Source organism: Vulpes vulpes, chromosome 12 (genome assembly GCF_048418805.1).
Source record: "Vulpes vulpes isolate BD-2025 chromosome 12, VulVul3, whole genome shotgun sequence".
NCBI lineage: Eukaryota > Metazoa > Chordata > Mammalia > Carnivora > Canidae > Vulpes > Vulpes vulpes.
The window spans coordinates 111832419-112392982 of NC_132791.1; the positions used below are offsets into that span (position 1 = coordinate 111832419).

Consider the following 560564-nt stretch of genomic DNA (forward strand, 5'->3'; position numbering starts at 1 on the left):
TCTTCTAGTTTTGTTGATCTGTTCTACTATTCTTTCTGTTTTTATTTCATTGATTTCTGCTCTAATCTTGATTATTTCTCTTATCCTGCTATGTTTAGGGTTTATTTGCTGTTCTGTCTCCAGATCTTTTAGGTGTGTGAGGTTATGTAATTGAGACCTTTCTTGTTTTTTGAGAAAGGCTTACATTGCTATATATTTCTCTCTTAGGACCACCTTTGCTGCATCTCAAAGGTTTTGAATGATTGTGTTTTCATTTTCATTGTGCCCATGAATTTTTCAAATTCTTCTTTAGCTTCTCAGTTGACCCATTCATTCTTTCATAGGTTGCTCTTTAGCTTCTATGCATTTGAGTTCTTTCCAAATTTCCTCTTTTTTGATTGAGTTTCAGCAAAGCATTATGGTCTAAAAATATGCAGGCAATGATCCCAATCATTTGGTACTAGTTAAGACCTGATTTGTGACCCAGTATGTGATCTATTCTGGAGAATATTCCACGTGCACTTGAGAAGAATGTGTATTCTGTTGCTTTAGGATGGAATGCTCTGAATATATCTGTGAAGTCCTTGTGGTCCAGTGTGTCACTCAAAGCCCTTGTTTCCTTGTCGATCTTCTACTTAGATTATCTGTCCATTGTAGTGAGTGAGGTGTTAAAGTCCCCTACTATTATTGTATTATTATTGATGTGCTTCTTTAATTTTCTTATTAGTTGGTTTATATAATTGACTGCTCCCATGTTAGAGACATAAATATTTACAATTTTTAGGTCTTCTTATTAGATAGACCCTTTAATTATGATACAGTGTCCTTCCTCATCTCTTATTACAGTCTTTGGTTTAAAACCTAATCTGTCTGATAGAAGGATTGCCATGTCTGCTTTCTTTTGATGTCTATTAGCATGATAAATGGTTTTCCACCCCCTCAATTTAAATCTGGAGGTGTCTTTGGGTCTAAAATGAGTCTCTTGCAGACAGCATATTGATGAGTCTTGCTTTTTTAAGCCAATCTGATATCCTGTGTCTTTTGATTTCGGCATTTAGTACACTTATATTCAGAGTAACTATTTTAAGATATTTATTTATTTATTTATTTATTTATTTATTTATTTATTTGAAAGACAGAGACAGAGATAGTGAGAGAAAACATAATCAGGGAGGAGGGGAAGAAGCAGGCTCCCCACTGAGCAGGGGGACCAATGCAGGGCTCAATACCAGAACCCTAGGCTCATGATCTGAGTCAAAGACACAGATGATCTGAGTCAAAGATCACGTGCTTACCTGACTGAGTCACCCAGGCACCCCTCGGAGTAACTATTGAAAAATGTGAATTTAATGGTATTATATTACCTGTAGAGTCACTGTTTCTGTATATTTTCTCTGCTCCTTTCTGGTCTATGTTACTTTTGGGCTTTCTCATCACTTAAAGGCTCCCTTTTAATATTTCTTGTAGGCCTGGTTTAGTAATCACAAATTGTTTTAGTTTCTGCTTGTTCTGGAAGCTTTTTATCTCTCCTAATTTGAATGACATCTATTGGATAAAGTATTCTTGGCTGTACATATATATTTTTCATTTAGCACCCAAGGTTTCTGCTCTTTTATGTGGATGATATCTGAAGGGTCGAAATAACTCGGAGAAAAGGAACTCAACTTTTATTAACATTCCCTTGCACCATTTTGCCAACCAACTGGCTGGATTCTCAGTTAAGTATTCTCTCTTCTCAGGCACAGAACTTAGCTGGGAAAATAATAGATTGAGAAGAAAGAAAGAAGAGAAGAAGCACTGGCTCAAAGACAAAAACCATTGCAAAGAGCAGAGTTTAGTGGGACCGTGGAGGTAATTTCATTCAATCAAAAATTTTAAAAATGAGAATATTGAGGTTAGAAGAAGTCATGTAATCTATCCAAGGTCCTATGTATAGGAGAGTGAGTAGCAGCATGAAGTCACTCTTGACTCTTCATCCAAAGCTTTTACTACCTCATCTTTAGCACTGACATCGAGAGTTGAAAACTTACTGAAACTCATTTTCATCTCTATAATTTCTTTTTTCAGAGACCTGCTGCTCAGTAGCTATTGCATGTGATGGATGTGCAAAATCAGTCCAGAGTGACTGAATTTACGCTGACTGCCTTCCCTGTTATCCGGAAGCTTCAGATCTCCCTCTTTGTGGTCCTCCTGTTTACTTACATGCTAACTCTAACAGGAAATACTGTCATCATTTCCTTAATATGGGCTGATAATCGCCTCCAAACCCCAATGTACTTCTTTCTCAGTAATTTGTCATTTTTGGACATTCTATACACTACCTCAGTTACCCCAAAGCTGTTAGCTTGTCTCCTAGAGGACAAGAAAACCATATCTTTTGCTGGCTGCATCACCCAAACATACTTCTTTTTTTTCCTGGGGACAGTGGAGTTTATCCTCCTGGCAGTGATGTCCTTTGACCGCTACGTGGCCATCTGTAACCCTCTGCGCTACACCGTTATCATGAACAGCAGGGTCTGTCTCCTGCTGGTTCTGGGCTGCTGGGTGGGAGCCTTCCTCTCAGTGCTGTGCCCAACTATCGTGGTCTCCAGACTGCCTTACTGTTATAGGGAAATTGGTCATTTCTTCTGTGACATTGCCCCTTTACTGCAGGTGGCCTGCATAGACACTCATTTCATTGAGATGATAAACTTCCTCTTGTCCTCCTTTGTCCTCCTGACCTCACTGGTGTTCACCATCGTGTCCTACACCTACATCATCTCTACCATCCTGCGCATCCCCTCAGCCCAAGGACGTCAGAAGGCCTTTTCCACCTGTGCTTCTCACATCACGGTTGTGTCCATTTCCTATGGGAGCAACATCTTCATGTACGTGAGGCCCAGCCAGAGCCATTCACTGGAGTTTGACAAGGTGACAGCTGTCCTCACCACAATGGTGACCCCTCTTCTGAACCCCTTCATTTATAGTCTAAGGAATGAAAAGGTAAAGGAAGTTTTGAGAGAAGCAATCCTCAAAATTACGTCCTTATGGCACAAGAGAACTTGAACCTTATTGCACAGGAGAACTTGAAAGTTTGTTTGCTAATAATGACTATTTTTAACCCTCAGACTCCATGTGGAGAACAGCATGCTTGATGACCATAAAGTCAAAGATTTGTGGGAAGATATAAAAAGGCTTCATGCCACATTAGATACAAAGTATTGTAGTCAAGCCTCAGAGGAGGCAATTCAATTATAGAGATAATAATACATTTTAAACCCTATTTTTGGATTATCTCACACACAGAATATCATGAATTAATGAAAATTACTTAACTGAAGTCAGAAAACCTGAAATTTAAGCCTGGGTCTATTGTTTTTTTATCACATGACACATGGCCTACCTGAATATTAGTTTTCTCATTGATAAAGTGGGAAATGCAGTTGGCACTTTTTCTTTATAAACTTAGCCAAGATGGTCTAAGAAATACAAACACAGGTAACTAAAAGTGTGGTTTTCTAACCAGTTCATCTCAGATGTTTGAGATGATTGCCTTCATTCCCAACAGCTAAATACTGCAGATAATTAGAGGAACCAGGAAGAAGAATATCCCAAGTTTGTACAGTATACTTAGATATGTACATGTGTATATCTCACTTCATCTTCTTAACCACCTTGAGAAGCTGATATTATTATCTCCATTTTACAGATGAGAAAACTGAGGTTCCCAGAGGTTAACCATCTTGCCCCAAACTACACTCTAGAAGGTGGCACAAGTTTAGAGAATGCAGACTCCAGTCTCCTTTAGCACCTCACTGTACCAGGAAACATGAAATGGGAAGAAACTTGAGAGAGGAAGAGTTAACCCCTGAAGTTATGCACTTTTTCTGAAACTAGAGCATTCCCTGCCTGCCCTAACACTTTGGCAGAACTGCAGATCAGGGCAGACCAGGTTATAGTCAGAATAGACTTGAAAGGCAATTCGTTTGAAAGGAAAATCAATTATCTTGAGGCCATAACTGACCAAGAGTCTAGACTAATCAACTGTGGCAGCCAGCCAATGGGACAATTGTAGGCAGAAAAAAATAAGCATTCTAGAATTCCTTTGGTTAGGAGAAAAATCAATCAAGCTAGCTTAAGTAAAATAGGTGTTTATGACAATAATAATCAAGAGCACCACACGGAATCCCAGAAGATAAGGAACAGGAAGACCAGCTAAGGGATGAGAATCAGAAATTGGAAAATCTTGAGGAACCAAGGCAAGTTCCCTCTTCCCTTGCTCTCTCTGGGGTCATATGATGTCTGTGTTACTATTTTTCTCCATATATCTTGCGGTAAGCTAAATAATGGCCCCTCCTCAAATATCAAGGTCCTAATCCTTAAAACCTGTGAATGTAAATAAAAAATAAGGTACATATGGCAAGGGGACTTTGCAGATGTGATTAAATTAAAGATCTTGAGAAAGAGAGATTACCCTGGATTATCTAGATGGGTCCTAATTATAATCACATGTGTCATGTGAGAGACAACAGAGGGAGATTTGACCACACAAGAGACAGTAATGTGATAATGAAAGCAGAGAGAGATTTGAAATTGCTATGCTGCTGATCTGAAGATAGGGGAAGGGGCCATGAGCCAAGGAATGCACTTCTAGAAGCTGGAAAGAGCAAGGAAATGGGTCCTTTCTTATGTAGAGCCTGTGGCACAGCCCACTGACACCTGTTTAGGCACAGTGGAACTATTTTGGATTTCTGGTTTCCAGACTGTGACAGAGTATCTTAGTGTCATTTTAAGACCCCAAATTTATGGTAATTTATTACAGCAGCTGCAGCAAACCATACATACCTGATTTCTGTTTCCCTCTCTGCCAACTATTTTATTCCACTTCTCTGTGCACCCAGGAGATAATGATGTTTCAATCATTTGTAAATACATGCATATAGTCATAGATATGTATTCATATATATTAGCATGTATGTGTGTGTGTGTATATATATAGAGAGAATTTATTTAGATATATATCTAATATAAGTAAATATATATATATATATATATATATATATAGAGAGAGAGAGAGAGAGAGAGAGAGAGAGAGAATTTATTTAGATTATATATTTAAAATGATCTGAATTCAAAATCCAAATTCCTGGAAGAAGAATTTGATTGATCCAGTTAGAATGAGATGTCTTCTCCTAATTCACTCATTGGTAGGAGGTAAGGTTGGCAAGGAGTTAAATTGCCCTCTATTCAGCCACTGGGCAGCTGCTATGGAGAAAGCACAGTACTGAGAGAGACACTAGATATCTCTTAGATAAAAAAAAAAGTCCAACCAAGGTGGTCATTAACCTTCTATTTATGTGGATGAAGCAGAGACCATAACAATTGGTATGGGCTCTATCTTAGGACAGCAGGTAGAGAAAGTGCTGCTCTTAAGAATGGATTCAGAATAGCATAAAAGAAAATAGTCCATCAGAAGATATTGTAGTGAGCAAATGTTTAAAGTTTGAGATAAAGTAGGACAATATCACCAGCAATGAAGCAGTCATCTAATGATCTGCTCTCTACTCCTTATAAGACACTAAATAAGATTTGAGAAGTAACTATATTGGTTTCCTAATGCTGTCATAGTAAATTTGGCAGCTTAAAACAACACAAATGTATCATCTGACCATTATGTAGGTCACAAGTCTCGCCAGGCCAAATTCAGCACGCTGCGTTCCTTTCTAGGTGCTCTAGGGGAAAATCCACGTCCTACTCATTTGAGTTGTTAACAGAATCCCCTTCCCTGAAGGTCCTGTTTTCTTGCTGGCTATCAACCATGGGCCATTTCCAGTTTATAGAAGGTGCTTCAGTTCTTGGCTCATGATCCCCTTCTTCCATTATCAAAGCCAACAATAGCGGGGCAAGTATCTCACAAGTTTCAAATTTCTCCTCCTTCCATCTCCTCTCTGACTTGGCTGACAAAGTTCTCCACTTTTAAGGACTCATTTGATTGGATTGGGCCAACCCTAATACCCAGGATTGTATAATCCACTCAAGGTCCTTTTCCTGAATTATGTTTGCAATGTCCCTTCTGCCAAATAACGTAACATATTCACAGATTCTGGGGAGTAGGGCATGGATTGCTCTGCTTCTCTCTCTCTCTCTCTCTCTCTCTCTCTCTCTCTCTCTTTTTAAAGATTTCATTTATTTACTCATGAGAGACAGAGAGAGAGAGAGAGAGAGAGAGAGAGAGAGGCAGAGACACAGGCAGAGGGAGAAGCAGGCTCCATGCAGGGAGCCCGACATGGGACTTCATCCCTGGTCTCCAGGATCACACCCTGGACTGAAGGCGGTGCTAAACCGCTGAGCCACCTGGGCTGCCCTGCTTTGCTTCTCAGCATTATGTTGCCAGTGGTAAGGATCCACAAAAGACAAAATAAAGAACTGAACATGGTATGATTTATTAAAGCCAATACTCAATCCTAAACTCTTTCTAGCTGTCATCACTTAGAAGAATTTACAAATCTCAGAATATGAAGAGGCTAGTGAAAAGCAATGAAATATCTGGGAAATACATATTTTATATCAGCTATGATTGTTTTTATTTATGTTATTGTTAGGTAAAGATGAATATAATTGTCCCTTTGTGCTGTTTTACTGTTTTTTCATGAGTGTCTCTGTTACTCCAAAGCTCCAATCTGGTATGATTACTACAGAAAAGAAAATCCTAAATGAATAAGAGAAATTTTTTTCAAAGATTTTATTTATTTATTCATGAGAGACACAGAGAGAAGGAGGCAGAGACATAGGCAGAGGGAGAAGCAGGCTCCATGCAGGGAACCTGATGTGGGACTCCATTCCAGGACCCCAGGATCATGACCTGAGCTCAACCACTGAGCAACCCAGGTACCCTGAATAAGATAATTTGGACATAATTTTGGTATCCAACTATACCTGGTCCCAGATTGGGTCAGGCTTGACACTGAAAATTTAAAAAGACTTCATAAACTCTGAAAAACAACATAAATACACTGGTTTACTTTGATGTTGATTATTGTCCTTATGACCAACATTGTTATAATACAGAGTAATAATATCAGTTTCTACATTGATTCTAATTAGTTGAGTTACTTGTCCCAAATGTGGTGATAGCTGGGAAATCTCTTACTTTTCAACTATAACTGGGTGTTTTAACTACTCTCTTTCAATATGGGAAGAAGAGTGTTTTAACTACTCTTTTTCAGTATGGGAATATGGGAAGAAGAGGAGGAACAGACCAAAGTAGCCTATAGAAATTTCAAAGTACATCCACTTGCTAGATGAATTATATCCCTCCAACTATGGACAAAGGGCATGACAACCAGAGAGCCACTGTTTTATGTAATGAATTCATTGATCCTTCCTCTTGCCAGCCAATTCTCACATATTCCTTCCTCCTGACTCAGTTGTAAGAAAGTGTTCAATAGCAACAACTATGAACAGATGTCTCAATTACATCACAAATTCTCAAAAGCTGCAGTGAAATATACCAAAGGATTTATTATCAGTGGTCAAGAGTTTAGCTAAGCTACTCCATGGCACCCATTTGGCCAAGCAGCCTGCTGTGACTGTAAACTGACACTAGCTCCTCCCACAAGCACATGCCCTAGATAGTGTCCTGCAGAGTCACAAACAAATGTTACCTTTCTGACATGACCTCCCCAACAGCTTTTGTGCTCAACCATCTTCCCCCATCCACGAGCATCTTCCCCTTCCTGGGTCCCTTAAATAAGGTCCCAGTGTGATTTACCAAAATTTGCTCTTTTGGTTGCGATTAACCAATCTGGTCTTGGCCTAGGAACCCCAACGCACTCCACCCATGGATTCTAATGAAAATATGTGCCCTAGGACCTGCTTCTCTCTGTCTCTCCAAGGGTGCCCCCCACCCCAAGGCATGCCAGGACCTGTGAATAATAAACTCTGTTGTAATTCCTCTTGTGGTCTGCTGAACAATAGCTCACTATCTGGCACCCTCTGCTTCTCTTAAGAAATGTTAACTTGATAAATTAATAACAAGGTGGTACAACTACATATGACTACTTGCTTCATTTTTGAAATGTACTAAAAAGTAGCTGTGTCTGTATGTGTAGTCCATTTCAGAGGCATGTAGTTCTTCTGTGAACTTTAAAATCTTATTAAAACAATTTTTTTTTCATTATCTAGGACTACTGGCCCACCCCAAGTATATTGTTTAAAGCTAAGGATTCATTCATTAATATGCTTTCTTACCTTCAGCATTTTTCAGAAAGTAAGGCAACCTCCCCCTTAAAAAAGGTGATAATGTTGAAAATGATAATGTATAAATTCTTTCTAGCTATAAAATTTTTAGTAATATATTTTCACTCTTAACCTATTTTAATTTTTTTTAAAATAAAGATTTAGAGAGAGAAATCGTGAGAGAGAGCACGAGCAGGGAGAGGGAGAAGAGAGGAGAGAGGGGGAGGATCTGAGGGAGAGGGAGAAGCAGGATTCTGGCTGAGCAGGGACCCGCACCTGGGGCTTGATCCTAGGACCTTGGCATTATAACTTGAGCAGAAGGCAGATGCTTAGGCGACAGAGCCACCTAGGCATCCCAGGTTTTTAGTGTTCTGAGTAGAGATCTTGAAAACAATTGACCATCATATAACTGCACAGTAAATGTAAAAGAACTTGAAATAACATGTCAAATAGAGAAGTATATACAATCAGTAAATTAAGTATCAAGTTATTATAATACTTTAGTACTTAAATAGTCTCTTCCGTGTGCAGAAATACATGTATATATCCTCCTGATGTAGAACTGAATTCAGAGTTATCTGACTTTAGGAGAAGATGCAAAAAATGCAGTGTGTCATTTTACTGATTTAGGCAAACATGTCTCCTGTTTAGGCAGCAGACACAAGAGTGATAATGAAAAAAAAAACAGTACTTGGGGTGCCTGGGTAGCTCAGTCTGTTGAATGTCTGATTCTTTATTTTGGCTCAGATCATAATTTCAGGGTCCTGAGATGGAGCCCTGCATGGATCTCCATGCTCAGCAGGGGGTGTACCTGAGAGTCTCTCTCTCTCTCTCTCACTCTTTCTGCACCTCCCCATGCTCATGTCTCTCTCTATCTCTCTCTTTCACTTAAAAACGAAACAAAAAAATAAAAAATAAAAACGAAACAAAAGCATAAACCGGTACTTATATGTACAAAACCATTTCATTCATAATATCCAAAAACTTAAAATGACCCAAAAGTCTGTTCACAGGATGCTGGATAAGCAGATATAATATGTTTTTACAATGGGATATTATTCAACATTAAAATGGAAGGAATCACTGATACAATAACCTGGATGAATTTTGAAAAATGTTAAGAAATAACTCCAATGCAAAAGAACTATGTGATTACATTTTGTGAAGTCCACAAACAGGCAAATCTAACCTATGCTAATAGAAATCAGAAAATCTTGGGATGCCTGGGTGGCTCAGTGGTTGCGTGTTTGCCTTCTGCTCAGGGCGTTATCTGGGGTCCTGGGATCGAGTCCTGCATCGGCTTCCTGTGGGAAGCCTGCTTCTCCCTCTGCCTGTGTCTGCCTCTCTCTTTCTCTGTCTCTCACGAATAAATAAGTAAAATCTCAAAAAAAAAAAAAAAGATTAAAAAAATAAAATCACTGCAAGAAATAGGAGGTATGTAATGACTGGGAAGGACATGGGGTATCTTTCTGGAATAATAAAAATGTTCTATATCTTGTTTGAAATGGTAGTTTACGGTCCTATACTATCATCAAAACTTTTAAATTAACTTTAAAATCATTGTGCCTTTTTATATAAATTAAGCCTCAATAAATAATTTTCTTATATCCCCCACATAAGGAAAACACAAGCTCAGACAAATTTACAAGCAAATTTACCAAATATCAGAGACTAGATCATTTCAATCTTATAACTCACCAAGAGAATTTTTTAAATGTACAATTTCGTGTTATTAATTTTAAAGGCTACTTTAATTTAGATTCCAATACCAGATTTTATAAGAAAGGAAAAGCACAGCCTAATCTCGCTGGTGAATCTAGATGAAAAAAATCCTTACAAAAATCCTGGCAAACAAAATATATAAAAGAGGTGGGTGTTTCCCAGGAAGGCAAAAATGGTTTGACATTAAAATATCAAGAATGGTAATTTACCACATTAACACAAACTATTTTTTCATCTTAATAGAAGCAGAAGACAGCTGAATGGTTAATCAACTGTGGTACATCCAGACAATGAAATATTAGTTAAAGCTAAAAAGAAACGAGCTATCATCCCATAAAAAATCATGGAGGAAAACTTAAATGTATAGTATCAAACAAAATAATTAGTTTGAAAAAACTACTTCTCTGTGATTCCAACCCTATGAAATTCTATGGAGTCTGTCTGTAAATAGATCAGTGGTGATGTGACTAGAGGGAAATGAATAGGCAAGGCACCAAGCATTTTTAGGGCAGTGAAATGCTCTGTATGATACTGTGATGATGGATACATGTTATTGTACATTTGTCCACACCACCGAATGTACAACACCAAGAGTGAGCCCTAAAGTAAGCTGTGGGCTTTGTGTGATGTGACAGTGTGGCTTCGTCAGTGATAACGAATGTACCACTTTGGTGAGGGATGTTGGTAATGGAGGAGGCCGTGCACGTAGAGGGGCAATGGGCATATGGGGAATCTTTGCATCTTCCTCTTAACATTGCTCTAAGAAAATAAAATCCTTGAAATAAATAATGGAACTAATATTAAGAAAAAAGTATCTTTCTTTTTAAAAAATTTTTATTTAAATTCAATGAATTAATATATAATGTATTATTGGTTTCAGAGGTTGAAGTCAGTGATTCATCAGGCTTATATAATACCCAGTGCTCATTATTACATCATATGCCCTTCTTAATGTCCATCACCCTGTTACCTCATCCCCCCTGCCCCGCCTCCCCTCCAACCATCCCTATATTTGTTTCCTATGATTAAGAGTTTCTTATGGTTTGTCTCCGAGAAAAAGTATCTTCCAAAGAAAAAGAAGTGCTTAAAATATCCTTCTTGTATTAACAGTGAACAGTATTAATATAGCACAATTGTGTAAAAAGTCAGGTTGTTCAATCCAAATTATGATATCTCTGTACAGGAGATATAGGAGGAAGAAAAATGACCAAAGAACTTAACACTCAACTTTCATAACATTTCATTTCATAAACAATGTGTAAATTTGGTAAACTAAGAAAGAATATAAGCATTTATTTAAAATATGACTATATTCATCTTTATCTAACAACGACGTAAATAAAAACAAACATTGGATATGTTACTGCTCTTCCTTGTTTTGTTATTATTATTAGTAGTAGTAGTAGTAGTAATAGAGTATTTTTTGTGGTATTTAGTTTTCTAGAATGAAGCCAATCATGTTGCATCATCATAATACCTAGAAGAAGCATTAACTTAAAATTATCTGTGGCTGGATTTCTTAGACCATTTAGATTAAGCCTATAATAAGAAAAAGAGAAAGGAAAAGTGTAAAATATTTCCTACTTTGCCAATGAGAAAACAAAAGTTCAGATAGTGTAAATGTCATATGATAAAAAAGTAGTATATCCAGGCTTAAAATGCATGTTCTGTGTCTTTACTTAAGTATTTTAAATTAATTCATGATATTCTGTGTGTGATATGGTCCATTCATAGATTTAAAATGTATTATTTTCTCTATGCTTGAATTGCTTCCTCTGGATCTTGACTAAAATACTTTATATCTAATGCGGCATGAAGCCTTTTTATATCTTCCCACAAATTTTATGGTCTTCAAGCATGCTGTTATCCACATGGAGTCCAGGGTTGAAAATAGCCATTTTAGGAAAAAAAACTTTCAAGTTCTCTTGTGCCATAAGGACATAATTTTGAGGATTGCTTCTCTCAAAACTTCCTTTACCTTTTCATTCCTTAGACTATAAATGAAGGGGTTCAGAAGAGGGGTCACCATTATGGTCATGACAGCTGTCACTTTGTCAAACTCTAGTGAATGGCTCTGGCTGGGCCTCACGTACATGAAGATGTTGCTCCCATAGGAAATGGACACAACCGTGATGTGAGAAGCACAGGTGGAAAAGGCCTTCTGACGTCCTTGGGCTGAGGGGATGCGCAGGATGGTAGAGATGATGTAGGTGTAGGACACGATGGTGAATACCAGTGAGGTCAGGAGGACAAAGGAGGACAAGAGGAAGTTTATCATCTCAATGAAATGAGTGTCTATGCAGGCCACCTGCAGCAAAGGGGCAATGTCACAGAAGAAATGACCAATTTCCCTATAACAGTAAGGCAGTCTGGAGACCACAATAATTGGGCACAGCACAGAAAAGAAGGCCCCTATCCAGCAGCCCAGAACCAGCAGGAGACAGACCCTGCTGTTCATGATAACGGTGTAGCGCAGAGGGTTACAGATGGCCACGTAGCGGTCAAAGGACATCACTGCCAGGAGGATAAACTCCACTGTCCCCAGGAAAAAAAAGAAGTATACTTGGGTGATGCAGCCAGCATAAGATATGGTTTTCTTGTCCTCTAGGAGACAAGCTAACAACTTTGGGGTAACTGAGGTAGTGTATAGAATGTCCAAAAATGACAAATTACTGAGAAAGAAGTACATTGGGGTTTGGAGGCGATTATCAGCCCATATTAAGGAAATGATGACAGTATTTCCTGTTAGAGTTAGCATGTAAGTAAACAGGAGGACCACAAAGAGGGAGATCTGAAGCTTCCGGATAACAGGGAAGGCAGTCAGCGTAAATTCAGTCACTCTGGACTGATTTTGCACATCCATCACATGCAATAGCTACTGGGCAGCACGTCTCTGAAAAAAAAATTATAGAGATGAAAATGAGGTTCAGTAAGTTTTCAACTCTTGATGTCAGTGCTAAAGATGAGGTAGTAAAAGCTTTGGATGAAGAGTCAAGAGTGACTTCATGCGCTACTCACTCTCCTATACATAAGACCTTGGATAGATTATGTGACTTCCTCTAACCTCAGTATTCTCATTTTAAAAATTTTTGATTGAATGAAATTACCTCCACGGTCCCATTAAACTCTGGTCTTTACAATGGTTTTTGTCTTTGAGCCAGTGCTTCTTCTCTTCTTTCTTTCTTCTTGATCTACTATTTTCCCAGCTAAGTTCTGTGCATGAGAAGAGAGAATCCAGCCAGTTAGTTTGCAAAATGGTGCAAGGGAATGTTAATAAAAGTTGAGTTCCTTCCCCCCACCCCCGAGTTATTCTGACCCTTCAGGTATAGTCCACATAAAAGAATAGAAACCAAGAAAGTCCAAAGAAAGGGAATCTGACCTGCATTTGTCTCCCCTCACTTTTATTATTGGGATTGTGTGAGTCTCAATGTGATATATGGCTGTACCCACATTGTTTGGATGTACTAATAATCGGTTTCTCATGAGGCTGCATAGGTTATTCTTATTGCTTATACTGGTAAAGAGTTTTTGATGTCTACTCTGTTATGGAGCAAGTAGGTGTATGATGTATGGTTCATAATCTACATAACCTATTTCACACATTTGAAAAACATCTTTTCGGAAAATAATCTTTCTTCCTTGCAATGTTGTGTGTATGGCAGCATCCAGAAGAATAACAAATCTTTTCCCTCCCATTCCCTGATTGGGAATTCCTACAGATTCTCTAAAATAGGGCACTTTGCCTTATATTCTTTCAGCAATTTGGACATTTATTGTAAATAGTAGTCCAAGAAATTGGATGCAGATGGATGGTGTTTGAAATGCTTCTCGTGGAACACTGCTCAACTTTGGTGAATATCTACTACATGCCTGTTTAATTCAATTGAAGTTCTGTCCTTTGGTATTTTATTTTGTGACTAATCTTTTAGTTTTATGTTAAAATGACTAATTTATGAACAAGAGCTAGGATCCCTACAGGTTTGGAGCCCACGAGGTTCCTCTTGAAAGTAGGACATTTTCCTCATGCTCTCTAAGAAAAGTAATTCATAGCAGCCTTTTTTGCCCTAAAGACTTAAAAAAAAATCTTCTCTGAATGGATTTCCATTTGAAAAGTTTGCTGTGACTTTTTCTGGTCCCCGTAGTTGCTCTTTTTTTTTTTTTTTTTTTTGTATTCATGATTCATTAATTCCAAAAATAAACTGCTTTTAAGTTATCGAAGGACCTCAAAAGGGTGATCTATTGAAATAGGGCCTTGGTACCAGTAGGTATGCTTCCATCATAAATATTATGATATTCACCCCTCCTCCCACTATCCTATACCCAGGTAATAAACTTCCAGACTAATTACTACAGCAGAAAAAGGCATGACCAAGTCTGGGTGGACGCGTGTTAATGTTACTGACATATAACATAAAAATAGAATAGAGCATGATGTGTGGACAAGTGGAAATGCTTTGAAATTCCCTTTCATTTTCCCCTCTCCCACCTTCCTTACTGACCACACTAGAGACTAGCAGGTGTTAAAGAGGACGAATGTGGATTCTCATGCAGCTGCCTGTCATCTATTCCAGTGTTGCTTCCATTTGTCTAGCCAATTGTTTCCCAACTTCCCTAAAGTCCTCCATTTTTCTTCTTGGGTATTTAGTTTCTGATTGTCCTGATAGGAGCTTGATTCCCTCCTGGTGTTGTAAAAGTTAGACAAGACGGGATCTGCAGAAACATTGTGCCATTTTTCAGCAAGATTCCAAGATAGTTGAAGACAAATACAGTTACGTTTGCCATGGTTGTCATTGGGTCACATATGAACGGGAAAAATGGCATCGAGAGCTTTCTATTCTGCTGTATTTGGGCCAAATAAACTCTGAGAAGAACTAGAGATGCAACATTGTTGTCTTTGGAGAGTCTCTTAACTTCATGATCCTGGAGAGCAAGCTGGCTTTGTGTTGGTCTTCTCCAGATGACCTCTCTAGAGCCCATCCTGTCCAGGGGGAAAGGTTCTGGATTATGACAATCTGTGTCTAAGAATTTACCTGTAACCTTGCCAAGTTAAGGCTTTCATTTTGGGGGAAGATTATTCTTTGTTACCATTTGTGGATCTTTGAAAAGTGGCATTAAATGGCACATTTCAAGATTCCAGATTCAGTCAGAAAAATGTAGACTAATGGAAAAATCATAGCAGATTTGGAATCAGAGAACCTATGTTTTTTTTCTCCTTTGGCCACTTATAGCTTTGGATCTTTAATGAGACTCCTAAGCATCCTGTCTTAACCATCTGCTTTGTAAAATGGAGATAATGACAGTGGCAGATTGAGGTCCTCAGCTAGGGCCTCTATATACCGTGATGTATGTATACTTAGTGTTCGGTACATGTTTGTTAAGAGCATTGGGATGGGGAAGGAGGAACAGAAAAGGACTACGATGTGGTGGGGGTGGGGATAAGAGATAATTTGGGATCTTTGCCGCTGTCAGTAAAACGTGACAAAATTTAATTGCAACCAAAGTACATTAAGGACTTTCATTTACATACTTACAGTAAAGCTATCATACTTGACAGCTGCCATCACTGTCATTTCAGGGACAGCCATAATTACACTTTAATTCATAAACTATACATGTAAACAAATTTAGAGAGACTTGGACTGTTTAACATATAAATATGGGTAATTGCATAATAAAGTATACTCACATCATACTGATTGTGGCACAGTTGGTATTTTCTCTATTTGAGTATGCGAGGAAACTGGAACGCTGGCTGTTTTTCCTGCTGCATTCCCTCTGTTATTCTTTCAATTCGGTGATGCTTCAGCCTTGAATTGTGTGTAAATCTCAGTCCTCATCTGAGACCGTTCCCCATGAGTAGCTAATCAAAACCACACCGAATGGTTGTTCAGTTTTGGCTTCAGTGCTCCATCCTTCTTCCTCTGAATGAGAAATTGTCCTTCTTCATTACCTCTGTGGATTTTTCTCCATTCTTTTTGTATTTCCACAGGAAAAGCTAAGTCTCTATTTACACTAGGAATGAGTCCTAGTGTTATATTACCTTGTCATCTTTCATGTGACACGTCCAGTGTATGTCAACCTGAGGATATTCCTCAGAGTTTCAAGTCCTATGGATTCTGAAGCACATTCTTGTCAAAAGGGATAGAAAGGGGGGGTTTGGTGGTAAATGCAGTAGTCACACACCTGAATCTAGAGCAGATCCTCTGACTTCTATTTTGGATCTTTGCCAAAAGTGGCCTGGACTTCCCAAATCTCAGCTGGGTTTTTTCTTTTCTTAGTTGTGGGAATGTCACTTCCTATCTATTCAGTGAATTTCCATTTCTTCTGTGGATCCATCCTGATTGTCAGAAGATTTCATTTTTGCATTCCCTGAAACATCTCTCTAAACTCTCACCCTTGGTGAGAATTTTATTTACCCAGGTCACCCCTGTTCATTTATCAGGTATACTGTGACTTGATTTTACATATAACTGCCTTTATTTACTCTCTTCAGATAATAACACTACCCTGCCTATATTAAGGTGATTACAATGGGGTGAACTCTGAAATTTAATGAGATTTTTGTGTTCCCCTTCAGAGATTTGGTTTATAATGGCACCTGGGACTATGGCATAAGAAAAGGTTAATTATTATTATTATTGCAATCACAGAATATTAGATTGAAAGTAACTAATCATAGTTATAAAGTTAGGGTCTCCTGGGACACTCTCTTCATTGTTTATTTTATTTATTTAAAAAGAAATTTAGAGGGACACCTGGGTGGCTCAGTGGTTGAGTGTTTGCTTTGGGCTCAAGGCATGATCCCTGAGTCCTGGAATCAAGTCCCACATCAGTTTCTCCGCAGGGAGCCTATTTCTCCCTCTGCCTATGTCTCTGCCTCTCTCTCTCTGTCTCTGTCTCTCATGAATAAATAAATAAAATCTATTTTAAAAATAAACAAAGAGAAACTTATCTGCTTTGAAACCTCAGAGAACTAGAAACTCAGAAAACTTAAAACATGTTTTTTTCTGAAATGATCATAATGTATTAAAATAAGCTTTAAGCTGTTTTCCAAAAAGAGATTATTTACATAGATTTATATGTCTCTGTACCCATTTTAAATCCATTTCATTAATGTACAATGTACACATAATACACAATTTAAGTATACAGTCGGTTGAGGTTCAACACATGGATCCATTCAGGTAGCCCCCAGCACCGCTGTGATGGTTTATAATATTTCCATCATCTTAGGAACTGTGCTCTGTTGCAGAAAATGCTCTCCTCTCCCCATCTCAAGCCCTGATAACTACTGAGGTGTTTGTCAGGATAATTTGAATTTTCTAAAATTTTATATAAATGCAGTCTTACTGCATGTAGTCTTTTGTGTTTGTTTTCTTTCACTTAAACAGGTACCTTGAGATTAATCCCAGGTGTTTCAGGTATCAGTTATTTCTTCCTTTGTTTATGAAGGATTATCTATAACATAGATTGTGAAGATGTATCACAGTTGGTTTATTCATCAGATGATGGATACTTGAGTTGTTTTCAGTATTGGCCATTACGAATAAAGCCTCTAAGAACAGTTCATGCTTTTAATTTTTTTAAGATTTTATTTATTTTTCATGAGAGACCCAGAGAGAGAGGGGCAAAGACATAGGCAGAGGGAGAAGCAGGCTCCCTGCAAGGAGCCCAGAATAGGTCTGGATCCCAGGACTCCAGGATCACAAACTGAGCCAAAGGCAGACACTCAACCACCGAGCCACCCAGGCACCCTAAGTTCATGTTTTTACATGAATATTTGTTTTCACTTCTCTTAGATACATTCTGAGAAGTGGGATTACTATGTTTTATGATAAGAATATGTCTAATTATAAGAAACTATCAAGATGCTCTCCAGAGTCATTGTATCATTTTCATTTGTATTGGCAATATATCAGACTCTCACAGTCCCACATCCTTAATAATGCTTGGCATTGTCAGTCTTTTTAATTTTAGCCAGTCTAGTGCATGTTGATGGAATAACCTAATGCATTATATTTTTTTATTTTTTAAGCTTATTTGATGTATAACTGTGACAAATGAAATTACACATATTTAAAACATACATCATAAAGATTTGACATAAATATATATGTTGGGAAATGATTACCACAATCAATTAATTGACACATCCTTCACCTCATATAGTTACCATTTTTTTTGTTTTTGTTTTTGTTTTGGTGAGCATGTTTAAACTGTCTACTGGTTAGCAAATTTCAAGCACACAATTCAGCACTATTAACTGTAGTCACTGTGCTGGACATAAGATACCCAGAGCTTATTCATCTTATAACTTATAACTTGGTGCCTTTGCCTAGCATCTTCCCATTATCCTCTATTCCATATATGAGTGAAAACTTAATATATTTGTCAGACATGTTCATTGCAGCATTATCTACAATAGTCAAAAAATGAAACAGTTCAAGTGTCAATTGATGAATAAAGATGTAGCATATATATATGCATATATACAGACACACACATACATTTATATATAATGGAATATTATTCAGCCATAAAAAATAATTAAATCTTGCCATTTACAACAACATGGATGGAGCTAGAGCATATAATGCTAAGCAAAATCAGTCAGAGAAACACAAGTACCATATGATTTCATATGTGGAATTTAAGAAACAAAACAATTGAGCAAAGTGAAAAAAAAGAGAGAAATGCAAACCAAGAAACAGACTCAGCTGTAGAGAACAAACTGATGGTTCCCAGAGGGGAGGTGTGTGAGGGATCGGTAAAATAAGTGATGGGAATTCAGGAGCACATTTGTCGTGATGAGCAACAGGTGTTGTGTGGAAGTGTTAAATCACTATATTGTACACCTGAAACTATTATCATTTTTATATTAACTAACAGGAATCTAAATAAAAGTTTTTTTTAAAGGTAATATATTTTTTTAAAAACATGCTATGCTGATGGAGACAGAGGTAGTTGATGGCATCTGAAATTTGAGAATATTTATTGTTGGAGAGCATTTTCTATTGGATCAATGACTTAAAAAAAGGATGAAAAGTTTTTTAAGTATTATTTTTACCTTTAAATAAGGCAAAATACCAAGCAAATCCCCCAGGAACCCCTAGCAGATTTATTTGGCACCTTCTAAAACTTCATAATTGTGATTAGGTAGTTCAAAACCAACATTCTAAAAAAAAAAAAAAAAACCAACATTCTTTTGTAACAATATTAATTAACTTTCTTTGACCTGTATCCCCAGGAGCTATTTTCTTCTAAGTCTCTAAGGCAAATAAGCTCAGGAAAAAACATAGTTCATCCACTTACAAAAGAAGAGAAAATTTACATAAGAAAGGAAGCTTTATAGAGAAAAAGAACAGGATAACTTTTTAAAAAATGTTCAAGTCACTTTTAATCTGCTGATTTAGAGTATTCGAGGCCATTTAGTAAGCTCTCCAGCGGAAAATTTAATATTCTAGGAACCGTGAAGTTGGAACAAGACATCAAAAACTATATTAAGTCCCCGTCACTGGGCTGTCACTTGGCAAGAATGATGTAAGAAGGATTCTGCATCAGCCAATTCTGAGTTACTGTATGAGGTTCTATACCCAAAACAACCTGGCTTCTAAATAATTCTAATGATTGAGAATTAACCAAAGACTCAAAACTAGCCTTCTTGAAAGGGGAAAAATACCTGTGAATAGAGAATCAATGATTTTCTGGGATAATTCTTTCAAATAGAGTCAGGGATGATCTACTCTAATCCAGCTGATTAATGCCTGCAAGTTTTTCAAGCCTCTTAATATTTGGCCACCACATTCTCTGCCTGCAAAACCAGACTCTAGATTCATTTCTGTGTGAAACTCACTGGGAAGTTAGGGAGCAAAGGGGATTTCTAGATCATGGAGGTATTTAAGGGCTGCCATTTTGAAAAAAGGTCAGTATTTGGTTCGAAAAGTCAGAGCATGAGCGTGTATTTGGAATTTACAAAGAAAGATTTTTCTATTCAACATAAGAGCTTTTTATTCAGCCAGTGCTAAAGCAAGATAGAGATTTCCCCCACACTAAATCATCCAAGCCATGGCTGAATGTAAATGATGGGGAGGATGCTAATCACAAGGACACATATTGGGGTTGGGTGGTTCAGTGACCCAGTAAATTTTATTTTATCTTTAAGAGATATTTCTATGAACTAGACATAAAAATAGAAGTGGCAAAAGAAAAATGCCAAAGTACAATATTTAGAGTAAATTCATGCACACATAATATCACAATTGGAGCCTCTTACTATGTCTACATGTACAAAACATGCTTGGAGAATCTTACATCATCTATACAATTGGTGAAATGTAAGTAAACTTTTTCATCTATGTTTTATTTACTAATACATTACTCTTGTTAAATGTATCTTCTCATGTATAGTCTCGCTAATCTGTCATATTCTTAGTGGGATCAGATGCAAATCTGGGGGATTCATGTTAAGAGTGCACTAAAAATATTCCTCAGTTCCAAATTAAACTTTCCATAATTTATTGCTATTTATTCAAGAAACAGTTTGCCCTAATTATTCACCTCCTTTAAATTTATCTCAATCCTTTCCGAACGAAGCCATATTTTTTTAACAAGAATCTGTTAATATTGTCATGCGTTTGATTTAATTTAAACTTCACAGTAGCTTATCTTGAATGTTGTATTTATCTAACACATTAATCTGAAAGTGTGAACTATCATTTGTCTGTTGAACAACCTCATGGAAATAACAAGATGACACACACAAAAAAACAGACACGCAGTGCCTCAGAGAGAAAGTTCATATAAGATTTCACACACTATTATACTGGTATAGATATTCATGATTAGCCACTTATGTGCAGTAATTTATAGGATCATTTGAGAGCTTGTTTACTAGAGCATAGATTAGAATCTTCAAAGTCGGAAAGGGAATTGAAAACTAACTGGCAGCAGGACTTTAAGACATTGAATGGATCTTGTGAATGTGTAGTCCAACATTCTGATTTTTCAGATAAGAATACTGAAGTCCAGGCTGTCCCTGGCTGGCATAATTTGATGAGTTTGAACACATACACATCTTCATAATATCATCACCACAATTAAGCAACACACACACTCAACACCTCCCAGAGTTTCCTTTACACAATCATGCTACCGTGAGATATTTAGCCAGTTGATTAGCATTGGTAATTTAGATGATCGACATTTCCTTCCTGTATAGATAATGACTGAGTAAACGTTCTTGCACATAAATCACATAAAATTCATCAAATTATGAGTATTAAATATGGACAGTTCTTTGTTGTATTTTTTTTAAGATTTTATTTATTCATGAGAGACACAGAGAGACAGAGAGGCAGAGGCAGAGACATAAGCAGAGGGAGAAGCAGGCTCCTCACAGGGAGCCCAATGTGGGACTCGATCCCAGGACCCCAGGATCACACCCTGAGCCAAAGGCAGACACTGAACTGTTGAGCCACCCAGATGTCCCTCTTTATTGTTTTTAAGATTTTATTTTTAAATGACATCTACACACAACATGGGACTTGAACTCATGACCCCAAGATCGAGTCACGCTCTTCCCCCACAGAGCCAACCAGGTCCCTCATGTGCAGTTCTCTTTATATCAACTGTACTGAAAAAAAAAAAAAAAGCCGATTTAAAAAAAATGAGTGTGCAGAGTTTTAGTAGTTGATATGGATTATTATATACGAAAAAAGAAAAATTGGAAAAGTCAGTTACAAAATAGTATGTCAGCATCATTTATTTTAGATACACATATGTATGTAATTTAATTTTGAAACAGCCTGGAAATACATTCGCCAAAATGTTGTCCCTGTATCTCTAACAGATTTGCTTACAGATTAAAATTTTCTTTTTTATATTTGCATATTCTATTTTTTTGCACTGAAAAATGTGAAGTTTTTTTTTTTTGTAGTGGGAAACAAAAAATGAAATAGGAAGGCAAAATTTTTATGTTGGAAAAAGGGTAGAGAGGGAGATGGGAAATGGAAATTGAGAGGTATAAACTCTATTTGTTAAGGATGAGCTAAGTAAAATCTAGACCAAAAAAGAGCATTGAGGTTAAAGCCTGGATGCTTTTAACCTGAAATGGGGATATCTGTGCCAAAGAACATTTCTCAGATACCAGGATAAAGAATAACTAGATTATCTTGATGCATAGTTTTATGATTTCAACTAATCAAGTAAATGGAGTGAGCTAAATTACCTCTATTTTACCCTCTTGTGTATAATCTGTACCTCTCTGATTTTATCACAATTATATCACGTCCCCTTAAATAATCAGCCAGACATAAGGGAGACAAAGAAAAATACCATATGATTTCACTTACATGTGGAATCTAAAAAACAAAACAAATGAACAACAGACTTGTAAATACAGAGAACAAGCTGGTGATTGTCAGAGAGGAGGTGATGGAGGAATGTGATTAAGAGGGTCAAATTAAAAAAAAAGGGTCAAATTTCCAGTTATAAAATAAATATGTTACAGGGATGAAAAGTATAGCATATGGAATATAATCAATAATAATGCAATAACGTATGGTGGTGACACATGGTAACTACACTTATGCTGAAATGAAGTAATGCATAGGATTATTGAATGAATATGTTGTATACTTGAAACACTGTATGTTAATCATCCTTCAATAAAAAATAATAATCAACCAGATATATGATGTATAGCTTACATACTTCACAGAATTTGTAGAAGATAGGTTTTGGACACAGGGCATAACCTAAAGATAAGATAAGCAGCACCATGCCCTTTTGATGTGTCACCTAAAGTGATGAGCAGGAACCATGAATCATTGTTCCTTTCAGATATTTCTGGTCTGTTTCCATAGATCTATATATGCAAGGAAAAGACTCAAAATGGACTCTGGAGATCACCAAATATCAGAAAAAAGAAATTAACCTTTATCTCTTACTCGTGGCAGCTCACCAATGTCAAGTGCCCAAGGGAAGAAAATTTGTTCTAGAAAGGGCTGGAAAGTATTTTAAGATTTCTCTCTCAGTGACTGTAAACTTCAGAAAAATAGTTCTAGTTAAAGTGTGGGTCGAGGGCGCTTGGGTGGCTCAGTGGTTGGGCATCTGCCTTCAGCTCAGGTCATGATCCCGGGGTCCTGGGATCGAGTCCTGCATCAGGCTCCCTCTGCCTATGTCTTTGCCTCTCTCTGTGTCTCTCATGAATAAATAAATGAAATCTTTAAAAAATAAAGTGTGAGTCAGGTCTTCCATACCACATTTTTTTAATTAATTAATTTATGTATTTATTTATTTTCATACCACATTTTTAACCAGGAAAATGAAGCTGGCTGCACTGAAGAGAAGAGAAATTTCATTTAATGAGAATGAATATAACTGTATTACTGGAAGAAAGCTTCAAAAAATTTTTAATTCACTCTTCTCCCTTTGTTTTATGGGAAAAGTTGTGTCGAAATGGTATTTTGATTTTCCCAAGGATGCCCAATAATGACTTTCCAATAGAGGGTTGACCCGTCTCCCAGTGGAAGACACTCTCCACAACACATTTCCAACAGATATTTGTAAAATTTCGTCCTGAGCTGATTTTCCTTTTCTTGCTTCTTAAGGGAGACGCTGCCCACCTCGTAGCCATAGCCATGGGGAATTGGAGCACAGTGACCGAATTTACCCTAATTGCCTTCCCTGTTCTCTTAGAGCTTCGAATCTTCCTCTTTGTGGTTCTTTTGCTGACTTACACACTAACAGCAACAGGAAACATTATCATTATCTTCCTAATATGGACTGATAATCGCCTGCAAACTCCAATGTACATTTTCCTCAGTAATTTGTCCTGTCTAGATATTTTATATACCACGGTCATTACCCCAAAGTTGCTAGCCTGCCTCCTTGGAGAGAAGAAAACCATATCCTTTGCTGGCTGCATCACTCAAACGTATTTCTACTTCTTTCTGGGGACAGTGGAGTTTATCCTCTTGGCGGTGATGTCCTTTGACCGCTACGTGGCCATCTGTAACCCCCTGCGCTACACCACCATCATGAACAGCAGGGCCTGCCTCCTGCTGGTTCTGGGCTGCTGGGTGGGAGCCTTCCTCTCCGTGTTGGTACCAACCATTGTAGTGACAAGGCTGCCTTATTGTAGGAAAGAAATTAATCATTTTTTCTGTGACATTGCCCCTCTTCTGCAAGTGGCCTGTGTAGACACTTACCTCATTGAGCAGATAAACTTCCTTCTATCTGCCCTCGTCATCCTGAGCTCCCTAGCATTCACAGCTGGGTCCTACACCTACATCATCTCTACCATCCTGCGCATTCCCTCAGCCCAAGGCCGCCAGAAAGCTTTTTCTACCTGCGCTTCTCACATTACGGTTGTGTCCATTGCTTATGGGAGCAACATCTTTGTGTATGTGAGACCCAGTCAGAACTATTCCCTGGATTTTGACAAGGTAGCTGCTGTCCTCATTACAGTGGTGACCCCTCTTCTGAACCCTTTTATTTATAGCTTAAGAAATGAAAAGGTGAAAGAAGTGTTGAGAGAGACAATGAACAGAATCATGTCCTTGATACTAAGGAAAACTTGACATTCGTGTTTAGTATATCACACAACATTTCTTATCTTCAATACATTCATTCTGCATCAATATAGTACCATGTTGACTTTCCAGAAACCTGAGACTGTCAACAGGATGAGCAATGACTGTACCAAATTGAAGGAAATTCTGCTTACATCTAGAAAAAAAAAAAAAATCTAAGCCATAAAAAAAAAAAAAATCTAAGCCATCAACTCGTATATTCAAGGCTTTAAACCATGAAACATTACCTAAATAGGATCTAGAGTTTCCCAAATCTAATCTCAGCTAAATCAGTGTATTTTCCAGATGACTTTGACCATGTCACAACTTATCTAAGCTTTAATGTCTCCATCTCTAAATGAAATAATAGATAATAAAACATCACTACTTGTAGGAAGACAAGTAAAGTTAGAACATTTAAGCTCTTGGATTAGGCACTCTTGAAAATTTCAAGAGTTTCAGTTTTCACCTACACATACCACTAAAATTAGAACAATGCAAAGATTAGCATGGCCCTGCAGAAGGATAACATGCAAATTCATGAAACATTCCATATCATTTGGTGGCAGATGGTAATTAGACTTGTCATTTCATAATGTATAAAAATATAGAGTCCCTATGATATGTACCTGAAACTAATTCGTGTGTCAATTACACTTCAATTTTTTTTTAAAGGTACTAAAAAAAAAAAAAAAAAAAAAGCAAACCTGAGTGAAAGGTGGAGATATTTGCTGAGAAAAGGAACATAAGAAAGGCAGGTCACAAATGACTTTGGTAAAATATTTAACAAAATTTGGGGGGGTAAAAGCCAAAATGAAGTAGGTACAATAATCTGAATATATAAAGAAACAATATAAATAAAATCAATATTTTCAAGCAGGTTAGCTGAGATTATAAGCAGTATGATAATATAAAGGAAATGTGTGTTAGAAAATATTTTCTAAGAGGAGATGTGTTTGCTTTTTTCCAATACTAATTGGAGGAGTATAGTCGTGGCCTTAGGCTGAGGCAACAGGAGAGCATAAATGACTATTATGATGGGTTACCCAAATGACCAAAGGTGAGGACATCAAGAACATGAAGGAAAGGATAGTTATTGGCGGAAGTTTGTATTACATACTAATAAATATGAATGGATGAATTCAGAAGTGGAACCTATAGCAACCAGGTGAAAATTGTCACAGTCCTTTGTGATGGATGGCCCAAAATGAACCTTAAGAAGAGGCTTAGCACCTAACTTTGGGTAGAAAAATGGCCAAAGAAAAAGTATAATTTTTAATAATGTGTGAAGAATAGAGCAAGTGACCTAGATCCCCATCCATCACATTCCTATTTATTAGTATGTAATACAAACTTCCATCAATAACTATCCTTTCCTTCATGTTCTTGATGTCCTCACCTTTGGTCATTTGGGTAACCCATCATAGTAGTCATTCATGCTCTCCTGTTGCCTCGGCCTAAGGCCACGACTATCCTCAGACATTGAATAACAAGCAGTGGAGGATCGTGATTGTTGCAAGAGGGAATTGAAGTGAGCCTACAACCGCCCTGGGGTGCAGCCTAAATGCAGTTTCTAGACGGCAGCGTGGGGCTGGAGCATTCAACCAGAGGCTGGCAGGGTCTCTGAATTGAGCAGAGATCAGAGTTTGGGAAGGTGGGTGACTTGTCTTTGTAGAGAAGAGGAGCAGGGATGAGAGACATACACAGAAAGAAAACTCTGGAGATAGGCAGAAGGATATCCTCAAGACTTCAGCTAAGTATAGAGCTAAGCATCCATTAAAAAAATAAAATAAAACAAAAACAAAAACAAAAAAACAACCTGAAGGTGCAAAAGGATCCATGAGAAATAAATTTTTTGTGTGTGATCACATAGGGATGGACAGAGTTTTTTTTTCCTAGCAACCACAGTGAAAATTGAAACTACATGAGGCATAAGATAAAGTAATGGGGATAAATTATGCCAAAAGCAAAAGAAAACCCAGGTTTTTCTTGAAAGAGTTTTAAAATGAGATTTGAAAGGATTAACTTGATCCACAAGTAACTGAAGTGCCAAGGAGAACAACGTCTAACATGCCTTAAAAGAATCCAACCAATTCCAACACTTAACAAAGTAAAATACACGGCATCCAAACAAAAATGTGTAGGCAAAACAAAGAAGCAGGATATTGTAACACATAACCAGAAGGGAGGTCATCGACAGAAACAGACCCAGAAATGATGGGAATTACCAAGCAAAGAATATTTAAGTAGCTACTATAAATACATTCCATATGCCTGAGAATGTAAATGATTTAATGTAATGTAAAATGATTTAATGGTGAAATCATTAAATGCATAAAATTAAAAACGACTAAAAGCATTTATGATATAACTAGTCTCAAGCAGTGGTCATAACCCTGCTCTATCATAACCTCCCCTTCATCCTGCACTTTTAAAATCTTTATTTGTATTATTCTATGTTTTGTTAACAACCATTATTCTCAGACAGAATTGGCCATGATGATACCATATTCTCAAAGTATTAGACAAAGAGCTTTGTAGGAAATGTTTTTGCCTGAAATGCAATATACATAAACTATAAACAAAATGCCCAAGGCTTCCACTAGTTCTTCTACCCTTGATCTTGCACACAAGATTACGTGTAGGAGTTGGGACGCAATTTCCTCGTGACCTCACCAGTCTGTGAACATGAAGCAGGTCACAATAAAATTCCAAATGTCACCGGTGCTCGCCCTTCTCACCCAGACCATGTACCATAGGTTCTCACTCTCCTATGCGATTCCAAGTATTTCTTGGAATCCCCAAGAGATGTTTCATGTATAGTTATGAACTTCACTTAATATTATCTGGCTCTGTCTGTCCTTTGCTGATTTATACCATCTTTGAAGTGGCTTGAAAATACAACTTTCTCATTGTCACTGCAGACTACTTCCTCAGTAAGAAAGTGGAAGTAAGTGACAAAGAAGCTTTAAATGTCTTTGACTGATCCTAAAATACCAGACCACTGAGATGCCAGAAATGCTGCTCTGAGCTCTGATATACCTGCTAAAGTTAGGGACACTAAGCCGTATCCCAAGCAGAAGTCAGGAGAACCCCCATTATCCACCTGGGCACAGATGTAAGAAAGCTTATGCCCTATATCCCAAAGAGCCCCTCACTTTCTTCAAACAGCCCCTTTGTTTATAAGATTTAAAAAATGATGGAGCACCTGGGTGGCTCAGCTGGTTGAGGGTCTGCCTTCAGCTCAGGTCATGATCTCAAGGTCCTGGGATGGAGCCCTGCATCAGGATCTCCACTCGGTGGGGAGCCTGCTTCTCCCTCTCCCTCCTCCTGCTGCTCCCCCTGTTTGTTCTCTCTCTCTCTCTCTCTAATAAATAAAATCCTTTAAAAAAAAAAGATTTAAAAATGAACCCACAGGGTTTGGGTAGATAACCAATATCTGAAACAGATGTCACGTTATCTTCCCCACCCTGGTGTTACCTACACATGTCCACCACCCCCAGCTGAAATTCTCATATAAGTGGACTCAGAATTTCTTTACCTGCCAATGTGTCACATAGTCTCCACCTGACACCCTTAAGTCAAAAAGAATTCAAATGTAGTATATTTGAATATCTGAGATGACTTTGTAAGAACTCTCATATCCCTTTCAATTCATGCCCCTGTCCTTTGGATAAACTGAAGAAACAACTAAAGCAAAGCTGTGCATGCTTGGTATTGCCCTACATGAAACAGACACAAAGAAGAGTAAGATATTAAATTTCTTGGAATTGGAGTGCTCATGAATGCCTTAGAAGTTTGAAAGTGATTAGCATCTATTAGAAAAATTCTCTAGAGATTTTTATATTTATGAATTTAACCCCTAGTTTTTAATATAATCAAACGGAAAAGAAAGATTCAATGATAAATCCATCTTAGCGGCAAACTGATAATCCATGAAAATCCATTCTCTTAACTAAATTGAATTTAAATAAAACCAAAAAAAAAAAAAAAAGAAGGAAAGAAAGTAAGAAAGAAAAGGAAAGGAAAGGAAATCCATTCTCTCAATTAGTAATTTACCAGGTATAGATCTTACTGATAGAAATTTGATGCTCTTCCCTTTAAATGCCTAATCACAAGGCACCTGGGTGGTTCAGTGGTTGAGCATCTTGATTTGGCTCAGGTTGTGATCCCTGGGTCCTGGGATCCAGTTCCACATCGCCCCCCACCCCCCGCATGGAACCTGCTTCTCCCTCTGCCTATGTCTCTACCTCTCTGTGTGTCTCTCATGAATGAATGAGAGAAAAGAAGAGAAGAGAAGAGAAGAGGAGAGGAGAGGAGAGGAGAGGAGAGGAGAGGAGAGGAGAGAAGAGAAGAGAAGAGAAGAGAAGAGAAGAGAAGAGAAGAGAAGAGAAGAGAAGAGAAGAGAAGAGAAGAGAAGAGAAGAAGAGGCCTAATCACTTTTTTGTTTGTTTTCATAAACATCATAAGGAAGTTCTTGATCTTCGCAGGGTTAAATTTGAAAATTAAGTTTCATTCGCAACACACTCCAACCACAAGGGGGAGAACAAGACACACACAGCACCTGTCACACAGACGCGCAAAACCCCCAAGCACTTTACCTCCTCCTGTCAGAGGGGTTGTAATTACCCAGTTCACTGAATTGTGGTATTCCAGGGGATCACGGCTCACATTGTACTCTATGACATATTTCAAATTCAGGATCTATAAAGCCTATGTGTTTGGGGGCTTTAGATGTGATAAGCGCATCAATTAAAATGGTTAAGAATCCTTGGAATCCATTTTTCAGAGAAGTATATATACTTCACATATATATGGTTCAGTAAGAGAGACCTTCCTCCTACTGAGGAAGACAGGTTGCCCTTCCCCTATAATTCCCACATTAAACTATTATTAGTACAGGGCAGAGGGACATGACACCTTTACTGAAGGCATGTGACTCTAGGTCTTACAGACAAATTCTTTTTTTCTCCCCCTAGTGTGCTTTCCCTTGGATTCTTTCCATACTTTTTCTTTTCTTTCTTTAATCTTTGAATGTTTTGAAATACTTATTTTTTATAAACAAAATATTTCTCTCTGAAAGCTCATACCCAAAAAGTAATTTTATAAAAATGTAAAATGACTTATGCCCTTGTCCATTAAAGTAACCTCAATGATCTAAATATTGAAAATTAATATCAATAGAATGAATATTTTTATATGTACTTTAATCAGTTTTTCTAAGAATGCATCTTTTTTCCATTCAGTATTACTTTTTAAATATGTCAACAACTGGGGCACCTGGCAGCTCAGTTGGTGAAGCTCCGACTCTTGATTTCAGCTCAGGTCATGATTTCAGGATCTGAGTTCAGGCCCCACAGCCAGCTTGGCACTCAGCAGGGAGACTGAGATTTTCCCTCTCCTTCTGCCTTTCCTCCCATTGTGCATGCACTCTCTCTCACTCTCAAAACAAATAAATAAACATTTCAACAACAAAAAATCTACAATTTTTTTCAAGTCTGCATTTTTCTTAATTAAAAAAACTATACATACACAGAGAGAGTGACTGAAATACAGCTGTTTTCATCATGGGCTAATGGTGGATGTAATGAAATTTAGGGGAATTACTATCTTCATTTCTGTAGCCACTTTAATTCTATATTGTTTGAAAGGCATTTAGATTTTGGTTGCATTTTGTTCAGAGTAAACCAGCAATGTTCAACCAAACTTTTAACAAATAGAATGCCAAATAGTTTCACGTTTTGAGGTGTTAGGAAATAGCAATTATTGAAAATGGAGTTTGCAAACATTAAGACATCGAAATTTATACATACTAAAGCAAGGGAAGAGTTGAGCAAGCTATAAAATTAAAACTCCAATGGCATACAATACTTAATTTTGAAATCCTTTTAATTTTTTAGGGTAATTTTGTGTATACACTAGTTTGTTTTAAGGAAACAGAATTCTAGAATTAAAACTATTTAGTCTTGAAAAATATGAATGTTTTTAAAATTTAAATTGCTTTCCACAAAGTTTATATTAGTTTTTACTGCCAAATACTGTTTATAGAAACTACCTCTGACTTAAAACATACTCCTGAAAGAGTATAGTAGGCTCAACAAGATATAATCTCAGAAAACAAAGGTAGACTGATAGATAATAATATTAGTGAATAATTAATACTAAGTATGTCGTGATAGATTGCATTACTTTAAGAGTAATTTTTTATTATAGTAGCAAGACTACTTCACATAAGATCTACCTTCTTAAAATTTTAAGTGTACAAGATAGGATTGTAATCTATAAGCACAACTTTGCACAGCAGATCTCTAGAACTTGTTTAACTTACATAACTCAAACTTTAGATCTTTGAACAGCAACTACACCCAGCCCCTGGCAACCACCATTCTACTCTCTGTTTCTATTAATTTGACCATTTTAGATTTTTCATATAACTAGAATCATGCAGTATTTGTCCTTCTGCAAACTGCCTTACTTCATAATGGACTTCAAGACCATCCATGTGGCAGGATGGTAGGATTTCCTTCATTTTTGAGGCTGACATTCAGCTATATACATTCCATTTAAGGTATACAGCACCCTTTTCTTTATCCATTAGCCATCAGTGGACACTTGGGTTTTTCCCATATCTTGACTATTGTGAATAATGCTGCAATGAACAGGAGAGTTTAGAGGAGGAAAATGTTTTCTTCTCCTATTCCAAGTTCTTTGTCTGGACTAATAATTGGTATCAGACAGGGGCACCTGGGTGGCTCAGAAGTTGAGCATCTGCCTTCGGTTCAGGTCAAGATCCCAAGGTCCTGGGATCAAGTCCCACATCAGACTCCCCACAGGGAGCCTGCTTCTCCCTCTGCCTATGTCTCTGCCTCTCTCTCTGTGTCTCTCATGAATAAATAAAATCTTTTTTTTAAATGATATAAGACAGATTAACAGAAGAAAACTGAATTTAATTCCATATTACTGAAGCCCCACAAAGAGGGCTCTGAGAAAATGAGGCAAATGAGGTTTGTATGCCATCCTGAGTTAGAGAAGGGGTAGAGGTCTGGGACTTCTAAGAGAAGGAAGACAACTCACAGGAAAATGGGAAAAGCAAATGTTTGCCAGGTGAAGAAGTCATTAAGTTAAAAAAAAATAGAATCTTTGGTGGTAGCTCTCTTTCTGGCACAGGCTCCCCATCTAAATTCTTTTAGGCAATTAAAGTGGAGGTAAAAAGCTCTCCTTGAGTCTATTGGACCTTGATCGTCTCCAGCTAAAAATAATCTGCATGCTAAAGTGGCACAGTCTTGGGCGCTTGCTCTAAACCCATTGGGGTGCAGCAATCCTGATTCAAGATTGTGATTTCAAATAGTTTGGATATACACCCGGATTTCTGGATTATGTAGTAGTTCTATTTTTAATTTTTTGAGGGACCTGCATACAGTTTTCCATAGTGGCTGCACCATCTTACATCACATCAGTGGTGTCCCTGGGTTCTAGTTTCTTCACATTCTTCCCAACACTTGCTGTCTTTTGTTTTTGTAAAATATCCATTTTAACAGGTGTGAGTTTATATCTCATTTTGGTTTTGATTTGCATTTCCCTGATGATTAGTAATGGTGAGCATCTTTTTCATATACCTATTGGCCATTTTTATGTCTTCTTTGGAGAAATGTTTATTCTTTTGCCCACTTTAATCAGCTACTTGGGGGATTTTTTGCTACTGAAATATAGGAAATCCTTATGTATTTTGGATAGAATCTCCAATTAGATACATGGTTTGCAAATTTTTCTCCCATTCTGTTTCTGTCTTTTCACGCTGTTGATTTTTTCTTTTATCATGCAGAAGCTTCTTCGTTTGAGGTAGTTCCACTTGTTTATTTTTGGTTTTGTTGTCTATGCTTTTGGTGTCAAATCATTGCCAGTCCCACATCATGAAGTTTATCCCCTGTTTTCCACTGTAAGCAGCCTTACAGTTTGAGATCTTATGTTTAAATCTTTCAATCCATTTTGAGCTGATTTTTATAGATGATGTGAATCCAGTTTCATTCTTTTGCATGTGGATAGCTAATTTTCTCAACATAATTTACTAAAGAGACTGTCCTTTCCCCATTGTGCATTCTTGGCTCCTTTATCAAATATCAGTTGAGTTTATATGCAGGGATTACATATGGACTATTTTGTTTGTTAAAAAGAAAAACCACAGGCCCAAAATGGAGTCACTTAGGCCGAGTCAATGGCCTATTAAGTCTGGGGCTTAATATCTAACCTAACTGTAATTTCAACCTCCCCCAGTAATGTAGTCTTAACTGATCAGTCAGGAATTTTCTGGTCAGGACCAAAGAGGTAATCAGTGACATGGACCTCTCCATCCCCCAGAGGAAGATGAGGTAATCAGCATGATAAGATCCACTACTCCTTCCCTTAAGGGAACGTGATCTTGCCTGAAACAATCCTTTCTTTTCCCTTTGCTAATTATCCCACCCTCTCTCTGTTTATAAAAATCCTTGCATTTTGTAGAGCTCCTTGGAGCTTTTTGCTGATTGCTAGACGTAATGCTGCCTGATTCATAATCACTTGATAAAGCCAATTAAATGTTCAAATTCAGCAGAAGTTTGTTTTTTAACATGTTTCATTAACATGTTTTAAAGCCAATTAAATGTTCAAATTCAGAGTAGAAGCTTGTTTTTCAACCTGTTTCATTGTTCTATATGTCTGTTTTTATGCCAGTGCCATACTGTTTTGATTACTGTGGCTTTATGATATACTTTAAAAATCAAGAAATGTGAAGCTTCCAGCTTTATTCTTTTTCAAGATTGCTTTAACTATCCTGGAGTCTTTTGTGGTTCCATATGAATTTAGGATTTTTTTTTTCTATTTCCTTAAAAAAAATACAATTAAGACTTTGATAGGGATTACATTGAATCTGTAGATCATTTTGGGTAGGATAGACATTTAACAATATTAAGTCTTCCAATCCATGAACATAGATGCCTTTCCATTATTTATTCATGTCTTCTTTAATTTCTTTCATCAGCAATTTATAGTTTTCAGTGTGCAAATCTTTCACCTCCTTGGTTAAGTTTATTCCTAAGTGTTTTATTTTTTGTATACTATTATAAGTGGGATTATTTATTTTTTGGATATTGTTGAATAAAAAATGCAACTGATTTTTCTATGTCAATCCCCTTCTTTTTCTTTATGCCATCAAAATAGGAAGATATCAAGGACCAATATTAGAGTGTAATCCTGAGGTGTCAACTGAAGCTACTTTTAATGGTGGATCTACCTTCTTTTATAGGCAGGAGAAGTCTTGGCATCAAAGTCTCACATCAAAGAAATACATTGAGATTGCACTCCAAGACTAGTGACAAAGAGCATTTCTTTCCTGGCCTTATCGTCTAGGCACTCGTGGAAGAAGCTGCAGCTGCTATAGACAGCTGGTTGCAAAATTGAGAATTTGGTATAATGGGTCCCAGCCATCTCTCTTTCTATTGATTTCCACCTTACAAAAATTTTAAATTTTTGAGAGAAATGTATTGAGCATACATGAGAATTTGAGTTTTTATTATTTACAAATTGTATTTTGGATAACAGAAATGAAGACTTTAGAGATACAGGTCATAATAGTTGGCTTTTGAAAAATTCAATAACTTACATAGCAATTTACTTCCAACTTCCAACCTAGAAGGGTCCTGGTGTTGAAGTAGAATCAGGTTCACAGAATGCAGAACTCAAATTTAGTTTAATAAAGAATATTTTTTAAGACTTTATTTATCTAACACAGAGAGAGAGAGAGAGAGAGAGTATGGGGGGAGGGGCAGAGGGAGAGAGAGAACCAGGCTCCCCTCTGAGCAGGGAGCCCAACATGGTGCTAGATCCCAGGATCCCAGGATCATGACTCAAGCCAACGGCAGATACTTAACCATCTGAGGCACTCCAACAAGTAACAGTTTTTAAGAAAGTGAGAAACAGAAGTCTCCTATATCAAGTGTGACAAGGAGGTCCTAAATGGGCCAATTCTATAAACTTATAAAATATTTTCATTTCTACAAATATTAGTAAGGCATCAGTGATATAAACTGGCAATTTGGGCCTAGGTCACATGGCATATTGATAGAAAGTCCAAGTACACTCTCTGTTCTTCATGCATGAGAACATTCTGCAAGTCCACAATGCCAGGAGGCCACTGGCAGGAGGAACACACAGCTGTCTTCTATCCATGGATCATCATTGAACTGAGAAGTTAAGAGCAGCTGACAGGAACAGCTGAGGCTTACAACAAGCTGGCACAGATGAGAAGAGTGAAAACCTGACCAGGAATGAACTCTATGAAACCTGGAAGTGACAGACTAGATGGTGGTTTAGAAATAACCCTTGAATGGGAATCAGATACTCTGGGTTCCAGTCATGGTCCAGCCACAAACTAGATCACTAGCTTCACGTAAGTCACTAAATTTCTGAGCTGCTTCCATGATAAAAGATGTGATTGTGTTTTATATATCAGGCCTTCATCCAATTCTATAACAGTGCTTCTCAAACTCAAATACACATACCAATTACCTGAAGAACTTGTGAAAAATGTAGATTCTAATTTACTAGATCTGAAGTGGAGCTCAATCTTTTGCATTTCCAATTAGCTCCAATGAGATGCAATGCTATTTCTTTGCATGTTGTGGTCTTGTAGAAAGGCACCCGAATTTGCTGGTTCAATACTCCTAGGCAGGATCAATCAATAAGGGAACATTAAGTGTCTGATTGGCCCTTTCAAATAAAGGGCTGAAGAAGGAAAGTAAGTAGAAGAGAGATTAGGCCAGGAAATTTGACAAAGATCAAAGCACAACTCCAAAATATAAGGAACTGAAGTCAGGGCTTACCATGCAAGTAGATGTTTAATGGTTGTGTCAAATATCAAAATATATGAGCATTGCTAAGAACTTTTGAGTCAGTAAGGAACAGCAGCCCTAGGGGAATTTCATTTGTCAAGTGGGTTATGCTGCTAATAGTTAAAAAATACTTGTAAAAAGTAGTCTCTTAATTGGTCATTTGTGTATTAAACTTGCCCAAAGAATACTTTGTTGAAAAGAAGTCTTAGTTTTGAGATAACTCAAATTTATCAATTTCTTTGAGTTATAATTTATAGCTTTGAACTTTAGTTTAATCAAAACAAAAGCACTCACCCCAGATTACAAAGCCATTCTCCTACATTTTCTTCTGTACAGTTTTGTTTTGTTTTGTTTCAGAGGACTCAGGCAAGAGCAGGGTGGTGGGGGAGGGGCTGATGGAAATGGAGAGAAAGAATCTTAAGTAGGCTCCACGCCATGCAAGGAGTCTGACTCGGGGCTCCATCTCATCATCTCATGACCTGAGCCAAAATGAAGAGTCAGATGCCCAACTGACTGAGCCACCCAGGTACCCCTCTTCTTTACAATTTGTTTTACTTTTTCCACATTGAGGACTTTAATCTGTAAGAATCTTCCTTTTCATGAGATGTTTCATACAGACACAGTTTTAATTTTCTCTTCTGTTTGTTGCTCTATAAGCCTTCTCAATTAGAGATTTATTTTTTCCTAATTTTGGGAAATGTCTCTATTATTTCCTCAAATATGACCTCTCTATTTTTTTCTTTCCTGCTGAAACTCCTCTGTATCTCTTAGCTTTAAATATATATATATATTTTTTCTATCTTGTTCTTCTTTCCTGTTGCCTTCTAGACAGTCTTCAGTGTGACCTTCCAACTCATTAGTTGTTCTTCAGTTATATCCATGCTACAATTTAGTTGTTTTCTTTTAATTATTAAATTTCACAGACTAACATTTCTTGTTTGGTTCTTGTATCTGACTTCCTATTCTTTTTATTTCTCTAGTATCTTCCCTTATTTCCTTGAATATTCTTACTTTGCATATTTAAATTGCCTTCTATTAGTATGCTACTTCAGTTGGTAGCTGGTGATCTTTTGTCTTTTTTTTTTTTAAGATTTTATTTATTTACTTGAGAGAAAGAGAGCACAAGAGAGAGAACACAGACAGTGTAGGGGACAGAGGGAAGGGAAAAGCAGACTCCCCACTAAGCAGGGAGTCTGACTCTGGGCTTGATCCCAGGACCTGATTATGACCTGAGCTGAAGGCAGATGCTTAACATCAAAGACTGAGCCACCCAGGTGCCCCCTGTTTTGTCTTTTTTTTTTTTTTAATAGACATTTTATTCATTTTTGTCTATTGTTTACCTGTGAACTCATGTACCTTGGGAAATGCCAACTACTCCTTTTGGTAATTCATGTTGATAAGGAGCCAAAGGCCATGTACTAGTCTTTGATCTGATAAATGTAAGGCAGTAGTCTGCAAACTATGGCCCATGGGCCGAATTGGCCCCATTTCCCATTTTATAAAAATTATAAAATTTATAAATACAGTTTATTGGAGCATAGAAACTGCCATTTGTTTACATATTGCCTATGGCTGTGTTAGCACTCTACGGACAAAGTTGAGTAGTTGCAGAGAGATCATATTATTCACAAGGCCTAAAATATTCACTATCTGGCACTTTACAGAAAAAGTTAGTCAACCCCTGATTTAAGAAGTGGAGAGAGGGGACACCTGGGTAGCTCAGCGGTTGAGTGTTTGCCTTTGGCTCAGTGTGAACCCGGGGTCCTGGGATCAAGTCCTACATCAGGCTCCTTGCAGGGAGCCTGCTTCTCCCTCTGCCTCTCTCTGTGTGTCTCTCATGAATAAATAAATAAGTAAAAGCTTAAAAAAAAAAGAAGTGGAGAGTTGAGACCCAAGGTAGGACAACTGTCATAAACCCCTGTCATAGTGTCCAACTACTGCTCCTCCATCAGGCAACACCTCTGATCTGGATTGCACCTGGCAGTGGCTCCCTGAGACTGTAACACCCAGGCCTTGATGGTTTACAGGGGAGCCATGAGGGCACAAAGACTTGTGTGTGGTTGGTCAGTTTACACCTATTTCCATCACTTCCTCACTCAGTCCAGAGTTTGAACTGCCCTGATATTTCATGCTTAGACTGTTGCTACTTATTTTTGTCATGATAGGGCAAGCAAGGATTGTCTAAAGGCATTGCAGATGAAAAACAATCTAGTCTCCCAATGCTTCCTCTTCCTGCCAAGGACTAAGTGACCACTGTCCACCCAGGAAAAAAAGATGACCTTCTGTCTCCTTGGAGTTTCTTATGCTTTGTTATTGTTGTTTCATAGTAATTATCATTAGATTCTGGAAAGCCTGCTTCCCTCTTGTTCCTTTGGTTTCTCCCAGATTATTTTTTGTCAGGGAGCCAACAACACATGTTGCTTCACCCTTTGACAGAAACCAGAAGTCTCTGATGTTTATATAGATTAAGCTCATCTCCATAGTAACATCTTTTCCAAGCCCTTCTTCACTCATTCCTAATCCCTCCCAACACAAAACCAATACAGACATGCCTCCTTGCTTTATGTTATTGCACCTTGCAGATACTGCATTTTTTATAAATTGAAGGTTCGTGGCAACCCTGAATCAAACAAGTCTATTGGTGCCATCTTCCCACAGCATTTGCTTCCTCTATGTCTGTGTCACATTTCAGTAATTCAAAAACCATTTCAAACTTTTTCATTGTTATTTATATTTGTTATGGTGATCTGTGAATCAGTGATAATGACTTGCTGGTTAGCATTTTTTAGCAACAAAGTATTTTTTTCAAAGTATTTTTAATTAAGGTATGCCCATTTTTTTAGACATAATGCTATTGCACACTTAACAGACTACATATAATGTAAACAACATTTATATGCACTGGGAAACCAAAAAAAAAAATTTATTTGACTCACTGTATTGCAATATTCACTTTACTGCAGTGGTCTGGAACTGAACCTACAATACCTCCAAGGTACAACTGAAACCCAGAGGGAACTGGGGAGCCAAGAGCTAAGGAAGGGTAAGACTTATGGTGATTTTTCTCTAGGATTCTTATTTAGTGGTCCTTCCTTCTCATGGGCTCCACACAGCTTATAATATATATCACCTGCTGTTATGAACCCAAAATTCATAAGTCAAAGCACTAATCCTCAGCTGATTATATTTAGAGATAAGATCTTTAAGGAGGTAAATGAGGTTAAATGAGGTCATTAGGGAGACACCTAACCCAATATGACTGGTGTCATTAGAAAAAGAGACACCAGGAGTATGCATAGAGAAAAGTCCATGTGGGAAAGTTATAGCAAGAAGGTGACTCTCTATAAACAAGAATGAAAGGGCCTCACCAAACACCAAGCACCTTGACCTTGGTCTTCCAGCCTCCAGAACTATGAGAAAGTACATTTTTGTTATTTAAGACACATATTCTGTGGTATTCCACTATAGTAGCCTGAGTAGACCAATACAATTGCCAACTAGCACTAAAAAGTGCCCAGAGGATTCTGGACATTTTAAACATCCTGATAGCAAGGTTGCTGCTTATAAAACATGCCTTCTCCAATATATCCAACACACACACACACATGTGTATATATGTATATATGTGTGTGTGTGTATATATATATATATACACACACAAGAATTTAAGAATTTATACATATGTGTATGTGTAAGAATTTAAGAATTTATATATATGTGTATGTGTGTTTATATATATATATACACAAATATATACACAACACAAGTTTGGTGTGAGATATATATCTCACACCAAATTTCACACATCCTATATCACAAATTCTGAGAAAGAAAAGAACCCCAGTTGTAACTATCCAACTATATTCCAAATGGATACCATAAAAATATACTAGATGAAGAAAAGTCCTTCTCTGGTAGAGAAAGCAGATGTTAAATGTCTATTCCCACATACCATAACTCCACCTTGCCAGATAAAGAATGTCTTAAATCTGGATGAGGAAAGTGTGTTAATAGAAAAAGAATGATCCATCATCCAAGCACAGTCTCAGAGTATCATAGAACTTTTGAGACATTTGGAAGATATTTCCTATGCTAATCACAGATAAAGAAAGGCAAGAATTTAAAAGCCTGGAAAGAACATATACTACCCAGAGCAATCTAGAGATTCAATGCACTCCCTATCAAAATATGAACAGCATTTTTCACAGAACAAACAATCCTAAAATTTGTATAGAACCAGAGTAGACCCAGAATAGCCAAAGCAATCTTCAAAAAGAAAAACAAAGCTGGAGGTATCACAACTCCAGACATCAAGCTGTAGTAATCAAAACAGTATGGTACTGGTACAAAATAGACACATAGGTTAATGGAACAGAAAAGAAAGCCCAGAAACAAACCCCACAATTATATGGTTAATTAATCTTCCATCAAGGAGGCAAGAAAATGTGATGTGAAAAAGATAGTGTCTTCAACAAATGGTGTTGGGAAAACTGGACAGCTACATACAAAAGAATGAAACTGGACCACGTTTTTACACTATAAACAAAAATAAACTCAATATGAGTTAAGGGTTTCAGTGTGAGATCAGAAACCATAAAAATCCTAGAAAAGAACAAAGGCAATAATTTCTCTGCATCAATCATAGCAACATTTTTCTAGATATGTCTCTTGAGGCAAGAGAAATAATAGCAAAAATAAACTATTGGGGCTATATCGAATATGCACAGCAGAGGAAACTCAACAAAACTGAAAGACAACCTACTGAATGAGAGAAGATATTTGCAAATGATGTATCCAATAAAGGCATAGTATCCAAAACATATAAAGAACTTATACAACTCAACACCAAATAACTCCCCCCCAAATAATGCAATTTAAAAATGGGTAGAAAACATGGATAGCTCCAAAGACATACAACTAGTCAACAGACACATGAAAAGATGTTCAACATCACTCATCATTAGAGAAATAGATATTGAAACCACAATGAGATATCACCTCACACCTGTCAGAATGACTAAAATCAGAAACAAAAGAAACAGTAAGTGTAGCGAGGATGTGAAGAAAAAGGAACCCTTGTGCCCTATTGGTAGTAATGTAAACTGGTGCAGCCACTGTGGAAAACAGCATAGAGGTTTCTCAAAAAAATAAAAAATAGAATTACCATATGATCCAGTAAATGCACTACTGGGTATTTACCCAAAGAATATGAAAACACTAGTTCAAAGGGATACATGCACCCTTATGTATATTGCAACATTATTTACAATAGCCAAATTATGGAGGTAGCCCAACTGTCCAACAATAGAGGAATAAAGAAGATGTGATATACATGATGGAACACAAGGAAATATTACTGAGCCATAAAAAGAATGAGATCTTACTGTTTGCAACAACATGTATGGATCTAGAGAGCATAACACTAAGTAAAGCAAGTCAGAGAAAGATACCATATGATTTCATTCATTTGTGGAATTTAAGAAAACTAACCAATGAACAAAAAGAGAGACAGAGAGAGAGATAAACCAAAAAAACAGACTCTTAGCTATAAAGAAAAACCAGATAGTTCCCAGAAGGGGGGGTAAGTGGGAGGAACAGGTAAAATAGGTGGAGGGGATTAAGAGTACGCTTAACATTGATGAGCACTGAGTAATATATAGAATTGTTGAGTTACTATATGGTACATTTGAAACTAATACAACACTATATGTTAACTATATTAACTAAGTAAAATTTTTGAAAAATGGTAAGATTAGAAAAACTTAAATACATAAATAAAAGCCTGGAAAGAACAAAAAGATAAAGAATATAGTGAAGAGAGGTTTACATATTCCATTTACACCTGGCTATCCCCTTTCCAGCCCTCTCAACATATTGCATACGAGGGGATTGTGGGGTTCTCCAATCAGATAGGGGGCCACCAAACGTGGGGCATCCCACATTCTGTGGGGGCTTATAGCCCAAGTGGTGAAAGAATTCACCCAAGGCAGAACAAAAGAGTTAAAAGAGTATTGAATACACTGCAAAGGAGCAGCAGACAGGACAACAAAGAAAAGAGTGTCTGCAATGACCTGGTGGTGAGGAACCACAGTTATAAAGTTGAGTGAAGAGGTATGGGAACATACAGAATTTTACCTTTTTGGTAATAGTGCCTGATTGTAAGTAGTCCATTGGTTAGTTAGGGCCTGTGGCTATTTCAAGGTGCATTGCTTAATGAGCCTGTTTGCATTGACACCCTCCCCCCGGGGGGGTCACTGTGAGCCCTTTTGCCTTGATCACAATTCCATGACTCAAGCCTGTTGCCTAAAAGTGGCCTCTACAGGGATCTTCTCCATGAATCATCATGAGTTTTCTAAGATCCCTTAAATGGAGAGGATATTAGTTAATGTGGGTCCCCCTAAATATATGACTTAATTGCAACATAAAGAAAAAAATTTAAAAAAATTTTTAAGCCAGATAAAATTTCCTTACATGGAAAATAAAAGTCAGCACACAATTACCAATATTGCATCTTACCACACCCATTCCTCTTTCTGTTTATGTACTTGTTGAAATCAGAAATCCTCCTCTGGGGACGCCTTGGTGGCTCAGTGGTTGAGCGTCTACCTTTGACTAAGGGTGTGATCCCGGAATCCCGGGATCGAGTCCCACATTGGGCTCCCTACATGGAGCCTGCTTCTCCCTCTGCCCATGTCTCTGCCTCTCTCTCTCTCTGTCATGAATAAATAAATAAAATCTTAAAAAAATATCCTCCTCTGATAAGGAAATGGGATGCTATGATCCTGTATATAGAGAACCCAAAAGACTCCACCCCAAAATTGCTAGAACTCATACAGTAATTCAGCAGTGTGGCAGGATACAAAATCAATGCACAGCAATAAGTTGCACTTCTATATACTAACAATGAGGCTGAAGAAAGAGAAATTAAGAAAATGATCCCATTTATAATGACACACAAAAAATGAGATGCCTAGGAATAAACCTAACCAAAGAGGTAAAGGATCTATACTCCTAATAACTACAGAATATTTATGAAAGAAATTGAGGAAAACACAAAGAGATGGGAAAACACTCCATGCCCATGGATTGGAAGAATAAGTATTGTGAAAATGTCTATGCTACCCACGGCAATTACACATTCAATGCAATCCCTATCAAAACACCACGGACTTTCTTCACAGAGTTGGAACAAATAATTCTAAGATTGGCATGGACCCTGATTAGCCAGAGGAATGTTGATAAAGAAAACCAAAGCTGGTGGCATCACAATGCCTGACTTCAAGCTGTATTACAAAGCTGTGATCATCAAGACAGTATAGCACTGGCACAAAAACAGACACATAGATCAATGGAACAGAATAGAGAATCCAGAAATGGATGCTCAACTCTATGGTCAACTATTCTTTGACAAAGCAGGAAAAACTATCCACTGGAAAAAAAAGGACAGTCTCTTCAATAAATGGTGTTGGGAAAATTGGACAGCCACATGCAGAAGAATGAAACTAGACCATTCTCTTACACCATACACAAAGATAAACTCAAAATGGTTGAAAGACCCAAATGTGAGACAAGAATCCATCAAAATCCTAGGGGAGAACACAGGCGGCAAACTTTTTTAACTCGGCCACAGCAATTTCTTGCAGGACACATCTGTAAAGACAAGGGAAACAAAAGCAATAATGAACTATTGGGACTTCATCAAGATAAAAAGCTTCTGCACAGCAAAGAAAACAGTCAACAAAACTAAAAGACAGGGATGCCTGGGTGGCTCAGCGGTTGAGCAGAGGTCTGCTGTTGGCTCAGGGCGTGATCCTGGTTGTGGGATTGAGTCCCTCATTGGGCTCCCTGCATGGAGCCTGCTTCTCCCTCTGCTTGTGTCTCTGCCTCTCTCTGTGTGTCTCTCATGAATAAATAAATAAAATCTAAAAAATAATAATAATAACTGGCCAAACCCAACACCCAAAAAACAAATAATTCAGGCATGAACAGACATTTCTCCAAAGAAGACATACACACGGCCAACAGACACATGAAAAAATGTTCGACATCACTTGCCTTCAGGGAAATACAAATCAAAACCATAATGAAATACCACTTTACATGGGTGAGAATGGCTAAAATTAACAAGACAGGAAACACATTAGTGATGGATGAGGAGAAAGGGGAACCCTCTTGAACTGTTGGTGGAATGCAAGCTGGCGCAGCCACTCTGGAAAACAAGGTGGAGATTCCTCAAGATGTTAAAAATATTACCCTGCAATTGTACTACTTGGTATTTACCCCAAAGATACAGATGTAGTGAAATGATGGGACACTGCACCCCAATGTTCATAGCAGCAGTGTCTGTACTAGCCAAATTGTGGAAGGAGCCACGATATCCCCCAACAGATGAATGATAAAGAATATGTGGCCTATATATAAAATGGAATATTACTCAGCCCTCAGAAAGGATGAATACTTACCATTTACATCAACATGTATGGAGGGTATCGTGTCAATCAAAGAAAGACAATTATCATATAGTTTCACTCATGTGGAATATAAGAAATAGTGAAAGGGACCATAAGGGAAGGAGGGTAAAGTGATCAGGGAAAAATTACAGAGAAGACAAACCATGAGAGACTCCTAACTCTGGGAAGCAAAGGGTTGCAGAAGGGGAGGGGAGTAAGGGAATGGGGTAACTGAGTGATGGGCACTAAGGAGGGCACTTGATGGGATGAACACTGGGTATTATGCTATATGTTGGCAAATTGAATTTAAATTTTTTAATTTTTAAAAATTAAAAAAAAAAAAGGAAATGGGATGCTAAGTGGTGAGCATGTGCCATGAGCTCACCTTGCAGGTTAAAGCTAAACAACAGTTCAAAGCAAATGCCATGGAAGAGAGTGTCCCTTGCCTAAATATGCTCCCCACTACATCTAAAATAATTCCCTGCACATAATTTGCACATCATAAACACTCGATAAATGAAAAAAAGTAAAGAAAACATAAGAAGGCACAAGACAGTAAACTGATGCAAATGGAAATGTCACCATTTTTGCTGATGGAATGGATAGGGGAACATGTGTTTGGCTCACCTCCACTCCATCCAAGAATCAGAGGTCACATGCTCTGGTCACCAGCAGTGCTATAAACATCAGAGGAAGGTTTGCTCAGATAAGCCTACCCATGGTGACACAACAGACTGAAATACGGCGCACCCTCTCCAGAGGTGGCCACGTCTGAAAAACAAGAGCTCCAAAAAGCTAAGTCAAACATGTTTAACTCTTTCTCCCAAACTTGCTAACGAGATAAATATGTTGTCCTCCTTCAGATGAGTGGGTGGAGGTGTTCAAGTATCTCCACAAGATAACATGCCTCCAGGCATTCTTTGTTCTTTATTTTCCCACAACTTGTAAAGTTGGATGCTTGCCATGATCATATTCAGTCCTTCTCCTTTCCTTAGATGCTTTTCTAAGCATTTAAAGCTATAAAATGCCTTTTATATACCACTTTAGCTATATTGCTTATATTTTGATATTTAGTATTTTCATTATCATGCAGTTGCAAGCATTTTCTAATATACATTATGATTTCTCTCTTCAGCCAGGTGTTTCTTAGAAGTGTGATTTTAAAATTGCGAAGATAGGAGATGTCTTTAGTTACCTGTTTAAAAAAAATTATTACTTTCATCTAATTTAATTTCATCATAGTCTGAGAAGGTGTGATCAATTATGATCCTGATTTTTAAAATATTTTTTAGGACTTGATTTATGTATGTAAATATCCTGTGAGTGTCTGAAAAGAATATGTATTCTCTAGTATGGGGCTAAAAGTCTTCACTCCCATATTAGAGAATACAGATTATTTTATCTATGTTCATTAGGTCAAGCACATTGTTATATGATTCCAGTGGTCCATAATCTTATCATTTCTGTCTTCTTGATCTATAAATTATTGAGAGAGATGTGTTAACATGTCCCACCAAAATAATCAATTTATCAACATCTCTCTGAACTGTCTCAAGTTTTGTTTATGTAGTTTGGAGCTATTTCATTGGGTGCATGAAGGTTTAGATTCCCATTGTGTCTATCTTCTGGTGAATTATATGTCATATCACTAGTAGTGTTATTCTTTATTTATAATAACACTTTTAAAAAATATTTTATTTATTTATTCATGAGAGACACACAGAGAGAGGCAGAGACATAGGGAGAAGCAGGCTCCCTCTAGGGAGCCCAATGCCAGTACTCGATCCCAGGACCCTGGGATCATGACCTAACCAAAGGCAGAAGCTCAACCACTGAGCCACCCAGGTGCCCCTATAATAATACATTTTTATCTTAAATTTCATCTGATATCATATAAATAGAGCTATACCTGATTTCCCTTGTTTTGTATTTCCCTGGTGTATAATTTTTGATGCTTCTACCTTTGACCTTTTTTTTGTTCTTATATTTTAGGTATGTTTCTTGGAAATATCATACAGTATACTTCTTTTTTCAAATCTAATCTGATATTCTGTCTCTTACCTGAAGAGTTTAATTCATTTACATTTATTTGTATTATTGCTATATTTGAATTTATTTTTACTTATATTATTTTTTTCATTTGTCCATTTCAGTGCCTTTTTTTTTTCTCTTCTGTTGTTGTTGTTGTTGTTATTGTTAAGTAAACCACTATATTCAACATGGGCTCAAAATCATGACCTCAGGATCAAGAGTCACATGCTCTACTGACTGAGCCAAAAAGGTGCCTCTCTTACTTTGTTCTAAATTAAAATTTTGGTTGGTTTGGTTTACTGATTTGAGAGTTATTATATTTGTTTTCTTCTGGGAAGTAAGTGGGAATTCTTGAGTTTTTTAAGTGCACATTTAAAGTGTCTAAATTAATCAATACCCTTCCCCTCCTTAACAATAAAAGACCTTTATATCTCCGCTTTCTCCTGACTCAAGTACTATTGGCATCCACAAAGCTTTGCCTTTTTTAGGCTCTCAAATTAGATGTCTTAATAGAATTTTTTTCATTGAGACCCTTTTGGTAGCAAATTGTCTCAATCTTTGTTATTCTGAAAATGTCTTTTTGTTTGTTTTTTAAGTTTGCTGGGTGTGAAATTCTAGGATGGCAGTAATTTTTTCTCATACTTGGCTACCATTGTATTGTGCCATAGTCAGTAGTGTATTTCATGTTCCTTCATGGATAATGTGTTTCTTGACTCATTTTATGGTCTGTTCTCTTTTGTGTTCTGCAGTTTCACTTTGATATGTCTGTGTGTTGAGTTCCTTTTACTTAATCCACTTGCGATTAAATTGGTGACCTTCTGTTTCAGTGATTAAGTGATTCCTTTCTTTAAATCTTGCCTTTCCCCAGTATCTTGATGCTCTCGTTTTTCTATCTGTAATTAATTAGTCATTAGAACACTAGTCCAAGGGTTAGCAAACATTTGTGTCCACTGGAAGCCATCTGGTTTTATAAAATTACAACTGGATCACAGCCACACCAATTTATGAATTGTCTGTGGATGCTTCCAAGCTACAACAGCAGACCTAAGTAATTGTGACAGACATGAGAAGGGTCCCTGGGTGGCTCAGTGGTTTAGTGCCTGCCTTCCGCCCAGGGTGTGACCCTGGAGTCCTGGGATCAAGTCCACATTGGGCTCCCTGCAAGGAGCCTGTGTCTCTGCTTCTCTCTCTCTCTCTCTCTCTCTCTCTCTCTGTCTATCATGAATAAATAAATAACATCTTTTTAAAAATTTTTTTTTTAAGAAACGAGAGGCTCACAATGCCTAAAATATTTAGGCATTTGACCCTTTAAGAGAAAATTACCTGATTTCTGTTTCTAGCCTTTGTGACTTCTTTTTTTTTTTTTTACTTTTTCATTTTTTAAATTTGCTAAATTAAATTGCTTTTCTAAAGGCCTCATCATCTATGTCTTTTTCACATCTTACTTGGTTGTTTTCTCATTGTCTTTAGGTCTTAACTCATTTTTTATTCCTCTCATCTTTTTAAACACATTAAACATACCTTTTTTCTGGATCAAATAATTGTGATATTTTAATATCAAAGTTGTTACAAGCCTACTTCTGATGCTTATTGTTTCTGCCCATTCTTGTTAACAGTGCCTCATATCCTCATGAGTTTTGTACTTTTTTTTTTTTACCATGAGGTTGTATTTCTTATATCTCTATGGGGATTGTTTCAGGCCTGCTTTAGGAATGCTTTCCTCTGCAGAAGATTGCATTTGTTCCTGCCTATTGACTGGAGAGCACTACACTATCCGCCCAGCTCTACTTTAAATTACATTTACTGCTTATAGTTTTCAAAGAATAATGATGTAAGGGTCATTAAATCACAAAATGACTATTTTCCCTCAATTCATAGCCAAGGTCAAAATACAAAAGTAGGATGGAAATCTTTTCTAATTCTCTCTTTTTCTGAGAGTATAGCTCTTCCTTGGTCTGTTTTATGTGAGGGGTTTAATCCTGCCTCCATACCCTTCTCAGTTGCAAGGCTTTGCCTCCCATACCTGAGGGTATTTCCATCAAAACCAAAGCTCAAGACTACCTGGTGTCAGGAGGTGCCATGTACAGCTGGCTTGGTATCCCCACTCTCCTGGCTTGAGAAGCTGCCACTACTCTGTCAGGTTCACTTATGCAATTGAAAGACTGAAAATGTCTATGCTACCCACGGCAATTACACATTCAATGCAATCCCTATCAAAACACCACAGACTTTCTTCACAGAGTTGGAACAAATAATTCTAAGATTGGCATGGACCCTGATTAGCCAGAGGAATGTTGATAAAGAAAACCAAAGCTGGTGACATCACAATGCCTGACTTCAAGCTGTATTACAAAGCTGTGATCATCAAGACAGTATAGCACTGGCACAAAAACAGACACATAGATCAATGGAACAGAATAGAGAATCCAGAAATGGATGCTCAACTCTATGGTCAACTATTCTTTGACAAAGCAGGAAAAAATATCCACTGGAAAAAAAAGACAGTCTCTTCAATAAATGGTGTTGGGAAAATTGGACAGCCACATGCAGAAGAATGAAACTAGACCATTCTCTTACACCATACACAAAGATAAACTCAAAATGGTTGAAAGACCCAAATGTGAGACAAGAATCCATCAAAATCAAAATTTTCCACCAAAATTAATATTTTCAAAGGTTGTATAACATGAGACTTTTAAAATATATGGTCTGTAATATTGCCAGGAGTAGGTCAAGGTTAATTATATTTATTTTATTTATTTATTTTTTTTTTAATTTTTTTATTTATCTATGATAGTCATACAGAGAGAGAGAGAGAGAGAGAGAGGCAGAGACACAGGCAGAGGGAGAAGCAGGCTCCATGCACCAGGAGCGCGACGTGGGATTCGATCCCGGGTCTCCAGGATCGCGCCCTGGGCCAAAGGCAGGCGCCAAACCGCTGCGCCACCCAGGGATCCCTATATTTATTTTAAAACTAAAACTTCTGCACAATAGAAAACTCCCATTAATTGTGAGGTGATGGGAGATGCTTAGACAGGGAGATAATAATTGCAATACAAGAAATAATTTGTATACAGATTATACAAAGAATTAATTTTTTAAAATGGTTGAACAATCTCAGGAAAATAAGCAAAATAAAGGGAAAAAATACATGAAAGATGTTAAATTCAAGAGTAATAAGGAAAAAGTGAGTGTCTATGTCTTTGTCCGTATGGACCACTGTATCAGAATGTCACAGACTTAAAAAAAATATTTCTTTATCACAGTTCTAAAGGATATAAAGTCTAAGATCAAGGCGCCAGCAGATTCACTGTCTGAGGAGAGCCCACTTCCTGGTTCATAAATAGCAGTCTTCTTTCTGTATCTTCCCATGGCACAAGGGGTAAGGAAACGCTCTGGAGTCTCCTTTACAAGGGCACTAATCCCTTTCATGAGGGCTCCACCCTTGTGACTTACTCACCTCCCAGAGGTCTCATATCCTAATACCATCATATTGGGGATTAGGATTTCAACGTATAGATGGGGAATGGGGGAACAAACATTCCTTCTATAGCTACTTAATATCAGGCAAATTCACTAGAGAGATATATTATCTAAATATTACACTCTGCAGAAGATATGGGCAAGAAAATGGATACAATAATTTTCATTATAACAAGTTATAATTCTGAAAAATTGGAAACAGTATCTATTCAGCAGGAATCAAGTGAATCAACTCTAGTTTATACCTACACAAAATATTACACAGTAGTTAGCAAGAATGAGTTCAAACTGTATGTGTCAACTTGGACAAATCTAAAAAACAAATTATTAAATAAAAAAAAGACACAGTATAAGATACAATTGTACTACAATAGCATTTATTTACATTTTAAACACACAAAACAACACTGTATATTATTTATGGATACTTAAATATCTATAAAAATGTAAAAACATGTTTGGGGTCAATACTTGAACTTTGGGGAAATATTTCCTCTAGCAACAGAAGCAGAAAGAGAAAAGAATGGTGTTTTAGCACTACTTGCAATTTTCTTTTTAATAGAAACATATCTAATGCTATTACAGTAAAATATTAACATCTCAAATATTAATATCTCGGGACTCCTGGGTGGCTCAGCAGTTGAGCATCTGCCTTCAGCTCAAGAAGTGGTCCCAGGGTCTGGGGATCGAGTCCCGAATCAGGCTCCTTGCGAGAAGCCTGATTCTTCCTCTGCTGTGTCTCTGCCTCTCTCTGTGTCTCTCATGAATAAATAAATAAAATCTTTAAAAATATATATTAACATCTCAAATTTGGTGCTAAATATTTTCTGTGCACTTCTCAATGCCTAAACCACTTTATAATTATTTTTTTAAGATGAAAACAAAATTAAAGAGTGTAAAAATTGCCAATTTTTTTTCCAAATTTTTTTGGACAAGAACACTTATGAACAGAGATTTGAATATATAAATATATGTACTACCATAAGAAAATAAAAAATTAATCGGGGTTTCGGAATATAGTCCAGAAACCAGCCCAAGTGTTGATCAGATTGTAAATTCCATAAGAAAAAGAATGTTAACTGTTTCCTTTTCCCTGAATAATTACCAGCACCCAAATAGAGACTAGCACATATTAGCATCTTAAAAATCTTAAACTTCTGCATGATAAAAGAAAATATAATCAAAGTCAAAATGCAAATGATAGAGCAGGGAAAATATTTGCAACATACATAATGGGAAAAGCTTAATATTACTAACATTTTGAAGACATCTACAAATTAATAACATATGAAGGGCAACCTAATAGGAAAAAAATGTCCCAGATACATGAACCAGCAAGTCATAAAAGAAATTGCAAATTGTCAACAGACATATGAAAAGATAGGCACTTTAATTATTAATTAGGGAGATATCAATTGAAACAATAACTTCTCTGCATATCTAATTGGAAAAAATTTCAAAAGACAAATAACATCCAGAATTGGCACTGGTACAGGGAAACTGACACATTTACAAACAGTGCATAAAACTATGACTGCAAAAGACAGCAAAGCCCCAAATATGCATATAAATAAATCCCTCAAATCATTGCCTCCTAAGATGCTCAAGAAACCCAGAGAAAAGCAACATCTGGAAGGCTGAGAAACCAATACTTCAGTTCCTGCTTGGGACAAAGGAAAGAAAGTTTGGAGCTTGAGTTCTATCAATTTGGAAGGGTTAGTAAACAACTTAGAGTTTCCACTGAAATTGCTGAGGTCTAACAGCTGTGGCTCAACACTGGGTATTATACAAGACCGATGAATCACTGACCTCTACCTCTAAAACCAATAGTACATTATATGTTAATTAATTGGATTTAAATAAATAAAAAATAAATAAAAGCTGTGGCTCAAAGGAGTTGTTCAAAGAATAAAAGCAAAACCAAAACAGACCAGCCTCTAAAAAGTATAAAAACAAACCTCCACTGGTTCAAAGTGATGGGCCAATTATTTGTTCCTGTATAGAAATGCTCTTTGGGAAAGATTATAGAACACTGAGTCTCTATAAATTATCATTCTCTAGTACCCAGTATATATGACAACAACACAAGCAAAACTCATTAACTCTGTGAAACATGAGACCTGTAATCAAAAGAAAAAATAGTTAATAGAAACCGACTCATAGATGACCCAAACACTAGAGTCAGGAACAGCTTTAAAACAGATATTAAAAATATTTTTTAACTTAAATAAAAATATGGTCAAAATCAATGAACAGATGGGGAAATCTCTGGAGAGGAATGGGAATATACAAAGAAAAAAATGGAAACTCAAGATTGAAAAGCAAAATATCTGGAATGCAAAAGCCATTGGATGGGTTTCATGGTAGAATAATGGTAAAATGAAGGATCAGTGACCTCAAAGACAGACCAGTAAAAATTATTCTATTTAATGAAATAGAATTTTTTCAATAAAAAACAGTATAGAATTTTCAGTGACCTCTGAAATAATATCAAGGAAATGTGTAAGAATTAAGCCAGTTCTATTTGAATTCCAATAGAGATGGGCATTCATTATAAGTATGCCAAACTATTTTGAGTTGTTTAATTTTGTTCAAATAACTGCATTGCTAAATATGAAATTTTTATCCTATAAGATCTGAGGGATCAGAGATATTTTCAAAGAGAATCTCAGTCATTCTGTAAATAATGAGAAAATAAAAAGAAGTATATTAAAGAAAAGAGACACCTGCCTGCAAGCACCTCTTCTCTTTCTTAGCCCCTCCTTTCTCTTAAGTTTTTGGCCATTAAATCATTGCATGACTTGCTTTCTGATAATAAAAAATTAACGTGAGATTTGTCTAGTTCAGAATGATAAAGTGTTTTGGGTAGGGGGAGTTAGAGAACAGAGGAGTTTAAGGTAATTGCTACCTAAAAACTAATGAGCATCTTTGATGGTGCCCTGCTTTGATGTCCTTTCCTTCTATTTCTTCAGTCCCTCCCTCCAATGCTTTTCCTTCCCCCACATATTTCCTTTGAACTCAACTACAGCCTAAAATTAGTGCAAACACACATAATTGAATATAAACGTAAGGGACTTTTGATAAGACTATGTGGTCATTAAAATATTTATTCTGCCCAGGGCCTCAAATTTTATATTCCATAAACTTCTTGGGTCCATCACCTTTCTCACAAGAGTCCTCGTGTCCTCTCATTCTTTCCTCATAACTGCCTAGTGTATACATTGAAAGAAATGTTAGTGTTTTAAGTAAAAAATGCTCTTACAAAGCTACTGCTTGGTCAACTATATTTCCTGGGAAATCCAACCCTGTCATATTTGTATGATATCTTGAAACAAGAGCTGAAGATGTAGATTTGAAGAAATCAGGCCTCCAGAACCCCATCACCCACAGAGTTTGCAACTGCAGGACAAGCTGAAGAAGCTTGGCGAAGGCGAACCTGCCTGCAGCTGTTGGAGAATTATTCCCAGGAGTTTCTAGAGTTGAGGCTTCTTCCTGCCAAGTTCTCAGGATGTGACTCCTCTCCTGCCAGAATGCAATGTCATCTAAAATCTCTTCTCCCACCAGTTCTCACTTGTTTCTACTTTCCCCAAACCAGCTACTCTTCCCCTCCACACAATTTTATGATTCCTTTCTCTTGATGGTTTTGCAAATTTTCAAAATAAGACTGACTTTTTCCTCCCTTTTGTCAACTTTTTTCTAAATGCTAATTAATGCATGGTCATCATAAAAATAATTGTAAAACTGAAAAGACATATAAAAGGAGTTCACTTACCCAAAGACAATTGATTTTAATTTTTTACTGACTGATTCCTTTTGGGTTGAAATCCATTGGAAAAGATAACCTCAATAAGTGTGTGTGTGAATTAGATAGCCAACAACAATTATGTATCCAGCTGTAGAGCCCTATAGGGAGGCACTGCAATGAAACGTATGAAGGATAATAGAGAGAGAGTTCTGGAAAGTTCCAGAAAACCAGGGTCCTGTCCAGGTTCATCCACTAAATCACTGTGCAACAGTGATGAAAATCACTTTATCTCCCTGAGGTCAGTTTCTTTTTCTGTATAATAAAGGAACTAGACTTGAAAACTTTAGGTTTACTTCCACCTGGTATTATTAATTTTTTTTGTCCCACCCAATTTGCACTTGACTTTCTTGTGCATTTGGGTTTTGTAATTATTTGTTTGTATCTGTGCTCCTCTGTTAAGTTAGTAAATTAGTCTTGACGGGGACAAGATTACCCCAAAATATGCCACTTTTGGCATATTATTTTGAGTTAAAATTATATAAGAAAGAGCCCATGCAAAAAGGACACTCTTACTCTCTTTTGTCTTCCTGAAAGCAGGAAATAAATCTGCCTTGTGAAAGGAACCCTCCCTGTACCAGGAGGAAGAGAGACATTCTTATCACCAGAGACAGAATTTAGGGCCAGGAAAGGCCCTAAAGGTTGTTTAAATAAACCTTGTTACTTTACTAATTTACCATACCAAGCCCAAACTTCTTTGCCTTGTAGATTCCTCACAAATGTATTGTTTCTTTGGCTAAAAGATATAAAAGCTTTGGTCATTTATTTATTATTTGGTCTCATATTTCTATGTACTTCCATACATGTGAATTAAATGCGGTTTTCTCCTGGGATGTCCAGGTGGCTCCATGGATTAAGCATCTGACTCTTGATTTTGGATCAGATCATAATCTCATGGTCCTGAGATTGAGCCCTGCATTGGGCATGGAACCCACTCAAGGTTCCCTCTCTCCCTCTGCCCCTCCCCACCCACTGGCTCTCTCTCTCAAAAAAAAAAATGTTTTTCTCCTGTTAATCTGTTTTATGTCAACTTAATTATTAGACCAGCCAAAGAACCTAAAAAGGAAGAAAGAAAAATTTTCCCACCCCTACAGCCCTCTTATCCTATGCATCTGCCCAAATAGTGTTGGAGGAAAAAAAAAAAAAATGAAGACATTTGCCCTCCCATGATAGCAAACCAAGACTGAATTACAGTTTTAGCATACCCCAGAAATGTGACCTTTTAAAAGTCCATCTGAAATTTCCTGATCAGCTGCTAGTGAAGTAATGTGCAGATAAAAAAAAAAAAAAAAAAACCCTGTTGTTTCCTTCCCCTGCAAAAGAACATGTCCTGGCCTGAAATAATTGTTTCTTTTCTTTTTCTAATAACCTCTTGTTCCACCCTCCATCCTATAAAAACCCTTCATTTTGTACAACTCCTTAGATCATCTCTCTACTTGCTAGATTGGGTGCTTTCTGAATCATAAGTTGCTTAATAAAGCCAAAGAGATCTTCAAATTTGCTTGGTCAGATTTTGATTATTAGCAATAGTTATAGCATCTAATAGGTGCTCAATAAAGGTGGGAAGGATGGAAGTGAAGGGATTCTTAAGAATATGTAAGTTTTTACCCTTTCAAAGACTCAGATAACAGCTTGTAGAAAGTAAAACAGATTTACTTACAGATTTTACTAGAGTCTAGGCTTTTGAAGAATTGGCTCACCAAATAAAAGGAAGAAACAAAATCACCAAAGTTACCAAGTTTACAATTAATCTGTTCATAGTGGGAAATAAGAATATTCTAAAAGAACTGGTATAGTACGTCTGGATGGCTCAGTTGGGTAAGCCTCCTACTCTTGGTTTTGGCTCAGGTCATGATCTCACGGTTGTGGGATCGGCCCTGCCTACACATTTATAGTAATATCCACAGAATGTCATTATATGTATCTTTACATAACAGCATTGTGAAGGCTAGGAGCAAAGTTGTTTTTGTTAGTCAGTAATCCATAGGAGTTGCTCAAGATTTCATTTATTTTATTTTAGGGACTCAAACCACAGAGGATGACCTTGTTTGTTTTCTTGGGGGGCTGGGGATTCTTTATCTCAGCACCAGGTGGCCATGGTGGTGTCCTTGTTCCTGTAGCATCTGGTGTCATTGACACTGCTCTTAACTATGGAGGCGCTGTGTACAATCACCCCCAGTTTGTTTGTTTGTTTGTTTGTTTCAAATATTTTATTTATTCATGAGAGACACAGAAAGAGAGGCAGAGACATAGGCAGAGGGAGAAGCAGGCTTTCCCACAGGGAGCCCAACTTGGGACTGGATCCCAGGACACAGAGTCAAAGGCAGAAGCTCAACCACTGAGCCACACAGGCATCCCAATCACCCCCAGTTTAAACGGGAAGGTAGCAGTTTCATTCCCCTAGCCCTTGAAAAGAATAAAATAGAAAAGAATTAAATGAGCCAGAACAAGAGTAAGAAGCAGATTTTTCCTATAAATATATAACAACGAAGACTTGCAGTAAAGATAGATTTCCCAGGTCATTCTAACTTCTTTTTTCCCTTGTTTGAAAATAAACTGAAATAAGAGGCTGAAAGGGAATTCTTTTGTCATGTAAATAATTTTGCTCCAAAATCATTTGTTTGCAAATTACAGATTAAAGGTCAAGATTATAATGTGAAATATTCTGTGGAGTAAAGTGAAGGGTTGTCCCATTGGGAAGGACCTGAGGAGAACTGGGGGTGCAGAGGAATTGTTCCCACTGTGGGAAGAATTTTTCCTCACGTTCACGTACACTTCCACCTCCATGCATCCTCCTCATCCCACCTGCCGCAGTCTGGCCTTTCTTTTCATCTTATCTCATTCTTTACTTATTTTCTTGGGACAACTTCGAAGGCTCAGCTTGAGTTAACTTGGTGTGCCCTCCAGAAATGAAGCATGTTCTGTTATGTCTTGAGACCTGGAAGGGATGGTGGGGTCAGGGATTTATTTGCCTGAAAATATTTGGAAGAAATGTGAGAGGGGCTTAAGATGTCATGGAGCAGATGTTTGTTGAACCAAAAAAATTATTGTTTTTAGTCACCATTTCCATTGCCCTGTGTCTGTCCAGGATTGCAACCACCCAAGACACTTGGCTTAGAAGATCTTTATGCCTATTAATAAGTCATGAGAATTCATGTGCAAATAGTCTACTTGGGAAATTTTCATGAAGAAGGTGAATATTGAGTAGAGCCTTCAAGTATGTAGACTTCATGTCAAGGTGAGATATGGCTTTATAAAGAGAAAAGTGGACATCTCAAGCAGAGAGTATACTGTGTACCAAAGCTAAATGATGAGGTAAAAAGAAATTTTAAATATATATATATATATATATATAGAGAGAGAGAGAGAGAGAGAGAGAGAGAGAGAGTAAAATTGATATCGATTGTGGTTAAACATTGGCTTTGAAGCTAATAAAAGTAAAGAAATTTACCTGCTGGGTGTTGGTTCTCTAGGAAGTTAGGACTGAAGCCCAACATACTTATCTACCAGCAATATCACATCAAAAATAGTGTAGCCAGGAGTGGTTCCTCAAAAATTTCCCCCTAGATTTTAAAAAGAATATTTGATGTTCATGTTTCCATCACTTTTTGGTTCCTTCTCTCTGCTCCTAGATCACCCTGCACTGTCGTCAGCTCCACTTGCCTATTTTCCTTAGCAAACTGAACATCCTCATTGGTATATTTGCAAAGAGTAATATTAAATGGTACCCTACCCATTTGGATGTTTGAATTTGAAGAGGGACTAAAGACTCAGAATAACCTAAAATCAAAAATAATTACTCTCCCATGGTGATTTTCAGGTAGATAACAGTAGATGATTTTGGACAGGTGACTTCCTTGCTACTGCTAAACTTCTATCACATAGTCTGATTTTCCATAAAGTAATCCCCAGGTAAATCTACAATGGAAAACAGTGATATCCTCAATCATTATAGGTTTATAGATTCTAATTCCTGCCGTTCGCACTGAGTTTAACCAAGATTACCTGTGCACAAACTTATACAAAACAGATTTATACCACAGGAAATGATGATTCAGTACCAAAATGCAAAGAGATCATTTGTGACTGATGTTTACGTATCATAGAATCATACTAGATTTCTCTTATAGAAGTATTCACTTAGGGCCTATTTACCTCTCAAAATTGCTATGAGATTAACTAGAGTTATATAACTTAAAAAATGGGATATTAAAAGCACTTAAAGGGGCACTTGGAGGCTCAGTCGGTGGAGCATGTGATTTTTTTTTTTTAATTTTTTTTTTTTTTTATGATAGTCACACAGAGAGAGAGAGAGGCAGAGACACAGGCAGAGGGAGAAGCAGGCTCCATGCACCGGGAGCCCGATGTGGGATTCGATCCCGGGTCTCCAGGATCGCGCCCTGGGCCAAAGACAGGCGCTAAACCGCTGCACCACCCAGGGATCCCTTTTTTTTTTTTTTTTTTTTTGAATGAAGCTGCTTATTTATTTGGAAATAGAAGCAAAGCTCTGAAAAGCCAATTCAAGATCATGGTCTGTGTCAGTGGTTTACCCACAATGTAAAAGCTTTGAGGTCATGTCTTGGGTTTTCCCAGTATGCCTTAGTGATGCCATCCAAGAACATTAAGCGCTTGTTTGTTCCAAGTCTGCCCAGGCATGGCCTCTGCAATTGACGGGTGCTCTGACCAGGCATTCTAGTGCCTCCGACTACAAAGACCTACCTACAGCATGTGATTTGTGGTTATTTACAGCAGAAAGGACAGTCTGGGAAGAATATGAAGTTGGCAATTAACATATCTCTTGAAAGAATCGCAGCTGGAACAAAATGAAATTTCAGAGGGCCCCAAAAGATTAAAATAGACCATAACAGAACATCTGAGGCAGGTAATACTCAGGAGCCAACCAGTCGGCGTGTAGTATCCATGTAGATAACCAACCAGTAGGAAAGGTTCCAGTTACCAGGATGATGCTGGGGCAAGATTCCAACTCTGGGAGGAGGTCTAGGGAAAGCCCAGTTATTACAGATTTAACTTTGGGTTGGTAGAAGTTTGGGGAATGCAGAAAAAGTCTGGACCTCAGGATCCAGGCAAAAGCTCAGTCTTGAGAGTTTACTGAGACTGGAAACTGAACCCTTGATCTTAGGGGCTTACCTTCTGCTATAGGTCAGTTTCAGTCATAGGAATGAAATGAAGAATGGCATCTGAAGAGGATTATCTAGCTACGACAAAGAGGCATGCAGAAGCTAGGAATATATTTGGACTCTTCCTTCTACGTCATAGCAACACTTTGTGCTTCCTTTTGTACTGCTATAAATGCTTCCTCTTTTTCCAGGGATGCTATTTTCTCAAACTCAGTCTCTGAGACCATGTTTCCTGTGTTGAAATATGTCATTTACTACCTATATGGCTTGGTCAATTTACTTGACCATTCTGTGCCCCGGTTTCATCATCCATAAAATAGAAATAATAATAATAGTAACATACTGCACAGAGTTGTAAAAATGACAAAAACTCAGTACTCATAAAAGCCCTTAGAATAAACAGTGTCTGGAGCTCAGTGAGCACTATGCAAATGTTTGCCTTGATTATTATTATCTTCATTTTATTTTATTTATTTTTTTATAATTTAAAAATATTCTTCATCTTTTTTTCTTTTTCTTTCTTTTTTTTTTTTTTTAGAGAGAGAGAGAGCATGAACGTGTGTGCTTGGGTGGGGAGGGGCAGAGGGAGAGGGAGAGAGAGAATCTTAAGCAGGCTTTACACCCAGCAGGGATTCTGATGCAAGACTCAATCTCCTGACTCTAAGATTGTGACCTGAGCCAAAATCAGGAGTCAGGCACTGAACCAACTGAGCCACTCAGGCACCCCCTTCATCTTTTTTACTTTGAGAAATTCATACTGCCTTCTGACTTGAGACAACCACAAATTTTCTACTTGAATTTGTAATCTCAGCTGAAACATTCAAAAATAGAAAACTGACACATCAGAATAATGTTCTGAATCTGTAAATGTGGTGATAACCTGATATGACTTTTAAAATTTCCTAACACTCTTCTGAATCTATGTACTAATGTACTAATTCTCATTTTTGTGCCTAGTAATTTTTTTCAAAGCCCAGAGATTTCAACAGCCATTCTGAGGCACCTGAGTTTTGAAACAAAAGGTGGCATTTCATGTCTTGAGAGGAAGAAGAACCAAGATTGTGTGTGTGTGTGTGTGTGTGTGTGTGAAGTCTCCCTATTCAGAAAAGACCCTAACACAAGTCCTTTTCCTGGCAGCTGATGGTTTAATCTTTTTAATATTTGTGATAATGGATCCAGACTTACGGTAGCTAAAGCATATACAATCAAGCAGGCCATCCTTAAGAGGAGGAACCCTAAACTGAAAATATAGACTAAGTACAAAAGTTGATATGTATTTTAAATGAGAGGGGAAAATAACAACAAATGGCAATTGTAAAAAACAAGAAAATATAAATATCACACAATCCAGAAAAATAACACAATGTTTTATCAGCTGACACTTCTCTTATTAGTGGAAGTTCCTGGTTTTTTAAAATGAATATTAAACTATTTTAGCATATCTTTGATCATAAAATAATGATTTTGTAATATCATTTTCTGTAGAGAAAATGGAAAATTAATTTAGGTTTTCTCTAACATGGTTAACTGAAAGTATTTTTAATTTGTATATGTTAGAGAAGTCACTTTTATCTTCTCAATAATTATTTGTAGTAGATAATATATATAGTTTTGTCAAATTTATGATAAACTCTATAGTGCATTTGTTTATATGCATTATAGAGTATACGCCTGAGAGTAGAGAATTTCTGCTTGAGTAGGTATTAATGAAACTGTCTGCTTATAGTTTCACATGATTAATAACAGGAAGAACCTTTCACAGACTCACTTCTGTACAATTCTGGTTCTGAACATTTTATTTATTTATTTTTTAAGATTTTATTTATTTAAGAGAGCATGAGTGGGGGGAGGGGCAGAGAGAGAAGCAGGCCTTCCACTGAGCAGAGAGCCCAATGCAGGGCTTGATCCCAGAACCCTGGGATCATGATCTGAGCTGAAGGCAGATGCTTAACTGACTAAGCCACCCAGGCATCCCTGGTTTTGAACATTTTAAATCTATTTTCTCCTCCATTACCACTGTTGGGAAATATAATTAAAAACAAAATCTTCCAACCCAGAAAACCTCTCCACAAAGGTAGCAGAGAAAGAAAATACCTGTATTATTAAATAAGCATTAAACCAGAATGTGTGCAGCCTTGTGATCCCAGGGAGTTCACTGAGATCTTGCAAAGACAGAAAGAAATCTCACCCTTTTATATAACCAAGCAAACACAATCCATTACAGACATGCTCTCAGGATAAACAGTAACTAGTCCTCAAGTAAAAGGACTTGACAGCACAATTTGTAACACATAGTTTATCTTCGACTCATCTAGTAATTGGAATGAACATTTGTGTTAGCTAATTGGCTTTATCCAGAGGAAGAAAAATTTTCTTATATCTTTTTGACAGGAAATAGTTTTGTAACTCAGAGTAAGATACCCAAGGAAGTTAGGCTCCTATCCTCTCACAAACTGTGAGATAGAGTATTATTACCCTTGCTTCAAAGAGATCATTCTCAGGTCCTTGAGAAAGACATTTCTGAGTCATAAAGCTGACAAGAGGCTTATTTAGATTCTAAAAATAATAATAATAATAATAATCATACACATTTCAAAGAGACAAACAAGGAAATTATAATTTAATGTTTTCTAAACTAAATGCTCCATAAAAGGAAGAAGAGAGAAGTCCCTTCCCTTATTTTCAACAGGGAGAATTAAGCCTCTTATTTTTTATTTTTATTTATTCCTACACCATATATTCAAGTGCTTGCTAGAAAAAATCTCTAGTCCTATTCTTTTGGGTCATGACATCCAAGTGAGTCAGCCTGGTGGGTATTCCCAGAAACAATTCCTATGGCCATTTGTTTCCCTTGTAACAAAATTCTTCATTTGGCACTGTTCTTATTCCCAGAGCAAACAAGCACTAGGGGACAGGGGAAAGATCACTGGACCACAAGAGTGCATAAGCATGGCTTGTCCTGTATTTGGGAACATCACTGTCTCTTCTACAATTGTTCCCCTGAGAAGCCAACCCTACCTACCAGATTTCTCACATATGCTGATTTTTTTTTCCCTCAGAATTTACAAAGTGCTTCTCTCATGTTGCCTTCCTTGCTTTTGAACCCTTGTGTCTCTTCAATTATAAATAAATCTCTGTTGGGGACCACTGCCATTTCAAATTCCCATTCCATTATTTTAGAAGAGTCCAATAAGCAACCATAACAAAGCAATCCTACTAGACCAACTTTCCAACACAAACACATAAGAAAAACTAGACAAAATATATGAAACTACTATTTTCAGGCAGTGGACAAGGAGTCAAGAATGGAGATCTATGAAAGAAGGGGCACAAATTAGTTGAACCCTAAAATAGCCAGGACTCTCCATCTGGAGGTGTCTGTTATACAACACTGGAGGGCAAACCCAAGCAACAGGTGGAAGGACAGAGTTCAAGGATAATGAAGCAACTAAGAGGCAGAACACAAAAAGAGAAAAATCTCCAGAAATCTGCAAAGAAGTATTTTCTAGTTTATAGCTGAATATAATAAGGTATACATGCACATGCAGGTTGAGACTCCAGAAGCCCAGGAAAAGAACAATTAAGAGAGAAAGAATAACTACTGGGGAGGTGAATGCTGGATTGCAGAGCTTGCAGATGGTGAGATGTTTGAGATCTAGCAAACAAAATGGAAATACCTCATTGAACACTCAGTGCCTTAGAAACCATATGTCTTAGCAGTAGAGAGAAATTAGCTCTAAAATGATGTCCACTCTAAATAAATAAATAAATAAATAAATAAATAAATAAATAAATAAATAAAATGATGTCTACTCTATTGTGACCCAACAAAGTTTCAAAAGAGAATATTACAATAATCAAGTAAATTTACAAATAAATTGACAGCTTGTCAGTACCAACTACAATAATCTTTAAAGAAAGAAAACAAGATACAGACGTCAGCATTATATGTCCAGCATCCAACATCCAATCTATAGTCCAACATCCAACCAAAATTAACTAGACAAAGATTAAAAGGAAATGTGATTCAAAACGAAGAGGAGTATCAGTCAATAGCAACACATCCAGAAATAACATAGATGACAGGATTTATCAGACAGAGAATTTGAAATAGCTGTGGTGAATATGTTGTAAGGGTTTTTTTTAATGTGAAAAATTGGAAGATTTAAAAATAAATAAATGTAACTGAAGAGCATATAGAGCTGAAGTGAAAATTTCACTAGATGTGTTCAATAGCTAATTAGACACTTTAAAATAAAAGAATTTGAAGACTAGGATGCCTGGATGGCTCAGCAGTTGAGTGTCTGCCTTTGGTTCAGGTTGTGATTCTGGGGTCCTGGGATTGAGTGCTGCCTTGGCTACTCCAAGGGAGCCTGCTTCTCTTCTGCCTCTGTCTCTGCCTCTCTCTCTGTGTCTCCCATGAAAAAACAAAATCTTTACAAAAAGAAGAAAGATTTTGAAAACTAAATATAAAAACTATCCAGGCTACAGGTCATAGGGGGAATAAAAATGAAAAACAAAATGATTAGAGCCTCAGTGGCTCTTGGGACACCACCCAACAATCTAATGTATGTATAATTGGAGGACAACAAAGGAGGTGAAGGCAGAAAAAAATATTTGAAGAAAAAATTCAAAGACAATGAAAAATAATTCTCAAAATTAGGTAGAAAATATAAATTCACATGTTCACAAAGCTTGATAAATACCAAGCTAGACAAAAAACAAAACTACACCTACATATATCATAATTAAATTTTTAAAAATCAATGATAAAAAAATCAATGATAAAAAATTGTTAGGACAATCAGAAATTAAAATACCACCACACTCACCTACACGTTGCAACACATGTTATATAAATCTGGAAATATACATAACACAATGCTTATGTCTCACGAGAATCATGCAAGCCAGAGGACAATGGAACAATATCTTTAAACTGCTTGGAGGTGGAGGTGGAGTGGAAAATCCTTTATGCAGTAAATCTATCCTTCAAAATAGAGGGCATATATATAACTTTCACACAAACAAAACAGAAACATTTTGTGCCATGTAACCTTCACTGCAAGTAATGTTAAAAATTAACTCAAAATGAATCATACACTACAACATCTAAAGAAAACATAGAGAGACACTTGGATGGCTCAGCCAATTAAGTGTTTGCCTTCAACTCATGTCATGATCCTGGGGTCCTGGGATTGAGCCCCATGTCGGGGGCCCCCTGCTCAGCAAGGAGCCTGGTTCTCCCTCATCCTCTGACCTTTCCCCCTGCTGTGCTCTCTCTTTCTCTCTCTTACTCTCTCTCTCTCTCTCTCACTAAATAAATAAAATCTTTATTCAAAAAAACATAAATAAATAAATAAATAAATAAATAAATAAATAAATAAATAAAATAATAGAAAGGCTTTGCAGTCTTGAGGTTTACAAAGATTTCTTAGACGGGATGCAAAAAAATGAAACATAAGAAGAAAAAATAAATTAGATTTCAAAAATTTAAAACTTTTTTTATATCAAAATACATTATTAAAGAATTGTTGGGGATCCCTGGGTGGTGCAGCGGTTTGGCGCCTGCCTTTGGCCCAGGGCGCGATCCTGGAGACCCGGGATCGAGTCCCACATCGGGCTCCCGGTGCATGGAGCCTGCTTCTTCCTCTGCCTGTGTCTCTGCCTCTCTCTCTCTCTGTGACTATCATAAATAAATAAAAATTAAAAAAAAAAAAAAAAAGAATTGTTGGTGTGCCTCGGAGGCTCAGTTGGTTAAATGTCTAACTCTTGATCTCAGTTCAGATCTTCATCTCAGGCTCATGAGTTTGTGCCCCATGATGGGCTCCACACTAGGCATGGAGCCTTCTTTAAAAAAAAAAAAAATTTTTTCTTGGTAAGCCACAAACTGGGAAAAAATAGTAATTTTCTTTAACTGACAAAGGACTCATATCCAGAATAGAGAACTTTTGTGACAATAATAAAAGGAAAATCAAACTTTTTTAGTGGACAAAGTATTTAAATTAATCCTTCACAAGAAATAAATATCTGAAGTCAATAAACATATGAAAATTTGCTCAATATCACTATTCATCATAGCAATGCAAATTAAACTAACAATGAGGAAGCCCTACCCCTACCATACTGTCTTTTTTTACATTGACAATAACAAATATTGGTAAAATGTGAAACAACTATAACTCTTATTTGTCAGTTGATGGGACAGCAAAATGGTGAAATCTCACTGGATAATAATTTGCCTCTTTCTTAAAAAATTAGACATACACTTACCTCTTACTCAGAAATTCATCTAACATTTATTCATCTAAAATAAATAAAACATATGATCACAAAAAGATATGAATAAACTGTTCACCATAGCTTTATTTATATAATCAAATCTGAAACAACTCAAAAGCACATCAACCACTAAATGAATAAATAAGGTATGGTATGTTCATGGAATATGGAACATGAAGGGAAGGAAAACTTTTCATCTCTTTCTTTCAGTTTCTTTGGCTTGTCTAATAATTAAATTGACATAAGACAGATTAAGAGAAGAAAAAAAGCAAATTTTAATTTGGTATGTACAGGATCTCCTTGAAATATAAGACTCAAAGAAATGACCAAACCAGGGAGCTTTTGTTTGTATTAGACAAAAAAAAAAAAAAAAACAATAAATTTGTGGGGAGGAATTGACAAGACAGAAAAATTTGGGCTTGGGGAAATAAATCGGAAGGCTAACAAGGTTCATTTATATAGCTTTCTTGACCTTAAATTCTCCATCTCTGGTAATAAAAATGTCACTCTTCCTCTCGGTTGAGGAAGGGTATACATATTTCACATGGGAGATTTATTTGCTTTTAGGGAGACAAAGAAATTCAATGTTCTTCTTGCACTGGCCACTTTTAAAGTAACTTTAATTTTAAATAATCAATATGCCAAAGTGTTATATTTTGGGGCGGCCTACCCTGAACCTTACCAAATACTACCCAGTAATCAGAAGGAATGAACTTTACATTTGACAATATGTGTGAATCTCAAAAATCGTTTACTAAGTGAAAGCATCCAGATACAAGAGTATACAGATTGTATGATTTCACTCATATAAAATCATAAAAAACTCAAGACTACTGTAGAAATTGGATCAATGGTTGTTGGGGTGGGAGCAAAGGTGTTGAGACTAACTGAAGTGGGCATAAAGACTAACTGAAGTGGGCATAAAAGAATATTTTGCAGGGCTGAGAACATTCTAAATATAGTTTTTTTAAGATTTTATTTATTTGTTCATGAGAGACAGAGACAGAGAGAGAGAGAGAGGCAGAGACATAGAGGGAGAGGCAGGCTCCACACAGGGAGCCCGATGCAGGACTCAATCCTGGGATCATGCCCTGAGCCAAAGGCAGACACTCAACCGCTGAGCCACCCAGGCGGCCCACATTCTAAATCTTAATGAAGTGGTGTTTCTACGGTATACACATCTGTCAAAACCCACTGAACTGACTACTTAAAATGATTGTATTTTATTCTATGTAAATTATACCTCATTAAAGTTTTAAAATTCCAATTCCAATTCCATTTTCTCATTTTGCAGAGTGTCCCCCAACAATTAGTTATGCTTACTATATCCCTCAACTCTCTGTTGACCCTCAAGAGTTCAAAAACCCATCTTTTCACTCATTACCATATGATAGTTTACAGAAAAGTTGTATAATTCTATGCCGTTCACTCTTGCATATCTGCATACCTGGCCACTCATCGCATCATTAATCATATTTCCTACCCTTGATTCAACTTAGTTCAGTAGAGGATACCACTTAATTTTTAAAAGACCACTGATTTTTACTTCTTCCAGTAACTGAGAAATTCAAAATCTAAAACCCATAAAGTCATGAATTCTCATATTTTGATTATCTCAGGAGTGGAGGGATGATTGATACCAATTAGAATTTAGAGAACTGCCAGTGCCCTACCTTGACTTATGAATTAACTTTTAGTGAGACTTTGTTTTCCCTGGGAGTCTCTGGAGCACATCCATGGAGACAATGTCCCAGAGGAAGCTAGGAGAGTGCCCCACTAACAGCTTGTTATTTTGAGAGACAAAATCGTGACTTAGTGTGGACTGATCTATTAATCACTTTGAACACAATTCTCTTAAACACTGGAGCCATCTTTCCATTTCTTGAAAGCTTTACAAATAGAATTCAGCAATGCATATCAGCACTTACCTTAAATTTTAGATTCATTTTCCTGGTACCAAAAAAAGAAGGAAAAAAAAAAGGAGAAGGAAATTTTGTTTCAATGCTGTGCCTTTATAAAAATCTCTCGTTCTCTTTCAGTCGGCTGGAGGATAAGGACCCGCCTGAGGACCAGAACTGTTTCCCTGAGAATCATTAGTGCTGTGAGTATTGCTTTGCTACAGAAAAGCAAAGAGTACTATTCTGGGTAAAGTGTTACTCCTCTGTAGAACGAATAGATATGGCTAGCGTTGATGCCTTGAAACTTTGAAATAAATTCCAGTAAATGCATCTCAGTATCATATAGAAAAGTCATAACCAGTGACTGGGCTTACACCAGCAAGCAGTCTTAATCCACTGCATTTTACCCACATCCATCAATCCTTGGGATGAATTTCAAACTGGCTGTCTTTATTTGCATTCCTGTTTTTCACAATCTTCTAAGTAGTACTTCTTGATGCACTTCCTTTTGCGGAGCTTATAGAGTATAATCTAGGTGCCTCTGCTTTAAGGTCATACGGTATTGGGCATCTTCAAATTCAGTACATGATAAAATTGAAATTGCCCCCAGCAACAGTTTTTTAAAAAGCCAAATGAAGAAGCAAACAAACAAAAGGTGAGGTTTGGGACATATTGCCCAGATTCAGAAAAAAATATTTGTTAATACTTTTCTATTTATTTTTCTTCTTTTGAGACCATGACATGTTTAAGGAAAATTAAGGATACTTGATTGCAACAACATAGTGCAGAGAACATGATTCCACTCTACCATTGAGCATTAAGCGCCAAGTGGGTTAAGAAAACTCTCTGTACTCTGGGCAATCTGGAAATCTGGGAGAATAACCAGAACACAGTAAGAAACACAAAGCCCTGATTAGGGAAATATGGAGCAGAAAGATTTGCATGCAGCAACATTTACATAAAAGCTGGAAGCAGCAGCAGCGGACTTGGAAACAAATTATTTAGCAAACAGTCCCTGCTATGTCTCCAGCATTTGAAATACAACAGTAGCATTTTATACACATATACATGTATGTCTACATAAACTCATAGGTAAGTGGGGACACAGTGTCCACAAACTATCCATTTATATAATCCTTTAGAAAATCTCTCTTGAGGGTTTATTTTATGCCAAGCCAATGCATAGGCCCCACAGATATTTTTGCTGCCCTTAGGGCCTTAGAGTTTGTGGAGGAAGCCCCCCAAAAATGTAAATACAATTTTGTAAATGTTCAGATATGGAAATGCCCAGGGGGTTACAGGGAGTGAGAGTAGCACCGGAGCTGGACTGTGGACATGGGGAGTCAGGGAAGGCTTCCCATGACGTAGCTCCTCGGCTGGGGTCTAGAAGTAAGATAGGACTTAGCCAAATGCTGGAGACACTTGCGGAGGACACAGGCCACAAGGTAATAGCATGTGTAGTGATTAGGTGACCCAGAAGGAGGATGGCGCCTTCAGAGAACCAGAGCAGGGGTCAGCAAATTGTGGCTGTTAAAGGGCGCCAGCTCAGGAGTATTTTAGGCCTCGGGGGCTCTGTAGCCTCTGCTGCAACTCCTCAACTCTGCCAACTGTAGCACCAAAGCAGCCACAGGCAATATGTAAATGAATTAACCTGGTTCCAGGGAAACCTTATTTACAAATAGTGAGCCAGACTCTACACTTGGGTAACTCAATAAGCATGGTGCATAGAATGGGGAAGGTAAACGGCAGATCAGGCTGGAAGACCAGGTAAGGTAAGAGGAGATCATCAACGCCTTGAATGCGTTGATGGTCCTGAGGAGCACCATGGTCAGAATTGTGTTTGAGAATGACCACTCTTGCTACAATTTGAAACATGGGTGGGAAAGAGTATGACAGGTCAGGGGAGAGGGAGTTAGGAGGCTGTACTGATGCTAATGGAAGATAATGGTATGAACAGAAATAGCCTGGAAGAGAAAGGAGAAACAGATTGAAGAGTAAGGAGCGAACAGGAACAGAACAATTACCGATTGCCACGGTGAAATGAGGAGCAACACCATATGACTATGTTGTAACTTCTCCAAAGGAAAAGAAAAAGAGTCTAGACTCTACTTAAATCTGGTAAGCATGTCGACTGCAAAATTTAATCCAGTATTTTAACCATATCACCTTAGCTTCCCAAGGTTATTTTCCTTTCTTTGAATATTGCTATTACCTGTTAACTCACGCTATCTGACCTTCCTCCAAATCTCACAAAACTTCACACATGCTCACCACCCAGTCTAATCAGTTGTCCAAACAGCGACCACCAGGTTCCTGCCACTTCTCTTTTGCTCTGCATCCCTTCTGTGGGGCACCCCTGCCATTGCTGCTCGGGCCACTGTTCTCACCAGGCATGGCCACTTCTGCTGCTACCATTTCAGCTGACACCATTGCTGCTACTCCTGGGTCCTCATGGTGCCAAAGCCAAGTCATGGCCCTTACAAAAGGGCATAAGGTCTGCATTGCCTCTGCCTTGCTTTGTCACCTAGATACATAGCAGTCCTGTCTGTGACCAAGGAGCGCATTCGATTACCACCTGCAGCCCCTTCCTCATGAAACACAGATAAATGTGTACACAGGTTGGCAAAGAAAGTGACACTGTATTTTCCGCACATTCGCATATGCAAAAATTTGCCCCAGGTTCGCAAACTCCCTGGCTCAAGATTCACTCCTCCAATCCTCCAAGAGTCTCATGAACCCATCATGTAAACTGATTCATAGGAGGCCTACCCCATCTGTTAGCTTATCAGAAGTGCTGGGACAGGCCCACCTCCCAGCTCCAGTTCCAGCTGAATTTTCTGCTTTGGCCATCTTTCACAGCTTCAGGCCTTGTCTGGAATGCATTTGCCCTCCCTACCCCACTCTCTTTTCCTATTGAACTCCTTAGGCCTCTCCTTCTCTAGAAAATCTTCTCTAACCCCCACCCAGGCTGGGTAAGGGGTCTCTCTGGGTGTTCCCAAAGCACTCTGTGCCCAACTCTACACTATCACTCCCTACACTATCACCCTCCCTATTTAAATGATAAACTCCTTAGTCCCTGAGCAGGACTTGGAACATAGGAAGCTCTCAACAAATGCCTATGGAATATATAGGTTTAATTCTCTTCTCCAAATTATGGAATGTTTAGCCCTTAGTAATTTTGTATTAACCAGGAGAGACTGCCACTCCTTCTGAGCGGGGAACGAAGATAAATCTGTATCTGCCCTATTTTGAGGGACAAGGCCAGTTATATTGACCATTAGTACAAATTCAAATACTTCTGTGTCTCTGATAGTCTCATGGGAAATAACTAAAGCTTTTGACTTAATAGGCAAAAAAATAATCCTTCCTGGTCTAGAAAAGAGTGGGAGGAAATGGAAGTATTTTTCTCCTCTAGGCGCTCAGAGAGTTCTTGTTCTCTCATATGGGGATAGAATTAAGTCATATATCAATAAACTATGAGCTGCCTCTTTCATGCAAAGTTTCCCATACTTTGAAAATGGGGCAATTCATTTCACAGCAATTACCTTATCCATTGCAAAGAAGAACCATGTGGAAGAATAAGATATCCTCCTCAATAAGATAGGAAGTAGTGTTACTGTTTTCCAGTGAATTTTAAGAGAACAAGAAGAAAGTTCTCAACCTATGAATTTGCAGATACAAATAGAAATGCTTTGCTTGGTATGAAGATACTTAGTCATACAGGAAGGTTTTGTTAGGGATGTATTTTCCAGGATCCACTTCCCAAGCATTTGCTAGCCTTTTTCGCTTTTTTAGTTTCGTGTCTATGGATCTTTATCCAGTATACATTGATTAGGTACTTCTGCATATTAGGCCCTAATTCAGCTGGTCTTGGCATTTTGAATTAAAGTTTAGTACATTTTCCTACTTGCTTAGCAATTTTATTCATTTCATTTGAATGTTTTTTAGCCTCCTTTGTTAAGAGTCTGAATTAGGATTTGGAAGTGGATTCTTGAGAAAAACATCTGTTCTATTATCTAAGTTGTATTTCACTGCTAATATACAACAGCTATGGCTTTTGGTTGTAGAAATACACACACACATACACAGACTGGGGGTGGGGAGTCGTAAAATCAGCTTTTTAAAATGTATTTATAATATAAACCAAGAATTTCTTTTAGAATATAATAGAGGAGTGTGGATTAACTTCTTATGGACCACAGTTCAGTTTATGCAGACATACCATTATATACACTTCTAATAATCATACGGATTATTGACAGTTATAACACATTGCAGTGATTATCCTTATAGCTGTATATGGATGGAAAACTACTTCTCCAGTTATCAAGTGTACTTAGTACTTTCAAAGTCTATCAAAAGCTGTTTAGAGACTGCTGGATGGCTCAGTGGTTGCACATCTGCCTTTGGCTTAAGGCATGGTCCTGGGCTCCTGGGGTCGAGTTCTACATTGCTTCTCCCTCTGCCTATGTCTCTGCCTCTCTTTCTGTGTGTCTGTCATGAATAAATAAATAAAATTTTAAAAAAAAGAAGCTGGTTTAGCTGGCAAAGATCAAGCCCAATCATGAGTAAGGAAGGCGTGCTTAGGGTGTATGTGTGTATGTGGGAGGAGGGAGACATCCTGAAGGACTTTAAGTAGAATCAGAATACTCCTTTTTTGTTTTTTTGTCCATAACCTGTATTTGAGTATGGTTCTAAGTACCTACTTTCTTGCTCGTCTTTCTAGACTATCAAGGGACATGAGAAATGGCACAACAATCACAGAGTTCATCCTGCTAGGCTTTCCTGATATCCAAGGACTACAAATCCCTCTCTTTATAGTGATCTTTTTCATCTACATATTAACCCTTTTGGGCAATGGGCTCATAATTGTCATTGTTTGGGCAGAGCCCAGGCTACAAATACCAATGTACTTCTTCCTTTGCAACTTGTCCTTCCTAGAGACGTGGTACACCACCACAGTCATCCCCAAACTGTTGGAGACTTTTGTGGTGGCAAGAGCAACCATTTCCATCCCCTGCTGTCTACTTCAGTCCTTCTTCCACTTTTTCCTGGGTACCACTGAGTTCTTTATCCTCACCATCATGTCTTTTGACCGTTACCTGGCCATCTGCAAGCCCCTTCGCTACCCCACCATTATGACCAGCAACCTCTGCCTGCAACTTGCCCTCAGCTCCTGGATGGTTGGCTTTACCATTGTCTTTTGTCAGATGCTTCTGCTCATCCAGTTGCCATTCTGTGGCAACAATGTCATCAATCATTTCTACTGTGATGTTGGTCCCATTTTGAAAGCAGCCTGCGTAGACACAAGCATTCTGGAGCTCCTGGGCCTTTTGGTGACCATCCTGGTGATCCCAGGGTCACTCCTCTTCACAGTAATTTCTTATATCTATATCCTGTCCACCATCCTACAGATCCCTTCAGCCACTGGCAGACAAAAGACTTTCTCTACCTGTGCCTCTCACCTGATGGTAGTCTCCCTGCTGTATGGTGCTGTCTTGTTCATGTACCTGAGACCCACAACACACTCTTCCTTTAAGATTAATAAGGTGGTGTCAGTGCTAAATACTATCCTCACACCCCTTCTGAATCCCTTCATTTACACAATTAGAAACAAGGAGGTTAAAGCAGCCCTTAGGAAGACAATGACTTGTCCAAAGACTCATCATCCAGAGTAAAACATGCAACATGTGACAGATACAAAAATTAAATGTGAAATAAGACTGTGGAGAAGATAAAAATGTGAAAGTAAACTATGACGGTTAAGGTCTCCTATAAAGAGTTTGTTACCTATAAATGAACCAAGAGTCCTCCTTCAAAAGAAGTGAACTCATTCTCCAACAAGGAAATCCCAGAATACCTTCAGATGCATGAAGTAGGACTAAGGACTTTCTCAATTATAAGCAGAATGTAGAAACCACAAAGGTCAAGGACAACTGTCATTAACTTAAAAAAAAAATGTAAGGAATCCTGTCTCCCTGTTTGTTTATAATAACTCTTCTTGCCTCATTTCCTTGTCAAAGGCATAAAACATCCCACGCATTTTCTCAGTACTTAGTTTCTTCACAGTATACGTCAGGCTCCTAATCAACTCTAATGGGTCTTTCAAAAATGTTTTAAATAAGCCAGTTCTTGTTTGATAAGGGGACTTTAATTTTAATAGAATACAAATGTTTCCATACCTGTAAAGGTGTTTATTTCCAGATAACAACAAAACTTGAGGACATGATGTGAAAATGTCCAACTGAATTGGGCCAGTTCCTATGCTTCAATCTAGGTAAGCCAGGTGCCTAGGAAACCAAAAGAAGTCAGAGAGCCAACTATGAAGGCTTTCTTCCTGGAAAACTCAGCCCCAAGTTTACATTAAAGACAGGGCTTACATGTAAGGTTATCATATAAGGTCCCTCAAGGCAAATGACAAACCCATTCATTTAACCATGTTCTCAGGCAAGACATTTGGCAGAAAAAGTTTATTACAAAATGATGATGGAGGTGAGCCATAGTTTGTAAGAATGAGTATTATATATACATACCCCTCTTCCCACAGCAAAGAAAGTGTATCATTAAAAGCCCATTAAACTGTGATTTTTTTAAAGAAAGGATTGATGCACATTCCTTTTAATATTGAATTGAAAATTGCAAAAGCAAAACAAAGTGTAATGAGATGAAAATGTTATTATCTCAACTGTCCAATCTGATTTATCTTAGAATTTGAAGGCAGAGAGACCCTAAGGATGAATATTTTCAAGAGCCCTATCATCAAAAGCATGGTTTAAATTGCCCTGAATGAGAAAATCTGGGTAATATCTAAGTGCCCCTCAGAGAGGAAAAGTAAAGAGAGGAGAAATGAGCCAAAAAGAGGAATTTAGCAGAAGTCTCAAAGTTGGGGAGCCTACAGAACATTTTAAGGATGGAGATGCCTATCCTCAATTTGAGACCACATTTCTATGCTGCTTTGTCCTTGAACCCTCAGTAAAGTCTCCTACATTACCAAATATACGTATGAGCAGGATGTGTATGTCACACTCATTCACATACGTGTATGTTGTGTGTGTAATGCAAGGAAGAACTGAGTTTCTTGTCTGGAATGATGTGGTTTGGATTAGAGACAGCAATGGCTACAGAATATGCAGAAATTTTAGGAAGAACGTCAGACTTTCATTAGCTTGGGCATGGCTCCAGGTAACCTATATCTAGGGGAACTGAGACACCTGGGTTATATTATATTACATTATATTATATTATATTATATTATATTATATTATATTAAAAACTTTTTTAAATCTGCTTTCAAGTTTCACAAATATTAGTTTTCCTAGATTTAGCTTATCTAAGAGTTACCTATTTGATGGCAGACAGAGGGTAACATGAAACACCTTGACAGATCTTATAAAGGAGAGAAAAAATGTGAGAGTATGACTCCACATTCATGAAAATCAAAATAGTGCCATTTACTCATGCATTTTTCATATTTTATTTATATGTTGGTATCATGTACCAAGCAATGTGCCGGGTACTGATTCTGTTGGGAAAAAAAATACATTTTTTTTTATATTCTCCCAGAAAATCAGTGCTTGGAGTTTGAAATACCAGAGTTGGAAAAGTCTATCCAACAAAGAAGCTCCAACACCTGAATATCAAGAATGAAATGAGTTACAAGACTTCTAGGCAGCCCTGTCTTAGATCTTCACCAATATGGTCCCACCAAAGTCCCCAAGAGGTATGTTGTCTACTTCCAGTGCCTGCAGGAGCCAGAGTGCTATTTTGGGGAAAAGGAGCCCTGGCCACAGAGACAAGATACCGTAGCTTGATTTCACATTGTCCCTTGTTTCTTAGGGCTCTAGAGCCAAATACCTTCCCCAAATGTACACACCCCAACTTTCTCCAAGAGAATAAGAAATTACAGAAGAAGTCATCCATTACACAAGAAGTCATCCATTGGATAAGTCATCCAATATCATAAACAACCCCTTACTCAGATCCCTGGATATTAATTATTTTTCTACTACTCGTAACTCTAATGACAGGGTTGAGTTTGTGCATACATCTGAGCCAAATCCTTGACAAGGAGCTCTTGAGTTAATTTGTTCCTGAAAAATGTACACACTTAAGCAAAGCTATTGTTTTTGTGCTATGTTCCAATTACATATTAGTTAATAAGATCAGGGTTCAAGTACTCAAATTGGAGGAGATACAGAGGTAGACAAGGTTCAATAAGTTCCTTCACTACTCAATTTCTCAGAACATTTAACGCTATGTTGAAAAAAAAATTCTAACTCCCAGGCTTACACATATAAAACTGCCTATTATATCATCTTATTTTTACTGAGAACTGTGTCCACTATTACTGATGTAAACCAGAGCAGTGGCCATTTCAAAAGCAGCCTTTACAATCCTTTCCTCAACCAATCAAATGGTGACCTCATGTTCCTGTCTTATTTGGGCAAAACTTCCTTTCCTTATTTACCAAGTAATCTTTCCCTTGTAACTCACAGAGCCCAAAGTCACTTTTGAGAGATACAGCTCTCCCTTACCTGTCAAGTAATAAATTCAGCTTTACCTGTTCAGTTCTAGTCACCTTCACGCACATTAGAAATCCCCAAGAGAAAGAGAGAGAATATGCCTTTCTTTCCCAAGCTTCCCCAGCTACAGACCACTTTTTTCAATTACCTCAGACTAAAGATTTCCTGCTGTCTTCCTTAAAGTCCATCTAAAGTCATCTCTGTTTTTATCAGACTCTTATAATTCCATTACATTCATAAATGACCAATCAACTTAGAGATAAAAATTTAAAACTCCAATACAAGAAAGGCTGAGATGCAATACACAAAGAATTGGATGTGATTACATATTCACCTAAGCATCTAGTGCCTGACCAAGTGGCTCACCACCCCCTTTGAATGACATATTCTCCTTGCAAGTTTAAAGGACTCCAATTATAAAAATGCCATTTACACATAACTCTTCCAGAACCATCTGCTTCTGTACCTGGTATTCAGCTAGTCTCAGACTAAACAACTAAAAGAGTAGAGCTATATACACTTTCAGAGGACCCCCCTCCACTGATTACTCCCAGCACTTTTGGAAAATAATCTCTCCAAGATTATTCTTCCAAGTGCAGAAGCAACCATTTTCCTCATAATTAGTTCTTCGCTCTTCAAATATTATTAAAGAAAAAAATAATAACCTAATGCCCCCCATCTCCACACTGTGGCTTTAGTCCAAGCACTGGATCTACAATAATAATTTTGTAAATCCCCTTTCTATAGCCCCTCTTGAACTTTTCATTCTCCTCAGGGGCCAGAAGGATCTTATTAAAATGTATATATAGGGGATCCCTGGGTGGCGCAGCAGTTTAGCGCCTGCCTTTGGCCCAGGGCGCGATCCTGGAGACCCGGGATCGAATCCCACATCGGGCTCCCGGTGCATGGAGCCTGCTTCTCCCTCTGCCTGTGTCTCTGCCTCTCTGTGTGTGTGTGTGACTATCATAAATAAATTTAAAAAATTTTTTAAAAATTTTAAAGGGAAGCAAAGAAGATAAAGGCATAAGGAGCAGGAGAAATGGGGGCTCCCTGGGTGGCTCAGCAGTTTAGCACCGCCTTCAGCCTGGGGAGTGATCCTGGAGTCTCGGGATCAAGTCCCGGGATCAGTCCCACGTCGGGCTCCCTGCATGGAGCCTGCTTCTCCCTCTGCCTGTGTCTCTGCCTCTCTTTCTCTTTGTGTCTCTCTCATGAATAAATAAATAAAAATTAAAAAAAATGTATATATAATCATGTCACTTAATTAAAATCCTTCGATGGCTTCCCATTAACTGTAGCAGATAATGCTTAGTCTATAAGATCTTTGATCTATCAGATCTGATCCCTGTTCACAATACCAGGTCCATCTCATATATTTTTCTATTGTTCTCTGACCCTAGACCCTATCCTCTCAGTTTCTCCAACACCCGAAGCTCAGGACCCTTGCATATACACTATTTCCAATTACTTCAAATATTATTTCTTACTCACTCTACTTCTCACTCCCACCCCCAACTCTGCTCAGAGGTTACTAATCAAGAAAGCTTGCCCTAAGCACCTCTCTACCAGCACTACCACCAGGATTAGGACCTCCAGTCATAAGCTCTCATAACATGCTGTACTCCTACTTTGTAGAACCGTCCATAATCATAAATAATTTATTTAAATATGTTCCTTTCCTCCAAAACACACACACAGCAATGAAAGTTGGCTCCATGAAGACAGATATTATGTCTTTTTTCTTCTCCACTGCATTCCATATACTACCACAGTGTCCAGCACTAGTAGTTACACAATAAATAAATCCCACTGATGAATGAAGGACCAGATAACTGGACTGACAGAAAATCAGTCACATCACACATGGACTACAATCTCTGTAGTTCTGTTATGTAAATATCCCACACTCTGTTTTAAAAATATAAATGAATTACCATAGACAATATTAGATTAGAACCCCCAGTTTATACCAATCACAAAAATAAATTCAAAATCTAACCATAAAAAGGAGAGCAAAAAAATAGTAAAAGAAAATATAGGAGGAAACCCTGATGATTTTGGTGTGGAAAAATGTTCTGAAATAAGATGTGAAATTCAAAGCCACTGAGAAAAAGAGTGCATCAAATTTGAAACTTGAAGACCACAAACACAGTTAGAATGTAAGCTATAAAGTCAAAGAAAGTATTTGCCAAAAAAAAAAAAATATATATATATATATATATAATTACTGTCAAGAATATATAACATTGAACAATGAATTAGAAAAAAATCCAATTGAGAAATGGGCAAACTCGTAGGAAAACTGTAAGTTATGGAGAATGTTCATTTTCATTCTTAATCCTGGAAAGGAAAGGTAAAACAATGAGACATCACTTTTTACTCATTTTACAAATTTTTTTTAGAATGAGAGAGCAGGTGGGGGGGGGAGGGCAGAGGGAGAGAGAGAGAGAGAGAATCTTAAGTAGGTTCCCCACTCAGTGCAAATCAGTCAGGGCTCAATCTCAGGGCCCTAAGATCATGACCTGAGCCAAAACCAAGAGTGATGCTTAACTAATTGAGTCACCCAGGCACCTCACACTTTATAAGGTTAGCAACATGAATATAGGGGGGAAATATTCTCATATATAGCTGTTAAGTTTATGTATTGGTGCAGTTTCTGGGGAGATAATTTGGTATTCAATGTATACAACCTGTAGCCCAGCAATACTTCTTCTCCGTCCTAGAGTAACATTTGCACGTATGAATGAAGAAGATGTTTATTATAGCATTGTTTATGATAAGTAACAAATATAAACAACATGTATTCTCCATAGGCAAATGGCTAGCCACACTATGGAATGTTATGCAAAAAGTGGAAAGAATAATTTGTATGCACTATGAACAGGTCTTCAAGGCCCAATACTAGGAGAAAATAACAAATTGAGGAATCCAGGGCAGCCCCGGTGGCTTAGCGGTTTAGCGCCACCTTCAGCCCAGGGCATGATCCTGGAGACCCAGGATCGAGTCCCATGTGGGGCTCCCTGCATGGAGCCTGCTTCTCCCTCTGACTGTGTGTGTGTGTGTCTCTCTCTGTGTCTCTAATAAATAAATCTTAAAAAAAAAAAAATTGAGGAATCCAACATGAACCCACACATATATGCATAGCACACAAATAATATATGGGATCTATGAATGCATATGTATATTGTATGTAAAAGTATAGAAAAGGGCCTGGAAGGTAAATACATCAGAATAAACGTTTGGTGAGAGAGATGAGGAAGCCAGGAGTAGTAAAAGGTCATTAACTTTATATGCAGTGTTTGAAATGTTTACAAAAAAACATTTATGCATCATTTATGAACTTAACATTTAAAAATATTAAATAAAATCTATAATGAGAACACCTGGCACATAGTAGGTCTTCACCAACCATGTATTCCTGTCCCTCCACCAAAAGTAATGAATACTTCAAACACAATAGACTGGTCCCAGCAACGTGTCCCACAAAAATGAAAGGTGTAAGACATAGCTGGGGGGAGAGAAGGCCTTCCCATGGCACATGGACAGTAGTGAGTTCCGGGGCTTGAGGGACAGAGGCAGGGGGAGCAAAAAGAGAAATAGCTGATACAGGTAGAAATGTCACTGACCAAGACACAACTGAACAAATGAGATCAGAGAAGTCAGTCTTGAGGAAACACAAAGACACACCCCAAGGAAAACAGAAGAGAACAGGATACTATAAGGGCTCTCTTACTGAGCTTCTACAACATTGCAAGAGTTCACATGCAATATACCCCTTAGCTCTCTGAGCAAAGGAATCATGACACCCGTTTTATTTATTAAAGTATTTATTTATTCATTCATTCATTCATTCATTCATTCATGAGAGACACAGAGCCAGGCAGAGACACAGGCAGAGGGAGAAGCAGGCTCCATGCAGGGAGCCCGATGTGGAAGTCGATCCCAGGACCCCGGGATCACGCCCTGAGCCAAAGGCAGATGCTCAACTGACTGAGCCACCCAGGCGCCCTCCAACACCCATTTTAAGCCGCTGGACACTGAACTTCGGAGGGGTGGAGGGGAGGAGGGGTGGTGGAGTGGCGGGGTGGTGGGGTGGTTGATGGGGTGGTGGGATGGTGGGGTGGCGGGGTGGAGGGGGGCGGGTTTGATGGGGTGGTGGGATGGAGGGGTGGCGGGGTGGCGGGGTGGAGGGGGGCGGGGTTGATGGGGTGGCGGGGGGCGGGGTTGATGGGGTGGCGGAGTGGAGGGGGGGCGGGGCTGATGGGGTGGTGGGGTGGAGGGGGGGCGGGGCTGATGGGGTGGTGGGGTGGGGGGGGCGGGGCTGATGGGGTGGTGGGATGGAGGGGGATGGGGTTGATGGGTGGTGGGGTGGAGGGGGGCGGGGTTGGTGGGGTGGTGGGGTGGAGGGGTGGAGGGGTGGAGGGGTGGCGGGGTGGAGGGGTTCGCCCGCGGCCACAGAGCTGCTGGCGAAGGCAAGAGCCAAAGCCCAACTGCTCTCCTTGCTACCGCGCTTCACGGACAACCAAGAAAAACAAGCAGAGGTACAGATGTCAACAATCAAAGCAAAGATCCGACGCGGAGGAGCGGGTATGTAAATGCAGACACAGGAGGCCCAGAGCCGCAGGAGCGGCGGGCGGAAGCGGCCGGGCCCCAGGCTCCCCGCCCGGGTCCCCGCGGAGCTCGCAGTCCTCCACCCGCGCCGGGCGCACCGAGAGACCAAACCTCCTGGCGCCTAGAAGGGCCCCAGCGCCGCGAGGAGGCGGGGCGAAGCGCAGCTTCCGGTTCCGGGCGCAAAGGCCCCACGTGTTCCGACCCGCCAGGCCCCGCGCGGCTCGGATCCGGCGGCGCTGCTTCGGCCGGGAGTGGGTGGGGGAGAAGCCGGGGCAGGGGAGGAGCCGCCGGAGCTGTCGGAGCCGTGAGTGCTGAGGGGCTGGGCCGGGCCGGGCCGGGCCGGATCGCGCAGAGCCGGGCAGGGCGGGGAAGGGCGGGTGGGGGGGGGGAGGCTGAGACCCCGCCCCCCGGAGCCTGGGGACATCGCGCTGCCGCGGAGCAGGGGCGGCTGCGGGGTGGTGAGGGGCCCGGGGCGTGGCGGTCCCCGAGGCTGCAGCGGCCGGGGCTCGGGCCTCGGGGACGCGGGGGGCGCTCGGGGCTCTCCTCGGTGCGGCCACCGCCCTCCGCCCTCCGCCCCCCGCCCCCTCCCGAGGCCTGCGGAGACGCCGCCGGTTCGTCCCTCCCGCGGCTGCAGCGCCTGCCGGCCCCCCGGCACCGAGGGGGGTGCTCTGGGCCCCTTTACCCCCCCAGCCCTTCCTCACCCCGCCTTCCAGACTGTCGAGGAGCACCCCCCTGCGCCCCGCCCCCCGGCCCTCCCGGCCCCGGCCACCCCCATCACTTACCATCACCCCCCCCGCCCCCCCAACACACTCCGCCGCGGTCTTACCGCCTCGGACACCGCCTGGCCTGTGGCTTCTCAGCTGCCCTGTGACCGACCCCTCGCTTCCCCTGAGGCTACCAGCTTCTGTCTCCACCTGCATCTCCCTCCCCCGCCCCAACCCCTCAACACCCAGTTTGGGCACTGCCCCGACACCACCCGTACCCACCGCAGGAGTGCACGGGGCCTCGGCGGCTCGCCTGCTTGGGACCAAAAGTTTGTTAGTTGGTATGCCACGGATGTGCTTTCTGCGTTCTCTCGGGTGTCAGCCCGATTTTTATTTTCCTGGCCATCGGAGAGTGTCGTGTCCCAGGCGCCGTGACCTCCGCGCTGCCTCTGCCCGGGTGCCCTGGGCTGACCACCCAAAGGGCAGGCTCCCAGGCCTAGCCGGGGTTTGGCCGCCTGGGTCCTGGACAGCGTTGCCGCCGCATCCAGGCTCCGGCTTGGGGTGGGGGTGTGGGGGGGTGTTGAGGGTTAGAACTGTTGCTTGCTCTCTCCGTGCACAGGGCAGGGGACACCCAGGGACACCCAGGGCAGCCTTCCTCCTCCTCCGCTAGTAGTGGAGCTCCCCCCGCCCTCCCAGCTCCCCTTCCCTCCTCCCAGCTTCTCTTCCAAGTTGCCCCACGGGCTTGGTCCAGAAAGCCCCTAAAGAAGGGTGGTGAGAAAGCCATCAGGAGGCAAGTTGGTGGGAAGTAGGTGACCACCAAGCAGTTAGGGTTTGTGGCCCTGTGTCTTGGGTAACTTTCTGCTGATACCTTCTAGTCTAAGTGGGTGGGCAGGGTGGGAGGTAGGGAGGGAGGGGATTTTTCCTCTTAGGACCAAATACCTGGGATTCATAATCTTTCCCCCTTTCTCCTCCAGCTGTACCCCTTTTTGCACTCTTTTAAGTACTATATTGCAGTAGACAGTCATTTCAAGGGCACAGCAAGGTTTACTACACGATGTGAGGGACTCTTGGGCATTACAAACTATACAGATGAGGTAAGTTACAGGTTTACATTGTTTTCCGGTTAATTTGGCACAGGCATGAAACAACAGTCCTAGACTCTTTTGACTCTTGCAAACCCTCCTGTAAATTTGGCCAGCCCTGGAAAAGTTGGATGCTTTCTGCTTGAACCTCAGGTTTACTTCCTTTGCCTTAGGTACTGGCTCTCAAACTCACCCGTGCATCTCGAGCACCTGAAGGGAGAGCTTGTCGAGCAGATTGCTGGGGCCATCCCCAGATTTTCTGATAATAGGCCTGGGCCCGGGCTTGAAAATTTGCACATTTCTGACAAGTCTTTAGGTGCTCGTGCTGCTGGTTTAGGTTTCTCACACAGAGAACCACTGCCTTTGGCCAATCTCCTTCACATAAACAGTGCAGTGGTTTGGGGGATCAAAAGAACTGTGTGTGCACTTCTGCGTTAGAAACTAGTAATATGATCTCGTGTGGATAATTTAACCACTTAGGTCTGAGTTCTTTCGTTTTTAAAGTTAAGAAAGTCTACTTTAAAAAGAAAGAAACCCTCCAAATGCTAGTGATCTTAGGCCAAATGGAAGATGAAATATTGATGAGTTTTTCCCTGGATTTTCTTAATTCTCTCAATAGGAGCTTCCATTTTTGACCATATAGCTTATATCTGTATCTAGTTTTTTACTGCAGATGGTAGTATGCTAAAGTCCCTGCTGTTTCTTAACTACTTTTTACATTCTTTAAGGTCTGAGCCAGGGCTTTTCTCCTTCTTGTCTCTGCCCAGCACCCTGAATTGTGTGGGACACACAATCAATACTCAGTAGATATTTGTAGAATGAGTAACCCCATCCCCTGTTCTCTTTTCCCTTTGAAGAAGTTCTGTGCCACATTGTCAAGCAGTGTATGGCTATGCCAACTTAATTCCCCCAGTGGATTGGGATAAATGCCAATGCCAGATTCCTAAAACTGACCCTGTGAGTGGTTTATTACCAAAGCCCTGGCACCTACTGATTTTGAATTTTAGTGCATCTGTATCCAAGTTGGAGTAAGAGAAATAGGTAAAATTCAACACCTATGTATTTACTGAGCACCTTTTCTACCAAGCATCTGACAAAGTTTTAGGCACTCAGAATATAACAATGTATAAAGAGATCCTTGACATCCTGGGATGACTTCTCCTATTTGGACCATGGTTTAATCTGCAGTGGAAACCTGCTACTCTTCTGATTCCTGTGGCCCAGCGGGCATGGGTCCCATCTTTTATCATCTTATATCATAAGTGAGGGAGCCTCAGGCAATGCCAGAGGGAAGTCATCTAGATATACAGCAAATAGTATTTTGACAATAGGAGCTTTATTTTTTTTTTAATTTTTAAAAAAATGTTTAATTTATTTATTCATGAGAGACACAGAAAGAAAGAGAGGCAGAGACACAGGCAGAGGGAGAAGCAGACTCCATGCAGGGAGCCCGACGCTGGACTCCATCCCTAGTCTCCGGGATCATGCCCTGAACCGAAGGCAGCGCTAAACCGCTGAGCCACCCGGGCTGCCCGACAATAGCAGTTTTAAAACTAAAACCATAATATAAGACTCTTGAATTGACTGTTCTGAATTACCCATATTTACTCCTCGGGCCAGGCTCTAGTTACAAGATATATTTTCCTGTTATTTGTCATTAAATAATGGTTCCTCTAACCGTCCATGTGATTGGCATTGACCGTGTTTATTGTAGTAATGAATTAGGTACAGCTAGTTTAACTCTGGCTGCAACATGGAAGCTGACACCCTCATCAGGATGGGTATCAGTTTTGATGAGTGCCCTTTTCCCATTTCAGATTAATTTGTGATGTTCTATTTTAAACTGAGGCCTGTAGATTGACCTGCTTTATTTAAGGCATTAACCACCTCTAGGTAACCGTTAAGGTTAGAAAGCCTAGTTTCGTGTTGGAGGTTAACCAGTATCATCTGGATGGCCAGATACTCAATTCTGGACTCTTAGAATCTGTCTTTGGCTACTAGCCCATCTAAACTCTTGAATAAATCCTTTTCACCATTTTAGGCTAATACATTATGGCCCAGCTATTCAATAAAGAAGCCATACATCCTTGTTCCTGTCCAAGTCCCTCTTATCACCATTACAAAGCAGGATGGTTTCTCAAAAGATGGTCCAGCTCTCTGCCTTTAAGTGGAGAATCATTTCCATTTCCAAGGTGGTACATCTTGAGGTAGAGCTCAGATTGCGTGCCTCCAAAGGCAGAAGTGCCAGCAGTCCAACATGGCCTTCTGGGCCTGTGGTCCACACGTATAGAAAAGATTTTCATTAAAAATAAAGTGAATTGCTACTGTTTTTATAGCTTTATTTCACAGAATTTGTGTTTATATTTACTCAATCACGTTTTTATACCCTTATACCTTGGTCCTAACCACAAAGACTACAGAATTTCAGGGCAAAAGATACTCGTGTCTTAGCTCCCACTGATTTCTTGTACCACCCACTGCCACTACTTATTTGGCCTGTTTGTTTCTTCCTGTCTTCCCCTTCACTCCAACTTACTCTGTTTCTTTAAAACCCATTGTAATAAGCTTTGAGCCACTCCTCCCCTTGTCACCCAGATATTTTATGCTGAAGCTAATGAAGGAACCATGTAAATGGCAAAAATACTTTAGAGAAACAGTTTTTAAATATGGTTTGAAGCATGCTGATCATGATGTGTTAGAAGACCAAAAGTCAGTGAATGCATTCTCTTTCATTTCTCTGGCCTTCTGGGTTAAGTTTCCAAGGGATTTAGTAGCTGTACTAACTGGGCTTGCCCCAGATTGCCTCTTCCCAGGTAGAGAGAGGAGACAGCACTGTGACATTGGTAAGTAGAAGCACTGTTGGTATGGCCTTGGACAAGAGAACCTAGCTCTAAGGTTCCATCCTATCTGTATTCCAAGAGTCTTGTTTAATTTTAGCTGATAAGTCCTTCAAAGCAAGGACTCTTCTTTCACTTTAATACTTTGCTTTTGATATAACAGGAAACAGACCAAGATTTTTCCTGTGCATTTAAATTTTTTTGGAATGACAATGAAATAAAGGACTGTTTGCTTGTTTATTGTTTAAATCTTTCCTTCTTCCCAAAAGGATTTAAAGCAATTTGAAGGAAGAGAACAAAATATATTGAGCATCTACTTACTCTACCAGTCTCTAAGCTGCAGTAATTTTATACATTACTTCATTCACTCCTTAAAACAACCATGGGAAATTCGTAGTATAGCCACATTTTGAAAACGAGACCAAGACTTAGAAAGTGTCACGTAGCCAGTAAATCAGGAAATGGATCCAAACCCAAGGTTCCAAAGCCCCAGACCATTATGTGGAAAGCATGGATAAACATTTGTATACAGGATAATTAACCATAAAAGATCATTTTTCTGGTAGAAGGATCATACTAGATAATCTTTATTTTTTTTTTTAATATTTTATTTATTTATTCATGAGAGACACACAGAGAGACAGAGACACAGGCAGAGGGAGAAGCAGGATCCCTGCGGGGAGCCCAGTGGAGTACTCAATCCCAGAACCCCAGGATCACAACCTGAGCCAAAGGCAGAGGCTCAACCACTGAGCTACCCAGGCGTCCCCAGATAATTTTTCCTTTTAAAGAAGAATACAGCAGGGTGCCTAGGTGGCTCAGTCAGTTAAGTGTCCAACTGTCAATTTCATCTCAGGTCATGATGTCAGGATTATGAGATGGAACACCACACTGGGCTCCATGCTGAGTGTAAAGCCTGCTTAAGAGTCTCTCTGTTCCTCCCCCTTTAGCCCTCACCATTCACTCTCTCTCCCTCCCTCCCTCTCTAAGAAAAAAATATAACATTAGAACAGGGCAGTTAACAGTTTTTATTAGGCGATTTCTAGTCTAGAACAATAAGAGGACTATTTGGAAGGTCTGATTGGCTCCAGAGTACAGACGTATCCAGATTTCCAGGTTATGGGCCAGCATTAGGGTAAAAAATAGAATGGGAGACAGGAAGGGAAATAGGTATTTGCTAAATGTTATCATTTGAACCTCTCTGGTTACTACTGAAGATTATTTGCCAGTAAATCGATCACTGTCTCTCTATTGTGTAGACACTCTATGACCACAAAACTTGTCGTCATTCAGGGTTCAGAAAGCTCTTTGCAAGTAATAAGACTTTAAGGTAGGGAACCAGATATCCTTTCATTGCGTGCAGTTTTCTGTTCTTGTCAATGGAATGGAGTTACCGCTTTCACTGGCATGTGACACATTCAGATAAGGGGCAGAGGTAACTGGACCAAAGACTAGAGAAGGCCCTTGTCTTTTCCACATCTCCCCAGTCCTGCTTCATACAGCCTAGAAACACACTCAAGAGACTAGGTCATGGAGCTCACCCAGCCCTAGGCTCATGAAGCCTATCTGTAGACCTTGTTTCAGAGCTTTCTGGAACCAAGTCCTATGCCCTTCCTGGCCTGGCTTCAGTCTGTATATAGTCCTCTTCAGTTTTTATCTGTCATTATGGAACCCTTCCAAGACAGACATTGAGGGAAGGTATTAGAATAGCTAGGGCAACAGATTGCAAGGTGAATTTACAGTGTACCATATCCCACAAACTGTAGAATAAAACAATGTCCGTTTTCTCTTTCTAATACACTTGACATTCACACAGCTCATTTTAGTTCATAAGCTCACAGAGTTCATCTAATCCTGTGAGTTGGGAGAGGGCTTTCCCCTTTACAAGGGCTCTTGTATGTGTTATCTCATGGAAGCCTTAGAGCTGCTCCAGTTACTTAAGGATGTGGGGCTGGGACCCACATCTTTGGATACCTAATCCAGTGTTCTGTCCATGGCACCACCTGCCTCCCATTCCTTCCCATCTCTCGCCCCACTGGGGACTCCTCTTCTGCCCTCCATCTCACTATTGCTGATCTATTTGCCATCATCTCTTCCTAAGCTGCCAAAGTAAATCCAAAACAAGCAATGGAAACCTCAATTCATTATTTCTGAAGATGATTTAGAAATGGCAGGTTCATTTTTCTTTAGAGAGCAAAGCCCAATGAGAGCAGAAATGCTTTCATGAGAGCAGAAATGCTTCTGTCAATGCAGAACTTTTATAAACTCCATAGTAGATAATCTCTGGTAGCCAGTGCTATGTGTAAACAAGGAAAGCTTCTAGTCTGCTTCCCTGGGCATGGGTTCTCAGACTTTGAAGATAATTGAGATCCCTTCATTAAACCAAAAGACTTACTGATTCCATCTTCTCTCAGGACTCCCCCCCCCCCAAAAAAAAAGTCTCACTGAAGGTGGACATAAAATGTTAAAAACTACAAACCGTGTAGAAAACAGACCATCGTGAGGTAGGGACAGCAGATTCAATAGGTAGGGAAATTACCACATAAAGATCTAGAAAATTAGAGAACTCTTTAAAGCAGACTATGAAAGAATGTAGTGGATATTTGAGGGTCCTGGAAGGAAGAGAAATAAGAGCATAAATGAATGAAGAGCCATTTGAGATAGAGATGATAAGATCAATAATAGGGTCATTGAAATTACAGTCAGTTTGATGGGCAGCATCACATTAGACCCAGCTCTTAAGGGTGAATTGTTAACCTTGAATGTGCATCTTAGACTTGTAATGAAGCCCAAAAAGACAGAGAAACGAAGAATCCCTCAGGTTGAATGTAGAGAGTGCTCTAGAGAAGGCAGGACCCGGAAGAGCAGGGGTGAAACTTGAACCAAGTCATTCATTCAACATGCAAGTGCCTGTTAAGGCCGGTGTGGTATAGGGGATGGTCCTGTTCTCAAAGGGTCCTGTTACTACCTTTCAGTGGTTCGTAATGACTCAACAAGGGGAATAGCAGTAGAGATGAGATGGATGAATTTGAAAGACACTTGGAGGAATTAACAAGACCTGTGAATTTAAAAAGAAGTACAAACAGTGGAGGGAAAGGTGGGCTCTTCCCTGATAAAAAGCAGGAAGAAAATTTTAAAGTGGAGGTTTATTCTTTTAAATTCACTTAGTAGGCACTTTATTATATTTGGTGGAGATTGATCGAAAACCTAACTTGAAGCTCCTAACTTTAAGGAGTTTCTCAGGAATGAGAAACTGTGGATCTGTGGTATCACAGTATCAATACCCCAGATATTGTGAGAGAGGCGTGCCCAGGTTGCTGTAGAAGTGATTCTACATTGATTTCTAACCATTTTACGGGTAGGGGGAATGGAATCAAAACATCTGAGAGACCTGAAGTCAGAGCTGCCTTATAAGTAAAGTTTGACCTAATGAAGGGTAAAGAATCAGAAAGAACAACATGCTGTAAAGCAAAATGGCATAGGGCTTGTATGTTCTTCCCATGCACACACTGTGTGTGTGTGTGTGTGTGTGTGTGTGTTTGAAAGGGTTGAAGAGAAGGTGAAAGGAGTAACAAGATGAAAGTCGGCCTAATATATAATACGTAAGAGTTTGCTTTTCACTTCTAAGACAAGGAGGAACAGTTGAAGATCTTAAATAGGCGAGGGACATGATTCCATTTGCCCAGAGTGCTGGTCACTCTTGTGATACTGTCATTGGTAACTTGCAGGGAACAAACCTGGAGGCAGGTAGCTCACGATTGGAGGCGGTTGGAGTAATCCCGACAAGAACTGATAAAGACCTACAGTGTAAATCATGGGAGTGAAGAAGAGGGGACATGTTAAGAAATGGAACACACCATGCGGCATTGGAGGTTGGGGGGTGTGAATGTTGCATTTAAAAGGAACAGCCTTCCTACAGGCATGGTGACGTGAAAAGACACCCCCTTTTGGTTGGAAGGTCAGCAACGTACCCCTTCTAGCTCGTTGATAACACAGCAAAGGGTGGGATATGGGTCTTGAAAAATCAGCTGAGGGGCGATTGTGAGGCGGTTCATGTACCATGCCAAGGATTTTATAGCTGATCTTACTAACAGAGTATTTTTAAATGTTGAATGGTGCAGTTGTGACTGTAATTTAGATAATAGTTAACATTGGGTTGCCATTGCTCTTCTAAGCACGGTACTGATAGTGACATGTTTAATCCTCATAGTCCTGCTATTATATGGATACTGTTCTTACCTCCAAGCCATAAATGGGCAAACAGGCAAGGGGGCATAGAAACTTAACTTTGGCCTCACATCTATGAAATAGCACAGCCCAAAATTAAACCCTGGCAGTCTGACACCAGGACTCTCACTCCTGCCTTACACAGCTTGGGTGCTTCTCATCACACACATCAGAACCACACCTAGCATTTCTTTTTTTTTTTTTTTATTTTTTTTTTTAAATGACAAGCTCGGGGGCTCAGCTTTCTTATTTATTTATTTATTTATTTATTTATTTATTTATTTATTTATTATTTTTTAAGGGGTTGAGCTTTTTTTTTTAAACATTTTTTTTAATCTTTATTTATTTATGATAGTCACAGAGAGAGAGAGAGAGGCAGAGACATAGGCAGAGGGAGAAGCAGGCTCCATGCACAGGGAGCCCGATGTGGGATTCGAGCCCGGGTCTCCAGGATCGCGCCCTGGGCCAAAGGCAGGCGCCAAACCGCTGCGCCACCCAGGGATCCCCACCTAGCATTTCTAAAGACACAGTTGCCTCCGTTGACCAAATCCCAAGGAACCAGAATAGTGTTGAATGATAGTTATTTTGCAAAAACCCCACCATAATTATGCTGCCTTGCACTCATGGTTGAGTCCTGCAGGGACCCCAGTTAGGAAGTTATGGCAGTAGCCCAGGCAAGAGCTGAGGGCCCAAACTAAAGCAGTCTGTGGCAAAGGAGGAGGAAACAGATTTAGAGGCTTAAGAGGTAGAATTGGTTTAATGAGCTGTAAGCAATGGGGAAGAATCAGTCCAAAGATTACAGAGTTGAGTGTTTACTTAGCAAATGATGATCTCAGCCAAGACAGGATCCCAGGAAGAGGGGTGGATTTGGGAGTCAGCATCCTGAATTCAATTTTGAACACTTGGGTTTAGGATCTGGAGGTCTTCCCTTTAAGATGTCTTAATGAGCAGGAGATCGCCTGTGTACCAGCAACCGTGTAAGGGGCTTTCCTCACTCTTACCTCGTACAAGCTCCCCCTCAAATCTCTGAGAGTTCCCATTTTACAGAAGAGTTAAATTGAGTGTGGCTCAATTTGAAATGAACTTTCATAAAGGCTTCCCCATCTGTTTCAGCCTGACTGATGTGTGTCTTCTCAGAACACACATCCTGCTGTGTATGTAAACACGTGTGTGACACAGGTGGTGGTCAGTACCACGTGTTCCAGCAGGCGATGAACGGTGTCCTTTGTCCTCACCATTTTCCTTGCAGATTGACAGTGTTCATGAAGTAGAGATGAAGTTTTTTTCTGTTTCTCTAGGGGGTGTGAACCCAGCCTAGGAAACCTCATCCAGGATGAGGCCTAGATCATCATATTTCAACCAAATTTATTTATAGCTGATGGTTGCGGAGATCAGGAACAGGGGATTTAATAATGTGAGGAAGTGTTACGTGTGTGGGTTTAGGAGAACTCAGAATTGTCATCCCTGTGCATAACCTCCTGCTTATACTGTTGTTTGTCTCTACTTCTCTGCCCCAGGTCCCTTGGGAGAAACTCCTTGAGGTGCCCAGGCTGAGACTGGGGGGTAATGACAGTGTGAGTTCTAGATGGTGTGAGACCCCTCCCCCCGCCCAGAGCCAAACAATGGCTACAGCCTTGGAACCAGAGGACCAGGATCTTTGGGAAGAAGAGGGAATTCTGATGGTGAAATTGGAAGATGATTTCACCTGTAGGCCAGAGTCTGTCTTACAGAGAGATGACCCTGTGCTTGAGACCTCACACCAGAACTTCCGGCGCTTTCGCTACCAGGAAGCATCAAGCCCCCGAGAAGCTCTCATTCGACTGCGAGAACTTTGTCATCAGTGGCTGAGGCCAGAAAGACGGACAAAGGAGCAGATCCTAGAGCTGCTCGTGCTGGAACAATTCCTTACTGTCTTGCCTGGAGAACTGCAGAGCTGGGTGCGGGGCCAACGGCCAGAGAGTGGCGAGGAGGCAGTGACGCTGGTGGAGGGTTTGCAGAAACAACCCAGGAGACCAAGGCGGTGGGTGAGGAGGGGGAGTCCTGATCTGTGTGACGTGGAGGGGGACTATTTGCTGGAAGGATGGATTTGGGGGTAGAGCATACAGAGTCCCCATCATTTACCCTTTAAAACTAAGTGGCTCTGCTCTTGGGTTGCCCCTAGATCCATTAGGGGCAGGGATGTGTGTGTGTGTGTGTGTCTGTGTGTGTGAGTGAGTGAGTGTGACTTTCTGGTTTTTTAAACACCTGCCAAGGACCATCTTAGGGCCCTTAGCACTCCAGGGTCATATGGCCTTGGTTTTCCTTTCTTTGGCTATCGAACCTCCAGTTCCTGGAGAGGCCAAATTTGTGACTTCCTCAAAGGTTCTAGACTCTTGGGCACAGATCCCCCTCCCAGGACAATATGACAGGGAAGCAAACCACAAGGAGAGCTACAGGTGGGAGAGGTGGAGATGGGAAGGACCGGTATCTCAGAGCCATGGGTGATAGGAGTAGCTGAGGGGAGTGAGGAAGCCGTGAAGCATCTAAACGTCCCTACCTTGTCCTAATGAGGAGAACCTTCAACAATTCTTGCATGCCTCCATGGAACCAGAGACTCCCATCCTCTCCTGGGATCCTCTGAGAGTGTTTCTGTTGGCAGCTTTCCCTAAAATAAGCCCTGTTGTCAACTGAGACTTTCCTCTTGACTCCATGCTGACTGGAAATTGGAATTATTCCCAGGTGACTGTCCATGTTCATGGCCAGGAGGTCCTGTCGGAGGAGACCATACATCCAGGAGCAGACCCCGAGTCACCTTGCGAGCTGCAGAACCCTGTGCATACCTTGCCTCCTGAGGCGTCCCGTGAGGAGACCATCCAGAGCCCAGATCTGAGGCCACCAGAAGAGCAGAGCCTATGCCATGAATTGGAGTTCCAGCCTCTGCGGGAGAGCGGTGGGAAGCCTCAACAGAAAGGGGGCATTGTGGCAGGCAGAGTGTGGGAATGGGGATGTTTCCCACCTATGAAGAAGGCTAGGTGGAGCAGAGTGGGAATAAATCATAGAATTCAGGGTGTTGAGACAATAGTAGCTAGAGTTCCCCCAGAAACTGGACCAAGCTTAAGGAACCAACCAATCCTTGGGTGTCCTCTTGGCATTTAAGTAGAGTTCCAGATGGTAACATTGGGATGATTTGAGCTGCCTTTAGACCAGTTTCTTGATTCCTACCAAAGAGGATGGGAGCTGTTTGCCAGTTACAGGGGTGCGCTGCACGTCACTCATCTCTGCCGCCTTTTCTTCATAGAGGTTCCAGTGTCCCAGGACCCAGACCTTACTGAAGAGAGGAATGCCGGAAACCCAGAGATGGTTGCCCTTCTTACAGCTCTTTCACAGGTGTGCCCTAGTTTCTGTCCATGTCTGTGCCGCAGAGAATTTGAAGAACCACCAGGCATTAGCTCTACACTGAACAGGTCGGACAGGACACAAATTTCTACTCTGCTTTTGCCAACTTAGGTTCTCAGTTCTAGACGTGTCTGCATCCAATGGGAGGAATTACAACAGTCTCAGTTGGATCTGCAGGCTCCGGAGCCTCTATTTGCCCCTGCCCAGAGAAGGAGAACTAACAAAATGGGATTCTTTTATTTATATGTTTATTTTTATTTATTCCTGAGAGAGACAGAGGCAGAGACATAGGCAGAGGGAGAAGCAGGCTCCCTGCAGGGAGCCCGATGTGGGACTTCAGGGCCCAGGGATCACGACCTGAGCCAAAGGCAGACGCTCAACTGCTGAGCCACGCAGTTGCCCAAAGGGGTTCTTCTACGACACTGGACTATAACCCAGAAGTTGCCGAATGAGGGCTTGTTTTTGTTTTATAGTAGTGAACTTGATAGTCATTTGTAAGAATGGCTGTCTGCTGCAGAAATGACTTCTGGAACTGTGTGGTGTCCACTGGCAGGGACTGCACTCAGGCCTTGCCACGTAGGAAGCTCTCACCATGGTGAGGGCCCCAACACTAAACATACTGGAGAGGAAAGGAATAGAACACATCTGTGGTTTTGGGTTGTAGTCTCACTATGGCAGAAGGGCCTGTGTGTGCTGTGCCAACCCCGTAGGTGACGGGGGTGGCTGGAGGTCAGTTAGGGAGAGCTCTCCAGAAAAGGTGAATTTTTGCACAAATGTAGGTGGCATCAAAGCATCAAATAGGGAGTTAATGAGGACTTTTAAGACTTTTCTTATATATTTTAACCAATATGCTCAAGAAGAAGAGCAGAGGCTGGCCCTGAGAGAAAGCAGTGGAACTGAGGGATCCAGAGGAGGAAGTTGGAAATGGAAAAGTAGGAAGTCGGGGAGCAGTAGCCAAGGGTGCAGCAGGTTTCCCAAAAGGCCCCCAGGGTCCTGTGTGTGCTCCTTTTGTCTTCTGGAATAACCTTCATTCCATGAATGAACTAGGAGCTTCAGGAAGCATCCTGTTACAACTGAAGTCTGTGTCGTTTCAGGGATTGGTAACTTTCAAGGACGTGGCTGTGTGCTTCTCCCAGGACCAGTGGAGCGATCTGGATCCAGCACAGAAAGAGTTCTATGGAGAATATGTCTTGGAAGAAGACTGTGGAATTGTGGTCTCTTTGTGTAAGGAATTTCAAGTGTTTCTAGAGTGTTCTGAGCCCAGAGGTCTTTCTCCTATTGGAAATTGTAGGGGTCTTAGACCTTAGACTGTATGCACCACGCTTCTTTTATGCCTGCCCCACCAGTGAGATTGAAGGATTAGCTAAGGAAGACAATATCCTTCCAAGTTAAAGGGAAGAGATGCCTAGAAAGTGGTTGGAAACTTCTAATAAAGTGAAGTTATGTTACAGCTTTAGTATATTTGAGGTAGCATGTGAGTTTTGAAACAAGCAATAGAAGTTGAGGATGATCTGCTTGCTTGAATATGGGAAAAGAGGGAGTATTAGCAGTCCTTGATTATTGAGTTACAGACGAAGGGCAAGAAATATGCAGGATTTGGTGAGAGGTGCTCGAGCTAAAAAGACCAGATTTGATCCACTGACCAGGCTGTCCATTTGTTCTCTACAGTCTACCCGACAGCAAAGATCTGCTCTTAACTCAGGGAATTGCTGAACCAATCATAATGTCCCGCTTTCCCTCTCTTGAGCAGCATTTCCAATCCCCAGACTAGATGAGATCTCCCACGTTAGAGAGGAAGAGCCTTTGGTCCCAGATATCCCAGAGCCTCAAGAGCCTCAAGAGCCCGAAATCCTGAGTTTTACCTACACAGGTGAGGAATACAAAAGGCATCTTCCCCCGCAGAGCTGGCACTTCCCCTCTCCCTCTGGGGTGCCCCTCTCATCGGTTCTTCTAACCTGTTGGCCATTACCCCTGTCTCCCTCTGAATGCCAGATTCTTCTGTCCTCATCCTCCTCTTTCCCCTCCCATCATTCTTGTGAGGGACATGTCATGCAAAATGGTGAGAGAAGATAATCGGGAACTTGGGAATGCAGCTGTAGTCATCTACTAAGCAGGTCACCTAAACTCTTGGTCCTCAGTGTCCACATTTGTGAAATGAGGATAACAGTCCTTGTCCACCCTAAGGCTTGTCAACAGCATGAGATAACATATAAGAAAGTGCCTGGCACATAATAGAATTCAGTTGACTGGTTATTTCCTTCTTTCCCAGCCTCTACCGTTATGAAACATGGGCTTCTCTCTGTGTGGTCTTGCCTTTCTAAGACTTTTAAAATCCCGCTGTTGTGTGGAAGGCATCATCATCTCTATAATTTCTCCTGTTCTCTCATCCTCTCTATAGGAGATAGGAGTGAAGATGAAGAAGAATATCTTGAGCAGGAAGATCTAAGTTTGGAGGATCTACACAGATCAATTTTGGGAGATCCAGAAATTCACCAGACTCCAGACTGGGAAATAGTCTTTGAGGATGATCCAAATAGACTTAACGAAAGACTTGGTACCAATATTTCTCAAGTTAATAGTTTATCGAATCTTCAAGAAACCATGCCTATCCACCCCCTGTTAGGGAGACACCATGACTGTCCTGTATGTGGGAAAAGTTTCACTTGTAACTCACACCTTGTTAGACACCTGAGAACTCACACAGGAGAGAAACCCTATAAATGTATGGAGTGTGGAAAAAGTTACACGCGGAGCTCACATCTTGCCAGGCACCAGAAGGTTCACAAAATGAGCACTCCTTATAAATTTCCCCTAAACCGGAAGAATTTGGACAAGACCTCCCCTTTGGCTCAGGCTGAGAGAACTCCACCGGTTGAGAAACCCTATAGATGTGACGATTGTGGAAAAAACTTCCGCTGGACCTCAGACCTTGTCCGGCATCAGAGGACACACACAGGAGAAAAACCCTTCTTCTGTACTATTTGTGGCAAAAGCTTCAGCCAGAAATCTGTGCTGACAACACACCAAAGAATCCACCTTGGAGGCAAACCCTACCTGTGTGGAGAGTGTGGAGAGGACTTCAGTGACCACAGGCGTTACCTGGCACACCGGAAGACACACGCGGCTGAGGAGCTATATGTCTGTAGCGAGTGCGGGCGTTGCTTCAACCACAGTGCCGCATTTGCCAAGCACCTAAGAGGACACGCCTCAGTGAGGCCCTGCCGGTGCAATGAATGTGGGAAAAGTTTCAGTCGGAGGGACCACCTTGTCAGGCATCAAAGAACCCACACTGGCGAGAAACCATTTACATGCCCGACCTGTGGAAAAAGTTTCAGCAGGGGCTATCACTTAATCAGGCATCAGAGGACCCATTCAGAAAAGACCTCCTAGCTAGGTCCCCATGTTCTGCATTCAGCCCTCCCAGGGAAGGCGAGGAGAAGCGCTCTTGTCAGCTTGGGAAGACCTTTTCCGGGGAGTCTCCCTGACTTGCCCAGATCTACATCACCTCTTCCCACAGCTAAATAAAATCCCCCAGGCAGAACCTCTCAGCCTTTTACACCTCAAGGAGATTTTTTTTTTTTTTTTTTTTTTTTTTTTTGCCCAAAGTACAACCTGGGTGGAGGCTCTTCCTTGACTGGAGTGCTCCTGCCTCTACCTCATGGGTATGAAGTAGGAGATTTAAAAGACTTCCGAGGTTGTGGTTATTATATTTTCCCCAAAGTAGGCTGTTGAATATCCTAAAGACTGCTCCACAGCCTCAAGTATAAAGTCGCCCAGGGACAGCCCTTTAGGTTTGGTACGGGACCGGCTTCTAGGATCCTGTCCTTACTGGGCTCAAATCTTAAAGCACACAGCCCTGAACTCCAGGCAGGAGATTTGTACCTGATGGCTCTACCACACACTCAACGGGATAACTTTACAAATCTCTCACTGGTCCACTTCTTCACCATGCACTTTCCTTCAGTCCTGGGGAGAGATGGGAGAAGTGCCTGATGGGGGGAAAACCTCGAGGCTGTTTCGTATGGACCTTGTCAGGCTGCTCCCTTCCCCATTGCCAAAATACCAGGTGCCAGGCCCTGCTAGGAAGGAGGACCTAGTCAGAAGCCCCTCTTCATGCAGGGTGTTTTCCTATTAGAATACTCATGCCCACCCTTCCTACTGTTCTACCGCCTCTTGGTTTTGCCCCCAGCACTTCTACTACAAGTGAGGTGTAACAGCTGGGTGCTGGGGGATTCAGTAAAGCATAATGAAATCATAACAAAATATCTACATTCCCACATGTGTACAAGCCTGCCCATCCTGCCCTCTTTGCGTGGGTTTGTGAAGGGATTTTGGAACAGTGTCAGCTCATGTAGGTACTAAAATAATTACAGAATCATGATTGACCGGGTCACTTCATTTACGTGAAGAAACCAAGAACACCTGAGACCAAATTATGGAAAAAAAAAAAAATTTTAAGCTATTGCTGCTGGCTAAGGCCATCAAGACTATACTGACACCCAGCCCCGATCATCCCTGCCTTGGTCCTTTGATATCAGGGAAAATTATGAACCCCAGCACTGGGACCCTGAAGAATTTACCAGGAGTAAATGGCTTTCATGTATTTGCGTTGTTTGCTTTTTCTTATGTGATTTCATTTTTATGTAATTAAGAACTAAATAGTAGTATCTCATGGCCTGATAGTAGGATCTCTGTTGCCTGATAAAGGTTCCTTGGAGATTAGGCTGAATAATTAAGAACCTCACCTGCTCTGCTTGTGGGAGTGGCAAGGACTGGATGAGCGTCCTCCATAAATGGAGCACAGGGTATGGGATTAAAGCATGAGAAGGGAGATTGTCTTCTGTGCCTGGTTTCTTAACCTATTTCTCAATCCATTATGTGCCAGTGTGTACAGAGAAAATGGGTAGGATAACAAGACCCCAACCCTAACAGCTCCACGAGGCAATTCTCCACGATACTCCAGTTGGCCAGATTAGCTTTAGTACCAGTCAGCCATTGTCCTGGAAATAGACACAGAATAAATGAAAATAACACCAGCAGCCACATTCCCTGGTTTCTAGGACTTTTACATTTTATCTGTTCACTTTCCAAGGTTTCAGGTTCCAGATGGTTCTGAACATCATGCATACAGAGACCAGGGAGTACAGAGTAGTTTTCCATGAGGATGGGGGAGGCATGGCATGGCATGGCCAGCAGAGCCAAAGGTGGAATAGGTGCATGATGAGGTAAGATCTGTGCCTGTGGTTTGCAGAAGACACTCCTAGTGTGCAGATGTTTCTGAAGTCTAGATCCAAGATCCAAGGTCTGAGCACAATTCGTGCTGGGTGTGAAAGATAGCCTCAAGAGATCATTTTTCTTGTACCAGTTATGGGAGCTGATAACATTCTGGAGGTAAAAGAACAGTGACTAAGATTTTTTTTATAAGAGACACACAGGCAGAGGAAGAAGCAGGCTCTCTGCAGGGAGCCTGATGCAGAACTCAATCCCAGGACCTAGCATCAACCTGAGCCAAAGGTAGACTCAACCACTGAGCCACCACGGTGCCCCAAACAGTGACTTTATTCACTGATTTACCTGTGTTACTGCAATAAGTGAGAGACTGTAAAGAGCATTCTATGTGAGGGAAAGTTTGAGAGACTGGTCCAATTTGTTGGAATGTCACAGTTGTTATATTGCCAGTTCCTCTACAAAGTGTCATATGCTGATACTAAATCCCTGCTTCCTTGTAAAATGCCATATTTTCTGAGGTTCTTGGAGGGGCATGCTGTCTTCTAAACCTGAGCATGAGCCAAACTGCAGTTTGCAGCAGAAGGGCCCATGCAAGAACCTGCAGGGAGCAAGAGGGTTGAAGAGCTGAAGAGGCACAAGTGCTGGTCCACCCATTACCCTTAAGGGATCCCCACTAGAATTTTGTAACCGTTGAATACTGATGTTCTTGAGTACTGTACTAAAAGTTTCTGGAGAATAAAGAGGGAGGATTTTAAAGATAATATTTGGAGGAAGCTATAAAGTAATCAACAACTCAAGAAAATTGATGAGTGCTGGAAATGATGAAATCACATGCTAATAAAGTTACGAAATCAAAATGGTAATATTTGAGCTTTTGGCCATTAATTTAGGAATCACCAAGGAATATTCAGCCTCTTCTCCATCCCACATAACCCAAGAGAAAGAAAGAAATGGAAAAAAGTCAAGGCAAAATATATTTTTATTATCTGGAATTTAGGCCTCAAAGTCTAGAGCAGAATTTAGTGAACTCCAATGAACCCCCATGGAGAGTTTTATTTAGTGGATTAACATCAAAGTGCTAGAACCAAAGCAAGCTAAAAAATGCCTCTTTCTCCAGAGCCACCCCAACCGAAGGATCTACTAAAACATGCCTTCTTTCCAGTAAGCAGCAAAATGGTGAACAAGAAAATGCCACCACTGAGATCTGCAAAGTTGGCAGAAACCATTTGCTCCAATCTTCTCATCTCAGACCATCAACCTCCAGATGGCCCATTTGCATGAGGAAAATAAGCTAATGTGCACACCTTCCTAAGCCATTTTGATTTCACCAAGCTCCCAGGAAGGACAGCAACCCAGATGAGAGTTAATCTGACCCTATGATGGTTTTATAGAACAAAGGCTGTACTGAGAAATAGTGAATTGTTATGTGCTGTGCACATTAATAATGTAGTTTTCCATACTGGTATTTTTTAGTTAGTTTTACTTTTAACATCTTCCTTAGCTGACCAAAGTATTTTGTCCAGCCACAATAACTTCTCCTGACAGAAATACACATATAATTTTTTTTCTGTCTCCTTAAATTTCTAGTGATGTTAGCCACCTGAGCTGTTAATATGATTTGTGGGAGAGGAACAGACTAAAAGCTGAAAAATGGGTGCCCTACCTATGTACTCACTAATCTTTGTTTTGGCAGAATTAAATATTCCCAAATTTGAGCATGTCTCCTTGTAGGTGGAATAATGGGATTCCTTCTTGGGGAAGCCATGAGAAGCAGGCAAGGAGTTTTGATCTCTCTTTAGATATCAATTGTTGTAAATTATCCTAATAACAAGAAGAAACAGAATTCTTGTCAGGGCAGCAAAAGTAAGGATATCCTATAATGAACAGTTCCTGTTCTAACTATATGTGTATGCTCATGGAAGTTTCTGATAAAAAGGAAGAAGAAGGAATGCAATATCATTTTTTTTTTAAAGAGCATAGACTTGGGAATCCCTGGGTGGCTCAGCGGTTTAACGCCTGCCTTTGGACCAGGGCGTGATCCTGGGGTCCCGGGATCCAGTCCCACGTCAGGCTCCCAGCATGGAGCCTACTTCCTCCTCCTGTGTCTCTGCCTCTCTCTCTCTCTCTCTCTGTTTATCATAAATAAATAAATAAATAAATAAATAAATAAATAAATCTATCTTAAAAAAAAAGAAAGAGCATAGACTAGACTATTTGGTAATCTGTAAGGATTGGGGCTTTTCAGTGAAAACTGGGTGCTAAAAAACAGAACTTATATAAAGACTTCCAGAAGCAGAAGTAATAGGTAGCCAGAACAAGAAGACCCAATCCTCTGTAAAGGTGTATGAAAAAAAAAAAAAAATCTTTAAATACAGTATAAATCTCAGTAATGATCCATGCAGAATATGACGAGGCTTCAAAAGACCATTTGTACAGGAAGATAACTGAAACTATAAATTTCCAGGATTTCCTGTAAGACTACTGCTCTGTGCTCTTTTATCTGTGGTTCCTCCATTAGTGGTACACCTTATGATCCCTTGGAAGAGTCCAAGAGACTATTTATCAAGGGATGATTTCAGGAAGAGGACTACAGCAACTGTTTGGTGCTTTGGTTCATCTGCTGAATCTCTGCAAAAGGTCTACTGAGAAGAAATTTAAGGCTGAAGAGCTGGGGAGCAGTTGGAAATAAGAACCCAAACAGTGATGAGTTAACTGTGAGCCAGGAAACATCAATACAACAGTGGGAAACTGGATCTAGAAACAAAGGGAAAAAAATCTGTGCTTCTTTACCTCTGAGGAGGTATTCTGAAAGGCCCTCTTCTACGATGAAACTATATTTTGTATAAACTACTAAAGTAGAGAACAGAAATAACATGTAAATTGGGGTAGGATTCCCGTAATTTTAGTGTGTTAGCATTCGTGAATTGTTCAGAACAAAAGCTTTAAGATATTGATTAACTTTGGATATTAAATATGCACTATTATTACATTAAATTATTAAATTAAGTATGCACTGTACAGTATCAAGGATACTTATTACAAGAAATGGAGTAATATTCTAAATAGTGGAGGGAAAATTGGAAATAATTTAAAAACAAAAGCAGGAAAGTGACTCATATTGTCCAAAGAAAGGCAAAAAATAAACATCTAAGAAATATAGAACTAACAGTTGCAGAAAGCCCAAATATGTGAAGAAAACAGACAAAATATTGATTAAATAAAAGAGACTATTAAGGTGGGCTCAAAAGTCAATTAGAGCAATAGGCTATATATCAGAGATACACAAAAATATAAGAATAATGAACAGTTGGGGCACCTGCATGGCTCACTTGGTTAGGCATCTGCCTTTGGCTCAGGTCATGATCCCAGAGTCCCAAGATCAAGGCCTGTGTCAGCCCACTCTACTGAGTGGGCTCAGTAGAGTCTGCTTCTCCTCTGGCCCTTCCCCTGCTTGTGCTCTCTCTCTCTCACTCTCTTGGAAGGAAGGAAGGAAGGAATGAAGGAATGAATGAAGGAGGGAAGGAAGGAAGGAAGGAAGGAAGGGAGGGAGGGAGGAAGGGAGGAAGGAAGGAAGGAAGGAGAAAAAGAAAGAAAGAAAAAAGAAAGAAAGAGAAAGAAAGAAAGGAAAGAAAGAAAGAAAAAGAAAAGAGAAAAGAAAAAAGAAAAAAGAAAGTTTAAAAGTAGAACAATGGAAAGAATATACCAGGCAAATACTAATCTAAAGAAGCTAAGGGTATTATTTTAATAGTGACAAAAGATTTTTTATTCAAAAAGTATAATGAGAAGTAAGGCATCTACATAGTTAAAAGTTTAATCCACCAGGAAAGTGTAACAGGTCTAAATTTCTATGTGCTTAATGAAGTAGCCTCAGATTATATGCCAAAAATTGGTAGAAGTACATAGGAAAATTGGCAAATCCATCCCCTTAGTCGTGTTCTTAAATATTACCTCCCCCAGTTATTGATAGATCAAGCAAATGGAAAAACCAGTAGGATACATATTTGTATAACACAATTTAATGTTTATGGGGAGTAAAAATGCATGCCTTACAATTATAGGATATATGTTCTCAAACATATATAACACACTTAAAATAATTGCTACTATAGAGTGCAGTAAAGTAAGTCTCAACCAATAACAAGTGTATATTATATAGATCATGTTCTTTGACCACAATGTATTTTATTTGAAAACCTACACCAACGAAAATTGTAAATTACTATGGGGACTTTAAAATAGCCACATTAAAAACTCTTACATTAAATAACTCTAGTATGAAGGAAGAGATCACATAGAAGCTTACTAATACTTAGAACTAAAATGAAATGTAAATATTGTTTATCAAAACATGGAATTCAGGGAAAATGGTATTTAGATGATTACAAGAGAGGAAAAGCTGAAAAAATAGTGAACTAAATTACCAACTTAAGAATTTTTAAAATTCTTAAAAATTTATTTAAAGTAGACTCCACATCCAGCATGGGACTTGAACTCATGACCCTGAGATTAAGGGGTACACACTCCACTGCTGAGCTGGCCAGGTGCCCCTCAACTTAAGAATTCTTTAAATATAAGAACATAGAAAGGAGATAACCACAGAAAGTGATGACAAAAAAATTAACAAATTAAAAAACTGGTTTTATTAAAAGGATGACTAAAAACCCCTGGCAATATTGACTAAGAGATAGAAATATAGTGAATACTAAGCTACAGAAAGGTAAACGTGTAGATAAATATATATCAATACTGATGATATGAAAATAATGTCTTATGAATATTGAAATACTTGTCAGTAATACTTAAAATGGAGAGAGCGGATGTTAAATCTTCTAAGGCTCTAGAATTATGAGGAAAGTGGTGAAGTACTATATTTTTTTAGACAGTAATAAAGGATATATGATGTGATCTCTGAGATAACGACCAAAAAAATATTAAAGGAGGGGAGCCTGGGTGGCTCAGTTGGTTAAGCTTCTGGCTTCCCTTGAGGTCATGATCTCAGAATCCTGGGATTGAGCCCCATGAAAGGCTCCCAGCTCAATCAGGAGTCTGCTTCTCCATCTCCCTCTGCTCCCCACTCCCACCAGCTCATGTTGTCTTTCTCTCAAATAAATAAATATTTTTAAAAATTGTAAAGGAATGTGTAACTGACGAGTTAATAGAGGGAAAACAATGAACTTGTAAAAGATTAAGGCAAATGAAGGTAACAAGAGAATATAATAAAAAGGTAGATCAAGTAAATAACGAGTAGCTAAAAAGCCAAATATATAAATACTACATTAAATATAAATGGATTAAATGCCCCCAATGAAAGTCCAGGCTGACATTATATACACACAGACACGGAGACATACCTTAAAGATGACAGGAAAGGTGAACAGAAAAGGTACTCTTTACAATGACTTGTCCTTAGCAATTGGATAGAGCAGAGAAGGGAATGAGAAGACCATCTACATCACAGTATGGGAGACAGAGACAACTCACTCTGGGAAACCCATTCTGAGCCTAAGAAGGAGAGTGGGTTTGTGGGAAGAGGAATGGGATAGGAGGGGCAAGGCGTTAGGAATAGCAGGAACAGAGTCATCTATTCTCTTTCAGTTTATAATCCTTTCCAATCAGTTTCCGCTCATTTGTTGAGTATAATCTGATCCTTGCTTAACATAACTTATTCATGAAAACGTGTTACAGGTATTTTTATTATTATTTTACAGATTTAACCACAACCGAAAGGAACAAAGTCATTTATTCAATTTCTAATCATTAGGGGAGTAGGTTCAAAAGCAGGACTGTGACTCCAAAGCCGGTAATTTTTTTACATGAGCAGGGAAGAAGGAATGCAAGATGTCAAAAGAAAGAAGAAAGTAAGTAAAAGAAGATGTTGGTATTTGTTATCAGTCAAATACTGCCTCATAATAACACAAAACTTTGGTGGCTTTCAACAATTAGCACGTATTAGGCTTGTGCATCTGCAGATAAGTCTAGATTTCCAGAAGCTGATCTTGTCTGGGTTTGGGTGTGTGGCTTTGCTTCTCCCTGGTGATCTGTGGGGCAGCAGGGACTCCACGTGTCTTTCATTCTCCTCCTGAGCCCAGTGGTACTAACCTTGGTATATGAGTCCTATCGTGATTGCAAAGTACCAGAAGGGAAATCTAACCACCAAGTGCATGCCACGCCTAATGTCTCAAGTTGGCTAACATTTGTCAGTGAAAGCGAATCATATGACAAAGCCCAAGGTCAAAGGGTGGAGTCTTTCACTGCTGAGTTATATGGCAAAGGTTCGGATATAAGGGGAGAAAAAGAGAATCAGTAATGTACTCTACCATTTTCCAAGCAAAAATCACAATTTACTTTTTTAAGGAGTTGACATTCGTACCGATTTGGAAAATGCCTATTTTTATATAAGTCTTCTAAAGACTAGCCCTCTGATCTATATAAAAAACATAAAGCATTTTTGCTTATCACTTTCCTTATAAGCTGATAATGGAGAATGGGATCAGACACTCTTTATCAATCACCAACAGGGTGATCAAAATGTTCTGTGTAACCTTTATAGAGAAATCAAGAGCAAACTTGGAAATGAGGGATGATGTAGATAGAGGATGCAAAGATGAATAAACATGCATGGATGGGCTGTGGGGATCTAGGTGACAGGTGACATTATTACTCACATTAGAAACACAGAAAAAGGAAAATGCACCAGAGGAAGATACTCAGCTCAGTTTTTTGTTGTTGTTGTTGTTGTATTGAGTGTGAGGCAACTCTAGATTATCCAGAAAATAGAAACAGATCTGTTGTGAGAGGAAGAGTCTGGAAAGGAGATACAACTTGGAGAGTAATCTGCAAACAGGTATAAATTCAGGGCATGCACCTGGATGAGAAAGAAAGAAGGTGTATGCATAAGAAAAGAAAAATTTGCTAAGGACAGAAATCTGGGCTTTCCATTCCTTAAGGAACAACTGGTAGAAGCAGAAAACTACCTACCAAAGAAAAGTGGGGAAGAACAGTTGAAGAGGAGACTCAGAAGACAGAAGTGTTGAAAAAAAAAATCCAAAAGAGAAGAAAATTTGAAACGGAGGACACGATCTGTGTTGTCAAATGCCATAGAGGAGGCAAGGTGGGTGAAGACTAAAGCCGAGCATTTGATTTCATGATTGCATTAATGAGAAACGTGGGGTGAAAATTAGATAAATGAGTAGGCGTGGAGAAAGGGACAAACTGCAGAACAGATGGTGAAAAAGGCTGGAGATGGAAAGAAACAGTGTGGCAGTTTGGGGAGATTCAGTGTCAAGAAAAGATGTCAGCGAGACTCCAAGGAGCAGAAGAGGCAAAGTCACAGGTATGGACCACCTGCTGTTTGCCAGACTGGGAGCTAGGGGTGCTGATACCTATTTGTACAGTTAAATAAGCTGAGGGAAGGAACAAGGGCAGCCAGAAACATTAGAAATACAAAAGGTGGGAGAATAGAGGAAAGCAAATCTTTAAGAGGATAGGATCAAAAGTACAGGTGGACAGATTGATGTTACAAAATAGCTCATTCTTGACAAAAAGCACGGAAATGTTCAGGTGAATACAAAACATGAGCAGCTCCTGTACAGGGAGAAAGGAAAGCCAAGGGACTAAGCGAGGGTTACTGTCTTCTCCTGCAGCCAGTGCCATGTTCATCATCTGAGAATGGGGGATGGATAAGCAGAGAAATGGACTCAGAGGAGTCTTATGGAGAAGACTGTTACATGGACAGAGGAAGTACTTGCATGTAAGTGCTAATTGTAGGAAGTTTTGTTACTAAACTGACCAAAAAAAGTCACTCTGTGTAAATAAATTTTGCTCTATAGAAACAATTGTTTTGATGAATTTTCTTAGTGAAAATCGGCCTATAGTTGAGTCAGGGGCATATCAATTAGAAGGTCACACAGTCATGGGATCATAGAGCTCGAAATGGGTATAGAGCTCACCCGATCCAATAGCTCAGAACATACACTTCCTGAACTACGTGATGAATTTCTTCACCTTTTCTTTCATATACTCAACATTTATTATATACTTATCATGGAGGTGCCTTGGTGGCTTAGTCAGCTAAGTGTCCAACTCTTGATTTCGGCTAAGGTTGTGATCTCAGGGTCATGAGTGGAGCCCTTTGTCGGGCTGTAAGCTGAGTGTGGAGCCTGCTTAAGATTCTCTTTCCCTCTCCCTCTACTCCTCCCCCCTTTACCTTCCCCCTCCAGTCATACTCTCTTGTTCTTTCTCTTTCAAAAAGATACTTATCATGTAAACAGATTCTGTTCTAGATATTCAGGAAATGGCAGTAAACAAGAGACAAAGATCCCTATCTTCGTAGAGCTTAAATTGTAGTGAGGAGAGACAAACAGTGAACAAAATAAATTGCTGTTGCAGTTATATAGCATACTAGAAGGTGACAGAGGCCAAGAAGAATGAATCAGGGAAAGTTTAAGGCACACTCTAGGGTTAGGGCAGGAAGCAAGCAAGGAAAGATCACAGTAAAGGAGATATTTGAACGAAGACTTCAAAGAGCACAAAGGAGTGAGTCATGAATATTACAGGGAAGAGGCATTCTAAAGTGAATAGCAAGTGCAAAGTCCCTGAGACAAGGTTGTGCTTGGCATATTTGAGAAGCAGCAAGGAGACCTGTGAGCCTGGAGCAGAGAGAGCAAGGGAGAGGGTTGTAGGAGGTACGATTAGGGGGATAAGAGGAGGCAAATCATGGAGATCCTTATAAGCCATTGGAACAACTTGAGCTTTTATTCTGAATACATTGGGGATCCACTAGAGTCTATCATTCAAAAAACTGTTACACGATCTCACTACATACATAGAAACATGCTGATAGTGAGAATGGGTTGTAGGGGAACAAAGATGAAGAATGGGGACCACTGGCAGGATGATACAGTTATCCACATGAAAGATGAACTGAGTCTGGACAAGAACAGTAGCAGCAAAAATGATGAGATGTGGTAGGGTTCAAATTATATGCTTAAAGTAGAATTTACAGGATTTACTGATGGATGTGAGATTTGAGAAAAAGACAAGTCAAAGAATACTCTAAGGTTTTGGGCTGAGTAAATGGAAGAAAGTAGACACCAATGACTAGGATGGGAAGACTGTTAGGTAAAGCACATCTCGCCAGGAATATGAGGAGTATGGTTTGGACATGGTAAGTTTGAGATGTCTACTAGAAAGACTAGTGGAGATGTTGCATAAGTCACTAGATGTAAGCATCTGGAGAATAAATAATAATATCCACCCATTTGTTAGACATTTATTGGGCTTCTGCTTGGTGCCAAGCTTTGTGTTAGGTACAGTGATTACTAAGAGCTTTGCTTCCAAAGAATTCATGAACTGGTGGTAAAGACTGGCCTCCAACCTGATATATGAGGTGGGCTAAGTAGATAGCATAGAAGGTGGTGGGGGGGAGGGGTGGGTGGTCAACTTTGCTGGAATAGATGACTCAATTAAGACAGAGGCAGAACAGGGCATTGGTTAAGAGCACAGACTCTGGATAAATGGACCTAGATATGGACCTAGATTTGAGTCCCACCTCCATCATTTATTAGTTCTGTGATCTGAGCATGTAAGTTACTTAACATCTCTAAGGTTTCTCCTATGTCAACTAGGGATATTAATAGAACCCTTAGGAGCCAATATTTCTGTTAGTTGTCATATTAACCCAAATTACTTACTGACTGGACCTGTGGCCAACCAGGCTGCTACTGCCCCTGCATGAGATGTCTGTGTATCAGAAAAGCCCTGGCCATGTTTTCACGATGGCCTCATTCTGATTCTTTCCACTGCTTATAGGATCAATGAAAAAACCACTTTGGCTCCTCAAGGCTATTATGAATATCTCTGTTTTTACAGTTCCAGAAGCCACTGAGGATGAGGATGTTACTTCAAATACGTTTTCCCTATGGCGTAAAATACACTGAGGAAAAAAAATATATAGCTCTTGACTCAGATCCATTCAGTATATCCACCCAAACTTGCCAGAAAGAGTTATGTAATGAGAACCAAATGATAGCCCTATGATAACCAGTATTGTCGCCATAAAGTATCTTGAAATTTGATACTACCCTATAAAATTTAATAATATGAACTCTTTCCGTTTTCAAGTAAATCTTCTTTTGCCACAGGTAAATTAAGTCCCTCCAGATGATCTTAATTTTGTCTTTTTCCATAAGGAAAATCAAATATCCCAACTATGTGTTGAGTCTTTCCATTCTAGTCCCTGCGTGGTGCCCAGTTATCTTCTCCAACCATGGGTCAGAGGCTGCTGCTTCTGGGTTTAGGACCCAAAGTGGCTCTGAACAATGTCACTCATTCATCCTACTCTTCTAGGAATCCAGAGTTAAAGGACACATGGGATTGTCCTGGCACCAGCCCCACACCTACAAAGTTTAGAAAACTCAAGGATGTCTCGGAACCAGTGTGACATCTGCAGTACTGCCAACTCCATTAGATAATCATCTCTCCCAACAAAAACGTACGTTCTTGTACGTTCATACTGTCTTCTAAATCCACATTGCTATTTCTAGCAATTTTCCAGCTATTTCTACTACTATGTCCATAGACAAATAATGGCACCTTTAAGCAACTAAAGGGAAGGGGCGGGGGAAAGGAGTGATAAGAAAAAGGCTATGGTTTTGGTTTCTGTGGAGTACCAATCAATCCAAGTCCACCACTTACACTGAGAGAGAAATATGCCCTTAAGAAGCTTCCTATGCCGTAAGGGAATATCCATCTTTCCTGCAAACCATCTCCTCTCTCGAAGAATGGCTTTTGAAATCCTTCTCTTCTTGCATGATTTGGAAGTTTCTGGCCAGTTTGTGGGTTTTCTCTGAGTAATCCCTTCCTTTAGCCTCCACACTATGTTTTTCCAGTCTCTTTTAATTTCCCTTCCCAATTCCCATTTAATTCCTGCCTATCTGGCTTCCCATTGCTGAATTCTTCGGAGTGAGGGATAGGGAGGACCTCTACCTTGATTGTCAGCTTCCTCTTCCCTGTATTCCAGAGTCAGACAAACCAAGTTCATAGGTTTATACCCTTGCTCTACCCAAATCCCAATCTCCTACTCTTATGCCTGTATTTTTCCAATGTCAGCAAAATCCTAAATCTTTCCTAGCCCTGTGATGCTGCTGGTGGTTCTCTCCAATCTTGTACCTCAGGGACCGAAAGAAAAACAATAGGTTGGAAACTTGCTTATCTGCTGTGATTGGGATCAGTAATTTTTTTTGGGGGTGGGGTGTTCAGTAACTTGTCACACAATCTACAAAGCTGGCAAAGCATTTTTAAAAGATACATTCGTGGTATACATTTTAATTTCAAACATGTAAATCTGCGTTTATTTCCCATTTTGTAAAGCCTGTATTGCTTGATTAGTCTGAGTTTAAATCTAGATCCATTGTTGACCACTTTTGTGACTTTGTGGATTGATGAGAGCACACAGCACTTACCTGTGCGAATTTCCTAAGTGCTTTATTATGTTCACTAATTTACTCTTTACAAGCACCCTATTATATTAGTCTTCTGGGGATGACGAACAATTACTATAAACTGAGTGGCTTCAAACAACAGAAATGTATTCTCCCAAAGTTCTAGGGGCTAGAAGTCCAAATTTAAGGTGTCAGCAGAGCTGGGCTCCCTCCAAAGGGAAGAATTCTTTCTTGCCTCTTCCTACATTTTGATCACATCTGCAGAAGCCCCATAAGGTCACATTCACAGGTACCAGGAAATTGGACTTCAGCAAATCTTTTGGGGAATCATACACCTAAGAAGAAAGAATTCGTGACTAATTTCACAAATAAGGAAACCGAAGCACAAAGAAATGAAATAATTTTCTTAAGGTCACACAGCTAGCCATTAGTAAAACCGACATTTAAATCCAGGCTCCAGTTTGGCTCACAATTCTTTCTCTTCACCACTAGTTAAGACTCCCTCTAGGCAGAAGAAGGAACCCCAAGGGTAGTGCGTGCTGCACCTGGCACTACCGAACCAAAGCCTGAACTCTGAGCTGCCAGAGGCTAGCAAAGGGGATCCAAACCCAAATATCTGAAAGGTCAGGTTCTGCTCACTTGCAGACTTGCAGTTGCACTTGCAGTTTAAGGAATTACCACTGGAGGCCGACACCCAATGCCAGAGGCTAAGTTCCTCCACTGAGACTCCAGGTCTGCAAAACTGTTGGATGGAATGAACTAGGACCATGCCCGGGACCTCGAATTTTTGAAAGCTCCGTACTGCTGCCTCAAATTTTAAAGAGATATCTGTACAAAAACTGGGCTTCCTGGAATCACCTAGATCTTTGGACCTCAAGCCTTCATACATGGTCGAGCTAAGTAAGAGGCAGTATATTCACCTTCCGGCACTCTGACCTGAGCAATCTAAACAGGGAAGTAAAAGTGACCAGGGTACAAAAATATATCACGATCCCCATGGGCCTTTTTCCTTATTACAACCAAAAATGGTTAGTGAGTAAAGCCAGGACTCCCAAATCTGTTATTCTTCTCGAAAGTGACCGGCTACCATCTACCTAAGGCAGAAACCTGTGATTTGTCCCAGACTCTCTCCTCTCCCTCTCTGTATCCCATTAGTGATGCTAATTCTAAATTATCTTTACCGACTACATCTGTGCCTTCCTTTTATTTCCCCTCTTCCCTCCTCCCCACAGCTGTCGCTGCAATGGTCCAGGCCTCATGTGTGAGTTATCACAATGGCCTTCTAACATACACCCAGTGTTGCCCTCCTTAACTCATCCTCTGCATGATGGCCAGCAAATTTTCTGAATATCAAATTGTGTCCTATTACTTCTATTCTGTCCTATTGCTCAGTGACATATTCAGGGTGGAACACAAACTCCTTAGCTCTGCAGGCAGGCCATTTACTGACGCAGTTTGTCCTGTGCACACCCACTCCATCCATGGAGCACCTACTCTTTCCTGCTCATTCCTTTTTATTTTGAACTCAACTCGTGGTTTACATCCTGCAAGAGGCGTGCTCTGATTTTCTCTTCATATGCTTCTTACATGGGCCTTTGAACATTGCCTTGTGATCATCTGTTAACTTTTCTCTTGGTTTTGTCTGTTCAACACTGAGCACAATTCCTGATACAGGGTAGCAGAACCATGATTTTCAACACCTCCCCTCCACCTTAGTTGGCTTCATGGAAAGCATTTTTTACCTATGGCCATCTTGTTCTATGTGTAATCTTAATAAAGACTAGAGTCTCACATGGCCTATTGTCTGTAGGGATTTACATTGGAAGGACAAACATGCAAATCCAGAATCCTCGAAAAATAATATGTGCTTTTACAACAAGTTTTCTTAGAGCAGTCAGGTTTTGGACAACACACCTTTAGATGGTTTGTACCTAAACAGTGCCTGGTGCCTGGTAAGTGCTCAGTAAATATCTGTTGATGAATGAATGAAAGAATGAATGAACAAATACCTATTTCAGGCATTTATTTTGGTATTTTACTCTGATTTCTTATGTTTCTCCCTTACTTACCTCTAAGCACCTCAGGTCTCTTGAATATACTTCAGAGTATGTGCTGGCACTTACCACAGGGCTAGAATATAGTAAGCACTGATTGTTGTATCTACAAATACCACAGTTAGCTCTTGAAGACGTAATCACCCCAAGAAAAAAGTTCCCCAGGCCCAAAATCTAGACAGATTTTAAAAAAAGAAAGTACACATGGCAAATAAAAAAGAGCAAGTATGCAGAGGCAATGCAAGAAATAATTTTTTAAAAGATCATATGGAAGGGAAAGCTCAAATAGAAAGCCTAACAAACTATATAAATGGAGCTTTACGTTGCTCCATTTCTCGTTCACTCCTATTGACACCAGATGGCGATATTTTATCATGATTGACTAAGTCTTGGCCATTTGTTAATTTATTTAGCGAATGTAGAGTGAGAACCTTATGCTAGGCACCAAAAGCTTGTAAATGAAGGACATATAGACCTTGATATCAAAAAGTGTAATATATTGGGAGAGCAGATAGCTATACTGGTCATTAAAAAGTACAGTAGTGGGGCTCCTGGGTGGCTCAGTTGGTTAAGCATCGGACTGGATTTCAGCTCAGATCATGATCTTGATGTCTTGGGATCAAGCCCTGCATTGGACTCCGTGCTCAGCACAGAGTTTGCTTGAAATTCTCTCTCTCCCTCTCCCTCTCCCTCTGTGTCTCCCCTCTACTTGTGCTAAATAAATAAATAAATAAAATATATGTTTTTAATGTACACTAGTGATGATACAAAATAATAGCTAACATTTTTTAAAGGGACAAAAGACCTAAAAAGACACTTTTTAAGCAACAATTTCCAAATGGACAAAAAGCGCACAAAAGTAGTCGACATTGTAAGTCAACAGGAAGATGCCGATTACAAGCTCTGTGAGATACTACTATGTCCCCCTTATGATGACTAAAATGAAAAGGACTCAGAAAACCAAGTGATGATGAGGCTGGACACCTGGAAGTCCTACACATGGCTGTGGGGAACAGAAACTGGCACAAATTTTGGAGAAAAGTTGCTTGGTGTATCTACCAGGGCTAACCTTGAGACCTAGCATTTCCACTTCTGGGTATATACCAACAGAAATGAGTGCTTATGTGCACCAGATACATGCACAAGTGTATTCATAGCAGATTATTTATAATAGCCAGAAATAAAAACAACTCAGTGTTGATTAATAGTATAACATATAAGTAAAGTATGGTGTATGTGTAATATATTCAACAAATGGAATATCATACATCAAGGAAGAACAAAATTCTGTTACTTATGCAACATGGATGAATATCACCAAATATAATGTTTACTGAAAGAAGCTAGTTCCTAAAGAACTATATAATTATATTTATGTGAGATTCAAGAAGAGGAAAAACCTTTTCTTCTTCTTTTTTTCTTTAAGTAGATCCATGCCCAGCATGGAGCCCAACATAGGGCTTAAACTCACGACCCTGAGATCAAGACCTGAGCTGAGATTAAGAGTCAGTCACTCAACCGACTGAGCCACCCAGGCGCTCCAAGAACAGGAAAAACTCATCTGTGCTACTAAAGGTTAGAATATTGGTTAATTGGGGGAGCAGATGGATCATGATGGGAAGGGGACAAAAGTGAGCCTTTTATTGTGCTAGAAGAATTCCATATCTTGATGTAGGGGTGGCTGCATAGGGATATACAGATGTAAAAATTACAGAGAAAACAAAATTTACAGAGGTATATAAGATTTGTGCACTCATGATTAAGTTATTTCTTAATAAACTAGTAAATAAAAATGAAGCAACAACAGCTAACATCCTTGAATATTTATTAGCTGCAAAACATTTTGTTGATACATGTACAATCTCATTTAGCCATCACAATAATTTGTTTCCTCCCAGCTCTGTTGAAATATAATCAACATGCAACATTATGTGATTTAAGATGTACAAGGTCATGATTTGACACATGTATATGTTGCAAAATGATGACCACAATATGTTAGTTAATTCATCCATCATCTCACATAGTTACCGTGTGTGTGTGTGTGTGTGTGTGTGTGTGTGTGTGTGTGTGTGTGTGATGAGAACATTTAAGATCTACTCTCTTGGCAATTTTCTTTTTTTTTTTAAGATTTTATTCATCTGAGAGAGAGAGAGAGAGAGAGCATGAGTGGGGAGGGAGGAGCAGAGGGAGAGGGAGAAGCAGACTCCTCACTGAGCAGGGAGCCTGACATGGGGCTCAATCCTGGGGCCCTGAGATCATGACCTGACCCAAAGGCAGACATTTAACTGACTGAGCCACCCAGGTGCCCCATTTTTTTAAAAAAAGCTTTATTTATTATTTTAGAGAGAGAGTGTGAGGGGAGAGGCAGAGGGAGACAGAAAAGGAGAATCTCAAGCAAACTCCCCACTGAGCACACCCGGATGCGGGGCTCAATCTCACAACCCTGAGACAACAACCTGAGCTGAAATCAAGACTCAGATGATTAACCCACTGAGTCATCCAAGCTCCCCAGCAACTTTCAAGTGTACAATAAAGCATTGTTAACTATAGTCACCCTACTGACCTCAAAACTTCTTCATCCTATACACTTTTAAAAATATTTATTTATTTATTTATTTATTTATTTATTTATTTATTGAGCCTATGAGCAGGGGGCATCAGAGGGAGAGAGAGAATCTTAAGCAGACTCTCCACTGAGCAAGAAGCCTGACTCAGGGCTCCATCTCACGACCCTGAGATCATGACCTGAGCTGAAATGAAGAGTCAGATGATTAACCGACTGAGCCACCCAGGCGTCCCTGGAAGTTTCTACACTCTGACCACCTTCACCCATCTTCCCCATCTCCCTACTTCTCCCTGCCCTGGGCAACCACCAACCTATTCTGTTTCTAGGAGTTCAATTTCTTTTACATTGCACTTATAAGTGAAATCACACAGCGTGTATCTTTCTCTGTTTGACTTATTTTACTTAGTATAATGCCCTCAAGGTTTATCCATGTTGTTGCTAATGGTAGGATTTCCTTCTCTTTTATGGCCGAATTGTGTATATATATCACATTTTCTTTAGTCCTTCATCCATTCACAGACATCTAGATTGTTCCCTTATCTTGGCTGTTGTGAATAAAGATACGTGGGAGCGAAAATGTGAGTTGATAGAACCACTATGGGAAGTAGTATGGAGGTTCCTCAAAAAGTTAAGTGTTGGACTCCCATATGACCTAGCAGTTGCACTTCTGGGTGTCTATCCACTTCTATTGTGGGATACAAATAAAGTCTTGAAGAGATATCTTCACTCCCATGTTCAGTGCATGGGGGTTCCCTTTTCTCCACATCCTCACCAAAACTTGTTATTTCTTGCCTTTTTGAGATTAGCCATTGTGACAGGTGTGAGGCGCTGTCTCATTGTGGTTTTGATTTGCATTTCCCTTTTGCATGTGGCAAAAGATTCTAGATCAGTCTGGTTATAAAGCCCAAGCTCTTACTTATTTCCCCATTTCACGAAACCCAGTAGGACCGATGAATTCTGTCTTATGGTGAAGTAGGTTATCAAGGGCTTCAAAGAAAAGAATGACATGAGACGCCTGGGTGGCTCAGTGGTTGAGCATCTGCCTTTGGTTCAGGTCATGATCCCGAGTCCTGGGATTAAGTCCCACATCAGGCTCCCCGCAGGGAACCTGCTTCTCCCTCTGCCTATGTCTCTGCCTCTCTCTGTGTCTTATGAATGAATGGATACAATCCTTTAAAAAAGGAGGGGGGCGGAATCCCTGGGTGGCTCAGCAGTTTAGCGCCTGCCTTCAGCTCGGAGCATGATCCAGAGATCCTGGAGTCCCTGAATCGAGTCCCACATCAGGCTCCCTGCGGGGAGCCTGCTTCTCTCTCTCTGTCTGTGTCTCTGCCTCTCTCTCTGTGTCTCTCATGAATAAATAAATAAAATCTTAAAAAAAAAAAAGAAAGAAAGAAAAAAAGAAGAAAAAAAGGATGACACACTTTGAACACTTTGAACCAAACAAGTGAACCAAAATGTTATCAGTCTTCTTGTTTTCTAGTAGAACTAGAGAATTCTGGATTTGAAGGAGGTGCAGAGATCACATAGTCTAATCCAATCCTCTATTTTATTTGCGAAGGAAATAAGGCTCAGAGTGGCAACAACATTCATTTGAGGCTAGCAAAGAACAGAGCTAAAGTCAATGAGAGAACAGCTGATGTTAACCAGGGCGGTGACGTCATTGCCCATGGCCACTCAGAGGTAAGTGATGGAGCCAATTTCTGAATCCAGCCCGTGAGATTACAGAGCCTGTTCTCTTAATCACTGTGCCAAACACGGTCCTTACTCCGAGCCTGTGATCCATGCACTGGCCCAGCCTGCCTTCCTCGGCTACACTGAAATGTCAGGAGGACAATAGGAGACTGGAGTGGTTGCAGTCAGAGGAAGGTGGAGAGGCAGACAGGGAGACTGGCATGTTCACCATTTCAAATTGGGCCACACTCAAATGCAGACAAATTGGGCAGGTCATTAGGAATTGCTGGCCAAGGTCAACCTCAAGCAGAAAGAAAGCAGAATTGGGAAACCACCTCATCTAAACCAAGGGATTGTTTTAAGACTTGAATTTAGACCAGAAAGGGGGGCGGGGGGAAAGCTCACTTTCAGCAAAGTTCAATTAAGGCATAAAAAAATCCAATTTGGATCGAATTGGTGGGTCTGTCTCAGCCCAGGATACGATGCTTATCTGGCCAAACCACCTCAGCCCAGAGTCAACAGCTTCTCCCTGCCTCCTCTCTCTCTGCTCTGTCTGCGGCCCCCTCTTCCCCAGCTGGACTTCCTCCTAGTTTTTTCCTAGGACTTCCTCCATCCTTGCCCACTTCTCAATGTTCCATTCCATGCATCGGTGGTCAACTAGCTGGGGATCTTTGTCTTGGTACAGTAGGCTTCATTGAGCCTTCTCTGCATTAAGCCAGCTGACTATAGCGGCTATAACAAATACCACAGACTTGGTGGCTTAAAACACCAGCAATTTATTCTGCCCCAATGCTGTAGACCCAAAGTCCAAAACCAGTATCATTGGGCCAAAATCATCGTGTTAGCCCAGCAGCACACCTGCTGGGGACACTAGGGGAGAAGAATCCTCTCTGGCCTCTTCCATCTGTAGGTGGCCACCTGCCTGTGTGGTGACCCCTGGCTTGTGGATACTTTGCTCCAACGTCTGCCTCCATTTCACGAGGCCTGCCCTGTGTATGTCACCTGCCTTGGCCTCTCTCTTACAAAGACCCACCTGGATAATCTCCTCATTACAAGACCCCTAACTGAATTACATCTATGACCATATAAAATAGTATTCACTCTTTTTCCGAATAAGATAAAATATTTACAAGTTCAAGGGGGTTAGGACTTAATCTCTTTGGAGTGGCCCTTATCCATCCTACTAATTTTCAAGCTATAGAAGTACAGAAAAATAGATTTTTAAAAATAAAGAAAACCTCTCTAATGACCCACTAAAAATATTGCCATCGAGGAGAAATCTGATCTTAAACCCTCTTCAATCTGGCTTTTTTTCTTTGCCATCCTCTGGAAACACCTTTGACTAGGCTGCCAAATCCTGTGGTCATTTCTCAGCATCTTACAGCGTTCTAGCAGCATTTGACACAGGTGAGGACTTCCTCCTAAAAATTGCCCTCCTGCACCACCTCTCTCCTCTACCAGCTACTTCTTTTCAGTCTTCTCCCCTGGATCATCACCCTTGTACAAGGTCTGAGCGTCAATATGCCCATGACTCAGCCCTTGGACTTCTTTCTGTCCTCATACTCTGAGCCATATAACCCAGTCCCACCCCTAGCTGAAGTCACCAATACGCTGATGATCCCCAAATATGCATCCCCATCCCAGTCTCTCCTGTAAACATCCAACTTTTTAAAGTTTACTTATTTATTTTTAGTAGTCTCTACACCCAACATGGGACTTGAACTCACAACCCCGAGATCAAGAGTCTCATGCTCTTCCAATTGAGCCAACCAGGTGTCCCTTAACATTCAACTTTAGTCAAGAACAGCTGACTTGACAACGTCTCTGTTGGAATGTCTAACAGGGATCTCAATCCTGACATATCCCAAACCAAACTCCTTATTCCACTCCTGTCCCCAAACCTGTTCTTTCCCCAGTGTTCTCCATCTCAGCAGAAGACTCTATTTGCCCCATCACTCAGCCCCTAAATCCTGGGGTCATCTTTGGCCTCTCTTTCTCACCTCTCCTTCTACCAGCCACTTAGCAGCAAATGTTAGTTCCATCTTGTAAAAATTTCCAAATTCTACTCCTGCTGTCCACCTTGACCACTACCACTTAGTCTAAGCCACCATCACTTCATGCCCAGCCTCCAAACTGGTCTCCCTGCTTTCCCTTCTGCCTCCTTACAATCTGTAGAACCATGGAGGTTATTCCAAACCCATGTATTGGGGCATCTGAGCGGCTCAGTGGTCAAGCGTCTGCCTTTGGCTCAGGTCATGATCTCGGGGTCCTGGAATCAAGTTCCACATCAGGCTCCCCACAGGGAGCCTGCTTCTCCCTCTGCCTATGTCTCTGTCTCTCTCTGTGACTGTCATGAATAAATAAATAAAATCTTAAAAAAAATAAACTCACGTATTGCCCTTCTCAAAATGTTCCAGTAGCTTCCCATTATATTTAAAGTAAAATTAAAGTCCTTACCATGGTCCTTGATGATTCTCCAACTTCATTCCTTATTGTTTCTGACCTTGCCCTTTGTACGCCAGGCTCATTGGCTCCCTACTCTTCTTCAAACTTACCATCCTCACTCCTGCCTCAGGACCTCTCTGTTCCCTCTTCCAGACCACTTTTCCCAGATAATTGCCCAGCTTGCTCCTTGACTGCATCCAGGTCTCTGTTCAGTTGTCATTCCCTCAGGGAGACCTTTCCTGGCACTCCACCTAATAGCATTGCTGTTTCCCTCTAGCACCATTTCATAATTCATCCTCTTTCAGACATTTGTCACTATTTACCATTATAATATGAATTTACTTATCTGATTGATTAATTTCTATCTCCCCTACTAAAATATCTGTTTTCGGAGAACAGGAATAGTGCCTATTTTTGCTCATTGCAAGATCTCTAGTGCCTAGAACAATGCCTGACACAGAATAGGAACATGTTAGATATTTTTTGAATGAATGAATGAAAATATAAAGATTTCAGAGGGTAGCCGACTGGATTATAAAAGGTAGGCTCTTAGAAGGGACCTCCCTCCACTGCCCCCTAGCACCACCACAGACTCTGATCCTCATAGTTAACGCTTCCCCTGCCAGCTTCAATGGCCTGCCCGGTCTGCCCGCTCCAGCTGAATGTCAGCTCTGAGAGGCAGCGTGGGCCTCCACCCCCACCTCGGCTTTCTGACCAGCCTCCCAGAGGAAGTGGGCAGGCAGGCCACGAGTCAGAGAAACCTGCCTAAGAGAGCACAGCTACTAACGGACTTCTTGTGTTACAGCAACTGCTATGACATGCAAATGCATGCTTAAAAAAAAAAAAAAAGAGTAACCTGGTGGGATTCTTTGTAAATTCTCGGCAGCAAAAGCTGCATTTGATGTGCCACTTGGAGCAACAGTGAAAAAAAAAAAAGTGTCCACATGTGAGTGCTGTGGGCATCCTTTTGGGGAGAGGGGGTCTCAGTGGGTCACAGGCCCAAACATAAAGCCTGCCTTCCATGTCAGACACTGCTCCCACCTCCACCCCACCCCCAGTGGCCAAGAGAAACCCACACAAAGTACAGAAGCAGTGTAACACAATGAACAACGGAAACTGTAGAAGCAAGCCTCAGCCTGAATTCCCACTATGCATTGCTAGCTCCGTATTCTTGGGGAAGTGACCTACTGGGCATCAGTCTGCTCATCCATAAAATCAAAATCATGCCTCCCTCTTGGGGCCCTAGTGAGGGTGGACTGGTCGGGCCCAGCACTGGGTCTCCATGACTGGGAGTCGGTGGGTAGGAAGGCATGGAGGGTAAGGGGGAGGGTGGGAACGGCTAGGACACCAACGTCCCATGACATCACTGGCACCGGGTGTGGCCAGCCTGCTCTGTGGAAGCCAGAGAATCATAGAATGATGAGGTTACGGGAGATTTCACAGTTATTAAAACAGACAAGTGAACAAAACCTTGCATTTTACAAAAAGAGAAATGGGCCTACAGAGATGAATTGATTTGCCCGAAGTCACACCGTCCATTCATAACAAAGCCAGAACTGGCACCTGGATCTCCACCGTCGGTCTCACGCTCTTACCAGAGCTTGTGGGTATTTTCCATAGCCTGGGTGATTCGTGAGGAGCCCCCACTCCTGACTCCCAGGCCTCCAACCACACAGCAGGCCCAGCCACTCTAGCCCATGAGCCCTGACTCAGGCACAGCTTCTCTAGCCCATCAGGCTTGTAGGCCTCTCGGCTACCTTGTCCCCAGCTCTGTTAATCTTCCTTCCTTCTGACCCCAAACTTCCTGCTCCCACTCCCTCCCACCAGAAGGCCCACTGGTCTGTTGCAGAGGAGGACATTTCCTAGAGGTGAGGGTAGGGGAGCCTCAAGGTCAATCCGAGGATCCCTTTCCTTGTGTGGCAGCTAAAGCCCTCCAGGTGACATGCTTCCCAGGCCGGGCCTACATAGAGCCTCTCATTCCTTTCCTATCCCCACAGCTCTTCTGTAAGCTTGTTGGTGATGCTATGTTGCCAGAGTTTCCATGAGTTAAAAATGAAGGCAAACCCCCCACCCAGATCTCTTGGGTCAAAGACCACATGCCTGTCTACCCCCTTCATCTCTCTGTTCCTTCTCCTTCAAACATTTTTGGAAACGTCTTTTCTTCTGCTGAGATCTGCAAATGGAGGAATCATTCTGAGCCGGGGCTCAAGGCTTTAGCTGTTCCTCACTGGTTGCCTCATGACTCTGTGACTCAGTTTCCTCATCTGTAAACCAAGGCTAGTAGTAATAGCTCTCTCCTAGGGTTATTGTGAGATTGTGAATAAATACATGCAAATCACTTATAGAAATGCCTGTAACAAAGAAATCCTCAATAAACATTGTCTGTGATTATCATCATCATTTTTACTATTATGGAAATTAAACTCTCCCATTTCAAGCAGGAATTTACCTGGGATCCCAACAGCTCCATTACATGTATTTCTCTCTCTTTCTGTCCATAACTAAGCATATGTTAGTGCCTTATCTGATGTAATCCTCTTCACTGTAGGTTGTCCTGTCTAGTGGCTAGTGTCTGATGTAGGGAGAAGCTCCCAGCGGGGCCGGGATCAAACCTGGTTAACGCTCCTCTTCTGTCAAATGGATCTAATCCCATGTGCCTTGTACTGATAGTAACCAAAATAGCATTACAGAGTAAACAGTAGATAATACCATCATCCTTATTCCTGATCATCTACCTGTGTAACCTGACTTGTATTATGTTTATGATAAGAAATCATCCATTTTTATAAATCAGATACAGTCTAATATCAGCAGTTTCCTGTGGTTCAACCTTCTAATAGTAACAATAATTGTAATAAAAGCCAATAGCAACCAATGTTTATGTTGCAACTCTTTGCCGAGTACTGTCCTTTTCCTTTCACATGGATTATGCCATTTAGTGTCCACGGCTCTGTGCGGTGTGTGCCATTATCATCCCCATATGTCAGAAGAGGAGACTGAGGCGCCGAGACTTGTAAATGTCCACAGGTAACACAGCTAGTAATGGGATGCAAACCAAGGGGGTTTACTTCTGAGTTCACACACCCTGAAAATACTCTACTGCTAAGCTTTCTGAGTCCAGGACTCCGCCTTGTTCTTATGAATTCATCCTTCGAGCCTCAAAGATTGGAACTCTATCTTGACACCCAGCTGGCATTTAGGCACCTGCCACCTAATGAGAAAATCCTCTGCTTCTGCCTTTCGTCTGCTTGAGTCCCCGAATATGGCTTTCTCCTAGTCTCCTTATCCCCATGTCCTGTCTGTCCATCCAAGAAACACTCACCCATTATTCATGTTGGACCTTCCTGGTGAAAAGTGCTTTACTGAGTGGCTCCCATAGTGTACGCTGTCAGGTGCCGTGTTCCACATCTCAATCTGTATTCGCTCCACCTCCAGCTGAGTCTTCCACCTCGGTCCCTTCCCCTTTCCTAGGGGGCTTCTACTGTCACTTCCGTGCTCACCCCCTCTGCCATTCCTGTGGTCTCCAGCATTCATACCCAGCCGGGCTCAGGCATATGACACTCTGTGGGGAGAATCCCGGGGGTGCAGAGTGCATGAGACTTGTCCCTGCGTGCAAAAGGCTTGCAGTCTCATTGGCAGACAGAATATAGAAAAAGAAATGCAACGTAGTGCATACCGAGTGATGATTAAGTGGCACGAACATTTATTATGCACTAAAGGCCTAGCATTAAGAAGAGAGTGAAGAATCGTGATCAGGATACAGTCCAAATGGAGCCTGCCTAACATCTGCACCAAGCCCAGTTTTCCAGCATTAAAGGGGACCCCAGAGGGGCAGGGAGGGAGCTCACCTAAAAGGCCAGGGTGGCAAAGCAGCTCTGTGAAGTGTTCCTTGACCTCCAACCCTCTCTGTGTAATGGCAGCACATGAATCTCATTTCTGTGTCTCCCTAGACTTATCCTGAGCCTTTCATCCACAAATCAGAAGTCCAGTAACCATAATTTAAATTCTCCCCAGTGCCTTGGCTGGCAGGGCCCCAGTAAATTGCAGCCTAAAAGCTACGTTTGTTTTTTGTTGTTGTTGGGACCCATACAAGCCATGCATTTTCTGGCTTTTTTTTTTTTTTTCAGCCTCCCTCCTGCTAGCTGAACAAGCCTCTTTTATCTGCAGCCATTAAGTCTGTCCACAGGCAGGTATCAGGCATGACCAAGAAATCAATATGAGCCAGTGAAACAAGATATTTCCTCCCTGTTTTGCTCATCTAAATGAGGAAAGCTTCCAGTGGTGATCAGGGAACAGCAGTTGCTCAGTCCCTCTCTCCCTGTGTGGCAGACACAGGAATCATTTTCTCCTATGAATATGGGCCAATGCAAAATTCAAGGAGTTTAATAGTAGGATGAAGCCAGTCTAAAATATTCTTCACATCTTGGAAGCTATCACAGAATCTGTTCTGGCAAGGGGTAGGAAAGAGGGATCAGAGAGTGAGCTGGTGGATATGTATGAGGGATCAGGTTCTCTATTTCCAGACAGCACCACTCACATTCACCTCTAAAATTCTCAGAAACTTTGATTTCCAAACCCCATCCTCGAGGCTTGTATCTGTATACATTAGGACTTGTTTACTACATTGAGCTTTTATTCATCTAAGATAATTTATTATTGATGACAGCCTTTTTCCTTAAGCCTCTGTTGTTCAATAAGACTTTGTAACTCAGCAGCTTTGTGACTAAAGAGTAGGCCCCATTCACCATCAACTGGTAGAGGTAGACACTGGGTAAGTTTGAGGAGGAAAGCCACAGGTAAGGTACTCATCTTGGTCTGCCCCAGTAGCCATAGCAAAATACCATACACTGGGCGGCTTAAACCACCGACATTTATTTTCTCACAGTGCTGGAGCCTAGAAGGTCAAGATTGAGATGCCAACATGGTTGATTTCTGATGAGAGCTGTTATCTTGGGTTACAGTGGCCACTCTCGCTGTGTGCTCACTTGGCCTCTTCATTACAATGGAGAGAGAGCATATAATCAAGGAAGCTCTGGTGTCTCTTTTGTCAGGACAATAATCTCATCATGAGAGCCCCACCTTTATGACTTCATCTAAGCCTGTTCCCCCCCCCAAAGTTTGCATCTCTAAAACCCCCACCACGTTAGGGATTAGGGCTTCAACACATTAGGGCTTCAAAGCAGAATGGGGGGAAAGAGGGAGGGATACAATTCAGTCCGCTGCAGCATTGAAGCATAGATGTTCTCTGAAACCATGTAAACTACCTTGATCAGGGAATGAGGGGTTCGTGAAATCCACAACCACATATTTCTGTGATGTCTTCTCCTATGTTTTCTTAGGCAGCTGTGGTTGGTGTGATGTGATGTAGTTTCTGTGTTGTGGTAGGAGCTGTACTGGACTTGCAGTTAAAAGAGAAGTTTTCAAACACCTCACTCCCATTGGGATGGCTACTATAAAAAATATAGAATATAGGGGCTCCAGGGTGCCTCAGTTGGTTAGGCATCAAACTCTTGTTTTCGACATAGGTCATGATCTCAGCGTTGTAAGATTAAACCCCAAGCTGGGTTCCCCGCTCAGTGTGGAGTCTGCTTGAAATTCTCTCTTCCACCCCCTCTGCCACTCTCTCTGTCTCTCTCAAATAAATAAATAAATCTTTAAGAGATACAGAAAAGGGGATCCCTGGGTGGCTCAGCGGTTTAGCACCTGCCTTTGGCCCAGGGTGCGATCCTGGAGTCCCGGGATCGAGTCCCATGTCGGGCTCCCAGCATGGAGCCTGCTTCTCCCTCCTCCTGTGTCTCTGCCTCTCTCTCTCTCTCTCTCTCTCTCTCTCTATGTCTGTCATAAATAAATGAATAAATAAATAAATCTTAAAAAAATAAATAAAAGATAGAGAAAATATTAAGTGTTGGTGAGGATGCACAGAAATTGAAACATTCATGCCTCGGTACCTGGGTGACTCAGTTGTTGGGCATCTGCCTTCGACTCAGGGCATGATCCTGGGGTCCCAGGATCAAGTCCCACATCAGGCTCCTCACAGGGAACCTGCTTCTCCTCCCTCTGTCTATGTCTCTGCCTCTGTGTGTGTCGCTCATGAATAAATAAATAAAATCTTTTAAAAAATGAAACACTTAGGCACTATCAGTGGGATTGTTGCATGGTGCAACTACTATGAAAAAAAAAAACAGTATGGCAGTTACTTAAAAAATTAAAAATAGAACTACCAGCAACTCCACTTCTATGTACAATACATACAAAAGGATTGAAAGGAGGATCTTGAAGAGACATTTCAACACCTATTATTCACAATAGCCAAGAGGTAGCAGCAATCCAAATGTCCACCAGTGGATGAATGCTGGATAAACAAAATGTTTGTTAGTTTCTGCACATACAATGGGATATTATTCATCCTTAGAAGGAAATCTTGTCACGTGTTATAATATGGATGAACCTGGAGGACATTCAGCTAAGTGAAATGAGCCAGTCACAAAAAGCAAATACTGTATGATTCCACTAATATGAGATATCTGAAGGAGTCAAAGTCATAGAAACAGAAAGTAGAGTGGTGGTTGTCAGAGGAAAATGAGGTTTTGTTTAGTGGGTGCAGAGTTTCTGTTTTGCAAAAGATGAAAAAGTTTTGGAGGTGGTTGTACAAGAATGTGAATATACTTAACACTATTGAGCCGAATACTTATAAATTGTTTAGATGGTGAATTTTACGTTATGTGCTTTTTAGCACAATTACACACACACACACACACACACACACACACACGTTTTTAGTCCAAACAAACAGGTACTAGCAATGAGAGAGTCATTTGAACTTTCTAAGCTTTGGTTCCTTCATCTGTGAAATGAGGGTAAAGTGTCCATCTCTGAGCTACAATGAAATCAAAGAGATTAGGGCAAACACGTTAGGATAAAGGTATATGGGAGGTTGTGGACAATCAAGTGCAAAACTGAAGTAGTGAGCTAGTATTGATGTTGCTGGAGATTGCTCTGCCACAATTTTAACTGTATTAAATGCATTAGTTACCTAGAGGTGTTTTAATTCTGGCCTCTATAAGGAACTTTATGCAATGTAGGCATGGGAACTGCCCTTCATATCAATTCTCAGTTTTGGGAATCATGCGGGTTTTAGTAGAAAACAGAATAAATTACTTATGTCTAAAAGCATTCAACTAGGATTTGTAAATGGCAACTTGGACTCATTAATGATTTCTATTTGTTGGAGAATGGTCAAGAGGACTGGTTTTGTGTGATTCATGTTACTGCTGCTACTTCAGGAATGGGTAAACCAGTAAAATCCATTTGTGGGTTGTGAAACACTTACTGCTCATTTGTACTGATGTCTTATATCAAGCAAAAAAGTTCATTTATAAAGAGGACAGCAGGAATTTGGAAGTAATGCATCGTCATGCTAACCTGCCTGTCCATCTTCAAGAAGCTCTGCTCCCAGGTTCCTGGGTTTTGGATAAAAGATGGGGACCAAACATAAGTTTCCTGCTCCCCACTCTGCCTAGACCGCCAATGTCCTTTTTCCATGGTTTGCCAACTAGCAAAACTCAGTTCTCCTTTGGACATTTTCAAGAGAGGCTCTTAAATACTTTAAGAGAGACTTTTAGTAGTCCTTCATTCACAGACTATTCCCAGAGAATCGTCACAAAACCAGCAGATGGCTGTTCAGACTGTCCTGCTGTTCACAGTAGGTCTCTGAGGAGGATCCACACTGGGTGGGTTCTAGAGGATTAGCGATAGGGGATGACACATCTACCGTGCAGTTAACTCTCATGATCTTGACAACACAAGGGAGCAATGAGCAGTGACAGGGCTAACCCCAACTAGTACATAATATATTTTTTAAGTTGACTATGACTTTTGAGTTGCTATTTCTTTTACAAAGTTGATTGGGTGGATGCAATTTAAGAGAGTTTTTCTCTCTGAACCATCATCTCGGTGTCTGAGAGGCCCGATCAAAAGCATTTTTGCTGTTCCCCCAGGAAAGCCTTGAATTTTTATTTTTTTTATTTTTTTTTAATTTTTATTTATTTATGATAGTCACACACAGAGAGAGAGAGAGGCAGAGACACAGGCAGAGGGAGAAGCAGGCTCCATGCACCGGGAGCCCGACGTGGGATTTGATCCCGGGTCTCCAGGATCGTGCCCTGGGCCAAAGGCAGGCGCTAAACTGCTGCGCCACCCAGGGATCCCAGCCTTGAATTTTTATACCAGTTCATATCCTAGCAGTTTGCCCATTATGTCAAGAATCCTGAAACTGACAGACAAATGAGGAATTCTGCCAAAATATTGTTACAAACAGGGCAGCCTGGGTGGCTCAGCAGTTTAGTGCCGCCTTCAGCCCAGGGCCTGATCCTGGAGACCCTGGATCGAGTCCCACGTCAGGCTCCCTGCATGGAGCCTGCTTCTCCCTCTGCCTGTGTCTCTGCCTCTCTCTCTCTATCTCTCTGTGTCTCTCATAAATAAATAAAATCTTTAAAAAAATACATTGTTACAAACACATACAAAGCACACACTCAGACCTCATGAGAATGTAAGCTCAGTGAGGAAAGACATTTTTGTGTGTTTGCTTTGTGGCTTTATTCCCATCACTTGGAAGCATTCTGAGCACAGAGTGGTGCTCGATAACTCTTTATCAAATGAACAGATGAGTCCTTGCTGCATATGCACTCACACACAAACTCACAGAACGGATGAGAGCAAAGCAACCAGCGTCTCATGCAAGGCAAACACAGGCACAACATCTATGACTGAAGATGGCCAATTTTCCCACATGATGGTGAGGTCTAACACATCTACAATTGGAAAGAAAATATGTAACGACATTAAGCTTAAATCCAAACACCGTATCCAGAACACTAAGAATGTATTTAGTTCAGGGAAAAACAATTGATGTGATCTTTTGAGCAGCCAAAGGATGTCAAAAAATTAAAAAATAGTCGTATCACAATTATGGACATCAGGTCTCAAGGTCTAGTTACTGCTTTATTATTTTCTCTCTCTTTTTTAAGATTTTATTTATTTATTCATGAAAGACACAGAGAGAGAGGCAGAGACACAGGCAGAGGGAGAAGCAAGCTTCCATAGAGGGAGCCTGACGTGGGACTCGATCCCAGGTCTCCAGGATCACACCCTGGGCTGAAGGCAGCACTAAACCACTGAGCCACCTGGGCTGCCCTATTATTTTCTTTCTTAGACTTAATTTACAAAGATTTTATTTGACTTGACATTAATCTGGACCTTAACATGAGTCTTTGTAAAATGAGAGATTTTCAAAAAAGTTTCTAGCTCGTTACACTTTTTGAAGAATCTTTACACTCATTATCTAATTTCAAATATCTATACAAAGACCGAGGAAGACCAGATTTCTGCCATCCAGAAAGCCTGAGAGATCATCCAGTTTATATTTTTCCTTTTCCTCTGCAGTTTGCCTTTAGATACTAATTTTGACTCTCTGTGGCTTCCTCTTTAGTAGAGACTAACGTAAATGGAGGAGAGATGGAACTGAAATTCCTTAAGTAATTGAAATTAGAATTCTGGATATGTGTGCCCCCTAGTGCCTGTGAAGTCTGTCATGGTTCAGAATAAACAGGGAAGTGAAAACCAAGGTAGGTAGCAACAACTCCAAATACTTCATCCCTCAAAGCTAGGCATAGACAACTGTGCATAGAAGGCCAATGAGACAATGTGCGAGTGTGTGTGCGTGCACGCACATGGCATGTGCATATGTGTATTTTCCAGGAGGCATCAGACTTTGGAGTCAAATTTTCAGAGTTCAGATACTACCATCCCAGCACCAACATCTCCCCCCACAGGCTGCCACATTGCTGATTCTCAACCCTTAGCTACACATCACAAAAATTTTACTGCATGTGTCGACTTCAAAGATTCTCATTAATTTAATCTGGACAAGGTCTAGGCATCGGCACTTTTCAGAGCTACCCAGTTATTTATACAGCTGCAGTTGAGAACTACTGGGTCATGCATTGCAGCAGGTTAGATTGAAGTTGGCATTTACCATTAATGAAGTTGTTTGATCTTGAAACTATGAAGTTTATAAAGATCATCTTGTGGGCTTTAGAGAAGAAAAGAAAAAGGCTTTGAGTTGTATATAGTGAATTAAACATGAGTTTATCTACATTCCCTCCTGAGTTTCCACTGAAATGAGAGTACATATTATAACTCCACAGGACAGATAGAACAGAGGAGAACATCATAGACAAGAGATATCAGCAAAGTTTGGGGAAATTGAATGCAAATAGGAGAACAGAAGCTGACTTCACAGATCTAGAAAAAGCTAAAGCCTAAGTGTTTGTGTGTGTAGTGGGGAGATTGACAAGAGTTAAGCTGATGGGCACCTGGGTGGCTTGGCCGCTGAAGCATCTGCCTTCAGCTGTGGTCATGATCTCAGGGTCCTGGGATGGAGTCACACATCGGGCTTCCTGGTCAGTGGGGAGTCTGCTTCTCCTTTTCCTTCTGCCCTTCTTTCTGTTCATGCTCACTTGCTATTTCTCTCTCTCAAATAAATAAATAAATAAAATCTTTTTTTTTTTTTTTTTTTAAGAATCCTTGAAAGGCTAAGAAATTGGAGGTCCCATCTACAAAGATGGTAAGAGAGGGTAGCACTGAAAATAGGAGGGTCAGGGTCCTTGAAAGTCTGTTTAATGGACAGTAAGATCCCCAAGTCTTCTCCCCAACATGAGATGCCAGGTGATTCCTGTAGAATAAGCTAGGTTATCCCCTGGAAAAACCAAATCAAGAGTCTTCAGACAGGAGAGGGAGGAAGCACTGTACTGGAAAGAGATTCAGGGAAGCTCCATAATCACCTTTGGGCATCTAGCTCCTTCCTACCACTTGGCCTCAACAATGCTGACTGCCAAACAAATTCTCCCTAGGCAAAGAACTGATAAATTCTTCTTTAGAGGGACGCCTGGGTGGGTGGCTCAGTGGTTGAGTGTCTACCTTCAGCTCAGGGCGTGGTCTTGGAGTCCCCAGATAAGTCCTACATCAGGCTCCCTGAATGGAGTCTGCTTCTCTCTCTGCCTGTGTCTCTGCCGCTCTCTCTATGTCTCTCATGAATAAATAAACAAAATCTTTTTTTAAAAAAAGATCCTTCTTTGGAGAAAGTGAAAAGCCCTGAGGGGAAAAAACAAACAAACAAAACCTCTGAAAAATGACATTTAGAATACCCACAGTAAGAGTGATTGCTTCCCTGCCACATCTCTACAGAGTGAAGGCAATGATTTGACAAGCGACACCAATCATTCCTGCAATTCCAATCAGCTTTTTAGAGCCTTGCTAGGAATGGATAATGAAGGATTTCTAGGTCCTTGAAGAAAGCTTCCATCCAGGGGAGGAAAAAAAAAATAAAAAAGAGAGGAAATAGAAGTCAATGCAAAAGAGACAAAAAAGATATTAAATTTATAACTGATATTCTCAGAGAGAAGAGAGGATACTGCAGCCAGGAAGCAAGAACAGAAGGCTGTAAAAAGAAAAATAAACCCTCCAAGAAGAAAGGGTTGTCAGGAAACAAAAATCTGGTAGCTTTGGTAGCTAGTCTTCGAAGATGGACCCCAAGGAACCATCCTTCCCAGTATCCACAGCCTTGCATAATCCCCTCCCACGTGGAACCCATTTGGCTTTGTGACTCACTCTAACTAATAAAATGGGACAAGAGTGATGCTATGCCTACTTTTGGCCTAAGCTTAGGAATCTAGGAGCTTCTGCTTTGGTGCTTTCAGAAGCCCTGTGCTGTCATGTAAAAAGTTTGGGAACCCACTGGAAAGACCACAGGGACAGCTCATGAAGAGAGAGAAAGGTCCTGAGACTACATAAAGAGTGAGACTCTCTGCTTTCCCAGGGTCCTAGCTGAGCGTCTTCCTGCCATCTGGCCTAAGCAGGTGCATGAATGAAGCTGTGTTGGATATTCCAGCCCCATCTGCCACATGAGAGGGAGAGCACATAAGAGAGCCCAAGTTAAACAGATGAGCCCCAGTCAACCCACAGAATCATGAAAAATAATAAAATGGGTGTTGTTTTAAGTTACAGATGGTGTGTTATGCAACCAATGATATCTAAAATAATTGCCAAAATAAAACGATGAATCTGAATGACATCAGACTTCTTAACAACAACCCTGAAAGGTAGAAGACAGTGGAGCCATAGCTTGAAAAACCAGGGTGGCGTGGGGTGGGGAGTATGCATTATTTCTACACTCAGTTCTATACTCAGTAAAATTAGCAATCAAACATAAGTTTGGATTAAAGGAGATTTCTTGAAAGGCCTCAAAAAATTTACCACTTATGCAACCCTTCTCAGGAAGCTGTTGTCAGGTGTGAGTCAGTAGAATGAAGGATTAAGCCAGAAGTCCCAACTGGGGGCAATTTGGCCCCCCAGGGACATTTAACAATGGCGGGAGACATTTGGGTTGTGGACGGAGGTGGTGTTGCTGGCATCTAGTGGGCTGAGGCTAGGGATGTTGCTAAATAGTCCATAATAGCAGGACAGCCCTCCACAACAAGGAATTATCTGGCCCCAAATGTCAATAGTTTACAGGCTGAGAAACCCTAGATTAAACCAAGAGAGGAGACATGATATCAGGGAATAAGATCTCCAACACGATAGATCTGCAAAGGGAAGTCTCAAGACTGTGGCTGTCTTACAGCTTAGAGAAGAGCCAGTCCAAATTGGAAAGGGATCATAAAGAATTCCAGCAGGAATATAGAGATGTACCCAGGAGAAAAAAAGAGAAGAGTGGAACTGGAATAATCCCTGATTATTTAACTATATGGGAAGAGTATTGGGTGCAGAATTTATAGTTCTTTGGAGGAGTGGGAAGATTTAGTGATGCGGTATGCAGTCATGGAAAAATAAAAAAAATTAAAAATGCGGCAACTACTAACCTCAAAGGAAATGAAAAATTTTAAAAGAAAGGAAATATAATTATATTCTCTTGGCTCAGCAAGTTGGTCTTATAAGGTAGTAATAAGGTAATCATAAATTAATGATAGTAGCAGACATGCAGATAGCTTATTATAGTACTGTTCTAACTGCTTGACCTATACTTACTCATTGAACCCTCACAAAAATTTTGCAAGGCAGCTACTATTATTATCCCCAGCAAAGGCACAGAATAATTAAGCAATTTGCCTAAGATTGTACAGCTGTAAGTGGTAGAAGCAGGATTTGAACCTAGGAAGAAGTCTGGGTCCAGAATTTTAACATTTTTCTACTACCTGAGACTGTTTAATCATTTAAACAGATTAAAAATGTTAATCTTATATGCACGGGTGTGACTGTGTGACTAGCAACTGTTCTGTTCTCTAGCAGTTACTAGATGTCTGGAATATCACTCAGGACAGGGAGAGGGAATCAGAGTGTGAATGTGCTAAACCCTCATCCACTGTAATAGGATTATTGAGATATATACACGTCTAAATTTCAGAAGTAAAGATACAGCAGCATGAGCATGCTGTTTTGATATATGGAAGAAAATACCAGAAGAACAGCTAAGAGATTAAAGTGGTTGCCCAAGGGGATGGGACTTAACAAGCGGAGAGGGAAAAGGACTGGAGAGCTTTTATTATTACAAGCCTTGTAGTATTATTTGGCTTTAAAATTATGTATATTTATTACTTTGATAAAAAACAAAATGCATTTAAGAATTAAACTGTCATTGGCTGAAGATTTGTTGAGACTTGTCCTGCCTGGAAACAGAGACATAATCCAGTGATTCTTAAAATGGCCTTCTAGGCTAAGCACCATGGAAATAGGAATATTTCGTCTTGGAGAATGGCCTAAATTGCTTTTTCATATGTAGGACAGGAAGATCATTCAGAGTAGAGGCACTTGTCTTGAGCCACTTAAGACTCTCAATGTTCCATGGGTGGCACTTCTATGACAGAGCCTGTGTGATATCCAGAAGAGCCCCTTTCTGGAGAGAAACATGGGGTATCTCAGGTTGGAAGGTGTCCTTGCCGAGGGAATAGGAAGATTGATAACCTCCATCCCTGGAATACAAAAGATGAAGGTAAATTGCACCAAAAGAGGATTGTGTGAAAAAGTCCACTTAACATTTCAGAACAAGACTAAGAGCAAACCTTAGGAGACTTTGAGATTTCTTGAAACTTACCCAGTTATGACTTATTTTTAAACCCCTTTCTCTAACTTTGCAATGGCCCCAAACTCCTATTCTGTGCTACTTAATATCGTCTCAGCCTCACCACCTTGGAGGCCTTGGACTACTTGTTCCAGTCCTACTCATTGTAACAGCCAGTTGGACTAAACTGAACAACTTTGTTCAGTTCAGGAACATTTTGACAGCATTTTGCCTCATGCCTGAGCCAGTACCACTTTGCTCTTGTCCGTGAGATTCCTGTAGATAGTGAGGTAAGAAACAGCCAGCCCATTTGGGTACTTGCACATAAGGTGCTCACAAGCACAGGAGAAATTTATTCTGTGTAGCAAACTGATCCATGGAAGACGGGCACCGGTGGATAACTCTCTTTTCCTCCCCCATAGAAACGGTCCTGAAAAATAATCATGTGGAACTCAGAAGATCCTGTGAAATCAAGCATCTCTTCCCGCTTCATGTCGAGTGGTGAGGAACTTTTGTGCTGTTTCACCCCTCGCCTCTCTTTCCCTCACTCCCACTTCCTGGGATTGCACACCCTTACCAAGTAACAGCCCATACGCCTGTCTTGAGTTCTGCTTTCTGAGAAGCCCAGATTTCAGACTTCAAAAAATTTTAAAGGCCTCACCTAATATAAAATAGATCATCTGAACAGTCCTATAACTATAGAAGAGATTGAATCTGTAATTGGAAAACTTCCAAAATAGAATTCTTCAGGCCCAGATGGCTTGCTGAAGAATTCTACCAAACATTATTTTTTTAATTTTTTATGTATTTATTCATGAGAGACACACACAGAGAAAGAGAGAGAGAGAGAGAGAGGCAGAGACAAAGGCAGAGGGAGAAGCTGGCTCCATGTAAGGAGCCTGATGTGGGACTCGATCCCGGGTCTCCAGGTTCAGGCCCTGGGCTGAAGGCAGCACTAAACCGCTGAACCACCCGGGCTGCCCAAATTCTACCAAACATTTAAAAAAGAATTAGCATAAATTCTATGCAATCTCTTTCAGAAACTAGAAGAGGGAAAAGTGCTTCCATCTCACTTTATGAGGCTATTACTCTAATATCAAAACCAGACAAATAAAAAACAAAAACATACAACTTCATGCTTATATTTTTCATTAACTTAGATGCAAAAACACTTTTAAAAAATGTTAGCATATTCAACCCAGCAAGATATAAAAAGGGTTATATACCACAACCAAGAGGGGTAAGGGCTGGCATTATGAGCTAGGCTGATTCAATATTTGAAAATCAATCAACGGATGCAAAAAAAGGAATTTGACAAAACTCAACATGCATTTGTGATGGAAAATCTCAGAATTAGGAATAGAACGTAACTTACTTGACTTAATAAAAAGCATCTATAAAAATTAGCAGTTAACTTCATCCTTAATAATGATAACCTGAATGCTCTCCTTCTGAGATCAAGGATAAAGCAGTGATGTCCACTCGTACTATGTCCATTACACATGGTGGTAGAAGTTCCAGTAAGAGCAATAAGCCAAAAAAAGGAAATAAAAGGCATACCAATTAGAAAGGAAGAAATAAAACTGTCCAAATTTGCAGGCGATATGATGAGAAACTCCCAGGGAATCAACAAGAAAGTTCTCAGAACTAATGAGTGAGTTCAGCAAGTTTGATACACGATCAATGGCAAAAACCGTTGCATTCCTATGTTTTAGCAACAAACGTGGAAAACAAGAACAAAAACCCCAACGCCATTTATAATTACCCTTCAATTATCCCTCAAAATGAAATTCTTAGATGTAAATCTAATAAAACACGTATAGATCTTTATGCTAAAAAACACAAAATGCTGGGGCACCTTGTTGGTTCAGTTGGAAGAACAAGCCACTCATGGTATCAGGGTTATACTCATAACTCAAGCCCCACGTTGAGAGTAGAGACTAGCAAAAACATTTTTTAAAAACACAAAATACTAATGAAAGAAATCAAAGGAGATCTAAGTAAATGGAGAGACATACCATGTCCAAGGATTGGAGGACTCAATATAGTGAAGATGTCAATTATTCCCAAATTGTCCTATAGATTTAATGTAATTCCTATCAAGATCCAAGCAGGAATTTTTATAGATAAAGATAGGTCCATTATAACATTTATATTAAAGTCAAAGGAATAAAATAGTTCAAATAATTTTGGAAAAAGAGAAAAAAAATAGGAGAAATCACTATACCTGATCCTAAGACATTCTGTAGTGACAGTAATCAAGATAGTGTGGTATTGGTGGGGAAATAGACATGTAGATCAATAAAACAGGATAAAGAACCCAGAAATTGACTAACATATATACCCAACTGATTGCTACAAGATACAAAAGCAATTCAAAGGAGGAAGGATAGTCTTTTCAACAAATGGTGATGGAACAATGACAGTTAGACACCTGTGGGCAAAAATAATGAATCTTGACAGAGTCTTCACACCATATACAAGAATTAATTCAAATGCATCACAGATTGGAATGTAGTGTGGATCTATAAAACTTTTAGAAGAAAACACTGGAGAAAATCTTTGAGATAGGCAGAGACTTACTAGGCATGAGACCAAAAGCACAATACATAAAAAGAAAATGTGATAACTTGGAACTTCTCAGAATTAAAAACTTTGCCCCATGGAAAAACTTCATTAAAAGGACTAAAATAGGGCACCTGTGTGGCCCAGTTGTTTAAGCGTCTGCTTTCAGCTCAGGTCATGATCCCAGGAGCCCCACATCAGCTTCCCTGCTCAGCAGGGAGTCTGCTTCTCCCTCTCCTTCTGCTGTTCCTCATGCTTATGGTGCCCCCCCCTCAAATAAATAAAATCTTTTTTTTAAAAAAACTAAAATAAAATTTACCACCAGGAGAAAAACTTGTAAATCATATATCTGACAAAGGCTCATATCTAGACAATAGAAAGAGCTCTTAAAAATCAACATTAAAAAAATAACAAAACAATTATAAAACATGCAGAAGACATAAGAAGGCATTTCACCTAAAAGGGGATAAAGATGGCAAATAAGCTGCGAAAAGCTGTTCAGCATTCTAGCCATTAGTGAACGAAATCACAATGAGTTATCAGTACGCATCTCCTAGAACAGCTAAAATTAAAAATAGTGGCAACACTAAAGCTGGCAAGGATGTAGAGAAACTGGATCACTCATAGCTTGCTGGTGGGAGTGAAAATGTTACAACCACTCCAGAAAACAGTTTGGCAGTTTCTTATAAAACCGAACATGCAATTACCATATGACCCAGCAATTTCAGTCTTGGGCATTTATCCCAGAAAAATGAAAACGTCGCTTCACACAAAAACCTATACATGAATGTTCATAGCAGCTTTTTTTTTTCATAATAGAAGAATACTGGTAACAACCTAAAAGTCTTCTTTGAGCGAATAGTTGAAGAAACTGTGGTATATCCATACGATTGTATTCCACTTGTCAATATACAGAAATGAACTATTAATACATGCAACAATCTGGACAGACTTTGAGGAGATGATGCTTACTGAAAAAAGCCAATCTCAAAAAATTGTATGTATGAATGATGCCATTAGTAGAATAGAAAATTCTAGAAATCGCAAAAAAAAATAGAGCTAGCAAACAGATTAGTAGTTTCTAGCGGTCAGAAATAATGAGAGTAGAGTGGGGTGGGGGCAGGTATTTGTACAAAGATGTAGCACAAGAATGGTCTTTTGTGGTGACAAAATAGTTCTGGATCTTAACTGTAGGGTGGTTATATGAATCTATACATGGAATTAACTTGCTTGGAACAACACACACACACAAATGAATGCAAGTTTTTTAAGTGGTGAAAACCTAATAAGATTTATGGTCTAACAAACACTAATGCACCAATGTCAACTTCCGGCTTTGATATTGTACTATAGTTACATAAGATGTCACCCTTGGAAGCTGCCCAAAGAGTGCATAGGACTATTTGTCCTGTGTTTGCAACTCTTGGAGGGGTCTATACTTATTTCAAAGCAAAGTGTTAAAAAAAGAGAAACTTAAAAAAATGAAAAGTAAAAATATGGTTTAAAGAGTGACCTACCTCCTTAACATTTTAAAGGTCTTCTTGGTCTACTAAATCAGACTAAAATATCTGTAAGAGAGCCTTTTCCTTCTGCCAAAGACAGATGTGGTCATGGAAAGAAAGTCCAACAAGGAAGCAATAAATAAAACGAACAGAGGTAAATAGGCCAAATCCCTGGAACCTACAGAAGAAAAATAATACGCCTCGAGCAAAGAAGTGAGCTACAGAGTTTAAATTAGAAGGATGCTGTGTGTTCACTGACACCCAAGCACGAAGGAAATAACAGTGACAGACGGGCTGGAGCAAATCTGGGTTTGAGGCGTTGGAGGAGGAGGAGAGCATCTCTGCGAGGTGGGATGGATGATAACACGGAGTCTATGCTTTGGGTGCAGCAGGGATGAATGTCCAGCCTTGTGAGCGCTGATTGTCTGGAACTGAATCGATCCCTTGTTGATGGAGCCCTGCGTCCTCTGCCTCCCTCCACCACGGTAGCTCTGTTTGCCTCCTCCATTCCTCCCTCCACCTAAACCCCAGGCAGACTAAGAACAGTCATCATCACAACCTACATTTGCATAGAACCTTTTCATTTTTGCAAAAACGTTCCAGATCTTTGACCTTATTTTGAGCCTCACTGTTCATTTGTTAAGGTGAGGCACTTAAGAAATACAGAGGTTTCACTGACTTGTGTCCACATGGTGCTACATTTTGGGTTTCCGGGCTGTGACAGTCAACTCTGAATTGTGACCGCTATTTTCCTACTGGACCATGTCAAATCCCAGGACACAGACTCTTTCCTGGTATGCTGTGCAGGGAGTGAGAAATTCAGAGAGAAAAGCTACCAGCAAAATTCAGCCTCATAGAGACCTCTGCTTTTCCAAGAGCCACAATAAAAGAAAAAAAAAAAACCAGTTCTTTAGTTCCCAGGGTTTATTTTTCTTAAGAAAGGAAAGGAAAATATGCAAATTTCACCCTGACTGGTTTTATGTTTTCAGGTAATTCCTGAGTCTTAGTCATACATGGGTCTTGGATTAATCAGAATTTATTTTTATCTTCCAACCTTCCGGCTGAAGCTTAGAGTGCTGTTCTTTGCTTGCTGGGTGAGGTTGCCATAGAAACTCTTTCAGGGGAGCCAGAGTCTCTCTTCACAATGTTGTGACTGCAAGCAGGGACTAAAGCCGACCAGCCCCTCTCAGACGAATGAGAGTACTCTGGGGCTCTGAAAGTGCTCCATCCCTTCTACTCCAAGATCCCTGTGCCCTGAGATGTGAAGAGTTTCCCAATCAGGGTTCAAGTACACACACACACACACACACACACACACACACACACACACACACATCTTCTGCCCCTGAAGCCTCATCTTCATTTGCCCCCTCCTTGGAGAATGAATGGCTGCAGAGCCCTCATGTGAATTAGGATTCCCAGGGGAAGCATGGCCATGCTGGAGCTGGTGTGCACTGGTTCACAAGACTGATCTGTGCATTTCTCCCCAGTTCCATGTCCCGAGATGTCCCATCGGTAGCCTGAAAATTCACCCCGGTAGGAATATTTATGCCACGGAAATTGGCCAAGCTTAAAGATTAGGGCTTTTTACTTTCTCGCCAGCTCACTACTGAGAACCTATCTTTCTCAGAAACTCTAAGAAGCTTTCATATCTGGTACTGAATACTTTGTCTTCCAAATGTTCTTGGTTGTAGGTATCTCTGAGTCCAAAGGAGAGAAAAGTAACTCAGCTTTCCCGAGGAGACTAGAAGTCAGAGCTCTTCAGCATGTCCCGCCCTTGCATGTGCCTCTCTGTTATCACACTGTGCAGTTTTATTTCAAACGCCATCAGCTTCATTTGTCATTCATCACTATCTATATATAGATAGTGAAGCTGATGGCATTTGAAATATATATCTATCTCCTGGAGAGCAACGATTCTTTCTTATACGTCTTTCTGTCTCGAGGGCTCAATATAGTGCTTGATGAACAGCAAGTGTTCAACAGATATTTGATGCATGAGTTACTGCATGAGTAAATGTGTGTTAGAACTGGAAGGGACAAGAACTAATCTAACATGGTCACTATACTGATAGTGCCCCAGGAAAGTAGTAGTGGATTGCCCAAAGACACAATCATGTTAATGGTAGAGGTGAGAGAGGAACTTGGCTGATACCTTCTAAAACTGTTCACGTCGGCCCCTGGGTTCCAAAAGTCCAGTACTTGTGACAAATACCACATTTGATTTGTAGCCTCAGCCTTTTCCTCTGAACATTACTTCTTATAATCTTGTTACACGAGGAACACCCCCTGCACTGGAATTTCTCTGTCCTTGTCTGGATGTTTCCACCATCCCTAAGTATGACTGTTTGGCTCCAGTAAGGGGTGACAATAAGGGAAGGAGCTCTAGGACATTTCCATCAGACCATAGCGCCCTACTCTCTTCCTCCCTTCCCTGCCCTTTCCTCTCCCTCTCTCTCCTTTCCTCCCCATCCCTGATCCTGGATAGGCTTCTTTACTTGAAGATTCATACGATTCATAAATCATATCTTGAGTTCTTTCCCTTCAAATCCTTAATGTAAAATTCCAAATATCATCAATGTTCTACATAGATAGGAAGACATCACATATGAGGAATGGCGAGAAAGAAAATCCTATCAATAGGTTTGTTTTAATGTCATCTTTGCAAATGTCAATATTCCTAATATGGTGTCTCAAGACGTGTTTCTTTTCTCCCTTGCTTCCCTTCCTGTGACCTTGACCTGAAGCTCTTCTTTCTCTCTACTTCCTCTTTCTTGTTCTCCTCCTTCACCTCCTTCATCTTCTTCAGAAAACAAAGTGTAAGTGTTAAATTATGAAATAATGCACTGAGTGTCCAATGGAATATTAGTTTATCAAAATGCTAATATGTATGGGTTAGTTTTTAATGAAAGAAAAGGGGGGGGGGAAGCTTTTGCTAGATCCATAGCTGGATCCAGGTTCTTGATGATATGTTGATTTGCTCTGTAAAGAACACAAGCGAAACAGCAGCTGCTGCTGGGGTCACCACCTGATGGGATGTCCAGTAATCCACCATCATTCTTCAAGATTCAGCTGTCTTGTGTGTCAGTGAAAAAGTCAGCCATCAAAGCAAACTGTTAGAGCTACTCCCAGTCATTCAAGCTACAACATTGAATACAGAATCTCTGGTCAGTGCACCCATATCAATCAATTCACCCCGATCCAACCATTCTCAGACATATCCCTCAGATTGTTTTCCAATGGAAATTGTTAAAATCTTGCAATTTGAATATGTATAGTATTCTCTCATCAGTCATGCTTGTATCTGATCCTCAAGGTCTGCAAAGACTTGTGTTTAGATCTCTTAATAGAGATGTAGAAGCAATGACAGGTGGGAAAGAGGAGTCTTGAGGAGGATCAGTGCTCCCCTACAAGACAGTGACCTGGAGTGATCATTAAGGCTTCTTCAGGCGAGGTAAGCTAACTTTCTCATACAGGGGAGGGGGGCTATTTCCACAAGGAAAACAGAGTCAGCAGATTTTTTGGTTTTTAAGGATCTCAGTTTTATCAGAATCTTCCCATTTGTTCCCAGGCCAATTTGGGGGGTCTGTGGTCTTCTAGAAGAAACTCTGTGAGGCTGTGATTGTAATTTGTGTTGTAACTCAGCCTTTGAAGAACTCAACTTCATATTTGGCTTTCAGAAATCTCAATCTCCAGGCTCAGGAGATAAAGGTTTATTTCAGACAAGTTACAGAAACTCTCTGGTTCTTTATCTGGACCTTGAGCTGGGATTTTAAACCCTGATATCACTATTTTCCTTCTGCAAGTCCACCAGCAGACTTGAAAGAAACCATGAAACACCACAGTGCTTTACTTACACTTGTTTGTTCTATGGCAACATCTTCTTGATCATTCAGAGCCTTTCCTTCTATTAAACGCTTCACTGCAGGTAACAACAGGTGACAACCAACTAATTACTTTATCATCATATATCCTTGACTACTAGTTACCAGTGGTAACACAGTCATTGATGGCTTTAAATTTAGCTGGATCAGAGAAGCATTTCAAATTCTCATCCTTCAAGTTCTTCTCTAGAACTACCTTTGGTTCCAATAAAGTATCCATCAGAGAAAGAGAACTACAGCAAGGATTATGGCACAAGAGATTTATTGTAAGAATATGATTTCTTTTAGACCATAAACTTTATTATAGAAATTAGACACAAAAGTGAAGGTGGGGATCCCTGGGTGGCGCAGCGGTTTAGCGCCTGTCTTTGGCCCAGGGCACGATCCTGGAGACCCCGGATCGAGTCCCACGTCGGGCACCCTGCATGGAACCTGCTTCTCCCTCTGCCTATGTCTCTGCCTCTCTCTCTCTCTCTCTCTGGCTATCATGAATAAGTAAATAAAATCTTTTTTTTTTTTAATTTTTTATTTATTTATGATAGTCACAGAGAGAGAGAGGCAGAGACACAGGCGGAGGGAGAAGCAGGCTCCATGCACCGGGAGCCCGACGTGGGACTCGATCCCGGGTCTCCAGGATCGCGCCCTGGGCCAAAGGCAGGCGCCAAACCGCTGCGCCACCCAGGGATCCCAAGTAAATAAGATCTTAAAAAAAAAAGTGAAGGTGCCAAAAAAGTGAAGTTCTGGAGAGGGGAGCTGGAGAACAAAAAAGAGTCACTCAGCCATCTTCCTGAAATGCTGACACAAGTGTACAAGTTGGGGCTTGCAGGGAAGTCTGAGAAGCAGTCATATGGAGCTGCTAAATTGGGGCACAAAGGGAAGATTTCTGGAGAGGCCTATGGGAAGCTGTTGCCCTTAGCCCCTGTGTCAGTGGGTACACAGCTAAGTCAAGGGCTGCTGTCTGGAAGACAAGCTAGATACAGAGCAGAGGAGAGAAAGAAGGCACCTCTGTGTCCATCTATGACATACTTCCGAGAGTAATGGCTGTTGCTTCACTTTGGCCTTCCAAATCTCATGCAAGTTCTGTTTTTGGCCAACTCTAAACTAGAACCATACATGGTAGAGAATTCTGAGAAATATAGTTCCCTGTGTGCCCACATTGTTATAGCACAACTTAACACAATCTTCTAGGAGTGTGCAGGTGGAAGCAAGTGACATTAAGTGCAAACCCAGAGCAGAATGTACGAATACACAAAGAACCATATAACCTGCTGAGAGATGAACAATCATGTAATGGCAATTGCACTGTGGTCAACTTGTATCCGTCAGGCTGATGCTGAGAGGTGTTAAAAGCTGGGAATTGAAAAGAAGAGAATTATCACTTTGCTCTCTTTTTTACTCTGACAGACAATTAAGTTAAATGTTTCCTTCCTCTATATTTTAAATATTTATTAATCAAAAAGCTGGGACAATGGAAAGTTACAACTCAGCCAATCCTCCAAAGAATCTACTCTTGGGGGGATATATTCACTAAACTTATCATTCTAATCTTGTTGTCTATTAAAATCCATGGCTCTTTTTACTGGAAAAAAAACCATTTAGTATTAAGAAATTTTCGTCATTTATGAAAGCATTGTCCAGGAGCTTTCTTTTTGGGTCAATTTCAGTAAATCTTCACGTAATCATGGAGATAGGTGAATAAGCTAAATTATTTATCATTATCCCTTCTACTCCTCATTGTATAATTGTATTAATGACATGAAACGCTTTCATTGCTATTTCTTAATAGGAGGATGCAGGGTGATTTTAAGCAATATCTGGAAAAAAAGCAGAGCACAGCCCTAACAATTTGTGTCAATAAGGAATTTTGAAATTTGCAAGGCACTTTAAAATGTTTTCACATTTGAGCCTCAAAACAATTCAAAGAAGTGACCTGGGCAGATGTCATATCACCATGTTTATAGACATGGAAACTTGGTCTCTGTGCTTCTAAACAACTTGCTATTGCCAGAGCTCTTTCAGTTTATCATGCATGAGCTAACAGAACTTACACAATTGATTACGGTTACTGGGTCAGAGGCTTTTCTTTTTCCCCAGGAGCGATGATGGATTGCTCAGCTTCATCCATACTTTATCACCTGGTAGTTTGTATGATCAATGCATACATTTTGAGGTAGCACCGAAAGGAGAATGTGCTTTGGTAAGAGGAAAACTTGAATTTGAAAAATGGTTCCATCCGTTTCTAGTTTTGTGGCTGTGAACAAGCTACTTAATCTCTCTGGGCTTCAATTTTTCCATTTTAAAAATGGAAATAATTTTTACAGGGTTATGAAGATGACATTATATAATGTATATTGTTAGGATGCCTGATATCATGCCAAGCACATAGCAGGGGCTCGGCAAATGCCATTTTTCATCTATAAATCTTATTCCTCAAGGCTGAGAGCATTCCTCACAAAGCCCTCCCTATTTAACCTCTCTCTCATTTTCCCAATTTCATTGTACCCAAACCATTCAGAGCCCTATTTAATGGTTCCCAAATTGCTTCATAGCAATCTGCTCTTTTTCATTCATTCAACAGATACGTAGCGAGTGCCAACTATTTTCAGACACTGTACTAAACTCTGGATATAAAATAGTGAAGGAAACAGACATGTTCCTGCACCGCAAGGTGCTCACAATCAAGCAGGAAGCCGGGCTCATACCGGTCGACATGTAGTAACAAAGGGTAAATGTAAATGTAAAGACGAAGCTGCAGTGTGCAAGACTGAGTCCAGCTTGGATGGTGAAAGATGTTCTCCTTGCAGTGACATTTAAGCAGAGACATGAGGGATTAGGCAATCATGTAAAGATGAAAGATCAGCATCTCCGAGACAGAGAACAGATATAGACACCTTGAATGGAGGAGGAAAACACTAGAAAATCAGTGTGGTTGGAGCACAGCAGAGGGAAGGGATGTGGCTCAAAAGCCGGTCAGGAGGCAGGCAGGGGTCAGACTGCCTTTGACCTCAGCCTCTCCCAGAAGATTTTGGGCACCCACAGTTTATTTAGGAGGTTGGGAGGTGGGGAAATTAGATAGGGAAACAATGGAAGCAGTAAAGGTGAATGATTGAACAGATCACCACTGGGGGAGCCTGGATCTCCACCCCCTGAGAAACTCCAAGATATATGGATATATGGATCACCTACCCAGGACACCAGGAAGTTGGGCTCTTTATGAACCAGAATCCTATGCTCCTTGTGGCGTTAATTCTCTGGCACTCCCAGCTTGCCCTGTGCAGGCGTACCACACTCATGGCCAGGAAAAGTAACCCAGGAGCAGAAAGTTAATAGATGCATACTGAAAACAGCCTTCAATGTGTACGGATGAATGCTGAGTAGTTGGGGTGGGAGATGAAGGAAGCCATACTGGACACATCATTTTCATTATAATGGGGAACTATGGAAGGATTTTCAGTTTACTATGATAGAGTTTAGGTCATCAGTTTTGTTTGTCTGGGTACATTATAGGATCCTTGAGAACAAAAAACATTCTTCACATTCCTTTAGCACTAGACACAGAGATGATCCAATGCTGTTTACATAGCAGGTACTAAATAAATATGTTTGATTGACTGTCCAGGGATAAAAGTATTGATGGATCCAAGGTAATTGGACCACAAAAGATCAAATGGAAAAATTTTTTTCATCAGTATGTCTGGCCTCACTTTTTATAAAGTCTTTTAAAGTGGCCAAATGGCACATGGACCACCGTGGTATCCAGGGAGTCAACTATAATTTGGGCTTTCATAGGAAATATTTCAGAGAGAATTCAACCCCGCTTTTAACCCTGGGAAAGGTAGAGAAGTGTAGTGGGTGAAAGGACTGATTTTGGAGTTCCACCCAAATCACGCAGGTCCTGGGCCATAACCCTTAGCAGCTATGGGCCCTTGAACAAGTTAACCCCATTAGCCCTCAGCCTCTTCATCTGTAAAATGAGCATAATGTGAATTGCATTACCTCACAAGGTTAGTATAAAGGCAAGATAAAATAATATTCGATGCCCAGTATGTAATTAAAATTCAATAAATGTTATCATTCCTAATACTTTGACTTTCCTTAGGGTTATCCTGATTATTTTTATCTGTGTTCCAGAAAACCTAACTCTGAAGTTTACGTAAGACACAGAGTCAGGAGGAGCCTCTGGTCTACCTGCACTTCAAGCCTATACGTTCAGGGGAAAAAATCCCCAAAGTCTTATTTCCAGTGGATACTTCTTCCCAGAGATAGCCTTTCCCTCCAGGAATGGAAGGACATATTTGTAGAATGAACAGAAGCACAGGAAGGCGGAGTGTGGACTCACACTCTCCTCGGCCCTCTCCTCATCCACCTGTGTCCTCTGTGCTGGTCTCTTCTTCCCCTTTCTGGAGAACTCAGAGGGAGAAGCTCGGGACTCTGAAGTATCTTTATGTGAAAGGCCCCAATGGCTGGGACTGCACTGGCCCGCACCTTTGTATTCGTTTCCCATTTGCATTTTTTTTTTTTTTATGATTTCAAAGAGATAGATTCTCCTCATAGAAATTCTGGAAAATGTATAAAACCATAAAGCAGTAGGGAAAAAAATAAAGCTCTTTAAACCTTCTGTAGGATGTGATTGTATTCATCCAAGACGTGTTTGCTGAATTTTTTCCTCATAAGCTTAGAGTCACGGGTTTATTTTATTCTATTTTAAAGATTTTATTTATTTATTCATGAGAGACACAGAGAGAGAGAGAGAGAGAGAGAGAGAGAGAGGCAGAGACACAGGCAGAGGGAGAAGCAGGCTCCACGCAGGGAACCCAACACGGGACTTGATCCCAGGTCCCCAGGATCACACCCTGGGCTGAAGGCGGTGCTAAACCGCTGAGCTGCCCAAGTCACGGGGTTTAAATTGTGTCTGACCTGAAAGTCTTTTATAGCTATCTTCCCTTTCTTCTTGCTCTGGTTTCTGTGAAAGCAAACATTTCTGAGTCACTGTTCTCTGCCTCCAAGTGTAGGTGTTTGTCTACTTTTGTGTCTCCACCTCCTGGAAGAGCATGGGCCGTCAAGAGTAGCCATGCCCGGATCCAGGTCAAAATGACATTATTGCCAGGGGCAGGATGGAGGGGACAAAACCAGAGCAGGTCAACGACCAGCAGCCTGGGGTGCTGAGCTCAGGTGGGACGTCCTCACCCCACACGATCTGCTACTGTGGTCTTCCCACTGCAATTACCAACCAGCCCAGGAAGGCGGCTCCAGCTCCGGTCTCATCTAGCTGGAACAGATACTCATCCAAACGCAGAGCAGGAGGTGACTTTTTAAGGGAATCTAAAATAAGGCTCTCAAACTCGGCAACTGTTCTGAACGCTCGTCTTACCACACTAGATGAGAATGACTTCTCTGCTGCCAGCCCTGGAACTTCTAGGAAAGCTGCAAATCTGGTGCTGCTCTTTCCATTGGGGGTGTTGAGCCAGCAGGGGCTGACGGGTGAGGAGTGAACGTTGAAGCTTCCCAAGTCCATGCCATGAAACCAAATAGGTTACATCAGCTCGAAGCTCTTACTCTGTCTCTGCCCTGTCAGTCAAGAAAAAGAAAGAAAAAAAAAAGAAAAGAAAAAGAAACAGAGAAAGAAGATAAAAGAATGGGGAGGGGGCTAAGAAAGAAAATACCTAAATGACCCCAGGAATATGTCTCTCTCCTTGATTCCACTCTGAAGCCCTCAGGAAGTTCTTCCTTGGCTCAAACCCAGGTTTCTCTTATTGCCAGTTAACCTCATGTTGTGTTTACTTCCTCTGAAAGATGAAGCTCCTGGATACAAGGAAAGGTGGTCAGATGATCGTGAATCTGAGCTCCACGATCTCCACCTGTTAGTTGTGTGACTTTGCAGACTTTCCCTTGCCATCCTGCACTTCAGTCTCCTTATACGTAAAATGGGCAGAATAATAACACATGCCTATTCAGGTTGTTGTCAGGATTAAATGAGATAATATATGCAATGCTCCACAATTACAAACTCAAAAACATTAGTTATAAGTAGGATATAAACAGCAGCCCTTCCATGGTATTGGCAATGTCTTTGGTACCATGATCCAACTTTTAAGCTGAGTATGAATTAGATCCTGTAGTTCTCCTTTTTCCTTCCTTTAAAAAAACAAAAAAACAAAAACAAAAAAACCCCACATCTTTTGTATATCGCTTAGATTGTTTTTAACCACTTTCTGAAAATTCAAAGTAGAATTTAAATGATCTAAAGTCTTTTGTTGATTTGCTTTAAAACTGAAAGCACCATCCTCCGCTTGGTAAGTCTCAGGAAAGTGCTGAAATCCTCTTCTTTCTATGCACTGTGGTCCTGAAGGTGAAGACCGAAGAAGTAGACCATTAGTGAGGAGTCTTAAAAGAGAAGCAGGTTCTTTTCTCTTAGTTTCTGCCTCAGTTACTCACAGGAAGGGGCCAAGGGCATGTATCTTTCCTTCTGCCTAAAAACAAAAGGCATCTTCTCCTCCCTCTGAGATTTGACTCCACCCTCAGGGCCTTCTAGGGCCCCAGGGACTGCCAGCAATGCACAATTGCTTATTTATTGGGGTTATGTTTACACATCACACATGCCAGTTGCAGAGGAACTATGGTGTTATTAAGAACTCAACCTCGTCCTTTTATGAACAAATATTTCCCCAAATTTGACTTTTATGTCCTTCACGTCTATTACCTGAATCTTTTCTTACTCCCTCCCCCAGCCCTCAAAAATCCTACATCTCTTATAATCTTTTCAAAGGAGGTCCTATGCCCCATGTGCCTCTACTCCCCTGGAAGACAAGCATTCCTTATCCCTGCTCCCCATTGCCGTATTCAGACAGTAGCGCTGCCCAGGTGATCCAACTCTTCCTTTTCAGAGTTCATAGAAGTCACTCTGTCCCTCTTGTACCCTTCTTGAAGTTCTCCACCAATTTCTGATACTTTGCCCATCTTACTCAGGGGCTTCTTGATCTAAACAATGGTTGTTCTCTCTTTTCCTCCTTGCCATCACCTTCAGGAACGCCAACAGTCTATGCAGATAATGCTCCGCATATTCTGGCCTCACGTGCTCTTTTCCTTTCTTTTTAATTCCAGAGATGGGCAAACATCCACCAACTTTTAATACAGTCCAGCTGAACAGTTAATGAGTTCAGTAAAGAATTATTGACTTAATCGGCCTGGATCTAAGCCTGAAATTTCTCCCCCTGGTTTATTCCTTTGAATGCTAGAAGTTTGTTTTGATTTTACTGTTTTAAAAAAAGATTCTGGGAGCAGTATGTGCTTGCTGGAAAAATAATTCCAGTTTTTGCAGAAGTTTATAAATTGAAAAACTACATATTCCTGATCTCCTCAACTCCAATGTCTTCCTTCTGCAACGTACTCAGTCACTAGTGGGACCTCCACAATACAGACTTGCTTTTCCCTCAATGTGGCTCCACGTTGAGATGTCAATCCTCCAGATGTCCCCTCTAATCTCCTGCTCTTCCTTCTTTCTCAACTACTTGCAGTTCCTAAAATTGCTTTTTAGTCTTCCTCTCACCATCAGTTACTCCCTGATTTTTATTTATTTATATATTTTGAGAGAGAGAGAGAGAAATAGAGAGAGAGAGAGAGAGAGGACACAGACATGCACGTGCAGGGTGGAGGGGCAGAAGGAGAGGGAGAGAGAGAATCTTAAGCATGGAGCCTGATGCTGGGCTCCATCTCATGACCAAGATCATGACCTGAGCTAAAATCAAGAGTCAGGTGCTTAAACAACTGAGCCACCCAGGTGCCCCACCCCCTGATTGTTTATTCTTCTTTTCTATCACATCTATTGGCATTTAATTAACCATTTCACAGACACTCCAGGATGTCTCAGCAACTTGGACTTCTCCTGTTCCACGTTGCCACTCTCCAGCCTTCAGGAATGGTTGGCAATGTTTACTGGAGAAAGCCTTGAAGCCATTTGGAAAGGATCCACCATAATCCATTCTTTGTTGGGTCTACTGATACTCACATCTGCTTTTGTTCATTTTACATTAATTAATCATCCCACTTCCTAGAGACTCTTCGATCTCTCATTCTCCTCAAGGTCCCAGTTGTGTCCAGCTTCCCACTTACAGAAAATAACTTTATTGCCTGTTTTACTGACATACAATCTCTCTCATGTGAGTAACTTCAAAGTCTTTTCTTGCTACCTCCACACCCCTGTGTCTCCTTCCACTTTCTCCTCTTCCCCTGCCCCTAAAGCTGAGTTTAACTCCAGCCAGTGCTCTTGATTCAAACCCTTCCTCCTTGTTACCAAGCTCACGATTGCCCTTTTCCTCCAAATTTGGTCTTAACTTCTGAGCTTTTGCCTCTATGACCTTCCCAGAAAAATCCTTACTTATCCTGAAGTTTCCTATCAACATTTTCCTATCCCTATCAACACTTTCACTCCCACTATCAAATGTTTCGAAAATATAATCAAACCAATTGCATCCATTAGTTTTGCACCAACACTTCTTGTTCAGCTTCTTCCATAGTATGGCCTCCTCTTGACTCTCAGCTGAAACTCCTCATAAGGTCATCAGTGGTTTCCTGATTACTAAGTCTCCAAGCCAATTTTTATCTTACAGAAGTCTCTGCTACAGCACTCATTGTCAGTATGGAACATTCCCCCACTTTCGTCCCTGACACAGCACTATTTTGATCTCCTATCACTTTGATCAGTTTCCATCTCTGTTACTGGCTTGACTGCTTCCTCTACTCTCCTAAATTTAGGTATCCTTAGATCTCCTATCACTGTATAGACTCTTTCAAATATCAGCCACTTCCATTACTTCAATTATCACTCTATAAGAATGACTCTCCTATCTTGATCACTAAATCCATGATCTCTTCTGAGGACCAGATTTAAATTTCCAGGCAATCAGTAAGGATCTGCAACAGAAAATATACCAAACAGCGGAACCGCCATCTTTCAGTAATTCGCCAAAATGACAAGCACAAAGGGAAAGAGGAGAGGTACCCGCTATATGTTCTCTAGGCCTTTTAGAAAATAGGAGTTGTTCCTTTGGCCACATACATGCGAATCTATAAGAAAGGTGATATTATGGATATCAAGGGAATGCGCACTGTTCAAAAAGGAATGTCCCACAAATATTACCATGGCAAAACTGGAAGTCTACAATGTTACTCAGCATGCTGTTGGCATTGTTGTAAACAAACAAGTTAAGGGCAAGATTTTTGCCAAGAGAATTAATGTCTGCATCGAGCATATTAAACACTCAAAGAGCCAAGATAGCTTCCTGAAGCGTGTGAAGGAAAATGATCAGGAAAAGAAGGAAGCCAAAGAGAAAGGTACTTGGGTCCAACTGAAGAGCCAGCCTGCCCCACCCAGAGAAGCACACTTTGTGAGAACCAATGGAAAGGAGCCTGAACTGCTGGAACCCATTCCCTATGAATTCGTGGCCTGATAAATGTAAAGAAAAGACCTCAGGATTGCTTAAAAAAAGAGAGAGAGAGAAAGAAAAGAAAGAAAGAAAGAAAGAAAGAAAGAAAGAAAGAAAGAAAGAAAGAAAGAAAGAAAGAAAGAAAAAATATATACCAAACAAAACCCAAGGTCCATCAGTTTTCTCCCCCAAATCACCACTGCTGCTATATTTTCTATAATTTTGAATGGCCTCAAAATTATCCCCTCTTCCATGACTAGCGTGAGCTTTTCTCCTTTGCCGCACCCTTGGTTATTCGCCAAATCCAGTGTTTTAAACTTTCATATTTTCTTCTGAATTAGATATATCCCACTCCCACTGCCCTACACCAGCTCTTTTTCCTTCTTACTAGTTACCACAACCATTTCTCCTATTTTCCCCATTCCATGTCTCCTTCTGTCAGATTAATTTTCCTAAAACCCATTTTATAACACCTCAACCTCCAGTGACTCCCAATTATCCCTCAGACTAAGTCTAGACTCCTTAATAGACATTCACAACTATTTATTTAACATTTCCAGAATTATTTCTCTAGGTATGCCCAGGGTTGAGATAAACTAAGTCATTCAGTTTCCTGATGTCAGGTCTGAAACTTTTCTGCTTCTATGCTTTTGTTCATGTTGGTTCACCTGTCAAGGATGTCATGCTTTTCAATCACTTCCTGTAGAAAGCTTATCTTTGCTTCAGGAAGGTTATTAATGCACCTTTTTTGTCTAACTTTTACCATTTGAGATGTAGCCGACCTTTTATCTCACCCTCTATATCTCACTCTTACTCTGTTTTATAACATAACCACTTGTAAATGTGCCACCTTGTCGCCTCTGATGTCTAATCCTCAGTATAAATTGTGTCTTTAATACTATTTTCCAAGAACTTTCTTAATTTCTGCAGATTCAAAGGTGAATTAAAATTTTCACAACTTCCCTGGGAAATTCAAATTTTACTTATCCCAAGGAAGCCTGTATTTATGTTTTTCATCCCCACCTCCCAACATAGGTTTTTCATTCATCTGAAAGGTGAGTGAGTTCCTATGGCCACTCCTTTAAGGCTGAAGAACATAGAGAGGTGGGGCCATCTTTACCACCATGGCAAGGGAGAGTGTGTCCTTCAATCCCCAAATTAAAACTCAGAATGCAAATCTTTGTCCTAGAGGGGAGAACACAGCCTAGTGATGGAAATGGACTCCAGCACACCCAGTTACAAGGTTATTTGATAAAGGCTGTGGTACAAGTGCATGCTGTGGGAGCCATCCCCATCTTGGGGTGGAAGAATGGAAGAAGAAATCCAAGAGCAGGATGAAAGACCTTGGCAGCTACTCAGCTCAGCTCAGTTTTCTCAGTGTGACTTCATTAATCATTCTGAAACACGAAGTCCAGCACGGTGCCTTTCCCAAACACTCGGCATAGACACACTCTCTTATAAGTACTTACAGAAATGCAAACTTTTAAAAAAGTTATGTTATTGTTTCATATGGTCTGGATATGGAGGCTTTTCCCTTTCCTCCTCCAAGTCCTAGAGTTGTTGTGTTGACCTCTTCCTGGCAACACACAGCTGCTAGTGGAAATCTGAGCCCCACCACTAGTGGGAGTGGTGTATGAGGGACATCAAAGAATAGAAAACAGAGAATTCATGGTTCAGCCACATACAAGTTGAGTGGCTAAGTCACTGAACTTCTCTTGAATATAGTTTTCTTTAAAAAAAATGTAGAAAGCAATAATGCCTACTCCTTATTTATGAAGAAGGGGGGGAAATAGTATTTATTAAGTTTACGCTATGAGGCACCTGGCTGGCTTAGTTGGTAGTGCATGTGACTCTTGATCTCAGGATGGTGAATTCATGCCCCACATTGGGCATATTAAACAAACAAACAAACAAACTTATGCTAAGGGCCAGGTGTTGTTCTAGGTGATTTATGTTTAGTTCATTTAATATTCATAAGTAGCTATCAGGTAGGTAGTAATATTATTGTTCTCATTTTATGACAGAAGAAACTAAGGTTCAGAAGAATTAAATAACTTGCTCAAGGTTACAGAAGTAACAAGCAGAGCATCCAGAGTGAACCTGTCTGATTCCAAAGACATCATTCTTTTCCATTGCTCCATTCAGCCACTCCAAATCATGGCCTTACTTGAAAATGGCAGTGTTATCCAGTGACACATGCCCCAGATTCCAGATTAAGAATCAGGAGAGTGCAACCTGCATCTAACAAGATGAGCCTCTCAGAACACCCTTTAACCCCCAATGCACCATTTCCTTTTTTTTTTTTTTTTAAGATTTTATTTATTTATTTATTCATAGAGACACAGAGAGAGAGAGAGAGTCAGAGACACAAGCAAAGGGAGAAGCAGGCTTCATGCAGGGAGCCAACACGAGACTCCCGGGTCCCCAGGATCAGGCCCTGGACCAAAGGTGGCGCTAAACCGCTGAGCCACCGGGGCTGCCCCACCATTTCCTTTCTTTGGGAAATTTTACTCATCTACTCAAATATTGCCTCACTTTCCCAGCTATCTCCCTGCCCCCCAGGTTCAAAGTATAATCCATGGCTCCATCTTCCAGGCTACCTGTATCATAACCACACAATTTGTTATTGTTTTAATGCCAGAGACTAATGCAATACCTGGCATTGAACAAGCACTTGGTAAACGAGTAAAGTTTAACAGTACACCAGTAATTTAATCTAATTCTCTTTAATTCTCGTATCATGAGAATTCAACAAAATATCTTGTGTTCCTAAAAATAAAACTGTAAGATGAGGCCAAGCAGTTGTTCCTTTTTCAAAAAGAACCCGCCCCCCACACACAAAACAGACAAACAAGGAGTTTTTCATTCATTTAAATCCATGTGAGTTCTCTAAATAATGTGATTATAAACCCTCCCTGCTCTAGAAAAAAGAAAGGGAAAAAAGGGTGAAAGAAAGGAAGGGAGGAAAAGAAAGAAAGAAGGAAACAAACAAACAAACAAAGGAGCCTGGCCACCTTAGTCAGTGGAGCATGCAACTCTTGATCTTGGGGTTGTGGGTTTGAGCCCCACATGGGTGTAGAGATTACTTAAAAATAAAATTGGAAGGAAGGAAGACATACTGGGTTCATTTGTGTTTTTCTTGTGTACTTACTTAGATTCCAGACTTTTCCATAATACTTAAAGTTTTGTGAGTAGAGAGGTTATACCTACTTTCTCTCACATATAAATACACACACACACAGAGTACTCATCTTAGAACTTCACACTACATAAAGAATCATCAACTTTCTAATTGATTTGCACATGGAAGTATCTTTATGGTAAAGATATCTTTTTTAATTATTTTTTTATTGGAGTTCAATTTGCCAACATAGAGCATATCACCCAGTGCTCATCCCGACCAGTGCCCGTCACCCAGTCACCCCATCACCCCGCCCACCTCCCTTTCCACTACCCCTTGTTCATTTCCCAGAGTTAGGAGTCTCTCATGTGCTGTCACCCTCACTGATATTTCCCACTCATTTTCTCTCCTTTCCCCTTTATTCTCTTTCACTATTTTTTATATTCCCCAGATGAATGAGAACATATAATGTTTGTTCTTCTCCAATTGACTTACTTCACTCAGCATAATACCCTTCAGTTTCATCCACATTGAAGCAAATGGTGGGTATTTGTCATTTCTAATGGTGGAGTAATATCTTATAGGAAGTTAAGTCCTTAAGACTTTGAAGACAAAGAGCCTTGGGTGTATGTCATAATTCTGCCGTATACAAGTTGAATGAGCGAGTCATTTAACTTTTGTATTTATTTCCTAGAGAGAGAGAGAGAGGGAGAGAATAATGTCTACTCCTTAAAATCATTGTGAGGATTAAATGAGTTAATCCATACAAAGTGCATATCATTGTGGGACCAAAGCATGCTCTCAAATACTAAGATGATGATGAACATAATGATGTTGGTGATGAAAATTATAAGAAAGGTGTTGACAAATCACAAAAAGTTGGTTATTTTTTATCCTGTTGAAGTTAACAGCTGGGCACATCTCTGTAAGGATTAAAGAAATAATCTAAACAGGAGCCTAATACTTCTTGGTTTTATAAGATTTTACAAAATCCAAAACACATCCACATATTAGTTCATTTGTGTTTCCAGTAACTCTGGAGGACAGACAATTAGAGAAAATTGGTTCAGAGTGGTCAAGTGAAAGTACCAGTCCTATCTCAGAGTGGAAAGAGCCCTGAGACAGGCCTCCCATCCCCCACCTGGGGGTCATTTTGTGGTTTCTTTTTCTTCTTCTTCGATGATATTGTTTCTGATGAGCATTGAGTCAGCCAGGGCTCAGGTGTTGCTCCTGCATCAAACATCAGAATATCCGGAGTATTTAGGTCAGCAGCAAAGGCAATAATGACACTTATTTCTCCAAAAGTTTTTTTTTTCCCCTTCTGTCTAGCCTAAGATGCCCCGCCAGAAATGCATTGAGAAATTACACTAGGCTAACAGCAATTCTTGAAATATAACTTTTCTTTTGAGAAGTTTGAAGTAACTTATCACCAATTTTATTTTCTTTTTTCCCATTCAAATGTTCAGATTATTATAACTTCCTATTAATAGCTTTCTCATGGATACATACCATGGGCCTCCCAAAGATTGGTTATGATCGGTGTGACACTGGCTTCTCTCGCATATAGGGTGTGTAATGAGTGTTTGTGGGGCACTCCCGGGTGTCAAGAATGTTCTGGCTTTCCTGATCATTCAGATGAAATTCAATTCAATTCAACAAACATTTTTGGCCTCGTTTTACCTATCAGGTTCTCTGCCATGTGCAGATGCAGGAAGGGATTGCATCGTCTGGTCCTCATGTCAGCATTTCCTGTCCTAATCCCATGCTTCCCTTGGCTGGTGACAGTAACCACACAGCTGGCAGTCAGGATGATGGAATGATTTGGGGGAGCCTGATATCTCCCAGTCCCACACGTGCTCTTTGGCCACAGTTTAAAATAAACATGTTCTTTTACTCTCCTTGTCCCACGGGTTGTGCACTATTTTTCAAAATCCATTAAGAATAGCAAAAGCAGGTCACTCGACTTGCTTACACTGGGCTCTGATTTCTGCATCTTGACTCTTGGTTCAGGTATGTGTTGATCTTGAAAAGCATCAATGGGCCCAAAGCGACTGTCCCATCTGTAGCTCCTCTGGTCCTCCCCACCCCCTACTTTTCAGTAGATAATTTTGCCTCCTTTACAAAGATCTGTATGTCTATCTTAAGGTCTCTACTCTATCTTTCCTCAGTGTCACTGCCCCTACTGCTGTCTCTAATGTCCCCCATGATCTTAGTGAAATAGGTTTCTTTCCTCAGGAAAAGTAATGTCTCCGTGCATATCTCAGATGCCTTTCCTCTTTCCATGTCTGTCATTCTTCCCCCTTCCACCTCCAAATCTCTACATATGTCCTTTCCTCTTTCTCAATCTCTGAGTACAATTGGCTGGAGTCCTCTTTCAGGAGAAGTATCTCTCAAGTCTCAATAATTTCTTTCCTTATCTACTGTGGCATTGTGTCATCCTGGTCTTCTCCCATTTCTCTGATTTTTTTTTTTCTGTTCCCTCTGTTGATTATGGCCTGGGCTCTTCACCCTTTCCACACTATTCTCACTCATTCATCTGCCCATTTACTCATTCATTCAGGATTCGTAAAGGATCTAATAATCTGCCTTGTACCAACCTAGGCATAGGAGTACAGCAGCAAACAGAACAAAAAAGGCTGCTTTCATGAAGCTTGCATCCTGATAGGAAGAAACAGAAAATAAACAAGTGCATTAAATTTCAAACAAAGTGGGGCACCTGGGTGGCTCAGTCGGTTAAGTGTCTCCCTTCAGCTCAGGTCATGATCCCAGGGTCCTGGGATTGAGCCCCACATTGGGCCCCCTGCTCAGCAGAGTGTATGCTTCTCTCTCTCCCTCAGCCTCTCTCCCCTGCTCATACCCCCCTCTCTCTCTCTAATAAATAAATAAAATCTAAAAAAAAATAAATTTCAGATAAAGTAATTTTGGATAATAAGAGAAGATATAAAGAACAAGAAACAGGATAATGACATAGAGAGTAGCTTCAGGTGGGGAAGTGAGCAGGAAACTAGTTTAGAAAGTGTGACCAGGAGTGCCACTCTAAGGAGAAGTCATTTGAGGCAAGACCATAATGATAAGAAACTAGCCACAGGATAAAGAGCATTCTGGGAAGAGGGGACATCTGGCACAAAGACTCTATGATGGGAAAAGCTTAATAAGTTTGAGGTACATTTTTAAAAAATGTGAACATTGTGAACAAGATAAGTGAACAGCCAGTGCCCAGGGCAGGCCTTATTAGGCCATGGTGAGGAGTCTAGATTTTATTAAGGTGCAACGAAATACACTGAAGGGCTTTAAGCAAGGAAGGTACATGATCTTATAAAATACAAAAGATGCTCTAGCTACTGTTTGTAGACTAGAATGGATGGTTTCGTCCATCCACTGTAAGGGAAAGATAACCATCAAATTGGAAAGGGTTAAAAACAAAGCAGTAAAAAAGTAGCGAAGCTGAAATGGCAGAAAGGAGGAAGGCGTAACTGGAATAATTAAAATGAGTTAAAAACTCTTGAAACAAGGCAGAAGGTACTTGAGGGAACTCAAGGTACTTGCGAAAGTGACGGAGAGACACTGCCAAAAATCAAAGAAAATGTCAGAAAACTGGAAAGACCAAATGCTCCTATTTTCAATAGAGGAGAGACAGGGGAAGGGTATATGCAGACCAGAAGCAAATACATGGTTCCTAAAATCTCAAGTAAAATCCTCAAAGTGACTAAAATGGTAATGGTAAACACTTAGAAAAGAACATTGTGATTATTTCTTAATAGCACAAATGGATGTAAGAAAAATTATGCAAAATGAAGCCAATTCCGACTGTGGTAGTAGTGGTGGTTGTGGGGGTGGTTGTTGACAGATTTATCAGACGGAGAATACTTCAGTCGCTCTATGTATTTGGACCCATCCAAATTCATTTACTTTCAATAAAATCATAGAACCCCAAAGGTTGTTGGAACCTTATCTGTAATCTATTCCAAATTTCTAACCTATATGAGATTTTTTTTCCCCCTGCAACATCCCAGTAATTCTTTGGATAACGACTGCTTGAATGTAACAAAAGGTAATTTATTCCACTTTGGAATCATTTGAAATATATTGCTGAACATCTATTTCCAAGTAAATGTAAACCATTAATCTTACCTCTTTTCTCTGGACCACTATCAATGTAATTTTTTTCACATAGACCCTATGATTTAAACATTCAGGATGTGTCATGTTATAAATATGGAACATAGATACATTTCAGTATTTATTTGTGATTGAGCAACCATACCAAAAAGTCTAATTAGTAGCTCATTATCAAGCTAGAGCGAGGCCTCTAAAATTGTATCAATGGACTCTTTGGGTTTTTTTCCCCCTATCTATTAAAAAACAAACAGACCTATGTTTAGATCAGGTGATTGTCAAGACGAGAAGCAAAACAAAGCTAAGGAATAGAGATATGTTGGATGATTCAATCCGGATTCAATAAGAGTATTAACAAGATGTGACAATTAGTTGAAACTGGTAAACGTTAACAGCAATAAATGTAGTTCCGTAATCATTTTTCCAAAATTCCGTGTATAACTAAAAGTGACTCTGCAACAGTTCAAGTGAAAAATACTTAGGAATTTTAATTGACCACAAGCTCATTAGGAGTGAGGCGGGGCAGTAAATGTATTTGAATAGACATACCCTCTCCCTCTAAAGCAAGTGTGGCTGTCATTCCCCTGGATTTACGCTGCTCAGACCACACGGGGAACATTATCCCCTGTTCTGGATGTCACCTTGAGAATCATGTTGACAAACTAAAAATCTTCCTGAGAGAGAGATGATAACAGTTGAAGGACCATTGAACGGAGTGTGGGGAGGGAAGAGGAGTACAGAGAATTCGATTGAATGTAAAAAAGAACTTTGAACAACAGAAGGAACTAACTTGGGAAGTAGTAAGCTCTTACCACGGAAAAAGGTGGAGCCTATTCATCAGGAAGGCTCTTGGGGGATTCATGAATTGGAAAGGCTGAATTATAATAGCCAACTTAAACTTCTCTTCCAGGCTTAATTCACTGTGCTTCAAGGGCTTGGCCTTCAAAACAACATAGAGTTTATGGCCTGGTGGCTCCCTGCCCAGGAAGATCCTATCTTGGAGAACCTTCTGCTGTCCTGTCATATGTTAGGAAAGAGAATTTCCTGCCTATGGTTCGTTTACAGCCAGCTGTTACCCTCCCGTTCTGTTTTGGGATATCAGGGTCAAGCTTCCCCTTTTGGAAAAGGAGCAGGAGGGACTAAGAAGGGCCTGGAGGGGGAAACTTTTGTATTAGTCTTTCATTTCAGTTCCAGGCATTCCTAATGTATTATGTCAATTTGAGTTTATAACAAATCTGAGTTCGAATTTAAAGTTTCAGGTTTCCCTTCCAGAGATGCGGTGGGGGGGGGGGGGCGGGGGACTGAAACAGCTGCTAGGACTAGGGAGTGGCCAACCGTTGGAAGAAGCCAAACCACAATCTATCTGCTTTTTAAACTAAAAAAAAAAAGGGGGGGGGGGAGAGACAAGAAAAAAGAAAAAGCGATTAGAACAAGAGGGAGCTGCCCCCACGCCCAGCACCACTCGCGCGCTGAGGCTTGAGCACCTCGCTGGCGGAGGAGGTGAACACGGAACAGGTGCGCCTCACCCCTACCCCCTTCTCCGCAACAGGGATTGTCTTGCTGCGTTCGGTGTGCCCGGACCCCATTACGCAAGGCTGGACACAGGCTAGGAGAGGAGAACAGAGGGGGACGGGCTGGGGGCGGAGGGGGGGAGCCCGGCGCTTCTCGTGTACAGTCTACATTGCAGATGACATCACTGCCCGAAAGGGACCTGGCCCTCCCGCTCCTGGAGCCGGAGGCCAGCTTGCCTGTGCCCGCGCGGCGGCGGGGTCGCCCAGGGTGTGAAGCGGCGGGGAGGCGTGCCCGGGGCTGGGGAGCGCCGCGGGGACCCGGAGCCAGCCCGCCGGCCCAGACACCGCGAGGTCTGCAGGGGGTTGCGCCGCCCCAGGCTCCACCCCGCGCTCGGCCCTGGGAGGGGCACGCCTGTTTGGGGGTGGGGAGCGTGTGCACGAGGGGTGGGTCCGTGGTGGCGGGGGGGGGGGGGGGGACAGCCGCCTGCGCATGTCAAGGCTGACAGCGGACGCGGTCAAGGGGGACCCGGAGAAGGGCAGTTGGCCACCCGCCACCCAGGGTCCGGGCCCCGCTCTACCTGGGGGCGAGCCCGGGGGAAGGGGCCCGCCCTCCCTGCCTCCTCCCTGCCTCCTCCCACCCCCACCCTCTCCCGAGAGCGGCGGCCCGACCCAAGGAGCCTCCGCCTCCTTCCCCGCCCCTCCGGACCTTCCCGGGGAGCGGCGGGCGGGCGTGGACGGGGCCGAGGGGAACGGATCTAGGAGCTCGGACGGGGTGGCCGGGCGGCCTCGGGGAGCCGGGGCACGCGGATGAAGCCGAAGCTGCGGGGTCTCGGCGGATCCTGGTCGGCGCGGCGCTGTTCCCAGGGGAGGTGAGAGGCGGCCCCGCGGGGGCCCCGTGGACAGCCCGGCCGCCCAGAGCCAGCGCCGTTCTGCCCCAGCCGAGCGGGCGCGGGGCGCGGGGCGCGGGGCGCGGGGCGCGGAGCCGGGGGCGCGGGGCGCGGGGCGCGGGGCGCGGGGAGGGCGCTGTCCGCGGTGCTGAACCGGATCCCGGCAACGGGCCCCGGGGACCGCGCGCTCCCCGGCTCGGGGCGGCGCGCCCGCTCGGCTCGGAGCCGAACCCCCCGCCCGGCTCGGTCGCTGGCCCTTATTTCGGTCCGAAAGTCGCCCCCTTGGGGCAGTTGGTCCCAAAGGGTTTCCTCGAAAGTATCGGAGAGGGCGAATTGTTGACCGCGGGAATCTCCCTGTGTAGCCCCGGAAGCCACCCGCCGGAGAAAAGATGCCTGCCTTCAACAGATTGTTTCCCCTGGCTTCCCTCGTGCTCATCTTCTGGGGTAAGTACCAGCCCCCTGCCATGCGAGATGCTGAGAACAGTAATAATGCCACCAATAATAACACTTGATTCGTGTCGTTTGTGACAAAAAGGAGCCCCGGTTGGCTTCCCTCTAGGCTTGCCTGCCAGGCACGGAGATCCACAGGGGTTCCATGAGAGCTGGGATTTTTGAGATTGGAAAAACACCTCCTTACTCTCCTGCTGCTTTATTCCTGAACCACCCTTGCTGGTTTTCCCACCACTCCTCCTGTTTCCTGTTGATTCCAAAGTATTCCACCACCACCCCTTTTCCTTTGCTGAAAGGGAATGCAGTCATGTTCATTATGAAAAATCTCGGTTGCATTTACATTTCATTGTTTCAGTGAGAAATCGGTGGGTCTTCAGATTAATTCCCGTGCCTTTTTTTTTTTTTTTTAAAGCCGGGTGCACGCATTTTGAGAGTGAAAACACTTTCTCTGTTGATCCATTTGTTTGATTCTAATAAGGGAAATAGGCTTCAGCCATTTGCAGCTATGGCTTTGATTAATAGGCACCTGGGCATTGCATCTTTATTCTTTTTCATGAATGTGCGAAGCTAAGGTGCTTTGGTGTTTGGGAAGCTATGCGGTTTTTTTGCTTTCAGAAATGAATAGGTTCTTGTTTGCTGTGAGGAAATAAGGTGACCTTCTCCCTCCAAATAAGGAAGACCTTCACTTCCAACAGTAAGGCTGAGCAGAGTAGTGTCGGAGTGAGGTGCCTGCTAGTGTGTAGAGCGAGTTAACGAGTCTACGTGATAACATCTGAGTATGTGATTGAGAGTATGCTTTACTGTGTGGATGTGTATTCCTCGGTGTTTGAATGTGTGTGTTAGTGTATGTCTGAGCATGTTAGAATGGGCACCTGAATGGACTGGTGAGGATGTGTGTACGTGTGTGTATGTGATGGTTGTGTAGTTGTGGGCATCTCTGTTTTGGTGCCTCTGATTAGAACTTCAGGTCAAATATAAGTGCTCTTCAGTTGATATATTGCTTCACATGATCTTCTACATTCCTACTTTTTCCATGCTTTTACCTTCCTCTATGCTAAAAATCAATAACCAGGATAATTAGAAGTGATCGTGCCCACCTGCTTTATTGAAACCGGGCATGTGGGATTGTTCTCCCGCGGTTGGCATGAAACTCATCCTGCCTGTGCAGTGGCAAATATGCTGATGGGAATTGCCTCTTTGCCTTAGTATCACTTTATTAAGCCTCCAGGATTTATTGGCTGCCAGCATTATCTGGATTGTGCATGTGACCAAAAGCAAAGCCAAGCTTCCTGTTGAACAAAATGCCTGATGAGACAGTCCTGGAAGGACAAAGAGGGAGAGTAATGCCAATCCCAAGGGTAGACTCACCGCCATCCATTCCCAGTAGAGTAGACTACACCAGAAGATGGAGCAGACATAATAGGTTGCCAATGATCTCACCTGCCTTGAAGATTTAAGGCTGGGATTTCCTCGGGGGCGGGGGGCGGGGGGAGGCTAAGACTAGGGACATGAGGCTTAGGAGAGGTTTGTCTGGCTGGATAAGAAAGTGTGGGTAAAGCAACGGGAAATGAAGTTGCAGACAAGGGCCCAGGTAAGATTCTAAAGAGCCTTTCTTCCCAAACCTTAATTTAAATGTTTAGCATCCCTGCCTGAATTCCAGGGGTGGGGGTGGGCATGCCATTTTATTCCAAGCCCCTCTTAAGACTTACAGAGCTTGGCTTGGAGTCTTAGCTCTGGAGTCTTAGTTCTGCCATTAGCTTGCTATGTAACAACCTTAGAGTATCTGGTTCCTCATAGGTAAAGTTTGGAATTTGGAGCAGATAATGTCTAAGACTGAGAGTAAGGAAATAGTTACAGAATATTGCTAAACTTGGCAGTGTCCACCCCTCTCTTCACTCCCACTCCCCACCGCACCCCAAAATAAAACCTTTGGAAGAGATGGGCACATCACACGCATGCTTGCTGATTCTCAGCTTCTTTATAACCAGAACATTGGTTCACAAAACTTAAAAGCTGCAGAAGCAAAGAGGGATGGTTTGGGAAACTTGATCATCAGATGTAAGAGAAAGAGCCTCATTTCACAAATGCAATTTCATTTTATTTGAATGTAATTCTAGTATTTGAAGGCCACTTCGACTAGATAAGTTCTCCCTTCCCAAGTTGATTTTTCACATGATGCAATATGAATGGAAAGACTCTTTTCCATGATATTACTTTCTGCACGTATTGAAAAGAGTTCCCTTATTTCCTTTAACAAAGTATGTAATACGTAACTTTAAAAAAACTTAACACTTGCCTGGTGTGTTATAGTTTGCAAAGCAGTTTTCAATTCATTACTTCTTTTTGGTTACCCTATCAATCCCTGGGGGTGTTCAGGGGAAAGTAGTATTATATCTAATTTAGAGGTGAGGAAATGAGCTCAGGGAGAGGGAAGAACTTGCTAGAGAACTCTGGTCTCCTGATTTCAACCTTCTAGTACTTGTTCTAGTACCTCTTATGGACACATGTGCTGCTGTGCTGGATTGCCAGATGGTTATCTGTCCTTTCATCCTTTTTCTGAGCCCCCCACTCTTCCTCCCCTCCATCACGCCATTGCCTTACCTAAAGTCCTGCTTAGCCTGTAGGTCCAGGTCTACTCTTCCAGGTGTCTGCTGTATTGGGGCATGTTTTCCTCTCTTCCTCCCAGCAGCCCACCTTGCTGCACCCCATTCTTTCAAGGATCTGCTAAGTGACTGGCTAATCTGATAGACAAATCACTTCAGGGTGTTAATATCTACAGATAACTTCATTTATTATCCTCTTTTGGAAAGTATTTACATTCTAATCAGAGTCTTTATTATCTTACCACAAAGAAAAGCATTCTAGAGCAAACTGGGCTGGGGGTGGGGCGAGGTGCAATGTAGTAATGCCCAAAGAAGAAAAAGATTTGGGGGCATGAGAGGAGTGAGTTCAGTACATTACTCTCCACCTCATAATAAATCGATACTATTCCTTAGTTAAATATAATCATTAGTAATAACATCACATTCTACCTTCTCAGAAATTTCTTCATTATTACCATGGAAATTGCAGAAGAGACCAAAGGTCCAATGATTTGGCCAAGATTATTCCAGGAGTTTATTACTTACAGTCAGCCATGTGGCTTGATTACCCGCCATATGTACAACGTTTCTTGGATATCTAGAGAGTTTCGTAGACAGAGGGGCAGTCTCCATGGGGTGGAAAAACAGATTTCACCTCTTCTTTTTTTTTAAAGATTTTATTTATTCATGAGAGACAGAGAGAGAGAGAAAGAGAGAGAGAGAGAGAGAGAGAGAGAGGCAGAGACACAGGCAGAGGGAGAAGCAGGCTCCATGCAGGGAGCCCGACACAGGACTCGACCCCGGGTCTCCAGGATCACACCTTGGGCTGAAGGCGGCGCTAAACCACTGGGCCACCTGGGCTGCCCTAGATTTCACCTCTTGATGGAAGGAGCCACAAGTTATGTTAGCAAAGGTCAAGCAAAGAGGGATGAGAGAATTTTGTGGCCATTTTGTGTACTATCTAGAGCCCCATGAGCAGAATTCTTTTTTTTTTAATTTTTATTTATTTATGATAGTCACACACACACACACACACACACACACAGAGAGAGAGAGAGGCAGAGACACAGGGAGAGGGAGAAGCAGGCTCCATGCACCGGGAGCCCAACATGGGATTCGATCCCGGGTCTCCAGGATCGCGCCCTGGGCCAAAGGCAGGCGCTAAACCGCTGCGCCACCCAGGGATCCCCCATGAGCAGAATTCTTATGCCTTGAAATTGGGCTTTGGCCATGAGAAGGGAATCAGTCAGTAGCACTTGTTCTCTGATGATACCTTAGATTATTGTCATCTCGGGCAGCCCGGGTGGCTCAGTGGTTTAGCACTGCCTTCAGCCCAGGGCCTGATCCTGGAGACCCGGGATCAAGTCCCACATCGGGTTCCCTACATGGAGCCTGCTTCTCCCTCTGCCTGTGTCTCTGCCTCTCTCTCTCTCTCTCTTTGTGTCTCTCATTAATAAAAAATAAGTAAAATCTTTAAAAAAAATATTGTCATCTCGGGAGCAACTCAGGAAAAAGGGAGACTGCCATGCTATCCATAGTCATCATCCTGACTGCATAGATTCTGTTCGCCCTTCTTTAACCGTAAACAATCTGACTGTGCTTCTATTTAAGACCAATTCATCTACTTATTCACTAAAGTACATCGCCTGACACCTATTCGAGGGTGTTGGTCCAGTAAATTATTCCTTTTCAAACCCGAGCAGCTCTACTACCACCTTCATCCAAGCAAAACCATTGAGTTGTCTCTCGGTCTGATCAGCATACCAGCCTCTTAACTATTCTCTTTGCTTCCATACTTGTCCTTCCTCACCTCTTCCACTTATTCTCAACATAGCAGTCAGATCATGTAATTTTGTATAAATCATATCATTCTTCCACTCAGAAGACTCCAGGGTTCCCCATGTCACTCCTAGCAAAAGTCAAAATTCTAATTGTGTAGACCAGCTGTGATCTAGCCCCGGCTTATGTGTCCTTCTTTCTCACTTTGTTCCCTGTGCTTTATCATGCTCTTTGCTTTCAATAGACACTCCAACCCTAGGATCCTTGGAATGTTCTTTCCTCTACTTGGCACACTTGCTCACAGATATTCATATATCTCCTTTCTTTCCCTCATTTTTTTTCCTTCAGTGCCTGCTCATTGTCACCGTCTCCATGAGGCTGTCCCCAATGTGCCTATGTCCCTCTACCCTGTTTTCCTTTTTCTCATAGTACTTATTGTAATGTTTCTTATTTTTCTCACCCTCCCCTGGGATGTGTAGACTCCATGAGAACAGGGATGGTTTCTGTTTTGTTCCCAGCTGTATTGTCACTGCCTAGAACAGTGCCTGGCACATGATAAGCACACAATATATTTGTTGAATAGCTAACAAGCAGATGAAGGGCAAAATACCTTAACAAGTCATATGCGTGCAAAGCACATTCCTATAAATCACTCCATAAAATACTGTATTAGATAGATGTTATTTTCAGCATGCTGTTGATGAATATACTGAGTCTCAGAGGTTAAAGAGTAGATAAACTGAGGCCTTCAGCTACTAAGTACATCTTCATCCTGCCTCTGTATTTATTCCTGTGCGTTCCTTGGTACATTTTCCTATCCCGCTTTGAAGCCATCATCGTTGAACTAACTTAATCTTTACCAGGTCTCATTAAATATGCCCTAAGGCTGCCTGCAACACAGAGTCCTCAATACACATTCTCTATTCATTCCCAAACTTTTGCACAGACCACACCTTCTTCTCTCTTTTTTTTCAACCAGGTCAACAATCAAGACTTCAAACACATCACACTCTGAAAGTGTTTCTGATCAGTTCTTTCTAGATACAGAGCCTCTCTCCTTGGAAGTGATGGTCCATATGCAGAAGCAGGAGACCTTCTTGCAGACTACCATATAAGACCAGCCTCAGCTTGCTTGAGAGTTTTAAAACCAATTAATTTGATTTTACTTTGATGTTCTAAGTTCCATCATAGTGCCACTTGTTTGTTTTTATAGAAAGGCGACTGCCATCTGCAGTGCCTCATTCAGATACGTCCGGAGTGTTGAAAGCATGACTACCCCATGTTCTCTGACAAACGGATCTTGAGAGCTTGTTTGTAGGTTCTAGCAGGGGAGCACAGCTACTCATATGCCCTTGACAAAGAATGGTCCTCCTTTATAAGATTGTCCTCTTCAAGTGCACAGCTTCGGGAGGGATGCACATGGGGCAGTGAGGGAGGAAAGGGACACCTGCCTAGCCAGCCAGTTGAGCCAAATCTACCCTGGCAATCAGTGAGGTGAGAAATTCTAGTGCCACTTGTTTTTTAAACTCTGTGTTTAATAACGACAATTTTGCCTTCAAAGTCAGTCAAATGTAATTTATTTTTTGACTCAATTAGTCAATCTCATTTTAAGCTCTAAACCTCTGTTTTTAGAATGAATTGTTTGCCAATACAGAAACAGACTAACCATTTACAGTGTACTAGCTTTTTTTTTAAACTTTATTTTTTTTTGTATATTTTTATATTGGAGTTCAGTTTTCCAACATATAGCATAACACCCAGTGCTCATCTGTCAAGCGCCCCCCTCAGTGCCCGTCACCCAGTCACCCCATCCTCCCACCCACCTCCCCTTCCACTACCCCTTGTTCGTTTCCGAGAGTTAGGAGTCTCTCATGTTCTGTCTCCCTCTCTGATTTCTCTCACTCATTTTCTCTCCTTTCCCTTTAATCCCTTTCACTATTTTTTATATTCCTCGTATGAGTGAAACCATATAATGTCTGTCCTTCTCTGATTGACTTACTTCACTCAGAATATTACCCTCCAGTTCCATTCACATTGAAGCAAATGGTAGGGATGTACTAGCTTTTAAATATCAATGTGTATGGCTTCATTTTTTTTTAGGGCTTCTGTTTTTATTATTCATGAGAAGGTAGCATCAGAAGGGGCCCTAGAAGTCCTGATACAGGAATCTTTCATGGTCATCCCACTTTTTAATCTTCCATACAATGAAGTGTAAACTCTTTACCAAATAGTTTTTTGCATTAGGTGAACAGCTTTAGCACCAGAAAACTCTCTCTCTCTCTCTTTTTTTTTTTAATGAGCTCAACTTACTTTCTTATAATTTCTGGAATTGGACAGAATTTATTTTCTTTTCCACAGGCCCGCCTTCAAATATTTGAAGACAGATAAGTTCTGTGTCCAAGTCAGGCACTCCCTCATCCTCCCATCTGTTTTTCCCCAGATTTTGTCCCCAGACCCTTCTCCATCTTGCCCCCCTCTGGGCATGCACTCATTGAACAACTTTCTTTTGCAAAACGTGACACCCTGAACTGATTATAATGATCCAGATTTGTTCTGAACAGTGCAGAGGCACTGTTTCTCATTCTGTACATTGTACATCTGTTAATGCAGCCCACATTTGCACTTGCCTTGTTGGCAGCCACATTCCACTTTTGACTCATTCTGAAAGTACAGTCTGATGTACTTGCCTTTTTTTTATGGGTTACAAGTTTCTAGAGGGCTGGGACTGTAAGTCCAGACCTCCATACAGCATATAAGGTGTTCCCCCCAATCTGACCTCTCTCCAGATTTTAACTTTGGTTCTCTCCACTCCTCTGCAAAAAGCATCACTCCAGACGAGTGGTCAGTTCACTGTCTTCCTCAAGGCTGCTCCATCTCCCACCAACCATCAGAATTACCTACATTTTTTCCATAAAATTCAGATTTAGTTACATCTCTCTGTGGCTTGCAAACATCTGACCCTTCATAGAAAGGTCTTCACAGTGTGGTTCTAGCTCCCTTTCTAGACCCCAGCCTCATCTTCCTTCTCTTTCTCTCTCCCCAGTCCCACCAGGAATAATTGTCCCTCCTCTGGGAACAGAGCACATCACCAGCATGGCATTCATCATAGCCCCATTTAATGATACGTAGGAGTATGTGTTCTCTGCTAGACTATAAATGCCTTTCGGGTGTGGTTAGTGTTTCGTTCATCTTTGTGACTTAGCCTAGCATTAGGCCTGGCATAGAATAGAGTTCAGTGAATGGTGGCTGAATGAAGGGGTGCATGGGTGGTCAGTGAATGGGTGTGTGTGCGCCCCCTGTTTCCCACCAAGACTCTAAGCCTTTGAGGACACGGCTCTAGGCTGTACCACATCCCAGCTGCATCCTAGGAGGCTTTCGGTAAATTCCGAGTCATGCATGGCTCCTCTAGCTCACTCCCTGCCTGCTCTGAGTGAGCATCCTTGGGGAGCACAGGTGAAGATGTACATACGTGTCCACGCGACTTTCAAGTTTGTCTCATGATTCTTGCTTCTTTGTCTCTTCTCCCTCCCTTTTATTCTCCAATGTTGCTCTCCTGGTACCTGCCTCCCCAATACCTCCTGTTCCTTCCCTGTCACCCGGCCTCTCTCCAGTCAGTGTCTGCTTCCCTGTGTGTGTGGAAGTGCCCTCGGAGACGGAGGCCGTTCAGGGCAACCCCATGAAGCTGCGCTGCATCTCCTGCATGAAGAGGGAGGAGGTGGAGGCTACCACCGTGGTGGAATGGTTCTACAGGCCCGAGGGCGGTAAAGATTTCCTTGTATGTCTGGCTGCTGACTCTGGCCTTTCTTTTTTCTTTTCTTTTCTTTTCTTTTTCTTTTCTTTTTTTTTTTTCTGGCCTTTCTTTTACTTGCCTCTGCTGTTATGTGCCTGGCTCCTGAGAGTCTGGGGAATGAAGATCTGACAAATACTGGCTCTTTCTTTTCAAAGCACTGACAGCTCCCCAGCAGATAACTGACAGCCCAGCCTCTGTGAAAGGAAGGGCACTTGGCCAGCTGTGAGCGGTCCTGGTCATGAGCAGGGGAAGGGGGAGGAGAGATAAACAGCGCTTAGAGCCTACTGTGTGCTCGGCACCTGATAAGGCACTTCGCAGGTGTGTTTAATTTTCTGCACCATTGGATTGGATGAATTAAATTGGCAGAAAAATTGAAATGACACTCAGCGTCATTAAATGGAATAGCGTAGGTTAGCTTGCTGAAATCTCACAATCTCAGGGCAATAAGAGTGACAGGAATGACCAAGCTGCTCTTCAGCTGGCGTGCCCAGCACAGCATCCATGATGAGTGAAATATTTAAATAGTTCTATACTGGATATTTGCTGTGCCAAGCCTCCCGAGTGGTCTCACCGCCATCGGTCCCACCAGGAACCTGCGAATCTCCTCATGTTCTAGAAACTAAGAAATCACCCTAACAGAGCAGGGAGCCTCCAAGACTCCGCCCTGTGCCATGGCTAATGTCAATTCTGATTGGTTGGTGCCATGGCCAATGTGGTTGGTACACACTTTGAATACCACCTTGGGGATGGCTGGGCTCCGGAACCTCAGTCCCTGGGTTTGAGTCTTAATTCCACCACCTATGAGCTCTGTGCCCTGGGACAGTCTGCTTCAGCCCTGTGCCTCAGTGTCCTCATCTCTAACATGGAGATGCAAACCATAGCAGCCTCAGAACTGTTACCTTCAAAGTTGTTAGCTTTAATTTTTAATGCATTTAGAGGAGCCCTGGAATATAGGAGGCACGATATAAGTGTTTGCTGGAGAAAAGGAATAAGTACATAAGTGAGGCTACTAAGGCCCAAAGAAGTCAAGTTGATTAGAGAGCTTAGATTCGAACTAGGGACACAAAGCTCATTTTACTGCACTATGCCACCGTCCCAGAGGCAAGTTTCTTTCCTACAAAGACTTCTTGGAGACAACAGCAGGGTGAAGTTGAGTGTATGCTCCAATCAGGTGCCAGAACTGGAACCAGTAGACTCCCCTGAAACCTTGGGGTTCACTCAGAGTTGACTGTGACCGAGGCTAGTCCCCAGGTCACAGGCACCTGGATGTCTGGGCCAGAGGCAAAGGCCCCCAGTGGCCTCAGCCTGGTTGTGTGCTAGCCACCGACTCTGTTTCCAGGTCTGCCCAAAGTGAGTAGAAGTTGACTCACACAGAAGAAAGGAAACTTCAGAAGGTAGTAGTGGCCGTACAAAGCAATGCTGTCTCCTAGGAATTTTTGTGAAAGTGGAAATGTTCCATATTCATGGTGTCCAGTACAGTAGCCATGAGCCACATGTGGCCACTGAGCCCTTGAAATGTGTCTTGTGAGTTTTACACTTTATTTAATTTCTAGTCATTTAATTTTTCATGTAAGTAGCCACACGTGCCAAGTGGAGACCAGAATGGACAGCACAGCTGTAGAGAATAAGACGGTGGAGGTGTCTGAGAAAAGAAGTTTTGAGACCGCATTTCAGTTATTATTCAGCCCAAAGTGAAAGACATGAGGTGTGCATATCACTTTGCAGCTCTCTGCTCGTCTGTGACACTTTGGCGTCCTGGGTCCCAGTCCGTCGCCCACCCAGACTGGCCACATCCCCTCAGTGAGAACCAGATCAGAGAGTCAAGTTCTGAGGCCGAAGCTTTCAAATGTCTTTGTGACTCAGGAAGCTGGCCTTCCTGGTCTCTATGCCCTGTTTTCTCACTGGTGCCCCAGTGACCCATCTTACTCTCTTGCTCTCTCTCTCCTTCCAATTTTTTCTTTCTCTCAGTTTCCCCCTCTTGGTCTCCTGTATGCTTCATTTACCTTTTTTAAAAATAATTTTTAAAAGATTGTATTTATTTATTTGAGAGAGAGAGAGAGAGAAACCACGAGCAAGAGGAAAGGCAGAGGGAGAGGGAGAAGCAGATGACTCACTGCTGAGCAGGGAGCCTGATGCGGGGCTTGATCCCAGGACTCTGAGATCATGACCTGAGCTGAAGGCAGATGCTTAACCGACTGAGCCACCCAGGTGCCCCTTCACTCACCTACTTTTGTTTTCTTTCTTTGCACCTCTTTTTTCCTGCCAGCCTCCTTCCTGCCTCCCCCTTTCTGCATCTACCTTTGGTCACGTTTCCCTGCCTTTCTCTCTTCCCTGCCCTCCTCCGAGCCTCCTTATCCTACACCCACACTCGGGATCTCCTTGTAACACTGTCCCCTTTCTTCTCTGTCCATGCACAATTCTGCTCCTTTGCTCTGACCTGTCCCCATCCTGGCTCTCCCACCCTATTTTCTTTCCTGGCCCTACTCTCTTTTGCTTCTCTACCTGCAGATCTATGAGTATCGAAACGGCCAGCAGGAGGTGGAGAGCCCCTTCCAGGGACGCCTGCAGTGGAACGGGAGCAAGGACTTGCAGGATGTCTCCATCACTGTGCTCAACGTCACCCTGAATGACTCTGGCCTCTACACCTGCAACGTGTCCCGGGAGTTTGCTTTTGAAGCACATCGCCCCTTTGTGAAGACCACACGGCTGATCCCCCTCCGAGTCACCGAGGAGGGTGAGGCTGGGGCCACAAGTTCTCTGGGGTGCCTTGCTCTTGGGGAGGGAGGACGGTGGGTTTCCACACAAATGACACCCTTGCAGAGTGCAAAACCCACTTATCCAGAGCAGTGATATATGAACATGTCACCGTTGTCTTGTCTTCCTTTAGCGGCCAGCTGAACTGCAAACTGCCTGACAGCTTGCCTCTCTGCACCTTTCCTCAAAGCAGAAAGGCTCAGAGATGACAGTAGAATGACCTCTTCCTTGATCCTCTGATTCTCATCCTTGGAGAAAGAGGGCGGCCTCCATGAGGCCTAAAGCTGCCAAACCAGCTACACCTGCTTCTCTGGCTTGTGTTGATTCCCTGACTCGATGGGCAGAGGGAATCTCATGAGGATATCTAGAGGCCGTCTAACCCTCTTGTGTGTAAGCCACACGTAGCCCTGACCCATCCGTGCTCAGACTCCAGCAAGCCTCCAAGTCCCCCCCGGGACTTTTTAAAATGCAGACTTTCTGATTCGGTAGATAGATAGAGCCTGGGAATTTGCACACCTAACGAATTGCCAGGAGATGCCCATGCTGCTGGGGACTACACTTTGAGAACCACTGCTCTAAACCAGAGTTTGACCATCTTTTGTCTTCTGTTTCCCCCCCACAGTAATCACACAAGCAACCCTCCTTCCCCATCCCCGGCATCTCTCATCACATAACCTCATTCTTGACTGGGAGAAAAAAAAAAAAAAACCACCTTTCTGGTCTTTAGTTTAAAATCTTCAGATTTCCCACAGCTAGTTTCTTGTTAGCGAGGTGGGCAGAGGGGACTTTTCCTTCTACTTCTTCTTTTCCTTCTACTGCCAACCCAACTCAAATGTTTCTGTTTTAACCTGGTCCGGAATCTTGAGGGTAAAGTTTGAGTGTTCTCAAACACCATTCTCATTCTGCCTTCAAGGGACTCCCGGAGTTGCGGCTCCTAGCCCCTTGCTAACACTCCCTCACGTGTCAGAAGAGTGATATATGCACCTCCTTTTGTGTTTTCTCATCCAAGTTAAATGATGGTTCCCTTTTTTCTAGCTTGTTCTCAGGCGATCTATTTCTGGCATTATCACTGCCCCAAGATATAGGATGGTGAGCAGGCAAGAGGTGTGGGGCATGAAAGAAGAGGTCAAGATCAAGACAGGGCTCTTCCTAGGATTCCCAAGAACCCTGACTTCCAAGTCACAAGTCTGATTTTTTTTTCTCATGTTATTGTGATAGAATTCATGAAGCACACTTGAGAGCAGATGGCAGGGCAAGAGATGTCATGATTTGGTCCTGATGAGGACAACATGACTAAAACGAGTAGGTCAATTCTGAACGAGCAGAAGCACCCTTGGACCACTGGCATTTAGGCCTGATGAGCTGTCTTCCCCCTCTGAGCGCATCTCCTCTTGTGTACCTGGAATGGGTTGGACTGGAAGCTCTCTAAGGTATTTTTCTGTTCAGAAGTTCCATTATCCTCTCTGTTTACACACCTCTTCTCCCCGGGGAAGAGAAGCCAGCGCCCTCTACTGCTCACCGCCGGGAACTTGGCTGTGCCCGCCGGACCCTGGGAAGGTGCCTGTCTCACCCGCTGCTCTCTCAGGCTTTTGCCTCCAGTGGAAAGGGTGGCGAAGCTGAACCAGGCCACCTGCTGGGCACCAGAGCAAGGCTTGGGCCAGAATAGAAGGAAAACAAGTCTGTCATCAGAACCACAGAGCTTCTCGGGATGGTAGGGCTGGAGGGAAGCTTGGCTCTCATTTCATCCAGGTGTTCTGAACAAAGAGCAGGAGTCAGAATCGCGCAGGGGGCTTTCCTTCAGTGTAGACATCTCCGTACACTCCTGTGGGTATGTGTGAGTTCGGCAGTTGGAGTGAGGTCTGGCTTATGTCATAGAAATGACTCCCCAGGTGATTGCTTGGAGGGTGCGGCTCTGGTGCCTCTCATTTTGTGGTGGGGAGATCAGTGAGGGGCTTGCCTAGGGACGTGAAGCGAATTAGCACCAGGTGCAGGACTACAAGCCAGATCTTTCGCCCACCAGGCTACCTCTCTGTCCATTGACTCTTTTCCTTCTACTACCATCCCACTCCTTGCTACTCTTTTTTTCTTCTCCTTCGTTTCATAACTTTTTTCCTTCCTTCCTTCCTTCCTTCCTTCCTTCCTTCCTTCCTTCTTTTCCTTTTCCTCTGCGACCCCATGGCAGCCTGAGAACACCCCCACCCACATTCACTGCTCTCATAAGGCTCAGAGCCACACGCTCCACCTTGACACACCCCACTACATTTCCTCCATTCCTATGTTCTCCCAGAATCTCTCTGGTTCTCTTTGTTCAAGCTGAACTTATTCTGCCCTAAGCTCTGACCTCCTGGCTCTAAGACAAAAATCTGAGATCTCTTTACCTAGAAGTGACTAAAAATACTGAGCATAGATGGCTTCTTCCTGTGTTACTACTTCCAGGCTATTGCATTTAAAAAGCATGTTCCTTGAGATGATTGTATCACAAATCAGGTAGTATCGAGCCCGCAAAAAGGCATTTGATGTGCATGGTGTTCTTCTGTGCCTCAAGCTCCATCTGTGACCTCTAGCCTCAGGAGGTCCAGCATCCAGGAAACGTGGGTGATCCTGGAGTCTTTGGACTGCTTCTCAGAGCTGAGGGTCATGGTAGGAGCTATTCTGTGCTTTTAATGAGCAAGGCCTTATGGATGACCGGGGCCTGTGAATAACCAAGGAGCATGAATCTAATTCACTGGTAGGAGTTAGCAACAGAATATGTGGCTGCAATCTTCTTTCCCACGAGAAAGGAAGATGTATCAGGACAATTTGCCATATATCATGTTTTAATTGTCATTTTGGTTGGCCGTGAAACAAAGATCGATATTTATTTATATTCATTCATTCAACAAATACTTATTGAGTACTTCAGACACTCCGGGATGAAACGACAGATGGATAATTCAGAAATATGTAAAACGTGTTCTTAATAAGCAAACAGTCACTAGAGAAGAGAGAGAAACACATCACAATAACAATGGACAGATGAGAAAAGTGCTCGGAGGAGAGGCTGAGGCAGGTTTCACAGAGCGGGGGACTTTGGTGGCACTGGGAAGAATGGTCAGGGGATGGAAAGGCAGGAGAGGATATGGGGACAGAGGTAGCAGAGGGAGTCCAGTCACAGAAGGGGAAATAAGGAGGGGGATAGAGGGTGAAGAAAAGTCCACAGATCCCCAAAGACCACAGTGTATATGAGAAGTGACGTTTTGCTGGTGCATCGAGCAGAAATGAGGAGAAAAGAGCCGGACTGTGAATAGTCCCACATGCCCTGTTAACAGAGTTTGGTCTTTCTCCTGAGGGCAGCATGGAACACGGAGGGTTTTAAGCATGAAAATGGCAGGATCAGGTTTGTCTTTCAGAAAGTCTGCTTAATACATGGAATGCTCCAATTCTCATTTCTGTTTGGTTTTGGGATGACCTGGCAGAAAGGTGGGCTGGGAAGGACCCTGTTTCCCATCCAGACATGGAGAGAGCACGCCCAGACCACGGGCAGGCTGACTGTACTGGCCCCACACATGTGTCCCACCCTCTCTCCCTCTGCCACCCTAAACTCAGAGGACACAGGTGGTTGGACGGGATACGCTCCCCACATCTGTGTGGACCTTCACATCTCACAAGATATTCTTGAACACGCCAGGTAATGCAATGGTGTGAACGGTTTTACCCTTGCCTTACATTTTAGGCAAATGGTCTCAAATAAGGGCAATGATGATTCACACAAAATAGGGACGCGGCTCTTATATCTCAGACCGTTCCAAGATTGCTTCCACTGCTCTATTATTTCTTCCACTCCTCATTCCTCCTCAACCCCCACCCCAGAAGAAAGTTGGTGAGAAAGCTGACAGACAGGAGCATCAGAGGATATTAAATCACTCCTGAAGCCTTCTTGAGTTCCTTAGACCCAGTGCTTACTTAAGCCATACTTAAAAATAGGTCTCATATATCTCTGACCCAGTGACAGCTCTGGGTTTGTTGGACATGCACATTCTAAGCCTCACTGTCCCCCCTTGCAGCTGGAGAGGACTTCACCTCTGTGGTCTCAGAGATCATGATGTACATCCTGCTGGTCTTCCTCACCTTGTGGCTGCTCATTGAGATGATATATTGCTACAGGAAGGTCTCAAAGGCCGAAGAGGCGGCCCAAGAAAATGCGTAAGTTCTAAGATGCCAACATAATGCTAGCTGGCCCCTTCGAGTGCTTGCTGTCACGGGTGAGGTGCTAAGCAATTGACATAGTCCTCCACTCTCCTCACCACAATCTTCAAGGGAGGCTGAGTTAATATACCCACAGATGAGAAAACTGAGCCTGGGAGAGTTTGCCCAAGGCCATTGTAAGAGGCAAAGCAAGGTTTTGATTTGTGTCTGCTAACTCCTAACCGGTACTGTTAACCTCTGATGTAAAAGCCCATAAGCTAAAAACAAAACAAAACAAAAAACCATAAGCTGCCATCACAATCCTATGAAGTTAGCATTATTATGACCATCGTATAGATGCTAACGCAGGCCTATGGAGCTTAAGTGGCTTGCTGAGGCCACAGATACTGAGAGGAGAGGCTGGGTTTTAGGCCCATCTATTCCAAACATTCATGTTTTTGTGTCACTCTCAGCCATTTGTTGTACACTGTGGAACTCACCAGGCCATCTGGGCACTGCCTTTTACTAGCTATGGAGCTCCGAGCCACATGTTCTTCATCCTGGACCTTGGCAGCAATCGAATACCCAGAGTAGGGGCTCTCATTCCCCAATGTCCAGAGTGTGCCTTTGCCATTTTCACCAAGTCCCTGGTCACTCAGGAGTGAGCACATCTAAGCAATGGTGGGATGTGAGGGTTGAAGAGGCCGCTCTGGCCTGTTGTTCAGGGAGAAGAAAAACAGAACTCCTAGATTTAAAAGGCTAGCAACATCGCTGAAGCGGTATCCTAAAAACCGTAGGCTTTTATCACTTAAAAATGTTTGATAAAGAAAGTGTTTTGCATGATATCTATGGTGTCAGGAAAGTACAAATTACAACTGATATGAGGATAGAAAATAATGTGCTGGAGAGGCTGTCATTCCTGATGAAACCTGGGTGCTTGGATTTTAGTGCTTGGACAGAAAGTGCCTACAACTCGGCCAGCACAAAAGACAGAGCTGGAACCGAGGCCCCCAGCAGAGCCAGGATCCCCCAAGAGCTACAACATATGTAAAGGACAGACCATAAAATCTGTCCACCAACCTAGGGGAAAACCCAAGGAGACTTACCTATCTTGGCCCGACTCCCAGATAGAAACAAAAGATTCTTGAGAATGAGTAACCACAAGCCTGCACTCACAATGTTCGGGATTTAAATTTACACTACCTACAGGATCCAGAAGTCTCTAAGCTGAAAAATTCAATTAAAAAATTAGTCCCCAGACAGTGATAACCATGTAGAAGCAAATGAAAACCTGTTCTGAAGGGACCGTCTCTCAGCTGAGGCTTACCAGGATTCCCCACACTCAGCGCTGCTGAGTCTGATTTCAGTCTGATCCAAAGCTACAAGCTGCAGCAGGACACAAGCAAGAGAAGAAACAAATGGCAGGATTCAATCCCAGGAACTTCAGACACTTGGTAGAATTTAGAAAAAACGAGTTGGTCTAAAAGAGTTAAAGCAATACAAGGATGAACCAGGAGCATAAGAATAGAATAAGTTGCTAAGGAAAACCAACAGGCAGATTTTTAAATAGGAATTCAAGAAATCTGAACGTGAAACAGGTAGTCAATAAATTTTAAAACCCTGTGGAAGGGTTCAGCAGATCAGATGCAGACGTCAACGTAAGGAAGTCAAACGGAATGAAGCGCAGAGATCTAAACAGATGGACTAGTGCAATGAAACACGAAGAAGGAAATGGAGAGTGTCCATCAGAACAGGACAGACGAAATGGAGGAGAAACAATATCCAGAGATACAGTGGCTGAGAAAAAGCACTTCTCCTCCGATCCAGGAAGCACGACGTGTCCTGAGCAGGATACATACTAAATCAAAACACCAGTCATCTCTGAACTGCTGAAGGGCAGCTACTCAGGTAACCTCCAGCAAACACCGGCTGGGTTGGAACTGCCAATAATTTAGAAACATGTCTCGCTTCTATTCAATATTAAATTGCAGAACCTAGGTAGTGTACTCAGTAAATACAAAGTTTAAAAAAAAGAGTAAAAACTGTAAGGGAAGACACCCAAGTATCCTGATTCACACCCAGTATAATTTATCTATCGTTGGTTATCTATCTATCTCCTCTGAAGCTTCCCGGGTGTGATGGGAGGACAAAGATAGACCAAAGGAAGAGGCCGGCCACTCTGGATTGGTAGGTGGAGGGTTGAATAAGTCAGGGAAGTTACTTACAAAGCTCATTTTTTTTTTTTTTTTGGATTTTGTTTATTTATTCATGAGATACATAGAGAGAGGCAGAGACCCAGGCAGAGAGAGAAGCAGGCTCCCTGCGGGGAGCCCGATATGGGACTCGATCCCAGGATTCTGGGATCATGCACTGGGCCAAAGGCAAACACTCAACCACTGAGCCACCCAGGCGACCCTTACCAGGCTTTTCTTGAGCAGCCACAAGACAAGCCTGCTAGAATCTTAAAAGTTTGTGTAGAGGCCTTAACTAGGTTCAGACAGGATATTGTCCAGATAAGTCGCAGCCTCACATCACTGTCTTAAGGCTGGGTCTCTGGGGCAGCTTTTGGGAGGGAAGGCAAGCAGAGGCGCTCTCCAAGGAAAGCAGGGTGGGGAGCCCCTGGCTGCAGGGGTCCAGCTCACAGGTCACCCAGCAACCACGTCCTCTCCATGACCTCCTCCACCGACATCGGAAATCCAAGACCATCTATGGACAAACCCTTAGAGCTAATGAGAACATTCCACAAGATTGTAGATGCAAATCAAAACGTAAACCTATAAAAACCACCTCTAGCCCAGCCACAAACATTTAGAGAAACATCGAGATATCTAAAACATTTGAAAAAATTTCCATTACAGTAGCAACAAATACTCTCCAGTACCTGGGAATAATACATTTGATAAAAATGTGCAAGACCTTTAAGGAGACAATTACGACACTTTACTGAAAGACTTAAGACCTAAATAAATGGGAGAATAAAACCTACTGATGCAAAACAGGACAGTTCTCTCTGAAATTAATCTGTAAATTCAATGACATTTCAATCAAAATACCTATTGGATTGTTCAAGGAGCTCAATTAGTGGATCTTAAAAGTCAAGTGGAAGACCAGAGGGCCAAAACCAATCCAAACCAAGTGATGGCCAGACAGTGAATATTTTCTACACAGGGTCTCTTTGGTTTTGCTTCTTGGTTTGCAGTCCTTCCAACCTTTCTTAGCTCATGAGCCATAGTTTGCCCATATCAAAGAAAGAACAATATTAGGGAAGATGGCTGGTAGAGCTTTTCCTATCAGATATGAAGATTTCTTACAGAGCTATTAAAGAACTTGTTGATATTGACATAAGCATACAGCACGGACAACGAGAACAAAACCGAGAGCCTCCCAAATAGATCAATACATATATTCAATTTTCTGTAACTAATATATGACAGAAGCGGCCCCACAATTACAGAAGGAAAAATGAACTTTCTAATAAGTAGTATAAGGACAATGCCTTATCCATATGGTAAAGAAAATAAGAGCCCCCATCTCTCACACTAAACAAAGATAAATTCTAAGTGGATTTAAAGACAAGGTAAAATGTGCAACTTGAAAATTCGATGAAAGGAAAATATAAGACACTATCGTCATTACCTGAGGATAGAGCGGATTTCTTCAAATACCAGAGGCACAGAGTGGGAAGAAGGATAATTTTCACAACACTGTGTGTGAAGACCAATTGTTCATGACATGAATCCATAAGCAAAGTTTAGAGACAAACAAGAGACTGGGAGGAGATATTTTCAAGACGTGAAACCATCCAAGAAAAATCCTGGGTGGCTCAGTCAGATCAGCGGCCAGCTCTTGATTTTGGCTTAGGTCATGATCTCAGGGTCCTGGGATCGAGCCCTGTGTTGATCGAGCTCCATGCTCAGCAGGGAGACTGCTTCAGGATTCTCTCTCTTCCTCCGCCTCTCCCTCTCTAAAATAAATGAATAAATCTTTAAAAAAGAAAAAAATAAAAGAAGGAAAGAAAGTAGAAAGAAAGATCCCTGAGAAAAAGGCATATGTCAACAAGCAAAGAACAAATTAGAGAAGGAGAAACCCACGCCACCTAAAAACTTATGAAAAGACGTACACCATCAGCAATAATCAGGAAAATGGATATGAAAGCAACTCTAAAATATCATTTCACACCCATTGGTGTGGCGCGACATTTTCACTGAACAACAGGGGGTCCTTAGATCCGTGTAGATAAATAGGAAGATTCATGCATTGCTAGTGGAAGGAAAAAAGAGAAACAACGCCTAGTCTTCTAGTCCCCGCTGCAAGGGCCACTCTGGTTTTCTCTTGGGAGCCAGAGGCAGAAGGAAATGCAGAGCTCTTCTGCAGACATCCTGGTTTCTGCGCTCCTTCCCTTTCCTTGGGTTCCCACCCCTGGGGACAAAAGTACTGATGTCCTTCCCTGTCTGTCCTCCTCCAGGTCTGACTATCTTGCCATCCCGTCAGAGAACAAAGAGAGCTCCGCGGTCCCCGTGGAGGAGTAAGAAGGGCAGGCCTGAGGTGATGTACCGGGAAGGGCAGGGAAGTGGCATCAGGATGGCTGCTTGTCCAAGTGGCTCTGTCTACCCACATCCAAGTGACTTTCAATCTGACCCCTTAGACTTCTACCCTACCCAGAGTCCCCACCCTCAGGGTATTTCTTTACTTCAGTGATGCCCAGGTCAAGCCCTTCAGCTCTACGTCAAGCCCTTCAGAAGGTGAATTGCTTTGGCCTGAGGGTTGGAGCAACTTGGACTTCTTACCACAGCGACAAAAAGTCATCCCCCCACTCCCTTCTTGTAAGGACTGTGGATTTGGTGAGAGTCTTTGGCTGGGCTGGACGGAGCCAGGCCGGAAATTCTGAGTGAGTTGTTTTATCATTGGTAGGTGGTCTGAACACTGAAGGACTGGATATCCCAGGTTCAGTGCTGTCAACAGCACCAGGAGGGTGCCCCATGGGCCACATCGCTTCCCTTCTTGCCTCCCTCCTTCTATTCACTCATCATGCATCCGCTCACCTCTGAGCTTTCACCTCTGACTTCCTGACTCCATCAGACCTCTACACACCAGAAGATTTTGCCAGAACTGAGGAGCTTACGTTTCTACACCGACTCAAGCTCGCCCTGTCCCAGCTTTCAAGCGAGGAGCTCCCATGCCAACTGGCCTTCTTCCCTGCGATCTGAATGACTTTGTACAAATGCTGGAAATGGCACATCCCTTTGTCTCTGACTGGCTGGAACTGGCTCATTCTTCACTGCTGCAAGTGAATGGATGTCTTAATGGAAGGAAGCAGGAATGAATAATTCGGGTTAAAATAAGAGTGTTGTGGTGTGGGATTCCTTGAAGTCAGTTTTTTCACGTTCCTGGCCCACTTACTAGAGCATCAGAGCAAAGCATGCCTTTCTAGATTCTTCGGTGATAGAAAATTTACTAAGCATGGACCACAATGTTCTCGGAACTTGGTATTCTAGGGCTAGATCCCAATAGGGCTAGGTCTCTCGAAGGCCTACGTTGGGCTCAGTCCTTCAAGAAGCCAAAGACAGAAGTGGCTCTTAAAAGTCATACAACGTGTTCCTAACCCTCTTAGGGTAATGTGCATTGGAACAGAAATTCCTACATTCTTCCTCTCAGAATTCCCGTAGATCAGTATTATTCCTCATTTTATAGGAGACAACTGGGCCTCAGACTGAGCTCAACTAAAGAGACTTCAGAGGATAAACTGAAGCATAGTAAGCCTGAGGTTGCTGCCCAGTTGAGACTTTCGGAGATGGGATCCTTTCGTTTTTAAAAAGATCTTGAAACTGGGCTTGGCCACGGCCATGCCTCTCTCACAAGCACAGGGGTGGAGTGCCCGGCTGAGGTTAACTGATGGATCCAGGTAACCGGAAGCTGGCCGAAAGGCATGGAGCAGGACATGGGGTACACTGGAAGAATTTCCTTAGGCAAAACATTTGTGAACATGAAAAATCCTCCAGCAGGAGGTTGCATCTGGGAATATTTAAACTAAGAAATGTGCTTTTTAGTCTCAGATGGATGATGTGTGAATGAGTGAAGTGACAAGAAGGACAGATTTGGTGGCTTCCAAACGTTTCACCTGTGAATCCATGATGTCTAGTTGTTGGGGTATTTTTTTTTTGTGGATTTGGGGAGAGCAGAGGCACGCTGGAAAAATTTTACCATCTCGTGTCATTTTAATTGAGTGACTGGTCCAAGGGTGATGTCCTTGAGCACCTAGGGAGGAGGAAGGGGGAGCCTGCTTTATGGGATATGAGAGCTTGTAAGTGGTGGGGCTCAGCGAGTGAGAGGTCCCTCAGATCTGGGGGGACTTATGGGGAAAGATCACACTCCGCTGGCGCTGGGCCTCACCCAACACTTTTTTTTTTTCCCAACTCTTCCATCCTTAGGGGGAGTAATTGAAACAAGTCCCTGTTCACATCTACAAAGTCCAATTTTATTGAAGAAAATACTTGCAGTAAACTCAAGGCCTTTCTCAGCGGTGATTTTCCACACACTTCCTCTGACATAGGGGACAGAATATGGATCATTTTTCATGCTTTGCAGTTAGGAAGATGGGCGCAGATTGGTGTGAGGTCTCCCAGCCCCATGGCTGCGGGTGGCCGAGCTTACCGCAGCAGCTACTTACTACCAGCCTACCGTCCTCTTGCTTCTAGTAGATGATGCATCTCACTCCGAATCAAGCCGTATGCATGATGGCAGCCTTTTTTTCTTTTTAAAAAGCCCAACCCAGGTATTTCCTAAGTGGTTTTTAATGAGCTCAATGGCACCTATCATCGCCCCCCCCCCCCCCCCCCCCGGCCATTTATCTTTTACAAGGTATCTTCCCTCTTCTTTTCTTTTTCTTAACTTCTCCACCCTTCCCATCCTCAACTCTGTCATTAGAGCCATTTGGCTTACACAGTGCTTTCGTCTCTGCTACCTTAGTTCTCCTCAGCGAGCCCTGTGACGTGGGTATTAACTGATACCCAAGTAACAGATGAGCACACTGAGGCTGCCTGAGGCCGAGCAGCTTTACATCCTACGTTCGTACAGCTGGTTAAGTGGAGAGCTGTCTCACCTTCGCCCGTCTTGCATGTCCCGAGGTGTTGGACGTCTCTCACCCCAACCCCACTCGGCGGCTCCTCTGCCACTTTGCTTCTAGCAGCTGCTTGCAAGTGTGCTTTGAGGGTCTGTCTAGTTTTGGTTTTCTCCTTCTGGTTGGTTTGCACATCGCTCTTTCTCCTGAATTGCAACTCAACTCCTTCCTGGGAGACTTGATCAGGACTACAAAACTAAGGGTACTGTGATCCCCAACCTGCTTCAGATCCTCCCCACTCTCCATTTCTCCCCATATTCCTCAAGGACCCAGACCAAATGTGCATTGCTCTGGAAAATTCATCTGGCATGTTGTTCTTATTAAAGGGCTTAGAAATGTTCTCAAGGGCTACTATTAATTTAGGAACCCCATCTGTTGTCTTGGTGCTGGATATTTCCCATGACTGATCCCTAAATAACACTAAAGGCCAAGCAAGGCTGGGTCTGAATTTTCTTTTCCTACTGCTTAACAGCCAAGAACTTGATTGCTCAACTCAATTGGCGCTGTAGACACCCTGCCCTCCTGACCTTTACTGCCAGCTGAAGACTTAGAGCACAAGCCCGACTCCTGCATGTTAATACCATTGACAGAGCCTGTCCCTACCCCAACCTTTATTTTCTGTTTAAAGGCATTATCCTTTATTTTCTCTGTCCCCCAACACCCCCACACCCAGATTTCTGATTCTCTGAGTTTCTGCTTTCTCTGTCTATGCCCAACTAGACAGGTTAGTAGAAAAGGACTTTTTCAAAGCAGGAATATGCTGAAGATACATGTACAGCAGTGAATGGTTAAGATAGTAGCTCCCTCCTCTCCCCACAAAACTACTAGATCAAAAAAGGAAAGCACACCCAACTCAGAATCTGTGAACCTACCTGACATCAGAGGGGAGAGGCTGTATAATTGGCATCTTTGCAGGAAGACGCAAGAGCCAGACACATTTCGGAACAGATCTTGGTTCCCTTTCCCCCAGTTAACACAGAAGTGGAAAAATACACCAAAAAAAGCTTTCCTCTTCCCTCCTTTTGTAAATGAAATTCCCCAACCCAGTGAATTCACCTAGTCTCCGTGAGTGTATCTGAGTAGTACTGGTGTGTTCATCCTCCGATGTTCATCCATTCTGCATTTCAACATGCACTCTGTCTCGAGTACCAATCTGGAGCCTCAGTGTACCCCATGGCCTTAGGTCTGCGAAATACCACCATCCAAGCTCTTCCTAATCTCTGAAACTCCACTGTGGTAGGTAACTGGTGTTGAGCTATCTTGAGTTTGTAGTAGGACCCAGTAGATAAGCACATGAAGCAAGTCTGAGTTGTGGTAGGTCAGACTTAAGCCCTACCATAGACCAGCTAAGCCTCAAAGCTGATAATAACCCCCTTTTCCCCTGAATCACCATCCGGCAAGAGCTGCATCTGATGGCAGTGTGTGTGATGGGGGGTGGCGGTGGGGCTGTGGAAGCACGAGTGCTTGCAGATTTGAGAAACACCATCAAACACAATTAGCAAACTCTTGCACCTGATGGATCTCTTTGCCCCATTGTCACCTTCATACTGCTTGTTCTCGGTTTCCCCAGCCAACCTTTTCCTGAACTCTAGAAATGTTGTTCCCTATCACCCAAGCTCTCCACAACCTAATGCCAGTATGTAGTGTTCTCCAGGAAATACCGTTTGTGTCAATAAAGTGTCTCTAAATGCAGCTTGCTCTGGTTTGGCTCTGCTGTGTGTACCTGCTATGCGTACTATGGCTCCTCCCTCCCTCCCCAGTCTGCATCAATTCCTGAACTCACCATCGATGGATATTTTCCCAGAGAACGAAAAATGCAGTTAATAGTCTAGAATTAAAAAATACGATGTGTGATGTAGGCTTCCTTCTCTTCCTTCCCTCCCCAAATACAAAGGAACACAACAGTCACCTTTCTTTCCTCCTGCCTGACACTAAGTAAGTTTCCCACCAGGTGGTGAGGAGATAACTCCAAGGAAGACCTAATGAGGGGAGAGGCCAGACCCCCGACCAGTCTAGGCTAACAAGGAAGGCAACGCTGTTTCTCAATGTCCACATTCCTGGAAGCGCCAAGGCACAAAAGGGAAAAGTTAAGAAACTATCCTTGGGATTCACAGCATATGATAATATACTCCTATAATAATAGTACTGGGGTGCCTGGGTGGTGCAGTCGGTTAAGCATCCGACTTTTGGTTTTGGCTCAGGTTGTGATCTCAGGGTCAGGAGATCGAGCCCCAAGTCGGGCTCCACGCTCAGCATGGAATCTGCTTGAGATTCTCCCTCTGCCCCTCCTGCTCTAAATACATAAATCTTTATTTTTTTAATAATAAATTTATTTTTTATTGGTGTTCAATTTGCCAACATACAGAATAACACCCAGTGCTCATCCCGTCAAGTGCCCCCCCTCAGTGCCCGTCACCCATTCACCCCCCGCCCTCCTCCCCTCCCACCACCCCTAGTTCGTTTCCCAGAGTTAGGAGTTTTCATGTTCTATCTCCCTTTCTGATATTTCCTACCCATTTCTTCTCCCTTCCCTTCTATTCCCTTTCACTATTATTTATATTCCCCAAATGAATGAGACCATGTTTGTCCTTCTCCGATTGACTTATTTCACTCAGCATAATACCCTCCAATTCATAAATCTTTAAAAACACACACATCTGACTTTATCAGGCTGCCTTCCTTCCCAGGAAAAGGCGTCCTATATGTTGGGCAGATGGCTGTGCATATGTGTATGAGCATGCCCACACACACACACCTCTTGGGCCTTGCCCTCACCATATCCGGGAGGACCAAAAACATTTGGGATGATGAACACATGAATCGAGCAATAAACACACACACACCATTTATTATTTGTAGTTCAATACTTTTTTCTTTTAATTCATACTGTACTTCCATGGCTCTAGCTACTTTACATTAAGATTTGGCTGGGAAGCCATTTATGGTTCTAGGTAATAGCAGTTAAGTTTTCAGACCTTGCGCACAGCGCCAGGCAAAGTACAGTTATAGATCCAAATACACGTGGCCAGACAACTCGACTGCAATCAACCTGTGTTCTTTCCCATATATGGCCCAGTGCAGGTGTTGGGGGCTGCTCCCTCTGCCTCGCCCCACTCCACCCCTTGTTAGGATTACCCAGGGGCCACTAGGGCCTCTGACCCATCTCTCCCCACCTTGGAGTCTAGGTTGAGTGGGGGAAAAAAAAGCACCATGGGTTTGGGAAGATGATCTGGTCCATGCAGAGAGTGGTCTGGCCCTAGAGTGCAGGATAGGGAAATGTGGGGAGCCACACTACTGTTGGCAAAAAAATGGTTGCTTTTGTTACGCCATCTCAGCACATGGCACCCAAGCCCAGGGCCAACTCCCCAGACAGAGCCAGCTGTCTTGCCTGGAGCAGAGGCCACCATTTTGCTTCTGCAGCGTCTCACTGTGTTGAGAGAAGCAAGGGGACCAAGGGGCAGAGATGACAGTATGCTTTCCGCTTTCACATGTCGGGTAGATCATCTGGCATCAGCTCCTCTTGGCAGGCAAGATGCTTCTTGCCAGCAGCCAAGGCTCCAATCCGGGCTCCCAGGCCTGCTGAGGACCTCAGGTCACAACAGAAAACAATGCCCAAGACCCCTGAGCTGTTGCACAGACCACCAAGACAGGGAGCTGGCTGGGCCCGTCACAGCCATGGCTGGAGCAGGAGTGAGGTAACAAGGCTGGGCAGAGAGGTGGGAAGGGGCGCTCTCTACACCTTGTGCAAATTCCCATTCCACATTAGGGAAGCAGGGGAGTTAAGAGACGGCCTTCCAGAAAAACGCTCCACTCGGACCCAAAACACATCTTCTGAAAGAAAACATAGAGGTGGAGGGAGTGGGGCCAGCCTGCTGGAGGTTGGGGGGTGAGGATAAGGATGTCAAGTGGTGGATGGGATGATTGTCCCACAGCCTAGAGACAAGGGGTAGGGGAGGAGAGTCAGGAAGACAGGTTCTCAAGTTTGCTACTGGAGTGGGCAGGTGGGGTCCGGGGGTGTGGGGAGGGAGATCACAGCCCTGCCACCCGGGGGCCCTAGGGAGGAAGGACTGGCTTTGGCTGCCCTGCAGAGCTAAAGCAGCAGCATAGTATGGCTACAGAAAGCATCCTTCTGAGACCACAAACAGTCCAGAAAGATTCTTCCCCTTAGTCCTTTCTCCAAAATTACACCCTAGAAATGCTGCCCGAAAACGATTTAGACATGGTCCAAGCTTGGATCAGGGACAGGAACACGGAGAGAAGCCACTCCTAGCCAAGCAACGTCCCTCCTGAGGTTTCTTGATCCCTCTCTCCCCACTCCTATTATCCCAGGTTCTTAGGGTCAGTGCTCTAAGGCAACCCAAGGATTTTAGCCAAAGCTTCACAATTAATCCAAACCCCAATAGGGTTTGGACTGAGCCAGAAGAGAAGTGCTATGGCCAGGAATGACTTCTCTCCAGTGTTTCTTCTAGTGAGGAGCAAGGATGGACAGATGAAAGGCTTCACTGCCTAGAGACAAAAGATGAACTTCATCCAAGATGGTGCCCTTCTTGCCATCCTCTTCCTCCTAGTTTAGAGAATGTCCCTTCCCAAACTAAGACTAGGCCAACAAAGGAAGAAACACCTTCCTACGTTAATACTGGGGAATACAAAAAGCTGATCTCCCTCTCTCTACCTCACTAGGCCTCCCTAGTCCTGCTGGCCCATAAAGAAGAAAATTTAACTACCCTGGATTTCCTGGGAACCCTGCTGCTGCCCTGCTACTCATCTAAATGCTTAGATTACCCTCCAAGTTTGAGAAGGCTCTATCCTGCCAGTCTCTGACCCAGCCTCCGAGACAACGCCCGCGCTAGAACGTATCTGAGAGACGGTCTAGCCTAAGCCCCTTCCTGTTACAAATGAGGATACTGCAGTTCAGGGAGGGCAAGTGGCCTGTCCATGAGCAGAGCCAGGACTCATGCCCAGGTCTCCTAACCCAGCCCTGTGCTCTAACGGAGAGCTTTAAGTCACTGATCTTGCTGCTCTTGTCCCACGGAGGTGAGTGGGAGAGAGAGGAGTTGGAGACATGAATGGGTGCTCCAAGGCCAATCCTGTTAATTCCTTCAAGTACGGTGGAGTGAAGTAGGGACCCCACAGCTCTTCTCTGCCTGGTTAGAGACTGCAAAATCTCTTGAATGCAAGCTCTCAAATGGGACCACAGGAATCCTCAAAGAATGATTCCCATGTGACCAGTTCTCACATGAACAAAAATAAAGCGCTGTCTGGAAGAAAGAGCATAAAGGGTGGTAGTTTTAATGCTCTCAGGCACAAGTCAAGTTGCGGGGCTTGAGCTGCAATATTATTTATCAGTTTCACTCCCAGACTTCTCTGCAAGGGTTGAGTTTCCTTGGAAAAGTTATTGAATCGGGGCGGGGGGGGGGGGGGGGGGGGGAGGGAAGCTTTTGTTTGAGAGTGAACAGAGGTGTTGGGTTTCTTCTTGGTTTGAAACTTTATAGCATTATTAGAACAGAGAGCACCCACAAGAGATCCATGATTCTTAGGAATGGGGCCAACCAAGGGGCCTTCCCCATATGTACACACTGCCTCCCAGGTTCAAACCCCCCAGAAATCATGAGTTTCTTGGACACACTAAGTACCTTCCCTCCCTGTCACCTACTCCTCCCTGGAATGGCCAAAGAGGTAAAGCAAGAGCACAACAATTCTGTGCAGCCAGGTCCAGGTCCAGCACTTTACTCCCAGCAGAAAACCCTTTGTAAGTCACCCAGAAGGTTCCGCCATGGGACCGTCAGCAACTGAACGGTTTCAATAAATATTTAATTGCATATGGGATAAATTAGAGAATTTATCACTTCGGCTTTCAAAAGTTTGAGTGTAATTTTGGCTTCTGGCTACTGCAACACGAAAATCTCTAGCAGCCTTCACTGTTCGTCCCTCTTTGGCCCCAGGGCCCACAAGCCCTGACTCTCACCAGGGTGTCTCTTGGTCAAAGTCCTGGACAGAATGAGTAGTGACCCACTGACCTGTGGGCCCATGCACCCATCACGAGGATTACATTCAACTCCATCCCTCATGTCTCCTTCCCAGAGGAGGGATATCCATCCTAGCTGATTCCATGGAGCCTTCTCAGCCTATTTCCCTAGGGCGTGTATCTCTGTCTCTCATCCTGCCCTTGGGGTAATAACAGTTCTCGGGTAGACTGAAAAGTCAACAACTTGTCTCTAATGTCATAGTGGGATGCTCAGGCTATACCAAGAGAAGAACAGGACTTGCTCTTCTTTTGGGCTAAAGCAGCAATAAAGTCTTCCTTTCCTTCAGCCCCTCACTGCAAGAGGTCCCCTAGTAGAACAAGCAATCTGGAAGAGTTTTCCTGGCCAAACTGGTACGATCCTTACCCCACTAAGGATCTGTGAGCTCTGTCTGGGGCTGGCAGGACTCCTCTGGTCATTATGTGGAGGGGTAGCAATTAGTGAGGGAAAAATGGTAACCGTGCCCAGAAGGGCCCCAGGAGGTCAGACAAACACGGTGGCTCTAGCGAGCCAACTCCAAAATGGCCCTAGGATGACTCAGTTTCCTAACCTAAGATCTTCCTTCTCCTCTTTCGGGATCTCATACGTCTCTGAGGCCTGAGACCAGAGAAAGCTTTGCACCCCCTTTGCCAGAACTCCCGCTCTCAAGTCTGAGTAACAGGATTTGGAATGGCCTCCGTGGGGCAGAGACTCTCTCGGCCTTTTCGCACCTTTGCCAAATGCATTCCTTCCAAAAGCTAGGCCTAGGTCTTCTAACATGTGCGGACTGTGTCTTGGTTGTCTCGCTTCACCAAAGCTGGATCCTCCCTGAGCGTACATGATGCTGGCAGCCAAGTGAGCACCTGGATATTGGTGTTCATCACTTACACTGCGCTCCGCGTGAACCCAGGATCCCGCACGATGCTAGGGTGGCACTCACTCTCTCAAACCCCGGACGTCCCTAGGACACCCTGATTCATCCTGGAAATCAAACTGACAGCTCAAAATTTAGGAATTAGAGCCACAGGCCCGACCTGCTCACGACCACTTAAAAAGGGGGTTTAACAGGATCAAAAATGCTCCATCCTGGCTAATAAACAATGTGCTCTTAGGCACAGAGAAAAAATAGGGCTTTAGGCACTAAAAAGTGACACTTCACCCAGATCCAGCCTGGGAGAAGACCAGAGAGAAGGGGAGGGGTGGGAAAGGAAGAAATTCCCAGCCCTTATGGGGTCCATACCCTTACAGGGGTGAGGGGAAGGTGCAGGGGTGATTGTGGGGAGGGGAGGGACACCATTCCGCACACGTCCTCGGGAGCCTGCAGCTACAAGGCCCAATCTCGCAGGGGCAGCCTTCCCAGCCTTCCAGCCCTCCGCCTGACTGGGGGTGCATGGTCCAGAGAAAGGGGGGTCGGAGGGGCTGGGGGGCTCAGGAGGCAGAGTTTAGATTGGGCACCTGCCTTTGATGCTTCCTGTTCACAAGAGAATACCTGGGGAAGCGTGGGGAAGGGAAGAAAAGATTCTCTTTTATTTTGGAAACAAATCAAGAGGGGTTTTGGGAACGAAGCACCTTAAGCCCCTGGAGACTTGGGAGACCCCGGGGTCTTCACAGGTGTAACTTTGGCTCGACAACGTTTCCCTTCTCAGAGCCAGGAACGGCCAGCGAGGGGAAGGGTGGGGGGGACAAGGGGAGGGTTGGAGATGGGGGAGGAGGATCAGGGGAGGTCGGTGCTGAGAGGTGGTCCCTGCCCTCCTCGGCCCCTCCGCCGGCCAGCACAGGAGGCGGTCCCGCTCCTTCTCCCTGGTACATAGGCATTATCTCTTTTTAAAATCTGTATATAATATATATATATTTATATTCTGTATATATATATATTTATATATATATATTTATATGATCTATGTACACGTATTGCACGGGCCTCTTGCAGCTGCCCCTCTTCCTGCCTGGTCAGTGATAACGGTTCCTCTTCTCTTCACTTTCGGATGTGTAGTCGCGGGACCTGATGCCGTTCTGAAGGTTGATGAGAGAGTCCTTCATCTGTAAGACAGGGAAGCCCGCCAGCCCCGGGTATGGGCCCTCAGTGGGCTCCTCCGTCCAGCAGGTGCCCTGGCTCGCCAGCGGGTTTGAGGGAGCCTGAGACGGGGGATCCCATAGGACACAGTCTCCGGGAGAAAGGAGAAAGGGGGCAACCAACCTAGCCGGCACTGGGAACCCCCAGGGTGGGGTTCGCTGTGTCCTAATGATGGGTGGCCTCTGTGCTGCTAAATGAAGAATTCTCTCTCTCTCTCTCTCAAAACCAAAAACTTCTCTCAGGGCATTCGATTGCTCTAAGGGCCCAGAGGAGCTGCCTCTCATTCAGTGTGGCTTCCCCGTCGCGCCCGAGGAGACCGCACTCCCATCTTTGTGCATTTTGCCACCTTGTTCCCCCCCAGCCTGGGGCTCTGATCTCTCCTGCCGATTCCAATCTCCCCCATCGTGGGCGAGAACACGTCCCAACTTTGGCTCATCATCCTCTTTCTTTTTCCTGGCTGCTTGGAAACCACTCATTGGGACCCTGCAAACAGGGTCAGCTCTAATCGGTTCGTGTGTTTAGATGGCAACATACACCCTGGGTGACAAGCAGAGAAGTGACAACTGAGAGGGCTTCTAGCTATCTACCCAGATCCTGGAATTAACCTTGACTGAATTTCTTAGCCCCCTTTAAGAAACAGCCACACTGACATTGTCAGGTCATGGCAAAGAGTCTAAACGGGCCCTTCATACCCCAACACATTTAAATACCGTCTCCAAGTGAGCTGCTCTGAGACATCACAACACCGTTAAGGTCTCATGGGCACATGGTCATGGATTTTGAGATCCTCTAGTCTCTCCGTTTAGTCTACAGGTTTCTTTGTTCTCTCTGGTTCTTCTACAAACCCTCTGCTCCAAAGGGATCTGCTGTTTCTCTTTTAGAAGTTGCTTTAAGGGGCACCTGAGTGGCTCTGTGGCTGAGTGTCTGCCTTTGGCTCAGGTCGTGATCCCGGGGTCCTGGGATCGAGTTCCATATCGGGCTCCCCGCAGGGAGCCTGCTTCTCCCTCTGCCTTTGTCTCTGCCTCTCTGTGTGTTTCTCATGAATAAATAAAATCTTAAAAAAAAAAAAAAAGTTGCTTTGAAAGAGAATGAATCAAAACACCTGCCCTGACGCTTACAGAGTTGAGTCCACCGTGCTGTAAATCTGACCACCCCATGCTCACCATTATAAGGGGCCCCATCCTGACACTGAATTCTGGAGCTGTAAGAGAACTGGGTCATCCAGTCCAACCGCCTCCTACTTTAAGATTTTTATCTGAGGTCATCTTGTCACCCCTCTAGTACTTGTGGTGATAGAGTCTCAGTCCTTTAAAGTAGCTCATCCCATTACTGGCTGCTCGACTCTAGGTGGTCTGTTTTTACCTGATGACTCAAAGCCCCCCTTCCCTGTAACTTCTAGCCACTGGAATCTCACAAGCAATCAATTTATCTTTCTACCTGCTGGACCTCCATGTCTGAAGACTATCCTGTTTCTCCTCGTCCCCATCCTTCCTTCTCCTAGGCATATCTTTAATTCCATCAAGTCTTCTTGATACAACAGGGCTTTCTAAACCCCCTGCTATGCCATTTACCCCTTTCGTTAAAAAAAAAAAAAATCCACAACTCCAAAACCAAATAGAATATTCTAAAACAGTAAATTGGATCCTGGTAGCCACATTAAAACCTCTCTCCTTAATTGAAAGCTAAGACCACGCTACAAAGGGGAAGTAAGATTTAACATTAATGAGTGCCTCCCCTGTGCCCTCAAATCCTGACAGCAATTTCGTGAAGTTACAATTGTAATCCCCATTTTATAAATGAAGAAACTAGGTCACTAATATTAAATCTTTCGCTCAAGTTCACAAAACTAGCCAGTGGCAAGGTTGGGATTCCAGCTCAAGTTGGGTTGACCAGCAAACATAAGGAACTCCTTTGGAATGGAAATTTTAATGGAACAAGGACAAATCCTTCACCTCCTATCTTCCTAGTTTTCTTATAGAGCAAAGGTAGCTTCTTGCTGTCCTGGCAACTCCATGGGAGTTTTGTATAAGATGCTAACTTCCTCTGAGGGAAGGAAGAGAAGCTCCCTCCTTTGGTGAAACTAAAGTTATTATTGATTTTGCTCCCAAATAATTTTCTTAAATAGATGAATCTGGTTATCGGAAGGAATACAGGGACCTGCACCAGAAGATGTTATGAAAAGCTGACACAGTACAACCACCATCTTCTCAGACTATCCATGCAGCCTCTGAGGAAGAATGATGTGTTGAGGGTTGTGTGTTGGGGTGTGTGTGTTGAGGGCAGGGACAGGGGGTGGCATGTTATCAAAAGGAACTCGCAAAATACACCCTCTGGAAAGACAAATCTCTGTGAAAGGAGATTCTCTCTTTAAATGCCTATCAGGAAAAAAAAAAAAAACAGTCCTTCCATCTAACCTACAGCTTTCCTGCCGCAAATTTCATTGTTGTTGTTTGGGGGAGTACACCTGTGTTTCCCACAACCCATTCCGGGGTGGCTTTAAAATTAGAACAATGGGTGGCTCGGGGGAAGAATGAATGAGAGGTGAAGTCTGGTGGGTGGTGACGGGGATGCTGATGGGAGATCCTTCCCAGAGCACAGGGACGGAGCTCCATCTCCAGAAGATGAGGGCCAGGAAAGAAGGTGGGGACGTCTCACCTGGTCAAGAAGCATCACCGAGGATTTGATTATCTCCCTCCATTTCTGGAGCTCTGTATCATGGTACTTTTGTTGGGATTCCAAGAGCTGGGCCCATTCTGTCTGAGACTGGGGTAACCTGTGGGGCAGAAGGAGGGGTACCCCGGCAGCTGGAGTTATGCTCAGTGGACTGTCCTGTGCTCCCAGACCCCTGAAGGACAGAGAGCACATCAGACTGCTTTGTCCTCTGTTCAATGCCCCTGGTCCCCCTGCACCCCAGGTCAGAAGCAGACTAAAGCTACAGGCGCCGTTGTCATAGCTTGCCTATGGACTCATCCCCAAGGGTTACCCACTGGCCAAGGGCAGCAGGGCCGTCCCTCGGGAAATGGGTGGAAGGAACTGGGTCCTACTACTGGGTGCAGTGGAGGTCGTGGCAAAGGGAAGAGGTGAGGGTTACCTTTCTTGGAGCCTCAGACCCTGCCAGGCAGTGAGGGTCTGGGTGGTGTATTCCAACATCCAGAGTTTGTAGAAGAGCATCATGTTAAGGATGACCAGCAGCACCAGACTGTGAAGGAGACAAAGGGAGACAAAAGCAATGGGCATGAGATATCATCTGAGAATGCACACTCCCTCTAGAAGCCACGGATGCCCCCCACCCCAGAGGCAGCTGCTGTCCTTGACCACTGGTCACCTGAAGCATGACAGTGAGTGAGTGAGTGAGTGAGTGAGAAGGATGCTGCTAGGGGGAGAGGGGGAGAGAGCAGTGCTCTCCTCTGCAGGGGCCGGGACACAGCAGGAGAGCCACGGAGGGGCGTGTGGGTGAAGGCATCGGGAAGGAGAGGCGCACAAGAGCCACCCAGACCCTGGGTGCGGGGGGAAGAGGGGAGATGGAGAGGAAAAGAGATGTAGGACAAACGGAGCAATCAGAGAGCCAGTACCTGAAACAGATCCTAATGGGAGAGCAAGGAGGAAAAATGGGGAGGAGGCAGAGGTTAGAACGGGCCGGTGTGGGGACGGGGAGGGCGGCACTGCAACCAAGCCAGAGAGCAAGCGAGTGGGGGGGAAGAAATACCGCAAGCGAGGACACACGGACGGACAGGGAGGCCCAGCAAGCAAGGAGCAAGAGACAGCAGCTGCGAACAGATCGTAGTATTTCAAGGGTGACACACGGAGGCCAGTCCTCCTGCCCGGCCACCCGGAGGCACAAGGGCGGAGTCGTCGGCCACCTGCTTGATCCGCCTGACAGGTGTCAGCGGGATGCCCTAACGCACCATCTCCCCTTTGCACCTGCCCAGACCCGCAGGGCTCGTGAGGTTCCCCGGGCTGGGCCAGAACGGGTCAGAGAGAGGGAGCCGAGAGACTGGGGACCTTCTCTTCTTCTCTGGGCCTCCAGGGCTGCCATAAGGCGAAGACTCGGGGAGCAAGGGGATCTAGCAGCGACGCACGGACCTGGGTACAATCCTGGCTCACTGCTTCAAGGTTCCTAACTTCTGATGAAGTTCCCCTGGCTCCTCTGAAGCCCCTTCCTCCGCGGGTATGGTCCCTGCCCTGCTGGGGCTGCGACACGTGTGGGCTGGGGGAGCAGATGGAAGTGCCCTGCACACACACAGGAGGCCCTCCAGGGGGCTTTACCATTGGAGGCGGTGGCACCGGGCACACGTAGGGACACACGCACCCACAAGAGGGCAGAACAAACGATTGAAAAAGACAAGATCAACAAGAAGATCTTCTTTAACAAGAAGATCTCATACTACGCCTTTGACCTTTCAAAGCGTGTGTGTGTGGGGGGTGGGGGGGTGCACGCATGTGTGTTACTGGGGTCTTCTGCTTCCAGCCCTTGGGAGGGTAGTGCTCCTGGAGTTGGCAGCTGCCAATCCCCGACCCCAGCAGTGTTCTCAGGGCTCTGAGACTTTTCCAGAACAACCTCTAAATTTCATGCTGACTTGCCACGATGCCGACTTCAGGTGTGCCAGCACGTGCCCGAGGACCCGGACGTCCACCTCCGGAGCACGGGAGGCGCACAGTCTCAGCCCCCGCACCCGGGTCTGTGTGCACAATCCCGCCTGCACTCCGTGCAGGTCCAGGGACGCCCCTGCATGCTGTGTGAGGCAAGGCCCTGTGGTAGGTCTACGCAGAGAACCAGACAACCAAGGAGGGAGGGCAGAGTGGCCTCAGGGCAGGGGACTGGTGGCTCGGGTCTCCCTTCCACATGCACACTGTCTGCAGACCCACTGCCGGGCACTCTAAGTGTTGAGTGAGGAGGCCCGATTGTTAACCTAACATAGCGCCCATGCTCGCTGATGCCACGCTCACCATTTGTGAGTACGCCGACGTGCAGACAAAGCTCAGAGAACTCACCTGAAGTTCAAGTTTTCTATCTACCAAACCCAACAGGAGAGACTTAACAGAACCACAGTCCCCCAGATGGAGGGTGCTAAACATGAAATCTTCCTGGCTGCACAGCTGCCTTGGCGTTCTACTTTGTAAAAATGCCCCGGCTCCTTAGGCCACACGCCGAAGAATCTACACCTGCTTTTTTGTTACATACTCAGTAGGGTGAGAAGAGAGAGCCCTCCTCACGATCCTCATGGGCCCCCCTACTTTCCGTGGTGCCCACCCCTTGTCTGTGGCCCCCTTTGCTTCTGACGCTCGGCGCTGCCCTGGGATGGTCTCGTTCTCACCCGTGGCTGCCAGGTTGCTGCTAAGTCAGCATCGGCAAGCTCTGCTTCTCTGCCTCCCTGCAGGTGCACGTCAGCCCCTCCACCTGGATCACCTACGGCAACTCAAGACCTGGCCCCTCCACCTGGATCACCTACGGCAACTCAAGACACACCCAGAGCCCAATCTTCTCTGACAGCTCTGCACCCCGTTCCAGGTATCAATTAATGACACCACGGTCTCCGGGCGCTCTTCTCCGGCTACCCAATCAGACGGGCCATGGGTCTTCGCCTTGCCGGACCTCTGGGCCCCAGCCCCCTCCCCGGCTCGGCAGTCACGCTCACCTACATCTCTGCCACTTACTCCAACAGCCTGCTTGCCTCCAGCCCTACCTTCTCTAGGCTTCCCCCCGTGGCTGTCAGTGACTTAAAAAAAAAAAAAACAAAACAAAAAACAAAGCCAATCACATCACTCCAGGGCTTCCTGGTAGGTCTCGGGGGGTGCCTCTGCTTCTGCCTCTCTGAAAACGAGTTAAGTGGGGGCCTGGAGGAGTGGGAGGGGGTGCCACAGAAGCAGCAGACACAGGCTAGTGCCCGGTGCACAGCTGGCAGGGCCCGCATCTGGGCAGCTCCCACACCCCTCACCCGCCTGCGCACCCACATGCTCACGGCACACCCCCAACTCCAGGAAAGGCAGGGGTGCCCAGCAGCAGGCTGAACTGGGCAGCTGAGTTGTTTGTACTCGGCCATCCCAGGACCCCCTGAACTGCTCCCAGCGGTTCAGGGGCGTCCAGGGCGGGCTATGGGCGTACGCTGCACACAGCTGTGCTCTCCACGGGCCACGTGCATTTCTTCCCACATCCTCTCTCCCTGCCCGGCATCCTTCTGTGAACGGTACTGAGTCTCCTGTTTTATAGCATGACAGCGATACTATAAATTATTTACATTAATATAAGCATATACTACCCTGGACCGTAGTCATTGATTTTGTCTGACTCTCGTGCCAAAGTGCGAGCCCATGAGTGCCCGGTCCCCGCACCCAGCACACAGCAGATACTCAGGACATCCCTCACATGAATGAATGGGCTTCTACGATACTATGTAGAGTCTCTGTTAGCATCTCTCCCAAGGGATAGTAATTCTAAATTTCCTGTCTGTCTTAATCACTTGAAAGTAAGTTCCTACGGGCATGGGTTCCACATACAACATTCTGTTCTCCATCCGGAAGGCCTAGCTTACAGCAAATGCTTAATAAAATGGAGAAAAAGCAGCAAAGAAGCAAGGAATGATGGACAGAGCAAGTGGCCTGAGGAGAGAAGGCTAGAGGACAAAGAAAGGCCGAGGTCACAGTGAGGGGCGCTCATTCGCCTGAGGAGCCAGCAGGCGGGGAGGGCAGGTGGTGGGGCCGGGGAGGAGAGCTGGGATCCCTTACACACAGCTGATAATCAGCAGCAGCTTGGACACGCTCTGCAGGTGGAAACCGTTAGGGGTGTCCTCGGGGATATGCCGTGTCTGCGTGGAACCTGCAGGGAGAACAAAGAGGCCTTGACCATGCTGGCTCAGGAGCCCACGGGCTGCTGGGACAGCCGTCATGCACAGAACCACAGGGAATGACTGAACTGTCCACGATGCTGTCATGACCACGAGATGATAGATCCACCCAGCCCTCCGAAAGTACATGGTAAGCTCCCCAAGGGCAAGGTCGTGGGCTGGGTCAGGCAACGTGGACATTCAGGTCCAAACCAACTGGAAACTCGATGGCCTTATGAGGCCAGGACATGCCAGGGCAGGACAAAGGGCTCTGCAGTGGAGCTGTGGCACACGCAACCACACAGGGGCTGGGATCAGAGTCAGCCTTCAGCTCAGCGTCACCCATAACCAGTGACGTGGTGCTGATGAGTCTCAACTCCTCTCGGAGAGTCGGTTTATTCACACACACCATGCTAGTCAGAAATCCAATACGTAAGGGAGTGTTCTGGTTGAGGCTGACGGGGTTAGACCCAGAAGGCTGGCACCCTCCTCTCCTGTGCCCCTCCCAAGGAACACCAGGGTGTGCAAATCATGGCCTGAAAAATACTGGATCAGTGGTTTTTTGAGGCCTCTTATGGCTACAGGTCACCATGTCTGAATGAAGACACGAGGTTGTGCATGGTTGGATGCGAAGAAGAAGACCTGTCAAGGGAGTCCTTTGCCTGCGATGGCAGGTCCTGGGTGGGCCTGTGGGGGCTAGGTGAGAGGGGCTGCCTCGGACTCCCTGACATTTGTGTTGGGAGGTCATCTCTGGCCTGAGCTGTGGTTGCTCCCTGGTGCATTTGCCAAAAACTTGGAAGCTGCTCATTTGAGTCCATCAGGACGGACCTGGGAACTTCTGTTCAGCAGACACTGAGGAACTTGAGTCCCTTTAGTAAAGGGCAAAGCGAACTAGGTGGAGAATCGGGAGGCTGCATAAGGAGTTAGGTGCAAACTATATCCGATCTATACCCAAAGATGCGAGAGGAGAGCGTATGTGTGTCTTTGCACGGGCACGCAGCTCTAGCCCGGGGCCCTAAGCCATGCCGTCCATTCCCAGCTGGCACACACCTGCCACGTGTTTGATCCTGTGGCCCACATCTTCATCAGTGGGTGTGGTGACAGGGCTCATCACCTCTTCCAGGTGCGGCACCCGCAGGTGGGCATGGGGACGCTTCCTCCTCCGTACCGTCGGGGCCTTGCTGGTCTTCTCTTTGGGGGACTGTCTGTGCATCTCAGCCAGGTAGGTGCTCTCCGTTTTGGTCAGCTCACTCTCTGCATGAGATAAAAGGCCATCCGTCTCTACCTCCAGCTTGGCGCACTGGCCTCTGGAAACAACTGTTTACTCCTAGAGCTCAGCCCTCTCTAATAAGAGAACCGTCTTCCCACACTGTGCGCTGGGATGCTGCCTGGGAGAACACGGGCCCCTAAGGGACGGCCACAAGCCTCAGGAAGTACCACTGGGATCCACTGGGATGCAGCCCCACCCAAACCCCTCTCCTGGGCTGCTCAACATTGTACAGAGACACAGGTTCCCAACATCTGCACCTCACATAGACAGTTTGGGGCACATCACATTCCCAAATGGATGCATTCACAGGCTCTTCCTTTCCATAAGTGTATTACCACCGGTGTGACGAGATGTGACATCATATGGGGGGGGGAGGTCACAGGTCCCATAGTAGTTACATGCAAAGCCTCTTGGAAAACACATAGTTCCACAGACATGCCAAATTCTGTATCCATTCCTGGGGCCGCCGTAGGGAGCCCGTGACACCCCCCACCATCTCGATCTGACCCCCACTTCTGTGCTTCCCACTCCCCTGAACGGCAGCCGCTGAGCAGCTGAGCCGGGGTCTGCAGTTCAACCAGTGCCAATGGCTCAGCCCTTCCTCACCGAGGTGGCGGAAGTAGTCCTCCAGCCCACTCCAGAAGTTCTTCTCGATGAACGTTTTCACTAAGCCCCAGGGCTGTTTTCGATAGCGCAGCTCCGTGGAGACCCTGCAGGACAAGCCAGGCACGGGTCAGCCTTTCCCCGGCAGACCCTCCGCTGCTGGGAAAGGGGTTTAAGTGCAAAGCAGCATCACATCAGTGCTGCACTTGGCGAGGTGAGAAGCCCCTTCACGCCACAGCTGCTAGGCCAGCCGATCTCCCCCGGCCACCTTCAGAGGCCAGCGGAATCAGCGGGTTGATCCTTATTTTATTATTTTCAAAAAAGATTTTATTTACTTATTCATGAGAGACACACAGAGAGTCAGAGACACAGACAGAGGGAGAAGCAGGCTCCTTGCAGGGAGCCTGAAGTGGGACTCGATCCCGGGACCCCAGGGTCATGCCGAAGGCAGGCACTAAACCACTGAGCCCCGCAGGCGCCTCTGAGCCTCACTTTATAAGTGAGAAAATGGGAGTTCTAGAACAGTCCAGACCAGAGAGGGGCTAACAAACAGGGTTCCTGACTCCAGACCCACAGTTCTTTCATGAGGCCACGCCACCTTCTCCGGATGGTGCCAAGCGGCCGGCCAGCCACGGGGGTCCTTCGTCTCTTCTGCAGAGACTTACAAGTCCCAACCAGGCTCTAAGGCTCTGTCACTCCGACCTTTAGGAGAGTGACTGGCTGCCGGCCCTGGCTCCTGCCTCTCCGCACCACCGAGACCTTGCCAGCTCTTGCTTTTTTCCAGGCATTCCCTCTCCCAGTCACAGGTCCCTCTGCTGCCCACGCTGCATCCCCTCTTCCTGTGTCACGGCTGCTCCCAGGGTATGCTCCCCTTTTGAAGGCTGCCTGGCCCTCTCCCCGGGGGTGTGTCTCCTTGGGGACAGCAGGGCCTGACCTGGGCATGCAAATGCTTCTGAGTCACCTCACCCCCACTCTGCCCAGCAAGCGTTCATGGGAGTTCTGCGTGAACTGGACAGAAATTAGAACTGGTCTAATCAGGAGACTCTCCAAAGAAGCTGGAAGTGAGAAGCCCAGACCCTGTGCGGGGAAGGATGGTGGAGGCAAGAGGGAGGAGAGGGGAGGGAGGGAAGTGAAGGGAGGAAGGAGGGAGTGAGGGAAGCGTAGATAGTCAGAGACCAGCACAGGCACCAAAACTAAATAAATAAATTAAAAAAATATATATATATATATATATATTAAAGAATACGAAAAAAAAAATAAAGAATACGATGAGAATAATGCAGGCCTTTCTGAGACGTAGGTGGTTCAGAGCTTCTTGATTCCCGACAGGCCTCTCTGTAGCCTTTCACCAAACCCCCCGTTCTATTGCGACCCCATGAGCAAGGACACCCACGCCCACCAGGAACACCCTGGGAACCCACGCAGCCCTGATGCCACACCTGAGTCGACTCTTGTTCCGAGCCACGCGGGTGAGAGTGTAGCGGTTGATGGTGTAGAAGTAGTCGTGGTAGGGCACGTCGTGCGTGAGGACCTCGGCGTCTATCACGTAACATTCACTCTCTTGGCTCGCCTTGTACATGGTCTGTGGGGAGAAGGGTCCGTGGCACAAAACACAAGAGAAGCAGGACAGGAAAGGCACCACCCTCGCTCCACTCCCCACGCTCCCCCGCCATGTGCGTGCAGGGCCCCGACGCTCCTGCCACTCGTCCAGGCCCCTGCCCTTGACTCACCTGCGTCTCCCTGACAGTGGCAGTTTTAGGGGCCAGAGGGTTGGTAAGGGTGATGGTGTAGAGGATCACTCGGCTCTGGTTTCCATTCTCTTCCTTCTTCCATGGATGGAAGATGATATCTGAGGGTGGGGAAGAGCCCCGGAATGAGGGAGGGAAAGAGGCATGCCCTGGCCACGTCTGAATCTCCCCTCCAAGTGAACTCTTGACTGTACCGATTGCCGCCTGGCCCCCAAAAGGAAGCAAATGGGAGCCCGAGGGCCCAGGGAGGAGGGTGGGAGGCGCAGGGAGTGAAAGCAGAAAGAGGCTCATTGTGGCATTGCCGAAATTCTACACAGGCCTCCAGAATGCTGATTGTTCCCGGGGCTGGGACAGGCGGTCTCGGGGCCACCTGCGGGGGTGCTGGCAACACTGGAGTCACTGTGACGAGGGCCCGGGATCCTTGGGAACAAGCCCTCTCCCCTGAGGCCTGCCCTCCCGGTGCCCTCAGCCTGCCCTCTCCTCCTGACAGAGGGCGACGCTGATGTCAAATGCCCTTGCACAGCGTCGGATGCCCAGCGGCTCTGCTAGGCCAGAGCCTCAGTCCGTGCGTGGGGCAGAGCCAGGGCAAGGGGAGGAGACAGGGGCACGCAGGTACGAGGAGGGCCGTGCAGAGTCCTGGATGGGAGTCCTGGCTCGGGCCCTACAGAGGTGCACGGCCCTGGGCAAGTAAGAAAGGCCAGAGTTCTGGCTTCATGGGTACCCCGAGGCCCGCAATGCTCGCACATCCAGCAGATCCGGGTTACACAAGATGATGTAATGCGCTCGGGAGGCCATGGGGGCTGAGCAGTAAGGGTTTGAGGCTACTCTTTGCTACACGGTGAGTCCTGGGAGGGCGACTCGTTGGTGAGCCTTTGGGGCCTGGTGCACAGTGGGCGAGCATAAGGCTGAGCCCTGGGGGAAGGAGTACTGAGCAGGGCCCTGGCACGGGGCTGGAAAGAGGGAGTCCCAGGGCCATGGGGGGTGGGGGTGGGGGGGGACTTGGCGAGAAGAGGAAAAAGGGTGGCCTGAAAGGGAAGGGACAGGAGGTGCTGGCCCTGGAAAAACTGACCGGAGAAGCGCCGCTGCTCCATGAAGTCCCGCTGGAAGGGCGAGTCGGTGAACAGCAGGTCGTAGAGCTTGTCCACGCTGAAGTTGAAGACCTCATTCACGTACTGCCGGCCACTCAGGTCCTCATAGAAGGCCTGGACCTCCCCTGCACAGAAGAGGACGAGGAAGTAGAGAGTGGGGGCAGAGAGGCGGGTGGCCCCAAGGACACCCCCAGAGCACTTATGCAGCACCGGCCACCAAGGGTCAAGGGCGGCCAGAGTGGGTAGTGGCTCGTGACTGTGCATGTGTCCAAGTCCTCTGTCGCTGATGTGCACACAACTCACTGGCGTTCTCTTCATCTCTCCTTTCCAGAGACTATGGGAACATACTATTTGCTTTTACATTTTCAAGCCTTCCTAATTAAGCTGATCTTAGACTAAAATTTCAATAAAGGATTATTTCCTGAGCTTCCCTGCACCCAGACACTTCTGTTATCCAGAGCCCGTAAGTTAAGCACAACTGACAACACACGGCATTGCAACCTCGGCACAGGTGCATCAAAGGGACACGGGTTCATCTGTAACTACCTCTTCATATAAAAAAAGCTTCTGGGGCGCCTAGGTGGCTCAGTGGGTCAAGCCTCTGCCTTCGGCTCAGGTCATGCTCTCAGGGTCCTGGGATCCAGCCCTGTGTCGGTCTCCCTGCTCAGAAGGAGACCTGCTTCTCCCTCTCCTTCTGCCTGCCACTCCCCATGCTTGTATGTGTTCCCTCTGTCAAATGTATAAATAAAATCTTTAAAAATTTTTAAAAAATAAAATAAAAGCTTCTAAGGCTGGGCTGGACTGTAGAGCCGTGATCTAACCACACAAGGTCTGCTCCTCTTCTCTAAGGCAGCCTGTTTCCCCCAAGATTTCAATGCCTGTCACTTTTCTCAGGTTTCTACCTGCTCTCAGAGAACGTGCCTGTGTGCTGCTAAAGTCCCGGCACTCCTCCCAAGCCCTCGGCACCCCATAGCCCTAATTACTCCACCTACGGAGGCTGGCATGTGGTCTCAGGCAAGATGCTGACATTCCTGGAACCCCTGTGGCTCAGAAACATTGTAGGGGGCTGGTAACTGTACAGGATAAACACTATGTGAGCACAGTGGGGGGACAGTCACGTCTAAGTGAATGGTACCCCTGTTGTTGTGCAGTACCCAATCTGTGCAATCCTTTGCACTGGCCCTGCGTCCTAGATGGGAGTGGGGAAGACTTTCCAGGGGACCACAGGAGAAACTGTCCACAGATGTTTCAATGAGCACCATCTACATACAGGCACTGGTCCTAGCCTTCCATCAAGTCACTGGATCAACCCATTTCATGAATACCGACAACAAGGCCTCTCGGCCCCGGAATGCCAGAGGCAGCACATTCCCAAGGTCCTAGAAGCTAACCCGATGCAGGAGTGAAGTAAGATACGCTACCTAGAAATATGAGAGAGAAGGGCAGATTGCAGAGTCCAAGTGACCCAGCAAGACCTTTTCTTGCAGCCTGGTGGTCTGAAAACCCAACACTGGAGTCACTGAAGCGAGCTTCTATTAAAATCGCATTATTCCTGGGAAACAGCTGACTGGCACTTTCCTGTGGCATATGAACACTGCCTTGCCTTGCATCTCCACGAGGAACAGAGCCGGGACCAACAGGCAGGTACATTTAGCGACGAGACTGGGTGGCAGGATAAAGTGATCCATCGAGTAAAGACAGACAAGTATGGGATGATAAGGATCCTGCGGGGACTATCTGGAAAAATGTGTGTCTGCCAATGACAAATAAACCCACCCTTCCACCAGAAATCCAGAGACTGGCTCCAGCCTCCCTACAGGGACATCCTGTTGGCCTTCAAAATGGAGAGAGGCAAGGCCGCCCCGCACACCCAGTTTCAAACGCCCACCTTCATCGTGGGTGTCAGAAGAGTCACTAAGCTCAGTGGGAATGTCCTCATTGTCATTGAAGTCCAGCGAAGGGGAGGTCACAGGCGCGACGATCTCAATCTTCTCTCCAATGATGTTGTCAATGGCAAGCTCCTTCTCCAGCGACCCATCGCCCTCCAGCACCTCCTCCTCCAGGGGCAGGCCGTCGAACTGGGGTGGAGACAGAGCAGTCACCCAACAGGTGCCACCTGCTTCGGGTCTCCTCTCTGAAGGGAGATTAGGGACCTGGCCTTGGGTACCCTCCCGTTCACAACATAGCTGCTCAGGAGCTGGGCCGGAGCCGTGGGCTCCAGTGTTTTCCCCAGCTCTGCCATGGAAGACAGAACACAGCAGAAGGTTCCTTGTCCTGCTCACCATCACAGAGCACACAGAAGCCTGGGCAGGGAGCAGGGTTAGCCCTCTCGGTCTCCGCTCCCTTCCTGGAGCTACTCACCCACCATGCTACATGTCAGCCTGCCTCTCACTAGCACTCGCCTGCCAAGACGCTCCACAGCTTCATAAACATTTTTTAATTCATTCTCCCCTTAGCCCCAGAAGGAAATAGATACCAGCCTTTATATTTGTAAGATAGCCTCAGAGATGGAAAATGGAGAGATCAGGACCAGGTAAATGATGTTTTCATTCTAAGGCCAGGTGGTCTGACCCCCCCACCCAAGCCACTGGAATATGAGGCTCCCCTTTCCAGGGAGCCCACCCATTCTTCAACCTGCCAGCGCACACCTGACACTTCCTTCACCAAGCTTCCTTCCATCCCCTCTGTAACCAAGTGTCAGAGAACAAAGACCTTTCTTGACACATTTTGTGAAGTCTTTTGTGAAGTCTAGCTCAGCAGTATAATAAATCGGGAGTGTATGTACTGGAAACTCAAAAACTAATTGTTGAATGAGGGAAGAGATAACAGGTCCATAGTCCTAGAGTCACATATGATTTTGACTTCAGATCAAGGCAGTTTAAAAAAACAAACAAACCCAAACACCTGGGATAGTTCCCCACTGAGGGGCTGATCAGGAGCCGTCCACCAAGAGCAAAGCTCACACAATGGAGCGTGTGATGGTTTTCATCGGCTCGGAAGCCAAACAAAATCTTGCATCCAAGGCACTGAGAACCCGACTCTGGGTCCTGGGACCTCGCCATCAGAACAGAGAGCCCATCGTCTCCAGGATGCCTCCTTGGCTAAGCCGACCACAATGTAACCACCCGCCCTTCTATCCGGTCCCCAGGCCAGTGTCCTGCGGAGTTAGCTCAGCTAGGAAACGCTGGCCACAGTCTAATTGCCCATACCGAGACGGGGGCTTCGCTGCTTCCTGTGGAGGTCAGTGTGCTGTTGGTGATGGATTTCTTGGGTAGCTGCGGACTGGCATCTGGCTTGGTCTCGATGCTGCTTTTGGATGAGCTGTCATTTACTTCATTTTCTTCCACAGGGATCTCCTCACAGTAGCTGAGAGAAGACACCACGCATCCCCGTTAACCTCAGTGGCCAGGACCACCGACTATTCTAAGGACCTCAGGTCTCTCTATCCATCCCAAACTATGGGCTTTCTTGCTTCTTTGCTTTGTAGATGACCTTCCTCTGGACACCATCCCCCTGGCTACACTGCTCTCCTGAAACCTCCTCCCGACCTCGCACTCCCCTCCCATGTACGATTTCTGCCTCCAAAGTCACTTTTTCTATGCACTCTCCTTTAACCCTATCCAAACTATGACCATTATGTGTCTTAAACTATCTTTCTTCCACTGGCATTTCAGCCCATCCCAAGCGGACCACTGACAGAAACACTTGGGCTCTGAGCATACATTTTATTTCCCAAACAGTGATGAGAACGAGACTCTGCACCAGCGTGGTTTGGTGATAATGCCCAATTTCTGGATCCTAACTAGTGAGCTTCTTTGTCTGGGACACCTGAAAGGGAATCCTCCCCAAGATAAAGGTGAACGCCCTTCTAGGGACACTTCAGGGATGTCACTGTGGCCTCTCCCAAGGGAGAAACCATCCCTGTCATCAACATCTGACTTACACTTTACCTTTGACCCCACCTGGATACATGACAGCTCTGAGTAACCCATTACAGGCCTCCTAAAGATAATCATACAGATATTCACAGAGATTATACAATGGAATATTACTCAGCCATTAGAAACGACAAATACCCACCATTTGCTTCAACGTGGATGGAACTGGAGGGTATTATGCTGAGTGAAATAAGTCAATCGGAGAAGGACAAACAGTGTATGTTCTCATTCATTTGGGGAATATAAATAATAGTGAAAGGGAATATAAAGGAAGGGAAAAGAAATGTTGGGAAATATCAGGAAGGGAGACAGAACATAAAGACTCCTAACTCGGGGAAACGAACTAGGGGTGGTGGAAGGGGAGGAGGGCGGGTGTTGGGGGGGAATGGGTGACGGGCACTGAGGTGGACACTTGACGGGATGAGCACTGGGTGTTTTTCTGTATGTTGGTAAATTGAACACCAATAAAAATTAATTAAAAAAAAAAAAAAAAGATTCCTTCCACACACCACCACCGAGCCTCCACCCACCTCCCCACCTCGAACATGCTAGAATGGCTCCAAGATCCCATCTTTCTCAACCCATCAACAGCACAAGATGCAGTGATGCTTCCTTCTCCTAAAGCTTCCTTCTCTTGGCTTCGAGATGCGAGCTCTCCCTGTGTTCCTCCGACCTGGCTGCTTGTTCTTTCAGAATTTCTTTCGCTGCTTCTTCCTTTTGTTGAGTGCTCCTAGGCCGGCCTTGAACTTCTTCCCATGTTCATCCAGCCACTTGATGGTTTCAGCTAATCTCATGGCTGTCCCCTCATAATTCCCAAATTGATATCCCTAACCCAGCATTCCTTGGTAAATGTCACACTCACATACAAAAATGTCTGTGTGACATCTCCACTTGGCCAGCAGTCATCTCAAACCTAACTTGATTGATCCTCCCCCAAAGTCTGGTCTATAATACTGTCCATCTCGGTTTGGAACAGCTCCAGCCTTCCGGTTGGTAAATCCAAGAAAACCTTAAAGCCATCTTTGGTTCTTTTCCAATCTGTCAGCAAATCCTTCAAAATATACCTGCTTCCGCTTTCAAAATGTATTCACCAACTAACTGCTTATTGCCATTTCTACTGCTACCCTCCTGGCCCAAACCACCTTCACCTCTCATCTAAACGATCTAAATTATTCAATAGCCTCTTAGCCCGTCTGCCCCTGTTCCTCCCTGGTATATCTATTTTCAATCCAGGAGCCAGAGTGAGCCTGTTAAAATGTTAAGTCAGATCTTATCAATTACCAACTCAAAAGCCTTCCCAGGGCTTCCCAGCCCACTCTGAGTAAAATCCAATCATTGCACTGGCCGAAGGGTCCTCAGAATGTGGCCTTGGCCTCCTCACCTCTTTCTGCCTGCCCTTTGTTCATTCTGCCCAGTCACCCACTTGCTATTCCTTCTGCCTAGGAGGGTCTCCCCAGAGGTACCCTCACTTCCTTTGTGGACTCACTTAGACATGGTTCCCCAGTGAGGCTGTCACCCCTCCACCCATCCCAGCCCCTCTTGGGAGAAGCTCCCTGGGCAGCTGCCCTTAGTCTTGCTCACCCCATCGTGTTGAAGTCGTCATCAGGGGGCACGTAGTCCTCATCGTCACTGGTAAGGCCCAATTCATTCCCATAACACTGGTGGACAAAGTGCCAGAGCTCCTTGGGACACAGGGGCTGCAGGGGACAACAGAGCGACTCTGACCCTTCCTTCCTCGGGAACTCACTCTACCCAGGGGCACTGAGTTGAGCTGGACTCCCCTGGGGGCAGGAGAAGCCCTTCCACCTCTCCAGCCCAGTGGAAGTGGCTTCCACTCTCCCTTGCCTGAACTAAGAAGAGAGCAGTGCCTCCTCCACTCCCTCCTCCCTCCTCTCAGGATCACAGTGAAGACGCCCATCCTTCACCTAAAAATATGGCTTTCAGCAAAGCCAGGAACCTGGCCCTGTTCCCACAGCTCAGGTTTGCATAATGGGATCAGCTGACCCCTTAAGGATGGTTAACTATCCATCTTTGCTCCTACGGATGAGGTCAAGCATTGAGCGTGATAAATCCATGTTACTCTTGGAGCCAAGGTGATCCCAGGGCTTCTGATTTGGACTTGATGCCTTGAGCCAGTCTCCTGGACCCACATTAATCTCCCAATACTAACAGTGGCCACTCCATAGTTGGGACAGTTCCCGTGGCTTAGAAAGAAGCCTATGTTCTCAGAATTTCAAGGGCCTTAAAGATCATCACAATCAACCCTCTCTTGGCTACCTGAATACTTCCTTCTTTATTCTCCAACAGAATCAGTTTGCCTACAGTGGTATGGACTAGTTCCAGTTTCTTATTTCCCAGGGTATCTACACGCCCTCCCCAAAAGCACTGTCCTGAGAAAAGTGAGCTTTTGTGGTTTGGATTTTTGGGAAAGGGGCAACAGAACATGGAAGAGGGATGCCTGGTGGGAACATGCATGAGCTGTAAATTGGAAGGAGGAACAGAAGGTGACGGTGCGGCCAGTATGTGAAAAAGAGGGCAAAAGCTAGAGAAAACCAGAAGGCATCAAAACACAAAGAAGCATTTTAAATCAAACGTCAAGAATGTTTCCCATCAATAGATCTGATAAGGGATATGAGAATTTCCGAGCCCATCCTCCCAAGGCGTGGTTTAGGAAGCAGGCAGTGCCAGGATGCCATAAGCCAGGGCTCTGGTTTTGTGACTGAGAAGTGCCCAAAATGGCAGAGTCAAGGGTGCCCTCTGAGCCGGCAGGTGCTGGTCCTCACCGAGCCAGTGGGAGGCATCGTCTTCTCTTCCCTCGGGCCCTCCTGCCTCCTAGAGCTGGCCCTTATGTAGACCATTCACCCCACCTGGGACACACATCTGCCTCACTGCCCCACCACGTCCTCCCCTTTGTCACAATTCCCCTGCTGTGTGTGTCCTTCTCTGACCAATCCACCTGGCTTGGCTTGTCTGCCTACAACCGGGACAAGGACAATCAGCAGACATCTACCTTGTGGGAGTGTCTGCGAACCATGTGGGCGATGCTCTGTCTTATTCAGAAATGACAGTGGTTGTGAACTCAAGATCCAAACTTCCCAGTGGAGGTTCAAGCATATGATCATTTTACTACTATTAATGGCTCATCAGGGCTGCAGATCTCAGCTCAAATTAGTTACCTGGATTTGTGCCAGGGCTCTAGGCCTTCAGGTTAGAAGAAATTCTAAATAATAAATTCTGCTCCATTTACTTTAGGTTGTTTTGGAGTCAAGGTATGTATGTACATGTGTGTCATATATATGTAATATAATTATAACCGTATAACTTTTCTATTACACTTCTTTTCCTGGTTTGGGGGCTGTTTCTCAACATCCCTCAGTATCAGAGCGGGAGTTCTCTAAGGAATGCAGCTGTGATATCGCCAATATCTGTGCCCCCTTACAGTCCTTCGGATACTGGAGAAGTCAAATTGGTGTCTGTATAAACTCTATTATCCTATTTGCTAGATTTCTGATGCACTGGCATCTGAGGCCTCGTGGACTGGGGAGCAAATGCCCACCCCGGGATTAGCTAATTCTAGGAGACAGAAAACAACTCACCCAGAAGTGCACCTTTTATATATAACCGGCCGATCCAAAGCCTAGACCCTCAACCACCCTCTTTCCCAGATCCTTACAGTCCGGGCCAACGTCACCCGGTCTCAGGTACCCCAGGGACAGGCAACCAGAGACGGTCTCTATATCCCGAAGCCTGATGAGATTATTTGAGCTGGCCAATCCTAAACCTGGCTGGCCTGCTTGCCCTGCCTCGCCCATTCCTTCCTGCAAAAAAATACAATCAAAGCTCTTGCCCGTGGTTTCCCCTCGCTCTCTCTGCCTCCTGACTGACCCTGGCCGCCTTCACTTCCCATGTGTTTCTGAGGTTGTGACCTGCCTCTCTGCTGCTACGAAACTGCGAGTATAAACACCGATTCCTTCCTGACGGTCCTTTCCACCTCCGTGGGTCTCACCGACCTGGTGAAAGCAAACCCTGGTATGTTTTAGAATGGTGGAGCTGAAACTGCCCAAAGTCGACAAGGGCAGCAATAGGCTGTTCACACACCGCCACCAGGAGGAGAATACGTGATTCAAAGCACATCTGGGGACTTCCAGAACCTTGAGGACACGTGGGCTGCTCTGGAGCTAGCCCACGTCACAGTGAAAGCACGCTCTCCATGGGGCCCTCACCCCAGGGGAAAGAATGTTCTAGATCAATGTGTGTCCTGAGGCCCAAGGAAGGGATGGGCAGCACTTACCTTTTCAAGGAGTGCATTTTGCCAGAGTCGGAACATCATCATATACGTCCTATCCCGGGCCCCAAACGAAGTGAAAAAGTGCTAGATCGGAAGAGAACACAGCAAGAGGTGCCTGGTAAGACTCACATGCTAAGGGAGGGAGATAGGGCGCTTTGTTCTTCTAAGAAAAGCTACTGACTTCATCCCCAAATATTACGGACTCGGTTGTCTGTGACCATGATGCCAAGGTACTCTAGTGATGGGGACTGGTCCACGGGGCCCAGGTACCTGGCACCTCCAGGTCCCCACTGCCACTAAGTCCTGCAGGATTCACCGCTGCTTTCCACGGTGCTTCTCCCTCTGTGGAGGTTTCCTCTCCATAAAGCAATTTCCTTCACCACTGACTACAACCGGGTTAAGCGGTGAGCTGTGAGCTAGCCCTTTGGGATGGAGAAGACAAACCCACTACCCCACTCAGCCTCTCATCTGCTAATTCGACAAATACTTGACTGTCTGGGATATGATTTTACAGCAGTCACCACAGAGACTCCTCTTTACTGTGCCTTACACATTAGTGGGGACCCTTTATAACACGCAGGAAGGAAATGGTGGGAAACCAGATTTTACTGAACACGATCCAAGGGCTTCATGAGTGCTGCTGCTTCATTTAAACCACATGAAAACCTTGGAAAATAAACATAACTGCTAATACCTAATGAGAAATAGGCTGGTGGGATTAGGTGACTTCTGTAATCACAAAGCTGATCCGCGCCGGCAACAGAATTCAAACCGAAGACTATCTGAGCCCAAATCTTATGGTTGTTACCACCACTGAACTGCCCGAGTCCAAGGGCTCTGTAGACCTGTGTTCAGCAGAGACCTAGTCCACCCCTAAGCCCCAAAGCTGTCAGTCTCCAGGCTCTGGTGAGAGGGAGATGATCCTCGGGTCACATTTCCCCCATGGCGGCATGGACAATCCACTTTCTACCAGACTCTTCATCCCTTCCAATGAGCTATGCTGATACCTAACAACTTACATGTTTGCACAGCACTTCATAATTTACTGTTTTCAAATCTGTGATGTCACTTCAAGCGTCTGTTATAGGAAGGACTAGCTCCATGTTATACATGAGCAAACTCATGTTGAGAGACGTTACACACCACACCCTTGAGACTCAAGTTCAAGTGCTCTGGCTCCAAGTCGAATCTATAGACCTTCTGTACTTGCCCCTGCTCAGACTTGAAACACCCTGATCCAATGGAGTTGGTCCCTGCAGTCTGTATCACTTTACCTTCCCCCTCCCCATCCTCCTGGATCCCACATTCAGGCCACTGAAGGACAGAAATACAGAAGTAGGGGGTCTGGGGCAGTGGGGGGTTGAAGGGCCAAGATTAGACTCCACTCACTTACCTTTTCTGAGTCAGTGCAAACTTGAATGGCATTGGGAATGAGGCGAGCTGTTTTTTCTTTAGTCATGGAGCAGATGTCTTTCAAACGTACAGTCAGCTGGTACCCCCCAGAGGAACAGAGAATGGATAATAAGCAAGAAGAGACATTAATTGAGTCGGCAACGGATGTTCACATGGCATCAGTTCCGAGAGAGGAAACCAGACCTCATCTACATATCTCTATACCTGGGAGGGACCCCCTGCCAGAGACCATCTGGTTTAGGCCCCTACATCACAGAGGCCACAGAGCGAGATGATGGCTGAGCCTCACCTACAGCCCAACAGTGGCTCAGCTGATGTCCAGGGGGCCTTCCTTTTCACATCCACACAGTCCGATTACTGTGCAGAGACCCCATCACTGCTCGCCACTTACAGAAACCCACAACGATGGCACTGGATAAAACCATAAAAGTCACCCATTCTATTTTATAAGATAAGGAGGCAGAGAAAGAACAAAGGACTGGCCTAATGACACACTGCTAACTAGCTGGAGAACCCAGATAATGTACCACCCTGGGCGCCAAGGCCAATGCCCCTTTTACTCAACCATTCTACCTTCTGCAGCGACCCCTGCCGAATACTCACTGCATTTGCCAAAAGCAAATGCTCTCTTGCTCTCTTCCACACCCAAGACGGGGCAGGGGCGGGGGGGGGGGCTGCAGGGGAAGAGATGGCAGAGGAGATCTATCCCTCCAGACTTGGGCAATGTGCTTTTAGGAATTATGCAAAGGTGTGGGTAGAGCAGGAAGTCAACAAAAGGGAAGAGTGGGAGCAGCTTGCCCAGTCCTAGCCAAGGGGACAGCCCGGCGAGCAAGCCCCAGGTCTTTACCAGAGTTTCCCAGCGGAAGATGTTGCTGTAGAAGCAGATCCAATTTTCAGAGAGGTAGAGTCGGCCCTGAAGAAGAATGTCTCTTTGGAGTGCACATGAGTAATCTGCGGTAGGATGGGGGACAGAGGAGCTCAGAGACAGGAAAGCATCTTTAGCAAACCTACAAATCAGGCATGCCATCTCTCCCACTGGCCCTGGGGGGAGCCCCACTGCCTACCATGTCCTAGGTGGGTGAGCCACTTGAACTAGTGCCCAAGGAATTCCCTAGCATCTCATGTGACATGAAATACACTGCTACTGTCTAGAGGCAGAGGGATAGATGAGATGGCAGAGAGGCCAAGAAAGTCAGAGGGAGGAAAGGCCAATAAAAGGCAACTAACACCCCTCCCCCATCCAAGTGACTCCAACTCTTCACTCCTGGGTCATCTGCAGAGGTAAGAGTGGCAGTGACTCACTCCAGGTTGGGCTCTCTGCCAAGGTCACCACACACAGCCCAGCCCTAAGCCCTCAACCACTGGGGTCAGTGCTCTGGACATCTCTCCCTGCTCCCAGACAGATGTGCTTCCTTGGCTTGGCTCCTAGGTGTGGAACCTCAAGACAGAAGCAGCCTGAGTGCTGTCCTTGGGACACCCACACTTCCTTCCTGCTCCCTTCCCCGCTCCCAGGTCTCCCGGCTCACCCACAATGAGGCGCTCCGTGTCTGGAAGTTGCTTAAACAGCTTTCTGAAGTCTTCATTTCTCTGCTTGTAAGTTGGGCTTAACACCTGCATGAAAATGAGCAAGGTTAGCAGGATATTCCCAGGTTCCGTGGGGTTGGGGAGGAAGATATAGGAAGAGCACCTGCTTCATGTCCAAAAGGCAAAGATAAGGCTCCGTTCTCCCACAGTGGCCTGGTTAGGCAAAGGGGGGTTGGGTACGCATGGAAAAACACCATGGAGACAATCTGACACTCTGAAAGGGTTCGTACCCGGTGTCCATCAATGAGAAAACATCAAACATACTAAGCAGGGCCCAGATTATGTCCCAAGAGGAGAAAGGAAGGAGGGACACCTCCAGGGAGCTTCCTGGGACCCACCATGAGATCTGCTGCTGTCCTGCCTTCTGCTGGCAGGAAGTACCACCCTGACACCCCACAGGGCTCCCCTAGCCCCACAACCGGACCCAGAATATGATGGTACTCAGCGCACCCTTTGAAAGCAGTGGTCATCAAGACTGGCAGTAATGTAAGAATCAGCTATGTAAGAAATAAGAAATTCATGAGTGGAAAAAAAATCGTAAAATTTAAGATTACTACGTTGTTTTATGTCCATTCTATCTCAGTAAAATGGGGTAGGGGGGCATAAGAACTATACTTTGCCAAGAATGAATTTTTAAAAATCATAAAACTAGTCCTAGAATAAGCACACAAGTAGAGAATTTAAAAGCCTATCTGGTAACTAGAGGCACCCAACCTTCACTCCCTCTCCACCCTTTACAAGATTATCTAATCCAATCCTTACATTATTAATGAAGAAACGAAGGCCAGAGAGGAGACCCCTGCCCAAGATCCCCTAAGCTGGTCAGTGGCAAATTTCTGGATCCCTGGTCCTGTGCTCACCTCTCACCACTCCCTGTGCCACCAGATGACCCTGTGCCCACTTAGCTTTTTGGGTGCCTCCATGGAGACCCATACCTGTAAACTTCCTTAGCAAATCCTTCTTGGAAATGCCATCAGCCAGCGGAATAGACAAGAATCCTGATCTTTCCAAGCTTACAGTCTTAAAATGAAAAAAAAAAAAAAAAAGAAGTATAGCCTGTGGATGAAAGGCACCCACGGATGATTCATGAAGACCAGTGCACAACCCAGGAAGGGGCACGCATCACAACAGAGAAACATCTGTACTCCACCCAGGCAAGTCACTGACCGACCTACTCATGCCGGGAGCACACGTTTGCAGACTTGTTCTGGTGATGGTGACAGATAGGTCTTGGCCATCTCCACTCATTTTCCTGGGAATCCACTGGCGGATTCGATCCAATGCGGCGACAGTGAGATGCACTTTAGACTGTTCATTTTTGGCTTTCTGCAAAGCTAGCTGGCCCCGGGGCAAGCTCGGGCTGTGGCGTGACCACGTTCAGAGTACACGCTTGACTACCTGAGCTCAGTGGCCCGATGGCTTTTGTGCTAGAGGAGTATTTCAGGAAGTTGGAGGAGGAGAGAGAATGGTGTGTCTTCAGTTTGGGGAAGTATTTCCAGAGACAGAGCGAGGACAGTGCTTTCAGCTACTCTGTCTACAGTTTATTTGAATTTTAAACTTCTGTTTTGGCTTGTTTATAAAATGAGCTATATTTATAATAGTCGATGCCCTGCTACCTTTCCCAAGCCACGCTACGCTGTAGAATCCCAAACTTCAAAGATCACCTGCCATATGTTTAAACCAAGTATTAGGGCCCCCATGAATGAATATCCAGAAGCCAACCTATCCTCTGGCTTCTATGGCTACAAAAGACCTCCAGATACTACCTACACTCCTGTGGCCCATGTTAGTTCCAAACCAACACGGACATATCCAATCTGACTGGCGCCCCGGCCTTGCAGGACAGAGCCCACATATTAAAAACCTTTGCATGACCACCTGATCATCAGTAAGTTCCTAACTATGTCTAACTGACCTTCTAGAGCTACAGCTGAGCTAACGTGAAATAAGTTATCGCCACACGCCATGCATTGCCGTTAGCCCTTCACGTACATCATTTCATTGAGCCACAGACTGTTTTCATTATCCCGTTTTACACCCGACGGAGTTGAGGCAGAGAGGTTAAGCAACTTGTCCAAAGTATGTGGACACTAAGTGGGAGAGGAGAGCATGAACCAAGGCAGTCTGACCCGGAGCCCCTGGTCCCAAGAAGGAAATAACAGGGGTATCCCAGCAGAGCACACGCTCTTGGGGAAGAGATGTTCACTTACTCTGGGGCCCCCACTAGTCTTTCATGCCCACAAGTGGGTCTCTTTTCCCCAGGGTAGGTGGTAATAAAGCCTGTTTTTCAAGACGACAGAGTTTTAGAAATTGGTTGTAGAACAGTGCAAATGCACTCTTAAGGCCTCTGAGCTGAGAAATACTTAAAAATACTTAAGATGGTAAGTTTTATGTTCTTTACCACAATGACATTTCTTTAAAAAATGTATCACTGAGGTAGGCCTTCATAGTTACATAGAGCCACTGGCAGCCTGAGGACAGCCCACCAGATGGCCCCAAGCCCCCTGCAGGGGTAACCGGGCATCAGGCATCCAATTCTCTGAAGCCTCCAATTTCTTTCTTTACTTTTTTTTTTTAAGATTTTTTTTTTTTTTTTTTTTTAAAGATTCATGAGAGACACAGAGAGAGGCAGAGACATAAGTAGAAGGAGAAGGAGGCTCCCTGCGAGGAGCCTGATGAGGGACTCGATCCCAGGACCCTTGGATCATGACCTGAGCCTAACCACTGTGCCATCCAGGTGCCCCTCCTCCAATTTCTAATGTGCTTTTTGCACATGGCCACTCTCACATCCTCTCTCATCTTCACCATTTACAGAGGTAGAGGTGCGTGGCATCTGTCCATTGTCTCCAAACCAAAACTCTGGCTAAAGGAGGGAGCCTCTCCTCTCCCCAGAACAGAGCTGTAGCTGTGGGGAGGGGGAGGGAGGGCCACTCCAGCCCTGACCTCTGAACTTGGCCACTTCTTTTTTTTTTTTTAATTTTTTATTTATTTATTTATGACAGTCACACACACACACACACACACACACACACACATACACAGAGAGAGAGAGAGAGAGAGAGAGGGGCAGAGACATAGTCAGAGGGAGAAGCAGGCTCCATGCACCAGGAGCCCAACGTGGGACTCGATCCTGGGTCTCCAGGATAGCGCCCTGGGCCAAAGGCAGGCGCTAAACCGCTGCGCCACCCAGGGATCCCTGAACTCGGCCACTTCTACAAAAACTGGCTTGGGTGCAGGGACCCCTTAACCCAGCCTTGTAAAAAAATGCCCCGATTCTACGAGGCTGCCAATGTGGATGGCAGGCCAGCCTCTGCCTCCTAGACTCTAAAGTAGAGATGCATCAGGCCGACCTGCCACCATATACCTTCGACACAAGAGACCATGACCCTCTGCCTCCCACCCCTGCAATCTTAAAGCCATCTCCTCTAAAAGGGAGGCATGGCTCAGCTACTTAATTTTAAAAGGTCAGAGAATTTTGGTTTAAGGATGGTCAAGTGTAAGGCCCTCGGGAAGCAGGGCCAAGTGGGGAATTACAAGGGTGCAGCACAATTGTCACACAGGCCCAGAGAAGTTGGGATGCACACTCACGGCTGGGACCTCCTCAGATCCATGCCAGTAGCAGAGTTCTGCATCAGCAGGTAAATCTGTAAACTTCTTCAGGTACCACTGCAAAGACTGGCTGTCCTGCTCCAGCAGGAGGCTCCAGAGGACCCCAGACTCTGTCAGAGATTCCATGGCCCTCCACGGCTCCACCTCCCAATGGAGTCCAGCTCCTTGAGCTCCGGTTCCCAACTGTCCCCTCAGAATGAAACAGTCTTGTCTGGGCTGAATGCAGATGGGCAACCCTGTGGCTTCTCGAGGGTCTGTGTGATCTTGACTGGCCTCCTCTTGTCTCCCAGAGCTCCGTTCCCAGCGTGAAGCCTCACAAGTGGGAGGGTGTGGTCAGCATGGTTCATGGGACAGGCTGGCCAGCCAGTCTCCCATGGCCAGGTTTTGCTTCACTACACTCGGGCTCCGACGATGTGGCTGGGCTTTGGCTGATGGTGACCCAGAGGGGACGTGGCAAAGCCCCTCCTCCTGGTTAGTGCGGACAGTCACTCCAAGAGGCCAGTTGAGGCCAGAAGATGCAGACGACGCAGCAGGTGCACAGGGCCAGCTGGAGGGCTCCAAACAGCAGGCCGCTGGTGGACAAACCCCGTAGGAAGGGGATGACCCCACAGCCAGGTCCAGAAGTGCAGCCCACTGGTTACTCACACATAGCTCCTAGCTGGTCAGAAACTCCAGGGACAGAATGCGCTCCCAGCTCCCCAGCTGCGTCTGGCCTGTCCCATAAGGCCGTTCACGGTGCAATCTGTCCTCTGGGCGGGCACTGGTCCCTGTGACTCACAGCCCTCTCCCAGGCACAGCGGCCACCACTGGCTGCAGCAACAAGGCCAGCTCTCACCCCCACCCCTCCACACACCCCTTTCCTCCCAGCTCGTGCTCTCCTTAGCTGACCAGCACACAACTTCTTTGTTAAGAGTTGCCCGTGGCAGGAGGGAGGCAGAGTGGGTGGGCGGGCAGGGCCAGAGCCCTACACATGCCTCAAGTTACAGGATCTGGGTGATGGTACTGGCCAACGTCCTCTAATAACCCCCCGGCCTAGCCTGGCCTCCCCAGCAGATGTTTCCTGCAATGGAAAGTAGCTGGCCAGGGTTCCCAGGGGGGAGGGGCGGGGAGGTGCCAGGGGCGCCACTGCTATGATGAAATCTGAAATCGGAGACTCTAACAGCCAGGGGACTTCTGGAGCACACTCTTCCCTGTGTGCAGCACCAGCAGGAGATTTTGGAAGTCTGACTCCTCTTGTTGCAGATGTGCTGGTGGGGAGAGGCTGGGCAGATCGCCTGGGGAAGGTGAGGTCACCGGCTCTGGGGACCCAGCCTGGCCTCCAGCACTAGCAGCAGGGGGGTCCAGGCCAAGAGGATTCCCAGGCAGCTCCTTGGACCTTGAGGGCCAAGCAGCAATGCTAAGAGCAGAGAGTTTGGCCCTGGGGTCCAAAAGAATGTAGGAAAGCTGAGGAACAGGAGTCAGGCCAGTGGAGCCAGGAAGGGCTCCAGACAGAGAAGCTGAGGCAGCGAATACACAGCATTGGGACTGGGAAGACATGGTTCCCAGGAGAAGTCAGACCTTTGAAACAAATGGAGCACCTGCCTCGCCCTCCACAGCTATGCCCACCGTGCTGCGAGGGTCCCAAATCTGTGTGTCATGATGAATGGTGCCTGAGGTTGGAGCCAGCAGCACTCAAATATGAGCATACTTTAAAAGGATCTAATGAATGCATTAAAAATGGAGATTCTTGGAGCACCTGGGTGGCTCAGTCATGAAGCATCCAACTCTTGGTTTTGGCTCAGGTCATCATCTCAGGGTCGTGAGATGGAGCCCCATATAGTAGGGCTCTACACTCAGTGGGGAGTCTGCTTGATGTTCTCTCCTTTTCCCTCTCCCTCTGCTACCCCCTCCCTTTCTAAAGGATAAATCTTTAAAAATGGGGATTCTTGATTCCTAAACCAAAGATTCTGACTGCAAGAAACGCAGAGTCCTGGTTAAATGGTGTAAGAGGAAGTAGAGAAAGTCTGAATCCTTCCCCAAACTCCCATCACTCTCAATGTCTGGCACAATGGATGCAGCCCCACGGCCTCCATCGTCACACATGCAGGGTGGTACCTCCATCAGACTACCATCTTCCCCAGGAGAGACCTGTGCCTCGAACAGCTCCATCTTCTACAGCACAGCATGATCTGCTGCTCAAAAACTGTGCACCAAATGAACACATTCCTTGTATACCTCTAAAACTATTCCTATTTACACCACATCTATGTGTGCACAGCCACCCAGATCCCCAACTCTACATGCACAGCTTCCTGGTGCCCAATCTCTGCCAACACTCTGCAAACCACACATCCAAGCTTCTCTTTGCCCTGCGTATGGCAGCCTTATTCTTTGCACTGTGGTAGGGGAACCCAGCAGTCCCATTTTCCAGGGTGGCCAGAATGCCTCTCCTGGGCCACATCGGACCCTAAGGTCTAGGCAGCATATAGACCCACGAAAGCTGAATCATCACAGTAATTCCCCAGAAACATTTACATATTGCTATGCGCCAAACAAGGGGATGACGGCTGCAGTCGGGTGAGGCAGGGGCAGGATACACCCAAAGAGATAACCCCTGGGAGACAGTCTCGGTACTCAGCCTTTGTCTCCTACAGCCCCCACTATGGAATGGGCTGGGCTGGGCTGGGCAGGGCAGGGCAGCAGGCAGCTTCCAGCCGGAGGAGAGGGAATTGACCCCAAGCTAAACATTAACTCCATGGCAAACAGTGGGAGCTGGGACCAAGTGGTACCCCCTCCCTGGGCACAGCACTGGGAGGGGCGGGTGGAGGAGCCCAGGAGAAAAACAGATGGATTTTTGGTGCAGTAATGGATCAATGGAAGAAATCAATTAAGACCCTCAAAGGAAATCCTGCCCCTCCAACCAAATCCAGGTAGGGAGGAGCCAGATGTAGGAGACCAGGGGTGGTGGGGATGGGGGCAGGGAGAGGCAATGAGCAAAGAAAAGAGAGGGATGCACATGGGAAAGTGGCGCCAGGCAGAAAGGCAGAGGGGAAGGAGTAGGATTGAGAGGGGGTCTCGGGATCCCTGGGTGGCGCAGCGGTTTGGCGCCTGCCTTTGGCCCAGGGCGCGATCCTGGAGACCCGGGATCGAATCCCACGTCGGGCTCCCAGTGCATGGAGGCTGCTTCTCCCTCTGCCTCTCTCTCTCTCTTTCTCTCTCTCTCTCTCTGTGGCACTATCATAAATAAATAAAAATTTATAAAAAAAAAAAAGAGAGGGGGTCTCATCAGGAGAGATGGAACCATTCTGGAGAAGGTGCAGGAAGGGGGTCTGGGAGCACAAGTCAGGAAGACTCTTCCAAGACAAAGGATAAGAAAACAGTGGGAAGATGGGCAGAGCCTTCCTGGAAAGAACAGGCTGCCGAGGCTGTAGGTGGCATCTCCTCTCTCAGAACTTCCACTTTCTGGGGACGCCTGGGTGGCTCAGTGGCTGAGCATCTGCCTTCGGCTCAGATCCCAGGGTTCTGGGATCGAGTCCCACATTGGGCTCCCCACCGGGAGCCTGCTTCTCCCTCTGCCTATGTCTCTGCTTCTCTCTGTGTCTCTCGTGAATAAATATATTTAAAAAACAAAAAACCCTTCCACTTTCTGTACTGCCTCCTAATTCCCAATTTCATGCCCACAAAGCTTAGTTCTCTTGCTCTCCATCTTATGCCTGCCAGACCCACTCAGTCATGCCACAGCATTGGCACCTATCCTTTCCTTCCACCAAAAAGCCAGCATCCCCATCCCAGGGCATCGAGCAGCTTGGGTGCTAAGTCTCTCCCAGCTGCCAGGGCCTAGGCTCTGGACCTTTGATCTCCGACAAGCTGCTTCCCTGGGTTGCCATGATGAAAGACAACCCCCCCCCCCCAGAAAGAGGTGAAGCAAATGAGGACAGTTACCTGTGTCCAGACGAGGCACCGAGGTGGAGATTTGTTCCTGCTCCATCCAAGATGCAAGCCTACTACACCCCAAAGGGGCCATCTCTGGGGGACAGGCTATACCCCTCCCATCCCTATCTTTGCCCTTGGCTCCCTGCTGAATTTAAAACCCTGTTCCTGCTTATCCCATTTCATGGCTACTGAGGCCATGTCTCCCAAGCTCTGCCCTGATGAATGAAGCTGGGATAGCCAAGTGGGGTGGGGGTGGGGAGGTCAAGGGTATGGGGGTATAGATATAGTTAGGCCTGGGAAGGCCTTAAGGCCTAAGTAGATTGCACTGCCTTCACACCTCACGCTTGGTCTGCATGTCATACCCCTGCTAGAGACCAGTAGCTCTCATTCCTCAGCCCTTCCACATGTCCCTGGAGTCTAGTCACTTCCCTCCATGGGCTCCCCATTCTTTAGGCCAAAGTGATTTGCCATCATGGTGAGGAGCTCCTCCTGTCACCTGGCTAGACAGGTAAAAGTAAAATGTGCAATAATGACATACCACGCCACACTGGTCAGAATAGCTAAAATTAGCAAGTCAGGAAACAACATGTTGGCAAAGATGCAAAGAAAGGGGAACCCTCTTGCACCACTGGTGGGAATGCAAACTGGTGCAGCCTCTCTGGAAAACAGTGTGGAGGGTCCTCAAAGGGTTACAAATAGAGCTACCCTATGACTCAGCATTTGCACTACTGGGTATTTATCTACAGGACATAACCATAGTCGTTCGAAGGGGCACCTGCCCCCCAGTGTTTATAGCAGCAAGGTTTACTATAACCAACTGTGGAAAGAACCCAAATGCCCATCGATTGATGGAAAGGTAAAGAAGACGTGATACACACACACACAGACACACACAGCGTATTACTCAGCCACCACAAAGAATAAAATCTTGCCACTGACAACGACGTGGATGGGACTAGAGGGTATTATGCTAAGCAAAATAAGTCAGAAAGACAAATATCATGATTTCACTCACATATGAAATTTAAGAAACAAAACTGATGAACAGAGGGGAAGGGAAGGAAAAATACAGCGAGAGGAAAACAGAGAGGGAGGCAAACCATAAGAGACTCTTAAGTCTAGGAAATAGAGGGTTGCTGGGGGGGATGGGGTCACTGGGTGATGGGCGTTAAGGAGGGCACATGATGGCATGAGCTCTGGGTGTTATATGAGACTGATGAATCAGTGTATTCTATCTCTAAAACTAGTAACACAGTCTATATTAATTAAATTGAAGTAAAAAAAGTTATAAATAAGTAAATGAATATATATCACAAATGCTATATTTAAAAGCAGAATAGTGGAATCTTGCCCCAGGAAATCACATAAGTCTATTCGCTATCACTATGTTTTGTGTTATTCCGGCAAGAAAAATAAATGCAAGTATGAAAGAAAAAAAACAAGTAAAATGTAGAAGACAGGTAAAGGAGGGAGCTGGGGAGCAAGCAGGGGGGTACCAGGGGGGCTTTCCCTCCTTCAGATCCAAGCTACTCCAACAACCTGAGATGTTCTCTCCACGGTCAGCAGCGCCGCGATGACCCCCCAGGCTCCAACCTGACCAGGGCATGTGTGACTGTCCCCCTAGAGTTGGGATGACGAAGCCCTGGCCTATCCACACGACATGGCACCTCAGGCAGCAGCACAGCTGGAGCACCACCAGAGGGTCAGGAGACCGATTACAAAGAGGGTTGTCAGCAGAGCTGAGAAGGGGAGACGGGACAATGCATGGGCAAGGTGAGTGCCTTCTGGAAAACCATGAATGTACTACTGGAGGGCAGTGCTGGGGAGCAGGGGGGCAGGGAGCTGACCTGAAGGCTCCTGGTGGGGCCTCTGCCCGCAAGAGCACAGTCACAGATATGCCACGCAGCAGGGGGGTGTCTGGCCACCCAGGGGCGCAGGCACTGGGAGCACCCCACGCCCATGTGCATCGATTCGGGTGGCTCCGGGGAAACCCCTGGGTGGCAGCTTCCTGATTGAGCCAAGGCAATGGTGCCTAGGGGAACGGCCACGCTCAGGCTCGCTCCACAGATAAGCCAGCTGGTACCATGAGTGGGTCGAGATGCGGGTGGCGCACGCTGCGTGGGACAGACGGCATCCTGCTTCCTCCAGACACCCAGAAGCGGGCAAGCTCGGAGCCAGGGCGTCGGGCTCGGCGTCAGGAGGAGAGCAGAGTTGACGCGGGAGGAGCGGCCCGGGCCTACCCAAGCCAGCCTTTCTCTGGCTCCACCTGTGACACCAGCGGCTCATTTCCCTCCCGAAGTGAAAACACATGAAGACAAAGTGGAAAGAGGAACTAAGACACAGCTCCTAGCATCTGCAGCTCAGGCCGGCTGGAGGTCCCCTGTCACCTCTCGGCACCACTTCCCTGTCCCTCCTGCACATCTTCCATGCTGCAAGCTGTCCCTGCCCCGTGCCAGGCCTCCGCAGAGGAAGCTGAGCAGGTCCCGGGCCCACAGAAGGCAGACAAGGCGCCACACCTGCCAGGCAACGTGGAAACAGCCACCAAAAGGGAGCCACGGGAAAGACATTTCTGGATGGGCCCCCTGGGGCCTGCAAGACACCCCAGAGTGAGAGCACGCGTCCCAGTCCCAGAGACAGGTTGGCCAGAGGGAGCGTGAAACGCTGCTCAGCAGAGTCCCTTGTGCACTTGGCCTCTGTGCGTGATGATCTGTGCCAAGGGGACAGGCCGTCACGTTTCTATAATTCATTTGGGGTGAAGGGTAAGAAAGAGGCTGGAGGAGACACTTGGCATCCCTGAATCCCAGGAAGGCCCAGGAGAGGACGGTACAGGGCCGCAGAGAGGGAAGGACAGCCAGCCAGAGAAGGGAAATCAGAGAAGGGCGAGGAGGAGGAGCCAGGGAGAAAGGGTAGGGAGAGTCAAGGAAAGGAAGAGTGAGATGGAACAGAAGAGCCTGACTGAAGGGATCAAGAGGAAGAGGAGGGACGAGGAGGCTGGGGACCAGCCACAGGCTTGGGGACTCGCATGTCCAAATTTGGACATTCCATTAGCTTAACATGTCCCCAGCCACTTGTCTCCTGTTCCTTGGGGGCACTAATTTTGCAATCTCGCTCGGGGGGTGGGGGGGGTAGGTTTGGTGGGGTAAGGTATGCCGGAGGTCCCACACGCAGCTCCCAGGAAAGCGGGGACCCCACTCCTCCCTCGCAGAAGCGGCTGCAATTATCTCCAGGATGTGAGCTCCAAGCAGCATGTGGGCTGAAGACCACAGTGGGCCCCAGGGGGAGGCCTGGGGAATGAGGGGGTGTCTCGTGGCTTCTCCTCGACTCAGGCCACTTCGGCCCTGCAACCTCTGCCTCGTGTGCACCAGGCCAGGTGGGCAGAGCTGCCCAGGGCCAGAAAGGCCCGGCACGCAGCAAGAGGTCAGAGCCACGGGGCTGGCTGACGTGTGCTTGCTCTGGGGCATCACGGAGGCCCTACCTCACCCCACACACAGGCACCAGGGACTCTGACTCCAGTCCCCATATAGTGACCCCGGCGCCCCCTCCCCCAGGTGTCCACAGCCCCATCACCCAGAGCTTTCTCCCACACGCTCCACATGCCCGTGGGACCTGGGCCTAGGGGAGGCGCAGAGGTGGTACCTGCATGGTCACGCAGATGCAAGTGTGGGCAACAGCAGGCTTGGAGCAGGAAAGACGAGGCCCCGAGGCCAGGCCCTCCGCTGTGCAGTCCCAGAGGGCAGAGTACAAGTGGCGGGGGCTGGCCGACACTTCAGTCAGCTGCTCTCCAGGGGAAAAGTTCAAAATACTGCAGCCCAGTCTGCGAGACGGGGGCTGAGGTCCCAGACGGGGCTGCGTACGCCACAGTACAGCTTCTGGGTGCGGAGCAGCTGGCTGAGCCACCACCACGGATGACCCCGGGCTACCCCTTCACCATGGACCCAGGAACAGCAGATGCCTTCTAGAATGAAGGCGCCCCTGGGGCGGTGGAGGTAGGCCTTGGAGCAGAAGACAAATTCCACTATGTGGAACAACCCCTATACTAACAGGGAAAAGTCTTCTGGCTGCATTTCCCCTAAAATGTCTCGGTTAAGGGAAGAAAAGTTTGGTCCTAAGTTCAGGCCCAGGGCCATCCCGGTCCCAGAACTCTCCCTGGTTTTTGGACGCCTCCCCCAGCGGGTCCCCTCCATTGAGGCTGGAGGAACCCTGTCCAGGAGTCTAGGGGAGGAGAATGGGGGCCGTCCCTCCTTGGTCCCCCTGAATCCTGCTGCACAGGATAACCAGTGGGTCACGTTTTGGAGGAAGGAGGCCACTCAGGGGCCCGGCAACTTGCTCAGGCCCATAGGGCGGCCACACCGCACCCCAGACCTCTCTCCACCCCCCACCCCACCCACTTCCATCCCCCACCCGCTGCCCATGCACCCGACAAGAAGAGAAACAGGGATACTTACGTTATACCAACTCTGGCTTTTCTGAAAGGACAAAATGAGAGAAAGGTACAATTAGTCAGGGAAGAGATGGCGGGACTGGCCAGGGTGTGCCTGGCTCGAGGGAAGGATACACAGACAGCAGAGGGCGGGCAGGGAGGAGGAATCCAAATGCAGCTGAATGCTTCCCATGTGGCTGCTTGAGAGGGGTCCTCCTTTCTCAAGACAGCTCCAGAAAGGAGGCCCGGGGAGCAGTCCATGCTGGAAGCCTCACCAAGGTCGGGGCGGCAGGCAGCGGCAGCACCAGCCAGAGCTCAGCTGGAGGGGAGTCGGAGCCCCATCATGAGGTTCTCTGATGGGGGTAAGGGATGCGCTGCAGGCATCCAAGACCCGGTCCCCCAAGGGGCCCTGACCAGAAGCAAAGTGCAGATCGAGACCAACCCAGCCTTCCGCTCCAAGTCAACCCCTCTGTAGAAGGCAAGAGGGGACCCTTCGGGTGCAGGAGGAATAGGGGCCGCCCGGAAACCTCCTCCAACTACATTCTCAGGGAGCAGAGGACAGAGGTTCTCCTTTGTTCAACAACTGGCTGACCGTCGAGGTGACAAGGCAGGAGAGTCCTGGGGGTTGTGCCCCAGGAGGAAGGCCGAAGCACAGAATTAATTGCCAACGGTGCCTCCTCGCTTCGTGGTGCTATAACTCAGCAACAAAGTCCAGACTCGTGCCAGCTCCAAATTCAGGTGTTCTCCATCCCGGGCCCTGGGCAAAGGGGACTCGTTTTCATGGCAACTGAGAAGGACGGCTGAAACTGTGCTTTGTCTACCTCCAATCTATGGCCGGGTGTCCTTTACGCACACCCCACTTGAAAGAGAGAGAGGCAGATAGGAGCACGCAGGCACACGCACACCCTTGCCTGGGTCTCATCTCTTGAGGTGCTGATCCAACAATTTTAGATTGGGGATGGGAGGCATTTCCGGTTATAAAAAGCTTGCCAAGGGTATCACCGCAGCAAAGAATCACTATGGAGGGGAAACTGTACCTATACACAGAGAGGTGGATTCTGGGTGCCACTGGCAACCTTCACACCCCAGACACAGGGTCTAACAGACCCTGACCCATAAGGGAAGGAAAGGGCAGCCACAGCCTCTGAATGTCCACTGGGGGCATGCCCGGTGGGGGGAGGGAGGACGGGCGGGGACAGGAGCATGGTGATGTGATCACTCCTTCGCCAGCTCTCCCATTCCACCAGAACTCTCTAGATGCTCTCCATAGTCATTTCCCAAGAAAGGCTGTCGCGATGGCCCATCTGGAAGCCCCCTATACAAACCACAGCCTGACTTTCTCCTCTAATCCAGAAGTCTTGGCAGGTAAGAGAAGCCAAATATGAATACTTAAAACCAACGATGTCACTGCTGGGGGAGCTACCGTCACATGGGAATCCTGGACCTGGATCTGGAAATCAGCCTGCAAACATGTGGCTGAGGCTCCCCGGATCTGGAGGAGAGTGGCTGGGGCAGAGGCTGCGTCTGACCTGATCTGTGCCTCGGCAGGTCTTCACCCCTGGGCCTGTCCCTCAGATCCCAGGGCATGGGTCTGCATAGACCTTCACTGCATCACATCTCCCGACACCGGAGAGGCACCCTCTAGGCACTGCCAGCCTCGACGGCCCCACAGTTCCCGGCATCTCATCAAATCCAAGCCAGGCCTTTCAGACACCTGCTTCCCAGCTGAGAAAACTGTCACCTGCCCCCTAGCTCCTTACCCCATTGTCCTGGCCCTCAGGCATGACCCTAGGAGGACAGGGGGTGACAGGAAATAACCTGGGCTGGGTGTGGGGGGCCCAAGATCCTTTATGATTGATTACTCCTACCCGCCCCTGCCTAAGGTAAACAGGAAAGGTAGATTTTCTTTCTCCTCATACTGCCACAAGGAGGTGTCCCTTCTCCATCTGTTCAGAACAAAGGGCTTCAGAGTGACAAAGAGCCTCCACCAGGGGAACCTGCATGCATCTCTGCGTGATGCCTCTGTGTGCAATATTTGCTTTTTCATAAAGGTGGGGGTGGAGGGGGGATTTGTGTTCCCAAGTACTGAACCATCAAGAGCAAAGACTTCCCGTCTTCTCCCTCAGCGGGAGCCTCTACCCTCACCAGCCGTCTCCAGGCGGCTTCTTATCTGCCACCACCAAGGGTACCCCTAGGGGAAAGGCACCCCCCTCCTCAATCCACAGTAGCTCCTGGGAATACCCACGGTGGGCATGAGAGCTTGAACTCTGACCAGACTCCTGGAGGCAAATTTCATCCCAGTGGCTTTGCTCTTCCAGGGCTGAGCCCCGAGCTCAGGGGGCAGGCAGCGAAGCCAGAGGGGGTTACAGACCCTGAGCAGGGAAAACAGAGGTGTCCACTGGCATGGCTTGGGCTGTCTGCCCCTGCGGGTTCACGAGAACGCCCCTCCTTGGCCAAGAGGGCCAGAAGCATGGGAAAAACAGAATGAGGAGGTTGGGGGGTGGTGGTGGTGGTGGTGGTAAAGGCTCTCAGACAGGTTACGAATGGATTTGGCTAAAAGGCTGGGGCAGGGGGAGTCAGGAAAGAATACTCCAAGACAGCTGCTGAGGACAGGGAGCTGAGCGGAGCACATTTCTACTGCCTTCTATTCTAGAAGGGCTCTCAAGTACAAGCACTAAAGGAATGCAAGGCCCCTGGAGACAGACCCCACGTTCCCTAAAAACATCTCCCCAGTGCAGAGGCTCCTGGAGTCGGGAAGACGGTGGGGGGGCCTAGGGGACCCAAGGAGGGGAAGAGAGGAGCTCTACTTGGAGGAAAAAGAGAGACTTCTTACTTTGATCAGGTTAAGTCTGTCATACTGGAAAGAAAATCATAGAAATTAGGATTGAAAGACATGGTAAGCGTCAAGGGGAAAGAAGCAGCAAAGCCACAGGGCAGGGGTGACACAGCACACCCGGGGGGGCCGGCCTGGCTGGCCTGGAGCAGGGCTCCCCAGCAGTAAAGGCCGCTGGCTCCCCCTCGCGGCCTCCTGCCGGCACTACAGGGTGGAAGCTGGGCGGTGGCACAGACTCCAGGGGTCCAGGGAGGAGGAGAGAGGCCCTGGCATCTTCTAGCTCACTGCTTGGGGCAGGGCTGCACCAGGAAAGGTCGGCCTCAGTGGTCCAGTTACGGATTCGCTGGAGAGGGGCCCTACTGACCGCCTCGCCCCACCCCTGCAGATTAGCAGGAGGAAAGGGAGGCCCTGGGAAGGGAAGGCTGACCCACTGCAAGCCGCGAAGTGGAAGCCCTCTCCAGCTTGCTTGGAAATCACAGGAGCTCCCCTCCTCGGTGCGGTGTGGACATTGTGTGTGGACGGGAGGGAGGTGGCCTGGCGGGGAGGCCACCGCAGCTCTGGCCACCAGATCCCTTGCCACGGATGGGTACGTTTGGTCCAGTGAGGAGACAGGACATCTCCCCCTCACTTTCTGTTCCAGGCCCTGACCTGCGTACGACTTAATTCCCATACTGGTCCTCACATTTCTTTTCTGAAGCCTGTGTGTCTCCCTGCACGCATTTCCCAGATGGACCTCAGCTGCCGTCATCACTTCCCCCTGGGCTGGTAGGGCGTCCCTTTGCCCACAAATCAGTCCAGTCCTTTTTTCAGTGGCATTTAGAGGATGGTGGTGTCAGGGGCAAGAGTCCTGATGGGCGAGGGAATGGGATGTGTGTGTGTGTGGGGGGCAGCTATCCAAACTAGGAAACTCCAAGGCTATGTGTCTGCCTCCCCTGAGCTCTTTAAAGGGGAAAAAAGGGATGCTTAGGTGGCTCAGCGGTTGAGCACCTGCCTTCCACCCAGGGCACGATCCTGGAGTCCTGGGATCGAGTCCCACATCGGGCTCCCTGCATGGAGCCTGCCTCTCTGTGTCTCTCATGAATGAATAAATAAAAATCTTTAAAAAATTTTTTTCAAAAGGGGGGACAACCCAGAGCTCCTGACCCCAGGCACCTCCCGTTTAGCTCCTTATGAAAGGGGGGGGGGGGGGCAAAGACTAGTTTGGAATTCACGCTCAGTTCTTGGTCCCTACCTACAGTATACCTCATTCTGCCTCTCAGGGCTCCAGCCTGGCTCAGTGGCTCCCGGACACGTGCCCCTGCCACCCCGACCCAGAAAGGAGTCCTCCGGCCTCTGACGTGTAATATCTGCAGTTACACGTATGCTGCTACAGGTCGGTGTGGCTTCTGGACAATCTCACACGGGTCTTCTCTCCTTCCTAGACTGGAGGCTGCCTGGGGATGAGGGGGTGGCGGGAACCTGGTCTGTATGCTTGTTTCCCAAAGAAGACCTACCGTTTTAGCAGATTTTTAAAAATTCTCAGGACTGGGTGCTCACCTCCACCCAGCATCTGATTAAAAAGAGGCACCCCGTGGGTGGTTGACTGGTGGCCATCAGTAAGTTCTGTGGGACCCACTGGGTGCCCTGCTAGGGTAAGAGGATAGGAAGCTTGCAGCTTCAGCTGAGGGTGGAAAGTGTGCAAAGTCTGTGGGCGAACCAGAGAAATGGCACAACCCGATGCCTGAGCCTGGCAACATGCGTTCTCTCCGCAGCCAGGGGCGTGAGGGGCCAGGGTGGGCTGCCGACCCCAGGGAGTCCCCCTCCTCGAGCACTCCAGGCGGAGCTCCTCTTCCCCCACCAGCTTTTAGCCTGAGGGTCACAGACTCTAGGATGAGCCCTGGAGTCTCTTGTTCTTCCCTCAGGAAAGACAACAGCTGTTCGCCTTCCTCCTCCCCAAAACACTTCGAGAGGCTCAAGACTATTATTAAGTCATTCCTCTGCTGTTTCTTCCCTGGGCGACATCCCACCTCCTTTCCCCGTGGGGATTATTTCCTGAGCCCTGCCATTCTAAAATACCTATTTATTGCTCACGCTGTACTCCCTTCCAAGTTCTGCTCGGACCTCTGAAATCCTGGGGGGGCCGGGCAGATGCTGGCTCTGCCTTCTGACCTGGTGGTGCTTCTGCGGGGACTGTCAATGTCCACTGACCTCCAGATCTAGCACCGTGTCCTTCTGGGAGAATAGTTCTGCTCTGATGGCCACTCGGGATCCTAAGGACACCACAAGCCCAGCGCTGGGCAGTGAGTGAAAGCGGTAAGGGGTGCTGGGGCTGCACGGCCGTCAGTGGGCAGGCAGACGGAAGGAGGGTGCCAGGTAGGGCTCCCGGGGTCACTCTGCTGTGCCGGGGAGGTCCCCGAGGGGAACCTGAGACCTCCAGTCACCTTGTCCGGGGAATCCGGACTCTGCCACTAAAGCAGGTACAAGGGGGTATCAGGGCCTGAAGCCCAGCTGGTTGGGGCCTCCCTTCCCCGAGGCGGTGAAACTAAGCCCTGGCAGGACTCTGCTTCTAGATGGCTCCATGTAAGGAGGGAACAGGTGCCCAGCCCGAGGCAGTGTTTGGGTAGCAGGCAGAGACAGGGGAGGGGGCGGACGGGTCTGTTCTCCGACTCTGGGTGCAACAGGTGCAACGGGACGGTCCCTCAGTAACTTCAAGCCAGCCTGCCAGGGGGCAGTGGGGCCGGCCCTTCTGGGGAAGGGACCAAGCAAGACAGGGGCCAGAGTGGGTGGGGGCAGAGGGAGGGGTGCAGAGCACTACAGACAATTGGACACCGGAGGGGAGACCAAAGACAGAGAGAAAAGATGGCTTACTTTTGACAGGCGCTTGTGAGACTAAGACCATGCATACAAAGGAGGTATTTGGGAGACGGTGGGGAAGAAGAGGAAGAACAAGAGATCAAAAGACAAATCAGGTGGGAAGCCAGCTCCCCGAGTCTCCCAGGGGCCCCCCTCCCCCTCTCCCCAGGGCCTCTGAGTCCAAGCAGCAAAGAGAAGCTTTTTTGAAGGAGCATCTTAGGCAAAGACATCTCCTGCTTCCCAAAGGACTGAGGAGGGGGCTGAGAAAAATCTCTGGGGACCCATCAGTAGCCCAGACCCAACCCCCCTTGGGGCTTAGGGCATGTCTATCCTTAGGCAAAGGCCCAGGTCCTCAGGCGGCAGCCCCTGACACCACTGGGAGGGATGCAGGGGCCCGGTCACTGTCCTCCCGGACGAATGAGTACCGAGTGGCATTATTACCAAAGGTGAGGCAGAGTGATAGCCAGCGTGGAGGTTAAAGACCCCACTCTTCTCGAGGACTCTCTTCCCGGCTCTGTAGTGTCCCAAATAATTAACGCTCCTTTCTACCCCAGATTTGAAAAAGGAGGCAGGGCTAACCAGATGACCCCTCCTGGTCCCCGAGCACCCTCTCTCCAACCCCAACCTACAGAGGGCTCCCCAGCCCAAAGAGAGGTCATTGTGGGATCATGGACCGAGTTCTCCCTGGGGAGGGGGGCGCTCTGAGGGCTCAGCTGAGAAGACCAAACTTGACTAGGGTCTCCCCTGCCTGTCCCGCCCCGCCCGGCTGACACCAGGGCCTCTGAGGAAGGCCCCCCCAATGCTGGCTTTCCTGCAGAGCATCCCCCGGCAGGGTCCCACTCACCTTGGAGTTCTTGCCGCCGCTCCGGCCGGACTGCGAGGAGCAGCTGCGCTGCACACCCTGCTCCGGCGTGGACGGGGACTTGTCCGAGGAGTGATCTGAGCCCTTCTCCACCATGGTGTCTCCGTCGGGGCTCTGCGGGGTTGGCGAGCGAGACCGTTTCCGGAGGATCGGGGAGCAGGCCGGCGTGCTGCGGTTGGAGTTACTGGCAGTGCTGCAGGGGCAGATGGAGAGAGGGAGTGGGGTGGGAGGGAGGAGGAGGAAAGACAGGCACTCAGTGACTGAAGGCCAGAGCTGGGTCCCGGGTCCCGGGGAGCCAGCTCAGGGAGCCAGGGTTAGGTTAGGGCCTGGTGAGGAACCAGGGAGATAGGGCCCCATCTAGGAACTCACAGCACCGCAATACTGCTGCTGGCCGGGGGCGGGGGGGTGGGGGTGCCAATGTGAAATGGAGATGGGCAGAAGGGGCAAGTAGGGCCTTTAGACATTTAGATGGTCATCCATCCATCCAACCATCTGTCTGTCCATCCAGCCAAATATTGTCAGAGCCCCTATTATATGCCAAGAACTGTCGGGGGAAAACAGAATTTAAGAGCTCAAAGACCCACCATCTAATAGATCTATTAGATCATCTAATAGCCATGAGCTCCTCTCCTACGAACCCTGCAGATCCAGTTTCGACATCTTGTTTTGCAGAGATGTGCCCATAAAGATGGTTAAGTATAATCTTACCTCTTTTTCTCTCTTTTTAAAAAAAGATTTTTATCTATTTGAGAGAGAGAAAGTACGAGTAGGGGAGGGGCAGAGGGAGAGGGAGAAGCACATCCCTCACTGCGCAGGAAGCCTAATGTGGGGCTCTAGGGCTCGATCCCAGGATCCTGAGATCACCATCTGAGCTGGAGGCAGCTCAACTGACTGAGCTCCACAGACGTTCCTAATCCTACTTTTCCTACTTTTCAAAGCAGTCACATGCATATTATTTCACTGGGTTCTTAAAACACTCCTCCACTGAGGTAGTAATGACAAGTGCCACAACCCTAATTTTTAAAACGAAGCCCTACACATGGCAAAGAAGTTAAAGGGTCCTCTGATTGCAGAGGGATTAAAACAAAACCTGGGTCTTCTGACTGGCAATTCACACACCCCAGAGTATTTCCCTGGAATCCACACTGCTCCCCTCTTTCCCTGCCCAGGGTGAAGATGAACACAGTAAAGTTCTTGCATTCCAGAGTCCCCTGCACGCAATTTCATTTCCAACAGGTATCCTAGACACCCCACGGTACCAAGCCACTTATGCCAAGGGTTATAAGCTGTGTAAGTATTTCCTGCTGGATATTTAGCTGTGCTCTTGATGGAACAAGAAAGATGACAAAAGATGGAGTGGGGAGGAAAACTGAACGCAGTTAAGTCCTAACAAGTGTTTGCTTTGCTCTGAGAGGATGGAGGAAGAAAAGACATGGAAAAGAACGTGGTTAAATGGGAAAGAGATGGGAGGAATGGGATGGAAGGCAAGGATGAGATTGAAAAGCCAAGAAACTCAAAGGTCAAGGGGGCGGGGAGGGCGCGGTGAGACGTTGAGGGTCCCTCTTACCCACTCAGCGGTCAGAGAGCAGAGCCAGCCTTCGGGGACAGCCCAGATCTGAGGCTGTGAGGGCCCCTTCATCCCAGCCTTCCCCAAGCGAGTGCTGTGCAGGGTGGGAAACACTGTCATTTGCATGAAGATCCAGCTGTGACCTCAGATGTCCCAGGGGACCCATTTGCAATGAAAACCATGTACCTTTCAGCAGGCCCTTCCACTCAGGGATCCTCAGCAGAGAAGGAAGGAAGGCCAGAGCCCAAACCAGCGAGTGTGGGAAGGAGGGCAGCAGTGGCGGAGGTAAGGGCAGTGCTCTAACTTTGGAAGGAAAGTGAAACATAGAAGGCCAGAGAAAAGGAAGACAAATGTGACCAGAAGATACATGGAGACACATAGGGTAAGGTCCAGTGTTTTGCTTCACCCAAAACCAGACTTCAGTTTTAGAACTCACTTTACTAAAAAATACTTGGGATTTGCAAAAAGAAGCTCTTCAAGTTTGCACTCCATCCCCACCGTCTTTATCCTCTGACCACCCCCACCCCCCAACTCTTTCACTACTGCAAACCCTGGAGAGAGGGAATTATGTTCCTTTTCTTGGGTTGGAAAAGCAGAGCCTTAGAATGATGGCAAGAAGATGGTGGGACGCAGCTTGAATGATGGCAAGAAGATGGTGGGACGCAGATGATGGGAAGCCTCTAGAAGGTCTGGTGGGGGGGCGGGCAGACTCGGGTGCTCACCCTTCTGGGGTAGCTGCCTCTCTCTCGGGCCAATTTCAACCCATGGCCAAGTGCTCCAAGGATTAAACTGTCTTCTTGGATTCCTCTGCTAGAAGAACAGCCAGGTACTCTGCCCCTAATCTCAGTTTACTCAGACATACCAGGGAATGGATGACACCTAGCACGAGACCACAGCTTGGCTCTGGATCTTTCTCTTAAATAAATGTCAAGGGACATCTTGCTACACGGTGAATCCAGGTGCAGGAATGGAAGAGGAGATCCCTTTATCTTCCAAACTCCCAATCCCCCCTGATAACAGGCTGTTGAGTTCAGGCAGGGGTGGGCCAAGACTCTAACCGGAGGAAACTCACTCCAACTACTCAACACCACGAGAGTCTCACACTCAATGATCAAAATGTCCTTGACATTCCCTCACCGACTAGTGGCCCCCTATCAGCTGACCTGACCTAAGGCACCCAAAGGGTACCTACATTTCGGCGTTCCATACATCAGTCAAAACATCAGTCAATAAACTTACATGGTCATTTGTCACTTTAGTCTCTGTGCTTTTAAGGCTACGGATCATCTGCGCTGTTCCCCAAGATCTCTCCTCTCCTCCCTGGTGCCACATACCTCCTTCTTCTATTCCTCTCCCGGCCTCAGACACTGGCTTCTCTGTTGCTAACTCCGCCTGAAGTTTGGTCCTTTCCAATGGTAAGCCTTTCATTGTCCAAACTGTCTCCTGCTTCAGAGGACTCCCACTTGGCCTTGCAGCAGAAGACTCCCTCCCCTACCTGCTTCTGCTCTGATGAATCACACTTGCTCGCTTCAGCCCAACAATCCGCTGCCAAATGGACGTTCCCTCCAAACACACGCCTCACAAGCTCCTTGGGCTGAACACCAAGCTTGCCATCCCCTCGTCCTGAGCCTCCTTCCCCTGCTGCCCCTTCTCCATGGCATTACCACTCCCAGTCTCTCAGGCTGCATCTCACTCCATAAAAAGGGAGGCACTAGATCCCCATCAATTCTATTTGCTGAAAGCTCTCTGACCCATCCTTCCTTCCGCTCCCCCCAGGGCCTCTTGCTGAGACTCTTCCAAAAATAAGTCTTCTAAGTGATCTCTCTAATCTCCATTTCCTCTCCTGTACTCATTCATACCTCTGTCAATCTTTCTAAATACAAGCCTGATACCATCTCTCTGCCCCCCACTAGCATTCACATTAAAGTCCCGAATCCTCAGAATGCAATTCAAAGTTGTCGTTGGAAAATAATTGACACTTACCTGTCTGCCAATACTTTATCTCTCCTTATACCATCTTTGAGAGTTCTTGTGTATTTTCATCCCACGTATCTTCTCCTGATTTTTTTTTAAGATTTTTATTCATTCATTCATGAGAGAGAGAGAGAGAGAGAGAGAGAGGCAGAGACACAGGCAGAGGGAGAAGCAGGCTCCATGCAGGGAGCCCGACATGGGACTTGATCCCGGGTCTCCAGGATCATGCCCTGGGCCGAAGGAGGCGCTAAACCGTCGAGCCACCCGGGCTGCCCTCCTGATTTTCTTAATACACACTCTCCTCCTGCCTCCAGACTTCTATACCTACCACTACTTATATGTGAAGGGCCTTCCCCCTACCAGGCCTCCCACCCCAGATCTACCTACTAGAGTCCTGTTCATCCTTCAAGATCCATCTCAGACCCAACCTTCTCCAAAAAGCTCTTCAAAATCTCCACCACTAAAAGGACTAGAGCGTTTACATGTTCTGCTTGGTAGACACACTCTTGGAGGTGCCCACCTCTGCACCTCCCACACTGCCCAGCGTGATGCCTTGTATCTGAGTATGTGCTCGGTAGATGTCCGCCGAATTGAGTATCATCCTAGAGAAAGTATAACAATCCTCGTGGATTTCAAAGTCCCCAGGACCATGTGAGTTCCCAAATCTGTGCCTGCAACCTGTTAACAAAAACAGCTAAAAATTTATGAATGTTGGGGCACCTGGATGGCTCAGGAGGTTAAGCATCTGCCTTCAGTTCAGGTCATGATCCCGGGGCTCCGGGATAGAGCCCACATGGGGCTCCTTGCTCTGCAGGGAGCCTGCTTCTCCTTCTGGTTCTGCCAGCCACTCCCCCTGCTTGTGTTCTCTTCTCCATCTCTGTCAAACAGATAAATAAAATCTTAAAAAAAAAAAGTTTATGAATGTTTATGAGTTCCTCACATGGTGTCGAGTATTCATGACGCACTGTCTTATTTAATTCCCCAGCCAATCTATGAAGTATTCATGGATATTATTCTTCTTATTTTTCAGGTGATAAAACTGAATTACTGACAGATTCAGTAATTCGCCCAGAGTCACACAGACAGTAAGTGGCAACACTGGATATGAAATGCAAGTCTATCTGATGACACAGCCTGTTCTTAGAAGCAGCATTTGGTAGGACTTGTTTGCTGGGTGAACAGATAGAAGGATGGATGGGGTGGCTGGGTGGATGGAAAGAAAGAAGGAATCAGCTTCTTGCTGACTCTAGTTTTCAATCCATTCTCTATTTTTGCTGTCAAAACAAACCTTCTAAAAAGTGATTTTGCCATTTTGCCCATCCCCTCCCCTGGTTAAAGCCCTCTGTGGTATCCTATCCCCTTAGAATAAAATTTGATCTCTAACTATGGCATAGAAGTCCTCGATGATCTTACTCCAAGCTACCCCAAGCTCCATCCTTGGCTACTCCTCCCAGTGGACCCCCTGCCATCCAAGACTACTTACAGTTCCCTGTTCCATGTTCTCTCCCTTCCACATTTTTCAGTGTTTCTCATTCTGAAAATACCATTTCCCCCTCCACACACCCTCCCAACATTTATCCTTCAAGACTATTTTAGTATATGTGCTGCCGAAGCAAGCACTTATCCTTCAAGACTAAACCCAACTACCCTCCCACCACTACCCAATCCCCATGCTCTGATCCTTCACCACATAAGAAGAAATTATTGAAACAGTAGTTCTAACTCAGCAAAATCACTACCAGATTTGCTCCATATCTAATATTATTTTAAAAGGTATCCCATTGGGATCCCTGGGTGGCGCAGCGGTTTGGCGCCTGCCTTTGGCCCAGGGCGCGATCCTGGAGACCCGGGATCGAATCCCACATCGGGCTCCCGGTGCATGGAGCCTGCTTCTCCCTCTGCCTGTGTCTCTGCCTCTCTCTCTCTCACTGTGTGCCTATCATAAATAAATTAAAAAAAAATTAAAAAAAAAAAAAAAAAAAAGGTATCCCATTATCCAGGAAGCCCGGGTGGCTGAGTTGGTTAAGTGTCCAGCTCTTGGTTTCAGCTCAGGTCATGACCTCAGGGTCGTGAGATGGAGCCCTGAGTCAGGCTCTGCACTGAGCATGGGGCCTGCTTGGGATTCTCTCTCTCCTTCTCTCTGCCCCTCCTCATGCCCACTCGCACGTGTGCACGCTCTCAAAAAAAAAAAAAAAAAAAGGTAAAAAGTACCTTGTTACACTATAGACTTTGGATGTCCTGCTGAGCAAAAAACTAATCTCCGTGTATCTCATAACCCTACACTACTACTACTACTACTACTACTACTACTGTGTCTTTCGAGCAAACTCTGAGGTGTGCCATTAATCCGATCCTGCCGCTATTATTAACAACAGTGTTACATCAGATTTCAAAATCTTGGGAATTTAAAGCTTAAAGATGACCTTAGGTTTGCTACAGAAAGGGAAGGAAGACTGGTCTTGGAGGAGCTACTGGATGATGACCCCCCTTCCAGAATCTAGAATACATCCAGCTTGTCACTTCACATAGAAGAAACCTATGAAATAGGGATGTTAAGTGCCTAGCCAAAGTGATAAGCCTTCATACCTGGATCTTTTGCTCTGTAAACACTGGGCACCTGGCATCATGCTAGGCATTCAAGTCCATGATGGCGAGCAAGAAAGGATACTGGTCCCTGGGACATTATAATCAGCAAGAGCCAGACACACATTCTTCTCCTTCTAACATAAGCTACGAGTGGTGAGATGGGGCAGAGTCAAGGAATCTTATTTAGACTTGAGGAATCAAGAAAGGCTTCCTTGAGGATATGGCACTTGAGGCTTGAGCTGGGATCTAAATGTGTCAGAGTTAGCCAGGTGAAGGGCATGGTACTAGGAGGGAAGAGAACGTTCCCAGACAAAACAAAACAAACAAAAAGCCAGTATAAACAAAGGCGTGAAGGCCTAAATCATGGAACATGCAGGGCATTACAAGAAACCAGGTGTTACTGATGCATAATGCACTTAAGCTGATATATGTAAGATTGCTGTACCTGCAACTCTCCCCAATAAGGGGTCGGCTGGGACACACCCCCCCACCCAGTCACTTTTAACTCACTCACAGCAGGAGGGCCCAGAGGTCACTCACTCAGTTTCCCATCTCTCCTATTTTTTAAGACCTCCAACAAAGACCTTTCACTCCTCTCTCGGTTACCTTGCTAACCGATAATGCTTCCTTAAGTCTAACCACAATATGTCATACTGCGCTTGAATCCCACTTCCTATGTTTAGGTCTGGGTGAAGTCCTCCTTGAGAAGCGGACATATATGGAAAGAGGACAAAGGCTCTTTGGGTTCTCTGTAGCATTTCCCAACCTCACTTGAGACGAGAGCTCTCATCCTGTGCTCTTTTCCCCATCCTCATGCCCGGTGCGGGGCTGCAGGCACAAGCAAACTTTGTCAGCAAGCCAGCTCCCTGATCAGCCGTCCATACATTTTGCAGAACCCTGAGCAGAGCTGAACAGTTAGCTGGTGTTCCTCATTCAAGTTCACTTGCTTGGCTTCAGCGTAATCATTTCTGCCACAGAGATGACAAGATCCATGCCTGTCACTCTGCACCTGAGCCTCCACCTGCTGGGATTACAGCCACCCCTTTCCTACTTCTCTAGCCAGTTCCACAGCCCTGGCTCATTCCCAATCAGATTCCCACTCGCCCTCCCCACACCTGGACATTTTATGCTCACTTTATCTTCCCCCTAAGCCCAGCCCCACAATGACCTGTCTGATCCAATGTTTGGCTTAAATAGTTGCAGCGCCAGGGTACTAGTAATTTTTTTTGACTGTTTGATCCATTCCAGGGCACCCCAAACTAATAGAGCATTTAATTAGAAATTTAGAAAGCTGGTTTCAAACAAAATATTTTTTTGCTGAGGGCCTGCTTGGGCCATATGTCAGGATTAACTGCCAGTCTGTGGAATCACGTCAGCAGGCTCAGGTCTGAGTCCCAGCTCTGCCGCTTGCTGTTTGACACTGGCCTCTGGGTCTCATTTGTCTACTTGGACAAATAAAGAGACCAATACCTTTATCATAGGACTGTTACGTCAAATTAAATAACGTCAGTAAAATATTTAGTGCAGTGCCTGATATATGAGAAGTGCTCAATAAATATCACAGAGCTACCATTATTATTAAGAAGGTTTTTGTTCCTCTCCGTAAAATGTGGCATAAATATCCTTGCCCTCTCTCCTCAGAAGATTGTATGGACGGGCTTCAAAGGTGCCCAAGCATTACTTCCCATAGTGGGAATCACACCTACCTGGGGTGCTACCCCATTCAATAAATGACAACTTCCAGGGAATGGTCCAGAGTAGATCTTTGCAGTCTAGAATTTGAGAGGAACCCACCCCCCCTCGCTGCCCCGACCCCGCGAACCAGTCCGAACCTCCTAAGTATCAAGGGGTAAATGACATTATCTACCCCAGACGAAAGAAACCTGCTGACAGCTCTTTGAGTGAATCAGCCGTTCAGAGTCTACTGGGTCAGTGAACTCACTGCAACAGAACATTAGTTGAGTCTGTCATAGAAACCAGCAAGGGAGAAGAATCTACAGCCAATGGGGTATGGGCACAGAGATGTCGTTCTTAAGGTAAGGCCGTGACTCAGCACCTGGGGGGGACAGCGTCACCCTCTCTTGGTGTGAGGGAGCCTGGCAATTATCATTAGCGTCCACGCCCACGACAAGCACCCTCCCTGCCTTTAGTAGCATCTAGTCGAAGCTAACTCTGATCTCTAATGGTCCCAATTCCCAGCAGACTATTCTGTTATCCAACTCTGTGCCTCCCAGCCGCACGCCGATGCTGAGCTTTCGTCGGTAATCCTCCGCAGCTCTTTCTATCAGCACTGCAAATATCCAGGGGAATTAGCCGGCTCCACTTTGAATTTTCCCATAGCACATGCTCAAGTGCCTGAGATAGAAAGCCCAAAAGGTATATTTGCTTAACATTTACATGAAGTTACAGGCTGCCTGCAAATGCCTCTGTTACATCTGTCCATCTAAACTGGTTTAGTTTACTAAACTAATTCGGTTTACTGGGACTCCCTGAAGCTGGCGGTCTTCTAATTCCTCTCTGTACTCCTGCTTGTCACTTAACCACATCTCTGTACCCCTCATAAAACCACAGCAACGGTAGGTGGGAAGGGCAGACCCAACAGGAGCTTTGTAGAGGGGGGATCACAAATCCCAGCAGAGCCCCAAATTCCCCTTGGATCTTTCTCCTTAGGGAGCAAAATACTAAGTCATTTAGAGGAAAAAAAAAAAAAAAACAAAAACAAAAACAAAACTTCCCAGATCTGTTTCACTCTTTGTTATAATGTCCTGGAGCTCCTGATCTTGGTCCACCACCACCCCCTACCCGACCCATGAAGATAAAACCAGTCTCAGGTCCCCAAGGAATGATGTTGAAGGGCTCATCCCGTCCAATCCTCTCACTGATGGATGGGAAGCACAGGTCCAGAGAGATGACACGAAAGTCCATTAGGAGGTTAACAGGCAGCTGGACATCCCAAAGCCAAAGCACCGAGGGCTCAACAGTGCAAGTCTCAGTGGCTTCCCCCACACCCCACTTTTGAGGATATTGGATGAGGAGGAAGTTTGAAAGGAGGAGAAACGTACCACTGTTTCTCCTAAGGGGAGCTCCTGGTGACCGTGCATGGAACCCATCCTTTGCAGACCAATGGCTTGGAATCTAAGCTTGGTGACCATGCTGCCATTGTGTCCAGTTCCTTGCTTAAGGAAGAAAAGCCAACTGTGCCTTTTGTGGCAAAGTGTGATTACCTGGTTGAAGAACAAGGCCAGGCAGCGACTAGGAGATGGATGCTTTTTTGTCATTGCTATTTTCGTTTTGTTTTTAATGGTGGAGAGGTTCTCTTCCCAGTTTAGGCTACGGCAGAGTGTCTGCCTGGCCCCAGCCCGCCATGCTCTGGCCCAGGTGTCACAGCACGCTGCATTTCAGCAAAGGACAGGCAGGGCTCCCGGGACAGGGCCTTTCTTCCCCTAACACAGTTCTCACCGTGGCAGCGGGTAGAGCCTGACACAGAGGGGCCTCCCTCCACTGCTGCAAGAGCCAGATTTGGACAAAGATGAACATGTCGTTCCCTCTCCTCCATTTGGGTAACTCCCTGAGATCCCCTCGGGAATTCCCAAGCTGGGCCTTTAGGTGAAGCAGACAGGATGCTCAGGGACAGGTTCCTTCTGGAATCTGGAGCCACAAAGGTAGGACTAGTCTGTTGCCGGTGAGACCGCAAAGACACAAATGTCCACTAGGAGGTTTTAAGAGGCAGCTGGACATCCCGAAGCCAAAGCACAGAGGGCTCAACAGTGCAAGTCTCTGTGGCTTCCCCCTCACCCTACTTTTGAGGATATTGGATGAGGAAGTTTGAAAGGAGGAGAAACGTACCACTGTTTCTCCTAAGGGGAGCTCAATTCTCTGCACTCACTAACTCCCCACTGATCATCCACATACTGACTCCTCGGGTCCATCCCGGCCCAGATCTTGCCCTCTCTCTGCACTCATCAGACCTCTGTAGATATTGTATAGATAATTCAGGTCACTCCCTATGGCCAACAAGCTCCACTTACCCATTCCTCCTTCCCCATCTTGTTCAAGTAACTATGGAAAGTTAAAAAAAAAAAATTGCTTACAAGGGAAATGAAAGGTGGCAGAGACCATCCAAATACATTTGCAAAACATTTAATACCTAGATACATTTTCATTAGAAATCTACGTAAGCCTGGAAGGAATTACTTGTCGTGGAGGCAAAGGCCCAGCAGGGACTTTAGTTGTTGATTAATTTATTAATTGACCGGTAAATGTAAGGGCAAGGTCCATGGAAAGTCTTTGGCCACGCAGAGAAAAGCAGACCTTCAATTACCCTTCTCCTGGTGTTCTCGGTCCAGGGAGGCGCTGGGTGGAGAGAGCGCCGGAGACTGGGTAAAAGCTGTTTGCCTTTCCTACTCAAGCCAAAGAGAAGAGATCCCTCATCACAATGGCTGGAGCCTCCATCCATCCTACTCCCCCGCTCCCTGGCTTTCCTGCAGCTTCTGTTCAGCCTAGAGTTTGGAATTCAATCCAGGAACAGGCATGACAAACACTATTTTTCATTTCCATGGAGACCAAGGCCTGCAATAGAACCAGGACTCCATGCCTGAAATGCCAAAACAGCCTGACCCACTTTTCCCCCTTCCTACAAAAACAAAATAAGTTTGTTTGGGTCCTGCCAGTGCTCGAGGAGAAGCCAGAGCTCCCTGTTATCTCTATGGACATTGTGAAGAGGAATGAATTATAATAACCTCTGAGAACGCTGATGATGCTATAGAAACTGTCATACAGGGAACTGCTTTACCCAAAAGGCTCAGGCTGCACCAAATTCATCCCGTGTCCTCGCCCTAACCTTCTAGAAAAAGAGGTTCAGATCCCCCCAAGAGGTGTACTTAATGGCCAGCAGTACTACTCCTAGAATCCAAATTCAGAAAACTGTTTGCTTCAACTTCATCTTACACCACTCTCCCCTTCACTGTCTTCTGGCCTCCTCTGACCCTTCTGCTCTTCGAACAAACCAAGTCCACCCCTATTCCAGGAAATCTGTCCTTGTTGGTCTCTATTGCCTGGAATTCTTTATAAGAGTTTTGAATTCTGGTTCCTTTTTAACCTTTAAAGTTCAAATGTCACCTGCCTAGAGCAGCCTGTCTGCAAGGACCACTCACTTGGTCTAAAGTGGTTCCCCTGTCCCCAGTTATTATCATAGCCTGCCTTTTCCCCTAATGGCATTTAGGAAGAGCTGAAGTTGTCTTTTTTTTTTTTTTTTTTAAATCAAGAATGAACACTGTCGGGAAGGGGGGGTTGGTGAGACAGCTGTCTACTATGTGGGTCCCCAGGGCCTTTAACACCATAACTGGCACCTGGGACCACAGACTCACTGCATGAATAAAGGAATGAGCTCTTTTTAAAGTCATTCAATGCATTGTTTGGCCACTCTGTTAGACATTTCTTTCTTAGGCCTGCCCCAAATCTGCCTTTCTTGTAACACCAGCCCACTGGTTCTTCTTCTGACTTCTGGATCCATGCAAACTGAAATATGACATCATTCCCAGGTTCTGTGCTGGCCTGGCCACTTTCCCGAAACGTCAGTATACATGTGTCTGAGTTTAAATTCTGAGCTGTTTTGTGCTCTTGAGAAAAATGACTTTATCTTGCTGTGAGTCTGTGTTCCTTGTCTGCCGAATGATCACAACTTACCTTCCTAGGGTGAGGGGCGGAATCTTAAAAAGGATACAAACAAACAAAACTAATTAGACAGTACCTCCCCAAAGTAAAGGTCTTCCTATAATTGTTCATCGAGTGAACAGAGTGTTAGAGAAGCAGGAAGTGAATTCCCAGTTAAGAAACCGAATCCTGTTTCTAAATTCTGTGCTTTCCTCATGGCACAGACAGGGGGTGAGAATTTCAGTTGCTGCTATGCACGCCTTCAGCGAGTTCCTCCTTCCATAGGGCTGGGAAGACAAGCATTTAGGATGGAGCACAAGATGCTGAGATTAATCACCGGAACTTACTCCTGGGGTACCATTTCCTTTCCCTGAGATTATTCACGACAGGACAAACACCTACCCTGGGAGATAGTCGTGCTGGGTTTGCGGGCAAGGCTGGCTGAACTAATCTGCTCTAAGTCTGTCATTTGGAAGGGTCCATGGTGGTCACATAATCCAATCTCTGCCCCCCCTGCCACCCAAATGCAGGAATTCTCTCTGAGAGGCCCTGCCAACAGCCATCCAGCCTCTGCTTCAGATCTCCAATGAGAAAGCACTCACTAGGTAGCCACAAACATGCCTGGACAATTCTGAAGGGATTTTTAGCACCTCTAAAGGGTCCTGAGATCTCCATGATTCCTGGTCACCATGATCCAGCCAGCCAGCTTTCCTTGAGCCCTTGGGCTTCACAGTCTTTGGAAATGAAGCTAACCATGTTGATTTGATGTCAGTGAACAAGCGTTTACTGAACACCTACTGTGCACGTCCAACCTTGAGAAACATATTCACCCCAAGGGCCTCACAGGGCAGTGACTCTGTCATGGTTCTACGTAGATATACAAATATTAAATAGACAATATTAAGCATGGTTATGGGCACATGGTAGGAACTTAATACTATTAAATTTGACTCACTATCAATCTCAGACAAATCTAAGTCAATCCCACCCAAAGTATTCCAGAAGCCTCAGCACTCAGAAGAACGGGACCTTGTAAAAGCAGAAAGGTGCTAAACTATCCCAAGAAGCCCCTTCCTTGAAAGAGATTTCCAATCCACTGGGAGGCCACAAACCACCGGAACAAGGCAGGGAGGGGTTCAACTGAATAGAACTTCCAGCTTCTTCTAACTTTGCCTGTCAGGGGCCCCTCCCCCATCCTCAGCAAGAGAAATGTTGCTACTAAAACTGAAAGGAACTCAAGCATCATCCATCCATCCATCCCACAAACAGCTGAGGAGACCGCACTCCATGCCAGGTAATGTTCTACGCGTTAAGGATTCAGGCTCTCCCTCTATGCAACATACAATCAGGTGGGATACAGACATGTAATGAGCTAACACCCTTACATGTCTGTCTCTCCCACCCAACACCATGTGATAAGAGCAACTTGGATTCAATCAAAACCGCTCCCCTCACTACTTGCCAAAGGAGCCAGCTAGCACTGACTCAGCCCCTTCTGGTGGCAAACCACTCCTCTCTGAGCTTCAGCTTTTATTATGCGAGAAGAATGAGTGTGGATGCCACCTAATCCCTGCAAAGATGTGACAGGATGATGACTAAAAGCATCCCAAGGATACACTGTGAACTACTGGCAGCGACAACTTCTCTGAGACAGAGGGACTCAAATATCTCAATTAGGTGAAGGATGCAGACCTTCCAGACCTGGGCAGTCTGGGGTCCTGGTTAAGTCAGCCTCACCAGCTTTCCCTCTTGGTGAGGCCAAGGTGGGTCGTGCCACATCAGGCACCTGAGGCTGCTGTCACGTTGTTCAGAACAAAGTTCTCGGCAATCGAGAAAAGGGTGCATAGGGTACAGACTGAGAGTGAGGCAGCAGCGTTTAGAGCACTCCTCCCTCCTCCCTAGCCTTATCACCTAAAGCCAAGTGTGGCAAATCCTTTCCAGACCCCTATGGATTCAAGTTCAGTTCGGATTTACTTTTCTGCTGGAGATCAAACAGAAACAGGGTGAAGAACAACCATTACGTTCAAAAAACAGAAATTCTAGAATGATGAAGATGGTGAGAGGTCAGCCAATATGCCTGGCTACAGGCAGATACAGGGAAATCACTTGAGACCTAGGCTTTGCCCTTCTTGAAAATGTACCCAGGGTACAAAAGTCTGGGCTTCCCCTTTGTGATGCTTCTCGTTGCCCTCTGCCACCATCAGGAAGTTCCTAATGACTAAAACAAAAGTCTGTTATGATAACACATTTCATACCACTTTCTCTGTTCAGCTTTCCAGGCCCCGAGATCAGTTCATTAGTAGGAACCATTCCTCAGTTCCTACCTTCCTCCTTTCTTTGGGTGGAATCATTCCAATTCCTCCAATCTATTTTCAGAAGTTAAAAATCATTTCTCCTACAATCTCTCCACAAAATCTCCGTTTAGATTATACCTCAAGTGATGGAAAAGTCATTAACTGATGATGTAGTTTGTTTCACCTTTGGACAACTCTTTATTTTAAGCCCCGATGGTTTCTTGTGGGTTCCTACCAAAGGTCCTATTTCTACTCCTCTGGCAGACACAGAATAATCTAATTCCTCTTTTAAAAAAATTTTTAAATAAAATAAAATTTAGAAAAACATTTATTTCTGAGAGAGAGAGAGAGAGAGAGTGCATATGTGAGGGGAGGAGGGGCAGAGGGGAGAGAGAGAGAATCTCAAGCAGACTCCCTGCTGAATGCAGGGTGCCACATGGTGGGGGGGGGGGGCTCAATCCTACAACCCTGAGATCATGTAACCAACTGAGCCACCCAGGCACCCCTAATTCTTATACGTGCAGTTTGCACATGGCTTGCATGCTCCTTCCTCATCCTTTTCTCCTCCAGACCTGCCAGTCCCTCCACCATCCCTCACATGGCATGGCTCTGGACCCCACAAGCCACTGGGCTCACTCTTCTCTGAGTGATTTCCACTTCATCCCAATCACCCTTAAACTCTGGAGCCCGGGAATATAATCCCACAGAGAAGTGAGGGAAGTGCTCTGATGAGCTCAGAATAGAGCAGAACCACCACCCCATGTACTTTGGGAAATCAGAATGCAAACACCTATTTTTGGAATCATCTTCCGAATCAGGAGATTCTAGAATTAGTGACTTCTCTTACGAGCCTCTGGCTACAGCCTATAGGCTAAGGACAGTGCGTGTATGTGTACTGTGCATATGCATATCCCTCTAAGGAGCACCCTACCCCCACTCCTTCCCCTAACCTCGCAAACCAGAGTTTGGGGAGATGATGAAGAATCCATCCAGTTCTCACCCCAACTCAGGCTCGATCACAATTCTGAATGTTTAGTGGACTATCTCTAGGCCAGATGCAAAAGTACAGCCCTTGGAGATTTATCTGGAGCCGTCAAGTCCTCAGCAAAGGTTTCCCTGCCTCTTAGCCCACAAACATTTGTTCCTTGGACCCTTACAGCCTGACTCCCAGATAAGCTGAGGTTTCATCAAACGAGCTGAGAGCAATACTGTGAGGTTCTGAGGTCATTAGGAAAACTGAATTCAGCCCCGTCTTGTCTACAACCAGGCACCGGAGGGTGCATGTGTGCAAACACGTGTAGAGTGAGGGCTGCCTACTTCCTTCACACCTTTCTAAGGAGGTCTCAGGCGATCATCAGGACTTTCCAATCAGGACTGTCTAATGTAGGGTCAGCGAACCATGACCCAGAGAGGCCAAAGCCAGCCCACCATCCGTTTTTATATGACCCGCAAGCTAAGAATGGTTTTTACATTTTTAAAGGTTTGCGGGTGGGGGGAACGAGAGTATCCTGTGACATACGAAAATTATATGAAATGGAAATATCAAAGAGTCCATAAATAAAGTTTTATTGGGAACTCAGCCACGTGCATTCGATCAGAGATTGTGTCTGTGGCTGCTTCTGCTGTGCAAAGCAGAGTGGAGTCATTTCAACAGAGAACAGCAAGGGCAGTGAAGCCAAAAATATTTACTACCTGGCCCTTTACAGAGACAGTTGGCCAACCCTTGGTCTGACAACATATGACCTTGGAAAGGTCTCTTCTGTGAGCCTGCTTCTCTTTCCGTCAAGTTGGGGAAGGGGGTGTCTGTGTCCCATAAACAAAGAACCTGTGCTTGATGACTTCACAAGTTGAGGGAAAGGTTGCAGGCTTGCTCGCACCTGCGGATGAAAAGCAAAGCATGGGACCAGGAAAGCGAGGAGGCTGTTTCCAGTTAAGTACATAAAAGCTCCCTTTCTTTCCTTCATTCTTTCCCAGCGGGGTACTACCTTCCATGGCCCTGACACTGACACTCTTCTGGTGAAGGGCAGCTCCCCAAAACATCCCTCTCTCCTTTCCCTCCTTTCAAGGCCAGCTTTTCCCCCTCTGGTCCTAAACATCTCTAACCTGTGGAGTGCCACTCAAGGCTAGCTGGGGAGAGAGGGCAGGTGGGAAGCAAGGGAGCAAGGGGGCGTCCACAGGAGCACAGTTTGCTAGCAAGTGTCAGAGAACGTAAAGAGGCAAAGCTCCCTCTCCCCAGCCCTGGCTGAGAGCTTGGTTGAGGAGACAGAGAGCTTCCCTCCCCCTTCCCTCCACTTGCCTAAATCAAGCAAATAAGTAACAATGCAAGGAGGTGTGGGGGAGTAAGGACCAGCCACTGGGTATCTATTTTCTGAAAACACATGGCAAATCTCTGAGCCAAATGCCCGATAAGCCAAAGAATAAACAAATCCCTTTATTTTCCCTGAGACAGGAGCTATCCACTTCCCTTCCAGTCCTCTCCTTCCGCTAGCCAGATCCATTGGTCCCCTGGCCCTCTCCCTGTGGGAAAAGCCAGCATCTGTCCCTATCTGAGAGGGCGGCCTGCCTTCTGACCCTCCAGCCTGCCTCTTCTCTTGCTAACCACTGCTCAGGTCACCAGGCCCCCACCAGGGGCACCCCGTGAAGCTAAGTTGGTGGGTGGAGAACAGGAGCACATGGCCTGTCCACACCTCCCCCAGAGGCTCCAGCCAGCTCCTCTCCATGACGCACCGCTAATTCAATCCTCTTGCCCTCTTTTCCCCCCAAGTTACAAGCCCCTGAACAAGTCTTGGTGGCCAAGGGGACCCCATCGGCCCCCCCACCCGCTCAGTCCACGGGCCCAGGGCCCCCCCCCCTCGGTGCTCCAAAGGTCTGCCCAAGCAGGGCTACTGGGAAGGCCGGGAGGAAGGAAGGTGGAGGTGGGGGGGGGGGGGGGTTGGAAAAAAAAAAAAAAAAAGCTAGGGAGGGAAAAAGAATCTCTGCAGCATGATGTCACGCTCGCTGGCTGCTTTCGGATCCCCCAACACAGAACAGAAGCAAACAACATGGACTCCGGATTTACACTGTCTTGGAAGGTTTGTGTTCTCAGCAGCTCGGAGCAGCCTGCGCCAGCTGGAAAAAGCACACGGCCGGGCAGACAGGTCCTCCTCCTTCCAGCCCCGGCCGGCTGGCCGAGACCCCCCCGCCCCCGCCCCCGCCCCCTACCCTGGGGTGCAGGGGGGCGGGGGGGGGCAGAGCCACCCCTCCCCCCCCCAAACTGCCCGGAGGAAACAAAGATAGACACGTACACACACGAGCAGGCGGTGAGCACTAACCTGGAAGCCATTAGGAACGGTAGTGGAGTGCAGTGCGGAGGAACTCATTCATTCATTCATGCACGGGGCAGTGGGGGGCGGGGGCGGGGAGCGGGGCCCGGGGACGGCGGAGGGCACTCACCTCCATGCCCACCCCGCAGCCCTGGGTCTACCGGGGAGGGGAGTGGGGGCGGGGTGCTCATGAGCTCGGGGAGCTCCTCTGTGCCGCTCCGCACCGCTCCGAGGGTAAGCACGCCCCCCCCCCCCCCGCGACTGCCCCCCTCCCCCTCCGTCCCTCCGCGGCTGTTGCCTGGTGTGGTCGTGCAGCCTACAGAAGTCCCTCTCTCCCTCGCCCTTGCTCCCTCCCTCCCTCCGACTCCTTCACAGACAGCTGCACGCACGCGCACGGGCGCACACACACACACTCACACACGCACCCCACTCGCGCTCGCGCGCGCACACACGCCCTGCCGCGGGCCGCTTTACATAATGCACCTCTGCGGGGCACTCGGCCAGCGGCTCTCCACGATGCACGCCCGGTTTGCAGGACGGAGCTGCTGCACGCGCGCACACACACCCCCACCCCACCCCACCCCACCCCACCGCGAGCCTGCGGTCCTCTTCGGCCCCGAATCTGACCACAAAGCGCACGATGATGCTCCCGGGAGGTTCTGCGCCCTGTGCGGCCGCCAGTTCTTTCCCAGGTGTTGCCTATTAGGTCAACCTGTATTCAAGGAGGTGAGGCCAAATCAAAAAAAAACGCAGGCGCTGGGCTCAAAATAGAGCATCGCCTCTTTCAAAGGATGACAGCTGCTCCCCCTGCCCGGGCCCTGGGCTTGCAGGAGAGGAGGAGGAGGAAGGCCGCCTCCCCCCACCCCCTTCCCCAGACCATGTCTGTGCGAGAAAATGGCTGAGGGCCTCTTCAGGGTAGCCTCTCCCAGACTTCCAAGACAGCCGGCAGGTTCTTGCAGCAAGGGAAACAGCACTCAAGGACAGCACTTGTGGTTATGACAAAGGAGGCTCATCTGAGTTTTCAGACTCGTAAGCTGCACTTCTTAAAAAGGTTTTTTTTTTTTCCTCCCGTCCATTCACTGAAACGCAGTGATTTCAGCAGCACCGACACAGTCCCCAGACAAGTGTTCTTTCAGACAAGTGGCAGTCTCTTCAACAAGATATTAATGAGTATTTTGAAAGGCATCTGTGGCTCACGAAGCTCTTTGCCAAAATCAAATCATTTGATTGCCACAACACTCACCTATCTAGGCCTCGCTATGACCACATCTAACGTAAGGATGCTGAGCCCTGGAAGGCTGGAAGGGCCCACAGCAAGAAAGGCTGAGCTGGGAATCCAGATCGCGGGACTGGAAGTCCCATGACAATCAACTACCCAACACCCAGAGCACGACTGTGAGCCTCCGGAATATCGCTGTCATCTTTGGGTGGGAGTAGCAGGGGAAGCCCGAACATAAGCCCCAACAAACAAATAACAGAAAGAACGATGGTTAGCTCAGGGCTTCTCATACTTTAAACCCCTGAGGATCTTGTTAAATCACAGGTTCCGATGCAGGAGGTCTCATGGGAGGGCCCACAAGCTGACCTTTCTCACAGACTCCCAGGAGATGCCCATGTTGCCATCCATGGGGCCACATTTTGAGTAGCAAAGGGTCGGTTTGTGCATTCTCACTCCTTGGATGTTCCTAAAGGACAGAGTTTTGTCTGTCTGTAGCAGCTGCACAGGATAACATACTGAAGGTGAACAGTAATTATATAATCCACTGACGTCACCTTTGTCCTGGTCATCAGACTCGTGCTGGGACTATACTTCTTGGGTATCTGTTGGCAAAATGTCTCACTCCGGGGTGAGAGCCCTATAGACTCAGCATGAAAGTCTTTCCAGGATTGCTTCTGTCTGCAGCCTGTTGGTAAAAGAGCAGCCCCGTGGTAGCCAGGAAACACAGAGGTTTCGGTGTCTGGCCTCCACTTCATTTACCTAGAGGAAGTTCAGTTCCAAAGAAAGGTATACTGGCAATGCCTTGAAACATAAGCTCTGGGCAGCCCCAGTGGTCTAGTGGTCCAGCGGTTTGGTGCCACCTTCGGCCCCGTGTGTGATCCTGGAGACCCAGGATAGAGTCCCATGTCAGGATCCCTGCATGGAGCCTGCTTCTCTCCCTCTCCCTCTGCCTGTCTCTCTCTCTCTCTCTCTCTGTCATGAATAAATAAAATCTTTAAAAAAAAAAAATAACACAAGCTCTGCCCCAACTCTACTTACCCCTTCCTGTCTAGCTTAAGTCTTGCCTCTTCTGAAATACTTTCCTCCCTTTGGAGAGACCAACTCCTTCTTAGAAAGAGCTTAGACTTTGGAGTTGAATCAGCATGCAAAGCTAAGTTTTGCTACTTTCTGGCTCTGTGACCCTGGGTAAATCCATTGACTTCCATCTCAGACTTAGCTTCTTCATCCAAAAAAAGCCAATAGTAGCTCTTTCCTCTCATACACTGTTGAAAAATGATGTAATGAAATAAATCCATGGTGGGATGCCTGGGTGGCTCAGTGGTTGAGAGTCTGCCTTTGGCTCAGAACGTGATCCAGGTTCTGGGATGGAGTCCTGCATCGGGCTCCCTGTAGGAAGCCTGCTCCTCCCTCTGCTTATGTCTCTGCCTTTCTATGTCTCATAAATAAGTAAAATCTTGAAAGAAAGAAAGAAGAAAGAAAGAAAAGAAAGAAATGCATGGAAAAGCACCCAAGAAAAGCTGGTACCTCCACCATCACTCCCCTTATAAAACAATAATACACAATCTGTAACTTAATTGGAGTCTCTACTGTTCACTCTTGGTTTTTGCTCCCTAAGAAGATTGTAGGCTACTTCTCTCATGTCCCTCCAACATGTAGGAGCGCTGGGTACAGCACAGGTAGTCAGTAAATATCTTAGTACTGACTGTCCCGCCCTCTATTAAGACAGTAAACAAAGGGGTTGCTAGAGTCAACCAGCCAGCGCCCTAGTCTTGACTTCCCCATTCATCTACTACATGACTTTGGACAAATTGTACTAATTTTTCCTACTTAAACTATAAAATGCATAAATTCATCTTTCTTCTGAAATATCTCTACACCCCCCTATTGTGTTAGTACCTTCACTAGTTTAGATTAATAGCAACGGGTTAAAAGGATAGGCTAAGAGACCAGATGATCTTGACTTCACATGCGGGTCCTCTCCATGAATGATTTTTAACTGATTTTTTAACTCTGAAAAGTTAGCCTCACTAAGCTTCAGGCTTCCTCATCTTCAGTCAAAAAATAACAGAATTTTGCTGGACTGTGTGAGGATTAAGTGAGGTAAACACACGTAACAATTTTTTCACCGGGTCTGACACAGAGCACCAGTCTGATAAATGAAAATATTATTATTATCAAGAAAACAATAGCTGTTAAAAAAACAACAACAACAACAACAATGAAAGATCTTCTAGTGGTGAGACAGGTATTCACAAGCCTTCAACTGAGACCGGACCTAAGAAAAATCTCAGTTTCTTACGCTGCTTGAGGTATGCACATGTTATTTCCCCTCCTCCCCACCTCACCAAAATGTTCTTTGCCAGCCCCTCCCCAAATGGACCTCATTAAATACTAGGAAAGTTAGAGTGCGCAAATCAGAGAATCTGAGCTATGTCTACTGTGTTATAAAATGTAAGCCTATCTTTCATGATGAGAAGTTCCTCCCTTGAGTTTCATAAAACCACAATGATCCGGATAAAATATGGAAGGAGTACCTTCTATGTGCAATGCAACTTGCTAATGATGTGAATAATCTCTTTAATCCTGCCAACAATGTTATGACAACAGGCACCTATCACCCCCATTTTTTCTGATGGGTTTACTAAGAGGTGGAGGTTTGGCTAACTTTCCGATAGTATTTGATTAATGAGGAGTACAACATGTATCTGAAACGTTGGCTGCCTTTCCCACTCTTAACCATTGCATCCTGCATGAAAAGAAGGTGCTACTGAGGGCGCCTGGGTGGCTGACTGGTTGAGCGTCTGCCTTTGGCTCAGGTTGTGATCCTGGGTCCTGGGAGATGGAATCCCGCATCGGGGGACTACGGAGCCTGCTTCTCCCTTTGCCTAGGTCTCTGCCTCTCTCCCTCTTTCTGTTTCTCATGAATAAATAAAACCTTTAAAAAAGAGAGAAAAAAAAAAAAAAGAAGAAGAAGAAGGTGCTACTGATGTATCATCAGGAGGCCAGGGGCCTCATCCTCCCTGGAATTCAGCACAAACTCTGCAGAGGCCACCGAGCCTAAGAGATAGAAGACCTGTGATCGTAACGGAGCAAACTGGATGCCTGTAGATGCAAAGGAGGCCCCCAGACTCCACATCTGCCTTTTAACAGCCAAGCTATTTGGCACCTGAATTCCCAAACTGCTTTTCTGTAAATGAATTTAGGAAATTGAGGTAAAAGGGGGTATCTTTTTCTGAATTAAACTCTTCCCTTAGAGATATGGAAAACTAACATTAGCTTCTATTTTTGAAAGGAAAAGAGGTTTTCTGAGTCCTGTGCAGTATCAAAAGCACTTTCCAAAGAGCACCCTGGAGAAATGGGGGGAAGAAACAGAAGTTCAGGTACACCTGCAAATCCAACCCATTCCCATTCAATCCAGCCCCACTCGATCACATTCTTTAAAAAGGTTGGTGTCCACACGGTATCTTGTTCATGTCGGTTAATAACTGCTGTTGACAAGATTAGGAGACAAAGGATAAGGTCTTATTTTATCTGTGAATCCTATTCTTATCCTAATGAAAACAAAAGACTGGGATGCCTGGGTGGCTCAGCAGTTGAATATCTAACTGCCTTTGGCTCAGGTCATGATCTTGGGGTCCTGGAATCGAGTCCCATATCAGGCTCCCTGCAGGAAGCCTGCCTCTCCTTCTGCCTATGTCTCTGCCTCTCTGCCTCTCTCTCTCATGAATAAATGAATAAAATCTTTTAAAAAGACTTTTTTTACATAGTAGGTAGTTTCAAACATTTTAACTAAATCTGAATTTCTTGGATGATTGGCAAAAGTGAACCTGATTATATTACTGTTATCATCAAAAACACAGTTGCTTTGGGCAGCCTGGGTGACTCAGTGGTTTAAAGCCTGCCTCCAGCCCAAGGTGTGATCCTAGAGACCCAGGATCGAGTCCTACGTCAGTCCCCCTGCATGGAGCCTGCTTCTCCCTTTGCCTGTGTCTCTGTCTCTCTCTCTCTGTTTGTCTCTCATGAATAATAATAATAAAAAAAAACACAGTTGCTTTTATGAAGTATAAACATCTAGGAGATTCCTGAAGTGTTTGGTAGGTCAAAGAAGGAAAAGGAAGGAGAGATCTAACATTTACTGAGAATCTACCATGGGCTAGGCCTGTATTTTATTTACTTATAAAACTTCTACTTAATCCAATGAGAAAACTAAGCATGAGAGCCAAGCCTTACCCAAGGTCAAACAGGCATTTCTAAAATCTGTTTTCACCATACCATACTATTTCCATAAATAAACACCTATGGAGTAACAGGTGCTTCCAAAGTTACTGCATTTAACCATGACCAGTTACCATCATAATGCTGCATTTAATCCTTGAAACAACGCTGCGAGGAGGTAAGTCCCACTGTTTCTACTCAGGCCAGTGACCGATTTATTGTCCCTCAGGTCCAAATCCACCCTCTTTGCCCTGCCTCACGATGCTGGAGCTGTACCCTGTGAACTTCCACCAGCCAGCTAATAAGCCTCACCAGCTCCCCCAATGAGAATCTCCAGTTTACCCACCTCTAGCCTGCAGCACTGGCAACTTTCTGGGCCCCACACTGGGCCACCACCACACCCTCTCCAATGAATGGCCTTGCATGGCAATCGCCCTGCTAAGTCTATTCCTTCACTGGATGCTCTACCTCAACCCTAAAAGCGGTAGCCCCTCCTTATGTCTGTCATTCCTGCATTCTTCAGAGCTTGTTACTTGTTAATGATTCTTAATCATTAAATCATCCCTGTTCAACTCACAGACGTGCTACCTCTCTCCTGACTGATTCTATGAGACTTTATGGATTGAGCATGTATTCCTTCATGTGATCCTCACATCAACCCTACTTTACAGATGAGGAAAGGGAGATGCCTCAGAGCTTAAACAATTTCCTCAGGTCATGCAGACAAGAGACGGAGGAGCCAGGCTTCGTCTCCCAGAACTCTGACACCAAGACCATTCTCCGCCACCCTGAAACGCTGCCTCCATCAACCGGTTGCAGTCAAAGGGTGACAGAGGGCCAAGGATGTGTGAGTGGGGGGCATACAAACCCAAGAGTCATCCATGACGTTTGCAAGAAAAAAATAAAAAAGAAATATTAAACTGTTCGCCAGAGAGATCAACATATACCCAAAGAAATCAAAATACAAGGAGGGGCCATCATTAAAGGTCAAGTCAGTCTCTGTAGTGCACCGGAGTGGGAGTATGCTGGTCATCAGGTGCTCCAGAGACCCCATCACTGAACAACGCTTTCCAGATTTAATGCTCAGGATGCTGCCCATGTTTCATGAACCCATCATGCGAGAGAAGTGATAATCCGCACACTTCCACCCTGCCCTGAGTTCCCCCAATCCAGACTCTAATCCATGGAAGCTGGCTTGGGGGGTGTCTGAGAGGGAATATGAATTGCCTCTGACCCAGCTGCAACCCAAGACATGTCATGAATACTGCATCTCTCACATGAGGAGCCGTGATGTCTATGTAATTAAACCCTGAAGCAAGACCTGGGAGAAGGCAGTGAGGGCACACCCGGCTCTCACACCGCCCTCACTCTGTGGTGAGCCTGTGCCAGAGCCCACTCCTTGGCAGCTATAAAAGCCTTCCCTAGGGCCAAACAGGCTCTAGGCATGAGGCTACAAAGACCCAGCCCCTAGCCCACTGGGAATAGCACCTGCCAAGCTTAGGGCTCCCTCTACATATTAGGCAAAGCCTTTCAGCATGCATGCCAACTCCTTTCTCGCAATTTCCTTATAATCCTACGTGAACAGAATAGTTAGCTTCTGAGTATCATCTTTTTGTTTGCTAAATGTTCCCAACCATCCATTCTAGATTTTCAACCAGATCAACTGTAAAGCCACTCACTGGTCTATGCTGGTGGTCCCCAAACTTTGCTGCACTTTAGAATCACCCAGAAGCTTTTCTACAATCCCAGTGCCCAGTTACACCCCCTACCAATTAAATCAGAATGTCTGAGGGTGACAGTCAAATATTGGTGGCTTTTAAAGATCTCCAGGTGACTGCAATGTGCAGCAAAAGTTTACACACCACTGGTCTCTATGATTATAACCTTAATTCTCTAGTAATGTAATACAGAAATTACTTCTGAAAATAAAGTCTAATAATCTGTATTTCCTAGAAGTCAATTTTTAAAATCTAAGACATTTTTTTCATCCCTTTTAATGATCTCTCAATTAATAATTGGAACCAATATTCATTGAAAACTATGTGCAAGGTCTGGTTCTATGCACTTTATGATGGTTACATTGGGTTATATCGCAGTTAATCTTATTATTCCAATTTCACAAAAGAGAAATTGAGCCAAAAAGATTATAGGCACATCTGCAAGGTTATTTAGTATACCCAAGAAGTCACTTGTCAAGGACTAGAGACTTGAGCAAATTTAAGGAAGTCACATTCTCCTGTGTTTTTTCTCCAATCTTTGGGTTTTAATTCCACCCAATTACATCTGCTCTATCCTTCTGGTTTTGAAAACTGCTCTTTTAAAAGAGGGGACAAGTTTAGGTAAGTTTGGTAATAATCTTCAATGCAATGAAAACTTCTCCTCCTAGATCTGCAGAACTCAAGCAGGTACACAGCAAGAATCTGTGTTCTGCTGCAGAGAGAAAGCACAAATCCCCACATGTGATCAGAACATTACATCTTGTATGTGGAAAGCTCTAAGTAAGGAACTGGAGTTGATTCCAGAGGACGAAGAAATGGGATGGGGGAAAATGAGGATAAATCAATCAATGATCATGGGGCACCTGGATGACTCAATGGTTGAGAGTCTGTCTGCCAGCTCAGGTCGTGATCCCAGGGTCCTAGGGATCAAGTCCCTCCCAGAAGGGAGCCTGCTTCTCCCTCTGCCTATGTCCCTGGCTTGCTCTGTCTCTCATGAATAAGTAAATAAAAATGTTTTTTTTTTAAAAATCAGTCTATGAGCACGACCCTATGGGAAGCAGGTGGTAGCAGGAATCTACATGGAGCCCAGAGGGCACAGAGAAACAAAAGTAGAAAAAAAGGAGACAGTAACAGGTGGGATTGGCCACTCCAGGGCCAAACTGAGACTGTCACTTAACAGAAAAAGGCAAGCTGTCCTCTTTCCAGGCAATTCTAACTGCCCAAGCAAGAAAACAGTGAACCAAGGGACTCCCAGGAGGGTAGCTACAAGTAGAGCTGGAGACCTCTAAAACACGGGCACAGAACTGATCTAATTACTGAATTATGTGAATTAGTTTAATTTAGCCCACAATCCCAGGTTAACATGGAAGAGGATTAAATAATAACACAAACCACTTAGTCAAGTGTTCCTTCTACCACCCAAAGAGTCACAAGTTCTGGACAGCCACCAGCTACCCACAGACCCTCCACACATGACTGTCTCTGTCAAAGGCAGAGAACACCTGTTTTATAAAAGGGTGATTGTGAGGAAGAGAAGACATAAGGTCATGTGCAAGTCCAAGGGTCCTAGACCATCATCATGTCATGGTTAGCTAGCTGGTATGCTGCTCCCTTCCAGAACCAGGCACTCACTTCTCTAGCCCTCTGAACTAAGAGCTGCTGGTGGGTCATGACCAAGCACCTCCTTGGGAAGGTCCTTGATCAGAGAACAGCCTCACTGAAGGATAATGTCCCCTCTGTGAAGACAGGCTGCACCTAATGGACAGTCCATCATGAGAGGACACGAAAACCTGCCCCTTTGCCTCAATTTGGGATAATGGCAAGGCCATCCCAGAACAGAGCTTTCCATGGAACTGGCCAAAGCCTCCTATAAGCTCATCAAAGTTTAAATCCTTCCTCTGCCCAATCCTGATTCCCTTGCTCACTTACAGGTCTGTTCCCAAGAGCACTTTCCGATAAAGCTCCTGCAAGGCAAATCTGTCTCTGTGTCTTTTCCGGGGCCTCTTTCCACCTGAGACATAAACTAATTTCCACAAAGGAATGTGTGTGAATTGGGAGGCACTGAGGGATATGTTGCTGAAGCATAAGGAAGAGGACAAATCTCAGACTGAAGAATCCACAAAAAGTCTGGGATTTCTAGAGAGCTCTAGACCCCTGGGCCAGACAGATAACCAAGCTAGACCTTCTACCTCTGTCTGCTATGGGATATTAGCAGAGACTAAGCCCCTCTCTAAATCACCTCTCTGCAGAGGTAACTGACCTCTCCTTAATCCTGGATTAAGGTTTTAAAGAGGGAAGCCTGCTTGCCCGTGCCCCAGTTAAGATGTTGACATGTACTTAAGAAGAGATCTTGAGTCCCTCTTGCAACAAGCAGGAGGCTTGGGCCACATGACCATCCCCTCCACCCCCTGCCCACTCTTCCTTTAGCCTAGAGAACCAGGCAGCTTTGGTAGCTAATGGAGCACACGTCACAAAAATTCCATTGCAAGGTCCCTGTGCAACACTGGATGCTGGTGAGAAGAACGGAAGAGTGCTACGACGTGGAGGAAGAGGTAGAGGGATCATGATGAGTTAGGAAGAAATCCTAGTCAAAGCAAGGACTGTCCCCAGCCAGGGGTCTTTGGGGCATGCTGGAGAGGCTGCTGTTGCCTCCTACTCACTCCCACATGTCCATATGTCTCAGAAGTTCGGCTGGCCAATGGGGCCAGGCAAGACAGAAAACCCAGATGAAAGCAAAGCACCTGAGCGCATGTCTCAAGCATCCTGACCAAGCTCCTCCTCAAATTAACTCTGACTAACTAAGGGGGGGGGGGGGGGGTAACTAAAAAGGCTCTTACAGAGGCACTGAGAGTACTTCCACAATCTCTCTTTCTACAGGGTGGCACAGAAGTATGGACTCCTAGAAGTGCTGTCTAGTGCCTGGCTTTCCACAGACTGACCCAAGCTGCTTTGCGAGGCTGCCAGACCCTGTTTGGCCTTCCCACTGACGCAGATTATCTGTACCTATGGACATCTTTTCTCAATATCCGTCTTCCCCTTACATGTCCAGCTGGGGCAGTTAGCCCACTCGGTCACCCTCTCCAAAAGGTCTCACTGGGCTGCTAATGCTGCTGCTCCCAAGATGGGCCTCCTCAAAGGCAGGGACCCAATATACACTTGGCTCTAGATGAGAACAATGCAGGCTCACGGAGAGTGACCAACATGCTGTAATCCAAACTCACCTTAAAAGAGCGTCCACCTTCACGAGGTATAGGCATCTAGATGAACTAAAGTGTGACCTTGGATGAATCCCACTCTTTCTCTGGGCCTCCTTTCCCTGTTTTAAGAAGGGATTGGTCTAGATCACCCCCCCACCCAGTTATTTCCTGCTGTGAAGTCCATGATCACTCTTCACCACACACATCTCCAAGTGCTAATAAGCAGCAAAAAGATGAGCTCTCTGAGCTCAGAGAGAGACAAGAAAAGGCAGTACTGCTGACCACAGCAGACAGGGCCAGCGACCCAGGCCAGGAGCTCCTGGGTTCCGGTCTCTTTCTACCTTCTCTCTTCTAACCACATTGTTGCCTTGGACTAACTGCTTCTCCTTTTCCTACCTCTGCATCTCCAGAGCTAAAAAGCCATCAAAGTGGCTGTGCTGGGCAGCTGGAAGGTACTTCTCTTTCTAAATTCTAAGCCAGTCCTCATTAAAGGGTTATGGTACTGCCCAACTCTTCTAGTCAAAACCTAATTGGGGCTGGAAGGGGACAGGGAGGGGCAAGAGAGCAGAGGAAGATTAAGTAGCAGACTGGCAAGTGGAGGACACTTACTCACCACATAGGTATGTGAGGACATCCTGGCAGCACCGAACCATCCAATCAAATCAAATCTAACCAAAATCAAATTCCCTTCTCACAGTCCACACACTGTTGATCACTCAGCCATGTGCCCCAAACCCTGGAGCCTAACACAAGAGGGACTGAAGAATAAGCCCTTGACCTTCTGGCAAGGACCTTTCCTCTACAAAGCTCAAAGGAGTGTGAAAGTCTATTATCAGTAGGCGAAGACTGAAGCTCAGCATGGACCAAAAGTATAATGTGGCTGTAAGAATAATTAAAATAATGTGGGCCTTGTCAACAGAAGCAAGTGAAAGAGGTAATAAACTTGCTGCAGTTAATACTGGTAAGAACATACTCAAATAGTACCACACTTTACAAGGTCTACTGCACAGAGAAGATAAATATGAGAGTGGGGGTCTGGAAACCCTGCCGTATACAAAACTGTAAAGTAATTAGATGTTTAGGCTGAGGGATAGATTCCTTAGAGAAAGCAGGGTCTCAAATATTTGAGAAGAGGAAGAAAAGAAAGCAAGCCAAAGGAGGGGGCACCTGGGTGGCTTGGTCGGTTCGTTAAGCATCTGCCTTCAGCTCAGGTCATGATTTCATGGGTCCTGAGATCAAGCCCCACATTGGGCTCCCTGCTCCCATAGGAGCAGTCTGCTTCTCCCTCTCCCTGACCAACCCGCCCCCCTCCATGTGCTATTGCTTTCATTCTCTCTCATATGAATAAATAAAAAGTCTTAAAAAAAAAAAAAAAAAGGCAGCCAAAGGAGGAAAGAAGCTTATTTCTTGTTTCTCCAAGGGGAAGTTATCAGATGGCATAATTGGGTTTGAAATATAAAGGAATACTCTAAGAGTTTTAGCAAGAAACGTTGTATGAGGCTGGATAATAGAGGGTAAGCTCCTAAACAAGAGGCTGGCTTCACATCCCCATCGCCAGGAGGCTCCAGGTGACCTTGCAAAACCTTCCAACTCAAGACAACATCTGTGGCAGAGAAGCACCCAACAGTAGATGACACTCAGTGAAGCTCTAGTGAATGAACAAGTGCAGGGCCTTCTGATTTTTGTACCGAAAGCCATTAGGGATGTACATCTCTTTCTATTCGGTACGTTCTTCTTCCCCAAATTGAGAGGTGAGGTCTTCCCTCTACTGTTAGGGGCCAGAAATACATCCACAGACTCCACCCATCTTCAAAGTAGAAACACCTTTTGACCTTAGCCCAAATTCCTACCCGCAGCAGTGATCTCCTCTGCAGCTTCTCCAAAGAGAAGAAAAAGAAACCAATCGAACTTTTCCATTAGCCTCCAAAATGATGAATCAATATTCTTAAGTAATAGGGCAGATAGCCAAATCCTTCTCCCAAGGGAGGTTGACAAAATTAGAATCTCAATCCACTGAGGTCCTGTTCCTGCACATCACACTGTGGGTCTCTGAGCCACCTAAGGTATCAAAAGCCCCACCAAGAACAGAAATAGTGCTGTGAAGCTTCCTGGAAATCTTGTAAAATATGCTCAAGTGGGAGTGAGTGGATGCTAGGAAAAGTCTGCCCACTGCTGCGTTCCCTGTATGCTGACATTTGTAAATCAAGATGGAAAATATCCATGAGACATGCCCTGGAGGACTGGCTTGTTTCCTTCTAAATAATCTAGCATTTGACTCACCAAAAACCCTTGTATCAGGATCTATAAAATACCACTGCCTGGGTGTATAGAGGCATCGGAACCCTCTATTCACCCCCATGGCCTTTTGTCTGAGGATTTCACAGCACACCCTGGGGGCAGGTAGAAGAAGAAGAGTTGAGTCCTCCCAGGTTGGGTGTCTCTCTCCCACCTCCTCAACCTCATGCCATGTCCGAAAGCAGCTGGATCAATCTGACTCCTGAATGCAAAGAGAAATGACAGAGCACGGGAAGAAAAAGCAGCCCTGGAGATGGATACTAGACGTGGAAAACTTGAGTCCGACAGGATCATTTTCAGAAAAGTAGTGGTTGAGCAAAACCAAAAAGTTATAATAAAAACTTGTTTGCATGCTAAACCCCAGTGCCCATTTTGGCTCACTGGTACTCCTGAGGGTAACGCCTCCCACGTAGCCTTGGTCACACACCACCACCCCCTCCCCACCCCCGCTGAGCCACCACGGGCCCTTCTGTCCGTTCTTCTTCCTTGAGGTCAGGAAGGCTGTACAGAAGGTTCGATTTAACTCAGGGGATTGAGTTGGGTGTGCACAGTAATTAGAATACCTTGTATTTATGTCTGGCTATTTCTGGCCTGCAGCTTGTTTTCCCTTCCGATTCCCTCTGAAGAGGTCAGCCAGCCTTATAGATGTGGCTTCTGGCCTTCTTAGGACAGCATTCCACTGCGCATCAACATCACCTCGCCTTGAGGTGGAAGCCAGGCAGATTTTTCTCCTCACTCCATAGGCCAAGAGCCGGGCAGGGCAAATGGCAGGGCCGCCCTCAGAGCAAGTCAAGCAGATGCACCTGAGAATTGCCAGTCATTTGCTGAAGCACACGAGGCCAGCTTAGCAAGGGCACTTTGCCACTAAAAGACTATTCACATCATGATTGCCAACCTGGATGACCAGTTTTACAACAACAACAACAAAAAGAGGGGGTATCTGGATGGCACAGTCAGTTAAGCATCGGACTCCTGATTTTGGCTTAGGTCGTGATCTCAGGGTTGTGAGATCAAGCCCCTCGTCGGACTTCACACTCAGCCCAGACTCTATGTAAGATTCTCTTTCCCTCTCCCTCTGCCCTTCCTCCCACACACTCACTCTCTTTCTCCTTCTTTCTCTCAAATAAATAAATCTTTAAAAAAAAATAAGAAGATTTCACAAACACGGATATAGTGCTACTGACGTGCTAATTCTCTTGGAAGAGCTTTATAAACATCAACTCTGTTCATCCTTGTAACCATCCTATAGAGCAGGTGCTAAGTTATCCCTATTTTACAGGTAAGAAAACTGAGGCACCGAGAGGTTGACATGCTTACCCGAGATCATAGAGACAGTAGCTGGTGGGGCCAGAATTCAAACCCAGGGGCCTGGCTCCAGGATATCTGCTCCTAACCACGAAGGAGAGGCTCCCTTGCTCAAATTCATGAGCCCCGTGCATGCAGTGTGATTCAGTTTGTCCCCACATGATCCTGATGGCCAGTCAGGTTTGGTGATTATTACGTTAGTGGCTCTCAGACAACCGTGTCCCTGTTGATATCCAGTCCTAGACCCCAAAAGTTCTGGAACTGGAACCCAGAATGTGTAGTTTCAACAAGCACCTAAAATGGTTCTAGTGCAGGTGGCTCACAAAAGGCGCTAGGAGAAAACCAGTCCTATCACCTCACCCCACTCACCTGGGACAAGTAAACAACTCCCTGGGGCACCTCGCTGGGCCGCATAGACCATTCATCCCTGGCTGGATGGCTGCCCTGGGGGAGGGGAAGGCTGTTTGGTCCTTCTGACAGTGGAGAGGGCAGGAAGGTGGGGACCAAAGAGAGCCCACTGTCCCCCCACATTTGACAGGCTACCCATCGGAGGGGGACACATGGTTGGTAACGGGAAAAAGAAAAAAAAAAAAAAGACTGGGCGGTCTGGGCCCCCATCTCCCGTTGCCAGAACAATGGCCTCTTCAAATCCCTGGCATCTGAACTGGCAGGCGGCCACCAGGAAAGAAAAGAGCTCGCTGTCCCTTTAAGGACGCCCTCTCTCCACAAAGGTCAGAAATGCCAGCTCAGCCTGCCCAGCGGCTGCCGTTGGGCCACTTTGGTGCCCCGGGGCCCAGGGCCACGCTCCCCCTTCCAGCCGGTTCTCTGGGCACCTGCTGTCTTTGGAAAAAGGCAGAGCACCTGGGCCACAGCTGCTGCTCCCAACCAGGCTCTGCGATCCATCGGGCAGGAGCTGCTGCTTGGAAGAAACCCAAGACCTCGTGTTCCTTCTCCAAATCATTCCCCCGGGAGAGTTGGTCCCAAGAAAGTGGGGCTTGGGAGCCAAGGTCGGAGCCAGGAACTGCAGGAGGAGGGATGGGGTCAAAAAGAAAACTGACCGAGGAATGGACGCTCCAAGAGCAACATGGTATTTCATCCAGAAGGGCAAAAGGCTGATGGATGAACGATCCAGAAATCACAAAGAGATGGGGGTAGGGGGTGGAGGGTGGGGGGACCGGGGAGAGGCAGGGCAGGAAAGCAGGGCAGGGGTAGGGCGAGGGCCTTCCTCCTACAGACGGGGTTCGAGTGCCGCCACGTTATGTAACCCAGGCGCCTTCCCTAATTTCCCTGTTTCTCTGAAATTTGGCATATACTGAACAGCACAGAAATATTAGAAACTAATAGTGTTTGTTATTAGGGTACTTGGCCACCCCGTGTGGGTCTCACAGGCAGCTCAGAGAGTCACAGCACGTGCTCAAGAAGCCTCAATCCTAGACCACACCACCGGTTCTACGAAGTCATCTTGCAAACATATGCGGTGAGGAAGAGAGGCACTCGCTCAGCGAACTGCATGTGTTAGGACAAATCATGATTCTCCCGGAAAAACAACTCAATCTATTCATGATATAAAGCAGGGGTCAGCAAACTTTTTCTGTAAAGGGCCAGAGAGCAAATATATTATTAAGCTTTGCAGACTGTAGAGTCTGCACTAAGTACTGAACTCATTTCTATAGGATTAGAGCAGCCGTGGACATTAAAGGAAAGAAGGTGGCTGTGTCCCAATAAAACTATTTACAGGGGCACCTGGGTGGCTCGGTCGGCTAAGCATCCAACGCTTGGTTTTGGTTCAGGTCATGATCTCGGGGTCGTGAGATCAAGCTCCAGGTTGGACTCTACGCAAAGCGTCGGCTCTGCTTGTGACTCTCCCTTTGCTCCTCCCCCTGCTCACGCCCTTTCTCTCAAATAAGTGAATAAAATCTTTTAAAAAATAACTTTATTTATAAAAAGAGGCAGCAGGCTGATGGATAGCATTAGTGGAGGAAATGGTGCAATCCTTGTGGGAGACTGGAATAAAGGATATGGAGGCAGAAACCTATTTCTTGCTCTTCTGCCCTGGGACTGTGAGTATTGTACCCACTTCTTTGATTTCCAGGAAAGGTTTTTGGATCACACCAGCCCACTGCAATAAGCCCTGCTGCTTTCTTCAGCATCCTTGTCCAGAGTTTGCTCGGCATCTCTCTGTCCTTCTAAGCCTTCTATTTCTTGTTCTTCTGCACCTCTCTCCCTTGAGATTGGGAGCTCAGAAGGGGCAGGATCTCATTCCTCAGCAAAACCAGTGAGGTAGTGAAGAAGGGGCAGGATCTCATTCCTCAGCAAAACCAGTGAGGTAGTGACCGAGTGGCCACCCCTCACAGTGTCCTTCTCAGAGTCCCTCACGGCAAAAATGTTCACCACCACCCCCCAACCCAGCTTCCCAGGCCACAGCGAGTCAGAGTCCTTGAAATCTGTCCATCCCCCTATGCATCTCAGGGAAGCAATGCATATTTTTCACTCCTTCACTGATTCATTTAAATGGGAGAGTGCCTACTGCGTGTGGGTAAACCTTAGAAAACACCAGCTTCACCTCCGCCTGAGTGGTGCCGGAGAGAGTCTGACTCTGCTCTCAGAAGGCCACCCTCGTGTTCGCTTTCCTGCTCCCTGCTGTCTTTCTACCCCAGAGCCCAAGCACTTCAAAAATAACTTTCTCAACTGTACTAACAACTTTTACCATGACAATTTCTAACTGGCACTAAAAGCAGGGAGGATAAGAAAAGCTGAGAATGAGGAAACAGACCAAAAGCAAAGGAGGTGGAAAGAAAAGCACAAAAAAAAAAAATCACTATTTCAAATTTTAAAAAAAATGCTGCTTGCTTCCATCATTTTTTTTAAAAGATTTTATTTATTTATTTGACAGAGAGAGAGAGAGAGAGAAAATTAGCAGATAAAGAAGCAGGCTCCCCATTGAGCAGGGAGCAGGACTCGATCCTAGGACTCTTGAGATCATGACCTGAGCCAAAGGCAGACGCTTAACTGAACCATCCAGTGCCCCTGCTTCCATCATTCTATCTGCATTGAACGACCCCCTTTCACAAATCCCTCCTAATATGGTCCCAACCTGCCTTCAAAGCTCTGCTCCCAAAGCACCTTCCCCAAGGAGACTTCCCTGATAAACTCCCCCAAATCTACAGCATCCCCTGGAATTCTCTAACATGGCTCACTCTTATGTACCTAATGCCTGGTGTTGGACAGCCTGTGGCCTCTGTCCTAACCGTTATAATGCCACTTGCTCAAAACACACGTGAAAACTTTTCCTTCCTCCACATTTCCCATGGCACACCGTACTTGGCCAGTGCTCTCCCAACATGGGTGCTTGGCCAAGGCTCTCCTTTGATGGAAGCGCTGCTGCTATCTCACGATATCCTCAATGACCTGTTAACACTGTTCACATCACCATTCATTCAGTCATTCACTCACTCATTCATTCATTCATTCATTCAACAAAACACACGTGGAGTGTTCATATGCTCAGCAGCATGCCGGAGACTGCCATATATCTCATATGCAAATTCATTTAATCCTCAGATCAGCCTCCTATTAACATGTAACTGGCACACAACAACAGAGATGATTTCAGGAGGGATTATGGCAAATGTGCATGACTGCTGGCAAGTGGCCGACTCACTCTCATACTCTAGAAGAGAAGGACTCATCTACCTGGTGCTCTGATGCCAGGAGAATGGACAGGACCTACCACATTCCCTTCTAGGCCTATGACTTGTAATTTAGTCATCTGGATTTTATAAAAATAGATAAAATTTTGTATCAAAACAGACCAATGTATTAAATTTAAAAAATCCAAATCCCAGAAGGCCTCGAAGAAAGCAGAGGTGAATGCGTATAGGGTTATGGTTGGGAGGGACTTTCTATGAATGAATGCCAAACACAGAAACCATGGAGGACAAGAGTGATTAACTGGATCACATTCAAACACACACACACTTCTATGTGCTGAAAACAGCCTGAAGTTAAAAGGCCCACGAATCCTGTGAAAACAGTTCTCACATGCATGACTAAGGGTTAATAACCTTATTATCCTGAACAATGAACAACAAACACCTCAACAGGAAGGCGGGCAGAGAACAAAAAAGGCATTTCACAGGAGAAATACAAATGGGTAATAAGGAAATTAAAAGCATGTCACCAACGATCAAAGAGATGCAAATGAACGTGAAGCAGAGATACCACTTGTGGAGTATCAGATTGGCAAAGGCTAAAGAGAATGGTAATGCCAAGGCAGGCAAGGACAAGGAAAAGAAAAACCGCTCCTAACCCGCTGGTGGGTGTGTAAATGGCAACAACCTTTCCAAAGGGCAACTTGGCACTCTGCGTTAAAAGCCGTTGACCTAGAAATCTGGCTTCTAAGGATTTATCTGAAGAATGTTATTAGTACAGTATTATTTTCAATCTTGAAGAATCAGAAATAATCTAAGTGTCAAACATGAGGAGAACGGACAAATACTTAACATTTTGCAATACCTACCCCTCCAACCTAATTACAGAAATCAGGTATGTAGTATAATGGAGAGATCAGGTGCTGTTAATTAAAGGATTTCAGAACAATGAACAGAATGAGTTAAGTTTCATCTTTATCTTTCTATGTAGAGTATACACAGAAAAAAAAAAAAAAAACAGGTCAGAGAATATAAACCAAAATGTTAATAGTGATGATCACTGAGGGCTGGTATTCTGACTTTTTTGACTTTATATTTTCTGTTTTCTCTATAATACCCAGAGACAGAGACAAGGGGTGCTGCAGAACAAAACAAAAAACAAAACCCCCCCCCAAAAAAAAAACAAAAAAAAAAAAATTCAAGTTAAAACTGCGATAATTCTTTTACTGAAAAACAATTTAAGATTTTATCTATTCATTCATAAGACACCAAGAGGAAGAGGGGGCAGAGGGAGAGGGAGAAGCAGGCTCCTCGCTGAGCAGGAACATGGGGCTTGATCTCAGGATGCCGGGATCGTGACCTGAGCCAAAGGCAGAGGTTTAACCAACAGCCACCCAGACGACCCTGTTCTTCATTTTTTTTTTTTTTTTTGTGGAAAAAAATACTTTAATTCTGATTTTTCAGAACAGAAGAAGTCTGTAAAAGGACTCTGAAAGGCAAAAAAGGACTATACAAATCCAAGAGGGCAATTATCCAGCAAATATTTTTTGAGCATCAACTATGTGTTAATCCTTGTAGAAAGTACCAGAAAATAAAAATTGGAATGACTCAATTCTCAGAAAAGGTCTAAGATGTTATAAAAGATAGAATGACATTTAATCCAAGGCCAAAATTATGAGGATGCAGGCAAGTGCACAGAGAAGGGGAAATGACTAGTTAATTCCTATTTGGGGATGAGATAAAATCTGAGATTGGCTTCTCCAACAAGGTGAGAGTAAAGATAATTCTGAAGGATAAATGGATTTCCATACCCACAGATGGGAGAAGCAGAAGCCAAGGGGCAGCATAACCAAAGACTGCAGTGACATGAAAAGGTTTATGTGTGACATGTTCTACAAAGGGAAAATGTGGGGATGCCTCAGTGGTTCAACATCTGCCTTTGGCTCAGGGTTAGATCTGGGGTCCCGGGATCAAGTCCCACATCGGCTCCCTGCAAGGAGCCTGCTTCTCCCTCTGCCTATGTCTCTGCCTCTCTGTCTCCCATGACTAACTAAAATCTTTATTAAAAAAAAAAAAAAAAAAAAGCCCAAAGGGAAAGTGTGTCAGGATGGTGGGGACAGAAGAGCCTGTGGAAATTTGGAGCAAGGATGAAGCTGGACACTCATGACAGAGCCAGAATGGGGAAGGCCTTGAGTGCCATGCCAGGGTGTCACCTGGATTTTTAAAAGTTACTAGAAGCCAAGTTCAGTTTTTGAAGAAGGGCTGGAAATCTAACCTGTAGACAGCTGAATGATCAATGGACTCAAAATGTTCTGAGAAGAGATGAGGTTATTCAGCCATTAAAAGGAATAAAGCACTGATACATACTAGGACTTAAACCAATCTTGAAAACATTATACCAAGGGAAAGAAGCCAGTCACAGAAAGTCCACATAGATCTAGGATTCCTTTCTTGAAGTCCAGAACAGGGGAATCTACAAAGACAGATTAGTAGTTGCCTAGGGCTGAGCTGGGAGGGGCAGGAGTGGGGGGTGTGGGAAGGGGTAGTGGGGGGGCCCTTGGCTAAAAGGTACAGATGAGGTTTCTTTCTGAGATAATGAAATTGTTCTAAAATTGACTATGATGGGGCACCTGGGTGGCTCAGTGATTGAGCATCTGCCTTTGGCTCAGGTCGTGATCCCTGGGTCCCAGGATCGAGTCCCGCATTGGGCTCCCCACTGAAAGCCTGCTTCTCCCTCTGCCTGTGTGTGTCTCTGCCTCTCTCTGTGTGTCTCTCATGAATAAAAAAATTAAATCCTTAAAAAAAAAAATTGACTATGGTGATGGTTGCACATATTGTGAAGATACTAAAAACCAACTGAATTGTATACCTTAAATGAGTTAATTGTGTGGTATGTGAATAATATGCTTTATTTTTTAAAAGATTTTATTTTACTTATTTGAGAGAGAGAGAGAGAAAACAAGTGGGGGAAGGGAGAGGGAGAAGCAAACAGATTCTCCACTGAGCAGGAACTCCTCACAAAAGTACAAATTGACTTTCCTTGTTTACATCAAAGAAGGCAAGAACACCTGCTCATGAAATCAGAGGGTTAAAAAAAAAAAGTCATCTGAACAAGCCAGCGTCAGCAGAGGCTAAATAAGTAAATTTTTAAAAGGTACATTTTAGACCAAAAAGATAGCTTTAAAAAAAAATGGTAATAAATGTGCAGAGCCAAGCAGGGCAGATCAACTTCCAAAGCCCAAAGGTCAGAGTTCCCAAAATTTGCATCCTCAGGTGTGTGCACCTGAGCCTCAGGAAAACAAAGGGTTTTTGCATGTCTTGTCATAGTGCCCCTGGATATAAACTCTGACCATTCGGCAAGGCATAAAAAGTTGAGGTCGCTGCAGGGAAGCTATTATGAAACAGTAAGGCTCCCAGTCTCGGGAGAATGGGTCCAAAAAAAGATCTTAACTGGAAGATAAATCTATTTGCACTACAGCAGGAGAGAAATGTGAGTCCCTGTGTGGAAGTTTCCTACAATGTGCGGCACTGGTGAGACCCTACAGAGAAGGGAGTCCAGGTCTGGCTCCCCATTCCCCCTACTACTTGAGGCAAGCCCACCCCCACCTCCCACGTCCCATCCCCCACCCCAAGGCAAGGACCGGTTCCTACCCATCTTCGTGTCCCTACCACCAGCCAAGTGGGTGCTCCAGAAATGTTCGAGTAAATAAATGAATAAATGATTAAAAAAAAAAAAAAAAAAAACAAAGGACAGAAAGAATCCAGTGGGAACTTGAGAAGAATATGAAAGGGTCCTGCAGTCCATGCGGATCCAGAAGAGAGAAAATCTGCTGCTCTAACTCAACTGTCATCTTAGAGATGAGGGCCCCGGCGCCTGGCTGAAGGTCACTCAGTGAGGGGGAGGACAGGTTCCAGCTTCCAGTTAAGTGACTGAGTGACCAGACCTGCAGGGGGCTGAAGGCAGTAGACTTCCAGCAACAAGACTAAAATACATGATCTGGGAGTCCAACTGAGTGACGGTGGCCTAAGACGCTCCTTCCTGGCTACTCCGGGCAAGATAACCATCAGAGTTCTCTGTGTCCATCTAGGGCATGAGTTACAATTGTGGATTTTAAGTAGGTAAAGAGCAAGGCTATGTATGACCCTCCTCCCTCTTTGAACAATATCAAACACAAGACAATGAAAATTTTAATAGTAGCGTAACCGGTCTCAGGTGGTTGCACTGTGCAGAGTACTCCCCCAGGGTGTGTTCAGGGGATTCAGCTCAACGACTCCCCCCCACTCCTTACAACAACGGCCCTTGAAGGCAGGTGTGAGGAGCCCCATTTTGCTGCTAAGAAAATCAAGGCTTGGCAGGGTAGGTAACTCACCCAGAGTCATGGTCTAGAAAGGAGCAGGACCACAGGCACCTGTCCCTTAGGGTCTCCCACAAGCTCAAGGGGAGGAGGTGCCCCATGTGCTGGACCAGCCATCCATGTCAGTGTTGGAACAAAGGCGCTGCCCCAGAGGCATAACCTACCCCCTCCAGGGGGAGGAGTCCTTGGCCTAGACTCAGGAACCCAGTCAGTGCTCTGTTCCCAAGATTTGCATTTTCTGGGGCCTATCCTCCAAGCCTTTGAATGTTTTCATAAATCTTGTAAAACAAACACACTAAAATGGCTCGCAACTACTTAGGTGCTGTTAAAATGCTAACCTGGATGGTGAACAATGTTTAATTCTCTTCTAAGCTGTACAGATACATTATACACTTTGTTTTGGATGCGGGATACATTTCATACATTTTTAGGGTTTTTTGTTTGTTTGTTTGCTTGCTTGTTTGTTTTAAATAAACCCTGAGCCAGCCCCAAAGTGAAGCCACCAGACCAGCCAATGACTAGGGTCAGGGCTCTCAGCATGGGGGCGGGGGGAGGAGTACACTGCAAAACTATTCTATCTGACCACCTGATACAGAGAGCGCCACCCCCCAGAAAGCCTGCCCCACCTCCGAGGCGGCAAACCCTTTCTGAATTGTTAAGTATAAAGCTCCAAATTTCTACCAAATAAACACTCATTTTTCTCACTAAGTCAAGAACTAGAGTGTAGAGGCTGAGAGCACAGGCTTTAGAGCCATTTTCAGCTCTATCCCAGTTCTGCCACTAACCTGGGGGTCCAGGGCATGTTACCTAAACCTCTTTGAGACTCAGTTTCCTTACCTGTAAGATGGGATAAATACCACGGTTACTGACGAGTTCCACCAGGGCTACATGAGCTCAGGCAGGCAGACAGGCACGTAGTAACGTTGTTAGCATTCGCAACTCTATTCTTGCCTGCTCCCAAACCCGGCCCTTAATGCTTCAGTTCTCTGCCCCAGAACATCCTGGCCACCCGGCTGGGAAATGCATCTCCACCCTCTTTGGCCATCCTGAGCCGGAGGGCTTTCCCAGCTGACTGCAGCAAGCCCATGCACCCCTGCCTCACCTGTGCGACTGTCCGGGCGTGAAACCTGTCTTCCCATTTGAACTACCCCAGCGTCCCCACGCACCCCCCAGTTCTGATCAGGCCATGCAGCTCTCTCTGCCTTCCACCAGGGCCTTGCTTTGGTTTCTACGGTCTAGCTTTTGCTTCTCCCCTGAGAGACACCCTCGCCCCTATAAACTCTCTTGAAATCTCAGTGGCCTCCATCCTTCAAGGACCAACCCGCATCCCACCTCCTTCATTCAAGCCTCCAACTGCTCTGCTCTCTTCTTCTCTGTTCTTGCACACCTTTGTAGCTGTAATTCATATTCATCAAAAGCCTTTATAAATTACCTTGACAAATCCCTCTAACTTTTCATGGGTGTTCATCTTCTCTCTTCTCATGGGCAAAGACCTATCTTTCAATTGCTTTACAACCACGTGGTTTGAAAGCATGAACGCCGAAGTCAGACTGCCGGCTCAAACACTCTGGGGCTGTGTGACCTTGGTCCTGATTACTTAAGCTCTCTGTGCTTCAGTTTACTAATTGATAAAATCTATACCCTAATAATATAGAGCTCAAAAAACTGCTATGCGTTAACGTACAGAAAATATTTAAAATATATGTAATACAGTAAGCTGTCATGTAAGTATTAGCTACAACTAGGGATCTCCTTATCCTGGGGATCACTATTACAGTGCTTACAAGGAGATGAAATATCCAGTAAAAAACATCACTTGGTTGCATTTGAGAGGCATCTTTATCTAAGCTAGGGGGAAGGAAACTCTGTCTAGGGCTAGACAGTAAATATTTTATCTTTGTGGGCCACAGGTCTCTGTCACAACTTCTCGGCTCTGACACAGAACCATGACAGCAACCACAGGCAATCCCATACAGAAACATGTGTGGCCGGGGAAAAATAAAACTTTATTTGTGGACACTGAAGCCTTAATTCCGTACAACTTTCACATGTCCTGACCTATTCCTCTTCCTCTTGATTTTCCCTGTTTAAAAATGTAAAAACAACACACAAAACATACTTATTAGTTTGGAAAGCTGTACAAAACAAAAACAGGCAGGAAGCTGAACTGGGCCCATGATGAGCCCGGGTCTAAGGGGACGTGACATCTCTCATGACATCTCAGATCAAGGTCTTTATCCTCCAGGCAGTAAGAAAACTTATTGAGTTTTAGAAAGGGTGGTGAGCCCGTGGCCATGCTTCCCTAAAGGTAGGTATGGTCACCATGACAGGTGCTCAACAAGACTCCAGGTTCTCCTCTCCTCTGCTCTGCAGAAGCCTCCTGTTCCCCAGTCTTCCTGCGGTCAGGCAGGGCCATGTGACTAGTCCTGGCTCCTACTGGCTTCCAAAGATAAGCACAGAAGGGCCAGGCTCTCCTGCCCTCTGCAGTGACTGTGCAGGAGGTGCCAGGAGACTCTACAGCCTACATCACTGAGCCTCACGGAGGACAGCCTCCCTGGAGTCTTTTCCAGAGCCTGGGAGGGATGTGCAGTGCTCAAGAGCTAACTTACAATGAGTTCAGCTACCGAGTTGGGGGCGAGAGGGCAAGAGCAGTTGCAATCAGAGCATAACCTAGCCTCTCCAGTCTAACTCAACATCTTTCTGCAAATATAAACCAAAGAACAGTGTTAAGGATTAAGTATTCATAAAAACATCTGGCGATAGCAAGTTTACATATCCTTTCACCTTAACTCATTTAGGAAACAAACATCCAGCCTTCTGGACAAGGGAATAGAGGCCTTATTCTCCGCATTTTATCATGAGAAACCCTAAATCATCTCTTCCAGCAATAAAATTCAATGGCAATAAATCTCATAATGGCCAGGAGGAAGGGTTTCTAGCCAAGTGCAGTAGTGCCCCTTATTTGCGGGGGAGCCATTTAAAGACCCTCAGTGGACAGCTGAAACCATAGGTAGTACCAAACCCTATCTATATTATCCCTTTTCCTATACATGCACACCTATGATAAAGTTTAATAAATTCGGCACAGTAAGAGATATGTAATATTAAGAAACAGAACAATTATACTGTCAGAAAAGTTGTGTGAATGGGGTCTTTCTCTCTGTGTGTCAAAATATCCTATTTTACCGTACTCCCCCTTCCCGTGATGATGTGAGATGACACAATGTCTATGTGATGAGGTGAGGGGAACTGGATAGAGGCGTCATGGTGTAAGCGTTGGGCTACTGTTGACCCTCTGAGAATGCGTCAGAAGGAGGATCACTTGCCTCCAGACCACGGTTGGCCGTGGGTAACTGAAACCTCAGAAAGCAAAACCATGGATCAGGGTGAGGGGACTGCCGTACTTATAATCTGATTTGTTTTGACACAATCTCTGCCAGCCATCTCACACTCTAATACAGTAAACTTCTTTCTTCTTAATAACGGTGACAAAAACAATAACAAGAAAAATCACAGTTTCTGACACTTATTTCAAGCCAGGTCCAGCTCCCAAAGCGGAAGCCTGGATACGAGGTAGGAAAAGTCTGTCCTTTAAAAAAAAAAAAAAAAAAAATCTGTAAAGCCAGAAGATCTGGTTACTGCCCTGAGCTGTCCTGATCACTCATGGGATTTCAACGCTTAGATGACCAGCACTCGGTGCCCTGGATTCAACAGACCATGGGCAAACTCCAATGCCCATCCCACCAAATAATAAAGTCAATTTTGTGCTGTTAGCAAGAGGGTGTGCCCACTGGGGGATGTTTGTAAATGAGCATTTAATACTCTCAAATGAAGGTTTGTTGTATTTTTTTAGTGTTTCCTGCTGACTAAAAAGTACACCACCAGTCCCCATTACAAGCAGCCACTCTCTAAGGACCTTGGCCTTTTTCTAAACTATTGGTGAAAAGGAAGCTGAGAACCCAACTAATCTGCCCAGCACTGTCATTTAATCCCACTTTTGAAACAGTCACCACTCAAGGCCAACAGAAGTCACCTACCAAGGCCACACATCAGGTAAGGAGGTGGTTACACGGTTCGGATTCAGGAGCCAGCTCTCCAGATTCTCAGGTTGAGGAACCCCAACCTTCCCTGCAGCTCACCTTCTGGAAGCATGTGAGTTTAAGTGGGAAGCCTGGCTCTAAAGGTCATCTCCAGGTCCTCCTCCTCCTCTAGAGAAAATTTCTCATGAAAAAACCTTGAACGATAAATGTATGACCTGATCTTGACACTCCAGAGTCAGAAAATCCAAGTTTCTGCCAGATGTCTAACTCAAATCCTCTCAAGTTTCTGCCAGATGTCTAACTCAAATCCCCTCTTGCAACCTCACCTATTCCTTCTTTCATGGGATTTAAACTGAAGGAACAGTGTTCCATTTGGTCACAGATTTGAAAGGGGAAGAAAAGCATACGAGACAATTGACCTTTGGTGTCTAATGAAATATGGCTGACCACAAATCTCCATGAAACGTGGAGGAATGCAAACATGAATTTCTGTCCCAGCTACCTGGTGAGGACGTTAAGTGAGCGGGTTCCTTTACACAGCACTCATATTCTTAAATAGACAGTGTGAAAGTAGCACGAATGCTCACTCACCCACTTAAAAACACAAAGAGAAGCTCAAAATTCCTCTCCTCTGTGGACCAAGGCCTGGCCACCGAAATGCTTCCCCTTCAATGTTTCAAGAACTAGACTCGCTTCACTTTCTCAGGATCAGATTCTTGATGCACACTGACTTGCCTAGAGTCTGACAGAGACCCCCAGCTCTATGGAGCCTGCACCCACCAACCCCCACTGCGATGAAGACCAGGAACACAAGGACAGAGAAATCAAAGGACAGGTGTCGCTCCAGCCTGCCAAGTCCTATGGGGGCCAAAGCAATGTGTAGAGGGAGCAGCCCCATGAAACTGGAGATCTGCATGGCGTGTGAGGTTCTGAGGCCCTACGGGAATGAGGAATATCCTGACATCACCCCCATACCCAGAAATAAATGAGAACTATGTAGAAGGAGGACTGAATTGTTCTTTCAATACATCATATGGGGGGCACCTGGGTGGCTCAGTGGTTGATGCCTTTGGCTCAGGATGTGATCCCGGAGTCCTGGGATCGAGTCCTGCATCAGGCCTGCTTCTCCTTCTGCCTGTCTCTGCCTCTCTTTGTGGGTCTCTCATGAATAAATAAAATCTTAAAAAAAAAAAAAAAAAAACCATACGGCTTCCAAATTGCATGGGTTCCACAGCTCTGCTTTGGCACAGCCCTATGTGTTTGCCACGTACCACCTCCTCTCTCTTCCTCCTCCACTGCTGCCCTTACCTTGCACACCAAATGATCGGGAGACAGAATCCCAGAATCATCTTTCGAGAGAGTCTAAAGCCCCTCAGAAAGGGGAAGCTGAAGAGCAGGAGCATTTCTCTCTCACCATCCAGCCACTTGTCAATCACAGACACGCACCTTGGTCAGCTTCATCCCAAAGCATCCCCTGTGATAACCTCCTAACGCCACAAGGTATGGTGTCAGTGCTGCACAAAGTACAGCTTCGACTCACCTGACACTGGTCAGCCTTCAACCCCACTCAAGTGCCAAATACTCCAGGAAGCGTCTTTGCTACCCCAGCTGAAATGAATTCCAGCCTCCTCCGAATTTCTAGAGTGCTTGTTGTTAATGACAGGTCTCTGTCCCTCAGCATTTACTGACTGGTTTTGCAGAGTGTGCAAGTGTGTGTGGGAGTGTGAGTGAGTGTGTGTGTGTGTGTGTGTGTGTGTGTGCGTGTGTGGGGTTGGGTCTCATTCTATCTGTGAAGCTACCAAACCCTAGAAGTCAGAGGCAACGCCCTTCACATTTTTTTAACCCCCACAATGCCTAAGCACAGGATCGCAAAAATAATCACTACTTGGTCAACCTTTGTAGACTGAAGGGATGGATGAATCGCAGATGTGTAGACCTTGCCCTTGCCCTCTGGGAAAGGAGATCTAACGCAGTCACACCTTGCTGTCACCAAGGTAGTCACACAACTGAAGTAACAAGTGAGAAGAGGGTGCCCTACCTTCTTCACCACCTCGTTGCTTTTTTACCACTCTGTATCTCAGTTTCCCTAGCTCCCAAATGGAGACGCCAGACGCTTCATGGGGCTGTAGCAAAGATCAAGGTAATGCATTTCCTTACACTTTTAAAAGTCTAACTAAATAAATATAAGGCAAAGAGACCACGGAGCAGGGCAGGGGGCAGTATATGGTATTGTTATAGGCTGAGGAAAGTGTACTACAGAAGAGTAACCAAGAACAAGTGAATCACGAGGGAGAACTACCCACAAACCCAATGTCTATTGTACACCTGCTCTGTGTCTCAGTTTGCTCTGTAAAATGAGGATCTTAAGCACGAGGTCATGAGCACCATGGGACTTAACACCTGTAAAGCACTTAAACTGGTCCTTGACGTGTGGCAAGCACTCAACAAATGTTAGTTGCCATTATTACTGTTATTATCAGCATTACTGTCATTGTTATTTTTTTAAATTAGGCTCCATGCCCAGCGTGGAGCCCCCTGCAGGGTTCAAACTCAAGATCATGAGATCAAGACCAGAGCCAAGATCAAGAGTCCGACAATCAGCTGAGCCACCCGGGCGCCCCAGCATTATCATTTTTTTATCTTTTTTTTAAACCACCAACACATAAGTGTTCCAGAAATGCTTCTAGAAATGACTCAAACATTAGGAAATTCATTAATTCTATCCTCTTCCATAAGCAGATATTACTCAGAACCTGGTAGCCAATATATTTAATCACCTTGTTCCTATCAAGTCTCCCTGTTGACAGAGGAAAGGAGTACCCTGACATGGGATATGACCAAAGGGAGCTGCATTCAAGCCTAAACATTCCCAACACAGATGCAGGTCTGGCTCCTGGGCTAAAATGGACCCATATATCTACACCTAATGAAATAGTGAATCATGGGCTCTAACACTATCCAGGCAGACGTCAATGGCAAAACTTCCCCATCCTTGTAATATTCGATTTGGCTGGAAGGGACAAGGTTACCCCAATTACAGTTCCCAGCATAACCCTGTTCTTCTGTTGAAATGCACCAAGAGATCCTCAAGGCAGATTTTTAAAGGCACATATTTCTGCATGTGCCTCAGAGACCAACCCAGGCCGAGCCGAGAAACATTCAGTGTTAAAGTGATGTCTCATCATGAGACACAGCCAAGCACCCCTCAGCCCCAACCCAGGCGTACTGACGGCAGGGGCAGGGAAGGACGCTGAGTGATTTCCGATGATGAGCCCAGTGTCCCCACTCACCCAGCAGGACCTGCACCTTTCCTGGATGCCTCACCCAACTTACAGGCCCAGCTTGGCTCTGCTGAGGCATCAAGGGGCACCTCTGGGTGCTGACCCTGCCTGGAATCGCCAGCGACAACAGATTCTGCTAATAATGCTTTCCAGCCCAGAAGGAACAGAGAACCCAGCTCCAAGAAAGAAGGGATGGTGCTGCGACTACCTCTACCTCCTTTTCTCAACCTCACAGGGGGACTTCCGGCACAAGAGCTAAACATCAGAAAGAGGGAGACCAAATCTTGAAGAGAAGACCTACAAGGCCAGGATTGGGGGGTGGGGGGTCACTGATGCTGACCACCCCTCGGGACCTCACAGGTTTTTTTTAAGAATTAAGCTCATGAGAATGAAGCTCTTCCCTTACCTTTCCCAAAGTGGCTTCTCAAAACCCACAAAAGGACCATCTTGCCTAAAAGAGGATGGCTGGGCTGGACTAAATCTGTTGGACTTTCACCTAGGGGAGGTGTTTCTGGAAAGCCAGATGCAACTCAGAGCCAGGCTAGGACTCCCATGTATTCACTGGCTCAGTACCTACCCTGACTCTGGGAATGAACCTCCAATAATCCAGAGACATCACTTCCCAGAGTCCCACCATGGACTGCGGGGTGGATGGCTCCTGGCCCAAGGAAGGAGGGCAGGGCGCATCCCTGCAGGGAACTGGCCCAAACTCTCCTCCCACCCTCCGCTGTCCTCAAGGAGAGAAAGTGCCCTCCCCAGCCCCGAGAGCCTCTTTCCTCTGAGCCGTACACACCACCCGCCACCTGGTAGGCAGTGCCAGATCCCTGCGATGACAAAGTTTCCCAGGCAAAATCTCCAGTTTCTCCACCAGATAAAAAAGCCAATTCACCCACCCACTTGATTCAAAGGAGAAACGGGAGAGGTGAGGGTTTTATTTTTAAAACGGGAGGTAAAAATACTCTGACGGCTTCTGTGGCTACCACACAGCTCTCTCACACGTCGAGCAAGAAGAGGCTGTAACATCCCAACATTAGGCCCCAGAAGAGGCACCTAGAGAGCCCCAAGGTGCGTGCCTGGGATGGGCACAGCGGTGGGCCATCCACGCTCCGTCGGACGCCAGGCATGCCAGAGGCTGGAATCTGGCCCTCATGACCTGGTCCTCGGAGAAGCCTCTAGGAGCTCAGAGGCTGCCTACCGGGACAAGGGTGCCGTGAGGAGCAGGGTGAGCAAGGCCCCCGGGGACAGCCGTTGGGCTGGGGAGGGTACCACTGCACCCACCACCAGCCCCTTGCGACCCATAGGCCCGAGGGACCCTTCTCAGCCAAGTTCCCTCGGTCTGCAGGCCCCTCAAAGTTGGAGACTCTTTCCAGCTGCACTTTGTCTCCACGGCTCCCTCCCCCCCGCAACTTCCAGCAAACCCCTCCCCCAGGAAGATGCTGGCAGAAAATACTGCAGCAGTGCAGAAGCCAGGTAGAGCCGGAGAGGGCAAGGCAACTTTGCAGAGTGCGTGCCCCCTGGGGCCCCCGATGGGCCTCTGTGGGGACGGGCCTATGTGAAGGTGCTGGGGTGGGGGTGGGGGGCTCGGAAGCAGCTGAAGAAAGATGAGGAAGAGGAAGGTGCCTCGTCCGTCCCTCCTCTACTTACCAGGATAGCTTGAATCCTTTCATTAGTACAGGCACGATAATCCACTGACCGTGTCCTTAGCATCCCCGTGACAGCTCCGGAGGTCCCAGGACATATTTGAAAAGATGACGAAGTCCCCAAAGAACAGAATCCCATGTAATGTGACTTGAACACAGAGAGAGAAAGGAGACAGAGGGAGAGAGGGGGAGAGGGAGAGAGCGAGCAAGCGCCAGCCCGGAGAACCCCTGCGCGCCGCCGGGCTCCAAGGCCAACGGCAGCTTCTGCAAATCCAGCCCGGGGCTGGAGCCGCCTGCCCGAGCCGCTGCCGCCGCTGCCAGCTTCTGATGGGGACGGGCGACGCTGGCAAGGCTGCAAAACAAGCCCGGAGTGGCTGTCACCAGGCAGGCCGGCGGCCGCCCGCCCACCCTCACCTCCCGCCGGCTCGGAGCAGCCTGGGGCAAGGGACCCAAGGAGAGCCCGGCAGGAGGGCAGGCACCGAGCAGAACCTGCACGTCTCTTCCCCCAGGCGGCGGCTCCCGCAGCTCCATATAATCTCCTCATCAATGCAGTACCCAAGCAAAGCACTGCCAGCCACTTCCGCCCATTTAAAGACACAGCACATGTTTTGTCCCGGGATGGGACGGAAAGTCAGGGAGAAGGGTGGGTGCGCAACGCGATGCCTGGGAGGGAAGAGGAGGGCAGGGGGAGCGGGAGACGGGCGCACCCCTGGCATCCAGCAAAGGGTTAGAATGCCACGGGGGGGGGGGGGGGGGGGGGGCGCTGACCACCCCCCACCCCAGGCCCTCTGCAAATCTGGGGCACTCAAAGCCCAGCACACTTGAAAGGCCTGGAGGGAATGGGGGGGGTGGTTAGTGCCTGGGTGTCCAAAGGCCACTGTAAGTGGAATCCTCACCCTTTGCCCAGCAAGGCGGGGCGAGCTCGCTGTGAGATCCCTGAGATTCCCAGTCCTCTTCCCCTGCCGGGGAGAGAGCCTGGCCACCACTTCTGGAGCGCTCCATGAGGCAGCAACTTAGGGCAGCCCGGCAGCAGCCCTGGTCACCTGGGGCCCAGGAGCCCTGTAAGATGGCCACAAGGGCCTGGGCTTGGATCTCAGTGATGTTTTATCACCAACAGGGATCTGAGAAGACTCAGGCCCAGCACAGCATCAAAGGGACGAGACACTGGGATTTTTCAACTCCAACTAGAACACATAATTCACTCTTAAAATCCTCCAAGCTGGGCCCGCCTGTGCCAGCCCCAGCAACTTTCCTGGCTGTCATTCTTTTTTTTTTTTGGTCCTCCCCTAGATGATTGGACTATCTGGGTCAGTAATGCGGATGGGTGAGAACAAACAAAGAGGAGATTAATTATGAAATAGTAACCTTCAACTGAACCATATTAAGCCTTTACCCTGAAACTTGCCTCAGAGCAATCATCTATACAGACTTCCATACGTGTTCTGTACACCATCTAGACCTGACCCTCCAAGGTGATAATCTGAAGAAAACCTGGAGTGCAGGATCCCCACTGGTAAGACTCACTGTACTTGCAATGACTTATTACTTGCCTTGCTGACCTTAGATGATAAGTTCCATGAAGGCAGGCGCTGTGTATCATGTTCAGGTCCATCTCCCCACTGACTTAGGAGGGCTAATATATAGTATAGGTACTATTAGCAAGTGGTTAATCAAAGTGGCCTAATTCAAACCTAAATAAAACACTGCGGTCTCCCTCCAGGGTCCAAAAGGTCCAACAGAAATGCTCTTTAAGGGATCCAGAGCTTTTAGAGATGTACTCCCAAAGTAGCCCAGGGCTACGGAATTTCCCTCTTTCCACAGCCCCGGGGCTAGACAACACTGAAATGCTTTCAAGACTTTTGAACACATCTTTAGTTATGTACCTTCAGCAGCATGTTGTAGGGATGCAGAAGTTCTCTTTTACAACCTAGGTAATTCACTTGAAGAGCCTCCCGAGACCTGTGATGCCAGCCCCTTGACAAATGTCCTTAGAGCACTCTAGGTAGATGAGAATATTCTCATCCTGCCCCACCAACCTGCTCTGAGCACAAATAACACAGATGCAGGTTCTATACTGCATCAAAGCTTTCCAAGTTATTTCATTAGAAGCACATGATCATAATGTTAAAATTCTTTAGCTTTTACTCTTTATCTTTTATTTTTTTTAACTCCCTTACAACTATTAATAAGAATGTATTGGGACCATACTATGTCAGGCGTCATGCTAATAAGCACCTTACTTGCATTATCTCATTTAACTCTAAATGAGATCCATATTATGAAGTAGTGACTATCATGATTTTTCGGGTAATGCTGTTGAGAACTCACAAGTGTAGCATCTAGATTTGCCCAATGCTCAACAGCCAACAAGCTGCAAGCTTGAAACTTGTATTCAGGCATGTTCAACCCCAAACCCAGTCTCTTAAATCAGGATGTTGCTTATAAAAAAAAAAATTATCAGACAAGCTGATTTATAAGGGTTCACATGCTCCCAAGGCAAAAAGAATCCAGGCAACAGGTAAAAAAAAAAAAAAAAAAAAAAAGACACTAAATCAAGTCAGCTGCTTCTACTACTCTTGCTGATGAGTTAGCTTGCTTAAGTACCAGTGTATGATGGAGATATGAGGAACATGAAAGGAAAGCCTAGTTGGTTGGGAGGCAATTATCTACCTCAAATTCCCCTTGGCTCTTTCCTGTTTCTAAAACCAGGGCTTTTCACAGAGCCCTAGAACCCGGCTCCATTTTCGGGACCCATAAGAAAAATCTTAAAATTAGATCGAAATATGGCTTTAAAGCACCATGGGATTGCTATCTTGCCTTGAATTAAAGAATAACACCAAGCAAGAATGAAGGGACATTCATCATTCAGTGTATTTCCCTCTTTGATCTTCTCACAGAGGGCAGACTATTTGGCACGGTTTGGAAGGTTTCCTGACCGGTAAGTCGTCAGCACTGACATAATTCTAGATTCCTCTGGGGGTGAATGTGCAGATTAATGGTCAGGCAGGTGCTTTCAATTCTCCAGCTTCTGCCTGACTGCAACCTGGCTGCTCCTTGATGTCTGTGTTTCAGGGAGGGCAAGAATATTTTTAAAGATTTTATTTATTCATTTATTTGAGAGAGAGAGAGTGTGAGCATGCAAGCACGGGGGGGGGGGGGCGGTGGAGGGTAGTGGGAGAGGGACAAGCAGACTCAGCAGAGCCCAACATGGGGCTGGATCCCAGGACCCTGGGGTCATGACCTGAGCCACCCAGGCACCCCATGGAAGGGCAAGAATTTTTAAGAAAAAACTAAGTCCAAAGACTTCTATTTCTGGCAATATGGCAGACTAGATATCCTGATGGGCTTTTCTGCTAAAAACAAGAAAACTGCTGAATAAAATAAAACATTTAGAAAGAAAAAAAAGAAAATTAAAAAAAAAAAAGCTTGATGAGCTATCAAAGTAAGACCTACTTAGAGGCCACAAATTTAGTGAGGGCATAAACCCAGAAAATTAAAGAGAGCCTAATGGGTATGTTTTCTAGAGAAGATATCTATAGAACCTGCAAAATGAGGCCTTGATTTTCTGGACCTCACTGAACATGGTGGACAGAGACAACGCCACAGGCCCTCTGATGTGAGAAGGGAAAGGAGATCACCTCATAAAGTGGGGCCTGCTGGCTTACCCTCACCCAAAGAATGAGCCCGAAAGAAACCCCCACATGTTGCTGAGGAACTAAAAGACACACCTGTCTTCAACCTTGGCAGAGGTGGAGGGAGAACAATCTCCCTTGATAAATCATAATTACCAACTGATCCTCATACAGACAGCTGCCTGGGGATTTCCTCAACAATTCACACACGCACACAAAAACGTCCAGAGAAGAGAAGGCTGATGAACTCAACTACAGTAACACAACCTAGGAACATCTTGCTCATCAAAACTGATCATAAAGAGGGAGAAAGGACAAGGCTTTTCTGGGAGAAGATATTCGCAACAAATGTAACTGAAAAAGGAATTGCTCACAGAATTTATTAAAAAAAATTCTATGAATCAATAAGAAAAAGAAAAACAATCAGAAAAATAGACAAGGGATTTGAATAAGCACTTTCAGGAGAGGAAGTGATCAATAAATATATAAAAAGGCACTCAACCTCATTAGCACTCAGGAAAACGCAAGTCGAAAATGCCAATGAGATGCTATTTCATACCCATCTGATTGGCAAAAGTTAAAAAGTCTAATAATATAAAGGTTGGAAAGGAGCTTGGAGAGATGTATAGTGATTCAGCTACCGTAAGCAAACCACTTGGTATCACATGGTATAGTTGAGGAACTGCATCTTCTAACACCTAATGGTTCTACTCGAACAATTAAAGAAGCTCCCATTAGGAGAAGTGCAGGAGAAACATCATACAGCACCCTATGTAATAACAGTTTGCGGAAACAAAACCCCAAACCTGGAAACAAATAAATGGCTATCAACAGCAGAAAAGACAAATAACTGGGATTTTCTTAAAGTACGAATGGTATATAACATTCAGGAAATTCATAAATTACTGTCAAGTGCGACTGAGTGAATCCTGGAAACGATGCTGAACAGAGAGAGCAAGTCAATGAATGAAGAATGCAGAGCATGATTCCATATGCACGTACAGCTACAGAGCAAACACCTACCACGGTAGTTCACGTTCACATACACAACGGTGCTCAACCTCATGAGTACTCAGAGTGTCCAGATATTCTGTGTCTGTACAGCTAGACCGTCTGTATCCATAAAATGGAAAATCAAGCAAATGACAAACTCAACATTCAGAAAGGCTGTCACCTCTAACGAGTGGGGAAGACGGTGGAATTAGCGGCCCCGTAAGAAGTACACCATGCTCACTGTTCCTTCTTTTTGTATGCTTTACACATATTTAATGTTTTATAAATAATCTTTATAGCAATTCACTATTTGGAGAAAAAAATTTTAAAAATAAACAAAATAACTAGACAACACCTGACACCACTCTTCTCCTTTGGGTCACTATGAACAGAATGGACGAGAGTGCAGGGCGGTGGCGGGGAAGCGTTGACCGTGACAATTTGTGTTATCTGCATTTTCAAAAATCTAACCTCAAAATATTGGCTTTCCCAGGCTCATGGATATTCCAAAGTTTGTTGTGTTTATAAGGTCTAATTAACACGAGGGTGAGTTGTATTGCTCCAAACCTCTTGCTATAACACAATGGTTTCTTTCAAACTTTACTGGGTTTGGAATGCAGGTTGGAAAATTTTCCTTTTTGATTTTAGCTGCTCTGACTTTTTCTTCTTGGCCTCCTGCATGCCTGAGGGTCTCACCACCCGGGGACTGTTCCTTTCCCAAGCCAACAGAATCAGGATTGGTGCTTCTGGCCTCATCCCTGAGTAGAGGGACTGGCGGGAGGTCTCTGAACCAGAGCATACCACTATGCAGACACCCAAGGCCTCGCAGCTGCGAGCCCAGGAACTCACCAGAGAATTCAGGCCCCTGCCACCCACCCATCAATGGCTCTTGCCGCCACCAGATGCTCACGCCTCCTCGTGACCTTGGGAAGTCACGGGGAGCCTATGTGGAGCAGAAAATAGACAGTGGACATGACCCCTGAGGCTCCCCTTCTCTCTGGAGTTTCTGGATTCTGCGCTCGCCTCCTGAGAGCAGAGCCGCAGGCCCAGGGCAGAGCTGCAAGCCTCCAGGAACTGGCAAAACTGGGGCAGAGCAGTGCTGCAGTCACACGTTGGGGAATCAAAGCTCCAAGCTCAGGCAGGGGAGTCGTCAGGCGCTGAGAGTGTTATATTTAAGGAGCATTTTGGAGGTCAGGAAGCTGGTGCGAGGAGCAGCGGGGGAGGAGCAGCCTCCTAAACACTCCATTTCAACAAGCCTCCGCGTCCTCCAGCCAGCACCCTCTTCCAAATCCCAAACTGCAGTCAATAGAGCCTGTGTGAGGGGACAGCAGATGGCCAGAGCGGCACCCGATCAGGTGCTCCCCGCCACTTCCCTGTCCCTCCTGCCCCCCTCCCCCCTCTCCTCTCCCACTATTAGTCACTGGCTCTGGGGTGACAGTGTGGGCTGCAGGCATTGGCCTCGCCTTCTGGTCTGTTCATCTGTGTCAGCTCCCAGCTGGGAGCCTCCCGAGCCCGCCCCTGCCCTCCCCTCCCGTGATGGGACTGTGTGCGCACCTCTGCCCTCCAGCCCCACCCGGCCACTGCAGGGAGGGCAGGGGCGGGCAGGGGAGGGGAGCCGGGGCCACCGAGCAGCAGAGGTCCAGAGGCTTGTGTGGAAAACAAGTAGGGAGGGCTCTGCTCCTCTCAGGTATGCTCCCTTCTGCCTCTATGACCCCAGGCATCTCCTCCCGGTGCTGGCGTCAAATAAGAAATGAAAATACAAAAGGGACAGACTTACCGTCCCCCCATCCTTCTCTGCCCCTCCACTTCACAATCTGCTGATCCAGGATGTTCCTTCAGGCAACCAACAGGATGGGCAAGGGCAGAGCCAAGCTCCAGCCAGCCCCATGCTGCCCCTAGCTGTTCACCAAGCCCAGCAGACCAGAGAGGGAGGAACACAGGAGGGAGGCAGCCAGGCTGCTGAAGCTTAAGGAAGCCTCCCCTACATTCTGTCCTGTGGTTCTCACGACGCCCCAGTGCCGTGTCACTAAACCACATTTCCCCAGGGGAAGAGGCTCCAGCTCCAGAAGGTCTGGTTCTCTTCCTGCTGCGGGTGGCTGCCCCTAGCCCCAAGGTAAGGGGGTGCTGCGGTTGGTGAAAAGAGGCAACGGGACAAGGGGAAGCCCGGAGCCGGGTCCCACAAACCCCCTCGACCTCACGCTAGCCTCAGAATCCCTCTTCAGCCAGGCCAGGACCAAATCACTTCTCTTGCTCACCTCAGCAGCAGAACCCAGCTAACCAAGGCCTCCCCTCTGTTGAAGCAGCTCTGCACATCCTTCTCCGTGGAGACTTCTGGCTTCCTCAGCTCTTGCTCTGTCTGGCAATGGAAGCCCCAAAGAGGACCCCCACCGCCAGCATCAGCCCCAGCCTCCAGCCCTACCCCCTTCATCTCTGAAATCCTCTCCCCGGCTGCCTGAACACCTGCCTGCCAGCCTCAGTGCTGGCTTATTGGTTCGGCTCCTCCATCAGTATGTTCCAGGTCACAACTCTTTCTGCTGCCAGACAGAAGGGCGGCCCCCAGGTGGCACAGCCCACCTGTCAGGAGAGAGACACACACCTTAGAGAAACCCCACCAACCAGGCCAGGGTAGGGGGGGCCTCACCTGACCTCCCTCATTCTAATTACCTGCATAACAAAAGAAAACACGTCTCCTGCCAGATGGAAGAAACAAGGCAGATTTCTAATTACCCACCCTGAGCCTCCCAGTTTATCCTCAGGAGAAATTCAGGGTGACTGATGGTATCAGGACCCAGAAGGGAGCTTATAAACTCAGGTTCTCTGGGGGAGGGAGCGCCCAGCCGCCCGAGGCCAGCTGCTCCTTCGCTCCTCCCACCTCCTCCTTCTCCCTTCTCAATCCAAGTCACCCATCAGGAGGACCCTTAGCAAAATGATGAGCTGGGCGTTGTTCGCTCATCTTAACAGTGAAAGACTCCTGGCCCAGGACACAGGGATCTACTGCTGGCCCAGAGACCACTTGGTTTTCTAGACAAGCCTAGAAAAACCGCATTGGGAGCTGACACGGGCCTGACACCAGTCCTGGGGGTGTGTGCTGTACTTTCACACAGGGATTCTGGAATTAGATGTGAGTTCAAATCCATCCTTAATATGTGAGACCCTGAGCAAGTCTGCTTCCTTTCTCTAAGCCTCAGATCCGTCTACACAGAGGTGATGACAACAGCCCATATGGTGGCTAGGTGTCGATGACAGCACAAGACACAGTCTCAGGTGCCCAGTGCATTTTAACCATTACTAGGATGGTTCCCACCAGGTGTCTTACAGACCGCCACTTCCCACTGCGAGAACCAGGTTCCATACCTAGGCCTAATCTACTTTCTCTTCTTTATCTAAAAAGTTTCCTTATTTTTTCCTGTTCTACTGGAGATACTCTTATATTTTTATTTCGTGATATTTCTGCTACATCAGTCGGTCATTTATTTATCCAACAATAACTACATTATTGGGTGCTTACTATGTTCAAGACTCAGGTAAATCGGGATGATATTTCAACAATAAATCCAAGATCCTCCTTGATCTCCAGAAGCTTATGATCTAATAAGGAAGATAATATAATACACGGGCATTAGATAGTTACATTAAGTAGTTTTTAAAAAAGATTTTATTTATTTATTCATGAGAGACAGAGAGAGAGAGAGGCAGAGACACAGGCAGAGGGAGAAGCAGGCTCCCTGCAGGGCACCTGATGCAGGACTAGATCCCAGGACCCCAGGGTCACAACCTGAGCCAAAGGCAGACGCTCAACCACTGAGCCCCACAGGTGTCCCACAATAATTTTAACATAAAATTTTTTAAAGTATTAAGTCCTGTAAGAGAGGCATAGATAATCAGAACGCAGTACTTCTGTTTACCAAAATGAACACAGGTTTGTAATCATGATGCCAATTTTTTAATCAATTAACAAATAATGGCGAATATTCTCAGCTAACCTATTCTGAGTCTGTCTGTGATAATTATGTCCTGATTAGTCTGGTCTTAACACAAAAAGAGTTAGCCAGAAAAAGGATCCAATATTTGTCATCATTCTTTACAGAGACAAGAACTTCCTATTTGCATGACAGGTGTCCAGAAATAGTGCCTGCGGAACATACTGCTATTCTCACTGCCAATAAACACAGGTTTATTTGGACAGAGCAGCCTGCATCTAATGGGCTGGAATTTGAAGTTTCATTTCCTACCATTAGGACATTTTCTCATCGGAGCCTTAAGGGTGGGGGGAAAAAATGTTCAAAGATGCCTCGGGCCCCTATACTTAACCTACTATATTCTCTAAACGTCACAACTGACGTGAGAATGGCAAAATCGTGACTCAGGCTGCAGGTGCCTTAAGACCAGAGCCCCTCAGTAAATGCACCTGTGTCCTTCCGTACCCAGCCACCAGCTGCCTTTAATGGTTCATGGGCATCACAAGGGAAATATTTACATGATCTGTGGACAACTGAATAAAAATAAAGGCAACATGGTGAGGTTGCAAAAAGCTAAAATACTCTGCGTTTTTAGTTTTTGAGAACATGTCCCTTTAACTTTATGTTAAAATGTTCTTTAAATACAACCAGGGGGTGGTGCATTTTATATGGTAGTTTTGTTCCCTTCTAGGAGTAAAACAAGTATGTGGCAATTCTGTGTTTCCGCCAACTTCTCTAACCAAATCCACAAGTTTAGACTCCTCTATGAGGAAGGGCTTCTGGGTTCTCCGAGCTCACATTCTTGCTATAAGGAGGGGCTCTGCCTCTTAACTGCTATAAGGGGAATCTGAAAACCTCCAGTCAACTTCCCTTGTCTTTAGGGGGTCATCTGGGCCACAGAGGTTCCCAATCTAAGGGGATTTTATTGACCTATAATTGACATATCACATTATATTAGGTGTAGAACATAATGATTCATTATTTGTAGACATTGTGAAATGATTGTAGTAAGCCTAGTTGACGTCCATCCCCAAGAGTAGTTACAAATCTTTTTTCTTGTAATGAACCTAATCTATTCTTGAATGCTTTGATGATGCCTTGGCGATATGGCTGGGCCTCCCAAATACACACGGACAGCTACTGCCACTCCCTCAACCTCAGACACAAATTCCCAACTGTTTCTGAACAACTTCGCCTGGAGGTCCCACAGGCACCTCAAAGCCAGCCTGAATAATGTACCTTCACATTGTACCTCTACACTTCCATCTGACTCTGACCTCCCGGTGCCTGCTTCCTGATAAATGGCACCACCACCTACCAAGTCACCTGGTCAGACATGTGGAGTTCACCCTATAATCCTCTTCTACCTCCCACTGAACTAGGTACAAAGGCATGTCAATTCTAGTTCCCTCAATGACGCGGGTTTATTTCTTGCTTTCATTTTCGAACCTGCTTTTCGATTCTCATTGTTAGCTTTGCAGTTGTATACCTACCTTCCTCTCCAAATATGTTTATTCAGTCACCCAATATTTATTGAGCATCTATTATATACCAAGTAATATGCTAGATGCTGGAATGCGGGGGAAAGGGGCTGGTTGTGGCTTAAGAAGCAAAAACACACTAGCCCTTAAAAAGCATATAGTCTAGCTGGGGAAGACAGATATGTTAAAAAAAAAAAAAGTCTCAGAGATGGCACAGAATAAGGAACTGATTAATTATCTGTCTATCCTGTAGCCAGAGTATTTTTCAAATGCAAATCGACTAATCTCCTAAAAATCTTTTGATTGTTTCCAATATCTACATAATTTACATAACGTAAGCATCATAGAAGGCTGCCTAGGATGTTGATTCCTATGTCTAGTTTCATCAACTGCTCCTAAGGCCTGATCATGCCAAACTGCTTGCAGTGACGGGGGCTTTGCCACATTCATGCTGTCTCCTTCTCTTGCCTCACTACTGTTCGGTGAACAGCCATGGTATGCCAGGCTTCATCTCCTTTAATCCTCACGACAATCCTGCAGGGTCCATACTATTGCCCTGGGTTACAAATAAGGGCACGGAGATGAGGACAGGCCAAGAGAATCCGCTCTAGTTCACAGAGGCAGAAAGTGGCAGTGCCAGCATTTGAACGCAGATCTGTCCAACTCCAGTTCATAACATCACCTCTCTTCTCTTGTCCACCTGATAACCTCCCACTGACGCTTCAGGTCTCAGATCAAATGTGGCTTCCTTTTGAAAGCCCCCCTGCCTGCCCAGGCAACATCAAATACTTCTTCTGTGCTTCCCTGCTGACTTGAACTTCTGTTACAACCCCGATTACCTTGTACCATCATAATTTGTTTACTCATCTGTCTCCCCCCAAGAATCCGTGAACAACTGTTCACAGTGATTGCATGCTAGCCAACTAAAACTTCCACACTGAACTCTCTGCTGGCATATTACTGGCATTTAATAAACATTCATCAAATGAATGTATTGATGAATGCCTACCAACCTCTTTCCTAGAGGTTGAAACAGAAACTCTCAGGGCACAGTTTACAATCCATGTATCTTAAACCCAGGTACCACAGGACATCAGACGGCCCCCCTCCGAAACTGCAACCTTAAAAAAAAAAAAAAAAAAAAAAAGTAGTACCGTGGCAATGCAATAACAGAGCCTCAAAATCCAGACTCCAGGAGACCAAGTCATGCCCACAACAGCCCTCCTCTAGCAACCGAACACTCTAAATAGGTGGCATTGGCATCAAGAGTGATCACACTTTCAAACCAAAAGCTATTTCATTCTAGGCTAACTGAATCAAAGATATGTGGGGCTAAGGAAAATCCTGGGAACAGTACTTCAGAACTAAAAAGGAAAGCATAAGGAAAAAGGGATGCATTTACATATATTTAGAAATACATTCAAGTAAAATGACGTATTAAAGAAATGGCATCTGGGTGCCTGGGTGCCTCAGTCAGCTGAGCATCTGCCTTCAGCTCGCTTGTGATCCCGGGATCAAGTCCTGCATCGGGTTCTCTGCTCTTTGGAGAGCTTGCTTCTCCATCTCCCTCTGCCCCTTTCTCCTGCTTGCGCTCTCTGTGTCAAATAAATAAATAAATAAATAAAATCTTTAAAATAGAAAAGAAATGGCATCCAAGCCATATGTAAATGATGTACCAATGAGTCACAACATGAATTTTTACTCAACAGTTGCATGACATTGATACATTATCAGAGATTCCATACATCAGCCATAACATGTAAGTTCTCTTTTTACCTGGGCTGCAAAACACAAATAGGCTCTTTATGGGAGCATGTGGATCAGGTAAAGTTTCTTAAAGCTGTGAGTTATAAACCTCCTAGATCTGATGAGAGCCATGGGTACTCTTCATAGAAAACAATGCAGAGAGAGATACACCTACAGATGTATAGAGGCTCAGGGGTCCTCTCCTAAGGAGTTTAATGGTTCATGGGCCCAACTGAAAACACCTGAACTAAACTCCCTCCAAAGGGTTTGGGGTAGAGAAGGTTTAAGGAAAAGAATCACTGTTCTGGGGTTAAATGGTATCTGCATTCAACGACCAATCAGATTCAGTCTTCATGGTCCTGCAAGCAAAGGCTAGGCTCAGGAATGGCCCAGATCCAAAGCCTGCTTGTCCACCTGAGTAGATAATCTGCAGTCTGGGCTGGTGGATGGTAAAGGGCCTAAGAAAAATGGAGCTGTCTTTGTTTCTACCTTCATATGCAAATACAAATACACACCTCCTAACTAACTGCAGATAACTCCCCAATCCCTCCAAACTACAGCTTCCCCACAGCACTCACTACCACCACCCCCTGGGAGCCAGCTCCTTGATACCAAACCACTTACAAGCTCAAGAGCTAGTTGACTAGTAGGTTCATAAGAGGTCAGCCTGATGAGAGACACACTCTACATCACAGACGGTAGCATTACAATCACAGAGCAAACTGCTTGGAGCAAAGTGTTCTGGAGCCAAACCCAGTTACCCAGGCCTGTTCCTGTGTCTGCCAGTGCACGCTGCCAAGGGGGTACACAGCCTCTTGCACCATCCGTGTGCAATGTGGGTCCTCGAAAGTTTGTGCAAGGAGGGAAAAAAGAGCAGAAGAGGGGACAGAGGGTGGGAGGGCATCTAGGGAGGCCTGCTATTTAGTTGTGCTCTCCCTAGCTCCTCTCTTCCAAGAAAACAAAGTCTTTGATGAATCTAAGCTGGTTACAACAGCTGTGTGTACCTTTCACCACTGTACAGACTAGGAGACTTAACCCAGAGAGGTTAAGTAACTTGGATCAGATCACACAGCGTGTGGGAGTTGGGAGGAAGGTGCCTGGAACCCAGATCGATGATTCGCAGAGATGAGTCTTAACCACTAGAACACAATACTACCCACAGCACCCTTGCTGCTTGGGCCTCCAACTCATTCTCTCTTCCACATACACCTGGGGGACCCAACCTGCTCCAGAGGTCTGATCCTTGTCCAGTCTTGCATCTCTGAGACAAAGGAGGCCCTGCCATCTGGCCAAAAAGGAACACCCCCACACCAAGGGCTGAGAAATTCTAGGACGACAGGTCTCCCCCTGCACATAGGGGCTGGGGTTGGGGCTTGCAGACCCGGCCTCCTTAGAGCCCACCTCCACCTCCCCACCACAGCGCCCCCCCCCCCCCCATCCCAATCTACTCCCAAGGGCTCAAGCTCCTGGTTTGGGAAAACGCACAGAAAAACAAATTTCAAATTGCAAGCAGGATTCAGGAGGGAGCAGAAAGCTGTCTCAGGAACGCCCTCTAGTGAGCCAGCAGGGTCCAGGAGATGGAGCACCCGGCCACATTCCCTGGAGGGGCCCAGACCCACACTTCCATTGGGGCATCAGATGAGTGGGTGGGAGGGGACACAGCAGCATCTGCCACTCAGAGACCAAAATCCTCGCCAATCCCAAGGCCATCGTCTGCTGCAGGATGAGAGGCAGGCTCTACTCTCAAGACTGTCCAGCCCACACTGACCCCACCCATTCCTTATACAACAGGCAGAGGGAAAAGAGAAGCAAACAGAAGGTGGGAAGGAAGGACAGGGATGGCACAAATGAATGAGGAGAGCACTGTGGCGTGGGGTAGGGGCAGAAGAGGACACACCAGAAGGAGGGGGGCGATCAAAGAGAGACAGAATACAGATAAATGAAAACCGAGGCAGAGCTAACAAGAGAGACACAGAAGTCAGCCCAGACAGAACCAGAGACCCCCACCCCCACCCCGACCCCCACCCGCTCAGACTCTGGGGCACGTGAAGGTGAGGGTGTGCTCTGGAGGACCCAGCCCATCCTCCCCTCTCCTGAGGTGGTCATGCTGGGGTCCTCTCCTTCCACTGGCACAGCCCCCCGACACTCAGGAGTGGTGGGCTGAGGGACAGGAGGGGGGAGAAAAGTGAACCAAAGGCAGAACTTGCCAAGCGAAGCCACTTACGCACAGTGCGGCCGGCAGCATTTCCATCCTACCTTTGCTGTGGCCATATCAGCCGGCTCCATGATCTCTGCTTGGCCTAAGGAGCAGCGGCACCATCCAGAGAGAAAAGGCAGAGTCACAAATGTCCACCCCAAAAGAACAAACCACCCCTCTGGAAGGTCAGGGGAAATAAGACAGCAGATTTCTATTCTCTGGCCCCTTAGGATGTCCTCTACTGTGGGGGGTGGGGGGGCACAGGAAAGAGGCTTGGGGTCCCCGGCAAGTCAGGGGGCTGCCTGGGTTCCCACAGACGCTCACACATCGGGCTGAGTCAGGGGGCGTCTCCCCTTGCCTGGGACTTCTTCCCAGGAGGCAAGCGTGGGTCTCCCAGGGCTCCCCCTGCTGGGGCCAGAGCAGCACGGAGATGGAGGCCCTGCCCTCCCATCACCCAGCCAACTGGTACCCACAGGTCAGGAAGAGGGGAGCGTGTGGGCAGAGGCCAGCTGGCAGGTGCTGAGCAAGTGCTGGGGGTAGCGGGTAGGGAGGGGGCTGGGGGGCTGGTGGGGGCGGCTGTGAGAACCTCAAGAAGGAGGTGCAGGCACTCAGATGGAAGCAGGAGGTGCTGTGCAAGGAGACGCCGGAGCCACAGAGCCGGAGCCCCGCACGGCTGGGTCGAGAATGCAGGGGGAGAGGAATTTGCCGGGTGAAGCCACTCACCTTGCAATAACATTCACACTCACTGAGGCCTACACAGGAGCCAGGAGCGGGCGGTTCACACCCCCCCACTCCACTCCCAGAGACTCACAGCCTCTGTCTAAAGGTACATGAGAGCAGCCGGCAGCCCGGCTGGATCTGCAGAGGCCCCTGGCTCTCTCGGAGCAGCCTGATTGGAGGAGCAGGATGACTTCATCCGGCCCCATTCATCACTGTAGGTTTCCTGCCCAGCAGGGACAGGCCGCTCTGCTTGCAGTGACTACAGCTTCCTCTCTGGCCCATTTTACTCTGGCAACCTGGGATAGGCTGTGTCAGCCAGAGGCCTCCGTGGGGGGAAAGGGATCAGAGCACCCCAAGCCTTACAGCAAAGACGGGAACAGGCTGCTCACGTTTCAAGGAAAGTGCAAAGCCTCCACTTAGATAAACCACGGTGTGTACATTCGCTGTGTGCATTGGCTGGTGCTGGTGCCAGCACAAACACAAGAGAGCAACACTCCTCAAAACCAGCAAGGGATGAGCTTGTGTGCTCTCCTGAACCACTGCCCCTCCTGCCAAATCTTTAGAGATAGTCTCCCAGTCAAAGAGAATAACCTATGGAAAAGCAGGTCAGTATCGTCCAGCTTTCCCGTGAGCTCCAGCTCTATTGGTTCCTCCAAGGTGCCAACCTGGGTTTGCTGTTAAGATCCTTGATTCCTTGATGCTTATGCTTTCAGACCCACAAAATGTTAAAGGTGGGAGGGACTTTAAAGCTTTGGCTCCGCTTTTCAAATGAGAAAACGAAGACCCAGAGAAGAGTAAAAAGGTCAAAGCGAGGCCTGCCAACACTCCTTTCCCTATTCCAGATGGACTCATCCCTCAAAAAAAGTGAGACCCTGGGAGAAATCATACCCTTTGTTTAACTCCCCACCCCGCCACTCCCCAATCCAGCTCCCAGAGTTCAGGAATATCCAGCACAGCAACAGTTAAACAGAGAGATTACAATGTAAGAGAATTAAAATAGGAAGGCAAGGAACCTGTGATGGCTCACCCATCCCTGCCTCCCTCTTCCTTCTTCTCTCTTACCCGCTTCTGTTCAAGCCTGATTTCACAACAAAACTGGGCATTCAGCTGGACCCACACGGAGCAAGGAAGAGCGGCCCCAAAGCATGACACCACCAACCATTCTAGTAGTTTATAGGGACTCTGTGCATCTGCCTTAATGACAGAACAGTGACAGCCACACTCCCATTTGTCTGGTGCTCCAGGAAATTTTCAAATCTGCTGCCTCATTTGATACTTGCAGGAACCATGTGAGGTAAGTTGTTCTCCCTTTCAGAGATAATTAAATTGAGATTCAGAGACTTTCAGTGACTTACCCACGGTCATACAGTCAGCACAGCAAGAGCTGGGATTCAAACCTGGATGCACCGTCACCAAATCCCTTGCCACTGAACACTGTGCTGCAACATCGCCCACCAATTCATCTCTCCCAGCTCCACGTGTCCCCCTTCCTGTTCCCATTATTACAGACTCAGAGCAGATAAAAATCTCAATTAATTTAATATTTCCCTGGGGGACCCCCTTCCTTTTTTTTTTTTTTTTTTTAAGAAGATGGCAAACTGCAAGAAAATGCATTATCAGACAAAGGGCAAAAAAAAAAATCTTGGGCATATCCAGAGGTTGGTGTATACATTTAGCAAATCTCCTGCATCTAATGGAAACAGCTTTGAAAAAGAATCATCAGGGGCTCCTGGGTAGCTCAAAGCAGTTAAGCCTCCAACTTGGGGTTTCAGCTCAGGTTGTGATCTCAGGGTCCTGGGATCAAGTCCCGCATAAGACTCCTCCCAAGAAACTTGCTTCTCCCTCTGCCTGTGTCTCTGCCTCTCTCTCTGTGTCTCTCATAAATAAATAAAATCTTAAAAAAAAAAATAAATGAAGGGAGGAAAGACATGTGTTCCTGGTTCTAGCCACCATAAGCACTGAGTAGATCATGTCTCCCTTACCTACCCCATTTCACTCTATTATCCAAGGGGCACAAAAGTTCCATAAAACCAAATGAGAAAGGACAAGTGCAAAAGTAGTAGAATATAGCATTTAGGCCAATGAATTGGTTTTCTTTAACTCACTGTCCCGTGGTTCTAGATACAATCAACTTGAATAGGGTGTGGGGCATTGCTAGGATGGCACTAGAGGTATCCCCTCAGAGCCCGCACAAAAAACCCAAAAGTGTACGGCCTGTGCCAGTTCGACACATGTCATCTCTGCTCACAGGCCTGTAACGTTCCTTCTGGCTATCGCTCTGGCCTGCGGTCCTCTCTGTTCCTGGGCTGACAGTCAAGTGCACAAACAGATGGAGAGCAGAAGGCTAGTACCCACGAAGGAGGATGTTCTGTTTCATCAAAATCATGCGGGAATCAGACCCGTGTTAACAGGGCTCCATCCGATCTCCCGAATGACCAAGCACCTCAGTTCTTCACGGCGCCCAACCGTCACACAGCCCCGGATGGTGCACACAGAGGACAGGGTTTCGGAGGGCGGCTTGGCCAGAAGCACGCATGTGTGTTCTACAAAGCACTTTCTACATCCTGAACGCCTGCCGCGGGGAGAGAGCTGCTAGCTGCAGGACGGACAACGCACAGGCGGGGCAGGGCAGGAGACAGGGGCATAACATTCGGTTTCAATGAGAAAGGGAAGAAGGAGTATGTCCCAGAGTCCAAAGATGATTCCAGGAGGAAAGACAGAAAAGAAGACACTGAAAGGAAAAAATGGAACAAAATGTGATGCAGGGGATCTAATTAAGAAGCCGCTGGACCCACACCTCTGCTAACCAGAGGGGAATCCATGTAAATAATTCCTCATAGAATAAATAACTCCTCTAGCCTACTCATTTACTCTTTGAATGAGAGACCCAGAAGCTTCCTCTTCTGCAACTTTGTTTCATTCCATTTTGCCTAATATTTAGTGAAAAGATGGAAAGATGGATAGAGAGACAGAGAGCGGGATGGAAGGGCAGGGAGCTCTTTGCGGTGTCATTTATCATGACATCGTTTCCTCTCCAGGGGGATCATTCACACTAATTACTTTACCCCAGGTGTTATATTCTAACTCCTTAATCACGGTACTTATGTAGCACGTTTAAAACCCGGATACCTGAGGAGAGCCTAGAGTGAGTTCTGGCAGAGGTCGGGTAGGGTGTGGTGGGAAGTCCAGGCCCCCAGCTCCGCACACACAGCTCGGAGGAGGCTGGCCATGCACCTGCTTCTGGAGGGAGAGCCTCCTCCTCAGCCCGGTGGGAGGGGCTGTGTGCAGCCCGCAGGCCCGCGCCCCACTGCACCATGGGAGGTGTAGTTCTCCGGGCCCAGGGCCAGGCACAGCCCTCTGCACCGGTACCCAGTCGTCTGCATGGGTACCCAGCGCGTCTGCACCAGTACCCAGCCCTCTGCACTGGTACTCAGCCCTCTGCACCGGTCCCCAGCCCCCGCCTGATGGCTCTGCCTGCCCCGAGGCCACAAACTTTGCCAGAAATGCACCAGTCCTCCTCCCTGGAGTCTGACTATAGACAGAAGGGACGGTGATGGAGCAGGGACAGGTTCGCAAATGACAAGGAGCCCAGAAATGCGAAGACCTTGAGAGGTCACCTGATGTCCTCGCTCCATGTGTACCGAAGATGATGGCATCTCTCCTGAGAGGAGAGAGAGAAAAAGAAAGAGGAAGGGAGAATGAAAAGCAGATGAAGGGGACAAGGACTGAATGTGTGTGTGTGCTCCCACCACCCTGCACGTCTTGATTCAGGGGCTGGAAGGTGACCTCTCCTCTCTCCCACAGTCGGGCCTGCTGCCCAGGATGCTTCTCGAAGCCACTCTGCTCGGGTTTGAATTCTGACTCAACTGCCCACCGGCTGTGTGATCGCGGGCAAGTTACTTAGCCTCTCTGTGCCCCCCAGTCGGCATCTGCAAGGCAGGGATGGTACTCAACTCAGGCTACGTGAAGAGAGCATATATAAGGTGCTTAAAATTGTGTCTTAAGTGCTCCATATTTCTTTTTCTATTATTCAGCGCTTTGCCACTTGTCTTCCCCAGATCCAGGTGACCTCTCCTCCCCCCAGAGCACGAAATTTTATGTCACCTGCAGAGCTGACAATGGCAGAGGCACGATGGACTGAAAATAAACCCACCTGCTTTGTTTAGATGACTAAAGACATGAAAATGGGGGACGAGGGTTAAACTATATGTCGGCAAGTTGAATTTAAATAAAGTTTTAGGGCACCCAGGGTGGCTCAGCGGTTTAGGGTGGTCTTAAGCCCAGGGCCTGATCCTGGAAACCTGGGATCGAGTCCCACGTCAGGCTTCTTGAATGGAGCCTGCTTCTCCCTCTGCCTGTGTCTCTGCCGCCCTCTCTCTCTCTCCCTCTGTCTCTCATGAATAAATAAAATCTTTAAAAAAAATAAAAAAATAAAGTTTAAAAAAATTTTTTTTTAAAAAAGGGAAAAAACTGGGGGACCGGGGGAGAAAAGGGGCAGAAAAGGAATGAGCACAAGAACTACAACCAGAGACACTTGCAGGGATGCTGAGTGGCAGTGGACACTAAGGGAGGCATGTGGCGGGGGTGGGGGAGCAAAAAGCCATCAAAGAACAGTAAGTCCAGGGCCAGCCCGTCAGCGGTTGCTGAGGGAAGCTCGTATCTCATGTAACCCTCCTGAGGGTCTCTGCTGGTATCAGCCCCCTTCTGCATCTAAATTCCTCAGGGTAAAGCAACAAGACAGGCAAAGGGAGGCCTGCCTCCCTCAGCCACCCGCAATTCCTGAGACCTCACAGGTGTATCAGTGACACCCCTCAACCGCAACCTCTAGAGCTGGACAGGGCGGTGCTGCATAGGGGTTCAGAGCTACAGTCACATCAGAGCGGTGTGATCTTACCCAAGTTACCAAACCTCGCTAAGCCTCGGTTTTCTAATCTATAAAATGGAGGTAACAGTCATACCATTACATAGCAAAATGGTGAAAATTTCAACGAGAGCCCAGTGCCCTACATACACCAGGAAGAGTCACTAAATGTTAACTAAAGCAAAGCTGTCTTCCGAATTCCTACCTTAAGGGCAGTCGGGGGTTTGGGAACAATGGGAACTCCGTGAGGTCCTCTAATCTCCCTCCATCTGCACTTGGTGCTCCTGCGAAGCCAGCACCAAGGCTCTGGTTACACGAGCCCTTCCCTTCCTTGCCATCTCCAGGCCCAATGAGACCGCCTCCAGCCAGCAGCTGGTGTCCGTGCTGTACTTTCAGATGACAGATTTGTCCAAGTACTTGGAAAATGAAAAGGGTCACCAATGCATGAGGCAGATCGTGCTCGTAGGATACCCAACCCTGACCTCCCACTCCCCACCCTCCGGCCCCCGCTTTGAGCTTTGGAGGTTTCCTCCCTACCTACACCACTACCTAGACCTACAGCCAGCCTAGAGAGCACTTCAGAGCCTTTCACAGCCATTCAGGGTGAGAAATGTCTAAGAAGCCACAGGGTTAACTGAGCAGGGGACTGCAGTGAGGGGAGAGGGGGCGAAGGGCAATAACACTGCGGTGCCTGGTAAATGGGAGCCACACGCATTTCCACGGTGCGCACACACACCATCCCGTGTGCTGCAAAGGCAGAGAATGGAAGGTGCGAGGGCTGTCCGAACGCCACTGAAACATGCCTGGATGCAGGCCACTGGGGAGGCCGTCTAGGGACTACTGGTGAAGCTGAGGGAGAAACCAGACAGGATGCCTGAGCCCCAGACAGCACAGCAAGGAACAGCGGGCTCGGGTACGCCTGTGGGCAGCAGGTGCATCCCCCGTCCCCAGCAGCTGTCAGAGTGGGCCATGGGAAAGGTAAGCAGGCAACCGAGGGGCAGTCTCCCAGACTGGAGTGATCTCCTACTGCGTTTGGGTTTCTTCTAGGGAACTGGGACCAAGTTTGAAAATTGCAGCTATAGATCTCGGCCAACTCTCGGGCCGGAGGCTGGGGAAGAGAGGAAAAGCCAGCACACGCACTTAAGGGGAGATGTGCGAAGGGGAGTGCTTCCAGAGACTGCTACCCTCTCCAGACTGCTGTGGGCCCCAACCCCCCTCCAGGAATACAGGCTCCACCATGAGGGCTGTTGCAATCACATCAGAAAACAAAACCAGCCCCTTAAGCCACAGAAGCTGGGTCGGGTGGGGAAGAAAAGGGGGGGGGGGGGATGTCCAAGGAAGAGCTCACTGCTCCAGAAGAATCTGAGTAGAGGGTCTAAGGAGAATATACAAACCCATCTGCACAGCTCCCCTGGCCAGCAAGCCTGCCTTTTCATTGGCAGGTCCCTTCTCCGAGCATCCTCGTCCTGTGAGGTGGGAGCTGTTGGGCCAGGTGGATGGTCCTGCCCTCCACGGTAGGTAGGAGTGGAGCCCAGGCCACTGGCCCTGCCCCTGCCTGCTGCCTCACACCAGGGTCGCCGCTTCTGGAGGGACCAGGGGGCCACTCTCCGCTCCAGCAGAGCCCCTGACAGCAGGGGGTGCTGGCAAGCCCAGCGGAGAAAGAGCAAGGGAAGGAAAAGAACTTTTGGAGCTCAGGCTAGCACCTGTAGAGGCTTCACCTGGTACCTGCAGAGAGGTCAGAGAGGCCACAGTTCTGTTCTGTGGTTTAGACATCATCATGAACAGAAAGAAAGCATCAGAAACGTACTGGAACTTTCCTGTAAGTAACCTGCCTGTTAAAAGCCTATGGTACTTAGAATCCACATCGGGCTCCCTGCATGGAGTCTGCTTCTCCCTCTGCCTGTGTCTCTCTTTCTGTGTCTCTAATAAATAAATAAAATATTTTAAAAAAAAGCCTACAGTACTTAGAATCAACAAGGAAGAGGAAACATTAAAACAAAACAAAAACCCAAACAAACAATTTGACTCTCAGGCACATTTAACTGGATCATTCTGAATCACTAGGGTCTATTCCCTCCTCGTCAATCTGTCTCCTGTACCACTGGCTTGAAGCTTTACAACAGACTGGCTCAGACAGTGAACAGCTTGCACTGACCAGCTTCCGGTGCAGGAAGCTGGTGAAGCAAGATCCATCCGACATAAGGAAAAGCAGAAGGTTCAGCACTGGGCCCCAAGGGTCCCAATCGCCACACGAACGCTTTCTCAAGGGGAAGTCATAAAAGGCTGCGCATAAAACTTGACCTCTAGAGGTATCAGATCTGTCACTTGGAAGGAAGGACGGTGGACAAACTAGGTTCCTACAGGCCTGCTGTTATAGCGAAGTAAGAAAGCACACATAAAGCACAGTGCTGAACACATAACAGACTCAAAATAACATAATAATACCTCAGAACTTGTGCCCACAAAGTAAGTACACAGACATTCTGTGTTGCTTTGGATTTGCTCATCATCTTTGTACATTTTCTGTAGTTTCCCATAACTCAAAGTTTTCTTTACTGACCGAAACCCCCAATTAATTTCCTTAGCAGGTTTCCCACTAAGGAAGTTATTCAGAGAGAGGCAGGTAAACACCCGATGTAGGTACTGGAGAACAAATTCACAAATGAGGAAGGAGCAGAGAGCATCAGCCTTCTTACATCCCTCCTTCGGGGATCTGTAGGTAGATCTTCTGTAGATCGATGCTCTACCCACCTTATTTATAAGGACAACCGACATTCTTGGCCCGATGCAGGTCCACTCATTCATTGTTTAGGATGCCAAAGAAAAAAAAAAGGAAATATGGGTGTTTCACTTCTACAGGGAAAGGAGTTAAACCGGTCCAGCTGTTCACTCTGTGGCTCTCCCCCCTCCTCAACAAGTCTGTCCCGGGGTCACATTAATAAACTCAAGAGTTTCAAAGTCTAGCCCTCAATTCTACTGGCTGACCTACCTGTCCAGCTCACCTAACAAAGACACAAGGGAAGGAGCTTCTGTGTTTGGGTTTGAGGGCCAGGTGGGGTAATACTCAGTCACTGTCCATTCATTCAGCCCCTGTTCCAATCTCTGGACCTTGTGCTCTGGGGTTTCCGAGGGGTTTTTCCGCATTTCTTTTTTCTGTTTTTTTTTTCTCTTTTTTTTTTTTTTCTTTTTTTCTGCATTTCAATGAGAGACTTTAACCTTCAGACCAGGTATTTGTGAAGAGGGATGGGGGCCAGCAGTGAACTCTTAGGGCTCACCTGCCAGAAGGTTAGAAGAAAAGAAGCATTGAGCAATCTGGAAAGTTGGTGACAGATAAGATGAAATGATAAGTTTACATATCCCCACCCTGCCCACCTTTCTCCTCCCTGCTGCAGAACAGGGATTCTTGGGCTATGCAGCAAACAGGTAAGGGAAAGCAGAAGCGATGCACTGATACCACTGTCTCTGAGGGCTGGGCATAAAAAGGCGCCAGGGGTCTGCCAGCGGTTCCCTAAAAGGGATGCCACGGCCCAGGAACAGGACACTGGGCTCTCGCTGTCCCATTACTATTTACTATATTAAATTGTGTACTTGATGCTAGCTAGAGCAGGGACACAGGGCATGTTTCTCAGAGCATGATTCAAGAGAGCCCCTGCAGCAAAATTGCTTGGGACACCTGTTACCTGTGCAAATTCCTGGGCCCAGCCCAGTCCACGTGACTCAGAACTGGACCAAGGGGGCCCAGGAATCTGCACACTGGTCTAGCCCTGCATGTGATCCTGAGTCACTGGGGTCTATTCTCTCCTTGTCAATCTGTCTCCTGGTCTCCCCAGTAGGGGCATGAACGCTTACTCGTGCAATGCAGGAAGAAAGAATTAGAACTCTTATGCATATATCTTTTTAAGATTTTATTTATTGTGCTCGCTTCGGCAGCACATATACTAAGAATTTATTTATTTATTCATGAGAGACACAGAGAGAGGCGGAGGGAGAAGCAGGTTCCTCGCAGAAGCCCGATGTGGGACTCGATCCCAGACCCCAGGATCTCGCCCTGAACCAAAGCAGACGCTCAGCCACTGAGCTACCCAGGCGTCTCTGGAACTCATATATATTTAGATTTCATTTTATCTCATCCTTTTAAAATGTCTGCTTATATAATAAGCAAAATATTTAGTACAGCAGTGCATGTATATAAATACATTCACATGTACATATTTATGCATATGTGTGCGTGTATAAATATATATATATATATATATATATATACACATTTTTTTTTAGTGGAAATAACTCAAAATCTTTTTACCAGTAAGGGTTTGCAACCAAGCTAGAGTATCAACTGCTGGGATCATGACTTATGGCCTAGATGGGAAAGCGGGCGTGGTCTCTGCAAACAGGTGTTCTGAGCTCATATTATTCATCAGTAATATGCAGAGCAGGGCAAGCCGGAGGCGGAGTCTCCGCCTGAGCACCCCCACCACCCCCATCCCCCCACTGAGCTGTCACCCACTCACATTCCTTCTCCACCCCAGCTGGTAGGCTGGTAGGAGGATGGGATTTCTCCCGGCAGGAGGCGGGGAAGCTAGGGAATGAGGGTTTACCATCTGCCTGCCAGTTGTCCAAATCTAGATTCCCAACTACGGCATCAGCAGAGATCGCGCCGTCTGCTGAACTATAATTAATACCCCCCTTTCTCAGGCAGGAAAGGAGAAATGCTGCAGTAGGAGAAACGCAGAGCAGGTGATGGTTACACCTGCGGACAGTTCTGCTGACAACACCAGAAGCAGCCGGGCCTGCACACTGGGAACTTGGGGAGGGGGTGGGGTGGGGGGAGGCAGGAGCGCCCACTTGCTTCTCTGCCCGGACCTAAAATAAGTTCTTCTCTCTCCTCTTCCAACACCAGGCGTGCAGGCTGCCCCGGGCCATGCCAGCCACTAAGCATAGAGGTCTATGAATCCGAGGAAGGAGGCCACCTGAGCGGCAGTCACAAACCTGCAACCATGACCATGAGGACGTCACCAAGATGAATAGACACAGAAGGGCTAGTCAGCAGCCCCCCTTTTGGGGCACAGTCACAAGATCCCAGGATTCATGTGCTCAATACTCATTTAACAAAGCTTTACTGAGCACCTGCTGTGTGTCGGGCGCTGCGCTCCAGTGCGTCAGGCACACGCTGGTGAATGAGGCAAAGCCAGCAGCCCCTGCTCTCAGGAGCTTCGGGCCTAGTGGGGGACACGTGACAAGCAGGTCAACACATAAATACGGTGACAACGTGATTAGTGCTTAAGACAGAAATAAGCTGGGATGGTGAGGACCGGGGTTTACGTGACTGGCCTTGCCTGGCCACTGGCACTCGTTCATGCTTTACCCTCATCAAGCTCTCTGACCGACTGACGACAGACGACAGACAGACAGACAGACAGACAGACAGATAGACAGCTCTCAGCAGCTCACAACCCCCCTTCCACCTACTGGAGAGCAGGCTTCGCCCCAGGCTACCGTCTGCTGACAAAAACACCACCCCTCCCCGTGTCAGACCCAGGGCTGAGACCTTCTCCATTCCATCTCAGTGTGACCCCCGCCCCCCCCCCCCAGCAGCCTCCAGAGTGGACACAAATGGCCTCTGTTCCTAAGGAAGGAAACATTCGAAGAGGATGGGATGATTTGGTGAGAGCACCACGGACGGTTAGCGGTAGAGCGAGAGCCCACCCGAAGGTCACCAGGTCTTCAAAGCTGCTGAGCTCCCCAGGACCCCAGGGGGAGGGGGCCTCTGCCACCAGCACTGCACCACAGCGTCGGGGGACCCTCGTTCTGCCCTCACCTAACCTGCAGGGGCCCGTCCCCGACAAGGCCACTCGTGAGACGAGGGGCTCAGTCTCTGTTGGTGCCCTCGACACATCTGGCACGAGAACACCCCAGGGAGACAACCCTTATCAAAAGATAGCTAAACACTCACAGGCATCCATGCCTGTGTGTGCGTGTGTGTGTGTGTGTGTGTGTGTGTGTGAGAGAGAGAGAGAGACAGAATTCCCAAGATCCAATCATCCACCACCCCGCCAGCCCCGATCTACTTCTGCAATCCATTCAATCTCTCACCACCTTTCATCCACTTACCCCATCTTTCCTTCCCCTTGCTACCCTATTTCTCTTTGCAAAAAGGCACCTAGAAACCTGCCCGTAAGCTCACACGCCCACCCCCCTTCCAACGCCCGCCAGCCTTTGAGTTTAGCTCCCTCCTGGGGGCTGGAACCTCTTTCTCCTCCAGGACACCTGCTCCCCTCTGCCTGTCACCGGGGCCCATGCCTGGCGTCTCGGCAGACCTCTGGACACGGAGCGAAGTCCCCAGTGACTACCTCTGAGAAGGGAACACGTGGAGTCCATACCCCCCAACACCTCACTCATGGGTTCCCCATCACTGGAAGAGAATTATCCACACCCCCAAAGGTGCCAGATAGAATATACCCTTCTCCACAGCACCTTTCTCTTGGGGCCTCCGAGCTCTTTGCCAACTGAGGTAACTGACCCTGAGAGAGGAAAATCATCTCTGGCCAGTACGAAGGACCAGGAGAGCCAGGAACCTCCTTGGCAGCACACAGTAAGGCCCAGTCAAGCCCCCCATCCATTCCAACAAAGGGCCACACAGCCTCTCCAGGCTGCACACCTCTACCCCCTACCTTCGCCTCCTGCAACAGATCCCCCCTCCTCCCTCCTCTTGAGGACCTGTCACCTGCCTGGCAAAGAACTACAACAGCCCTAAACATGGGAGCCAGCCCCAGAAGCGCTCCTGCCTCTGCAGAGAGCCCCCAGGCCACCCCCGGCCAGCCCAAGGGCCAGGGCCTCACGCTACAATCTCCAGGGGCCCCCCCTGTCACCTACTTGGCTCGGAGAAAGGACAGCTTCTTCCTCAGGGAGGAGACGTGGTAGTGACAGGCCTGCTTGACAGCCGTGCTGCAGGAGACCGTCTCGGAGTGCAGGTTCTGTACCATGCTGGGCTCAGGGCAGGGCCCGCCACATGGCAGTGGGGACGTCGGGGGCCGGGGGCTCGCTCCCGCAGCTGCCCACCGGAGCTCATGCGCACCGGCCCTCCCCGCCCTGATGTTCCATCCAAAGCACAGGCAGGTGGGGGGCCCGGGGCGGGAGAGGCCGGGGCTGCGAGTTACCAGGATCCCCCTTGGCTTCGGCCCAAGCCACAGCTCCACGCAGAGCCCGCCTCCATCTTCCAACATCTGGCGGTGCTCTGGGCCCTGGGTGAGTTCCCTCCTCTTCTCTGTCCTCAGGCAAGGAGGACGGAGCTCTACCTGCCTGTGATGTCAGCCGCCGGGGCTCGAGGGGGGGTGGGCCCGGCAGGCACAGCTCCCAGAGGGTTTGCGACTGGGCTCCTTCCTCGTGGCCAGGGAGCTGACTGGAGAGGTCACCTGAGCAGCCACGGGACATCAGGGGCCGGGTAGGCGGATGGAGCTAGAGTGCCCTGGAAATGTGCTCTCTGGGGACAATTTCTGGAATAAAGGAAGCCGAACGAAAAGCGTCTCGGTCCAGGTGGCTAGACCTGAGCTGAAATCCGTGAGCCTGCACTCGGGCCTTCCTTCAACTCCGGATGCTTGCCCTCTGACCTCAAATTCCATTACCTTGCCTGCTCCAGGTGTTCACTCATGAAGGCCACACGCATCTGCTGAGCACTTACTCTGTGCCAGACAGAAGAGACCTAGTTTTCGACCTCCAGGGTCTCGTGGGCTGGTGGGACACAGAGAAGTGGACCAGACAGTGCATGCTACGGGGGAAGTCCTGGACAGAATGAACCCCAACCCACCACCCCACCTGTATGCACAGATGCAACGAAACGTGCCCTCCCTACCCCGACCTGAAGAAACGAGAGTGAGTTTCAGTGGGACCCGTGAAGTCGTGAATGTCTTTTAAGCTAGGTGGGAGAAAGGGTGCCGCAAGAAATCCCCAAATTAATTACACCCAAAGCTCACACCATTCTCATTCCCTCCCCCCTCCCCCTTGATCTTAGGGACTAATCCTATTTCCCATCACAGGGAGAAAAGAGATCCTGCTGCTATTAACCTCGCCTTGCCACCACGTTGCATGTGAACACGTTGCATGTGAACACGGTCTCCACATCCCTTATGATCTGTTCAAGGCCAGTCTTCCCATCTGTGACCAAGACCTTTCCTTGCCTCTTCCGAAACCCTGCTTCCTGGTCTTCAGTAGTTGAGGCAGCTGACTCAGTCGGAATCCCAAAACGAACTCTGAAGAACCAGCCCCTCTCTCACACACCTTAAATCCAATCCAACACCATGTCCTGGACATTTTAATCCTCTAAATGTACCCTGAATTCATCTACTTCTTTTCTTTCTTTTTTCTTCTCCCATGACCACCATCCCAAGTCCAAGCCACCAATATCCTTTAACTGGACTCTAGTGTAGTAGCCTCCAAGCTGCCCCAGCTGCTCTCTCTCTGCATTTACTAGGGCCGCCTCCACCCTCCCTCCATGCTGCAATCTTCAGAATGGAAATCTGATGCTGTCAACTCCCTTAAAGACTTTCAGTGGCAAGGCACCTGGGTGGCTCAGTGGTTGAGCATCTGCCTTGGGCTCAGAGCATGATCCCGGGGTCCTGGGGTTGAGTCCCACATCGGGCTCCTTGCATGGAGCCTGCTTCTCCCTCTGCCTGTGTCTCTGCCTCTCTTTCTCTGCATCTCTCATGAATAAATAAATTCTCAAAAAAAAAAAAAAAAGGCTTTCAATGGTTTCTTGATGCTCTCAGCATAAAGACTCAAGGCCTTGTCATGGCCAACCAAGCTCCTGCCCGTTCCATCTCACACGTCCTCTGCCTCATGGTCTTAGCACAACCACTCCACCCTCGCCTCACCCCCTCTGCCCTCTGGCCTGGCCGGGTCCAGTTTCTTTGATACACATGGAACCCCTCCTCTCATGCACGCGTCCAGGTTTGTACTTCCTAAATCATAACCTCAGTCACGTTTATACCATCTCCTCCACCAGACTGGAAACTTAGTGAGCAGCTACAGCACAACTGGTGTTTGTTGAGCACACGAACGAACCACATCCTCTCTAAAATTCACACCCTTGACCTACTGGTTTCTACTTCAGATTTAAAAAGTGCTTGTCTCTGAACATTGAAACAAAACAAATTCTCCCCAACCACCTGGGCCTTCTCTACATATCATCTCCTCCTCCCAGGGAAACTCCTAGAATCAATTCTCCTTGGTTGACCTCTTCTTCCTCCCCTCACATACTCCCTTCTAAAATGGCTCTGTGGTTACTGGTGACCTCCTAATTGTCACTGGAGAAGCTCTGTTTTTGGTGGGGGCGCCTGGGTAGCACAGTTCTAAGTCCGACTCCCAGCTTCGGCTCAGGTCATGGTCTTGCAACTGTGGGATGAAGCCCCAGTATCGGGCTCTGTGCTCAATGCAGAGTCTGCTTCAGATTTCCTCTCCCTCTCCTTCCCTCAAATAAACAAATAAAATCTTAAAAAAAGAAAAAAAATCCTGTTTGGGGCTTACTTTACCTGTCTCTATCCTCTTTGATTCTTCCTTCTTGCACCCGTTATTTCTGTCTCCTACTTTTCCCAGCTTCTGGGGGCAATCTCTTGCAAATGCCTTCTTCCTTTGCCTTCCGGGTACATCCCACTAATCCTAAGGCTCTTGCCTCAACTACATTCTCATTTCCAAACAAGTAGTCTTAGTTCTGCCTCTGGAGCTTCAAACAGGTATAGCCAACTGGCTTGTGTATCTCTCCATCGACATGCTCGACTTGTCTAAATTAAACTCCCCACCCGCCCCGCTCTTTGAACTCTTCCCCCTTCACCCAATGTTCTAGTAATAATATTAATAGTAAGAGCAAGCACATATATAATACTAGCCATGTGCCAGGCACTATTCTATGCTAATTGTCATAGACACGCACACTCTTTCCAACAACTTACAAGGTATGAATTATTATCACGCCCATTTTATAGATAAGGAGAGTGAGGCACACAGGTGACATGGCCTGCCCAAGATCACACTCATGCTCTTGGAAGCGCAATCAGAACCCAGGCAGACACTTAACCTCTGGACTATGCTGCCTTTTCCTTGTTGCCCCCGTTAGAGAGCTTAGTGTGCTCCTCAACCCAGATGTAAATAAGCTCTGTCAAACCTACTTAACAAATTTCTTCAACCAGTTCCTCCTTCTCCATCCTCATAATTCAGAAACACATCCATCCGTTCTTGGCTTAAATGTCACCAGGTTACTAAGTGGTCCCTTCCCACCCAACTTAGTTAACCCAGCAAGCCCTGGTCCACTGTACTACCCTTACCCATTTCCTTTCTATCCCTTACGACTATTCGATGCTTTCTTATTCACTTGTTTGTTGATATCTACTTCCACCAACTATAACGCAAGCACCACAAGAGGGGAGACAACGGTCATACCTTGTTCAGGGCTGCAGCCCCCAACACCTGCAGAAGCAGCTAGCATATAGTACGTGCTCAATAAATCCTTGTTAAATAGGGAATGGAGGGGCAAATAATAGTCAGCTCCTTCCCTGTCCATCTGCTTTCAACGTCACCTCCTTAAATTCATCTCTCACACCAGGACCAAAATGACTTTTCTCTCAAGAATATGTCTGTAAGTGACTCAGGAGCCCCCCCACCGCCCCAAATCTCTCCGTTTCTCCTCCTCTATAAAGAAGCGTACTCTGTCATGGGAGGCTGTGGCATGACCAGTCACCTGCCCACCTGCACAAAGATGCCCGCTAGCCACTCACTAGCTTCCCCACACTGGACATGAACGGCAGCGATGCTGAAATATTTGAAGTCTCTGAATATGCCCGGCTTTCTCCCACACCTCCATGCTCCTGTACAGCTTGTTCCCTCGCCTGGGAATGGTGCCCATGTGACAGACTCCTACTCATCGTGCAGCTCTCGGCGAAGCACAGCTCCTTGCATGGATTCGTTCTGGATACCTCGGCCCCCCCTTTTTTCTCCCCTGCCCTCACCCCAAGCACAGTAGCTGTGCTACTTCTGGGCCAATATGGTAGCTCCACTGCGCCTCCGTCTCCTACACTCTAACATAAAGATAATAATAGCACCTATTTGGCAGGGTTGTTGAGAGGATGACATTTCGAAGTGTATGCAAGACTCATGGCATGAGGTTAGGCACACTGGTGACCAAATTCTTGAGTTTCATTACTTTATACGAAATTCCATGTCCATTATCACATTATATTATACTTGCTTACTTTTAGGGATGTCTGTCTCACTACGAGACAGTAAGATGCTCAAGGGGAAGCCCCATGCTTTCATCTCTTTATCCTTAGCGTCCACATTTGATGTTTTACAGGCAATCAATACTCAACACATTCTGTCTCTGCTTCTTCAAACACAGCAGACTCTAGATCCGTTAAGAAACAGGGAAATCTCACGACTTCATCAGACGACTAGCAGCTGCCACTTACTAAGCACCTACTAAGTACAGGGCACTTCACACATATTATCTCATTTATTCCTTTCAAGGAAAGACTTATAAATGAGTGCAGGTAAGTAAATTGCTTTTAAAGATGCACTTAATAAGGAAGAAGGTAGTTAATCCTAAGACTATTTGGACTTCAAGACTTTCACTCTTTCTAGTACATCACGGCACCCACCAGCAGTGAACCTCTAGACATCTTTTTATTTTGTTTTGTTTATAGATTTATTATTTGGGGGGAGGGCAAGTGTGCACAGAGCAAGGGGAGGGGCAGAGCGCAAGGGAGAGAAGCAGACTCTGTGCTGAGCTTGGAGCCCAACATGGGGCTCAATCTCAACACCCTGAGATCACGACCTGAGCTGAAACCAAGAGTCAGACACTCAACAGACTGAGCCACTGGGTGCCTTGAGCCTCTATACATCTTGCAGCCTGGACTCCAGCAGCCTCCCCAGTATCTTGCAGACACCTAACGAAGGTTTGGGGCACACACAGCTGCACACAGGAATGGATACTTTAACGCACACAGCCTGGTTACACCTGGAACTTGGTTATACCCCAGCTCTGTCCGGGTCTCTATCCTCCTGCCACTGAAAGGCTTCCTGGTCAACTGAGCACCAGGTTCTGTTGAAACTAATACTGTATATTAAATGCCTGTAGTGAAACAGCTCCTTTTTCTATAGCTCTGGCTTTGTCTGACAGCTGCTACCATCACCCGAATGTACTAAATAAAGATCTGACAACATGAGAAACCCTGACCATTGGTCCAGTTTGGGCTGACCCTGGGAGCCAGTGTTTTCTAAGTGTCTCCCTGGCTTTTCCTAGATGCATGAAAATGGATTTATGTCCCATATTCAGTTATGTGCACACACATACAGACTTTAGAGAAGTTGGGTCTGTTCCACTTTCTACTGGAAACCTAAGGGGATTATTCCTATCTCTGAGACAATCCTCATTTCCCAGAAAGCTGCTTCTCTTCCTGAAATCAACTCTTCTTGATGCACGCCTGCCCAGGAAATAATTGCCTCCCTGCACCCACCCACCCACTGCCAGCCCCTGTTATGGTCCCAAAGGCTTTTTCCTTCAGGAATCAACACTGATGTGAATGAGGAGGAAAACTCTCAGAAGCACCTAGGTTTGGATGCCTTTTGGAGGCACCTCCCCCTTTGCTATCACGTGGACATTGGTTAAACTACAACTGGGCCCTAGTCTCTCTCTAAATATTCTATTCTGAACCTTGAGAAAGAAAGAAAGAAAGAAAGAAAGAAAGAAAGAAAGAAAGAAAGAAAGAAAGAAAGAAAGAAAGAAAGAAAAAGAACGGAAGGAAGGAAGGAAGGAAGGAAGGAAGGAAGGAAGGAAGGAAGGAAGAAAGAAAGAAAGAAGAGAGGGGATCCCTGGGTGGCGCAGCAGTTTAGCGCCTGCCTTTGGCCTAGGGCGCGATCCTGGAGACCCGGGATCGAATCCCACATCGGGCTCCCGGTGCATGGAGCCTGCTTCTCCCTCTGCCTGTGTCTCTGCCCCTCTCTCTCTCTCTCTCTGTGACTATCATAAATAAATAAAATTTAAAAAAAAAAAAGAAAGAAAGAAGAGAAAAGAAAAACCAGTGTTGTTATAACCAGTTGAAAGTGTACATCATACTTAAGGATTAGAGTTTTTATCTTTAAAACAGAAGAAATCGATGTGGTTTTTTTTTTCCCTTTTTACCTGCTCTATGAAACTAGCCTTCATCCTATAATTGACCACGTGGTTTGGAGGATTAGGAGCAGCCAAGAAGAGGGTCCATATTACCCACCTCCTCCTTGACCACTGTCAATCCATAATACCTGCTCTGTGGCCTCCCAGGGGAGTAGACTGAGATCACACAAAAGCCTCCCCTGGGTAGGAAATGCCGCCATAACCAGCAGGGTGCGTTGTCCATTAAATGGGGGCCCCAGAGCAAGAAGCAGGAGCCGGCCCCCCACCACTGCTGACAATCTCCCCAGGGTCTGGATTCACGCTTGCCCCAGGCCAGGATAACACAGACCAATATCCAAAACACCCCAGAGAGTCTCTTAATTGGGTAAAAACATATTAGAGGAAGGATTAGGGGCAGAGTGTTAGGGTTTGTTCTGAACCGAGGCTGGTGATTAATTAGCACTCTGGGGACTTGTTCTCTCTAGGACAACCAACTGGATGGGAAGAGAAACAAGACTTCATTCCGAATGGCCATGGTGAACACCTATCAGACCTGAGTTTCTGAGGCGAGGGGCCCACAGGGACCACCACAGGAAGCATACTTCTGATCAGAGCTGTGTTTCCCATACTGCCCAGGATGAGCTGATGCAAAATTATATCCGCTGTCCACCCTGAAGAGTTTATCAGGGGGTTGTCAGGGGGCCAGGGATGGGAAGGACAAGGGAAGACATCTAGAGGACTTTTCTGGGTAGAGGTTTGGACTGGAAACCCTTTGTAACATTTCATTTGGTTGAGGAAGTGGGCAGAGAAGGAGCTGGAATAGAATGTATGTCCATATACAATCCCAAAGAGCGGACAGGAGGCAGGGCTTCCTCTAGTTTACAAGCAGTCACGTCCTAGAGTAAGAGATGGAGCTGCCTTGGGAAAGAGTCTGCAGCTCATCACCTATTCTTCCCTCCTAGGAACACCCCGAGCAGCTGACATAATCGGAGTTGAGGAGGGGCACCTGGGTGGCTCAGTTGGTTTAAATGTCTGCCTTCAGCTCAGGTCACGATCCTGGGATCCTGGGATCCAGCCCCAGATTGCGGCTCCCTGCTCAGTGGGGAACCTGCTTCTCCCTCTCCCTCTGCTACACCCCCTGCTTGTGTTCACTTGCTCTGTCAAATAAAATAAAATCTTTTTTTTTTTTTTTTTAAAAAAAGGGAGTTGAGGAGCTGCTAGTCAGAGAGCTGATAGATGAAGACCAACTACAGACATCATGACCAGAAATGGACAGGACACTCCAGGAGAGGTCTGACGCCCAAGCACAGGGACGGGAATTGTGCCAAGGGAACTCCGTGGCCCCTTCTAATTTCGAGAGTAGGGTTAATGAATTCCAGAAAGCACTGAAAAGAGAGTGTAGGCCACTAGAGACAAAGGGAACTGCCATCAGATCATAACTGATTAAGCATCTTGACAAGAATGATTAGTCTTCGTCCCCTGGGGGCCCCTTGCCTCCTATCTGCTCTGTTGGAATTGATGAGCTGAACTGATACTGGAGAACCAGGGCATTACTACACAACTTCATAATGTGAAGAGATTATGTACAAGGATTCCCGAGCCCCCCCCCCCCAGCCCAGGAGGGAATCCACTCGTGACATACCACCTAGCTTTTGCTGGAAGGTTTCCGTGGAGGAGACGGTTCAGTACTTTGCAAGGCCTATTCCACTGAAGTCCCGCTGTAATCACAGACTTTCTTCCTTATCCTGAGCTGAAATCCTTCTCGCTATGACCTCTCTGCCTCTGGCTGTTTCTTAGGCTTTCAGATAAGATATTTCAGGAGTCGCATTAGAGTCACCACAAACCTTCTCTTTCCCAGGCTAAGCCACTTTTCCTTCAACCATCCTTATAATAATACATTATCATCTCGACCATTCTTTCTGGACTCTTCATGTATCGATACCTCTTTCCAAAGAACTGGACAGGATACACCAGATAGGGTTGAAGTAGTACCAACCAGTGAGATCTTTTTCTGTTTAATGAACGAACTCAGGCTTTCAGAGATCATTTGGTCCCTTTGTCATATCATTGACTCGTATATTGCTGGTAAATAAACCCAAGTTCTTTTTCACATGAAGTCCTGCCAAGGGAGGCTCCCTGCAGTAATCCTACATTTGAGAAACTCTTCTAATATACAGAACATAAATATAATAGCACGTTAAAAAGAAATACTGTATCTGTGCCCACTGTTCCATCTGAAATACCAAACCTCGAGCGTATCATCCTCGATCTTGTCTATTCCTTCTCAGCTGAGTGTCTGCCGTCAGTTTGATAAATGATGTAAAAGTACCTTCTCCTTTCTCAACAGGTTTGTTGACGAAAACTGGTAAACAGAACTAGACCAAAAGCAGAGCCCCGTGGCATGCCAACCCAGACCTCTTTTTAGTTCACATCAGTCAACTTTCTCGGGCACCCGAGCTTCGCTTGCGACAGCAGACCCCTGTGCCTGCCATGCAGGGCGCTCCGTGCAGCAGAGGCCGGTGGTCCTCACACCCTGAGCGTTTAGCTAGTCGGCACTTAAGTCCTCCGGGGAGCACGCAGGGGCCTCTCCACGCTCACTGCCCCCTGCCTACCCACACTCGTTCACCTCTGATAGCACTGTCCACTCCAGTCTCGGTGCTCTCTTGGCATCCGATGCCACACATGCGGTGCCAGGCCCTGCAGCTGTCCTCAGGCCCCAGCCACAGCGCACCCAGCCGCTAAAGAGGGCCTCGAGCCGAGTCCACCCTGAGGTCTCCCCAGCATCTCCGATTTGCCACCGGCCGCCTTTGCTCCTTGCTGATCACCAACAGCCTTGGGAAGCAGCCCCTTGGCGCTGCACCTGCTCACTCCCTGGGTGAACATCCTATCTTCCTGGCGGGTCTGAGCAGAGAGGTCCAGCAGCCTCCTGTGTGCCCCCCCCCACCCTGGCCACAGTTCTCCACAGCGCTAGTGGGGCGATCGTACTCAAACACTTCACCCCATCCCCTCCCTCCTCGGGGGGTCTTACCTTTCTTCCCGGGCTCGAGGACTCAGGAACCTGCTTGAATCATCGTCATGGCTGCTCTGCTGGCTACTCTGTTGGCTGCTGAAGAAAGACACAGGATATGAACCGTTAATTTCTTTCTCAACCCTGGGGGAGGCCGTCTAGACTCCACAGCTTGACAAAGAAACGGGGCTTACAAAATCTAAGAGACACAAGTTCCCCCATGTAAGCTGCTACAGAGTGTACAGGCAGGCAACTGGGATGAGAAAGGACACAAATTTGGTGCAATCCCCGCCCACCACATCTGGGGCAGATCCTGACTTGTTACCTTACTCTTCCTTGGCTATGTCTCAGAGAGCAAATGCTTCCAGCACTTTCTAGACTTGGGCCTCTTAATCGGCATGGCAGAGTAACAATGCCATTCTTCTTCAACCTCATTGGAGACTCTCTAGATGCAGGTACTCAGTCACCTCATGCCCCCGCCCGCCCCCCCTCCTTCCACTACCGGGAGAGAGGGGAGATTTCTAGTAGGGAGAAAGACTCCATGGGGGCCGGGGTCACCAGGCCTGCCTCTCTGCTTCCTGGGAACAGGGGAAGAGTCCCTCCCCGCGACGCCATGTAGGCAAGATGATTCTAGGGCTTTAGCTGAGAGCTCTTTAAAATGCTTACGCTGAAGTTATGTGGAATCCACCCATCTTTCATCTTACTTCAGAGAAGCTGTTCAAACATCTTAATGGCACTAACTGAACATATGAACATATAATTCTTATTGTTATTAAGGAATCCAAGCATCGGGTCTGTAAGTCAACCAACTATAGCCCCCCAGGCCAAATCTGAAGCTGCCTGTGGGTTTTCTCTCTTACAACTCTTTGAGAGTAGTGGTTGCTTTTTTTTTTAAATGGTTGAGGGAAAAGTCAAAACAAGATTAACACCTCTTGGACGCCTGGGTGGCTCAGCAGTTGAGCATCTGCCTTCAGCTCAGGGTGTGATCCTGGGTCCAGAATCAAGTCCCACATCGGGCTCCCTGCATGGAGCCTGCTTCTCCCTCTGCCTGTGTCCCTGCCTCTTTTTCTCTCTCTCTCTCTATGAATAAATAAATATATAAAATATATATTTAAAAAGAATAACATCTCATGACATAGAAGAATTAAATGAAATTCAAACTTCAGAGTCATGAATTAAGTTTTATTGGAATGTGGCCACAACTACTCATTTACGTATTAGCTCTGGCTGCTGTTTTGCTACAATGGCAGACTGAATAGTTAAGGCAGAGCTGAATAAGCCAGTAATGAGATCATTAGACCCACAAAGCCTAAAAATATTTATCTCACCCCTTATCCCAGCTTTGCACAGATCCCATTAATAGCAAATTCCTATTTCCATAAATGTCACCATAACTGAGGCTCCAGGATAACTCAATTGTTTCCTTGTGCTGAGGGATTGTTCAACATAAAAAAATTCAAATTTCGCCACAGAGTATATTCCTTAGACCAGATCCCTCGTAGACTGAAACTCTGAACAAAACTTGCTCTGGTGCCTCTACACTCTCAATCAAAGCAGTACCTGATTTGCTGTGGTCACAGGTATAACCATGCTCTTGCGTTCTGTTCTTTCAGCAAGAAGTTATCAAACTTAGAAGCAATGTGTATCAAATTTTCAAACGCATATATACACAAGAAATCAGAAGAGCCTCTAATCGCCTGTCAGAACTAAAGTGTGTACACAGGCCTATCTCCTTCATTTACTCTACTCGTAGCACTTTTGCTACTTGTTCACTGTGGAGGGGCTACTCATCATATCATACCCTTTGCAAGGTCTCAGAGACTTGTCTATTAAAAACGCCTCCTGGGTGGCTCAGTTGATGAAGCACCTCCCTCTGGCTCAGGTCATGATCCTAGAGTCCCTGTCGAGCCCCAAATCAGACTCCCTGCTCAACAGAGAGTCTGCTTCTCCCTCTCCCTCTGCCCCTCCCCCTGCTCATGCACGCACGTGCTCTCTTTCTCACACTCTCCCTCATTCTCTCTCAAATAAAATAAAATAAAATAAAATAAAATAAAATAAAATAAATAAAAACTCCATATCACAAAACTGTGCTATCATGTTGTTGACCTGTGGGATTTCTTACCCTGGGACTAACTTGTTACAAGGCATCAGAAACTGTCTACTTTATGACGTGGGACACATGTTTACTACAGTAGGCAACTGGAGTACTGTTTGGATTGATTGGAACTCAAATTCCAGAGCAGACAGGGCGAGCATTAAGAGAAGAACACTAGGGACGCCTGGGTGGCTCAGTGGTTGAGCATCTGTCTTCGGCTCAGGGTGTGATCCTGGAGACCCGGGGTCAAGTCCCACATCGGGCTCCTTGCATGGAGCCTGCTTCTCCCTCTGCCTGTGTCTCTGCCTCTCTCTCTCTCTGTGTCTCTCATGAATAAATAAATAAATACTTAAAAAAAAAAAAGACTGGAACACTGGTCTATACCATGGGCAGCACATGTGAGCCGAAGTAGAAGGGAAGGAGCCTGCAGCCTAGTGTTTCACACTAACAGCCAATGAGACTCAACCAACCCAAATGACTATGATCAGCATCACAGTCTCTTCCAAGAAGAGACCAGGCCTGACCGCACTGAATCTGGTTCTTCCTTCTCACCCTACCCTCTCTCTGGCAGTCAAAACTTAAAGTTAAGCTAATAAAGGGATTCCCAGAATTAAAGGACAACATACCAGGGTTTCAGAAAAATAATCCTGAGCTGCTATTAGCAGGCTGTCCCACTAGATGGCAATGCTGACTTCCAAACCAGAACCTAAGCCATTCAGCAGGTCTGACACCAAAATAGAACCAACTTCTGGTGCCCCCTTTTGGCCTTCCCATTGCTCAGGAAGCAGTGCAGATGGTGGAGATGAAAGCGACAATGGATCACCTTCAAACTGTGTATTGGCTCTAAATAACCAAGAAACATCAACCTGCATGCACTGAACAGATATTTGTATGACGCCTTCCATGTGCACACATGCCAACAAGAGGCAGCATCGAAGCAACGATGAAGCCTAGACTCTCGAACATGCTGCCTGGGGTTGAATCCAAGCTCCTCCACTTCCTAGTTACATGACCCTGAGCAAATGATTGAGCGTCATTTTCCTTACCTACAAAATGGGGGAGATACATGTCAGTGACAGTTCTTACCTTATAAAACTGTTGCAAAGATTAGAGGATGTTAAAGAAAGAACACATGTGAAGTACGGAGAGCAGGGCCTGGTGTATGTGAGCTGCTATATATAACTGCTGTGGTTATTATGTGTAAGGCATCGTTCTGGGGCTCATGGACCATAAAGCTGAGAATCAGGTGTTAGAATCCTGCTCTCAACGTGTTTATGATCTGGAAAGTAAGAGTCAATATAAATACATTGAAAAGTAGAGAAACATAACTTTGAGAAGTAAATACTAAATGCTCCTGGGACATAACATGCACCTGGGCTGGTAAAAAAAAAAAAGGAACGAGAAGGAATTATTTCCACAGCAAGGTTTTTATCAGTGGCGCTTGGGGGCTCAGTGGTTGAGTGTCTGCCTTTGGCTCAGGGCGTGATCCCAGGGTCCTGGGATGGAGTCCCGCATCAGCCTGCTTCTCCCTCTGCCTATGTCTCTGCCTCTCTCTGTGTGTCTCTCGTGAATAAATAAGGGTTTTAGCGCTGACACCTGAAATTCAGATAGACTCGGGACCAACAGAACTGGAGGAAAAGACATTCTAGTTTAGCTCCATTTACCAAACACTTTGCATGTACCAGGCACTGTGCTAGGAGACCAGGACATAAAGGATGCACAAGTATTCACTGTGCACTGTGGTGCGGCAACCCTAGAAGGATGGATGAGGTGCGGGTGGCCGACACTTCTGTTGCGGGCCTGGGGGCAACGTGTCAGAAAAGGTGAATGCTGAACAAGAGAGACTGCACATAAATCCATGTGGCCCAGGATCCCTAGGGTACACAGGATCCCTCCTCCCTTACAGCTCCGAGGAGGGGCCTGGCCCTCTCTCCTCCCATGTTTGCAACCGGTTTTCTAACAGTCTTAAAGAAGTGAGATGGACACCAAATCCCTCCTCCACTCGATCCCCAGGGAATAACGTTGTGGAGCAGAACTTCCCGAGATTCAGATGCTGGCTCACCCTCTCACATCAACTCGTTCCATTCTTCTCTTAAATGAGCCTTTGCAAAGGATGCAGGCCACCTGGAACCCGGACAGCTCGTCCTATTCCCTAAAGGAACCCACAGTCTTCTGATGTCACGAACAAAAGACAACCACCAGAGCAGGGTGTTCAGGGATACAGAAAGCCAGAAGGTCAAAGGCCACATCCTCAAATCTCTGTTTTTAGAGAAGACCCCAGTGGCCCTTCGGTGCCCAATCTGGGCTCCGAGCTCTAAGTCCAGAAGAACTTGTGAGGAAGTCCAGCAGAGGGCACTAACAGATAAAAATGTCAGTGAGCTAACCTTAAAAAAACCAACATCTCTGAACAAGGATTTGGATCTGGGCACTAGATGACTCAAAGTCCGCTTAACATCTCAAGGAAGGGAATTTGTACAGGCAAACTGTTTGCTGTTCCCCTCGCACGGCTAAAGAAGTAAATCCCTCCTCCTGTAAATGCAAGCTTCAGATAAAAATCACGGTTGAAATTAAATTTCGAAAGAGCGTGTTGCTAAGTGGGGAAGCGGCTTCTTTAAATTCCAGAATATTCCTGAGGGAAACCAGCTGAAGCAAATCAGATGATCTGTAATCCTGGTTTTATTCTCCACCAGCAAGTTAGTGTTTGGAGCTTATCCTCAAAGGTCATATTAAACCAGTAACACGGGCACAAACTGGGAAAAACACGTAATTTGAGGCCAAAGCGCACCCCGGAAGATAGAAAACCATAGACTATGACCAAGAAGCTCTGCAGGAAAGGCTAGTAAATTCCCACGATTCCCCTGGTCTCCTTTTCTCCCTCCCCCAACCCGGGACACTTGCAAAAAAGTACCGGCTGAACCCACAAGCCACCAGGAAGGTGTCCTTTTGTCCTCTGGAAAGTACAGCCTCCCTGCTAGGGAGACTGTGTTTGGTTCTTTCCCTGAGTGGGTGCTTCATATGTACAAACAGCTCTTTCTCTTGCAGACAACACTAAAGTGGTCACGGACTCCTCCTAAAGCCTGGGTGGGGACGGGGGTGGGGGTGGGGGGAATAGGGGAGAGTGTCAAGAGATTCAGAGGATTCCAAGCAGGTACAGGGATGGGCAAGCTGTTATTTCTAGAGCTTAATGGAAACCGTCCATGTACCTACACTACAGCTGTGCAGACTACTGAATTTCTTTGCTTTTGGTTGTAACCAGAGCAATCTAAAGTGTTACCTGATGCTTACTAGAAGCTTCAAAAGACTCAGGGTGGCTTTGATTGATACATGTCTTTGATTAACAAAAATAGGAGAAAGAAACTCTTTTAGGCAGTGGATATAGTAGAAATAGGGCAGAGACACAGACCAGCCTAGGTTTGCCCTAGCCTTGTTTCTTCTCATTGGCCCTCTACTTTGGTCAAGTCCCTTATCTTCTTTTAGACTATTCCCCTGCCCCCCACCCCCACCCCACTGCCCCAAATTACAGAACAGTGCTGAGGATTAAGTTGTGAGTCAACAGATCACAGTATCTGAGTTCAGGATTTAGAGTCAGGACAACACAAGTTCTAGTTGACTCTGCTACTTAGCGGGATGATCCTGGGTAAATTAACTTTTCTAAGTGTCAGGCATGGGTATATACCACGAACCTTAAATGATGACAGTGAGGATTAGAAATGGTAAAAGTCATCTACAGAAAGTGTCTTAGGCAATATCTGAGCTTTGGTGGGTGTACCATCAATGGCGGAGGTCAATTGTGTTCAACGTTCAGTGAGATTGGCAGATAAATATTTCGAAACATCCCATGCACAGGAGGAAGAAAAGAGACGCTTAGGGTAGTTTTGAGAGCCAGTGACCTGAATGAAAAGTAGGGTCACTGACAAAAGAGAAGGCTGAGTACTCATGCTGAATTACAGCCACCTGTGAAATGGCTCTGGCATTCTCTATTTCCGTGTAAGGAGGAAAGGTGTACCCGGGGAAGGAGGGCAGGTGGCAAAGCAGGTGAGAACGCTGCAGAATAGTTTATTTGTCATCTGGCAAATGAGTATGGGAAAGTCTAATAATAGAAAATAAGTAAACAGATGTGATTTGGGGCACTGCCAATGATCGCCAGTTTCTTATACAACATACCTGAACAGTCTCAAAACTACTTGGAAAATAGCTCTCTGGGTGAAGACTGATCATTTGTCTACAAAGTTACCGGGGCGGCATCTGTGTCATGGGTCCCATGGAAACACACAGCAGGGTGGGTAGACCAGCAGACTCAGGGATTCAGAATTCAGCCAAATATCCTTTAACTCATTACAACACACTAATCCTTCTCTGGTTAAGAGTCCTTTTGCTTCTAAATATGCTCCTGATTGTCTTTAAATTTAAGGAAGAAAAAAGAAGAAAGCTCTCCCTCAACTCCTTTATTTTCCCTTCCTTTCCTCCAGGACCATATTTTATTGAAAGAACACACGTTTGGTGAGCGCCAAACTTTCTCGTCAACGCCACGTCAGAATAAACTGGGAGCTTCGTTATGCAGACTCTTTGGCCCTTCCCCAAAACCTGCCATGTCAGAGTCTGAACATATCCAGGAATGTGTATTTTTTTTAAGTTTATTTTTATTTGTTTATTTAAATACTCTCTATACCCAATGTGAGGCTGTAACTCACGACCCCGAGATCGAGAGTTGCATGCTCTTCCAACTAAGCCAGCCAGGTGCCCACCCCAGAAATGTGTATTTTTTTTAAAAGCTTCCCAGTGATGCTGGTGGGCAACCAGGATTGAGACCCACTGGACTCCACACTCACTGCCTCCACTTCCTCACCACTGACCTGTGAATAAGTTCCCTGCAATCTGAACAGCACCCTCACCCCTCTTTTCTTTCATCCACCAGGACCTCAGTTACCGTCAGGCCAAGGATAGCTGTGGCCTGTCCTAATCTTATTTGACCACCCAGGCAGGTCTGACGTCAATGATTATTCCCACTCTCCAAACTTCACCCTTCCTGCCTTCTGCGGCACCACCCTCTCCTGGTTCTTGGGTTTTGTCCTACTTTTGTTTCTCTCTTTTTTTTTGGGGGGGGGGGGACTTCATGTACTCTTCTGTGTCAGCTTCTCATTTAATGAATTACCAAATACTGACTACGTACCAGGCATTTTTGGGAAAATCGACACGGAGTATAGAGTAGTAAACAAAACAGAGATCTCCATTCTCAAGGAGTTTACATTCTGTTGGGTCCCTACCTCTTCCAGCTTTATGCCAGGAGAACCTGAGTTTGTGAACCTCTAATTATCAAAATACTGTGCAATATTATATATTCATAGGAGATGATTTATAACTCTCACCAGATTCTCAGATAGGCCTGTGACCCACAGAAAAATCCACAGTAATACGTCTCTGGGGAATCTCATCCACACCTAAGCCTTTAGCTATGATGGATATACTGGTGACTCCCAAAGATAGCAGGGCAGAGAACTGAGCTGTCGCTAGTCACATGTGGCTATTTAAATTTAAATTAATTAAAATTTCAGTTCCTTAGCCATACCAGTCATATTTCAAGTACTCAATAACTACATGTGGCCATTTGCTTCCGTATTAGTGCAGACAGAGAAGATGCAAAGTTTAATCAGACAGCACACAGGTTTCCAGATCAGACCTAGGATTTGAGTTCCAGCTTTGCCACTGCTCACCTGAGTAACTCAGAGCAGCCTATTTACTTCTCTCTACATTCCTGTCAGCTCACCTGAGCTGAGTTGTAAATAACTCCAGACAACTGTCTTGAGGATGGAACAGGTTAACTACTATAAGGCACATAACAAGAGGTTGGGCAAATAATAAGGCCCCAAGAAACAGGGGTTACCATCCCCCCATTTAATGTTGCTTTAATGCAACGTTACTATCATACATTTGCATCAGCACTGAACTCTCTGGAGTCCAACATGAATCCCAAGCTGAACACAGCCAATCCTGAATTCACCATCTTTTTTTCTTTTTTCTCCCCTCCTGGCACCGGACAAGTAAGGATTCATTCCAACTTAGTGTTAAAAAGTAAAGCCACACGTCCACAATGGCACCACTGAAACCAAGTTCCAAGCTCCCCCAGGAATGGGAGCCTTACCTGCTCAGTCAGGAATTCCGCTGAGCGGCACCCATGAGGTCAAGTCGCATGGGCCTCTTCATCCCCCAAATCTGCATGAGATCCCCTCCCTTTCCCCTTGGACGAGGTGGCCTGACCTCAATTAATATTTTCTTTCGCTAAGGACTGCTCACTCCGCCCGCCTTCCTAGAGACACCTTTCATTTTGTGCAACTTCTCAGAGCTGCTCCACTTGCTAGATAGAATGCTGCGCGCTTCAGGACCGGAGTAATAAAGCCAATTAGATGTTCAGGTCTCGGCTGATGATTTTCAGTATACATGCTGCCGAAGTGAGCACTTGGTTGATGTTTTGTTTTTTTTTAAACTCGAGAGGCACCTCCACCTCAATTTCACTGCAAGTGCTGCAGATTCTGCAGATTTCATCTCCTGACACCCCGCAGGTCCGACCTGTTCCCCATTCATCACTCCTCGGCCACTGTCTTGCTCAAGCTCTCATCACTCCTCCCAGGGATTACTTTAACAGGCTCCTAATGGTTTTCCTCTTGCCAATCTGGCCCCCCTCCAGTCTATCCTGGACACTGATGGTCCTCCTGAAATGCAGACTTGATTGCGTCTCTTCTTTAGGCTTAAATGTTCCACAGACTTCCCATAATTTCAGAACCAAGTTCAAACCCCTTAGTTTAGCAAGAAAAGCCCTAATAAGCTGCCTGCTGTCTGCCCATGCCCACTCCCAGGATCCCACCCATCCCCGGTCTGGACAGGGCCTCCAGGGGCCTGGTATATCCTTCTCTGCACTCTCTGATTTGCTTCATTCATCCCATCTCGGATTAAGCCTGAGGGCTCTTGAGTTTTTTAGATTGCCAGCATTCCAATCTTGACCCATCTTCTAACTACTCCATTTCGACCTCTTTAAAATGGGAATGACAAAACATAAATAAATAAATAAATAAATAAATAAATAAATAAATAAATAAATAAAATGGGGATGACAAGTGTCTTCTTCATTGAAGTGTTGTAAAAATTAATAGCCATAAATGCTTAGGAAGGGATCTGGAATTGGGCTACTCAATCTCATAGCTGTCATGATCTTTCAAAAGCAGCACCTTCTAAGGGACATCTTCCTCGATGATCACAGCCCACACTGTGGTCCTACATCACCCTGCCCTACCTTTTACCCCCAAAATTAGCACACTCCTTGGGATACAATAATTAAGGACTCAACTCCCTATGCTTTCGACCACACTGTCACTTACTCAAAACCAAAGATCCTATTTTATGTTTCATTTCCACTCAACACTCCTGCCACTCCAGAAAGATCCTCTGCTGAGCAAGTTCTCTTAAGTCCATACAGATGACACCCTCTCTCCAGATTACCACCCACCTCCAAATGTTCATCAACATGTTCTGAACGCCAGTGTTGAGTACCCTGGGCCCTATTCAGGGTGAAAAGCATGGTCTGTGACCTCAAGGAGCTTCTAACAGACGGTGTTAGGCGCTGGTGCTCTAGAGATACTAACTTGAACTAGACGTTCATTTACAAAGAAAGTAGCAACTGTTAAGAAAACCTTTCTAATGCCAACCCTCCTCTGCCCGACCCCTTGCCAATGTTATGCTCCAACTCGCAGTTATCCAACACGATGATGACGATGAAGACATACTTCCTGCCTCACAGGGCCTCCATCGGAGGGTGGGCAGGAAAGAATGTAGTTCTCCAACTAGACACTAGGAGCGAAAAATCAATAGAAAAGGATTTTGAGGGGTGCCTGGGTGGCTCAGTGGTCGAGTGTCTGCCTTAGGCTTAGGTCGTGATCCCAGAGTCCTGGGATCAGGTCCTGCATCAGGCTCCTCACAGGGAGCCTGCTTCTCCCTCTGCCTGTGTTTCTGCCTCTCTCTGTGTCTCTCATGAATAAATAAATAAAATCTTAAAGAAAAAAAGATTTTGAGGTCCAAGGCTACAACTTTTTTGTTTCTTTTTTTCTGAATTGCCTGAGTTTCAATCAATGTACATGCCCATCCTTGGCTCTTGTGAATACAGATAATCAAGCGTTACTGTGGGGGGGAGGGGCAGAGAAAAACACTAATTCTTTTCTTTTTTTTCTAATTCTTTTCTCTAATGCTCTGTTCTGAGATATTTTTCACAAAGTGTAAAGGTTCCCTGACCCACCATAAAATTCCAGGCCTTTCACTACACACAATTAAAATAATTATACTCACCCCGTTATATTCTTCAAATGGCTTCTGCAGAAAGAGGGCAAGAGAGCTTGTGAGCTTGTGTCAGCTCCAATGCTCTTGGTCACTCTTAAGGAACACATCACTTTTCTCTAGCCCACACCCTTGTAGCTTCCTTGGCCTCAAGCACTACTTTGCTTCACAGCAAAATCTTAGGCCCTCTTAAGAGAAACAAACAAATTAACCAGGTCATTTAGTGGTAAACCTTTCATCAGTGTTAACTGTGACCAACTAAGATGCTTCCCAGAACTTGAAGCCTCTGATGACTTGTCAAGGCCCTAGGTAGGGGAGTCTCACAGGCCAGCATCCCCCACCCTTCAGGCTCCTGTGCCACCTCCCTGCCTTTAGGACATCCTTTGCTTCCTAATCCAGAGCCTTGATACTGGAGAACAAAGTAGGAAGATGCATAGATTTCTCAACCCAACACAGATGGCATTCCGTCCACAGATAACCCCAAAACCTTACTTAAATTTTTTTTGGTAGTCTCTACACCCAACGTGAAGCTCAAACTCACACAACCCTGAGATCAACAGTCACGTGCTCTACCAACTGAGCCAGCCAGGCAATCCCCCAAAACCTTATTTTGACAACCACCTTGTTCCTGGTTCCTTCATCTAAACTTCAAAATGAGGGACCCCTGGGTGGCGCAGCGGTTTGGCGCCTGCCTTTGGCCCGGGGCGTGATCCTGGAGACCCAGGATCGAATCCCACATCGGGCTCCCGGTGCATGGAGCCTGCTTCTCCCTCTGCCTGTGTCTGTGTCTCTGCCTCTCTCTCTCTCTGTATGTGTGTGACTATCATAAATAAATAAAAATAATAAAAAAAAATAAGTCCTTTAAAAAAAATAAAATAAAATAAACTTCAAAATGAGGAGTTAAAGTCCCTTCTCCATTGACTTCCCCTCACAGGGGCAAGTCCAGAGACATTCCCAGGACAGGCAGAGAGCCCCCACACCGAGAACCTTTAAACCAAATCCCCAACTATCATGATTTGGAACGATATCTTTCTGATATCTGACTAAACACTATCTCCTAGTTAATTTGTGGGTTTTTTTTTTTTTTGAGAGAGAGGACGTGTGCATGCATGAGAGAGTACACATGTGAAAAGAAGGGGGAAGGGTAGAAGGGGGGGAGAAAGAGAATCCCAAGTAGGCTCCATGCTGAGTGCAGAGCCCACTGTGGGGCTCTATCTCACGACCCTGAGATCATGACCTGAGTGGAAATCAAGAGTAGGGCACCTAACCAACTGAGCCATCCAGGCTCCGTGTGTGTGTGTGTGTGTGTGTGTGTGTATTTTAATCAAAGGTACATAACTACGGGGATCCCTGGGTGGCTCAGGGGTTTGGCACCTGCCTTCAGCCCAGGGCATGATCCTGGAGTCCTGGGATCGAGTCCCGCATTGGGCTCCCTGCATGGAGCCTGCTTCTCCCTCTGCCTCTGTCTCTGCCTCTCTCTGTTTCTCATGAATAAATAAATAAAATCTTTTTAAAAATATTTTTTTTTTTAAAGGCACATAACTACCATTCAGAACTTCAGGTCCTCATCTAATGACATGCCTCAAACTCTCTACAGTCACTCTTCACCTAAAACACTCTAAACAATGTTTTAGGTTACCTTGTTACCAAAAAATGCTGTGTGGCTTCTATCAGACTTCTGGAAATGCTGGAAACACCTAAAGGAACCCCTCCCTCCAAGAAACCACTAACTTTAGTCATCAATACCCAAACTGCTGTTTGCTTGACCTCTTCTTGGTTTCCCTTCTACCAACCTCTGAAAAGTTGTCGCTAGAGTTCTGCCCAGCAGTCCCTTCTCTTCTCTACACGTTCTCCCCCCACCATCTCATCCAAATCCATGCCTTCAACAACCCACATATTGTCCCAAGCCCACCTGTTCTACCAAGCACCAGGTTCCCTGAATCCAAATGCATGGAAGGCATCACCGAACCCTGCCCCCCAAGAGCCCTCTCAGCATATAAACCCCCCTGCCTCACTTCTCCCACCAAGGAACTTTACCTGCCTTCCTTAGCTCACCTACCTGCACCTCCATCCATCTACTTAGTTGTCCAGACAAGGAAACTCAGAAGCAGTTGTGGCAGTTCCCTTTCGTCCGCTCCCTACCTCCCATTGGCCACAGAGTTCTGCGGCTCCTACCTCTACGTATCTTTTATACACATCCCTCCTTCCTTTTCCTACTGTCCTGGCCCCCTGGACCAACGACGGGTATCAGACTATGTAAGAATCACCTACAACTTTTGTAGAGATCGGTTCCCACCCCATCTCTTTCCCTGGATTCTAATGCAGAGGTTCTGGGCTGGGGCCTAAAGAATTTTTAACACACATCCCAGGTGTGCAAACTACCAAAGTCCCTACCTTATTGAAATGGCCCTTAGAGGTGCCTGGGTGGCTCAGTTGGCTAAGCGTTCAACTCTTTTTTTTTTAAGATTTTATTTATTTATTTGAGGGAGAGAGAGACAGAGAGTACGAGCAGGTGGATGGAAGAGGCAGAGGGAAAAGCAGACTCCCTGCTGAGTGGGGAGCTGGACACGGGGCTCAATCCCAGGACCCCGGGATCATGACCTCAGTTGAAGGCAAATGCTTAACCGATGGAGCCACCCAGGCTCCCCAAGCGTCTAATTCTTGATTTCAGCTCAGGTCATGATCTCAGGGTCATGAAATCAAGCCTGGCATCTAGTTTGGTGCCGAGAGTAGAACCTGCTTAAGATTCTCTCTCCCTCTCCCTCTGCTCCAACCACTCCTCTTGCCACTCTCTCTTGAGTACACATGCATCTCACACTCTTTCTTTAAAAATTAAAAATAAGTAAATCTTTGAAATGGCCCCTTAACTGAGCTGATAAGTGTTTAACAACCAGGGAGGAGAAAACAGGTGTGCATCATTAGTCAATTTCTGTGTTGCAAAGATTCTGGGCGTGGCCAATTTCAAGCTAACATCACAGCTGGGGAGCAACGTGCACAACTGGCTGATGCTCGCCGGCCCTAGCATGGCCCCAGTACAAGATGCCTGGACTACCCTGCATTATCGTCTGTCTAAATCAGGGCTAAAGGCGCCTCTTCCCAGGTTAAAACCCTTTCAAGTTTCCCCCTAACGCCCTACAAGATAGTCCAAGGTGCTTGCCTCGCACACAGGCCTTGAAACATGAAATCAGTCTCCTCTTCCCAACTTCTCAACTTCCCCTACAGAGAGCTCCACCTAAGCCGCTAATGTGCAGCTGACATAGAATCACTTGTGTTCCCCGAATAAACCAGGCTCACTCACTCCTCCCAACTGTGTTCATTGTCCCCTCTGCATTAAATGTGTCTTCTGCATGACCTCACACCTCAATCACTGCACCTTCCACTTGGCCACTGAGTCCCATACCACGCAGAAGCCTGGCTGCCTCTTCCCTCTGACATAGTCAAGGCCCAATTCACTATTTTTTTTTCCTCCTAGACCCAGAGCTCTCCATCCTGTGAGCCACAAATCCAAGCCTGAGAAGTTAGCACTAGTGATACCGGCAGCTCTGCCCTTACCTTGGGGATACCCTATTGGCCGCCTGAGAAAAAAATCTTTAGGGCAAATACTCGCTACTTTTTTCAGTGTGTTCAAGACACTGTGTTCTAATATGTTGTATTTAATACTAACAATAAAGGTCCACAGGAACGATGCTTTCTGGTCTACAAAGTGCCTCCATGCACATTCTTACATCTGATCTTTCCAACCTCATAAAGTAAGAATGTAAATATTCTGATCGCTGTTTTAAAGATGAAGAAAAGGAGCGGTGGCTCAGTGGGTTAAGTGTCTGCCTTCAGGCCCATCAGCGTCCTGGGATGGAGCTGCATCAGGATCCCTGCTCAGTGGGGAGTCTGCTTCTCCCTCTCCCTCTGCCCTTCCCCTGCTTGTGCTTTCTCTAATAAATAAATAAAATAAAATAAAGGTGAAGAAAATAAGGGCTTATAGGGGGACCTGACCCGTCAAAGAGCAAAGCAGTGATAAGCTAAGGAAAACAGGGTTTCCGTACAGGTGAGCTGCCCCTGAATTCTTCCTTCTATCCCCTTGAGTACAGGACAATGTTGGCCTTGGCTTTCACTTAAAGCTGGGAAGGGGCGGGTGGCAGGAACCACCGACCTCAGGGATGAGAGTGAGGGAGATCTGAATTGCCGGCAAAGAAGGGAGCCTGGGAGGAGTGTGTGTTCTTGTGATAAAACCATCAACAGTCTGCCCTGCAGGAGGCAGCGCTCGGCCGCAAAGCAAGAACATCTGGGAAGTTTCAGGCAACAAAAATACTGAGATGAGAACTGACAAGAGAATAGTGTAACATATAGAGTTATGTACACTACGGTGTAGACATGAAGCTAATACAACATTGTGTGTCAACTATACTTCAATTAAAAAAAAAAAAAAAGGTGACAAGCATTTGCCCAGACCAGTCAACAGGTGCTGATGTGAAATGGCACAGGTTGCCAGGTAATGGCACCTGCCATGAGGTCACAAGGCCACAAGTGAAACCACAGAAATAAACAAGTTTTTGAACAACGTATGCCTAGAGAAGAGCAGAGCTGTCTCAACAACCAGCTGCTGAAAAAAGGCCCTAGGGAAGCCAAACAAGACAGAGCAAGGTGTGCAGGGACAGGGGAAGACTTCCTCGAGCTAGAGCCAGGCCTGGGGAAACTTCTAGGAGGCCTGTGAAGGGCTGGCCAGAAGCCCAATGGGGGAGCCTCGGGAAAGGAGAGGCCAGTGCCATCATCCCCTGCAGGTGTGAGGGCAGGACAGAGCAGGAGCAGGAGGCCTGGTGCCCTGGGGGCCACTTCACAGAAGTTTAGGAAGCCATCCTGGTGGCCGTGCCAACTTGGTCCTACCGCCAGCTGCAGCAGAAGTAGCCTGATTCAGGAGCCAACCTGCAATAGCTTGGGGCACCTGATTCCCCAGAATCGCCAGCGAACACCCACAAGAGCATTTTGGAAGCCCAAGAAAAGGTGGCATGCATCTATTTTACTTCTTTAAAGACCAAGTCCATTTAAGAATAAATATGTTTTCAAGATGTTTTATGACTACAGCTTCCCAACTGGTAGCTAATTTTGTCACCACCTGTTTCCCTCTAGTTAACAAAAATCAAAGGAGTGCTGGAAGTAACAAAGTAGGGAAGATACAGAAAGCCTTGTGTTGGGGTGCCTGGGTAGCTCAGTCAGTTAAGCATCTGTCTAAGGCTCAGGTCATGATTCCGGGGGTCCTGGAATGGAGTCCCATGTCATCAGGCTCCCTGCTCAAGTGAGGAGTCTGCTTCTCCTTCTCCCTCTGTCCCTTCTCCCTGTTTAAGCTTGCTCTCTCTCAAATAAAATTCTTATAAAAGGAAAGAAAGCCTTGTGTCCTGCCCCAAAAAGCCAAAGGGAGAGGAGAGGTTGATGCATCTGGAAAACAGGAACACTTATTGTCCCAAAAAGCACATGAAGGAGGGGACAGTTACCCAGAAACTCTGTCACAGACAAACTGCTCCATGGACGGCCCCTGAAGCTCAAGGACAGACCACAGACTGTGCTGTTGAAGAGTTCTTTCAGCTTCCCTGCCTCCCCCTTCCCGGGCTCATACCCAGCCCCATCCATCCCCCATCCAACTCCACTGGCCCTCCCTCTTGGGTGTGGGGGGGAAACTGGTTTATGGTGAAATCATTATCTTGGTTTTTTCCAATCAGAAGAAATAACAAACAGTCCTAGTGAAGCACTTTGGCCATTTGGCAACTTACAGAGAACCCTCAGGGGCCTGGGGAAGAAACAGCACTGACGGGACCTGCAGGCGGGACATGTGAGTTAACAGCCAGCTCTGGGTCCCCAGGTGCCATTTCTCACGTGGGACATGTCATCTTATCTTCCACCCCAAGCACACTGACAACGTTCTGATAAGGTACACACTCGTGGGCACTTTTTATTAGCAAGAAGGCAAAATACTGGGTAATTTAAGACACTGAACAAAAGAAAACAGAAATTGAGGGACACCTGGGTGGCTCAGTGGTTGAGTGTGTGCCTTCAGCTCAGGGCATGATCCTGGGGTCCTGGGATCGAGTCCTGCATCGGGCTCCCTGCATGGAGCCTGCTTCTCCCTCTGCCTGTGTCTCTGCCTCTCTCTCTGGGTCTCTCATGAATAAACAAAATCGAAGGAAGGAAGGAAGGAAGGAAGGAAGGAAGGAAGGAAAGAAAAAGAAGAAAGAAAGAGAAAGAAAGAAAGAAAGAAAGAAAGAAAGAAAGAAAGAAAGAAAACAAGTTAAATCATCCATAAGTCTTTTATTTTTGTTTTGAGAATGTTAATGAAACACACACAATCACACTCCTGCCCTCTCTCCAACTGGCCCTCTTCAAGGTCAACTCTAGGACCCACCCACACGGAGGAGGGTGCAAAAGAGATTTTGAGGATCCCCAAAGTAGATGATTCATTCACTCAAGACTCATCCAAAGAACACTTCGCAGGCGATCTGCCAACAGAGAAAGGATGAGAGAGCAGACTTTGGGTGGGCCAGGTGCCGTGCTAGGAGGCAGGAGAGCAAAGTGCCCCGGGACCTCGCCCTACCCTCACGAGTCTTGAAGTACGCTTAGGAATGAAGCGTAAAGTATAAAGAGAAGTATGAATCACCAAAACGCTCTATCACAGAGGAGGGGGAAACCAGCACGTGCCGAATGCCTACAATAAGCATTTTTCACATACCATCTCACTTCAAAGTCGGTACTCGAGGAAAGTAACATGCTTTTTTATTCCAACTCCATTCTGTTCTTTATTTCTCCATTTCTTTATATCAAGAGTAGCCGTGTGCCCTCTTCTGTTACCAAACACCCCAATGCGCCCTGACTCCAAGGGCTGATCACTGTGACTATAACTCAACGATGCCTGAAGCCCCCCCGCCCAGGTGCGTTCTCCACACCCTCTGTGTTGCTCCGCTGGGCCAGGAGCATTAGGTGATCATTCCCATGCCTCACTGGCTAAGGAGAACTGACTCAGAGTTGGGGGAATAAGGGGCGCAAGGTCCTCTTGCATTCTGTAACTGCCCATCTGCAGAGCGGAACCCTAGACGTATCTCACCTATACACAGAGACCCTGCGTGTTCTTATTCCTCAAAGTTCTCTATCTTTTCTGCTCTTCACTCACATTTCAGCAGTAAATGGGGTAGGGATGCACCGCCATAAGCAAGGAAAACCCCTGGCCTCTCAAGGTTTCTTTACCGAGGACACCATTCAACCTCACAACCAAGAAACTGAAATGCTTCTAGCTCTTCTTTATGTCCATTTGCTTCTCAGAGTGTCCTGAGTGAGGTGGAACGCAACAGGGAGCCCCCATTCCTGAGCCTGGGCTGACAGGCAGCCCCATCTGGAGGTTAAGTTGGAGCTGGTGGTGCCCAATTGCCCCATGAGGGCGAATATTCACCCAGCGCGGGCTCAGATCATTTTTTATTTCATCGTACTTGAAAGTGTTGAGGCTACCCACCTTTTTTCACTTTCCTTTCACTTCCCCACCCCTCAAACAGGTGATCCCCTGCCCCCACCCCCACCCCCCACCCCGCCACCCGCCCCACCAGCTGCAGCTACTCCTCTCTGCTCACTTCCTCACTCAGGCTCCCATCTGGGTTGCTTTACACAAACTGTCCTCTCATCAAATGTCACCAAAGACCGCCTAGTGGCCTCTTTCCAATCTCATTTCTTTCTGACATTTCTACAGCATTTGAAATGACTCCTCCCTCTTGGGGGAAAAAAATAATAGTACTCTACCCTTGGCTTAATTTTAATAGTACTTAGTGACATCACACCTCTCATTCAACAAGTACTTGTGGAGCATCTACTGTGTGCCAGGCTCCACGTGAGGGAACACCAAGATGAAAGAGGAAAAAAATACATTCTGTCCTCAAGTTTACTGTCTAAATGAAGAGTCTTTCCATCGAGTGATGAGATTACATACAATAAGCTAATCTCTTTGAGGAGGGTGGGATGGGAAAAGTGTCTGTACAAAGTACACTACCTACACACGAGAAAAACCACTCAGGGCTACATGGGACTCTGGACAGGGCTTCACAGAGGAGGACACATTTGAGATGACAGTAAAGACAAGTCAAACATTACTAGGCAAAAAAAAAAAAAAAAAATGTTACTAGGCAGACCATGTTCTATGGGGAGAAATCAGTGCATGCCCACAAAGACTTGATGAGAGTCTTATGCTCAGTCAAGGGCCTCAGGCTCACGCTGTGGGAGATGAAGGAGGGGCTCAGGACGGGAAGAGATGAATGCGGACAGGTAAGCGAAGTCTGAACACAGCCAAGTCTGCAACACAGCCAAGTCTGTGTGTCCCAGAAGTGGATTAAATGTCATCCTGAAGGTGATGAGGGAGGCACTGAAGACTTGTAGAGAGAGGCGTGTTTGTTTATCCAAAAAAAGCAGAGGATTAAGAGGGAGGCCTATAGGAAGCCCTGTCTAAAGAGCAGAGAGGATGAAGGCTCAAGCTAAGGGAGGAGAACCCCTGAGGGAGAGATTTAGGAGGTGCCTGACTGACTACAGGTGGTGGGAGAAGGCCAGAGAGAGAGAATCTAGAATGTCCTGGCCCTCTGCCTGCCCGCACCCGAAGGCAGTGCTGTGTTCTTCTCTGGCATCCCCACCACTCTGCATCGTGCAAAACACATGTGAGGTAAGTAATGAATACCTGTGACTAGTTCAGCAGTCCCACCTTCCTCATCTAATGGTACGACAGGTCTACAGAGAACCTTCCTTAGGCCTTGTGCCCAGAGTGAGAGCGGAAGGCTGCTAAGGTAGGTTGCGGAAAGACTTCGGAGCACCCCAACTGGGTTCTCCAAAGCATCCATATACAATCATCCTGGAGTCAAGCACAAAGTCACACTCCCATCTATTAAAAATAAGCACATGGAAAACAGAGCACAAGTCCAGGAGAGCAGTCGCACCGGACTGAGCTCAGAAGTTGGGGTCCAGCTCTGGTTCTGCCACTGACCAGGCAGGACACAGAGCAAGGAGCATCACCATCCTGGACCTCAGCAAGGCCGTCTGTCACATGAACTGAGTGTGCTGGACCATCCCCGAGGCCGCTCTGGACTTAAAAGTGCACAGAAGTTCAGTAAGATTTTAAGAAATCATCCCAGAGAAGCTAAGTCATTGGCAGAGAAGGGATTGTGTGAACTGGACCAGGAGGGAGAGGCGGCGGCCCTGGTTGGGCCCAGTGGGGAGAAAAGAAAGATCAGCAACCCGAGAACAACTGTAGCTTAGGTCCCCAGAAAGGCAGTTCACAGGCACAGAGCCACACGTGACTTCCTGGCTCACTTTCTGCACTCTCTTTGTGATCCCTGCTTCCTTTTACTTTTTTTTTTTAAGATTTTATTTATTTATTCATGAGAGACAGAGAGAGAGAGAGGCAGAGACACAGGCAGAGGGAGAAGCAGGCTCCATGCAGGGAGCCCGACGTGGGACTCGATCTCAGGTCTCCAGGATCAGGCCCTGGGCTGAAGGTGGCGCTAAACTGCTGAGCCACCCGGGCTGCCCTTCTTGTACTTTTTTTGTTTTTTTTTTAAGATTTTATTTATTTATTGGGCAGAGAGAGAGAGAGAGACCAAGTAGGCTGAGCAGCAGGCAGAGGGAGGAGAAGCAGGCTCCCAGCTGAGCAGAGAGCCCGACGCAGGACTCGATCCCAGGACCCTGGCATCATGACCTGAGCTAGCAGCAGATACTTAACCAACTGAGCTACCCAGGCGCCCTCTTGCTTCCTTTCATTGTTACTGTTTCCAGCTTATCACTTTATCAGAGTCTATAATTCTTATAATAAAAGTGCCCCAAGCCTTATACAAGAAGGGGCCTGAAAGAGGATCCTGTCTAATTTTTTCCCCTTCCACAAAAGGAAACTAAAGCAAGAAGTTAAGAGACACGTAAAAAACCACAGAGATATTTAATGACATAACAAAAAAATGAAACTCAAGTTGGCCTACTCAGAGCACAGCTCTGCCCACAACATCACGTGGCCATTCAGATACAGAAATATGCACCCCCAGAGCATGGAGAGAAAGTATCTTGCTTTTCTTTTCTTGGACCTTCAGTGCTCTTTTTTTTTTTTTTTTTTTTTTTTTATGAGAGAGGCAGAGACACAGGCAGAGGGAGAAGCAGGCTCCCTGCAGGGAGCCCGATGCAGGACTCGATCCTAGGACCCCGGGATCACACTCTGAGCCAAAGGCAGACGCTCAACCATTGAGCCACCCAGGCGTCCCAGACATTTGGCGTTCTTGGCTCTTGCTTATAACAAGGATAACTACTAATAGCTGTTCATTCCACCAAATGCTTGTGTCATGCATGTGCTGTTGGCGAGTGTTTACTAAGCACCAGCTCTGCTCTAACCACTGGAGACACGCTAGTTGGCAGGGCCCCTACTCTTAAGAACCACACATTTTTGTGGTTTAGCAGCAGGGATGCAGAGGTGAGAGACAGATCAACACAAACAACAACAAAAAAGTTCAAAAATATTACAAAGACAATAAAATTGGGAAGTGAGGAGTCTCAAGAAAGCAAAAAAAAAAAAAAAAAAAAGTTAAAGTCCCTTTGATAAAAAGTAGCAGTTATTCAAGCCGACTTGAGTCCACGCTGCTCACCACAGACCATACGACCTGACCATCTGGCACATACTGAGTGACCAGTAGTTTGCAGCGACAAGTCCTCGCAGAACTAATGACTGATTGAATGTGAATATATCATCAGAAGGGTCTTGCCAGTATTTTTAATTTGGAGACTTTTTAATTTGTAAGGCAATTCAGAAGAAGATTCTAGTGAATTCTGTTTTGATTTTATATCATCCTAATGAATCTCTAGCTCATCATAAGGGAAACATAGATTATAGCTTAATCAATATTTTTTCCTGTCATTCTATATCTACTGTGATGAAACGGACTTAAACATTTCTTTTCCTACTTTCCTAAATATCAAATATAGCTCTTACGTGGTACATATTCAAAACAGTATTTACCACTGATGTCAACGGGGATATAACATAACACAAGCGCTCATAAAATATTCAGATATAACAAGTTAAAATAGTCTCAAAATACAAGAATTGCATGTACCTAGGTCCACAATTACATTCTCACAAAAGACAGAATAAAGATCAATGCAGAGTACACACAAAGCCAATCATGATCTCACAAATGCTTCGTATCCCAAAGATGGTCTTTGTATCTTACCTTGGCTCTTTTTTATAAGATCTTCTCATTTTTATCAAGGTTCTCACTCTGCATCTCCTCCCTAGCACCAACAGCATCTTCTCTCCTAATTACACCTCATATCAAAAAATGTCATTCATTTCAAACTCAGAAGACAATCCACTCATTTGGACAGAGCTCTCCGCAAGGCCTATTACAGTCCTGATGAAGGTGAAATCCAAGATTCATGAAGCCATATCACGGGAAACTCAGCACCTCGGCAAGACAGGCACATCACCCCCTCGGCTGCTTACTTGCTCCCCTCTGTCTCCCATGAGAAGGGGGATCAGGGTCCAGAAGTACACCAGGAAATCCTAAGACCACAGAGGCTGCCCTCCTTGATCACCCACAGCCCTAACCACCCTCTGGACCACTCTACTTTTCCAGGTCTGCCAACCCCAAGTGACTCAGCAAAGGTGCTGCAATGACAAACACCACAGGACCTGCCCTTCAGATCAGATAAGCTTGGCACCAGTATGAAAATGACACCAATATGAAAACGCTTCTTTCCCTTAAATGAAAAAGGAAGAGAAAGAAGTCATGAGAAAGTGAGCACCAATCATGTATCAGGCCCTTAGAGTCATGTCTTACCTTTATTTCAACTCCACACCAAACTACAAGGTAGGTGTTACCATGATGCCCTCTTTATGTTGAAAGAAACTGATAGTGCAAAGCAGCCGGAGGGAAGAAAGCTTGCTCCAGGCTGGAACTTTAGGGAGGCAGGCTGGAAACTGCTACTGGAATAAAAGTTGAAGGCAGCCACTGGGAAGTCATCGACACTGAGGAACGGTGTCAGCCTGGTCAGTTAGCACAGTCTTTTGCAAAGATGAACAGCCTTGGAAGCAGGAGAAACACATTCTATGTCTCAGCTGTCCCCAGGCCCTCTCAAATTCACCATCGGTAGCCACCTGTGACTCTGGATCCTCCATCACTCAGCTCCAGCTGGGTTTACCCTGGACTGCTCTAGAATGGGTCAGGCCAAGTCTCTCCATCTCCCGGGGGGTGGATGGATCTAACCCAACTGCTAACATCAAGATAAGTATCCTATTCAATAAGCAAATTAAAATTTCTTGCTGATAAGAGCAGAGTCACCGTCCCATGGCCTAGGGACACCTCACCTGCCTTATGGATATCCAGGGTGAAAAACTATGTAATTCACACACATAGATACATATAGAATATTTATATGCATACGAGATGCCCAATATATTTGTTTTTATAAGTTTGTTTACTTATTCATTCATTTATTCTCTGATACCCATCCACTGAACCTGGACAGGTATGTTTGGACCTAACTGCATGCTGTCAACTGTTTTTTCTTAACCCTCTGAGACACTACTGAGCTGATTAAGGCAGTGAAAGTGAATTATTTCTAGACAGCACCCGTCACCCAGGGGGCCCTAAGCTAGTAGGCAAGTGGGCATAGGTGCTCTAGGACTCTATGCTTTCCATGACTGTGAGGACTAAGGTCAGGAAAAGGTAGAAATAATAATCCAAAATTATTAAATAAAATTAAAATATAAAAATTATATTTATATATATTTAAATATATATTTATATATATTATATAATATAAAATTAAAAATAAAATCCTAACTTTGGAATCCTTTGCATCAAAGGTCTGAGAAGTAAAACAGAACTTCTGTTTCCCCTGCCCATCCTCTGCTAGAGAAAGCCAAAGGGAAGTTCAGTGCTCCTGTGTTCCTCAGAAAAGAGAAGAGAAGCGGGCCAGGTTACCCCAGGTCCATGGCTGGGATTTCCAGTCAGTAAAGCACGAGCCACCCTTGCCTATTCCAGGAAATGAATGAGCGAGCCCTTAGGGTGACAGTAAATTGCTTCTGTTCTCCTAAGGGAAAATGTCCATCCAATTCCATTTACAAAGGAAGGTCTTCTGCTAGAGAGGGTGTCCTTCACAGTAAGATCTGGCCGGTCACCAGGATGACCAAATGCAACAGTTCCAGCCGCCCTCTCCTTGGATGCACCTGCTACATTTTTAGATTTCACATTTAATTGCATTATTCACATTGACTGGCTAAATAGGTGCTCAATTAAAACTGACAGTTGAACAGATAAATGGATGGACAATAAATAAACTAGACCAAATCCTTCAAGAGCAGAGGCCAGCCGAAGCCCAGTGGCTAGCACACAGCAGCCAAGCTGTAAGGGCGTATGTAATTTGAAAGCTCCGCACCCTGGCAGCATGTTTAACGTGTCCCACAAGGGGAAGTAAAAATCCAGCCCAGGATTTTGACAGGAGCTGCTGCTTTAACAGAACAGAGATCCGGTCGGTGAAACAGTGGCTTATATACTGTTTGGTCTCTATTTTCCATTTCTTGTGGATTTTAATTACCTACATTGTCAGCACACACATAGAAAACCTCAGTATGAGGTTAGGTATGTATGTATATTGTACAGTATCGAAAAAGGCCTGAATTAAACATGACACGACAACCTCTTTGAGTCAGGATTCCACCATTACTTAGTTGTACGGATGTGGGCATGTGTCAGGGTTTCCATTTCCTTAAAGGCCAAGGACACAGTCGTTAGTTACATCTGCCCCCCAGGATGCAGGAGCAAATGAGGCATGGGATCGCCAGGCCCGAAGCATGTGATTGGAGGCTCGGTGTGTGCCAGGAACTGCGGTATGTGTTGGGGCAAATGCAAAGAATCCTTATACTCTGTGCTGCCCTCCTGGAGCCCACGGCCTGGTAAATCACTTTGAAAAGGATAAAGCGCCACCGAAATTTAGAGGTGATGATAAATTGCTATCGCCAGCATTGTTTTCACTGGTGTCCACATGGGCACCATGCTCTGCTGCTCTGACTGGAAGCTCCAGGGGCAAGTGTCAGGGTCCCCTCTTTCCTCTGCACACCTGACCCCCCGCCCCGGGCTCCCCATTCAAGAGGTCAAACTCCCTGCTCTGTGGTGCCTCAGTACCTGGCATCCAAGGCCTGTCTTAAGGCTGTCACTGCACTGCCTAAAGAAGTGGCTCTTTGGATCCTGGCTGCCACTAGAGCCAAGAGGAAAACACGAGAACAACTGCCCTCCGACATCCAACAGCTGCAGAGAGAGAACCAGCTTAGTACCACCATCTCCCTAAGTCTTGGAAAATGTCAGAGCGACAGATGCATCTGCATTCCGAAATGCCTACACCCAAATAAACGAAGTCCTACCGTCAAGGGGAGGGAGTCCGCTCCACACTCAGCCCTCAGCTGCACCCCCATTCATTTCTCTCTGCAGGGCAGGGGGGAGACATTACTTCCAAAACTCCTGACTTCTCTAAGTTTTAGCGAACACACTAATCCTTTCAGTGATGTGCCCAAGTAACTTGTTTTTAAACGAACAGGGATCACTGTTGCGTTGTTAATTTGTTTATTGTCTCTCTACCCTCTCTAGGATGCAGGCTCTACTAGGGCAGAAATTGTTTTGTTCGCTGCAGCTTCTGGCATCCAGAACAGCACCTGGCATGTAACATGTGGTCAATAAATACTGGGTGGATTAATTAGGTGGGGGAAAGGGGTGCAGAAGGAAGGATACATGTATTCTCAAATCCTCCTCTCCTGCAAGAGGAACAACTGTTGCCCTGACCCGGAATCAGAAGGCCAGAGAAAGTACTGTTACCATGGCAACCACAGCCCCCCCCAAAATCAAAACATCCTTCCAAACTGCCACAGGTCCCTGGTGGGAAAGGACCCAGTTATTCCTCTCTGCACACTGTACCTGGGCCCCAGGTTGATCACTAGCCAAAATACTGCTTCCCACTTGTTCTTGTTTTCTGGAGTCTCGTTTTGGGAAAGGTCAACCGCTCTCTACCTACATAGGCCGAATTAAACTCCCTGAATAGAGACCACCCTTAAAAGAGCAGCAGTCTCTGGTCTCTGGGCACCGATAGTCCGATGGAAGATGCAGACGGCACAAAGAAATACAAACATGCAAGAAACCAACAGGCTTAAAGCCAACAAGCCATTATGTAATAATCCAGATTCATGTCAATGGGATATGAGGGGGTAAAATCACTCAGCTCCAAGAGGACGTCTTGCTTCGCAAAATGATTTACAACCAGAATTCCTTGAAAATCAAGTTTCTGGGGGCGCCTGGGTGGCTTAGTTGGTTGGCTTCTGCCTTCAGCTCTGGTCATGATCTCAAGGTCCTAGGATGGGTCCTGCGTGTGGGAGGTTCCCTGCTCGGCTGGGGGTCTGCTTCTCCCTTTGCCTTCCCCCTCTGCTTGTGCGCTCTCTCTCAAATAAATAAATAAATAAACAAATAAATTCTTTTTTTTTAAATTATTTATTTATTTATTTATTTATTTATTTATTTATTTATTTATTTATGATAGTCACAGAGAGAGAGAGTGAGAGAGGCAGAGACACAGGCAGAGGGAGAAGCAGGCTCCATGCACCGGGAGCCCGATGTGGGACTCGATCCCGGGTCTCCAGGATCACGCCCTGGGCCAAAGGCAGGCGCCAAACCGCTGCGCCACCCAGGGATCCCCAATAAATTCTTTTTTTTAAAAAAAATCAAGTTTCTGTATAGTCCTTCGTGTATTTGATTATTTACTCCTTCTCTAAATACCCATTTACCGAGCTCCTACGATGTTCCATGCAAAGACCTCAGCAGGCCCCAAATAAAACAAACGCTGAATAAAATAAACTCCGCCCTCGCAGCATCATAAAGGATGCAATGTGACCAAATAATCGCAATTCAGGAACATAATCACAAATGAGGCACACGTCATAAATACCGGGGTCTGGAAATACCTCCCAGGGGAAGGATCCAAAAGGGAAGAAAAGCAGGGCAGGGTGGCAAGGTGGGAAGGTGTTACAGAAGGGGAGTCCCCGCTGAGGGACAGCATCCATGGAGCCCTGGAAAGAAGAGAAGGCCCGCCACTCGAGGTGCGGAGAGGTTTCTGGGGCTGGAGGCACAGGCCTGGGAGCAGCAGCCAAGGAGGAGGTTGGTGAGCAGGAGTGAGGGCACAAAGACCACTCAGGCTGCAGCCCAGAATTAGGGACAGGGCTTCCCTGGGGGTGGGGAAGCCAGTTAGGAGGACACTTGAAGCGCACGCACGGGAGAGATGGTGGCCTGGGCAAGGGTGGCAGAGTCAGGAAGAGGGACATGAAGAACATGCTTCCAGGGGAGGGAAGCCTCATGAAGCTGATGGGTACCAACCCTGGGATGCTGGAGGAGCCTACGGAGAGGGACTGGGCTGGAGGGAACGAGGCCCAGTTCAAGCACCCCGACGCTGAGTTCTTAAGAACCTCCCCATGAAAATGTCTATGAGTCACCCGCAGGTCTGAGCCTCGGGCTCAAGAAAGAGAGGAGGTCTGAGAGGCAGCGTGACAGTCATTATCCGACAGAAATGATTAAAGCCACGCCAGTGAATGAACCAGCCCCAGGACCCTGTGTACGCAGATGGAGGAGGAGGTGGTGCAGAGGGAGGGAGAGGGGAAGGAGAAGGAGATGTCAGGAGCCTGGAGTCAGAACCCCAGGCAGACGGACACTGAAGAGACAGACAGACAGGAGCGGCCCACGAACTATAGAAGCTCATTCTCAGCACCTATCAGTAGATCTGAAAAGTGACATCTCGTGATTAATCAAACAAGTAACCAACCACTGTTCCAACTAAGGCTATGCAAACTCAGCCTTGCAGACGGCCCAAAAAACATCTCCCTTTTACTGACGAATAATAACCTTAGCACACCTCCTCAGACTCACCTACTTAGTCTTACAAGATGAAGAGAACTGGAGGGTATTATGCTGAGTGAAATAAGTCAATTGGAGAAGGACAAACATTGTATGTTCTCATTCATTTGGGGAATATAAATAATAGTGAAAGGGAATATAAAGGAAGGGAAAAGAAATGTTGGGAAATATCAGGAAGGGAGACAGAACATAAAGACTCCTAACTCTGGGAAACGAACTAGGGGTGGTGGAAGGGGAGGAGGGCGGGGGGTGGAGGGGAATGGGTGACGGGCACTGAGGGGGACACTTGACGGGATGAGCACTGGGTGTTTTTCTGTATGTTGGTAAATTGAACACCAATAAAAATTAATTAAAAAAAAATAAAATAAAATAAAACAATGAAAAAAAAAAAAACAAGATGAAGAGAAACCTATGCCCTCTGCTTTACGAAGGAGAAAGACGCCGAGACGGGGAGAGACTGAGTAATCAGTCCAGGACCACAGGGTGGGAACATGAGCTGAACCACAGCCAACACCCCTGGATGCCTCGGATGGTCCCCTAGACTGGTGCTGGGGCGCTGGTTCTAGGAAAAACCATCTAGAAGCGAGGCTATGTGGGCTTCCTGAGTCTGCTGATGAAGATAGGGCTCCATCCCCCCACGGAATGGGCTCCCCAGACACGAGGTGGGCCGCACGCCCAGCTGGTGTGCAGGGTACCTGTGCTCCAGAGCCCTCTCTGCCACCCACCAACTTCACGGCCTTGGACTTCTGTTTGCTCCCAGTTGAGACGACCACACAAATCCCATCCACCATGAAGACTAGCTTCTCCGGGAGAGATGCAAGAGACGCAGAACCAGAGCTGTGGGCATCAACAGGTGGCAGGCCGAGTGCAGAGAAGTAAGACAATGTAGTAGTGCCATTTGGTCCTAGGACCCTCCTCCCGTCTCCCTCCCAGCTGACTCTTTCCTCAGACCTTTTTTTTTTTATGTCTTTTTTAATGCTGTTTTCCAAATCCCATAGCTCCTGAAATGATCTTTTTCACATTGCTCTCCATATAGGTTGTGAGCTCCTCAATGGAAGGGCCGTTTGTGTCCATCCCTGTATCCCAAGCACCTGGACACACAGTACCTGATCCCTGGTAATCCAATAAACATTTCAACTGTGAGAACTAGCTCTCCTGAGTTTTCTGATCTTTCAGCCTCATCTCTCGAACTACAAACAGAAAGCACATCCAGTCATAGAGCCATTTCAAGAAGCAACCCAAGCACGGAGAAGGCATCGGAGAGAGAGGAATCTTTCAGTGTCACTAGGAACTTGCTGAATGGTCAGGCAACTTTCTACTCTGCTCTTCCAATATGTGTGGCTGCCAATTCCCCCAGTAAGTCCGCCGGGCCCCACAGCCCCCCGTGACTGAGGTCCAAGTAATCACTAACAGAAACCCAGCGCTCTGGGATCCCTGGGTGGCGCAGCGGTTTGGCGCCGGTCTTTGGCCCAGGGCGCGATCCTGGAGACCCGGGATCGAATCCCACGTCGGGCTCCCGGTGCATGGAGCCTGCTTCTCCCTCTGCCTATGTCTCTGCCTCTCTCTCTCTCTCTCTCTCTCTGTGACTATCATAAATAAATAAAAATTAAAAAAAAAAAAAAAACCCAGGGCTTCCCTCAGAATCTGCAGGCCACAAGTTACTACCAAGAAGAAGTCGACAGAAAATCCTCAAAAGATGACGACCAGTGTCTCATCCTCACTGAGGACAAAACTAGAGAAAATGGGTTTGAACTGTACTAGAGGGGATTAGGTTGGATCTTAGGAAGAACTTTCTCGGCAGTGGGCCTTGACACCTACAGAGAAGTAACCAAAAGAGGTGGTACAGTCCTCTTTTCTGAGGTCTTTTGTCTTTTTTTTTTTTTTTTTTTTAAGGAGGTCCTCGCATGTCAGGAAAATGTGGTTCATCACAGACAAAGAGAGAAAAACCCATGTTGTCACCCAAGCTAAGGGCAAACCGTTCTCTGGAGAAGCTCCACCCTGTTCAGAGTAACCTTTAGTACTGCCATTCCGTCCATCCCTGAGAAGCAAACAAAAGGTCAGGAAGGGCTGTGGAGCGTAATGACCCAGCTAGAACACAAACAGTTGCCGGATCAAGGCAGATGGCTCTGCGGTGTCAGACTAGCACTGGCGCATACGCGTGGTTGTGGAAAACACGAGGACGAGGCTAAGTGGCATCTCTGATGAGCAGGCTCTTAACCCCACTTTGGAGAAGCATCGTATCCTGAGGGCTCCTCCAGAAACAGTGCTGCAGGAATTCTCTTTTTTTCCCCCCTCATTTCGCAGACTCACCTGTCCTCAACCTAGGGACTTTACACTCCGCCCTACCTTCTACCGGGAAAAGGTACAGGAGAGCCCAATGAAACATAAAAAAGTCTATCACTTAGAAAGGAAACCTGAATGAGAAAACACAGCATTATTTTTTTTTAAGATTTTATTTATTTATTCATAGAGACAGAGAGAGAGGTAGAGACACAGGCAGAGGGAGAAGCAGGCATCATACAGAGAGCCTGATGTGGGACTCGATCCAGGGTCTCCAGGATCATGCCTGGGCTGCGCTAAACTGCTGTGCCACCAGGGCTGCCCAAAACGCAGCATTCTTAATAGACATAATTGTTTCCAACTTAAAGAGGAGGAAGTCAATTCAGAGAGTTGAACCTAATAAATGGTATAATCATAATTATATATTTCGGAATTATGGTTTTTGTAAAAATTTTTAAACAGATTTCCAAGTTAAAAGACCATCTTGTTTATATCACTGTAATATGCAAAAGAGAATTAAACTCAAGTAATTTTGGTTATTCACAATTCTTAAGAGAGAAAGGAAGAAAAGTTTTTTCCTCAAATTCTTACATATATGGCTACTAAATTTCTTTTAATAGAAAATTTTAATAGAAATAGAAATTTAATAGAAATTTAATATTCTTTTAATAGAAAATAGAAACCTACTAAATTTTCTTTTTTTAAAATTTTTTTAAATATTTTATTTATTCATGAAAGACAGAGAGAAAGAGAGAGAGAGAGAGGCAGAGACACAGGCAGAGGGAGAAGCAGGCTCCATGCAGGGAGCCCGATGCGGGACTTGATCCCGGGTCTCCAGGATCATGCCCTGGGCTGAAGGCAGGCGCTAAACCGCTGAGCCACCCGGGCTGCCCACCTACTAAATTTTCATTTTTTTCATCAGAGCACATAAAATAAAATACATAATACACCCAATATGCTGCCCGTGGTTGGGTTAGCACAGCGAAATGATGAGCTATGTCTTCCTCGTCCCTACTGTCCCCAATGTTTGTGTTAACTACCTATTTTATTACACACACACACGATAGCCACTGCCTTTTAGGATGCAAACATTTCTTTTATGAAGCTGGGAGACCCTTGCAGAGCCTCAGAAATGTGTCACTAAACCCACGGTCCACAAGATCTTTCTGTATCCTCCTCATTGTGAGGAGTACAAATATGCCAGGGTTACCATACTCCCCTTGCCCCGGCTGGGCCCCCAAGGCAAATTCTTTTTCCAGAGTTGTGAAAGACAAGGGAAAAACCAAGTGGGTTGTTGTTGTTTTGTATGTATGTGTGTGTATGTTTTTTTTTTTTTTACTTCCCTCACTCAGCCCCCTCATTTCCTGACTACGTTTGCTAACCAAGAAGCAGCAAGACTACAACCCTCTGTGGTCAAACCAAGTAGGTAAGAGGCAGCAGGCTGGGAAGAGGCATTCCTGCAGCAAGGGCTGACGTGGGGAGTGCTTATAAAGCCTGAGGCAGCTCTGGAGAAGAGACAGTTAGAAACTGGCCCAGACTTGAGGTCAGAGGTCTGAGTCCCCGGGCCATAAGCCAGATCTGCCACCGTGACGTGACGTGCCTAGCACCTTATTTCTTTATCTCCTCTACAAATCAGGGTTGAACCAGAATCTCAACACAGGGTGTGCAGGAAGGATGCAGAAAGGACTTCACACCATGGGACCAAAAAAAAAAAAAATGCAATGAGCAGCAGGGGGAGGCCTTCAATGGAAAAGCCACAATTTCCCTATCCCCCCCTCATCCACCGCTGATCTGAGCTGAGGCACAGCCACATCTTGCTGATGATTCTGAACTCTATTATTTGAATTGAAAATCCAGACACACAGTGTCTGGAAAACAGAGAATATTTGACACCAGGACTATTTTTAGAAGGTGGCACGGGGTGGCGGGGCCAGGGGGTTGGTGTAGCCAGCCCCTGCCTGCCATCTCCTTGCTACAGCTCGAAGCCTCTCCGTCCTGCCTCCCCGCCTCCCCTCTCCCATCTGAAGGCCTATGTTTGATTTTCGGTTATGCATCTTGGATGGAAGCTTTGCCATCTCCTCTGGGAGCAGGAAGGTTGTTCTCAGGTGCCGAAGTCACAGGGCCAGAGCTCGCAGACCCCCCAGGCCCAGCCCAGCCTCACGAGACGTGTAAAAGCTCCATCTTCCTTCACACCAGGTACAACAGCCCCTGCGTGCATCGCCACACCAACGTGGGCCACGGAGGCAAAAACCCGAGAGCGCAAAAGCTCCAGATAAAGGCCTCAGGGCGCATGAAGCTCTTGCACACACCCCAGCCCGGCAACCATGGCGGGGGCCGCTCTCAGGCCAGCTTGGCGGGGCTGAACACCTGCTCCGGGCCCAGGGCTCACCCGCCGAGGTCAGGAAGCTTAGCCATTCAGACGCCGTAATGGAAAACGATGTTACCCTAGAAGCAATTATCAGTGACCAGCCTAGCAACTGGTGGATGGAGAGTACTCGAGAGAAACCAACCACCCAGGGCAGAACCATCGCCCGCTAATATGCCCCAGGATCACCCCCCCACCCCGTCTCCTGGCTGACACGTAACCGGTGCCCCCGAGACTGTAACCCCCATGGAAACTCTTAAAAATACCACCTCCCACAGGGGACCCTGGCCAGTGTGAGTCAGCCCGCGGGGCTCCACCTCGACCCCCTCAGTTTCCACCAACTGTCAGCATCTGGAAACCGCATCTACAGCCAGAGGCCAGCGGCTTGTCCCGGAGCCCGCGGCCCAAGCCGGTCAGCAGGGGCCTCACTCGCGGCGCCTGCCCATAACGCTTGCTTCCTCCCGGAGCCTTCACATCCTGTGCCCTCGTCCCCACCTTCTCTCACACCTTCCCCGCCACGCGGGTGGTTTCTCAAACATGCAAGAGCCAGCGGTTTACAGGCCCTGGAGAGATGGTCTGTCAGGAGCTCGGGCTCTGGAATGGTTCAGATCTCACCCTCACCTCTGGTTGACCAGGAGCAAGTTGATCTCTGAACTTCAGGTTTCTCAGCCATAAAACCCACCTTGAGGTGGGGAGTGGAGGGTGTTTCTTGTGCAGATTAAATGTGATTGTGGACTGAGGGCGCTCAGCAGCAAACTTGGCCCAAAGACGCAGTCCCCGCCCTCAAGGATTTATGGGTCTAGTAGGTTTTCACTAGTTTCACCTTTTGCAGCACTAATTGCTGATGCATCACGGGGCTCCTCTGCGTTTGTTCTTGCTGTTTTGTGTTGAGAAAGCATGACATTCCTCTCTTCCCCCACTCCCCGGGCTTCTCATACATGGCAGGGTATGCACAGAGCATCTGGAAGCCCAGTTCACCTGGCTCCCCCGGAAATGGAGCTGAAACCAGAAGCAAGGCTCTCTCCAAAGGTCAGAGGGAAGGGCTGAAGAGTCAAGATAAATACTCCAGCGACGCCATTACTTGCCAACCGACACACCAGCAAGGCTGGCACCACCAGGTGGATACCCTTGGTCTACCTGGCTGCGCAGACCCAGTGAGCGCCGCTGCCTGAGGTCAGATGTGTGCAGCAGAGCAGAAACCCTGAGGCTCTAAGGTGAAGGGACTCTAACCAGGGTGAGCATGTTATACAAAAGAGGGGAGAGAACAGCGAAGGGAAACGGTGGCGCAAACGATGACGATAACGGGGCGGGGGGGGGGGTGTCGCCCTGGACAAAGAGGCAGAGAAGTGCTGCTGAGTCCCCTGGGAAGGCAGCCTACAGGTAGCCATCCACACCTGCACGCTGGGCCCTTGTCAGCGCTCACTTCCCCCTTCAGGGAATCAGGACAGGATGCCATCCCGCCAGATGCATCTCCGTGCAGTTTCTGACTTTTCACCAGAATCTGGCAGGTCAAGAGAGTTTTGGGTTTGTTTTTTTTTTTTTTAAGATTTTGTTTATTTATTTGACAGAGAGGAAGAGACAACCAGTGCACAAGCAGGGGGAGCTGCAGAGGGAGAAGCAGGCTACCCAGTGAGCGGGGAGCCCGATTGATCGATCCATCCGGGCTTGATCCTAGGACCCCGGGATCACAACCTGAGCCGAAGGCAGTTGCTCAACTGGCTGAGCACCCAGGCACCCCTCAAGAGAGAGTTTTGAATAATTGCCGCAACCAGTGACAGCCAAGGAATGCAGGGGGACGTGCAGGCACTAATTCCAAAAGCTTGTCCCATCCACTTCAGACTCTGTTGTTCAGGGAGCTCAGAGGACAATGTGGCCAGAACTAACTAACTTAATAAATAAATAAATAAATATATTTTTTTTAAATTGCCATCTTATGTTAAATGGTGGCAAAGACAACGATTCCCAGCCAGAGTGCTGCAAGAACAAAGCAGGACTCAGGCCCCTACCTCACCACCCAGTTCACACAGGGCACCGCTCAGCATCTCTCCCAGGTTCTAGAACCTATAGCGGCTCCTCCGTGAGCTGAATCCTCTTTGTTTACTGAGCACACGGTCAATGGGATCTCAACACATTGCTGTTAACTGACTGATAAACTCAAGCTCAAAGTCTTCAGCATAAATCTGTCAGCCCATCAGTTCACCACCCTGTTTTCCACATCCCTCATCAAGACCATTCGTGGTCATCCGTTCCCATTTTCAAGCCAACAATCCACCCCCTACCGCCACCCCGTGCTGCTTTTGCCAAGCATCTGGTCTCCATTCAAAACTCTGCTCTTAGAGCACCTGGGTGGCTCAGTGGTTAAGCATCTGCCTTTGGCTCAGGTCCTGATCCTGGAGTCCTGGGATTGATTCCCGCATCAGATTCCCTGCAGGGAGCCTGCCTCTCTGCCTGTGTCTCTGCCTCTCTCTCTGTGTCTCTCATGAATAAATAAATAAAATCTTAAAAAAAAAAAAAAAACACCTCTGTTCTTGGGGCACATGGGTGGCTCAGTTGGTTGAGTGGCCAACTCTTGATTTTGGCTCAGGTCATGATCCCAGGGTCATGGGATTGAGCTCCACGTGAGGCTCCATGCTCAGCAGGAAGTCTGCTTGAGATTCTTTCTCCTGTGCCCTCTACCCCTCCCCCTGCTCACATTTGCTCTCTCTCAAACAAATATCTAAACTTTTAAAACAAAAGAAAATTTGAAACACCCACTGCTCTCCACAGTAAGCAGAGGCATGCCTGCGGAGGGCCAGCATGATGAGGAACAGGAGCACTGAGGTTGATTTATAAAGGGTGTGGGTTTCCTTTTGGGGGTCACGAAAATGCTCTGAAATTGACTGCAGTGAAGATTATGCATATTCAGGAATATGCTAAAAACCACTGAATTTTATACTTTAAATGACTGAATGGTTGGTATGTTACGTAAATTGTATCTCAATAAAGCTGTCATGGGGGGAAAAAGAAAACCTCAGCTCTGAACTCAGCTTCCTCCAGAATTTCCAGGAAATTCTGACTTATAAATTAAAGATACTTCCATTCCAAACAGTAGAGAAAAAAAAGAATCATTCTTACACTCATTTTTAATTTATTTGTCAACAAACATGTATCGATCACCACAGACGGCCAAGCACAGTGCTAGACAGTGAGGATACGAAGATGAACCAGACGAAGCTGGGCGTGCGTTATTTCAGTACTGCACCCCAAGGCCCTTGGTTCTCCAAACCATCTTCTCCACTTCTTTCTTCCTAGGATTTTTTTTTAAGATTTTATTTATATATTCATGAGAGCCACAGAGAGAGAGAGAGAGGCAGAGACACGGGCAGAGGGAGAAGCAGGTTCCCTGCAGGGAGCCTGACATGGGACTGGATCCCAGGACCCCAGGATCACGCCCTGAGCCAGAGGCAGACGCTCAACCACTGAGCCTCCCAGGTGCTCCTCTCGATCCTTTCCGCGTTTAACTTCATGCAGTTAAAATCCACAGCCCCTTGCTTTCTATGGCACCAGACCCTGGAGGCCTGAAAGGGGCTTTTCTCCGCTGCACAGAGGTCGACTCGGAGTGGGGAGTGTGGAGAGGAAGGAAGGCCAGCAGGCCGGGCCTGGAATGCTGATGCCCCGGCTAAACCAGCCCAGAGCAGAGCAGTTTGCCAATCCTGTAATGCGTGAGGAGTCCCAGGTGCGGCTGGAAAACATTTGCACGTGTATTACTCCTGAGACACGTCTCCCTTTCCATGATGAAGATGACGCACACAGAGCATGACTGAAGTGAGGTATCTAAGGTCCCACACCAACTACACGACAGAACTTAAATTTAAACTGAAATCTTGGGGCAGCCCGGGTGGCTCAGAGATTTGGCGCCTGCCTTGGGCCCAGGGCGTGATCCTGGAGACCCAGGATCGAGTCCCACATCAGGCTCCCTGCATGGAGCCTGCTTCTCCCTCTCTGCCTCTCTCTCTCTGCCTGTGTCTCTGCCTCTCTCTATCTCTCATGAATAAATAAATAAGATCTTTTAAAAAAAAACTGAAATCTTCTAGCTTCACGTCCAATATTCTTTCTGGTCTGCTGCCTCCGAACGCCAGCTCCTTCTCAGGCAAACTTCCTGGGCATCTACAAGCATCTACTCGCTTGACTGCTTCTTTTCCCTCCATGCAGCCTTTCATTTCTAAGGCCTCCCCATGATGGGGTTTTATCTTTGCAGAGATCTGGAGAGATTCCAACAGGAGACAGTGTTAAGTGGGTAAGAGACGGTATAGGAGTCAGACCAATTTGGGTTTGAATCCAGAGTCTGCCTTTATTACACACACACACACACACACACACACACACACATTCTTCTCAGCCAGCAAGCCATCATTTAAAAGACTGCTTTCATCTACACCTAGAGGGTGAAAATCCTTCCTGATTTTAAGAATACTGAAGATTCCATGGCATCCTTGGACAACTCTTAAAACCAAGAAAACCAAGTCAATCGGAGAAGGACAGTGTACGTTCTCATTCATTTGGGGAATATAAATAATAGTGAAAGGGAATATAAAGGAAGGGAAAAGTAATGTGTGGGAAATATCAGGAAGGGAGACAGAACATAAAGACTCCTAACTCTGGGAAACGAACTAGGGGTGGTGGATGGGGAGGAGGGCGGGGGTGGGGGTGAATGGGTGACAGGCACTGTGGGGGGCACTTGACAGGATGAGCACCGGGTGTTTTTCTGTATGTTGGTAAATTGAACACCAATAAAAATTAATCTATAAAAAAATAAATTAGAAAACATTTCCTACATATTATAAAAAAAAAAAAAAAAACAAGAAAACCTTTCTTAATTCTAACCAAATCGACTCCCATCTTCACCCTGGCCGCAATGCAAGACTCTTTTCCCCATATTCTGTCCTCAATATGTGTGCCAAATCCCCAAGCCAAAACGGGGTCTCTATTAGGGTCTCTCACCTTTCAGGGGAGGCTCTCTACGAGGGCCTCTCACATTTGAGAGGAAAGCTGACAAACCATGATGAACTATGTTTTTAAATTTTTTTTATTGGAGTTCAATTTGCCAACATATAGCATAACACCCAGTGCTTTGATAGGGATTGCACTGAATTCAAGATTAGCTCCTGGCTGGCTCAGCTGGTAAAGTCTGGTTGTGACATCGGGCCCCACACTAGGCATAGAGATTACCTTAAAAAAAAGAAGAAGGGGGGCACCTGGGTGGCTCAGTGGTTGAGCATCTCCCCTTGGCTCAAGTCCTGACCCGGGGGGTCCTGGGACTAAGTCCCACATCAGGCTCCCCACAGGAAGCCTACTTCTCCTTCTGGCTATGTCTCTTCCTCTCTGTGTCTCTAGTGAATAAATAAAATCTTAAAAGAAGGAGAAGAAAAATGAAGAGAAGGAATTTAAAAATAAGATTAGTTCCCACCAAGCTTGCTCCTCTTCTCTCGACTCTGTGTAAAAGGCAGCAGTATGGGGCACCAGACAGAAAGAATTGTTATCCTCAGGTCCACAAAAAACTACATCCGCACTTGAAAGTAGAACCGCTTCCAGTTAAAGGAAAAGAGATTGGGGAAAGCTTATCATAACCCCACCAATTCCTCAGTGTCCCCTCAAAGAGACAAGGCCTACTTCTTTTTTCTTCTTCTTCTTTTTTTTTTTTTTTTTAGTAACCTCTGCACCCAACGTGGTGCTCACACGACCCTGAAGAGACCAAAGCCACAGGTTCTCCCCACTGAGCCTGCCTGGTGCCACGACCTTGCTTCTTTTGCCTTTGTCCATACTGCTCCTCTTTCCTGATCTCATGCCCCTGGCCTCATACTTTTCCTGCTGTTTTCTACCACCTGTCTGTATTGGTCAGTTTGAGACTCTCTCTTTCAGCATCTTTATATTTTCTAATGGCTCCACCTCCTCCAGAGGAGTGAAACTGACTTGTCTCAATTGGTCACACGAGTCTCCACCCATCCTCCTCCTCCAATTGGCACCTCCTTTTTCTACCCAGTCCTCCCTGCTCGCCCTCCAGGACCCCATCAACATTAGCCGGTACCAGATGGAACTCAGGAGAACATTCAATAAACACTGGTTGAATTGATGTGGATGAAACAGGACAGGCTGGGAGGAGGAGTCCTGGGTAAGATGGCCAATCCTTCAGTTGCCCAAAGAAGGGTGCCAACCTCCCTTAAGAGATAGAACTCTGGAGTGTCCTAAAGGAGCAGAGTCCATGGTATCAAAGAGCCTGTAAAGGGATCTCTGGGTGGCGCAGCGGTTTAGCGCCTGCCTTTGGCCCAGGGCGCGATCCTGGAGACCCAGGATCGAATCCCACGTCGGGCTCCGGTGCATGGAGCCTGCTTCTCCCTCTGCCTACGTCTCTGCCTCTCTCTCTCTGTGTGTGTGTGTGTGACTATCATAAATAAATAAAAATAAATAATAATAAATAAAATAATAAATAAAAATTAAAAAAAAAAAAAAAACAAAGAGCCTGTAAGGATCCCTCTCCCTGCAACCAGGCGGTGGATTTGGCTCCAACACACCTCCTAGCCAAGGCTGTATGGAGCTGCCCTATGGTTTTCTACGCTGGGTGACAGGACAGCCTCTCCCACTATTCAGATGCCACACTAACCCAGGAAAAAAAAAGGGGGGGGGAGCTGCCACAAACCACAGCAGCTCTAGAAGTCCGAAGACTCTCTGTAGTAGGAGATGTGCCTCTCTCAACCTGCATGTTCCAGCAGGTGCCCTCCACGTGTGGGCCAGGACAGGCAAGCTGGCTGTGGCCACGATAACATAATAAACACTGAAACGGAGTTCAGCGGTCTAAGTGTAGGGTGGAGGCGCCCCTTAACCTCTCTCGGCTTCAGTTGTGTCCACGTCTTAAACGGGAACAACAGTGGTGCCTAGCGCAGAGTTTTCGTGATGCCCGGCGCGGGCTGTAGGGACCTGCCCAGGTTAAGGACCCAACAGATGCGAGCTGCCAAGGGCTTCCCTGTTCCTTCTGCAGGAGGATGGAATGAGATGGAAAGCGGCGGGCAGCCCCACGGGGAGGGAGTCGCAGGCCCCCAGCCTCGGCCCCGGAGGGGGGCGGAGGGCGACACGCGTGGCCGCCGGGGCGCGGCGCAGCAGCCGCGAGGGCGCCCCCGCTGCCCGCCGCCGAGGTGGGGCCCGGACGCCCCCCGGGGGCCGGGGCGGGGGCTGCAGGCGCAGGTGGGGGGAGCAGGGGCGGCGCGGGGACGTACCTGCTCTCACTGCACTCCTTCCGCTCCCTCACCCTGAGCCACTTGCGGAGGAGGAAGCGCTTTCGGCGCGGAGACGCGCTGGGTGTGGAGCAGTTGGACCACGGGGTGTCCTCGTCGCTGGAGGGCGTGATCTCGATGGACGGCAGCTGCAGGAACTCCTTGCCCGGGGCCAGCACGCCGGGCAGCTCCCGCGCCAGCCCGGCCTCCAGGCTCTGCTCCTGCACGTTCTTCGTGCGGCGCATCTTGAAGCGCCGGCGGCGGAGCGTGGGGGTCGACGAGCTGGACCAGAGCGGGCCGCCCTCGGGCGCGCCCTGGGGCGCGGGCACCTGCAGGGCGGGCGGCTGCGGGTTCTCCAGCATGTTGGCCGCCGGCATGGGATCCGCGCGCTCCGCCGGCCGCCGCCGCCGCCGCGCTCGGGCCGCTCCCGGGGGCCCCGCTCGCCGCCCGAGCCGCGCGGGGGCAGGCCCGGCTCCCGGGGCGCCGCGGGGCAACTCTCCGGGGCGCGCCCCCCTCCGGGCCGCCGCCGGGGCTCCCGCGGCGCGCCCGCTTGTTTTCCTCGCGCGCTCTCCCGGCGGCTGGCGTCCTGGCCTGGGGCTCGGCGGGGCTCGGCGGGGCTCGGCGGGGCTCGGCGGGGCTCGGCGCGGCCCCAGGGGCGGCTCGGCGCGCTCTCAGCCGCTCGCGGTCGGCCGCCCGGGCTGCGGAGCCGGCGTGGCGCTGCAGGGAGGCGGGGGGCGGGGGGCGGGGGGCGGGCGGGGAGAGAGAGGAAGCGAGACACTGGATGAAAACAAAAACAGAAAAGCAGGAGGGGGGAGCCAAGGGAGGGGAGGGGAGGTCACTTCTGTCCAGAAAGGGCACGCACCGGCAGGCAGCGACGGCGGGGGCAGCCGAGCGGAGTCCCCCGGGGAGGGACTCTACCTCCCGCGCGGGCTGCTCCAATCAGCCTAATGAAACAGGATCACAAACCAAACTTTCTCAAAGCACCGATTGGCCAGGCAAGCTCCCATTCGTCTAACGCCCAGCTTTTTCTTTGGGGGAAGGGAGGAATCAGGAATTCAGTCCTCACTCCCCAAGGCCACCCAAGACCCAGGGTTGAGGGGAAAGCAGGGGGCTTTTCATTTTCAGCGGGATGTCTTCGAAGAGAAAGTGCTTTCTTTGAATCGTTCGGGAGGGCAGGCAGGTGCACGGGAAGGCTGGGTGTAGTCAGAGCCCCTTCCCCCCTCCCCTCCCGGCAGGTTCCCTGGAGGCTGCTTCCAAAATGACCAGTTGAGAGGAGAGAAGGGTTCTCTTGTGGAATAAGCTGAGGACAGCAGACATGACTTACGGAGGAAGGACAGACAATAGGATCTGAGAGACACAGGACACACAGGACCAGCAAGGAAAGAGGGACTGATCCCTCTCCATCTTGAGCTGCCCTGTCAATACTGTAGCCCCATCCCAAGCACACAATGAAGTTATTGGAAGGTGAGCACCCAGAAGGCAAAGCATCCAGCAAAGTCCCCTGGGAGTTATGTTCCTGGGGGATGATTCAATTCTGCTTCAACCTGCAAGGGGTATGGACTGAGTCACAGAAAGTCTAAGATGTCCCCAGGTCATGGAACCCAGGAAGTGAATCAGCCCGGGCAGTGTCTGAAGGTAGGCTGACCCACTCACTCCCTAGACCCAAGCACCTCCAGCCCTGAGAGCCTGGCCCGAGAACTGATCCACTTGAACGAGGCATTCTCCACTGGGACTGAGCCTAAACCAGCCCAGCTTCTAGAGCAGAGGCTGTATGGTCCATTCTCCTCCCTCCCAGTCCAGAGCATAAGCCGCTCCACTAATCGCCTCTCCACAAAGTAGAGTCAGTAGCTTTCAGACCAGGAGGAGCACAGAAGAGTGCACCGTTGAATCCACAATTCGATTGGATTTCTCCTCTGCCCCTCTATGGACTCTATGAGTCCAATTTCCAGTGAAGAGCTGATGCCCAGCTTCCCCACCAGCATGGAGGATGCAGGAACATTTCATGAGTGTCCCAAAGCTGAACAAATAGCACATTTCTCAAAGACTACAAAAACTCACTGCAAGAAAATATGTCCCTGCAGGCCAGTGAGACATCAAGTATGACAACTGGCCATGGGTCGGTCCATCACGCCCTGGAATGACCCGCGGTTTCAGGACATTGCACAATGTCCAAGAGGCCAGGAAACCAAGGGAAGTAAGTTTTGCGCTGGGGGACAGAGGTACTGTGGCCGGAAAGCCAAGGCTAGGCCCACCTGTAAATGACTCCCCGGAACATCGGCTCGTCTTATTTCTGACTCTCCACATCCGGCCATTGGCTCCCTCAAAGGTGGTTTGGTATCACTTTTTTTAACTCCCGGACATGACACAGAAAGGAGAAACCCCCTTCAGGTGTCCGGCCTGGCAAGGAACAGAATGATTCTTCCGGCCCTGGGGGATGCTGAGGGCACATGATGGCAACTCCAAACTTCAGGATACGGAGTTAAGCCCAGGCGCCAGTTGCTCACTGCCCTGGACTTCCTCCAAGGACGAGCGCTTTGCAGGGGATCCAGTAACTTCCCATTGCAAGGAACCTGCCTGTTGAGGAGCCTGCTGAAACAGGAAGCCAAACAACACAAAGCAAACACACAAACACGAACATGATGATCCACAACACAGGGCTAATCGACTTGATGGGTATGGGGGGGGAATCACAGGGGGACGCCCCGAAGTTGAGCACTCTGAATTTAAATGGATGCCTCCTAAAAGGAATTAAAGTCACCAGGCTCCCTCTTCCCACCCACTGCAGCCGCTTTTCCCACCCACAATAGGATTCTGGACCTAAAATCTAAAAATCCTGGGAGATTTAATTTAAGCCTTGGGCACAGCAGTAGTTGAGAATGATCATTTACATTTCACCTGGCCTGAGGGAAATCCTCCTCCAAACGAAATCTGAAATGGTTTCACTTGGCTGAGCAGCAAGCAGATGCCCAAAGGACCGCAGGTCCCCAGCACTGTCCTTGCATACTGCTGCCTTCTTTCCTTCAAGCCTTTATCCACTAAAACCCCGTTCAAACCACATCCCCCGGCCCCCTGCCACCTGTTTGTCTTTTTTTTTTTTTTTTTAACCATGGCATGACCCAGTGAGATGATAAAGAGGGAACTGCTTTGAGAAATGAGAGCCCCTACGATGGCGAGCCATCCTTACTGTTAAACAGACAACAAGCGTGTTGAGGGAAGAACCAAGTTTCTCCTCTCTTAGATTCTCTTTGGTATCCCGGGTGTTTTGTGGCATAGTAACCTTTACGCTTCTGTAAAGGACGTCCCTACATACTATTTTATCTTCCCAGTGACCTAGGAGTGAGACAAAACTTTATCCAAGGTCACAGATAAATAATAATCGTCTCAAAGACAAAGCCGGAACTTGAACCCAGGTCTTGGGGAACCCATTGGAGGCCACTGGAATCTCAGCAACTGTATCAGCTCTGGAAAGCAGGGGGGCCCCGTGGCACCCGAATTTTACCAGCCCTCACTTCGGCTGGGTGTATCACGAAGCTCTAGGCCGCTATTCAGTTCCATCCACTGTCTGACAAGTGGGCAAATGGAAGCACAGAATGCTGAAAAATCATTTCCCCAAGCAGCTGGCGGCATGGGGGTCAGGACTTCAAAATCTCAGCCCCTGCATTCCTCTCCCTGCCACTGTCCCACATTTGGCTCCGAGAAGACTCTGTGGTTCTCTCCGGGAAGCTGACCTCACCTCTGGCCTCCCAGACAGGTGGTGGCCAGAACAACCTGGCCTCCCTTCCCCCAGCCGCAGCCAGGCCTCTGACTTTAAATGAAAGGAGCTCATATTACCAAGCAACTGTTGTTTATGCTCAGCTGTTCAGGCTCCCTTTTCCTGCAGACACAAGACACCCAACACCTGTCCATTACTTCTGGAGACCCACTAACTATAGTCTGGTTTTCAGCCAAAACTTCAGGAGGGAACCTAAGTGAAAAATACTAGCTGTGAAGCCAGATTTCTCCTGAGTGCCTATCCCACTGATGTGCAAAGGGCCAGACCCCAGGGACCCACCATCCCAACTGCCCAAGGGGTGCCAGGGGCTGGCAACTCCCAAGAGCAGAGCCAGGAGTGTCCCCCTCAACGCTGCTGCCACAAGCCAGAGGGTCCCCACGGGCAAGCTTGGGACGAGGGAACTTCCAAACCCAAGGGCTGGCCTGTGCACAAGGAAGGGAAAGAAGCAGGCAGCAGGCAGCAGGCATGCACCAAGTGGACCTTGACTACCAGAGAAGCTGGAAATCGGACAGAAATGTGAATGATGCTGTGGCGCGGGGTTATTATCCTTCTTCAAAAGCAAAGTGAAGGATGGGAGGTCCTACCTTCTAGCTCTCCTTGTGCTGCCAGCAAGAGGAAGTGAGTGTAGAGCTCAGTGTGGGAGATTCAGGTTGGATGATAAACATCTATTGAGAGTAAATCCAGTTAGGGACTGGAATGTATGACCAACGATGGGTAGAATGGCTTTCTCTGAACATCTTTAAAGGTAACTGGAGCTTAGTTAAAGGCAGTGGCAGGAAAGAGATGATGTCTTAAAGGCCCAGTCCCCCACCCCCCGCACCAAGGATCTGTGAGGCCCCAGATTCTCTCTTTAAAAAAAAAAAAAAAAGGGCAGTTCATTTATGCATCTTGATTACTGGATCCTAAACACCTCCCTGAAACCCATAAACGACCATAATGTCTTGCATGATGGGACAGAAAATCGGGGACTTGTCACTAGGGTGGTGACGGGACAAGGAGCCAGGAGTGGGGAGACAGGAGCAAGAGGAAGAGCTGGAAAGAAGCTGGGGCCTCACAGACCTGCTATCTGCATTCTGTTCCTTTCAGTAATCCCTACCTCATTTTCCTGAGGAGGTACTAGCTGCCCAAGACGTCAGGGGAAACCGCACAGGATCTGTGTGGTCACAGGAGGCCAGAGCGTGCTGGCTGAACAAATCTCAATAAAACCACAGCTGGCCAGCCACCAGGCCCAGCATCTCCTTCTGAGGAAGAGAAAGGAAATGGCACGAGGCCTGTGTGGAGTCTCAGGTCCCTAGGACAGGGCGCTGGCTTGGCCTCTCAGCCACCAGGAATGCCTGAGGTTGGCAAAGCACTTCCGCCAGCCTTTAGCAGGGGCCAGGGTGAACAATGACGCCACCTCGGGAGAAAGACGGTCACCAGATAAGCCTCCCTGGTTTAATTGCTCATCAAAAGGCTTAAGAGTCAAAGAAGACTTTTTTGCACAGCAACATTTGGCTGCCCTGTGCTCTTGACACCGAGATACCAAGGCACAGCAGACATCATCTTCTTGTCCTCTGAGCCTTACAAGGACGGTCTTTGTGCAAACCAAGGCCGGAAGAAACTTCCTGACGTCACCCTATCTGTCTCCTTGCTGTCCTTGCAGGTGGCATGGTCTGAGTATTACGCTGCTTTCCTTGGAAGTGGCAAATGCCATCGGCACTCCAACCTCGTGACGAAGTGCACAGGCCCAAGGCATGCTATCTGAGCTTTAGACCCCTTTCCACCACTCACTAACTGTTTGGTTTGGGAGTAGGTTGCTTAATTTCTCCATCGCAGTCTCCTCACCTGTAAGATCATAGCGATTAATAACATGTCCCCCCCTGGGTTGTCGTGAGCACTCGAACAGCATAGGACACTTCGAACAGTGCTTGGCACAGAGTAAGTGGTCTGTAAACGTGAGTCTCTATTATCCTGAATTAAGTCCCCTGAGGATACCCCCGTGAGGAAGCAGGACTATTCCTGTTGACTTCCAACTCAAGTTTAATTCTACAAGTACCTGTTAAGCTAGAGCACTGTGTGAGGTTCCTTACCAAGTGCTAAGAGTGCAGCAAGACAAAGAAGGCGTGGTTTGTGCACTGAAGCACACGGTGGAGCAAGGCAGGATTAATTAAGTGCAAAATATAGGTGAAAAAGAGGTGTGAGAAGTGGGAAGATCGCTACATTTTAACTAGAGGGAAAGAGGTGCTGGAGGCTGGCTCTGTGGACGCATCTGTACCTAAGATAAAGTACGAATTCCAGTAGAAAAGAAGAATAGGGCATTCTGGAATAAAGAAACAATTGTTTTTTTTAAAGATTTTATTTATTTACTCATGAGAGACACACAGAGAGAGGCAGAGACACAGGCAGAGGGAGGAGCAGGCTCTCTGTGGGGAACCCGATGCGGGACTCGATCCCAGGACCCTGGGATCACACCCTGGGCTGAAGGTAGCGCTAAGCCGCTGAGCCACCCAGGCTGCCCATAAAGAAACAGTTGTCATAAAGGCACTGAGGGGTCAAGACTCATGAAGCAATTTTTGAAAATAGGGAGCAGTAAGTTAAGGGTCTATGGAGGGACACAGAGGATGTGAGGCCAAATGAGAATCAGATTGGTAAGTGTTCAAAGTTTAGATTTTATTCTTTAAACAAAGAGATGCTGGGATCCTTGGGTGGCTCAGCGGTTTAGAGCCTGCATTCAGCTCAGGGCCTGATCCTCCAGGGCATGACCCTGGGGCCCCGGGATCGAGTCCCGCATCGGCCTCCCTGCATGGAGCCTGCTTCTCCCTGTGCCTGTGTCTCTGCTTCACTCTCTGTGTGCCTCTCATGAATAAATAAAATCTTTAAAAAAATAAAGATGCTATTCAAATTTTTTGTTTGTTGCAGGGGGAATGATATTATCAACCTGTGTTTGAAGACCATCAGTTCTAGGGACTGTGAAATATGTAGTGGAGGAACAAAATATGGGACACAGAGTCCAATCTGGAGGCTCGTATTCAGTGTTTCATATTTTTGGAATATCGGCTATACACACGGCAAAGAGTTCAGGTAAAAGATGGGGGAAAATCTGAAATAGGGCAAGAGAAAAATGTGGAATAAGAAGAGGTAGACAAGGAAAAGAAAAGCCCTGTGAAGATCTATTCGTAGACATAGATTGGAGGAAAACCAAGAATGAGGGATGATTCGGAAGTAAAGGGGAGGAAAGGTGCCAACATTTATTGAATGCCTACTGAAAGCCAGGGCTGGGGCTAAGTGTTCACACACAAAATCCCATGTAACCCTCTCAGCCACCCCGAGAAAGAGATTTCAAAACTCCATTTTAGGATGATGAGAGATTTTAAAAGGCGACTTGCCCAAGTTCACCCAGCTAGCAAGTAGAGGATGGGCACACCTTTCAGCTAGGGTCTCTCTACTGGAAAACTCATGGTTTTTTTCAACTACGCCACACATTTCAGAAAGATAAATGATGCCAAAGGCTATAATGAAGTCAGGCAGGGGAAAGACTGAGATAATTCCATTAGATTTCATAATTAGGTCACTGGTGACCTCCAAGAGAAAAACTGCAGTGGAGCAGCCAGAGAAGAAATGCTATGGCAGAAGTTCAAGAGTGAGTAGAGGAAGTATGAATGGAGGCTTGCAAAGTTACACCACTTCTTCCAGAAATTAGGCAGTGAAGCAAGTAAGTGACATCTAATTTTTTTTTTAAGATTTTATTTTATTTTGAGAGAGTGCAAGAGGGGAGAGGCACAGAGGGAGGGGGAGAGGGAATCTCAAGCAAACTCCGTGCTAAGCACAGAGCCCGACACAGGACTCAGTCCCACAACCCTGAGATCAAAACCTGAGCCAAAATCAAGAGCCAGACATCTTCCTAACTGACTGAATCACCCAGGTGTCCCAATATCTATTCATTTTTAAATAGTCATTGAGCATCTACTGTGTTAAACATTCTTCTAGGACCTTCATCTGGACTGTGAAAAGCAGTGTGTGTGTGTGTGTGTGTGTGTGTGTGTGTGTGTGTGAGAGAGAGAGAGAGAGAGAGAGAGGTGGAGTGGGGGACATTTAGGGCATAGGGATATCAAGTATTTTTCCTTTTAATTTGTGTGTATTTGTGTTGTATTGTTGGTAGATGCTACGTTTCAGAGGAACAAAACGTGACTACGATTATGCCGTTGAAGACAGAGTTCAGCCTGTATCTGCTAAGAAAACTGAAGCATGGTGGAGTACCTGGTAATCTAGCAAATCAATCAAAAAGCATTAATATGCCCAGACTCTAAGCATTCCACAATACTGGGTACGGTGAAGGCCTCCTGAAAAGTTTCTATGAAACCATTTATTCTGAAACATGATTTTTGAACACCTATCAGAGATGACACTGGCCTCCATTGCTTCAAACCTTGGGTGAGAGAGGAGAGTAGAAAACCAATCCAAGAACTACAGTTTGGTAAGAAAAGCCACTTCAGTAGAGGCATGTGTCAAATGCAGTGTGAACCCAGAGGAGAGAGAGATCTTGATCCAGAGAGATCTTCGTGGGGGAGACCGTACCTACCCAAGGTTGAAGGTCAGCAGAGGACCTTTCCAGGTAGAGGAAGCACATGCTTCTAGACAGAGAGGCCACACATGCAAAGACACTGAGGTATGAAAGGGAGTGTGGTATATATATTTTAAAGATTTTATTTTTTATTAATTTACTTCAGAAAGAGAGAGAGAGAGAGAAGCAGACTCTGTGCTGAGCACAGAGCCAGATGCAGGGCTCAATCCCAGGACCCAGAGATCACCACCTGAGCTGAAATCTATAGCGGGACACTCAAACAAACCCAGGCACCCAGAGAGCATGGTATATTCTTGAAATTACAAAAGAACAGTTTGGATCATAATGTTCAGTTGGGTGAGGGCTGAGAACAAGAGAATGTATCTACTATAAATCTTCCTTCACTCACCCATCCAAACATGTTTATTGGGTACACTGTGTTCTGGATGCTGGAAAATAGGGACTCACAAAAGCAAGTCTGTGCCCTGAGGGAGTTTACATCGTGGTGATCACAAAATTCTGGAATGATGGAACAGAGATTTCCAAGAACGAACCCATCATTTTATCGCCACTGTTTCTTCTGTTCGAGATAATAGGAAACAGGCACAGGCAGGTTACAGACTTTTACTGAAATTCCATATCAAAAAGGCAAAGCTTCACAGATAATAAATGGCTTTGCAAACAAAAACCCAGAGACTCAAAGAGCTAGAAGCTTAACTCAGTGAGAAAGGCTCCAAAGGTAGGAAAAGATTCCTTTCAAGTGCTAAAGCAACCCCTGTAGGCTTTTATTTCTGACAAGAATTCCGGCCATTTCACTTTCCCTAAGTCAGAAGATAACCCCTTTTACAGACAAGCAAACCAAGACTCAGTAGAGGCGTTTGCACACTGTGCTCCAAATTGCTCCCAGGGCTGAACGGAACTGTGGTAACTTCCTTGAGACACAAATGCTGAAATTGTAAAACTTGCTTAGTTCTGATGGGAAACAACGGCCTGTTTGCCAAGCATCAGTTGGATACTAGCCTTTACATACCATTTCACCCAAGAAAATTTAGAATCATTTTCTTAGGACTCCAAAAAGGAGTTGAAGAAGGTGGGGGCTCAGTGGAGGATTTTCAGTGGCAGCCCCTATAATCTGGCTTTGCACAACCATCCCCACTGCACCCTGAGTTGTTGATCTTTCTGCAAGGAATGTATCTGGAGGGAGTAACTGTAAATAATTAATTCCTGTAAAATTCTGCATTTACTGTGAGATCTTGCCTTAATGAAAGTCACGCTGTCAGGTGTTCCCACTTTTCAGGAATAGCCCGTTTGTTTCCCCGGCTGTACTCTGCCCTCAAGCTGTCCCCAGTGGCAGGCGTCCCCTGGGCTTGCATTCCGCCCCCCAACCCTTCTTCTAAGTTGCTGACACTCTGGACCACTGCCCTCATAATTCGCCTCAATTCAGTGACTGCACGGTATTTTACATGCCCTGAAATTGAGATCTGGGGATTGGTTACGCTGGGTGAGCTCTACACTCTATTGTAGCTCTAGAGTCTATGAACTAGAAAGGTCTACTTTGCTTTAAGCAATCCTAGTGTATGAAAACAGATTTTTAAAATGTACACGTCAGAATGATCATTCATATAATATAAATCATTTGTTTTATTTTTTAAAAAAGATTTTATTTATTTATTCATGAGAGACACAAAGACAGAGGCAGAGACACAAACAGAGGGAAAAGCAGGCTCCCTGTGGGGAGCCCGATGTGGGACTCCATCCCGGGACCCCAGGATCATGCCCTGAGCCGAAGGCACAAGCTCAACAGCTGAGCCCCCCAGGCATCCCAAATCATTTGTTTTTACAAAAGGAACCCATTCAAATAGATTGTTTCTTTACATGTACAAACATTTTTATTCAATTAATAAATGAGTAAGGCACATTCTAGGAGGAAGCCACCTGCTAAGTAACTTGATAGTGTCCAAATAAACATAAAACATGTCCCTGAATGTTGAATGGCCTTGTTTCTCCCTATATCCAGGAAAAGAATGAGCCCAATTTCCCATATCCTCAATCACTCCCCTGAAGTAATCTGGTACTTTTGGAAGACATATATTAACTCCATCTGACAGCTGGAAAATGTATGAGCCCTAAAGCTTCCTGAGGTCATCAAATTGTAGGCATGCAAGAAACATTAGAAATTTAGTCCAATTTCATTAGATATTTGATCTGTCCTTCCTCCGCCCCATCCCACCCAGGTTCACAGCTGAGAAACTGAGGCTCTGACAAGAGAAATCTTGGACCAGGTCACAAGGCTGAAATTGAAAATGCTTTTTGTAAATCAAACATCTTTTAGCCATATTTTACCTTGATCACTTCTGGTATAGATTTTAGAGGTAGCATTTTTACTTCTAAGAAGAATTAAAAAACAAAAAAAAAACAACAACAAAAAAAAAGAAGAATTAAAAAACAAATTGCACTAAGGAGTCCAAATGCTCATTCTGCTTTTGTCTCCACCCATCCCACGTGCGTCTCATTTCCTCATAAGCCCACACACAGCAAGGAGTTAATGAAATACCTTGATAGAACTAATCCCAACATGTAGACGTGGAGATCTGCACAAAAAATGTAATAGAGCAGTTCTTTTGGAAAGCTTTTGGAAAGGCCTCTTGGCTTACACAAAGGGAGTTCCTTTATGTGGGGAGTTTCCCAAATGCATTTTATATATTACCTGATTTACACACAACTTTGCAACACCACCACTTAATAAAAGTATATCTCTAAATAATCAATTTATAGGCTCGTACCCTTGGGGTTCAAAGCCAATATATAATAATGAGGACTTGTACCAAATACAAAATCAACCAAGTGTAGATTAGGAATGTTCCAGTGTCCTAAAGATTTTCCAATTCACCTAGGATTTCTTGAGCCAAGCACTGTCTTTTCTCCAGAGGCCTTCGAAACATCCAATGAGTTAAGTGCCCTTTTTTCCATGTTAGCAATAGAGGAAACTGAGGCCCAGAGAGATTAAGAATTTTAAGTGTCAAGATGGGATTCAAACTCAGGGATTCTGAATGCAAAACCAGTGTTTTCTCCACTCTATCATATTACTCCATTTCGACTTTTTTAAAAGAGTTTTTTTAAAAGACGGATTTATTTACTTACTTATTTACTTATTTATTTATATGACAGCACACGCGCACACACACAAGCAAAGGGATCAGCAGGCAAGAGAGGGAGAAGCAGACTCCCCACTGAGCAGGGAGCCCAATGCAGGGCTGGATCCCAAGACCCTGAGATCATGACCTGAGCTGAAAGCAGATGCTTATTGAATTGAGCCACCCAGGAACTCCTCTATTTCAACTTCTTATAACAATATATCTTTCCAGTCACCATTCAAGCTGGTTGTATCATTTTTTAAATGAAGCCTTTGACCTGATTTGCAATTTGGTCAACAGATTAATATTTGGGATTGCCGTTCTGCAAACCAATCACTTCGTTTCCCTGTTTAATTCAGTTTCTATTTGTGTCCTAGCTAAAATATGCTGCCAAGTCAACAGCCGTTCCCTTGGGGGTTCCTGTTGAATTCTAAATATTTTTCAAAGAAATGCTATCCCAAATATTAAACAGAGCTTACTTTCTAGAAATACATAGTTTTTAAAAGTTTATTTATTTATTTAGTAATCTCTACACCCAGCGTGGGGCTTGAACTCACAACCCCAAAATCAAGAGTCGGATGCTTTTTAGCCTGAGTCAGACAGGCAAGAACTATTTTTAATGGCATGCTCAGGCCACATACGCAGCTTCATATTTGCAACCAGTAACATCAGTATAGCCCTCATTCCTAATTTGTCCCCAAATGTTTCTAATACCTCTTACCTGTTAAGAAGTCTACCTGTCCATCTGAGGTAAGTTAGCAGAGATCTCCAAGTGCTGGAGCCCAGCAACTCCTGTAATTGAGGGTTGTCTGCAGGAAGGTCCTACCTCCCCCAAGCACGCGGAGGCGGAGGGGACAGTGGGCCTCTCACACGGGGGGGCAGCCCGAGGCTCCACTAACCTGGTTTGCTTTGAACGAGCCTTGTCACCCCCTGCTGAAATGGTCACTTACTAAAACACCCTTGGAAGCCCCTTCTCTGTGGTCTTCAGGTTCTAATTTAGCTTCCAAAGGTAAATCTGACTTGTTTTCGGGATATAGTAAGGCACTGGCTTAAATCTTGCTGGCCAAAGTCTCCGTTCTTGAAGGCTTGCTCACGTGGTCTCCTTCTGTGCAAGTTCACCCTTGCCTCCTTGGACCTTGGAACCAGGACATTAAGCTCCATCTTCAGCATAATAAAATCTCCCCAGCTTCACTCAAAGAACAGCCAGTCAGCACTCCTTGGTCCCACTGTCCTTCAGGCAGAGCCTAGGATACTAAGATACCAAAACTAGGTGACTGCCCTGCCTCTGTCTCCCTCCCACCACCATCTCTCTCTCTCTCTCTCTCTCTCTCTCTCTGTCTCTCTATCTCTGTCTGTCTCTGTCTCTCTATCTCTCACACACACACACATACCATTCTTAAAGATTCCCCTACTTCCTTCAGTGACCAGACACTGTTACTTCAAAAATAAATGGCGAGTTCCCCATCAATGGAGCTATTCAAGCAGAGACTGAACCTGCTGGGACATTCTCACATTGAGGTAGAGACCAGATGACCTTAGAGGGCATTTTCAGGTCTAAAGTTCAAGCAGATTCCAAGGTTCTGTAGCAAGTCTGCGCATATTCTTGGTTTCCCCATTGCCCCTTGTGGCTTATTTTCTCCTTTGAGAATGTCCTCCATATTCAGTTAAATCAATCCTTACAAGTACTTAAAAAAAAAAAAAACCTTGCAGGGTGCCTGGGTGGTGCTGTCCATTAAGTGACCAACTCTTGGTTTCAGATCATGTCATGATATCAGGGTTGTGATCTCAAGGTCATGATCTCAGGGTCGTGACCTTGGAGTCGTGGGCTGGAGCCCTGCATGGGGGGGGGAATTCTCTTTCTCCCTCTCCCTCTACCCTGCCTCCCACTCTCTCTCTCTCTCATGCTTTCTCTCTAAGATAAATAAATCTTTAGAAACAAAAACAACCTTGGAGCAGTTTACCCACTCTGCTTTTCAACACATCATTATCGTCTTGTATCATAATTATTGATGTGCATTTCCTACCTCCCCTCAGACTGTAACTGCCATCTGGGCAAGATATATGCCCCACTCATCTTTGTCAGCCTGTTACAGAGCTTGCTGCCTCATACAGGATATATGCTCCATAAACATGTGTGAATGAATAAATGATGGGGTGGGGGGGGTAAGCCAGGAAGGCAACACAGGTTTGAAGGAAGCTAAGGCAATTTGTTTCCCAGCTCCTAGCTCTCTGGAGATTGCTACTCCACTGCAAAACCCTTCTGGAGAGGCAAAGGCTGAAGAACATCATTGGTCTCGGCCTGGCAGGAACCCTAGAGACAGCTCTGAATACGGTCATAATTTCCCTGAGATTATCACGTCACACCCACTACATCATAGAGGAGGTCTCAGGAGAAGTCACCTGGAACTATATTGCTCTTTGCCCAGGACAGTCATTCCTGATTAATTAAAAGCTCAGGTTTCTTAGGTAAGAGGGTTTGGACTATGGATCTTTGGGGAGCAATGAAAGAACAGAACAAGAATGCATTTGGAAACAGCTGCTTACCTACCCACTCTTAACACCCCGGGTTGAGCTTAATCAATCCTCTTTCTCTTATTGGTGATGGCCTCCGTTTAACCATCCCTGAGAGGAGAGAGTTCATCCTACACTCTTTTGAAACCCAGGCTGACTTGAGTTCGGGTGCTCCCCAACACTCAAGAACATTACCATCCCCTTCCATCGTTTCCTGCCCAGAGGATGTCTGCCAATCCTGATTATAAGGCTGACACGAAGCCATCATTTATTCTTCCCCCAAATGTCTGTTTATTTGAGTTTCGAAGCAGACACATGCCTTAGAGGAAGCCAAGCCCCACATTTCATAAATAAGACACCAAGCTCAAGAAGTGCCTACCCTGTGACTGCCTTTGTTAGCTTGTTTGCTGAACTACAAAAGATGAAGTCGATCCATTAACTGGGGGAGAGCTGAGCCCAGAAACACATTACCATGACTTTTGAAAAAAAAATGAACCTTATTTCAAGAACAGTTTTAGATTTACAGAAGCTACCACACACACTTCTAAAAGCTAAACTACTTCATCCTTCCTGTTACTGTTTTACTAACAGCACCCTCTTATGTCCTATCTCAAGACCATCACACATTGTCAAAATATTTCGTTTTCCATTTTGCTGGCACTAAGTACCTCATATGGGTAAGTGGTTGGCTCAGGTCCAGAAACAAGTTACTTGTTTTCTGAGGGGAGATGTTTTAAAGAACAAACTTACATACCCGGGTTCTATACTGAAGGTAGAAAGACCATTTGATTTAAATTAGATCAATAGCTGAGCACAATCATAGTAAGACTAGTTAACATTTATTGCACACTTACTAAGAATCAGGCTCCATCCTAATTAGTCCTCACATCGACCCAATGAATTAGCTGTTATCCACATTTCCAAATGAGGAAAAAAATGAGGCTCAGAGAGGTCATTCAAGGACACACAGCTAGGGGCGCCTGGCTGGCTTGATTGGTGAAGTGCCTGACTCTTGATCTTGGGGTCATGAGTTCAAGCCCTACATTGGGTGTAGAGATTACTAAAAAAATGCATAAATACGTTTCTTTAAAAAGATATACAGCTATCAGCAGCTGGGCTGTAGTTCAAACTAGACAAGTGGTGTTAGAGTTGATGCTCTCCCATGGTTAGCTTGGTCTCCTCTGTGGTATGGAAGGGTCTCAGTCTTAAAAGTCAGCATAATAAGGGCACTGGGTGGCTCAGTGGTTGAACATCTGCCTTTGGCTCAGGTCGTGATCTCAGGGTCCTGGGATCCAGTTCCACATCGGGCTCCCTGCAGGGAGCCTGCTTCTCCCTCTGCCTGGGTCTCTATCTCTCTCTGTGTGTCTCTCATGAATAAATAAATAAAATCTTAAAAAAAAAGGTCAGCATAATAGTCCTAAGTTGATATCTGACTTGACAGCTCATTCATACACCTAGAATACACAGTTACTGCATGTGCCTTGTACAAAATATCACATACCTTCTTAATATCCACCCCATGATTGGTTTGAAATAAATATAAATTCAGTATGTGCAGATACAAATCTTGGACATATGAATTCCCAAGCTGGCAGACATATTTGCATATCCCTGACATTTACAGCATATTTTTCAATTGTATCAAACATGTAATACTCATTTATTTCCTCACTTATGGGAAACGGTATAACCCAGCAATTAAGTGCAAATAAGTATTAAGGGTTTGGCATGAGAACGTCTGTGTTCAAATCCTGGAGCCCCCACGTACTAACAAGTTAATGAATCTCTCAGTGCCTCAGTGGACCCAGGTGCAGAACCAGACTAAGTACCACCTCCTGGGCTTGTCATGAAAGAGAAACAAGATGATACACATAAAGCACTGAGCACACAGTCCCGAGCAAACGAGCAAACGGTAAACGCTAAGTGAAATCCATGATTGCATTATTTTTATGCCTGTGGTCACGTGCAGAGGCATTGCATGTTCATCACTAGTGTAGTAACGGGTATGTAGTAACGGTTCATTACTAGTGTAGTAACGGGATGTCTGGTCGCACTCACACATCACACACACACCACCGAGCACTATAAAAATCTGCTCTACAGAGCGCCACCCACGCTGCATGTATGAAATCCACTGATCATTTCAGTAGCTCCTCACTCACACACAGACACATGTATAACACACACAAACGCACACAGAGGGATCCCTGGGTGGCGCAGCACTTTAGCGCCTGCCTTTGGCCCAGGGCGCGATCCTGGAGACCCAGGATCGAGTCCCATGTCGGGCTCCCGGTACATGGAGCCTGCTTCTCCCTCTGCCTGTGTCTCTGCTTCTCTCTCTCTCTCACTGTGTACCTATCATGAATAAATAAAATTAAAAAAAAAACGCACACAGAGATTGGTAAAGACTAAAGTCAATTTAAGAGGTTAAAATACAGGTTTACTTAATTCAAGGCTCTGGGGAAGGGGGGAGGTGGAAAGAGCGACAATTGGTACTGCTGTGATCATTATTGTTACCATTACCACTGGCATGAAAAGGACCTGGCTTTCAGCGTCTCCAATGTCTGTGCTTGTCTTTTCTAAAGGACCCAGAGAACGCTCTATTGCTTCCTTACAATGGGACTGGTTTTGCCATTCAATTATCATCTCCATCACACTCAACAGAAGTTAAAAGATAGCATTTGGGTCGTCCATTCAAGCAGGTGATCTCTGTATCCCTTTCATTATGGGAGAAGCAACTGGTAAAGTTAATGCAATGTACTGTAACTAATGCCTCACAGATGCCCAAAGCACTACAACCCTAATCCACTTTGAAGACTAACTGTATTCAGAATGCTAGGTTTTATATTAAGCTATATGTTATAGTAAAATCAGCTGCAGGGGAAAATCCTCTTTGAACCAAAGCTAAGCCATTTTTCTTTATTTCTACAACTTAGAAGAGCCTGGTGCAAGAGTGGAAAAAAAAAAACCAACAAACGTCAACAATAAGATACCAATTGAACTTCTGGTGGAGCTAGAGCAATGGCAGCTATGTGGATTTTGCACAAAGGCTATGTGGTATGCGTGACATCTAGAACCCTCATGGACATCACGAGGCCAAGAAATGAGAGCATTCGAACAAAAAACACTGGGCGCCTGGCTGGCTCGGTTGCTAGAGCATGCAACTCTTGATCTTCGAGTTGTGAGTTCAAGCCCTATGTAGAGTTTACTTTAAAAAAAAAATCTTAATAAGGAACACTAAAAGCTAGCCACAAAGTCACTGCGCTACCAATGAAGCATGATAAGAGGTCAGTGGTTAAACAGTGACTAACAAGAAAAGAGGGAAACTCCACGTTTTTCTCTCTAATCCCTTCCCGTATGCTTAATGGAACATTAAATTTGTTCTGAATTTCTGAAGAAAAGAATGGGATATACAAATAGTCCCTGGATTCTTGCAGAAGTTTCTTATATCCCCCCTCCCATAATTATGTTTCCTGATGTTTGTTGATCCATTTTTCTATTCAAGGTATCTTTCTATTCAAGATATTTTCTTTTTTTTTAATTTTTTTTAATTTTTTTATTTATTTATGATAGAGAGAGAGAGGCAGAGACACAGGCAGAGGGAGAAGCAGGCTCCATACACCGGGAGCCCGACGTGGGATTCAATCCCGGGTCTCCAGGATCATGCCCTGGGTCAAAGGCAGGCGCTAAACCGCTGCGCCACCCAGGGATCCCTATTCAAGATATTTTCTATTCAAGATATGTTGCACTCATGCAATGAGGGAAATGCAGGAAAGGTCAAGGCAGAGTGCCCCATATCTCTCATGTTGACACAATATGCTTTGTTACATTACTCAGAGGGATGAGGGGAATAAAAAGGAGTGACAATAAATAAGCAAGTGTCATTTCTCTCCTTTGCTGGTGTGGATGGCAGGAAACATGTGCCCCACCTTCTAGTAGTAGTAAGATCCCAGGTCTAGGTGAACTGAGGGCAGAGTGAGATATTCCATGCTCCTTTCCAGGCAGGTAATATTCAAGCTCAGGATGGATTCAGTCTAGGGGCACCTGAGTGGCTCAGTCAGTTGAGCGCCCAACACTTGATTTCAGTCCAGGTCATGATCTCAGGGTTGTGAGATTGAGCCCCACGTTGGGCTCCATGCTCAATGGGGGGGGGGGGGGGGAGGTCTGCTTAAGACTCTTTCCCTCTCCCTCTGGCCTCTTCCCCTGACCCCACTCACACTTGTATGGCTGCGTACTCTCTCTCTCTCAAATAAATAAGTAAATCTTTTTGAAAAAAAGACAGATTCAACCTAAAAACTCTAATTATAAGGGAAAAAGAGAGTGGATGCAGGTCTTTGAATTTCTTAGCTTACAAAACATACTCAGTTAAGGGGAAAATAGCGTCCACAGGGAATAGGGCTTTCATAGAACAGCACAGAGCTATTGCAAAGCCACATGTTGAAATGAAGTGAGAGTCCTACACTAAAACCTTTTGACTTTCCAATCCTAAGATTTTTGTGATTTGGAGGAGGAAGGCTTTCGATTGTTGAGCAGACCTGAGTACAAATCCTAGCTCTGTAGTCGCCGCTCTGTGACTTAGCCAAGCTACTTACTTCTCTAGGGTTCCAACTCTTTGTGTACAAAGAGGAAAAATACTACATGCTTCCTGGGCTGCAAAAATTAAGTAATATGCTACAAGTAAAATGCAAACCCTCAACACATTGGCTAGGTTTTGCTTCTTTTTTTAACAGTAATAATTATTTTTTATACAAGAGAGATGGTTTATTTAACAATGAAAAGTTGGTAACCACTAACAGACTAAGGAAATCATGGTATTTTCACCCAAAGGAGAAATGCAACTATTAAAAAATATAAACATAGATCTACTATATATTTAAATTTTTTTGAAGTAATATCTACATTCAACATGAGGTTGGAACTTACGAGTGAGGTGATCAAGAGTCACATGCTCTACTGTTAGAGCCAGCCAGGCACCTTTGTGTACATTTGTATACATTTGCTGGAAGTGGAATGATTTTGTGCATACACCAAAATTATAACATTTGTGTGTGTGCATAATTTTCTGTGTTGTACTAAGTGACATTTTTATAGATTATTTGCTCACAATAACTGCTTTTAAGAGACTATGTTTTTAATCTAAAAAAAAAAGTCCAAATTAAATTCATTCCTTAATTTAAAATTAAAAAAAAAAAAAAAACTAGAGACGTGTAAATGGTCCCTTCTGAATCTCTAGCGAAATATAACCTCAGCCAGTAACACCGATCCCACCCTTGCCACATCCCTCCTAAAGAGCAGCAGATCAGTTCCAGCGCTGATGTTATCATTTCTAGAGACCAATTCACTGGAATCGCTAAAGGAAAACCACTGTCTTCCTCGTTTATTTAATTATGAACTCTGCTGAAGATATTTGTTACACCTGCTATATGCCAGGCACCATCCTAGGTGCTCGGTCTGTAAGGATCCTGCCCTGGATGAGCATGTAAGCTACTAAAAGAACTTCTAAAAGATCAAGACTCTTGATCTCAGGAGTTCAAGTCCCATGTTGGGGAGAGGGTTTACTTAAAAAATAAATAAATAAAACAAGACTTTAGAAGAGAAACTGCGTATTTACACAGAAGGTAGTGGGAAGCCCCAGAGGAGGTTCACAAGGCACTTGAGGGACTGCCTCCGTATGTCAGCAAACCGCAGGAAGGCATGAGATGGAGGCGTATCTCATAAGTAAAAATCCTAAACCTTGCCCAGAAGCCACTCAACTCAGCCGGTAGGCAGCAGGGCCAGGGAGCCTCAACGTGATTTCTTCCCTCTGTCACTGCCTCTCTCTATGTAAAGTGATCTGGAAGTTTTGCTGGCCAGCATCTTCTTCCTAGGTCTTCCTTGTCCTTCCTCAAACCCTGAGTGGGCATGTGATGTCCCAGCTCTCAAGAAGAGGAGATGGTAGGGGCACCTGGGTGGCTCAGTGGTTGAGCGTCTGCCTTTGACTCAGGTCATGATCCTGGGGTCCTGGGATCGAGTCCGGCATCGGGCTCCCCACAGGGAGCCTGCTTCTCCCTCTGCCTGTGTCCTGTGTCTCTGCCTCTCTCTCTCTCTCTGTCTCTCATGAATAAATAAATAAGATGTTTAAAAAAAAAATAGGAGACGGTTCCACTGCTTGTAACAGGGTTGTGTGCAGCAGCCACTGCCTGTGAACCAGTGCTGGCAGCCTGGGACGCCTATGTCAGTAGAGAGCAAGGGATGCTGAGGCTTGGATCCCTGGCAGCCTGAGAGCCACCCAGGCTGGGGCAGCTAAGGGACATCTGGGCACAGCTGATTTCCTCTGAAATAGCTGTTTCTGCTCTGTCTCAGCAGTAGGCTGGAGTGAAAAGTTCTCCTTACACCTGGTCTTCCTCCCCTCCCCTGCCCAGGCTCTTTCACTCCCTTTTCCTCCTCCACTTTTTTCTTCCCTCCTTTTCTTTGTAAGATTTCCCCTCATTGCCTTTCTTTCCATTCCTCCTCCTCCTCCTTCTTCTCCTTCTTTTTTAAAAATTTAAAAAATATTTCATTTATGTATTTGACAGAGAAAGAGCACAAGCAGAGGGAGTAGCAGGCGGAGGGAGAGGGAGAAGCAGGCTCCCCACTGAGCAAGGACCCTCGGATCATGACCTGAGCTGAAGGCGGACACCTAACCGACTGAGCTGCCCAGGCACCCCAATTCATTGTTGTCTTCTTCTTCTTCTTTTTTTTTTTTAAGATTTTTTAAGAGTAATCTCTATACCCAGCATGAGGTTCAAAACCACAACCCCAAGATCAAGAGTCTCACACTCCATCACCTGAGCCAGCCAGGTGCCCCCCCCCATTTCTCCCTCTGCTTCTTTAAACCCTTTTTCCTTGTCCCCAAAGCTTCTGTCCTGTGAATCCTGAGGGCCTGGTTCCAGACCTCCTAACCACAACCCTCAGCCTACCCACCGCCTCCGTGAGTTTATTAGAATCAGAGCCATCCAGCGGGGCGGGTGAAAGAGAGAAAGGTGGAAATGGAGAACCCATTTCTAAAATCTGATCTTGTGACTCAGTAATTCTAACCTCACAGTTCAAAACTAACAGGAACTCAGTAAGGGTAAGCCAGGCACCCGTTTCTGATCACTACAGGAAAGCGAAGAGGACACCACTACCTTTGGAAAAAGAAGGTTGTAAATTGTTCTAAAGCCTCTTGCTTTTGCTATTTGTTTGTTGTGCATTTTGTTGTTGTTGCTAGTTTGTTCTTTGTGAACTAGATTTTCAGGCTCCACCGCTGAGAGGAGACATCAGGCCTCCTTCCTACAGGTACCTGTTTCTGGGAAGCCTCGTTAGCCGCAGGCAAAGGTCAGGGGAGTTTCAAGCCTGTGCAGGTGTCATGTGTCTGCCAGGTGATTGGGTTGTGTTGTTATAACTCAGCACCAAGAGGCCTGGACAATGGGCATATTTTTAAAACCGAAGGCAAGTGATCGACAGCCGTGATCTTATTCTCAGAAACTCCTGAGTGTCAGGGGGGCAAGGCAGGCAGAGCTGAAAAGGCCAGAAGCGCCCCAGCTGAGAAATGCAAGTGTTCGGCAAGGTCAAGGGGGTGGTGAGGGGGTTTCTGAGATCAGATGAGATGACGGAGGCACGGCTCCCCAAATAAAACCCCACATCTGGGGGCGCCCAGGGTGGCTCAGCGGTTTAGTGCTGCCTTGGGCCCAGGGCGTGATCCTGGAGTCTCAGGATCGAGTCCCACGTCGGGGCCCCTGCATGGAGCCTGCTTCTCCCTCTGCCTGTGTCTCTGCCTCTCTCTTCCCTTGCCTCTCATGAATAAATAAATAAAATCTTAAAAAAAAAAACCCTCCATCTGCATAACCCTTGCCTTTCAAACATTGCCACACATATGCACGGTACAATTTTTATGACACTTCGACCAGGGGAGTAGAATACCTATTATTTTACTTTATCGAGGACAGAGTGGGATCAGAGAAATGATACAATTTGCAAAGGAAGAAGCAAAGGCAGGATTTCCAGCCAGTTGTGCCCTTTTCTAAATTACCGTAATTACCAAAAGCGCTTGCCTGGTAGTCACGTAGTAAGACAGTGACAGCGTGGCAAGATGATGACAGTGCGGGGGTCTGGGTTTTTGTAACCCCAGTTCAGAGATCTTTCCACCATCTAACAGGGCCTCCATAACCAAACCACGTAATCCAATTTCTTTTTCTCAGGCTCTCAGTAAAGACTACTCTAATCAGTGCTGCCTCTGGGCAAATACCAGATAAAATTAAAAAGAGAACAAATGTTATAGACTCACGTGGGCCTTATCATATTACTTCTGGTCTTCCAAAACAATAAACACTGCACTTAATCTGCAGGTTATGGGAGCACCGTCCTTTGAGCTGCAGTGGTCTTTTGACCAGAAAGTACTTCTCATCGTCCAAGTCTGGCATAGGAGAGCACCAGGGACTAAAAACTGGCAGCCTGGGCCAGCATTAGTGTGAGGAGGCAAGGTTATCCCGCATGAGTTCGTGTTCAACAATTAAGAGATAGTTCAAATCATTCTAGCAGACTCCCTGGATATGCCCGTTTTCCACTGAGTTAACAAGGCTCACTACCCATCAGAGCCTTAGCACATGGGTAATCTTCTTTTTTTTTTTTAATTTTTTTTTTATTTATTTAGGATAGTCACACAGAGAGAGAGAGAGAGACAGAGACATAGGCAGAGGGAGAAGCAGGCTCCATGCACCGGGAGCCCGACGTGGGATTCGATCCTGGGTCTCCAGGATCGCGCCCTGGGCCAAAGGCAGGCGCTAAACCGCTGTGCCACCCAGGGATCCCGCACATGGGTAATCTTGCCAAACTTTAAAAATCTGCCCTATGGACAATAGCCCCCTGGCCCCGAGGTTTGGGGTGGGAGGAATAGGTCCCAGAATCCCTCCCTCATCCCATTCTATCCTCTTAGCAAGTAGTGAGCTGTACCGCGTCATCCATCTACACGCTCAATTCATTCAAACTATTGTGAAAAGTAAAACCTGATCCCTCGGTTGGAAAATTATTCACATCTGGGCTCCAGTACTAGTTTTAACATAAGCTAGACTCTGTGTCTCCACACACACACAAAAAAATAAGACAAGTGGCAGGGGGAGCTACTACTGGCTGTAAAGTCATTAAAAAAAAGAGCTAGCAAAATCTCAGTTGGGTTTCTACACGGGTGCGATGCCCCATAATATCATTCCCTTCCATTTCACTGAGTTTTCTGTGGGTAACAGTCTTAGTATCCTGGCCTTTTCTGAGAGCAGCTGGGGAAACGTAGGTCCAGAAAGACTGATCATTCGTGTAAATTTACACAGTAGCACAGCAACTCCTGGCTTAGGACTCACCGTGAAGCTGTACCATCAGCTCTACGATGGTGTCCCAAAGTTTAGCTATAAAACACAAGGCACTGAAAGGCCACATTCCTAAATCCCATTCACATCTCTAGTCTCTCATTTGGAATCAAGACTATGATCCTAACACCCAGAGCCTTTCACCTTCACTGTAGGCAACAGCTTCGTGTTCTGTTGGATTCAGGACCATGTGGAACCACTGTGGGGCAAGCCATTTGCCCGTTGTCTGTGGAAAAACTCAGACTGTGAGCCCCTGGAGGGCAGAAGCTTTGCCTGGGGGAAGGCTGGACTCCCCAGAATCTAGCTCAGTGCTTGGTACATAAACCACACTCAGCAGATGCCTGTTGATCCAGTGGATGCAGCTGCAGGTTTAATTTTGGGAGAGGAGACAGACAAGCCTCAGCTTATCAATTTCCTTGTGGCACTGGCATTTAGGGGTTGTGACTCGGCTCTGCTTGTTTTGAAAAGGTCATTTTACCAGCCTGGTTTAAGACAGCCAGGCTAGAACTAGACAGAAATGGGAAACCGCTGCCCAACGTGGTTCTTCACGCCCTCTGGTGGCCAAGATGACTTCAGAGTCCCAAGTCCCCATAGCCATCCTAAGCTTTCTGGTGGCCAAGAAGCCTGCAGGTTTCCTTGACTCATCCTCTCCTCCCAACAAGGGGGTCCTAGGCCTCTGGGCCAGAAAGACGCCACCCTGTTCCCGAAGCCTTCCAGAGAGGCATCTCATCTCTGTACCGAGAGCAGATGCACATGTCAAGAAGCTAATGTTGAAGCTTTGAAAGTGAACTACCTTTCGGCGAATGCTCTGTGCTTTCAAGAGGTCCTCGAAAGAAAGGCCATTCAAGGAAAATGATCATTTCCAGCCTGGAACATTTCAGATTTCCATTGTGGGGTTACTGGGTCAGGTCACCCTTCTGAGCATAAAAGAAGCCCTTTCAAATCTTACATCACCTAATCATCCCATGATTAGGTTTCCACTTGCAGAAGGACAGACTAAAGAGCCAAACCAATTACTAAAAAAATGCTTACAATCTTCTCAAGCCTATGGAAGGTCTGGGGTGGTTCTATTTTGTTTTGTTTTAAATGTATGGTAAGTGAAAAACGAACTCGTCAACCGTTGCCGAGATTTTGAAGGTAAGCAGCACGTGGACCGGGATTTTTGTGTTTTATCCCACCGTCCGCTCTCCAGCTCCCAGAACAGCATCTGACTCATCAATACATATTTGGGGAATGAATGAATGAATGAACGAAGCCTAAAGAGAAAGAGGTGCTTTTTAGCGGAAATCGTTGCATGTTGGAGATGTCATCTCCTCCCTTGAGATCTTTTGAGATTGTCAGTTTGATCTCATTTGGTTTCATCCATTCACTTCACAGATGAGGAAAATGGTCAGAGAGGTTGTTAAACAACTCACCACAGGTCACACAGCAATTATTTGGCAGAGCCGACAGTGAACCCAAGTCTTCGCTCCTGACACTTTCTAAAAGAGCAATGATATCCCGAGTTTGGAGCTCTGTCTTACAGCGGGAAATGCACTGTGGGCCAGCACACACTTACACACACACACCACTAGAGTTTCATGAAACACCTTCTCCCTGTAACAATGTACCCTGGTCTGCTATCTCCTCTGTTTCATTTTTTATTAAATTCTGATCACGACTCACCAAATTACTTTCACAACCTAAACTTTTAAAAGCATTCCACTGTAGCATCCTGGCTACTGTCCCCTCTGCTCTGTAGAGGGCCGAAGTCTTCCAGACCCTCCTGCCAAGGAAGAGAACTCGAGCGATCAGCAACTTGGGACTCCTTGGCCTAAAGATCCCAATTTTATGACAGTATAGGCATATCTCCCAACTGTCAAGTTTCATTTTGCTTCCAAGAGTGCGATCCAAGCAACTCTCCCTTCCAACCAGGGTAACCACAACAGCGAGCCTCGGGACACAGACCAAGGCCATTGGCAGCAGCCTTGTCCTTGTCCTTGCCTGACCCTCTAACCACAAGTTAGTCAGGATTTCCAACCTTACATAAATGAGCGAGTCCTTATCTCTCACTAGTTTCTCTTGGCGGCCGCTTTTCCCCAGCTGGGGGGTGGGGGGTGGGGACGGGCAGGGGTGGAGACAGCTGGAAGAAGAGAAGCGGGGAAGGGGGGGCAGGACCAGTAGGTGGGTCTGAGAAGGTCATCAGCTCCATAAGTAGGTGTGAACAGATGGATTGCCGCATAGGCTTTAGGCGGTAGGCACGCTTTCCACCCCCTCACTATCACACACACACACAGTTCCAATCCTTTCTCCTAACCCCATTTGATCATTTTCTACTCCATCTCTACCCCCCCCAAGTTAACATGATGGGGAGACGGCTCTCCAATTCCCCTTGGAACAGACAGGTTGGGACTCTCTCCCCTGATTTTCCCACTGAGAATCAGCAAGACGCGACTTGGCAGGGGCTGAAAACTTCTCTATAGCAACCCAGGCACGTTCCCACAGCTCCCCGACACTTGCCAGAGCTGGCCTGGCCACTCTTCCCCTCTCCGAAGCAGTTCACAAACTGCATGCCGCCCCCTCCCTTCCCAGGGAGTCCCATCCCGGCTGCAGGACGCAGGGGTCAGGGCAGAAAGCCAGGAAGCCTGTGCGACAACGCTCCGGACACCTGCTGGCCATTTCAGATACTCTCAGAGACAGCTCTGGGGCCCAGGGGCCCACACCTACAGCTCCACTCCTGAAAGGGGAGGGTAACAGGGCACTTGGGGCAGGGGGACACTACCATCGCCCTAGCTCTGCCACCAGCTGGCTGTGTGATGTTAAGTCAGTTACTTAACCTCTCTGGCTCTCAGTGACTTCATTTTTAAAATGAGAGCATAGATTTAATAAAATGGGACAAGAAATATTTTTTTAATGATTTCATTTATTTATTTAGAGACAGCAAGTGCAAGCGAGGAGAGGCGTGCTGAGGGAGAGAGAGAATCCCAAGCAGGCTCCATGCCCAGGGCACAGCCCCATGTGGGGCTCCATCTCACCACCCTGAGATGACGGCCTGAGCCCAAATCTAGGGTTGGACGGTAGCCACCCAGGTGCCCTGGACAAAAATTCATTGCTCATCCTCAATGGGCCCTTTATTTTTTTATTTTAATTTTTTAAAGATTTTATTTATTTATTAATAAATAAAGAGAGAGAGAGGCAGAGACACAGGCAGAGGGAGAAGCAGGCTCCATGCAGGGAACCTGACGTGGGACTCCATCCCGGGACTCCAGGATCATGCCCTGGGCTGAAGGCAGCGCTAAGCCGCTGAGCCACCTGGGGTGCCCTCAATGGGCCCTTTAATAGTTCAGGGAATTCAATCATTTGTCTTGAAAACTGGCAAATAAAGGAAAAGACTCAAGCATTTGTCCCTTTTTCTCCCATATCAGCTACACCACCAGATAATCAAATAGTTGTCAAAGGGAAGCACCCCTTTCAAAAAGTATTCCAAGAAATAAATGAAAGAGAAGTGATGAAATTTCACCACCTGTAACCCCCAAAGAACTGATGAATCGAGATGCTGAGCATCAACATGTCACAAAAAGAAAGACGATCAGACATTATGTGCCTCCCGAGGGGAGAACACAACACCACCCACGATCTTGCCAGAAAAGATCTATTCAGATCAGTCCTATTCAAATCAAAATTCTGCATCCAGGCACCATTCTGCAGGAAACAGTTCACAGAACCTGCTGACCTGTGCTGTGAGTGTGCAAGCAGCACGATCCAGACCACGAGAAGCTACAGGTCAGGGGCCCTGAGCTCTTGCAAAAATAAAGTTTGAGGAAAAGACACTGATGAAGGGTGAATCTGCATTGTAAGACATGTTGATTTTTTTTTAAATTTTATTTGTTTATTCGTAAGAGACCCAGAGAGAGAGAGGCAGAGACACAGGCAAAGGGAGAAGCAGGCTCCCTGTGGGGAGCCCGATGTGGGACTCCATCCTGGGACCCCAGGATCACACCCTGGGCCCAAGGCAGATGCTCAACCGCTGAGCCACCCAGGTGCCCTGACATGTCGATTTTTTTTTTAATTTTTATTTATTTATGATAGTCACACACACACACACACACAGAGAGAGAGAGAGAGGCAGAGACACAGGCAGAGGGAGAAGCAGGCTCCATGCACCAGGAGCCCGACGTGGGATTCGATCCCAGGTCTCCAGGATCACGCCCTGGGCCAAAGGCAGGCGCTAAACCGCTGCGCCACCCAGGGATCCCACATGTCGATTTTTTTAAGTGGAAAACAGTACGCTGGATGTTGGGAGAGTCGCAGCTGGATGAGCCACTACAAGGAGACACAAGGCAGTGCTTACATCAAGAGCCAGGGGTGTGATTCCTTTGGGGAGGGGAGAGTCTGTGAGGGGCATCAGGGTACACAGAAGAGCTTCTGGAACAGCCAGAAGAGTCTCATTTCTCCTTGTCATTCCTTGTACCTGTATTTTATTTTATAACAAGGTGGGTTGCTTGTTTTCTTTTCTTTTCTTTCTTTCTTTCTTTTTTTTTCTTTTTAATGAGCTAAGAGAAAAATCATCTCAAATTCCTCACAGACCTAGAACATTTAGTTCTGGGATTCTAAATCTGCAAAGCTACAGGGACTGTCACAGTGAGGTTGATGGTGAGACTGCTCTGTGCAGGAGGGCGGAGGGCAGAAAGTCTAAGTCTGTTCTGGCTACTTGGTCTTGAGTCCTGACTGCCACTTACTAAGACACTGGAAAATTCAGTTAACCTCTTATCCCATTGTCCCCATTCACTAAGTAGAGAAAACAGCTCCTGCCTTGTCCCTGTGACGATTAAGTAAGGTAACTCATCAGAGTTTTTAGTGTAGTTTCTAGCACGTGGTAAGTACTCACCACAAGTTGCTTAATAATAGGAATTATTATGATATTTTGAAATTTATAATTTTATGCTTTTACATTGCATATTTCTAGTATTTATAATAGTTTAAATGACAGTGGTAAACATTATCTATCTATAATTATTATTATTAGACCACCTCTAATGAGGACAGAAGTAAACCAGAAGGCAGATTTCTCCTTCAAAAAAAAAAAAAATTCCAAGAACACGGCCCCCTTGGGACATTCATTACTGGGGTGGTTGTAGAAGGCATAGTTTCAGAAGCCTTCTGACTGGCTTTCCCCTGTGTGTGAGTCCCAGTGGACATGTCCCTTCTCCATTCACTCTTCCTCCTCCCCACGAAGCACAAAACCAGGTTTCTACCCTAAGCCATTCTTGTCAAAGACTGTTCTTGAATTAGTCTGGTGGCCTGCGCGTCCTTGGTTCTTCTGGTCTCCAGATGGAGGAAACCTCAGGGTGCCACTCACTGTTTCCATGTTTCATAGGAGCCATTCTGTGCAAGGAAGCCACCAGGATGAGGTAATGCCCACGGGAGGCAGAAGAGCCCAGTGGTTGAGAACATGAGCTCTGCACCACCTGGATGACCCACATCCACCCTGAGGGACCTGGAAGGTTGAGGTTCTGAGTGGACAGAAGCACCCTGTGGAACCTGCAAAGTACCAACCCACATCAGGAGTCACTGTGATGTTTCTAGCAGAATGGCCAGATGTCTTCTGCTTTTTCTACAATAACTTCTTAGGAGGGCAGGGGAAGTCAAGGACTCCTGTGACATTGGGAGCTACAGCTTAGTGTCAGTCTTCCTTCAGGCTGTGATTCAAATAGTTTCATCTTATCTATGTGACTCTGGGCAAGTCACTTAACCTCACTGTGCCCTCGTTCCTTCATCTACAAAATGAAGAAAAGAGAATCTACTTTATATGGTTGTCATGGAGATTAAATGAGTTAAAAAAATACAAATTGTTTTCAACGATGCCTGGCACGTTGTCTGTTAAAAAAAAAAAAAAAAAAAAAAGCTCCGTCTTCAAACCTTCTGAGTTCCAACACCAGTTCCTTCCCTTCTTATTTCAGCAACCTTGGAGAAGTGTCTGTGCCTCTCAGCATCACTGCCTTTTCATCTATAAAATGGGGATGATAACAGTACCCAGCTTGTTGGATTGGCATGAATATGAACCAGGGTAATGCAAGTAAAGATCCTGGCTCACACAAAATATTTAATAAACACTAGCTATCATTGCCCCCATAACACCAGATAAGGTGTGAAGTTTTTGTGTTCTTCCTCTCTGTCCAAAGGAGAGAAAAATGCACCAAATACTCCAACAGAATACTGAGCAGATAGTCCTTGTCTTTAGGCACTGAGATATTCTTGTAGACCATGAAGTAGACCATTCTTATAGACCCTACCCCTGGGCTGAAGGACAGGCATGTTTCTCTGAACCCATCATGTCCTGGGGGGCAGTAGAGCAGTGGGGTGTGTGGTGTGGTACTTTTAAGCCACAGGAAATGGAGATGAATAAAGGGGAATCAGCAGGCAGACTTTTCCATGGAAGGGTGGTGAGTAAAGGGAGGACAAAGGAGCAGCGAAGAAGAGAAAAGTTTCCCTCTCCACCAGAACTAGGTATATTCATCAATGCAGCCTCACTTGTCCAAAGAATGACCAAGCCGTTGAGTACTGAGAAATAGCAGCGAGAGCCCACTGGGTAACAGGATTCTCAGAGTTTTTGCTCCTGGTTGTCCTTTCTCTCTGAGACTTCATTTGATACTCTCAACAGTTCAGCAGGACACAAACATTTTGGATGATAAACTATTTCACAGATAGACATTAACCAGAAGAAATTTAGCCAAGGTTATGAGCAACTTGTGTCAACCTGGGTCTCTTCACCACCCAATCAGGACTATTTGGTTGAGCACGGGGGTTCTTAACCTTGGCTCTTTGTTGGAATCACCCAAGGACATTTTAGAAGCACTAATGCCTGGATTCACCCACAGAGATTCTGATTTATTTGGTCTAAGGTACAGCCTGGAGACTGGGATTTCCAAACAATCTTCAGTTGGTTCTACTATGCAGCCAAGGTTGAAAGTTACTACTAGGACATCTTTGACTTCTTGCATAGTAAACTCACATTTCACCTAGGGAAACTGATATTTCCCTTGTTCTTCTGAGTAAGGCATGCAAATAAGGGAAAGAAACAATGTAAAAACTAACCCTTTCCTTGAGAAAACAGTCCAAGTATCATTTGGCTCTATGCTGGGGGCTGGGGGCTGGGGGGCTGGGGGAATGTATCTGAATAATTCAAAAGGGAGAAGGGTCCACCGTTTTCCTCTATACACTTTCAAATTTTTATTGTTTAATTTTATTGTATTTTAGCTGAGAAAGATCACTTTGAATAGAAAAATCCTTCCTTAGCATGAAAATCAAGAGTGTATTTTCAAAAAGTTTCTTTTATTAAAACTTTCTATTTTTTAAAAAGATATTTATTTCAGAGAGAGAGAGATAGAGAAAGAGTGAGCATGAGCATGGGGGGGGGGGAGAGGGAGAAGCAGACTCCCTGCTGAGCAGGGAGCCTGATGCAGGACTCAATCCCCAGATCCTGAGATCATGCCCTGAGCCAAAGGCAGACGCTTGACTGACTGAGCCACCCAGATGCCCCTCTAAAGAATTTTTTAGAACTTGTTTGAGTTCATTAAACTAAAATTTATTAAGGACCTACAATATTCAATGGTTTGTGCAATATTCATTGAAATTGTGCTAAGTGAATATCACATAGCCCTATACTCAAGAGATTATAATAAGCTTATAGAAGGGACAGGACAGGGACACAGATAACTAGAAGAAAAAAATTATGCTAAGTGTGTGGAAGTACTTTGAACAGTTCCCAGCACACAGAAGGCATTCAGTAATTACATGGGAAAAGAAGAAATGTAGGAAGAAAGAAGGGAAGGATGGAAAAGGTAAACAAGAAGGAACTGGGCAGGGAGTTGAGATGAAATATCAGACTGTGTTGGGAGGACGTTGCAGCTGTAACCTTGAAGAAGTTGGACGTGGAGAGGCAATTCCATTTGGAGGGAACAGTCTCCACAAAGGAATGTGTGAAATTCTGACTACGTCTGGGAAACACAAAATGGTATCATTGAACAGAGCAGAGGGAAGAGCAATGCTGATAATAAAAAGACAAATGATAAAACAGAAAGTGGTTGCCAGTGTAAGAAAAGGAATAATGTCCTAGTTCTTAATTGGTAGGCAATTAGATGACCATAAGTTCTGTTTTTCTCATGACAGTATTAATTTACATCTCTGGTTCATGCATAATTGCTAAGAACATCCTTTTTTCACTCTCTGAGGTGCTATGGTGTGGATAATAAATTATATGATCATCTTAGCAGCAAGAAACCTTTCAACTCTTTTTAAAAATCAGAGGGTAAGGAAATATAATAAGGATGACATTACCAGAGTTGCCTTTTACCAAGGCTCATCAGGCAGTTCTATGGAATTGGCACCCAGAGGGAAAGAAGTCAGAGATGGGAAGGTCTTTCAGATGCTATAGCTCTACTCTGGGCCAACGGAGAAAGAACTTGTACTGAGGTGCTAACCAGATGTGGCAGGCAGCCTGTGAGCTAGCCCCAGTGATCCCCACCTCGTGGTACTCAACCCTGTGTAGTCCCCTCCTACACTGAAGAGGGTGACCTGCGTGCACCCAGTAGGATATTACAGAAATGACGGGGTGTGACTTCTGAGGCCAGCTCATAAAAGACTCTGTGGTTTCCTCCTTCCTCTTCCTGGGATCACTTGGTCTGGAAGAAGCCAGCTGACGTGTTTTAAGGAACCTCAAACAGCCGGCAAATGTGGTAAGGAACTGAGATCTATCATCTTTAACACCAGTATGCCCACCCTATGAGTGCGCCATCTTGGAACCAAGTCCTTGAGTCTCAGTAAACAAACACACAGCTGCCATCTGAGCACAATCTCATGAGAGATCTTTTTTTTTTTAAGATTTTATTTATTTATTTGTGACAGACACAGAGAAACAGGCAGAGACACAGGCAGAGGGAGAAGCTCCCACAGGGGAGCCTGATGTAGGACTCAATCCCAGGACCCTTGGATCATGCCTTAAGCTGAAGGCAGACACTCAGCCACTGAGCCAGCCAGGCATCCGTCATGAGAGATCTTAAACCAGAACCACCCACCAAGCTTCTCCTGAATTCCTGACCCACAGAAACCATGGGAGATAAAAAAAAAAAAAAAAAGGACAAAAATGAATTGCATATGGAAATCCAGAGTAACTGGCATGTGGGTCCTCTTCCCAGTTCCTCCCCTAATTAACCTTGTAATATTGGTGAAATTACTTAATAGAGGAGCCTTGGTTTGCTAATCTGCAAAACAGGCCTGACTAATAATCTTTGATGTCCCTTGTAGCACCCAAATTAAATGATTCTATTATTCTAAAAGCATACTTATTGGCTATAATGCAGGGTTTAGAAATTATCACATTATCTGGAAGGCTCTCCGTGTTTCTGGCCTCGTCCTGCTCAGTGATCTTACCAATGGCTGAGTGGAAGATACAAAAGGCATTCTTGTCAAAACTGAAGATGTTATAAAACTTACAGGGAAACCAATCACAGTGGTTGAAGCAAAATGCCTAAAAATCTTGAAATTCTGGAACAATGAGCCAACTATAACAGGACAAAATATAACACAGACTCAGAGCTTGTGAAGGTCTGAAAATTTATCTCTAGGAGCATAAGTATGTGTGGTAAAGTATTCACTCTTGTTCAATAGTGTGAACTGGTTGCCAAGGAATGAATCCTGCTTTCTTAAACTGGATTCGTCAATTCATTCAGTGACCACCCAAGCACTGTGCTAGGCATTAGAGCTAAAGCAATGACCAAGATAAAGACCTTGGCTACTTTTCTTTTTTTATAAATTTATTTTTTATTGGTGTTCAATTTGCCAACATATAGAATAACACCCAGTGCTCATCCCATCAAGTGCTCCCCTCAGTGCCCCTCACCCAGTCACCCCCACCCGCCGCCCTTGGCTACTTTTCTAAGATTACAGAACCTAAAACTGAGGAAGGAGTTTGCATTCTTGCTCCGTCAGATCATCTATGGATATTGGCCACAATTCCACTGATCTATAGACAAACCAGAGTTAGGTCTGAGACGAGTTAGCAGAATGGTAGGGATCTCAAAGTAATCTGAATCAACTAGCCTTCCTTAAGTGGCTGCTCTGTGTCCTGTGCACAGACAGTATGTCTAGAGAGAAGAAAATATATATGGCTTAGGATAGAATCTTGCCGAATACCAATGCCTAAAGGGCAGATAGAAGAAGAGGATCCACAAAGAGGCTGAGTAGGAGTTGCAAGAGAAGTGGGAGAAAAATCTGGAAGCTGAAACCATAAAGCATTTCAAAAGTCTGGCACTTGCCTCCTCTCCTTCCAATCTCCTCTTCCATCCTAACTTGCTCGCTGTGACCCACAGACATGGCTTTTCTGGTTGTTCTTCAGACGACATTTGTTCTGAACTCTGGGTCATCTGTTTGTCTGCTGTTTGCACTGGTTGGCAAGCTCCTCCCCTGAGTCCAAGAATGAGCCAGTCCCTCCCTTCATTCAGATCTCAGCTCAGATGCCATCTCCTCGGAGAGGACTTCTCTGACCATCCCAGCTAAAATAACCCTGTGCCTTACCCTGATCCATTTCTCCTCTGCATTTAATGCTCACTCCCCTCCTAACATTTTATAAATTCACTTGCTCTTTTACTATCTCCTCCTCCCCCATATACACTCACTGATTCCACCTGCCTCTTTGGTGAATCCACACCACACAGCACAGTGTTTGGTGCATTATAGGTACTTTGTAAATTTTGGTAAAAGCATTCATTAAATAGAATCAAGAGGCCAAGGAGGACTTCCGTAAGCTTGACAAGAGCAATTTCACTGAGGGAACAGACAGATATGTAAAGAACAACAGAGTAAACAGGGTCTGGGAAAGCAGGAAGGGATGCGATCCAAAACACTGTTGGTGGAATTAGCTTTGAGACAGGAGCCCTACTGGGGGAAGAGGAGAGACAAGTAGAGCGGCAGGTGAGCTCTCAGGTAGGAGGTTAAGAGATTGAATGATTCATCATCTAATGACTTCTAGTTTATTTTTAAGTACTACTAAGGATTCATCAGCTGAAATGAAGTAGGACAAGTGGTAGGATTCTGGGTTGCAGGCAAGTGGAGTAAAGGAGATTTGAAATAACCACTGTGAGAAAAGCCAAGTTGAAGAGTGGGAGCTAAGGTACTGGGAAGAAAGGCCGGAGTAGAATGAAGTGGGATGGAGAAAAAAGTCAAGTCAAGAGGGAGTTTATGGGTGGGGTCATGTTGAGCAGTCATGAGACTGTCCTATAAGGAGTCCAAGCACAATGGCATGCCATCTTGCCATCAACAACCAGTTAGAGGGACAAGGAAATCTATCCTACACAAGAAATGAGTTACAGAGGTCAGGCACGGAGAGAAAAAAAGCATCGGCCTTCAAAAAATCAGCATGGAAAAACTGTATTTGACATGTATTCTGCACGGGACCAAAGCCAATAGGTAGAAATTAGGAAACTTTTAACCTCCCCACCCCAAATGCTAAGAACTGGTGCAGTCATAAAAAGATTAAAAAGCTGTCTTTTGGGAAGGGGATAGCCATTTCTAACGGTGTTCGAGAACAGACCGGGATATTACAGGGGAGAGAAGATCCAAGGAGAGCAGGTGGTCCCACAGGATGCTGGGCACTCGCAGCATTTCAGCGTTGCCTCAGAGGCAGGCAGGAGGTGAGAAGAGGGCCCAGCAGACGGGCACAGGGGCTCTTTCCCACTTTAGCCAAAGCAAATCTACAGTTATTTGTATGTAACTGGACTTCTGCTTAACACTTTGTTTGAAATGCTTTTGTATAAAGAAATAAATATTAAAACCATTAAGCTAGGTAGTTCTTAAGGTTTCTTCCAAGCCAGAGGGCTTTTTTTTTTTTAATGAATTGATTTGAACATAGCCATTTTATTTATTTATGAGAGGGAGAAAGAGAGAGAGGAGAGAGAGGTGGAGAGGCAGGGACAGAGAGAGAGAGAGAGAGAGACAGAGAGGGAGAGAGAGAGAGAGGGAGAGAATCCTAAGCAGGCTCCATGCCCAGTGCAGAGAATGACTCAATGCTCTGTCTCACAACCCCAAGATCATGACCTGACCTAAAATCAAGAGTCCGGTGCTTAACCGATTGATAGCTATTTTTAAAATAAACTTTTACAAAATTTTAAAAAGATTTTATTGATTTGAGAGAGAGACAGAGTGAGAGCACAAGCAGGGGAAGGGCAGAGAAAGAGAGAGAGAGAGAGAGAAGTAGACTCCCCCACCCCGGAACAGGGAGTCTGATGTGGGGCTCTATCCCACGACCTGAGATCATGATCTGAGCCAAAGGCAGACACTTAAACAACTGAACCACCCAGGTGTCCCAACTTTTTAAATTTTAGAATGGTTGGTTGTTGTTGTTGTTGTTGTTGTTGTTTTAAGATTTTATTATTTATGGGGAGGAGGAGGCAGAGAAAAAAGAAGAAGCGGACTCCCCACTGAGCAGGGAATCCAAGGCAGGCCTGGATCCCAGGACTGTGAGATCACGACCTGAGCTGAAGGCAGATGTCCAACCAACCAACAGAGCTACACAGGTGCCCTTAAATTTTAGAATAGTTTTTTAAAAATATTTTATTTATTTATTCATGAGAGACACAGAGATAGAGAGAGAGACAGAGAGAGAGAGAGAGACAGAAAGAGAGAGAGGCAGAAACATAGGCAGAGGGAGAAGCAGGCCCCATGCAGGGAGCTCAATGCAGGACTCGAGCCCAGGGTGTGATCCTGGAGTACAAAAATGTTGTATGGTTATGTATGTATGGTTTGTGATGGTTAATTTTATGCACTAGCTTGACTGAACCAAGTGGTGCCCAAATAGCTGGCCAAACATATTTCTGGGGGTGAGGTGCTTCTGGAAGAAGTTAGCATTGCAGTTGGTAGACCAAGTTAACATCACCCTGTCCATTGTAGGTGGGCATCTCCCAATCCATTGATGGCCTGAATAGAACAAAAAGGCACACACAGTAAGGGGGAATTTGCTCTCTGCCTGAACCAGGGCCTCCATCTTCAACTGCCCTTGGTCATCGGCATACCTGGCTCTCAGGCCATTGAACTTGGACTGGGACTTACACCATTGGCCCTCTGGTATTCAAGCCTTCAGACTAGAACTGAATTACACCACAAGTTTTCTTGGTTCTCCAGCTTGTAGGTGTCAGAACCATTTATAAATCAGGCCTGAATCTTTTCTTCCTCTGTCAAATGATGCTAGGGACCTCCCCAAGGTTATAAGTGCATGCTAGGAGAGCAAAGACTGGAATGGGGACCATGGGCACTTGGGTCACTTCTTCATGTAGCTTGCTTGGGCCTTACAGGCTGCTTGGGCCCAATCACATACATCACCACTTCCATTTGATGAATGCTGCTGTGCACACCCAACTTTAAGGCCTGGTGGGTCAGGTAACACCCAGTTCATTCTGGGCAGCTCAGACCTCATCGTATCTGGCTGGCCCATGGTTAAATCTACTGAGGTCCAGTAGATGGCCAAGAGCTGTTTCTCAAGACAGAGGGGGAAAAAAAGAGGGCAGTTATCTGCAGAGGATGGCAGGGCCTTGGTCCAGTCCTATATGCCCTGTGCTGCAATTGACCTATAGACACCTGCCAGGGGCTCCAAACAGCATCCCTGTCTGCCACTGCCACTTTATGTACCATTGGATGTGCTGGGTCGTATGGCCAAGTGGCAGAGCAGCTTGTGGAACAGCCTGGAACTATTGCAGAGCCTTTCTTTTGTTCAGAGCCCCATTCAACAAACCAGCAGCTTTTCAGATCACTCAGTAAATGGGCCAACGTAGCACACTCAAATGAGGAATATCCACAAAATTCAACAAAGCCCATGAGGCATCGTGCTTCTTGTAGGAGGAGCCTGACACAAACAACTTACCTTTCCCCTTAGAAGAGATATTTCAAAATGCCCTGACCTGGTAATAATTTCTGTCTTAGTTCATTTAGGCTGCTCTAACAAAACTATCACAGACCCGGTGGCTTATAAAAACAGAAATTTATTTCTCATAGTTCTGGAGACTGGGAAGTGCAAGTGGAAGTCACCTGCAGATTCAGTGTCCAGCGAGGGCCCACTTCCTGGTTCACAGATGGCTGGCTCTCTCCTCCCTGCATCCTCACATGTTGGAAAGAGCAAGGGAGCTCTCTCTGGGGTCTTTTTAATAAGAGGCACTAATCCCATTCACGAGGGCTTTGCTTTCATGACCGACTGTCCTCCCAAAGATCCCACCTCTAAACACCATAACCCTGGGTATTCGGTTTCAACATATGAATTTTGGGAGGACACAAATGTTCAGTCTACGGCACCAAGTCATACAGAGTACTTTGCGGGCATGAGCAAGGTGGTGCTTGCTTATGTGCACACTGGGGCTAGAAAACAAAACTCTGAGACCTCTGGGGATGCCAGGGTCTAAATCCAAGAAGTCAAGAAACCTGTTACATCCCTTGTTTTGTGGAACTGTTTCTGTGTAAGGCAGAAACTAGACTGCGTGGTCTGTTCTTTGAGGAGCCTACAAAACCTGCTCACCTTGGCGCAAGAGCCCACACTTCCTGGAATCTTTCATTTGCTACGCAAAGAATGCTAATTCAGTGACTTTGGGGAGTTTTTGTTCCTCCTTTTCTTCTAAGTGCAGTCTGTCTGTGATGATAAACAGTAGGCCTCACGTATATGTGTGTAGGCCTGTGTGTCAGAAAACACGCTGCCTTTCTGGAGTGTGTGACAATCCACTGTGAGCCGTGACTCCACAAGAAGACTGTGCCAAATTAGTCCTTTTCTGAAAAATCTTCCTGGGGATACTTCACATGCAGAGCCATTAGTCATAAAACCAGATGATGCTTCTTAAAATACCAGCATCTTGGAATTTAACAGCTTTGTATACCCCAACTGGGGTGATCCGAAATTCTCTGGGGAGGCTCAGAGATGGTCTCTGACCACTTCAACCTTTCTTATGCCTCCTGCCTCCAAAAAGGAATCCAAACACAAAACACCTCTACCAAGAGACCCTTCAAGCATTCAACAAATGGTTACAATCTTGGTCCAATAGGAACTCAGCAGTGCATGGGGCACTCATTCATTGTACACACAAGAAACTAGGCAGTCTTTCCTATTTTCCTCACACAAACACAAGACGGGCTGATGTTACCACTCTCTTGTTACAGTTGAGTCCAGAAGGCTTAAAGGGTCTGCTAAACATCTCCCAGCCAATGAAAGGGATTTGTCTGGTGAACATGCTCTGGCTAGCTGCTGCTACCTCCCACCCACTGAGGCCAGCAGAAACTGGGCAGTTTTGTTTTTTGAAACAGAAGTACATTGTGAGTCACATTAAAAGTGAAATTCTAAGAATCTGGAGTTGGAAGAAACTGACTGCCTTTAAAAGACAGAGGGATTTCCTTTGGGATCAAAGGCCCTGGATTCCAACCGGGGATCCCCTGTAGAGAATACTAGAAGTCACCCCTACAAATGAGTCTGAAACTCTTTAGGAATAAAAGAGAAACTGCAACAGAAGGAATGTGGATAGGAAAGGGAAAATATGTATATGAAACCTAATTTCGGGACACCTGGGTGGCTCAGCGGTTGAATGCCTGCTTTTGGCTCAGGGTGTGATCCCAGGTCCAGGGATTGAGTCCCACATTAGGCTCCCTGTGAGAAGCCTGCTTCAACCTCTATGTCTCTGCCTCTCTCTCTCTTTTTCTCTGTGCCTCTCATGAATAAAAAAATAAAATCTTTTTTTTTTTCAAAAAGAAACCTAATTTCATCCTCATAACAAAACTATGAAGTTAGTATGAGGATCTCACTTAACAGATAGGAAAACTTGGATATAGAGAAGTTAGTAACCTGTTCAAAGTCAACAGCTAGGTCAAAAAATTAGAATTCCAACTCAGATCTGTCAAACTTCAAAGCCTATATAATTTTCTGATATTCCAGTATGTCTTCTGACATAGTCAAATAAAGATACCCAGGTAGTAAGTTCCCAGACCCACTTTGGCCACTCTACAAAGCATAATGGTGAAGACCAGGAAAGAACAAGAAAAGGCAGATGCTGGAAGAAGTCTACTGTAATTGCATGTTTATATAGACGTACAGTGATACAGCCAAGGACCTCTGATCTCTACCATCCAAATGGGACTCATCCCATGACTTGAAGTAAAGGGTTTTTTGGTGAAAAATGTATTTAATTCAGCTGCACAAGGCTTAAAATTAAATTTGATTCTATGAGAATAAGATGCCATGGCCCTTGTCTTCCTGAAGCTTGCAATCTGGGGAGAAAAAAGGTGGTATAAATAACCAATCGACCGTACTAGGAGACAGAATGGGAGCACAGCAGGCTATGTGATTCACTCAGGCTTGGGAGGCTGGGGAGAGCCTCCAGGTAAGTAGCACTGGATCTGGGTCCTGAAGCATAATGATTTTCATGGGCAGTGGAGGCAGGAAGGCTGCTACAGGATAGAAGGAAAGAAAGAACAAAGGCATGAAGGAATGAATGGGAACCAAGAAGAGAGTGAAGAGGCTGGAAACCACGGTGATGAATTTCAACTGCATTTGGTAGACAACAGAAAACCAAGAAAGGTGTGTGTGTGTGTGTGTGTAGAGTTGTGAGTTCAACGGCACAGGTGGACCTGCTCAAGAACAACAGGGATCAGTAATGAGAACGTCAATGTAGTGATCAAGATAAAGTAAAAGAGAGCTTAAGCTACAGCAGTGACTAGGGAGAATCATTGCAGGAATGACATGGTAGAAATCCGGTCACCGACTGGACTGGGGGAAGGAAGGGTAAAGATAAAGCTAACTTGGGTTTCTATTCTGGATGACTAGAACAGAGACAATATAAAGTGAGCTGAGAATCACAGCAAGTGAAGAAGCTTTTGGAGAATGAAGAAAAAGAGAATAATTTCAGGCCAAACTGAATCTGAGATGCCATTAAGTCAATCATGTGACAATATGCATTCACTGGAAACCTGAGCCAGTGAAGTGGTCTGCAAATTATGACTTGGAGCAGCATGTTTTTATAAATGAAGCTTTATTGGGACACAGCTACATCTGTAAGTTTGTGGTCTACGGCTACTTTCACTCTATCAGGGCAGAACTGAGTACTTGTAACAGAGACCACGTGGCCCAAAAGCCCGGAACATTTACTATCAGGCCCTTTAAGGAAAAATTTGTTGGCTCTTCATCTACAGCCTGAAAAGAGAGGTCGGAAATGATTATCTGGTGAGTGTACAGTTGATAAGAAGGCTAAGAAAGAAATGTTGGAGGAATATTATAATCTATTCTCCATTCAACTAGTATTTGTTGAACACCCCCCCTACATCAAGCACTGGGACACAAGAAATGTTGGAGGAATATTATAATCTATTCTCCATTCAACTAGTATTTGTTGAACACCCCCCCTACATCAAGCACTGGGACACTAGGTTCCTTGGTGGGAATAACACAGTAAACAAGACAGACAAGGTCCCGCCCTCCTGAACATCACAACAGAAGCAACAGAAGGAAGCAATCAAGTAACCACCAATTACTAACAATACCTATATTTTGAGAATGAGAAAGCAAAGAGAAGTGAATGGCAGGGGTAAATCCTGGGTAGGAATACTGAGCTAGGCCAACAGGAAAACAAGAAAGAGCACCCCAATGCAGAGACCGATGAGGACATATACCAGTGCTAAAAACCAAGAGACAGATGTGACTGGGAATATCAACTGCTGTGAAGTAGGGTGAGATCTAGGAAGAAGCTGTTGGCATTTGAGAACCAGAGACTTCAGAGATAGTTTTTGGCACAATGGAAGAAAACAAACCAGCTTGCAGGCATTAAGAAATCAAGGGGCAGTGAACAACCTGGGGAAATGAGTGTACACTGATTTTTACGGAGAATCAGATCACTAGGAGAACAATAGCCAAGGTATGGCAGGTCAGAAGGCTATTAAGGTTGAGAGAGATTTCTTTTTAGAAATCTCACTAGAGATTAGAGATTTCTTTTTAGAAATCTCACTAGAGAGCAAGAGATGGAAAAGCTAGGAAAGAGGAAATAATTCATTACCCAGAGCATCAGTAGAGGATTTATGAGAAAAAATAGCCAGGAATTATTGGGCACTGAGCAGAAGCCAACCCTCTCCTGGGAGATATAGATACTTCTATCGATAGAGACAAGGGAGTCTTTCTCAGATCAGCCATGAACGTCTAATACAACCTACCTCTTAGAACCTGCAAGTTTAGGAACTTGTTCAAGTCCCACATTTGATAAGTAGCAGGGCTGGGATTTTGAACTAATATTATTTAGTTCCGGAACCCATGTACTTTCCACTGAATTAAAATGTCACAACCAGATGTAAGTCTCCTCCTTGCTGAAGAGGGAAAGGAAAAGGACGTGTGGGGAAAAAAAGAGAGAGAGAGATTCTGAAGTAGAAAACATTGTTAAAAGCAAATCCAGGTGAGCCCGAGCTAACACCTGAGCGTTCTCAGAAAACAATCCTACCTTACCTGCAATTACACATCCAACTCCGGCCATGTGCTGGCTATTTTCCATTTGCCCATCGCCTCTACTCTCCATGTCTATCTTGCTCATAAGGCTGACCCTTATGAAGAACATAATTGGCTCACTCGCTCTCTGGCCTCTGGCTGGGTCCTGCTGAGGGAGGCAATGACCAAGAGTGGGAGCGCAAAAGGAGAATGGGGACCCCTATTTGATGGCAGGGGTCTCCTTGCCACCTCACCCCGGACTGACTATACCCTTTTACTGAAGGCCACAGCTCCAGTCAGGCAGCTCCCTCCTAGAGCTGTTGCCAGTGTGCTTTTCTGGTGTCCCCTAGCTCACCCACACCTCCATTAAACTCTCTCCTGCTACCCTGAGTGTGCCATCTGTGTCCTGCCAAGCCCCAACGAGCTACACGGTCACATATGTTCCAGGATGCTTTTTTACAATGCAGAACATAGTCATTTCCACATGCATGCATTTCCGCAAACTTAAATAGCACATTCATTTATGTATATCGACTAACTGCAAGGTCTTCAGAATGAAAAAACGGAGGCATTTTTCACAGCATGAGAGTTCTAAGTTGAACCTTGAAGTTCAGCATCAGTTTAAACCTCAAACCCAAAATAACTTAAGAATCAATGATGCTTAATCATGAACCTCAGTATTCTTGACTCTTCTAAAAACCCCCTGAAGAGACAGATCCTGGATTTGACTGACCCAGGTTCAGAAGTGGAGAGAAACGCACCACATCTGAAGCTACAATTCGGTGCAAGTTCAAAGCTCTTTCCAGTTCTGGTCTTGAAAGGGAAGCTAAGCCAAGCTTTCTGTTCTGATTCACACTCTGTGATAAAAAAAAAAAAAAAAACTTAATTTAAAATATTAATTTGCTTTTTCCAAAGAGTGATGAAAAACTGAGTGTCCTCAGAATCGCTGCTTGTCTTCTCACCCCCTCAAAAACACACCTTAGTCTTTTATCTATGTCATTCACTTACTCTCGGAAGGTGAAACCACATACATTTTCATGCTCATGTGTAGCCTCTTTTTCGGGCTGTGAGCTAGCACTGCTAGGCATTGGTCAGGCCCTCTGCCCTGGGAAGGCAGCCTCTGCAGCACAGGTAAGCAGAGCTGAGTCCTGACACTAATGTCCTATCTGCCAGAGGTCTCCAATCCTCGCTTGAGACTTCAAGCCAGTGACCACCTCACTCTTTCTACCTGGGCTCCTGTTTACTTAGTTTGTAAGATAATGGGTTTAAAATAAATCAGTAGGTTTGCAATTTTTTCAACTATGGGGGTTGCTTTTTATCATTAAAAAGATAGTGTAGTCCCAAGGGTTGGCAGGTATGTTTATATATATATCCGGTCCACAGGGCGTGCTCAGTGTATACATGGCTTCTTGGGAGTCTTTGCGGTAACTCCATAGCCCCCTGGGAACCTTTACTACATGTTTAATACACATTAGCCACATGTCAGCCCCTCTGAACTCCAATATCGCCCCAAATTCCAGAATGTTGGTTGTCTTGTAAATGCTGAAGACCTGGTACTCATATAAAAACCTGGCATGTGAGAATCTCAACATATTCCCACCGTGGAGTTGGCCCAGACCACTGTAAGCAATGGCGTGCACTCTCAGGGGTGTACATTCCTATCTAGAGCCAAGACCTAATCTACTCAAGAATCAGGAGTCCAGTTTTCCCACTTTGGACCTCAGATCTAACCAACGCTCAGATCTGAATCCCAAGGCAGAGATTTTAGAGGGAAGCACTATAGATACTCTGCAGGCAAGAGTTATCCAGTATCGAGGAAGAAGCCCCATCACAAGTCACAGTTCACACATCCACCCCAGTATTTGCCCTAGATCTATGAGAGGTTGGTGGATACTAAGAATCTACCTAAATAGCTCCCACTTAAAATATCGCACTTCAAAAAAAAAAAATCCCTATTGTACGGGACTAGGTTCTTAATCACAGTTCAGGGTATGATCAATCCAGGTCTCCCAAAGCCCCAAATCTCCTCTACGATTTCCAGATAATTTTGTCTACCATAATGAAAGACACCTAGGTCAGATAGCTTAAGTGTTAGATTAAACACAGCACCATCCAGAGGCACAGGGATGGCTGTGATTATCTCCAGAAGCCCTTCCATCTCTGGCCATTAACAAGAACGCGATGGTGGTGATCTGGAACCCTCCTCTTCTAACACATATGAAACGCACCAGACTCAAGTTTCTCTGAAGCTGCCAGACAACCACCCAGCAGCAGCCTCCTCCCGAGCTATAACTCTCGGGGCCATTGTCACCACCATCTGTTCAGTCCTAAGGCACAGACTCTGGGGCTCCTAAGGCATCCTACAAACAGGTCCAAGAGCTGCCCAGGGAAGGGTTGGGGGAAAGAGTGGGGAGAGACAGCCACTCCCAGAGCCCCACAGAAATGAGCAAAGCTTGATCATCTCACCCCTGTTCAGAAGTCCCCTACCTCTGGCCAGGAGTTTCCATGGAAACCTCATAAGTTCTATCTATAGGAAGAGAAAAAAATGAAAAAGAAGCATCCTGAGGTATGTACGAATTAGCTCCAAGGAAGGCAGGCGGGGGGTGGGGGGGTGCTCGTGTGGGCAGAAACATTGCTGATCATTATCCTGATACATAAAAAAGGCCCTGTGAAAAGCCAGCTGCCTTCAGCCACGGAATCAGGAGGGAGGTGAGGTGGGCAGGCAGGTAAGAGGCACTCTGGGCTTTGAGGTGGGGGTGCATTAGCATGTGGAAGCACCTGTAAGGAAAGAGGGGGACCTCAAGTCAATTCATGAAAGGGTTTCAGGCCAAAGGCTCTTTAACTCCAGGCCACCTGCAAAGAGTCAATCAGTCTCACCCATACTGCTATGTCCGAACACCTCAAAAATCAGGCCTTCAGATAATAATAAAGTCTCTGGAGAGATCTAGTAAACTTTGTCTTATAAAGCTGCACCCCTTTGAGTCCCCTGTAAGGAAGGACTCTGCTAAACTCTTTTTCGTCTAATCTTGATTTGAGTGAGGAGGGAGTTTCTGAGTCTTAAATGTCATGCAATTTGCTTTTTAAAAATAGACCATGAGGATCAAAGAACTAAATGTAAGAGCTACAGCTATAACACACAGGCATAAATCTCTGTGCCCTTGGATTAAACAATGGCTTCTTAGAGAGGACACCAAAAGCACAAGCTATAAAAGACAAATAAATTGGACATCATCAAAATTAAAAACATTTGTGCTTCAAAGGACACCCTCAGGAAGTGAAAAGATAACCCAAAGAACTGGAGGAAACGTTTGTAAATTGTATGTCTAGTAAGGGACATGTATTTACCATATATAAAGAGCTTCTATAACTCAATAATGTAGATGCCGCTTTTAGGCAACAGACTAGAGCAACAGAAACCTGATCAAGGCAAAGGGGCCCATAGCGACCCCATCCTCCCAGCTGAAAACAAACAGGCCTATTAAGCGGCCCACCTCAAAATATCCACAGACCCTAACTAACCAATGGGCCACTTACAGTCAGGCACAGTTACCAAAAAAGAGGAAATTCCATATATCCCCAAACATCCTCATCTTCCGCCTTTAAATATGGCCCCCACCTACTACCTCACTGCAGATAGTCTCTGCTTTGCTGTCCTGCTTGCCGCTCCCTTGCTGTGTATTCAATAAACTTCTTTGTCCTTTGTTCCACCTCAGGTGAATCCTTTCACTGCCTGAAAGGATTGGGTGGTAGCTTCCACCCAACTTGGTCGCCCCACACTTGGGGATCCCCATCAAATGGGGAGAGATACCACAAATAATAAAATGACAAAAGAAACGAGAGAAGCATCTGAATAAACATTTCTCCAAAAACAACATACAAATGGCCAACGAGTACATTGATACTTAATATCATTATCAATCAGAGAAATACAAATCAATACCATAGTGACGTATCACTTCACACCCACTAGGAGGGTTACAGTAAAAATGAGGATAATAGGTGTTAGAAGGATGTGGAAAAACTGAAATGCTTCTACATTGCTGGTGGGAATATGTGATGGTGTGGGCACTTTGGAAACCAGGCTAGCATTTCCTCAAGAGGTTGTACATAGTAATCACATGATCCAACAATTCCATTCCCAGGTATACACCCAAGAGGAATGAAAACATATATCCACACAGAAACTTGCACTCACACATTATTCATAATAGCCAGAAAGTAGAAAACAACCCAAATGTTCAACTGACGATTACATAGATGGAAGGTAGTATAAACATACAATGGAATATTAGTCAGCCATAGGTAGGAAGGCAGTACTGACGTGCTACATGTATAAACCTTGAAAATACTATGAAAGTGAAAAAAAAATGCTAGTCAAAAAAACAACATATTGCGTGATTCCATTTACAAGAAATGCCCAGAATAAGCATAGCCATAGAGAAGGAAAGTAAATCAGTGGTTGTCCAGGGCTGGGAAGATTAGGGGGAAATTAGGAAATGACTATGAATGGGTACAGGGCTTCTTTTTGGGGTGATAAAATGGTCTAAAATGGAGTGTGGTGCCGGCTATACAACTCAGTGATATATTTTAAAAACCACCAGATTCTATACCACAAATGGGTTAATTGTGTGATCTGTGTGTTTATAAGCCAATAAAACTGTTATCAAGAAATAGGCCATGAAGGAACATGGCTCAACGGTTGAGCGTCTGCCTTTGGCTCAGGGCGTGATCCCAGAGTTCCGGGATCGAGTCCCATATCGGGCTCTCTGTAGGGAGCCTGCTTCTCCCTCTGCCTGTGTCTCTGCCTCTCTCTCTGTGTCTCTCATGAATAAATAAATAAAATCTTAAAAAAAAAAAAAGAAGAAAAGAAAAAAAAGAAAAGAAAAAAGAAAGAAAAAAGAAAAGAAAAAAAGAAAAGAAAAAAAGAGAAGAAAAGAAAAGAAAAGAAAAGAAAAGAAAAAAAGAAAAGAAAAGAAAAAAGCCACGAAAACCTATCATAGGGGCTCCTGGGTGGCTCAGTAGGTTAAGTGGCTGCCTTCGGCTCAGGTCATGATGTTGGGTCCTGGGATGGAGGCCTGCATATGGCTCCTGCTCAGCAAGGAGCCTGCTTCTCCGTCTTTCTCTGCCCCCTACTCATGCTCTCTCTCTCACTCACTTTCTCTCAAATAAATAAAAAAAAAATCTTTGAGACAGTGAGAGCATGCAGCACAAGCGCTGGAGAGGGAGAAGCAGGCTGCCCATCAAGCAGGGAGCTTGACGCAGGGCTTGATCCCAGGACCTGAGACGAAGGCAGCTGCTTAACCCACTAAGCCACCCAGGAACCCCAGATAAAATCTTTAAAAAAAAAAAGCTTATAGTATACCAATCCTGTCTTTATTTCAAGTTTTGATATCTTGCTCATTGTGGATTTTTTCACATTGCTATTATATCAAAAAATATATTGCATTAATATATTATTTACCTTGATTACAGAGTTATGGGCCACCTCCTTAGATTTTGTGCCTGAGGGGAGTGCTTCTGTGGCATCACTCTAGCACCGGCCCTGACAGTGGGCGTGGTAACAAAGACATCCTCATTTAAAGAGCCTTAGGGATCCTGAATCCATCCCCCCAGAGATCTGTTGGAGGCATCCTCCCACATTCCTCAGTTCCCTCCTCCTCTCTACCCAACCTGAGTTGTCAGCTGCATGCTTCACCATTAACTCCCCTGACGCCATTCTGCAGCTCCTTCACACACACTCCCTCCCACTGGCTTCACCTGTGCGTGCATGCCTGTGTGCGTGTGTGTATGTGTGAATACGTGTGTATGTGTGTGTAACTATGAAGAAAAAAGATTATGAAAAACTGAAAGTGGGCAACTATTCCAATTTTCAAAAAATGAGAGGAAAAGAAAGATTCCACAAATTATAGACCAGTGAACTCAAATGGATCTCTGGCAGAATTACAGAACTGAAAAAAAAAAAAAAAAGAATTACAGAACTGTATTATTTCGTAAGATGATTTTATGAACATTCAGGAAGCAAAGTAGTTACCAATAGCAGTCAGCAAAGTTTCACTAGAACCAAGGAATGTCAAAGGAACTTCACTGCCTTTTTTGGATAGTTATTAGACTACGATAAAAGGTAAGAGAATTGCCAAACACAGTGAGTATCTTGACTATAGCAATGCATCCAACAGTATTTTTCTATTATTGTGAAGAGGATAAGGAAACGTAGGCAAAATGATTGTATATTAGGAAAAGTTGTAGCTCTCTGATCTACGGTATGCAAATTTAGTTTTCTATAAGCGCAATATATATCAACAGAGTAAAGCAGCTGTAAAAGACAAATCTAAATTGATCTTGGGCTACATCCAAATTCATATGTCTGAAAAGAGGGCTGCAGTATTTTCCAACTGACTTCAGTTCTGGGGGTGCCACTTTCCAGGGGAACACTAACCAGCTGAAGTACTTACAGAGGAGAACAGTGTGGCTGGAATAGAGAATCAAAAGATTGCGAAAGATTCTGAAAAAGTCCAGGTTGGATATTTAGCATACAGTAGTAAAGTCATAAAGGAAACACGGTGACCACTTTTAAATACTTGAAGGCAGGCAGGCAGGCAAGCAAGCACGAAAAAGGAGGAGAAAAAGGAAAAACTTAATCAACTTAATGTAACCCAGAAGGAGAGAATTAAAGCCAGGCAACAGAAATTTATTACCAAAAAAAAAAAAATCAGCTAACCCAAAAGCCCCTCCCATGGCTATTGCACAAAGGGTCTGCCTTATGTTAAATAATCAGATGAAGTTGGAGCTCTTGGCTTATTGGGTCCCTTCCAAAGCAGAGACACTACAAACCTGTGTTTCTTCCCTTTTCTCCTGCCTGGTCTTTTATACCCTTTCTGCTGGGATGAGTACTTAGAAGATGTGCTTAATCTTCAACAATATGCTTTAACAATAAGCCACTGTTTTATCTTATCCCATTCCTCTCCTAACCTTGCTCCCCAGCCTTCCCTCCTCCAACGCTTCTTCCTTGCCACCATCTTCCCTTGCTGCTCTGTTGGCTTTGTAACACAACGCTTTATGCCCCTCCACCGTCCCCACCGCAACTGGGTTATGTGAGAGAAAGAGTAGAAGGAAAAAAGAAGAGAAGGGGGTATTAGGAAAGAAGACTGAACTCAGGAAGCACATTATGTCTGTTCCGCTCTGATGTTAAAGCCCCACTGCTTGCTTGCTCTGGGACACATGCAGACGTTCATTGCACTGACTAAACCCGGTTCATGTAAGTTAGCCTCAAAAGTGTCTACATACGCTGCTATCTTGCTGCGTTAACCCTCAGTGCCTCCAACATATACAGGGTCTGTTTTCCTTGCTCTACCTGGAAGTTCCAAAGGCCAGACCATACAGCTTGGTCTCTGCTGTATCCCCACAGGGCCGCTCAAGAGGGAGTAATTAATGAATTGTAATTAAATGAATGAAGAATTTCTCTTGTCCTTCCCCCATATATTCCAGATTGATGATGATTCTGCTGATAAAAGTCCTGCTTAAAATCAAGCATTAGACAATGCACAGAACTTAAGAGCTAGAAGAGAGGCCAGAGAGCACCTAGCCTAACCCCTCTACTTGGAAGAGGAGTAAACTGAGATCCAGAGTAATGAAATAAACAGTTAAGAAGCAACAGAGCTGGAAATCAAAACAATTTATTCCAGTTTTTGGGAGACAGAATGTCATAGGAATAAGACAAAAAACCAAAACAAAACAAAACACAGGTTTTGGAGTCAAATGAAATTGGGTTCTAATGCCAAGTCTTCTTCTTACTAACTCCATGATCTTGGGCAAGTTAATCAGTGTCTCCAAGCCTTAGTGTCTTCAGAAGTAAATGAGAAAGATCATACTTTCAACCACATCACTAGCCCAGAGGACATGCTAAGTGGTAGTTGTGATAACTATCGCCATAGACCAGGGTTCTGTCCACTACAACACATGGGTCATTGGTTCTGAGCCTGCAGGAAAGGAAACATGTCCATGCTAATGGGGGCAGGGGCAGGAGGTGGGGTGGAAGCGGAACAACCAGACACTGAGTGCCTGTCATGTGCTAAGCACTTTTCCATACTCAGTCTAAAGCACACAGGAGCCACATAGAAAATGACAGAACAACTGCCATTCACGCAGATGCCCCCTTTCTGCTAAGAGGACATGGCCATGGAAGGCAGTCCATTTCATCTGACCTGAACATCTTTTGTGAGTCTTTTCTTTGGAGATCTATACATTTTCTCAGGTTCCTGCTTTTGGGGCCTTCCATACAGAGAATAACAGAGATCCCCTGACACATCTAGGTGTATGTTATCTCCCAGCAATTCTGGATTGTACCTGAGGGCAGAGGGCAAGGGAGCATGTCCAGTTCACAGACTGGTCTCTGTGAGAGCTTATAAAAGCCAGGAGCTAATAAACAGAGAATGGTGATGATTCACCCCTTCCCTTAGAGCTTGCTTTCTTGCCTCCTCATCTGCTATTTTAGATGTTCTCCAGACGTGGTCTGGCTTCCTCAGCAGCACAGTCCCCTTCTCCTCTTTCTAGACGACATTACTTCTGGGATGCCACACATTAGACTCTCCTGGACTCAGTTGCTTCATGGGAAAACTTCCCTTTTTCCTGCACTCAGTACATACTCTGTCCTCTTAGTCTAATGTTTTGTGGATCCAGAACATCTCATCAGATTGGAGGTTGATCATTCAATAGCACGAGTGAGAGAAATTCTGGAATTCATTTGGCTGCCAATGTTTTGAGGCATTTATCTTTGGATTTTTCTAACAGCTATCATCCTGCTGTGGGGACAGACAAGACAGAGGAGGTGCTTCCCAGGATAAGTAAGCTTAAAGGAAATGAATGCAATAACTTTGTCTTATTGGATCTATTTATTTGACTGTCAGAGGAATTCAAGAGCTAAAGAGGAATGGAGGAAGGGAGGTATGTTTGTTTGTCAAAGCAGACACTTGTGTTCTTTTAGAGCAGTTCTTGGGAACAATTCAAGAAAACGGGACTGGACGAGAGAAGAAAAGGATAATGCTGATTAACGTAAATGAATTCCTTGTAAACTTTGTGGGTTTAATTAAGACTTGCAGAATGGAACTAGAAGAATCATGCATCATGAACCACAATTCTGCATGTGTTCCTTTAGTTAACTAGCTGTTACTGAGTTTCCAAAATTCCATGGCAGTTGGAAAACACAGCAACGACTTGGGGTCACAGAGTGAGCAGGAATAGCAATGCAGACATAATCCCTGAGAGGAGACAATTCAGATTCCAAGGATTTGGCCGAAATGCTCCCCACCCCCTTAACCAAGAAAATTCCCCTTCTTTGAAAAGCCTCCAGATAAAAAGGCCAAGATTTGGATAAAGAGGGTAGCTCCAGTGGCACAGTGGTTTAGTGCCGCCTGCAGCCCAGGCTTGATCCTGGAGACCCTGGATCAAGTCCCATGTCAGGCTCCCTGCATGGTGCCTGCTTCTCTCTCTGCCTGTGTCTCTGCCTCTCTCTCTCTCTCTCTCTCTCTCTCTCTCTATGAATAAATAAAGTCTTTTAAAAAATTTGAATAAAGAGAAACAAAAAAGAGAATTGTGCCTGTGGTCATGAAGAGAGAGAAGGTCTTTGCATTTAAGATGCTTCCTGCTGGGGATGAATGGGAATACAGTGATCCTTATCTCTCCCCTGCCCACCAGGAAGTCTTCTGATCCCATGCTAAGAATTTTCCTATTGTCTATACCAGGCCTCAAAGGCCAGACTATAAAAGTGCTCATTGGAAAACCTCCATTGCCCCCATCTCCATTCAAATAGAGAAAATGGAAAACAATGTATAGTAACAATGGGCATGAGGTGGTACATCTTGTTCTTGTGAAGACTACACATCAATATTCATTTACTCAACACATTTTTATGAGCTCTCACTCTGTAAATAAAGCAGAATGCACAATTGTACTCACTGCCTGATGACAAGCATGCAAAAAACACCCCATTCTTTCCACACTAAAACTATAAGATACCGTGGTTATATTAGGGAGGTAGGATTATAGGTGATTGTCCATTTTTCTCCAAATATTTTTGTAATGCTGCCGATATTGCTTTGATTTTTTTTCCTTCAAATTTAGAAATAAAGCGGTAAGATGGCTATGGCAGAGCTGTTCTCTTTGCTTCTGACGTGCTGGCTAGGGAAGAGGGGCTGGAGACAGAACATACTCCAGCAAGAGTGCATGTACCTGCGAAGGCACGGGGAACAGGGATTGGCTGCAGGCCAAACACTGATTCCTGACATGTATGCATGAGGCAGACCAGCCAGCCAACCTTGCAAAGCACTGCTGAGAGAGGCGCTTCCGAGAGTAGCACAGATCTGGAATCTGTAAAACCCAATCTGCAGGAGCCCTGAGGCCCAGGGCTGGGCTGTTGACACGCTCTACCAAGCTAGAAGCATGCACACCTGTCTTCCCTTATACTGCTGTAAATTGTTCCACACAGAGAGCACAAGCTACTTGAAGGATGACATGGTTCTTATTCTTCTACTGTCACCTCCTAAACTCCATCCTGAATATCCCCCAACAGCGGCTAGCATAATTCCAGCCTGGGAATAAATAACGATGATTGGTTGGTTGATTGATGACTGATTGATAATGAGGCACGTAAAGAGGTAGAAGAGAATTCGATTCCATGGCAGAAAGCTGGATTTTGTCAGTTTTCCCCAACCAACCTGGGGATGACCCAGATACCTACTGGCTCCTGCAGGGAGAAGGCCCTTATGATACTCAGGCCACAAACTATGCTAATGGCACCCAAGTCGCAGTGCTCTTCTTCCTCCGGCTTTTTCTCTTCTAAAAGCTACAACACACGTTGACTGTTGGGCTCTGAGTTAGGTACTTTGCCTCCTTCACTGTCTGGCGTAGGATGTTATTTACGGGAAGGCAGTCCCAATCTCTACGCCTACTAGAGATAGATGTGTGTGACATGTGCTATTGGTTGGCTAACTCAACACTCAATTCAAATGCCTTTTGTTCTTTGCCCTTCCTTCTTATGCAAGCTAGAAATAATAAGTGCTTTGTCCCAGCCTCCTTTGCAGCCAGTGAGGACTCCTTCCATGTCTGGTCCATGAGATATGAAGGAAAGTGTACTGTAAAGCTTCTGGGAGAACCTGTGCCTCCTTGAAAGGGGGCAGACACTGTGGGTACCACCATATTCCCCTTCTTTCCACCTTGAACATGATCATGGTACCTGTGCAATAACAGCCTTCTGGTGACCATGAAGTCACAGCATGAGGATCAAAAGCAAAAAGGGTGAGGACAGTGTAGTGAAAATGAGCCTAGGTCCTTGACTACATGGTCAGGTGTCTAAACCAATGCCAGCAACCAGCTTTCTCTGGACTCCTTGCATAAAAAAGATCATCACATATTTAAGCTGCTATTAGTTTGGTTTTCAGCAAATTGTAGCCAAAGACATTTCTAATTGAATGACTCTCTTGAATCAATCATTTGCAACTTGATAGATCGGCACATAAATATGATTATGGTGCTACCCTGCTTAAAATCCTCACAGCTTCCCACTGTCTTTGGAACAAAGTGAAAGGATCTCAGCATAGCATCCAAGGTCTCCGATCCTCTTACCGTGGGCTCCTACCCAAGCACATCTTCCTCAAGCCATCCTTCTTACTTGGCACTCTGATAACTCCAAAATAACTTAGTGTTTTCTATAAAAACCACACTTTTTTTGATGTCCCATGGCTTTGCTTAGCTTTTCTCTGCCTGCTTTCACTTATCCTTCAAAATATAATTGCTTAAGCATCACCTCCTCCAGAAAACTTTTCTCTACACTCCCAGGCAGGGCTGAGTGACCCTCTTTTATTACAACAGCACCTGGCCATACGCCCGTCTTGGCCCTAATCATTTCAGACATAAAGTGTCCATTTGCAAATTTGACTTCTTCCCCAAAGAGTGAACATCTCTGACAGCAAGTCCTGTGACTTTACTTGTCTCTGCAATCCTAACACCTGACACAGTATCTGGCACATAGTAGCTGCTCTGTAGGTAAATGTTGAAATACATTGTGTTTCAATGTGTGTACATACACAGGCATACATATATGTTCCTACGTGGATGAATCTTTGTGTCAAATTTGCTTTCATTCATTCACTCATCCATCCATCCATCCATCCATCCATATAAAACAGAAAAACTTTAGGAATCCAAAAGTCCTAGGTCACAACGATGGAAAACTAAAGAAAAACAGCCAAAGAGACAGAAATTTAAGGGCTTGTAAGCACACTCAAACAGAAACCCATCTCTTTGAGAAAATAGATATATTGACAGTCACTGAAACCCAGTCACCATCCAGTAGCAGACGGGTTTAAGGATGATATAGGCTTATGGTTTAAGGATAGAGAACTCAGTGGGGGATATGGAAAGGCCACAATAACTGTGCCAATACGACTATCCAGTATTTGAAAGTACTAGCCATCCAGCTATCGTTAGAACTCAATGCTACAAAATCCCAGTGGACAGAAGAGTTAGTTCCCTCGGTTATATCCTTCATTTCCAATTTCTTTCATTTCTTCCTCTGTCCATATCTTAGAGCTCCAAATTGCCATTTTGAGGAAAAATATTCCTAAACTTCGATCAGTTCTGTGCCCCTGCTGTTATTATCTTTGTTTCTTTTCCTTTGGCTACTGAACTTGTAAAATAAGCCATCTTGACTACTGTGACGATCATCTCTCTTTTTACTCAGTAATCTCCTGCAATAGGGTTATTGTCCTCAGCACACCCCTGAAATGTGCTCTCCACCATCAGTGATAGACCAATCATCAAACTTAATTATCACATTCAAAGCCTCAAATCTCTCTTGGTCTATAATTTCATCTTCTCTTTAACACCCATGACCCCTTTCCCTCTATACTTTCTTCACACTCTCCTTCTGAGCATCGGTGACATGACAGCAGCCTAATTCCCCAATCTGTCCTTTGACTTTCCTTCTTCCTCTGTTCCCTAAAACACAGGCATTCTCCATACTGATAAGTGGATGTCTTTGTCAGAGGAATTCCCAGCCTCCAATGTGAAGTCCAGAAAAAACCCCGGGGGGGGGGGGGGGACAGGACAGAGATGACTAGTTTGGAGCTTTTCCAGAGAAGGTTTTGAAACACCTACAGTTCCCAGATTAGTGATCATAAATTTTGTGTCTGCAAGTCAAGTCCCAGCTCCTGAACTTGATATCAATAAGACTCGACTCTACCTATTCAACCTCATCTCTCATTCTTCCTCTACAGAATACCTCCATGTAGTAAACACACTCTATAAATATCTGTTGACCAAACAAATGAGGACACAAATACCTCACTTCCTGGATAACTCTACCCACCCTGACCATCCTTCACCCTTCAACACGATAACATGCCTCGTACTTGCTCATTTTTAGGATTTGTCCACATTGTCTCCCTTGTGTGAAATGCTTTTCCTCTTGATTTTTCATCTATGTAAGTCTTGTCCACCATTCAAGGCCCAGTGTGAATCTCACCTTTTTCAAGGCCTTTTCCTTATTAATATATAATTTCTTATGTTCCACATACTGAACATTTAGTGTATTGTTAGTTATTTTTAAAATAACTTCATGCCCAACGTCATTTGAAGCCACGAGGGACTGGGAGGTATCTTATGCCTCTTTCCAACCCCCACCACCATAAACCTAATCAAGTCCCTACATGTCTGCTAAACAGTTTCTGGCGGCTTGGTTTCATTTAACATAGCTGTATTGGAAGATCAGGCTTGAAGCCAGAGCTATGCTTGAAACCCAGCTCTTAACACTAGTAAAATAACCTTGAGAGGTCACTGTGTCCTAAGTCTTGGTTTCCTTGCCTATAAAGTTGAGAAATTAATAGTACTGACTCATGGTGGTGGAGTGAGCTAAGTGAAATCAGGAATGTACTGTGCTTAGCACGGCGTTTGGCACATGGTGAAAGTTTCAATAAAAGACTGCAGAAAAAATAATGAAGATGATGATTCTTCAGACAATAGATTAGACCTAGATCAATGCCAAGGTGAAATGAATATCTCTTATTGGAACCCCATAACTACTTTGAAGGAAGCTCACACATGGAAGGATACTTCCCTGTTCTAAAGGACACTGGGGAAGACAGTCACCATCAGGCCCCACCTAAACTATGGCAACCCAGCAAGAGAACCTTAAATTATGTTTTAATATAGCTCATTTTTGGGATTGTTTCTTCCACATCTGTCATCTCAAGGTCTGAGCACTGAGCACAGAGTGAGAGCCCATTAGCTTTACACTGGGGTGATCTGGAAATAAGAGGAGAGGGTCACTGATTGTTGCTTTGCAATAACTAAACCAAATGGCAGATAAGGGCATCAGGAAGCTATTATCAAAATAAAATGTGAAGGTTGTAATGTCTGTAGGGTCAGTGATCTGAAGGATGCCAAGACTGTTTTTAACTTGACCTTCCTGCATTAGACGTGAGCTAGGCTACTCTCCAGCTTTCGTTCCAAAGATAGTAAATCTGTGGTAAGAAATCTCTGGACCTTAATAATACCCATGTTTGAGAGGCTCCTTGAAGCTCGGGACTGTGGTTTTGGTTAAAAGTTCAACAGAGACAGTGGGTTATTATGAGAGAGGAAGGTGGCTGTAAGTAGTAGAGTCGTGTTTACTTTGCATTGCCATTTTTTGCCTCTGAGACTCAACAACACAATGGCCTACCTTGGATGATGTGATTTAGTTTGACTGTGGCAGGGGAGAAATCGGACAGACAAAACACAGAATTACTGAATGATAATTTAGGAACAGACAGAAACAATAACACAGATAACAGGGACAATCCAGATGACAATACAGTTGAACATTTTGGAAGCAGTTAATCGCATTTGAACCAGAGGAAAATAGTCTTAGAACAGGGACCACTGATATATTGAAACACCTACACATCTCACATTTCTCTTCATGGCTAGTACATCTGAGTACACACTCCATAAAGCTATTAACATGGATGGCTACATGGCTGTTAACTGGTATTTTTGTCCAGATGGGATTCTCCCTGGGGGAAGCAAAATCAGAGAGCAAAATAATCAACAAATAAGAAATAATTCTCCACAATGACCGTGAGTTTTGGATAGCTCAAGTTCCAGGCACCTCAAGCTCTGGCAAAAAGAGTCTGTATGATTTCTTTCGGGGCCCTACAATAGAATTTATTAACGCATGTTCCAGGGAGGCAGAGACAGGAAACTTTCTCAGAGGACTTCCATAACTTTCTTTTTTAAAAAAGATTGATTTATTTATTTGAGAGAGAGAGAGAGAAAGGAGAGGAGCAAAGGGAGAGGAACAAGCAGACTTCACGCTCAGCATGGAGCCTGACCCGGGGCTTGATCTCAAGACCCTGAGGGCATGACCTGAGCTGAAATCAAGAGTCAGATGCTTAACCAACTGAGCCACTCATGTGACCCAACCATAATTTTCTTATGAGCAGCATCATTGGCTCCCAGTCATTTTCTTGTCAATGGTCAAACGATCTTTTCCCACCTACATAGGTAAGAGAGTCTACCATGGAGATTCCTTTCTTTCTAAGCATGTTTTATTGGGTTGTTTGGTTTTCTTTTACCCTTTTCTAGTATGCTTGTCTTGTGGAGTGACACAAATCCCAGAGTTAGGGGCACTTGCTTAGAAGCTACAGCTTCTGTAGCCCTAGGCATCTAATCCACCAAAGTGACCAACAGGGTCCAGAGTAGTGACCTGGGAGCACTTCCACTTCTTCCTAAAGGGCAAGCACTGTTTCAGGTCTCCCCACTAGGGCAGGTCACACACAGTCTCTGCCACATCTTAGCAGGCCAGAAGCCAAGTGACTGATAATTGGCAGTCTGGGAAATCCATGCCCACGTGATGGCAAATTCATCCACACCATCAAACCTTCCACCTAGGGGATCCCTGGGTGGCGCAGGGGTTTGGCGCCTGCCTTTGGCCCAGGGCACGATCCTGGAGACCCGGGATCGAGTCCCACATCGGGCTCCCGGTGCATGGAGTCTGCTTCTCCCTCTGCCTGTGTCTCTGCCTCTCTCCCTCTCTCTGTGACTATCATAAATAAAAAAATAAATAAATAAATAAATAAACAAACCTTCCACCTATAAGACAAGATAACGTCTACTGTTGCTTTATGTGGTTCTTGCCTCTGCATAAGAGACCAATAATCTTTTAGAAAGGGTCAGTTCTCAATTTTCAACATAAATCTTTGCCTGTTGGGGCTCCTGGGTAGCTCAGTTGGTTGAGCATTCAACTCTAGGTTTCCGCTCAGGTCACAATCTCAGGGTCGAGAGACTGAGCCTCGCGTCAGGCTCCATGCTCAGCAAGGAGTCTGCTTGGAATTCTCCCTCTGCCCCTCCTCCTGCTCACACCCTCCCCCAAATAAAAATGAATACATAAAATCTCTAAAAAATATGTTTTCCCGTTAATGTAGGATGATATGCTATAAACAATCAGAAGATCAATTTTTATTTGCTAGTCACACGCACATGAGTTTTAAATGTGTAGTGGCACAACAGAGTTCACCCGTTCAAATTACTCTTTCTTATGCATACACCCACCGTACAACGAGGGAAGGGGGCAATCGATTCAGCCCCCTTGTCCCTCCATCAGGTGCAGCATAAATCCTTACAAGATAATCTATATATAAGGCAAACTGAGGACCAGAAAACTTTACAGGCTGCCCCCACAAGCAGCCAGAGCTACGCTTGGCCAACTAAGTGGAACACCATTCCACTCAAAATATCACCTAAAATATCCTTCTCCAGCAACTGGAGATTAAATTACTAACACTAAGTTCTATGTCAAGAAGTGGGGGTGCTAGTCCCAGATCTGCCACTAACCAAATTTATGGACTTGGATGATGGATTTTTCTCTGGGTTTCATTCTCCTCCTCTGTAAAAGGTTAAATGAGATGATTCTAGGCCCCTAAACAGCCAGGAATCCATAAAAGTGAAGCTGCAGAAGGCAACAGACATCTTAATTCTTAATATTTCTTATCCAGAGCTCACCATAAAGCTAAGTAATGACTGAATCTTTAGAAGGACACATTAACAGATTATTGCCTGGGTAATTGTGTTTGCTGTCTACATTGAAGCCCTGCATTTAATCTGCCACTGTAACATCCTTGGAAGAAACCAGAACAGGCTGTAAGGAAGGACAGCTGACTGACCTAGAAAAGATGTTTTCAAACCCTGTCTCAGGAGCACCTGGGTGGCTCAGTGGCTGAGCATCTGCCTTTGGCTCAGGGTGTAATCTGGGGTCCTGAAATCAAGTTCCGCACCAGGCTCCCCACAGGGATCCTGCTTCTCCCTCTGCCTGTGTCTCTGCCTCTCTCTGTGTCTCTCGTGAATAAATAAATAAAATCTTTAAAAAATTAAGATAAAACCTTGCTTCAGTGCTCTATAATTGAGGTGAACAAATAAACAGGCAGATAAAAAACAGCGGGAAATTTTTTCCTGACTTCTAAAGCTTTTTTTTTTATATATATAACACCAATCGTTCACAGGTACCTAAAGATCATGTTCTTTTGGTTTCTGTGTGCAGAACAGAGATGTGCAGTTGCACCAAACTATGGATGTTATGACAATCTAGCCAACAACATCTAGAAACAGAGAGCCTGAGGCTGAGTCTGAGGGTGGTAGGCGGGGGCAGATGGGGACAGAGCACCCGGATAGACAAACCATAGAGAACTCTAACAGAACAAGTCAGAAAGGGCCAGACAGGCAGGGCTCATCACCTGCTGGCGCTGTTCCCTCCATGACAAAAAGATCCTTTGTCTGCCTCAGCAGGCCCATCATACACTTAGCTTCTGGTGACAACACTGGTAGGAAGCATGTGGCCTAGTGGTGAATCAGCCCCTCCGATATGCCAGATTGGATGAAAATGGAAGCCATTATGTTACCTGGCTGGAATGGTGTGTGGGGATTGGCCCAGAAAATTTTGTGAACCTAAAAGTTCATGAACTGAGAAGCAGAAAATGTTCTCTGGAAGGATCTAATGACATAAAGTAAAATAATAGAGCCCGTTAAAGAAAAACTCAAAAAACAAAACTGTGGCTTGGACTTGCAAAAGTCCCAGGTGGAAAGAGGCTACAGTCACATGTTTTAGATGTTCTTCAAAATACCTGTTATTCGGGCTCTGCCCCAGAGACACGAGGAGTCTAGATCTAGCACAGCACTCTGTTCCCAGAGAGGCCACACCTAACTCACCGCAAATGCATGGGGACCATCCAACGTTGAATTTCACAGCCCTTCTTAGGTCACCTCTCCAACAATAAACAACTCTAGCTTTGAGCATACAAATAAGACAATGCTGAGTTAAGGTAGGTGGTCACTGACAAGCATCCTGCTGAAACACCCTTTTATCCAGATGTCAGCTGAGATCTTCACAATCTCAACCTCCAATCCTCTGAAATTTCTCATTCCACTCCTCCCTTACGTCCCTTCTCTGTCTTCTGCCAGCGTATCTGCCACCTTCTAGCTTTACTTGCCTCTAGGTTCCCTTCCTTGATAATAGTCTCAACAGCACTGTCAACGCCTTTTGGTTTTGCCAAACCCATGTGATACATCTCCTCCCCAAGAGAAACCCAACCAGCTGCTTGCTCTGCCCTGCGCCCGGGAAGACGAGGATGGAGACAATGGTGCCATCACAAGTACATCTTCCAACTTCTACGGGTGTTGGGCCCATATGGAAATCCTTCTGCTTGTCTGCAGTCAATAATTTTGACACTTGGAAAGTTTTCCATTTCTTCTTTGACCCCTACCTCACTCTCTACTCTCAGAAGATGATTTCACCTCTTTTTCACAGAGGAAGGAGCAGTTACTACTTGAAGCTACTCTCAATGGGTCTTCACATCTGCGCTTCTGAAAGTAACACTCACCTTTTGCTACTTTCTGACCTCCTCCAAAGAAAAGAACACTCCTTCTCTTTCCTTGCAGGGTTCTAATGAGAATGAAATAAGTCAATAAACATAAGATACCTAGCATGATGCTTAGCAGGCCATAAATACTAGGATACTCTTCCTTCTACAAATTTAATCGCCCCTCCCCCTTTTCTTTGTTAGATTCTGTTACCTTCTGAGTTCTCAAGAACTCCGTTCTCTTAGTTGTCTCTTCTCTTTGATCTTTCCCTTTCAAGCTAGCAGTTTCTCTTTTATTGAAAAGCATATTCAAGTGATTCTCATCTTTTAAAAAATATTTTCATTCTTACTGCTAAGTTGTTATGTCCTCCTCTTACTAAATATTGAGAGTAATGCTCCAGTAATGCTCTGTTGCCTTCAATTCCTAAGCTCTGGGCGATATCACTAGCTTGCTCCTGTCCCATTTTCCTTCATGATGTCATTGACACTGGTTTTGCTAACTTTACAAATGACTCGTTACATATCTACTCCAATCCTCATTCTGCTCAAATTTCACCCTCTTGACTACTCGACTTTCTCTTTCAACTATGCCTTTTTTTCTGGTACTTCAGATCTCAGTTGATGGCTAATATCCTAGGTCAGAGAACACTGAGCAAGGAGCTTAATGTAATCTCTGGCTCCTCCTCTTCCTTCCCTTAGCCTCCACCATCCACCGGCTACTGAATCTTCAGGATTCTTTTTAAACTAATTCTCAAACCTGGATATTCTCTTCCAACCTTTCCTGCCAGAATTCAGAGCCCCATCAAATCTCACCTGGACTACTCAGCAGCCCCTTGATGACACCAGGTCTTTGGACTCTCCCTGTTTCTGTTCACCCTTTGCATTGCTGTCGGCTACGATCCTCAAAAAATGAATCTGTTCTTCTCACCCTTCTGCTGAAAACTGTCTTGGCTCCCAGCTGCCTCTGTTAAGTACAAGTGGTGTAGGTGGACCTTCATGATCTGACTCCAGCTTGCTGCTCCAGGCTCACTGCCTCACCTCTAGGTTTTGTCCTTCTCCATCTGGACCATACCTCCTTGCCTATTAAAAACCAGCTCAACTATACCCTTTTCTGAACGAGCTTTCTCCGATTGACCTGAGCTGTTCTGCTCACTGTTCTGGACACGGTGTTCCCACGCCACCTTATTCCTACCTCTTTAGAGCCATTAACAAGTTGCCTTTGACTTTTCTACTTGGTCCTCCTCACTAGAAACCATGAGCTCTTTGAAGAAAGACTCATCTTATTCAACGCCACATCCTCAATACTCATCTAGTTTCTTGTTTAACATGAGTTTGTTGCAAGAATATAAAGAGAGGATGTGGTTAAAAAAATAGGATAGAAATAAACAAGAACAGAATAAAGTTGGGGTAAGAACATGTTACATCCTGTCCATAGCTGGTAGAGATGCCGAGGTAGCAAAGAATAAGAGATAAGGACACTTCACCAGTGCTCTGGAAAACCTAGATTCCAATCCATCAACTCATTTCTCTCCACTGCTCATGCAGGAATAAACTCCATTAAAAGTGCAAATGTCTGGATTCTTCACTTTCCTCTTTCAATCTGTTTGTACTACTTTTTATCCTCTCCCAGAATCAGTTATCAGAACATGATTGTAGCACCATGATTTTAATGCAGGTATACAAGACAGCCCCAAATCTCAATCCCCCAAATTAAATTTGGCTGTTGCTAAGAGAGATCAGGGTTCAGATAGAAGAGTCAAAACCTAGTACTACCATTAAGCTCTGGTTCCTACAGCATCCAGATGTGTTAAGAATGATCATATGTTAAGAGAAAAAAATAATAGATGAAATTAACTTTTAAGCTCAGTTTTATAAATCCTCTCATCCCATCCACGGTTGGGTAAACACTCTAAGAACACAGACGTGCCATCTCTGCTAACCTGTTCCTACTTCTTGACAAGCCAAAATGTATCATTCAAGCTTGGGCTGATCTAACTGCTAAATAAAGCCATCAGCACAGCCTTATTTTACCTGGGTTGGCACTCTTTCAGACAAATAACAGGAAGCTCATGCATGCAGAACACCAGCCAGGACCAGAAATCAACACTCTCTATTGATTGTTGCCAACTGAGTTCAAATGGAGGGAATGGCCTCAGCCAAGATGAAGAAAGAACTCAAAAGACGGATTTACGGAGATTTGAATCCTAAGGGACTTGCCTGGCTCTCTTTTGGAAGTGGCAATTTCCCTCAAATTCTGCTATATTTTCTTTGCCTTACAGAAATTTATTTAGCCACTGGTTCAGCTGGAACAGGCTATGGGGCAGGACTCTTCCTTCAGGGTAATCTACAAGAAAAGGAGGGGTATTGCAGTTATAAGGAGTAGATATAATGCATATAACTTTCATTCAGCATTTTCTTTGACTTAAATGTCAAGAAAATTTGGCAGTGATTAATATACCAAAACATAAAAAGAACGCAGGAGGTGCCAAGGAATATAACAGTCTACTTCTTTGTTCTAAAGTCCTTTAATTAGGTTTGCATAGGTATCTATATTTTAAGGAATCTCTTTGTGTCCCAAACTGCAAGGAGATGCTTATATACCCCTTACCTGCAGAGATAAAGAACTAATGACAGATCATGGGAGAAGGCTATGGACAAAAAGAGGACATTGAAAATTTAGGGTGGAATCCACAAGACAAAGAATGGTATCATAATATTCAAGAACAGTATTTAAGAATAGATCACAGTATTTTAAAATAGAACATTGGTTTGGAGTCCTGACTTTACCACTTCCTGCCTTTGTGATCTTGGGCATTGTGTCTCTAGTCCCAGTCTCTGCAACTATAGAATGCAGATAATAATAATTCTGCATCACAAAAGAGCTCTGTGCTCAGTAACACATAATACCAATGATATTTCAGCAGTAATAATAATAACAAAGGGCTCAAGATGCTTTTCTTTTTAACTGTCCATACTCCTGCGAGATAGCTAACTATGTCATCCTCACCAGGAGAGGGAAAATATTTGGATAAAGACCTTGGGTAAGCTCTCTACTGACAAGTTGAGAAGCTCATTCTGGAGATTCATTTAAATAAAGACTGGAGCATGAAGAGGCTCAGAGTCCAAGTATAGAAGTCTGAGGAAAACATATGACCAAGCAATGGTGGGGACATTCGTTTCTGGCTCCAGTGGCTATAAGATGGACACTGTGCAATCGTGTACCACTGGGCTGAGAGACCTGAGTGATGGACAGAGTCTTTACACCTGGGAGGTCATCCTTTGAACTTGACACAGTCGTAAAGGAAGTCTTGACTTGGGTTTATCTCTTTTTCTTTTTTCTCCAAGATGCGTAAGAAGTTTCCTTGGCTACAAAGCCATGCCATACAAACTGCCTGAACCAGATAGCCAGGAAGAAAGAACTCGGAAAGAAAACACACAAGGCTGCTGGACTGGAGGGCAGGGAAGGAAACTGGCTTCTGCTTCTGTCTTAATGGACTGTCAATCCTTCATTTCCTCGGATCTTTGAACATACACCCATATGGCTCATGTCAATGCTTTCAATCGCTCTCTGCGTCAGAGATGGAGATACCTTTTTATAGTCACTGCAGGGAATGTTCTCTGACTAGTAAGCCTATTTGGTTCTGGAGGGAAAGATCAGCTTCTACAAGACTAGCCAGCAGAAAGAGCTCCTTCTGAGTCATTCTGTCCAATCCACTGCTCTTTTTGAAGTCAGAACCGATTCCACAGCAGTCTTGCTATCCAGCCTCTATTGCTGGATCTTGTCAAATCAGCACTTTAGGAGTTAACAGGTAGAGAATCATACAAACATTCAACATCTAAGGGAAAAGAGCCCATAAGTAGCTTATTAAACACCAATATGTGCACGGGAGTGACAAGCCTTTAGAAGACTGTTGCATTTTTACATCTACCCAACCAACCCTGTCTTATTAATTGGTCCCCTTAACATGCATTGTTGTTTTTCTTTCCTCCAAAAGAATGGTTACGTGCCAGGGGCAGGCATTTAATTGCGACTAAATCTCCTGGGGCTTAAGGAGCTGAGTCCATGTCTAAACCAAGAAACCATTATCTGCTCCAACTTCTAACCAAGTACGAGATGTACAATGTCCTTATTCTTGCTGCCTACACACTGTAACACCAGCACAGTACGCGTGAGCTTCCCTGACCAGGCCAACAAATAGGGCGAGTGCCCAGACTCTAAGCAAGGTTTCCACTTGGGGCGAGTTCAGAAGAAAGTGAATACTTTCTTTTGCATTTGGTGAGATCTCCAAGGAGAAACGGACCAAGAAGTCTCACAAAGGCTGGAATCAAACCCAGTGCCGGGGGGGGGGGGGAGTATGGGAGGGGAAATGCTAAGCTCCTCCAAAACCCAGTTAACTGGAATTCTTCCTACAACCAGCCCAACCAAGCCAGGGAACAAGGTTCCTTTCTGGCTTCTGCCCACCCTCATCAAAGCAGCTCTTCATAGGCTGTTATCAAAGCCCCGGCTTCTCTGGAGGATGCCTTCTTATCTGATTAAATGGAATATTATGCTAAATCTTCACCACCCCAGCACTGGCTGTGTGGGTGTGCTGGATAAAATCTTCATGAACACGCCATCACGGGGTCATTTGTTTAATTTCAATTCTGCAAAGTGTAAAAATAGAAGGAGCTGCCGTGGAGGGTTGAGGCTTGACAGCTTCAATGAGAAGGCTCCAGGAGCACAAAAACCACGCTGCTAGGCCAGATCGTCGACTTTCTCCCTCCACCAGAGGAAAATGAGAAGAAAATGAACCTGCAAACAAGGTACTGCCTTCCCTCATCTTCTCTTTTCCCTCTTTCACCTTTTTCTTGCACTTTGTCTCTGCACTTTCCTTCCACTCCATCAGCCTCCTCTCTGCTGCCACACCCTCCCCACCTGCATCATTTTTCTTCTCCTTCCCAGGGACCCTGTTTGCCCCCAAAGGCCTCACCTAGACCACACTGGCCTTCTGGAGCAGTTGGACTTCAGACTCTCTAGGTCTCACAGACTTTTCCAGAAATTTCTCTCCTTCCCCAGGTCCCACACACTGAAAATGTGACTATGAGATTTCCGAGATCTGTTAGATTAAGTGGGAGACGGGCTGTAGGGGCTGTCTCTCTTCATGCCCCTTCAGTCTAGCCAGATCCGTTTATTACTTGTTGAGCTCTACAGCTAACTCCTGGTGGGGGTGAGCAGACAAGTGGTATCTCCCTGGTCTTGGGTTTTGGACAAAGCGATTTTTAATATTTTGAAGCTCATTACAAAATAAATGTTCCAGGTGCACTCTCCATTTCTGCTCTTTGAAGCCCATAGCCACCTCCGCATTGGCCTTACTACAGCTCAGGCTCAGGAAGGGACCATTTCTTTTCCTGGGGGTTCCAGAGCTGTGCCAAAAGGTCACATAGGTGCTGAGGGTGGCAAGGTGCTTCCTGCTTCTTGCCTACTGGGGTCTCAGAAAGGTCTCACTATTTGACCTACTTTCAAACCAAAGCATTTGGGTTGTTTCTATTAATATGACCATTAATATGCTGCTGGAACTACCCGTTCAGCTCATTCACTATGCCTAGAATGGGCTCCTTGCCAGTGGTATCCATGAACTACAGGAGCTATCCTTCTCCCCTACTGTGGATCACCAGCAACCTTCTCTGAAGACAGAACTTCAGGGCTGGTTTCAGGAAAGCCTAACACAAAAGGTGGCTAGCGGACAACTGACTCACAGATTCATCAATGTCCTCTCTAGACACCAACTTATGTTCCTATTATCATTCCTATCTTACAGATCTATACTCGAGTCCACTGCCATGTGTTCCCCTCTCCAAAGAACTCGATTGCTACACACACAAAATAAGGCTTCAAGAAGTGAAGGTGACCCTCCTAATGGCATAAGCCTACTCAGGATCCCATTTCCTAAAACACACACACACACACACACACACACGCTCACACTCTTTGCTATGACACTGTTTCAACCCTCCTGCCCCTTATCGGCAATGCTATCCCTTGCACAGACGTGCAAGGCATACCCACCAGGAACAAAGCACAGTGGGTACTGGGTCATCCCTTAGAAGCCAGAGCCTCGTCTGTACCAAAGTAAAGGGTGTGTGGAACTGCAGCATCTAAAAGATACGTGCGGTGTTTCTGCTTTGGTCTTATTAGGGTTTGGATCAAATCAAGGAAATGATGATTTTAGCACAATTTGAAGAGTAATCAGGCCTCCACAGAAAATGAAATGTACCAACCCACAGATGCAAAAAGGGGAAAGGAGAGAAGAAAGAAAAGATCCTGATCAAGCTGAAAGAATAATGAAAATCAAAACCATATAAACTGTAGCAGGCACCCCAAGAGATAGCAACCCCACATCAGGGCAAGTGGAACGGGTGATAATTCATAGCAAAATTGTAAACAGCAGCCCAAAGAGTCAGCCACATGCCACCTGTGTACAAGCAGCAGGCAGTGGGAGCAGAGCAGTGAAAACCTCTGTGGAGTGCACCTGCAGCCCTGGGGCTGGCTTTTCGGGTACAAGTGTACAGACTACAGATGTGTCTGATGGGGAAGCCCTGTCAGGGAACCAACAGTGAGCTAATCTACGAACAAAGACATCAAAGGACTGCTAAGGTCCAAAAGCAAAAGCTGGAATAAGGGGGCAGCAGGGACCATCTTTATAAAGTAATCACCCTAAAAGATGTGATTTTATTCAAGGCCTGAGATCCTTGACTACATCTGGACAAGCAACCAAGTAAGGCACTCATATTTGGTGACAGTGTCACATCGGGGTGCTATATCCCAACACCCTAGTTTGGCTACGTATTGATCAGTTGCTCATACCAGTTTCTTTTCTAACACTAACACCAAAGCCCAGCCCCAAATCTCCACAACCAAACAGCCTTTGAGTGTGGACAGGGGAAACCAGGACTTCCATGTGCCCTTTGGGGACCTGGTCTCCTGAAGACTGATGATGACGCCCAGCAAAGCTCTTGGCCACATTGTAAATTGAGGACAAGATCTTCTGAGCAAGTAACAAAGTAAATGAGCCAAGGGAGGGTGGGCTTCGGGCAAACACTGGTGACCTCACCAGCGGCCTAACTGCACACCATCAAAGGCAGTCAGTTCATTTCAAGCAGCAGGGAAGGTGCCATGGCTAGGTACACTGGGTACAAGCAAGAGAGACATGATCTTCCAGTAAGGAAAGGCAGAGGCACCACTGAACGGAGGGAATAAATGCTAACCTCACCCAGAGCACAAGACTGAATTGCTCACACAGGAGACATAGGTTTGTATTTTGCCCTCTAACCTTCTAAACACTGTTTAAAAAAAAAAAAAGTCAGATCATACAAAATCAGCAGCGTGGATGCCTCTCTTTGTTGTGCCTGGTCTACGGTGAGCCTCAAGAGCAGACTAGGAGCAAAGTGGTATTTTGGGGTGGGGGGATGGGGAAGGCAACATTTCCAACTTGTTTCCAATATTGGTTTCCTGAACTCAAAGAGGGAGCCCCAGCTGAAATATGTCCCTCTTGAAAAGCCCCCAGGCTGAGAGCTCCTCCTCCATAAAACCCTCTCTGTATCTCCGAGAGGTGATGTGCCCACATAAGCACTGGCAGAGGAGACAGCTCAGCCCCCTGCACAAATTTCTTTATCCTCTCCCAGAGTGGTGGGAGTTTTACATCTGCTACTGTCATGAAAACATTTTATTATATTTTTTACAAGTCTTTTTTTTTTTAACTTCCTTGGATAAAGCCAGGGATCTTCCAAGTGTATGTGATGTGCACAATCCTTCCACCCCGTCTTCAGTTCTGGTAACCCCCCTCCAACTGTTCCAGGCCCACCAGAACGCAGAGCCTGGGAGCATGCTATCAGGTGCTTGCTTGTTCACGGGTGGCCTTGGAGCCATGTACTCAGCTAAGGGACTTCCTGAGGAATGAGGCTTCTCCAGGCAGGAGGTCCGCTGAGGGTGCCAACAAGTTGTTTGGGTTCTAACGACTTCATGCTAATGGCCACAACCTCTCATCTCCTTGTCTCCTCCAGAAAAGTAAAGCCAGTTCTTCTGGAATGGGACTCCATGCATCGTGAGGTCCAATGCAGGAGTTCCTCCAATTGCTAGACCCTCCATCTCCACTGTGGGAGGAGATGGGGATAAGCAAGAACCTCTCCCTAGTCTTAAATAGGCACGTTCGATAAAACCCCATGATGTCCACTCTTTCTCCCAAATCTTGGACTTCTACAACATAAGGAAAATCGGCGTAAAATGGATGGGGGTGGTCTGGTGGGGTGAGCGAAGCACCCCCCAGAGCAGGGCAAGCCAAGGTCCCCGGGGGGCGAACTTTTGCCAGAAAGCCGGAGAGGAGGAGACTCAGGCCCTGCCCGCACCACTTGCCTGAGCGCATCTCCAGGACTGAATGGAGAGAGAAGCCAGCTTAGCCACCCCTGGAAATTCCGGGGGGGGGGGGGGGGGAGGCGGCCTATCCGGGGGTTTCCCCGGGACACCAACTCTCAGGAGTGGACAGCACAGCCAGGCCACGATCCATGTTAATAGCTTTACCGTGCCCTCCGGTAACTTGGAGGTTGCGCTCAAGATTCAGAGATGGAACAGCACCCCTCACCCCCCACCCCAACGCTTCCAGAGCCCCTCATTTCCCCCGGGCTTCCCCATCCTCAGCCTCCAGCACCCAGCACCCAGCACCCAGGCGTGGTCCTGCCTCCTCCCGGGAGCCCAGGAAGGTGGAGAAGTTCTTACCTGGGTCTGCAGGGGGAGGCGCTCATGGAGCCCGCGGGTCAGGGCGCCCCGGCTGCGGCCGCCGCTCACCGCATCTCCCGGGGAGCCGGTCCCACCGGGCGCGGGAGCCGGGAGGAGGCGCGGAGCCCGGGGACGCGAGGAGGCGAGGGGGGGGGGGGCAGCGCAGCTCCCCGGGGCGGGGCGAGGGCAGGGGCGGGGGGCTGCGGGGCGCAGGGCTGGGGGCGCGGGGCTGCGGGGCGCAGGGCTGGGGGCGCGGGGCTGCGGGGCTGCGGGGCGCGGGGCAGGCCGACCCCTCCGCGGGCTCCGCGCGTCCCCTCCCTAGATCAGCATCGCCCCCTCCGTGCTCCGCTCCTCCCCGCGCCGTCCCGACTCTACCTCTGTGGTTTCCGCCCGCGGCTCGGGCCCCTCTCCTCCCCCTCCCTCCCCCTCCGCCCCTCCCTCCCCCTCCCCCCTCCCCCGTGTCGCCTGCCGCCGGATTCTCCGATCCTCCTGGTCGCCTGGCGCGGGCACCGCAGTGCCACTCGGGGGACGCACAGGCCACCAGCGCCCCGAAGACCAAGCGCCCCTTGACAATCTGGACCCCGCAAGTTTGGGGCGGACTCCGGCCCCGGAGCTGGGCTGCCTGGCGGCGCGGAGGGGACGCCGGCCCCCGCGGAGGCCGAGCCGCCTGCAACGAGGGAGGTGGGGAAGGCGAAGGGCATGGGTCCGCGCGCGGCCACAGGTGACCTGCGGGGGCCTCGGGACGCGGTGGAAGCCTGAGTCCAGATCCGAGCACCGCAGAGCAGGGCAGAGCCTGGGGAGTCGTTGAGTCCAAAGCGTTCATTTTGCAGAGAAAACTGGAGCCCCGAGAGGCGCGTTGACTGGTCCAGGGTCACCCAGCTAGCTAGGCAGGAGACCTGCGGTGTCCCACTGTCAGGACACCCAAGTTTCCCGAGCGGCCCAGTCAGCCCTCTTCATTCCCTCTCCCTCCTGCACCCCTGTACCTGGGAGGTCACCTGAGCCCAGCCAGGAAAGCTAACCAGCCAACTTACAAGCTAAGGCTCTCCCCTAGCCAGGACCCCTCGGGGAGCCCTGGCTGCTTCCAGGGAGCCTGGGAGGCGTGACAAAGGCCAAGGGCCCAGCTGTGCTGAGGCCAACCAAAGGGGAAAGCACAAACCCTTTCTTCTCGCCTTCAGAAATCCAGCGGACAATTAGATCTGCTCTATGGAATTCCCATTTTCCACTTGTCATAGTCCTCCTTCCTCTCTATCCTTCCAGGCCACTCTCTGACACAGATCTCTTCATATTAACCCATAAAAGAGAACAGGTTTTCCCCCATGTGCTTCGGACAGTGAAACTAAAGTACTATCTGCTAGTGTCACCCTGTATCAAAAGGGCCTTCTCACCAGAAGACCTGGGGGGTGGGAGGTAGAGGGTGGGGAGGGAAGGGGGGGGCTGGAAGGTTGTCATGGCATTAATTCTCATCCCAGAGGATATATATATATTTTTAAAGATTTTATTTATTTATTCATGAGACACAGAGAGACAGAGAAACAAACAGAGATATAGAGACAGAGAGACAGAGACACAGGCAGAGGGAGAAGCAGGCTCCATGCAGGGAACCCGCCATGGGACTCGATCCCGGGTCTCCAGGATCAGGCCCTGGGCTGAAGGCGGTGCTAAACCGCTGAGCCACCCAGGCTGCCCTCATCCCAGAGGATATTATCTGTGGCCAGTCTTCTCACTCACCAGTGTCTGGCCCTGGGGCATTTTGTAACCCCAATGACACAGCTCACCCAAAACTGCTCCTCAGGACAATGGTATCACAGGCCCCTTCCTGCTGGGTGGATTCCGATATTTTGCATTCGTATATACTCTGTGGGGAAGCTATGGTACCTATTTCACACCATGTGCCTTGAAGCAGCAGAGGATGATGAGACCTGCCCTGGGGTTACACCATAAATCAGGGAGAGTTCCTTTGTCAAATGTGGCCATCGAAAAGCAGATAGCGGATAGGGTAGGAGTCTGAACCCCGAGGTAGGTACCCCAGCCCCACCTGTTATCAGCTCTGTCAGCTTGAACAAGGTCTTTAACCTCTATCTAAGCCTCAGTTTCTCTGAATTAAAAATAGAATAAGTAATTGGCCCTGTCCCAGGAGTAAATGAGATCCAAATGCAGGCCGCTTGGGACATGGAACAGGATGTATTTTAACTGTGACTCCTACTATTCCTCCACGCTGTCATTCGGGGCCAGGGCGTCCTCCTAGAGACCTCGTACTTACACTGACTGGCTGGGTAACCCTGACCAAGCCGCTTAATCCCTCCCCTCTTCTCTCATAATCCAACCTACCTTAATCTCTAAAATGGGGATCCTAATATGTCCTTCATAGGACTGTTGAGAGGATTAACTAAAATCATATCCGTGAAACAACTAGCATGGTGCCTGGTACATAATAAACCACCCCAAATGCATCAGTTCCAACTTCTTCATCATCTCCAGGTACTAGATGTGTGAGCAAGTTACTTATCTAAGCCTCACAGGGTTACAAAGATTAACATAACATCTGTAAATTATCTGGCACATAGCAAGTGGTGAATATATGCTAATTACCTTCCATCCCTTTCGAAACTGCTCAAAATTTTTTTTTACCTGAAAGCATTCCCACTGTATCTCAATCACTCACGATCTCATTCATCCTCTACTTCAGATCCTGTAAGACCAGTTTGTTTCATTTGCATGCATTTACATCTTTTTCCCATTCCCTCATTCATTTAGCAAAAATGTTTTAAATACTTATTATGTGCTGTCAGGCACTGTGCACCCTACTGATGTGCATGTATTTTTCTATATTGATTTTCAATTCCCAGAAGCTAGGATCGTGGGGTGTGTGTGTGTGTGTGTGTGTGAGTAGGCTCTAGGCCCAACGTGGGATTCAACTCTAGATCAAGAGTTGCATGCTCTACCAACTGAGGCAGCCAGACACCCCCTAGTTTTCCATGTATTTTAAGCTTTTGCAACCTCCTATAAATGTAGCCGTGGCCATAGATTCACTGAGTTAGTAGGAGACCCAGAGACTCTATCAGGCAATGTCTTCATTTTACAGCCCAGAGAGGATAATCAACTTAAACCCATTACTAATGCTAAAATGGTGTGATTTCTTGCCTCCTTATCCATTGTTCTTTGAACCGTGCAAACTTTTCTTGCCACCTACTCCATGAAACACTAGTGCCTTGGAAAGTTAACAGGTGGCACTCCACCAAAGGGTGCTACGGCCAGGTGTGTTTGAGAAATCATGGGTTATGCAAAGTAAACCATGTTTGATTTTGAGTTTTGGGGGGTTTTTACTACAAGACTTTTCAGAGCCTTTCTTAGGTTTATGAACACTGTGGATTTGCAAGAGAGGGATATAGTACACCTCATTTGTTAAACAAATGTTAACATTTGTTAATTCAATCAGGAAACCCTTTCTCATAGAACATTTAGGAAACTACTGATCTAAGATACAGATTTAGGGAACAATGGTGCTGCACCCTGGAAATGCAACCAAGTAATGTGACTGCTCAGTTTGTGTGACCTCCGGAAAGGGGATAACTCATGATAGACATTCAGTGAGTCTTCTTTAAGAATGTAATCGTGGGGGATCCCTGGGTGGCTCAGCGTTTTAGCGCCTGCCTTTGGCCCAGGGCACGATCCTGGAGTCCCGGGATTGAGTCCTGAGTCGGGCTCCCAGCATGGAGCCTGCTTCTCCCTCTGCCTGTCTCTGCCTCTCTCTCCCTCTCTCTATCATGAATAAATAAATAAAATCTTAAAAAAAAAAAAAAGAATGTAATAGTGGGGGGCACCTGAGTGTCTCCATCAGTTAAGTGTTTGCCCTCAGCTCAGGTCATGATCTCCAGGTCCTAGGATCTAGCTCCACTGGGGTGGGGGTTGGGGGCTAGGGGAGAGGTTCCTGCTCAGCAGGGAGTCTTCTCTCTCTCTCTCTCTTTCTCCCCCCTCATCCCTCCCCACCACTTGTTCTCTATCAGATAAACAAATAAAACCTTAAACAAAAAAAAGAAATGTAATAATGGTAGTGGCAGGGTAGTCACAGCACTTAGTTATCAACAGATAGCTTTGGTGACACAGCAGCAAAGGACACACCAAAAGTGTGATCCTCCTTTGCTCTGTCCTCATACAGTGTTAAGTCTGTTACAGTCATTCCCACAACTGCTCTGCTCTCTCAGAGCTGGGAGGAAATGAATAGTACGTACTCTCTGAGCAAGCTCAGAAGTAAGCAAAAAAAAAAAAAAAGATATTAATCATGAATATACTAACAAGCTTCTTTTAATTGAGCAGCTGCTAAATGCTAGGCACCGTGTGAGGTGATTTGTGTTTCTGTTTATATTCATTCTCTCTATATATTCTGTCTATATCCTGATAACCACTTGTGGAGGAAAGTATCCACCTCCCCATTTTGAAAATAAAAAAGGCCGACATCCAGAAAGTCTATGGGGCAAGAAGCCAAAGCAATCCAATGACAAAATGACAACCACTAGTTTCCCTATAGTCATTGCAATCCTAGGGGAGCATAGGCATATCATGTACTAGAACACACTTTATAGGACATAGTTCTCTATTTCATGGGAGAGGCAATTATAGAACAAATGTTGATTAATGCCCAATTAAGTAAGAAATGGAGCCAAGAAAATTCTGTTCTCAATTGTCTCCCCCAAGGGTCCACACACCAGACTGCCTGTCAGTAGAATATGTGAAGGATTCAGGGCTCCCATCAGCTTAGGAAAAGGAACCACACTTATTGTGGTCATCATCTCATGGTATATGTGGGTCAGGTCTTTATGCTCTACCCCTGAAACACTGCTAGATGTTGATTATATCAGGAAAACTGGGAAGATAAATAAACGAAAAGAACTCTGGTATCAGCTGAACAGAGAGGACATTTTGTATCAACAGTGAAATGAAGACATAATTTTCTCTCCAGCCCTAGCCGGAGCCCATGTAGAACCAGGACAGTGATTTAATTCTTTCGTTCCCCCTTTCACCCAAAATACCTGTGAAAATTAATAAAGGGAATTCCCTTCACTGAACCTGGACCATTCAATGCCAATGACAAGAAGGATTGTCAATTATAGACCCCAAGAGAAGAAAAGTCAACAGGAAAGAATCATCAGTTACAAGCCCCACCAGGGGAAGAGGCACATTGAATCTCCTACACGAGGTCCAGTATCCTTGCAACTCAGTTAGTGAGAAACCATCATCACCCTGACCTCTTGCTTTTCTCCACTGGACTTTCCTTCAGCACAGCCCCTCTCAACTTCCTCCTTCTTCTCTATCAAATAATGTTCCTCTCCTTTGCTGGACTTGCCTATGATTTTTGCGGTAGCTTGCTTGTTATGAATTGCAATCATCTCTTATTCCTGAACAGACCCATTTTGCTGGTAAAATAACTGACAATTTTATTTTCATCCCCAGCAAGAAAGCCACATCTGGGGCGAACATGAGACTCCTTCCAAACTAGACCTTCCTAAGAACTATAGTTCACTCTCCCTACCTGTCCGGAATGGGGTCAAGTCAAAGCACCCAGACACCCTTTAGTAGCAGCCACAGGAAAATAAAAGGGCAGACTTTGTCCCCTCCAAGAGATCAGAACCCTAAAGCCCGCCATGGCCTCCTGTACCTCCTGACCAGAAATACAACTAGGCTCTTTTTTGTTTTTTTTTTCAAGGGGATTTGGAGTGAAACCAAGCTAACAAGAGAATAAAGGCAAGAGGAAAGAACAGAGCAAAGCTTTGCTATTTCCCCAGGCAAAATATACCAAGAAGCTTCTGTGATATAAATTATATTTGCAGAGCTGAGCCTGGAAAAGAGAGAATGTGGACATTTGGGTGGTTTTATCATCAGAGGATTCTACTGAAACATCTGCTGCATGGCTGTGCAGGTGTGCAGCTGTGTATGTATTAAGGGGCTGAGGTGGGGGGCTGGGTAAAACATCAGGATTGTAAAGCAACTATTATGATGTATCAGATACTGTACTGAGTGCTAGCAATTCAGAATTCCCTGTAATCCTCACTGGATGAAGTTAGGTTTAGTCATCCCCACTTCAGAGAAGAGAAAGCTAAGTCTTTTTTTTTTTAATTTTTATTTATTTATGATAGTTAGAGAGAGAGAGAGAGGCAGAGACACAGGCAGAGGGAGAAGCAGGCTCCATGCACCGGGAGCCCGACGTGGGGTTCGATCCCAGGTCTCCAGGATCGCGCCCTGGGCCAAAGGCAGGCGCCAAACCGCTGCGCCACCCAGGGATCCCGAGAAAGCTAAGTCTTAACAAAACTTCAGTAACTTGTCCAAAGCCACACAGTAAGTATTTAATGTGGGAACCCAATATTTTATCTGTAACAAATAACCCCAAGGATCTCATATCTGAATGTAGCATTTCAAATATATTATTTTTGGATAGCACACAGTCCTGTGAGATAGAGCCTCCCAATTTGCATGCAGAAAGTAGGCTCTGAGGTGACCCTATTCGGGTCAAACAGGTAGAAAATGATACAGTTAGGTCTGGAATCAAAGGCTTACTCTACCACTCAGTCACTCTAGCGAGAGAGGCACTTTCCAAATTTTGAAATCCTGATGCTCCCAAGAACCAGAAAACAATGTCACTCCTTGGAGAATGCCCCTGAGAAATTCCCATAGCCAAACCAGTCACTGCAAAGGGCACATGCTGGGGGAAAAAACACTAAAAGCCACAGAAAGTCCAGAAGAATCCCTGGGATTTCCAGTCCTTGTGCAGAGGTTCCAGGAGCTGGAGTCCCTCTACCTCTGCCTCTCATAGATTTCTGGCCAAATGTTTAGTTTTTATTGCATGGGAAACATATTAAGGCTTAATGATGAAAATGATAAAACTGGGTCCTCATATGCACACATCCGAGGCAGGTTCCATTTCAGACCACTGCAGTAAAGCAAATATTGCAATGAAGCAAGTCAAATGAATTTTTTGGTTCCCCAGTGCATGTAAAAGTTATATTTATGCTATACCATAGTCTATTCGGTATGTATTAGCATTGCATCAAAAAATAATAATGCCATAGTTTAATTTTAAAATACTTCATTGCTTAAAAATGCTAACCGTCATCTGAGCTTCCAGGGAGTCATAACCACGGATCACAGATCACCATAACAAATATGACACTACGAATAAGTTTGAGAATTGAGAGAATCACCAAAATGTGACACAAAGACAGGAAGTGAGCAAATGCTCTTGGGAAATGGCACCAATGGCAATAGACTTGCTTGGCACAGTGGTACCACAAACCTTCAGTTTGTAAAAAAAAAAAAAAAAAAAAAAAAAAAATTCACAGTATTTACAAAGCACGATAAAAGGAGGTATGCCTGTAGTTAACTCTTAAAAATTTCAGGCACTGTTAGAAGTGAGACAAGGGATGGTGTGAACAAGATCCAAGTGAGAAACATCACACACCTGGGGCACTTACCAGCAGCGATTGTTACTAAACCTCTTGTCTTCTAGAACAGAACTAGGATGTGGCCAGGATGGGCCCAGCCACAAGCAGGACTTAAAACAGAGGATCCCCAGGCAATATCAATCAATCCCGACGCGGGCCTCCTGAGCATTCAAGATGAAGCACTCTCCTCATTAGCACATTGGACCCCAGTGGGACCCTTTACCCAAGTAGGGCCAACCGCTGATGGTGCCAGGTCTCTCTGCAGTTCAGGTTAGGGCCATTCCTCTGACTTCAGGGCTCCACCTTGTTCCTCTCCTTGTTTGGCCTAGAATCCAGTTGCTGGGAACAGAAGTTGTTTACTTCTATTTCCTCATTTAGGAGTCATGCAATGAGGGGCGCCTGGGTGGCTCAGTGGTTGAGCGTCTGCCTTCGGCTCAGGTCATGTTCCTGCGGTCCCAGATGGAGTCCCACATCGGGCTTCCTGCATGAAGCCTGCTTCTCCCTCTGTCTGTGTCTCTGCCTCTCTCTGTGTGTCTCTCATGAGTAAATAAATAAAATCTTAAAAAAAAAAAAAAGGAGTCATGCAATGAGATAGATACCATTATCTCCTTTGGTAGATAAGGAGAATGAGGCACCAGGAGATGAAGTAACATGCCCAAGATGACCTAGCTAGTAAGGGCAGAGCAAGGATTTTTTTTTTCCCCCAGGATTTCATTTACTTATTCATAAGAGACACAGAGAGAGGCAGAGACAGAGGCAGAGGGAGAAGCGGGCTCCCTGCAGGGAGCCCGATGTGGGACTCGATCCCAGGACCCCAGGATCATACCTTGAGCCAAAGGCAGATACAACCGCTGAGCCACCCAGGTGCCCCCAGAGCAAGGATTTAAACCCAGGGAGTCTGCTGCCAGAGTCCCAGCGAGAGAGCTGGTGGCTAGCCAGGGTATTGTTAGCCTCTCTGTCAAGGTCTGTGGGCACCAGCTACCTTAACAGCTGAGAGAGACCCTGGGGTAAGGGCCTGCATCTGAGGGAAGGGTGCTCTGGAGCCCTCGTTCCCCCTCCTCCAAGCCGGCTTTTGCCCACAGGCCCTTAGCTCATTTCTCTGCCCATCTCCCTGCCAGCGTCACCAGCTGCCCCTTGTCAGCCCAGCACAAAGAGAAGCCAGATTGGCTGGGGGAGGGGTGCCGAGCAGGGGACTTCTCTTGCCCGCCTCCTCCTGAGAGCACCCATCTGGTCTGTATCACCAGCTGATTCGTGCCGTGAGAAGCCTGCTTTCAGGTGAGGGCAGCGGGATTCAGTCCCACGAACCAAGCTTCTTGATCCAGACGGGACTCTTCCCCTGACCGTGGGCATCGCCCAACCCTGCAGGATCTACTGTTGGCGTTGAAACAAGGCTTTACCAGGAATCCAGCCATGGAGAGGGCCAGGCGCTTCCAGGCCTTTCTTTTAGGGAGCACATTTGACCTCGGGGATTAGAATGGTTTCCTCTCCTCTTTCCTCCCTGGGTGTTGTGATATTTGAAAACCAGAGGCAAAAGGATATGGGCGGGGTATGGGTGAGTGGCAGGCTGAGTGGCAGATAAATACAAGCCTAGGCCTCAGGAAGCCCAAACTCAAGTCCAAAGTTCACTGGAAATAAGCTATTTGAACTTGGGATTATTATTTCCCTTCTTCAGGCCTCACTTTTCCCATCTATAAAATGGGAGAGTTGGATTAGATGGACCCTGGGAAATTTCTTCCATATTGTTTGAAAAGGAAAGACTCCTCCAAGGGCACTTGTCCAAGGAGAGAATAGGGAAAGAGCCCAAGGTGGCTCCCTATCCCCTTCTATTCGTCACCCAGAACATCTCCTAATGTCTCTAAAACACAGAACTCCCATTCTCCGGGACTCCACCCCTTGGGATGACACACTGGGCACCTGTGCAGGCTGCTGGGCCAAAGTCTCTAAACCTGGAGAGGTGACTCCTGAGCTTCCCTTTGACTCAAAGCAAGTATCCAAAGTCTGGGTTCTACGAAGTGTCCTGTCCTGGGCTCACATGTTCTCTCAGCTGCCATTGGCTGCCAATCTTAGGGTTAGATTTTTATTTGCTTCTGACTCTGCTTTTCCTCTTTTAATTAATAGAAAGAAAAGGAAAACAGAAACAAAACAAACAAACAAAAGGAATGAACCGGTATAGGGTGCTAGGCAATTAACTAATCAGAACTATGGTTAATAAGCTTTGGAACATGAAGTGTCTCACAGAGAAAATCTGCTCCTCAACCGTGTCACGGCTCAATTCCTGACAAGCAATGGCTACTGAGAACACAGCAGGTTAGATACTTTATTTTTTTTAATATTTTATTTTTTTATTCATGAGAGACACAGAGACACAGGCAGAGGGAGAAGCAAGCTCCCTGCAGGGAACCTGATGCGGGACTTGATCCCAGGCCCCCGGGATCACACCTTGAGCCAAAGGCAGACGCTCAACCGCTGAGCCACCTGGGAGTCTCTAGATACTTTATTTTTAAAAGGCTTTCCCTAGCTCTAATTTCCCCTAGTCTGAAAGAAAGAAGACAGGCAAAAAAAAACCAAAAACAAACAAAAAAAAAACCTCAGGTCAGAGCACATGAGGGAAAAGCAGAAGTAGGAGGCCAAACTGGGATCTTGGGTTGTACTATAAACCTTAGAAGTGGGTGCTGAGTCTTGATTACATGGTTTTGTACAGCCCTGAGTACAGCACACACACCTACAAGCAACCACTGAAGCCGCTCAGCGGTGATGACTGACGCTGAAATGCCCTGTCCTTTGTCAAAGTCCCTGGCTCAGTCTCTGTCACCAGTTGCCCCACCTAATGTTAGGGGCCAGCAGAATTGGTTTGGCTGCAGGACATTCCAAACAAAGTCTAGGGCCCAAAAGTTAAATCTCCTGCCAGGAATGAGGCCTGTGCTTGGGGAGAGGCACAGCATCACACGATGAGAAAAGCCCATCCAGGCAGATGGCACATGACATGTGGAGAGGACGGTGACAGGCACCAGGCAGCGATCCAAGCAGGGAGGTCCCTAAACAGGAGATGAAAGGTGGAGCCCAGTGAAAACAGGCAATGTGGTGGCAATGGGGAGGTCTGTGGGGTGCCCAGCTTCTGGATCCTACTCCCGAGTGGACTAGTGAGAACAGAAAGGGGCACTGACCCCAAGGAGCTGGGACCTGAGCAGCTTATCAGGTCAGGACCATTGATAGATGGGAAAACCCAAGACCAAGGCTAGATAATCAGCATGTGGCAGAGCTGGGGTGCAAACTCAGGTGCAGCCGGATCCAGGTATTTTTTAAAGATTTTATTTATTTATATGAGAGAGGGAGAAGGAGAAGCAGGCTCCCCACCAAGCAGGGAGCCCGATGCGAGGCTCGATCCCAGGACCCTGGAATGATGACCCGAGCTGACGGCAGGTGCTTAACCGACTGAGCCACCCAGGCGCCCCGGGATCCAGATCTTAACACCTGTTTTCTCCCAGGCCTAGGCTCCATCTGCCTGTTCAGGTGGTGAGGAGGCCTGGTAGGAACTCAGGAGGCTACTGCAGAGTCAGTTCTGGAAATTGTTTACTGACTCACTACAAACCACCATGTGAAGGGCCTCTCCTGTGGGTGCTCAGGGGATACTACAGCCTCAGGAGACACAGGAGAAGATGCAGGAAGGGAAGCCCCAGTTCAATGAAGGGCCACTAGAGAGAGCCTGCAGTCACCCTCCACCAGATCAAGTGTCCAGGCTCAGACTCCTCGCAGGGCACTGTAATAAATCTCCGAGACCCACGCTGCTAATTCTGGGAGATCGTGGGAACCGAAAGGACCAAGGCCCTGCGATCCATTGTAGTTTCCAGAAAAGCAGAGACTGGAGAATCATTAACAGAGTGCTAGGAGAGACAATTAAATACATGAGTGAAGGGGATCCCTGGGTGGCTCAGCGGTTGAGCACCTGCCCCTGGCTCAGGGCATGATCCTGGAGACCCAGGATTGAGTCCCACATCAGGCTCCCTGCATGGAGCCTGCTTCTCCCTCTGTCTATGTCTCTGCCTCTCTCTCTCTCTCTCTCTCTCTGTCTGTCTGTCTCTAATAAATAAAATCGTTAAAAACAAATAAAATCATTAAAAATAAATAAAACCGTTAAAAATAAATAAATACATAAGTGAACGCTACCAAAGTGGAGTCAAGCTGGAGTCCCCAAGATCCAGTCACACCAACATAAGTGAACTCACCGTCCAGAGAGGCTTACCACAGACATCAAAGTAGACTTATTAAATCCTTGAGTCCATCTTTCATTCATTCATTCATTCATTCATTCATTCATTCCACAAACATTAAATGAGACTCTGCCACCTGGAATAATATTAGTTAACAAGACAATTAAATATCTTCTCTCTCAGGAGTGCCTGGGTGGCTCTTTGGTTTGAGCGTCTGCTTTTGGCTCAGGGTCATGATCCCAGGGTCCTGGGATTGAACCTCTCATCAGACTCCCTGATCAGCAAGGAGTCTGCTTCTCCTTCTCCCTAATAAATAAGTAAACTCTTTTAATAAATAAATAAATAAATAAATAAATAAATAAATAAATAAATAAATAGGGGCCCCTGGATGGCTCAGTTAAGTGTCTGCCTTTGGCTCAGGTCATGACCTCCAGGTCTTGGGATCAAGCCCCACGTCAGGCTCCCTGCTCCATGGGGAGCCTGCTTCTCCCTCTGCCTCTGCCTGATGTTCACCCTGCTTGTGCTCCCCCCCTGTCAAAGAAATAAAATATTTTTTAAAAAACCCATACAAATAAATAAACAAACAAACATCTTCTCTCCCAGAGTCTACTGGGAAGAATCTGAAAACAAGCATGTATGCCAATACAATTTCAGATAAGTGTTAAGAAGAAAATGAGGCACAGCTGTGGACTTGCCAGAAGGATGGGGAAAGCTCTTCTCAAGGTATCAGAGCTGAGCCGGTAGGAAAAGGAGCCAGACACATGGAGGGAGATCCAGGGGAAGTGGTTTGAGGAAGAGAAAATGCAAGTGCAAAGTCAAGGAACCTGAGCGGGTTGGTCTCAGAAACTGCCAGAAGGCTGGCCTGTATATGTGTGTCCTACCGCAGGAGTGAGCTGGGGAAGGGGCAGCTCTGCAGGGCTCTACACACTGGGGGCCTGATTCTGACTCAGTCTTCGGGAAGATGGGGAGCAATTGAAGAAGTTTAGCCAGAGAACCACAGGATTCAAATGACTTTTTAAGAAGGCAGCTCTGCACACTGGGTGATATGGTATATGTTGGCAAATTGAACTCCAATAAATAAATTAATTAACTAATTAATTAATTAAAATAAAATAAAATAAAATAAAGCAATAGCCTTCAAACTAAAAAAAAAAAAAAAAAAAGGCGGCTCCACACACTGGGTGATATGCTATATGTTGGCAAACTGAACTCAAATAAATAAATAAATAAAATAGAGCAATAGCCTTCAAACTAGAAGAAGGAAGAAGGAGGGGGGAGAAGAAGAAGAAGAAGAAGCAGGAGGAGGAGAAGGAGAAGGAGAAGAAGAAGAAGAAGCAGGAGGAGGAGGAGGAGGAGGAGAAGGAGGAGAAGAAGAAGAAGAAGAAGAAGAAGAAGAAGAAGAAGAAGAAGAAGAAGAAGGAGGAGGAGGAGGAGGAGGAGGAGGAGGAGGAGAAGAAGAGGGGAGAAGAAGAAGAGGGAAGAAGAAGAAGAGGGGAGAAGGAGGACGAGGAGAAGGGAGAATAAGAATAAGAATAAGAAGAAAGAAGAAAGAAGAAAAAAGGCTCCACTGCTGTGTGGAGAGCAGTTAGGAGGCCGAAGAGTGAATGCGGGGAAACCAGTTAGAGACACAACACGTTGGTTCAGGGGAGGAAACTTGCTGGCTCGCGGGAGGGTGGCCCCTCAGAGAAGGTACAGTGATCACACTCAGGGCCCACTTCGGAGGGATCGGTGATGCCTTCTGTTTTTCAAGCAAATATAATTTATTTTTAATTTTTTAGACGTATACAAGACAAAAACTGGAGCACTCTGGGGCCGAATTCTGCTAGACCTTCGGCCCCGGCCTCCGACTTCTGCAGTCCCTCCTGGTTTAGTGCCTCCCTAAGAGCCTTGCCCCTAACATCTAATTTGGCTCCCTTGCTGTGAGCTGCCTTGGCAGGCACTCTGGGTGCCATGCACATACTTTGCAGCCAATTTCCAACCATCTCCGGCCAGGCTGATGGGGGGTGAGGAGGGCCGAGCGTATAATGGCTTTGGCCGATGGGACTCAAGCACTGGGTGAGGATTCATGAGTCTCCAGCCTATTTCACCATGCTTATACTCTAACTGGTCATCCCCAAGGCTTCCAAGCCACAGATCTGGTTGGCCTACTCCTTCCAAGACTGTGTACCCTTTGCACACGATATTTCTTTCATCCTGCATGACCCACAAAAGCAGCAGGGATGCATGTGGCTCTTTCATTGACTGAGCACAGAAAACGTGGCCCACACAGAGTGGAACTAGTTCCTGCAGTGAGTAGAAGGGCTTCCAGAAGATTCTGAGGGGCTCCATCTCCTTTGAATATGCCCATGAAAGACAGAAAAGGGAGTTTCAATAGGAAGGAAAAAACTGTGAAGTCCAAAGATTATCGAAATGGCCAGGCTTCTGCCAAGAGACTGGTTTCTAATTTTATTAGAGCTCCAGTCACTGAGTCTGTACTAGAAATCTAGTTCTTTTGCTGAGGATCTGGCATATTTTGCACCCTCCAAAGGAGCCATTTACTCTGGAGACATAGAGTCATGTAGGATGTTAATCCCAGCGGACAAATGGGAGAAGACAGCAATAATAAATATCACGGCTAAAAGAGCATAAAGGAAGTAAAAGCTTGGGGCATCTTGGGAGCACCAGCTGCTTAATAATAAAGGAAATGATAACATGATTCCTTGGCTGGGCTGTAAAAATATCTTTTAGTTACAGGTGTCAAAGCCCAAGTGTCTGGCCCTTGCTTTATTACTGTCGTTTAGTATGCTGTTGGCATCTGCTCCCAGCACAAGCATTTTTCCCTGACATCAGAAACATGAGGCTCTCTCTCTCTGAATTCCCAAAGTCCCCCACTCCTGAGACCCACCCCCTCCTCCATTCTCTCCTAACCCAAGATTGTCTGGTCTTTTTGCTAGAGAGAGAAATAGCTTCTTTCCAGAAAGGCTTAAATAATTGCATCTACGTTCATTGACCTATTAAGCCCTCTCCTGTCTGAGGGCTGGGGTGGGGAATACAATTATAAAAATTGATGATGTTAAGAATACAGTTTTCTTTTTAATTCAATTCTATTTTCCGCTCATAAGCCTCAAGAGTTACAAGATGTGAGACAGCTCCCCAAAGGAATTTGCAATCCAGTAAGAAGGGTGAGATGAACACAGGATTATAGTGCAAGTGTGAAATAAATTGAATAAAAACAAGGAATCCTTTGGAAACGAACAAACCAATCCAGCGGGCGAGAAGACAAAGGTCAGGGAAGCCTTTCTGAGGTTGGTGGCATTTGAGGTGAGTCTGGGGGGTTCCTCTGAGGCAGGGAGCAGTAGCAGAAGGCTGGGTAAATGGGCAGGGCCCAGATGGGACTAGAAAGATTGTCTTAGCTTGAGCTGTTTAAGGACACCTGGGCAGTCCCAGCCAGGGTGTATAGTTGAGAAAACTAGATGTAATTCAAAAAAAGTATTGACACCAGGAAATCATTCTCCTTCCTGGACACAGAAGTGTGAAATTCTAGGTGGCCAGGTAAGAATGTTGGGGCAAAGTAAACCGCATTATGATTCTAAGACATCTGTTCATTTCCAGAAAATAACCAGGGTGATGGGAATTAGAATCCCATCTACTGGGGGAGAGAGCTGGGAAAGAGCTGAGCGTAGTAAGAGTCCCTGTCAGGCAGGCAGGGTTTGGGGCCAACATTCTAATCCTCAAGAGATTATGGGCATGATGCAGGCTAACAGGCTAATTCCAGAACTGGGGGTGAGGTCTGAAGCTAGAGCCCCACTATGGGGCCTGAAACAAAGTGAGGAATCCAAACAGCTCTTCCTCGGAGATGTCAGCATCCAAACTAAGCCCGATCACATCAGATACTCATTTCTGGGTAGTACTGTGTCCCGGTGCCAAGACTCAGCAGATGGTAAGACTGAGCTACTGACATTTTTTTCTGCCCTGAGCAGGCACCAGGGTTTCTGTATCTGCAGGCAATACCCGGTGTCAGGGATGAGCAAAGCAGGGGACAAGGCCTACGTCTTCCTCTTCTGGCAACATCTGACCGTGCGCTCCAGGAGGAACCTGCTACGGAGCAGCAAAACCTGGTAGGATATGTTGTTTGAGACCTTACGGGTCTCACAAGAGGAAAGACATAAGAAGCAAGAAAAGAGAGAGAGCGAGAGAGAGGTCAAGCCTGATCTACTGGAGGATGAATAGGGGATACAGCAGTGCTGCCAGGGTGCTGAGTTCAGGGCCAGCCTTTTAGGGGAGGAAGGGAAGTCTGGGGCTCCACCACGAAGTGGAGCCCTGGAGGGAGGGCAGGGAGGGCACAGGAGGTGGGGGCAAGTTCATTGACAGCCCCAGGTCAGATGCACCCCCTAGTTACTGTCAAAGGCAAAAGCAGATATTCTCTGCGAGAAAATGTCTCCATCTCCAATTTAAGCTCTCCGACGTTCCACCTATCATGACAATGAGCTCATAAATATCGCTGAACATAAAATGCAAGCCACTGAGAGTTGGCAGATATAACCTACAATGAATTTAGAATCCCTCGGATTAAGATATGAGATCTGTCAGATATAGAATATAGAGCAGCTATGCAAATACGAGGATTATCTACGTACACAATCATGTCTTCTTTGGATAAAGACAGTTTTAGTTCTTCCTTTTCGATCTAGATGCTTCTTTTTTTTTTTTTTCTTGTGCTTCAGGAAACTTTTGATCACACTTAGAATAACTTCTAATTGTACAGATGCATCTGAAGTCTAGAGAGGTAAGGGTTTAAGAGGTAAGCGTTCAAGTCTCTCTCTTTTTTAGCATCTGAAAGACCCAAACTCAGAATCTAACAAAACTGACAGGACCTACCAGAGGTAGCACTTTTAGGCTGCTGGATCAGTTATCCACTGTTTTAATAATGGTCTGTGAAAAAAATCTCAAAATCGAGATGCTCGGGTGGCCCAGGGCATGAGTCCCACACTGGGCTCCCCACCGTAGAGAGCCTGCTTCTCCCTCTGCCTATGTCTCTGCCTCTCTCCCCCTGTGTCTCTCACGAACAAATAAATAAATAACCTTTTTTAAAATTTTCAGAATCTCAGTAGATGACAATAAACACTTACATAGGTCATGGGTCTGTGGGGTTTACCTGTCCAGGCGGGCTTCACTCTTGTGTCAACAACCAGGACAGGTTGGCATGGTCACTGATCTTGGCTGGGCCTCCTCTTCTGTTTGGTGTTGACTGGCTGATGGCTGATCTAGGCCTCTGTCAGCATGATGGAGTGATAAACTCTGTTCTATGTGTCTCTTACCCTCTACCAGGATAGCCAGGCTATAATTGTCTCATGGTAATGATAGAAGGCAAGTGCAGTAAGTGAAATGCACAAGCATCTTTCAGGCCTTTAATAAGTTTGTGAATATCTCATTGGTCAAAGCCATGCCAAGCCCAGAGTCAGATGGGAGGACTCTATGAATTCACATGACAAAGTCCATGGAGACAGTTGGGCTACAGAATTGGAGCCACTAATGCAATCATTAATGGTTAGAGCCAAGGGGTTAGTACACATGATAGCAAGGCAATACTGTATATTTTGGCCCTGAGGCAATTAACATTTTCATTTTACCTCCTCTGGGAGAGTGACCAGTAAATTTTACCAGTAGTCCTTTCCCAAATTGCTGTGTAAGATCTGAGAAGTTCCAGAGAGTAGAGAGTGAAGATTAGGTACTGGGTGAACAGTTAGATCTATCTAATTTTTGAGAAATTTTCAAATGCAGAGGAGAGCAGGCAACCCTGAGGGACTCATTAAATAAATGGATTCCAGTGTCCAGAATATCATATATTAATTGGGATCTTTCTGGTTGCAAATGATAGAAATCCAAGTGAAACTGGTTTAAGCAAAAAAAACAAACAAAAAACAAACAAACAAAAAAACAACTGTATAGCTTCCATAACTGAAAAATCTGGGAATATATCAGGTTTCAAACACAGCAGGAACCAAAGCCTCAAATAATGACATTGTGACTCAGTCTCTCTTTATCTCTGGGTTCCGGTGATCTCTGCATTCCCAGGCAAGCTCTTTCCCTGTGATGGCTGCCAGCAGCTCTAAGCTTACAGCCCCCATTATGACAATGCCATGTGGAGAGGGCTTCATTTTCCTTCTAATTCCAATAAAGCTCTAAAATCGACCTTGTTATTCTGACTTGTATTACCTCCCCAACCCTGAATCTATGACTTAATCCAAGGGAATGGAAAATGCGTATTGGCCAGTCCCACCTTGGACTCACACTCGAGAAAACCCTGCATATCACAGACACACACATACACCCCACATAGTTGCTCAAGAACACTTTGTCACATGGGGACAATTCTCAACACTGGCACCATACGACCCATAAACCTAAACACCCATTCCTATGGCTAACGCCAGCACAAGGAAATACTCTCACATATCTTGACCTGTGTCCTCAAAACCAAAGGAAAACCTCATTAAGAAGACTAAGTTTTGTAGGTCATGCTGCCCCTGACATTGGAGATGGTTAATACAGTGGAGTAAGCAGATTTCAGTGGCAGAGTTACTTAGGTCATAGAACAAGTACTTATGCAATTCTGTGTTTTATTATTTTGTTAATCATCATGTTCTTCTTCTTAGATAACATGGATTCGCAATATTTTTTCCCGCTAGTGCTAATTACCCACTTTCTTATTTCTCTTTGTCTTTCATTTTATGGTTCCATAGATAACTCACAAACGAGCTTTACAATCACAAGCAGGTAGCTGAACAACATTTTATAATATGAAGTGATTCATACCTCTCTCTATATATATATATGTATATGTATATATATGGCTGTATATATATATCTGGATATAGATATAAATATAAATGCAACATGCATAGAGTATGACATTAAATTTTTACATAGGCAGCTGAATGGTCACCAAACACTAGAATTGTGGATATTATTTCTTGTAAGAAATGCTAATAAGAGGGGCACCTGGATGGCTCAGTGATTGAGCATCTGCCTTCGGCTCAAGGTGTGATCCCAGGGCACTGCGATCTGTGATCGAGTCCCACATTGGGCCTCCTGCAGGGAGCCTGCTTCTCCCTCTGCCTAGGTCTCTGTCTTTCTCTACGTCTCTCATGAGTAAATAGATAAAATCTTGAAAAAAAGAAATGCTAATAAGATGTATGGAAATCCTCCCCAAGTTAAAAACTCAGCTTTGTTTAAATACTTTTTACTTAAAATTAGAATTTATGTTTGGTCTTTTAATTTTTTAAGGACATTATTAAAAATTTATTTGAAAGAGAGAGAGAGAACGTGAGCGGGGTGGGGGGGATAGAGGAAAAAAGAGAAGCAGACTCCCCACTGAGCAGGGAGCCCAAAGAGGGGTTCCATCCCAGGATGGAGCAGTTCCTGGGATCATAACCTGAGCCAAAGGCCGATGCTTAACCACTAAGCCACCAGACATCCCTGGTCTTTTAATTTTAAGATAATTTTGACTATTTTAGAAGAAAAAGTAACATTTTTGAAAAGATATCTGAAAATAATTTTATTTTGTTATATATATATTATTTATTTATTTGAGAGATAGAGAAAGTACAGAGGGAGAAGGAGAAGCAGACTCTCTGCTGAGCAAAGAGCCTGATGTGGGGCTGGATCTCAGCACCCTGACATCATGACCTGACCTGAAGGCAGGTGCTTAACCAACTGAGCCATGCAGGCGCCCTTTGTTACATATTTTATTTATAGTTTCTGGATAGACATTTAAGTTTTATAATTTTTACCAAAATTATATTTTATTTTTAATTCCTTTAGAACAGGAATTGACAAGCTATACAGACTACTGCCTGTGTGTTTATAAATAAACACTGCCTATGTTTATAAATAAAGTTTTATTGGCACACATCCATGCTCATTAATTTATGTATTCCCTAGAGTTGCTTTCACAGTACAATAGCAGAGTACAGTTGTTGAGACAGAGACTACACATAAGGCTAAAATACTATCTTGTCTTGCCCTTTAAGAAAAAGTTTGTTGATCCTTGCTGTAAGATTATTGTCAATGGAACACAAATTATATGGAAACATTAATTATGCTAACATAATTAGTGACTGTGCTAGGATGAAAACAGGACAAATATATTTTGTGGAACAAACATGTAATAATTTAGGAAATATGTAATTTACTGGTATCTGGACATTGCCAGTCCTTCAATATCATACCCAGACATGCGTAAATGTAATTAAATTTGGTTGCATTTGATTTTTTTGCTGACTCTCAGTCTTTTAAAAACCACCGTTTGAGGGCACCTAGGTGGCTCAGTCAGTTGAGTGTGGGACTCTTGGTTTTAACTCAGGGCAGTGATCTCAGGGTCATGAGATCAAGCCCCCTCATTGGGCTCCATGCTCAGTTCGGAATCAAGACTCTCTCTTCTTCTCCCTCTGTCCCCCCTCCCCGCCCTAAAACAAATAAAAATAAATCTTAAAACAACAACAACAACAACAACAACAACAACCATTTTACACAAAATGAAAAATTTTGACATTCTGGGGGTCCCTGGGTGGCTCAGTCGGTTAAGCCTCTGCCTTCAGCTCAAGTCCTAATCCAGGGTCCTGGGATGGAGTCCCTTGTTGGGCTCCCTGCTCCACAGGGAGTTTGCTTCTTTCTCTCCTTCTCCCTCTCCTAAATAAAATCTTTTAAAAAAATAAAAATAAAAATCTTAAAAAATTTTTGGCATTCTGAAAAGAAAATAATAGAGCAAATTTTATGCCACAATTTGCTCAACTCATAACTTTGTACTACTTAGATATATGGGATGGAGTGCTTCCATTTTAACTCTTGTTCCTGGGTCTGGGAAAGTTAGAAACAGAACTAGAGGGAAGTTATGGGCTTCCTAAAGAACCAAAATGTTAGAAATAGAAGGTGGGGGTGTGGAGGAAAATCAGCCAGATTACAAACAACAGATGTCAATGAGAGCTGACAGTTTGCCAACAGGAGCAATTCTATCCAATGCTACTGTTCTCTGATCCAGAACAGGGATTCATGGAGGCAGGGAGGAAAGTATTAGGATAATATTAGAAAGAGTAGGTATTTATTAAATATTATATATTTACATTAGGTTTGATAAGATATTAGAAAAAGCAAGCTATCTCATGATATTCCTGGTCGGTGAAGTGTTTGATCAGAAGCTCCATGGCCATGTCAGGGATCCTGCCGAAAGGCTCCTGCTTTAAGGATTTTATTTATTTATTCACGAGAGACACAGAGAGAGAGAGGCAGAGACACAAGCAGGGGCAGAGCAGGCTCCGTGCAGGGGCCTAATGCAGGACTCGATCCAAGGATCCCGGGATCAGGACCTGAACCGAAGGCAGATGCTCAACCACGGGGCCACCCAGGTGCCCAGCTCCTGCTTTAAAGGGGAGACTGGACTAGGTCCAGTTGTTATGTCCCAAGCTGTTATGTCCCAAGCTCTGCAATAGTATGATTCCAATAACCAGCCGAAAATGCTGGGGACAAACAGACTAGTTCCCACTGCTGCAAATGCACACAGTGCAGAAATATCTTAGCAGGCAGTCTAGCTCTGCTATTAAGAAAGCTCTAGGTCTATTTTTATATCAGAGACACAGAAACTCAGAAGCCATCACAGCAGGAGGTAATCTGGGAAGTTACCCGAGGACAGTCTATGGCCTTGACAGTCCAACTTCAGAAGGAAGAATTAAGCAATCTTTGCAACATAGATCCCCCGGATATAATTCTATTTCATCTAATCAGTCTACCAAAGGCAAAAGGTGAAATGCTAACAAATTAAATTAAAATGCAGGAGAAGTCGCTCTAAAAAGCAGAGTTCAAAACCAATTTTTCTCTGATTTCCTCTTTGAACCTGGAAGTTAAGAGGTCTGTGGAGAGAAAAGATTGCATCCTTTTTGATCAAAGTTATCAAATCAATTTATTCTGTTTCTAAAGGAATTAATGGCAAGAGAAGGGACAATGGTGTTTTATCTCACGGTTCAGAGAAAGAACAGGGCTTCATTTTCATTCCTCATGAAATCTCTGGAGCCAGACTGAGGCAAGTGACAGTGACCAGCACAGTCTGCAGGATTAGAATGCGCTGCTTCCCTCCTTTCCTGCCACTGCCTCCTTTCCATAAAATTGCACCTTTGCCTTCTATCAGCCTGCCTAAAGCTGGAGAACATTCCTGAAATATATGTAGTACCTCTAAGCCAGTCATACTGCAACTACCCACTAACTAAATATTTTAGTTATTTATGTACTTCAATTTGAGAGAGAGAACATGCACAAGTGGTAGGAGGGGGTGGTGGGCAGAGAGAGAAGGAGAGAGAGAATCTTATGTAGACTCCATGCTCAACGTGGAACCTGATGCCAGGCTCGATCTCACAACCCTGAGATAGTCACCTGAGTTGAAATCAAGAGTCGGACGCTTAACCGACTGAGCCACCCAGGCACCCAGGCACCCCAACTAACTAAAGATGTTTAAAATCAGAAGGAGCCTTAGAGAGCATCTTGAAAACTTCTTCAGTGCCCAGGTTTACAAGTTATGTAAATGGGCCCCAATCTACTTGATAACAGAAAAAAGTCTATAACAACCCAGATCTCTCAACTTTCATTTAATGCTCTTTCAGGACACCTGGGTGGCTCAGTCAATTAAGTGTCTGCCTTCGGCTCAGGTCATGATCCGGGGGTCCTGGGATCAAGTCCCACGTTGGGCTCCCTGCTCTTCTGTCCCTCTCCCTGCTTGTGTTCACGGTCTCTCTAAAATAAATAAATAAAATCTTTAAAAAATAAACATTCTTTCAGCTGTGCCACTCAATATGATACTATGATACTATGAAGGGCTGGAGAAATATTCTTGGTAATCCATACATAAAGTCCACTTGGGACTCCATTGTCTCTTGAATACTGGCTTGGTGCCCAAACCATCCACAGAGTTCTTCTGGGAAGTGCTGGCTTTGTGTTCTGACTCTGACACATCTTGGTTGTTGATCAAGGGCTGGTCTCTTACTCTTTTAGACCACAATTTAATTATCCCCAACATAGAGATAATCACAAAAGCACCTTGTAGGATTGATTAAAGATTTTATTGTTTTAGATAAAATATGTAAAATGCTCCACAAACTGTGAGGAAGCACAAAAATATCAGGTTTAATCATTGCTGTGGCGGCCATAAGGCACAGTGTTTCTCCAAGATATTTATTTCCTGGGTAAATTTTCCACATACCATAATCTGTGCTCTTTCTTTTAATTCCATCAACATATCAAGCACCATTTTCTGTCATGGAGCTTCAAAAATGAATGAGATGAGATGCAGGCCATCCAGAATTCCATGGACTAGTAGCAGGTATATAAATAGTCATGATAGATATGAAGCGCTATGGGAACAGAGGGTGAACTGATGCCAAGACCCTTAGGAAGGTTGCATGGTGCAAGTGACATTTGGATAGTTTTGAATCAAAAGTAGAAGTTCTTCAGACAGGAGAAGGAAAAGAGTGGAAATTGGGGGGCATTCCAGGCAGCTGCAATGAATTTGCATGTTTACACAAAGGCAAGTAGACCAAAAATGGCTGATAGGTAAGCTAGAACAACAGCAGTAACAACTAGAGCTATTTTTTTGGAAATACTTCTAAACTCTATGGTCTTTACCCACACTTATAAGCAGCACAATGACCCTTCAAGGTAGGTAGCATTACCTAAAGATTACAGGTAAGAAAACAAAGGCTCAGAGATGGTAAGTAACTTGCCTAAGATCACATAGCTGGTAAATAGGGAAGTCAGGTTGTGAGCTTAGGTCCTGGTGCTCCTATTTATTGTACCACATTACTTCTCATACACTGGGGGATTTTAAGAGATGACTGGAAATGCAGGCAAGTGACAGAGTTTGCAGAACATGGAATACCAAAGCCAGGGAGCTTGGATTTTAGTCTACAAATTGTGGGAGTCCCTGAAAGATTGTTAAACAGGTTTTTTTTTAAATATTTTATTTATTTATTCATGAGAGACACACAGAGAGAGGCAGAGACACAGGCAGAGGGAGAAGCAGGCTCCATGCAGGGAGCCTGATGTGCGACTCGATCCCAGGTCTCCAGGATCACGCCCTGGGCCAAAGGCAGGTTCTAAACCGCTGAGCCACCCAGGGATCCCTGTTAAATAGGTTTTTTAAAAAAAATCAGTCTGGGGCACCTGGGTGGCTCAGTTGGTTGAGGGTCCAACCCTTGATTTCGGCTCAGGTCATGATCTCAGCATTGTGGGATTGAGCCCCACACTGGGTTCTGCGATGGGCTTGGAGTCTGCTTAAGATTCTCTCTCACTGGGATCCCTTGGTGGTGCAGCGGTTTGGCGCCTGCCTTTGGCCCAGGGTGCGATCCTGGAGACCCGGGATCAAATCCCACGTCGGGCTCCTGGTGCATGGAGCCTGCTTCTCCCTCTGCCTGTGTCTCTGCCTCTCTCTCTCTCTCTCTCTCTGTGACTATCTTAAATAAATTAAAAAAATTTTTAAAAGATTCTCTCTCACTCCCTCTCCCTCCCTGCTCCTGACCCTGAGCTTGCACACTCTCGAGTTCTCTCTTTAAAAAAAGAAAGAGAGGGAGAAATTGGTCTGATGGCCAGTGTATAGGATGGATGGACAAGAGAACAGAAACAAGACGATCAGCTTAAAAAGTATTACAAAAATCCTGGTAAGAGAAAATAAAGACCAGCTGAATTATGTGTTCATCCCCTCACACAGGCATATGTGGGCACAGATCACTGTTTTATTAAGTCAAGACATTCCCTATCTCACATAACAGAAAGTCCAGAGGTTGGGTAGACTCCAGGTTCATCCACAGCCCTGGCCTCTGTCCTCCTCTCTGTTCCTGTCTACAGTTATCCTAATATGGGTTCCCCCGGGTAGACCCAAAATGACTACCAATGGCAGTGAGAGGTCATCATGCTTCCTATTCACATCCTACGAGAGAAAGGGAGTCTCTTCTCACAAATCTTCAGTCTGACTGGGTCAACATAGATAACAAGAGTGAATAATTACCACCAGTGGAACCATTCGTTGCTTGACTGAAGAGGAATCAGGATTTTCCTCTGGATCTGGACAGGATAAGTTCCCCTGGGCCTTGTATGACGGAGGTAGCTACTAGAACCAAATTCTTGGTTGTATTAGGAAAGGGGAAGTGGGGAGTCCACAAGAAGTGGACTTCTTATCTACAAGAAGTAGTAGCCACTATAGCCATCCAGCTTCGGGCATGGATACCTGATGCGGATGACTTTCCATATATATCCATCCCCAAACTGATCTGCCTGAAGACATGCTCGTGGTCAAGGCCTTAGATTAGCCCTTCCCCAAGCCCCCTGTCTCAAATGCTCTTCTTCCACTTTATGAGAAAGCCATACTCCCACCTATTCCAAATATTCCCACAGTGCCTGGCCTCAGGAAAAATGTTTGGGGGGGGGGCAAAAAAAAGAGGTTAAATTAAAATATTGAAGTTAATTATAATGATGAGGTAACAAGTGCTTTCTCATGGCAGGTGGTTTCCAGGGTTTGTTTGTTTTTTTTTTAAGATTTTATTTATTTATTTGACAGAGAGAGAGAGCACAAGCAAGGGGAGTGGGAGGCAGAGGGAGACGGGGAAGCAGGCTCCCCACTGAACAGGGAGCCCTACAGTGGCAGGACTCGATCCCAGGATCGAGTGACCAGGATCATGACCTAAGCTGAAGGCAGACGCTTAACCAACTGAGCCATCCAGGCACCCCTCCAGTCTTTTGAAATTTAAGGGAGACTTACTAGGGTTGTCACCTGTTAGATCACTAAATATACTTTTTAAATGATAAGTTGCAGTGCTATTTTGATATGTAAATTAGGAAAAGTGAGATAAGAATGGAATTGGCACTAAACCCTGTTTTATTCTAGTGATATATTATATTGAACCATAGATTCATGAACTGATTGGGGAAAACAATAAAAGTCCCATCTGTCTCATTAGGTGATGTGTTTCCAGTAAAGTATATTTTTATATTTAATTTAAAAGGTCAGTATACTTATATTTTTGTTGATTATGTATTAATAGCAATTCTCATAATAACTCTTTCTGAACACTTAGATATTTGTGGCATCAAACATTTTTTTCAACTTCAATTTATATTTTTGTTTCAGAGAAGCATGAAGGGTAAGCAGTAGAAGACTCCCAAGCATTAAAGTAGGGGGAGTTAAATGGGAATCACAAGGTCAAGGAGAAAATATATAAAAATTTTCACCATTAAAAAAGTGTTGAGGGGTCAGAGAGGGGGAATTGGAGAAAGGTGGTCAAAAGGCACACATTTCCAGTATAAGATACATAAGTACTAAGACAGCATGACTACAGCTAACACACCTCTAGAATCTATAGGAGAGTTTTGAGGGTAAATCCTTTCCACAGAAAATCTTTTAAGTTACTAAGTTTATGGTAGAGCTGGTGGGAGGTGGGACACCCTGGGGTGGGGAGTTCACTCTTTACTGATGAATTTTAAAACATAAGAGCAGGAGTTAAAATGGGAAGGGAAGGTGGGGTCACTCAAAAGGTCCATTATGTAAACCATGCAGGATAAAGTAAAAAGAGAATAAATTGAGTTCTCATTACAAGGAGAAACATTTTTCTCCTTTTTTTTTTCCTTTGTTTTTATTATATCGATGTGAGAAGTTGGATGTTAGCTGCACCTGTTGTGGTAGCTATTTTACAACAGAGATAAATCAAACCATCATGCTATATGCCCTCAACGTTTACAGTGAGGTATGTCAATTATTTCTCAACAAAACTGTAAAAAGTTCACTCATGTATTATTGCATGAATGATTCTGAGTATCAAATTGGCAATTGAGATTCTACTGGATAAGTTTTTAAAATGCTATAATTGTTTAATTTTTATTTATTTATTATTTTTTTTAATTTTTATTTATTTATGATAGTCACACACAGAGAGAGAGAGAGAGAGAGGCAGAGACACAGGCAGAGGGAGAAGCAGGCTCCATGCACCGGGAGCCCGACGTGGGGTTTGATCCCGGGTCTCCAGGATCGCACCCTGGGCCAAAGGCAGGCGCCAAACCGCTGCGCCACCCAGGGATCCCTTGTTTAATTTTTAAATGTTGATCTTTACCTTATGTTAAAAAACTATTATCTCTTGGGCACCTGGGTAGCTCAGCAGTTGAGCGTCTGCCTTTGGCTCAGGTCATGATCCCGGGGTCCTGGGATCGAGTCCCACATCAGGCTCCCTGCTCAGTGGGGGGTCTGCTTCTCCCTCTATCCCTCCCCCCTGCTTGTGATCTCTCTCTCTCTCTCTCTCAAATAAATAAATAAATAAAATCTTTAAAAAAACAAAATATGAGGTTTCAGGAAGATGGTGGAATGGAATGCTGCAGAGAGCAATGGAATTGAGAACAAAGGAAAAACTCACTGGATGTTTGGGAATGAAATTTCAGTCCAGCTACGGAGGGTGCAGAAACAAGCGGATGGAGGAAATGTGGGGGATACTGGTGTACTCAGTCAGAGAAGCTTCTTGATGACTTTTCTATCCCAAAGACTCCTTTTGGTGCACTTGTGTTATGGTTGGCGTGTGAATGGCAGTGTGGAGATACTGCACATTTAGTAAATTAAGCTCCCAAGAATTCAATGTCTTGGAAAATGAGACGTGCTTTGCAAGTCACATATTACACTTATGGACTCAGTAACAGTGTGAATTTCCCCATAATAATAGTACTTATCTCACCACTTAAGGCAAAGAGGATATTTTTTAGCTCAGAGACACTTTCTAATCATTAGTTAAGCAAGCCTCTTTTCTTATGTGTACCTTCCTAAATAATCAGATTAAGCTTTTATTCTTCCCCCTAGAGAGCTAATCAAATGTGTGGTAAAGCCACTTAGAACCACATTGTAAATTTATTTTCTTCCTTACTTCTCCCTCCTTAGCTATAAAAATTTGGTTCCCATCCAGAACAAAACAAAACAAAAAGAACAACAACAACAAAAACCCCACCACATGTCACTAGCAAGAGCAAGGGTTCTGTTTTCATTATGAAGCCCATAACCCGACCATCAGAGCATCTAGTACACGTGGGGTGAGCCTGGTACCCTGTATTTTGGTGGCAGGTGGTAGGAGGAAGTAAAGTCTACCTGCCAGGTGCTCACAGTTTGAGTGTTGGTGAGGGTCCCAGAAAAAAAAAGGCATGTTCTTATGAAATGGTAATAATGATCAGAATGTGGTTCTTCCTATATGGATGTTGAGGACTTGGCATTGAGTTGAGGAGCATAGACTCCCAGGCTCGAAGGACTTCAAAGTATAGCTCATCTAACTCCCTGTCCAATATTTGTCCCTCCTCCCTCATTTCTGCTAAGGGACATTTCTGCTAGTGAATTCACTAGCTCTTGAGGACAGCTCTGACTCAGTAAGTTCTTCCTAATAATGAGTCAAAATAAGGACGATACTCCTGCACTGTCATTGGACCCAGTCCTACCTAGTCCAATCAGGCATCCCTCAACTTTACTTCATATTTCACTCTAACAGACACCCATCCCTTGGGTCAACCTGTTTTCTTAATGTATCTCAAACATATCATGTCTGTTAACCTCCAACTCTGTGTGTGTTCTCATGTTGTTCCCTGAAATCCCCTTCCCTTTGCCCATTTAAATTCTCTCTCTCTTTTAAGACCCAGCTCAAATAGTACTTCCCCGATGTGGCCCTCCTATGTTACTTCAGCTTGAATTATCTACTTTCCTGAGTGTTTTTATCCCTAACAAGCTGATAGGAGGTGTAAGGTGGGTCCTGCTCTGAGTACTAAGCATCTTGGTCATTCATCTCGTAGTATTTACTAGAACCCATATGCATAAGTATTGCACTCAGGGCAAAACAGGAACCACACGTCAAAATTCACTCTATGGGTGCCTCTGTGGCTTAGTGGGTTGAGTGTCTGCCTTTGGCTCAGGTCCTGATCTGAAGGACCCTGCTTAGCGAGAAGTCTGCTTCTTCCCCTCCTTCTGCCCCTCTTCCCTGCTCATGCTCTCTCTCAAATAAATAAATAAATAAATAAATAAATAAATAAATAAATACTTTTTTTTTTTTTAAATAAAATAAAATGGGGCACTTGAGTGGCCCAGTGATTGAGTGTCTGCTTTTGGCTCACGTCGTGACCCTGGGGTCCTAGGATCTCCTCCCTCTCCTAATGTCTCTGCCTCTCTCCCTATGTCTCTCACGAATAAATAAATAAAATCTTTAAAAATAATAATGAAATAAAATTCACTTTACTTTGTCCATTGGTTGTTAAGGACTGAATGACTGTGACCCTCCCCCCAAATTCATATGTCAAAATCCTAACCCCTAATATGATGATATCAGGAGGTGGGGTCTTTAGGGAGGGCATTAGGTGATGAGGGTGGAGTCCCTATGAATGGGATTAGTGCCTTACAAAAGCAACCCCAGAGAGCTCTTTCACCCTCTTTCAACCACATAAGGATACAATGAGAAGGCAGCCTGTTGCTTGGTTCTCATCCAAACCGAATCGTGCTGGCACGCTGAACTTGGACTCATAGCCTCCAGAACTATGAGAAGTCAATGTTTGTCGTTTAAGCTGCTTGGTTCATGGTACTTTGTTATGGCAGCCTGATAAGACTAAAACACTGGTGTCCTGCTGATGTAGGAGTTAGGGGCGGACAGGGCTAGGCAGGGAAAGATAAGGGAAAGGCCCCAGAGTCAGGCTCCTACCCATCCCAAGAAAAAAGAGATAGGACAGTAAAAATAGAAAAAATAAACCTGGCTCCCCAGCTACAAAATGTCAGGGGGGGGGGGGTATCCCCCTTTAATGGCTACTAAGTTATCACAGGAATATGTCCTTAAGGTGTTAACAATAGTCCCTGCTCAAACCAAGATGGCACAACAATCTCAAGGCCATGGGCTACTTGACTAGGCTCACAGAAATCCCAGATGTAGAGAAATATTTGGAGGAGATATTAACCTGAGAGAAGGGAACCCCCTGTTTGGGCTCATGATATTTACAAGAACATCTTATTTGTTTTTATGATGGTTACAAGTCCACCCTGTTTGTTCTAAATATAGACATGATATTTACAAACTCACCCTGATAATTGACAAGAAATTTACCAAGTTCTCTGGTGAGTTCCCCTATAAAAGACAGACCATAAAAGCCCTCAGGGGCCCCTCTCACTGCTGAGACCTTTCTCTGTATCTCTGCCTGATAGACCTCTGGCATTGCTCGCTCTCTGTTATCCATGAGATTCATTCTTTGACTCCGAGAGACAAGAACGAAGCTGTCCCATATCCCTGCCAGCACCTAGAGCAGTGTCTGGCACATGGTAGGCACTGAGTAAACATTTGTCCAATGAATGAATGAATGGATGAATAGTGCTTAAATGCTTGGTGGTTGATCGAGTGCCTGGATTGGACAGATGATTAACCAGAGCCGAGACTAAAATGACAGAGGACAGGAATATCATTCTTAAAAATCGAACAGCCCTCCACATCCTTGGGTCTCCTCCAGATTTGCGGAAGGAGAGGGAAGAGGTGGAGGAAGGGGTGGGCTGTCAGCAGAGAAAGTCACCAAGTTCTCAGGGGAGTAAGATCAGGTGGGGAGCTCTGACTCATCTCGGGAAATCATCATCAACGTTTCAACACTCCCTAAAAACTGCGGCCCCCGGATAAGCTTTGAGGCAGTTTTGGCTCCTCTCTTCTCTCCCCCGTCGATCTGAAGGAGCTCGTTTTGCAGACTGTGCTGTGGTTATTTGGTGTTCAGGATATGACAGGGCACGTCCTGTGGTATCAGGCACCTTCATATTCACGTTTCTTCAGAGCCCAGGAAATTATTGGAGGCAGGAGAAATGGAAGGGGAAAAAAAAAAGAAGATTCAAGGAGTGATACAAACTTTGAGGTACCACCTGAATTCTTCTCTTCACCCACCTCATCGGCTCCCCAGATGCCTGGGTTTTGACACATAATATACTTTACATATAAGGCATAATAATAATAAGCCCCTCAAAACCTGATGGCTTGACACAAGCGTAACCATTTCTTGGCTCATAATTCTGCAATTTGGGCAAGTTTCAGCAGGGACAACTCGTGTCTGCTGCCCAGGGTGTTACCTGGGGCAGCTTGACCGGGACCAGAGAGGCTGGCCTGGCTGGCAACTGGCTGAGCCTCTCTCCAGCAGAGTGATTGGAATTCTTTCTATGGTGGCTGGCTTCAAGGAGAGAAATAAAGCCTCAGAACCCTTAAAGTGTAGATGCAGAAGTCACACAATGTTGCTTCTGCCACGATCTATTGATTAAAGCTAGTCACCAGCTAAGGCTAGAGGGCAGAAGAGGGGACAACCTTGGCCTCCTGTTGGGAGGGTGTCAAAGTTACATTCCAAAGGACGTGTTGGATGGGAGGGATTTTTCCAATCATCTTTGGACACAGTTTACCACAGTTATATTTATATCCATCTGTTTCGCCAATAGATTACTTCCCTCAGGTCAAATCCCTGTTTGTACTCATTTTATGGCTCTCATGGTGCCCACTCCCCAGGGATGTCCATCAGTTCAGGCACTATGGTTCCCTCAAAAATCATCTCTTCCTGGGAGCACTCTCTGATCCTCCAAATGCAAATGGATTTTGCATCCCCTGAATAAAAGTTTTACTCTGGTTTCTTCTCTCACTTTCTGAAAATTATAGGTCATACAACACTGGAGCTGCTAGGAAATGAAATCATCTGGTCCTCTACCCCTCATTTATAAGTATGGAGAAATTCAGACCAGATGCATAAAGCAATTTGCCCGAGGATTCATAGCTGGAGTTGGACCCTCAAGACTTCCTCAATCTTGCGATCATACTGTTTTGTACCCCAACCAGCTTACCACATGAGCACTAAGCCCCAGTTCCAATATGAAGAAAGGATGATGAAGGAGTAAAGCACAAAGGCTACAGTGTCAAATTCTCAGAAGAAACCCTAAATCAGAGGACACCAACTGCAGAGTGGGTAGGCTTACAGACAGAATGCAGCTGGCATATGTGTTTTGCGTGGTTCACATGGTATTTGTTAAAAGAAAAACATCTGAAGAAGTTGCCAACATTTAAGAAAATGTTCATATCAAAATCCAGATCATCAGCTTCTTTGGGAAAACAACTGGTCCATCTAGCCCCCACCAGGCCTGCCTGCAAGCCTGACACCAGTTTGCTGGAGCTATATGGTGGCTGCCCTACTAAATGTGGCCAAAGTCCAGGTCCCTGGTTTAGGGGAAGCTCAGCCTACTTTCCTCTCTCATGTTAGCAGCATAGCTAATGAGGCAGGTGAGTGTGTGGCTTCTGCTGTAGAGGAAGGCTTTGGAAAAATCACACAAACATCTTCTTTTGTACAATTATCTGCCTGCATGTTCCATCTCCCTACAAATTATAAAGCTCCCTAAGGGTATTTACCATGTGTTAGAAAACTCTGAAAGAAATAACAATATTCGTTTAGCACTGCACACCTCCCAAATAGCATTTATGTACGTGATCGCGTGTAGTACTCAGTAACTTGGTGATGTGGGTCTTACTATATCTGTTTACCTTCTTCTACATTTTTCTATCAGATGAGGAAACAGAATCAGAGAGGTTGATCCCAAAGATCAGACAACCTTTAAATGCCGAGCTGGGTGGGAAGACAGCTGGTATTCATTTTCCTTCGGGAAACTATCCCTTTCCCTCCTAGCCCTGTGGTTTGGCTGAGGCTTGAGCCCATGGGAATTCGACTCAGGTCTGTCCAATAGGAGTTCTGATCCGCTCCCCCCCCAACCTCCGTGATTGGGTTGTGTGACTATGTGACCTACGCTGGGCCAATCAGAGCTAATGAGGACCAGTCCTAGGACTTTTTCTGAAACTGTTCTTGCATTAAGTTGATCACTTTCAGATTAGACCAGCCTCCCCTTTCTTCAGACTTCCATGGGCAAGTAATGAGTGTCCTAGGAGCTCCCCAGCTCTGCGAAAGACCACCCTGACCCTAGCCTCCAAAACACCTCAGACAGGAGCAAAATAGGCTGTGAGCTAGGTCTGCTCCTAAAAAAATCCTCTCACCTCAACCCTCCCCAACCTACCACCACCCTGCCTTGAGACCACCAAGACCTGCCCAATATATGCATTATCTGGAGACTGATGTAATCTCCTCTACGGCACAGGTCTCCCAGATCATCCCACACTTCCAGGATGCTAATCCTCACACTTCTCAATGGACAATGAGGCTCGTACACTGCCCTCATAGTCCTTATCCCCTTTTCCTGCCATTTTTGTTTTCCAGAGAGTTTGTGTTCTGAACATACACAGTTGCTTATTTCTTATGTCTTCCTGAACTCATTGAGATATAATTGACATGTCACCTTGTGTAAGCTGAAGGCTTACAAAGTGTTGATTTGGTACATTTATATATTGTGAAACGATCACCAGATCACCACTGTAGCTTCAGCTAACACCAGTGTCGTCACGTCACATAATTACCATTTCTTTGTTGGGATGAGAACATTCAAGATTTACTTTCTTAGCAAAGTTCTGTACTTCTTTCACGTCTGTCTCTCCCTGTTAGAATGCAAGCCATGTGAGGGAAGGGACCTTTGCCATTTGACTCACTGCTTAGAACAATGTCTGGGACAAAGGAGGAGTTCAGTGCCTATTGTGTTGATGAGTGAACACTACCCAGCATGGAGAAGCCCTCTTGAGAGAGAAAACCATGAAGAAAGCAGCTGCAAGGGGTGGGGGAAGAAAAATATTCCTGCTTGCATTTTTTTAAAGCCTGTGTTTTAGTTTGTGAGGGCTGCCATAACACAATATTATGGCTTAAACAACAAAAATTTATTTCCTCGCCATTCCAGAGGCTGGAAGTCCAAGATGAGAGTGCCAGCATGGGTGAGCTCTGGTGACAGCTCCCTTGCTGGCCTGCAGACAGCCATCTCGTCCCCTTGGATCCTCATACGGCCTTTCCTCTGAGTATGGGCATGTGGACAGTTCTCTCTTCCCCTTCTCAGAAATCCACCAATCCTGACAGATTAGGACTCCACCCCTATGACTTCATGTGACCTTAACTACCTCCTAAACGCCTTATTTCCAGATACAGTTACATTGGGTATTAGCGCTTAGTCCTACGAATTTGGGGAAGGACACAATTCCGTCCCTAGCACCTTGACCCTGGATGTGCCTTAAACTTTTCAGTTATTCATGAAGCAATAAATTCTTCTGTTTATGTCATATCTTAAGCCAGGTTGAGTTCAGTTTCTGGAGTTGCATTTAAAAGAAGCCTAACCGTGGGGGGGCCTGGCTAGCACAGTCAGCAGAACACGCAACTCTCTATCTCAGGGTTGTAAGTTCAAGTCCCATTTGGGGGTAGATGATTTAAAAATAAAATCTTTAGGGGATCTCTGGGTGGCTCAGCAGTTTAGCTCCTGCCTTCGGCCCAGGGTGTGATCCTAGAGTCCCGGGATCGAGTCCCACATCGGGCTCCCTGCATGGAGCCTGCTTCTCCCTCTGCCTCTCTTTCTGTGTCTCTCACAAATAAATAAATAAAATCTTTAAAAAAAAAATCTTTAAAAATAAATAAATAAATAGGGGCTCCTGGGCAGCTCAGTCAGTTAAGCATCTGCCTTCGGCTCAGGTCATGACTCCAGGGTCCTGAATGGAGCCCCACACTGGGCTCCCAGCTCAGCCGGGAGTCTGCTTCTCTCCCTTTTCTTCTGCCCCTCCTCCCGGCTCATACTCTCTGTATCACACACTCTGTCTCAAATAAAGAAATAAAATCTTTTAAAAATTAAAAATTAATAAATAAAAATAAAATAAAAGATACCTAACCACTCCACGACAAAAAAACAAGTAGCCCAATTAACAGATGGGCAAAGGACTAAGACAGACATTTCTCGAAAAAGTTAGACAAATAGCCAACAAACACATGAGAAGATGCTTAGCATTACCAGTCGTTAGGGAAATGCAAGTCAAAACTGCAGTGAGATACTACTTCACAACCACCAGGATGGCTATTGTCAAAAACCAAATAGGAAACAAGTTATTATTGGAATAATGATGTAATGTCATTGAAGTTGTGGAGAAATTGGAACCCTTGTGCACGGCTGGTAGGCATATAAAATGGTGCAGCTGCTGTGGAAAATGGTAGGATGATTCCAAAAAAAAAAAAAAAAAAAAACCACAATTACCATATGATCCCATAGTTCTGCTTCTGGATACGTATCCAAAAGAAATGAAAGCAGGGCCTCGAGTAGATCCTTGTACACCCACGTTCATAGCAGCATTATTCACAATAGTCAAAATGTAGGAGCAACCCAAGCATCCATTAACAGATGAATGGATAGGGGCACTGGGTGTCTCAGTCAGTTAAGCATCTGACACTCTTTTTTTTTTTTTTTTTTAAGCATCTGACTCTTGATTTCAGCTCAGGTCATGACCCCAGGGTTGTAAGATCAAGCCCTATGTTGGGCTCCATGCTGAGTCTGAAGCCTGCTTAAGATTCTTTCTCTCCCTCTTCCTCTGCCCTTCCCCCAGCCCCACCTCCTGCTTGCACACTCTCTCTAAAAAAACAAAACAAAAACAAAAACAAAAATGAGAACAGATGGATGGATAAATAAAATGTGCACAGGCTACAACGTGGGGAAACTAGGAGGACATTATGCAGTGAAATCAGCCAATCACAAAATAACAAATACTATGTGTTTCTTCTTACATGAGACTCCTGGAGTAATAAAATTCGTAAAGACAGAAGGTAGAATGGTGGTTGCCCAGGGGTGGGAGGGAGGGGGAAATGGGCGGTTGATACAGAGCTCGGAAAAATGAGAAAATTCTAGAGATGGATGGTGGTGATGGTTGCACAACAATATAGCTATGCCACTGAATTGCATACCTAAGGATAAGTTTAAAATGATAAATATATTATGTTTTTTAAGGTTTTATATATTTATTCATGAGAGATACACAGAGAGAGAGATAGGCAGAGACACAGGCAGAGGGAGAAGCAGGCTCCATGCAGGGAGCCCGACGTGGGACTCGATCCTGGGTCTCCAGGATCAGGCCCTGGGCTGAAGGCAGCGCTAAACTGCTGAGCCACCAGGGCTACCTGATAAATATCATATTATGCAGACTTTCTCATAACAGAAAAAAAGCTAACCAATACACTGGATCTCAAACCTAAATCTTCAGGCTCTAAATCTTTTTTTTTTAATACTTATTTATTCAAGACAGAAAGAGAGAGAGAGAAAAAGCAGAGGGTGCAACAGAGGGAGAGGGAGAAACAGGCAACCTGCTGAGCAGGAACCCTTATGCGGGGCTTGATCTTAAGACCCTGGAATCCTGACCTGAGTAAAAGGCAGATGTTTAACTGACTGAGCCACCCATATGCCCCTCCAAATCTGTTTTTTTTTTTTAAAGATTTTATTTATTTATTCATGAGAGACACACAGAGAGAGGCAGAGACACAGGCAGAGGGAAAAGCAGGCTCCATGCAGGGAGCCTGATCTGGGACTCGATCCCGGGACTCAGGATCAGGCCCTGAGCCAAAGTTTTTTTTTTTGTTTTGTTTTGTTTTTTGTTTTGTTTTCCTGGCTGGAAGATTTTGAGTTTTATAGCAAACCGTATTGTACAGACCCGGGGCCCAGGGGCCCAGCCCGGCTGGGACCCCCCACTTGACCCCGCCGGGCTGCCTCCTCCCCCTCCCTCCAGTGGCCCCATCCTCAAGCCTTTCGCAATACCCAGAACCCCCTCCCCTCCGGCCTTTGGTCCGCCCAGTCCCTCCCCCCACCCTCGCACCTCCCTGTTACCTGAGGTATGTGGATAGATCCCCCCTCCCCTACATGGTACAACCCGGCTCCCCCGGGAGGCCTGGGCTGAGGGGCGGGATCTGGCCCCAACTCCTCCCCGCTGGCTCCCCAAGCCCCGCCCCCGCCCTGGAGGGGCAGCAGTTCAACTGCTGATCCACCCTGGCATTCCTCCAAATCTGTTTTTAACCCTACATCCCTGGTCTCCTTTCATCATGTATGCTATCCAACTCCAATGCCCTATTTATCATTTGTACTCAATACAAAACAGGTGAATAAGTGAATTAATATGTAAATTAATGAATGCATTAACATTTATTTATTTGTTTAGAGAGAGAGAGTACATGCGTGCGCACACACACATACACACACAAGCAGGAGGTAGGGATGGAAAGAGAATCCTTAGTAGGCTCCACACTCAGCGTGGAGCAGATCACCGGGCTTGATCTCATGACCCTGAGACATGACCTGAGCCAAAATCAAGAGTCAGATGCTTAACAGACTGAGCCACCCAGGCACCCCACTAGCATTTATTTTGAACTGACATGATATCACAATGACATGACATAATCATCTTGCAAAAAGCCAACATTTCAATTGGTGGTCCTTAACAGTTTGGAAAGTATCATGAAGAGGTTCAACACAACCTCTTACTTCAGGAAGCCTGGAGGCTCTGTCTCTACCCATTCACACTTACCTAGTTGGCACATGAGAGTTTGTTTTCTCTGTGAGTGTATATTTCAAGCGTGGCCTTTGAGGAGAAACACCTTGAAGGCTGAGATGCTTTCCTTTGTATCACTGATACTTGCTCATTCAGAGAGCCTAGATGCCCAGTCCCTACCCCGAGCCTCATGGTGGAAGAAGCTGCTGGGCAAGAGTAGACATGACTTTGAGACAGGCCCCAAGCTTTCATTCATTCCTTCACCAAGCCCTGGTGAGTTTTACATTCTAGATGTCTTCAACCTTCTCCACCCTCATTGCCACCACCCTGAGTACAGCCATTGCCATCTGTCCTCTGACTACTTGCAGGAACCTACTGACTGGTATCCTTATTTCCGTCTTGCATCAACCCCGCATCTAGGTCCATCCCTCACAGAGCAGTTGGAGTACTTTCCAGACCATCAATCTGATTACACTCTACCCTGGTTTAAACCTTAAATGACTTCCTACTGTGGAGATAAAGAGAAAACCTCCTAACTTGTCCTACTTGGCCCTCATATGTTCTGGCACCTGCGTAAACATTCAAGCCTCATATGGAACCACCTCCTGCATCTTCCCTGGGCTCTAGCCAGATGCTCTCGGTCTTCTGTTCCTGAAATGCGCCAACCTTTCTACCACAAAATCTTTGTGTACCCTGGCACTCCTCCCCACCACCACACCCTCTGCCTATTCAACTCTTATTTCTCCTTCAGCTCTCCATACAATCGTCTTTTGCTCCATAAAATCTTCCCTGATCTCCCACATTTCCACCAGGTTAGATCAGTGTCCTTTGTAATAAGCTGTCATGGTTCAGTGTTCTTTTCCTTCGGGGTATTATCCATAGCTCATAAATACACATTCCTTCAAAGTACTATTTGATCAATGACAATCTCCTGCACTGCACAGATTCTAAGCTCCTTAAAAACTAAGACTATGTTTGCTTTTGCCCATCACTGACCCACCATCATCTAGCACAATGCCTGGTTGTATACTAGCTGTTCAATAAACATGTGTGGGGGAAAAGGGAGGGGAGGAGGGAAAGAAGAAGTAAAACAACAGTGTCTCCATCTGAAATTTTAGCACTCCATACAGCAGCATATAGGCATAGCACTGGTACCAGTTTAATATAACAGCTGGAGCTCAGCATACAGAGTTCTAGGTTTCATCTTGGGTTTTGTGGGGGCTTGGTCAAATTGCTCTAATTTGGGGTTTCTACTATTTATTTTAGCAGAGATAGAATTCCTACTGAGTGTGAGGTGTTATTGGGGTGCTTGGCTGATTCAGTTGGTAAAGCACACGACTCTTGATCTGGGGGTCATGAGTTCAAGTCGCACGTTGAGCCTAGAGCTTAATGAAAAAAAAGAAAAAGAAAAGAAAACCTTCTCAACTGGAAAGGATGCCTTCTATCACAGGATACAGCAGAATTTGAAGGGGGAATCTTGCTCAGAGCACAAAGAAACCCACAACCCATGTGATGGGCATGTGTTGGGTGTGTGAGTGAGTGAGCAGGGAGAAAGTGATACAGAGATGAACCAGATAGTTCATGACACCAAAACACTTACTCTCCAATGTGGGAAAGATGTAGGGCTAGAACCATACTACCAGGCAGTCTGCTAGAACAGAGACAAAAGGTGCATGCTGAGCACAGGGAGGTAGTGCTTAATTGCAACTTGGGAAAAGGGGAGAGGGTTTATTGGTGACTTTGGATCTCAGCCCAGAAGAGTAGACAGGATCTCATGGCTAGCCCTGAGGGACAGGCACTTGACCCTCTTTCCAAGAAAGGTGGTGAGAGCTAACTAGTTAATGTGCAGGAGGCCCTCTGAAGCCTTTACCAGAGGCCCTGTGAGTTATCAAGTATGGCTGGCCCTTGAACAACACGACTTTGTACTGTGCGCGTTCACTTATTTGTGGATTTTTTATGATTCAGTCCTAAACATGTTTTTTTCTTTCTTAATGACATTTTCTTGTCTCTAGCTCCCCTTGTTGTAAGCATACAGTGTATAATACCTACAGCATACAAAATATGTGTTAGTTGACTATGCTATCAGTAAGGCTTCTCTGGTCAACAGTAGGCTATGAGTAGTTAAGTTTTGGGGGAGTCAAAAGTTTCATGTGGATTTTTGACTACCCGAGGGGCCAGCACTCCTCACTGCCCACACTGTCCAAGGGTCAACTGTATTGTCTCTTGACAGCAGGCGATTCTAATGTATTCAACTACAGAGTGACTGTGCTCGGCTGACCAATGATATTATTCCTGTGAATTGAATGTTTATAAGCTTTTCCCTTCACTTCACAAAAAGGTCTTGACTTGCCAGCATAATCAGTTTGTGGGAGAAAATATTGCAGCTGCCAACAGGGGATTAGCTTGGGAAAGGTTGACTCATATCTAAAACTAACCAGTGATTTCTGCCCTATTTCTGTTCTTACCAAGCCAGCCAAATGTCTGGCACTCTCTGTGACTTTATCAATTCAGTTTGACCCCTAGAGAAACACATAAACAAGGACAAGTCTTTCTAGAACAAGATATGAGGAAGTAGAAAACAGAGATGGTGTTAGACAAAACTGTGGCGTCAACCACATGTATATGCGGAACGCCTGGTGTCTCTGGCTGGAGTAGAGCACACTGCTAATGATAGTTAGCTCTTACCGGGTTCTGGGCACTTTTCTAAATACTTTGTATGTATTGCATCATTGGCTCCTCACCACAACCTGAGATAGATAGTCATTGCCATCCACATCTTGTAGAGGACAGAGCTGAAGCACAGAGGGGCTACGTAACTTGTCCAGGGTCACATAATGGTGGGATTCAAACTCATGTCCCATGCTCTTAACCACTGTATTAGACTGTGTCTCTTCCATACAGCTGAAAGCAAGGACATTGGAATCAGGCAAACCTGACCATGAAAGGTTTTCGTCACTTTCTAGCTGGGTGATCTTGGGCCTATTATCTAATATTTCAGGGGAATTTGCATTGTAATAAACCCCAAAGCCTTAAACTTAGGAAATGACTGTCATTGGGAAGAATGTACCATCTCAACCTGCTAGTCGGCTACCATCCGCATGTCCCCAGGCGTCCAACCCCTCCAGTTGAGCCCCCAATTTCAGCTCCTGCATGCTTGACCAGTTCTGAGTAAGGGTGTGCCTTTTTCAACAGGCTCAGCCATGCCAAATGGAGGCCAAGTCTTGGAATACTCAGCCCTTTGGTCTAATCCAGTTTCCAAAGCCCTAATGGGGGTCCCCTGAGCCCTTGTGTGCCTGTCCCACTTTTCCCTTCATGCAGTTCATCTGTCCTGCTAATGGAATACTCGGCCTTGCCCTCTTAATCCAGATTCCCCCATGAATTTTGATTTATGTGACTAGGCTTCTGCTCTGACACTTTCCAAGTTCTGGTTCTAGAAACTTATTTAACAGTCAGCTCTGATATATGGCTTGGGCCTTGCCTCGCACTTACTGGTCCCTTTTCCAGGCTCAAAGAGGATCATTGCTCCTTAGATGACCCTAGGAGCTGGCCCTCTGCCACCTTGAACAGGCCTCTTGATTAGCTGCTTACCTGTCCACTTGCCACACTTGGACTCTCAAAACTGCTCTATCATAGGCAGAGAAGCCTAATCTTTCCTTCTCTCTCTCTCCCTCCCTCCCTTCCTTCCTCTCTTTCTTTCTAAATAAATTCACGTAGCATAAAATTCACCATTTTAATCCCTTACAGTATATATAGCTCAGTGGTTTTTAGTATATCCACAAGGCTGTGCAACCAACAGCACTCTCTAATTCCAGAATATTTTAGCCTCCTTATAAGGAAACTCCAGAGGACATTAAATCTGAAAAGCTCACCTGAAGGCTGGAAGGGACAGGTCTCCATGTGGTATGGCAGGAGATGTAGAGCTTTATAAGTGAGAAGTGAGGAAGCATACAGAAGATGGAGACGGGGTATAGGATGTCCTACCACCAGATATGGTGCCTTGGAATGTTGAATAGTTCAGCTGGAGGAATTTGAGAAATGGCAGGTACAAGAGGGATTTTCTGACTTTCTTTGGAAGCAGATTGTAAGATCCTCAGCTGAGAGGCTCCCTTCCTGTCTTTGGAGGAAAGAACATCCCTACCTCTAAAAACAGATGTCGAAAGGAATCTGAGTGAATAGGCCTCGCTGTCTTCCCCAGTTTACCATTCCCAGTGCATACCATTTTTGTGTTATCACATTTTCCCACAACTCTCCAATCTTCATCAAACCTATCACAAAGGCTTCCTGGTCATCCTCCATTCCCCTTCTCTCCACCCCTGACAACCACTAATTTACTTTCTATTAGTAATTTCTATTGGTAATTTCTATTTCTATTAATTTAATTTCTATTAGTAATTTCTATTACCATGGATTCACCCATTCTGGACATTTTTTTAAAATAAATGCAATCATATAATATTTGTCCTTTCTTTGTCTGGCATATTGTCCTTTCTTTGCCTCTGTCTTAGCATCATGCCTTGAAAGGCCATCCACGTTGTAACATGAATCAACACTTCATTCCTTTTTATGGCTGAATAATACTCCAACGTGTAAATAAGCCACGTTTTGTTCATACGTTCACCAGTTGGACATTTGGGTTGCTTCTACTTTCTGGCTATTATGCATAATAGTTCTATGGACATTTTTTAAAAAAATTTTTTTTTTTTTTTAATTTATGATAGTCACAGAGAGAGAGAGAGAGAGAGGCAGAGACACAGGCGGAGGGAGAAGCAGGCTCCATGCACCGGGAGCCTGATGTGGGATTTGATCCCGGGTCTCCAGGATCGTGCCCTGGGCCAAAGGCAGGCACCAAACCGCTGCGCCACCCAGGGATCTATGGACATTTTTTTAACTTTTATTTATTTATTCCTGAGAGAGAGAGAGAGATTGAGAAAGGCAGAGACAACAGGCAGAGGGAGAAGCAGGCTCCCTGCAGGGAGCCCAAGGTGGGATTCGATTCCAGGACCCTGGGATCACACCCTGAGCTGAAGGCAGACACTCAACCACTGAGCCACTCAGGTACCCCAGTTCTACAGACATTTGTGTACAAGTTTTTCCATACACGCTTTCAGTTCTACCAAGGAGTGGAATTACTGGATGGTATGGTAACTCTATGTTTAACTTCCTGAGGAATTTCTGAGGTGTTATCCAAAGTGACATTTTACATTCTCTACAGTGACGTATGGGAGCTCAGTTTTCCACATCCTTGTCAACACTCATTATTGTCCTACTCAGTATTTCTTGGTTCCCCTGGCAGAGGGTGTCTTCCTGAAGTTGGTGATTCCTTGAATAAAATAGGTAAGCACCTGGCTTTGATTATAGATGTCTGGTCTGCTTTGCCTTGCAGGGTACTAAGGCAGGCATGTTTCTTGAGCAAGTTTTTGTTTTTGTTTTTTAAATCTTCTTGACGCTCGGTTTTCTCATCTGTCCCAATAGGGACATTGGACGAATTTATACCATGCATGTCAAACCCTTGGTATAAAGCCTGTAAAGCCCTACCTCAATAAATGAAAGCCATTGTCATTACCATCTACCTTTGTTTGCCAACACCTCTAGAGTTCTGGTCAGTGGGTTGTTCCATTGGCCATCCGGCTAGGTAACAAGTATGTACAGAGAGTCCATCAAGTTCCAGCCACCGTCTGAAGGAGCTAGGATTATAGTGCTATACACATAAGAGACTCCCACGTGGGAAGCTAATACTCTACTAGGGCAAAGGCCATGATAAACATATAAATTTAAAAATAAGGGAGATAATCATAGGAACTAGAAGAGCCTTGATAAAATAAAATAGGGTAATATAACAAGGAGCAGGGTGAGGGTCAGCAGGTGTGGCCAGGGCAAGGGCTGTGGAGGAGTAAAACCGCAGGAAGACCTGGCTGGAGGGGGAGGGGGGCAGCCACACACAGGTCTGGGGAAGAGCGTTCACATGGACAGACCCTCAGACACAGAATCCCTGTGACAGGACCAACTTGGAGGGGCTGTGGGGCTAAGAGAAGTGAGGGGGAAGGGAGCGGGCCGCAGGAGCTTCCGGCAAGCCCAAGACCCTGAAGATACAGCAGGAGCCCAAGAGCTGCCCAGGCACCATGCTGGTGACAGCACCGTGCTGATGGTGGGGCTCCAGAGAAGGATAACAGTGAAACTGGGCCAGACCCCGAGTGTGATATTTGGCAGGAGTTCTGGATACTAAATGTTCCCTGTAGTTGGCAGGAGTCAAAGGAAGTCTCACTGGAGAGCTTCAGTTTGGCATCCCCCCCTCCCAACACCACTGTCACTCGCTCCTGGGAAGTCTTGTCCTCGTTTGCATTTCTTTATATCTGACCCAGAGCCCTCGATCACATGTCTGCTGCTGACAGATCCACAACAGGAGAACAGTGTGCATTGATACAGGTGTTTGCACTTTGAAAAGTTGAGACAAGAAAGCCTGGACTCTCTCTGCCTCCCAGGGAACATTCTGGATGAGGCTGGTGGGGTTGAACACTCACCCTGTGATGCCACAATGTCCAAACACAAGCACCGAGGAGGCATTGTAGAAAGCCCAACTCGCAGCCCATGGGGTGGCCTGAGTGCTGCCTGCGACCTCTCTGGGGCCATGCGTGTGGCAGAGGAGGATCCTAGTTCCAGAGTGTTGGTGTGCCCCCAGGGGCAAGGACTTCAGCCCGGGCATGGGTGTGTTTGTGCACTGGGCTCTCCCGCTTTCCAGCTATCTGGCCACGAGCAAGTTTCTGCAACACTCTAAGCTTTAGCTTTCCCCATTTTTAAAAAAGACTTTATTTATTTATTTATTTTATTCATGAGAGAGAGAGAGAGAGAGGCAGAGACACAGGCAGAGGGAGAAGCAGGCTCCATGCAGGGAGCCCGATGTGGGACTCGATCCCAGGTCCCCAGGATCACACCCTGGGCTGAAGGCAGCACTAAACTTCTGAGCCACCCAGGCTGCCCAGCTTTCCCCATTTGTGAGACAGAGACAAATCCTATGCCATGGTGGCAGCAAGTACATGGCACATAGAAAGCTGACCACGGGGCCTGGCACTTAGGAAGCCCTCAACTAGTGTCACCTATCATCATTTACTCATCATTTTTGCTCCTACTCCTGCTGCTATGATTTTAAGAACAGCCGCCTGCGAAGGGTTGCCATGCTTTGAAAAACAAGCGCTGAGGTTGACAGGTCTCCCAAGAAGGGCAGTAATGAAAATGGTAAGAATTTGAAGATTTGAAGAAAAGGTTGGCATGGCAAGGGTGACGTTGTATGAAAGAGTGTTATTAAATGGTTTTCAAGTATGAAAATTGAAGAGCTACAAAATGGGGAGGAGGACAAAACTCATAGTTTCTTGGCGGAACCTATTATATACAAAACCCCAGCCTGGGGTCTTTGCCTTTATTATTGCATTTATCCCCATTGCAGCCCTCTGAGATTGTTGTGGTTATTCCCATTTTTCAGATAAGGAAGCTGAGGCTGAGAAACCAAAGCAAACCCTAAGGGATGCACTGGTTTCTGACTTTGATACAACTCTCCTTTCTCTATATCCCAAAGCTCCAGCTAAACCTACCTTTTTAGTCTAGAGACTGTGAGCTCCACAGATCCAAGTACATGTCCCCAAATGCTACAGTTGCACAACGGAGCAACCAATCCAGCCCAGGAGACAGATGTGTGAGTGTGTAAGCAGAACATGGGGGCAAGAAAGCCTCTTCGTGTGGCAAGAACACTTCGGGCAGAGCGCAGAGGAGGATTCCTCCAGAATAGGCCAACAGCCCAGGGCTTTCCCCCCAGGATAGACAGGGTGAATAGCATGGTTTGGGGCAACAGATGAGGCTCAGGCCTCTGCTCATCCATCTATTCATTCATTCATTCACTCACAATTGCTCATTTTTTAAAATATTTTATTTATTTATTCATGAGAGACACACACAGAGAGGCAGAGACACAGGCAGAAGGAGAAGCAGGCTCCATGCAGGGAGCCCGATGTGGGACTTGTTCCCGGGATTCCAGGGTCAGGTCATGCCCTGAACCAAAGGCATGAACCAAAGAACGTTAGTTCAACCTCTGAGCCACCCAGGCATCCCCACAATTTCTCATTTAATGTCCACTTGTGTCAGGCCCTGTGCTGCATCCTGGGCAAGCCAAGGTGAAGAAGGTCAAGTTCCTACCTTCATCAAGATCACAGTCTTGTGGGGAAGTTGGAAAAGTAAACAGAAAACTATGACAAAATGGGAAAGGCATAATAATGGGGATTCTTAAGGCTCACTTAGGAGCAAGTAGTTCAAATAGGGAAGTAGGATAAATATCAGGGACCATTTGGAAAGATCTTATTCAGTGAGCATGTAATAAAGTGCCAGGTTCTGAGCTGGATATCAGCTGCACCATGAAGAATGAGTAGCCATATAATGAGGAGGCAATGGGAATGGTAGGTGCAGCAGAGAGAAAGGGCTTGACCCATCACGGAACCTGCAAGTAGTCCATACAACTCAGGATAGACTGAGAGAGGTAAGCTTTAGGATGGAATAGAGAGAGGGAGCTGGAGAGGTGACAAGTGTGTAGTTACCACGGGCCTTACATGTGATACTAAAGAGTTTGAACAGCCACTAAACAATCGTAAGAAGGAGATCTTGTGACAAGGCACTCTGGCTACAATGATATGGTCAGAGGATCACATGCTATGATACAGAGGCAAGATCAGAGCATGGTTCAGAAAACTCTTGAACTTCAGGCCCGAAACTGTAGGCAGGGGGAACAACGAAGTGGAATCCACGTAGAGGAAATTATTGAGTCTCTCAATGAAGGCAAGGGCAGTGGGGATGGAGAGGAGAGGACCGACTGGGGGGATACTTGGGAAGGAGAAAGTATTGGCAGGGCTTGGTCACCACTTGGAGGGAGGGAGAGAGGAGAATCAAGAGTGAGCCTCACGATGCTGACCTGGAACCAGGTGTAGAAGAGAAGGCAGTAGATGGCTGGAGAAGAACGAAATGACAAAGGAGGAGAAGTGAGTATGATTGAAATATGGTTTCAAAGCAATATATTATGTTTTCTAGACTGGTTGGAGGAGGAAATGAAGAAAGAGTATTGACGGATACCTAAAAACAGAGGCAAAGAGCCAGTAATGTCCGACGCTAGGTGCAGCAGGAGTAAAGGAGTTAGAGAAGCAGAAGGATAGGAAACTGGGGTGGGATTGAGGATATTAGAGTAAAGGTTGGAGATGAAACCTTTCCAGGGTTTGACCATCAGTGTGAGTGGCTCAAGTGGAATGGACTAGACTACCAGGCAGGTCCCCCTTGTAGACAGAGAAGTCAGGAGGGGGTGAAGAGGGTGGACCTCGAGGAACCAAGGTTTTCCATGAAGCAGGCAGATGGAAGCTACAAAAGCGGGGAGAGGGAAAGTTGTGGGCTTCTAAGGAGCAACACTTGTAGGAGGATCTTCGAAAGTATGGTTTGGAGGCAGAACTGGGAAACTGCAAGTTTGCTTGTCTGGATGGGACCTGGGCTTCACCCAGAGGAGAGGAGGAGAGAATGGGCTTCGTCCACAGGAGGCGAATGATGGTGAAGCAGAGCCCACACGGAAGAGCAGGATCCAGTTCAAGCCAGGGAGAGGGCAAGGTGAGGATGCGGGGAGTTGACGTACTATGGTGTAGTGTTCTAGAAGTCCTAGAGGAGGAAGAGAAGGAGTCACAGGACAGGAGGCCCAAGAGGAGTGAGAGCTGTTTGATGCTTGTGACTGGTGCTGCCATTGTCACAGTCATCCTGCTCTCTCCCCCTCACCCCTACATCCAACTGGCAACCACGGCCTGTTGATTTGGATTCATAAGTAGCTCTTGGGTCTCTCCCCATCCTTCCTTTCCCACTACCCGAGCCCTAACCAGGGCTCTCATGCACCACTGCAGGGGCTTCCCTTTTGGCCTGTCTCCTGCTTAGTTAGCCTTCCCCACCACCTCCCACTCTCCACCCCATCCACACTCCACTTAGCGGACAGAATGTTCTTTTTTATCCACAGGTCCCATTTATCCCACCACTCAACATTCCCCAATGATCCCTCAATTGTTAACAAGACACGATCTGCCCCATTTGTTTGGCTTCCAGAGTCACTCATAATTGGTCTCCTGCTGCTCTGTTCCATGTCATCTTCCGCTGCTCCCCTCCCCCAGCTGCACGCTCTAGTAATGCTCAATTATTTATAGCTCTCGGAACGTGCTACTATCTTCGCTCATGTTTCCAGATTCTGCACATTCCATATCATCTGCCTACACGTTATTCCCACTTGCCACACCTCACCCCTGACAGAGCCACTCCCGAGTCCCCTCACGCACATACTTCTTCCTCTGTGACTTTGTCCATAACTCCTCTCAAGAGCCTAGGGGACTCTTTCCTTAAACTCCCCCTAACCTTTGCACAACACACCACAAAAGCAAGTATGCAATTATACTGTACTAAATGTATATGACTATTCACCTTCCACCTGACAATGAGCTCTCTTTAGAGGAAAATATTGTTTTTTTAAAAAAAGATATATATGTTATATTTATATATTTATAGTACCTATTTAACATATATAATATATTAAATATCTATATATACATATTTAATCTTAAAATATATATTTAATTTTATATATAATTTTATATATAATTATGTATTTAATTTTATAATTGTATATTTGATTATATTTATATATAATTATATATTTAAAAATATATAATAAAACATATAATAAATATATAAATTTTATATATATAAAGATTTAATTTAATTTTATTTTTTTATATTTTTATTTTCAATTTAAATATATAATTTTTTATATTTTAAATTTTATATCTTTTATATATATATATATTTTTTTTTACAGCAGTTTTAGGTTCACAGCAAAATGGAGGGGAAGGTGCAGAGATTTCCCATATATCCCCTTGCCCCCCACACGCAGAGCCTCCTCAATTATCAACATCCTGCCCCGGAGGGGGACACTGTTAAAACGGATGATATAGCATTGACATCATTATCACCAAAAGTCTATAGCTTACACTAGGGATTGCTCTTGGCGTTGTACCATCTATGGCCTTGGACAAGTGGATAATGACATACATCCACCATTACAGTAGCATACAAAGTATTTTTACTGCCCGGAAAATCCTGTGCTTTGCCTATTCATCCCTCCCTCCCCACTAAGGGTTGGCAACCACTGATCTTCTTACTGTCTCCATAGTTTTGCCTTTTCCAGAACGTCATACCGTATGTAGTCTTTGCAGAGACATCGTCTTTTTTTTTTTTTTTGAGACATCGTCTTTTAATGCTCACATCCGGTTTGTGTCACATTGCTTGGCACATAGTAGGTGTGGACTATTTACAGCATTAATGGTTGACTGAGTGGATATGTGTTTAGGGAAAGGACACCCACTGATGTGAGGCACGGTGTATATAATTAGGCTCTCAGCTCCAAAAGCAGCTCTGCTCTGGGTGGGACCTGGGCTTCATCCAGAGGAGAGGAGGAGAAGCTAGTAGACTATGTCTGATTCAATTCATCTCCAGACCTCATCTCCAGGGCTGGCATGCAGTTTTTATAACGTGGAACGAGGACATAGTCCCTAACCTCAAAAAGTATACAGTAGACCAAGTCGCGTTTCTGAGGCCATGCTGTTCCATCCTCCTGCTTCTTCAGTTGTTACGAGGGAGGCCTAAGGGCCACAATCACTCCTTCTTTCGTTCATTTATTTAACAAAGCTGCCACAGGTCAGGCGCTGTGTTCTGCTTATTAACTGGAAACTTCTGGAAGGGCAGGGCTGTGGTTAGATGGCTGGTGTGTACTGCACAGGCTGAGCATCTCACAGGAATAGGCCCTTTCCCTCAAAGCATCCCATGCCCAAACCTTGGGCTTCCAGAGACTTTGCCTTGCCCCTGCCTATCAGCTTCCAGTCCAGTCAGAACCAGACGGTTTGGCATTAATTGGTCTCTAATTGTTTCAAGTGTGCTATTTTTATCTCCAGAGTACTTTGCACTCTCCTTGCAAACTGCCTGGTCTTTTAGTTTCATGTTGCCACTGTGCCCCCAGCTCCCAGTAAAAGCTTGCTGATTGATTTTCTAGAAGCTGTAATCATTTCCAAGGCAGCCCTGGGATAGGATCTCTCCTGAAAGGGTGGCTGCTTCTACCCCCTGCAATTCACTCCCCACTCCCAGCACCTCCCACTGGCTGCTGCTTCTCTGGGTGTCACTAGAACCTCTTTCTCCTCTTGTCTATGCCACTGAGGTTCTCTTTTCCTGCCAGTTCTCTTTTTGCATAAGGGCTCTCTTGGCCAGAAACGGTTGCCTCACCATCTATTTTTAGCTCTCCACGCAAAGCATTAAACACTGCTGGGACCTGCTGGGGTGAATGAAGCTTCTACTTTGAATTTCTGTGTTTTCGGTTTTATTATTGCAAGACACAGTTAAAGGAAAGGAATCTTGGCGGGGGGTGGAGATGGAGCTGAGGTGAGGTCGAGTGGGAAGAGAGGCTTCTTTCTAGAAAGGTAATAAGCAGTGATTGCTGACAGGAGGAGAGGGGAGGGGCCATCCCCAATCACCAAGACTCCAGCTCCTTATTAGTCTCAGAAAGAAGGCAGTTAAGGTGGTAGGGACAGCGTGGAAATTTGCTTCAAAAGTGCTTCTTGGAGTTCAGGGAACCTCAGAAGATTTTCTGAGAATTGCCAGTATGGCTCTTCAGACCTTCTGAAACCACCTTGCCTACCCCCAAAGCAGACCGAATCATAGGATCGCTCACGTTTCTTGGGGCCTCAGGGAGACCTTCTTTGGCTCTGTCTCCGGGTGAGAGCTCTTGGGCCGACTCTGAGCCATTCAGATTTACCAGGGAACCCTCAGATGTAGGAGGCCACTAATTCTCCTGAGGAGAGGGGCGGTGGTGATAATTATTTTTCAAGTGGATCCAACGAGATTTATTTGCTGCCTAGATGCTGGTAGCAGAGCATCAGGGTTAAGAGGCCGGGCTTGGCTTCATGTTAACCGGAGCTTAAATCATGGTTGTGGCATTTCCCCTGTGAGCTCAGGCAGGCTACTCACAGTGCCCGAACCTCAGGCCTCATCATAGATAAATGAGAATACGACCACTTCATGAGTTATTTTGAGAATTACTAAGACAGGGAAGGCACTTCGTGCAATGCCTGGTGCACCGCAAGCCCTCAATCCGTAGCTCATGGTATTATCATCCCAAGGGCAGCGATTCCCTTCTTCCTAACCAGACTCCATCCCAGTGCTCACCCAAATCCTTTGGGAACCCCAGGCTAAGTCACCTAAAGAGTGAGACAGAGCCCCAGATGAAACACCGCACACCTGGGGCGCTGTCTCTTGGCTGTTGCTGTTACACTGCTTCTCTTAACAGAGCAGAACCCAGGACCAGGCCCCTCCAGAGCCTGACTTAAAGCAGGGACACCTGGGTGGCTCAGTGGTTGGGCACCTGCCTCCGGTTCAGGCATGATCCTGGGGTCCTGGGATTGAGTCCCCCCATCGGGCTCCCCATGGGGAGCCTGTTTCTTCCTCTGCCTCTCTCTGTGTCTCTCATGAATAAATAAAATCTTTAAAAAAACAAACAAGCAGAAGACCCCGGCTCCAGAGAGCAACAATGAGCTGTCCTAGTTGCCTGCCAGTCTGGACCAATCAGGACAAGACCCTGGGAGCAATCAGGAGGAGGCCCTTCTAACCAATCAGGATGAAGCTCTATGAAGCCCACCAAGAGCCTCCTAACCAGTCAGGATGAAGCGCTCCCCCACCTTTCCCTTATTAGCATATGGGAGTGGGAACGAGGATGGAAACCTGTGTATATAAGCAAGGCCTCCTTTGAGGGGATTCCTCTCTAACCACTCTGTGTGGTGCTGTGTCTCCTTTCTGCTCTCGCCATAACTCTGATTAGAATTCTTGCTATTGGCTTTTGGGTCTGGCTTCATTTCTATCCCTGTCAAGCTCAAGAACCCCACTCCAGGATCAGTAGCAACACATCTGGTGGGCTTCTGCTGGGTGTTCCTTTGGTTTAGGAAGAGCACAGGGTGACGGGAGTGCCTTGCAGAACTGTCTTAGGAGGTGGAAACTTGGGATCCCTGGGTGGCGCAGCGGTTTGGCGCCTGCCTTTGGCCCAGGGCGCGATCCTGGAGACCCGGGATCGAATCCCACATCAGGCTCCCGGTGCATGGAGCCTGCTTCTCCCTCTGCCTGTGTCTCTGCCTCTCTCTCTCTCTCTGTGACTATCATAAATAAATAAAAATTAAAAAATTAAAAAAAAGGAGGTGGAAACTTGCTTGGCTTTTTCTGTGAATGGAGTCCCACCCTAGTCAACAAAATATGTCTGATGAAAATAATCAATGTGGTCACATCATTTGTTCAGTGACAGATAATGTTGTGCAGGTGTAAAAAGCAAATGATCTGGGGCACCTGGGGGGCTCAGTCGGTTAAGCAGAGGACTCTTGATTTCAGCTCAGGTCACCATCTCAGGGTGGTGAGATCTAGCCAGAGTTTGGCCCCTGCTCTGCGGGGAGTCTAAGATTCTCTTCTTGCTCATCCCCCTACTTCTTTCTCTCTAAAATAAGTAAATCTCCGGGGGCAGGGGCAGTGGGGAGTGGGAAGCAAGCGATCTGAAGGTGAAAATCCCTGGATTCAAATGGTGCCCTCCATTATACACGGGCAGGCTAGTTATTCAGTGTTGCTAAGAGAGCTTTGGTTTGCTCATGTGCAAAATGGAGTAATAAGATTACATGACTAACACGTGCGTGAAAAGCACTCGGCACAGTTCCTAGCCCGTAGTGATTGTGCAATAGAGGGTGGTGTTCATTGTAGTTGAAGGGTGGTGGTAAGTGATGATGTTGCTGCCTTACTGGGGCACCTGCTACGTTTTGCCCCTTGCTTGCAAATGTCTGGTGCTCGCCTTCACACCCAGCACTTGGAGCGCAGTTCATGCCAGCCTAGACTCGAACCCACATTTGTCTGCAAACAGACAATCCTGCAATCCTTCAAGCACTTCAGCTTGCTGTGTCCTCATCAGCTGAGCTGGACCCAGAAGCACTCAAGAACCTGGCAAAGCTCCTTCTGGCTGACTTGGCACCACAGGAAAGAAACCATGTCAAACACTTCTTTCCCCCAAAGGCTGCAGACGCTGCCTTTCACACTGCAGAGTAGACACCGGGCTCCCAGACAAGTTCCTAATTAACGACACATAATCAGCGTCTCTCAAATGTGCATATGTTATTCTCTGCCCAACTGATTAATTGCGCTAAATATTCCGTGGCTGAAGGTGGAGGCTGGGTTGTCAGAAAAGCCCATTAGAACCAGACCGGATTCAGAGCTCAGAGGATGCAAAAGTCCTGATCCAGGTTCCACCGAGCTGCTGGAGTTTATGCAGCCCCTTACCCTCCCTAAGCCTCTCTACAAGTGGGGCCACAGAGACTTTCTACCTCTTAAGGCTGTTACAAGTGAGCCAGTTATGGGTCGCCTGGGTGGCTCAGCTGGCTAAGCGTCGGCCTCAGCTCAGGTCATGATCCTGTCTTGGGATTGAGCCCTGAGCTTCCTGCTCAGGGGGGAGTCTGCTTCTCCCTCTGCCTCCCCCCCCCCCCGACTCATGGTCTCTTGCTTGCTCTCTAATAAATTAAATCTTAAACCCACAAAGGGAGACAGTCATGATCATCTCTGAGAAAGTAGAGATCTACATCAAGGCTCATAGCAATTACTAGCAGCCTTTGCTATAACCTTGTTTTTCTAGATAGGAAGGGTGGTCAACCTTGTGCAAAAGTGTGTGTCTGTGTTCTGGGGTGTGGGCTTTACACACATGACCTCATATGATTCTCATTGACCATTTCTAACCTGGAGGAAAACAAAGCTCCTTCAAGGAGCTCCCAAGGGGCCATCCAGGTGTGAATGGCTGAGCCACAATGTGAATCCAGTTTGATCCAATTTAAGACACCCAGAATTCATTCCCCTTGCTCATTCAAAATATCAGACTCCCTGTAGAGGGCCTCTCAGATAGTTTCACCCTCTTTTCGGGTTCCCTGTCCTCCCTCCTCTTTCCCCTACCTCACCACCCAGCTCCCTGTTAAAATATACTCTCCTCCGTCATACCCTCTGAGGACCAGGTAGCTAGCTTCCCTTCTTCAGTGAGGTCTAGTTAACCTGATGGAATATTCGTGGCCAGTTTGTCAGCTGAAGGTTGCCAGTCTCCTCCCTCCTCCCACCCCCAGTAATTGAATTATTCTAAGAGCCTTCTGGAAAGAATGATACACTCCAATCACACCAGGGATTACCTGCTTGCTCCACCTCCACTGGGAGTTGCCCTGAGCAACCACACTGGTAGGGAAGTGATCACAGGACCAGAGCCAGAAGGTTCAGTGGGTGCACAATTTATTGAGCTTAACATAGAACAGGGTTATAAGGTGAAAGGGTACAGCAAGCAGAGATTGGGAGATGTGGACAAACCATGATGAAAGACATTTATCATGTGTTAGAGCTGGAGGGAGGGCTTTACTTGGACAGAAGAGAGGGACCGAGGAAAAGCCTGTGTTCCCTCCTTTTCCCTTGCTCTCCAAAGCCTTTCTGGTCGCAGAGGCAGCTCTTGTGGCAATGAGTTGCAGGTGGCTAAGCTGTCATAGTTGATTTGCCACCGGGTTCCAGGCAGGGATGGGGGAGCCGACAGGGCCTCATCTGAATCAGTTGCAAGAGGATGCTTATTGCACACTATTACATCAGGACTCCTTCCAAGGCTGCATAGTAGATCGCGGCTGGGAGGCCCTGTGCTTGTGCACAGGCAGGGTGCCCATCATCTAGGCTGCTCCTCACTTTCTCTGTCTCTCACACATGCTCACACTTGACTACAGAAATTGGGAGCAGCTGGATAGTGGTTCATTGTCGCTAGACCCCAAAGAGAAAGACAAAGGTCTAGTAAAAGTGATACTAGGCTTCCGAAATTTAGCAAAACATGATGGTTGCCACTTTCTGCCTGTCTGCTATGGCTGTGGTTCTATCCCCCTCTGCCTCCTTACCGCCCCCCCCCCCCCCCCCCCCCGCCACACACACACACTCAAAGTCTACAGTGGGGCCATTCTAGAGAGGGCTGCTCTGTGACGCTCCTCAGGCAGGGCAGTGTTCATCTGGGGAAATGTTTTTATTTAAAATTTTATTCAGGAATCCCTGGGTGGCGCAGCGGTTTCGGCGCCTACCTTTGGCCCAGGGCGCAATCCTGGATACCCGGGATCGAATCCCACGTCGGGCTCCCGGTGCATCGAGTCTGCTTCTCCGCGCCTCTGTGTGTGTGTGACTATAAGAATAAATAAAAATTTAAAAAATAAATAAAATTTTATTCATGAGACATAGGCAGAGGGAGAAGCAGGGTCCCTGCAGGGAGTCAGATGGGGGACTCAATCCTGGGACCCTGGGATCATGACCTGAGCCAACAACAGACCCTCAACCGCTGAGCCACCCAGGTGCCCCTATAACGATTCTTTAAAGTGGGTGGTGTTTTCCTCATTGCACACGATGGGAGGAACCTGAATTGCCGACAGCCAGTACCAGCTGGTCGGTGTTCTTTCCTCTGGGCCAAATGCTTCGGGTAGTGATGGAGATAACCCTGAGGTAACGGGGGGCCAGACTGGGAGAGAAAAATGAGAAAGGGCTTTACCAATCTCATTGCATAGTTTTAATTCAATTTTAGGAAGGTTTTTCTTACTCTTCAGGATTCAGTCCCCAAATGGGATTCCTGGCAAGGAAGCTCAAAGACTATATTTCCAGGGGATGGGATGTTTGCTTTGCTGGATGCCACTGCTTGTGGCTGCTGGCCCAGCAGAAACCTGTATGGAGAGATCAGAGCCCTCCTTTGAGGGAAACCACCAGTGACGGGACCCTGAGGTGCTTATAAAGCTGCTGAGGCCTCCCCCACACCAGCTGCTCCCAATGCTTCCTTCTGCTCTTTGCTCCACGGGGCAGCCTTCCAGGTCAGAGCCACCCCCTCCTGCTTGGGAAAACCTGTGTTTCTGTAGGTTGAGCTCAGAGCTGACCCAGTTCCATCAGCTCCCAAGGGAGGCCTGGGTTCGATGATGGCGCCATCTGCTGGCCCTTTCCCGTGCCACAGCCGCTGCTGGGTTCCTTCTGGAAGCCAGGACAGTAGTGGTTCTCAAAGTTTAGTCCCCAGAATCCCCTGTTATCACCAGCAAGTGTGTTAGAGTTGCAAATTCTTGGGCTCTGCCTACCGAATCAAAGAATAGATTTGAGCCCTGGCTGCTCGAGTTTTAACAAGCCCCTCAAGTGATCCTGATGCACCCTACAGCTTGGGAGTCCCTGATTTAGGAGATCTAGCTCCACCGTTTACTCATTTCTCAAGTCCACAATTATTAATGAGCCTCTTTCTGGCAAACATGACCCCCCCCCCCACACACACACACAGAAAGTAGGATTGCTTGCGGTACCCTCACATCTCCATGCAATACAGAAAGGAAGCATTATGATTACCCTGTTTTCCAGTCAGGGAAGAAGTGAGAACAGGAGACTGGCCCAGGACCCCACACCTAGTAAATAGCATGTTTGGGTTCTTTGCCCAGGTCTTTGCATGCCAAAGCCTGGGCTAGTCCCCAAACCACACTGCACCAACTTTTCCATGAGGCGGGGGGTGGGGGGGGGTGGGAAGGGAGAAACCGCCCCAAATCCTACACAACTGAAACCTGTTACGCTGCCTCAGCTTGCCGGCAACGCTCACCTAGAGTTAGACGTTTATTTTAGAAGGCTAGCACGTAGGCGGTCTGATTTCCACACTGCTATCACCTGCCACCTAGCCAGTCCCTCCCCATCTCTTCTGTTGACCATATAGAGCATGGGTAGATTGTGATGGGAGAGAAGGGGAAATAGGGGAAGATGTGAATAGCCTGCTTGGGTCCTGCCAGGGTGGCACCGCTTCAGCACCTCCTAGAAGGCAGGAGTTTGACTGCTTAATTGGGGATTTAGAGGGTAGGACCGTGGGACCAAACAGAAGGAAAAAAAAAAATGCAAGAAGGAATAAGAGATAAGAACTGAAGGCAAACCACTTGAGAGCCTCTGAAGCAGCCCTTCAAGAGTAGGACAGGCTGTCCAACCACAGCCGACAGTCGCGGAGCACCTGTTATGAGCAGAGCATCACACACTCAGCCCCCTGCCTACAAAGGCCACACTCATTGTTCACGGGAGACACGTAGCTTAAACCTGTATAGATACTCCAGGCTTAAAATTCCCTTGGCCATTAAAATATTTGCATAAATAGCGGTGTTTTTTTGTAATAACATTTATCAAGCACTTAACTCTTAGGCAGGGTTCCAGGCCTGAAATGAGACCAGGGTGGCCAAGCAAGTGATCACCACTTTGAAAAGTCCTGCTTCCGATCTTTAGCTCTGCAGACCTGGGAATTGGATTTTATTAGTTTTCTGTCTGTTTATCTGGCCCGTACCTCTCCGATGCTCCCAGAGTTCACAGGAAATGAAATTGGTGAATCAGCTCATCTTCTTTCCTTATGAGAATCTGGAGGCCGGTCACTTGTGGGCATGGAATCCAAGCAAAGGGCATCCGATGAAGGGATTGAGGCATGTCAGAGAGAGAACCTGATGCTCCCTCCTCCTGGGCACTGGAAACACCTCTGGGTGACTCAGAACACTGGCCTAGAGGCTCACAGGAAGGGCTCAGGGCACCTTCTGAGTGGATCAAGGCTGCAGCCCTGAGATTGCTGTCCATCCTCATTCCTGCCTCCTTGCAGCATTTCAGCTCGGCTGCAACGCAGGTCTTCTGATTTCAGCTTTAGTCTCAAGGTTCGCTGGTCCCTTTGGCTGTGTTGTGTTTTTTTTTTATTTTTAAAGGTTTTACTTATATGACAGTGAGTGAAAGAGCGAGAACACAAGCAGGGAGCGAGGGAGAGCAGACTCCCCACTGAGCAGGGAGCCTGATGAGGGGCTCAATCCCAGGACCCCGAGATCACGACCCAAGCTGAAGGCAGACGCTCACCCGACTGAGCCACGCAGGCTTCCCTGACTGGTGTCTTGCCCCATTCCTGGGATTATATTCCCAACCGTCTCTCAAGATAGTCTCACGGGTAGATAAGCGCACTTTCATGTATTCAGTGTTGACTTTTATGTTATTTTATCAGGAAGATGGCCTTTCCTAACCAAAATCCCAAAGGCCAAGGCTGTCCTTGGAGCTGGCTGGCCCACAAGACAACCCAGGCACCCGCTCTCAACCCCCCACTTCTCAACCTCTTGTGTTTCCCCCCTTCAACACACACAGGGGTGGGGAGCTCTGGAACAAAACCCGGGAGGGTGGTCTTTGAACCACCTGCTTACTTCTCTGTTTCTCCCAAGAGGAATCTTTGTGTCCCCAGAAGCTAGAATAGTTGCTAATACTGGTTACAAATTAATAAATTAACAGATGCCTGTTGGATGAATGGAAAGAGTTCTGGTCTGTGATCAAAACATTTAGTCTCAAATTGTTTCAGGACCATCACTAACTTACTTTGGGATCTGTGACTAATCACTTGATGGCTTTGTTCTTGTTTCCCTAGACGTAAAGTAGGAAGATCCTCCTCCCTGCTTCAAAAGGACATTAGGCAGGTGTACTTGATCACTGCCAGACATTGGACTCCTGCCAAATCACGTTAGCTCACGTTTTGCATCCTTAGGCAACCAAGCATAGAAGCTTCTGGGCATTAAATATGTTTTCCACTTCCATCACGTCAGTTTTCCAGTGTTTCAAAACACAGGAAGACACAACTCATCCACCGAGTTCTCGGGAAATAAGACAATGTCTGTAAAGTATCTGATGGTTCCTTAAAACTGTTGCTGATGGATTTGCACCACTGTGGTGGTTAGCAATTGATTCCACATGCATGGTTTCAATACTCAGAAAAACATTTTTTTAAATCCAGGGATTAGGACTGAAAAAGAGATGTGGAATGAGATGATTGTTTCTAGAACTTGGTGATTCATGGCTCTTGGTCAAGGAAGCCCGTGCTCACTGAGCTCATGGGTTCTTCACTGAAGACCAAGTCAGACCTCGTGATGCCAGGACCCTGGATACAGAGTCTAGAACGTCGGGCCCCTGCTCCTTCTTACCCCATGGATAGGCCTTCCCCAGTTGCCCTACTGGTCAACCCTGTATTATGCAGATGATTCTGGCTCCACCTGGGTTCTCACCAGAGGCTCTGGGCTCTCTGTCCTCTGGCCAGCCATGCGGGCTACTTTCTTTCAGACCAGGAACCTCAGCTCTGAAGAACTCGGAAAGTATAATCCGCTGTTCAGATACTCAAAGGACAGACGTAATAGGCAAAAATCCATTTCGAAGCTTGGGGCTCAAGTGAACAACAGTAATAGAGTTGAGGACAGTTTATAATCACTAATACTCTCCTTAAAGCATTTCTTGGTGATCTCTCTTGATAATTTTGCTTTCTGCCTCCCGCCCCTGCATTCATTTTCTGGGCTCCCTGTACTCTCCTTGCCTAAAATACATAAAGAAATGGTTTTTCTTATTTAATGAGTTTTTTGAATAAAGTTGCATAATCTCCTGGCTTAATTTTAAAAGCAGGGGAGCTGAGCATTTTGCATGGCCTAAAGGAAGATCTAGTTGTTTTTCACTTTTATTTGAGGGGGTGGGGAGGAGGGAGTCTAGGGGAGGGAGGGGGTTGACTGGGTAGATGGGGAAATGATCCCCAATCCTTGACAGGAGTCTAAACTTTTCTCCCTGACTTTCAAAATTTTTCCTAATTCAGTGCCATTCTATGTAAGCAATTGTATTTCCATCCCCGGATGCTGGTTTCTAGCCAGAAGAGCCTCCCTTAGGGACCTTGACTTTCTATACCGGTGGCCTCTGGAAGGACAGGCCTGGATTCTGATACTTCAGGCAGAGTCACTCACCAAATCATTGAATCTCTCTGAGCTTCAGTTTCCTTCTCTGTAGCTCGGTGCCTGACTGGCCCACCTTACAGGCAGATATGATTGTATACATTTACACACATACGATTATAAAATAAAGCTGTGGATCTAGGGAAGTTTTCAGGGGGAAAATGTGAAGTTCTCTGAATGGGCAATACTTCATTGCCTGACTTCCAGAACGAGCTTTTCCAATTTCCTGATCAACCAGGTCCCGTTCGTTCTTCAGTAATCACTATCGATCCCTACTTTATTTCTTTTATTAAGGAAAGAATTAAACACATGCAAAAGCAAAGAGCATAGCATAATGAACTCCCAGGGATCCATCTCACTCAGCTTCCAAGATTGCATCACATGGACAATCTTGTTTCACTTATACTCTTGCCTGCCCTCTGATTATTATTTTTTTTTAGGATTTTACTTGAGAACAGAGAGAGCATGAGCAGGGGGAGGGGCAGAGGGAGAGCGAGAAAAGCAGGCCCCCCGCTGAGCAGGGAGCCCACATGGGGCTGGATCCTAGGACCCTGAGACCATGACCCGAGCTGAGGGCACTTAACTGACCAAGCCACTCAGTCGCCCTCCACTCTGATTATTTTTTGGGGGAAAAAAAGTCAGATAAAAGATATTTTCAAGGTATGTATATTTAAATTTCACTTGTTTGAATCAAGATTTTTTTTTAAGATTTTATTTATTCATGAGAGATACAGAGAGAGGCAGAGACACAGGCAGAGGGAGAAGCAGGCTCCCTGTGGAGAGCCCAATGTGGGGTCGATCCTAGGACCCTGGAATCATGCCCTGAGCCAAAGGCAGATGCTCAACCACTGAGCCACCCAGGTGCCCTGTATGAATCAAGATTCCAACAAGTCTCACTCACTGCTTTTGGCTGATAGGTCTCACTGGTCTCTTTTGTCCATGGGTCCCTCTGTCCTTGTTTTCCTTGCAATCTATTTGCTGAAGAAGCCGGGTACAAGCTCTATGGAGCCCACCACATTTTGGATTTGGTTGATGGCATCTCTATGCTGTTATTTAACTTTTCCTGCTTTCCATGTATTTCCTATAAACTGGTCCTTGGATCCTGAGGCTACACCAGATTTGATTTAGATTTTTTGGTAAGAATATTGGTGGCACGGTTGAGTACTTCCTTCTGTGTCACAATAGGCAGACATATGACATGTGGTGTTTGTATCTTGGGGGTGTTCCCCAATGTTCACCAATGGAATCAGGATGCGCCTGCTGAATGTTAGGTGATGAAGTGCCCTGTCCACTTTTCACCTAAGGGTCTGAGCAGTCACTGATGATCCGTGGTGGTTTTGTAATGCATCGGTGTGGCCACGCAGGATGGGTTTTCCTGTGTGTTTCTGGTTAGGATGGGATGCAAGGGAGACGGTTTTGAGAGGTGGCAAGCGAAAGGAAGCAGGACCCATTATCATCTGACACCCAGGTGGCTTGTCCGTGAGCTCCCCTCATTGCCAGGAGATAGCAGCTAGGCCTGTGAGGTCCCCACCCTGCCCCTTTCAGCCTCTCCATCACCTGGGCCTCCCCACGACAAAGGCCCTAGCTTCCACAGGACACCCATACCATGAACATTAGAGGCCAGAATTGCCATGGGCTTCAAGGCCTCCTCCTGGACTCCGCTGCAACTGCCATCTGTCCTCCCCTCTCACTGCCTGCCTTGTGGACTTAAGCTCAAGCCCCAAGTCGGGCCCATTTTTCATTAGTGGTTGCAAAATTGTGATGTTCTGGTTGTAGCATTTCCTGAGTTGTGGTCTCAACAGAGCAGAAGACTTATTTCTTTCAGTTTTCAAAATAACGAATTGGTTCCTAAGCATCTCCCAAAAGTAATCACTCAGTTCTACTTGCTTTTTTTCATATCATTTTGGGCTCAGAGATTTTAATATATTTGATGTGACATTGTATTATTATTACTATAATTCTCTCATTATCTCATCTTTGGCCAGTGGGAGCTCATTCAAGTCGGTTCTTAGATCTTTTTGACACCATCCTTGTGGTCTCTGACAACTTCTTTGCCTGCCCGTCCAACAGAATGTTCCGGGCTGCCCTTTGAGGTTTCCTGTCCCAGCCTTGAAATCAGCATTTATCTAAGAAGGCACAGTTCCTTTTAGTTGGAAATCCTACTTAGAGAACACAATCTGGGTGTAGGGATGCTCATTATTTTGGTGTTAGTCATGGTTTTCAGATCTTGTGGTAAACAGCAAAGAAATAATGGAGGGTTTTAATTTTTTAAAAGATTTTATTTATTCATGAAAGAGAGAGGCAGAGATATGCAGAGGGAGAAGTGGGCTCCTCACAGGGAGCCCAATGTGAGACTCGATTCCAGACCCCGGGATCATGCCCCGAGCCAAAGACAGACACTCAACCGCTAAGCCACCCAGGTGTCCCAATGTGTTTTTTTTTTTTAAAGAAAATACATCATATGATCTTTTCAAATCAAATTTAAGATGATAGAATTTTCCATTTGATTCACTCAATTTTATATTTGTATCTCTCCTCTTCTGCTAAAAGGCTTGGATCCTAAGTATATTAACATAATTATTTATTTGCTATATCCTAATATATACACACTTCATAGTTTTAGAATAATACATGGCATATATACTAATACATATATATACACACTATATATTCTGAAATTTATGTGACTATGTACTTGACAGTTTCAGAATAAAGATATTAATGTTATAATTATTGAAAACAGCTTAAGATTTCTTTACTGTTCTTTATATCCTTTGGATATATTCTAGGAGCTTACAACTTATTCTTAGCAATTATTTCAATTATTTTTATCTCTGTATGTCTTTTTATCTTTTAAGTAAACTCTATGCCCAATGTGGAGCTTGAACTCCTAACCCAAGACCAAGAGTCACATGCTCCACCGACTGAGCCACCCAGGCACCCCATTTATCTCTGTGCTTAAACCATCAATGTGATATACATTGAAGTTCATTTCTTTCATTTTGCTCTCAATGTTTAGAGATCGTATTTATGTTTAATTTCCTTTTGTAATTACAGAAGACATTAGTATAGCTCCAAATTCAAGTGTATAAAATTAGGTACTGTGTTGACTTGAAGTATGTCCACAAATGCTTTACCACACCCTTTAAAAGGTCCAACCCACACTCCCCTTGAGTATCAGGATCTTGCTTCAAACAAATAAGATATAAATGACAGTGGTGACTTCTGAGACTAGCTCATAAGAGGTTTGACAAGTTCCTCTGCTCTTTTTGGGTAACTTGTGCTGGAGGACACCAGCTTCCACATGAGAAGGTGCAAGCAACCCTGGGCAAAGATGAGATTCACGTTATGAGAAACTGAAGCCTCCTGCAAACACCCATGGGAGGGAGTTATTGTGCAGGTGGATCCTCTAACCCAATCAAACCTTTTTTTTTTTTAAGGATTTTATTTATTAATGAGCAACACAGGCAGAGACATAGGCAGGGGGGAGAAGCAGACTCCCTTCGGGTAGCCTGATGCGGGACTCGATCCCAGGATGCTGGGATCATGACCTGAGCCAAAAGTAGACACTCAACCACTGAGTCTCCCCAAACGTCCCCCAGTCAAACTTCTTGATGACTGACACTCAGACCAACATCTTGACTGTCATCTCTTGAAAATACCCTGAACCACAACCACCCAAGCTGCTCCTGGATTCCCAACTCTCAAAATGTATGTGACAAAATAAAAATGTATTCTTATTTTAAACCACGAAGCTTCTGGAGTACTCTGAGGTAGTAACTGACAACTAATATAGGTACATTCAGGGAAGTCTAGTTTCCATTCCTGTCTCTTCCATCTCCCTAAAGTTAACCATTTTTTCCCTTGCTACTTTGTCCTTCCACTGGTTTATATTTTATTAATATAAGCAAATATATACATATTTCTATTCACCTTTTTATTTATTATAGTCAGAGAGAGAGCGAGAGAGAGAGAGAGAGAGAGAGAGAGAGAGAGGCAGAGACATAGGCAGAGGGAGAAGCAGGCTCCATGCACCGGGAGCCCGACGTGGGATTCGATCCCGGGTCCCCAGGATCGGGCCCTGGACCAAAGGCAGGTGCTAAACTGCTGCGCCACCCAGGGATCCCTCTATACACCTTTCTTTTTTTTTTTAATTTTTTAAATTTATGATAGTCATACAGAGAGAGAGAGGCAGAGACACAGGCAGAGGGAGAAGCAGGCTCCATGCACTGAGAGCCCGACGTGGGATTCGATCCCGGGTCTCCAGGATCGCGCCCTGGGCCAAAGGCAGGCGCCAAACCGCTGCACCACCCAGGGATCCCTCTATCCACCTTTCTTAAATAAAACTTATATTACATACTCTTCTGAACCTTGCAGTTTTTTTTTTTTAAAAAGATTTTTATTTAAGAGAGAGCGTGAAGGGGGAGGGGCAGAGGGGGAGAAGCAGACTCCCTACCTGAGCTAAAGGCAGATGCTTAACCAACTGAACCCCCCCAACTGCCCTGGAACCTTGCAGTTTTCAATTAACAATGTTTAATAGAAATTATTCCAAAGCTGAATAGATATAGTGTTTCGTTCTTTTTAACTGTTGATTAGTATTCCGTTCTGTAGATGAACCACAGATCAGCCTATCGGAGCTGTGTTGTTTCCAGTCTCTAGCATTACAAACAGTGCATATGAAGTAGGATGCGTATGTGTTTTCACAGTTTTGCTAGTTTATCTTTGGCATCAGTTCTTAAGTGCATTTTTTTTAAAGCATGAGAGACAGAGAGAGGCAGAGACCCAGGCAGAGGGAGAAGCAGGCTCCCTGTGGGGAGCCCGATATGGGACTCCATCCCAGGACCCCGGGATCATGACCTGAGCCAAAGGCAGATGTTCAGCTGCTAAGCCACCCAGGCATCCCTTAAGTGCATTCTTGCTGAAATTTTTTCCTAGGACTTCAGCTCTCATGGCTCTCTTGTTCCCCTCTCCTATTTCCGAGTGTATTCCTATAATTAAGCATGGATTTTCCTTTATTTTGTATTGTGAGCTTCCCATGTGTATCTTAGTCCTGTACCTATGAGACTGTGCTATGGTGGCCCATGTAAGGCAGTCACAAAGCCACCCAACTGCTGTCAGGAGATTGCTTTAATGCTGAATTTGTGAGGATTAAAGGAGATGTGACCTAGAAAGGGAGTAGGAGGGTGGTGGATGGGGATCAGAGTACGCCAAAATGGGAAATCTTTTTCAGTAGGTATTTCAAACATGAGGCAACTCTTCTTGAGAGAAAAATATTCCATCCCACTCCTATCATGATGACAAGCAAGGTAATGAAGATTATCTTGAAGATTAATGTGGAAGATAATTAAGATCTAAGATATGAAATAAAGAGGTTGGAGAGAGAATCCTTTCTATTTAAACCAGCAAAGCAGGGAGCAAACATCTCACCAAGCACAGTGGCTGGAAGTAAAGCCTCTGCAGAGATAAATTATATTTAAAATGAACGTAAAAGGAACATAGTAGGGGCGCCTGGTTGGCTCAGTCGGTTGAGCATCTGCCTTCGGCTCAGGTCATGACCCCAGGGTCCTGGGATTGAGCCCCAAATCAGGTTCCCTGCTCAGCAGAGAGTCTGCCTCCCCTTCTCCCTGCTCATGCTTTCTGTCTCATTCTCTCTCTCAAATAAATATATATTTTTTAAATTCTTAAAAGAACATAGAATCAGCTAAGCATATGCCTTCAGATCATGATCTCAGGGTACTGGTATCAAACCCTACATCCAGCAGCCTGCTCAACAGTCTATTTATCCCCTCTATCCCTCCCCCCTGCCTGTGTTCTCTGTCTCTCAAAATATTTTTTTTAATATTTTTTATTTATTTATTTTTATTTATTTATGATAGTCACAGAGAGAGAGAGAAGCAGAGACACAGGCGGAGGGAGAAGCAGGCTCCATGCACCGGGAGCCTGATGTGGGAATCGATCCCGGGTCTCCAGGATCGCGCCCTGGGCCAAAGGCAGGCGCCAAACCGCTGCGCCACCCAGGGATCCCTCAAAATATTTTTTTAAATGAACATATAGCATTAGGGGAGAAAAGATTAAGAACCTATAACTGGGGACACCTGGGTGGCTTAGTCGGTTAAGTGAGCATCTGCCTTCAGCTCAAGTCATGATCTCAGGGTTCTGGGATAGAGCCCTGTGTCAGGCTCCAGGCTCAGTGGGGAGTCTGCTTCTCCCTCTCCCTCTGTCCCTCTTCCCCGCTATGCTCCATATCTCTCTCTGATAAATCTTAAAAAAAAAAAAAAAACTATAACTAGACAGCAATTCTCTAAGGGATAGTCCTCCTGAATGTCTCGGAACAGAGGTGCATGGGGTGGTGAAGTGCAAATGGGATACTGGCCTGTGAGCCAGATCAGCTTGATCAACCCTGGTGACCAAACACAGGTTTAATCACCCAGTCGGATCCCCTCTGCACCCAGGAGTGAGAACTTATGACTTGAAGAAGCAACAGCCCCAACATGAACCAGGAGGACACAAACCACAGAACGCTGAGGGAACCGGGGAAAGGCAACAAAGAGAACAAATCAAGCCAAAGGTTGACTGCCTGGACCACAGTGAGTCTCACCAAGTCTGCAGGGTGGAGAAACTAGAACTTGCGGTCAGAGCCTCTCTATCTAGTCGAGAATCTACAGTTGCTCCTCTCTATGCTGAACTTCACTATCTAGAAAGCTGCACAAAGTTCTCATTCAGGGTTCGGGCTGAGTCCTTTCTTGTTTTCACTCTGTCCTTAAATATCATTATATATCTAGCAAAGGTGGGGTCTATTTTAGACCATTCTGTTACTCACTGAGGGCAAAGGCAAGGAGGCAGTATCCCTTTGCAGTGCGGTTGGGAGGCGGTCACTACGTATTACACTTTTGCAAAATACTGACAAGCACGTGGCACACAGCAGATTTTCAACAAACCCCTGATACACTGATCAGATCCTTAGCTTCAGGTCTTCATCGCAATTTTATTTGTATCCTCGTCTTTCTTCCCTGTCTTCATGGGAGTTAAATGTCAGTGAGCATAAACCTTTCTTTACTTAGGCAATAGATGAGCTCCTGCCCCAGTTGCCTATGAATCTTTTTATTATCTTAAAATATTATCTTAAAATATTACACAACATGCAAGTCCCTGGTGATGCAAATGCACGCCCGTCATGGACCTAATTCCTGCATTTTAGAAATTGGTCATTTAGTGGGGGAGACTGAGTATATATACAAAAAAGATGAAGACAGTCATTGCTAGATGATTCCAGTAGTTGGGGAGTTCACAGAGGGTGTTGCCTGCTGGAAACACCACTCGGGCTGGAGAGCCAGCTGAATGTTGAAGAGTTTGATGACAGATAAATGGAAACGAGAGAGGAGGGTTTTTGGCAGGAAGGACTGTGCGCTAAATCAAGAAACTGGTAAAGTGCCACGTTGATAATATTAGCTGTGGTAGGGAGGGCCCGGGTAGCCTGTCCCATCGGAAGTGAGGATTTTGCTGCAGCGGGAGGGGAAGAGGATGAAACACAGAAGACGAATAGGCAGTGCTGTGTAGGCTGGAGTGGAAGAGCAGCAACTGGAGGCTGGCGGGCTGATTCAATGTCTGTAAATAGAATCCTCTTTTTCACACTAAGATGGGGGTGGGGGAACCAAGGACACCTGATCATCTCAAAGAAGCTTCATTTTTACTTCCGATTAAATTTTAATAGGACTCCAGCCTCATTGGACCTCAGTGTCCACTTGTCAATACTTGGCGGGAGCTGGGCTTGCTATTCTTGTTCACCTGTTAGAAAAGGGGAGGAAATGTTTGAGAGATAACTAATGGCTAGTTGATTGGTGTCTGGCAAATTTCAGTCTTGCATCCTGGGATTGCTCATAGTTAGGGGGGTTGCCCGTTCACCACACCTGCACACTGAGCATGGCCTCCCCATCATCTGGGTTGCACTTTGGTTGTGTCAGTGATGTGAGGGAGGCACGGACGGTAAAATACGTGGAATGCCTTGGTAAGAACGAGGGTTTTCAGGTGCACCATCGCACTTCATTATCCGAGCCATCCCCTCCGGTGGTGGGAGTCCCCCTTTACAGATCAGGACAAGGAGACCTACATAAGCAAAATGACTTGCTTAGAATCACAAGCGAATAAATGGCAAGGCCAATGTACTGACCCAGTCTTGGGCTGATTCCAAGGCTGAAGCTCTTTCCTCCACCTGGAGCTATCACACTGGAAGGAAAATTGCGGTAGATTTGGAAGGTAGGGAGAGGGGTGGTGGTGCAGTGTTCGACATGAGGGAGTCCTAAGCACTCGTGACTCCCTGTTGAAAGGAAGAATTGTAAAATAGTGCAGCTCTAGCTCAGCTCTACCTTGCCCTTATGCTATAAAAATTGTCTGTTGCTGGGTGATGAGGGTTTTCCTGCATAGGGTTATTTGTTGTAAAAAAAAAAAAAAAAAAAAAAAAAACTGTTTTAAGCCATGTCACTAGATCACAATTACTGCTCCTGCTGTTAAGATTTTCTGCCTGGCGGGTGCCGGGGGCACTCAGTCGGTTAATGTCTACCTTGGGCTCAGGTCATTGTCCCAGGGTCCTGGGATCCAGCCTCAGGTGGGGCTCCCTGCTCAGTGGGGAGCCTGCTTCTCCCTCTCTCTCTCTCTCTCTGCCCCTTTCCCCTGTTCACATGTGCTCTAGCGCTCTCAAATAAAATCTTTTTTAAAAAAGATTTTATTTATTCGTGAGACACAGGCAGAGGGAGAAGCAGGCTCCTGTGGGGAGCCCGATGCGGAACTCGATCCCGGGATCCTGGGATCACAACCTGAGCTGAAGACAGATGCTCAACCACCAATCCACCCAGGCATCCTTAAATAAATAAAATCTTTAAAAAAAAAGAAAGAAAGAAAGAAAGAAAGAAAGAAAGAAAGAAAGAAAGAAAGAAAGAAAGAAAGAAAGAAAGAAAAAAGCTCTTTCTGCCTGGGCAGAGGACCTGAACAGACATTTTCTCCAAAGAAGATACCCAGATGGCCAACAGACACATGAAAAGAAGCTTAACCTCATTCATCATCAAGGCAATGCAAGTCAAAACCACAATGAGATATCACCTCACACCTTGATTCTAGAATGGCTAGAATCAAGAAGACAAGAAAAAAGTGTCGCCAAGGATATGGTGATAAAGGAACCCTTGTGCGCTGCTGGTGGGAATACAAACTGGTGCAGCCACTGTGGAAAACAGTATGGAGGTTCCTCCAAAAAGTATAAATACAACTATCATAGAATCCAGTAATTCCACTGTGGGGTATCTACCGAAAGAAAACAAACACCAATTTGAAAAGATACATGCATCCCTACGTTTATTGCAGTATTACCTACAATGGCCAACACATGGAAACAATCCGTCAATGAGTGGATAAAGAAGGATATGGTAGGTAGGTAGGTAGATATACACAATGGAATATTGCTCAGCCATAAAAGAATGAGATCTTGCCATTTGCAACAGAGGGCATAATGCTAAGTGAAATAAGTCAGAGATAAATGCCATATGATTTCACTCACGTGGAATTTGAGAAACAAAACCAATGAACAAACAAAAAAACAGACTCTTAAATACAACAAACTAGTGGTTGCCAGAGGAGAGGTTGGAGAGGGATAGGTGAAATAGATAGAGGGGATTAAAGAGCACACTTATCATGATGAGCACTGAGAACTGTGTAGAATCATTGAATCAGGAGCACCTGGGTGGCTCAGTAGGTTAAGCGTCTGCCTTCAGCTCAGGTTGTGATCCTAGGACTTGAGCCCCAGGTCAGTGGGGAGCCTGCTTCTCCCTCTCCCTCTTCCTGCCACTCCCCTTGCTTGTGCTTCCTCTCTGTCAAATAAAATCTTTTAAATATTAAAAAAAAATTGTTGGATCATTGAGCTATACACCTGAAACAAATGTAACTCTGCATGTTAATCATGCTTCAATAAGATTTTTAATTGAAAAATAGGATTTTCTACCTGGAATGCCCCCATACCCTTAACTCATTCTTTAAAATGAGTTTGGCTCAACATGGCCTGTTCTCTGAAGCCTGTGTCCGTGCTTTTCACATCCAGGAACTCCTTGTTCTATCCACAGCACTTGGGAAGGGATTCAGTATTATCAGTTCTAAAAAGAGATTAATCTCACTGCCAGCCTGTCACAAGCCCACATGTTGTCCAGAGCCTCTTGATAAAGTTTTCCTAATTTTTCTCATCAGTTTACTTCTAGACACATTGAGTGAGTGGACTGTGGATGAGTATCTATGACTCTCTTCCTCCTCTTCTTTTTCCTCTCCGCCCTGACCATCTTCTCCATTTTGACCATCCCTCTGTCCTCTCTTCCAGGTTCCTTACTCCATCCTGGAAACCGAAAGGAAAGATTATGGCGCTGGTTGCTCTTGGCCATACTGGATGGAGGGCAGTAGATTTCTGTACCTATCCCCAGAATGATGCCTGCCCCATTGAAAGCTCACAATATAATATGCTGAATAATAGACTTACAAATAATTGCTCAGGCCATTTGGACTCTTCCAGGTAGAAATACATATTAGATTTACGAGGTTATTTTTTTATTTGTTTCTGTTGTTGATATTTCTGGCCCTTATGCTATATGTCAAACTTGTGCTACAGTGGACACATATAGTTTTCCTTAACCAAGCCAGAGCAATGAGAATATTGCATCCTCTGGCCACTATTTCGGACATGCATGGACCGCCTCCAGAACAAAGAGTGTGGCACTTGTGACTCTGTGTGAACTGTTGGTAGTGCAATATTGTTCTCTACCAGAGGTCCTAAGCTGGTTGGATATAAACCCAGAGTAGCTTGTGGCCATCCTGTCACCCTGTGGCAAGGACCTAACAGAAAAAATTTCAAAAAGAGGAAGGCACGAGAAGAGATGCTGAGACCAGGGCTCCTGGATGGCTCAGTGGTCGAGCATCTGCCTTCAGCTCAGATTGTGATCCAGGGGTCCTGGGATCAAGTGTCGCATTGGGCGCCCGGAGGAGCCAGCTTCTCCCTCTGCCTATGTCTCTGCATCTCTCTGTCTCTCTCAGGAATAAATAAATAAAACCTTAAAAAAAGAGAGAGAGATGCAGAGACCATCTCTTTTGCTTAAGATGTAGCATCAACCATGCCTGAGCTAGGAACTGCCTGGACTTTTCAGTTTTAAGAGCTAATAAATTTCCTTTGTCACTTAAGCCAGTTGAAGTTGGATTCTTATCATCTGTAACAGGAAGTCCTTATAGTGCAGTAATTATGCTAATGAATCCTTATCTCTCCAATCATAAGCCCCCCCTGCCCACGAGGGAGGAAAGAGGAGAGAAGATGGTGGGTGGGAACAAGAAACCCTGTCCTATGCAATCACATGGTAATAATGTAGCTCCAGGCCTGTGAGACTATAAACTCCTTTGAAGCATGCATCCCCAGAGTCTAGCATAGTGTGTAAACAGAGTTAAAACCCAGAAACTATTTATTGGTTGAATAAGCTTGATTTATTCATAGTTTCTAAGCATTAGAGTTCACTGAACCTGTTCAAATCCTGACTATTATTTACTCACCATGTGATTTTGGCCAAGTGACTCCACCTTTCTGATTTGATTTCCTTGTCTGTCAGATGAGCACACTAACAGTAGTACCGACTTCGCACGCTGTTAGAATGGAATAAGGTCATGCGTGCTGCATATCACATGGTAAATATCACATATCACTGCATAATTACCATGTGATATGCACCAGCTCTTGCTATTATCAAACAAGAATGATTAGGATGGAGACTTTCACATATTAAAATTTCTACAAAATGCTATTTGCTATAATGACATTTTAATGTATGTTGGTTTATTTATTTATTTTTTTTAAATTTTTTTATTTATTTATGATAGTCACAGAGAGAGAGAGAGAAAGGCAGAGACACAGGTGGAGGAAGAAGCAGGCTCCATGCACCGGGAGCCCGATGTGGGATTCGATCCCGGGTCTCCAGGATCGCGCCCTGGGCCAAAGGCAGGCGCCAAACCGCTGCGCCACCCAGGGATCCCTGTATGTTGGTTTATTATGTAATTGACGTACCAGCTAACGCTGAACAATGTGAAATTCCTGTATAACTTTTTTTTAAGATTTTATTTATTAGAGAGTGAAGATCGAGAGAGAGAGCAAGAGCAAGAGAGAGAGCATGAGCAAGGGAAGGGGCAGAGGGAGATGAAGAAGCACACTCCCCGCTGAGCAGGAAGCTGGACTTAGGGTGTGATCTCAGGACCCCGAGATCATGACCTGAGCCAAAGGCAGATGCTTAACCATCTGAGCCCCCGAGACACCCACTGTATAAGTTTTTACTCCCCTCACCCCACCCCTGTCCTAAACTTAACTACCAAGAGCTTGCTGTCAATGGGGAAGCCTTACTGATAAGTCAATTAGCACATATTCTGTATGTTATATGTATAAAACAGTATTCTTTTAATAAAGTAAGCTAGAGAAACAAAATGTATTTATTGAAAAACTGTACTTATGGAAAAAAACCCATATAAGTGGACCCGCACAGTTAAACATGTAGTACAAGGGACACCTGTCTAGCCATGTGATCTTAGGCAAGTTACTTAACTCCTCTGAGCCCAGTTTACTTCAATGGAGCACCAGTCTAGTACTGCACATATTCTTCTTGTGTTAAGTAACATGGGGCATATTAAAATGCCCAGCTGGGAGGTGATAGGTGGAGCAAGGAGCCTGTAAGCTGAGCTGCAACCACCTCCACCCTCTGGCTTCCATGCCCTGGCTTAGTTCCTTCTCCTCACAAATGCTATATTTAGGAGGCGCCTGGGTGGCTCAGTCGGTTAAGCATCTGCCTTTGGCTCTGGTCATGATCCCGGGGTCTTGGTATCGAGCCCAGTGTCTGGCTCCCTGCTCACTGGGGAGCCTGCTTCCCCCTCTCCTGCTCCCTCTGCTCATGCTTTCTCTCTCTCTGGCAAATGAATAAATAAAATCTTAAAAAAAAAAACAAAACTACGTTTTGTTTTAGGTCAACAGACTGTTGACTGTTTAGGTCAACAGACTTTCTCTGTTCCTTGTGTCCTGCTCTGCTTGCTTTCACCTTCTAACCTTCATTCCCTGTTTCCTGGGCTGAAGCCTGTTCCAATCCTTGCTTGCCCACATTTTAGATAGCCTGGAGGCCCTTTTAATGCTCTCTTTCAAGGCTTCTCTGATCCTCGCACCCAATGCCAGCTTTTCTTCCTCTGTACTTAAAAGCAAATATTTATACCTTTCTTGTGCCATCTATATATGTGCATTGTATCATGTCAATTTTATCATGTCTCATCTCCTAGAATACTCAATGTCCATTCATCTTTGCAACCTCCTCTATGCCAGCACACGATGACTTAAACAATAATAGGTGCTCAGTAAGTATCAGTTGAGTAAATGATGCTGTGAGAAAATGTATGAATGGAGGATCATGAAAATAAATGTATTCCTACTTCCTCCTTCTTGAATGATGACATTTCCAATGGCCTTCAATCTACCCCCTTAAGTCATATTTCCAGGATTCCAGCAATTCATTAGTGAATTCATGAACAATGACCTCAAAGAAAATTCCAAATCCGCAAAAAGGAGCATTTCTATCCTATTAGCAGTACATATTATGACAATTATAATATTTTTAAAAAAATATTTTATTAATTCATGAGAGAGAGAGAGAGAGGCAGAGACACAGGCAGAGGGAGAAGCAGGCTCCATGCAGGAAGCCCGATGGTGGGACTCGATCCCAGGGTGTGGGCTGAAGGCAGCGCTAAACTGCTGAGCCACCCGGGCTGCACTGACAATTATAATATTAGGGCATTTTACAGATTGTATTAATTATCCATCCACCCATCGATCCATCCGGTCATTTATCAAAAAAATGTGCTTGCCAATGTTGATGAGGTGAGGATATAGAGAAAGGGGAACCCTCTTGTACTGTTGGTGGGAACACAAACTGGTTCAGCCACTCTGGAAAACAGTATGGAGGTTCCTCAGGAAGCTAAAAATAGAGCTACTGTATGACCCAGTGATTGCACTACTAGGTGTTTATCCAAAGGATACAAACATAGTGATTCAAAGGGACACATGCATCCATACGTTTATAGCAGCAATGTCCACAATAGCCAAACTACAGACAGAGCCCAGATGTCCATCGACAGAAGAATGGATAAAGAAGATGTGAGACATATATATATATATAAATATTTGTAAGATATATCTATATGTGATATATATAGGAATATTACTCAACCATCAAAAAGAACAAAATCTTGCCATTTGCAAAGACCTATAGGGAACTAGAGGGTATTATGGTGAGCAAAATAAGTCATCCAGAGAAAAATACCATATGACTTCACTCATATGTGCAATTTAAGAAACAAAACAGATGAACATAGGGGAAAGGAAGGAAAAATAAAATAAAAACAGGAAGGCAAACCATAAGAGTTGATGAGACAAACTGAGGGTCACTGGAGGGGAGGTTCATCCAGTGAACCTGGACGATGGGCTTTAAAGGAGGGCATGTGATATAATGGGCACTAGGTGTTGTATGCACTTGATGAATCACTAAATTCTACCTCTGAAACTAATAATACGCTATATGTTAACTAAATTGAATTTAAATGTGTTTTTAAAATGTGTCAGCTGAAAAGAGCACCATGGAGGGAGATAAAATAAGCACAATTGTGTGATTCCTGCCTTCGCAGGCCATCTGGGAAAACAACAAACTAGTGACAAGTTCACCACGGCAAGGGGCTGGAGGACAGATCCCTGCAGAGACAGGCGTCAGGGAGGACTTGGCCTCCTCTCAGCAGTATTGGCCAAAACAATTCAAGTGAACATACAGACAAAGGAATTAAAATCCATTATGATTTGAAGGTTGAAAATAATTTTAGGCACTGCCCTGAACCCAGTGTTTGTTTGCAAGTTTCCGGATTTGTCAAAAGCCTTCTCTAGCCTAGTAGGAGATGGAGAATAATTAAAATGTCTGTAGAACTGTTTTTGGATGCCCATGAAATTAATACCTGTGGTTCTGTATTTTCCTTGCCAACCTGCGCAGGTAAATCCGAGAAACCATTCCAAAACTATTCATCCCCTAATAATGTAGGTGTTATCAGGTGCCGAACACATGGGTGTTATGGTGACGGACTGTGTTCCCACGAGGAAGATGAACCCTTGGGATCCATCTCTGACCCTGGATTCTGAAACTGAGTAGTCCATTCTACCCAGCCCCCAACTTCTCAATTGTCTACAGGTTTTAAGGTACCAATCCCAGGCTAGAAAGAGACCAAAAAAACCATTTCATGCCACATGCTACAACCTGGATGAACCTTGAGGACATTCACTGAAAGTAGAGCAGTGGCTGCCAGGGGTGGGGGAGGAAGGAACAGGAAGTCGTTACTTAATGGGTCCCGAGCTTCTGTTTTGCAAGATGAAGAGATTCTGGAGCTTGGTTGCACAGCAATGTGACTGTACTTACTACCAAAATCATAACTTAAAAATGGATAAAATGGTAAGTTTTACATGATGTGGGCTTTACCGCAATTAAAAGAAAATCATTTCAACACCTCCTCTGCCTTCAAACTGGACAAAACTTTAATGTGCACCAGCAGATGGGAATTGCTTTGGGTACTTAAAGAGCTTGAGAAAATACTCCACCATCTACTTCTGGCAATCCTGTCCACAGGGCTCTGGGCCCTCCTTTATGAGGAGTTTCATATTTAAATACACAAGAGTACCTTTGAGGCAGTGTGAGCCTTTTTCCAAATTTTGCCCTCCAAATCCCCCCAAAATAAAAACAAAAAAAAAAAAACAAAACCCAGAGCTAAATTCACTGCCTTTTCTCACATTATAAGGCAACTTTGGAAGTCATTCCATGTTTCCGTTCTCTCCTCCTTTCTGCCAAGTGGAAGCAGGAATGGGATATAGGCCGTTGGGGTCGTGCCAAGTCAAACCTCCATTACAAAAAAGAGGGAATCATGAGTGACAAACAGTTAATATTTACAGCCAGGCACCTTTGTGAGTGCTTTGTCATATATTAACTCGAGTCCTTGTAAGAACACTGCGAGGCAAGTATTCTTACTGCCTCTATTTTGTTGATGAATAAATTTGGCAGAGAGGTGTTAAGTAAATGACCCAAGATCATACTCCAGAAAGAGCTGGAACAAGGACTGAATTCCACACAGTCTGATCTTTATGACTATGCTCTGAAACCCCATCCAGCACAGCCATTAGACCCTGTCAGGTAAGGCTCCCGTTATGTTCTAGAGGATGCCCACTCTCACCTGGCTGGACCCCTTCCCATGGGGGAGGGGGGTGAGTTGATTGGCCAAAAAAACATGACCACTTGAGCCCAATGTTCTCTTCCCAGATGGTCTCAGGTCTGCCTCAACGGCCAGCACTACCTTCTTTCTTAGGTTGTCCTTTGGGGTGCTATTGCACCCTCAGGGTGTGCATTCCTGGAATCAAGTGGTGCCCGAAGGGTGATTGTCTATGGGGAGTATGCATGGAGCTCAGATGTGTGGCCTCACAATGTGGGTCAAAACCAGAAGTGGAAAGAGAAAGGAGAGGGCTGCAGGCTGGGGTCAGGTGTGGTCAGTGTGTCTCCAGACTACCATGTTCTGGCACAGAACCCCCAAGGAGTTGGGGCGCCTGGGTGGCTCAGTGGTTGAGCACCTGCCTTTGGCTCAGGTCATGATCCCGGGGTCGTGGGATTGAGTCCCACATTGGGCTCCTGGCAGGGAGCCTGCTTTTCCCTCTGCCTGTGTCTTTCATAAATAAATAAAACCTTAAAAAAAAAAAGAAAAGAAGAACGAACTCCAAGGAGTCTGAGAACTAGGCCCTCCAGGTCATTGCTATAAAGATTTTGTTTGTTAAGTAAAATATGTTCTATTCTCCTACCTTAATGATTTGTTAGCTTGTTCCAAACTTCAAATATTCAGAGGCCAGTGTTCCTCCACTGACAGTCTTGCCCGGAGCCCACAGAAGTGGGGGGTCGCTCCCCGTTAATTCCCCTGTGGCTAGCCCACACCCTCCCTACAGGTCAGCCCTGTCGTGAGCACTTCACATATATTCCTGTTTTGTCCTCCTAACAACTCGAGACAGAAATCTCCCCCCTCCACATGCGGTTGTGGTCAGAAGCGTGCTATGGTGGCATTTGCTTGCCTCCCCTACCCCCCAACGAGACTGGTCTACAAGATAAATAACTCTCTTTGTGACTTGAAAACCCTTGAAAAACACCAAATAAGGAAAATTGTAGTCATAGTTGGATGATTTTCAGAGTATCTGCTGCATTATTTTCCTATCCTGACAAAGTGAGCACCATCTAGGGCCCATTTGTAAGCCACCTCGATAGAAGGAACCAACCTGGACGGCCATCCTTGAGACGGATGTGTGAACTCCATTCCCTTCCAGTAGGTGTGATTCGGGACCCTGCTGCCTGGACGCTCAGGTGAGACTCAGTGCGCTCTGACTTTTCTAGAAGAGAATTACTTCCCAAATGATCTAATTTTTAACCCCATGGTATCCTGTGATGGAGAAAGTTCAGGGATTCTTTGCTCATGTTACAAACAAGAAATGGAAATTTGAATCTGTCACTGGAAAAACCAGGCCAGAGTTCTAGGTCAACCTCTTGTTCCCTCACCTTCAAAGAAAACCTTAAGAGGATCAGGGGCACTTGGGAGGCTCAGTCAGCCAAGTGTCTGCTTTTGTCTTAGGGTTTTTTTTTTGTTTTTGTTTTTGTTTTAAGATTTTATTTATTCAGGAGAGACACAAAGAGGGAGGCAGAGACAAAGGCAGAGGGAGAAGCAGGCTCCCTGGAAGGACCCCGATTCAGGACTCCATCCCAGGACCCAGGGATCACGACCTGAGCCAAAGGCAGACGCTCAACCACTGAGCCACCCAGGTGCCCCAAGCATCTGCTTTGGGCTCAGGTCATGATCCCTGGGTCCTGGGATCAAGCCCCACGTTGGGCTCTCTGTTCAGTGGGGAGTCTGCATCGTGTTCTCTCTGTCTCTGTCTCTCTCTCTCTCTCTAATAAATAAAAATCTTAACAACAAAAAGGTGGGATCCCTGGGTGGCGCAGCGGTTTGGTGCCTGCCTTTGGCCCAGGGCACGATCCTGGAAACCCGGGATCGAATCCCACGTCGGGCTCCCGGTGCATGGAGCCTGCTTCTCCCTCTGCCTGTGTCTCTGCCTCTCTCTCTGTGTGTGACTATCATAAATAATAAATAAAAATTAAAAAAAAATACTTAAAACAACAACAAAAAGGTGTTTATTTGGCCTATTGGGATGGTTCACTCTTCCAAACATGTCACCGCCCTGTTCCACAGGCACTTGTTAAAGGGTAGTCACAGTGTCCAAGCCTATCATCCCATCGAGGCTACAGCAGCTCACTGTTGGGATCAGGAGCCCAAATGCACCTGCCAATCTAGGATTTGCCTTCCACCCAGACGCAAGGGCTGTCACAAGGCAAGGAGCTGAGCAGCACTGTTACATAGAGGGCCCGGCTAGCGCACAATTATTAGCACCACTGTTTTCTTCTGCCCGTAACTGTCACGAAGCATAACATCCTTCTATAAAGAAAGAGCTGTCTTCCCCTACAAGAGACTCTCCAGTTCCACTCCAGCGCCCGAGGCATGGTCATTATGGAGATGGAAGGAGCCATACCCGCCAGAACTAGGCACTCACTATGTTCCAGCTCTCATTTAATTGGCTTTTTTTTTTTTTTTTTTTTTTTGGTACAAAGCCATAAATGCAGTGAAGGTGGATGGGTGGTCTTTCACAGACCCATTATCAATAACCCCTCGCCAAGGCCAGCCGGCTTTGTCCTCTTATTTAAAAATAGGAAGAAGGAGGGGGAGAGATTGGGAGATGGAGGGCAGGCAAGAGAGATCTTGCTTTTCTTTTTTTTTTTCCCCCCCTTAAACTCAAATCTGAGCCATTTGCCTCTGGCTTTCTCTTTCCAACCAGGCGAAAAATCTTTAAAGTGAAGTGAAAAGACAGCCTAATGAGGGTAGTCAAATATTTCCAATTTGAAAATTATGCAAAGGCTGGGAAGGGACACACGATTATCACTGGAGCAAGAACATTTTTGGGTTTGTTTTGGGTGTGTGGTTTCTTGTGCCAGGTGGTTACAAGGCTCAGCCTGGGGAGTATCGAGCCTGCGTCCCCCTGGCCCTTCCCGGGCCCCATCACATCTCGTAGTTGCATCTTCCTGCTTTCCATGTTGCACAATAATGTGGTTAGCATCTTAGGTCGGGTTCCCCGGGAAACAGACTCTCAGAGGGAGGTGACCTGGGGTTGCTCTCAGAAGCAGCACCTGTAAGGGAGTGAGGGAAGCAGGCCTGGGCAGAGGGAGAAGCTGAGCCACCCTGCAGGGGTACAAGGGGCCACAGGCAGGGCTGGGGTAGCCCTTGGCAGTTTTTAACTGGGATCCCGGGGGGCTCAGCTTCTGTAGCCCCATATAGACTTGTCACTGGTGGGTGATCTCCGGTCTGGGAGACATGACCTTGAGCCAGCAATTCCCTGCAGCCAAGAGCCATTTCCAGAGAAGGGAAGAGGTACCAGGAAGTGCAAGGAATGAATGCCTTGATCCCAAAGGGAATCAGGGTAGCCTCCTGCATTATTCGTTGTCATCAGCTTTGTCTCCTCAGAGTACAAGTTGGCAGAGGCAGGCATCCTGTGTGTCTGTGCCTGACTTGTACCTCCAGGACTCACAGCAGCAGCTGTCACATAATAGGTGCTCAAGGGAGGGCTGTCTAACATAGAATGAGTTAATGCTTTTTATTCTACATACTTTATTGTCTTAAACACGTAGGCAAATGCATTCACGCAACACGTTTCCCTAGAAATACTTACCCAAATACCTCCTAAGCCCTAAGGACGTTCTACTATGTAACCATATTAAAATTAGCCACTTAAGAAATTTACATTGACAGGATGTGATGATCCAACACAGGGTCTCTGTTCAGTTTTCCAATTATCCTAATGTACTGTCAGCTTGTTCTTTCTCTCTTTTTAAGTCCAGTCTAGAATCACACATTGCATTTAGTAGTCCTGTCTCCTTAGCATCTTTTTTTTTTTTTTAAGATCTTATTTGTTTAAGGGGAGAGAGAAAGAGAGAGCAGGAGCAGGGCAGAGAGGACAGAGCGACAGGGAGAACCAGACTCCCCACTGAGCAGGGAACCCGATGCAGGACTCGATTCCAAGACTGTGGGATCCTGACCTGAGCTGAGGGCAGATGCTCAGCCAGCTGAGCCAGCCAGGAGCCCCTAGCATCTTTTAATTTGGAAAGTCGCTCAGCTTCTTTTTGTTCTTATGACCTCGGTATTTCTGAAGCCCTCAGTCTAGTTGGTCTGTGCAATGTCCCTCGATTTGATTTTGTGTGATTGTTCCCTTGTGACACATGCAGCCCTTCAAAAAATTTTGACAGGAACACTATATATGTGATGTGATGCTGGTTTCTCATGGGTCACACTGGGAGGCCAACGAGGCTCTTTGTCCCATTACTTACTGGTCATGTTAAATTGGATCATTTGGTTAAGGCAATGTCTGCCAGACTTATTGTATTAAAAGTATCATATTTGCTTTGTATATAATAATTGTGATGGGACACTCTGAAACTGTGTGAGTATCCTGTATCCCCAAAGTTGTTCTGTCAATGACTTTAGCATCCATTGATGATTCTTGCTTAAATCAAGTGCTATCATGATGATTGCAGAATAATGTAACAATTTTAGAAATAAAAATATCTCACCTGGTTGGCACAGAGTAATTTTGAAATCTCTGTACTTAGAGATGCTACATGTTCTATACAACCAATATATAAAGTGATGTGTAAGAAAACATATGAAGATAGGTTCCTTCCTTAATTAAAATTTTTCATGTAACTACATTTTAATTTTTTGCCTTTTAAATGATATTTTTGGTTTTTTTAAGATTTTATTTATTTATTTATTTATTTATTTATTTATTTATTTATGAGGGACACAGAGAGAGGCAGAGACATAGGCAGAGGGAGAAGCAGGCTCCCTGCGGGGAGCCCAATGTGGGACTCGATCCCAGAACCCTGGGATCAGAGCCAAAGGCAGATGCTCAGCCACTGAGTCACCCAGACGTCCCTATTTTTACACTTTTAACCAAACATCTATAGCTTGAAAAGTCAAATTGTTCTACAAAGCTTATAACGGAAGCAAGCAATATTCTACTCACTTCCACCCCCCCCCCCCCATTTCCCCATTCCCACTTCTCAAAGCCATTCATTTTGGCTCTTTTAGCTACTTGTTGCCATGTTTCTAGATAATTCACCAGCCCCATTTCTTGATTTTTCAGTTTTGGATATTTTCTATTAACATCCCCCTGTGGACATGACTGGTTGTCTGGCACTCTTCCCGCACCCCCCACATGGTCACATGTACGCACACACACACAGCTCCTTCCCTCTTTGTTCCACAGCTAACCAAACCATACTTACAGTCTTGATTACAATATATTGTTCACACTGTGACCACGTAATCATTGTTTACACAGCTCTGCAGGGCACTGTGCATTTATTTATTTATGTACAATCTCTGCTTGATTTCAATCTTCTTGTTTCTTCCTCTGCATAATTTCCTTTTTTTTTTTTTTTGATGATGATGATTTTATTTATTTATTCATGAGAGACCTAGAGAGAGTCAGACCCAGGCAGAGGGAGAAACAGGCTCCATGCAGGAAGCCCGATGCGGGACTCGATCCTGGGATCACGCCCTGAGCCAAAGGCAGACACTCAACCGCTGAGCCACCCAGAGGTCCCTCTGCATAGTTTCCTAATTCACTCCCAGATCCTCAGCCAGCAGTATGAATCTCTTCTCATTGTATTCGTTACATCGGGTGATGCATCGGTTTCCTGTTTTTCTTGATGACATAGCTTTGGGGTCCTCCTTCCTCCTAGCTCCCCCCTAGATCTGCTGCATGGCCAGGAGAAGGGAATCCGAAATCTCCTTTTACCCTAATCCTGGGGACTCTCTCTCCTCTCTGTGTTGTATCCCTCGTTTACTAGATTGCAGGTCTGTCTCTTTCTTGGTTTCTTCCCTTATTTTGATGGAGAACATCCTCTAGTAGCTTTCTAAGAGAGGTGCACATGATCTAAATGTTTGGAGACAAGGCACCACTGTAACTTGCATGACTTTGTTCCCTGATAGTTTTCCTGAATATAGAATTATAGATCAGAAAGCATTTTCCTCTGATTTTTTTTAAAGCATTGTCCTAATGTTTTCTTCCAGTGTTATTATTAAGAATTCTAGTGCCATTCTGATTGCTTATCTTTTACATGTGAGCAGCCTTTCCCATCAGGGAGCTTTTGCAAATGTTCTCTTCACCTCCAGTGTTCTGAAATTATACTGTTATATCCTGCTGGGGGTCTTCTTTCACTCATTATGCCAGGCACTCTGGGTAGAAACTCGTGGCTTGCAATTCTGGAGAGTTTTCTGGAAGTATTCCTTTGATCATTGGTTTCCCTCAGTTTTCTCTTTCTCCAATGCCTGTTATTTGGATATTCCTCTAGGACTAATTTTTTTTTAAAGATTTTATTTATTTATTCTTGAGAGAGACAGAGAGAGAGGCAGAGACACAGGCAGAGGGAGAAGCAGGCTCCACACAGGGAGCCCGATGCAGGACTCGATCCCGGGGCCCTAGGACCACACCCTGGGCCAAAGGCAGGCCCTAAACTGCTGAGCCACCCAGGGATCCCATGCCTCTAGGACTAATTTTATGTTATTCCCCTCACCTCTTTTCTCTGTTATTCACTACCTTTGTTTTGCTTTAATTGTTCTATTTTCTGTAGCTGTTCAAGTTTATCTTTTAGCCCTTCTACTAAAACTAAATTTTTCAAATTTTCTTCTGCTCCTGCTTCATTCTATCTTCTCCAAGCTCTTCTTGTTTGCATCAACTAGCTATTAGCACAAGAGTGCTGCGTAATGAGTCATCCCCAGCTCAGTAATAAGCACTTATTTCTCACTCGTGAGTCCTCCTATGCAGGCGTGTGAGTTGGCTGTTGTGTCTCTGATGTATATGTTTCTAACTCTTCTGGGACCAGTCAGCTATCAAGGATATGTTCTCATTGATGGTAAAAGCTTAAGAAGGTAAACTTCAGCATAAAAACTCCTTTCAATCCTTTGCTTATGTCACATCCACAAACCTCTCATTGATCAAAGCAGATGACATGACCATATGTAACACATCGGGATTGGGTTGTACATTTGTCCACACTGGAAGGGAGAAGGGTACATATTTACTTAACGATAAGCCAAACTTTCATGTTCTTCCATGTATTTGTTGGGGCTTCTGTCTTTCATGTTAGCTTTCCTAAAAGGTTTGGTGAGCCCTGCCACTTCTCTTCATTCAAATATGAGGCACAGGGAAAGCAATTAACAAGCTTTGTGGGAAGGAACTGAACGTGCTGACCGGTGAGCTGTGTAGGACAATCTGGCTGGGTTGTTTCATGGGGGGTAGGGGTGGGATGGAATGATCACTGATATCAGTGGATCTTGTTCTTTGAGCAGCTCAGTTTCTAAAGAGAAAAATCTCCCAATCATCTACATAGGAAGTCTAGCACTGGCTTCCAGTTATCTGGGCATCAAGTGGAAGACAGAACCAGGGATCTCACTATTTCAATAATAGCTCCCATTTTCAGCATGGTTCCCCTGCCTCAGCTAGGCCCACTATCCCTGATCCCAGAATGTCTCTGGTTCAACTTTTTTTTTTTTTAACATTTTTAGAAAAGATTTTTAGAAATTTGACAGAGAGAGTGTGTACATGTAGGCAGGGTAGCAGGCGGAGGGAGAAGGAGAAGCAAGCTCCCCATCCCGCTGAGCAGAGAGCCCAATGAGGGGCTGGATGCCAAGACCCTGGGATTATGACCTGAGCCAAAGGCAAACACTTAACTGAGCCACAGGTGCTCCTCGTTCAACTTCTTCAGAAAGTAGACCTTTAGACTCCTGCTCGTTGGTAAAGGGGAAATCACCAGCAAAGTAGAGTTGAGGTAGGAATCTAGGTCTATCTGCTTCCCATGTGGACTTTTGATAAATACTCCCATTTCTAGGTCACCCTGGACACTCACTCAGAGGTACCTTATGCTGGTCATTTCTGAACATTCTGGAGCTCCACAGCATGAATGTCCTTACTCCTGGGCTTCTCCTATTGCAAATATAAGACTTAGCTTTACCTGGTACATGACCTCTGCCATCAACTGTCCAGTTTCCAAACTCTGATTCTGTCCTTTACTATTCTCTTCTGTATTGTGGTTTTGTGATTTGCACACTCACTGTTACTGTTCTAGACAGTGGCACTAGCACAAGTGCTCAATCTCCCACATTTTACCAGAGTTTCTTAACATATTAGTATTCTCTCACTAACCTATGTATCAGAATACCTTTCCATAGCAAGTGTGGAGATGACTTTTTGCTTAATTTTATTGTTGTTGTACATAACTCATTTAATCTTCTAAATATGGTCATTTTATAATTTCCAGCCATTTGTCATTAAAATAACACAAGGTGGGGCTCCATAGTGGCTCAGGTGGTTAAGTACCTGACGCTGGGCATGAATCAGATGATCATCTGACCCCTACCATCTGCTCTGTCTTTGCAGGCGCCTCCGAACATGCTTCTTCCAGAATAAATGAAAGAGAAGTAAGATGGGTACCAACTACCAAAGCCCTGATGAAGTCATGACTCCATAAATCCCAAGTTTGGTGACAACCCCCAGGAGGCAGGGAGAGGGGGCGCTGTCACTCGGGAATGACTGCCAGTCTCTCCTTCTTTGCACAGTAAGAGGAACCCCACATGCCAGTAATCTAGTTCCGGAATATCCCCACCTGGCCCACACCCTCCACCTGTCCACCTTGCAGCTGTCTGTCTGACCCCTGATGTATCTACGGTTCGGGAAGGAAAGTAGATGAGCTTATCTTGTTTAAATCTGTGCTTCGAACTGTCGGGGCGGGAAAGATGTGAAAAATCCTGGCTACGGCATGGAGTAAGAATTTCTTGTTTGGGTGTTTATTGTATTTCACATCCAGAGCTGGTCATGTGTCAAGTAGGGTTCAAATGCAAGGATAAAGCAGAAGTAAAACCACAAAGATAAAACAGACACCAAACACCTAATATCTTCTTCTCACTGTTTTGTTGAATCCTGCTCAGGTCTACTTCATCTCTTAAAGAGGCTGATGATCTATTGCTTGCACCTTTTTATAAAATATTGAGGCAACCTATAATATATTTAAAATAGAAATTGCTGGGGCACCTGGGTGGCTCAGCAGTTGAACGTCTGCCTTCGGCTCAGGGCGTGATCCTGGGGTCCCGGGATCAAGTCCCACCTCAGGCTCCCTGCATGGAGCCTGCTTCTCCCTCTGCCTGTGTCTCTGCCCCTCTCTCTCTGTCTCTCATGAATAAATAAATAAAATATTTTAAAAATAAATAGAGATTGCTCCTAATAATAGATACCCTTTATTGAGTATTTGCAAGAGCCAAAAGCTTTCCATGCATTACCTCATTTGGGATGCCCTTAACTCCTTGTGGTGGGTATTTTTATGACACCTACTTTTTTTTTTACTCTCATTTTCTTTTTTTTTAAATAAAGTCCATGTTTTATTCAGGTTTTCTCAGTGGTAGCCACTTGCCTTTTTGTTGTTGTCATCCAGGACTCCATACAAGATATCACATTTATTTTTTAATGTATTTTATTTTTTATTTAAGTTCAATAAGCCAACATATACATCATTAGCTTCAGATGTAGGTAGTGTTCAATAATTTATCAGTTGTGTATAACACCCGGTACTGGGATCCCTGGGTGGCGCAGCGGTTTGGCGCCTGCCTTTGGCCCAGGGCGTGATCCTGGAGATCCAGGATCGAATCCCACATCGGGCTCCCGGTGCATGGAGCCTGCTTCTCCCTCTGCCTATGTCTCTGCCTCTCTCTCTCTCTGTGTGACTATCATAAAAAAAAAACAAAAACAAAAACAAAAACAAAACACCCGGTGCTCATCACATCACGTGCCCTCCTTAATGCCCATCACCCAGTGACCCCCATCCCTCCACCCACCTCCCCTCCAGCGACCCTCCATTTCTTTTCTAGAGTTAAGATAAGAAAGTAAGCTGAGAGAAGTTGCAGACGTTACCCACGGTCACAAGTTGGTAAATCACGGGATTTGTGTCCAGCATTCTGACCCGTGAGCCTGTGCTGTTTCCTACAGTACTTTCATTTCTTCAAATCACCTCCCAGTCTTACGGATGCACGATTAAATGCACATATTTACAGTTGTTTTAAAGTGTACAGAGTGTTTTGTACTCTGCTTTCTCTACTCCCACTTATTGTATCCAGCATGTTTCCATGTCTCCCCCATCGGTATAATTCCAATTTACATTTTAATAGGCTTACAATAGTCCACTGAGTCATCACAGCATCACTTACCAAGCAATTTCGTTCTGTAGGAGTTTTATGTTTTCACTATTTCTGGGTAGCATAGACACACTGTAATGGACCTCGGGCACTCGGCTTTTGCTTTTAAAACATACGTCTCCTTAGGATAGATTCTTAGCACTGGGATTTGCCGCATATTATCATACTGCTTTCCAGAGTGTTACACTGACTGACAGTCCTGCCAGGAGTAGGTTGGTACCCCAACTCTCTGTACCCTCACTAGAATCAGCGTAATGGAGCACTTTCAAACAGGAATATGAAATGTATGGAGGGCTATTATGGTTATTGTTGCAATGAAAATTATTACCAACAATCAGATTGTCCTTGGACCCACCACTGCTCATTTCTCCGTGGTTCCCTTCCCTGTTGCTTTAATATCCTCACTTGAAGTTACAGTGATGAGTTTGGCTCCATCACAGGATACTGGCAACATGGATACGAACCAAAAAAGGTAATCCATTATTCAGACACCAACAGCTGGTGCTAAAAGTTGCTCCTTCTCCCACCTTCACAATTTCCATATCCCTCTCATTTGAGTTAACAAGAAAATTGGGAATGTTTTGGCCGCTACCCCCTATTCCCTCCTTAGTTCCCATAAGTTACATAGTCTCCCTCCCAACGTTGACACATCCTCTCCATCCCCAAAGCCATGAGGCCTATTTGATCCTTGTCATCACTTGCCTGTGCACACCTTCTATAACAGGACCCCCTTCTTCCCTTAACCGTCCCCATTAGCAATCCTGAGGCACAGCCCCTGCTCACTCATGTCTCCACCTCAAAGTTGGCACCAGTGTTCATGAGCCTTAGAAGCGGTGTCCAACCTGGGATATGTGGTGCCCTCCATGGTGTACACCCTCCTCCTTCCCGGCCTTGCTTCCTTCCACTTTCTCCACCTGCTCCCTGATGCCCATCAGTCCTTGGGACATGGTCTTTTCGGGTCTACGAGATGCCTAACTGGACAGATGCTACATGAGGAAGCTTGGGCACCATTCCCCCACCTGTTTGTGTCAACTGCTCAGAATACTCTCGGGCTGGGGGAACCTGGGAAAGTCTCTTAGGCATCTTTCAAGCCACCATGAGTATTATGGCACAGGCTTTCAGCAGCTCTCCGCCTGCAATCTTGCCAGCTCCCTCTCCCCATCTAGCCTGTGCAGAGCTGCTAGGGTGATGTGTCTGACTGAAGGCTGGGCCATGTGCTCCCCGAGCTCCCCACTGTCTGTAGGGTGTCATCTCCTGCCCTCTAGGAACTGCTCCCTCTCTAGGCCTGCACGCCCATCCTCCCAGAGCTCCATCCTCCGCCCTGTCTCCAGCCCTCTGCCCAGCCTTATACACCTCTCGGAGGTCCCTCGATGGAGGTGCTTTTGACTCCAGACCATCCACTGGCACTGGCCTCTGCCTGGGACATCTTCTCAGTCCTCTGCCTTCCTGGTGAAGACTTCATTCCATGGCTAAAGCCAAATGCCACCTCCTCTGGAAAGTCTCCACAGACAGTTAGGCTTTAGTGATTGTACAACATCATTAACTTATGTTTTATGCTCACATTATGTTAAACTGATTGGTTGGAGTGTCTCCCCACTAGATAGAAGCTCCTCTAGGGAAAGAACCATGTTTGATTCATTTTGGCTTTCCGATGCCTGGCATCATCTCTAATACAGATAGTTGCTTCTGGATGAAAGTGTAGCTAGAGCTGTGCCTCCTCTAAGAAAGGGATGGGCCAAATCTCTAGCCCAACAATCTCATGAAGAGCCCAACCATGTAGAATGGGAAGAGCTGGCTTGGAACAGAAGCAGACCCTGACCCCTGAATCTCCCTCTCTCCTGCCCCCATTAGGGAAAGGACTGGACGTTTCTCCAGGAGCCTCTTGGTTCTGGACAGAAGAGAGGAAGCAGGGGATGCCCCATCACTGTGGAATGAGAGGCTGGGCAAGGGGCGGGGGGTCCTCCATTCCTCCAGGTCCACACATCTCCAGATTCAGGGAAAAAGGAAGGAATCGGTGGGTGGACAGGAAATGATCAAAACTGGGAGTTACTAGCTGATTGCTTCCATGGGCTGTTGATCAGTTTGGGTTTGTTTGTTTGTTATATATATACTTATTCATGAGAGACACACAGAGAGAGGCAGAGACACAGGCAGAGGGAGAAGCAGGCTCTCTGCGGGGAGGCCGATGTGGGACTCAACCCAGCGACTCCAGGATCACGACCTGAGCTGAAGGCAGATGCTCAACCACTGAGCCACCTAGGGGCCCCTGTGGATCAATTTTGAAAACAAAGGTTTGCAGACCTGGAGAAAAGCATACGTGACACCTGTGTTTCCCCAAAGCTTTCAGCCACCTGCTACCTGAACAAAACTCAGGTTCTGTGAATCGCGAAGGAGGGAGTCTGCTGGTCGCCCGAGCATACCCCCACCCTCTTCTGTGAGAGGCCAGGCCCAGGGCTCCGTAGCCTCCCTTCTCCTCTGCCAGCCCATCCCTGTGATCCTGGCCAACAGGGTCACTGGAGGGAGACAGAAGGGAGGAGGCGGTGGAGGCAGCTGCTGTTCTTGTTGCCTTGCTGTTCCAACCCACGTCCCAGGGACAATGCTTTACCCACAGCAGCGTGGGCTTCCAGAGGAACAGCTGGTTCCAGCTTCCAGAATCTTCCACTCTCCCTGAACTAGCCCCATGGCGCTCCCCCGGATGCACCCGTCCCAGTCTCCTGGTGGCTTGGGGTCGTGCTTTCTCAGCCTTGCACCCAATTTCTCATATTAAATGATCTCTGTTAAAACAATTGGTGTGGGTTCTCTTTTCCTGACTGGCCCCTGACCAGTCCAGGGAGAACAGCTGTTGGGAAGCTACGGCAAGTGTCTGGCTCCATTTGGACTTGCGAGTCCCCTTTGGTGGTGGTGAATTATCACAGTAATGATTAGCATTTACTAATACTGTGTATGCCATACACCCCGTGCCAAGAGTTGAATGTATTATGAAAGACTGAATATACAGAAACACGGTGGCTACACCACATGGGAACAGAATTCTGACCCATAGGACTCCGGTCCTGACTGCCCACTTCCCTAATTTTCCTGCTTCCAACTCAGAGAAAGCCAAATATGTTCCCCAAACCAATCACAAAAGAGGTCCCACCTCTGGTTAGCCTGCCTCTGGCTTCCTCCAGTCAGAGCTCCCCTCTCCCCTCTCCCCCCTCCCCTCTCCCCCCTCTCCCCCCTCTCTCCCCTCTCCCCTCTGCTGGTGAGTCTCTACAGACTGACTGATGGTGGCCAGCTCCCTTGCTACAGCAAGTTTTGTTTGTTATTTGGGTGATGCTCATGCATTTCCACAAGTAATGTTATCTCTTACTGGCATCCAGCAGGGCAGACATAATTAAGTCCCTTTTACAGATGAAGAAACTGGCACCCAGAGAACCCAAGTATGTCACAATTAGGTGACAGATGGAGGATTCAAACCCTGCAGGCGCTCCTCACCTAGTCCTTATCCATCCTGCATGATTGTATCTTCACAAGGCTATCTCCCTGGGCAGCCTGTGTCTTTCTCAAAGTTCAGAGGTGAAACTTCCAAACGTTGTCTCCCCGGCCCTTCCTCAAGGCATGGCCCACGGTTGATGCCCGAAATGTGATTCAGTAATGACTCTGAGGAAGTGTCTCTGGTCACCCTTCCCCCGGCTGAAAAACACTCTGAGAAGGAAATAAAATCAGTTGAGTGAATGGTCTAGGATTTACTAGACTTGGGCCGTGGACTGTGGACACGAATACGGAAGAAGGGAGCGCCATCTGTGCATCGATGGGGCTCACGAGCAGGTATCAGCAGGACCAGGAACCCGAAAGAAGCAGTAGCCAAGGCAGCTTGTGCTGTACCTGCACAAGGTCAAAACGAACAAAGCTGTCTACGCCCAAAATGAGTCCTCACCCAGAGGTAGAATTTTGCAATTATGTGAGGTAGGTAGCTGTCTCCTTCATCTCCCCGCACACAAGGATCTTGTTGCTGTTGTCAAAACCCCTGCCTGAGCAAATACCGTATGACCCCACTCATCTGTGGACTTTAAGAAATAGATGAACATAAGGGAAGAGAAGGAAAAATAAGACAAAATCAGAGAGAGAGAGACAAAGCATCAGAGACCCTCAACTCTAGGAAACAAACTCAGGGTCACTGGAGGGGAGAAGGGGTCAGGAGATGGGGTCACTGGGTGATGGGCATTAAGGAGGGCAGTTGTTTGGGGCCCCTGGGTGGCTCAGTCGTTAAGTGTCTGCCTTTGGCTCAGGTCATGATCCCAGGGTCCTAGGATCAAGCCTCGCATCGGGCTTTCTGCTCATCATGGAGTTTGCTTCTCCATCTGCCTCTGCTTGTGTACTCCTGTCTCTCCCTTTCAAGTAAATAAACCTTAGGGAAAACAAAAAGGAGGGGGGCACCTGGGTGGTTCATCTGTTGAGCATCTGCCTTTGGCTCAGGGTGTGATCCTGGAGTCCTGGGATCCAGTCCCACATCGGGCTCCCTGTATGGAGCCTGCTTCTCCCTCTGCCTGTGTGTCTGCCTCTTTCTCTGTGTCTCTCATGAATAAATAAAATCTTAAAAAAAAAAAAAAAGAGGGAGTTGATGTAATGAGCACTGGGTGTTGTGTGCAACTGATGAATCGGTGCATTCTACTTCTGAAACTAATAATGCAGTATAGGTTAATTAAGTTGAATTTAAATTTAAAAAAAAATTAAGTTAAAACAACAGCACATGTCTGAAGAACTGGAGAAGGCAGAGACCAAAACCTCACCGCACCCCATAGTCTGAAATGCCAGGAGGACCCGCAGGCAGCAGGCCCGGCCACCAGGGGGCACTGGTGCTGAGCTAATGGGCTCGGGCCTCCCTCCCACCTCTCCCGAGAGGCCACTTTCAACAAAAGCCAGCAACAGCAGGTAAAATAAAAACTGGACCTGGAAATGGGGCTGCTCTTATAATCCTGCAGTGAGCCTTTTATGTGATTGTGACTTTTATCATTAATAGGGCATTTGTTGTGCCGCAGAGGCCTGAATTAGCAGTGGTTGAAGAACTGAATCCAGCCCCGTGTTTAGGCTGCACTGAGCAAGGTCTTGAGGGCTTTCAGAGGAATGGCCTGAACAATCTCCCAGCAGGATTCGTGTAAATAGGGTTTTCTTTGATTAGCATCGTTCTGCTGCCCGGGGCTTTCGAAATTACAGGATTTCTGAGGCTTCCGGTTTAATTGCATAATTGTACAAAAATAATACTTAATAAAGAACCAGGCAAATAAAAACGACAGCAACAATTTCCCGGCTATTACCAGCTACTGGAGGCGGCCTGACGTGGGCAGAAGAATGGGTGTTGGAATTGAACGTGGGTCCAAATTGTAGCTCTGCTTCTTTCTAACTGCACATTCCAGCAAGTTCTTCAATCTCTCAGAGCCCATTTCTTTATTCGATCAAGATGGTAAGGTGTACGTCACAGATTCGTGAGGGCAAATGATGTGTGGCATGTGTAAATGTCTAGTACAATGCATGGCACGTAGTAGGTGTGTAGTAAATGAAAATCCCTTCCTCCGTTCACCGAATGGCGGGGCTTTGCCTTGATTAAACAGTGGATATGCTACCCTTTTGTAGCCTCTGTGCCTGGGATTTTGTTCGTTTGAAACAAAGGATTTCTCATCTACCTTTCCATCTCGACTCACAGGTTTTGAAACAGAGCTTCTGAGGGCAGATAGCCCTGTGGGATGGGAAGGGTTTTGTTCAAAATGCAGATTAAGGATAAATACAGACTCTGTGATTGATCATGATCTGTACTAGTGCCTCCTACATGGCCGGCTTTCAAAATCCCTCCCCTGTCCTGAGGATGGACTCTCTGCTGAGGCAAGAGAGGGTCCATGCAACTGGCCACACCTTCCCTGCTTCAGCTCTATCACCTCAGAAATGTGGAAATTGGATTGTGGGTTTGGTCTGGCTTCGGGTGGGTAAACTAGAAGGGCAAGGTTTGGTTTTGAAATGTCAGAGGCCTCACTCCAGATTTCCAGAGGTCAGACTGCATTGTGATGTCTTATTCTCTCCTAAAGGCATAGGCAGCAAGCCAGGTGGGAGCCAGGTGCTGTGGGTCTGGTGTGGGGGCACCAGGAAAAGCCCTGGACCTAGATACTGCAGACTCGGGGGTCAAAACCTGGCGCTAGAGCAGCCCCGGTGGTGCAGCGGTTTAGCGCCGCCTGCAGCCCAGGGCGTGATCCTGGAGACCCTGGATCGAGTCCCACGTCAGGCTCTCTGTATGATGCCTGCTTCTCCCTCTGCCTGTGTCTCTGCCTCTCTCTCTCTATCTCTCTCTCTGTCTCTATGAATAAATAAATTATTTTTTAAAATACCTGGCGCTACTATTGTTGTATAATAATGTGTCTGCTCTTTGTCCCTGGTTCCTAAAACCATTGGAGAGAGTATTATCCATGAGGTCCTTGGATCAAAACTGAGTTTATGGTCAGGCGATGGCTCAGGATGGAGGCTGGTCACCAGAGAGACCCACCACGTGCTGAGAGGGGTGGGGCTTTGAGCCTGGGCAGGTGTCAAGGGCTGGAGATTGAGTTATCAATCATGCCTTTTTTTATTTAAGATTTTTTTTATTTATTTGAGAGGGAGAGAGCAAGCACAAATGGGGAAGAGGGGTAGAGAGAGAAGGAGAAGCAGACTCCCTGCTGAGCAGGGAGCCCGATCTAGGACTCCATCCCACTACCCTGGGATCATGACCTGAGCAGAAGGCAGAGGCTTAACCACCTGAGCCTCCCAGGTGGCCCTCAATCATGCCTTTTGGTGAAACCCCAGTAAAAGTGCTAGACACAAGCTCCGTGAACCTCCTGGCTGGTGAGCATGCTGATGTGTCTGGAGGGTAATGTGCTCTGATTCCATGAGGAGAGGACACAGAAGCTCTGCATTCAGGACCCTGCCAGATCTCACCCCATGTGTCTCTTCATTTGGTTCATCCTGATTCATATCCTTTAGGGTGAAACTATAAGTATAGAATTTTCCTGAGTTATCAGGGTTGTCTAACAATTTATAAACCTGAGGGAGGTAATGAGAATCCCCCAGATTTGTAGCTCGTTGGTCAGAAGTGTGCATGGCCTGCCCCCGCCCCTCACCTTGCAGCTGATATCCAAGTCAGGGCAACCTCTTGGGGACCCAGCCTTTTACTTGTGGGTGTGCACCAGGGCGTTAATGCAGAACTGAACTGCAGTTTATCAGTTGGTATCAGAGTAGCTATTTCAGGTACCTGGTCTCTATCTAGCAAGTCACTCACCTCTGAGGCTTCATTTCTTCGTCTATAAAGTGAGGTTATCTGTGATGATTCCTGTAACCAACTCACAACGAGACAGTAGCAGTGAGAGTGTGTGGTGCACTGTCTGGTGCTGTATATGTCTGTTCCTGTTCCTGCTGACTCACCTGGTGACCTGAGGCTCACCCAGCCTGCGTGGACCTCAGCTTCCATGTCAGGGAGATGCACCCCTCTGTTCCTACACTTCACTGAATTTGTACAGAGTGAAACTGAGTCATCCATGTAGGAAGACTTTGACAAATACTCCAGCAATTGCACTACTGGGAATTTATCCAAAGGATACAAATGTAGTGATTCAAAGGGCCACCTGCACCCCAGTGTTTACAGCAGCAACGTCCAGAATAGCCAAACTGTGGAAAGAGCCCAGATGCCCATCGACAGATGAATGGAAAAAGATGTGGTATCTATATACAGTGGAATATTACTCAGCAATCAGAAAGGATGAAATCTTGCTGTTTGCAATGATGTGGATGGAACTAGAGGGTATTCTGAGCGAAATAAGTCAGAGAAAGACAAATACCATATGATTTCCCTCATATGTGGAATTTAAGAAACAAAACAGATGAACAGAGGGGAAGAGAAGGAAAAATAAGATAAAAGGCGGGCAAACAGAGGGAGGCAAACCATAAGAGACTCTTAACTCTAGGAAACAATGAGGGTCGCTGGAGGGGAGGAGGGTGGGGGGACGGGGTAGGTGGGTGATGGGCGTTAAGGAGGGCATGTGATGTGATGAGCACTGGGTGTCGTAGGCAACTGATGCATCACTAAATTCTATCCCTGAAACCAACAATACATTATATGTTAACTAAATTGAACTTAAATTAAGATGTTTTTAAATACTACATAGTACTTCTAAGATCAAAGCTGCTGCCTTCTTTGTTTTTAATTTCTGAATGCATTACATAAAAACAGCTGAATTCATTTTTACTGAATTTTGAGGATTTGGGATAGTCAGACTTTAAAAGGTGGACCACAAGGTAATAAAAGGAATTCACCCCAGAAAGCCCCAGTGACACCTCAAAGAGCTAGACCGTCATCCTCCTGAGGAATAGAAACTAAAGGACCATGAGATGCTTTAGTGACTACCATACTCAGGGTCCCCAAGATATGGATATGCAACATCAAGAGAAACCAAGGGGGGATTTCTGACAGTAGCCAGAAGAGGGGTAGGCAGTTAAAAATTACAGTGTTGATTTGCAGGGATTTCCTTTTTGCATGATAATTGTTGTTTCCAGTAACTCTAGGCACTCCAGCTAGTACAGATGTGAACCTAATACAGTGACAGATTCAGATAGATCGGCTATAGAAATCGAGATCAGAGATATTTCAAAATTATGAGGCTCATGAATAACGTCCTTTCCCTTCTCGTTTCAATTTGGTTCCTCTAATCAGCCAGACTGGGGGTAGGGAGGTGCCTTTCTTCCATTCAAGAAAAAGCAGAATTGAAACAGGCTGCTTTGTGTCCAAGCCTTGCGCTGGGACCTCAGCCTGTGTAAAGTGGATATCCTGTCCTACCCGCCACCAACCTGCTCCCCGTCCTGCAGGAACGTGGGTAAGTTCCCAATCTAAGTGGGATCTTCCTGGCGGCCACGGCCCGTTGCCCTCATGAGAAAGCTGGGGATGCCTCTCTTCCTTCCCCTCTACTTCCAATCTGTTAACCAGTTCTGCTCATACTACCCTGTAAAATTATTTCTCAAATCTATTTCTCTTCCCCTCCGCCCCCACAATCCTTAGCTCCGACCCATGCTCAGACCCAGGCAGGTCTGAGTCTGAGAGTGAACCCCCAGCTGGACACAGATTTGTGCAGGAAATTGAAAGGCTGTGACCACAGTTATGGGGAAGTGGGCATCAGTGACCGTAGTTCAAAAAGGTGAGGCAAGCGAAAGCTCCCACGCCCCTGTCTCCTTGCCAAATACGTTTTAGGAAAATAAGACTACTGTGAATTCTTACGGGAACCTCCTATTTTGGTACCAGCAGTATAACCTTTGCTGTATATCCAATTATCCCCAAGTCCAGAGTCTTCGGAAAGTAGCAGAAGACAAATGACACAATGAGCAGGAAAGAGCAAGAGCACGAGGATGCAGCTCAGTGGACCAAGATCCCACTTGGTGCCAACCATGGGGACATCCCTTTGTACCCTCGAGTGTTTCACAAACCTGTCTGGAGCATCTAGCAGGTGTCTCACCCTCAGCTACATACTGGGGATGCAAAACAAATAATGTCTGTCCTTAAGGTACTGCTTGGAGGACAAGACAGGTGTGAAAAGGGATTGAGAATCTAGATGGAAGAGACCTCAGTAGGTAAGTTCCCATATTTGGGACCAGGACCACATCTTGGTACTTTCCTATGTGGTTACTTATTTAATACTTATAACATCTCAGTGAAATAGCTACTATATTCCCCATTTTTAAGGAGAAATAACCCACCATAAGTGGTTAAATTTCTTGCTCATGCCCCACAGTGACTGCACGGCGGAGCTAGGATTCAAACGAGGGTCTCCATTTCTAACCTTATGTGTTCCCTTCACTCTACTATCCTCCTCCAACATACTGAGAATCCTCACTTGGTTTAATCCCATCTGTGTGGAGGCTCTGCCCCTGGAGACAGACCAAAGCTATTCTCTTAAAAACAAACAAAACAAACAAACAAACACCTCCACAAAGGTTTAGAATGAGGAAAAAATGTCCAAGTTAAACATTTTATTTTTTTTTAAAGATTTTTGGATCCCTGGGTGGCGCAGCGGTTTGGCGCCTGCCTTTGGCCCAGGGCGCGATCCTGGAGACCCGGGATCGAATCCCACATCGGGCTCCCGGTGCATGGAGCCTGCTTCTCCCTCTGCCTGTGTCTCTGCCTCTCTCTCTCTCTCTCTCTCTCTCTGTGACTATCATAAATAAATAAAGATTAAAAAAAATAAAAAAATAAAATAAAATAAAAGATTTTTATTTATTTGAAAGAGAGCAGGGGATGGGCAAAGGGAGAAGCAGGCTCTTTGTTCGGCTTAATGCAGGGCTCGATCTAAGGACCCTGGGACCATGACCTGAGCCAAAGGCAGATGTTTAACGGACTGAGCCACCCAGGCACCCCCAAGATAAACATTTTAATGTAAAGAATGAAAATGAGAGAAGAATAAACCAGCCTTCTTCTGACAGGCAAGCCCTCCATTCTGAAAGAAAGTTGGTGGCCACATGGACAAAGGGGAAAAAAAAAACAAAAAAACAGGGAGAGAGGCAAACCAAGCAACAGACTCTTAGCTATAGAATAAACTGGGACTTCCAGAGGGGGATTTGGGGCAATGGGTGAAACAGGTGAAGGGGATTAAAGAGCACGTTTATCTTGAATCACTATATCGTACACCTGGAACTAACCGTACCACTGGATGGTAGCTATATCTTGTCCTCTGCTTCGAAGAGATGAGGTTGCCAGCAAGTGAGTTGTTCTGGTGATGAGATGGAATAGTAACTATTTGCTATAAATAAATACATTTTAAAAAACTAATACTTAGGAAGACTCTCCCCCAAAACAAAAAAGCTGTGAATGACACCGAAAGGCAAATATCTCTGATGCCTCTTTTCCACCCTAAATCCAGTTCAGCCCTGAGTCCCACGGGCCTTCCTCCACAATGTGCCCAACTCACCCACTCCTCGCCACCCAACCGCTGACACAGCAGAATATTGGTAAGTGATAGGATTGTGGGCGTGATGTTTTCCCCTAAAGCCAACATAATACCTGTATAATTGTTATATCTTAAAAAAAAATTTTCTATTTTAAAATTCATATTGAAAAAAAATGTATGTTGTAAAACACTCAGTCCTGAAGCGTGCCATGTGTATGGACAGCATCAGACCAGTTGCACCAAATGCAGTTTGGAACACCTGAGTCCTGCAGCAGCAGCTGATGGTAACAGCCGCATCTCCTACAAATCAGCCTGGAGCTGATGGAAATGCAAGTGGGCCCTGGAAGCTTGGGGCTGGGGGAGGGGGAGGAAGCAGGGGGAGGAGGGGGGAAGGGTGGGGGAGGGAGGAAGGAGGGGGAAGGAGGTGGGAAGGAGGAGGGAGGAGGAAGGAGGTGAGAGGGGGAGGGAGGAGGTGAGAGGGGGGAGGGGAGAGGGAGGAGGGAGGAGGTGAGAGGGAGGAGGGAGGAGGAAGGAGGGGAGGGGGAGGAGGGTGGAGGTGAGAGGGAGGAGGGAGGAGGAGAGGGAGGAGGAAGGAGGTGAAAGGGAAGAGGTAAGGAGGTGAGAGGGAGGAGGAAGGGAGGAGGAGGGGGAGGAGGAGAGGGAGGAGGAAGGAGGAGAGGGAGGAAGGAGGAGGTGAAAGGGAGGAGGTAAGGAGGTGAGAGGGAGGAGGAAGGGAGGAGGAGGGGGAGGAGGGAGGAGGAGAGGGAGGAGGGAGGAGGTGAAAGGGAAGAAGTAAGGAGGTGAGAGGGAGGAGGAAGGGAGGAGGAGGGGGAGGAGGGAGGAGGAGGGAGGAGGAGAGGGAGGAGGAAGGAGGAGAGGGAGGAAGGAGGAGGTGAAAGGGAGGAGGTAAGGAGGTGAGAGGGAGGAGGAAGGGAAAAGGAGGAGGGGGAGGAGGGAGGGAGGGAGGAGGGAGGAGGTGAGAGGGAGGAGGAAGAAAGGGGAGGGAGAGGGGAGGAGATGGGAAGAAGGAGGGGAAGCGAGGCCTCCTTTCACCGCAGGGCCCTGCGCACAGCCATGGGCGGAGCCGGCAGGGTGCAGTGACGGGGGCTGCCCGCAAGGGGGCAGAAGCCACCCAGTCGCGAGCCCGGCCCTGGAGAGGCCCCGTGTCCCCGTGTCCCCGGGTCCCCGTGACCCGCAGGGACCCAGATCTCCAGCCGCTGAGGAGTCTCTGCGTCTGTTTTGCTGTCGTTTTGACCCCAACTACGGAAGGGTTAGAGCCGAGTGCCCCGTGTTCAGAAATAGCTGCTCAGATGGGGCTAAAAGCGTTCGGTGTCAAGGCTTTGGTGATCTTCCCGCCCGGGGCACACAGACTCAAAGTCTTCTTGCAGACCACGGGGAGGTGGTGAGATGACCTAGATTTAAAAATCATCCGATGGAGGGGTGGCTCCCCGTGCCAGTGACATCTGGCCCCCTCCCCCTTCTCTAAAGACAGAGCCTGTTGAGGCCAGATCCAGGGGCTCCCCGACCACTCTATTTACTCCTGGTCCCCGGGGCTTTAGCTTGACAAAGGAAGAGAACAAATAATGTGATCAGACACCAGAGACCAAATCTAAATGATTTCAGTACTCTCCAATTCCACCTCCATGGCTCATTTCCTTAAGCTGAATGTATTTGTGATCTTTTAAAAAAAAATTAAGGTTTTTTAAAAATTGAGAGAGCGAGAGCACCAACACAAGCAGGGGACAGAGGCAGATGGAGAGGGAGAAGCAGGTTCCCCGCTGAGCAGGGACCCCCCCCCCCCCAATGATGAGATGCAGGGCTGGATCCCAGGACCCAGAGATCATGACCTGAGTGAGGGGAAGGCAGATGTTTAATTGACTGAGCCACCAGATGCCCCTGTATTTGTGATCTTAATAAAGAGTAACACAAACACACACACACACCCCTACCTTTTCCCTGGTCATAAAGCCACAAACCCGCCATGCTGGCCTTTATCTAGAAACAAAGGTTCTCAGAACCCCAGAACTGCAGGCATCAGAATCACCCAGAAGCCCAGTCTGCTGGGCCCCACCCCTCGAGCCTCTAATGGAGTGAAACTGAGATGGGTGTTGATGCTGCTGCTGGTTGGGGAACCCTTTGAGAACCACTGTCATAATGACATAGAACAGCAGGTGTTCTCTCTCTCTCTCTCTCTCTCTCTCTCTCTCTCTCTCTTCATTGCATTATCCTCAGCACTAGAATGCTCAGAAACAAATACTTAACAAATAAGGAAAAGAAACTAGTGTTCACGGAGACTATTGTATGCCAGGTGCTTTGCATCCCTCAAGGCCATTTCATTTAATCCGCACAAATTCCTGGAAAGTAGGTAGGATTAATCCCCATTTTCAAATTAGAAAACAAAGTTTTGTCCAAGAAGTTATCTGACCGCCATCATCTCTCTAACAAGTGTCACCGCCTGGATTTGCTCTGGCTTCAGAGTTCATGCTGAATATTCTATCCCCTGTGTGAAAAGTGGATGCAGTGAAATGAATAAAAGTGGAACAATAAGCAGATTCGGGGAGTGGGGGGGGGGCACCTGGGGGGCTCAATCTGTTAAGCATTTGACCTCAGGTCATGATTTCATGGGTCCTGAGATCAAGTCCCACTTCGGGCTCCCTGCTCAGTGGGGAGTCTGCTTCTCCCTCTCTCTCTGCACCCCCACCCCAGCTCATGCTCACTCTTGTGCTCTCTCTCTTTCTCTCAAAAAAAGCCTCTTAAAAAGCTTTTTTTTTTTTTTTTAAGGCAAGTAAGCAGTGTAGGAAAGCTTTACAGTCCCAATTAGTATCCGATGTGGCTCCCAGATTGCCCCCGTGCCCGTGACATGGCTCTGGGGAAAGAGGGCAGACTAAGTGAAGAGCCACCAATGTTGAGGACTAGACTGCTACTAGCAGTTACAACAGCCTCAAAGAATAGAACACCATACGTTTTCCAGAATAGAAAGTAGTTTCCATTCTTGCATCTGAAGAAGGGGTATTTGTCTAAAAGGGTGTTAGGGATGTTTGTTAAAGAGCTTTCTACAGATCAGAAATCCCCAAGCTGGAGGTCTGATGAATTTCAAAAGCAGAAAAACAAAATGCAATGCAATGTTTAAAAGCCTGAGAAACTGATTAACACCCTTCACAGTTTTTTAGGTTTCTGCCTCAAAATGGAAGTGTTTGCTTCCTTAAGCAACCCCTTTCGGTTTTTTTAGGCAAACGTAAGCATTTTGATTCTGTGTTTGTGTGTGTGTGTGTGTGTGTGTGTGTGTGTGTGTGTGTGTGGCGGAAGTAGGGGGAGAATTTCTATTCAACGTCATGCAATGTCAGGAAATAAACCTTTTGCATAAAATGTTGAAATCCCAAACAGACTCCTAGCTGGTACATCTTGGAGAACAGTTAAACAGATTTTCATTAATAATAATCTGTGTGGGGAAGAACTGAATTTCAACATGTTAGGCGATGCACAATTTAATTCCACCAACAGAACCTCCTCTGAAGACAAGACATTATCTTCAAGAAACTTGCAAATTAAGCAGAAGAGTATGATAGACGTATTAATAATTATGGTAACTGGGATACACGGATGTTTGTGTCTTTTCAATATTCCTGTGTTGAGATCCTAACTCCCAGGGGGATGGTATTTGGGGTGGGGCCTATGGGAGGTGATCAGGTCATGAGGGTGGAGCCCCATGATGGGATTAGAACCCCTATGGGAAGAAACTGGGGAGCAGATTTTTCCCTCTGCCTCGTGAAGATACAATGAGAAGGCGGCCGTCTGTAAATCAGAGAACGGGCCTTCACCAGACACCAGAACTGCTGGTGCCTTGGTGTTGAACTTCCCAGCTTCCAGAACTGTGAGACAAGAGTGCTGTTCCAAGCCCCCAGTCTTATTAAAATGGGCCAAACTGACAAAGACAGCAACCATGGTCCAACTGAAGAGGAAACAAGCAGCAAAAACTGCTTTTTTCTTCATGATTCTTCTTACATGTCTTTCTAGCCCCATCAGGGCTTTTTGTCTGTCTGCTGCCATCTAAACTATTTCTGCTCTCGTAACGGCCTTGTTGCCCCTGACTCTGGTCTACCCAACACACTGCCATTGGGTTTACCCTCCTAAATTTGAGGCAGTTGGCTGTCCCCAGTCAGGCTTTCCATGGACCCTAGTTGCCTGCAAAGCTGAAGTGATCTGGTTACCAAAGTCCACCCCCGCTCCCCCCCCGCCAGTTCTGCTGCAAACTATTTGCCAACATTATCTACTTTCAATCCTCAACTCCAGTCAAGTCCATACACACTGTCCCTGAATACACCACAAAGCTTCCCATGTAAAACCCAACAGCACTGACTACGCCACTGTTTACTATTTGGCATATGCTATGCTGAGATATTCCCTACATGAGATGTGTTCATCTCATGGCTCATCACAATTTCTAAGAGTAGGAATTGTGTACATTTGTCCTTATGTCCTCAGTCTTCGACGCAGGATGAGTACACAGTTGGCCTTCAATGAATCCAGCTAACTTTGACTAAGGCTTTCATTAAAGACACCAGGTCTTATTTACAATACTCCATACTTACGCCCATCCGTGATAAACATGAATGGGCAGAGTCATATCAGCATCTCTTGGAGTGACATAAAATTAGACTCAAGTTAAGACACCTATAGACTTGTCAAGTGGGTGCATCTGTTGCCCCTCTCCAAGAGGATAAGTGCCCTTCTCCTTTCAAGGTCAATGTCAAGTGTCACCAATATCACAACTGAGTAAGCACCCTTTTAGTCTGCTTATATTTATTTCTTTATTTTTTAAAGCATGTTATTAATTTATTGACAGAAAGAGAGCAAATCAGAAGTAGGAGGGTTAGAGAAAGAGGGAGCAGCAGGCTCCCTTGCTCAGCAGGAATGTTGAGATGTTGAGTCCTGATGGGGAACTCGATTCCAGGACCCTGGGATCATGAACTGAGATGAAGGCCAACACTGAACCGAGTAAGCCACCCAGGCACCCTTGCTTATATTTATTTCTTAGATTAGGAAGGCTTGGCCCTCTACAAAGGGGACCGAGCCAGGAATCATAGATGTTTATTGGCCTAAAATTATCTGAAAGAGCTTTTACCAAGTGGGTGTGAAAAGCCTTCTGACATCTCTGCTAGACTCTTCAGACTAGTTAGCAGTTTTTCATCAGAGACTTCAACTCAAATGTGCCTTCTGGTTATCAGGCTATTACTCCAATATGGCCTGTTGATCTACTTTTTTGGCTACTTTTTTCTAACTTGAAAAATGGCAACATAAGATAGTTCATTTCCTTTGGTCTATAAACATAGTTTTTGGTTATGATTTAGTACTGGAAGCAATGAATTAAAATAGCAGAATGCATATAAATTGCAAAATGCTTTTCTCATTGCTCCACTCACCACAGTGGTAGGTTAGCCATTCACTTAGGTTTGGGAACAAGATTAGTTAATTAAGTGTTAATCTGAGAACAACACAGCACTGGCAACATGTATAGGCAGGTCCCACCAGCAAACACTACTCACCAAGAACAGCTGCATATAAATTTATTATTTACTTAATACTGATGAGCCGGAGAAAGAAAACTTCAGCTGTGAATCAGTACTTTTGCCTATAGTTGGTTTCCAAACTATAGTTGGCAAAGTTAAAGAATCACTACCATGCCGGGTTCCTGGAATACAACATAGTTGAATGATTCAAAGAGGAACTGCTCAGAATTACTGGCTCTGAAGAGTGTTGTTGGGGGCCTCAAGGATTTTCAGTATTTTAAATTAAGTATTTCAGATTTAGATGATTTTAGATTTCAGAATTTTAGTATTTTGGGATCTTCTTATTTTAACAGTCTTTTACGTATTTCTCAAATTGTTGGAGGCAAAACCTCACTCACATGAGTGTAATGAGCAGAGTCAGAGACTTAGCCCTCGCCTGCCACCCACTACTTCCGGTGCCTCAGCCTGCGTACTTTCCAAATTAGGAACTTACAAAATCTGCTGAAAAAAAAAAAAAAATCATGGCTGCCCTCAGCATTCCCATCTACTGCTTAAAGCGCAAGTCTGTATCCAGACATGTAAGCCCCCCAACAGGTGACCTAACAAGGAGCCTGGCTCTCCCTCCTCATGTCCCATCACTCCCTTTATGTCCCAATTAGATGGTCCCATCTCCAGTCCCACTGACTTGATCACTTTTGACAGTTGCTACAAGGCTAACAAGCAATTATTGGTCACCTATTATATCAGACGCTACACCAGACACATTCATACTTTGTCCATTCACCCCTCACAACAATGCGACAAGGTATTTTTCAAATAAGGAATGAAATTCAGAGACTTGTGACCTGATAGTAAGGGTTGGGTTGTATGTGAGTCCAAAATTTCAGGTCTTCCCACTATATATTGTCCCCTCTTGGTGAATCTTCCCTGTTCAGTTTCTCCTCTATAAATTCTACTCATACTCAGGACCCAGAACTAACTCCACCTGCTTCTGAAACCTTCTCCTTACTCTTCAGAGACATTGCCCTCCTTGGAATTCATAGCTCTTACTGATACTTTAGTACTCTTCATAAGCATCGAATAATTTTTTAAAAAACATTTATTTGAGAGAGAGAGAGAGAACGGGGTAGTGGGAGGAGCAGAGGAAGAGGGAGAAGAGGACTCCCTGCTGAGCAGGGAGCACAGTGATGTGGGACTGGGATCATAACCTGAGCCGAAGGCAGACACTTAAACGGTCAGGTGTCTGGGTGGCTCAGTTGGTTGAATTACGTATGCATTTCATGCACGTGTGTAGTATTTCTCCAACTAGACCGAAAGTTCCTTAAAGCAGGAGGCATGAGTTGCTCATAGTGTTTACTCCGCGCAATGCACAGAGTAGGTGCTGAATAATTACCTGTTAAGGAACATGACACTACCAGATGTGTCTAATACCATTCTTGCTACAGTCTGTCTCCTGCAACTGAACTAATTCAGGAAAACATCTAGCTAGCTTAAGAGAAAGCAGGCAGATGCTTAACAAACAAATGGAGTCTCTTGGAGAGGATAAAGGGAAAGAATCTGGTTTGGAGGTGGCTTAGAGGATAAAGGGAAAGAATCTGGTTTGGAGGTGGCTTAGAGGATAAAGGGAAAGAATCTGGTTTGGAGGTGGCTTTTGATGATTATCAAAAAGGGTAAAAAGTAAAAAAGACCTCTTTGACGATGAGAAAGGATAAAAAGTAGAAGGAGATCCATGAATCCATGATTATAATCAAATGCTAAATGGAGATTAGGACAAGGGCAATATGGCCATAAGATTGGCTAAATCCTCCCAGCAAAGTGCCCATGATAAAGGACTGTCTCTGGAAGCATCATTCTCCCTTGCCTACAAACACATATTCAGCACCTGCTCCATACAAGACATAACCGGGACTGGTATTAAAAAGTGGTATTACAGTCTGCTCAAAAAATCCCCAATTCAACTGGCAAGGGAGGATAAATACCTACATAGAAGAGCAAAAACACCAGGGTATTACGAGCTACCGAATAAATGAAATACGTTGAAGGCCAGTGCCAATGGAGCTCAGAGAGGGAGAGGCTCTCTGGGTGTCATGTCAGGAAGGGTTTATGGGGAAGATGCAACTAGAGTTGTACCTTGCAGTAGAAGCAGGACTACACAGGGAATGAGAAATGGGAAGAAAATTCTGAGCAAATGAGTAGGGGAGACTCACATTCCTCATGAAGACCATGTGAACATAGGAAGGGGCCAGGGATATAACATGTATGCTCGGCTGCTTATATCATAGCCCTAATTACATTGCCTTTTACACCACTGCACTGAGGCAAAACAAAAAACATGAATGAAACAAATTTGTAGGTTCCTAGTTTGTGACAACTTACAGGGAGGAATCAGGTGTTGTGTGTGTCTAGCTTGGTGCCAGGGATTGTAGAAGTAATAAGACAGATTTAAGACTTGGCCCTTGCTTTCAGAGAGCTAAATACCTACTTTGTGAGCAAGACAAACTCCTCCAGAAATGTTTATTTAAATGTGCTTTAAAAACCTGTACAATAAGTGCTAAATTATATTCTTCAGACTACAAAACACAAGCATTCTTTAAAGATTAAAAACATTAGCATGGACACAGGTGTTCAGTAGAGGTCACGTTACAGTGAATTCCCGGAGGTGGCTCATCAAAGTGCAACTTTAGGTTGGGCTGGGTTTGCCCCCGATATCTACTTTCACAATCCAGTTTCCACCAGGCACGGAGAATCTCTTATAAGTGATTCAGAAATGTTCCGTTTTAACCTGAAGACTTCACTAAGAACAATTTCAAGCCCAGGCAAGAACCATCTGACTTGGCAGCTTGGAAAGTGGGAGAAGTTGATGACACCGATTCTCCTACTGGCTTCCATTTCTGCTGAGATCCACCAAGTGAGAGACACCCAGCCAGTTTGCAGGATATTAAAAGCGTTAGACACAGTCACCCTGTGAGGGGCGTTGCGACTCACAGAATTGAGTCAGTGTATTATTCACGAGGCATCTTCTAATTTTTTATGGATATAAAACCCACAAGCCCAGACTATGGCAGAAGCAGTTGTTTTATGCTGCCATTTAAAAGTCTGTCTGAAATCGTACATGTGTCTTATTTTAACAGTTCCCAAAATGTTACAGAAACACTGAATTCAGCTCTTGAGCTTCCTCAAAACTCCTCCCACACAATTCTCTTCATTATCCCTGTGATCTGTAGAAATCCAACAGCCCAGCCAGCGTCTCCATGATGAGTCAGGCTTGTAGGAACAGGAGGCATAGGGCTCCTTCCACCCTGGGAGTAATATCTCCCTGGTGGCAAGTTGACTCTCTCAGCTCTAGTGACCTCTGGAGAAGGAAACGATTAGCTCTTCCAGTGACTGACAGGCATGCAGAACCAGCCAGAGAAGCAACATGAATTCAGCCTCTGAGCGGTCAGGTGGCCAGTGATGTGCGATGCTGTCTTATACGAGGAGAAGCACAAGAGTATCATGTCTACCTGCAAGTAATGAATTAATAATGAATGAAGTCACCGTTCTCTATAAACTAGGTGCTGGGTTGAAACATTACAACTAAAGTCACCATCTGAAGATCACTGTGTGCCAGCCACTCTTTTAAGTACTTTTCCTATATAACCTCATTTTGCCCTCAGAAACCTCTGGAGTATGTGCTATTACTATCTTATTATCCTCACGGTACAGAAAAATAGAGAGATTAGTTAGCTTGCTTGACTTGATCTAGTAAGAGGCAAAGGTAGGATTCAAACCAACACATTCTCACTCCGTAACTCAAGCTCTTTAACTCCATGGTCTACAACCAAATCTATAGACCGTTTAGGACACAGACGGAGAAAGGAAACTACATACTCATTCATGGTTCCTTGGAGGCAGGGATTACTAAATGGCTCGAGATTTATCAGGGGTCTGGCCAATGGTTGGGCCCAGGATTGGGGCACAGTGTGAGGAGGGGTTCTTTGAGGGTTGTCAGCCCAGAATTCACACAGGAGGACAAAGGAGGGGTCAAGTAAAGTTTCTTGAAGAAGGTACTGCTCAACTGAACTTTGAGGCCTAAGTGTAAATTAGAAGTGGAGAAGACGCATATGGTAGATTGATGGTAAAAATGCACACAATTCTTCATACCTCCTTGTATCCTTGACCCTCGCAATGGACTTTGCGGCTCTTCTCATGAAAACATTGTTTCAGGGCACCTGGGTGGCTCAGGCAGTCAAGCATCTGCCTTTGGTCATGATCTCAGGGTCCTGGGATTGAATCTCATGTTCAGCTCCCTACTCAGCGGGGAATCTGCTTCTCCCTCTGCTTCTCCCCCAACTTGTGTTCTCTCTCTCTCTCTCTCTCTCTCCAATGAAATCTAAAACAATTTTTTTTAAAAAAGAAAGAAAGAAAACATTGTCTGTTTCTACGTGCCTTGAATCATGTAACTTGCTTTGGCCAAGTGTATAGTGCAAGCTATGAGCCAGTTCCCAGCCTTAGCCTCAAGGGCTTCTCATGCTTTTCTCTCTCTCTTGAGCTTTGCCACTAACAAAGCCTGTGAAAGGCCTGGGCTAGTCCTCTAGATGCTGACATACCACATGCTCCAGTCACCCTTGTCACTCCAGCCAACAGCCCACAAGAGTGAACCCATAGAGACCAGCCAAGCTTCCAGCCAAAGTGAGACACAAGTGAGCTCAGTCAGGGCCAGCTGAGCCTGGCTCTGGTTAGCAGAGCTGCCCAGCTGACCTCTAGCCTCATGAGGAATAAAGTTTATTGCTGTAGGGACACCTGGATGGCTCAGTGGTTGAGCACCTCCCTTCTGCCCAGGTTGTGATCCCAGAGTCCCAGGATCAAGTCCCACATTGGGCTCCCTGCATGGAGCCTGCTTCTCCCTCTGCCTGTATCTCTGCCTCTCTCTCTGTATCTCTCATGAATAAATAGATAAAAATATTTTTTATTGTTGTATATCACTGAGGTCTAGTGGTTGTTACACAGCATTATTATTATAATAGAAATAGGCAGGTCTTCTTTCATCTGAGTAAAGCCAGTATGATACAAACTGTACTGTGATCCTTCTGTGATTTGTTTGCTTTAGAAAAGAATATAGGATTCTCCCACTGGGAGCACCTGGGTGGCTCCATTGGTTGGATGTCTGACTTCGGCTAGGGTCATGGTCCCAGGGTCCTGGGATCAAGCCCCAAGTCGGGCTCCCTGCTCAGTAGGGAGCCTGCTTCTCCCTCTCTCCCCTGGTTGTGCGCTCTCTCTCTCTCTCTCTCTCTCAGATAAATAAATACAATGAAACTTAAAAAAAAAAAAAAAGGATTTGCCCATTGTTCCAGGACTGGGTTTCTCAACCTTGAGTCTATTGAGAGTTTGGGCCCAATCATTCTGCGGGGGACTGACTGTTCTGGGCCTCCTAGGATGTGCAGCAGCATCCGTGGCCTCTACCCACTAGGTGCCAGTAGCAATCCCAGTTGTGACAACCAAAATGTTTCCAGATTGCCAAATGTCCTCTAGGGGGCAAAATCACTTTCAGTTAAGAAACACAGGTCCAGAAACAGAGGCAAAGAAGTTCAATAACCAAATACCCAAAGCCCCCCAACTCAGCCATCTTTTCTCTAAGATATTCCCAGTGGTAAACCCAGCTTGGACTCCGTATGAACACCAGTGCCTTCCCTGGGAATGTGTGGTATTGGACTGGCTGCTCCAGCACATGTAAAAGCTTGCTCTGGGCGCTCTCGCTGCCTCGGCACGTTGAGTATTGTCCATACAATGACATTCAAAAGAAGAGAGAAACGAAAACACAGCCCAAGATGAATTACAGGCCACCTTGTAGATCAGACTGTGGAGGCCAAGAAAATTAAGGCCATTCCACCTCAAGTTTAGCATTAGCACAAGTATAGCCATCTTAGGCCCCTGGGAATAAGAACTAAACTTTACAGGAAAAACTGCAGAATGTCCTTGACAGGGAATCCCATACCAGAAAGACAACAGAGCTCAGAATGCCCTTGGCAGAGAATCCCATATCAGATCTTGAGAAACTCCCGCACCCTTTCCCCCATATTAGAATGGAAAAAAAAAAAAATTCCTCCACCCCTTCTGAAAATCCCCTAGACCAGCCCATAAAAAGCCCAGCTGTAACCCACTTCAGGGTCCAAGCCCCTGCTCTGCTGTGTGGAGTATACTTGGACCCAAGCTCAAGCTTGTAAATAAACCCTGGTGTACTTGCATCGGTGTCGGGTCCTTGGTGGTTTCTCGGATTCACAACCTAGAGCACAACAAGACCACTTGTGTCCAAAACTTTCCTGTTTCCCTCTGACTTAAAAATTCTTCCTCCTGGTTTATTTTATTTTTTTCTAGCCTGTAATAATGAAAGAGGGCAATTCATCATCACCTTCCCATAGGTATCTGGATATTCAAATAAGGATTCCAATTGCAACTGCTCTGTATCAGTAGAGAGTTTCCTAACTTAGGGCTAAGGAAGATGACTGGTGTTTCTCATAGTCCAGGGCTAAAGTTTAACTCAGCAGCTCCGATCATCATGCTTTCCAGGAGCTAATTGCCCCTCATGAGAGGATGCCAGATTCAGGTCTTGGAAGAACTTGTCTTTTCCTAACACCCCAGCTTAATCAGCTCATTCGCTGGTTCCAGAAGATGGAAGGCAGAGGAAGAAGGTGGCTGAATCTTTGCTAATTTCTTACTCATCCTGACCCACACATTTTATTTGATAAACGTTATTTGAGGCTTCTTGTGTCCGTTGGGGCCTCCAGCAAATTGCTGATCTTCCCCAGGCTTCCATTTTCCTCTAAAAATACAGGATCACCTCTTACTTTTCCTGCTATACAGGAAAAACTGACAGATTTGGCACAAAAGGAAATGTGTATCCCAAGTCCATGAAAAATAGGAAGAACATCCATTAAGAAAAAGGACAAATCCAAGTTGAAGCTATTCTGAATTCTAAATCTGAGCGTCTCCCAGGCACCTCTGTCTTCCTGATTAATCTACTTTCCCAGTGGAACTGTGCCCAATTGTGCACTTTAGGAGTTGCTTCAGGAAAAAAAAAAAAAAAAAAAAAAAAAGGTGAAGTCATCAATTCTTGGCGTCTCAGTGGTGGATGCAGCCAGACTTTATGGAGATCAGCTATTAATTCAGTCTCTCTGTAATTCAATTGTTATTTTTCCTGCAGGGCTTGGTGGTGATGGTCCAGCTTTGTGAACACATGAGCATATTGCAGTGGAGAAGCAAAAAGAGGGTTTGAGAGTTCAGGTGAGGGTTTCCTCTAAGGTTGTTTCTGGGAATTCACATCAAATCTAGATGTCAGATATGACAAATTAACCATAGGTTTCAACAAGTCTGATTCTTTGGGCAGAACAGGAAATGCAAATATGGTCTCCACTAGCCAATGGCAAAGGATGCTCCAGAACGCACCATGAAAGGCTAAGGTGGCAACCTCAAAGTGTGCCCTGACCCTATGGGTCCATCTAGGTCCAGCCAGATGCTTGAGAGCATCTGATACCCACCCAGGCCCACGTCCATACAGAAGGCTCAGGATATTCAACTGGAAAAGAAAAGGGAAAGCAAGTCAAAAGCCTGCTTCCTTGCCTCTGCCAACCTACAAATACATGAAGAGAAAGGACAGTCTCCATCATTTACCCTGTCTTGCAGAACTTGGTGCTTTTTCATAAATTATCTCGGTTGAACCTCACAACCCTGTAACGTACATAGGAGAGAGATCACAACCCAGATTTTTAAATGAGGAAACTAAAGATTTGAAGTCTTGTCCCTTGATCTCAGGGCAAACACAAGGAGGAAATCAGAAGTGGAAGCCAGTGTTTCTGACTGTAGACCTCGACCCCTTCCATCCACATGTTCTTTTCCAAGCAGACCTGGAGCATTCAAAAACATAGCCCTGGGGCGAAGCTTCATTGACCCAAGCCCCTTGTAGCAACAACTCCCTTCCCTTCCCTTCCCTCCCTCTTCTCCTCAAACCAGCCCCAAGGAATTTAGCACCCAGGCAGCAATCATCTCAGAAACTTGTTTCTGAGTTTCTTGTTCCTTGTGTAAAAGTCTTGGGTCCTCTTAGGCTGCTCTGTTTCTCTGGGAATTGATGAACATACGGTAAATAATAGTGACAACAGTTAACAAATCCTGAGTGACTAAATGTGATAAATGATATTAATAACAGGTCACGGATCCCAACTAAAATGTGCCACTAGATTTGTTTGCTTGCTTAGGTTGGGGGCTGGACTCTGTTGAGGGTGCCCAGCCCAGGGCCCCTCACCAGCCTTGCTCCCTCACATACGGCTGTGTTTGCCCATGGGAGGGCCAGGAAGTTTTTTCAGGGAATCCTAGTGGCAGAAATGCTTCCAGCTTGAATTTAAGGGGGTTGAAATCTCACAACAGGAATCCTAAACTTTTACGGGGAAGAAGTAGCCTGTGGAACTACTCAGCTATGGCGTTGGGCCACCGTCTATGGGCAGGATAATTCCGAAGGTGGAACCAAGAGCCTAGAGAGTGGAGCCAAGAGTCCTGAAGAATCTTTCCCAAGCCTTGAATCCTGATCAACATACTACCAGCACATTCTCTACTGGATCTCAAGTTCTCTGGGTAGCAGTGATTCCCATTCCTCTACCACCATTCCCCCTCCCTTTTGTTGGGGGGAGAGTGTCTATAATGTTATCCTTACCTATGTTGTAATGCCCTATTCTTGTGTTTTGGAGATAAGGGGTCAGACAACTTGTATTAAAAAAATTTTTATTTATTTATAATTTTTCTGCATGGAGCCTGCTTCACCCTCTGCCTGTGTCTCTGCCTCTCTCTCTGGGTCTCTCATGAATAAATAAATAAAATCTTTATAATTCCTTGCCCTGATTGGCTGTGCTCCTGAAAGGTAGCCTCTGCCAAGAGGGTGGCCTTTTTTTAAATTGACACCGAGGTGCCCCGTGGCCTAGGGGCAGCGTGGTACTACAGCTATGTTCTCACAATTCACCAGAACCCTGTGGGGCAGATGACATTTCCAGTGTCATTTTACAGGTGAGGCAAGCAAAGCTTTGAAGAGATTAAATGATTTGACAGAGCTAGGAAATAAAAGAGCCCCTCTGCCGAATGCCATGGGGGTCAGCATACTCTTACACTGCCCTCCCAGGGAAGCTGAGTCTACGTCTCCCCTGTGGCATGTTGAGACTATTCCCACACGGGCAAGGTGCCACTGTGAGTGAGCTTCAGAAATTTAATTCGGGGAAGCCACCTCACGAGAATCATCAGGAAAAAAACTGTTTAAATCCTTGTGCTTACAGATCTGAGCCAAGATCCTCAGACAACAAGTTTTCATAGGTGATAGTAGTTCACACTTTATCATTCCTATTCCCCAAGAAAACCAGGGAAAGAAAACTGGTGCTATTTTTCAAGGCAATGCGGAGTGTGGGCTAAGATTTTATTTAAAATATCAAAATAAAAAAAATATATATATATCAAAAGGATAGGACGCCTGGATGGCTCAGCGGTTGAGTGTCTGCCTTCGGCCCAGTGCATGATCCTGGGGTCCCAGGATCGAGTCCTGCATCGGGCTCCCTGCATGGAGCCTGCTTCTCCCTCTGCCTGTGTCTCTGCCTTTTCTCTGTGTCTCTCATGAATAAATAAATAAAATCTTAAAAATAAAATATCAAAAGGACCTGGAGAAAGCGAATAAAGTCTGGCTTCCCATTGCTGAAGCCCTGATAAGGCCAGAAACGCCCAGCCCTGCCCCTCAGACCCTCTGGTCCCCTTCCTCCCCATCTCCATAATTAAATAGTCTTCCTCCTCAGCTGTTGTCACAGTAACAGCTTGGGTCACATGGCCGTCACTTTACAATCTGCTTATGGAGCTGCTCGTAATCCTTACTCCAAGGCATAGTGACAGCTCATTTAGAATCAATCAAACATTTATTAATAGAGAGAGAACCAAGGGGCACAGTCTCCTGATTGAAATTCTCTGGTCCTTGGCAAGGGCGAGAGCAGGAGGGGGGAAGAGCTCTCAGGTGGAGGTTGGGGAGGCCACACCGAGTCAAGGAAGGATCCCTCTCTCGAAGGTCAGGCCCTTGAAGGTTCAAAGCCCGCCCCCAGCTCTGTCTTCTAGGCAAGGAAGGAAACCCGGCCGAGTCTCCATTTCTTTCAGGATTTTGTTGTGAGGCTCAAAGATAAGGAGACGAATAAAGAAGAGGTGCCAGGCCTGGGAAGGATTTAATCAGGGGCAGCCATTATAAATGAGAGAGTGGGAAAGACCAGACATGTGATAAAAACAGGAAGTGGGCAGGACCAAAAAGGAGACTGTGATTTAAGGCTGATGGCCAAAGAAGTGGGGTTATTTAACCCGGCTGCTACTTTCAAGCTGAAGCCCTTTTAAGCACAGAGAGTAACCAGCAGTAGGAGGAGAAAACAGGGAAAGGGAGACTTGTAGGGAAGTTGCAAGGAACTCATGAAGATGAATGAGCTTTGTGTTTTGTTTTGTTTTGTTTTGTTTTGTTTTGTTTTGTTTTGTTACCAGCAACATAACTAGGGGAATGTCTTGCAGTATCTGCTGTTCTTTCGTCCAGGGTGTGATCTCATCTTTATGACATAGGTGGTCCTGCGGGACGCCCAACCAAGAGCAGTCTACATGGCTCCTGGTTTGCATGGAGCCCTGGTGAAATAGTTGTTGAGTAGGAGTGCCTGGGTGGCTCAGTTGGGGAAGCATCCAACAACTCTTGATTTGGGCTCAGGTCACTCTCTCAGGGTCGTGGGATCGAGCCCCTGAGGAGCCCTGCACTGGCTCCATGGTCACAGGGAAATCTGCTTGAGATTCTCTCCCTTTGTCTCTCCTCCCTCTCATGCTCTCTCTCTAAAATAAATAAATTTTTAAAAAATATGTGTTGGGACTCCTGGGTAGCTCAGCAGTTGAGCGTCTACCTTCAGCTCAGGGCATGATCCCAGGGTCTCGGGATCGAGTCCCACATCGGGCTCCCCACAGGGAGCCTGCTTCTCCCTCTGCCTGTGTCTCTGCTTGTGTCTCTCATGAATAAATAAATTCTTAAGATATTTTTTTAAATATCTGTTGCATGAATGAATGACTAGCAAATTATTTAATGGACCTAATGATCCCATAAGAACACTTGGGCTTTATGAAAAAAGGGAGAAACCGATGTGCCTCTATGTCCTAGTTTCTTACATCTAAATGTGTTAAATATTCTTCCTGGCAAAGGCATTTGGGAAAAAAAAAAAATAAAGCAGAAATGTCCAGATGGATCTGACATGGGTGACAATCCCCAGAAGTGAAAAAGCTTAAAGATTGATGAATAGCCCTCCTCCCTCCAGACTGAGCCAGGGGAGAATCATCCAACATTTTCCATTTGATTATTTACAGCCAAAAAGATGCAGCTGACTGCAGCCTTCCAGCCCCCCCGCCTCCTCTCAGCCGCTCAAGTGGCTGACTCGAGCCAGGGCAGGCCGCTGTGTGGCCAGGGCTGTGTGTGGCCCCCCAGAGCAGACAGCCTCCGATCCATGACCCTACCCCTGATCCACTTTCTTCCTTTCTTTGTCTTGTCTCCAGCCCCTTCCCCTCTTCTGTCCCTCCCCTCCCTCTTTCCCTATTCCTTCATTTCCTTCTTCTTTCTCGTCTTGTCTTTTTCTGTCCTCAGCGATTGTTATTCGACATCAATGTGAGTCGAGGCTGAAGAACATGCTACTTTTTCGCTAAAATAAAGTTGCCTTGTCACCCTGGGTCCCTGAAGACTCCAACTGTAGATCCACATTCAAGATCCTACATGACTAACCCATTTAAAGTCCACAACTGTGAGAACCAGAAATCCTTACGTGACCTTATCCTCCCCCAAGTCTGTCCAAAGTCATCTTTCTTCGCCCACCTTACCCTAGGTGAGCCCACTCTCTCTCTCCAACACTGTTATGATAGACTGGTGTCACAGAGTGCATCTGCCATTGCCCCACAGCGGCTGCGTAGAAGGATTTCATCAACATCTGCTTCCAGATTCTCTGAAGTGTGTACCATGTTTTTCCTTGGGTTGCAGCTACTACCGCCTTCTAGATAGAAATGTAACTTATTAAACCTGTCACTCTTCTGCTCAGCACCTCCAATGGCTTCCCATTTCCTATAAGATAAAGTCTCCATGCTCGGTCACCTTGAACCCTCAAATGCCTGGCCCCAATTCACCTGCCCTGAAGCACCTTTGCCCATATGAATATGCTCCTTTCTACTGCCTATACATTCGTTGCATTTTTCCTGCCTCCTTGCCTTGTCTTGCTTTTCCCTCTCCTCCCTCCACCTTTCAAATTTGAGGACCCTCTCTCAGGGCCCTCCTTCAACACTCCTCCCTAGGCACCTGGCCCTGAAACATGAAATAATCACATTTTTCCCTGCTGTCCTATAGCCCCGCGGTTCTGCTTACCTTACCCTGCCCCATGTTACAGAGGGCAGCCGCACACATTGAGCACCAGCTGTGAGCTCAGGACTGCTCCAGAGAACTCACAGAAATTATCTTTACTCCTTACCACATACCCATTTTACAGGTGGAGTAACAGGGATCCCGCCCAAGATCCACAAAGTCGGTCAGTGATGGGGCTGGGAATTCAAACCAGGCTTGTTGGTCTCTGATCTCTCTCTGTTCCATCAAGCTATTGCAGAAGAGATGAGGGCTGGGCACTCTTATTCCCATCCATTCGTTCAAAGCATGAAGTAATCCAGGGCTTAGGTAAGAGCCAAGGCAGCAGGTGGCAATCACTTATTTTTCAGCAACATCTAACATATCTCCTCTATGAGATTATAGACTTTTAATATGTATATGTGTGTCCCATAAATCACTTTTTTTTTGCTATATGAGTAAGCTTTTTTATTTAAAGAAATAGATTACAAAGAATAAAATAAGGAAACGGAGTTATGTAGACACTCCTTGTGCTTTCAGGGGTTATTTTCTCTGAGACCACCTAATTCTTACTTAAATAAAATACCTAAAAAATTTTTTTTAAATTTATTCATGAGAGACGCAGAGACACAGGCAGAGGAGAAGCAGGCTCCCTGCAAGGAGCCCGATGTGGGACTTGATCCCAGGGCCCCAGGATCACGACCTGAGCCAAAGGCAGATGCTCAACCACTGAGCCACCCAGGTGAACCTTTTAAAAAAATCTTTTTTAGATTTTTTTTTGTTTTTGTTTTTAATTTATTCACTTACTAACTTTTTAAAAATACATAAGCTCAGGGGCGGCTGGCTGGCTCAGTTGGTGAAGCATGCAACTCTTTTTTTAAAAAGATTTTATTTATTTATTTGAAAGAAAGTTAGAGAGAGCACAAGTAGGGGAAGGGGCAGAGAGAAAGGGAGAAGCAAACTCCCTGCTGAGCACAGAGCCTGATGGGGGCTCCATCCCAGTATCCCAGGCTCATGACCTCAGCCGAAGTCAGACACTTAACCGACGGAGCCACCCAGGCGCCCTAGCATGTGATCCTTGATCTCAGGGTTGTGAGTTTGAGCCCCACATTTAGCGTAGAGATTACATACATACATACATACATAACTTAAATAACTTGAATAAATAAACTTTTAAAAAATACATAAGCTCAGTTCTGAAGAGAACATGCCATCTGTCTAGAGGCACATGACAAAATCATGGCGAGGCCAGAATGAGAAGGCAGGTCTCGGACCCTGGCTGGGTGACCACTTGCCCCTACTGGAGTTAAAGGCATTTTACGTATATCCCCTGAGCTAGTTGTCAACATTTAATCCTGGACTGTTTCCAGGCTGGAGCGTTCAAGTCCAGGTCAGCAGAAGCCTGTGAGTTGCAGTGAGAAATTTCAAATCTGACACTTGCCAGTTCCCATCGAGCTCCGGGTGGGAAACGTCCTAGGTTTTGTCCATTTCTAATGTCACAGCCAGTCTAGCGGAAGAGATCACCTCCAGGTAAAGTCATTCAGAACAAGGGTTTCTCATTTCAGTGCCATTCGACTGAGACAGATCATGGGCCACTCTGCCTCCCAGGGGGTGGGCATGGGATGAAGGACAAAAGCCACTTTTCCCTGCACCTCTGTCCTCTGCGCCCCAGGGTCCTCAGACAAATCCCCACAGTGACAAAGCCCCTGATGGACTTTCCGGGCACCCCACCCCCAGGAACGCTAAACCCACTATTCTAGTCCTGGGTCTGTCACGTAACTTGGAACCACTACTAGCCTCTCGTGTCCCCCTTTCCTCATCCATAGAAGGAAATAAAGACACCGCATCACAGCTCGACTTTGAGGACTAAACTAGAGCCCTATGAAAGCACTTTGTAAACTATAGGCCTCTGTAAAAGTATAAAGTGTCCATTTTTCAGGTGATATGAGGCTAATGCCTGATTTCCTTCAGGACACAAAATGCTGGGAGGTGGGGTGTTTAGTATCCAGAAACAGAGAAAACAGCCTGCTTTGTGGATATCTGTTTAGATATGTCTCATAGCACCCAGGAAACTTGTCATTCTTAGAGGGACCTGCTTTTCTTCATCCTCACAAAGAACAGAATGGGAGGAAATAGTCAGTGGTTCATGTATTCATTCCTTCTAAGAACATTTATTAACCACTGAGATGTAACAGGCATTACACTGAGCTAAGTGCTAGGAATACAGAAACTAATATCAAATTACATGTATAAACATTTAGAAAAAAGTCTGGAAGTATATTCAAAAGGTAGCTTCCTCCCTTCCTCCCTTCCTCCCTTCCTCCCTTCCTCCCTTCCTCCTTTCCTTCTTTCTTCCCTCCCTTTCTTCCTCCCTATGTAAAAGTAATATCACACAACTCTAAGTCCTGGGTCAAAGTAACTTGAATGTGGTCAGTTGTGGCTCAGTGATATCTGCTCTGTCACCCTCAGGCAGCTCCTGCAGCAGAGCCAAGACAAACCCAAAATCATGACAATGACCCATAGAACCAGCACAGCTCTGTCTTCCTATGGGACCCTTTTTATCTTTGAGAAAACTTTCCCAAATAGATTGAAGAATTCCCTTCATTTCTCTTTTGTCTGGGTCACATGTCCATCCTAAATCACTGGTAAAAAGAACAGTATCACAGGTCAGACCAGCAGTTCTCAAAGTGGGCTCCAAGGAGCCCTGTGGGACCCCAGCCCCTTATCAGGTCTATGAGGTCCAAACTACGCTCATGATAATGTTAAGATTCTTTTGTGTCTTTTTTATTCTCATTCTCTCACAAGTGTACAGATAGTACAAAAAATCTGCAGATATGAAACTATCACTTTTTGAGTTTTGGTGTAAGAGCAAATCAGAATATCAACAATTATCTAAAAAGGGTATTAAAATGCTTTTCTTTTTTTAAAAAAATTATTTATTTATTTGAGAGAGAGAGCGCTCAAGAGAGCACAAGTAAAGGGAGAAGGAGAAGCAGACTCCCTGCTGAGCAGGAAAGGCTGATATGGGGCTCGATCCCAGGACACTGAGATCATGAACTGAGCTCAAGGCAGACACTTAACTGACTGAGCCACCCAGGTGCCCCTAGATTATTTATTTATAGGCATGAATATCTGGGAGGGCTTCCAAGAGAAAGTGCTTTTCACATTTTGAAGAAGATAAGGGCTATAGTTTGGCAGGAAACAGGAAAGTCAAGCCATGGCAAGGTATCTGCCAAACGTGCCGTCTGTGCCCAGGATGCTGGATGCCATAAGACAGAGTTACTGGGAGTGGTGTAGCTTGCCTGTTACAGAGGGCGGAGTCCCTGCCCACCTCTCCTCAAGCCACTGGTGTCCACAGAGGCACCTTCAATGCCTTCTCCATCACCCCTATTGTCTGAGTGTGTGTGCAGTGGTGGTAAGAAGGAAGATAAGTAGGGATGCCTGGGTGGCACAGTGGTTGAGCATCTGCCTTCAGCTCGGGTCGTGATCCCAGGATCCTGGGATCGAGCTTCTCCCTCTGCCTGTGTCTCTGCCTCTCTCTCTGTGGCTCTCATGAATAAATGAATAAATATCTTTAAAGGAGGAGGAGGAGGAGGAGGAGGAGGACAACTGAAAAATTCAGTCCTGGACCTTGTCTGAGGATACCACATTCTACCCAGGGAGCTGAGATTTAGTCACTGCAAAAAAACTTAGAGGAAGCTCATAGACTATATAGTTTGGAACAGATAGTACAGACACTTCCAGACTCCCCACGATCCTACGTGCGACTTTTCGACTTTACAATGGTGCATAATAGATCCTCATTCAGTAGAAACTGTACTTGGAATTTTGAATTGTGTTCTTCTCCCAGACTGGCAGTGACTGGCAGTGTATGGATGATACTCTGTTGGCTGCTGGAGGGGTTGTTGCTCTCAATTACCTGAGATCACCAGGGTCAACTACTAATACCTGTACCCACACAGCCATGTTGTTTTTCCACTGCCAGTATGGTATTCAATCAGTTACGGGATAGTCAACACTTTATTATAAACTAGGCTTTGTGTTCGGTGGTTTTGCCCAACCGTAGGCTCATGTGGGTGTTCTGAGCATGTCTAGGGTGGGCCAGGATGTTGGGTAGGTTAAGTGTATTACATGCATGTTCAATATTTTCCACTTACAATTGGTTTATTGGGGCATAACCCCACCTGAAGTCGAGGACCATCTGTATATGCAATGGGATGGACTGAGTTAACTGTAAAGAATGCCTGAATGCTCTCCCAGAATTCCCAAAGTGAATGAAGGAAACGTGTGAACAGACACCTTATGTTTTGGTCTTGCTTAACATTGTTCAGAAATCACAGCCACCATGAGTCCAACCCCACTTTCCACAAAGTTTTTTCCCCTCTTCTGTTTTTACTTCCTTCTTTTTCTAGCATTCCCTCCCAACCTATCTCCCCTTCCTGCTGTTTTTCCCATGTCCTTCCTCCCTCCTTCTTTTCTGGTCATGTCTCTCCATCGTCCTGTTTTGTTTTCTTTCTTTCCTCATAACAGTGAAGTATGAAATGTTTAATTTGCAATGGGAGATCACCACTACGTGAAAAAAAAACTCTCCCTGGCTCAAGAAACAACTTTAATAATATCTAACTGCTTTCAATCCTACTATTTTATATGGACGTAATTTTACATAGTTGCTATCATAAAGTCTGTATCAAAGTGATGTTTCCTGGGGGCAGAAATTAGAGATGCATATGAGCTCTTTTTAGCTTTAATAGCTCACTGTTCACTAACTCAGAGTCGGAACTGCAATAAACAGTCAGACATATTCATTGCAATCGGATGTCAGTGAGCTCTAAAAAGGGAAAAATATAAGCAAAAAAAATCATCCGCTTTCTAATAACAATGCCACAGGGTAGGAGCACTCTCAGGAGTCCCTTATCCTCCTATACAGAACCAATCTGCCAAATTCAGAGACCCCATAGCTGGATAAAGACCCTTATTCTCTCCTCCCCCATCATCCAATAAGATGCTAGAAAATTAGCCTGTTTATTTCAAGTTATGGGCTACATTATATATCTATAAGCTATCATTTTGCGTGAATGCCAATTTGCCAATCTGGGATTAGCTGCCTGCAAAATCGCTTAGCTCAAGTTTGATATTCGTTAGAGACAAGTTATCTGCTTAGCCAGCCAACCATTTAATTGGATGCCAACCTCTGGTGCTACAAGGCTAAAAACAAACAACCCAAAATCTACAAGCGAACCAGGAGGCATCTCACTTGTATCTTCAATGAAAAATCAATCTGGGGATTTTCTCACTGAATCTTCATAATAACTCTGTGGTATAGGTAATACAATTTTCCCATTTTATAGAGGAGGAAACTGAGCCTCAATCTCAGTGGTTACTCAAGTCATTCAAGTGGTTAACAGTGAAATCAGATCCCAGATCCTGAGTCCTGTCTCGTCGGATTGACTCTAGAGTTTGTATTTCAAACCCTCACATCATGCTGCTTCCTCAGACCTTGTTGGGAGGCCAAGTCCTCTGGGAAACCTCTCTTACAACCAAGAGACATTAAAAGTCCTCTTGTCTCCCCCTAGAGCATCCCAAACAAACTTCAGTAGAGCCCTCATTGTGGCACTCATTTCTTGTCTCTCACCTGGACAGTGAGCTCTAAAGGTACAGAAAATATGCCATTTTAAATTTATTTATTATTTATTAATTTATTTATTAAGATTTTATTTATTTATTCATGAGAGACACAGTGAGAGAGAGACAGAGACACAGGCAGAAGGAGAAGCAGGCTCCATGCAGGAAGCCCAATGTGGGACTCCATCCCAGGACCTGGGGATCACACTCTGAGCCGAAGGCAGACGCTCAACCACTGAGCCACCCAGGTGTCCCGAAAATATGCCATTTTAGTGTTCGTAATCCCAACCCCTAGCCCAAGCTACTTTCTTAGTAGATGTTTGTGGGCTGAATGGATGGTCCATGAGGTACATCCTCGTGACCATGAGGGTCATACCATGAAGTTGTGTTCTGACTGGTGCCCACTTGTATTCTTGTATTCCCAACCAATATCCAAAGCTCATCTAAGTCATGCCTTTTTTCCACATCTTTGTCAGACCTTGGCACTCTTCTTCCTAATACCAACCTCTATGCAGGTACCCGTACCCCTTTGGCCAACACACAAAATGTATTTATTTTTCACTTTGGTTTAATGTGTATCTCGTGGATACTGTGAGATCTTTTGTTATTCATATTTGTTTGTTAGAGACTATACGTTCTAAAACAGAAGGGATTTGGTAATAAATCTTGGCAGAAGAACTGGAACCTAGTAGGTGCTTAGTAAATGAACAAATATAATTCTCCTGGAACATCTTTTTTTCTTTTTTTAAAGATTGATTGATTTTATTTTTTTTTAAGAATTTATTTATTCATTAGAGACACAGATTGAGAGAGAGAGAGGCAGAGACACAGGCAGAGAGAGAAGAAGGCCCCATGCGGGGAGCCCGATGTGGGACTCGATCCTGGAACTCCAGGATCACGCCCTGGGCCAAAGGCAGGCGCCAAACCACTGAGCTACCCAGGGATCCCCCTGATTTATTTATTTTAGAGAGAGAGAGAGCACACAAGCAGGGAGGGGACAGAGGGAGAGAGAGAAAGAATCCTCAAGCTGATTCCCTACTGAGCTTGGAGCCTGAAGTGGGTGGAGCTCCATCCCAGGACCCGGAGATCATGACCTGAGCTGAAATCAAGACTCGGATGCTTAACTGACTACACCACTCAGGTACCCCTGGAACATCTTTCAACCTAGCACCATACGCAATTCAACATTCTATCAGAATCTGTACATTTATTCTTTCATTTGGTAAATGAGTAAATGGCAATTACATTTGAAGTCATATGTTATAGACTGAGAATACAAAGGTGAAACAGCTAGGAGCTTAGCCTTCAGAAAACACATGTTTGCAAGGAGAAATAAAGAAGGTTCCACCAAAAAAGAAATAGAGAATGTACTATGACCATTTCCAGCTGAACAGTTAGAGGCTTCATAGAGAAAAAGGACTTTGCATAAGGCCTTGAGGATCCGTAATATTTAGAAATTTGGCAAAGAAGGAGACAGAAGGGCATTCCAGATGGAGCAAAGAATTTGAGCAACTGCCCAAAGTGGGAAAGCCTGGGGCATGTACTTGGAACAGAGCAAAGTTCATTTGCTGGGGCCTGGAGTGGAAGAAGAGGCAGGACAAGGAGCGGAGACGAAAACGTTTGTGAATGCTGGATGAAAAAGCCATCCTGACGAGGACATGGAGCCCTTGGAAGAATTTCCCTTCTTTGCATAGCTCATCATTGCCATCTCTGTACCAACCAATGAAGGTCGCATGGGACCTTTGGCCCCATGGTCTTGGCTGCTGTCCACTGTCTAACATACTCACCTCCTAGTAGATATCTCTCCCTTTTAGCAGATTTTCACTTTTGGAAATACTACTTACATCATAATCACATTGATAAATGCTTTTTGCCCTTATAGAGCTTGGCACATGAAGAATCTCCATAATCAACACAGTAGGAGCCCCCATAGCATTTTGGGAGGAAATTGCTCTCGGGTCCTCCCTCCCCAAATCCTTCTCAACCACCCACTTCCTTACAAGACAGATCCCAGTTTCAATTACCGTCGAAATGGTCACTACCCGGGTCCTGTTGTGCCTGGCACAGTGCTGACTGCTATACACAAGTCACATTCTTTGTGAGCATGAGTAAATCGTTTGGCCTTCCTAAGCTTCAGGTCCCTCATCTGCAGGATGGTAGTGGAGAGGGTGGGAGGTTGCTATCACCTGCCTTGCCAGAATATGGGGAGGATCTACAAGGTAATATATATAAAAATACTACAAGGTAATATATATAAAACACAGTTTCTGGTCTATAAGGGTGCTCACTAAAAGGTAACTAAGTATATACTGTGGAAGTTTAAAAGGTGTATATATTCATTGTATGCATGTTTTTACATATATGTATATCCACACACAGACATATAGAGGCACAGTGATCTTTCATAGTATCTGAAGAGATAGGGAGGGCAATTTCCCAAATGAATCCCATAGGACAGTTGAGGCATTGGTTCAAGGTCAAAAATGAATCAATGTGTGTTGGGGGTGCTGGCTGGTTCAGTCTGTAAGATCATGGAGCTCTTAATCTTGGGATCATGAGTTCAAGCCCCACCTTTGGCAAAGAGAATACTTTACAAAATAATAACAAATTTAAAAAATAGTTGATGATTTGGGGCACCTGGGTGGCTCAGTGGTGGAATGTCTGCCTTTGACTCAGATTGTGATCCTGGGGTCCTGGGATCAAATCTCACATTAAGCTCCCTGTGGGGAGCCTGCTTCTCCCTCTGTGTCTCTGCCTCTCTCTGTGTGTCTGGTCCAGAATGAATAAACAAAATATTTTAAAAAATGAAAAAATAAAAATAATTGATGGCTCGGGTTAGAATCCAAGGCTCCCATTTGCTAGGACAGATTCTTTCTAGCACAGTGTGAGGCCCAAGTACATTTCAAGAGCACCTGTGTATAACTACAAATGAGAATCAGGAAATGAGCTGAAAGCATCTATGAGCAGAGAAGGCAGGGGAAGGAAACTGTCCACTCTCCTTCAGGCTGCTACTTTTGATGAAGTATTGCCTGGTTGTTGAGCACTTCTACATAGAGGCCACTTCATAAGCTATGGATCATATTCCTCTTCCCTCTTCTGAGCTTTCTTTAAATTCTTGCCGAGTTTCCTTCAGAGACAGAAGCCCCCAGTTGAGTTCACTCTTTCCAATAGCAGACTGACCCGGTTGAGGTCAGAGCCTTTGAGCCTTGGGGTCCTTGTATCGGGGCACTCAGCACCTCCTGGGTTCTCCTCAGGTATCCTGGGGCACCCCCAAAAGAGAAGCTGTGAATCTAGTCTTAAGTGTCAAGGTCAAGGTCCTCAGGTCCAGTTACATAGGGATGGGCTGGAGGAACAGGGGCGTGTGGGGGTGGGAGGGTGGCAGGGTGGGGTGGGGTGGACTTTGGTCAGAGATGGGCCAGCAGGGGGCCAAGGGGCAAATGGATCAACAGGCTGATGCAGAGGAGCAGCCAGGAGAGGGAAGAGGTGGCAGCCACAGCAAGGTGCCCAAGGTCAAGGCCAGTGGCAAGCTGAACTGACCCGGCCCCAGAGGGCCTTCCTGCTTCTTCGGATTCTAATGTTTTGATCAAGAAGATTGTAAACCGAAAGGCGCCACTCGGATGTCTCAGAGCCCCAAGGCAACTAAACCCAGAAAACAAAAAGGGCCAGAAGCTAGCCCAAGTGAAGGTGGTTACAGCCCCAGGAGGTGGGAGGGGCCAGGCCGGGTGGGCGTGGCCTTCCCTGCAGCGGCAGGTGACCGACAGGTGCCCCCTCCGCGTGCCCCTGCTCTGTCCCCACAGCGCTGTGCTGCAAGAAACCAGAAAGGACCTCGGGGTGGCCTGGGCGGCTCAGTGGGTTAAGGGCCTGCCTTCCGCTCAGGGCATGATCCCGGGGCCCTGGGATCCCTGGGAGTGGGGCTCCCTGCTGAGTGGGGGGCCTGCTTCTCCCTCTCCCTCTGCCTCTGCCCCTCCCCCGGTCGTTCTCTCTCTCTATCTAATGGATAGAATCTTGAAGAAGAGGAGGAGAAAGAAGAAAGAAGAAAAAAGAAGAAAGAAGAAACTCCAAACCCCATTTCCAGGAGCTAACAAGATTCAAGCTGAAGAAAATCAGCTCACAGACTTAAAGGATTTTTTTCCTTCACTTTTAATCTTCGATTGTCTTTGCTTTGCTTTGCTAAACTTTTTTTTTTTTTTTTTTTTTGCTTTGCTAAACTTTTAACAAAGAGTAAGATGTGAGAGAATGTGATGGGCAAAGTTACCTTGTATCCCGGTATCCAACTTTGCTCCCTGATGATGCGATGTGAACCCCAGATTCTCAAGAGTCCTTGAAAAAAAACCAACAACAACAAAGGAACCAAGGAGTCAAACTACCCTTGTGTTTTCTCCTGCTAGTACCCACCAGAGGAGCAGCAGTCAGGCTGCCCCCCCAACCCCCCCACCCCCGCAGCCAGCCCTACAAGTAACCACCCTCCAACCACCCCCATCCCCTTACCCCTTGCCTCCAGGGTGAGAAAAAGTCAGAGACCCAAATTAGAGTGTTATCTGGATGGCAAAAGAAGTGTGAAAAACTGCTGTGGCCTTTTCTAGCCATCCCAATGAGCTCATGTGTTTTCATTTTGAAGTGTTAAATATATTGCCAGAGAGAGGGTATTCTGTGGATATTTAGGTCAAACGCTAGGATTTCTTTTACCCCTTTAGAATTTTAGCCCAGTTCTGAGGATGTTAAATTGAGATCATAAAACTGGCAGAGCAAACTTTCTGGAACCTTTACAGAGTAATCACCAATATTGTTTAAAAATAAAAACCCACAAAACCGTCTGATCTCAGAGAGAGCTGCGTTATCTCTTTCTGTCTCCCTGAAATAATCCCTGCGTGAAACTTCCATGGGGCATCGGTAATGTGCAGTGGCTCTTCCCTCTCCACTTCTTTACAGCCCACATGCAGTTAAATCGAGGCCGGATCCCTGACTGCATGAAGATTAACTTTCTTGTCTAATCACTCCCTAGAGAATTATTTCAGGTTTTAAGACAAAGGGGAAGGCCTCATTTTTGAGCTTTCTTACCCAGGCAGGTCTCCACAGGCCATTTGGAAGGCCTAAGCTGACATTAAAAGATGGCTTTCAAAGGAGCCGAACTGGAAGAACCAGAGTGGGTGGGTGGTTGCCGGCGGGGGCTGGGGGTAGGGGAAATGGGGAGATGTTGGTCAAAGGGTGCAAACTCCCACTGTAAGGTATGAAAGATCTGGAGATCTAATGCACAGCATGGTGATTGTAGTTAATAACAGTGCATTATGTCTTTGAAAGTTGCTTGTGGAATACATTTTTTAAAGACTATTCATGAGAGACAGAGAGATAGAGGCAGAGACATAGGCAGAGGGAGAAGTAGGCTCCCCATAGAGAGCCTAATGCAGAACTTGATCCCAAGACCCTGGGATTATGACCTGAGCCAATGGCAGACGCTCAACCACTGAGCCACCCAGGCACCCCTGTTCGTTTCTTAAATTCCATGTATGAGTGAAATCATATGGTATTAGTCTTTTTCTGACTGACTTATTTTGCTTAGCATAACACCCTTTAGTTCTATCCAGGTTGTTGAAATGGCAAGATTTCGTTCTTTTGATGGCTAATATTCCACTGTGTATAGATACCACATCTTCTTTATCCATTCATCTGTCAATGGACATCTGGGCTCCTTCCATATTTTTGCTATTGTGGACATTGCTGCTGTAAACTTTGGGGTGCAGGTGCCCCTTCAAACCACTATGTTTGGATCCTTTGGTTAAATACCTAGTGGTGCAATTGCTGGGTGGCAGGGTAGTTCTATTTTTAACTCTTTGAGGAAACTCCATGCTGTTTTCCAGAGTGGCTGGACCAGTTTGCATTCCCACCAACAGCATAAGAGGGTTCCCCTTTCTCTGCGTCCTTGCCAATATCAGTTGTTTCCTGAGTTGTTCATTTTAGCCATTCGGATAGGTGTGAGGTAGTATCTCATTGTAGTTTTGGTTTGTATATCCCTGGTGAGGCTTATCATGTTCTTTCTTTTTTTTTTTCTTATCATGTTCTTTGATAGCCAGACAAGAGAGCACTATTAAGAAATAAGTTCCCAACTCTTCATATTTGTATATTTAATACATCCTCAATAAAATACCAAGATTTTTAAAAACATCTAGAGTTAAAAAAAAAAAACTAGAGTTGATGTGGGGAAAGAAACATACAGGAATACCCTGGAAATGTTTAAGAGAAATGTAATGAGCAGGTTACAAGCCTTAACAGATGCTAACTACATTCTGAAGTTACATTAACACAATGTGGTACTTATGCAATGAATACACTGATCATGGACGAGATGAGGAAATTTTAAAAATAAGCACAAATACATAAGGTAAATTAGTGTATAAAGCTGGGATCTCTAATGAGTGGATTATTTAAAGATTATTTGATAGATGGCTTACGAACAATATGGTAACTGGGAGAGAAATAAATTTGGAATCATACTTTACATCCAACATCAGAATACTTTTCCAGTGAATCGAAGATTTACATGTGAAACTTAAAAAAAAGAAACCTAGGAGAGTTCTTTTGCAATCTCAATTGGGAAAGACCTTTCTAACTGTGACACAGAACTAGAAGCCATAGAAGAAAATATTGACAAATCCAACAATATAAGACGAAAGTCCGCATAGTGAAAATCATTATGAACAGAGTAAAAAAGGACAATCTAAGGGAAAACAATATTTGCAATTTATACATTAGATTAACAAACCAGTAGAAAAATTGGGCAGTTTCCCCCCCAAAGAAATACATGAACAAAATGCATCATCTCATTATTAATAAAAAAAATACAAATGAATAATATAGTGAGATGATATGCCCCGTTCAACGTTTCACAACACACTGCTATAGGGTTGACAAGGGCTCTCCTATATTGCTGGCAAGAGTAGAAACTGATACAACATTTTTGCAGAGGAATTCCTAAAAAACTTCAAAAATTATATATGCATTTGTCCTTTGACCCACCAATTTCACTTCTGGGAATTTACAGATGTACAAAACGATATATGTACACGGTTATTTAATGCATCCTTGCTTGTTCTTTCAACAATTGGAAACAACCTTTGTATCTATTAATAATAGTAAAATAAATGATCATAAATTTATCCAGTGGAATAATATACAGCCATAAACAATAATGAGGGGGCTCTTTATGCATAAAAACTGAGTAATCTTCAGGATATATCATTAGATGAAAAGAGCAAATACAGGGCACTGTGTAGCACATTCTGCTATTTACTGAAAATACGAACAAAAAGAATATATAAACATTTGGCAATATACAAAGAAAAGAACACTGGCTGTTATAGAAGTTGTCTTTGGGGAAAAAACGGATGTCTAGGATTCTAGGATAGTGGTGGGGGTAAAATCTGTACTATACACCTTTTTGAACTTTTTGAATTTGAACCAAGTGACTATATCATCTATTTTTTTTAATGTCAAATACAAGTTTAAAAGAATTGAAGGGATAGAAAGAGTGACAAGACAAAAATTAACAGATGTGTCTCAAATGCATATTAATGCATGAGAAGAACTCAATAATGTGCTCTCCATAACCAGACTGAGGAGCAAAGAATGACTTTGGTCCCATGATATGATGGAAAGAGCTTGGAATATGGAGTTGACAAAGTGTAATTCCCGAAATACTTCAAAAATATGATTCTCTTACAAAATAGGATTAACATTTGTCACAGAATTTATTTAAATAATTAACCCAGGGGATCCCTGGGTGGCTCAGTGGTTTAATGCCTGCTTTCAGCCCAGGGCATGATCCTGGAGTTCCCGGATCAAGTTCCGCATCAGGGTCCCTGCATGGAGCCTGCTTCTCCCTCAGCTTCTCCCTCTGCCTGTGTCTCTGCCTCTCTCTCTGTGAGTCATGAATAAATAAATAAAATCTTTAAAAATAAATAAATAAATAACCCATGAGGGCATCAGGGAGATGGAAACATTGATTCCAAGAGTAGCTGAGGAAGTGGTGGTGGTATAACCCATAGGGCCAGGCACACTAAAATAACTTTTTTAAATTAGAGACAAATCTAATTAATGCTCCACTGGGGAATAAAAACATCTTTTCTGAAGAACAGAAATCATTTCTAGCTCTACAAATAGATACATGTTAGACTCAGAGCTACAAGTTAAGGTGTGACTTTACAGAGTCTGTGCCCCGAATTAGTTGTAAATAAAAAAATCAAACATCAGTTTCTTTTCCAAGAGACAGACTAATTGGCTGGACTCAGTGTAAATGAAAATTTATGGCCCCTTGTTCAAATATTATGGAGAATTTCAAGACAGTGATGATCGAGCACTAAACCAAGTTAGTGGGCCCTCCTAAGCGCAGAGTTCTGGGTGACTGCATAGATTGTAACCCATGAAGCTAGTCTTGTTCCCAGGAAAACTAGATAAACCCTAGGAGAGCTTTTAAATAATGTCACACAATGACATTAGGGGACATGCAGCCACTCTCTTGCTTCATTTCCAAATTTTGCATCATTTTTCATTATAGAGTGGAAAGAATGCCTTCATAGTTGTGTGATCTTGGGCAAGTTACTTAATGTCTGCAAAGCTCCCTTGCCTCACTGGTAGATGAGGATTAAAAATAATCCTTGCTAGGGGCGCTGGGGAGATGGTGAAATGGGTGAAAAGATCAAAAAGTACAAACATCTGGGATTGTAATAATCAGGATAGTGAGTATAGTTAATAATCTTGTATTGTATATTTGAAAGATGCCAAGAGGGTAGATCTTTCAAATTCTCATCAGAAGGAAAAAAAATTGTAACTATGTGTGACAATGAATGTTAACTAGACTTATAGTGGTGATCAGTTTCCAGTATATATACATATATGGAATCATTATGCTGTACACTTAAACTCATATATATGTCCATTATGTCTCAATTTAAAAAAATTCTAGGGGCAGCCTGGGTGGCTCAGAGGTTTAGCACTGCCTTCAGCCCAGAGTGTGGCCCTGGAGACCCGGGATTGAGTCCCATGTCTGGATCCCTGCATGGAGCCTGCTTCTCCCTCTGCCTGTGTCTCTGCCTCTCCCCCCCCCTCTCATGAATAAATAAATTAATTAATAAAAAAAGAAATTAATATGTTTTACTTAACCCAATATATTAAAAATACTATTGTGATATGGAAACAATATTAAAAATTATTAATTAAAAAATAAAAATAATCATTAATTTAAAAAGCCTTGCCCTATATACTTTTTAGGATTTTAATGATTTCTAAATAAAACATGCATCTGACAGTTGGATACACTGTAAAGTCCTATACAAAACTATGCAAATATTTAATATCCGGATGGAGTTTTGGCATTTCAGCCTGGCACTTGTTTCAGATTCTGTCTTTCTTGCTTTCTTTTTTTGTTTTAATTTTAATTGATTGATTGATTGAAGTATAGTCAATATAGTAATGTTACTTTAGTTTCAAGTGTATGACATAGTGATTCAAAAGTCTGTATGTCATGCTGTGCTCACCACAAGTGTAGCTCCCATCTGTCACCATGCAATGCTACCACAATACCATTGACTATATTTCCTAAGCTGTACCTTTCGTCCCCATGATTTATTCATTCCATAACGGATTCTCTTAACTGAGAGAAAGCTTCCTGGATAAAATGACCTTGGATTGCATTATAAGGAGAGGGAGACAATGGGATGTGGCTGTCAGGAAGTGGTAGGTTGTCCAGACGTAAGTGACAGTTTGGACAAAGCCTCGAAGAAAAGGAAAGGTGAGCCCATCCCTGGAGACCCCAAAACTGCCTGCTTCACAGGCTGGCAGGAGATGAGAGCTGACACCCGAAAAATCATGGTAACTCACGTAGCCTGTGAAACATTAGGGCAGTGACTGTCAAAATCTTCCCAAAATACCTTTAAAGACAGAAGAAAGAAAACAACTCTCCAAAAAGACCACTGTAATGGGGGGAATACTTCTTTCATTTTTTTTGGGGGGGGAGAGGCATACTTCTTTTCATTCTTGTGTCTATCTTCACAAATTCATGAACATTTTACATGCTATTCTATCACATATCCATTATTTTAATATTAAAAATAATAATTCAGGGATCCCTGGGTGGCTCAGCGGTTTAGCGCCTGCCTTTGGCCCAGGGCGTGGTCCTGGGGTCCCGGGATCCAGTCCCACGTCAGGCTCCCTGCGTGGAGCTTGCTTCTCTCTCTGCCTCTGTCTCTGCCTCTCCCTCTCTCTCTCTCTCTCTCTCTCGTGAATAAATAAATAAATAAGAAAAAAAAATAAAAATAACAATTCTTCCCCCCTCCAAAAAAAAAAACAAAAACAAAAACAAAATCTTGGGTAAAACTGAATTCCCTCAAGATATCCCATTTTTATTTTGTGGTTTCCAGAACACAGAAGCTTAAGTATCCCAGTCTAAAAGGCACTAGAATAATAGTCCCTTACTAGAATATCGTTCCTGACATCTCGATGATGGAGGCTACTACTGCCCAGAAGCTTCCACCCTTGACTGGAGGCCCTTTCCGCACTTCTAGGGACCAGAACTCCTTGGATGGGGTCCAAACGAGGACCTGCCTTCAGCACAAGTCTCACTCTGCAGCCTCAGTTACTTCCTTTTTCTTTGCACATGCTCCCACCCCCTGGGAGCCTCCAGTCTCACCCCTTCCCGATCCCCAAAGGGCTAACTGGTTTAAGGGATTTAGGATTCCTTGAGTTTTCCCCAAAGTGTTCTGTCCAGTTTGGTTTTTCTGCGGCCTAACTGGGTATGGAGGTGGAGCTACGGGAGGGGAGGAGTGGGCGGGGCAGGGGGAGGGCGGAGTGGGCGGGGCCAACGAGGGGAGGACCGGGTAGGCGGAGCCTATGGGTGAGGAGTGGGCGTGGCTAGGAGTGGGCGGGGCCGACGAGGGCCGGGGCGGGTGGGCGGGGCCTATGAGGGGAGGGGTGGGCGGGGCAGGGAGCGCGGAGTGGGCGGGGCAGGGAGCGCGGAGTGGGCGGGGCCGATTATAGGGGAGGGGAGGGCGGAGTGGGCGGGGCCAGGGGAGGAGAAGTGATGCGTGGGCGGGGCCTGGAGGAAAGGGAATGGGCGGGGCTTACTGTAACCTCAGAACAGAGCAATTTTCCTTGAGAGGGAAGAGTAGTCTCTAGAATCTTCCAATTGGCGACCACCCAGGCTCACCAGCTCCTACCTACTGCGCTGAGCCCCTGGAACCGTGCACATATTTCTGCTCTCCAGAGCCTTAGCCTCTGGAGCGGAATTATCATTTGTTTATGATTAGGACCAGGCTGTGGATCGCAGAGAGCACCCTCCTGAAGTCAGATGGCCGCCCTTCCAATTCTAACTCCTCTAACAAGAGCTTCTTGTGTGTTTCCTTTTGTTAGAGTCTGTATATGTTGCTCAGAGACTTGGTGACGTTTTGAAAGAACAAAGTTTATGATTGCCTCTGCGTCTAAAAGAGGAATTAGGGTAAACTGATGATTCTGCCTTGAGCCCTTCTTCCCATCCTCAGAGCTTGTTTTCATTACCGGGGGCTGCTGGGTTGCAAAATAGGAGATCAGAGGAGCATGTAAACTATCTTTCCCCATTTGCTTCTAAATGGTGGAGTTTGGGGAGGGAGTGCCAGGTTCATGATGTGATCCTCTACTCTTTTTTTAGGTTGGAAGAAATGTCTTAAGAGATTTTTAAGAAATCCCTGCTCTCATGATCTTCTGTTGTCTTTGAGGAAGGGAGTGGTGTGAGAGAATCGGCACACAGCACAATGCGGTGCTTGTAGCCAGTTTTCTTTTTCTTTCTGCTCTGTCCTTTGGTGTTTGGTCCACAGCCAGGGAGTCGCTGTCACTTCTCTGCAGAGGCCTCCCTGGCAGGACTCGCACCTTTACCTCTCTGCAGAACTCTATACCAGTCTGAAGACCGGACTCTCCAGGTGGCTCCCTTCTCCCCACTCTGAAAGAGGAGAAAGGGGAGGAGGAAGAAGAGGAGACAAGGAGCACTGGAGTGGTCACCTAGGACCAGAGCAGCCACAAGCAACCCAGACCCATGGTAAGCAGAGATGAGAGTCATTTTTTTCCTGCTAGACTAATACTCAAGAACCAGAGTCTAAAGTGGAACTTAAGGACACAGATTTCCAGGCCCCATTCCAGAAGGAATGAATCAGCCTTGGGGTGGGGGAGATGGGAATATGTCATATTAAAATCCTCCCTGTGACTCTGCTGTATCAGCAGGTGAGGGAACCACTGGACCAGGCCAGCACTTAGCATCAAGTTGCTGCACCTGCCAGTCGGCCCTAGAAGAGTTCAGCTCTAAAAGTTTGGTTCAGGGGTGCCTGGGTGGCTCTGTTCATCGGGCATCTGCATTCAGCTCAGGTCATGATCTCAGGGTCCAGGGATGGAGCCCCACATGGGGATCCCTGCTCAGCAGGGAATCTGCTTCTCCCTCTCCCTCCACCCAGCTAGGGCTTTCTTTCTTTTTCTCTCTCTGTCTCAAATAAATAAATAAGATATTTAAAAAATAAATAAATAAAAGTTGGGTTCAACCTGTTGTTCTACTGTGGACACTCCCACCCCCCTCACACACACTCAGCCCTACTGTTCGCCCTGATAATGCTAGGAGATCTCAGTATCCTTAAATAGCTGTTTGCTCATTAATTTTCACTGTCTCTTAGTAGTCTTGCCCCTGGGAGCAGCCCAAGTCCCTCCTGGTATAGATAACTAATAATCCACATTAGCTAGAACACCAGAGTACATCCCACCAAAGGGTCCTTTCGGTTCCTCAAACTCAGCATAAATGCATTCACTGGGTCCTCCTCCCAAGCAGCATCCTCTCCTGGCTTCTACTGTTTATTTCTGGTCTTAACATGGTCATTCTTCCTGTCATCCTGGCTTGCAATCAGCATTAGATCCACTTATCTCTATCCCTTCCCATAGGCCATGCTCCTCTAATCAATCACCGCATCTCATTACTCTCAATTCACAAGTTGATGCTTGTCATCTCCTCCTTAGGCATATTGCCCCTGTCCCCCCTCAGCCCTCTTCACCTCTCGCTGGAACACTGAATGCTTTGAAGGTGAACGTTCCATCGTTCCGTTGTTCCATCCCCAGTTGGTCCCAAGGCACTCTGCTCACCCCCTTTAACCATTTCCCATCCCACCTTCCTTTAAGTGGTTTGCAAGTAAATCTGACCAATCCTTGGTCAGGCTAAAGGCTATGTTACTCCCCAGATCAAAAAACCTTTGATGATTTCCTGTGCCTACTGAATAAAGCCTAGGCATTTTTTTCAAGGATTTGCCCCAATGTCACCCTATTGGGCTACCTCCACTCACAAGTCTCTTATGCTCCCAAACTGTTACCTCTTGCAGATCTTTCAAAATTGCTCCCATTCCTCCTCCCCTGAGCCTCGGTCCCTGCTATGTCTTTCATTGTTGTTTTTTTTTTTTTTTGCTATGTCTTTCATACTCATGTATTGAAAGGTTACCCGTCCTTCAGAGCCCCAGCTCTAAAGTTACTTTCTCCATGAAGTCTCCCATGATCACTCCTGCCTGATGTGATGTCATGCTCCTCAAGACAAGTATGCTTTTCTTATGACATTTTTTCATGCCCTGTTCTTACCGAGGTCATTTGACTATATACCATAGTTCTTTTACTAGACCATTTGTTTCTTTAGGGTATGTTTCTTTACTCTTCTTAATATCCCCCATTATGTCTAATCTAATGCTTTGCACAGAAGCAGCTCAAAAACTAAGTGTTGACAGGCTGAATAAAAGTAGAAATTAATAATGGGTTAAGTTGGGGTGAGGAAGGCTGATAGTCGGTATACTCATTATTAAATATTCAATATTAAATATTGGAATATTTCCATCCTGGTAGGACATCTTCGGCACTATTTCATGCTGCTAAGTTTCAGCAGCTACTGCTCTAGAGCTGTAGTAGCCCCCAGATTCCTGAATCCTCCTCTGAGAGCCCCTGGACCCCTGCACGATCCAGCACCTAAAGAAGTGATACTTGACTCAGTAGAAAGTCTCCAGAATTGATGCCTCCATAGTAATTCTGAATGCCACCCATAGGGAGGAGAAATATGATTAATCAAATAGGTCAAACCACATTGAACTTTGAACGGGATGCTGCACTTGCCTGGGCACAGAAGGAACTAGAAACGTAGACATGATTTCTGCACATCTTAGACTAGGAATGTTCCAGTGGCTAGAAGACATGAATGTTTGTGTGATGACTAGTGAAGTGGGGTGGGTATTTCTCTTAGTACCAATAACCAGCATTTGACAAAAACTTTTACTAATCTAATTGTCCTCAGAAGTCTTGGAAGCAACCATTACTACCTCATTTACAAGTAGATAGATAGTAGCCGAGGACAGATAAATACCAGTGTGCCCAGGTTCCTATGGTGAGAACACCCGCTGCCTGAGTTCATTGATATTCTGCACTATTTCTTATGGCTTCTTTTTTTTTTTTTTAAGATTTTATTTATTTATTCATGAAAGACACAGAGAGAGAGAGAGAGGCAGAGACATAAGCAGGCTCCATGAAGGGAACCTGACGTGGGACTTGATCCTGGGTCTCCAGGATCAGGCCCTGGGCTGAAGGCGGCGCTAAACCACTGAGCCACTCAGGCTGCCCTTCTTGTGGCTTCTGTATCAGGCCGCCACAATACGATGCCCCTTGATGGAAAGGAAGAAAGAAAGGAAAGGGAAAAAAAAGAAAAAAAAAGAAAGAAAAAAGAAAGAAAGAAAGAAAGAAAGAAAGAAGAAAGAAAAGGAAGGAGGGGGAGGGAGGGAGACACTGGGGGAGGGAAAGAAAGAAAGAGAGGAAAGGGAGGGAGAGAAGGAGAAAGAAGGAAAGAAAAAAGAGGGAAAAAAGCAACTTATCAGCAGTAAACAGGAACATTTGGCCTTTGTAGGCATTTTAAGAGGCCTCACACTACATTCTATTAAGCATATTAAAATATACCCCATCTTGGGGCCCCTGGGTGACTCAGTCCATTAAGCATCTGATTCTTGATTTCGACTCAGGACGTAATCTCAGGGTCCTGGGGTAGAGCCTCAAGTCAAGCTCCACACTGAGTGTGGAACCTGCTTATGATTCTGTCTCCTTCTGCCCATCTCCACTCCCACTCGATTTCTCTCTCTCTAAAACAAAACAAAACAAAAAAACAAACAAAAAAAACATATATATGTCTCCAATCTCTAACTTTTTTAAAAAGATTTTATTTATTTATTCATGAGAGAAAGAGAGAGAGAGAGAGGCACAGGCACAGGCAGAGAGAGAAGCAGGCTTCATGCAGGGAGCTTGACATGGGACTCGATCCCGGGTCTCCAGGATCACACCCTGGGCCGAAGGTGGCACTAAACCACTGAGCTACCGGGCTGCCCTCTAAGTTTTTAAAAATAGATTTTATTAATTTATTTGACAGTGAGAGAGAGAACATGGGTGAGGGCTGGGCAGAGGGAGAAGCAGACTCCCCACTGAGAAGGGAGCCCAATGTGGGGCTCAATCTCAGGACCCTGGTCTCATGACCTCAGCCAAAGGCAGATGCTTAACTGACTGAACCACCCAGGCACTCCTCTAACTTTTTTTCACTGTGAAAATCTTACGATATTTTTCATAACTTTACATCTCAAAAGTTGGCCTAACAACAATTCCTTGGCAATCATTGCACCCCCAATCAGGAATTTTGCCAATGATGAAAAACCAGCCTGCTTATTGTTCTTGGATAGGTAAACGTCTTGTGATAAATGAAAGAAAATGGCATAATAACATCTGTGTAGACTTAGGTATATTAAGTTTATTTTCATGTTTTCTTTTCATAGTGTGAAGCAGGTTACATTTTTTTAGATCTTCAACATGTTTAGGTCTCTACCACCAGCCGTAGAGACAAACAGCCCTGGTTGCGAGTGTTGGAGTAGGGTCAGCCTGCAAACTTAGCCAGGATACTCGAAGCACCCTGGAAGTGCCATCGGCCACCTCCTCCCCGAGCCATCTTCATACATCTTCATACATCAAGGTGCAGACTGTTGCTTCCGTGGTGGAGTTAATTTTCAAAATCCCAAATTGGCCTCTTCCGGAAACCCCTCCCCACTCTGGATCCGGCCAAGCCCCTGGGAGATGGGCGGCAGATGAAGAGCTCTGTGACACCAGGCGGGAAGCAGTGCAGCCAGCGGGCTTGAGGCTGGCCGGCCCTCTGCCTCACCCACCCCTGGGCCCAGAGAGAGAGGCACAGAGTGGTTACCAGTGAACACTGTTTACTTGGGCCAACCTGAGTGCATTCCTAGCCCAGGCTGCAGTCAAAGAGGATGCTAAACAGTCCTCCTTTGCTTTTGGGGTTGCTATGACAGCCAGGAATTTGCAAATCAAACCGGACCTGGAGAAGAATTCTGTCCTTGGCCCAAAAAGTTAGTGGTTCCAAATGGTTCTGCTTCTAGTTCCTGGTGTCCCTTCTGACACCTGCCAGATGGAAGGATCTCTAAACCGGGAATTTGGAAATGTCCCAATGGAAAGGCTATTTCCAAGCTGGCCACAGCTGCATTAAAAGGAATTTAGGTGTGATTGAAGGAACTTTTTGGCAAGAAAATCTGGAAAATATTACAGTAGACTCCAGAGAGAACCTCATTGTTCTCTGGAAAAAATCTCTTATATTTGTTTAGCGTTCTGTGGTTTGCTAACTACACGCACATAAATTATCTCGTTGGATCTTCTCATCTGCCTGGTGAAGTACTCAAGATCGACATTATATTCGGCCAAAGACAAGGGAAGTGAGGCTCAGTAAGAACAAGATCAAGCAGGTAACAAACAGGAGAATTGAGATTTGAATCCTGGCTCTCTGATTTGAGAGTTAGCAATTTGAATTCTATACTGTTCTCCAAATGATAGACTAGATCACACCTGATCTGGACAGTTTCGGAGTAGAATTTTTTAAAAGAAAGTAATATTGTAGAAAAATAGTTTTTCTTATTGTGGTAAAATACATTTAACACTCTATTTATCATCTTGGCCATTTTTATGTGTACAGTTCAGTGGCATTAAGTATATTCAAATCGTTAAGCAACCACCACCCATCTCCAGAAAGCTTTCCATCTTGCAAAGCTGACACTGTACCCATTAAACACCAACTCCTCATTCCCTCCTGCCCCCCAGCCCCCAGGAAATTCCCATCCTATTTTCTATCTCTCCGAATTTGACCACACTATGTCCTTCATATAAGTGGAATCATAGAGTACTTGCCCTTTTCTGACTGGCTTATGGCACTTAGTGTAATGTCGTAAAGGTTCATTCATGTTGTAGCATGGAACAGAATTTCCTTTCTTTTAAAGGCCTAATAATATTCCGCTGTGTGTATATGCCACATTTTTAAAATTATTTTTTTTAAGATTTTATTTATTTATTCATGGGAGATACACACACACAGAGAGAGAGAGAGAGAGAGAGAGAGAGAGAGGCAGAGACAGGCAGAGGGAGAAGCAGGCTCCATGCAGGGAGCCCGATGTGGGACTCGATCCCAGGTCTCCAGGATCAGGCCCTGGGCTGAAGGCAGCACTAAACTGCTGGGCCACCGGTGCTGCCCAACATTTTGTTTATATATTCATTTGTTGGTGAAAACTTGAGTCACTTGGGTTGTTTCCACCTTTTGGCTACTGTGAATGATGCTGTTCTGACATGGATGTGCAAATACCTCTTTGGGTCCCTGCCTTCAATTCTTTTGAGAATACATCCAGACATGGAATCACTGGGCCATATGATAATTCTATGTTTACTTTATTTGTCGAAACATCATCCT

The 560564-nt window shown here is 45.3% G+C and overlaps 7 protein-coding genes and 1 pseudogene across 34 annotated transcripts; 6 read left to right on the forward strand and 2 right to left on the reverse strand.

The window, feature by feature from the left end:
• Window positions 1-2076: 2076 nt before the first annotated feature.
• On the forward strand, window positions 2077-3024 carry LOC112920149 (olfactory receptor 6M1-like). Its single transcript, XM_025998801.2, has one exon. The coding sequence runs from the start codon at window positions 2077-2079 to the stop codon at window positions 3022-3024; it is 948 nt and encodes a 315-aa protein (XP_025854586.2).
• Window positions 3025-11597: 8573 nt separating this feature from the next.
• Window positions 11598-12781, reverse strand: LOC112920151 (olfactory receptor 6M1-like). The gene has a single exon (XM_025998802.2). The coding sequence runs from the start codon at window positions 12779-12781 to the stop codon at window positions 11834-11836; it is 948 nt and encodes a 315-aa protein (XP_025854587.2). The 3' UTR covers window positions 11598-11833.
• A 10777-nt stretch (window positions 12782-23558) lies between these two features.
• On the forward strand, window positions 23559-24500 carry OR6M1 (olfactory receptor family 6 subfamily M member 1). The gene has a single exon (XM_025998860.1). It carries the CDS (start codon window positions 23559-23561, stop codon window positions 24498-24500), a length of 942 nt encoding a protein of 313 aa, XP_025854645.1.
• Window positions 24501-24951: 451 nt separating this feature from the next.
• On the forward strand, window positions 24952-25051 carry LOC112920402 (U6 spliceosomal RNA; annotated as a pseudogene).
• A 46074-nt stretch (window positions 25052-71125) lies between these two features.
• On the forward strand, window positions 71126-72115 carry OR6X1 (olfactory receptor family 6 subfamily X member 1). The gene has a single exon (XM_025998876.2). The coding sequence runs from the start codon at window positions 71126-71128 to the stop codon at window positions 72113-72115; it is 990 nt and encodes a 329-aa protein (XP_025854661.2).
• Window positions 72116-79391: 7276 nt separating this feature from the next.
• ZNF202 (zinc finger protein 202) lies at window positions 79392-96623 on the forward strand. 5 transcript variants are annotated; one of them, XM_025999009.2, is made up of 7 exons: window positions 79392-79543; window positions 89935-90441; window positions 91136-91346; window positions 91695-91783; window positions 92887-93016; window positions 93543-93662; window positions 94191-95350. In XM_025999009.2, the coding sequence occupies exons 2-7, from the start codon at window positions 90040-90042 to the stop codon at window positions 95180-95182; spliced, it is 1944 nt and encodes a 647-aa protein (XP_025854794.1). In that variant the 5' UTR covers window positions 79392-79543; window positions 89935-90039; the 3' UTR covers window positions 95183-95350. The 5 variants fall into 5 exon arrangements, with proteins under 5 accessions (XP_025854794.1, XP_025854793.1, XP_025854795.1 ...); XM_025999008.2 differs by lacking the exon at window positions 79392-79543 and adding an exon at window positions 79766-79871 and having other exon boundaries at window positions 94191-96623; XM_025999010.2 differs by lacking the exon at window positions 79392-79543 and adding an exon at window positions 81225-81365.
• A 61278-nt stretch (window positions 96624-157901) lies between these two features.
• On the forward strand, window positions 157902-194784 carry SCN3B (sodium voltage-gated channel beta subunit 3). Of its 6 annotated transcripts, none has more exons than XM_072729499.1 (7): window positions 157902-158304; window positions 158685-158766; window positions 166745-166908; window positions 169432-169657; window positions 173721-173859; window positions 193062-193202; window positions 194413-194784. In XM_072729499.1, the coding sequence occupies exons 2-6, from the start codon at window positions 158712-158714 to the stop codon at window positions 193153-193155; spliced, it is 678 nt and encodes a 225-aa protein (XP_072585600.1). In that variant the 5' UTR covers window positions 157902-158304; window positions 158685-158711; the 3' UTR covers window positions 193156-193202; window positions 194413-194784. The 6 variants fall into 6 exon arrangements, with proteins under 6 accessions (XP_072585600.1, XP_072585601.1, XP_072585603.1 ...); XM_072729500.1 differs by lacking the exon at window positions 194413-194784 and adding an exon at window positions 193633-193737; XM_072729502.1 differs by lacking the exons at window positions 193062-193202; window positions 194413-194784 and adding exons at window positions 178307-178386; window positions 178753-182650.
• On the reverse strand, window positions 188465-423020 carry GRAMD1B (GRAM domain containing 1B). 19 transcript variants are annotated; one of them, XM_072729482.1, is made up of 21 exons: window positions 422917-423020; window positions 314298-314375; window positions 230238-230448; window positions 229409-229429; window positions 223754-223774; window positions 211730-211814; window positions 211051-211154; window positions 210184-210279; window positions 208794-208874; window positions 206084-206199; window positions 203774-203930; window positions 202453-202642; window positions 200546-200689; window positions 199459-199577; window positions 199168-199310; window positions 197732-197835; window positions 196906-197109; window positions 195758-195848; window positions 192126-192233; window positions 191690-191879; window positions 188465-189000 (listed from the first exon to the last, which is right to left on the reverse strand). In XM_072729482.1, exons 1-21 carry the CDS (start codon window positions 422940-422942, stop codon window positions 188911-188913), a joined length of 2379 nt encoding a protein of 792 aa, XP_072585583.1. In that variant the 5' UTR covers window positions 422943-423020; the 3' UTR covers window positions 188465-188910. The 19 variants fall into 19 exon arrangements, with proteins under 19 accessions (XP_072585583.1, XP_072585582.1, XP_072585581.1 ...); XM_072729481.1 differs by lacking the exon at window positions 422917-423020 and adding an exon at window positions 353517-354090; XM_072729480.1 differs by lacking the exon at window positions 422917-423020 and adding an exon at window positions 353517-353943 and having other exon boundaries at window positions 191690-191807.
• Window positions 423021-560564: the final 137544 nt, after the last annotated feature.

What these genes read in the sequence shown, in the direction of transcription:
- SCN3B (XM_072729498.1), top strand. Translation starts at nt 158,712, where the DNA reads ATGCCTGCCTTCAACAGATTGTTTCCCCTGGCTTCCCTCGTGCTCATC. An exon ending in CCTCGTGCTCATCTTCTGGG is followed by an intron (nt 158,767 to 166,744) that starts GTAAGTACCAGC and finishes GCCTCTCTCCAG; the next exon opens with TCAGTGTCTGCTTCCCTGTG. An exon ending in AGGGCGGTAAAGATTTCCTT is followed by an intron (nt 166,909 to 169,431) that starts GTATGTCTGGCT and finishes CTCTACCTGCAG; the next exon opens with ATCTATGAGTATCGAAACGG.
- OR6X1 (XM_025998876.2), top strand. Translation starts at nt 71,126, where the DNA reads ATGGTTCTAAGTACCTACTTTCTTGCTCGTCTTTCTAGACTATCAAGG.
- LOC112920149 (XM_025998801.2), top strand. Translation starts at nt 2,077, where the DNA reads ATGGATGTGCAAAATCAGTCCAGAGTGACTGAATTTACGCTGACTGCC.
- GRAMD1B (XM_072729481.1), bottom strand. Translation starts at nt 353,890, where the DNA reads ATGCCGGCGGCCAACATGCTGGAGAACCCGCAGCCGCCCGCCCTGCAG. An exon ending in CTGCTGATTATCAGCTGTGT is followed by an intron (nt 192,234 to 195,757) that starts GTAAGGGATCCC and finishes TCTCCTTCACAG; the next exon opens with TCTGGTGCTGCTGGTCATCC. An exon ending in CGGTGATGCTTCTTGACCAG is followed by an intron (nt 189,001 to 191,689) that starts GTGAGACGTCCC and finishes CCTGTCTTACAG; the next exon opens with ATGAAGGACTCTCTCATCAA.
- OR6M1 (XM_025998860.1), top strand. Translation starts at nt 23,559, where the DNA reads ATGGGGAATTGGAGCACAGTGACCGAATTTACCCTAATTGCCTTCCCT.
- LOC112920151 (XM_025998802.2), bottom strand. Translation starts at nt 12,781, where the DNA reads ATGGATGTGCAAAATCAGTCCAGAGTGACTGAATTTACGCTGACTGCC.
- ZNF202 (XM_025999009.2), top strand. Translation starts at nt 90,040, where the DNA reads ATGGCTACAGCCTTGGAACCAGAGGACCAGGATCTTTGGGAAGAAGAG. An exon ending in TTCTTACAGCTCTTTCACAG is followed by an intron (nt 91,784 to 92,886) that starts GTGTGCCCTAGT and finishes GTGTCGTTTCAG; the next exon opens with GGATTGGTAACTTTCAAGGA. An exon ending in TGGAATTGTGGTCTCTTTGT is followed by an intron (nt 93,017 to 93,542) that starts GTAAGGAATTTC and finishes TCTCTTGAGCAG; the next exon opens with CATTTCCAATCCCCAGACTA.